Raw genomic sequence first — 576,716 nt, forward strand, 5'->3', positions numbered from 1 at the left:
AGGCTTGGGCTATAACTCTGGAAAAAATCAGCAGGTAAGAGTTAGGCAGGGAAGAGGGGGCCTGCAAAGAGCGACTAAGAAGGAGGAAGGCAACCACAAAGGCATTTAATCAGGGAGCCAGGGTGCACGGTAGAGGCAGTGGCCGTCATCAAGTGTGGAAAAGTATGAGTCGGATAATAAAGATATATAAAGCTATGTATTGGGTGTAACAACAAAGAAGGTCCTTGGGCCCTTTGCAGAGAGCAGTTTCAGTGAACTATGGGGCAGAAGCTGGGTCACGGGTAACGAGTGAATAGGAGGTGAGAGGGTGGAGACTGTGCTTTCAGAATGTTGGGCAAGGACAGGTAAGACAATTGGACAGTAATGAGATAGGTACGTGGATGAAGGGAGTTTTTGCCTTTTCCCTTTAAATGTTTATGTCTGCTGGTGGGGATCAGCTGGCGAAAAGAGGGAGAAGTGGTGCAGCCAAGTCCCAGAAGCCATGGGAGATGAGTCCAAAGGGTCAGCCTGCAATAGGAAAACCCAAAATAATGTTGGAATGTGGTAGCTCCGGTAGGCAAATGGAGAAAATGCCTCCACTCGTGAGTGTATTTTGTGGATGACTGCAGGCAAAGGACAGGTTGGCACAGGGGAAGAGAACAGCCAGCTGCTTCCACCCTTTCACTGTCCTACCCATTTCTCTACTAAGATCAGAAAGATCAGAATGGATGTTTCTCTACCTACCTTGGTTTTGATTGGTTTGATGTGGGAGAGGATGCAAGGGAGGTGGCAAGTTGGACAACTTCAGGTGGCAGCTTACCTGCAGCAAAGTGAGGGTGACAACACTGACAGGCTTTGGGGGAAGAAATGCAAAATCCTCTCAAGTATGTCCTTTCTCCCATAACCAACCTGTGCTGGGGTAAATCCAGATTATTTTCACCTTTTCTAAACACAACTCCACCACACTTTCTCTGTCTCAAGAGAAAGGGGTTGAAATGTACATATCCAGGATTGCCTTTTTTTTGTTTTTTTGTGACAGTCTCGCTCTGTCGCCTAGGCTGGAGTGCACTGGCATGATCTCGGCTCACTGCAACTTCCGCCTCCCAGGTTCAAGCAATTCCCCTTCCTCAGCTTCCCAAGTAGCTGGAATTACAGGCGTGTGCCACCACGCCCGGCTAATTTTTGTATTTTTAGTAGAGACAGGGTTTCACCATATCGGCCAGGCTGGTCTTGAACTCCTGACCTCAAGTGATCCACCCACCTTGGCCTCCCAAAGTGCTGGGATTATAGGCGTGAGCCACCGCACCCAGCCCAGGATTGACTCTTATTAGCAATGCACTAGAGAATCAGGAGTTGGATGCCAGTTTCACATCACAGTAGACCCATGAGCTGCTAAGGGTCTGCTTTTGAGGAATTCACTATTCCATTTTCTTTTTATAATTTTGGTGCCTATCCCTTAGTTTGATTTAATTCCTTTAATATTTGTTGAGTTACCAGCATGCACATGTTCCAAGCACTCTGCCACCATAGCACATAGCACTGTGTGTAGCCTTTGCTCTCAAGCTCTGTTATCTTCACTGGCCTGCTCACCTTGAGGGCAAACACGCTTCCTCCTCTTTATCCCGATGCCAGAGCTGTGCCCAGCACATAGTGGGCACCAAGGAAATCTTTGTTTAGATGACTGGGTGAATGATGGAATGAATATTTCTCAAACTTGTGTGTTCCAGCTTATTAATAGGCTCTTAATGGGCTATAAAATTAATTTTAGCAGAGGTAAAATTTTACAGGAGGTACCAACCATCCTTTTTTTCTTAATGAAATAGAATAGAATTGAGTTTAAATGATCAGAGTGGTTACATATAGTAAAGGTAAATATTGTTTCTTAAATCATTGGGGACTCTGTGTGTGTGTGGTGATGTATTATGCTTAGACTGTTTTTTAAGTTTGAAAGCCACTGCTGTAGCAGACTCAAAGACAAGTACAATAGCTTACAACTAACAGTTCTTCTGTTTTGCACATTGTAGAATCCCTCGTGCCCAGCACACAGCAGATCTCAATAAATATTTGTGAAATACATTAGTTCATAAGAGTGGATGAAGTCATTTGTTGGTGGAATATGAAAGAAGAACTGGGCCTTGATGGATGAATGGAATTTCAACAGGTAGAGAGATGGGAGAGTTCCTTCCAGACCAAAGAAGAATCACATCAGCAAAGATGTGCAAGTTAAGAATGAGTGGAAAGTAGGATGGGCACAAAGCAGAATGGGTGAGAAGACAAAAGTGAGGACATTTTGAGGGGGAGGGAAAGCCACCATGAAGTCTTTTTATACCATCAGTGAAGAAATGTGTGCTGAGTTGTGTCTCCTCTAGCAGCAGTGGCCCACACCGGCTGCCCACACTGGCAGGCTCTGAAGCCCTGTGCTTGGATCCAAGTCTTGGCTCTGCTACTTACCAGATGAGTGACCTTAGGCAAGTTCCTTAATCTCTGTGTACTTCATTGTTTGTAAAATTGAAATAGTGTTACCATCTATCTGCATTAGGATTAGATTCCACTGCTAGTAACTGTGGGAGACCAAAATTTGAAGGATTGTTGAGCTGAAGACAGTTAAGAAGCCAGCCCGGCACGGACGGATCTTTGCGTGGATCTTTGCAAGGTTTTCCTAATGGCCTCTCTGTCCCTGCTAGTCTCTTTCTCCTCTAGTCCAGCCTCCACTGCCTCCATGCAAGCACTCTGATATAACTGCTTGCTCTGCTTAACATTCGTCAGTGGCTCCCCACACCCACCCCCTTGGCAAGGCTGCTCACTGAAGGTCTGGCCCCGCCTGCCTTTCCAGCCCATCTTGCATTGCACCATTGCTTGCACTCTGCACAGCAGTCTACCTGGGCTCTCCAGTACACCTGTGCATTTACACTTTCAGGATGCTTTGCCTGGTGGGCCCTTTCCACCCAAGCCTCCAGTACCAAGTCTTTAATTTAGTTTCTTCCTCTGCAAAACTTCCTTGTTGTCTCCTTCACCACTCAGAGAGTCCCCTCTGTCAGTAAATTATATCATAGACTTTTTAGAGTCAGGATCTCACTCTGTCACCCAGGTTGGAGTGCAGTGGTGTGATCACAGCTCACTTCAGCCTCTTACTCCTGGGCTCAAGTGATCCTCCTGCCCCAGCCTCCTGAGTCACTGGGATTTTAGGTGTGAGCCACCGCACAAGGCACAGACATTTTAATAGCTCTGAAACCAGGGGGCACCTTCACTTGGCAGTGTCTTAAAACTGCTCTTCACCTCTGCTGAAGTCAAGTACTTCCCAAGAGGACTGATATTTGCTTTCCCCATCACCTGGGGCAGTACCAACCTGAGTCTCTGTGGCAGGCAGCCTCTAAGATGACCCTCACCTATCCCTCCCTCTTGGTATTTGTGCCCTTCTGTAATCCCCTCCCCTTGAGTGTGGGCTGGACCTGGTGACTTGTTTCCGATGCACAGAATACAGCAAAAGTGATGAGATGTTCCTTACAGGATTAGGTTACCAAAAGACTGCCTTTTTTTTTTTTTTGAGACGGAGTCCCGCTCTGTCGCCAGGCTGGAGTGCAGTGGCACGATTTCAGCTCACTGCAAAATCCGCCTCCCAGGTTCAAGTGATTCTCCTGCCTCAGCCTCCCGAGTAGCTGGGATTACAGGCACACGCCACTATGCCCGGCTAATTTTTGTATTTTTAGTAGAGATGAGGTTTCACCATGTTGGCCAGCATGGTCTCGATCTCCTGACCTTGGGATCTGCCCACGTCAGCCTCCCAAAGTGCTGGGATTACAGGCATGAGCCATCGTGCCCGGCCTTTTTTTTTTTTTTTAATTGAGACAGAGTCTTGCTCTGTCAACCAGGCTGGGGTGCAGTGGCACGATCTTGGCTCACTGCAACCTCCGCCTCCTGGATTCGAGTGATTCTCCTGCCTCAGCCTCCCGAGTAGCTGGGATTACAGGTGCCTGCCACCACACCAAGCTGATTTTTATATTTTTAGTAGAGATGGGGTTTCACCATGTTGGCCAGGCTGGTCTCAAATTCCTGACCTCAGGTGATCCGCCCACCTCAGCATCCCAAAGTGCTGGGATTATAGTCATGAGCAACTGCACCCGGCCAAAACTCCCCATCTTCTTGCTGGTGGGTTGCCTGCCTCTCTCGCTCCCTCTTTCTCTCTTCCTCTTTCTCTTTTCCTGAGCCTCATTTGGAGGAAACAAGCAAGTTTATGTATGAGTTAAGTTTTGCAAGTTTATCACAGGGTACATTCTAGCCAGTGGCATGCAGAATGGAAAGGTGCATATACTTTCAATTTGGACAGAAACTGCCCAGTTATCCTCCAGAAAGATTTACCAACTTACACAGTTGACCCCTATACAACATGGGAGGTTTAGGGGCACTGACTCCCCTACACAGTCAGAAATTTGTGTGTAACTTTTGGCTTCCCCAAAACTTAACTATTAGTAGCCTACTGTTGGCTGGAAGCCTTATCTAGAAGAGTTGATTAACATATATTTTGTATATTATATATATTAAATTTACTATATTCTTTTTTTTTTTTTTTTTTGAGACAGAGTCTCTGTCGCCCAGGCTGGCGTGCAGTGGCATGATCTCGGCTCACTGCAAGCTCTGCCACCTGGGTTCACGCCATTCTCCTGCCTCAGCCTCCCGAGTAGCTGGGACTACAGGCGACTGCCACCACGCCCAGCTAATTTTTTGTATTTTTTAGTAGAGACAGGGTTTCACCATGTTAGGCAGGATGGTCTCGATCTCCTGACTTCGTGATCCGCCCGCCTCGGCCTCCCAAAGTGCTGGGATTACAGATGTAAGCCACCGTGCCCGGCCTTAAATTCACCATATTCTTACAATAAAGTAAGCTAGAGAAAAGAAAGTATTATTAAGAAAATCATAAGGAAGGCCGGGCATGGTGGCTCACACCTGTAATCCCAGCACTTTGGGAGGCCAAGGCAGGCAGATCACCTGAGGTCAGGAGTTCAAGACCACTCTGGCCAACATGATGAAACCCCACTTCTACAAAAATAGAAAAATTAGCTGGGCACGATAGCAGGTACCTGTAATCCCAGCTACTTGGGAGGCTGAGGCAGGACAATCGCTTTAACCCGGGAGGCAGAGGTTGTAGTGAGTCGAGATCATGCCACTGCACTCCAGCCTGGGCCACAGAGTGAGACTCTGTCTCAAAAAAAAAGAAAAAAAAATCATAAGGAAGAGATAATATATTTACTATTCATTAAGTGGAAGTGGATCACCATAAAGTTCTTCATCCTGATAGTCTTCATGCTGAGTAGGCTAAGGAGGAGGAAGAGGAGGGCTTGGTCTTACTGTCTCAGGGGTGGCAGAGGTGGAAGAGGTGGAGGAGGTAGAAGGGGAGGCAGGAGAGGCAGGCGCACACTCAGTAACTTTTACTGAAAAAAATCTGCATATAAGTGGGCACATGTTGTTCAAGGGTCAGTTACTTTTGTCTAATGAGAATTCTTTTCCTCCTCCTCTTTAACCCTTCACCAGTATCAGCCATCTTTCTAACATATGACATTCTGATAGATTAAAAAAATATATAATTTTTTAATAAATATTTATTGTTTTACTTTAGATTATTTTTATGAAGTCAGGTGAGCATCTAAAATTTTTTTGGCCATTTATTTTTCTGCCTATACATATTATCTCTGCCAATTTAAAACTAGGTGATTCATATTTTCTTATTCCTATGGATGAAATAATTTCTTATGTATCTGAATGTTCTTAATCATTTCTTTATAACGAAATCAACCTTTGGTCATAAATTAAAAAAAAAAAAAGAAACGTTTCCCAGCATAACAATCACCAAAGTCAATAATGCTGGAGCCGAGGATACTTGACCCTGTGTTTGGTGGAATGATAAATAGGGGATTGAGCAGTAAGTAAGTAAGCTGAGCATAATGGAAGCCAGATTTCTCATTATTAGAGAAGGGGGTTACAAATATGGAGTGAGTAAAGCTAGAATAGGCCCTATTGGATTGGAACTGGAGGTGCTAGTATGAGCTCATTGTCATGTATAAGGATAGATAGCTACAGAAATGGATACTGTGGTCCACAACTTTTTTGAAACTTTCCCCTTCAAAAGGTATAATCTTCTCCTTGCCCTTGAACATGGGCTGGACTTAGTGACTTGCTTCTCACCAACCAGAACATGATGGAGGGGATGCATCTATATACATGTTCTTCTATACATATATATTTAATATATATATTAAATTGGGACACTGGTAAATTTTGAATGGGGACTGTAGATTAGATAGTGGTAATAGTGACTCAATCTTAATTGATGGTTGACCTGCAGTTCTCTGGGAGAATGTTACAGAATTTCAGAAATATGTGTTGAGGCAAATGATACATAATGTTTGCATCTTACTCTTAAATGCTTTAAAATGTGAATATGTACATATCAAGAGAGAAAATGGTAAGACCATTGTGGTAAACTGTTAACTGAGGAATCTGAGTGAAGTTCTTTGTACTACTCTTGCAGCCCTTCTACAAATCTGAAATTATTTCAATGTAAAAGTTGTTTTAGGCCGGGCGCGGTGGCTCACACCTGTAATCCCAGCACTTTGGGAGGCTGAGGTGGGCAGATCACGAGGTCAGGAGATCCAGACCATCCTGGCTAACAGGGTGAAACCCCGTCTCTACTAAAAATGCAAAAATTAGCCGGGTGAGGTGGCGGGCGCCTGTAGTCCCAGCTACTCAGGAGGCTGAGGCAGGAGAATGGCGTGAACCTGGGAGGCGAAGCTTGCAGTGAGTCGAGACTGTGCCACTGCACTCCAGCCTGGGTGACAGAGTGAGACTCCTTCTCAAAAAAAAAGTTGTTTTAAAAATAGGCCTTCCTAGTTTACTGTTGGGGTTTGGACTTTATATATATATATATGTGTGTGTATATATATATATATACACACACACACACATATATACATATATACACATATATGTGTATATATACATATATACACATATATGTATATATATACATACATATGTGTATATATATACATACATATATATGTATATACATATATATGTGTGTATATATATGTATATACATACATATATATGTATATACATATATATGTGTGTATATATATGTATATACATATTTTTTTTTTTTTTCTAAACAACAAAAAAAAATTTTTAAGTAGTCCAAGCTTTATCAAGCTTTTCCCTTTTGGCTTTTGGGTGATGTGTCCTGTTTGAGGTAGTCACTTGAAGAAAGTCCCTGGACCAACAGCTAATTAAAGAGTTAAAGTGGCAAGTTTGATCCTACCTTTGCAAGTGAAACACCAACAGGCATTGAGAAAAAATTGCTCAACTTTTTCTCTGGAGCCATAGCTTAGGAGATAGACACATGGAGCCCTATAGCTTCACTGTCTGTGGAGCATCTTCAGTTGAATCTGTAGTCAGTACTTCAAATTTAACAGAGCTAAAACCTGCCTAATCTTTTTTTTTTTTTTTTTTTTTTTTTTTTTGAGACAGAGTCTCGCCCTGTCACCCAGGCTGGAGTGCAATGGCACGATCTCAGCTCACTGCAACCTCCACCTCCCAGGTTCAAGTGATTCTCCTGCCTCAGCCTCCCAAGTAGCAGGGATTACAGGCACGTGCCACCACGACTGGCTAAATTTTTTTGTATCTTTAGTTGAGATGGGGTTTCAACATGTTGGCCAGGCTGGTCTCGAACTCCTGACCTCATGATCTGCCCACCTCGGCCTCCCAAAGTGTTAGGATTACAGGCGTGAGCCACCGCGCCCGGTCAACCTGCCTAATCTTTTTGCCCTAACTAGTTACTTCCCTGGACTCTCCTATTCCTGACTGTCTGGCAGGTATCCAAACTCAGGAGCCAACTTTGCGCCCTCCTCTCGCTCCTCCCACATCTAACCAGGAAGTGATATGCCTTAATCTTTCTTCGTCTTCTCATTACATTCTGCCACCTCCTATTCCAGGTCCACATCCTTCAAATCTGAATCATCACTGGAGCCATCTCCATTTACCACCTCCTAGTTGCTAATCCTCAATAACTTACTCCTGGAGGAAAGCTCTCATGGACTTCTTCCATTATTGCCTAAGATTACATATATTATAGTGTCCCTTAAAAATATGTAGAAACGCAAAGACGGATATCAACTCCCTAACCTAAAAGCTTTCATACAACTTTAAAACTAAAAGAAATGTACAGGCCAGGCGCGGTGGCTCACGCCTGTAATCTCAGCACTTTGGGAGGCCAAGGCGGGCAGATCACGAGGTCAGGAGATCGTGACCATCCTGGCTAACACAGTGAAACCCCGTCTCTACTAAAAATACAAAAAATTAGCTGGTCGTGGTGGCGGGCGCCTGTAGTCCCAGCTACTCGGGAGGCTGAGGCAGGAGAATGGTGTGAACCCAGCTGGCGGAGCTTGCAGTGTGCCGAGATTGCGCCACTGCATTCCAGCCTGGGTGACAGCGAGACTCTGTCTCAAAAAAAAAAAAAAAAGAAAAGAAATTTACAAATCAAATACAAACAAAAGCACAGAACCAATAAAAGTCAAATGGACGTTTAGTGCCAGATGCTCTTTGTTGACTGTGCTGCTGTTCACGTTACAGTCGTGATCCGGATGGCTTTCTGGAATTCCATGTGCCTATATGGTTATAGGTATTGATGGCCAATTTTCCCATCATTTTCCTCTATCGGAACTTCTACAAAACTGTGGTGACAGTTGTACTGCAATGTGAATGTACTTAAAACACTATTGAACTGTACACCTAAAAATGGCTAAGATGAAGCCAGGCATGGTGGCTCACACCTGTAATCCCAGCACTTTGGGAGGCCAAGGTGGGTGGATTTCTTGAGCTCAGAGTTCGAGACCAGCCTGGGCAACATGGTGAAATCCCATCTCAACAAAAAATACAAAAGTTAGCTGGGCATGGTGGCATGTGCCTGTAGACCTAGTTCCTCTGGTGGCTGAGGTGGGAGGATTGCTTAAGCCCCGGAGGTCAAGGCTGCAATGAGCCCTGATCGCGCCACTGCACTCCAGCCTAGGCAACAGAGTGAGACTCTGTCTCAAAAAATAAAATAAAATAAATGGTTAAGGTGGCAAGTTTTATGTCATATATCTTTTACCAAAATGAAACATTTTTTAAATTTAGTATTATCATCAGGTGAAAGATAAAAAATTTAAAGAGACTCTGAATATATCTGCAGGCACCCTCCCCCAACAGTCCACATAGCTTGGATCCATTTCCCACTTTATACCCTTAGCCTGGGATCCTAAGTGAACCTCACTTTGACTTCTCACCACACTTCACTATTGCCTCTCAACTCTCCTCTACACCCACATTCAGCAACAGCCAACTGGTGTGAACCAAACCCAATACACATCCTCACCTCTTTGCCTTGACTCATGTTCTTCCCCAGCTGCTTGTCTTATCTATCTAATCCTTCCATTTGTCTAAGTCCCTTTTCCTCCTCACAGTGGGATGGTCCCAGCCCACAGTGACATGCCTCCCAGCAGAGAGTGTCAGTACACCCCATTTGGCAATAGTTCCACATTCTAAAATATTTGATCACTTGTACTCCCAATTATTCCACAGACATTTATGGAACATCCACATGACAATGGGCTAGGCCTCTGAATCAAATGAATCTGCTTTTTCTCTCTCTCAGAGCCCCTTAAACATGTCACAAATGTATACTGCAGCTGTGTGGATGATGTTGTAGCAGTCTCTACTGTCATATTCCACACATGGACAGCAAGTTTTAAACCACTGAAATCAAGAATAGTATAATCTCAGGACTTGCCTAAAGTAATAGGATGTTTTGTTGTTGGTAGTAGTTTGTGTTTTTGTTTTTTTTTTTGAGATGGAATCTCCCTCTGTCACCCAGGCTGGAGTGCAGTAGCGCAATCTCAGCTCATTGCAACCTCTGCCTCCCAGGTTCAAGCAATTCCCCTGCCTCAGCCTCCTGAGTAGCTAGGATTACAGGAGTGCACCACCACACCCCACTAATTTTTTTGTATTTTTAGTAGAGATGGGGTTTCACCATGTTGGCCAGGCTGGGTCTTGAACTCCTGGCCTCAGGTGATCTGCCCACCTCAGCCTCCCAAAGTGCTGGGATTACAGGTGTGAACCACCACGTCTGGCCTGTTTTTCTCTACTAGCTGGGACTAAAGGCATGCACCACCATGTCAGGCTTATTTTATTTTTATTTTTTGTTGAGACAGAGTTTCCCTATATTGCTCAGGCTGTTGTAGTTTGTTTTTTGTACCAATTTTTTTTTGGAGATGGGGTCTTGCTCTGTTGCCCAGGCTGGAGTGCAGTGGCACAATCTTGGCTTACTGCAGCCTCTGCCTCCCTGGTTCAAGCAATTCTCCCACCTCAGCCTCCCGAGTAGCTGGGATTACAGAAGCATGCCACCACGCCAGACTAATTTTTGTATTTTGAGTAGAGACGGGGTTTCACCACGTTGGCCAGGCTGGTCTCAAACTCCTGACCTCAGGTGATCCACCCATCTCAGCCTCCCAAAGTGCTGGGATTACAGGCGTGAGCCACCGCGCCCAGCCTGTACCAATTTTTAAAAAGCAGTGGGCAGTACAAGAAACGTTTCAGGACTGAGTTCAATGAGGATTATGTAGTAGAAGATGACAGTTATGGAAGCTTCCATGATGACAGCTGTAGGGTTATTTGGTCATGAATGCCTATGATCAGAGCATGCAGAACATGTATTAGTTCAAAAAATCCCCCTTGAATATGATGTACCTAATAGGCATTTGTACAAACAAAAATCATTTTATTCACATGCCAGAACAGTGTTTGAGTAGACAGTTTTAAGGGAAATACAATCAATTTCTTGAACTCAGATTTGAATTTTAAAAAATTATATTCAAGCTCTAAGTATTTTACTTACAGAATTTTGCACGTGGCCCACTCCTTTCTGCACAAAGGTAAAATAATATCTTTATTTGCTTAATTCCCCATTGTTTTGTTGTTTCAACATGATTTTGTACCCTCAGTCATTTCAATGTTAGTCAAACGTTACATTTTCTTTCACTCTTACCCCTTTTTGAGCTTCATTTCCTCTCTTTATGTTCTCGAGTATAGCTTCGAGGTGTAGGGTATTCATTCCCAAGATCCACAACAATTACCTCCCTAGAAAATGTCACTCCTTTTAAAGGTCTTTTTTGGCTTTCAACAACTGAAGGAGTTCTAGTGACAGATATGTGTATTTTCTGCAAACCATCATCCTGCAAGAGAATCGGATAAACAATATAAACAAATAATCAATTTATGACAAGCCCTGCTTTTAAAATTACAGGTTATATGTACACTGTTAATAAGAAACAGAAAAAGCATTTCTAAATGATATAGAAAAGCAGCAATAATCCATCATGATCACATTTTCACATTTTTATGGTTATAAAAGCATACACTGACATATTCAAATAACATTTGGTGACATGTAATTCTCTCCATGAAGTGGTCAAACCCAAGAGCCACCAGGACCATCATTCTGTCATCGACCGGGCATGGCCATGGGGTGGGAGGGTATGTGAGTTGTTCCTGTCAGGGAGTCCAGACGCAGGGAGTCAAGAAGGCCCCAGCTGTGTTGTGTGCTGTTGTAGGACCCTGGAGCTAGCACAGGCGGCTACGGTCTGGGCCTAAGCTTGGCCACAGTGGAGAGGTAAACAATTCATCTCGTTTTCTCATTGGAAACAGGAGAGGGCTGGATCCCTAGGTGGTCTCTTAACAGCTCTAAGATTCTAGGATTTTGAGAAAACAAACTGAAGGGGAATTATTAAGAAAAACACAAATGTAAGAATGAAGACTAAGCAAGTTTCTAGACTTGGCATATGTAATGGTTTAGTAACTCGAACTGATAAGCAACCAGAATGGCTTAAATGACTGTGGGCATTGGACTCATTCTACCTACAAACCTAAGTTACATGCAACTCCATCTCCTATTATTATTATTATTATTATTATTATTTTTTGAGACGGAGTCTCGCTCTGTCACAAGGCTGGAGCGCAGTGGCGATCTTGGCTCACTGCAACCTCTGACTCCCGGGTCCAAGCAATTCTTCTGCCTCAGCCTCCCGAGTAGCTGGGACTATAGGCGGGTGCCACCACGCCCAGCTAATTTTTGTATTTTTAGTAGAGATGGGGTTTCACCATGTTGGCCAGGCTGGTCTCAATCTGCCCTCGTGATCCGCCCTCCTTGGCCTCCCAAAGTGCTGGGATTATAGGCGTGAGCCACCCACCTGGCCCTCCATCTCCTATTATTATACCTAGCTGAGGAATGTACCTTCTTTTCAATCAAACAAATTCTAAACTGCTCTTTGAGAGTAGAAAAACACATCACCTCTTCTTGACCAGTTTCTCCAGCATTCTCAGTCTCTTGCTTCTCATTTATTTGGTTCTCCTCTTCTGCCTCCATGTCTCTTCTGTTTTCTAAGGGTGTGGCCAACACTTCCTTACTCTGTCTCTGGACAAGAATGCCAGGCCTCATCGGCACATTCAAGTTCATGACTTGCATTAAGATCCTAGAAAATTAATCGGTAGAGTTTTAAACATTCATGCATTCTCATCCCCACTATCACACACAAAATGGCCTCTGCCACATCCTGCACCACACTCGCCTTTCATGGTCCTCTGGATTGCTTGTCACCACTTTGGCAGCTGCACAGCCTACACCTCCGTTTGCATCTGTACAAGGCACTTTCTTTGTCTCTTTACCTTTTCTGCCTTGGAAACTGAAAACAAACAAGCCACAAATTCAGAAAAGGAAGAATGGCCCTGATTTTAAAGTGTGGTATAGAAACTTCACTTTTAAACAGGATATCAGCATTTCTAAAATGCTGAAATGGAAAAGTAGATAATTATGGTATCATTACTTGTTCTGTTTTAAATTGTTTTACATTATTTCTAGATACATTTGCTAATGTGACTTGAAATCTGATCCCAATTATCAGCATGGATTTATACCATTTACATAAAAAAACCACCAATAAAAGGAAGATGCAAATGAGGCAAATTAGAAGGATGATGAAGAAAGTGATTGCTGTGGTTTCGAAGCTTATAGGTTTAGCTAGAAGACTCATCCACTCTCACAATCACAGACTGTCCAAATATTCTTTTCCAGCTCAATTTGAATGTAGTTCTCTTGTTCTTTAAGTTTTCTAGAAACAGAGGAATAAAAAGCTGTTTTCTTTGTTGTTCTTTTGGTCAGTTCAGCTTCATGAAAGATGCTCTGCTTGTTGCGGAGTTGACTCACACTGGCTAATTTCTCTCCATAACTGTGGTGGGGGCTGAGGTGGCCAGAGGGGGGGCTGAGGTGGCCAGAGGGGGGACTGAGTTGGGACACGTGTGATCACACAGCTCACCTCCCTCACCCCAAAAACTATCAGGACCCAGAGGAGAGAGGAATCAGAACAGCTGGAGCTGAGCCCAGCTCCCCATTCTTCTCTCGTCAGTGACATCATAGAATCATGGAGCCCTTGAGTTAGAGAGACCAGAGAGCCAATCCAACCCAGTCCATCACCTGGAGGCTGGAGAACCACGAGGCTGTTGCCTGTTCGTCCCCCTCTTCTGAGAGGTCCAGGTTAGAGGCCATTTGAAACTGTCTTGACCATTCTTTGGGCAAGAATTTTCTCCCTACTCTCCAAACACCACCTTTCCTTTCCTAACCTGAGCCTGTTTCTTTTATTGCTTCTTTCACAGACCATGAACAATTGGTCTACTTCCTTCTTATGAAATCCCTCTCTATAGCCCTGAGCTCAGGGCTTCACTGTGGAATTCTACCAAACATTTAACAAAGAACTAACACCAATCTTTCTCAAACCTTTCAAAAAATTGAAGAGGGAACACTTACTAATCATTCTATGTAGCTGGCATTACCCTGATACCAAAGCCACTACAAAAAAAGAAAGCTATAGACCAATATCCTTTATGAATATTGATGCACAAGTCTTCAACAAAGTACTAGGATACCAAATTCAGCAACATATTAAAAGGATGATACACCATCACCAAGTGGGACTTATTCCTGGAATGCAAAGATGGTTTAGTACACAAAAATCAACCAATGTAAAACATCACATTAACAGAATGAAGATTAAAAATAAACAAATTATCATCTCAACTGATGCAGAAAAAGCACTTGACAAAATTTAACACACTTTCATGCTAAAACCACTCAACAAATGAGAAATAGAAGTAAACTACCTCAACATAATAAAAGCCATATGTGAAAACCCTACAACTATCATCATATTCAATGGTGAGAAAATATTTGTAAATCACATAATCTGTTAATGGACTGATATCCAGAATATATAAAGAACTCCTACAACTCAACAACAACAAACCCAATTTTGAAACAGGCAAAGGATTTCAAGACATTTCTCCAAAGAAGATATACAAATGATCAATAAGCACATGAAAAAAAAGATCAACATCACTAATCATTAGGGAAGTGCAAATCAAAATCACAATGTGTTACCACCTCATACCCAATAGGGGGGTTATTACTTTAGAAAGAAAAAAAGTATTGGTGAGGATATGGAGAAATTGGAACGCTTGTGCATTGTTGGTGGGAATGTAAAATGGGTACAGTCACTGTAGAAAACAGTATAGCAGTTCCTCAGAAAATTAAGTAAAGAATTACTATATGATGCAGTAATTCCATTTCTGGGTGTATACACAAAGAATTGCAAGCAGAGATTCAAACAGATATTTGTACACCCTTGCTCATGGCAGAATTACTCAAAATAGCCAAAAGGTGGAAAAACCCAAAATGTCCATCGAAGGATGGATAGATAAAATGTGGTGGCCGGGCGTGGTGGCTCACGCCTGTAATCCCAGCACTTTGGGAGGCCAAAGCGGGTGGATCACCTGAGGTCAGGAGTTCAAGACCAGCCTGGTCTCTACTAAAAATACAAAAACTAGCTGGGCATGGTGGCGGGCGCCTGTAATCCTAGCTACTTGGGAGGCTGAGGCAGGAAAATCGCTTGAACCTGGGAGGCAGAGGTTACAGTGAGCCGAGATCGTGCCACTGCACTCTAGCCTGGGTGACAGAGTGGGACTCCATCTGAAAAAAAAAAAAAAAAAGTGGTATATACACTCAATGGAATACTATTCAGCTTTAAAAGGAATGAAATTCTGGGCTGGGCAGTGGCTCATGCCTATTTAATCCCAGCACTTTGGGAGGCTGAGGCGGGTGGATCACCTGAGGGGAGTTCTAGACCAGCCTGGCCAACATGGTGAAACCCCATCTCTACTAAAAATACAAAAATTAGCCAGGCGTGGGGGCAGGTGCCTGTAATCCCAGCTACTTGGGGGGCCAAGGCAGGAGAACTGCTTGAACCCGGGAGGCGGAGGTCACAGTCAGCCAAGATTGCACCATAGCACTCTCCAGCCTGGAGAACAAGAGCAGGACTTCATCTCAAAAAAAAAAAAGGAATGACATTCTGATACATGTTACAAACTTGGAAGAATTTTGAAGGCATTATGCTAAGTAAAGTAAGCCAGACACAATAGGTCACATGTCGTATGATTCCACTTCTATGAGGTACCTGAAATAGTCAAATTCATAGACACAGAAAGCAGAATCATGGTTAGCAGGTACTGCAGGGAAGAAGAAATGGGAAATTAGTGTTTAATGGCCGTAGAGTTTCAATTTAGAATTATGAAAAAGTTCTGGAGGTGGACAGTGGTGATGGTAGCACAATAATGTGAACATACTTAATACCACTGAACTGCACACTTAAAAATGGTTGAAATGGTAAATGTTATGTTATGTATATTTTATCCCAATTTTAAAAATTATTTATGGAACAAAGAAAAGGGAATTTGTCTGTAAAGTAGCCAGGTAAACAGCAGGCATTGCAAAACCAAAACCACCAGCATATACAGATTTTATTTCAATCTCCACCCTTTGTTCAATTTGTTTCCCCACTGTAAATGTTCTACCCCTACCTCAGCCCTTTACTCGTCCCACCTCTCAATCCTTTTAAGACTTAGTTCTTGGCCGGGTGTGGTGGCTCACGCCTGTAATCCCAGCACTTTGGGAGGCCAAAGTGGGCGCATCATTTGAGCAGGAGTTTGAGACCAGCCTGGCCATCATGGCGAAACCCCGTCTCAACTAAAAATACAAAAATTAGCCAGCATGGTGGTGCGTACCTGTAATCCCAGCTACCTGGGAGGCTGAGACAGGAGAATTGCTGGAACTGGGAAGGCAGAAGTTGCAGTGAGCTGAGATCGTGCCACTGCACTCCAGCCTAGGCAACAGAGCGAGACTCCATCTTGAAAAAAGAAAAAAAAAAAGGCTGGGTGCAGTGGCTCACGCCTGTAATCCCAGCGCTCTGGGAGGCCGAGGCAGGAGAATCACAAGGTCAGGAGATTGAGGCCATCCTGGCTAACATGGTGAAACCCCATCTCTACTAAAAATACAAAAAATTAGCCGGGTGTGGTGGCATGTGTCTGTAGTCCCAGCTACTTGGGAGGCTGAAGCAGGAGAATTGCTTGAACCCAGGAGGTGGAGGTTGCGGTGAGCTGAGATTGCACCACTGCACTCCAGCCTGGCAACAGAGTGAGACCCCGTCTCAAAAAAAAAAAAAAAAAAAAAAAAGACTTGGTTCTGGGATTCTCTTCCATTATGCAATCACCATCCATTGGGCTTCCTTTTGAAATCAGCCCAATTGTCCCATAAAACTAATATGTATAGTTTGCTGAATAAACATAGAAATGGACTCTCCCCTGGTCTTAAAACTTGAAACTATCTCATCAGAGTTTCTTCCTCAGGAAACTGACCCCCAGGCAAGGAACTGAAACCCATCAGATCACTACCTCCAGACAATGAGACACCAGACTCCCCATCCTGACTGCTTCCTTACCCCTCCCTACTTCCTGTTTTTCCGCGTTCCCCACTATGTAAATCCCTCAATCTTAATCGACTGGGGAGACAGATTTGAGCCTTCATCTCCTGTTCACCTCAGCTGCACCACCAGATTAAAGCCTAAGCCTTCTTCCCTGGCAATACTCGTTGTCTCAGTGATTGGCTTTCTGAGCAGCCAGCAGCAAGACCTAGACAGAACCCCTGGTGTTTCAGTGACACTTCCAATCGTGCTTTTTCTGAGTTCTCACTTGATACAGAAAACACCTTGTCACTTACGTATATCCCAACCCCTTGCCCTATCCAGCTCCAGTCCCAGGCATGCTGGGAAGTGACAGGGTCTTTCATAGTCTTTGTAATTTCTCACCTCCTACCCCCAAGGTCTTTCATAGTCTTTGTAATTTCTCACCTCCTATCCTACACTGATTTTTATTCCCTCGTTAACAAAACCTGTTTTCTAACTCTTCACAACAAGAATGCCTGATGGTCACTCTCATGGGTATCTGGACCTTAATGTGGGCCTAAGGTTAAAGTAAGACAGTCTGGGTAGAATTTCAGGCACCACCCAGAAGATGGGGGAGCAGGAGTTCTCTTTGGAGCAAGGGGGGCTTTTCTTGTGCTCCTGGCATCTGCCATGTTGGGGTCAGATATTGCCTCTTCCATACAGAATAAGCAGTCCTGCCCTACTGCCTACATCCTGCCTGCAGACTTCCTTGCTATGGTGGCCAGAGGGTGTGCACTCGTGGTGACAGGGTCTGCAGCAACTTGGGCTCCAGATGGTCCAGGGCATATGTGAATCCCCAACCACCTCCCTAAGGCCTTGATCCGTGTGATCTGTTGAAATCCTGTGACAAAAACATGATCCAGGAATTACAGGATGAGTGAGGACACTCAAAGGACTCCATCACAGCTGCCTGAATTTGGAAACTAGGGGCAGTGGACACAGGACTCAGGCCTGGCTGATCAGGATAGTCCACAGTTCAAGGGTCAACATGTGATCTAAATCAGCTTAATTAACCTCAGTGTTAAGATATTTGCAGGAACTTCCAGCATGGAAGAAAGCAGGGCTGAGAGTACGGAGAGAGACAGATTAAAAAGAGCTCTGCTTGATCTAGCTATGCCTGAAGGCTTGACTTACAGTGTGGACAGGAAGCTGGACTTTCAGCTGTGTGAGTCCATGCCTTTCCTTTTTGGCTTAAGCTGGTTTAATTGGGGTTCATGGATGTTGCACCCCAAGATTCCTGACCAACACAGCGTTGCAATGAGCATCACACTGCCTCCTTTTCTGAGCCTTGATACAAGAGGCATAGCACCCATCTGCCATTTCCTGATCTGACTTCTTGAGCATTAAATAGGTTCCCTCCAGGCCAGGCACAGTGGCTCACACCTGTTAATCCCAGCACTTTGGGAGGCTGAGGCAGGTGGATCACTTGAGTCCAGGAGTTCGAGACCAGCCTGGCCAACATGGTAAAACCCCGTCTCTACTAAAAATACAAAAATTAGCCAGGCGTGGTGGCATGGGCCTGTAAACCCAGCTACTCGGGAGGCTGAGGCAGGAGACTCGCTTGAACCCAGGAGGCAGAGGGGAGGTTGCAGTGAGCCAAGATCACGCCACTGCACTCCAGCCTGGGCGACAGAGTGAGACTTCATCTCAAATCAATCGATCAGTCAATCAATCAAATATTTGAGGGATCTGGTCAACTGGTGCTACTCTAAGTGTGATCTATAGACTGGTGTAGTCCCTAAATTGTCATTGGTCTGCAACAAAGCAGAGAAATGGAGACTAAATACCTAGAATCTTTTTGTTGTTGTGGTTGTTTTTGAGACAGGGTCTCACTTTGTCACCCAGGCTGTAGTGGCGTGATCTTGGTTCATTGCAGTCTCTACCTCCTGGGCTCAAGCAATCCTCCTGCCTTAGCTCCCCAAGTAGATAGAATTACAGGTGCATGCCACCATGCCCATTAACTTTTTGTATTTTTTTGTAGAGACGAGGTCTCACCATGTTGCCCATGCTGGTCTCAAACCCCTGAGCTCAAGCGATCTGCCCGCCTTGGCCTCTGAAAGTGCTAGGATTACAGGCATGAGCCACCATGCCCGGCCAATTATTTTCTTATTGTTGGACAACTTACTGCTTTTATTAGTAGCATTGATGGACATATTTGTACATATACATGTGAGTACAACTCTGATATTAAAATATTAATGTTTTATTTTCAAAGTTTATTGCCTCTGGCTCTTTATCTTTTATTCTAAATCTCATCCATTTTGTTTCATTGGTTTTTTTGGCTCCAAATAGCTTATGTTTTGATTTTTGTTTTCTTTTTTAAAAGAGACAGGGTTTTGCCATGTTGCCCAGGGTGGTCTTGAACTCCTGGGCTCAAGTGATCCGCCTGCCTCAGCCTCCCAAAGTGCCAGGATTATAGGCATGAGCCACAGAACCCAGCTGATTATTTTAACTTCTATTCATTCCCTTTTCTTCAATATGTTTTTACTTAATTTCTTGAGACTGGGTCTTGCTCTGTTGCCTGGACTAGAGTACAGTAGTGCAATCATAGCTCACTGCAGCCTTAACCTTCCAGGGTCAAGTGATCCTCCCACCTCAGCCTCCCAAGTAGCTGGAACTACAGGCACATGCCACCATGCCTGGCTAATGTTTTAATTTTTTTGTAGAGACACGGTCTGGTTATGTTGCCCTGGCTGGTCTCGAACTCCTGGGCTCAGGCAGTCCTCCCACTTGGCCTCCTAAAGTGCTGGGATTACAGGTGTGAACCACCACGCCCAGCCTTATTTCTAATTCTTGAAATTCTGTCTCCTCTTAACCTTTAAGAAAAAAGCAATGTTCTGCTTTAGGTCTAAAAACTGCTAAAAAAAAAAACACCTTGATTTCTGGGGCCGGGCACGGTGGCTCACACCTGTAATCCCAGCATTTTGGGAGGCCGAGGCGGGTGGATAACGAGGTCAGGAGATTGAGACCATCCTGGCTAATACGGTGAAACCCCATCTCTACTAAAAATACAAAAAATCAGCCGGGCGTGGTGGCGGGTGCCTATAGTCCCAGCTACTCGGGAGGCTGAGTCAGGAGAATGGCGTGAACGCAGGAGGCGGAGCTTGCAGTGAGCAAGCTCACTGCAGTGAGATCGCACCACTGCACTCCAGCCTGGGGGACAGAGCCAGACTCCGTCTCAAAAACAAACAAAGGAAAAAAAACCTTGATTTCTTTATAATTCATCTAATTAGCTTGCAAAAGGGAGATAATATAATAAATCACATTTATTTGAAGAGCCCAACAACTGTTCTGGCTTTTTGGGGGGATGTGGAGGTGAGGATTAAAAAAATCAAAAGAGAAAAAAAATTCATTGGTGATGAGACTGAAATTGTTAAAATAGTAGAAACATTTCATAAACAATTAATGGGAAATAAAGCATATTTTCTGACTCAAAGCAATCTTCTCAAGCCTAGAAATTAGTTTCTCTTGTAGATGTCAAAGTCTTTCTTAATCACAGGGGTCTTTATTTCTCTTTGTTGAATTAAAAGAAACCCCTGAATCACAAATTTGTCATTTGAGCAACTTATTTTTATTGGGAACTTGCTTAAATATGATTAGTCAAACACTTTAAACTTTTCTGTTTCTTTTTTCTTTTTTTTTTTGAGACAGTCTCACTGTGTTGCCCAGGCTGGAGTGCAGTGGTGTGATCTCAGCTCACTGCAACCTCTGCCTCCCAGGTTCAAGCGATTCTCCTGCCTCAGCCTCCCAAGTAGCTGAGATTACAGGCATGCACGACCACACCCAGCTAATTTTTGTATTTTTTTTTTTTTTTTTTTTTTAGTAGAGATGGGGTTTCACCATGTTGGTCAGACTGGTCTCGAACTCCTGACCTCAAGTGATCTGCCTACCTTGGACTCCCAAAGTACTGGGATCATAGGCATAAGCCACCTAGCCCAGCCTTTTCTGTTTCTTTTTAAGCACACAGTAAATATGTTCATGGCCCATGATTGGTAACCTAGTGCTCTTCCTCTCTGTAAAGATTTTGGTAACTGTTGCACAAAAGCAGACTTAAAACAATTTTTTAGGATGTTTTTGGATTTACAGGAAAGCTGAGAAGACAGTACAGAGGGTTCTCATATACCTCACACCCAGTTTCCCCTATTATTAATATCTTAAATCAGTGTGATCTATTTGTTATGATTTATGAACCAATACTGATAAATTATTATTAACTAAAGCCCATGGTTGATTCAGATTCTCTTAGTTCTTACCTAATGTCTTTTTTGGGTCCAGGACCCCATTCAGGACACTATATTACAATTAAATCATGTCTCCTTAGGCTCCTCTTGGCTGTGACAATTTCTCAAACTTTCCTTGTTTTTGATGACCTTGACAGCTTTGTAAAGCACTGATCAAGTATACTGTAGGATGATCCACTACTGGAATTTGAACTTTTGAATTCTAAATTTTTTTTTTTTTTTTGAGACAGAATTTCGCTCTTATCGCCCAGGCTGGAGTGCAATGGCATGATCTTGGCTCACTGCAACCTCCACCTCCCAGGTTCAATCGATTCTCCTGCCTCAGCCTCCCGAGTGGATTACAGGCGCTCGCCACCACGCCCAATTAATTTTTGTATTATTAGTAGAGACGGGATTTCACCATGTTAGCCAGGATGGTCTTGAACTCCTGACCTCAAGTGATCCACCCACCTTGGCCTCCTAAAGTGCTGGGATTACAGGCGTGAGCCACCGCGCCTAGCCAAATACTAAATTTTATCTGAAGTAAAGGAAGACATATATTTTCTTTTTTTTCTTTTTTTTTTGAGACGGAGCATTGCTCTGTCAGCCAGGCTGGAATGTAGTGGCACGATCTCAGCTCACTGCAACCTCTGCCTCCCAGGTTCAAGAGATTCTCCTGCAGCCTCCTGAGTAGCTGGGATTACAGGTGTGCACCACCATGCCCAGCTAATTTTTATATTTTTAGTGGAGACAGGGTTTCACCATGTTGGCCTGGCTGGTCTTGAACTCCTGACCTCAGGTGATCTGCCCACCTCGGCCTCCCAAAGTGCTGCGATTACAGGCGTGAGCCACCGCGCCCAGTTTATACATTTTAAATTTCACATCTTTGGCCAGGTGCAGTGGCTCACACCTGTAATCCCAGCACTTTGGGAGTTCGAGGTGGGTGAATCATGAGGTCAAGAGATTGAGACCATCCTGGCTAACATGGTGAAACCCAGTCTCTACTAAAAATACAAAACAAATTAGCCAGGCGTGGTGGCGGGCGCCTGTAGTCCCAGCTACTCAGGAGGCTGAGGCAGGAGAGTGGCATGAACCTGGGAGGAGGAGCTTGCAGTGAGCTGAAATCGCACCACTGCACTCCAGCCTGGGTGACTAAGCGAGACTCCGTCTCAAAAAAATAAATAAATAAATTTCACATCTTTATCCTTCTACTATTGATTTACTGAAACATTTTAAATTGTCTTCCTCCTCTCTGTCCTCACTTCTATTTTCCCTTCATTTATAATGATGCTTGGTAATTTTTTTTTTTTTTTTTTTGGAGACGGAGTTTCGCTCTTGTTGCCCAGGCTGGAATGCAATGGCACGATCTCGGCTCACCGCAACCTCTGCCTCCCAGGTTCAAGCAATTCTCCTGCCTCAGCCTCCCAAGTAGCTGGGATTACAGGCGTGCACCACCACGCCCGGCTAATTTTGTATTTTTAGTAGAGTCAGGGTTTCTCCATGTTGAGGCTGGTCTCGAATGTCTGACCTCAGGTGATCCGCCCACCTCGGCCTCCCAAAGTACTGGGATTATAGGCATGAGCCACCGTGCCCGGCTTTTTTTTTTTTTTTTTTTTTTTTTTTTTGGTGAGAAGGAGATTTACTCTTGTTGCCCAGGCTGGAGTGCAATGGCACGATCTCGGGTCACCGCATCCTCCTCCTCCCAGGTTCAAGCGATTCTCTTGCCTCAGCCTCCTGAGTAGCTGGGATTACAGACGTGTCACCACGCCCGGCTAATTTTGTATTTTTAGTAGAGATGGGGTTTCACCATGTTGCCCAGGCTGATCTCGAACTCCTGACCTCAGGTAATCCGCCCACCTCGGCCTCCCAAACTGCTGGGATTACAGGCATGAGCCACCGCGCCCGACATGCTTGGTAATATTTAGTAAACAGCACAGTCAGGCTACCAGGTAGCTTTAAGGAGAGAGTCCACTCCACAAACCGGTGTTGGCAGGATCCCCGTCCTGCATTTCCTAACCCACTCTTTGTTCTACCCCCAGCCTTTAAAGTATGGCCTTCTGAAAGCCTGACCCTGGGAGACCTGGGAGCCTCAACCTTGTGCAGACTCCAAATGAGACTCACCATGATGCGCCAGAAATCTCACACCTCTAATCCACAAAAGGGAGAAGCTTCATGGTTTAAATACCATTGTCTCCAAGAGACTGAAATCACTGGATATGCGGCAAACCAGGGCAGTGTGGCCTTTGCCACAATGTACCTGGACTGAATTTGTGGAGATCAATTTGGTGTTGGACTTTGTGATGGTTTTAATTATTTAATATTCCTCCCTTCCCTTGAGCGTGGACTGGATTTATAGTAGTAAATCTCTTCTAATGACTGAAATGAAGCAAAAGTGAGGGTCTGTGAGTTCCGAGAGTGGGTCATAAAACACATGTGGCTTCCTCCTTGCCTTTTCTCTCAGGTCACCTGCTCTGGGAGAAGCCAGTTGCCATGTTGTGAGGACACTCAAGCAGCCCATGGAATGACTCACATGCTGAAGAACTGAGCCCTCCCTGCTTCCAACAGCCAGGGAGGAACTAGGGCTTCTTGCCAATAACCATGTGAAGAAGCTTGGAAATGGATTCTCCCCCAAATGAGTCTTCAGATTACTGTAGACTAACATCTTGACTGCAACCTCTAGAAAGACCCTGAGCCAGGATCACCAAGCTCACAGAAGCTAAGAGTTAATAAATGTTTGAATTAAGCTGCTAAGTTTTGGAGTCACTTGTTATGCAGCAATAGGTATCTAGTGTAGCCTGTATTTATATATTTTGATTTTCTGTATATTATAATGTTTTGACATCTTTTTTTTTTTTTTTTTTTTTTTTTTGAGACGGAGTCTTGCTCTGTCACCCAGGCTAGAGTGCAGTGGTGCAATCTCAGCTCACTGCAACCTCCATCTCCTGGGTTCAAGCGATTCTCCTGCCTCAGCCTCCCAAGTAGCTGGGATTACAGGCACCTGCCATCACACCCGGCTAATTTTTGTATTTTTAGTAGAGACGGGGTTTCACCATCTTGGCCAGGCTGGTCTTGAACTCCTGACCTTGTGATCCTCCTGCCTCGGCCTCCCAAAGTGCTGGGATTACCGGCGTGAGCCACTGCACCCAGCCTGTTTTGACATGTTAAAAACCTTTCTAGCTGAGGCTGCCCCTCCTGGGACCAGCCAATTCTTAGTGAAAGCAAAGGGTGCAGCCTGTGGCATCCCTTTGATATGAAACTAACCAATCCAGAGCCAAGTCTCCTCCATCTGGCCAGCACACCCCAGGAGACAATATTCCTCTGCCTCCAGCATCCCCAGGCCAAGCAGAGTCCTGAAACTATTCAAAGTAGCCCATCCTGAGATGTTTAGCTTGCCCTCCCTTGCCTTTTCCTCATAAACTCCAACAAAAGCGATGACCTATTCTCTCCTCTAGTTCTTGCCCCCTCTACCTCCTGCTCCATGCTGTGGGGCTTTCCTACTGGCCCTATGTGGTGTGCAGGGCCTCTTGTTTCTAGGGCCTGTGAGGACAGTCAGCTTTGTTTTCCTGAGCCTCTCATGTCTACTCTTGTAGCTGCATCTGACTGACTATACGTGGGCATAAAGGAGCATGTGGAGGAGGACCGATGTGGATCTTACAGCAGGCCCCAAGGTGTCTCAGTGTTTCTGTCCAGGAGGCCCATTTTCCCTCTCAACATCACAGGATGATCCTCTTAGTGCAGGACTCACTGTGGCTCTCACTCCTCTTATTATAAAGATCAAGAAGGTACCTTCAAGAGCTAGGCTTCCCATGAAGGGGAGTTTATACAGTTTAACGCCACCTACACTCTTGCTGGAGGTACTCTTAGTGTTGGGAGCAATCCTGGATAGCCAAGACCTCACTAGAATCTAAAAGAAAATGTAAGGCCAGGTGCACCTCCATCCCAGGAGTCCTAGATCCCTGGGGCACAGAACTTGGATCAGAGGAATGTGGCTGAGTTTTAGTTTACTGACTCTTGGCCTAAGGGAGAACTGAGATCTAACCCCAAAGGACAACTTCACCAACCCTCAGCACCTGGCCCTACAGAGAATATCCATGACTTGCTATAGTATTCTTCCATCAACCATTCTGGGATCTTTGCAGACCCAGTATTACGCAACATGACCATAACACCTACCTAGTCCCGGGAAAGGCCATTTCCAGCGCACGGACAAGAACTAGACTAAGGCCTTTCCTCTGTTGACTCAAATCTGCCTTCATGAAAATTACTTTGAGATGCCTCTTTTGGGCTCCCCCATCAAGAAACCCGGTATCAACTAGGTGCGGTGGCTCATGCCTGTAATCCCAGCACTTTGGGAGGCCAAGGTGGGTGGATCGCCTGAGGTCAGGAGTTCGAGACCAGCCTGACCAACATGGAGAATCCCATCTTTACTAAAAAAATACAAAATTAGCCAGGCGTGGTGGTGCATGCCTGTAATCCCAGCTACTTGTGAGGCTGAGGCAGGAGAATCGCTTGAACCTGGGAGGCAGAGGTTGCGGTGAGCCAAGATCGTGCCACTGCATTCCAGCCTGGGCAACAGAGCGAGACTGTCTCAAAAAAAAAAAAAAAAAAAAGGCACCCAACATCTAGAAAGGGAACTTGGCCCAGAAAGTCCACAGCATCCCTATTTTCAGTTGCACACTCTCTACCTTGGCCCAAGACAGCCTTGCAAGTGCTGAGATACAGACAAGGGCCAAAAGTTTTTCTGACTTTAGCTCTGGAATAAACCTTGACGTTGCACTTTTATAAACACCCCGGGCAGCTGTGGAATAGAACTAAGGTCTGCAGGAGGCCTTATTACAGCATCCAAGACTATGAAGCTATAACAGGACACATCTATGGCCCTGAAACACCCTTCCTCCTACATATTGGTTAACTTCCACTACGGAGAAAACCACACTCACTCTCCCGACTCTAATCCCCCGCAAAAAAGTTATTCTTGTTGAATACAGATACACAAGCCATGCTTGATGTCAGAGGGGAGATATTTTTTGGTCTCCATGGTTAGGCTTCATATCTGAAGCAATGTTTGTGAATTTCACCCTGCCCTTGAAGCTCATCTGCGCTCATGTTTGTACCAGGAGGTTAGACAGATTGTGGAGGACTTCTTGTTTGTTTTGAAGACTTTATTTCTCTAGAGCAGTTTTAGGTTTGTAGCAGAATTTAGCAGAAGATACATAGTTTTCCCATAGACCTCCTGCCCCAACACAGGCATAGCCTCCCGATTATCAACATCCCCGTCTCTACTGAAAATACAAAAATTAGCGGGGTGTGATGTTGTGCACCTGTAATCCCAGATACTCAGGAGGCTAAGGCAGGAGAATCGCTTAAACCTGGAAGACGGAGGTTGCAGTGAGCCGAGATTGTGCCATTAGCACTCCAGCCTGGGTGACAAGGCAAGGCTCCGTCTCAAAAAAAAAAAAAGACAAGCTAAACACTATTCATATACAAAGGACATGTACTCAGAATATATAAAGAACTCTTGTAAATCAATAAGACAATAGAAAATGGGCAAAAGTCTTGAACAGGCACTTCACGCAAGAGGATATCCAAATGAGTAATAAACATTAGTGTCAGATTTTAAAATTAGTTAAAAAAAACTATCCTCTATTTCCAAAACAAGTAAAACAATAAAAATAATTTTATTAAAATATTCCTTTCCAGGCCAGGTGCAGTGGCTGATGCCTGTTATCCCAGCACTTTGGGAGGCTGAGGCAGGTAGATCACCTGAGGTCAGGATTTCGAGACCAGCCTGGCCAACATGGTGAAACCCCATCTCTACTAAAAATATAAAAATTTGCTGGGTGTGGTGGCAGGCACCTGTAATCCCAGCTACTCAGGAGGCTGAGGCAGGAGAATTGCTTGAAGCCAGGGGGTGGAGGTTGCAGTAAGCCGAGATGGCACCATTGCACCCCAGCTTGGGCAACAAGAGCGAAACTCCATCTAAAAAATATATATATTATATATTTGAATATATTATATATATATAAAATACATACATTTAAATATACATATTCCATATATACACATATACATTCCATATATATTCCATATATACACATATATTCCATATATATATTCCATATATATTCCATATATATTCCATATATATTCCATATATATATTCCATATATATTCCATATATATTCCATATATATATTCCATATATATTCCATATATATTCCATATATATATTCCATATATATTCCATATATATTCCATATATATATTCCATATATATTCCATATATATTCCATATATATATTCCATATATATTCCATATATATATTCCATATATATATTCCATATATATATTCCATATATATATTCCATATATATATTCCATATATATATTCCATATATATATTCCATATATATATTCCATATATATTCCATATATATTCCATATATATATTCCATATATATTCCATATATATTCCATATATATATTCCATATATATATTCCATATATATTCCATATATATATTCCATATATATTCCATATATATTCCATATATATTCCATATATATTCATATATATTCCATATATATTCATATATATTCCATATATATTCATATATATTCCATATATATTCCATATATATATTCCATATATATTCCATATATATTCCATATATATATTCATATATATTCCATATATATATATTCATATATATCCCATATATATCCCATATATGTATTCCACATATATATGTATTCCACATATATATGTATTCCACATATATATGTATTCCACATATATATGTATTCCACATATATATATTCCACATATATATGTATTCCACATATATATGTATTCCACATATATATGTATTCCACATATATGTATTCCACATATATATGTATTCCACATATATATGTATTCCACATATATATGTATTCCACATATATATGTATTCCACATATATATATATTCCACATATATATATATTCCACATATATATATATTCCTTTCCAAAGTTAAAAACAAAACAGAAATTATGTTAAAAGGCAACCCACACTGTAATCCCAGCGCTTTGTGAGGCCAAGGCGGGAGCATCACCTGAGGTCAGGAGTTCGAGACTAGCCTGGGCAACATGGCGAAACCCCATCTCTACTAAAAATACAAAAAATTAGCCAGGCGTGGTGGCATGTGCCTGTAGTCCCAGCTACTTGGGAGGGTGAGGCAGGAGAAATGCTTGAACCCAGGAGGCGCGAGGTTGCAGTGAGCCAAGATCACACCACTGCACTCCAACCTGGGCGACAGAGCAAGGCTCTGTCTCAAAACAAACAAAAAACAAACAAAAAGGCAACCCACAGACTAGTAGAAAATATTTGCCACACAAATAATCTTTAAAGGATCAACGTATAGAATACTTTTAAAACTCCTATAAAAAAGGGAAAGGCAAAATAGAAAAAAGGTACTTCTCAAAGGACAAAGCATGAACAGGCAATAAATATAAGAGGCTCACCTCGCTAATAATCACAGAAATGCAAAGTGAAAACAAAATCAGGTAATATTTTATACCACAAGATTGACCAAAAAAAGTAGTCTGTCAATTTTAAGAACTGGTGAGGACATGCAGCAAGGGGAAGGTTTTCGATACTGCAGATGGAAATGTAAATTGGTAAAACACTTTGGATGAACTCTTGTTATTCCAAGAAAACTCTTGTGTGTGTAAAAACATGTAAAATAATATTCTTGTCTGGGAACAGTGGCTCACCCCTGTAATCCCAACACTTTGGGAGGCTGAGGCCGGCAGATCACTTGAGCCTGGGCAGTGAGTTGTGATCGCGCCATTGCGCAGTCTCGGCAACAGAGGAAACCTTGTCAAAAAAAAAAAAAAAAAGTACAGGAAAGGAAAAATCTCCCCATAATTTCACTGTAACCTCTGTCTCCTGGGCTCCACCGATCCCCCTACCTCAGCCTCCCGTGTAGTTGGGACTACAGGCGCCCGCCACCACTCCCATCTAATTTGGGGTTTTTTTGTTGTTAATGTTCTTTTTGTAGATGTGGGTTTTCACCATGTTGCCCTGGTTGGTCTCAAACTCCTGTGCTCAAGCAATCCTCCTGTCTCAGTCTTCCAAAGTGGTGGGATTAGAGGTGTGAGCCACACACCCAGCCTCCAGTTTTTTTGTTTTTTGTTTTTTTTGAGACGAAGTCTTGCCCTGTCGCCATGCTGGAGTGCACTGGCGCCATCTCGGCTCACTGCAACCTCCGACTGCCTGGTTCAAGCGATTCAATTCTCCTGCCTCAGCCTCCTGAGTAGCTGGGACCACAGGCATGCGCCACCACGCCAGTCTAATTTTTGTATTTTTAGTAGAGACGGGGTTTCACCACATTGGCCACGACGGTCTCTATCTCCTGACCTCGTGATCTGCCCCTCTCGGCCTCCCAAAATGCTGGGATTACAAGCATGAGCCACCGCACCTGGCCCCTTTTTAAATATTATATGTTTCTAGCTTTTTTAAAAAAAGTTACTGTAGTGTTATTTTTGTTTTTAATGAACAGCATTCAGATAATTCAATATATTATAATGAGGAATACATTGAGAAGTCTCTCACCCTATCTCAGTCATACCCTCCATCTCATAGGAAACCATGATTATTAGTTTATTGAGTACATTGCCAGAATTTATGTGGAAATAAGGATCATATACTCTCATTTATCCTTTTCTAAACAAAAAGTATAATTTATACACTGGCACCTGGGCTTTTTTTGCTTAGTAAGATATGCTAGAGATGGTTCCACATTAGTATGTTGGGAACTGATTCCTCACTCTTTTTCATAGCTGCATAATGCTCCATTGTGCATATGTACTATAGTTTATAATATCAGTCCTCTGATGGATACTCACGTAGTTTACAATCTTTTGCTATTACAATCAATAATCTCATACACATATTACTTTATATGTAAGCAAGTGTATTTGGAGGCAAAATTCCCCAAAGTGGGATTGTTGGATCAAAATGCAAATATTATTCAGTGTGGTTTTGACAATCACTAAGGATTGCTGCATTCTGCTCCTACTAGCACTATAACACGGCACTTGTTTCCCTGACATCCTCCTATAATTGAGTATATTACCAAACGTTTCAATGTTTACCAATCATGATGACTTGCATTTTTATTAAAACTGAAGCTGGCCTGTAATCCTAGCACTTGGTGAAACTGAGGTGGGAGGATTGCTTGGGCTTGGGAAGTGGAGGCTGTAGTGAGCTGTGATCATGTCACCTGTCTCAGAAAAAAAAAAAAAATACAAAACAAAACAGGCCGGGCGCGGTGGCTCAAGCCTGTAATCCCAGCACTTTGGGAGGCTGAAGCAGGCCGATAACCTGAGGTCAGGAGTTCGAGAGCAGCCTGGCCAACATGGTGAACCCCATCTCTACTAAAAATATAAAAATTAGCCTGGCGTGGTGGCACCTGCCTGTAATTCCAGCTACTCGGGAGGCTGAGGGGGGAGAATCACTTGAACCCGAGCAGCGGAGGTTGCAGTCAGCCGAGATTGCATTACTGCACTCCAGCTTGGGCAACACAGGACTCCATCTCAAAAATAAATAAATAAAAAACACAAAAACACGCAGCTAAGCATCTTTTCATGTATTTAAAGTCTATTTTTAACTACCATTTTTCTGTGAACTTTGTACCCCAGTACTTTGCCCATTTGTCTAATGCACTGCTGCCTGTTAATTCTTAGATATTTTAAATGAATATTTAATATATTTATATTTGAAAAAACTTATCCAAGGACAAAAGATGACGCTAAAACTCCTGTTATAAAACGAACATACCAGCCTTTCCCCCACGAGTGTGGAATCCGGCCAGAGCAGGATTTTAAGACTCTCGGACGACGTCAAAACGTCCTCGGACCTGACTGCGCAGGCTCCAAATAGCTCGCCCGACCCCCCCCCCTCAACATCTGTGTGCGCATGCTCGCTTGATTCCTAGCGGAAAGTTTGTGTGCGCATGTTCCAAGAAGCCGCGCCCCATCGGCTTCTCTAACGGAAAATCCGCTGCGCATGCTCATAAACCTGCTCTCCTAGGAGACCTGAAGGCTGCTTCCGCTAACCCAGGCTGGCGCTGCTAACCTCACCCAAGGAGCCCTGCTGTCGGAAAATTTCCAGAGGCACCATCCCTGCTATGAAGAGGGAATGCCAGTACAACAGCCACAAGGGGTCTTCCTGTGGCCCTCAAACAAAAAATCACTGCATTACATCAGCAGGTATTCAGCACCTGGCCCCCTCCAAACGGTGTCTAAAGCGAGTTTTAAAAATTAATGTTAGGGGCGGGACGGCGGGGGGCGGAAAAAAATAAAAAATTAAATTACATTAATTTTTTTCTCTCTTTTTTAGAGACGGATTCTCGCCCTGTCCCCCAGGCTGGAGTGCAGTGGCGCGATCTCGGCTCACTGCACCTCCGCCTCCCGGATTCCAGCAATTCTCCTGCCTCAGCCTCCTGAGTAGCTGGGATTACAGGCGCGCGCCACCACACCCGGCTAATTTTTTGTGTTTTAGTAGAAACGGGGTTTCACCGTGTTGCCCAGGCGGGTCTCAAACTGCTGAGCTCAGGCAGTCCACCCGCCTCGGCCTCCCAAAGTGCTAGAATTACAGGCGTGAGCCACTGCGCCCGGCCAAATTACATTAATATTTTATATTGAGGAGGAAGTTGGTTACAAAGGACTTTCAAAAGTGTCAGGGGTTAATAATCTACATATTTTAAAATATTCCAGGCCGGACGCGGTGGCTTATGCCTGTAATCCCAGCACTGTGGGAGGCCGAGACGGGCGGATCACGAGGTCAGGAGATCGAGACCATCCTGGCTAACACGGTGAAACCCCATCTCTACTAAAAATACAAAAAAATTAGCCGGGCGTGGTGGCGGGCGCCTGTAGTCCCAGCTACTCGGGAGGCTGAGGCAGGAGAATTGCGTGAACCCGGGAGGCGGAGCTTGCAGTGAACCGAGATCGCGCCACTGCACTCCAGCCTGGGTGACAGTGGGAGTCTCTTTTCTCTCTCTCTCTCTCTCTCTCTCTCTCTCTCTCTCTCTCTCTCTCTCTATGTATATATATATATATATATATATATTCCATAGACTGCATTGGAGAGAAAGGCGCCGGGACAGAAAAGCCTGAGATAAACCACCTGTCATTCTTGGAGAAAAGGATGCTCCGGCCTTCCCGATTTGGTTGATGAGATGAAACATCAACCCTTACAAAAAGACATCACCAATTCCGGAAAGGATGCTGCGCCAGTCACGTTTCCGCACTTTGTGAGACGTTGAAATCTCCAGAAGTTGCCCAAGGTTTTCAAGTTGAACACGGGAGAAATGACTCGATCTCTGAGGACTGTTTTCCTCAATAAGGAGTTGCAATCTTGGCTCCACCACCCTCCCTCCAAAACATCTCGTGTGTCTGGTATCTGGTTATATTGTGGCCTGACAGAGAAGTTTCTTTCGGGGTCAGTGAATTTAAAAAAAAAAAAAAAAAAGAAAAGCAGGTCCTACCAACACATTAATACTTTAAATTTCGCTCTTTATAGTAGGTTGAAATGTCAGTATCTCTTAAGAACAATGGCTGAACCAAATGTTTCCTCAAAACTCACAGTTTTTCCCACCATTTCAGAAGCTGCCTCAGGACTAAGCTTTGATTTTTTTTTTTTTTTAATCTGGCCCAAATTCCTATCTAAGGGGCCTGGGGAGTCATGCCCTACAAACCATAAATTCTCATCAGATAAGTTTTATTTAACCCTATATATGGTGACTTGCTTTCCAGTCTGACTCTGGCATGACATGTGACAAAGAAGAAAGTCAACATATTTTACCCCAGAACATGTTTCTTTAACACAGCTAGATCTTTTTCTTCCAGGCCCTCCCAATCCTGAAGAGATTGAGAGTCTAGCATTGTTTTAAAGGTCTGAATAGGAAACATTTGTCATCTGTCATCTCTAAGGGCAGCCATTATAAGACTTCAAAAGAACCTTTTGAAGTCTTATAATCTTTTATCTTAACCTTTTATTTTAACCTGAACATGTCCTTCCTATTGATCCCAGGTCTTCAGACAATTGTCAACTCAACCATTTGTCAATTAGAAAATGTTTAAATTGGCTGGGCACAGTGTCTCATGCCTCTAATCCCAGCACTTTGGAAGGCCGAGGCGGGTAGATTGCCTGACCTCAGGAGTTCAAGACCAGCTTGGGCAACATGGTGAAACCCCGTCTCTACTAAAATACAAAAAATTAGCTGGGTGTAGTGGCATGCACCTGTGTCCCAGCTACTCGGGAAGCTGAGGAAGGAGAATTGCTTGAACCTGGCGGGCAGAGGTTGCAGAAGCAGAGATTGCGCCACTGCACTCCAGCTTGGGCAACAAAGTGAGACTCCGTCACAGGAAAAAAAAAAAAAGAATGAAAATGTTTACATTTACCTATAGCCTGGAAGTCCCTGCTTTGAGTTACTCCATTTTCTGAACCAAACCAATGTTATTTCTTAAACGTATTTCATTGATGTCTTATGCCTCCCTAAAATGTATAAAACCAAGCTGTGCCCCGACCACCTTGGGCACATGTTCTCAGGACCTCCTGAGGGCTGTGTCACAGGTCATGATCACTCATATTTGGCTCAGAATAAATCTCTTCAAACATTTTACAGAGTTGACTCTTAGTCAACATGCCCATATCTGATGAGATGCTTCATCAAAATTCTAGTGGACTGGCTAGTTCAGAAAATGGACCAGCCAGGTTTGCTTAAATGCACCCCTGCACAACTATCTCACTCCTGCTTGGAGCCGGCTAGATCAGGAGACCTGTCCCTAAACTAATATACTCCATGTCTTAAGTCTTTTTGTTTTGTTTAGATTTTGTTTTTGAGAGAGTCTCAGTCTGTCACCCAGGCTGGAGTGCAGTGGCGTGATCTTGGCTTGCTGCAACCTCCGCCTCCCAGGTTCAAGCGATTCTCCTGTCTCGGCCTCCCAAGTAGCTGGGACAACGGGTGTGCACCACCACGCCCTGCTAATTTTTGTATTTTAAATGGAGATGGGGGTCTCACCATGTTGGCCAGGCTGGTCTCAAACTCCTGACCTCAGGTGATCCACCCACCTCGGCCTCCCAAAGTGCTGGAATTACAGGCGTGAGCCACCACACCTGGCCCATGTGTCTTAGTCTTTTTTACTAATATTGATTATAAAATGGGTGAAACTTTGGATAAAATTTCTACATTAGAATTTCTTTTTATATCTGTCCTAAAGCTTGTAACTACTTGCTCATGATTTTTTTGTGTATGTTTAGCAATGTGCATGTCATTGATGGCCTTTGTAAAAGTATGTTCAATTGAGTTGTGGAGACAGAGGTGCAATTGGAGTAGGTTGTAAGAATAAAAAGGAGTAGGCAAAAAGGCACGGGTATACCAGTGGCCTTCAAAGGGTACTCAGACTTTCTTCTTAAGGGACCAATTCCCAGATCTTCAGTTTCATATAAACTCTTTCCTAAAATTGACTTGCCTGAAAGCATGTTAGTGTTGTGAGCACAGCTTCTCTTTTCTCATTTCTGCTTTTACAGTCATCCTTTTTCCAAAAGGAAGGTATACATCTCCTCCTCCTTGTCTAACAATGGTACATTGCCCCAGGGTGTAAAAAAGGCCAGGGGTGACAAGCAGAGACACAATTCAAAGCATTTGTATTAAGAGAGCAGTAACTCCAATGCATTATTTTGCAAGTCACATTTTTTTGTTTTTGTTTTGAGACAGGGTCTCACTCTGTTGCCCAGCCTGGAGTGCAGTGGTACGATCTCTGCTCATTGCAGCCTTGACCTCCCTGTTTCAAGGGATCCTCCCGCCTCAGCCCCCCAAGTAGCTGAGACTACAGGCATACAACACCATGCCTGGCTAATTTGTGTATTCTTTGTAGAGACAGGATTTTGCCATGTTGCCTAGGCTGGTCTTGAACTCCTGAGTTAAGCTATCTGCCCACCTCGGCCTCCCAAGGTGCTGGGATTACAGGCATGAGCCACCATACCTGGTTTGAATCTATAATTTCAAAGTTAAAATTTGTTTAAGTCAAAACTATGTAAAAAGTTATGCTTAGAAAAGTCTAGCTTCCTCAGCTCTATCCCTTCCACCTATTCCTTCCTCTGTCCCCCAGAGATAACCTAGTTCATTATTTTTGGTACATCTCTGTTTCTTTCTTTCTTTTTTTTTTTTCAGATGCAGTCTCACTCTGTCGCCTGGGCTGGAGTGCAGTGGAGCAATCTCAGCTCACTGCAACCTCCACCTCCCAGGTTCAAGCGATTCTCCTGCCTCAACTTCCTGAGTAGCTGGGATTACAGTCACTCACCACTATGCCCAGCTAATTTTTTGTATTGTTAGTAGAGACGGGGTTTCACCATGTTGGCCAGGCTGGTCTCGAACTCCTGACCTCGTGATTCGCCCACTTCGGCCTCCCAAAATGCTGGGATTACAGGCGTGAGCCATCATGCCCAGCTACATCTCTGTTTCTTTTTGCAAAAATAAATACATATATTTGTTTTCGGACTAATGTGGACATACTGTTAATTGAAATAGTAAATGTACTGTACTGTTAAAGAGAATCTATTAGATTCTTGTTTGTATTTCTTGAACAAAATTATCTTGCTCTATATAGTTCTTTCCTTCCATATCAATTCACAGAAATCATCATTGTCCTTGTTCTTTTTTTTTTTTGAGAGAGGGTCTTGTTCTGTCACCCAGGTTGAGTGGCATGATCTCACCTCACTACAGCCTCAACCTCCTGGGCTCAAGCAGTCCTCCCACCTCAGCCTCCCAAGTAGCTGGGACCATACAGTGTGCCACCATACCCAGGTAATTTTATATTTTGTAGAGATGACATCTCACTATGTTGCCCAGGCTGGTCTTGAACTCCTGGGCTCAAGCCGTCCTCCCACCTCAGCCTCCCAAAGTGCTGGGATGACAGGAGTGAGCCACTGCGCAAAGCCTGTCCTTGTTTTTTTAATAGCTGTGCAATACTCCAGTGTGCTGATGTCCTATTATTCAACCCAGTCTCTTGCTGATGGACATTTGAGTTGTTTCCACATTATTGCTATTGTGTATAAATAACTCTACAATGAGTAGTCTTATGCTTGTATTGTTTTATATTTGTCAAGTTGTATCTTCATAGAAAATTCCTAGAAGTTGCATTACTGGGCCAAAAGATAAATATATGTGAGCATTTGGCTGGGCACGGTGGCTCATGCCTATAATCCCAGCACTTTGGGAGGTCGAGGCGGGTGGATCACGAGGTCAGGAGTTCGAGACCAGCCTGGCCAATGTGGTGAAATCCCGTCTCTACTAAAAATACAAAAATTAGCTGCATGTGGTGATACGCATCTGTAGTCCCAGCTACTCGGGAGGCTGAGGCAGGAGAATGGCGTGAACCTGGGAGGCAGTGCTTGCAGTGAGCAGAAATCACGCCACTGCACTCCAGCCTGGGCGACAGAGCGAGATTCCATCTCAAAAAGAAAAAAAGAAAAAAAAAAAAAAAATATATATATATATATATTTGCTAGACATTGCCAAATTTGCTAGGCTTTTCAATAAATAGCATTGGGACAACTGAATATTTGCTAGAGCATTTGCTAGACATTGCCGAATTCCCCTCCTTGGAGTAGTACCATTTTATACTTTTAGATTTTTGCCAACACAATACATGGGAATTGGTATTTCAGCGTATTTTAAATTTGCATTTCTCTCATAGTGAACATGTTGAGCATTTCATTTAAGGGCCATTCATATGTCTTTTTCTGTGGACAGTCTGTTCATATCTTTTGTTCTTTTTCATAATAGGTTTGTATCTTTTTGTCTTTTTCATCCTGTTTTTTTTTGTTTTTTTTTTTGTTTTTTTTTTTAGACAGAGTCTCAGTCTGTCACCCAGTCTGGAGTGCAGTGGCGCAATCTTGGCTCACTGCAACCTCCACCTCCCGGGTTCAAGTGATTCTCCTGCCTCAGCCTCCTGAGTAGCTGGGATTACAGGCGCGAGCCACCACACCCGGCTAATTTTTGTATTCTTTAGTAGAGACGGGGTTTCACCATGTTGGTCATGCTGGTCTTGAACTCCTAACCTTGTGATCCACCCACCTTGGCCTCCCAAAGTGCTGGGATTATAGGCGTGAGCCACCACACCCGGCCTTTTCATCCTGATTTTTAAAGAACTTGTATATTAGCCTTGCAGTATTTTTTCCCAGTTTGCCATCTCTTCTGACTTTGATTTTTTTTTTTCGCCATGAAGAAGTTTTCTTTTTTAAGTAGTTAAGGTTATCAGTCCTTCCTCTTATTTCTTTCTCCCGCTCCTTGCTTATAAAGGAATTCATCCATATTTTCTTCTAGTACTTTTATGATTTCTTTACATATAGCCCTCATTTGGATTTCATCCTTGTATGTGGTGCCAGGTATAATCTAAATCTGTATTTTTCAAAATATTCAGTTGTCCCAGTGCTATTTATTAAAAAGCCTGTCTCCTCTAGTGATTTGAGATGCCGCTTTTGCTATATATTAAACTTCTTTATTTTCTTGAGCCTATTTCTAGACTTTCTATTATGTTACATTGATCTGCCAACACACTCAGTTTTTATTGCAGAGGCTTTATAGTATACTCTTGTATCTGGTAGGACTAGTCTGTCTCTCTGAACCAAATTGCATTTTCTTTTAAAAGATTTTCCTAGCTCTTCTTTCATATTTATTTTTTCATATGAACTTTATAATCAACTGATCTAGTTCCAGAATAAAAGGTGTTTGTATTGGGGTTACATTAAATTTGTATATTAGTTGGGGAAAATGAACAACTTTATAATACTGATTTATCCTATCCATGACCAAAGACTACTGTTCTATATGATCAAGTAAAAAGCAAACATTAATGAAATAGGAAGCAAAAATACAACAGATAAAATCGTAGTTTAACAGGAAATGACTCGTCTACACTGGTGATTAGTCTGTAAATAAAGGCTTTTTTTTTTTTTTTTTTTTTTTGGAGACAGAGTCTAGCCCTGTCACCCAGGCTGGAGTGCAGTGGTGTGATCTTGGCTCACTGCAACCTCTACCTCCCGGGTTCAAGCAGTTCCCTGACTCAGCCTCCTGAGTAGCTAGGATTACAGGCGTCTGCCACCACACCCGGCTAATTTTTGTATTTTTAGTAGAAACGGGGTTTCACCATCTTGGCCAGGCTGGGCTCGAACTCCTGACCTCATGATCCACCCACCTCGTCCTCCCAAAGTGCTGGGATTACAAGCGTGAGCCACCATGCCCGACAGTAAAGGCTTCTTACTGTAGCATTAAGTATCACAGGAGATAGTCAATCCAGTTAAATCTACCTCTGTCTAGGCCCTCTGACTTCTGTCTGACTAATGCACAATTGTATATATAACAATATGGGGTTCACAAGGTCACATATTACTATATTACATAAGTTAGTGAAATGTTAAAAGATTTTACAGTCCATACAACATTTCTTTAAGTAAAAAAAGGAGAAATAGTCTTTCAGCTTAATGGCTAGCTGAACTTTGACAAGTATCTTTTTTTTTTTTTTGGAGATGGAGTCTCGCACTGTCGCCCAGGTTGGAGTGCAGTGGCGCATTCTCAGCTCACTACAAGCTCCGCCTCCTGGGTTCACGCCATTCTCCTGCCTCACCCTCCCGAGTAGCTGGGACTACAGGCACCTGCCACCACGCCCGGCTAATTTTTTGTATTTTTAGTAGATACAGGGTTTCTTTTTTCTTTTCCTTTCTTCTTTTCTTTTCCTTTTTTTTTTTTTTTTTTTTTTTTTTGAGACAGAGTTTCTCTCTTGTTGCCCAGGCTAGAGCGCAGTGGCACGATCTCGGCTCACTGCAAGCTCCGCCTCCCGGGTTCACGCCATTCTCCCGCCTCAGCCTCCTGAATAGCTGGGACTACAGGCATGCGCCACCACGTCCGGCTAATTTTGTATTTTTAGTAGAGACGAGATTTCTCCATGTTGGTCAGGCTGGTCTCGAACTTCCAACCTCAGGTGATCCGCCTGAGAGACGGGGTTTCACCGCGTTAGCCAGGATGGTCCCGAACTCCTGACCTCGTGATCCGCCCACCTTGGCCTCTCAAAGTGCTGGGATTACAGGCGTGAGCCACCACGCCCGGCCAACAAGTATCTTTTGTAAATAGCCTGGTTTGCAAGTTTGGGACAATGTGTGTGTTTACAAACGACTATATAGTTTTACCAGCAGGGCTTTTAAAAAGTGCCCTCTGGGCTAAATTTAAAGAAGTGTCATGAGCTAGTAACGAGAAAAATGTCTTTTTTTTTTAGATGGAGTCTTGCACTGTCACCTAGGCCGGAGTGCAGTGGCGCGATCTCGGCTCACTGCAAGCTCCTCCTCCCGGGTTCACGCCATTCTCCTGCTTCAGCCCCCTGAGTAGCTGGTAATACAAGCCCGCACCACCACGACCAGCTGATTTTTTGTATTTTTAGTAGAGATGGGGTTTCAACGTGTTAGCCAGGATGGTCTTGATCTCCTGACCTCATGAACCGCCTACCTCGGCCTCCCGAAGTGCTGGATTGCAGGCGTGAGCCACTGCGCCTGGCTTTTTTTTTTTTGAGACAGTTTTGCTGTTTTCGCCCAGGCTGGAGTGCAATGGCGCAATCTTGGCTCACTGCAACCTCTGCCTCCCGGTTCAAGTGCTTCTCTTGCCTCAGCCTCCCGAGTAGCTGGGATTATAGGCACCTGCCACCACACCCAGCTAATTTTTGTATTTTTAGTAGAGACGGGGTTTCACCATGTTATCCAGGCTGGTCTTGAACTCCTGACCTCAGGTGATCCACCCACCTCGGCCTCCCAAAGTGCTGGGATTACAGGTGCAAGCCACCATGCCCGGCCTTAACAGGACTTTTTTAAAAAGTTGATTATTTGAAAAACCTTAAAATATATTAGCCTTGGACAAGATTAATTAAGGAAAAGAGAAGACAATAGGGAATACTAATTAGAAATTAAAAGTCTCCTTCATTAGGTGCAGTGACTCATGCCTGTAATCCCTGCACTTTGGGAGGCCGAGGTGGGTGGATTGCTGGAGCTTAGGAATTCAAGACCAGCCTGGGCAACATGGCAAAACTCCATCTCTATAAAAAATGCAAAAATTAGCTGGCTGTGGTAGCACATGCCTGTGGTCCCAGCTACTGGGGAGGCTAAGATGGTAGGATTGCTTTTGAGCCTAAGAGGCAGAGGTTGTAGTAAGCCAAGATCACCCCACTGTACTTCAGCCTGGGTGACAGAGTGAGACCCTCTGTCTCAAAAAATAAATACATAAAATAAAGAAAAGTTTCCTTTATGGGGAAATAGTAGATAGGTGTGGCCACATGAGTGAATTCAGGAAACTGAATGTGAGCAAAAGTGATGCATGCCACTACCAGCCTGTCCCACAAAAGTGCCTCAGAAGCAATACCCTGCTCTCTCTCTCTCTCTGTCCCCTGACTTGAGATACATAACCATGGCTACCGTGGAAGCCATGTTTTGAAGAGAGTGGAACCAGAACATGAGAAGAGCCTTGAATTACCAATTGAGAAAGCTGCCTGCCAATCAGGAACACATATTTGGATTTTATTCAAATGAGAGATAAACTTCTATTGTGTTGGAACCATTTTTTTGCAGTTAGCATTACCTTAAACCAGAATTTAGTATGTAATAAATGCAGCATTTCAAACTAGTGGAAGAAAAAATTGTATTCAATAAGTGTGTTTATGGACACTGGAAACTGGATAGCCATCAGAAAGAAAAAAAAGCTGGATGCCTATATCACACATTATACCGTGTGAAAACTTTCAGGTGGATCAGATATTACATGGGAAAATAAAACCATGCAAGTTTTAGAAGAAAATATGAATTTCTTTATAGCCTTTAAGTGTGAAAGGTCTTTCTAAATATGACTCAAATGTAAAGTTGTGGAAGGCTAGATTGGTAAATTTCGAGTAGCTAAAAAATTTTAAAAACCTTTCAGAATGGCCAAAAGACATAATTCACCAAGTAAAAAAAATGCAAATGAAAAATAGGAAATTATTTGTTATTCATACCAGGCAAAAAGCTAGTACCCCTACTAAATAAAGAACCCTTAGAAATTGATGAGAAAACACTAAAAATCCAACATAAAAATGGGCAAAAGGGGCCGGGCGCAGTGGCTCACACCTGCAATCCCAGCACTTTGGGAGGCCGAGGCGGGCAGATCACGAGGTCAGGAGATCGAGACCATCCTGGCTAACATGGTGAAACCCCGTCTCTACTAAAAATACAAAAAATTAGCCGGGCGTGGTGGTGGGCGCCTGTAGTCCCAGCTACTCAGGAGGCTGAGGCAGGAGAATGGTGTGAACCCGGGAGGCAGAGCTTGCAGTGAGCTGAGATCGCACCACTGCACTACACTCCAGCCTGGGTGACAGAGCGAGACTCCGTCTCAAAAAAAAAAAGGCAAAAGGGCTAGCTGTGGTGGCTCACACCTGTAATCCCAATACTTTGAGTGGCTGAGGTGAACTGATCACTTGAGCCCAGGAGTTTGAGACCAGCCTGGACAACATTGCAAAACCTTGTCTCTACAAAAAAATAAAAAATAATAATCAGCTGAATGTGGTGGTGTGCACCTATAGTCCCAACTATTTGGGAGGCTGAGGTGGGAGGATCACCTGAGCCAGGTAAGATCAAGGCTGCAGTGAGCCATGATCACATTACTGCACTCCAGCCTGCGCGATAGAGTACGACTCTGTCAAAAACGAAAGAAAAGGAAAGGGAAAGGGAAAAGGAAAGGAAAGGGAAAGGAAGGGAAAGGAAAGGGAAAGAAAGAGAGGAAAAAAGAAAAGAAAGAAAAAGAAAGAAAGAAAAAGAAAAAAGAAAAAGAGAGCAGGAAGGGAGGGAGGAAGGAGGGAAGGAGGAAGGAAGGAAGGAGGGAAGGAAGGAAGGAAGGAGAGAGAAATAAGGAAGGAAGGAAGGAGGGAGAGAAAGAGAAAGAAAAAGGAAGGAAGGAAAGAAGGAAAGAAGGAAAAGGCCTCCATGCAGCATTTACCTAGCTTGCCTTTCCATCTTTTGCCCTGTGAGGACACAGCAAGAAGGCCCTCACCAGACCAAATGCCAGTTACTTGAGCTTAGACTTCCCAGCCTCCAGAGCTGTGAGAAATACATTTCTGTCCTTTATAAGTTACCCACTCTGGGGTATTCTGTTATAGCACCATAAATGGACTACGACAATGGGCAAAGGATATAAACAGGTAATTTTCAAAAGAGAAAACATAAGTGACCAACAAACTTAATGAATGTATGTTCAACCTCATTAATAATCAGGACATATAAATAAAAATAAAGAGACTATTTCATACTCACTGCACTAGAAAAAGTATAGTTTATCAGTACCTGCAGTCGTCATTCACAGACATTCAGATACTAAAGGTAGGAGTGGGAACTCTTTGAAGTTAGATGTGGTCACAAGACTTGTTAAAACAAGTGTGAGCAGAACTGATATCACTTGTGTGCAGAAATTGGGAAGAGCCAAATTTGAGCCCTTTAGTCAGTTTTTTTCCCTACTTCATTGAAGCAAGGGTCAGGATGGAAGCTCCATCAGCCCTGGTCCCTGAGTGACTATGATAACAGAACTTCATGAAGAAGAAATAGACCGTTGAATTAAGACACTGAGATTTTTGTGATTGTGTTACTGTAGCATAATTTAGTTATTCTGACTGATATAACCCCGATTGTTGGTGAGGAAACAGAACAACTGGGACATTCATATGCTGCTTGTGAGCCTAAGCTGGTACAACTCTGGAGAAAACTTTTTGCAAATGTTTAGTCAAGTTGACAATGTGTATACCCATGTAGGCACAAGAAAAATGAGCGGAAGTTTTTGCTACAACATTAAAGAAAAAACTGAAAATAACCTCAGTGTCCATAGACAAGAAATATATATTAGTAGATTAATAGAATACATTACTATTGAGTAGCTAAAATAAACTTAAGCTACCTGAATCAAAATATATAATTCTCAAACAAATAGAGTCTAAAAAATTGTATGAGGATATGTATAGTATGAGGTCATTATATAAAGTATACATAGCATATTATGCTGTAGCTACATAAAATATGTAGTAAAAGTATAACAACATGCATGGGCATAATAAGCATCAAATTCAGAGAAATGTTCACTTCTGGGAAAAGAAGAGGAAGATGCAGGATCCTCAGTGATCGGGTATTTGGAATGTTTTATGTCTTATTTCAAAACATCAAATGCTACTATGTAAAAATGCTGGGTGGTGGGTACCTGGATATTTGTTGTATTATCCTCTGTACTTTTCTGTCTACTTGAAATACTGAATAATAATTAAAAAGAAAATACAAGCAAGCAAAAAGAAAAAGAAAAAGCATCTATAAGTCTTCCTCTCCTGCTCCAACTCTGAAATCACCTTAATTAATATATTGATGTAAATCTGTCCAACGTTCTTCCATACCTTTGTGTCTCTGCCTCACCTGGATAGGAAGAAAAAGGGTGGTAGTTCTTCAGATAACTACAGTAAAGACAGTGTGCAGAGTTTAGCAGGCTATGTACTCTATACCTTAATTTACATATTTAGGAGATGTCGTTTTGCCAAGTTAAAAATATTTACTAAAAGGAGAAACATTTCATTATTATTATTATTATTATTTAGACAGGGTCTCATTCTGTTGCCCAGACTGGAGACTGGAGTACAGTGGCATGATTATCACTCACTGAAGCCTTGACCTCTTGGGCTTAAGTGAGCCTCCCACCTCAGCCTCCTGAGTAGCTGGGACTACAGGCACGCACCACCATGCCCTGCTAATTTTTTTTTGTAGAAATGGAGTCTCACTATGTTTCCTAGGCTTGTCTCACATTCTCAAGCGATCTTCTTACCTTGGTCTCCCAAAGTGCTGGGATTACAGGTGTGAGCCTCATTATTATTATTATTGTTGTTGTTGTTGTTATTGTTGTTTTTGAGACAGTCTCATTCTGTCGCACAGGCTGGAGTTCAGTGGCGCCATCTCGGCTCACTACAACCTCTGCCTCCCAGGTTCAAGTGATTCTTCTGCCTCAGACTCCTGAGTAGCTGGGATTACAGGTGCATGCCACCATGCCCAGCTAATTTTTGTATTTTTAGTAGAGACAGGGTTTCACCATGTTGGTCAGGCTTGTCTTGAACTCCTGACCTCTTGGTCCACCCGCCTCGGCCTCCCAAACTGCTAGGATTACAGGCGTGAGCCACTGCGCTTGGCTGCCATCACTTATATTGATTTGTTTAGATTCTTTTTTCTTTTTTTTTTTTCAGACGAGTCTCGCTCTGTTGCCCAGGCTGGAGTGCAGTGGTGCGATCTTGGCTCACTGCAACCTCTGCCTTCCAGGTTCAAGTGATTCTCCTGCCATAGTCTCCCGAGTAGCTGGGACTACAGGCATGTGCCACCATGCCCAGCTAATTTTTGTAGTTTTGGTAGAGACGGGGTTTCACCATGTTGGCCAGGCTGGTCTCGAACTCCTGACCTCAGGTGATCCGCCCGCCTCGGCCTCCCAAAGTGCTGGGATTACAGGCGTGAGGCAATGAGCCCAACCTTGATTTTTTAGACTCTTTAAACTTTTTTCCTTTCTCAATTTTCAAAACTATGAGAGACTTCTAAATGCTTAGAGAACCTGTGTTATTAATATACAAAAGCATGACTCTGAAAACAGGCAATTCTGGCACTGAAAAGCATCAGATTTAAACTTCATCTTGTAAGTGGTTTTCTTTGTTCTTTTTCTGCTTTCTTTCCCTTGTCATATTTTCTTTCTGTAATTCCCTATGTATTTTAGCTATAATTTCTCTTATCAGCTATTTCCCAGTATTCTGTTTCCTTCTACAAATGATATACACGTGGGCTAAGGCAGGCCCAACTTAGAGCTTAATGTGGTTTTCTTGCACTTTTAGCGCCACCTAATGATAGATAGCACTCTGGTATAAAGAATCTATGCTTTCCTGATTTTTTTATGCTCCTGAACACATTTCTAGCTGTGGCTTACAGTGTTGGTCTTTTAACGATTATCATGTCACATAACAGTATAGTTTTCAACCTGTCTGCACAACAGAGTCACCTGGTGACCTCTAAAAAATGCTGTCATTAGGCCCAAATCCAGAGCCACTGTCAGAGAGGCATTAACTCTTATTCATTGGACAAAACCAGATGTCATTTAAAAGTACTCAGTTCCATCACTTACTGGGAAGAGTCAGCTTTCTTCCCTTAGTATATAACTACATATACTCATGGTATCATATGACTAATTATGGCTAAAAATGAATACACTTGAGAGACCCCTTCAAGTACTTGTTTGTGATATATACTAATTCTGACAGTTGCCTACATTTCTCTTAATTTTTTTAAATTTGGGAAAATATATTAAAAACATAAAAGTTCCGTGATTAAAACAACCAACAGTTGTATCTGCCATTCAAAAATGAACCAAAGTCTGCAAACTCCGCCTTCCCGAGTTCAAGAGATTTTCGTGCTTCAGCTTCGTGAGTAGCTGGGATTACAGGTGCATGCCACCACACCTAGCTAATTTTTGTATTTTTAGTAGAGACGGAGTTTCACCATGTTGGCCAGGCTGGTCTCGAACTCCTGACCTCAGGTGATCTGCCCACCTTCTCGGCCTCCCAAAGTGCTGGGATTACAGGCGTGAGCCACTGCTCCCAGCCAAAACAATATTTATTTTTGAGTCTTGCTCTGTTGCCAGGCTGGAGTGCAGTGGCGCGATCTCGGCTCACTGCAACCTCCACCTCCCAGGTTCAAGCAATTCTCCTGCCTCAGCCTCCCAAGTAGCTGGGACTACAGGCACGTGCCACCACACCACCAGCTAATTTTTGTATTTTTAGTAGAGATGGGGGTTTCACCATGTTGGCCAGGATGGTCTCAATCCCCCGACGTTGTGATCCGCCCACCTTGGCCTCCCAAAGTGCTGGGACTACAGGCATGAGCCACCGCGCCTGGCCAACAAAATATTTCTAATAGAGCAGAAGAGCTGGTCACAGCATCAAGACCAATAACAACAAAACAATGAGAACATTAGACTGCTAAAATGTGACAATGTTGTGAGCACAATACCACACAGAAAGAAGAGGTCAGCAGCTTCATGAAGGAGGTGAGATTTGAGCAGAGCCTTGAACAAGGGAACAATTTCAATAGGCAGCAAACAAAAGGCAGCCATCTAGGTGGGGGAATAACGTGAGCCAAGCCAAAAATGGGAATAAGCACAATACAGTTATTTCTAAAAGACCTTCATGTGGTCTACTAATAATAGCTAACATTTTTGAGCACTTACTATATGTCAGGCAGTATTCCAAGTCCTTTCATGTATTAATTCGTTTAACACAGCAACACTGTCATCAAGAGCACACTGCTCAAACCACTTTTTCTGTTGCTTTTAGACACAGTGCCGTCTCTGGGTCTCAGTTTGTCTGTCTGTAAAAAGGCAGATAATAACACTACCCTATGCATGATGGATATACACACCCAGGCAAACACAAGAAGAGGTGAAACAAAATGATGTAGCTGTTAGGATAAATTGGTGAGATTTTGGGTTATATTTCTATTACCCAAATGCAATTTAATGCAATATTGGCCTTTTTGAAACAGTTTTCTTGCAATATAATCCACATATCATACAATTCACCCATTTAAATGGTATAATCCAGTGGTTTTAAGTATACTCTCAGAGTTATGCAACCATTACCACAATCGGTTTTGAACATTTTCATCACCTCAAAGAGAAACTCTGTAACCTTTAGCTATCATCCCAGGTGCCCATATCATTCTTCTCTCTCCTTCCCTAAGCAACCACTAATCTTGTCTGTCTCTATATATTTGACCATTCTGGACATTTTATAAAAATGGAATCATATGTGACTTTTTGTGATTGTCTTCTTTCACATAGCATGTTTTCAAGGTTTATCCATGTTGTAGCACATATCTACTTCATTCCTTTTTAAAAATTTTTATTAATTTTTTTTTGTAGAGATAGGGTCTCAGTATGTTGCCAGGCTGGTCTTGAACTCCTGGGCTCAAGCAATCCTCCTTCCTTGGCCTCCCAAAGTGCTGGGATCACAGGCATGAGCCACCATGCCCAGCCTTCATTTTTTATTGAAAGTGAAATTCACATAAGAAAATTAACAAAAGTGTACAATTTAATGACATTTAGTGCATTCACAATGTTGTGCAACCACCACCTTCATCAAGCTCCAAAACATTTTCATTACCCCAAACAAAAACCACACATCCATTATTCACACATGCATTATGCAGTCACATTTTCTTCTCTCCAGTCCCGAACAATTTTTTTTTTTTTTTTTTGAGACAGAGTCTTGCTCTGTTGCCCAGGCTGGAGTGCAGTGCAGTAACGTGTTCTCAGCTCACTGCAACCTCCACCTCCTAGGTTCAAGCGATTCTTGTGCCTCAGCCTCCCAAGTAGCTGGGATTACAGGAATGCACCACCATGCCCAGCTAATTTTTGTACTTTTAGTAGAGACGGGGTTTCATCTTGTTGACCAGGCTGGTCTCAAACTCCTGACCTCAAGTGATCCACCCGCCTTGGCCTCCCAAAGTGCTGGGATTACAGGCGTGAGCTACTGCACCTGGCCAGTCCCTAACAATTTATAATTTGCTTTCTGTTCCTATGGATTTACCCATTCTGGATATTTTATATAAATAGTCATGCAGCGTGTGATCTTTTGTGTCTGGCTTCTTTCACTTAGCAAAATATTTACAAGGTTCATCCTTTTTGTGACTGATTAATATTCCACAGTATAGACATACGACATTTTCTTTCTCCATTTATCAGTCAATAGACATTTGGGTTGTTTCCACATTTTGGCTATTGTGAATAGTGTTGCTATGAACATTTGTGTACAAGTATTGGTTTGAGTACCTGTTTTCAATTCTTTTGCGTACATATCTGGGTCATATGGTAACTCTATATGTTTAACTTTTTGAAGAATTGACAGGTGGCTTTTCAAAGTGGCTGCATTATTTTACATTCCCATCAGCAGTGTAGAGGGTTCCAATTTCTCCACATCCTTGGCAACATTTGTTGTTATGTAGCTTTTTCCTTATAGCCATTCTATTGAGCGTTAAAGTGATATCTCACTGTGGTTTTGATTTGCATTTCCCTGATGGCCAATGATGTTGAGCAACTTTTCATGCGCTTACTGACCATTTGTATATCTTCTTTGGAAAAATGTCTATTCAAGTCTTTCACCATTTTAAAAATTGGGTTATTTTTCTTTTAAATGTTGAGTTGTAGGCATTCTTTGTACATTCTGGATACACGTTTCCTTATCAGATACATACTTTGTAAACATTTTCTCACATTCTGTAAGCTATCTTTTCACTTTCTTGATGTTCTTTGAAGCACAAAAGTTTTTAATTTTGGTGTCCAATTTATTTATTTGTTTGCTTGTTGCTTGTGCTTTTATTGTCTTATCTAAGAATCCTTGCCAAATCCAAGGTCACGAAGACTTACCCCTGTGCTTTCTTATCAGAGTTTTACAGTTTTGACTCTTACATTTAGGTCTTTGATCAATTTTGGGTCAATTTTTACATACGGTGTGATGTAAGGATCCAACTTGATTATTTTGCATTAGCCTGTCTAGCTATCCTAGTGCCATTTGTAGAAAAGACTATTCTTTTTCACCCTTGATGAAAATCAGTTGACCATAGAAATGTGGGTTTATTTCTGGACTCCCAATCCTGTTCCATTGATCTGTATGTCTATCCTTATGCTAGTACTGCACTGTCTTGACTATTGTAGCTTTGTAGTAAGATTGGAAATGGGAAAGTGTAAATCTTCTAACTTTGTTGTTTTCCAAAATTGTTTTGGCTATTCTGAATCCCTTGAGTTTTCACATAAATTTTAGAAACAGCTTGTTAATTTCTACAAGGAAGAGAGTCTCTCACAAGTCTCTCTGCTAGAGACTGTGGTGAATCTGTAGATTAAGTTGAGGAATATTCCCATCTTAATAACATTAAGTCTTATGATCCACGAACATAGAATGTCTTTCCATTCATTTAGATGTTTAATTTCTTTCAACAATATTTTATTTGAATATGTTTTCAGAATGTTTTCTATTTCTTTTGTTAAATTTATCCTTAAGCTTTTAATTTTTTGATGTTAAAAGTTGTTTTCTTAATTTCAATTTTAGATTTTTCATTGCTACTATACAGAAATAAGTTGATTTTGTCATATTGATCCTATATCCTGAAGTATTGCTGAACTCAATTATCTAATTTTTTTTAGTGATTTCATAGAACTTCCTGCATACAGGATCAGGTCATCTCTAAATAGATACAGTTTTACTTCTTTTCCAATTTAGATGCATTTTATGTCATTTTTTGGGCCCGACTGCTCTGGCTAGATCCTCCAGTACAATGTTGAATAGAAATGTTGAGAATGGGCTTGTCTTGTTCCTGATCGTACTGGGAAAGTATACATTTCTTCACCATTAAGTGTAATGTTAGCTGTGGGGTTTTTGTAGATGTCCTTTATCAAGTTGAGGAAGTTCCCTTCTATGTTGTTAATTTTTTTAATCATGAAAGAATATTGGGTTTGTCGATTGCTTTTTATGCATCTATTGAGATGATCATGAGACTTTTTTTTTTTTTTTTTTTTGAGACAGAGTCTCACTGTCACCCAGACTGGAGTGCAATGGTGTGACCTCAGCTCACTGCAACCTCCACTTCCCAAGTTCAAGCAATTCTCCTGAGTAGCTGGGATTACAAGCATATGCCACCACTCCTAATTTTTGTATTTTTGGTAGAGACAGGGTTTCACCATGTTGTCCAGGCTGGTGTCGAACTCCTGACCTCATGATTTGCCCACCTCGGCCTCCCAAAGTGCTGGGATTACAGGCGTGAGCCACCACGCCCAGCTGATTGTGAAACTTAAAAAAAAAAATTATATTGATACACTGTATTACATTAATTTTCAGATATTAAGTCAACTTTCCATTCCTGGAATCAATCTCCCTTGGTCATAGAGTATAATTATTTTTGTATGTTGCTGGATTGTGCTAGCATATGTTGAGGATTTTTGCATCTATATTCATAAGAGATACTGGTCTGTAGTTTTCTTTTTCTTATGATACCTTTGTCTAGTGATGTCCGGGCTTTTCTTTGTAGGTAGTGTTGGACAGTTAGTTAAATGTCTTTAGTTGTTATAGAGCTATTCATATTTTCTCTCTTTCTGAGTCAGTTTCAGTAGTTTGTGTCCTTCTAATAATTTGCTCATTTAATCTAAGTTATCTAATTTATTGGCACACAATTATTCACAGTACACCTTTATAAACTGTAATCCCAGTTGTTGCCTGGAGCAACAACTGAGGAAATAATTTAAAAAATATATAGTAAAAAATCATTTAAAAATTAATATTACATCAGAAAATATTTACTTAATGCAAAACAAAGTAAAAGAGGAATAAAGAAACAGAAAAGATAGGAGGCATGGAGAAAGCAAAAATTATATATATTACCATATATACATCTTAACATCAGAATCTGCTTCACATTTATAATAAATTCCAAAGAGATAAAGAAATATTATTCCTATATAGCTCCATTCCCTGTTTCCTCTTGCGGTATTGTTATACATACATATGTTACAAACCCAGTAATACATTGTTATAATTATAACTTTACTTTTATACCTTTTTAAAAAGCTGAGGGAAGAAAATGGAGAAAAAATATATTTATAGCTTTTATTGCATTAGCCTATAAATATATATTTATAGCTTTTATTGCATCAAATTTATTTCTCATTTCTGGTTCTCTTCATTTGTTCCTGTATTACCACTGGGAGTCATTTCCTTAGTCCAATATAGCTTTGCTCCCATCCACCTCCTTTGTTCTGTTATTGGCAAATATATTACATTTCTTTGGTATAGTCCCAACAATAAAATTATATACATATTCAATTGCTTTTTAAAATTAGTTAAGAAAAGAAATATGCATGTCATCTTTACTAATGCTTTGTGTGTGTATTACTGTCTAGAGTCATTTGTTTCAGCCTCAATAACTTCCTTTTTTTTTTTTTTTTTTAGATGGAATTTCGCTGTTGTTGCCCATGTCGGAGTGCAGTGTCATGATCTCGGCTCACTGCAACCTCCGCCTCCCAGGTTCAAGTGATTCTCTTGCCTCAACCTCCCGAGTAGCTGGGATTACAGGTGCCTGCCACCACACCTGGCTAATTTTTGTATTTTTAGTAGAGATGGGGTTTCACCACGTTGACCAGGCTGGTCTCAAACTCCTGACCTCAGGTGATCCACCTGCCTCCGCTTCCCAAAGTGCTGGGATTATAGGTGTGAGCCACCATGCCCGGCCGCCTCAATAACTTTCTTTTAGTATTTTTTGTAAGGTGGGTCTGCTAGCAATGAATTATCTCAATTTTTGTTTATCTGGGAATCTCTTCATTTTGCCTTCATATTTGAAAGACAATTTTTGCTGAATGTAGGATTCTTGGTTGACAGATTTTTCTTTGAGCACTTTGAATATTATCCCACCGCCTTCTCCTCCTTCATTTTGGAACAGGATCTCCCTCTGTCTCCCACACTGGAGTGCAGTGGTGTGATTATAGCTCACTACAGCCTCCAACTCCTGGGCTCAAGTGATCCTCCCATCTAAGCCTCAAAAGTAGCTGGAATTACAGGTGTGTGCCACTATGTCTGGCTATTTAAAAAATTTATTTGTAAGGCCGGGCATGGTGGCTCACACTTGTAATCTCAGCACTTCGGGGGGCCGAGGCAGACAGATCACCTGAGGTCAGGAGTTCGAGATGAGCCTGACCAACATGGCGAAACCCCGTCTCTACTAAAAGTACAAAAAATTAGCTGGGTGTAGTGTCAGGTGCCTGTAATCCCAGCTACTTGGGAGGCTGAGGCAGGAGAATCGTTTAAACCTGAGAGGTGGAGGTTGCAGTGAGCTGAGATCGCGCCACTGCACTCCAGCCTGGGCAAGAAGAGCAAAACTCCATCTCCAAAAAAAAAAATTATTTGTAGAGATGAGGTCTCCCTATGTTGGCCAGGCTGGTCTTGAACTCTTAGCCTCAAGCAATCCTCCCTTCTTGGCCTTGCAAAGTGCCAGGATTATAGGCATGAGCCACTGTGCCTGGGCTGTTATCCACTGCTTTCTGTTCTCCACTGCGTCTGATGAGAAGTCAGCTGTTGATCTTACTGGGGTTCTCTTGTAAGTAAGGATTCTTTTTTTTTTTTTTTTTGAGACAGAGTCTCGCTGTGTCACCCAGGCTGGGGTGCAGTGGTGCGATCTCGGCTCACTGCAACCTCCGCCTCCCAGGTTCAAGCGATTCTCCTGCCTTGACCTCCCAAGTAGCTGGGACTACAGGTGCGTGCCACCATGCCCGGCTAATTTTTTGTATTTTTAGTAGAGATAGGGTTTCACTGTGTTAGCCAGGATGGTCTCAATCTCCTGACCTCATGATCCGCCCGCCTTGGACTCCCAAAGTGCTGGGATTACAGGTGGGAGCCACTGTGCCAGGCCATAAGTAAGGATTTTTCTCTTGCTTCTTCAAGCTTTTCTCCTTGTCCTTGTGCATTTTTTACTATAATGTGTGTTTGTGGATTTCTTTGCATTTAACCTCTTAGAGTTTGTTGAGCTTCTTGGATGTGTTAAGTTTTTCATCAGATTTGGAAAGTTTTCAGCCCGTATTTCTTTAAATATTTTTTTTCTCTTCTTTCTCTCTCTCCTCTCCTTTTGGAACTTCCATTAGATGTATGTTAGCGAGCTTAATGATGTCTCATATTTTTCTGAGGCTCTGTTCATTTTTCTTCATTCTTTTTTTCTGTTTATAATGTTATTTTTAGACAAAGAAAAAAGTGGGGAAAAGGTGGGAAAAACATAAGGATGGAAAACAGTTACCTAATCACTTTGGTGAGCTTATGAGATGCTCATAATTCCACAGCATCTTCCCCATAAAATGCTGCAGTGGTTACTTATTATCCAAGTGTTCATGTTTAATATACTGTTGAGATAAAACGGTGGCCATCAGGTCAGCTTATTTAACTTTCTAATCTGCTCAGAACTTGAAGCTGCCCAGATTTCAGCAGAATTCACCTGGACTCATGTCTACATCAAACTAATCTAGTGTATCTTTCTATAGGGTGACAGACAAACTGATCTTGAGAACCCATGACAAGGTATTTGTGACAAGGCCTCTATCTGCTGAAACTCCAACAGGTGCAGATTAAAATGATGCCAGGCTGAGGACAGTCCAGATATTGGAGATACCACCCAAAAATATGAACTCCAGAGGAAAGGTTTTTGGTGCCAGCTGCTCCAGTCACTGTTCTAGGCACTGGGGACGCAGCAGTAGTCAAGAAGACCAGGTCTCTGCTCTGGTGTTCACATTTTATCATGGGATACAGATTGCAAACCAACAAATAAAGGAAGGAAAGTATCAGAGTAATAATGTCAGTTATGCACAGAAATAAACTATGAGGATGTGATGAGAGTGACTTGGATGAATATTTTATACTAAGCACATAGGAAATACCTCCTGTGAGGAAGTAACATCTAAATTAAAACCTGAATTGTAACAGCCTTCTAGACAGCGGGAATGGCTAATGTCAAGGAACGGAAAGGCGGGAATGACTTACTATATTCCAACGTAGTAAATAAAATGGAAAATGAAGTCTGAGAGGCAGCCAGGGGGTAGGCCATGTAGGACTAGTGTAGGTTGGAATATTTTTTTTTTTTGAGACAGTGGCACGATCTTAGGTCACGGCAACCTCCACCTCCCGAGTTCAAGTGATTCTCCTGCTGCAGCCTCCCAAGTAGCTGGGATTGCAAGCACCTGCCACCACATCCAACTAATTTTTCTATTTTTTAATAGAGATGGGGTTTTGCTATGTTGGTCAGGCTGGTCTCAAACTCTTGACCTCATGATCTGGCCACCTTGGCCTCCCAAAGTGCTGGGATTACAGGCGTGAGCCACTGCGTCCGGCCTGAAGGTTGGATTTAATTCTAGGTTTGATGGGATGCTATTAGTGTTAAGCAGGGGAGTGATGTGATCTGAGCCACACTGAAAAATCATGAACGTCGCTTTGTGCACCAAGTTAAACAGAAGTTGAAATGGAAGCTGGAGAATTAGTTATGAGGCATTTGTAGTACTTCATGCAAAAGATGTTAATGACTGGGGGTGGTAACAGTGGAGACGGAAGCAAATGGATGTGGAGTACGTATGGGACTTGCTGATAAATTGAATGTCAGGTGTGAAGAAAAGAGAAGAATAAGGAATACTTTCTAGATATTTGCCTTGTGCACTTCGGTAGGCAATAATGCCATTTACTGAATTGGAAAAGAATGGGTTTGAATAAGCAGGGAGTTTGGGGGCAGGAATGGGAAGGGATATCACAAGTTCTGTTTTGATTACGTTAATTAAGTTGGAGATACCTACTGGTACTCCAAGTACAAATGTTAAGCAGATAGTTGAGTAAACAAGGCTGCAACTACCGAAAGTGCACTCGAGTCACCTGCTTTCAGTCTGAAGAAGCTGCCAGTGAGGCAGGAGGCCTCTAAGAGAAAATTTTCAGGCAACCCAAGGGAAAACTATTTCAAGAAGGTGTTGGAATGTATTGATAGACCCAGATTCCAACCCCAGTATGTAGTTTACTATGCCTCGCTGAATGTTCTCTTCCACCTGTAAAATGGGGATAATGCCCAATTTGGCCGCGGGGGTGGGGGGTGGGTGTCGTGAAGCTGAAGGAGATAAGGAATATATCAGGAGCATGATCTTTAGCATAACCAAAGCATTCAACAAATAGCAACTACTAGGACCATCACCTCCAGTTTGGTAAGAATTGGCTGTGTTCATAAACAAATAGTAAGAACCAAACTGGCTATATTTTCTCAAGGAAAGATACATCTTAGAAAGAGAGCTGCTGTTAGACTTTGCTATGGCCTTCACTTACTGTCCTTCAGTTGAAGCCTCTTTGAAAACAGCATAGCTCCCTACCACATAGTTCCCTACCACATATCAGGAAACAGTATTCTTTACCTAGCTCTTTCTACAAATGCCACTCACTTTGCCTAAATAAGATAAGACATTTGGTATGATTTTCTTTTAACTTTCAAATGATGCCATAGAAACCACAAAAGTATTAGGTGCCTCCTTTCTTGCACTAAATACATATACGCACACACATACACAGTCTTCACAACTCAAGTTACAGGAAAAGGGATATAAAACTCTCAAAGAATTCAGGCTACCTTCCACATGTTAACGTAACAATGCAACAATAATAGCAAACATTTATGGAGGGCTTACTATAGGCCAGAAAGTACTGTGCTAGTTGTTTTAGATCTATTAACTTATTTAATTGCCCCAAAATCTTAAAGAGAGTTAGCCTATCCTGGGAGGTGTGACACAGTTGCTCAGTGAATAGCTGAAAGTTGGCTGCAGAATTAATTCCAGGAATTAAAGACAAAATACATTTTTTGGTTTGTTTTTATATTATAACGTGCCTTTAGCAGACAAGCTTGACAGAGCTTCAGCCTCAGCTTCCAAAGCAATAAGCACATCTCACTGTACCTGGCTGAGTATTGTGAAGAAGGAAAGTAACAAATAAATGCAATTGTGTACAATCAGCATTGTTATCAGATCATCTTTTCTGAAATATTTTATCCCTTAAATGTTTAGTAAATCTTTACCAGCATAACCTCATTTAAAATAATCTTTTTTTTTTTTTTTTTTGACAGGGTCTTGTTCTGCTGCACAGGCTGGAGTGCAATGGCACAATCATGGCTCACTGAAGCCTTGCACTCTCAGGCTCAAGCAATTCTTCCACCTCAGCCTCCCTAATAGCTAGGACCACAGGTGCGTGCCACCATGCCAGGTTAATTTTTTTAATTTTTATTTTTGTAGAGACGAGGTCTCACTATGTTGCCCAGGCTGATCTTGAACTCCTGGGCTCAAGCAATCCTCCTGCCTTGGCCTCCAAAAGTGCTGGGATTGCAGACGTAAGCCACTGTGCCTGGCCTAAAATAATCTTAAAACTCAAAAATTTCACCTTGTAGCAGAGATAATTTTCCATGAAAACCTGTGGAATCTAGAGCTACTCTAGACTTTTTTTCTGAGAAGCTGGAATAATTCAGATAAAGAGACTTTCCAAACAATTTTTGTCATTAACATTTATTTCAATGAAAGAAATGTGAATCCAGGATTAATGTAAGGTGAAATATTAAAGTATCTGGCAAAAGAAATGCTATTAAGAGTTTAAGTAAAATGTTTGCGGTACCGGTGCTATGTATAACAGGCAAACATTAACAAAATAAAAAACACATTCTTTTTTTGTTTTAAATTGAGATGGAGTCTCGCTCTGTCGCCCAGGCTAGGAGTGCAGTGGCATGATCTCAGCTCACTGCAACCTCTGCTGCCCGGGTTCAAACAATTCTTGTGCCTCAGCCTCCTGAGTAGCTGGGACTACAGGTGTGCGCCACCATGCCCGGCTAATCTTTTTGTATTTTTAGTAGAGATGGGGTTTCACCACGTTGGCCAGGCTGGTCTCAAACTCCTGACCTCAGGTGATCTGCCCGCCTCAGCCTCCCAAAGTGCTGGGATTACTGGCATGAGCCACTGCACCTGGCCAAAAGCATTCTGAAGAGAATCAAATTCTGATAAACTCTGGTTTGTAAAAATCAATTCAGTGGTATAGTCCTCCCAGGGGAGAAGCACTTTGCCTTTTTACCATCAGTTAAAAATCAAAAGAGCACATGTATTTTTTCCTTATCTAGTCGTAACCATTACAGCACTGTTTACATGTACAAACCCAAATCCTTTAATCAGAAAACACAGTAAACTACAAAAAAAAACTCTGGTATTTAACAGAGTACTTACATATAATATGTACTGCAAGACATTTTCTTTAGAAAATAAAAGTCTATTTCCACAGTATCAAACAATTGAAACAAATATAAACTGCAACAAAATTTCTAAACAGCAGTTCAAAAACCTTGGCAAAGCCAAGGTTATCAAATAACATCTAGCTTCATTTATCAACTAAAAGACTCACTAAAAAGAATGATTTCTGTACGTGTAAACTGAGTGTAACACTTCAATATTTCAATGGAAATTGCTCTTTTGTCACACATTATTAAAGTCTGTTCTCTGAATAATTTGAAGAAATGTCAATTATAAGGCAAATTAAAACTTAAAAAAATAGAAACAGTGCATCTTAAAGTTTTTCAGAGACCTACATATAATTTACAAACACATAATTTATTATATGGTTATAGTTTGGAACAAATTTTCCCTGAGCACTCTTTCTGCCTGGTTAGAAAAATTTAAACATGATTTATAAAATAGAATTTTATTTTGATTTTTCTTGAATATATGCAAACTTTCACCTATCTAATGTATTTGGAAAATTTTAGACAGAACTAGCAAGTATAACTGTTTTAAGGAGTTATTTGAATGGTTATAGAAATATGGTTGGGTTTTAGAGCCCTGAGAACTATACAGTGGGTGCCTCACATAACAGAAATGATTTACTATCCTAAAACTATCAATGGTTATTTTTCCAAATGCAGAATGCCACTAGTTTCACAGAGGACAGAGTAATAATCAGTAATTCCAGCTCAGATGATCAATAGATAAGCATTAAAAACTGAAAGAAAAAAAAAGTTGGATTAACATTGTACTTTCCATGATATAATGCTGAAAAAAATTAACCCTTCTGCCCAACACAGTACTGAAATACCTTACCCTGAAACTTCATTTAATGCAGTCTTGAGAACTGTCACTCCTTAATATTCATGCAGACTTAAAATTAGCATCATTGGGAATTTTGTCACACAACCTGCAGTTCTCAATGTTATCTCAAGATTTACAGCTCCAAAGTACATTACAATCAGTGCACATGCATGGTAACACTACCAGTTATGTTCCCCTAAATTTTAAGGTCTTAAAAAAACTTGGCTACCTGACAGTTTAGGCCTCTTCTTTTTCAAATAAATAAAGGAAAACACTGGGAGTCTCAACTATGCAAATTTTTAAATAATTGCTTTCTACATAGCCTAGAATCATATTAAAAGAAAATCAGATTTAAAAAGTTTCATATTTACAAGTAGATTTTCATAAAACCTAACTATGTATTTCTTTTAGCATTATGATTTATGTGGATTAAAATAATAATAACATAAAACAGTTGGAAGTCATTGTTCTGAAGATCTTCAAGAAGTGAGCAATTTCAGATGTCCAGAAGAGTGCCTTCTCTCTTTTTACTTATATTTTAGGGTGCTTTATGCAGGACGCCCTTGACCAAAACGACTTTTAGACCTAGATTTTTTAAACAGAAAGGGAGGTCAGAATTGCTTCTAAAACAATAGGAAGTTGGTGCTCCTTTAGATTATGTTGGTTTGGCAACATCAAGGTTTAACAAATCTTGCAGCTCCGTAATCCATTTTCTAAAACTCTTAAAAGGAGATGTATTTTTGGAATTCAGATTTGTTACTTCTCAGAGATAATACGTTATGTACATTGTGTATAATGGATCTGGAGCAGTGCCCCATAATCAAATACAAGTGGGATGAATAAAAAATATAAATGGTATCATAGCAGCTCAGTGCAAGTCTGAATTGCTACAAATGTATGAAAGCACTTTTAGCTTTTTGAACTTTCTGGATTTCAGAATTATAGATAAGGAATTAGAATCTGTAATATTAATGTTCAAATCTCAGTAACTGTTAATCTCTAACAGAAAATTTGTGATGTAAAATGACATAAGACCCACCAGTTAGATTTTATTAAGAGAAATAAAATATAAAGCAAGGAGTGGTAAAGATTACAGTGATTTATATAAAGTATTAATATGTGATCTACAAATAGTACAAAAATTCTGCTACTTCCAGTAGCACTATAGCTTACATTATAGTTTTATCAGGAGTTGGCTCAGAATGAAGTTAGTCCAACAAGCAGAAAACTTAAAAAAATCCACAAAGCTATATTTTCATTAGATTTTATCTAAGTTAAAATCTGTTTCTAATTAGTGCCTTGATAATATAATCATTGAAACAAAACATAAAACCAAACTCAAATGATATGTTTCTAGTGTTCATATGATTTATCTTAAAAAAAAATTCACTTCAAAGCCATTGACACTCTGGTTTAGTTTATGCTGATTTACCTTGTGTTTTTCTCTGAGCTGCTTTGGCGTGCACTAACTGGCACTGAGGCCTTGATTTGTGCTTCCAGCCTGGAATAAATACCTCCTGCAAACTGCAGAATAAAGAAGCAATACTGTTATCTTCATAGAATCAATAGAAGCTCTGCTTTATTAAAATGGGATTACTTTTTAATTTAGAAGTAATTTTATTTTGATTTTTTAAATCCAGTCTTTTTGAGGTTTAATTTACATAAAGAAAAATGTACCATTTTAGTGTACAGGTGTGGGTTTTGACAAATGCATACAGTTATATAACTACTGTCACGATGAAGACACAGAAAATAGTCCTTTCACCCCCAAGAAAATTCCCTTGTTCCTGTCAAGTCGATCTACCTACCACTACCAATTTCTGGCAACTATTTGTCTGTTTTCTATCCCTATAGTTTTGCATTTTCCAGAACATTATATAAGTAGAATCATATAACATGTAGCCATTTGAATCTAGCTTCTTTCACATATAGGAGATTCATCCATATTGATGCGTACATCAGAAGTTTGTTCCTTTTGTTTGGAGACAGCATCTCACTCTGTCAGCCAGGCTGGAGTACAGTGGTGTGATCAAGGCTTACTGCAGCCCTGACCTCCTGGGTGATCCTCCTACCTCAGCCTCCAGAGGAGCTGAGACCTCACAGGTGTGCACCACCATGCTCAACTAATTTATTTTTTGTAGAAACAGAATCTCCCTATGTTGCCCATGCTGGTCTTGAATTCCTGGGCTCAATGTTCTTTTTGAGATGGAGTCTCACTCTGTGTTGCCCAGGCTAGAGTGCAGTGGCACGATCTTGGCTCACTGCAACCTCCACCTCCCAGGTTCAAGCGATTCTCCTGCCTCAGCCTCCTGAGTAGATGGGATTACAGGCCTGCACCACCACACCCAGCTAATTTTTGAATTTTTAGTAGAGACGGGGTTTCACCGTGTTGGCCAGATGGTCTTGATCTCTTGACTTTGTGATCCGCCCGCCTCGGCCTCCCAAAGTGCTGGGATTACAGGTGTGAGCCACTGCACCCAGTCTAATGTTCTTTTTATATGCAGTTTGTTTTCCCATTTACCAGGTAAAGGACATCATTTATAGTATTTCTAGTTTTTAGCAATTATGAATAAAGCTATTATAAAAATGTGTGAATTGATCTGTATGGTGAGGGAATGTCTATAAGAAATTGCCAAACTATTTTCCAAAGTGACCATTCCTTTTTGCATTTCTACTAGCTATATATGAGAGTTCCAGTTGCTCCACATCCTCATCAGCACTTGGTATGGGTTTTTTCCTTTGGAGACAGGGTCTCGTTCTGTTGCCCAGGCAGGAGTGCAGTGGCTCATTGCAACTTCTGCCTCCCAGGCTCAAGCGATCCTCCTACTTCAGCCTCGCACGTAGCTGGGACCACGGGCATCCACCACCATACCCGGCTAATTGTTGTTACTTTTTTTGTAGAGATAGGGTTTAATCATATTGCCCAGGCTGGTCTCAAACTCCTGGGTTCAAGTGATCCTTCCACCTTGGCCTCCCAAAGTGCTGAGATTACAGGTGTGAGCCACTGTAACTGGCCTCATTTAGGTTTTAATTTACATTTCCCTAAGTACTAATGATGTTGTATCTTAGCACATCTAATGATATACACTTATCTGGCATGGAAATCCTTTTTTTCATGGTGTCTGTTTACTCTTTTGCCCATTTATTTTTATTAGGTTTTTAAATTTTATTACTGAGTTTTGAGAGTTCTTTATAGATTCTGGATACACATTCCTTATCAGGTGTTTTACACACATTTTCTCATAGTTTATGGCTTGTCTTTTCATTGTCTAAACAGTGTCTTTTGAAAAGTAGAAATTTTAAATGCTGATGAAGTCCAATTTTTCATTTATGGATCATGCTTTTGGTGTTGTAGGCTAAGAAATATTTTCCTAAGGTCACAAATATTTTCTCCTATGTTTCCTTTTAGAAGTTTTATAGAGAAGTAAATTTTTAAATAAAAGAATTAGGGCAAGAGTATGGTACTTACATAACATCAATACTAATGATAATAAAAAATGTCATGACTAAAATGTAATTCTAGCAAGAATATAGGTGTTTCTTGTCACCATTTTCAGCAAGATGACATCTTATTTTAGAGATGACATCTAAGCACTACATGCAGAGTTGATGAAAATTGGTACTTTCAGACAGTCGCCCTCTGGATAATTAGTATTTGGTCAACAACGCACAGTTAACCTACTCTTGGTGCGACGACACATTTTCAGCAATGATGTACTTTATTATATGTGTTATAGATGACCTATGGACCATGGATAATAAGACATGGTGGAAAACTTTTACGTGAATAAACAGGCTAACTGGTACAGAATACAAAAAAATACATAAATGTGGCCAGGCATTGTGGCTCACGCCTGTAATCCCAGTACTTTAGGAGGCTGAGGCGGGCGGATCACGAGGTCAAAAGCTCAAGACCAGCCTGGCCAACATGGTGAAACCCTGTCTCTACTAAAAATGAAAAAATTAGCCAGGCACGGTGGTGCATGCCTGTAGTCCCAGCTACTTGGGAGGCTGAGGCAGGAGAATCACTTGAACCTGGGAGGTGGAGGTTGCAGTGAGCCAAGATGGCACCACTGCAAGTATCAGTGAGCGAGACTCCATCTCAAAAAAAGAAAAAACAACAAAAAACCCCCACATATATTTGGCCAGGTGTGGTGGCTCACGCCTGTAATCCCAGCACTTTGGGAGGCCAAAGTGGGTGGATCACGTGAGGTCAGGAGTTCGAGACCAGCCTGACCAACATGGTGAAACCCCATCTCTACTGAATACAAAAAAATCAGCTGGGCCTGGTGGTGCATGCCTGTAACCCAGCTATTTGGGAGGCTGAGGCAGGAGAACTGCTTGAACCCACGAGGCGAAGGTTGCAATGAGCCAAGATTGCACCACTGCATTCCAGCCTGGGCAACAAGAGCAAAACTCCATCTCAAAGAAAAAAACAAAAAAACAAACACATAAATTACTCTTTTAAAATTCTGCCTAAAACATCTTTATAATCCTAAGCTGAAAATAAAAGTAGGAAGGCATATTTTACACAAGTACAATACACTAGTACACAATTCTTACTTCTTTTGCTTCCTTTGACTTGACTCGGTCCAGATCCCCCAATCTCATTTTTATTAGGTGCCCTGTAATTTCAGACATTCGCCGTTGATCTGAAGGGAAAAAACAGTAAACTTTACTTTTCATAAGGATGATATATAACTTTTTATTTCTCAAAAAAGACTGTAATCACCTAGGGTTTATGAAAATATCTTTTGATAAGCTATTTTACAGACACATACATCTATATATCTGTGAAGAATTTAAGTTAGCAAGTGGCAAATGACTCATCTGTGGATAACTGTGCTGCTTTTTAGATTACCATAAAACAGCCTAAAACATATTCGGTCACCTTTACGGTGAAACTAATGGGCACAGGTCAATGTGAGTGATCTCAAAACCACAGATGCATAAAATAATACATTATTCAGTGGGGTTGTCTAGTAATGAAACTCTGGTTGTTGCCTAAGGGAATATGCAAATTTGGGGACTTACTTTAGCTAGAACCTCTAGAGCTATTCAGCATACTGTATAAAATGAAAGACACACCAATCATTGCTATTTACATCCAATTTGTACATTACCCGAATAATAAAATTTACCGTCTTCTCTTTGTGCATCCTGGTTGAATCTCAAGGATCTTGTGGCATCCCACTTATTCTTCTGCATACTCACACTATTGAAAAAATTGAACAAAAATCAGCATTGATGCTTCTTTAAGAGTGGATATCCGATTGGATTAAGGAGCAATACTCACACGAAAGGAGACACATCTCTAGAAGCTGACTAAAAAAAAGTAGACAACATTAAGGCCCAATTAGAACATGTTTACTGATTAGTGCTATAGTTAGTAATAAAAAGAGTTCACTCTTACTGAGTGTGAAGACACTGTACCAAGGGCATTACAAGTGCTATTTCATTTAAACCTTGCACCAACCACATGAGACAAGCACTGTTAATATCTTCATAATAAAACGGGTTCAGAGAAGTTAAGAAACTTCTCCAAGAGATACAGACCTAGAATTTGAATGCAGCTTCATTTGTTAACCTTGGAATCCCAGCTTATGCAATTTTTTTTTTTTGAATACAGGGTCTCACTCTGTTGCCCAGGCTGGAGTGCAGTGGCATGATTATAGCTCACTGCAGGCTCAACTTCCTGGTCTCAAGTGATCCTCCCACCTCAGCCTCCTGAGTAGCTGGGACTACAGGTGTGCACCACCATGCCTGGCTAACTTTTGTATTTTTTTTTTAGTAGAAATGGGGTTTTGCCATGTTGCCCAGGCTGGTCTCAAACTCTTGGGCTCAAGCAATCCACCCACTTTGACCTCCCAAAGTGCTAGGATTACAGGCATGAGCGATCATGCCCAGCCAGCTGATACAATTTTTTTTAGAATTAACCCACTCATATGCCTGTGCTACTTAACACAAAGATGAATGTACAATGTGTCCAATGTAAGTAACTCTGTGGATCTTAAACCAGACTCAACCTATCACACATTTTTGAAATTCACAGTTTTTCTTTTAGCCAATGGTGGTTATTACTATTCTCTTATTCCTACCTGGCTTTTTTACCCCTTCCTTCAAAGGCATGGAGAAATAAGAATTATTTTTTAATGTCATAAAATATAATTTATTTTTAATTTAAAAGACTATTTTTAATTTTTTGAATAAGTAATATTGGTTTAAAATTCAAAAGGTATAATAGCATATATAATGAAAAGACTCTCACTTCTGTCCTTTACACGTTCAGTTCCCTTCCTGAGAGGCAACCAATTTTATCAAGTTCTTATGTAGCCTTCCAGAAACATTTTATGCATATACAAGGAAGTTCATTTATATATTTCCCCCATCTACTTTACACAAATGGTAGCATACTATACCACTATACATTTCTGCACCTTCCTTTCCTCATTTGTCAATATATCTTAGAGATCTTTAATCTCAGTCTATAAAAAACTTCATTTTTACATTGCTAGCATTCCATGTGTCTTCATTACTCTTAACTTTTTATTTTTTTCTGGCTATACTCACTTGCTTATTTTTCCATATGAACTTTAAAATAACAACAGATAATTCAGAGTTACCTTCTCCAATGCCTTTTCTTTCCTCTGGGCACAGGGTGAAGATATCTGCTTTTTTGGTTGTCTAGTGAACTTCTTTGGCTTCTCCTTTTTCCCTGATAATGAGAAGACAATGTTATAAGCTTAGGCCCCATATACTTTTCCAGTCCACTTGTTACTTCTAAACAATAAGACTATTAAGTAAAACATTGTTTAAAGAAAACTAACAAATTAACCTCTGGATAAAAAGCAAATATACCATGAAGCAAAGCTGAAATTGCTTTACAGGGGTTCATTTTCTTTTTTTTTTTTGAGACCGAGTCTTGCTCTGTCACCCATACTGGAGTGCAGTGGCATGATCTCGGATCACTGCAATCTCTGCTTCACGGGTTTAAGCGCTTCTCGTGCCTCGGCCTCCCAAGCAGCTGTAAGAAAGAAGTATTGAAATCTCTAGCTATAAGTGGTAATCTGTGTATTTTTCCTTACAGATTTGTCTGTTTTTGCTTTGTATATTTTAGGGCTTTATAATTAGGCACATTTACATTTATACTAAAAGTACAAAAATTAGCCAAGTATGTTGGTGCGTGCCTGTAATCCCAGCTACTCGGGAGACTGAGGCACAAGAATCACTTGAACCCAGGAGGTAGAGATTGCAGTGAGCCGAGATTGTACCATTTCAGCCTGTTGATAGAGCGAGACTCTGTCTCCAAAAAAAAAAAAAATATATATATATATATACTATGAGTGACTTTATGCCAATAAATCTGACAAATTGGATAAAATTCCTTGAAAGACAGAAATAATCAAAACAAATTGAAGAGGCAATAGAAAACTTGAATAGCATCTACTAACTAATGAAAGTGAATTCATAATTTAAAGCCTTCCTATAACAAAAGCTCCAGGCCCATATGGCTTCACTGCTGAATTTTATTATTCTTTTAAGGGAGAAACAATACGAATCCTACACAAACTCTTTCAGAAAAGAGGGGTGATGTCACTCATTTTCTAAGGTCATCATGACTCTGATATCAAAACTTGCAAAATACATAACAAGAAAACTACAAATATCTCTCATGAACAGAAACAAAAAATCCTTAACAAAATATTAGCAAGTAAGCCCAGGCATGGTGGCTCACACCTGTAATCCTACCACTTTGGGAGGCCGAGGTAGGAGGACTGCTCGTGGCTAGGAGTTCAAGAACATCCTGGGCAATATAAGGAGACCTTGTCTCTATAAAAAATCTTAAAGATTAGCTGGGCATGGTGGTGCACACCTGTGGTCCCAGTTACTCAGGAGGCTTGGGTGGGAGAACTGCTTGAGCTTTGGGAGGTCGAGGCTGCAGTGAGCTGTGATCACGGCACTGCATTCAAGCCTGGGCGACAGAGAGAGCTCCTGTCTCAAAAATATATGTATGTGCATATATACACGCGCGTGTACACGTACACGCACGCGCGTGTACACGTACGCACACACACACGCGTATACACGTACATGCACACACACACGCGTATACACGTACATGCACAGACACACACGCGTATACACGTACATGTATATATACATAGATACACGCATATATATATGCAAGTCCAATGCAGTGAGATGTAGGAGTTCAGTCAGGATGGTGGGAAAAACTGTAAAATAAACTTTCTTAGAAGGCCAGAAGGTTTTTGCAGAAGCCTCAGGATAGAGTTATGGCTGAAGGCAGCCTAATCCTCTTTGAGCTATAGTAAGGGTAATTAACATAGGAATGTAGAGGAGTCTATCTAAATAGCTTGTTTACTCATGTGGTCCTAAGACTAACCTTTGACAATCTGTGGGTGCATGATTGCTCTCTACTAGGTGGGTCGGCAACGGTAATTACATTCTAGTGGCTTTTACTTGAGACTTTTGTCGTTTAATGTGTGCTGAATAAATGCTGGGAAAGCCAGCAAGTCTGGGTCGCGGTTGCAACTCTTTACAGCACTCTCCTGGGAGTCTGTAAGCGGCCCAGACTCTCAGCCGGACAGACAAGCATAATATCTGTGTCAGTGTACGTTATTCATCCGTCGTTGGGTGAGGATCTGAGGGACAGACCCCTGCAGTGATATATAAAAAGAGTAACAAATGACCAAGTGGAGTTTACAACAGAATACTGGTGTAACATGTGAAAAATCAATCAATGTACCTAATTGATACAATAAAGGAGAACATCTATATGATCCTCTCAATAGATGGAGAAAAAGCATTTGATAAAATGCAACACCTATTCGCTATAAAAACTCAGCAAAATAGAAACAGAAAGGAACTTTCTCAACTGAGAAAGGACATTTATGGGAAGCCGACAACTGACATTACATACTTAATGGTTAAAGACTGGATGTTTTCCCCATCAGACAAGGTAAGAATGTCTGTCTGTTTTCACCACTTCTATTCAATATCAGGTCCTAACCAGCACAAAAGGCAAGACATATAAATAAAAGGTATACAGATTGGAATGAAATCTAATAAATGAAAAGAGCAAATAACTGAATTTAGCAGGGTCATAGGACACAAAGTCAGTATACAAACATCAATTGTATTTTGACCATCATTAGTATTACCATCAATGAGCAACCGGAAAAACAATTCCATTTATAATAGCATAAAAATACGGAGGAATAAATTTAACAAAAGATGTTCAACACCTGTACACTGAAACTACAAAACATTGTTGAGAGACATTAAAGAAGTCCTAAATAAATGGAGAGATATTCCATGTTCATGGATGGGAAGAACTGCCATTGGAAAAAAAAGGAATTCACCCCAAACTGGTATATGGGTTCAACACAATCCCAACAAAAATCCCAAAAAGATATTTGTAGAAACATCCACACAGACTCTAAAATTTGTAGAAAATGCAAAGTACCTTGAAAGGCCAAAATAATTTAAAATTAAAGAACAATTTTGGAGGACTCACACCACCAAGTTTCAAGACTCACTAAAATCTACAAAAATTAACAGTGTGGTATTGATATGCTGATGTAAAGAAAGACATAAGAATCAATGGAAGAAAACAGAGTTTGGAAATGGGGCCATATGTAAATGGTCAACCAATTTTTAACATGCCAAGGTAATCCAATACGTTAGAAAAGAATACTCTTTTCAATAAATGGTGCTAGAACAACCGGCTATGCCTATGGAAAAAAGGAAGCTTGACCCTTAACTCACACAATAAACAAAAATTAACCTGAATGGGATCATAATCTTAAATAAAAAGCTAAAAATCATACAACTTCTAGAAGAAAACACAGCAGAAAATCTTTGTGACTTTGAGGTAGGCAAATACTTCTTAGCTATTAAATAATGGAACATAAAAAGGAAAAACTAAAAAATCAGAATTCACAAAATTTAAAACTTTAGCTCATCAAAAGACATCATTAAGAAAATTAGGCCTGGTGCAGTGGCTCATGCCTGTAATCCCAGCACTTGGGAGGCCGACGCAGGCGGATCACCTGAGGTCAGGAGTTCGAGACCAGCTTGGCCAACATGGCAAAACCCCATCTCTACTAAAAATACAAAAAGTAGCCCAGTGTGGTGGTGCACACCTGTAATCCCAGCTACTCGGGAGGCTGAGGCAGAAGAGTCGCTGGAACCCAGGAGGCAGAGGTTGCAGTGAGAGATCGCACCTCTACACTCCAGCCTGGATGACAGAACAAGACTCTATCTCAAAAAAAAAAAAAAAAAAGAAAAAAAAAAAGAAAATTAAAAGGCAAGGCACAGATTAGGGGAAATATTGAGAAACATATGAATGACAAAAAAGACTTAGATCTAAAGTATATATAAAGAAATCTTACAATTCAATAATAAGGCAAATGATCCAATAAAAACGGGCCAAAGATTTAAACAAACACTTCATAAAAAAGATATATAAATGGTCAGTAAAAACATGAAAAGTTGCTTAACACTACCCACTAGAATGGCTAAAATTAAAAAGACCAATAATACCAAGTATTGATGTGAATGTGCAGCAACTGGAACTCTCATACACTACTGGTGGGAATGCTCCACTGCTCGTGGAGATGCAAAACGGTCACTTTGCAAAACAATTTGGCAGTTTCTTACAAAGTGAAACATACACTTACCATATGATCTAGTAACTTTACTCCTAAGTATCTACTCAAGAAAAATGAAAACACATGTCCACACAGACTTGTATGCAAATGTTCACAGCAGCATTATTCACAATAGCCAACAAGAGGAAACAACCCATATGCCCATGAAATTGGGAATGGATAAACAAAGTATGGTATAGCCATACAATGGAATACTACTCTGCAATAAAAAGGAATAAACTACTGACACATGCAATAATATGGATGAATCTCAAAAAATCTCATACTAAGTGAAAGAAGCCAGGGACAAAAAATTACTCATGATTCCATTCATATGAAACCCTAAGAAAGGTAAATTGTTTTGACAAAACAGATTCATGGTTGCCTGAGGGCAGAAATGGAGAAAGGGAACTGAGTACAAAGGGGGACAAAGGAACTTTTTGAAATATGTTCTAGATTTTGATTTTAGTGGTGGTTACACATCTGTGTGCCAAAACTCATCTACATGTACACTAAAAATGGGTGAATTTTGTAACATATAACTTATACCTCAATCAAACTGTTGAAAAGAAACATTGTAGAATTTTCTCCTTTACTAATTAAAATGGACACAAAATTGCTAAAGAACCAGCTTTTTCATTGGAGGATTCAAGATGTTAAGAAAAATTATGTAAAACTTGGAGAGAAGTAAAGGGAAGGCAGCATGTTTTTTCTTTTCTTTTTTTTTGAGACAGAGTCTCACTCTGTCACCCAGGCTGGAGTGCAGTGGCACAATCTCAGCTCACTGCAAGCTCCGCCTCCCAGGTTCACACCATTCTTCTGCCTCAGCCTCCCGAATAGCTGGGACTACAGGTGCCCGCCACCACGCCCAGCTAATTTTTTGTATTTTTAGTAGAGACGGGGTTTCACTGTGTTAGCCAGGATGGTCTCAATCTTCTGACCTCATGATCCGCCCGCCTCGGCCTCCCAGAGTGCTGGGATTACAGATGTGAGCCACTGCGCCTGGCCGCAGCGTATTTTTTCAATGTCATATTGGAGGGTTGTTTAACATGCCTACTCAAGAATCATTTAACTCTAAAAGAATATCCCATGTCTGACTACCATCTACTGATGGCAACTGAAAGTTACATGTTAACTTTCAGGTTTTTGTGTCTAATAAAAATGCAAATTATTTCTAAAAAGATAACCTAAGAGTTACAGGTTCACTAAGTTGAATGACACTGATCAATTTTGTATCTAACTTACAATCTTCTTTTAACTTTTTTTTTTAGATGGAGTTTCACTCTGATTGCCCAGGCTGGAGTGCAATGGGATGGTTTCGGCTCACTGCAACCACCCCTTCCTGGGTTCAAGTGATTCTCCTGCCTCAGCCTCCTGAGTAGCTGTGATTACACGCACCTGCCACCATGCCCAGCTAATTTTTGTATTTTTTTTTTTGAGACAGAGTCTCGCTGTGTCGCCCAGGCTGGAGTGCAATGGCACGATCTTGGCTCACTGCAATCTCCGCCTTGCAGGTTCAAGCAGTTCTCCCACCTTGGCCTCCCAAATAGCTGGGATTACAGGAACCCGTCATTATGCCCGGCTAATTTTTGTATTTTTGTAGAGACAGGGTTTCACCATGTTGGCCAGGCTGCTCTTGAACTCCTGACCTCAGGTGATCCGCCTGCCTCGGCCTCCTAAAGTGCTGAGATTACAGGCATGAGCCATCGTGCCTGGCCTAATTTTTGTATTTTTAGTAGCGACAGGGTTTCACCATGTTGGCCAGGCTGCTCTCGAACACCTGACCTCAGGTGATCTGCCCGCCTCGGCTTCCCAAAGTGCTGGGATTACAGGTATGAGCCACTGCGCCCAGACCAACATTCTTTTTTCAAAAGTAGTATAATGGAATACCACTCTGCAATAAAAAGGAATAAACAATATGAATGAATCTCAAAAACCTTATACTAAGAGAAAGAAGCCAGAGACAAAAGATTAGTCATGATTCTATTCATATGAAATCCTAAAAGAGGTAAATTATTGTGACAAAACAGATTCATAATTGCCTATAAATACTTGAGTCTTCAAAGTCTCTTTGAACCAATTTTCCTTGCTGTTTCTCGGAACTAATGAGTTGAGAAATTTTGACACAAGTTAATTTTATAGTTGTACAATAATCATGCTTTCGGCCGGGCACAGCGGCTCACGCCTGTAATCCCAGCACTTTGGGAGGCCGAGGCAGGTGGATCATCTGACGTCAGGAGTTCAAGACCAGCCTGACCAACATTGTGAAACTCCGTCTCTATTAAAAATACAGAAAAATTAGCTGAGTAGTCCGAGCTACTCAGGAGACTGAGGCAGGAGAATTGCTTGAACCCAGGAAGCAGAGGTTGCAGTGAGCCAAGATTGCGCCACTGTGACAGAGTAAGACTCTGTCTCAAAAAAAAAAAAAAAAAACCACAAAACAACCATGCTTTCCACTAAAAAAAAATCATACATTTATGAATGTTATTTAATGGTTCATTTGAGTATCACTCCAAATCATCTCAGGTACACATCTCAGATCACATTTCATCTGAAATGAGTCACACATTTAGTTGCACCTGAAGTGAAAATCTGGAGAGTTCTTTCTCAGTGTACTGCCCTTTCTTTATAGCTTTGAGTATTCTGTGTTCATGCCCGGGTTAGGAAATCTTGATGGTGTCTCCTTTCAATTTTTTTTCTATGTTGCAACCTACTCTCTATATAAAACCAATTCCCCATCCCTTGCATTAAAGGCTTCAGAATGTAACCCCTTCATAAACAGTGAGATTTGATTTTAACTTATAAACCAATACTTTGTTTCTTGGATACTTCTTCTTCATCTCCAACTTCATCTTCAGTGACCTCAGATCCAGTGGTATATTCTTCTTCTTCTGAAAACAGTGACTGTTGTTTCTAAGTTAAAAAAAAAATCTATTATAAATGTAATATTATGATTTTTTATTGAATTCTTTCAAACACATTTACCTAAATTTCTTCTGAATGAATGAGTCAATCAAGAGCTGATAAAATAACCTCTGACTAGCACAATATCCAGGAAACAGACATAAGAATTTTTACATTTGGAGCAGGCTTACATTACTTCATATATTTTTTAATTCCTTCACAGAACCTAGAACAGTAGTAGGCACACAAGTACTCAGTATTTGTTGAATTGTACCTCTATCACTCAACTAAATGTATATTCCTTGATATTAAGATCAAATTACAATATAGTAAATACCAATATTAAAGTAGTCTTATAAACAAGCACATATGCACATTCTCTGGGTGAATGTGGTCCTGGATTATTTAACCATATCTGCATTACTTTCCTGCATCTCTGTGCCCTACTGTCTGTTATCACTAATCCAAATTCCTATTCCATTCTTATGAATATTGATGGCAGACAGCATAATACTGGCAAACAGGTAAAAAAAAAAAAAAAAGTCAACCAATTACTCAAACAATCAAATAACTGGAACTTAGCAGGTTTGTTGCTTTGTTCAATGTCCTAAATATGATGTAAGAGTGACTTTAAAAAATCATTTTACTAGATCTATGGATTATGCAGCCAGATATGGAATATGAGTCTGTCTTAAATAATTTAATGGCATTTTTACTTAAGTGCTAAATAGGAGAATCTGAAAAGGAAGACGTATATTTAACCAAAATTTGTAAAATAAGATACTGATAAGATTCTATTAAACTAAACTTTAATTTAGGAAGAAAGAGATCCATGAATGCTAACTATAATTGCTCACTTACCAGTTGTAGAGTCCAGTTTTTCAATGACAAGAACTATAAGACAGGAATAAGAGATTAATAAATCTGCATTTACCCAGATTGCAGCTCCTTATTTTGATATGGATATTGTAGAAGAGTTGAAAAAAGTTACAAATACAGTTCCCTTCCAGGCTGAAACGTAATTTAAAACTCAGGCTGAAAGTGATATGTTACAGTCTTTAATATCCTCTGCTAGAGGAGGATGTGGATGTTTTCTAAAAGAAAGACACTTTCCCAGTATTATTTCCAAAGGACAAGTAAATCAAGTACAAGTAAATTACTAAAATAATTTTAGTTATTTTTAGAACTATTTCAATCACTTTTTAATGTTTATATTTTAATATAAATTAAGGAAGCAGACTACATATGGACATTCAATAAATCTAGTTTGTTGTCTGACATATAATTAATAAATAAATGTTAATGTGTGAATTTTTTTTTTTTTTGAGACAGAGTGTCACTCTGTCACCCAGGCTGGAGTGCAGTGACATGATCTCCACTCACCGCAACCTCTGCCTTCTGGGTTTAAGCGATTCTCCTGCTTTAGCCTCCTGAGTAGCTGGGATTACAGGCGCACACCACTGCGCCCAGCTAAATTTTGTATTTTTAGTAAAGACAGGGTTTCACCATCTTGACCAGGCTGGTCTTGAACTCCTGATCTCAGCCTCCCAAAGTGTGGGGATTACAAGCATGAACCACCATGCCCGGCATGACTGAATATTTGTATAGCTGTCTGAAGTTTATAAAGCACTTCACAGGGAATATTTCACTTTCTCAAGTAAAAGCTATCTTAACCAACACAAAGACAGAACATTCATAGGCAAATATAATTCCCTGGTCCTTAGTAACAAAGGCAAATGAATAAAAAGGAATCAAAGGAATCAAGTTTTCTGGTCACTTTAAAAATATTTCAGTTTTGAAACTTTTGTGTGTTTGTTTTTTGAGACAGGGTCTCACTCTGTCACCCAGACTCCAGGCTGGAACTTTTGAAGAATCTAAATATATTCCTAATTACAATAAAAGGATAATTTTATGCCAAAAAAAGTTTACAGAAGGAGAAGGAAACAAAATATCCATTCATGCTATCTTCATTCCTCAAAATCATAATTTGTCCATAATAAAAACCTTAAAGACCATGTTATGTTTTCGGTTTTTCTTTTTTTTTAAGACACAGTCTCCCTCTGTCACCCAGGGTGGAGTGTAGTAGTGTGATCTTGGCTCACTGCAACCTCTGCCTCCTGGGCTTAAGCAATCTTCCCACCTCAGCCTCCCAGCAAAACTTGGACTACAGGCACAAGGCACCACACTTGGGTAAGTTTTAAACCTTTTTTGTAGAGATGAGGTCTCACTATATTGCCCAGGCTGGTCTCAAACTCCTGGGCTCAAGCCATCTTCCTGCCTCAACCTCCCAAAGTGCTGGAATTACAGGTGTGAGTCACCGTGGCTGGCCCCATGCTGTTTTTTTCCCCAAATTTAAACGTATTCATTATTAATTCTTTGAGGGCAAGAAATGTGTCCTATTACCCTTAGAGTCCTATTACTAGGCATAATACATTCTTATGATTAGGTAGTCAGTTCAATTTCGACTTAAACTGATCAGGTTCCTGTCAAAGATTAAATGTCACTAATTATTTATGTAAATAAAGAATAAGTGAAAAAAACTACTCACAGCATTGAGCTCCCCAGTTTTGGGACCCCACAGTGTATTTGGCTCCAGTAAAACATCACATTCTATACCCTTTTCATCACAGGGGCCAACCCCAACATCACTTGAAAGAAAAAGACATTTTTATGGAGAAGAGTTTACTTTCTTAAAAATTTAAATGTGAATATCTTTTTATTACAAATGTTTCATAAATTGCTTTTTAGAAATACAGTTCCTGAGTATAAGGATATCACTTCAACAATGACATTTCCTTTTTTTTTTTTTTTTTTTGAGATAGAGTCTCGCTCTGTCACCCAGGCTGGAGGGCAATGGCATGATCTTGGCTCACTGCAACCTTTGCCTCCTGGGTACAAGCGATTCTCCTGCCTTAGCCTCATGAGTAGCTGGGATTACAGGCACCCGCCATCATGCCTGGCTAATTTTTGTATTTTTGTAGAAACAGGGTTTCACCATGTTGGCCAGGCTGGTCCTGAACTCTTGACCTCAGGTGATCCACCCGCCTTGGCTCCCAAAATGCTGGGATTACAGGTGTGAGCCACCGCGCCTGGCCAACAATGACATTTCTTAATTCGTCTAGTGATTCCTCTAGCAAAAGACACCCCATTCAGCAAGCACCATTGTACTTGAAGCATCATACCTATGAGGTGGTGGAATGGGCAGTGCTATAATTGGTACTGCTGTAAGAACAGCCTTGGCTGGGCGCAGTGGGTCACGCCTCTAATCCCAGCACTTTGCGAGGCCGAGGCGGGCGGATCACGAGGTCAGGAGATTGAGACCATATTGGCCAACATGGTGAAACCCTGTCTCTACTAAAATACAAAAAATTAGCCAGGCATGGTGGCACATGCCTGTAATCCTAGCTACTTGGAAGGCTGAGGCAGGGCAACTGCTTGAACCCGGGAGGCGGAGGTTGCAGTGAGCTGAGATTGCACCACTGCACTCCAGCCTGGTGACAGAGTGAGACTCCATCTCAAAAAACAAACAAACAAAAAAAAGTGGGGGTCAGGCACGGTGGCTCACGCCTGTAATCCCAGCACTTTGGGAGGCTGAGGCAGGAGGCTCACGAGGTCAGGAGTTCGAGACCAACCTAGCCAACATGGTGAAACCCTGTATCTACTAAAAACACAAAAATTAGCTGGGTGTGGTGGCGGGTGGCTGTAATCCCAGCTACTTGGGAGGCTGAGGCAGGAGAATGGCGTGAACCCGGGAGGCGGAGCTTGCAGTGAGCCAAGATCGTGCCACTGCACTCCAGCTTGGGCAACAAGAGCGAAACTCCAACTGAAATGCTTTTTTTTTTTTTGAGATGGAGTCTCCTTCTGTTGCCCAGGCTGGAATGCATTGGCACAATCTCAGCTCACTGTAGCCTCTGCCTCCCTGGTTCAAGCAATTCTCCTGCCTCAGCCTCTCAAATAGCTAGGATTACAGATGCCCGCCACCATGCCTGGTTAGTAGAGATGGGGTTTCACCATGTTGGCCAGGCTGGTCTCAAACTCCTGACCTCAAGTGATCGGCCTGCCTCGGCCTCTCAAAGTGCTGGGAATGTGAGCCACCACGCCTGGCTAAGAACAGCCTCTTTTAAAGTGTCCTCCAGCCTCTAACCTTACAACCTGCTACCACTGCAAAATGATGAAAGTGACTTCAGAAATTACTGAATTCAAGGAGTTCAAACTCATGGAGAGATGAACTCAACCATCAACATTTTTTTCTAGTTGTATCAATCATGCATTGATTGATACAATCAATGATCATGGGGTTTCACCATGTTGGCCAGACTGGTCTCAAACTCCTGACCTCAAGTGATCCACCTGCCTCAGCCTCCCAAAGTGCTGGGATTAAAGGCATGAGCCACTGTGGCTGACTAAGAACAGCCTCTTTTAAAGAGTCCTCCAGCCTCTAACCTTACAACCTGCTGCCATTGCAAAATGATGAATGTGACTTCAGAAATTACTGAATTCGAGAAGTTCATACTCATGGAGAGATGAACTCAACCATCAACATTTTTTTCTAGTTGTATCAATCATGCATTGATTGATAACAATCAATTGGTTGATCAATTGGTTGACAGGGCCTCAAGGAACTTGGGAACCCTCACTCGTCACCACCACAAATTGGATTTAAGGTCTTAACCTTTTTAATCACCAAGGGCTCTTTTTTTTTGCTCTGTCACCCAGGCTGGAGTGCAGTGGCGCGATCTCGGCTCACTGCCAGCTCCGCCTCCCGGGTTCACGCCATTCTCCTGCCTCAGCCTCCCAAGTAGCTGGGACTACAGGCGCCCACCACCACACCCGGCTAATTTTTTGTATTTTTAGTAGAGACGGGGTTTCACCGCGTTAGCCAGGATGCTCTCAATCTCCTGACCTCGTGATCTGCCCACCTCGGCCTCCCAAAGTGCTGGGATTACAGGCATGAGCCCCCGCGCCCGCCTCCAGTATTTTTAAGTGTTCTGCCTATCAAATAAACATTTGTCTGCTCTTATTGTAAGCTAACATATAATTTCAGTTAAGTTTTCTGAAATAATGAAAACTACTTGAGGACTGACGTTGCTGATTTGGGGATAAGGGATTCTGAAATGGGAACCGCTGAATAAAGCCATAATACAGTGTTGGGTTTTTCCACCCCTCACCTAACTGTATCTTTTGAAAAAGGCACAACAATGACATCTCTGTACTTGTGCAAATCGTCCAACATTCTAGCAGTGGGACAGGACGGCAAATCTCCGCCTTCACCTTGATCACGAAGTGTAACCATGTGGTCCCTCACTTTACAGCCCTGTCACATAAGAGACAATAAATTAGAGGTTAGTTTGTTATAGAACACTCCTTTAAAGATCACTGTTTTTCTTTTCTTTGCTGAGTCATATTGTCATATACATATTTTACAACTTTTTCTCAAGAAAAACATTCCTCATACAGAAGAGAGATTCAATCATAACTGTATGGCTTAACAAATACCCAAGAATACCCATATAATCACAATCCACATTAAGAATTAGAACATTGCCAGCACTCCAGGAGTCCCCACAGGCCCAATTCTGATCATAACGGTTTCCCTGCTCCCAACAGGTAACCTCTACCCTGGCTTGTGGTAATTACTTCCTTGCTTTTCTTTATCCCTCTGCCACTTAAGGATGCAATTCCTAAATACTATAGTTAGTTTTGTCTCACTTGTTTTGTTTGACATTATGTTTCTACTGGGTGAGGTGGCTCAAGCCTATAATCCCAGCACTTTGGGAGGCCGAGGTGTGTGGATTGCTTAAGCCCAGGAGTTTGAGATCAGCCTGGGCAACATGGCAAAACCCTGTCTCTAAAAGAGTACAAAAAAATTAGCTGGGTGTGGTGGTGCATGCCTCCAGTCCCAGCTACCTCAGGAAGCTGAGGTGGGAGGATCACTTCAGCTCAGGGAGGTCGAGATTGCCTTTAGCCGTGATCATGCCACTGCATTCCAGCTTGGGCGATAGAGTGAAACCCTGTCTCAAAAAAAAAAAAAAAAAAAAAAAGAAAAATTATGTTTTTATGATTCAACGATGTTATTTCATGTAATAATAACATTTGCTTTAATGTATAGTGTTTCACTGCATGAATATACACCATTTATTTACTCTTCTACCACTGATGGCTTGTTTCTAGTTTGGGGCTACTAAAAATAATATTGCTATGAACATTCTTTTATCTGTTTCTCGGTACACAAGTGCTCATGTGTACCAAATTATATTACCATCAGAAGTATATGAGGATTCCTGTTACTCCACATCCTTGCTAACACTTGATCAGACATTTAAATTTTAGTCATTCTGGCTGGGCGTGGTGGCTCATGCCTGTAATCACAGCACTTTGGGAGGCCGAGGCAAGCAGATCACTCGAGGCTAAGAGTTCGAGACCAGCCTGGCCAACATGGTGAAACCCCATCTCTGATAAAAATACAAAAATTTAGCCAGGCATGGTGGCACGCACCTGTAATCCAGCTACTCAGGAGGCTGAGGCATGAGAATTGCTTGAGGCCAGGAGGCGGAGGTTGCAGTGAGCCAACATGGTGCCACTACATTCCACTCTGGGCAACAGAGCAAGAGCAAGACTCCACCTCAAAAAAAAAAAAAAAAATTTATTCATTCTGGTAAATGTGTATTGGTATTCATTCTGGCTTTAATTTGTGCTGGGATTTCTCCAGTTACAAATGAGGCTGTCCTTTTCATGTTTACAGGACAACTGTTTTTTTGTCTGAAGTGCCGGTTGTCTTTCTCCAATTTTTTTTTTTTTTTTTTTTTTGAGACAGTCTTGCTCTGTTGCTAGGCTGGAGTGCAGTGGTACGATCGCTGGTCACTGCAATCTCCGCCTCCCAGGTTCAAGCAATTCTCCTGCCTCAGCCTCCCAAGTAGCTGGGACTACAGGCACGCACCACCACACCCAGCTAATTTTTGGATTTTCAGTAGAGCCGGGGTTTCACCATGTTGGTCAGGGTGGTCTTGATCTCTTGACCTCATGATCTGACCGCCTCGGCCTCCCAAAGTGCTGGGATTACAGGCGTGAGCCACCATGCCCAGTCGGGATATGAGCAACATATATATCGACAAAAGATTCATTATATATATATTTTGGTGTTTTTGAGATGGAGTCTTGCTCTGTCACCCAGGCTGGAGTGCAATGGTCCAATCTTGGCTCACTGCAACCTCCGCCTCCTGGATTCAAGCGATTCTCCTGCCTCGGCCTCCTGAGTAGCTGGGATTACAGGCGCCCACCACCATGCCCAGCTAACTTTTGCATTTTTAGTAGAGACAGTGTTTTCGCCACGTTGGCCAGGCTGGTCTTGAACTCCTGACCTCAGGTGATCCGCCCATCTCAGTCTCCCAAAGTGCTGGGATTACAGGCGTGAGCTACTGTGCCTGGCCTATTAATATATATAATTTTTTTTTCTTCAGACAGAGTCTCGCTCTGTTGCCCAGGCTGGAGTGCATTGATCTCGGCTCACTGTAAGCTCCACCTCCCAGGTTCACACCATTCTCCTGCCTCAGCCTCCCGAGTAGCTGGAACTATAGGCGCCCACCACCAAGCTCGGCTAATTTTTTGTATTTTTAGTAGAGAAGGCATTTCACCGTGTTAGCCAGGATGGTCTCGATCTCCTGACCTTGTGATCCACCTGCCTCGGCCTCCCAAAGTGCTGGAATTACAGGCGTGAGCCACAGCACCCAGCCAATATATTCTTTTAAAGATGCCTACAAAGAAATATATTTTGCTCGAAACAATGTGGAAATGTGATAGCTAAAATGGAAACAAACTAACCACAAATGTAAATTTGTGGTTACAAATTAATGTAGAAATTAATGTGGTTAGAAATTAATGTGGTTAGAAAGAACTGTAAAGACTAAAAAATCATGTTACTGAAACAAACATAATAGCAATGATGAATTAACGAAATATCTTGGGTCTAGCAAAGCTAATCTAATTTTGCTTAACGTCTCATGCCCAATTTAAGTATCTTTGTATGTAAAATGTATAACTAAAACTTTAAGTATGAATGTTATGTAAGTAATCTATTACCTCACCAATAAAACTTCTAAGTAATCAAAGTTGGTGACTGATTGCAAATATAAGAAAACTAATGCAGTTAAAATTCCATGACCCATCATTCAGTAACATTCACGCCAACATCCCAAATTCCTTGCCCCTAAATTTCATCATCCCCATCTGGCAAAATCCTAACTCTAGATGAACTCAACTACCCATCTTCTCCCTGCCTGTACTCAGGCAGACAAGGGTTACTGGAGAGAGTGATATAAACAGGCATGTTGAATTATATTGTGAATTTATGACTGCTAATCTCCAGTGAGCTCTCAAACTTCCCGGCACTATACATTTTCTCTGGAAAATTCACTCTCCTGTTTTTCAAAATACTATTTCAAACCTTCCATACTTCCCTCAAACCTTGGAACCTTCTGTCTTCCCCCTTATTCCTAGCGGATGGCTTAATCTACTTTTTAGAGAACAGAAAAAGCATTGGATTGGAATTAAGTTATCATCTAAATGACAAAAATAGAATTTTACTAATATCTACAACCATTCTACTCTTCTCTCCTGTTATAATAGAGGAGCTGTCCTCCCTCTTGTCGAAATTAATATCACTAAATGTGCTTAAGATCCCACCCTACCCTGCCTTCTCACCTTACACCATCAACCTCTCCTTCTCAACTGGATCCTTCTCACTGACTTTTAAACCGTTCTCTGGTATCAAAACAGAAACAAGGCCAGGCACGGTGGCTCACGCCTGTATTCCAGCACTTTGGGAGGCCCAGATGGGCAGGTCATTTGAGGTCAGGAGTTCAAGACCAGCCTGGCCAATATGGTGAGACTCCATCTCTACTAAAAATACAAAAATTAGCCAGGTGTGGTGGCACGTGCCTGTAATCCCAGCTACTTGGGAGGCTGAGGCAGGAGAATCGCTTGAGCCCGGGAGGCAGAGGTTGCAGTGAGCTGAGATCGTGCCATTGCATTCCAGTCTGGGCAACAGCGAGACTCCTTCTCAAACAAACAAACAAACAAACAAAAAACCCCCAAAACACTAAACAAATATTCATAACCTAAATTACTAATCTATCTCCTCCCTTTCTCAAATTTCCCAAAAGAGATGTCATTTATACTGTTCCCATTTGTTAATCTCTCACTCACTTCTCAATCCATACAAACCTGGCTTCTGGATCTAGCACTCCACCAAAACAGATCTTCACACCTATGAATTCCCTGTCACTAAGGCCAAAGGACACAGTTCTTTCATTATTTTATTTGACCTCTTAGCAGTATTAGGCACCACAGTCCACTCTTTCTTTAATATTACTCCCTCAACTTTCATGGCAACATTCTCAATTTTCCTCCCATTATTCTGGCTGCCCCTGACCATTCTCCTTTGCAGGCTCATGCTGCTTCATCCAGCCATAGCTGTAGTTTCCCTCTGCTCTTCATATACTCACCTATACCTGCTGGCTTTAACTATCATCTATTGCAAGAAAACTTACGAGTTATTATGTCCAGCCTAGCCACTTCTCTGAGCTCCCAAACTCATATATCTAACGGCCTCTGCCTGGTTATCTCAGAAAGCATCTTAAACTCAAAATGTCCAAAACGGAACTCACGAAGTCTCCCTCGAAACCTGATTTCCGTCTGCTGCTTCCTCTTCAGTGAATGGCACCACCAGCTATCCAGTAGCACCAACAAGAAACTGAATCATCCTTCCCCCTCTCCCGCTGTAATACAATCTGTCAGGTAATTTCAGTTTTATCTCTTAAATATTAAATTCATCCACTTCTCTTCATCTTCACTGCTCTGGTCCAAGCTAACATCATCTCTCTCTATGATAACTTCCTTTTGTAGGTGATTCCACTGACAACCCCTCAAGTGTGCATTTTCCACACTGCAACTGATATTTTCAAAATGGAGATAAAAGAAAAACTTGAACATGGCTTATGAGGTCCTGCTCTTGCATGGACTGACACCTACCTACCTCTCCAGCCTTGTCTTCAACTATGCATGTTTTCTACAACAGCCTCAGGCTTTCAGTCTCTTTTACTCACTATGTTTCTTCTGATCTTGCTGTTCTGACTAGAATGCTCTTTCCCTTCCTCTTCACCTCACATACTCCTACGAATCCTTCAGATCTCAACCTAATGCCAACTCCTTTGAGGATTTCCTTGACATCTATGGCTGAATCATACCTGCCTATTACAGACATTTATGGCCCTGTATATGTCTTCAAACATTTCTTTGGGTGCTTTTTTCCCTTTTGTTATTACTGCCTCAGCTGTAAGTCCCATAAAGGCATAAATGATCCAATTTTACAGGCTATCCTCTGCCTTGCACAGTGTATGGCACATCTTTGGTGTTTATAAATATTTTTTGTATGGATGATGATAAAGAGCTTTAGGTTCCTTTCATTCACACATGACATTTAAGTACATAACATTTTCAAAAGTGTTTATGATCAGAGAATCTAACCTATAGCAATACTCACACATTGCACCAACATATATGTGCAAGGATATTCACTGCAACACAGTAATACCATCAGTCTAGAAACCACCTACATGTTCATTAATAGAATGGTTAAATTGTGATATATACATAACTTGGAATATTATACAGCAGTTAAATAAAATGGCACAGAAAGATACCCTAGTTATGTTGTTGAGTAAAAAAGGCAAATTACAGAATATTATTAGTATGATCTTGTTTCCAATATAAAAAACCATATATAAGGCTGGGTGTGGCGGTTCACACCTGTAATCCTGGCACTCTGGGAGGCCAAAGCAGGCAGATTACTTCAGCTCATGAGTTCGAGACCAGCCTGGGCAACATGGCGAAACCCTGTCTCTAACAAAAATACAAAAAATTACCGGGTATGATGGCGTGTGCCTGTAGTCCCAGCTACTCAGAAGGCTGAGGTGGGAGGATTGTTTGAGCCTGGGAGGCAGAGGCTGGAGTGAGCCGAGATGGCGCCACTGCACTCCAGCCTGGGTGACAGAGCGAGACCCCATCTCAAAAAAACCCAAAAAAACAAAAAACAAAAACCTCCAAAAAACAAAAAAAATACATAATTTGTGCCTCAAAGGTACAAAAGAAGGTCTAAAAGGAAACCATTAACAGTGATTATCTCTAAGAAGAGAAGGAAAATGGGGGAGTGTTATAAAGAGGAACTGCTTCTTACTACATTTATGTATTGTTTGAAGTCTTTTATACATTAATGTATTACTGTTATACTTTAAAAACTGTAGCTACAAAGGGCAATATTCAAAATTCACCTTTGTAAGCTGAGTAGGATCAAACCGAAGAACCTTTTGGTTACAGCAGGGATAAATTCCAGTGCCAACAGTATTCAGTGAACTTGCTGCAGTAGGATAAACCACTGTTTCTGAGTGGTATTGACAATGTGAAAATTCAATACAGAGAAAGACCTGATAAAGAAATACATAAAATCAACTACTATTTCCACAACAAAATTATACATTTCAAAAATACTTAGGACCAAATATTATATGTTCCATTTTTATATGAAATATGCAGAAAAAGCCAATCTATACAGACACAAAGTAGATTAGTGGTTGCCCGGGGTGGAAGGTTATAATGTGGAATAGCAGCAAATGAGCATGAGGGATCTTTTTGAGGTGGTGGAAATGTGCTAAAATTGGATGATGGTGATGACTGTACAACTCTAAATTTACAAAAAAAAAAGTGAATTGCAGACTTAAAAAGAGTAAATTCTGAACACAACCTAACTTAATAAAAATAAAAAAATAAAATGAGTAAATTTTATGGCGTGTAATTCTACTTGAATAAAGCTATTAGACAGCAAAAAATGATATCACCTTAAGCAAAATTCAGATGAATTAAACTGATCTTGATATACATTCAATTTTACAACTGGCCAATCACCTCAAATGTTTTCCAAAGAAAAATAAAATTTTGCTTCATTTGGTTATTCCTTGATATTTTTTTTTTTGAGATGGAATCTCGCTCTGTTGCCCAGGCTGGAGTGAAGAGGTGCCATCTGGCCTCACTGCTACCTCTGCCTCCCAGATTCAAGCGATTCTCCTGCCTCAGCCTCCCGAGTAGCTGGGATTACAGGCGCGCACAACCACACCTGGCTAGTTTTTCTATTTTTAGTAGAGACAGGGTTTCGCCATGTTGGTCAGACTGGTCTTGAACTTCTGACCTCAGGTGATCCGCCTGCCTCGGCCTCCCAAAGTGCTGGGATTACAGGCATGAGCCACCATGCCTGGCCCCTTGATGCATTTTTAAGGTAAATATTTAGCATCAATATTAATAAAAATTATGACATAACTTTGAATCATTGGCTTTGAAAACTTTGACAAAAGCTTATCAAGGTTTAATCGTCAAATTAAACATCAGGTTTCAATTGTTTATAAGTTAGTAAAATAGGACCACGTGCGATGGTACACACCTGTCACTCCAGCTACTAGGGAGGCTGAGGCAGAAGGACTGCTTAAAGCTAGGAATTCGAGGCCAGCCTGGGCAATGTAGCAAGATCTCATCTCAGGAAAAAAGAAAAAGAAAAAAAGAACATGGTGCAAGCACTGTCTAAGAGTTTCAGTGGACACAGGTGCTGCTTGCGATGGGGAAGACCACTGGGCTGGGCAGCTGGGGGCTGGTGGCTAGACAGAGGTTGTGCCACCAGTTCTGAGAAAAGGCTGGTTGGGATGGACCCTGAGTCCCAGGAGTTGGTTTGGAGAAGGGAAACTGAGGCTCTGAGCGGTAAAATTATTGGATTCAGAGATACTATGGGGCTCTGAAGGTTGGATTCTGTTAGCCTTGTGGGCTAGGGAGAGCATCCTTGAGTAGGTGATATCTTACTCAGATCTAGAGGGGATAACACTTTTGGGCCTGTGCAGGGGGCACCATTGGTGGGTGATGATAATGTTGGGCTTTGAAGGCAGGAGATCTTGAGAAGGTAAAACCATTCTATCTAGAAAGGAAGGAAGTGGGTGTTGGGTATTTGTGTCATGGTTGCGGGAGCCATTGGGAGGGCAATTCCATTAGCCAGAGGGAGGTAGAAAGTTTGTAAGAAATACCATGCCGGGGGACTGGAGAAAGACCTCAGATGTCATTGTTTCTGGGTGGAGATCCTGTGTGAGCGGTGGTGGTGTATCCTAAGAGGGGGCAGTACCACTGGATGATTAAGGGTGGTCTCACAAGGCCTGGGGTGAAGAAAGACCTGAATGGGTAATACCATTAATAGCTGTTGGGGAAAGGACCATAAAAGGTGAAAAAGTGATACCTTGGACTGGATGGAGAGGAGATCACTCGGCTTTTAGGAGGTACCCTGACTGGTACTCTGATCACTTGTTTCTTTTTGTGGGGGACTCTAAGGTGGGATGAAAAGCTATAGTACTGCACCAGGAGTGGGCCCTTGTTGAGAGAGTTCCTCACTGGGGGAGACTTTAAGAAGGGGAAACCCTGAATAGGGTCCTGTCAGGGGAGGAGAGGGACTCTGAGCAAGAACAGGTTAAAAACAAAAACAAGTTAGTAAAATAATTCAAATAAAAACACAACATTAACAATCTAAGCACTGATCTTTTTTTTCTATTTATATTATGATGTACTGAAGTTGCTATTTGATAAGCAATGATCTTTAACATAAATGCATTAAATAGTTTATAATTCAGAATTTTTGGTTGTTAGTTTCAATTGTGATGTTCACATAATGGTTTTCAATTTTAAAAATTTGAGAACCTATAAAAACTATAAGGTGCACATTCTCTTATATACAATATTCTGCATACAAACCATTTTATGAGTTTATGAGCTCTATAATAAATATTCAATATCATCAATCAATATTCAATTTGCTGTAAAGGAGAGGAAAATAATCTCTCAAAGTTTCTGCATTCTGACATGTTGAGCAAGTCAGATTTTAGAAGCTTGATATCCTTGATTATAAGTGACACTCCGATTGTGAGGAGGACCTTTACATACCTATTAGATTAACAAAAAACCCAGACCTGACTATATCAATTGCTACTGAGATGGGGGGCAACTAGAACTCTCATATGTAGCTGGTAGAAATGCAAAATGGTTCTGGGACTTTGGAAAACTATTAGGCATGGCAAGTGTTAAATTACCACACAAACCAGCAATCCTACTCCTAGGTAATAAGAAAGAAGAGAGGCCGGGCGCAGTGGCTCAGGCCTATAATCCCAGCACTTTGGGAGGCCAAGGCAGGTGGATCACCTGAGGTCAGGAGTTGGAGACCAGCCTGGCTAACCTGGTGAAACCCCATTTCTACTAAAAATACAAAAAATTAGGTGGGTGTTGTGGTGCACGCCAGTAATCCCAGCTACTCAGGAGGCTGAGACAGGAGAATCGCTTGAACCTGGGAGTTGGAGGTTGCAGTGAGCCAAGATGGCGCCAGCGCACTCCAGGTTGGACAACAAGAGCAAAACTCCATCTCAAAAAAAAAAAAAAAAAAGAACAGAAATAAATACATCCAAGAGAAATAAAAACCTATGTTCATAGGAAAACCTGTATTGTTTATAGCAGCTTTCTTCATAATGGCCCCACACTAGAACACTACAAACATCCTCCAACTGGTGAATGTCTGAACATACTGTGATATAGTCATACAAGAGACTACTACTTGGCCATAAAAAAGAACAAACTAATTTATGAAACAATGTGGATAGATTTTACATCCATTTTTCGAAGTGAAGGAAGCTAGATTCAAAAAGCTAAATGCTATCTGATCCTATTTATATGATGTTCTGGAAAAGGCAAAACTATATATAGAGAAAACAGACCAGTGGTTATCAGAGGCTAGGGTGGGGGAATTAATTGACTAAAGAGGGGCACAAAGAAATTTCTTTTAGGGTGATGGAAGTGTTACATGCTTTGATTGCGGAGGTAGTTATACTATTGTACGCACTGTCGAAGCTCACAAAAAGGATGCATTTTACTGTATGTAATACTTCAACAAACCTTTTTAAAATTGTGGGAACACAGAACCCATTGAGTGGGAACTTAAACAGTTTAAAATCCCAATCTGAAGATTTTGACAAGCTGTTCTTCCTTCCCTCTATTGAAAATCATTACGCAAGTGACAGAGGAAAATTACTGGGGAGAGGAAAACTTTAGGGATTCAAAAGAAATTATATGTCGAAAACTCTGCGTTTATACATAAGATTAATTAGGAATGACTGTGACTTAGAAAAACCTATTTATTCCACAAAAGGGTTTATTATAGGTTCCTACAAATAGCAAGTTTTCTTATGCTTTTATTATAAACATTAATTAAAAAACAAAAACTTTTTGGGAACAAAATTGTTATAACAACAAAGGCACATATCAATAGCATCCTATCTGCAAAGGTGCTTCTGAATTTCTATAGAAATCTATAGAACAACAGAGAAAATAGTTTGGCTGGAAACAAGTGAAGGCAATAAGGATTTTTTAATAATTGTTTTCATTGAAAAACTGGATTTGATCACTTAAAACCAGTGCCTTTTTTTTTTTTCTCTTTTGAGACGGAGTTTCCCTCCTTGACCAGACTGGAGTGCAATGGCACAATCTCAGCCCACCGCAACCTCTGCCTCCCGGGTTCAAGTGATTCTCCCACTTCAGCCCCGAGTAGCTGGGATTACAGGCATGCGCCACCACGCCTGGCTAATTTTGTGTTTTTAGCAGAGATGAGGTTTCTCCATGTTGGTCAGGCTGGTCTCGAATTCCTGACCTCAGGTGATCCACCTGCCTCAACCTCCCAAAGTGCTGGGATTACAGGCTTGAGCCACCGTGCCCGGCCAAAACCTGTTACTTTTCTAAAAATTCAACAAGTCTTTGATTGTTTCAGGAATGGAAATAAAAAAAGAGAAGAAACAATGTCAAGAGAAACGAAGCCAGATGCAAAAAATGTTTAACAGCACCATTGCTTTTGCCACTAGTTTTGTTTTACTTTATTTTATTTTATTTTATTTTTGAGATGGAGTCTTGCTCTGTCACCCAGGCTGGAGTGCAGTGGCGTGATCTCAGCTCACTGCAACCTCTGCCTCCCGGGTTGAAGTGATTCTCCTGCCTCAGCCTCCCGAATAGTTGGGATTACAGGCGCGTGCTACCACACCCGGGTAATTTTTCGTATTTTTACTAGAGATGGGGTTTCACCATGTTAGATAGGATGGTCCTGATCTCCTGACCTCATGATCCGCCCACCTCGGCCTCCCAAAGTGCTGGGATTAGAGGCATGAGCCACCATACTGGGCCTAGTTTTATTTCTTTAAGAGATGGAGTCTCACTATGTCACGCAGGCTGGTATTGAACTCCTGGGCTAAAATGATCCGCCTGCCTTGGCCTCTAAATGTGCCACCATGCCCAGCTGCCACTAGTTTCTTTAAAAAGATGTTAGATATTGTCCAAACACGTTTAAACATATTGATTAAACAGGAGATATCAAAATAGTCTTGCTCTCAATATTTGCAGAGCAGGATATTTAAAAAAAAAAATCTTACCTGATAACATCTTGAACAAGTCAGCCAATTGATTGTTCCCCACAATCGCCAGTATACATCTCTCCAAGATTTTAATTCTTCGAAAAGACTATTCAAATACTCATGAACATCCCATGTCTTATCTCTGGGGAAAGAGCCTCAATTTTACAAGCAAGTGATATAAACAATTTGTCTTATTTAATTATTATCTTTTTTGAGATGGAGTTTCGCTCTTGTTGCCCAGGCTGGAGTGCAATGGCATGATCTTGGCTCACTGTAACCACCACCTCCAGGATGCAAGCAATTCTCTTGCCTTGGCTTCCCAAGTAGCTGGGATTATAGGCGCGTGCCACCACACCCGGCTAATTTTGTATTTTTGGTAGAGACAGGGTTTGTATATTTGGTGGACAACGGGAAAAGGTATGAATGATTTGAATACCAAATTATTTTGCAAAGCTAGATAAAGGATTACAAATTAAATATAGTTTGAACAGGCCAACAGTTGGGAATTAGGCAAATGTTAAATGGAAGCTTTATTCTGACTGCATATGTTATACAACAAGTTGTTATTAGTTACTGGTGATTCTAAACATTACAATCATTAATATATTAGTACTTTATGTCACTAATAACATTTCATTAATGTATTAGTATTTTACACTATTTTCTAGTACCTTTTAGTAATTGAGCGATACAGAATATATAATCAGGTCTTGGTAATATAGATTTTTAGATTAAATAATATAAAGTTAAAAAATAGCAAAGGTTCAAAACCATATTTGCTATGGTCATATGCAGCTCAAGTGTGTTTTTTGTTTTTGTTTTTGTTTTGTTTTTGAGACAGGGTCATACTCTGTTACCCAGCCTGGAATGCAGTGGTGCAATCATCATAGCTTATTGCAACTTCAAACTCCTTGGTTCAAGTAATCCTCTCACCTCAGCCTCCTGAGTACCTGGGATTACAGGTATGTGTCATCACACCTGGCTAATTTTTTTTTTTTTTTTTTTAGACGGAGTTTCACTCTTTCGCCCAGGCTGGAGTGAAGTGGCGCGATCCTGGCTCACTGCAACCTCTGCCCTGCTGGGTTCAAGCGATTCTCCTGCCTCAGCCTCCCAAGTAGCTGGAATTACAGGTGCATGCCACCATGCCTGGCTAATTTTTGTATTTTTAGTAGAGATAGGGTTTTACCACATTGGCCAGGCTTTTCCCAAACTCTTGACCTCAGGTGATCCACCCGCCTCAGTCTCCCAAAGTGCTAGGATTACAAGCATGAGCCACCGTGCCAAACCTACACCTGGCTAATATAAAACAATTTTTGTAGAGAAGGGGGCCTCACTATGTTGCCCAGGCTGGTCTTAAACTCCTGCCCTCAAGCAATCCTCCTGACTCAGCCTCCCAAACTGCTGGGATTATAGGCCTGATTCTTTTAAGTCTTTATTTCAGTCTTTTCTAATTTTGCTGGTTTTGTGCTTAGCTCAAAAATAAAATGTCATGATGTTATTACAAATTACACAGGCACATTTGTCTTAAAAGTAATTTTAGGCCAGAGAGGCTTATTTGGGAGGCTGAGTCTGAGGCAGAAGAATTGCTTGAACCCGGGAGGTGGAGGTTGCAGTGATCCAAGATTGTGCCATTGCACTCCAGCCTGGGTGACAGAGCGAGACTCCAACTCAAAAAAAAAAAAAAAGTAATTTTAAAACAATTTTTTAAATGTATACATCTGCCAGGAATGGCGGCTCACACCTGTAATCCTAGCGCTTTGAGAGGCTGAAGTGGGAAGATCGCTTGAGGCCTGAGGCCAGGAGTTGAAGACCAGCCTTGGCAACACAGTGAAACCCTGTGCCTACACATACACACACACACACACACACACACACACCGAAACCCTGTGTCCACACACACACACAATTGCCAGGTTGCCAGGCATGGTGGTGCACACCCATGGTCCTAGCTCAGGAGGCTGATGTGGGAGGACCGCTTGAAAGTCCAGGAGTTCAAGGCTGCAGTGAGCTATGATCGCACCACTGCATTCCATCACTGCATTCCAGCCTCAGCAACAGAGAGAGACTGTGAGCTATGATTGCACCACTGCATTCCAGCCTGAGCAACAAAGACGGTCTCTAAAATAAAAAAAAAAAAAGGGTATACATCAACTGCTGACATGTAGGAAAATACTTTGAATAAAACAACAAAAATGGATGTTGAAGTTAGTATCAATTACTTTTTTCACATACTACTAATAGGTATATATATATATAATATACGAAATTTAACATTCATAGGGTTTCTTTCGTAACAGTGTGTGCTATAAATTTGTAATATAGAAAAAAGGACAACAAAAAGAAAATTAAAATCATCTGTAATACTATCACTGAAAGGTAATACCACAATTAATGTTTTAGTGAACATCCTATTTTTTTAACCACTAATAACTTTTATGTATCCATACACTTTTTTATAACTTTGTTTTGCTCTGTTGTCCAGACTTCAGTTCAGTGGCATGCTCCTAGCTCACTGCAACCTCAAACTCCTGGGATCAAATGATCCTCCTGCCTCAGACTCCTAGCTAGGATTGCCATGCTCAGCTAATTTTTAATTTTTTTGTAGAGATGGGGTCTGGCTGTGTTGTCCAGGCTGGTCTCAAACTCCTGGTCTCAAGTAATCCTCTCACCTCAGCCTCCCAAAATGCTGAGAACACAGGCAAGATCTCTTGAGCCCAGGAGTTCAAGGCTGCAGTGAGCTATGATCACACCACTGCATTTCAGCCTGAATGATACTGGATGAAGGATGTCAAAGAATACACATTTTGAGGTTTCTGCCTCCTGAGACATTATACCAAGTTACAACACCCACCCTCAACTCAGAATGAGAACTTGTTTTGAACATGAAGAGAAATATGTATTATGTATTTATTTATTTTATTTTTTTGAGATGGAGTTTCACTCTTGTTGTCCAGGCTGGAGTGCAATGGTGTGATCTCGGCTCACTGCAACCTCTGCCTCCTGGGTTCAAGTGATTCTCCTGCCTTGGCCTCCCAAGTAGCTGGGTTACAGGTGTGCACCACCATGCCCGGCTAATTTTTATTTTATTTATTTATTGTTTTCAGACGGAATCTTGCTCTGTCACCAGGCTGGAGTGCAGTGGCACTATCTCGGCTCACTGCAACCTCCGCCTCCTGGGTTCAAGTGAGTCCCCTGCTTCAGCCTCCCAAGTAGCTGAGACTACAGGCACCCGCCACCACGCTCGACTAGTTTTTTGTAGTAGAGACGGGGTCTCACCATGTTGGTCAGGCTGGTCTCAAACTCCTGACCTCAGGTGATCCACCTGACTTGGCCTCCCAAAGTGCTGGGATTACAGGTGTGAGCCACCGCGCCCGGCCTACATATTAATGAAATACTGACAAAGTATGAAGAACAAACAGACGACAGAAAATCCAACGCTAAAGACAATTTTCCTCACCAAAATTTACCTGAAAGTAAATTTGGTTCTCTTGTAAAATTCAATATAACATTTGTACAGATAACTAAAATCTGTTAGTGAAAAGAGAGCATTTTAAAGGCACTAACCAGAATACCTTTCAAGATTAATATACAATAATTTTTATCATTTTAATGTTTAAAACATTATGACATTTACCCAGTAAATAAAATGTACTAACAACTACCTTGTTTAGAAAGTATTTTTCTAAATGAAAGTTGGATAACGTGCAGAAAAGATGTTATCCCATTCCTTATAAAAGTAGTTATATTTTTATAAATATGCCAGAAATTCACATTTAAAAAAAATCTGGGCTTGGCGTGGTGGCTCACACCTGTAATCCCAGTACTTTGGGAGGCCGAGGTGGGCAAATCATGAGGTCAGGAGTTCGAGACCAGCCTGGCCAACATAGTGAAACTCCATCTCTACTAAAAATACAAAAACTAGCTGGGTGTGGTGGCACATGTCTGTAGTCCCAGCTACTCGGGAGGCTGAGGCAGGAGAATCGCTTGAACCTGGGAGGCGGAGGTTGCAGTTAGCCAAGACCACACCATTGCACGCCAGCCTGGGTGACAGAGTAAGCCTCCGTCTCCAAAACAACAACAACAACAACAACAACAACTACATATATATATATACAAAAATATATGTATGTATTTTATCTTCACGACACCTTATGTGAATATAGACAATATTTCCATGTCGATCCACATTGATTTTTCCAGGAATGCAAGGAATTCTTCTTTCTGTTTCTTTTGTTAAAAGTTTCTTACACAAACAGCATCTATAAACAAACAAGATACGAAAAACATCCAGGAAGAAGAATGTAAATGTAGTAAATTAAAGAATATAGCTGCATTATAAAGCACACCAAAGAAAAAAACATGTTAGCATACCTATACAATGTTGCTGCATTACTCCGAGAATCTGGATTCAAGTACTCAGGATCAAACAGTCTTTCAATCTTCTTACAAAAAAGTTTGCTATTAACAACAAATGACCAAAATATTAATTTTCTACATTACTTTATACTGGTGAAAATAAACAAACCAATCTGTGCATCTGTAAAATAAGATTAATAAATCCTTAGTGGCTCTCTTGGGAATTTGTAATACATTTTTAGTGTTCTAAGTGAATAAACTTAACAGTTTATTATTATCTAAGTAAATAAAATTAAGCAGTTCTGATGAGAACTGCTTGACCAATCATCTATTTTCCCATAAAAAATAAGATTGATAAATAGCTATCTTTCAGTCATTTTTAAATTTTATTTTTTATTTTTACTTCTTTTTTTGAGACAGTCTCACTCTGTCGCCCAGGCTGGAGTTCAATGGCGCAATCTCTGCTCACTGCAACCTCTGCCTTCTGGGTTCAAGCGATTATCTTGCCTGAGCATCCCGAGTAGCTGGGACTACAGGCGTGCACCACCATGCCCAGCAATTTTTTTCTATTTTTAGTAGAGATAGGGTTTCACCATGTTGGCCAGGATGGTCTTGATCTCTTGACCTCATGATCCGCCCACCTCAGCCTCCCAAAGTACTGGGATTACAGGCATGAGCCACTGCACCTGGCCTTATTTTATTTTTTTAGAGACAGGGTCTTGCTCCATCACCCAGGCTGGAGTGCAGTGGCACCTCAGACTCTTGGGCCTCAAACTCCTGGGCTCAGGTGATCTCCGACATCAGCCTCCCAAGTAGCTAGGACTACTGTGTGCCACCACATTCAGCTAATTAAAAAAAAAAAAAATCTGTAGAGATTGGGGCTGGCTATGTTGCCCAGGCTGGCCTCAGACCCCTGGCCTTCAAGTAATCCTCCTGCTTTGGCCTCCCGAAGTGCTGAGATTACAGGCTTGAGCCACCTTGCCTGGCCTCTTTTAGTCCTTTGTTACTGGAATATGCAACATTAAAGATTTTGAGAATTTAACAACCGAGGCCTACCAATAACTAGGTATATGATCTTTAGCCGCTTACTTAACCTCTTTGAACCTTGTTTTCTCAACTAGAGAAAGTGTGGTTAGTATGTCCAATCTCATAAAGTTTTATGAGGGTTAAGTGATGATTTTAAAGAGTACTAGATATAACGTTAAGCATTCAATAAACGTTAATTATTATGCATAACTGAACTTGAGTCTTCTAAGTATGTCTTTAATTCTAAATGTATATCCTACCTGTCTCCATCTTTCCCTGTGTAATGTCTTCTGCTATTAAAAGCCAAATCTGGATTTAGAATTCCACTCCTGTTTTCAATTATTTAGCTCTTGGATAATTCCTCTCTGTCTTGTTCCCCTTCAGGATTAAATTCTTGAATAATCCCCTGCATTATTAATTTATTCCTAATGGATCATTCTGATCAGCATATAAACATAATCTAGTATCTCTCTTCCTAAAAAAACAAAAAATCCTCTCTTGAGCCTACCTATCCCTAATAGCTACTGCTAATTTTTTCAGCCATCATTCAAAGTAAAACATCTGGAAAAAAGTTTTCTAAATCCACTTGGTCACATTTCTGTCCCCATCTTACTCTGTGTGATAGCAGCATTCCACACATTTGGTCACTTAAGCATTATCTTTCTTTGGAAACTTTTTTTCCTTCTGCCTTTCTTTCTACTTCACTGGCTCCTCCTTCTCAGGCTCTTAACTGGCTACTTCTCCTCTGTTGCATCTCTAAATATTGGGTAGCCTTTATCAATACTATCTTGCTAACAATTAAAAAATGAAATACAGTAGCATTTACAATAGCACCAACAATTTAATTTATTAAATAAATTTGTTTATTTTAGGAATAAATTTAATTTAAAATAGAGGTTGGGTATGGTGGCTCACACCTGTTAATTCCAAAACTTTGGGAGATCAAGGTGGGAAGATGCTTGAGCCCAGGAGTTTGAGGCCGCAGTAAACCACGGCTGTACCACTACACTCCAGCTTGGGTGACTGAGCAAGACCCTGTCTCAAAAAATAAAATAAAATAAATAAAAAGGAAAAATATCTCTACATTGAAAACTACAAGACATTGGTGAAATAAATTAAGGAGGATTCAAATTAATGGAAGGTTATACCATATTCATGGATTGAAAGACACAGTATTATTAAAAGGTTAAATCTTCCTAAATTGATCTACAGATTACATGAATCCCAAATTCTAGCAGGTTTATGTGTTTGTGAGAAAGAGAAAATGGGTAAGCTGATTATCAAATTTATATAGAAATGCCAAGAACTTAATAGACAACGCTACAATCTTGAAGATAGGCAAAACTTGAGAATTTAAATTACCAGATACCAAAAATTATTATAAAGCTATCAAAATTAAGACAGTGTGTTGGCTGGGTGTGGTGGCTCACGTCTGTAATCTCAGCACGTTGGAAGGCCGAGGCGGGCGGATCACCTGAGGTCAGGAGTTCAAGACCAGCCTGGCCAGCATGGTGAAACTCCGTCTCTACTAAAAATACAAAAATTGGCTGGGTGTGGTGGTGGGTGCCTATAATCCCAGGTACTTGGGAGGCTGAGGCAGGAGAATTGCTTGAACCTGGGAGGCGGAGGTTGCAGAGAGCCAAGATCTCATGATTGCACTCCAGCCTAGGTGACAAGAGTGAAACTCTGTCTCAAAAAAAAAAAAGACAGTGTGACAGTGTGCTACTGATACAAGGATAGACAAAGAAATCAACAGAACAAAAAGGACAATTCGGAAACAGACCTCACATATAGTAAACGTACCACCGCAATTCAGTGGGGGAAAGGATGGTCTTTTCAACACATGGTATTGTGTCAACTAGATATCTATTTGGGGGGAAAAAAAATGAACCTTAACCCCTACCTCATACCACACAAAAAAATTAATTCAAGATGAATAACAGAAAAACATAGGACAACGTCTTCACCACTTTTAGGGAGGCAAAGATTTATTGAACAGGACATACAAAAAAAGTATGGTCTCATCCAGTTCCATGGTTTCAAATCTCATCTACTCTTAAATTTCTATTTTAAGTCCTGACCTTTGACCTAAACTCCAGACTAACATATCCAGGTATCTACTTGCTATCCCACTTGAATGTCCAAGAAGCATGTTAAATAATCTCAAAAAGAACTAAATCTATCTCTTGATTTCCCTTACCCCATTCCTTCCCCTCCCAATCTTTCCTTTCTCCATTAATAGCACTACCATCCACTTAGTTACTCAAACTGAAAACCTAATAATTATCCTGGAATCCTCCCTCTCTTCCCACATCATTACATTCATAAATCTGTCAAATCTAACAACTGAGTCCATCTACTTCTTTCCAGCTCTGCTGTTTCTACCCTAGTGCAAACCCTTTCATTTCTCAACAAACTACTGCACCAGCCTCTTAACAGGTCTCCTTGCTTCTTAAATCCCTAATGTCTATTCTCCACATAGCAACCAAAAATGGTCTCTTAAAAACAAATCAGATCACGTCACTCCCCTGCTTCCATTCACACCTAAAGTATATCCTCCTTGCTATGACCTAAACAACCCCTGAATGATATAACCACTGCTGACCTCATTTCATACCACTTTTCCCTTTATCTAAGGTCTGTTTTAATAATTTTCATTTGTTTAGAAATGGGTCTCACTATGTTGCCCAGGCTGGAGTGCAGTGGCTATTCATAGGGATAATAGTAGTGCCCTACAGCTTTCAACACCTGGCCTCAAGCAATCATCCCACCTCAGCCTCTTGAGTAGTACCTTCATAATTTTTAACATAATTCACTATTACTATATGTTCATATGGCCATTATATAAAGTAACTAATTTTTATCTTGAGCCATTGGCTCTGGATAAATTTTACTTCACTTTACTTACTTACTTCATTTAAAATAAAATAGAAATATATTTCTAAATATATTCTAAAAATAGAGTATTTTGGCCAGGCATGGTGGCTCACACCTGTAATCCCAGCACTTTGGGAGGCCGAGGCGAGTGGATTACTTGAGCCCAGGAGTTCAAGACCAGGCTGGGCAACGCAGCAAACCCCCATCTCTACAAAAAATGCAAAAATTAGCTGCGCATGGTGGCGTGTGCCTGTGGTTCCAGCTACTTGGAAGGCTGAGGTGGAAGGATCGCTTGAGCCTGAAGGTGAAGGTTGTGGCTGGTATCTTGCTACTGCACTCCAGCCTGGGCGACAGACAGAGACCGTCTCAAAATAATAATAATAAGCTAACTATAAATGAAAAGAGAGAGCAAAAATTAATTTCAAAAACTGGGCAACAAAGTGAGACCCTGTCTCTACAAAAAGTTTTTTTTTTTTTTTTTTTTTTGAGATGGAGTCTCGCTCTGTCACCCAGGCTGGAGTGCAGTGGTGCGATCTCGGCTCACTGCAAGCTCCGCCTCCCGGGTTCATGCCATTCTCCTGCCTCAGCCACCCGAGTAGCTGGGACTACAGGCACCCGCCACCACACCCGGCTAATTTTTTGTATTTTTAGTAGAGACGGGGTTTCATCATGTTAGCCAGGATGGCCTCGATCTCCTGACCTTGTGATCCGCCCGCCTCGGCCTCCCAAAGTACTGGGATTACAAGTGTGAGCCACCGTGCCTGGCCAAAAAGTTTTTTTTTTTTTTTTTTTTTTAAATTTAGCTGGGCATGGTGGTACATTCCTGTAGTCCCAGCTACTTCGGAGGCTAAGGTGGGAGGATCACTTGAGCTCAGGAGGTTGAGGCTGCAGTGAGCCAAGATTGCACCACTGCACTCGAGCCTGAACAACAGAGTGAGAACCTTTCTCAAAGAAAAAAGAAAAAAAAAAGAATATTTCACTCACATGAAATAGAAATATATTTCTTTTAACAGGAGTATTAGGTTTAAAATTAAACTTTTGAAATTACCTTTTAAATTTATCTTTTTTGTCCTTTAAATCATCAACTTCATTGTGTGTGAACAGATCAGCTATACGTGTGAGAAGATTTGCATTAATACAGTTCATGTTGCATGGGGTAGCTACTATGGCATTCATATTTTTGTGGCAATACTGAACACACTGTTCAACCTAAAAAATCATAGAAAATAAATGTTGAAAATAGTAGCATGAAGGACAATGTCATAGCAATACCTTTCAAAGATAAAATTCATTAAAAGTCTAATCCATATATTGCTAGGCACTAACTGGGTTTTGCCTGTTTGACTTAATCTATACTGTTCCAAAGGCAATCTGGCAGGTCAAATTTGTAACAACATATATACATACCTAAAAAATTATTTTCAACCTTCTTTAGAATATTTCAAATAATAATAATGCATCTTTTAAAACTGTGGCAGGTATAAATCTTAGTCTATAAACTCAAGTATACAGAACATGTGAACTTTTTTTTTTTTTCCTGAGATGGAGTCTTGCTCTGTCACCCAGGCTGGAGTGCTGTGGCATGATCTCAGCTCACTGCAACCTCCGCCTCCTGGGTTCAAGCGATTCTCCTGCCTCAGCATCACTAGTAGCTGGACTTACAGGTGCTCGCCACCACGCCTGGCTAATTTTTGTATTTTTAGTAGATACAGAGTTTCACCATGTTGGCTAGGCTGGTCTTGAACTCCTGACCTCGTGATCTACCTGCCTTGGCCTCCCAAGTGCTAGGATTACAGGCATGAGCCACCGCGCCTGGTCTGTAACTTCTTATAATTAAACTTAGTTAGAACTTTAAGCCTCCTTTTCCCTGGGTGGCAGAAACAAAATTTCAGTCAATTCAGAATCTTCTCAGTTGTGTTGGGTTTGCTCTCTTCCTTCCATCCTCTCTCTACAACCTGAGGTATATTTATTTACTTTAAAAGTAAAGAGAGGATAATCATGTATTCTTCCAAATATTTATGCTTATGGCATAAAAATTATCCTTTAGGGCTTAGATTTCAAAATTCAAAGGTTTCAAAAATTTCAAAACTCAAAAACTCATTTAGTCTCTGCTTTTTTTCTGTAACCCTTCCCTGAAGCAACTGATATCAGCTGGGCTTAATGGGGAAGAGCTAAGGAGCAGAAGGAATACAGGGAATTGGCCAAGCATAGTGGCTCACACCTATAATCCCAGCACTTTGGGTGGCTGAGGCAGGAGGATCACTTGAGCCCAGGAGTTTGAGACCAGCCTGGGTAACATAGCAAAACCACCCCACCCCATCTCCATTTAATTTTAAAAATAAAAGAATACAGGGGACTAGTACAAACCCCAAAGAATCAAAGAAACAACTTCACATTTGCTAACATAGAAAAGGAGTATTCTGGCTGGGTGGGGCAGCTCACACCTGTAATTCCAGCACTTTGGGAGGCCAAGGCAGGTGGATTGCTTGAGATTAGGAGTTGGAGACCAGCCTAGGCAATAAAGCAAAACCCCGTCTCTATAAAAAACAGAAAAATTAGTTGGGCGTAGTGGCATGTGCCTGTAGTCCCAGCTACTCGGGAGGCTGAGGTGGGAGGATCACTTGAGCTGGGGAAGCAAAGGTTGCAGTGAGCTAAGATCATGCCACTGCACTCCAGCCTGGGCGACAGAGCAAGACTCTGTCTCAAAAAAAAGAAATTATATTCTTGAATTAACAATTTTTTAAATTGTTTTTTCAATTAACAATAATTTTAGTAAAGTCTCAGAATTTTCTAGATACTTGAAGGAAAAGAAAGCATAAGTGAACAGAAGCACTTTGATTTTTTTTAAGTCAATACTTACTAGTGAATCCATTTTTAAAAACTCCGAAGAAATAAGAATTGAAATGACATTTCCTGGCTCTAAAAAAAAAAAGAAATTAGATTACCCTTTTGATGGGTACCCCAATCTCCTCTGAACAGGCTCCTTCTCACCTTAAAAGAGGACATTACTGGAATAAGAATAATTTAATACAACCTTATTATAGCTTATGGGTTAGATACACAAAATAAGGAAAATTCAATGTTAAAACTTAGGGTATGGAGAAAATGCACAATAAATTTACCCTGGCGTTAGATTCATATAAAGTAAAAAGACTCCAGCTAAAGATATCACATATGCAATCTTCTCCTTGACTAAATCAGGGAAAAAGATAATTGAGACTATAATTCATTGCATATACAAGTAATAAAAAATTTTTTTAAATGATTAACAAGAGCATTTGTTATTAGAAAAGCTACTTTAAAAAGAGTTCAATGCTTGTTATGAACAAATATTTAATCTTAAAAGATTCTGAAAGATAAAAAATTTACTACTGCAGAGTCCTAAACTTACTTCCTAAAGGCATAATGAGTGAGCTCTCAGGCATACAGAGAGGAAGGGGGATGCCGCCTGACGCTGTAGTTCAGCAAACCTGTCATCTCCCATGAGGTATGTTTAAGGAAAGAAAACTGTGTTTTGCATCATTTCAGTATTAACACAATTCTAAATAAATGACTAAGCAGACAATGGTTAAAATAAGTAATCCCAATCTGTCTCTAAATAACAACTCTAGATTCAAGGCTCTTTTTTTTTTTTTTTGAGATGGAGTCTCACTCTGTTGCCAGGCTGGAGTGCAGTGGCGCAATCTCTGCTCACTGCAACCTCTGCCTCCTGGGTTCATGACAGTCTCCTGCACTAGCCTCCCGAGTAGCTGGGACTACAGGTGTTCACCACCACACGCAGCTAATTTTTGTATTTTTAGTAGAGACAGGGTTTCACCATGTTGGCCAGGATGGTCTCCATATCTTGACCTCGTGATCCGCCTGCCTTGGCCTCCCAAAGTGCTGGGATTACAGGCGTGAGCCACCACGCCTGGTCAAGGCTCTTAAACACAAATGGTGACAGGAGGAAAAAGCTGGTGAAAAAGCTCTTCAGGAAATGGTAATGTACCCCATTCCAGTTAGGAACCAGTGGCAGGTTATTAGAAATTTAATTAAGCATTTTGGTAGTTTTCCTGGTTAGAAAAAAGACTTTTTTTTTGGGGAAATGTTTACATTTATAAACACTGATTTAAGGTCAAAGATAACAGAATGACTAGCTTTGCTGCACTTCTTTTTTTTTTTTTTTTTTTTTGAGACAAAGTTTCACTCCTTCCTCCAGACTGGAGTGTAGTGGCGCGATCTTGGCTCACTGCAACCTCCGCCTTCCGGTTTCAAGCGATTCTCCTGCCTCAGCCTCCCGAGTAGCTGGGACTACAGGCACCTGCCACCATGCCTGGCTTATTTTTGTACTTTTAGTAGAGACGGGGTTTCAACATGTTGGCCAGGCTAGTCTTGCCTCCTGACCTCAGGTGATCCGTCCGCCTCGGCCTCCCAGTGTGCTAGGATTACAGGCCTGAGCCAGAGTGCCGGGTTTTTGTTTTTTTTTTTTTAATTGAGACGGAGTCTCGCTCTGTTGCCAGGCTGGAATGCAGTGGCGCAATCTCTGCTCACTGCAACCTCCGCCTCCCGGGTTTAAGAGATTCTCCTGCCTCAGCCTCCTGAGTAGCTGGGACTACAGGCACACGCCACCATACCAGGCTAATTTTTTTTGAATTTTTAATAGGGACAGGGTTTCACCATGTTGGCCAGGCTTGCTGCATTTCTTTTACCTTTACTACACACATAAATATGGTGAATCAAATGATTTTTTTTCTCTCTACATGTTTTGATTTTTATTTCACACATACATATTATAGCTGGTTAGTCTGGAATCTCTGGATTCTGGCTGAAATTTTTGATTTAGCAATCTTGTAATTTTTATTTAAGGACCACTAGAAACCTCTCCTATTAATTTGATCACTAAAGAATACAATAAATTATTAAGTTTTTTCAAAAACTTTTACACTGTCAGCATAGATTTATTTTCCAATAAGAGTTGTTTTAATACTACTGTAAATAGCAATTCTAGTGCATAGAAAGACTATTAAACCACAAGTGTGATCATACAAGTATATGCCCATTGAAATATTACTCAGTAATTATTTTTATTACAGTAATTCTACTAGTAATACTAGTAGTATGCTATCATTTAGAACACTGGCTCTTGAACTTTTGATCTCAGGACCCCTTTACAGTCTTAAAAACTGAGGATCTTAAAGGGTTTTTCTTTATGTGGGTTGTATCTGCCAGTATTTATCACATTAGAAATTAAAATAGAGGAAATCAAAAAATATGAATTCATTTACAAAGAACAAAAAACCTATTACATGTCAACATATTTTTATTAAAATAACTATGTTTTCTTTTCTTTTTTTTTTTAGAAAGGGTCTCACTCTGTCACCCAGGCTGGAATGCGGTGGTACAATTTTGGCTCACTGCAGCCTCTGCCTCATGGGCTCAAGCAATTCTCATGCCTCACCCTCCCAAGTAGCTGGGATTACAGGTGCATGCCACCACACCCGGCTAATTTTTGTATTTTCAGTAAAGACGGGGTTTTGCCATGTTGGCCAGGCTGGTCTCCAACTCCTGGCCTCAAGTGATCCACCCACCTCAGCCTCTCAAAGTGCTGGGACTACCAGTGTGAGCCACCATGCCCTGCCTAAAATAACTACCTTTTCTAAAATGAAAAATATTAGGCTGGGCGCCGTGGCTCACGCCTGTTATCTCAGCACTTCGGGAGGCTGAGGCAGGCGGATCACCTGAGGTCAGGAGTTTGAGACCAGCCTGACAAACAAGGCAAAACCCTGTCTCTACTAAAAATACAAAAACTAGCAGGGCGTGGTGGCATGCGCCTGTAATCCCAGCTACTTGGGAGGTTGAGGCAGGAGAATCGCTTGAACCCGGGAGGCGGAGGTTGCAGTGAGCTGAGATCGCGCTGTTGCACTCCAGCCTGGGTGACAAGAGCGGACTCTGTCTCAAAAAAAATAAATAAATAAAAATAAGAGTGAAGAGTAGCACTGTTTGATATTTTTTGCAAATCTCTTCAATGTCTGACTTAATAGAAGACAACTGGATTCTCATTATCTGTTTCTGCATTCAATTTGTGGGTAACCTACACCAAACTTGACAAATGGTAGTTTCTTAAAGGTTAATTGCAATGTATCTGAACTGTATCAGTGAACTTTTCTGACTCCGTTAACAACAAAATTCTCTAATTTATCTTGCACTTTGCATGAATCTTTCACCCATGCATGACTTTTTGAAAATAAAATGCATTGGTTATTTGGAAAATGTTGGCTCAATGAGTTATACAGATATTCCAAATGTTGAAATACTTCATTGTGCAATATATTTAAAAATCACATTCATTAATATGACCACCAATCTCATCAGAAAAGTCAAGTATTGAGAAGCCTTCTGTCAAGCACATGGAAGCAGGTAAGTTTTCCAAAACTGTAATTCTCACTCGAAACCTTGAATTCTGTCACTGACAGCAGGTGACAAATGCTTTCAGCTTTCTTTAACTGAGCAGCTCATTTTCAAGAAAATGTCTGCCAAACACCTAAGTCTGAATTACCATTATTTCTTTGTCAGTTGTTCTCTCAAGGAAAAATGGTTCTCAATTTTTAAAAGAGCAGCTAATTTACCTCAGGACTGAAAACAATCGCACAAGTGCTTTTCCTCAAGAGAATCGTGTGTTGCTGTGCAGTAGGAGTGGACTTTCCATTTCATCACAGTAAAGATATGTATACTCAATGGTCAAGATTTAATAAAATTAGTAATTTTTACTGCTTTACCAAGGACATTCTTAAGTGAAACTAGATTTTTTTTTTTTTTCTTATTAACTATGTAATTATGTACTGCTAGTACAGTTCGGTGCCCCTGCCTTGATCTTGTCTAAAGCTTCAACAGTTTTACCCACTATTGCTTTTGTACCATCTGAGCAACACAGTGAGAAAGTCAAGTGACATCTTGGTATTATTATGCAAACTGCTTCGACCTTGTAGACCCTCTAAAAGGGTCCCTAGTATCCCACTGGTCCATATACCATATGTTGGGAACTGCTGATCTAGAGATCTGTTCATTTGCCATAAATTTACTATAATTTACTAAAAAAGATGAAGTTATCAGTTTCCTAAAAGGCTGTTACAAATATGAGCATAAACACCGGTGTCCAAACAATTTTCCACATTTCACTTTTGGCCTGAAGAAACTACCAGGTGACACACAAATTTCACTACAAAATAAGCAACAGATTGTTTTTTACCTAAAGTGGGCATCTCACAATCTTTATTCTCCTTAGCGTTCCTTTTAACATATTTTATCAACCAGTTGAAAATGTGAACGTCACAATGAACTGAAATGTCCACCTCTTCCCAGCGCTGGGCATCCATAGATAAATATTCAGCAAAGTACTTCATTTCTGATATCAAAAGATCTCGCGGGCAAGTAAAATCTTCTTTCAAGTTCTTTGCTTCATCACACACATGGATCACCATGTTTGGCCTTCATAAAAAATGTTACACAAAAATGAAATTATTAGAGTTTTAGAAAAGGCGCCAAGAATACTGACATCTAGTGAAGGCAAGAGAACAAGATGTTTTTGAAAATTCTGACCACAAATCAGTTTTATAGGGTCTTGACATTTTTCAAGTGTCTTGCTAGCCTGATCATATCTTAGATTATGACTAATTTTAGCAAATTACTGATGTAATAAAACAAAATACTGTTACTACAGGACTAATAATTTACACAGTTTGAAATTTCTTTTTCTTTTTTTCTTTTTTTTTCAGACGGAGTCTCACTCTGTCACCCAGGCTGGACTGCAGTGGCGCGATCTCGGCTCACTGCAAGCTCCGCCTCCTGGGTTCATGCCATTCTCCTGTCTCAGCCTCCAGAGTAGCTGGGACTACAGGCACCCGCCATGGCGCTCAGCTAATTTTTTTTTTTTTTTTTTGTATTTTTAGTAGAGATGGGGTTTCACCATGTTAGCCAGGATGGTCTCGATCTTCTGACCTTGTGATCCACCTGCCTCGGCCTCCCAAAGTGCTGGGATTACAGGTGTGAGCCACCACGTCCAGCCTTGAAATTTGTTTTTCAAGTTATACATTAAAAATAAAGTTTATGGCCACACGCGGTGGCTCACACCTGTAATCCCAGCACTTTGGGAGGCCAAGGCAGGTGGATCACGAGGTCAGGAGATCGAGACCATCCTGGCTAACATGGTGAAACCCTGTGTCTACTAAAAATACAAAAAATTAGCTGGGTGTGGTGGCACGCACCTGCAGTCCCAGCTACCTGGGAGGCTGAGGCAGGAGAATGGCGTGAACTCGGGAGGCAGAGGTTGCAGTGAGCCAAGATGGCTCCACTGCACTCCAGACTGGGCGACAGAGCGAGACTCCATCTCTAAATAAATAAATAAATAAATAAATAAAGTTTATAAAAATAATACCATTTCACAAAGAAAAATGAAGCAACACACTCTAATTCCTGTGAGGAACATAAAACAGCACTTTTACATGGCTATGGGTGTGGGAGAGAGATTATTATTAAATACTAAAATTTTCAGATTTTTTTTAAAAAGGAAAAATAGCTATAATTCTTCACTAAATAATCAAATGAAAAACTAGCATGGCTTTGTTATTTTTAACAGCAAAAAAGTTTGCTTCTAGGCATTCACATACATAAAATATAAATATATTAAATATAAATTAATAAATGTAGTTAAAAGCATTCCTAAGACTACAATGTACTTATTTCCATATTTAAACATAATTTAAGCACAAGTTTAAATGACACATCAGAGAGTCTGCTTCAAAAATTATCATCTCCTTGAATTTACTTTCTTTGAAAATTATGTCGGCTGGGCAAGGTGGCTGATGTCTGCAATCCTAGCACTTTGGGAGGCCAAGGCAGGAGGACTGCTTGAGCCCAGGAGTTTCAGACCAGCCTGGGTAACCTGGTGAAACCCTATCTCTACAGAAAAATTTTAAAAATTAGCCGGCATGGTGGTGCATGCCCGTGGTACCAGCTACTCAGGAGGCACAAGTGGGAGGATCACCTGAGCCCAGGGAGGTCAAGCTCCAGTGAGTTGTGATAACATCACTGCACACCATCCTGGGCAACAGAGTGAGACTCTGTCTCAAAAACAACAACAAAAAATTGTATCACCTCAAAAAGAAACATCAGTGTGATCTACATCTGTCTTCATGTCATTACAAAAGGAAGAGAATAGAGACACACTGTCCTACAACATGAATTTAATTGAATTGTGTGTTTAATTCACACATTCCTGATACAAAAAATGTACATTATTGGAGGGCCAGGCATGGTGGCTCACAACTGTAATCCCAGCACCTTGGGAGTCTGAAGTGGGAGGACTGCTTGAGCCCAGGAGTTCAGGACCAGACTGGGCAACACAGTGAGATCACGTCTCTAAAAAAAAAAAAGAATTAAATAAAATTGGGCTACCAGAAAAAGGATTATAATCAATGCTCTATCAAAGTCAAAAGAATTTAAACAAATTTTCACAAAATTGCTCTTCCAAAGAAATTATGGTCAAAGTATAAACAGGTAATAATTGACGTAATGAAACATAAACTTTCCATAGTTTTTTAGACTACAGTATAAAATATTAGATTATTTCAGTAAAAAATTTTTGGCAAATTTTTGTGTCACACAAACCAACCAATCAGTTAAAAATCTGTGTGAATACGGCCAGGCGCAGTGGATCACACCTGTAATCCCAGCACTTTGGGAGGCCGAGGCAGGTGGATCACTTGAGGCCAGGAGTTCAAGACCAGGCTGGCTACCATGGCAAAAGTCCACCTCTACTAAAAACACAAAAATGGGCATGGTGGCACACACATGTAGTCCCAGTTACTCAGGTGGCTGAGGCACAAGAATTGCCTAAGCCTAGGAGGCAGAAGTTGCAGAGAGCCGAGATGGAACCACTGCCCTCCAGCTTGGGTGACAGAGTGAGACTTTGTCTCAAAAGAAAACCTCCAAGACTGTGTCAATAAACTAAAAATAACTGAACTACACACTTTAAAAGGGTGAATTTTAAAAATTGTGGTTAAATATACATAAAGTAAAATTTACCACTTTAACCACTTTTAAGTTCAGTGGCATTAAGTATATTCACACTGTTGTGCAATCAGCACAATCATCAACCTGCAGAGCTTTTTCAAAGGGTTCATTTTATGATATATAAATTATATATAAAGCAAGCTGTTCTTGAAAATCTATAAAAAGTAAGATTTTCATAAAAATCCATGAAAAGTAAGTATACAAAGGAACTTTCAGAAATAATAAAAATATTCTGTGTCTGGATTTGGGTGATGGTTATATGGTATATCCATTTTTCAAAACTCATCAAAGTGAACACTTAACAATATTCAGTTTATTGTAAAAATAGGCAAAACAATACAAAACTATGAAAACTTGCAATACACTGAAAGACATTTTAATTTTAAAATTTTCTATAATGAGTAATTATGTTCAAATAGTCCTAATATACACATCCAATTTCTTTAGTAATGTTGGAGACTTAATGGCATAGAGTTTTTTTCCTTGGGTATTAAAATTTACTTTTAAAAGTTTTGTGTTAAGAGATATTACTTCTAATATTTATAAATATAAAAATAAAAATCTTTAAATAGAAAACTGTAATCCGATTTATAAATAATAACATGAATAAGTCATGTTTAGGTCAGTTCAACACATGAACTAAGCTGATTCCAGTAGTTTCAGCAATTATGCAATATGAAATTCCTACCTTATGGTAACCACCAATCATATATTTTATGAAGTTGATATTAATATTAAATCTTATCTAGCAAACAACCAGCCGCCTACCCTTCAGATTCTTCAGTCATTTCTCCACCATTATGAGTAGTACAATTTTCACTTTCTGAAGAACAATTCCTTGTGGAAGCTATACTATGTCTTCCTTAAATACAGAAACAAACACATACAAAAAAAAAAAAAAAGGTGGGTGTTAGTGTTTCTAGCTGAGAATGGGTTTTTATTTATTGAATGGTAATACTGTAAATGCATGGTTTCCAAGGCTAAAGATGGTACTTATCAGGGTGGCATGTTCCTTTAGTATTTCTAAAGATATATGGAAGAAACAGTACAAAAAATGAATCACAAATTGCTAATGTTAGAATAAGGATTTCAAAAAATACTAATATGGTGTGTACAAACAGGGATCAAATGTTCAAATGCCAACAGCATAGTTTTCTCTTTCTGAAGCAAATTTTTACATCAATACTCTGCTGCTGCTGAGATTAAAATAACTCGCTACACTCAGAGGATTTCTAAAACCAGTTATTATTCCCAATGTAATTGCAGAAAACATCTTTTACCCCACTACTGTGTCAGTTGAAGCTCTTGTTGACTAGAATAAAGAGTGGCTGTAGGCTCAGCACAGTAGCATGTACGTGTAGTTCCAGCTGCTCAGGAGGCTGCAGCAGGAGGATTGCTTGAGCTCAGGAGTTCAAGACCAGCCTGAGCAACACAGCGCAACCTCCATCTCCAAAAACAAAAAAAAAGAGTAGCTGTAAAAAAAAAAAAAAAAAAAAAGTAACATGAGAGACAAGCAAGAGTCTCTCAGGAAAAAGGAATATTAAGTAAAGGGCACAGGGCAAACTCCTCTAAAGTAAAGTAAAAGAATATTCATAGTTAAAAAAAAATACATGAAATTAACTAGGCCAGTAGATTAGAATAGAACATTTTCATACAGTAAAGTGGGTTTTTTTGGTGATTGTATTTGACCTATATTTTAACATTTAAAAATTTATTTTTTAAAATGTTTAAATTTTTTATAGACAGTGTCTTGCTCAGATACCTAGGCTGAAATGCAGTGGCTTGATCAAAGCTGACTGTAACCTTGACCTCCTGGGCTTAAGCAAGCCTCTTACCTCAGCCTTCCAAGTAGCTAGGATCACAGGTGTGCACCATCACACCCAGCTAATTTTTATTTTTTATTTTTTTGTAGAGACAGGGTCTTGCTATGTTGCCCAGGTTGGTCTTGAACTCCTGGCCTCAAGTGATCCTTCCACCTTGGCCTCCTAAAGTACTGGGATTACAGGTGTGAGCCACTGCATCTGGCCCTAAAACTTTTTTTAAAAAATAGCAAAGATAAACATAATTTTAAAAATTCAGGCCAGGTGCAGTAGCTCACGTCTGTAATCCCAGCACTTTGGGAAGCTGAGGCGGATGGATGGCCTGAGCTCAGGAGTTCCAGACCAGCCTGGGCAACACAGCAAAACCTTGTCTCTACAAAAAATACAAAAATTAGCCAAGCACGGTGATGCATGCCTCTAGTCCCAGCTACTCGGGAGGCTGAGGCAGGAGGATCTCTTGAGCCTGGGAGATGGAGGTTGCAGTGAGCTGAGATGGTGCCACTGTACTCCAGCCTGGGCAACAGAACAAGAACTTGTCTCAAGAAGAAAAAAACAACAAAATTCAGGAAGATACAACTATGAATACATTTCTCTATTAATGTTTATATTAGCCTTTAAACAAAGAAAGAAAAGTTGATTGGAATATATAATATTCTGCAGAATTATCATAAGGACAAGTACTACATTTTAGTTTAAAACCTTACCTGTTTTGGAAACTGCATCATGTCCAACTGGAGTCTCCTGAAATTCTCCATGTATGTCAAGAAGTGAGGATTTGATATATGTGGCTAAAGTTTCAACAGGACTCTCTCCAGCAGCCATTAGGGAATTATACTGGTTGTCAACAGGTGAGCTTCCACTGCTCTTTAATTCATCAAACCTTTTTGCACACTGTCATAATATAAAATGAAAGAAATAGAGGTTTGGGAATTTTTTTTTTTTTTTTTTGAGACGGAGTCCCACATTGTCACCCAAGCTGGAGTGCAGTGGCGTGATCTTGGCTCACTGCAACCTCCGCCTCCCGGGTTCAAGTGATTCTCCTGCCTCAGCCTCCTGAGTAGCTGGGATTACAGGTGCCTGCCACCACGCCCGGCAAATTTTTTGGATTTTTACTAGAGACGGGGTTTCACTATGTTGGTCAGGCTGGTCTTGAACTCCTGACCTCGTGATCTGCCTGCCTCAGCTTCCCAAAGTGCTGGGATTACAGGCGTGAGCCACCATGCCCAGCGGTTTGGGAATTTTTTAAATAAAAAATTGAGAAGATATTTTCTTGCCTTCTATTTGAAGATATTTTTCAACAATTACTTTTTGTAACCAAATATTAACCTGTAGAGTAACATCTAGAATATTTGTACACATTTCACTACGCAAAAGCCTCTAACTTCTATTTTTATATTTTAAAATTCAGGGTAGAGTTTTAACGTGCTTTAACTCAAAGGCATATATATTTATGCTCTTGTAAAACAAGGAAGACCACGCTGGGTATGGTGGATCATGCCTGTAATCTCAGCACTTTGGGAGGAAGTGGCAGAAAGATGGCTTGAGGCCAGGAGTTCAAGACCAGCCTGGGCAACGTAGTGAGACTCTGAGAGAGACTGTGAGATGCTGAGGTGGGAAGATCACTTAAGCTTCGAAGGTCGAGGCTGCAGTGAGCCATGATGGCACCACTGTACTCCAGCCTGGGATGATACAGTGAGAGATCCTGCCTCAAAAAAACAAAAACAACAACAAATATATATATAATATAAAATATATATTTATATATAAAATATATATATTATATACATTATATATACAATATATAAAATTTATGTAATTTGCATCTAGTCAAATTATACAGATGTCTATTCAGTGTTAATACATGCATTTGAATATGTAAAACTCAAATATTTTTCTCTCTCTTGGTGTTTCTTTAAATTGATGACCTTTTCTGAACATTTTCAGGAGATATTCTGGGGGGACTGTTATTTACCTCTTTCGGTGTTAATCCAGGCACGAGCCTTGCTATAGTTTCCCAGTTGATAGTCTGAGGGATTCCAATTAATGGATAAAGGATCATGTCCAATACCATTTGGTTATTATTGTTCAGGAAATTGTTGTTTTCTGAATATCCACGACTCATCTTTTGGCACTAGGGATAGGGAAGACAAAAAGCTTTATTTAAACCTGAAATCCAAATGTTTTCAGAACATTACAAATCAGTTATAATTCATTCCTAAGAATTATCTGCTACCATGTAAAGGAAAAATAAAACTGACCTAAAATAAACATAGTACAGCCTAAATCTCTTCACAAAAAAGGATTTGAATATTATGCATTGATAAATGGATGTATAAAAAGATGAAGAGATGAATAAATATACGATAAAAAGCAGAAAATATTTTTTATCTTTTTTTCTTTAGAGACAGAGTCCCCAATTTTACAAGATGAGGTTCAGAGATGTTAAGTAATTTTTACAAGATCACAGAGCTAAGAAGAGGCAGAGCAAGGATTCAAACCAAGTAAAAATGATTCTCAAATCCATGCTCTTTCCATTCCACACAAGAGGTATAGTATGGGCTAAGACAGCAGATTGGAAATAATGGTTTAGGGTCAGTAGGGACAGAGCCTAATATATTTTGAAGTTAGTTATGATTCAATTAAGTAATTTTGAAAGCTTCTGTTTGTGAGGTGTGGGGAGAGGGTTATGATATCAAATAGAAAAAGAAACTATGCATTCAAACATAAAACATTTGAGGAACTTTTTTACATCAATGTGTACGAGATACTTCTTACTTTATTCAAACATTTACTGAGCCATCACTATGTGCCAGGCACTGCATCTAAAGTTGGAACATTAATTTACAGATGAAAATAATGACAAAAGCTTTGACTAGTTATATCTATGATTCAGATGACACTGGATTCTGGGTTGGGAATACAATCTCCAAATATAAACTGTTCCTATGGACAAAAATGATCTATTTTAGGACAAGAGTACAAAGCAGAGATTCACTGACAGATCAGTACAATGGAAAAGGCAGCGTACACAGGAGTCTGAAGCTCTGATTGGAGTTTTGGCTCCACCACCTGCTAGCCAAGGCAAGTCATCAAACCTTTCTGAAATGCAGCAACAAAAGTAGGTGATGGTAATACCTCTGACTGACAGCGTAGAAAGAAATAAAGGGATTATTTTGTGAAAGCACTTTTAAAATGATAAAAGTATCTCACAAATGAGATGCTGCATAAATAATAGTATTTAGATTGTGCTGAGGGTTACGTGAAATATTTAAAACACAGCACAGGGGTCGCGAATGTGGTACGCTCTCAATAAATGTTAATTATAATTAGTACTATGTCATTGTTTACGTAAGACACTAGTAGAGGACATCAGCTGGTAGACAACATTAAGTTATCCTACATGTATTTGAATGAACATTAAAAGGAAACAAAAACAGAAAAACATTTAGCATACTAAAATCACAGCTTCCTACCAACCAAAGATGTACCTTGTTGAAGGCCAGAATAGTGGAGTGGTTAAGTGTGCAGACTCTGGAGTCAGACTGTCCAAGTTTGCATCCCAGTTCTACTACTTATGGCATTATCTGGTTCAGATTAGTTAATCTCTGTGCCTCAATTCCCTCATCTGTAAAACAAAGATAATAATAGTAGCTAGCTTACGTACTTGTGAGGATATATGGAAAGTGCTACCTGGCAAAGAGTGAGGACTACATAATGTGTGTAGCAGCACTACCACTCCAGAGATCCTCAGATTAAACAGATTCAAAAAGATTAATGTGACAGATAAAAGGAGAGACAGTAACATTCCAGTGAAGTATGCCACCAACAAAATAAGTAGAAAGAGTCAGCTACAGATTCTTACCCAGCTTTACCACTTCTAGCAGTGCAACCTATGGCTCCAGTGGTCTCAGCTATACTGTAAGGAAAATAATACCTAACCTTTGGAGTTACGGTGAGGATTAAATAATCCTATGTATAAAGCACCCGCACACTGTCTGGCATACAAAAGGTGCTCGTAAAATAATTTATTACTATTATTTTTCTCCTCTCTACTTTGGCCATTATTGGCACAAAAATTTCCAAGAATTAGTTTAATAACTGTAAAGCACTGCCTTGTGCCCAGTTGAAAACAGATTTTACAGAACTTCATTGTTTTTTAAAGAGTTGGTCATCTCAAAGTCAGATGAAAAAAGTGAGTGAATCTGAAAAGTAATGCCCTTTTGCATGTCCCAGGCTGAGTTTGATGAAAACAAGGGGAAAGAAGGCTTGAAAAAAGTCTTGGAAGAACCTTGGAAGGGCCCTGAGAAATTTCTGTTTATTTCTCTCTTTAACTCGCTGGATTATGATTTCTTTGAAGGGCTGGGCCTTCTACCTTTGATTCCCCAAAAGTGTGACCAGCAAGGCAGACACTGCCAAAATGTTTACTGAATTAATGAGAAGGTCACAAAACCTTAACAGACATTTAATGTATCCTTTGGAACTCACTCCAAACTGCAGGTTCACAACTCATTTAAACATTTAAATATAGATGGGGATGTGCAAAGATGGATGGGGATCACGTCCTGCTGGATTAATCAATTTAGTTTTGAATCTCTGAAAGACTTGGTTTCTCTCTAGAGAACAAAGCATTGATCTCTACTTGTTTGCCTAGTACTTGCATCACTTTTCATACCACACAATTTGGGAAGCATGTTAGAGCACATAGTGCGTTGTTGTTGTTAAGACGGAGTGGCGCTCCCTCTCTCATCAGGCCAGAGTGCAGCGGCGCGATCTCGGCTCACTGCAACCTCCGCCTCCCGGGTTCAAGCGATTCTCCTGCCTCAGCCTCCCGAGTAGCTGGGACTACAGGCACGCACCACCATGCCCTGCTAATTTTTGTATTTTTAGTAGAGACAGGGTTTCACCATGTTGGCCAGGATAGTCTCGATCTCCTGACCTCGTGATCCGCCTGTCTCGGCCTCCCAAAGTGCTGGGATTACAGGCGTGAGCCACTGCACCCAGCCAGGGCGTTTTATTATAATTTGTTTGGGCCTTGGTAGAAAACAATCTAAAATGGAATTCAGGACAAGGATCTTCCCTAAGAGCTCATTTCTCTTCACTTCCAAAATGATTCATCTAAAAGTTCAAAAATATTACCCACGTCAAACACTTAAAAGCTTATATTTCAAATGTGATGCTAATTTATGCTATACATGTTTAAGAGTACTTTAAATCATCCAAATGTGAAAAAAAGTTTTTCTGTTGACCTTCTCTTTATACAACTGTACTGGGCAAGGGAAGACTCCCCAGCATGATTTCTAGTTAAATAAATGTCCAAGAAATCAGAGTCTGAATTTAAGTATAAAAGGCATATAGCATTGATGGATAATCCTTAATAAAACATAAATTATCTCGAAATAGCTGTTATAGTGCACCTCATTCTGGAAAGTATAAATTTAACAAAAACGGTGACAAGAAAAAGCTCAAAGTTCAAATTACTATGAAATCCACTCGCATTCATAAAATATCAAAATCTTGACAATATTTAAGGTAAAATACGTTATTTACCAAAAATAAAAATCCAATATGTTTAACAGACTTCATTTTTTAAGAACATACTTCCCCTCCCCTCCCCGACCCCCTTCTCTTGGTTTATGTATTTAATACACATGTATTAATAAGACTAGTCTAAGTCACTTCCACACCAGATAGAGGTCTACAACAGGAATCTGATATATTTTTTTCTTATTTCAAATAGAAAATAAAGCTCTTGGAGACAGAGACGTTTTTCCTTAGGCAGTGGAAAGATGGGAAGAGAGGGGGACCCGTGGGGCAGGCAGGCAGGCAGGTCAAAGGCCTCTGGCCCAACAGAGGGCGGCGGTAACACCGAGTCATCCCGGATCGGGAAGAAGCCTTGTACCCAGGCTTCCTGACTTCTGCACACACAGGAGATCGGAGGCAGCTGGAGGAGAAAGTAAAATCACATCCCAGACCTGGCATGAGGTAAAAGCCCGTCAAACGTTGGGCCCGGAGGCTCACTACGCGGCGCGTCCTCGGGGCACCCCCAGATCTTCGCGCCCCGCTCCCGCTCGTGGAGGCACAGAAACTCCAGGGGCGCAGAGCGGACAAAGGCGCCGGGCAGCGGGGTGAGGCGGGGCAGAGGCCCGGGGCGCGGCCGGGCGCGCAGAAGCTGGGGTTCCCGCCTCTGTGCGCGGGCGGGACGGTCTGCAGGGACATGGACCGGGCGGGTGACGGGACGCGGGCCGGCTAGCCGCTCGAGGCGCGGCCGGCTGAAGGCTGTGCACGGGGGCGTTCGGGGGCGTTTGGGCTAGTGGGACCCCGCCCGGGCCGCCGAGGGTGGGAAGCCGCGGCGGGAGCCGGCTGGCTGTGAGCGGTACCGCCCCTTGCCGCACTTCCCGCCCCGCGGTGGGCACCCGAGCCTCTTCGGCGTCTCGCTCACCTCCACAGGGCCGCGGCTGCCCTCTCAGCGCCTCTGTTACCTGCAGTGGCCGGCACCGCCCGCGCTCGCGCCCTGAAGCTGCCGCCACCGAGCCCACAACCCCGTCCGCTGCGCCTCACACGCCGCCCCCGCCCGCTTGCAAGCGGCTGCGTAGACTAGCGCCGAGTGGTGGGGGAGCCGCCCCACCGACGCCGTCCGGCCAATCGCGGGCCAGCGCCGCAGCGGCGGAGCCAATGAGTGCCGAGCCCCTGCCGGGCCAAAGGGAGCCGGACGGGCGGGGGCGGCTGACTGTCGCCTTGACTTGCCTGCTGCTTCTCCTTCCTCCTCTGGCATACACTCCCAGGCTTGTCGCAGTGCAGTGTCCCCACCCTCCCAGCGTCTTGTCTCTTAGCAACCAGATCCTGGGAGCCTGATCTTAGGTGACCAACCCTGAGTCCAGAAGAAAGGGGGATATATAGGAGATAAAAGAACCGTGATTAAAGAATGGATGAAATTGTTCTTGGTACAGATTATTTGGTATAACGCTTAGGTAGAGCGAGAAGATCGCATGATGGGGGACACCGAAAGTATCTTTTAGACCAAGGTCTTTGGGTAAGGACCTGAAGTGTCTTTACCAGGAGGTAGCTCTTTAAAAATGTAAATAGCTCTGGATTACAAATTCGGTTTTCATACATTAATAGGGTGTGTGTGTGTGTGTGTGTGTGTGTGTGTGTTATTGTGAGGAACACTACTATTGGGCATCTAGTAAAATGCAAACAGCTCAATATTGTAGGGTAACTGCTACATGTCAACATTTCTATCTAATTTCCACTTGGTCTATTCTGAGAACCAAAATTAAACGTTAGGATTAGAAACAACAGAAAAAGTAAAGCCTTACCCAAATGAATAATTACTATGAGATCTGATAATTAAGTAGAGATTAAGTGGTTCACTGTACAGAATGTCAGGAGTTTTTACCAATTGTATCATCCTGTGGCTTTCTGCAGATCTTTTACGATTTTTGTTTCACAAAGACATTAAAGTGGCTGGGTGTGGTGGCTCACACGTGTAATCCCATAATCCCAGCATTTAGGGAGACCAGACGAGAGGATTGCTTGAGCACAGCCTGAACAACAAAGTGAGACCCTGTCTCTACAAAAAAAAAAGTTGTTTTTTTTTTAAGTTAGCTGGGCGTGGTGGCCCCAATGAGCTATGTTTGCACCACTGCACTCCAAGCTGGGCAACAGAGTGAGACCCTGTCAAAAAATAAAAATAAAAATAAAGTTAGGCAAGTGTTGTATCATAAGACGTTAGGTTAGGTTAGGTAAATTCTTTTTTTATTTTTTTGAGACGGAGTCTCGCTCTGTTGCCCAGGCTGGAGTGCAGTGGCACCATCTGGGCTCACTGCAACCTCCACCTCCCTTCAAGGCAATTCTCCGACCACAGCCTCCTGAGTAGCTGGGATTACAGGCACGTGCCACCACGTCCAGCTAATTTTTTGTATTTTTAGTAGAGATGGGGTTTCACCATGTTGGTCTTGAACTCCTGACCTCAGGTGATCTGCCCACCTCGGCCTCCCAAAGTGCTGGGATTACAGGTGTGAGCCACCACGCCTGGCCAGGTAAATTCTTTTTTTTTTTTTTGTGAGACGGAGTTTCGGTCTTGTCACCCAGGCTGGAGTGCAATGGCGCAATCTCGGCTCACTGCAACCTCCGCCTCCCTGGTTCAAGAGATTCTCCTGCCTCAGCCTCCCGAGTAGCTGGGATTACAGGCGTGCGCCACCACGCCCGGCCAATTTTTGTATTTTTAGTAGAAATGGGGTTTCACCATGTTAGCCAGGCTGGTCTTGAACTCCTGACCTCAGGTGATCTGCCTGCCTCAGCCTCCCAAAGTGCTGGGATTACAGGTGTGAGCCACCACACCCAGCCCCAGCCAGGTAAATTCTTAAAGAGAAACTGCTTGCCCTCTACTTCCCCTCTTTCTTCTTTCATATAGGCTGGTACTTAGTTGTGATGGTGGTACTTTACAACCATGAAAACAAGAATAATGCATAAGGGGCTGGGCATAGTTAGCTCACGCTGTAATCCCAGAACTTTGGGAGGCTGAGGCAGGAGGATCACTTGAGGTCAGGAGTTCGAGACCAGCCTGGTGAAACCTCATGTCTACTAAAAATACAAATATTAGCCAGGTGTGGTGGCGGGTGCCTATAATACCAGCTACTCCAAGGCTGATGGGGGAAAATCACTTGAACCTGAGAGGCAGAGGTTGCAGTGAGCCGAGATGGTGCCACTGCACTCCAGCCTAGGCCACAAAGCGAGACTCCATCTCAAAAACGACAAACAAAGAATAACACATAAGGGACTGTAGAACACAATATAGAAGGAACCTGGGCCCTGAATTACCTTCTGAAGCAGAGAGTACCTCTGGTCTGTTACATGAGAGAAAAATGTTTATCTTAACTACTGTATTTTTTAGTCTCTTTGTTACAGTGGCTTAGTGTGTTCCCTAGAAGAGAAAGTTGGACCCTGAAAGTGGTGTGCTACCTACCATAACAAAGATATAAGATATATATGGCATTGGTTAGCAGGTGGAAACATATTGCAGGCCAGAACACTAGTGACTGTTCCCAAATGTATTGGGGAAAAATGTCACCCATATTAACTTGGAAGGCAGATCATCAAGCCCATATATAGCTCTGAGGAAAGCATCTAGAAAAGGCCAGAATGTAAGTTTGTGTTGGCTACCATTCCTTGCTTTTAGCAAGGTTCAACAAAAAGACACTAAGTCAGTTAACCAGTTTGCTAGCCTGGACAACGTGGTGAAACCCTGTCGCTACAGAAAATACAAAAATTAACTAGGTGTGGTGGCGTGTGCCCGTAGTCCCGGTTACTCGGGAGGCTGAAGCAGGAGAATCATTTGAGCCTGGGAGGTTGGGGCTGCAGTGAGCTGCAATTACGCCACTGCAATCTAGCCTGAGTGACAAAGCAAGACCCTGTTTCAACAAACAAACACTAGTTTGTAAACAGAGACTGAGGATAATAAAACTGTACTGGACCCACTCCATAACATCTGCTCTACTACTGTTGTTGATCCACTTACTAGTAAGCATCTCAGGATCAATTTGGATACTTACTGTCTCAAGCTTTCTCATTATTCCCTTTTCTAGAACAACATACATTTATGAAATGATAGCTAGAAAGGATCCTTGAGAGGCCAACTTCTTCAATTTTTTCAAATTTAGGTCTCAAATACAGAGAAAGTTTAAGTGACTTCTCCAAGGCCAAATGGCCAACTCATTAGGTTCAATGACTTTTGGCCAAGGAAAAAATCTTTCTTCCTCATTGTACAGATGTTCCTCCTTGAGGCCCTTTATGCAGAATGGGCAATTTCACCTAAGGCTTTCATCCAATTCCCCCTTTTCACCAAGTCTAACCATTTTGTGTTCAGAAGCTCATCTATTCCTCTATTAGTTTCAGTACAGTCTAAGTTGTTTTAATAAAAAGACCCAAAACACAGTGGCTTAAACACAATAAAAGTTTATTTCTCAAATTACAGAGGTGAGTGGTCCACGGCTGATACAGCTGCTTTGTCAGACTTGACAGACAACTTGTCTCTCAGTGTCTGAAATGGCTGCAGAATTCTCACTCCTACCTCAACAGAAGGAGAGGCAGGGCAAGGGAAATGCATGCTCCAGTAGTTTTTAAAAATCTATTTTTAAAATTGACAAAAATTGTATATATTTATGGCGTACAACATACTGTTCAAAATATGTATAGTGAAATGGCTAAATCAAGTTGATTAACATATGCATTACCTCACATACTTGTGAAAACACTTAAAATCTCTCTTAGCAATTTTCAAGTACACATTGTTGTTTGTTTTTGGAGTTAGGGTCTCACTCTGTAGCCGGGCTGGAGTGCAGTGGTGTGACCAGGGGTCACTGCAGCCTTGAACTCCTGGGCTCAAGTGATCCTCCTGCCTCAGCCTTCCTAATAGCTGGGACTACAGGCACTGCATTGTTATTAACTATAGTCTACATGTTCTACAATAGATGTGTTGAACTTTATTCCTAAAATTTTGTATGCTGTGACCAGTAACTCCCAATTCCCCCCACCCCCCATCTCCTGGTAGCTGCCATTCTACTCTCTGACTTTAACTTTTTAGATTCCACATGAGATCATGTGGTATTTGTCTTTCTGTGCCTGGCTTATTTCACTTAACATAATATCCTCCAGGTTCATTCATGTAGCCAAAATGACAAGATTTCCTTCTTTTTTGAAGGCTGAATAGTATTCCCTTATGTATATATATCACATTTTCTTAATCCATTCACCAATTGATGGACACTTAGATTGATTCCTTATCTCGGCTATTGTGAATAATCCTGCAATGAACACAAGAATGTAGCTATCTCTTTGACTACTGATTTCATTTCCCTTGGATTTATAGCCAGTAATGGGATTGCTGGATGATATGGTTGTTCTATTTTTTATTTTCTTTAGGAATCTCCATAACTGTTTTCCATGATGGCTGAATTGGTTTACATTCCCACCAACAATGTGCAAGACTTCCCTTTTCTCCATACCCTCGCCAACGCTTATCTTTTGTCTTTTTTATGGCCATTTTAACAGGTATGAGATGATGTCTCGTTGTGGCTTTAATTTGCATTTCCCTGATGATTAGTGATGTTGAGCATTTTTTCATATACCTGTTGCAAGCCCCAGTACTTTTAAGGACATGATCTCAAAGTCACATGCATCACTTTCACTTACATCCCGTCGGCTAGAACTTAACTACAAATGAGGTGGCTAGAAAATGCAGACTCTGGCTGGGCGCGGTGGTTCATGCCAGTAATCCTAGCACTTTGAGAGGCCGAGGCAGGCAGATCACCTGAGGTCAGGAGTTCGAGACCAGCCTGACCAACATGGAGAAACCCTGTCTCTACTAAAAATACAAAACTAGCCAGGCGTGGTGGCGCATGCCTGTAATCCCAGCTACTTGGGAAACTGAGGCGGGAGAATCGCTTGAACCCGGGAGGCGGACGTTGCAGTGAGCCAGGATCACACACTCCAGCCTGGGCAACAAGAGTGAAATTCCGTCTCAAAAAAAAAAAGAAAAAGAAAATGTAGACTCTGAGCAGCTGTGTAGCCAAATAAAATGTGGGAGAATTTCACTTTTAAATTATGGGAGTGAATACTGGTGGTCAATTAGCAGTCTCTACACAACAGCTTAATTTCAAGGATTATGTGCTACCCAGATTTCTATTACTTACTTCATTAGAATACATTTTTGAAACATTTTAAATTACAGTTAAATGTGAAACTAAAAAGGAACCCCATTCATACTAAAAAAATATGGTTAAATGTTTATGAATAAAAGGCAATAAAAATAAATTTAAATGCCTTTGAGACTCCAGCTACTACCAAATATTACCTGAGAACGAGATTTAAAATTAAACATCTTTTTCTCCATGACAAGGCATAGGGCTGTACAAAACAACAAAATGTGGAAAAGAGGTATCAATAAACATTTTTTTTGTCTATTTCAAGGTCTGTAAGAAATTAAAAGGGTATGTGTTAGAGGCCATGTTCATGTTCCAAGTGTCTCCGATAGTTATGTTCCAGCATGGAGCTTTTTGCTACCAACAGTAGAGGTCCCTGTTTATAATATTCTCCTAAATTGAGATGCCAAGTGTTGAGACTACAAGTCCTACATGGTGTCATCCCTTATGTGAATATGTGTGTGGCAGTTCCATACCTAACACTGCAATATCTTGACTGCTGACTTTTTTCCCCAAGCCTATCAAGCTTCTACTGACTGCTTAATGTTGAACAATATTTTTCCCCTTTGTCTCTCAGTACCTGTGCTAGAAACAGAAACTCTCCTATTTTTTCTTTTTTTTTGAGATGGAGTCTTGCTCTCTTGCCCAGGCTGGAGTGCAGTGATGCAATATTGGCTCACTGCAAGCTCCGCCTCCCGGGTTCACGCCATTCTCCTGCCTCAGCCTCCCGAGTAGCTGAGACTACAGGCATGTACCACCATGCCTGGCTAATTTTTTGTATTTTTAGTAGAGACGGGGTTTCACTGTGTTAGCCAGGATGGTCTCCATCTCCTGACCTTGTGATCCACCTGCCTCGGCCTCCCAAAGAGACTTTCCTATTCTTCTAACAGGCTGCTATTCAAGAATATCCCTATTCCTAGACACTGTTCCACCTGATCCCCTTAGCAGGGCTTTAGTCTTTAAAGATACCTCCTGATTGAAAACTGCATCTTGTTAATATGGTTATTAAAAAGTGCTTGTCACTTTTAACAAGAGTTTATATTGAGCCCTTACTATATGCCAAGTGCTCTAAGTGCACAATACACAGCATTGTTTACTCCTCTCCACAACTTAATCAAGTAGGTATGATTATTATCCCCATTTTACAGATGAAGAAACTGAGACACACAGGTTAAATTCTCTAAGGAAACTAGAGGCTGGGCAGGGTGGCTCACACCTGTAATCCCACCACTTCAGGAGGCTGAGGTGGGTGGATTGCTTGAGGTCAGGAGTTTAAGACCAGCCTGGCAACATGGTAAAACCCTATCTCTACAAAAAATTAAAAAAAAAAAAAAAATTAGCCAGATGTGGTGAAGTGTGTCTGTAGTCCCAGCTACTTCGGAGGCTGAGGTGGGAGGATGGCTTGAGCTCAGGAGGCAGAGGCTGCAGTGAACCACTGCACTCCAGCCTAGACGACACAGCCAGACCCCGTCTCAATTTAAAAAAAGAAAAAAAACTGGAAAGTGACAGAACTAGAATTCAAACAGGGGTCTCACCCCACATTTAACAATGTTGTAAGAAGTGAAATGTTCCGCCCCGGAAAATGCCGTTAGAAAAGGGAAAATACAAAGACTCCTTAATTTGGTGTTCACAATAACCTTTATTAGTTTACCAGTCATCTTACTTAATCTTTTCATTTTCCAGTCTCAGAAATATATGAAAAATTTTGATCCATTTTAAACTTAATGAATATTAACAAGTTTTAAATGGAAAATGTGTTTACCATTCATATTAAAAAACTCATTTTCATTGTTTTAAAAGTTTGTATATTTTCACATACAAATGGAAAAACATTTAATCATTAAGACAATGGTTAAAGAGTGGGCTTTTCCAATTAATGAGTTTAGTTGCCATGTATATCAACACGAATGACCAATTTTCAACGAATTTCAAATAAGAGTACCATAAACTACAAAAAATACATAAAACTACACTATTATAAATCTATCAGCTTTTGTCAGAAGACACTTAGGAATCTTCCTAAGTTTTAAAGCAGAAGTTTCCAAATGCCCATCTCAATTTAAGGCCCTATGAGGATCTGTGGCAAAATGAGAAAAATAAGATGAAATACACAGACTTGTTGAAATATACATGCTTGTTATTAAGTTTGCTAACATTTTTCTTCCTGAAATTATGGCTTTTCTATTTTCTAATATCCTCCATTCCTTGCTCATATCCCATTAAGACATATTTCCCAGTTAATTTCAAACTATCGATTAATTTGTATAAAGTATTCTTTTTTTTTTTTTTTTGAGACGGAGTCTCACTCTGTCGCCCAGGCTGCAGTGCAGGGGCGCGATCTCGGCTCACTGCCAGCTCCGCCTCCCAGGTTCACGCCATTCTCCTGCCTCAGCCTCCCGAGTAGGTGGGACTACAGGCGCCCGCCACCACACCCGGCTAATTTTTTTTTTTGTATTTTTAGTAGAGATGGGGTTTCACCGTGTTAGCCAGGATGGTCTCGATCTCCTGACCTCGTGATCCGCCCGCCTCGGCCTCCCAAAGTGCTGGGATTACAGGCGTGAGCCACCGTGCCCGGCCTAAAGTAAATATTCTTAATAGTTAAAAAACCAAACATCCCAAAGAGACAAAGCCACTAGGTATTACTGATTTCCTTTGTAATAACTGGCTATTAGAGTCTGGAATCTGGAGGAACTTCTGCTTCTGGTGTGGTGGGCTAAATGGGAAACTTTCTTGGTGAACAAGGAAGATCCTGGCTGGGACACATTAAAGCACTGCTGGTCTCATAGAAGTGGAGAGAGGGGACCCCAAATCAATCAAAACCAGTGATCTGGGAAACTACAGGGAGAAGAGAGGGGGTTTGGGTGCCCTGAGGGTGGATGCCCATAATGGCCTAGCTGTCAGGACATTGAGCACTGGCCCACTAAGGAGAGTGGGCAAAAGCTGTTCATGATTTCCCATCCTTACATACAACCTTTAAGGGAGGACTGAAGTGGTTCCAGAATGGTGGTACTCCCACACTGCCAGCAGAGGCAGAAGCAAGTCCTCTGTGGAGTTAATCCTAGACAGGTGTGCTCCAGTAACCAGTACACCTTTCAAAATACACTAATTATGGATAACCCAATGTTTCTCAGAATTTGCTCAGGGCCTTGCCCAGTGACCTCCACAGAAAAGGCTCTCGTAAATTCTCAGAGGAACTGAAGCCAGTCTTATGACCTAGTGCCTCTTTTCAGGTTATGGTCATGTAGCACACCTCACCAAATAGTGGTAATATTGCCTTTTCTGTATACAGCTAGGTTTCTGCATGTTATCCTTTTTATTTTAATATTTGATAAAATAATTTCCTTAAAAATTATATTAAGTAAGAATACAAAGGTTTAATATCAGAAAAATCAATGTCATCTACCATATTACTAAAGGCGAGAAACTAAAAACCATCTAGACAAATGAATATTTCTTTCATATTTTATTTTTTTGAGACAGGGTCTCGTTCTGTCATCCAGGCTGAAGTGCAGTGGCGTGATCATGGTTCACTGCATCCTCAACTTCCTGGGCTCAAGCAATCCTCTCCTCAGCCTCCCAAGTAGCTGGGACTACAGGCACGTACCACACAGGTACGTGCCACCATGCCTGGTTAATTTTATTTTTTGTAGAGATGGGGTTTCACCACATTGCCCAGGCGGGTCTAGAACTCCTGAGCTGAAATTATCTGCCTGCCTTGGCCTCCCAAAGTTCTGGGATTACATGTGTGAGCCATTGTACCTGGCCCTGCTAATGAAGATTTAAATTAGCTACAAAAGAGAAAAGCTTTCGGCCGGGCATGGTGGCTCATGCCTGTAATCCCAGCACTTTGAGAGGCCGAGGTGGGTGGATCACAAGGTCAGGAGATCGAGACCATCCTGGCTAACACCGTGAAACTCTGTCTCTACTAAAAAATACAAAAAATTAGCCAGATGTGGTGGTGGGCGCCTGTAGTCCCAGCTACTCGGGAGGCTGAGGCAGGAGAATGGCGTGAACCTCGGAGGCGGAGCTTGTGGTGAGCTGAGATTGAGCCACTGCACTCCAGCCTGGGCGACAGTGCGAGACTCGTCTCAAAAAAAAGAGAGAGAAAAAAAAAAAGAGAAAAGCTTTCGATAAAGACTAGTGTAAAACTCACAGCAAACATCACAAGTTAATAGAGCAACTTTAGAATCTAAAGCAGAAATAAGGTAAAAAAAAAATACCTGCTACCACAGTTAGTGTTAAATATAGACTGACAACTTGGCCAAATCAACAAGGGAGAAGTATAAGGACTGTGAGGGAAGGACATGACAGGCGCAATGTCTCACACCTGTAATCTCAGCACTTTGGGAGGCTGAGGTGGGAAGATCATTTGAGGTCAGGAGTTCGAGACCAGCCTGGCCAACATGGTGAAACCCCATCTCTACTAAAAAAATACAAAACTTAGCCAGACATGGTGGCGCTCGCCTGTAGTCCCAGCTACTTGGGAGGCTGAAGCAGGAGAATCGCTTCAACCTGTGAGCCAGAGGTTGCAGTGAGCCAAGATCACACCACTGCACCCCAGCCTGGGAGACAGAGCGAGATTCTGTCTCAAAAAAAAAAAAAAAAAGACAATGTTGTACTGGAAAAGAAACTGACACATACCAACAAAACAGAGAGCCCCAGTTGCATGTTTATAGAACTTGGAATGTAATGAAATGAGATGATACGGATTATGTAGTAGATGGTGTTAGAAAAACTGACTGCAATCCTACTTGGCATGTTCTGCAGACATTCACTCAGAAAACCCAAAAGAATATAACTTGGCACCAAGGTCACTTAGGTTGGCAGAAAGATATAGCACAGTAAACAACTGGCATGTAGAGGAGGCATCCTCTTTAGGTAAGCCTCACGTGTGATAGGGAGCGCTATCTTGTAAAAAACCCTCAAGGTAGGTTCCAGGTCCCTACAACTAGGAACAAGCTTGGTTACCGGTTTCATATCTTACTCAGATAAATCAACATCTGTTTTTTGTCTTTTTACAGTTAAAACAAACAAAAAAGGCTACCTGGTAAAGAGTTGACTTTCCATATTTATTTTAACTTTGTAGGTTACCAAGGAAACAGTGCTAAACAGAAGTAAACCCGAGATCATTTTTCCCCAGAGCAAGAGAAGGGGTTAACCCTTCTCTTTCCTTTTAATGTTTACCTTTCCTTTTAATTTTAATTTCCTTTTAATGTTAACCCTTTCCTTTTAATGACTAGATGGAGAAAAAGTTGAATTCATACCTCATACTATATCCAAAAATTAATTCCAATTAAATTTAAGACCTAAATGTAAATGGTAAAACTATAAAACTGATAGAAGAACAAGACCCATGGCTGGGTGCGGTGGTTCACACCTGTAATCCCAGCACTTTGGGAGGCCGAGGTAGGTAGATCACCTGAGGTCAGGAGTTCAAGACCAGCCTGGCCAACATGGTGAAATACTGTCTCTACTAAAAATACAAAAAAATTTAGCCGGGTATGGTGGCATATGCCTATAGTTCCAGCTACTCAGGAGGCTGAGGCAGGAGAATCGCTTGAACCCGGGAGGTGGAGGTTACAGTGAGCCAATATTGTGCCACTGCACTCCAGCCTGGGCAACAAGAGGGAAACTCCATCTCAAAAACAAAACAAAACAAAATAAAGACATAAAAAACATAAACCATTGGGGGGATTTCTATTATATGAAAAACAACAAAGACAAGAATGAACAAATGGCAAGTTATTTCCAACATCTGAACTTGACAAGAAAATAGTATCTACATATAAAGAATTTCTTGGCTGGGAGCAGTGGCTCACACCTGTAATCCCACCACTTTGGGGGCAGAGAGGCAGGCAGATCTCTTGAGCTCACGAGTTTGAGACCAGCTTAGGCAACATGGAGAAACCCCATCTCTACAAAAAAAACACAAAAATTAGCCAAGCGTGGTGGTACGCGCCTTTAGTCCCAGCAACTTGGGAGGCTGAGGTGGGAGGACGGTTTGAGCTCAGGAGGTGGAGGTTGCAGTGAGGTGAGATCACACCACTGCACTCCAGCCTGGGCGATAGAGCCAGACCTTGTCTCAAAAAAAAAAAAAAATATATATATATATATACACACATGCACACACTGTATATACTATACTGTAATCAGCAAGAAAGAAAAACTTAACAGAAAAGAGACAAATTATAAGTACAGACCATCCACAGAATGGAAAATCGGAATGACTAAAAAGCAAATACTCACCTTCATCAGTAATCAGATAACACAGATTAAGAAAAAAATACAATTTTATACACGTCAGATTAGGAAAAATCAGAAAATATCAAGTGCTACTGAAAATGAAGAGAAAATGAAACCCTCAGGTCTTGCTTGTGGAAAGGAAAACTGGGACAACCATTCCTAAAAACGATCCAGCATGACTTAAATTAAATATGCATATACCTCAAACTCCAGTCTTTCTACTCTAGGACATATATAGCAAAGAAATGAAAGGGCAGGCTTCCTGAAAGCGCATTCTTCCTTCATAGGAAGACACGTACAAGCTTGCAGAAGTGGAAATAGCTAGGAAAAATATAAGTATTTGTGACTAGAGGAAAAGATAAGCTTTGGTATATGAATACAATAGAATAATATGCACCAGTCAAAAGCACATTATAGGCCAGGCGTGGTGGCTCACGCTTGTAATTGCAGCACTTTGGGAGGCTGAGGCAGGCGGATCACGAGGTCAGGAGATTGAGGCCATCCTGGCTAACACGGTGAAACCCCGTCTCTACTAAAAATACAAAAAATTAGCCGGGCATGGTGGCGGGCGCCTGTAGTCCCAGCTGCTCGGGAGGCTGAGGCAGAATGGCGTGAACCCGGGAGGCGGAGCTTGCAGTGAGCTGAGATCGCGTCACTGCACTCCAGCCTGGTGACAGAGCGGGATGCTGTCTCAAAAAAAAAAAAAAAAAAAAAAAAAAAAAAGCACATTATATAAGCAACGTGGATAGGTCTTAAAAACCTAATATTTTATGAAGGTTAGGAGAATAAAATTTATGCCACAATATCATTTATGTAAAAAATTTAAACATATAAATACTATGTGGTTTTCAAGAAACTATATCCAAAACATGAGAGATGGCTTGGAAGGACAAATATTAAATAGGGAGCGTAGAGTATGAAATTGCAGGAGGGAGATGAATAAAAACTCTTAAGGTAAAACAGAACACAAGCATAGCTGTATTTTTTGAGATGGAGTTTCGCTCGTCACCCAGGCTGGAGTGCAATGGCACGATCTTGGCTCACTGCAACCTCTGCCTCCCAGGTTTAAGTGATTCTCCTGCCTCAGCCTCCAGAGTAGCTGGGATTACAGGCGCTCGCTACTATGCCCGGCTAATTTTTGTATTTTTAGGAGAGATGGGGTTTCACCATGTTGGCCGGGCTGGTCTTGAACTTCTGACCTTAGATGATCCACCCACCTCAGCCTCCCAAAGTGCTGGGATTACAGGGTGAGCCACCACACCCACCTCTCTCTCTCTCTCTATATATATATATAGAAATTTTTTTTTTCTGAGATAGAGCCTTGCTGTGTTGCCCACGCTGGAGTGCAGTGATGCAATCTCGGCTCCCGGGTTCAAGCAATTCTCCTGCCTCAGCCTCCCGAGTAGCTGGAACTAGAGGTGTGTGCCACCATGCCTGGCTAATTTTTTGCATTTTTAGTAGAGACAGGGTCCCACCATGTTGTCCAGGCTGGTCTCGAACTCCTGATCTCAGGTGATCCGCCCACCTCGGCCTCCCAAAGTGCTAGGATTACAGGGTGAGCCACCGCACCTGGCCCCTGTATTTTTTAAAAAGCATTTTCAGGCCCGGCGCAGTGGTTCATGACGGTAATCCCAGCACGTGGGGAGGCTGAGGCAGGCGGATCACCTGAGGTCAGAAGTTCAAGACCAGCCTGGCCAATGTGGTGAAACCCCGACTCTACTAAAAATACAAAAATTAGCTGGGCATGGTGGCGGGTGTCTGTAATCCCAGCTACTAGGTAAGCTGAAGCAGGAGAATCGCTTGAACCCAGGAGTTGGGGGTTGCAGTGAGCCGAGATTTCGCCATTGCACTCCAGCCTGGGTGACAAGAGCAAAACCCTGCCTCAAAAAAAAAATTAAAATTAACGTAAAAAAAAAAAGCACTTTCATGTGAGGCAGGTGTAGCAGCTATGCCTATTGTTATAAATTAGGAAACTGAAAAATAAATAATGGGACTTAAATCTTTTTTTTTTTTTTGACTTAAATCTTACAGTAAGCAGTGATGTCTAAACTAGAATCTAGATCCCCCAAAATCTAGGTATGAAGTCTTTTTATTTAACACACCTGTAGGTAATTCTATATAAATATATTATTTTTCTTTTTTTTGTTTTTTTCTTTTTAGATGGAGTCTCGCTCTGTCGCACAGACTGGAGTGCAGTGGTGCGATCTTGGCTCACTGCAATCTCTGCCTCCCGGGTTCAAGCAATTTTCCTGCCTCAGCCTCCCGAGTAACTGGGACTATAGGCACCCACCGCCACACCTGGCTAATTTTTGTATTTTTAGTAGAGATGGGGTTTCATCATATTGGTCAGGCTGGTCTCAAACTCCTGACCTTGTGATCCGCCCACCTTGGCCTCCCAAAGTGCTGGGATTATAGGTGTGAGCTACCACGCCTGGCCTATTTTTCTTTAAATCACAAAGAAATAGATAGGTTTGCAGTAGGTAATATATACAATAATGCTAAAGAGAGACTTCATATTAATTCTAATCCTGCAAAAGCATTAACAATTTATCTTAAAAAAAGTCAATCAAGTTTAACATATTTTTATTTCTCCAGTAAAAGTAACTTCACAACCTACTAAAAATAAAAATTTAACTGCATTCAGTTTCTGTTCATTTTTCTATTAAAGAAAGCACAAGATAAAGGATAGCTGTGTTCAAGTAAATGTGTAATTATGACACAGAGACAGAATCAAGTACGTACATAAAATGTTAAAACATGAAAATGTATAGTTCTTTTACCATTTCCTTTCTGAATTCGTAAAATATAATCAGAAAAATTAAAAGAAACATGTTTTATTATTGTAAACTTATATTTCATTTAATTAATAATGTTTTGGTGTGTTAGTAATTTCTGTAAAGTAGCACTCCCTAAATAAGTTCCTAAAAATAATATTGGAGCCTTGAACATTTAATCTCAGCTAAAAAAATTATTCTAAAACTGTCATGATAAAAAAGGTTACAAAATTTCTCATTATTCTAGTCCTGAATTCCTTCTCCAGAATTTTAATACAAAAGGAATTTTCAGGCACAAAAAGTCACCAGATAATGCATACCGTAATTTAGCAGACTTAACCAAACAATAAACACCCTTACAAAAGTGTCACTATTTTATCACTTAGTGCTGTACTCTTCTCCCTATACATCTTTAATAGTGGTCACTTCTACTTTACTTCTAGCATTCAATTTAGACATCTCAACCCCAAATTTAATAATTTATCAAAAATTTGTTTTGAGAACAAAATTTCTATAAATTACCTGACAAATCAAAGCAGAACCTTTAATTATAGAACACAAATGAAAAATAATATACAAGAAACCTTATCTCTTCAACTTCAAGGCTAGTACCTGGGTGTTGGAAAACTGGCCAAAGATAAATAAATTTTACTATAAAGTATTTATTTTTCTGCACTGGGTCAAGATTTCTATTTTAAATGATATGTTACTTATGATACTGTCATTTCAAAAAAGGGCTTTCCAAGAAGCCTTAGTAAAGTTCTTCTATGCTGGGTATGTACTTGGTTCCTGTCTGTTTTAATCTGAACTATTTGAGAATTACTTATTTGTTGAACATAGTCTATTAGAAAAAAATACTAAATCGCCGGGTGCGGTGGCTCACGCCTGTAATCCCAGCCCTTTGGGAGGCCGAAGCGGGCTCATCACGAGGTCAGGAGATGGAGACCATCCTGGATAACACGGTGAAACCCCGTCTCTATTAAAAATACAAAAAAAATTAGCTGGGCCTGGTGGCGGGCGCCTGTAGTCCCAGTTACTCGAGAGGCTGAGACAGGAGAATGGCATGAACCCGGGAGGCGGAGCTTGCAGTGGGCCGAGATCGCGCCACTGGACTCCAGCCTGGGCGACAGAGCAAGACTCTGTTTCAGAAAAAAAAAAAAAGAAAAAATACTAAATCACAATTTTTATCAAACAGTTGAAAGTTTTCAACAATATCTATAAATGTATTCTTATACACCTGTATTCCTGATAGTATTACTCTGTAGTATGTTCGTAGCAAGTATATGAAGTTTCAATTATCTGGGGAAATATTCAGTGTACTGAAAGTTAACTGCATTTAAAATCATTATAAACCAAAAAACACGTCAAATAGCATTATCGTATTATTTTTTTGTTTGTTTTGTTTTGATACAGAGTCTTGCTCTGTCCCGTAGGCTGGAGTGCAGTGGCATGATCTCAGCTCCCTGCAACCTCTGCCTCCCGGGTTCAAGTGATTCTCCTGCCTCAGCCTCCTGAGTAGCTGGGACTACAGGTGCATGCCACTGCACCCAGCTAATTTTTGTATTTTTAGTAGAGACAGGGTTTCACCGTGTTGGCCAGGCTGGTCTCAAACTCCTGACCGCAGGTGATCCGCCCGCCTTGGCCTCCCAAAGTGCTGAGATTACAGGCTTGAGGATTATCATATTCTAAATGGCAATAGAGCACTAAGACTATAAATAAGTCTCAGTAGTAAAAATTAAACCTAAAAGAAAAATGTATCCAATGTGACACATTTTCAGTATTTACAGAGCATCCTAAATATGGAATTTAAAAAATTACAGAAGGTAGAAGCAAACAATCTATGAAAAGATTAAAAATTACTATTACAACTGATTATATCATTAAGTGCAAACTCGAAAGAACTCAAGTATTTGTTGTAGGAAAAGAAAGTATACCTTTCATATACTTCTGATTCACCCAGTATGAAAACTAGTCATATTTTAAAGAAATAAATTTTTTTTTTTTTTTTTTTTTTTTGAGACAGAGTTTCACTTTTGTTGCCCAGGCTGAAGCGCAATGGTGAGATCTCCGGCTCAGCGTAACCTCCGCCTCCCGGCTTCAAGCGATTCTCCTGCCTCAGCCTCCCGAGTAGCTGGGATTACAGGCATGTGCCACCACACCTGACTAATTTTGTATTTTTAGTAAAGACAGGGTTTCTCCATGTTGGTCAGGGTGGTCTCAAATTCCTGACCTCAGGTGATCCGCCTGCCTCGGCCTCCCAAAGTGCTGGGATTACAGGTGTGAGCTACCACGCCTGGCTTAAAGAGATAAATAATTAAGTGATCCTTAGAAGAAATGGAACAGTTTGTAAGAAAGATAAATTTCACACTTTTTGCTAGGAGGGAAAACTATTAGGGCTACATACTCTATCATTCTAGAACCATTTCCTTCAGAATGCTTCTGGGTGACCTTTTCAAGATAAATTTTTAAAAATACAGTAAAAGATAGCAGTGTCAGTTGTTTGTGGGTGAAAATATAAACCCAACACTGGATATAATACAGATCAGAAAATTTTATTATTGAGATTACTTAAGGTTGTAAAAAAAAAAATTTACCTTTTGCCTGTTTTCATACTGATATGTTATCACTCCATTTCTAAGGATTCCAAGTCAATTAATGTAGAACTTTTAAAAGTATTAATGATCCCTACTGTACCAAACTGTGCATGCTATAGTTCATCAATCTTACTCTTCCAATAAACCTAGAGATTTAAATAAGATGAAAATGACAGCAGTCTCAATAATCTTAAAATCTAGGTGAAACAAATGTCCTTATGGTCCAATAATGTGTATAATAAAATGTAACCAGGTCACCAGACCAACATACTAGTGTGTAACTTTAATAATTTCTAGCAGCAAAACACCTGGAATAGCCAATAACAAATGTTTTCATTGGATTGTACATTCATTTCTTTGTGAGAAATAATTTTAAAAAGTACTCTAAAGTATTGTTCAACTGCAGGCAAACATGAAAGATATCAAAGATCTTGCTTTTCTCCATCTTTCCCAGTGGAATCAGGTGCAACTGGAACCTTGTTAGTTTCAACAAAAACAGATTCAAAGGCAGCTTCCTGTTCATCCAAAGAATCATTAACAGTGGCTCCTTTAGTTAGTGTTGGGTTGGTAAAAGATTGTTGCTGCTTGGAAATTTTACTTGATTCCACCGTTTTCCTACCTTTTCTTTTACCAAGAATTTTGACATAATTCGCAGGTATAAGTCCTGTTGTTTGGCCATCAAGGCTAGCCAGAAGCCAACCACGCACTTTGGGTTGTTGTTCTGATGCGAAAAAAAGACAGTCTTGTAATTACAATATACTTTGGAGGTCCAACAGAATATTAATGGTAAAATATCATATTCAGGAAAATCTGTTACACTTACATAGTAGATAACAAATAGTACATGCATATATATTCAAAATCAAATGCTGAGTAGGCTTAACAGTTCTAGGGTCCATTCTTCTATTTTTATTTTATACTTACTAAATATTTCCTTCCACCTTGAAGAACATAAAGTTTATTATCAGTTGGTCCATTCATAGAGTAGGGAGATTTAGTTCTCTCAAAACTGAAAACTAACATCGATGTCTTTCATATTTTAAATTGGAGTCTAAAAAATGAATATCTTATTCCTTCTCAACTGGGTAAGTTAGGAATAAGTATAGAAAAGATATACCTTTATGCACTCAGCTTTCTTAGCCTACTTTTGGCAAAAGTCTAAAATTCATTTCATGTGATTGTGATAAACAATCCTGAAGATAGTAAATATTAATTTCAATCCAAGATGGGCAAAAAATTGAAGACCTCTGTTATTTCTAGCCATATGATAAAGACAATACTCTAAGCTTAAAGAAAGATTATTTAATGTACTCAGTTTTCTATTGTATTTTCCTATTTTATCTATATCTTTAAAAAGCTGCTTAACTGTTACAATTTTAGTTCAACATTATAATTTAGGCACAATATAAGACTTTTTAATGTTTAATGCTCTATAATAACAGGAAAAACCAAATTTACCATGTCTATGACCGATTTTGTTCCAAATGCCCAAACATACTTTTCTTGAGCAATGGAGGAAAGCCAAGAAGCAAGCTAGTGTTAAGAGGCACTATTCATTGAAGAATAATGAAATATAAAAATTTTCTGAAGTGTTATATAACTGAAAGAAACCACATGACCTCTAATTAAAGTTATCTGTGTTGTTCCTGTCTCTAACAACAAATCTTTAAAAAATCATTCGTTTGAAATCCAAAATAGTAAATTGCTATTTTCCCTATAAGAAAAATATGAATAGGCCAGGCGTGGTGGCACATATCTGTAATTCCAGCACTTTGGGAGGCCGAGTCGGGCGGATCACAAGGTCAGGAGTTCGAGACCAGCCTGACCAACATGGTGAAAGCCTGTCTCTACTAAAAATACAAAAACTAGCTGGGCTTGGTGGCATGTGCCTGTAGTCCCAGCAACTCAAGAGGCTGAGGCAGGAGAATCACTTGAACCCGGGAGGCAGAGGTTGCAGTGAGCTGAGATCGTGCCACTGTACTCTAGCCTGAGCAACAGAGTGAGACTCTGTTTCAAAAAAAAAAAAAAGAAAAAGAAAAATACGAATAGAATACCTAAAAGTCTAGAGGTTTGTTTTTTAATTTTTTCTTGAGACAAGGTTACACTACGTTGCCCAGGCTGGAGTGCAGTGGTGCTATTCCACAGGTGTGATTACAGTGTACTACAGCCTCAAACTCCTGGCCTCAAGTGATCCTCCTGCCTCAGCCCCTTGAGTAGGTGGGACTACAGGTGCACACCACTGCACCTCGCTTAAGTCTAGGTTTTTTGTAAAAGGGATGAGGCAAAGATTTACTAATCTCATCCAAAATTTTCAATTATTTACATAGTAATGATTTGAACATTGAAGGTATTTCTTCCCTGCATAGAATGACTAAAACCAAAAAAAAGGGTGAAGTTTCCATTAATAGATCTTTCCATGAAAAAACAGCCAGAGTTGTTAAAAGCATAAGGTCTCAAGTTAGACAAACCTAGATTCATAGTCCAGTTCTATTGCACCTTTGCTTTGTGATACTGGACAATTTACTTATTCTGAGTCTCAGTTTCTCCAAGTGTAAAACAAGGACAGGATAATAATAGTACCACTTCACAGTATTATTGTAAGGCTTAAATGAAATATGTAAAATATAGTACCTTGTACATAGTAAGTACTCAATAAATAATATGCTATTGTTATTAGTACCTTTATCAACAAAACATCATTTTTTGCAATAAACTTGAATCCCCATAAATACACATATTAAAAAAAATGCATAAAAATCCTGAAAATCATTACTCAGGAAGGGTGAAGGAAAAGGTCATTCATTTTGCCTAAAGTCATTAAAAAGTATCAGTGACTTGGTCCAAAAATAAACCCGAGATGCATATAAATTTCTTGCTGGGGTTCTATAATACTTCACGACAATATTTCCTAAAATACTCATGATGAAATTTCTGAGGTAAACACTACTGAAGTAATAAAGAAGCAACACCAGTCCCAGTAATCAAGGACTAACAGCAATGCTTAGATGATGTTAGATAATTCCTTTGCTTTATTAGATTTGTTATGTTTAGTTACTGACATCACATTTTTGTGTGGAGATTAACAGTTTGAAATTCAAGTATTTTGAGTTTAGAAAAGCCTATATAAACAAAGCCTTTCCTTATTTCAGTGAAATACTATTAGAATAACTCTGCTGGGGCATTTCTTCCCGACTCCTCCAGATTTGGAAGCTCTAAATTGACATGAAAAAGAAGTTCTAGTAACTATCTCTAAGTTAACTAACAACGAACAAGATCCTTTGTTGTAGTTTTTAATACTGCATTTATGAATATCAAAATTTACAGATAATTCCAACTTATTCATAATTTATTACCTTTGAGAGCTAAGTTCAGCATATCACCAGCCCGGAAAGAAATTTCTTCTTCAGATACGGCAGCAAAATCATATTCTGCTCTGGCAACTACATGGTCATCCTCACCACTTGCCCAGTTGACACTGTCTATAAGCCAAATTAAAATTAGGTTAATAAAATTTACAAAAGAAAAATGCAGATATTTCACTGGCTATGGTTTGCAAACTGCATAAATTTGCCAAGAGAAAAGTCCTCCCCTCCCAAGTAAAATTTATAATGAATACTATGTTAAATCAACAATAGATCCACTAAAGATACCTATTAGGAAGTTCTTCCTTTCTTTAAGCTCCAACTTCCCGATCCCTTACCGTGAGCCAGGGGTTGGCAAATTTTTTCTGAAAAGGGTCAGATAGTTAATATTTTAGACTTTGAAAGCCAAGAGGCAAAACAGGATATTGGGCAATTACTTTTACAAAAAGAGGAAACAAAATTTCCATAAATTTATTGACAAGATTAAAAATATAATAACCATGTTTCTTTTTTGTAATACAGGTCTATTTGGAAGTTACTTAGAAGAATGAAATATTTTGGGGGAAGCATATTTCACTTAATTGGAAATAATTATAAATATTCATTTGCTAATTCTAATTTGTAACAAAATTTGAGGTACTGCATTTTTGAAAATGCCTTTTCACACAGATAGGTAATGTCAAATCCTAATATGAGTCTATGAGTATGTGGTTTTAATTGAGCATATTTATTAGTTGGGAGAGTAATAGGCCAGAATATAATTCTGTTAAATTCTTCTCTTGATATTTGCCTTTTACCATGTTATTACATTGCAGATTAATCACTTCCAAATGAAGATTAAGTGGAAGTTCCTCAATTGCACAGTTAAATGGATTTTGAAATATGGAAATTTCCTCTGTGCTTGCATGGAGGTGCAAAAAACGCTCTGGCATTGTATTAATAGCTTAAGCTTGGAAAATCTATCTGCTGCCAACTTGCGTGAGAATGGAGATACTGCTTGTGTTAACTTCTGACAGTCTGAGAGGTATATAAAGCAGTGTGACATTACTTGTGAGTCAAACTATATTAGGTGTTGTCAAAACTTTACTCCAGCATAAGTTTTGCATATAAGCACTGTTCTGCTTTGTGGTTTCAGTTTGAATTACTTAAGAATATAGGCCAGGAGCGGTGGTTCACACCTGTAATCTCAGCACTTTGGGAGGCCGAGGCAGGTGGATCACCTCAGGTCGGGAGTTTGAGACCAGCCTGACCAACATGGAGAAACCCCATCACTACTGAAAATACAAAATTAGCCGGGCATGGTGGCACATGCCTATAATCCCAGTACTTTGAGAGGCTGAGACAGGGGAAATTGCATGAGTCCAGGAGTTCAAGACCAACCTGGGCAACATAGGTAAACCTTGTTTCTACAAAAAAATTAACAAAATTAGGCAGATGTGGTGGCACGAGCCTGTAGTCTCAGCTTGAATCGCTTGAACCTGGGAGGCAGAGGTTGCAGTGAGCCGAGACTGCACTCCAGCCTGGGCAAATGAGCGAGGCCCTGTCTCAAAAAGAAAACAACAACAAAGAATATAACTAAGTCTGGGCTGGACATGGTGGTTCATGCCTGTAATCTCACTCAGCACTCTGGGAGGCTGAGGCAGGATTGCTTGAGGCCAGGAGTTCAAGACCAGCCTGAGCAACACAGTGGGATCTCGTCTCCACAATAAATAAATAAATTGGCCAGGTGTGGTGGTGTGTACTTCTGGTACTAGCTACTTGGGAAGCTGAGGTGGGAGAATCATGTGAGCCCAAGAGTGTGAGGTTGCAGTGAGCTATGTTCATGCTACTGCACTCCAGCCTGGCTGACAAAGCAAGACCCTGTCTCCAAAAAGAACTCAGAAGTCTGCAGTAAAAGGTGATTTCCAAAGTTGAATGGGTTTAATAACAATAGCTGAAAAGGAGTTCTGTTCAGAAAAATTTCATTCTTGGCCTCAATCTCAAAAAAAAAAAAATAAAACTTAAGCCTTGTTCTGCCATTGAATTGCCATGCGGTAGGGCAAGTAGGGATCTTCAACTTTTGTATCTGACAAAAATTCACAAAACTGACAATGATTATGTCACAAGAGTGAATAAACTTTACCTTGACACTACTAGTTCAATAACACATGATAAATTCAAATATTTTCTGCAACGTGGCTGCTAATGAATAATACAATGAATAACCATAAACAAAAAAACTGTATTTTCAAAAGCTTTGTAACTTTTGTCCAACTAGGCCTTTTCCTGCTCCACCTATAATTTTCACCATTATCAGGTGCAACACATCTTAGCAGATTCAGGTTGAACAGAATCAGTGTTTTCACCTTCTTTGAAAATGTTCTTGTCTGTAGTTGAACCATGACTATTTGCAGAGGCTAATTCTTCAGTCATTTCCAATTCATCATTGACTTCTCAAATAAACAACTAAGCAGTACTGTCTTTTTTTTGAATTTTTTTTTTTTTTTTAGTAGAGACGGGGTTTCACCACGTTAGCCAGGATGGTCTCGATCTCCTGACCTCATGATCTGCCCACCTCGGCCTCCCAAAGTGCTAGGATTACAGGCATGAGCCACTGAACCCGGCCTGTCTTTGTTTTATGCTACTTTAACAGAATACTATAGACTGGGTAATTTGTAAGCAATGAAAGTTTATTTGCTCACAGTCCTGGGGGCTAGGAAATCCGAGATCAAGGGGCATTTAGTAAGGGCCTTCTTGTTGTGTCATAACATGGCAGGAGGCATCACATGGCAAGAGAGTGCATGCGAGAGAGTAAGAGGGCCAAACTAGCTTGTATAACAAACTCACTCTCAAGATAATGAACTCACTCCCATCATGACAATATTTAGCCAACGGATTTAGCAAGTATTAATATCCATTGGGTCATGATGAGCCACGGAAAAACATTCAAATCATTTGTCTTATTTTAAGTTGGCCATGTTGTTCAAAATGCCGTCAACTCTTCAAGAAACTGTTCTCACTGAGAAGCTAATAATCTTAAACAAGTTTACTTTCTCTGGACATATTTTTTTTGGCTGCTGCAATTACCATGAGTAAACAGGTTTCCTTGCTTGGGTAACATATGAACCTCTCAGGAACTTATTTTGGTTGCAGCCTCATTTTATTTTATTTTTCTTTTGATGAGGAAATTCTGCTGTGATGAGAATTCCATTTTAAATTTTCTAATTTTTTTGACTGTTGATTTTCTGAGATGAATGCTCAATCTGGTAATGTTGATGTGTAGTACAGCCATTTAACATAGCTATAGTGTCATTGTATAATAAATACTGTTTTTTACCATCTAATTCAATAACAAAATAATTCATGCTATACTGTGCCTTGAAAATATGACACTCAAAGTACACTTTTTTCTTGTGTGCCATGTATGCATTCATAATTTCAAAAAAAACCCACTGTAGTATAACGATGTATATATTACTCATCATGCTATCAAGTTATAACTAAGTTACTGAAATTTGTAGTGGGCAGAGCAAAAGTGAAGCCATCGGAATTTCACATATAGTCTCTGCAAACTATTCAATTCCACTGTTATAGTGGAAAAGCAGCCATAACAATATGTATGGAAATAAGTGTGGCTGTGCTCCAATACAACTTTATTAATGAAATTTGAATTCTATATAATTTTCACATCACAAATTATTTCAATTTTTAAAACATTCTTTTAATTTTCCAACAACTGTAAAGTATAAAAACCATTTTTAGCTTGTGAGCTGTACAAAAATAGGAAGGAGCAGGCCAGATTTGGCCCACAGGCCATGGTTTGCCAACCCCTGCTCTAAGAGCTAAAGTAATAGGACCTCAATTTTGCTTCTCCTCAAAAATCTCTTTGTATCATTATCAATTTCCTCTCCTTTTGACTCAGATAAAAAACTGTCCTTCCTTTTTACCCACCAGGTTCCGTAAGATCACACCCTCTCTTACTTCCTATAGTAGCTTCTTCATCATTTAACTCCTATCTTTCCCTTATTTATAACTGCTCCTTCTCTACTGACTCCTTTCTTTTAGCCTAAAAACATTCTCAGATCTCCTCACTTCTGAAAAGACAAAGCAAAAAAAAAAAAAAAAAACTAACAATCTCCCACAACAACCTGATCACTCAATTTGGCCATTCTTTTCCTCCCTCCTTCCATTCACTGCTAACCTTTTCTTTTCACATCTTCTGACTTTATTCACCCTTTATCCTCTGCTACAGTTTCTGTCTTCTCCACTCTACCAAAACTACTTGCAGGAGCTTGATGACTTCCAGTTGCCAGATCTAATAATCTTTTCTCAGTTCTTGATCTTATTGTAGAACCTTACATCATTCATCATCCTTCCACTCTTCCTCCATCATGCAGCAATAATATGGTTCTACTTCTGTTCTTCCTGATTTCCATCTTACTCTGTCTTCTTTTCTGTCTTTCTATGATAGTAGTATCATTCACTTATATTAGTTCTTCCATTTATTTATTTTGAGACGGGGTCTTGCTGTGTCACCCAAACTGGAGTACAGTGGTACAATCTCAGCTCACTTCAGGCTCAACCTCCAAGGCTCAAGCCACCCTCCCATCTCAGCCTCCCAAGTAACTGGGACTATAGGCATGCACCACCATACCCGGATAATTTTTGTAATTGGTGTAGAGACAGGTTTTCCCTATGCTGCACAGGCTGGCCTTAAACTTCCGGGCTCAAGCGATTTGCCAGGCTTAAGCGATCTGCAGGCCTCATCTTCCCAGTGCTGGGATTACAGGGGTGAGTAATCCCAATCTGACTTTATCTCAGGATCCATGTCACTGCCATGCTGAGCCAAGCCACCATCATTTCTCACTTCAATTAAGGTAATGGCCGCTTGACTCTCCTGATTGGTCTCTTCTGCCCTAGCTCTACCTAAAAACCATTCTTAGCAAAATGGTATATATCTATATCTATATCTATATATATTTATTTATATTTAATACTTTTTAAGTTCTAGGGTACATGTGCACCATGTGCAGGTTTGTTACAGAGGTATGTATGTGTCATGTTAGTTTGCTGCACCCATCAACTCGTCATTTACATTAGGTATTTCTCCTAATGCTATCTCTCTCCAAGCCCCTCCACCCCCTGACAGGCCCCAGTGTGTGATGCTCCCTGCCCTGTGTCCATGTGTTCTCATTGTTCAACTCCCACCTATGAGTGAGAACATGCAGTGTTTGGTTTTCTGTCCTTGTGATAGCTTGCTGAGAATGATGGTTTCCAGCTTCATCCACGTCCCTGCAAAGGACATGAACTCATCTTTTTTTATGGCTGCATAGTATTTCATGGTATATATGTGCCACATTTTCTTAATCCAGTCTATCATTGATGGACATGTGGGTTGGTTCCAAGTCTTTGCTATTGTGAACAGTGCCACAATAAACATACGTGTGCATGTGTCTTTATAGTAGCACAATTTATAATCCTTTGGATATATACCCAGTAATGAGATCACTGGGTCAAACGGTATTTCTAGTTCTAGATCCTTGAGGAATTGCCACACTGTCTTCCATAATGGTTGAACTAATTTACACTCCCACCAACAGTGTAAAAGCATTCCTATTTCTCCACATCCTCTCCAGCATCTGTTGTTTCCTGACTTTTTAATGATCATTCTAACTGGCATGAGATGGTATCTCATTGTGGTTTTGATTTGCATTTCTCTGATGACCAGTGACGATGAGCATTTTTTCATATGTCTGTTGGCTGCATAAATGTATTCTTTTGAGAAGTATCTGTTCATATCTTTTGCCTACTTTTTGATGGGGTTGTTTTTTTCTTGTAAATTTGTTTAAGTTCTTTATAGATTCTGGACATTAGCCCTTTGTCAGATGGGTAGATTGCAAACATTTTCTCCCATTCTGTAAGTTGCCTGTTCACTCTGATGATAGTTTCTTTTGCTGTGCAGAAGCTCTTTAGTTTAATTAGATCCCATTTGTCTATTCTGGCTTTTGTCATCATTGTTTTTGGTGTTTTAGTCATGAAGTCTTTGCCCATGCCTATGTCCTGAAGCTGTTGCTTAGGTTTTCTTCTTGGGTTTTTATGGTGTTAAGTCTTACACTTAAGTTTTTAATCCATCTTGAGTTAATTTTTGTATATGGTGTAAGGAAGGAATCCAGTTTCAGCTTTCTACATACAGCTAGCCAGTTTTTCCAGCACCATTTATTAAATAGGGAATCCTTTCCCCATTTCTTGTTTTTGTCAGGTTTGTCAAAGATCAGATGGTTGTAGATGTGGTGTTATTTCTGAGGCCTCTGTTCTGTTCCATTGGTCTATATATCTGTGTTGGTACAAGTACCATGCTGTTTTGGTTACTGTAGCCTTGTAGTATAGTTTGAAGTCAGGTAGTGTGATGCCTCCAGTTTTGTCTTTTTGCTTAGGATTGTCTTGGTTATGTGGGCTCTTTTTTGGTTCCATATGAACTTTAAAGTAGTTTTTTCCAATTCTGTGAAGAAAGTCAGTGGTAGCTTGATGGGGATAGCATTGAATCTATAAATTACCTTGGGCAGTATTGCCATTTTCACGATATTGATTCTTCCTATCCATGAGCATGGAATGTTCTTCCATTTGTTTGTGTCCTTTTTTATTTCATTGAGCAGTGGTTTGTAGTTCTCCTTGAAGAGGTCCTTCACATCCCTTGTAAGTTGGATTCCTAGGTATTTTATTCTCTTTGTAGTAATTGTGAATGGGAGTTCACTCATGATTTGGCTATTACTGGTGTATAGGAATGCTTGTGATTTTTGCACATTGATTTTGTATCCTGACACTTTGCTGAGGTTGCTTATCAGCTTAAGGAGATTTGGGGCTGACATGATGGGGTTTTCTAAATATACAACCATGTCATCTGCAAACAGAGACAATTTGAGTTCCTCTTTTCCTAATTGAATACCCTTTATTTCTTTCTCTTGCCTGACTGCCCTAGCCAGAACTTCTAACACCATGTTGAATAGGAGTGGTGACAGAGGGCATCCCTATCTTATGCCGGTTTTCAAAGGGAATGCTTCCAGTTTTTGCCCATTCAGTACGATATTGGCTGTGGGGTTGTCATAAATACCTCTTATTATTTTGAGATATGTTCCATCAATACCTAGTTTATTGAGAGTTTTTTAGCATGAAGGACTGTTGAATTTTGTTGAAGGCCTTTTCTGCATCTATTGAGATAATCATTTGGTTTTTGTATTTGGTTCTGTTTATGTGACGGATTACATTTATTGATTTGCGTATGTTGAACCAGCCTTGCATCTCAGGTATGAAGTCAACTTGATCATGGTGGATAAGCTTTTTCATGTGCTGCTGGATTCGGCTGGCCAACATTTTATTGAGGATTTTTGCATTGATGTTCATCAGGGATACTGCCCTACAATTCTTTTGTTTGTGTTTTTCTCTGCCAGACTTTGGTATCAGGATGATGCTGGCCTCATAAAATGAGTTAGGGAGGATTCCCTCTTTTTCTATTGATTGGAATAGTTTCAGAAGGAATGGTACCAGCTCCTCTTTCTACCTCTGGCAGAATTTGGCTGTGAATTTGTCTGGTCCTGGACTTTTTTTGGTTGATAGGTTATTAATTATTGCTTCAATTTCAGAACCTGTTATTGGTCTATTCAGAGATTCAACTTCTTCCTGGTTTAGTCTTGGGAGGGTGTATGTGTCCAGGAATTTATCCATTTCTTCTAGATTTTCTAGTTTACTTATGCAGAGGTGTTTATAGTATTCTCTGATGGTAGTTTGTACTTCTGTGGGATGCGTGGTGATACCCCTTTTATCATTTTTTATTGCATCTATTTGATTCTTCTCTTTTTTCTTCTTTATTAGTCTTGCTAGCAGTCTATCTATTTTGTTGATCTTCAAAAAATCAGCTCCTGGATTCATTGATTTTTTGAAGGGTTTTTTGTGTCTCTATCTCCTTCAGTTTTGCTCTGATCTTAGTTATTTCTTGCCTTCTGCTAGCTTTTGAATTTGTTTGCTCTCGCTTCTCTAGTTCTTTTAATTGTGATGTTAGGGTGTTGATTTTAGATCTTTCCTGCTTCTTGTGGGCATTTAGTGCTACAAATTTTCCTTTACACACTGCTTTAAATGTGTCCCAGAGATTCTGGTACATTGTATCTTTGTTTTCCTTGGTTTGAAAGAACATATTTCTGCCTTCATTATTTACCCAGTAGTCATTCAGTAACAGGTTGTTCAGTCTCTATGTAGTTGTGTGGTTTTGAGTGAGTTTATTAATCCTGAGTTCTAGTTTGATTGCACTGTGGTCTGAGAGACAGTTTGTTGTGATTTCTGTTCTTTTACATTTGCTGAGGAGTGTTTTACTTCCAATTATGTGGTCAATTTTAGAATATGTGCGATGTGGTGCTGAGAAGAATGTATACTCTGTTGATTTGGGGTGTAGAGTTCTGTAGATGTCTATTAGGTCCGCTTGGTCCAGAGGTGAGTTCAAGTCCTGGATATCCTTGTTAACCTTCTGTCTCATTGATCTAATATTGACAGTGGGGTGTTAAAGTCTCCCATTATGATTGTGTGGGAGTCTAAGTCTCTTTGTAAGTCTCTAAGGACTTACTTTATGAATCTGGGTGCTCCTGTATTGGATGCATATATACTTAGGATAGTTAGCTCTTCTTATCGAATTGATCCCTTTACCATTATGTAATGGTCTTGTCTCTTTTGATCTTTGTTTAAAGTCTGTTTTATCAGAGACTAGGATTGCAACTCCTGCTTTTTTTTGCTTTCCATTAGCTTGGTAGATCTTCCTCATCCCTTTATTTTGAGCCTATGTGTGTCTCTGAACAAGAGATGGGTCTCCTGAATACAGCATACCCATGGGTCTTGACCCTTTATCCAATTTACCAGTCTGAGTCTTTTAATTGGGGCATTTAGCCCATTTACATTTAAGGTTAACACTGTTATGTGTGAATCTGATCCTGTCATTATGATGTTAACTGGTTATTTTGACCATTAATTGATGCAGTTTCTTCATAGTTGATGGTCTTTACAATTTGGCATGTTTTTGCAGTGGCTGGTACCAGTTGTTCCTTTCCATGTTTAGTGCTTCCTTCAGGAGCTTTTGTAAGGCAGGCCTGGTGGTGACAAAATCTCTCAGCATTTGCTTGTCTGTAAGGAATTTATTTCTCCTTCACTTATGAAGCTTAGTTTGGCTGGATATGAGATTCTGGGTTGAAAATTCTTTTGAGACTGTTGAATTGGCCCCCACTGTCTTCTGGCTTGTAGGGTTTCTGCTGAGAGCTGCTGTTAGTCTGATGGGCTTCCCTTTGTGGGTAATCCGGCCTGTCTCTCTGGCTGCCCTTAACATTTTTTCCTTCATTTCAACCTTGGTGAGTCTGATGATTACATGTCTTGGGGTTGTTCTTCTTGAGGAGTATCTTTGTGGTATTCTCTGTATTTCCTGAATTTGAATGTTGGCCTGCCTTGCTAGTTAGGGAAGTTCTCCTGGATAATATCTTGAAGAGTGTTTTCTAACTTGGTTTCATTATCCCCATCACTTTCCGGTACATCAATCAAACGTAGATTTGGTGTTTTCACATAGTCCCGTATTTCTTGGAGGCTTTGTTCATTTCTTTTCACTCTTTTTTCTCTAATCTTGTATTCTCATTTTATTTCATTAATTTGATCTTCAATCACTGATATCCTTTCTTCCACTTGATTGAATCGGCTTTTTTTTTTTTTTTAAGATGGAGTTTCGCTCTTGTTGCCCAGCCTGGAGTGCAATGGCGTGATCTTGGCTCACTGCAACCTCCGCCTCCTGGGTTCAAGCGATTCTCCTGCCTCAGCCTCCCTAGTAGCTGGGATTACAGGCATGTGCCAACACGTCTGGCTACTTTTGTATTTTTAGTAGAGGTGGGGTTTCTCCATGTTGGTCAGGCTGGTCTTGAACTCCTGACCTCAGGTGATCCACCCCCCTCGGCCTCATAAAGTGCTGGGATTACAGGCGTGAGCCACCATGCCCGGCCATTGAATCGGCTATTGAAGCTTGTGTGTGCATCACAAAGTTCTTGTGCTGTGGCTTTTAGCTCCATCAGGTCATTTAAGGTCTTCTCTACACTGTTTCTTTTAGTTAGTCGTTCATCTAACCTTTTTTCAAGGTTTTTAGCTTCCATGCGATGGGTTAGAACATGCTCCTTTAGCTCGGTGACGTTTGTTATTACCAACCTTTGGAAGCCTACTTCTGTTAACTTGTCAAACTCATTCTCCATCCAGTTTTGTCCCCTTGCTGGCGAGCAGCTACGATCCTTTGGAGATGAGGTGCTCTGGTTTTTGGAATTTTCAGCTTTTCTGCTCTGGTTTCTTCCCATCTTCGTAGTTTTATCTACCTTTGGTCTTTGATGTTGGCGACCTACAAATGGGGTTTTGGTGTGGATGTCCTTTTTGTTGATGTTGATGCTATTCCTTTCTGTTGTCAGTTTTCCTTCTAACAGTCAGGCCCCTCAGCTGCAGGTCTGTTGGAGTTTGCTGGAGGTCCACTCCAGACCCTGTTTGCCTGGGTATCACCAGCAGAGGCTGTATTGCTGCCTGATCCTTCCTCTGGAAGCTTTGTCCCAGAAGGGCACCTGCCTGTTTGAGGTGTCTGTTGGCCCCTACTGGGAGGTGTCTCCCAGTCAGGCTACACAGGGGTCAGGGACCTGCTTGAGGAAGCAGTCTGCGTTCTCGGAGCTCGAACACTGTGCTCAGAGAACCACTGCTCTCTTCAGAGCTGTCAGACAGGGATGTTTAAGTCTGAAGAAGCTGTCTGCTGCCTTTTGTTCAACTATGCCCTGCCCACAGAGGTGGAATCTAGAGAGGCAGTAGTCCTTGCTGAGCTGCAGTGGGCTCCGCCCAGTTTGAGCTTCCCGGCTGCTTTGTTTACACTGTGAGCTACTCAAGCCTCAGCAATGGCAGATGCTGCCGCTACCCCATCAAGCTGCCGCATTGCTGGTTGATCTCAGACTGCCGCGCTAGCAGTGAGCAAGGCTCCGTGGGTGTGGGACCCGCCGAGCCAGGCACAGGAGGGAATCTCCTGGTCTGCCAGTTGCAAAGACCGTGGGAAAAGCGTGGTATTTGGGCAGGAGTGTACCATTCCTCCAGGTACAGTCAGTCATGGCTTCCCTTGGCTAGGAAAGGGAAGTCCCCTGACCCCTTGCGCTTCCTGGGTGAAGCGATGCCCTGCCCTGCTTCAGCTTGCCCTCTGTGGGCTGTAACCACTGTCCAACCAGGCCCAATGAGATGAACTAGGTACCTCAGTTGGAGATGCAGATATCACCTGCCTTCTGCATCGATCTCACTGGAAGCTGCAGACCGGAGCTGTTCCTATTTGGCTATCTTGGAAGCGACTGCCCGCAAAAAGGTATTCTTTTTAAAACCTAAGTCGGCTGGGTGTGGTGGCTCATGCCTGTAATCCTAGCACTTTGGGAGGCTGAGGAGGGCAGACTGCCTGAGCCTAGGAGTTTGGACCAGCCTGGGCAACATGGTGAAACCCCGTCTCTACTAAAATACAAAAAATTAGCCGGGTGTGGTGGCCTACACCTGTAGTCCCAGCTACTCGGGAAGCTGAGGCAGGAGAATTGCTTTAACCCAGGAGGTGGAGGTTGCAGTGAGCTGAGATCGCGCCACTGCACTCCAGCCTGGGGGACAGAGCAAGACTGTCTCCTGAAAAAAAAAAAAAATCTAAGTCAGGTCATATTACTCCTTTGCTCACAAATCTCCAATGGCTTCCCATTTTGGAATAAAGGCCAATGTTCTTACACATGTCTACAACTTCTACCATCTACTCCCTTCATCTCCTGCCACTAACACTTTGCTCCAATCACACTGGCCTCCTTCCTGTTCCCATGATATACCACTTACACACCTCTGCATTTTTGCAGTTCCCTATGCCTGAAAACACTCTTCCTTCAAAGAGCTGTAGGATTTATTCCCTTAACTCCTTCAGGGAGGCGTTCCCTGACTATATGTAGCACTGCAACCCCTGTTCCTCCTCTTGACACTCCCAATATTCTTTCCGGTTTTGTTTTTTCCCCTATAGCACCTACCAGTACCTTCTGGCTTACTATATATTTTACTTATTTATTTACTGTTTCTCCCTATTAGATTGCCACAAAGGCAGAGATTTTTAAAATATATTTTATTCATTGCTATATCCCTAGCTCTGAGAATTCTTTGGTATGTAGTTGGCACCCAACAAATATTTACTGAGTTAATGAATAAAACATTATCCTTCTAATAACCCAAATTTAAAGGTCTAGGGCATTTTGATTTCTACTTTGCCTTTATATACCTCATTTAGTCAGTAACTACATCCACTGAATCTATTATATGAATCCTGCTTCTCACACACTCTATTTTGGGTCTTCATTATCTCTCAAACAGTCTAATGCAAAAGTACCATAACTGATGCCCCCAAATTAATAAATATCTATTAAGTACCTTCTATGTGTCAAGCAGGTTAGACAGCAGGAATACAAAGGTGAACACAACCCAAATCCTTTATGAACTTTACCATCTAATTACAACGTGCTTTGACTTCTACTGATTTATCTTAAACCCTTCAGACTGACTTTTTTGTTTACATGTATGTCACAGTCTGCTTAAAAACAAAAACAAACATAAACTACCAAAAAACCATCCATTCTTTATGTAAAGATTAAGTCTCATAATGCCAATTAAGAGCTTCTACTATTAGCTTTCAACCTAATTTCTCAGCATTATTTCTTACTATCCAATGCAATACTATAGGACAACCACCAAACAAATCTCATATTTTCTGCCCATATACTTTTGTTCAAGCTGGTCTACCAGCTTGACAGTTTTTGTTTCTTTATCTAACTTTTGAAAGGTTGCCTAGCTTTCAAAAATCTAACTTAGATGCCATTTCTTCCTGGATACCACAGTAAAAAATGTTAGCTTCTCTTTTCTAAAGTGAGCTAATACTCTCTACTAGTTGAGAGAATATAGCTTAACATTCAACCAGTCCTGGTTTTGTTTATAGCTCTGCCTTATTAAAGATGTGACCCTGGGTAAGTGAGTTCTCTGGATCTCAGTTTTATCACTTGCAAAATGAGGATAATTCCTATCTCTTTGGGTTGTTGAAATAATTAAATGAGATAAAACACACAAAATACCTAGCACAGTGTCTTGCATATTAAAAAAGGGCTCAAGAAACCTTGTCTCTCCCCAACTGTCATATTTCTTATCACACTTTCTGCCTCATTACAATTACCTGTATATGTGTCTTAAACCACCTCCCTTTCAATAAATTTTAGAAAGATAGGAATTATGCCCTATGTATCTTTGTATCCTCCATAGCACCAATTTCAGTACCTTATAAACAGTAAGGTAATGTGCACTGTTAAACTGAACTAACAATAAACTAATCAGCAAACCTATTTTTGCTATATATTCCTCTGCCAGTTTTGAAGCTCTTAACTGAAAATATAACTGGAAATGGTAAATACAAATCAATATAAAGAAAACTAACAAATCTATTCTTGAAATTTGAGATTGTTATATGGTATCTGAACCTGTTCCCTTACAGTTCTCTTACCTGTTACTTCATCACTGTGAGTAGACAATAGTTTCCAAATGAGGTAAGGACCACCAAGGATAACAGCAAAGAACAAGAATATTGGCCAAGATTTTGCTGAGGTAGCTGTTCGGTCCTCAGCACCAAGGTATGCCACAGTTCCTTCACTCTCTGCCCAGAGGTCTTCATTCTCAGAGCCTCTTCTTAAACCTAACATTTGCTGTAACCGTCTGTAAAGATACCGTATAGTCCTAACTAATGCAAAAGCTGAAAACACTTTTGTAAAGTGTATTTTCAATCGGGAAAAGTGATTTGCTACATCCAATACAGCCCTGAAACTGTTATAGACAGCTGAAAAGGTAGCATCCATCATCATACTGACAGAGGCAAATGCATGCACAATACTTTCAATGGACTGAAATGCACCCCTGCTGCTTTCTTCAGCTTGCTGAACAAATCTACTGGGTGGAAGATCATCTACACGGAGGCGGTTGTAGCCCAGCCCATTATATCCATAACTATAAGGACTATAGCCTCCATAAAATGAATTTCCATAGGCACCATATCCAGAAGAAAATGAACTGTAAGCAGGTCTAAAAGTGTTCACACTGGTACTTCCTGTCTGCTGTGATGGCCTTGGAAGAATAGGTGGGGGCACTCTGGTAAGTGCTGGTTGTCCAGGTCTTGTCATTAAAGTAGGACCCAAATCAGCAGATCTAAAACCAAAAAAGATTCAAGACAGTTATTTAAGCATACAATAAATTCAATTCAAAGTAAGTATTAAACACCTCCTATATACCTGGTGCTATGACAAATTCTACTGAAGACTGATTAATTGATTTAGAGACAGGGTCTCACTCTGTTGCCCAAGCTGGAGTGTAGAAGCACAATCAAAAGCTCACTGTAGCCTCAACCTCCCAGCCTCAAGTGATCCTCCCACCTCAGCCTCCTGAGCAGCTGGGACTACAGGTGCATGCCACCACACCTGGCTAATTTTTTATATTTTTCGCCATGTTGCCCAGGCTGGTCTCAAACTCCTGGGCTCAAACGATCCCACTGCCTTGGTTTCCTAAAGTGCTGGGATTACAGGTGTGAGCCACTGTGCCCAGGCATCACTTTAAAGTTTAAAATTTAATAGTTTTTAGTATACTCACAGAGGTGTGTAACTATCACCATGTCTAATTCAGATGATTTTCATCACCTCAAAAAAGAAACCCCATATTCATTAGCAGCTATTCCCCATTTCCTGCCCACTCCTCCACCCATCTTTGGCAACCATGAATCTACTTTCTGTCCCTAGGTTTGTCTATTCTGGACATTTCATATATAGTTAATTCTTGTTATTTAATTTAAGATAGTTAATATTCTGTAAAGTTGCTGTGAACTCTGAACCAGCAGATACCAAATCACTGCTTCTTTTATCAACCAATCAATACATATACTTATTTTATATGTGTTTCTGTTTAAAGTCACTTTATTCCAGATATATTGTTAACTCATTAACAACTCATGGCCAACAGCACAATAGCTCATGCCTGAATGAAGCTTATCTAACACCTGTATTTTCTCTGTAAGGCACACTACAGCCTTACTGTGCTTAGGAACACTAGAGATCACTTCAGCACTATGCTTGGGGGCCATTTTAGACAGCAAAATCACCATTAAAAAATGTGAAAAAACCTGGCACTAAACAGACTTTGATAAGGAAAACTGTTTACAGAATGAGAGCTGAAATAAGAAACCAGAATGTTGCTTTTTTGTCTCTCAGTTGTCCCTCAGTTGTCAGCTGAGGGACAACTCAGATTTGTACCTGATCTACATTTGTCCTCAAATGACTGTGTAAGTGCCAGGAATATTGATTTTGAGATTACAAATAAATTTTAGTGAGCAGACCAATTTGAAAATACAGAATCCACAAATAATGAGGATCTATGGTAAACGGACTCATACAATATGTAGTATTTTGTGACTGGCTTCTTTCACTTAGCATAATGTTTCCAGGGCTTATCCATTTTATAGCATGTATCAGCACAGGCAGCCCTTGGTATCTGTGGGGGAGTGGTTTCAAAATCTCCTTCAGATACCAAAATCCATGAATGCTCAAGTCCCTAATATAAAATAGTGTAGTATTTTCATATAACCTATGCACATCCTCCTGTATACTTAAAATCATCTCTAGATTATAGTATCTAATACACTGTAAATGTTATGTAATTAGTTATACTGTAGTGTTTAGGAAATAATGACAAGGAAAAAAGTCTGTACATGTTCAGTACAGATGCAATTTTTTTTTCTGAATACTTTTTTTTTTAAGAGACAGGGTCTCACTCTATTGTCCAGGCTAGAGTGCTGTGGCATGATCATAGCTCACTGCAGCCTCCAACTCCTGGCCTCAAGAGATCCTCCCACCTCGGCCTCCCAAAATGTCAGGATTACAGGTGTTAGCCAACACGTCTGGCCTATTTTCTGAATATTTTTGATCCACAGTTGGTTGATCAGATGTGGAAGGCCAACTGTATTTCATTCATTTTTATTGCCAAATTATATTTATTCACACATCAGTTGACGTATATTGGAGCTGTTTTTACTTCTTGGCTATTACAAATAATGCTGCAATGACCATTTATGTACAAGTTTTTGTACGGACATGTTTGCTGGGTTATATGGAAACTCTACATTTAGCCTTTTGAGGAACTGCCAGATTGTGTTCCAAAGCAACTGTACCATTTTACATTCTCGCCAATGTATGAGGGTTTCCAATTTCTCCACATCCTTGGCCACAACTGCTCTTATATTTTTCATTATAGCTATCCTAGTGGGCGTGAGGTGGTATTTCACTGTGGTTTTAATTTGCATTTTCTTGACAGCTAATGATGTTGAGCATATTTTCATGTGCTTATTGGTCGTTTTACAATCTTATTTGGAAAAATATCTATTCAGATACTTTGCCCCACTTTTAAGTTTGCCTTCTTTTTTTTGGAGACAGGGTCTCCCTCTGTCATTGAGGTTGGAGTGCAGTGGCACAAACACGGCTCAAGTGATCCTTCTGCCTCAGCTTCCTATGTAGGTGAGACCACCACTCTTGGCTAATTTTTTGGTAGAGATGAGGGTCCCACTTTGTTGCCCAGGCTGGTCTCAAATACCTGGGTTCAAGCAATCCTTCCACTTCTGCCTCTCAAAGTGCTGGGATTACAGGCATGAGCCACTGCACTTGGCTTAGCCTTTTTATCACTACTTTTTAAATTATTGTGCTACGTGAGTCAAAAATATCTTAAAAAATTTTTTTTTGAACAAAAATTCAATTAAGGCTCACACACTGCATTTGATTGTTTTGTTTCCTTTCTTTTCTAAACTAGAACAATCAATTTTTTTCAAATATCCCTGACCTTCTAAAGAGTCAACCCAGTTTTTTTCTAGAAATGTCCTACCCCTAGCCCAGGCATGGTGGCTCATGCCTGTAATCCCAGCACTTTGGGAGGTTGAGGCAGGTGGATCCCATGAGGTTAGGAGTTCAAGACCAGCCTGGCCAACATGGTGAAACCCCGTCTCTACTAAAAATACAAAAGTTAGCCGGACGTGGTGGTGGGCGCCTGTAGTCCCAGCTACTCGGGAGGCTGAGGGAGGAGAATCGCTTGAACCCTGGAGGCGGAGGTTGCAGTGAGCTAAGATTATGTCACTGCCCTCCAGTCTGGGTGACAGAGTGAGACTCTGTCTCAAAAGAAAAAAAAGAAAGAAAGAAATGTCCTACTCCCAGATTTGTGTTTCCCCAAAGTGTTGTTTAACTTGTACTCTTATTTAACCTCCTATTAAGATTGCATTTAACAGTTTGATTGCAATCAGGTTCAATATTTTTTGGCAAGAATAATTCATAAGTGACATTGTTTACTTCACACAGTATTACTTTAGGAGGCGTATTTGTGAAGCTAAGTTTGATTAGTTGGTTAAGGAGGTGACTATTAGATCTTTCCATTAAAATGTATCTTTCCCTTTGTAATTAGTATATAATCTATGAGATGGCAGTTTGGTACTACAAATATTCTATTCCTCAGCAACTGTTCATTTGATAGTTTAGAATCCATTCATCATCCTTGCCTGAAACAAATATTAGATGTGGAACTGCAAAATGGTAATTTTCTAATCCAGGCTAAAGTTTTAATTTAGACTTGTATCATAATATTATAACCAAGCTACTAGAACTCTATTTTTTTTTCTTTTACTGGATCTGATATTTAAAGATGGAACAAAACTTAAAAGGAGCCAGTGGACGGCCAGATAGTGCAGTGTATTCAGGGTTTGATGAAACAGTTCTGCTCCAAAGTACAAGCAATAATAGAGAAAACAGAGAGACAAACAAACAGACATTATCTAGATTTAACACAAGACAGACTTATGGAAGAGAAACTAAACAGAAATGTAAAATGGTGAGGAGGGCTGAAGCTACGGGCCTACTCAATTCTGGTTCTGTAATCAGGCAGTGACAGCCAAGATGTAGGCTTCCATGAAGTAACAAAAACGAAAAGTGCTCCATTAAAATGGAAACAGTTCAATGCTTGAGGCCGGGAGTGAGGATGTGACACCTTGGCTCCTACAAAGAGATTATAAAATTTGCTGAAGACAGTTTAATATCTTGAGAAAGTTACAGAACTAAGAAAGGGAGAGGACTGTGGTAAGGCCTCCAGCTCAGGAAATGAAACAACTGACCGACTTGATCTGTGATATCCTTAATCTAACTCACTCACTGTTTTTGTGTTTTTTGTTTGTTTGTTTGTTTGGAGACAGGGTCTCGCTCTGTCACCCAAGCTGGAGTTCAGTGGTGCAATCATGGCTCACTGCAACCTCAAACTCCTAGGCTCAAGCGATCCCTCCCACCTCAGCTTCCCAAGTAGCTGGGACTACAGGCGTGCACCACCATGCCTGCCTTTTTTTTTTTTTGGTATTTTTTGTAGAAATGGGTTCTCGCTACATCTTGAGAGGCTGGTTTCCAACTCCTGGGCTCAAGCAATCCTCCTGCCTTGGCCTCCCAAAGAGCTATTACAGGTGTGAGACACCATGCCCAGTCTGACACACTGTTTTTATACCTGATTCTTACCTAAGTGGTAGGTAGAGGCAACAGGTAGAGGCAACAGGAAACCTATTAGACAGAGAGAGGGGAACATGGAAGAGGGAAAGGAGAGAAAACAGAACTCCAAAATTACTACTCAAAATGACTATCTCAAAAATGCCACACACGAAGAAATAAAAACACTAAGAAACAAAGCCAACAAAAATCAGCAAGTATAAAACCCAATTAAAAAAAACTAATTTTATATAACAGCTCAGGAATGATTTTAGATATGCTAAAAATTATCAGAGAAATGAAATAATATCTGTGAAATAAAAATTGAAATTAAATAAAAACATTTAAATATTTTAAAAATTCCATCAGAAATCTTAGAAAAGGTGGCCACAGGCCAGGCGTGGTGGCTCACGTCTGTAATCCCAGCACTTTGGGAGTCTGAGGTGGGTGGATCACGAGGTCAGGAGTTCAAGGCCAGCCTGGCCAAGATGGTGAAATCCTGTCTCTACTAAAAATACAAAAATTAGCCACGCGTGGTGGTGGGTGCCTGTAATCCCAGCTCCTCAGGTGGCTGAGGCAGAGAATTGCTTGAACCTGGGAGATGGAGGTTGAGGTGAGCCGAGATAGCACCACTGCACTCCAGCCTGGGCGACAGAGTGAGACTCCGTCTCAAAAAAAAAAAAAAAAGAAAAGAAAAGAAAGAAAAGGTGGCCACAGCCACAGGAAGCATTTTCAACTACCGGTCAAAAGAAAATTAGCTGCTGTACACTAAGGAGCAGAGTGGAAATACAGAACTTGGGAATTCTATTTTAAGTAATGGTTGTTGAGGTAATTAGATTAACCCTCCCACTGAACTAGAAGGGAAGGAAATAGAAAAGAATTCTGTTTAAAGCATTAGAGAACAAGGCACTGAAGAATTCTGGAGTCAAAAGGAGGAAAAAAAACCCCAGAGAGGCAGATCTTTTGAGGCATTTCTCTAGAAACTAGGGCCAATTCCAGAAGAGATGGTTGACAGGATGAGAAGCTGGGCAGAGATTTTAACAGACTCCCTGGGCTAAGGAGCCATAAACTGGAGTTCAGAACCCTAAAGACGAAGGCCATAGGGAACCCTCACACTTCAGATTGGGACCTTAAAAAGGGAAATATGCTAGTAGAAAGGGTGAAAAGGTTAACAGGAAATAGACTAACTCTGGGAGGAATGAAAACCAAGTTTTAAATCGGCTCAATCCTTTATTGGATTAAAGTGATTCTAGATTGTTAGTGGCCTAACATTCTGTTCAAAAGTAAAAGCCTTTAGAGAAAGATATCCTTAGGCCTCAAATCACATTAAACTGTCCATATACAATGTGCAGCTCTCATTAAAAAATAAATGGGCTTGGCTGGGCATGGTGGCTCACTCCTGTAATCCCAGCACTTTGGGAGGCCGAGGCAGGTGGGTCACTTGAATCCAAGAGTTTGAGACCAGCCTGTCCAGCATGGCGAAACCGTGTCTCTATTAAAAATATAAAAATTAGCCAGGTGTGCTGGCGAATGCCGGTAATCCCAGCTACTCAGGTGGCTGAAGCACAAGAATCACTCGAACCTGGGAGGCAGGGGTTGTAGTGAGGTGAGATTGTACCACTGCACTCCAGCCTAGGCAACAGAGCAAGACTCTGTCTTAATAACAATAATAATAATAATAATAATAATGACGATGATAGTGCTTATATAACAAAATTACAGGTGGATCATGAGGTCAGGAGTTCAAGACCAGCCTGGCCAAGATGGTGAAACCCCGTCTCTATTAAAAACTATAAAAAATTAGCTGGGCGCAGTGGCTGGTGCTTGTAATCCCAGCTACTCCGGAGGCTGAGGCAGGAGAATTGCTTGAACCTGGGTGGCAGAGGTTGCAATGAGCTGAGATCATGCCACTGCACTCCAGCCTGGGTGACAGAGTGAGACTCTGTCTCATAAAAAAAAAAAAAAAAAAAAAAAAGAAACTTCAGACAATAAAGAGCTCCAAAGGGGATCTAGATAATAGAGTTATTATAGACTTATTAGGCAGAAACTTTAAATGACTATGTTGAATATATTCAAATAAAAAAGGCAAGATTGGGATTTTCCAGAAGAAAATAGGAACTATAATATAAAGCAGGACCAAATGAAGATTCTACAACTAAAAAAACAAAACTTGAAATTATGAACTCAATGACTGTTTTTTTTTTTTTTTTTTTTTGAGACAGAGTCTCACTCTGTTGCCCAGGCTGGACTGCAGTGGTGTGATCTCGGCTCACTGCAAGCTCCGCCTCCTAGGTTCACACCATTCTCCGGCCTCAGCCTCCTGAGTAGCTGGGACTACAGGCGTCCACCACCACGCCCCGCTAATTTTTTGTATTTTCAGTAGAGACGGGGTTTCACCATATTAGCCAGGATGGTCTCGATCTCCTGACCTCATGATCTGCCCGCCTCAGCCTCCCAAAGTGCTGGGATTACAGGCATGAGCCATTGCACCCGGCCTCAATGACTGGTTTAATACCGGATTAGACACAGTGAAAGAAAAATATCAGCGAACTAGGAAAGAGATGGGAAGAAAATACCCAGAATGAAGCATAAGAAACAGAAGGACAAATACAGAAAAGAGAGTAAGATACAGGGAGTATAGTGACATATGGGGTATATATGCAAGTTCAGTTAAAGGAGTAAAGTGACAATAGATAGAAACCATATTTAAAGAAATAATGGCTTAAAGTTTTCTGGAATTAATGAGAGGCATCAAAGTCAGATTCAAGTATCCCTATGAATTCCACCCAGGATAATACAAAGAAGACCACACTGAGGCCTAACAAAGCAAATTGCTGAAAACTAAATCAGAGAAAAAATATTGAAAGCAGCCAGACGAGGGGTGGGGTAAGATTCTTTTTAAAGGAGCAAAGAATAAGACAGAGATGGGGAGGGAGTGGTGGCTCATGCCTGTAATCCCAGCACTTTGGGAGACCCAGGTGGGAAGATCACTTGAGCCCAGGAGTTCAAGATCGGCCTTGGCAACATGGCAAAAACCCATCTCTACAAAAAATACAAAAATTAGCTGGGTGTTGTGGCATGTACCTGTGGTCCCAGCCACTCGGGAGGCTGAGGTGGGAGGACTCCTTGAGCCCCAGGAGGCGAAAGCTGCAGTGAGGTGTGATTGCGTCACCACACTCTAGCCTGGTGACAGAGTGAAACTTATTTCAAAACAAACAAACAAACAAAACAAAAGACAGAGATGGCCAAAAAGTCAGAAAGCTGACAAAAAAAAAAGGAAGTTAGGAAAAACTTAGGTCCCTTGATGACAATGTTGAGAAGGCAGATCTCTAGACTTCTTGCTAACTAAACAATAAATGTCTTTATAGTCCAAATCACAGTAAGTCAGACACTTACTTATAGTAGACACTATTCCGGATATAATGCTTAACAGAAGAAGAGACAGTAAAGACTAGTGTTCAAACAAAACTTAAAATAATATTTAAAGGTATAATTGGTGAGAATTTTCCTGAACTAAAAAAAGAAATGAATCCTCAGACTGAATACTGTGGGTACTAAGCAGGAAGAAAAAAAAAGTGTGTGTGTATGTGTGTGTGTGTGTATTCCTACCTGGATACAATATAATAAAGCGCGTGTGTGTGTGTGTGTGTGTGTGTGTGTGTATTCCTCCCTGGATACAATATAATAAAGCGTGTGTGTGTGTGTGTGTGTGTGTGTGTGTATTCCTCCCTGGATACAATATAATAAAGCATGTGTGTGTGTGCGTGTGTGTGTGTGTGTGTGTGCGCGCGCGCGCATTCCTCCCTGGATACAATATAATAAAGCTAGAGGACCAACCATATCAAGGCTACTAAGTAAAGAAATGATTTAGGCCAGGTGAGGTGGCTCATGCCTGTAATCCCAGCATTTTGGGAGGCTGAGGTGAGAGGATTGCTTGAGCCCAGGAGTTCGAGACCAGCCTGGGCAACAAGGCAAAACCTCATCTCTACTAAAAATATAAAAATTAGTTGGGCATGGTGGCATGCACCTGTAGTCCCAGCTACTCAGGAGGCTGACGCAGGAGGACCACTTAATCTCAGGATGTAGAAGCTGCAGTGAGCCATGACTGCACTACTGCACTCCAGCCTGGGTGGCAGAGTGAGACACTGTCTAAAAAAAAAAAAAAATTAGACTCAACAGAAAAATTTATCTAGCTATAAAACGTTGATACAAAGTACTATTCTGGTACAGAATAGTACAAAGAAAGTACAAAGAAAGAAAATTTCAATTTCACCTAGCAACATGTATACAACAGTCTTACAATATTAGAATAGAATTCTTTTTCTTTTTGGAGACAGGGTCTTGCTATGTCACCCAGGCTGGAGTGCAGTGGTATGATGACAGCTCACTGCAGCCTTGAACTCCTGGACTCAAAGGGATCCTCCCACCTCAGCCTCCCTAGTAGCTAGGACTACAGGTACACACCACTACACCTGGCCAATTTTAAAATTTTCTATAGAGATAGTCTTGCTACGTTGCTCAGGCTAGTCTTGAACTTCCGGCCTCAAGCAATCCTCCTGCCCTGGCCTTCCAAAATGCTGGGACTACCAATGTGAACCACTCCAACTGGCCTAGAATAGAATTTGGAATTGCATATCAGAAAAAAATCAAAACTAATCGGAGTTCATTTAGAAATGCAAGGATGGTTCAACAATAGAAGGTTAATTGATACAATAAACAATGTTTTCTCTAATCTTGTCTTCTCACTTTATTTCATCAATTTGATCTTCAATTACTGATATCCTTTCTTCCACTTGATCAAATCAGCTATTGAAGCTTGTGCGTGCATCACGAAGTTCTTGTGCCATGATTTTCAGCTCCATCAGTCATTTAAGGTCTTCTCTATACTGTTTATTCTAGTTAGCGATTCATCTAACCTTTTTTCAAGGTTTTTAGTTTCTTTGCGATGGGTTAGAACATGCTCCTTTAGCTCGGAGAAGTTTGTTATTGCCGACCTTCTGAAGCCTACTTCTGTCAACTCGTCAAAGTCATTCTCTGTCCAGCTTTGTTCCGCTGCTGGCAAGGAGCTGCGATCCTTTGGAGATGAGGTGCTCTGATTTTTAGAATTTTCAGCTTTTCTGCTCTGGTTTCTCCCCATCTTTGTGGTTTTATCTACCTTTGGTCTTTGATGTTGGTAACCTACAAATGGGGTTTTGGTGTGGATGTCCTTTTTGTTGATGTTGAAGCTATTCCTTTCTGTTTACTAGTTTTCCTTCTAACAGTCACGTCCCTCAGCTGCAGGTCTGTTGGAGTTTGCTGCAGGTCCACTCCAGACCCTGTTTGCCTGGGTATCACCAGCAGAGGCTACAGAACAGCAAATATTGCTGCCTGATCCTTCCTCTGGAAGCTTTGTCCCAGAGGGACATCTGCCTGTTTGAGGTGTCTGTCGGCCCCTACTGGGAGGTGTTTCCCAGTCAGGCTACACGGGGGTCAGGGACCCACTTGCGGAGGCCGTCTGTCCGTTCTCAGAGCTCAAACACCGTGCTGGGAGAACCACTGCTCTCTTCAGAGCTGTCAGACAGGGACGTTTAAGTCCACAGAAGTTTCTGCTGCCTTTTGTTCAGCTATGCCCTACCCACAGAAGTGAAGCCTATAGAGGCAGTAGGCCTTGCTGAGCTGCAGTGGACTCCTCCCAGTTCGAGCTTCCCGGCGGCTCTGTTCACCTACTCAAGCCTCAGCAATGGCGGACGCCCCTCCCCCTGCCAAGCTGCTGCCTCGCAGGTTGATCTCAGACTGCTGTGCTAGCACTGAGCAAGGCTCCGTGGGCATGGGACCCACCAAGCCAGGTATGGGAGAGAATCTCCTGGTCTGCTGGTTGTTAAGACTGTGGGAAAAGCCCAGTATTTGGGCGGACGTGTCCTGTTTTTCCAGGTATAGTCTGTCACGGCATCCCTTGGTTAGGAAAGGGAAATCCCCGATCCCTTGCGCTTCCTGGGTGAGGCAATGCCCTGCCTTGCTTCGGCTCACCCTCCATGGGGTGCACCCAGTGTCCAACCAGTCCCAGTGAGATGAACAAGGTACCGCAGCTGGAAATGCAGAAATCACTCATCCTGTGCGTCAATCATGCTGGGAGCTGCAGACCAGAGCTGTTCCTATTCCCACATTTTCATATTAAAGCAAAAATACATACAATGGTCTCAACAGATGCAGAAAAGCCATTCATAAAATTTAATATTTCTTCACGATAAAAATCTGAGCAAGGTAAGGGCTGGGCATAGTGGCTCACACCTGTAATCTCAGCACTTTGGGAGGCCTAGGTGGGCAGATCACCTGAGATCAGGAGTTCGAGACCAGCCTGGCCAACATAGTGAAACCCCATCTCTACTAAAAATACAAAAATTAGCTGGGCGGAGTGGCACACGCCTGTAGTTCAACTGTCCGGTAGACTGAGGCAGGAGAATCACTTGAACCCAGGAGGTAGAGGCTGCTATGAGCAGAGATTGTGTCTCTGCACTCCAGCCTGGGAGACACAGTGAGACTCCATCTCAAACAAAAATAATAATAAAATAAAAATAAAATAAAATAAATCTGAGCAAGGCAGAGAGAGAGAATTTTGACAAGATATCTATCAAAAACAAAAAGCAAACTTCACATTTAACAGTAAAACTTCAGAAGCACTCCAATGGAAGTCGGGACCAATACAAGGATGCTAGCTTATCTGTAAATGACAGAACTGGCTACACAAAACTAAAGAGAATTTCAACCAAACCATCAGAACTAATTAAGAGTTTGATAAATATTATGCTGTACATAATATTTACATTAAAAAAATCAATAGCATTCTGCCATACCAGTTAATAACCAACTGGAAAATGTAAAAGGAAAAAAGAAAGCCCATTTGCAACTACTACAGCAAAAATAATCTAGGAATAAAAAATAAAATATGGAAAAAAATTTCATGGAGATAATTATAAGTTTTTTGTTGTTGTTGTTTGAGATGGAGTCTCCCTCTGTTGCCCATGCTGCAGTGCAGTGGCGTGATCTTGGCTCACTGCCAAGATCCGTCTCCTGGGTTCACGCCATTCTCCTGCCTCAACCTCCTGATTAGCTGGGACTACAGGCGCCCACCACCACACCCAGCTAATTTTTTTTTGTATTTTTAGTAGAGACAGGGTTTCACCGAGTTAGCCAGGATGGTCTCGATCTCCTGACCTCGTGATCTGCCCACCTCAGCCTCCCAAAGCGGATAATTATAAGATATTTAAGGCAAAAAGATAAAATTCTCACCAATTGTAGCTTATACAATATTCATGGAGTAAAAACTTACTTGATCCATAAATTCAGCTCAGTTCCAATAAAAATCCCAGTAAGTCTTTTTATAAAGGACTAAGTGTAACAAGGGCAATTACAAAGAACAGCAATGTGTGGAAACTCTTGACATATTACATATCAAGACTTATAAAATTCTGTAATTAAGATAGTGTGGTGCTAGTAGAAAGTCAGAAAGTGCCCAAAACAGAACTACATATTTAGGAAACCTTGATATGACATAGATGGCATTATAAACTAAGAATGGACTACTCAATAAATGGTGCTGGGACAATTAGTTACCTATATGGAAAAAAAATTAGATTTTTATACAAAGTCAGTTCCATGTGGATTAAATATGTAAATGAGAAATCCAGAAGATTTAAAAGAAAACATACAGAAAAACTGTCCTGATCTAGGTAGACAGGATTTCTTAACCAAGACAAAAAGCATAAACAATAAAATATGACAATTTTGGCTATATTAAAATCAAAAACATCAGTACAAAAAATTGAACATAAAGAAGAGAACCTACACAGTGAAAAATATTAGCAAAATGTAGTAACAAAAAAGGATTAGTTTAACAATACTCTTACAAATTGGTAAGCAAAGATAAAGCCAATAGAAAATTGGGCAACAGAAAAAACAAAGACACAAAAAAAATATATAAATAGTAACATGTAATTAGATATAAAATATATATTATTGTTACATTGTTAAGTTTTAGATATAAAATGCATATAAATAGCACAAACCTAAGTACTAAAATATAAAAACATTACTGGGTATGCGAAAAACCAAATAAGGACAATAGTCACCACTAGAAAGAAGAATGGGAGAGTTTAACTGTCTTTTATTTTGAAAAATTCGACATAAATCTGGCAAATGTTAACATTGTTTAAAGTTGAGTAGAGAATACACAGGTATTATCTTACTTTCTACTGGTCTCCGTGTTTAAAATATTTCATGATAAAGTGGGAAAATGGTTAATTTTACATAAAAAGAACTTTAACAGATGCAAAAAATAAAACCTCTCTCATTCGACAAGCAGTCTAAATGGGGAAAAAAAGAACCCACTCAAAAAAACGGTAGCAGATAATGTCACCGTGGCTTACCAGCCTAATTAAATTTATTACTTGTTACGTATATACCCTTATTAAACTAAGTAGTTACTGTGTTAAAGCATTTTAGTGTTTAAATAAAAGATTTCAGAACACAGCAGAAATACATTCCAATATGTTGGGGTTTTTACGCTCAGGAAAACCTACAATAGTAGGTGATTTGACATTTGAGTCACACGTATCTGAATTAAGATGTCCAGCACTACCAAACAAAAGCCACACGAGGCCACGAAACACTCCCAACTCTGCATGTTTTAGCCTTTTTAAAGTCCTAGAAACCAACTGATACTGATTAAAAACCAAACAAAAAACTACAGGCCTCAGAAAAATACACTATTTTGCACACAAAGGACATCCATAGGCCTCAGATCTAGAACTCCTGCTTTAAAGTTGCTTCTCCAATCTCGATCCGAAACATTGGCTGAGTTTTGCTGGAAAAGAATGCAAAGTGTACGGGGCTTGAGTTCCAGTTGCGTAAAACCTTTCGGGCTTTCAGCAACTTCTCGAGAGGTTAACACCTTTAAGGAGAGACTTTGCTCCCTGTCGATGCCGTGGCTGGACAAATGCCGCTCTAAACTGCTACAGACCAAAGTCTACGCTTTAAAGATAGAGAAGCCATTCTGTCAAAGTGAAAACAGAAGCGGTAGGTAGGAAGCCGCCCCCCTTTCTTTCAAGCACAGAGACCCAGAGAGACGCCCAGGAGCTCCCGAAAAAAACGTTGCTGATTAGAGCTGCCGGGTCAGAAACAGCTGTGAGACACTGAAGTCCCCACTGGTAAGCGCCCCAGCTCCACCTCGGCCCCTACCCCCAAGGTTGGGTATTGGTTAAAGGGGGGAAGGGAATACCTCCCCTAATAACCGCTACAACCGCCTCCTGCCAAGTCCCCGCTCGGGCCCACCAAACTCACAGCCTGAAGAATCCCACACTCACTGGAAAGTGGGGCCCGGTCCTGGTCCCGGTCCGGCTCCCGGAATTCGGCGGGTCTCCCAGGGTTTTGGGGGAGGTGGCGGCTGGGACGCCATCTCCTCCGTCTCCGATCGGCTCCAGCTCCTAGCCCGGACGGTCCAGGCCCGCGTAGACCAGCACCTCGAGCGCAAGGCACAACGGGCAGAACACCGAGCCGTCCACCCCGCCCACCCCTGCAGTCAGGACAAGCCTTCAGTTACATTGCCCGCTGAATCCATACAGCAGGAGGATGCCACTAATTTGTAGGAAGAAACACGCTCTTTGTATTTGCCCCAGAAAGAGCTACCGTTCTAAACCTCAGGGTAAAGTCTCATCGATATTTCTGGTAGCGGCTACGACTCCCTAGACGTCGGAGTCCCACCGAGGCTTTTCTAGGAGTGGACCAGTCGGGGTGGGAGTAAAGCCCCACGCACTCCTTCGCTCGTGGGGGAGGTGGGGTGAGGTGGCAAACCAGGCAGTTTTTCGGATTTCCTCTACAAACAAGAAGGGAGAAGCTCACTTAGTCCTAGCGAGAGCGGGCTGGTACTTTCGTTCTAAAGCCCACGTTTCCTCGGGGAACAGAATTGCTAGACGCAATAGGTGCGTTGTCTTTAGTCTTCCCTGTTCCCTTCGAGGGCCGGAAGGGGTTAAATCTCAGGCTCCGGCGTCTGGGGAGAAGGTGAGGCGGTAGGTAAGAGGTGAAGGAGTGCAGACTGGGTGCAAAAGAGGTGTGGCGGGAGAGAGGTCGTTTCTCTCCTGCTGGAGCGGCTTTGTTAGCAAAGGAGGGGTGAGTGGGAAGTTTGTTGCACCTGATCGAAGGGGGAAGGGCTTGCTTGGCCAAAACTGAGGCTTGAGGTTAGATCTCGGGATGAACTTTTCAAGAGTCCACAGTAGATTCCATAGCTGAATGTTTCAGAAGCCCAGTGAAGTGTGATCATCTCTTTCTCCGTGAATCCACACCCCCAGCCCCACGCCGCGTTACGAATGACACCCTTCGGTAGGGAAATGAGTTTTAAAAGATCTTAGAATATGAGACTTAGTCTGGTCATTTCGGTAGTTTTTCTTATACCCCGCCCCTTTTCTCATTTTCGATGACTGGTTTTTGTAATCGTCCAAGAGGTGAAAATAAAGTCCTTCCTCTCCTCCAGTAAGCCAGAGACTGGGCTAGTTATCCTTGGTTTGGGGAGGAGAGATTCAGTCCTCCTAAGGAGCCTGACACATGAAAGGCGGCTTTGTAGCAACTTGTTACAGAGTTATTTCTATAAAACAAACACATAAACGAAAAGCAAACATCTTGAGGATAACCAACACTGGAAAACTTACATTGTGGAATGCCTTTCTCAGGGCTTGCTTTCAAACATAATAAATCTAATATGGACAACCGATTTCTGATATCTTGTGAAATCCTGCCATTTCATTACCTCACAATGAAAAAACCAAATTTAAGACGTAATGTATTTTCTCCTTTTAATGTTAACTTTCTTGAGAAGTTGATAGATTGTTGGTAGGTGAAAATGATGTTGAGGTTTGTAAATTCATAGCTCGTTTATTAACATACATTCAAAAGAGGTCTTTTTGGGGTCTATTTTTAGACCTCTTCAAATTACTCAGGACTGGAAGTTTTGTAATTCTCATCAATCAGGTTTGGGAACTTCTCAGAGCCAGGAGATTGTAATATGTCATTTATTCACTTTGCATGATACCTTTGTTCTTGTGAACTTAGTGGAAAAATAAACATTGTCTTATAGCCATGGAAAATAAAATAAATTTTAATATAGCTATTTAAGTATCGAGGGAAATCTTCATTAAGTGTCCTTTTAAAGTGCTTATTGATTTATTGGAAGAGGGTGTATTTGTGTCTCTTTTTGAGTTAAATGTTACTTCTGAATTAAGTAAAATTCTTGACCTTAACCAATGGAGAAAAAATAACTTAGAATAACAGGTGAAACAGAAACAGTTTCTCTGTGTAGGTAGTCAGAGATGCATTGTAAATACTTATATTCAGCCCCTCACAGCATCCGATCTCTTCTCTGCATCAAAGTAGATTAAATGGGCTGGGAAAAGGGATACAGATCACTAGTAAATAGTAATGACTTGACCTTGACCACACAGATCTTATTTATTTGTTTATTTATTTATTGAGATGGAGTCTCGCTCTTTTGCCCAGACTGGAGTACAGTGGCGTGATCTTGGCTCTCTGCAACCTCTGCCTCTTGGGTTCGGGCCATTCTCCTGCCTCAGCCTCCCAAGTAGCTGGGACTACAGGTGCGTGCCACCATGCCTGGCTAATTTTTGGTATTTTTAGTAGAAATGGGATTTCATCGTGTTAGCCAGGATGGTCTCGATCTCCTGACCTCATGATCCTCCTGCCTCAGCCTCCCAAAGTGCTGGGCTTACTGCAAACTCCGCCTACTGGGTTCAAGTGATTCTCCTGCCTCAACCTCCCGAGTAGCAGGGATTACAGGTGCGCACCTCCACACCTGGCTAATTTTTGTATTTTAGTAGAGATGGAGTTTTACCATGTTGGCCAGGCTGGTCTTGAACTCCAGACCTCAAGTGATACGCCTGCCTCACCCTCCCAAAGTGCTGGGATTACAGGTGTGAGCCACTGGGCCTGGCCAGATCTTCATTATTTAGAGGCTGTTTTCCACATATTCTGTTTTCTTTCTTGAAAATACCCTGGAGCCCAAATTTACTTAGGCAACCCTAACTATGCGTTTCTCAATTCTGGTGTTTCAAAGTTGTTACCTTGTCAGCTTGTATAGTGTGCCCATACAAGCCTGATTTTCTTCCCCCTGCTGACTCACATATTCCCCTGAATTAGAATTTAGCCAGAAGCAATCTGTTTTTAGTATTCCTGGCTGCTGAACTGGCTTTTCTGGTGAAGAGTTCTATGTAACTATATACCTGTCTTCCTCATTATTTTGTGCAAGAATCTTGGTAAGTGGCCCCAAACATTTAGCAACTTGCAAGTAAGTAGGAAGTTTTAGAGGTTTAGAAAACGCAGACTAGAAGAATCACATCTTTATACTAAGCTGTTGGGAAGAGCTTCACCCTTCCACAAATTTTAAGCAAGTTCATTTGAATTATGAAACTGCACAAATTAAAATATGCCACTGTCTTTCATCTGTGTGACCACAGTTATAGCATGCCATACAATTCCCATGCAATGATTATTTTCTAAAATATGGGCAGTTGATCATTTTAAGGTAATATGAACTGTTTCACTAATTAGAAGATCTAGTTTTGCTGAACAAATTAGGTTGTTTGAATTTTTAGTACCCCCTCCTTCCTGGTAACAGGAGACAGATTTGCCTTCATTCTCTATATAGTATTTTTTTTTGAGTTTATTTAAATTGCAAAAATTGGCAATTTAAGCAAACAGTTGCTCTCAAATATTTTGTACTTAATTTGTTTTTGTTGAAGGTTTTTTTGTTTGTTTGTTTGTTTGAGATGGAATTTCGCTCTTATTGCCCAGGCTGGAGTGAAGTAGCACGATCTCGGCTCACTGCAACCTCCGCCTCCCGGGGTTCAAGTGACTCTCTTGTCTCAGCCTCCTGAGTGGCTGGGATTACAGGCGCATGCCAACACGCCTGGCTAATAGTTTTTTGTATTTTTAGTAGAGATGGGGTTTTACCATGTTGGCCAGGCTGGTCTCAAACTCCTGATGTCAGGTGATCCGCCCGCCTCGGCTTCCCAAAGTGCTGGGATTACAGGTGTGAGCCACTGCGCCTGGACTTTTGTTGGAGGTTTTACTCATGAAAGGGGCATATTTTAATTTTGTTAACAGGTGGTTGCCATTTAGTCATATAATCAAAGTAAAGTTGATGTCTTTAGACCTGCTGATCAACTTTGTTGTTGTTGTTGTTTGTTTGTTTGTATTTTTGAGACAGCATCTCACTCTGTTGCCCAGGCTGGAGTGCAGGCACCAGCCACCACACCCAACTAATTTTTGTATTTTTAGTAGAGACGAGGTTTCACCATGTTGGTCAGGCTGGTCTCGAACTCCTGACCTAAAGTGATCTGCCCACCTCAGCCTCCCAAAGTGCTAGGATTACAGATGTGAGCCACTGCACCCGGCCTCAATTTGTTTTAAATAGTTGGCTGCTAAACTATCATTAAGGGTAGTCAAGTATTATATAAGGTAGACTGATCGGATTTTTTTGTCTAGTCTGAATGCCAAGGCCCTTAGCCACCTAGAGGTTTTCTGAAAATCACTGACATGAGGCAAATTGATTAATGGGAGAAAAGGCATACAGGTTTATGTAATGTGTATACACAGGAGCCTTCAGAATGAAGACATAACTGGGGAAATTGTCCATTTTTATGCTTAGGTTCATCAAAGTATGGACGGCACATAGAAATATGATTGAACAAAAAGGGTAATCGACTGAGTGGGGAAACCCAGCAAGCCTGTCTAGGTTCTTCTTGGCCTCTCAGAGCATGCATTCTTTCCTTCTGGGTGTGAGGCAGGACCTGCCATGGAATGGGGAGTCTTATGATCTACAGTCAGACAAGAGAGGTTAGATAATTTCTTCGTCTTTTTTTTTTTTTTTTTCTGTTTCTTTTTAGAGACAAGGTCTTGCTCTGTCACCCAGGTTGGAGTACAGTGGCATAATCTTGATTCACTACAACCTCTACCTCTTGGGCTCAATCGATCCTCCCACCTCAGTCTTCTGAGTAGCTGGGAATACATGTGTGAACCACCATGCCCAGCTAATTTTTCAATTTTTTTGTAGAGACAGGGTCCTGTGGGTTGTTGCCCAGGCTGGTCTCAAACTCCTGGCCTCAAGCGATCCTCCTACCTCAGCCCCACAACCACAAAGTGGTGAGACTATAGATGTGAGCCACTGCACCTTGCCTAGTTTTTCATGGTCAGTTTTTACTCAGAAAGGTCGAGGGAAAATTTGAGTAATAGGCATATATATATTATATATTATATATATATAATATAATATATATTATATTTTATATATATAATATAATATATATTATATTTTATATATATAATATAATATATATTATATTTTATATAATATAATATATAATATATTTTATATATATAATATAATATATATTATATATATAATATATAATATATATTATATAATATGTATTATATAATATATATTTTATATAATATAAATATAATATATATATTATATATATTATATTATATATTATATATAATATATAATATTATATATATAATATATATTATATAATATATATTATATATATAATATTATATAATATATTATATAATATATATTATATATATAATATTATATAATATATTATATAATATATATTATATATATTATATACATTATATAATATATTATATATTATATATATATTATATAATATAATATATTATATATTATATATATATTATATAATATATATAATATATTATATATATATTATATATTATATAATATATATAATATATTATATTATATATATTATATAATATATATAATATATATAATATATTATATATATATATTTTTTCTTTTTTGAGACAGAATTTCTCTCGTTGCCCAGCCTGGAGTGCAATGGCGCGATCTCGGCTCACTGCAACCTCCGCCTCCCAGGTTCAAGTGATTCTCCTGCCTCAGCCTCCCAAGTAGCCGGGATTACAGTTGCTTGCCACCATGCCCGGCTAATTTTTTTTTTTTTTTTTGTATTTTTAGTAGAGACAAGGTTTCACCATGTTAGCTAGGCTGGTCTCAAACTCCTGACCCCAGGTGATCCACCCACCTCAGCCTCCCAAAATGCTGGGATTACAGGCATGAGTCACTGTGCCTGACCAAATTTGAGTAATATTTTTAGATTTTATGGCTGGCTTTGGGGAAAGGGGGTTCTGGTTTCTATGACTCACCTTGAGGAAGAGAGACTGTAGTTTTTCTATGGCTAGTCTGGGGAAGAATGAGACAGAGAGACAGGAGGGCAGAAGGTCAGAGAAAAACGCTCGATTCTGAGGCTGCTGCTGAGGCCTTCATTTTGGGGTATGGCTTTCTGAGCCCCACCACCAGCAAACTCATTTTTAATTTCTTACAGGAAGAGTTTAATGAATTAACTTTGTACAATACTGAATGGTACAAAATAAAAAGCAAAATTTCACCCCATACCTCTGTTTTCATTACCCTCCTCAGAAGCAACCATTCTTGATTATTTTTATTTCTTTTGATCAACTTAGTTATATTGATGTATTTTATCATAATCCAGAATGCTACACTAAATTCCTTAGCAATTAGAAACCTTTACTGGATCCATCTTATGAACTTCATTAAAGTTTGTATTTTATAATATGTGTGTAATGAAAGGGGCTTGGTTAGAGAGTACACAGTAGTGTTTTTCAAATGAAAGCTAGTTTTTATCCCTAAACATGATGGCTTGTCTGTGACAGTAAAACGCAGAAGCTGCTCATTAGTTTTACTTTTTTTCTTTCTAGTTATAATTATTCAGTATGTTCCCACTGACTGAGGAAAACAAGCATGTGGCCCGGTTGTTGCTCAATACTGGTACTTGTCCAAGATGTATCTTCAGATTCTGTGGTGTGGATTTTCATGCACCTTACAAACTTCCATACAAGGTATTTTCTTTTTTTTTTTTTTCAAGTTAAGAGAAGGTTCTCTGTATTTTACAATGAATGCCTGTACTTTTGAGGGCACGTATCTATTCATAACTCTTTTTTAAATTAAAAAACTGTAATAAAATGAGTGATATTCATAATTTTGGAATAGTCTCAGAAATGTAAGTTCTTTCTTAAGTGATTATATCTAGCTATCTAACATTTAGTGTAATGGGATCTTTGTGGAGGAACTGCCTGGTGCGTTTTAACATTTGTATAGATGTTTCCTAAAGGATATCTAAACAGAATATCACAAAATATTGCTTCCTCCCAGGAGGGGCTAATACTACTTACATGTCCTACTAAGTGGAAGCGTTGTGGGTATGGTTGCCTTTTTCTGTTTTTCCCATTTTCTATATTACCAGGTGTATTTATAAATAGGTATTTGGAATCCTCTAGAAATAAATGCTTATCATCATTATTACTGTTATTAATGACAAAAGTAATATACAGAGATCTTTGACATTTATGGTAATATACAGAGAGCTTTGATGTTTAATATAACACTTTTTTGCATAAGATATGTAACATTTATGAAATGTTTGATTCTAAAAGTGATATTCTTTTTAGAGGCAGATAGTAATAATACATATGTAAATATATACATTATAAACAGTATGTATACAACATATACACACACAGTTTCTTGTAATTTAAAAAATTGTCCAGGAGTTAGTAGTATCAGTTATTTTTAAAATGTTATTAGTTGTTTCTATTATTTTGGCAATAATAATACACAATATTCAGTTATCATTACTATATGTCAAGCTCTTATATAATTCTCATAATAACTGATTAGGTAAGTACATACTATGATTGTCTCTATTTTCAGATGAAGAAACTGAGATACAGAGAGGTTAAGCAACCTGCCCAAAGTTACACAGCTATTAAGTGAGCAAGCTAGGATTTGAACAGTCTGACTGAATTCAAAACCTAGGATTTGGAACTAGAAGACATGGATTTGAATCCCAGTTCCACCACTTTCCAGCTTCAGTTTACTCCTCTGTAAATGGGAATGATGATAATACCCACCTCACAGGACTTTAAGGGACAGTACCTAACAAAGCACGTGGAAACACTTTGAAAACCAGAAATTGGCTGGGCGCGGTGGCTCACGCCTGTAATCCCAGCACTTTGGGAGGCCGAGGCGGGTGGATCACGAGGTCAGGGGTTCAAGACCAGCCTGGCCAAGATGATGAAACCCTGTCTCTACTAAAAATACAAAAATTAGCTGGATGCCATGGCAGGCGCCTGTGATCCCAGCTACTTGGGAGGCTGAGGCAGGAGAATTGCTTGAACCCAGGGGTGGGGGTGCGGAGGCTGCAGTGAGCCGAGATTGTGCCACTGCACTCTAGCCTGGGCGACAGTGTGAGACTCCGTCTGAAAATTAAAAAAACAAAAACAAAAAACCAGAAATGGTACTTGTGCTGTGATGATTTAAATATGTGTATATTCATTTATACACAATATGACTGTAAAGTAATAAGACTGGTTTTGTGTAACCCTGCTTACACATTTTTTTCAGACACACTGTAACCTATTATCTATTATATGTTATTAGATTTTAAATTTATATTATATTAAGAGACTGAGTGTTATCAACTTTTGTTTGTTTCATTTTATATAAAGAAATATACAAGAATATTTGGACAGCTTTTTGGAAATGTTCTTAAATTTTGATCTGTTCTATTCATGTAACTATGTATGTACATGCACATCTGTATATGCACTATGTTATATCTATATTATAGATCTTAGGTAACAACAAACATATTTGTGTGAGTCAAAATGTACCTGTATATGTATGTATGTATATTTCTCTGTTAAAGCAAGAGAGCTAATTTCTCAATAAAATGGATTTAAATTTGTTTGAGTGAAAGATTTTTTCCCTTTAGAGTCAGTAAATTGTCATCTGAATGAATTTGAAAAATATACTTTTTCAACAATGGCATAATAAAACATGTCTAAACAAAACAGAGGAAAATCCTCTGAGTATTTAGATGAGAGGAATATCTGAATGAGAGAAATATGAGAATAGTTTCAAAGAAATGCAGGTTTTTAAATTCTAATACAAGACAAATTAGGCAAACTAGAATATAGTAGAGCATGTCTTTCAATTAATATACGGAAATGGTTTGTAATCATATGCTAACTTTCAGCATTGTCAGCATTTGTGTACCTTTCTTAGTAAATTTTCTCCAAATTATTTTTACTTGTTAGACTACCCTAATGATCAGATTTCATATTAAATAAATATTGTACTTGTGAGCTTTTAGTGATTGTGAGGTTATTAAATAACCTAGCAAGGATGGAAATTCAGTTTGTATTTTTATATGTTAATCATTAGAACTAAAGTTTGTTTTTACTGAAATTAGCAATGAATGACTCTCACAACAGAACTACAAATTAATAAATTTGTATTGGAGCCTTTCTCCTCAGATTTATGACTTTTGCTTCACTGATATATGGAACTCTTTTGAAAAAGTATTCACACATATATAATAGAGATAGGTAATTCTCTTTTAAACTCCATAAAAGCCAATGCTGGCTAATAAAATAACTGGATTGCTTCAGAATTGATATGTCAACATTGTAAAATTTGTGATATGTCCTAATTTTCACTCGTATTTTCTTGTTTTATCTTACCTAGAAAGCCTTAAGGACATTGTCAGTGGGTCATTACTTTTTCTTTCATTAACTTTCCAGGAGTTGCTCAATGAACTACAGAAATTTCTGGAAACTGAAAAAGATGAATTAATTTTGGAAGTTATGAACCCACCTCCCAAGAAAATTCGACTGCAAGAACTGGAAGATAGTATTGATAATCTAAGTCAAAATGGAGAGGGAAGGATCTCTGTTAGTCAAGATGGAAGCATTGCTTCCAAGAACTCAAATTTAAATGTATGTAATGTATGCCTAGGAATTCTTCAAGAATTCTGTGAGAAAGATTTCATTAAAAAGGTAAATAACCTGTTTTTCATTATAGGTGCAATTATGTAGAGATTTTCAGTCTTAAAACCTAGAATTCTTTTTTCTTTCCTTTTTTCGAGACAAGACAATTCTTTTTTGGGTCTCATTCTATTGCCTAGGCTGAAGTGCAGTGGTACAATCACAGCTGACTGCAGCCTCCAACTCCTGGGGCTCAAGCAATCCTCCTACATCAGCCTTCTGAGTAGCTAGGACTACAGGCATGCACCACCATGCCCACCTAATTTTTTTTCTTCTTTTTGAGACGGAGTTTTGCTCTTGTTGTCCAGGCTGTAGTGCAATGGCGCGATCTCGGCTCATCGCAGCCTCCGTCTCCCAGGTTCAAGCGATTGTCCTGCCTCAGCCTCCGGAGCAGTTGGGATTACAGGCATGCACCACCACGCCTGGCTAATTTTGTATTTTTAGTAGAGACAGGGTTTCTCCATATTGGTCAGGTTGGTCTCGAACTCCCGACCTCAGATGATTCGCCTGCCTTGGCCACCGAAAGTGCTGGGATTACAGACATGAGCCACTGTACCCGGCCCTAATTTTTTAATCCTTTTGTAGAGGCAGGATCTCCCTATGTTACTGTGCTGGTCTTGAACTCCTGGCCTCAAGTCATCCTGCCTTGGCCTTTAAAGTACTGAGATTACAGGTGTGAGTCACTGTACCCTGCCAAGGCCAAGAATTTTTTTTTTTTTTTTTTTTTTTGGAGACAGAGTCTCGCTCTGTTGTCCAGGCTGGAGTGCAGTGGCGCAATCTCGGCTCACTGTAAGCTCCGCCTCCCGGGTTCATGCCATTCTCCTACCTCAGCCTCCTGAGTAGCTGGGACTACAGGCACCCGCCACCACGCCCAGCTAATTTTCTGTATTTTTGGTAGAGACGGGGTTTCACCGTGTTAGCCAGGATGGTCTTGATCTTGACCTCGTGATCCACCCACCTTGGCCCAAAGTGCTGGGATTACAGGCGTGAGCCACCGTGCCCGGCCAAATTCTTTTTTTTTTCGAGACAGAGTTTCGCTGTTGTCACCCAGGCTGGAGCGCAGTGGTGCGATCTCAGCTCACTACAACCTCTGCTTCCCAGGTTCAAATGATTCTCTTGCCTCAGCCTCCTGAGTAGCTGGGATTACAGGCATGTGCCACCACACCCAGCTAATTTTTGTATTTTTAGTAGAGACGGGGTTTCACCATGTTGGCCAGTCTGGTCTCGAACTCCTGACCTCAGGTGATCTGCCTGACTTGGCCTCCCAAAGTGTTGTGATTATAGGCATGAGCCACCATGCCCGACCTTCTGGTTTTTGTTTTTGTTTTTTTTGAGACAGGGTCCCACTCTGTCACCCAGGCTGGAGTGCAGTTGCATGACATCGGCTTATTGCAACCTCCACCTCTGGGCTCAAGTGATCCTCACGCCTTAGCCTCCCAAGTAGCTGGGACTACAGGTGCACGCCACCATGCCCAGATCCAAGAATTTTTATATTGAAAGGAACACTGCCATTCATTTCAACTTGTTTCACACAATTGGATCATTAAAATATTTTCTTTTTTTTTTTTTAAAAACCCAAAAGCCTAGTCTTCTCAAATTACTTTTTAATTGACATATCTGAAAATTAATAAAATGTGTATTCATGTATTTCAGTCATAAGTGCTATTTAACTGAAGAAAAATATAGCAGTTTGTTTTCATTTTGCTATTTAACATAGCTAAGTTACAGAAAAGTTCATTTCTAGTCGTACTTATTATTGTCCTGAAAAGACTAGTGGTACAGCCTTGTAGAAGGTAAATGATTGAATGTGGGATTGCCTTTTGTTTGTTTTTTCTGTCAAGAGTGCTATATTTGGGTTTATTTTGTTTGGAAGTTAGGGGGTGACCTAATAGAAAGCTATTTTGACACTTAACAGTTTATTCTGAAGATGTTACTCCTGGCTATTTTGGTTCCTTGTGGTATTAGTCTTCAGGGTCATAGTTAGGCAATATTTAATCTCAAGATATTTGTGAGTGTTCCACTGTCAAATGTGAAAATTTGGAAGTTTTGCCATGTCATCTCCTGGACCAGAAATTTGTGTTATTAAGATTAGGGTAAGTAATATTTTCAGCAATTCCTGGGAATTTACATAATTGTAATGCTTTTTTAGGTGTGCCAAAAGGTTGAGGCCTCTGGGTTTGAATTCACCAGCTTGGTATTTTCAGTCTCCTTCCCACCACAACTATCTGTAAGAGAGGTAAGGTCATTTGCATGCATAAAACTATATGTGAAGTGCATGCTAGGAATTTCTCAAAAAATGGGAATGTAGAAATATTCCTTACTCTATTATATTTTTTACCTTTTGTGTACTTATTGAATGATTGAAGCAATTTACAGCTGCTTAATAAATACTTGTTGAGTGAGTGAATGCCAAAAGGAATTAATTTTGTCCTAACAAAGCAAGTTAGTTTGTCCTAGGACTGCCATCTTTTTTAAAGTCCCTCAATCAGTTGCAGACATTCATTATTAGCTCCATGTGAGGCATGATGGTCAGAGAAACAGATTTGACTAGGTTTCCAGAGATCTTTTGAGGTGGATATGTGCATTTTAGAATAGTCCTAGAATAGGGTCATTTCAATTATGATGAGCCTTCTTCCCTCTGGAGTAAAATATAAAAAGATGGCGTATCTTCCGGTCAATGAGAAAAGGGAGAGAAATGGCCTCATTTTTTAAAACTGTTTTCTTTGTTAAGTGAAAAAAAAAAAGTCATTGCTGTAATATTCTTATGTGTCAAAACTGACATGAAAACATAAAGCTTTGCTAATACTGTTAAATGAAGTATAGTGAGAAACTTCTATAATCTCAAATTGCCACCATGGGTTCTAAGCATATTCGTTTATATTTATGAGATGTCTTTCCCCTAAGAAGCCTGCAGTATCACCAGAACATTACATCATAAACCCTCACTTTCTTTGGGTGAGCATGTTTATTAGCCCCAAATAAGCTGCAGATTGTTGAAGCTGGATAGGATGATACAGAAGAGCCGGGAAATGAAAGAGGGTGGAATGATTTTATATAGTATCTGTGTTGCTGACAAGATAACTGAGCAAATGGAAGAATAAAGGGGATGATGATGATGATATAACTGGGCTTATAAACACTTAGAGTCATTTTCTAGTTAATCACTAAAGCATTTCTCACTGATGTGTCATCTTCTGGTCCAATTTTGGTAGAGAAAAACAGACTTCCAAAAGCTGAATGACTGTCACTTTAGTGAAAGTTTTGAGAAACAAATAGGAATAAGAAGTATATTTTCTGAATGTGGTTATATATCTTACCACCAAACCCTTCCTCTCAAAGCTTATGTTTATATATTTCCCTAACCATCAGAACCTGCGAATCAAAGTTTATATTTTTACATTAAGATTCATATTACCCATTTTATCACTTATTTGATGATTTTAATAATATTAGCTTAATGTTACTATTTATAAGGTATTTATATTCCATATTAGAAACAGAAGACACTGTTTTTTTTGTTTGTTTGTTTGTTTTGAGACGGAGTTTCGTCCTTGTTGCCCAGGCTGGAGTACAATGGCGCCATCTCGGCTCACTGCAACCTCTGCCTCCCGGGTTCAAGCAATTCTCCTGCCTCAGCCTCCCAAGTAGCTGGGCTTACAGGCATGCATCACCAAGCCCGGCTAATTTTTTTTTTGTATTTTTAGTAGAGGCGGGGTTTCTTCACGTTGGTCAGGCTGGTCTCGGACACCCGACCTCAGGTGATCCGCCGACCTCGGCCTCCCAAAGTGCTGGGATTACAGTCGTGAGCCACCATGCCTGGCCAGAAGATACTGTTTTTAAAAATAGAATTATTCTGCTTAAACTCTACTTTTTATAACTAATTTTAGCCAGAAAACTATTTAGCAGACATATGTGACTGTTCTGATTATTGAAGAATTAATATGTTTCCATAGTTTAGTGTGCTATGTTTTATTGTTTTATTTGTAGTAATGACTAACATATTTTAACCTATTCATTTCCTAAGAATAAAAATTCAAGAAATTACAGTTTTATATGCAGTATACTCTTTTCACATCCCAGGTTTCTTCAGAAAATTATGTTTATGGTTCACTTGGTGATTTTCTGTTATTATGTTACTTTCTCTTTTTTTTTTTTTTTTTTGAGACGGAGTCTCTCTCTGTCACCCAGGCTGGAGTGCAGTGGCATGATCTCAGCTCACTGCAAGCTCCGCCTCCTGGGTTCATGCCATTCTCCTGCCTCAGCATCTTGAGTAGCAGAAACTACAGGTACCCACCACCATGCCCGGCTAATTTTTTGTAGTTTTTAGTAGAGATGGGGTTTCACCGTGTTAGCCAGGATGGTCTTGATCTTCTGACCTCATGATCTGTTTGCCTTGGCCTCCCAAAGTGCTGAAATTACAGGTGTGAGCCACCATGTTTGGCCATGTGTTACTTTCTTTTATTGTCATCTTTTATTACTTCTTTGGAGTTGAGATATGCTGTGCAAGCCAGGTTGGATAGAAATTGCTTTTTAAACCACTTATTTGTTACACATCTCAATTTAAGCTAGTTACACATATCTTCAGAATATTCTGCATTTTGAATATAAATTCTGTGATTTCTCTAGTGCCATGTTCTACATTGTGGCTTTCAACTTAGACCTTGTAAATATCTCTACCTTAGAACTTCTTTATCTGTTTGTAGAACAAACATCAATATACTATCCATAAAATTGATTGATGTCAATTATCTCATAATTCACACCAGAATATACAACTGAGTCCATTTGAATGATTTGATTTTTTCCACTTCTAAGAAGTAGATTATCACAGATCTATTTAAAGCAAACAATACTTTATCAATATGGTGGTATTTATTATATTCCTGCTTACAAAAGAAACAAAGGGTGGCCTCAAGTAAAGTTTTTTTAAAAATTAAATGGCCGGTCACAGTAGCTCATGCCTGTAATCCCAGCACTTTGGGAGGCTGAGGTGGGAGGATCTCTTGAGTCAGTTCAAGACCAGCCTGGGCAACACAGTGAGACTCTGTCTCTACAAAAAAATTTAAAAATTAGCTTGGTGTGGTGATGCATATCTGTAGTCCCAGCTACCCTGAAGGCCAAGGTGGGAGGATTGCTTGGGCCTGGGGGATTGAAGCTGCAGTGAGCCATGATTACACCACTGTACTCTAGCCTGGGTGACAGAGCAAGACCTTGTCTCAAAAAAAAAAAAAAAATTAGGCAATAAAATTTGCATTAACGCATCTATATTTCTGGTTCTACCAATCCCTTTCTGATGACAGCAATATATTTTTTTTTTTTGAGACAGGGTCTTGTTCTGTCAGCCAGGCTGGAGTGCAGTGGCGCAGTCTCTGCTCACTGCAGCCTCCGCCTCCTGAGTTCAAGCAATTTTCCTGCCTCAGCCTCACGAGTAGCTGGGATTACAGGCATATGCCACCACACCCAGCTAATTTTTGTATTTTTAGTAGAGACGCGGTTTCACCATGTTGGTCAGGCTGGTCTGGAACTCCTGATCTCAAGTGATCAGCCCGCCTTGGCCTCCCAAAGTTCTGGGATTACAGGTGTGAGCCACCGCTCCTGGCCCCAGTAGTTTTTATTTATCATCATTATAAAAGCATTAATTTAAAAGCTTAGAAAGAAAAGTCTATATTTTTGTTCACAGTTAGTATAATAATCATTTTCCACTGAGTTCGGGAGAATATGGAAGCAGGATGGAGTATATCTCCTAAATGTGTTTTCTTAGAAGGAACTAGCTAATCAATCAGAACAGCTTTAAACTTAATACTGCTAAAGAGGAGAAGCATAAGCAGATTAACTGGTGAAACAGTGTTACAGTAAGACGTAGTAAGTAGAATAAATAAAGGCAGTATTCAGGGATTCACAAGAGAACAATATGGAAAGTTGTGGGACATAATGCTTAGAGTCTCCAAAGTCTATAATGGCATACAACATTTTAATAATAAATTTGAGATTATAAGAGAGTAATAAATACCTTACAACTGTCATGGTGACTTTCTGGGTTTGGTCTTATCATTTGAATGTAATAATGGAAGGATAATTCCTTCTTATAAGGCTCAGATTTGTTAAGAGGAAAGATGTAGTAGTGTGATATGGCAAGAAATTATGTAACTGCACTGAGATTTGAGATCCTGAGAGTGATCTCACGGTGGTACCTGTGGTCCCAGCTCCTGGGGAGACTGAGGTGGGAGGATCACTGTACCCCAGGAGGCGGAGGTTGCAGTGAGCTGAGATTGCACCACTGCGCTCCCACTCCAGCCTGGAACAAAGTAAGATCCTGTCTCAAAAAACAAAACAAAACAAAACAGGATGGATAGAGTAGTAGAAGTATTCTGTATAATATCTGGGCAAGGGGAGGGTTGATTAATTACAGATACAAAATAGTCACAAAGGCTAATGAATACAGTAGTGTGAGGGACTCCCAGTGTCTCGGCACATGATGGAAATCATGTTTAACTAAAAGTGTGTTATCTGACAACTTTTGGATTGGAATTGTTTCTTTTCCTAAAGTAGTGGTTCTCTAACAGTCATGAGACTCACTTGGAGAGTTTCCCAGGTCCCATTCCCAGAGATGCTAATACAGTAGGTCAGGTGAGACTCATGAATTTGCATTTCTAACAAGCTCATAGGTAATGCTGGTGCTATTACAACAGCAACACTTTGAGAACCATTTTCCTAAAGGATGGTGCGGGAACTAATCTAGTCCTAAAAGAAAAATTGATAGCCTTTTAAATTTGTATTCCTGAAGGATGGGAGGAAGAGGCATAAGTAGAATATATCCTAAACTTTTGATAAGTGGATTTCAAACACTACAAAGAAAAGGCAAAGAAAAATGGCATAAGATACTGTGCTGGAAGATAAATTAACAGGACTGAGAGCATCAGAGAAAGTGCAATTCACATTTTAATTCAAACCAAACTATTTCAATGAATTAAAAAAAGGGTGGGGGAAAATACATCTGAATGAAGAAGTAGGGATCTCTTTCTATCTCTGCCTCTGTTTTTACACAAATGCTTGTATTTAGATATATTTATTTGACTTTTTAGTTTGGCCTATGAACTCCTGTGTACCTGTCATCCAACTTCAGCAGTTAAATTTTTTGCCAACCTAGGATCAGTTTCAAAAGAAATACAGGAAAGGTGAAGTCAAATTAATGCAAATGAAAGAGGATGGCTTGGCTGGGTGTTGGCTCATGCCTATAATCCCAGCACTTTGGGAGGCTGAGGTGGGTGGATCACCTGAGGTCAGGAGTTCGAGACCAGCCTAGCCAACATAGTAAAATCCCATCTCTACTAAAAATACAAAAATTAGATGGATGTGGTGGTGTGCATCTGTAGTCCTAGCTATTTGGGAGGCTGAGGCAGGAGAATCATTTGAACCTGGGAAGCGGAGGCTGCAGTGAGCCAAGATTGTGCCACTGCACTCCAGCCTGAGGAGACTACATCTCAAAAAAAAAAAAAAAAAAAAAAAAGAGGTGGTTTACAGCTTATGTGTATAAGAACAGCAACCAGAAAACTAAAGCTACTAATGAATAGAAGCTTTCAAGAATTGCTAAGGAAGAATTTGTGTACTTAAAGTTATGTTTAGAGCAAGAAATAGATGAAAAGGATGGATAGATCTGCTATTTGGAACTGATAGTATACTGCTGATGCATGATATAGACAAAGCAGGGCTCTGAAAAATCCTGTTTTGCTTCTGTCCTTTATGTTGAGGAAAATGATCTTCCTGCCGAAAAGAGGTAGACTGGTCATTGGTAAGGGAGAACGAATGCTCCACATGGTGAAGCTTTTCAAAATGGGTTCAGGTGTTTAGACCTGGGTGCATTACATTCCAGTATAGCTTCAGAAAGAACTTGCAGCTATTCTTGATTTTTGAGGGCTTTTAACCCATTTATGCTGGAGATTGCAAATTTTTTTGGTGAAAAATCAGACCTTGGCGATGACCTAGAGCAGTAGGATATAAATATCTCCCACAAGCTTAGCGTTCTAATAATGGAACACTAGGAAAATGGATTAAAAATAGCAGATTTTACAAATGACTGGAGACAGATAAAGGCAGTTGCAATTTTCCAAAGGGGAAGAAAGTTGGCCACAGAGGTCAGGGTAGGAGGGAGATGTGATTATAACATGATGGTAAGAGAGATGTAACGTTTATTCTGAAGGTGGAGGAAGGGAGCCATGAGCCAAGGAATGCAGATGTTCTTTTGAAGCTAGAAAAGGCAAGGAAACAGATTTACTACTTACAGCCTCCAGAAGGGAACACAGCCCTGCTGGCACCTTGATTTTAAGCCAGTGAGACCTGTGTCAGACCTGGGACCTAAAGATAATAAATTGGTGTTGTTTTAAACCACTAAATTTGTGATAATTTGTTATAGAAGCAATAGAAAATGAATACACATTTAGAGAATTTAGTGCATTCAGAATGGTGGAGCCATCTGACACCTGGTCACAGGAACCACTGCTGAAGAAGCTTGGGTTATTTAATTTTGAGAATAGATGATTCAGTGGGATGAGTTTGCTTTCCTTAAATATTTGAGGGGCTTCCCTATAAAAGAGGAATTAGATTGCTGCAAGGATAGAATCAAGAGCTATTAAGAATTGAGAATTATCCAGAACAGGATAGATTGTTTCCAGAGATTTCACATCACTAGGGTGTTTAAGCCAAGGCTGGAAAATACAATTGTCCCTTGATATCTGTGGGGGGTTTGTTCCAGGACCCCCGAGCCCCTCGCAGATACCAAAATCCACAGATGCTTAAGTTTCTCATATAAAATGGTATACTATTTGCATATGACTTACACACATCCTCTTGTATACTTTAAATCATCTCAAGATTACTTATATACTACAATGTGGGTGCTATGTAAATAGTTGTTATGCTACATTATTTGGGGAATAATCACAGGAAAAAGCCTGTACCTGTTCAGTACAGATCCTTTTTTTCCCCCCTAAATGTTTTCTATCCAGGGTTGATTGAATCCATAGATGCAAGATCCACAGATACAGAGTGCCAATGTACTTGGCCAAGATACATAGAAAGAAAGTGTGTACTATATAGTTGGTTAGACGAGAGATCTTAAGCCTTTTCAACTCTAAGATTCTATATAATTTTAAGAAAAATACTTATTATAGTGTTTATTTATTTGAGACGGGGTCTCACTCTGTCACCCAGGCCGGAGTGCAGTGGTGTGATCACACCTCACTGCAGCACTTGACCTCTTAGGCTCAAGTGATCCTCCTGCCTCACCTTCCTGAGTAACTGGGACCACAGGTGCATGCCACTATGCCCAGATAACTTATTTTTTATTTTTTTGTAGCGATGAGGTCTCCCTATGTTGCCAAGGCTGGTCTCGAACTCCTGGGCTCAAGTGATCCTCCTAGTGTGGCCTCCCAAAATGCTAGTATTACAGTCTACTGCACCCGGCCCTATAGTGGTTATTTTATATTCATGATTGATTCCTCTAAACTTCTACATTATAATGCCACACAAAAACTATAGAATGAATGTCCCAGACATATGCTAATATTTGGCTAAATTTGTATTTATGGGAAAAGAGTATTCCATTAAGTCCTTTTAAAAGCTAAATGCTTTTCAGTTTTAGTTTTTAGGTTCATCTTTAGTAGTTGAGTCCAGTAGAGGGCAATATTGTACTATCAGTTTGGTTTGTCTCTTCATGGGTAGTGTATGGGAAACAGTTTGCTTAGTCCATTGACTTTAAATGTATATATTGTCTTTTAAGTGTTACTTTGGATGGAACACCTGCTTATCAATATGCAACTTGATATGGTTGGAGTTTTGTCAAATCAAAACTTTTTTCCTATCATTTATTATACTTTATATCTGCATACTTTGCAGTAAGTACTACAAATTATACATGACCCTAGAAAATTAGCTAAGAATAAAAGCAGTACCATTTCTACCCATCCAAGTGCTAACCAGGCCCGACCCTGCTTAGCTTTTGAGGTCATGTGAGATCAGCACATTCAGGGTGGTGTGGCCACAGACAGCAGTACAATTTCTGTAGCAGCATTTTTTTATTTAAGAAATTGTCTTCTTTCTTTTTTTTTTTTTTTTTAAGATGAAGTCTCACTCTGTCACCCAGATTGGAGTGCAGTGGCGTGATCTGGGCTCACTGCAACCTCCGCCTCCCAGGTTCAAGCGATTCTCCTGCTTCAGCCTCCCTGAGTAGCTGGGACTACAGGTGCATGCCACCACGTCCGGCTAATTTTTGTATTTTTAGTAGAGGTGGGGTTTTGCCATGTTGGCCAGGCTGGTCTTGAACTCCTGACAGGTGATGCGTCCGCCTCAGCCTCCCAAAGTGCTGGGATTACAGGCATGGACCACTGTGCCCAGCCTGAAATTGTCTTTTTAAATTCTGAAAAATGGATATTCAAATAGCTTTGGATTTTTACTTAAATCTGTGGATTCATAACTAATTTAGGATTATTGATCTCATTCAGAATCTGAAGAAAGCAGTGAATTCCTTTGTCCTAAAAATGCACGTACTAAAAATTTTTTATGTGTTTACAGAGGCCTCTTAAACTCTCAGGCCATTAGTCCTAGAATCTTTTTTAATTGGTAATTTCCCTTCTGTTATTGATTGATGTTCTTTTTCTAAAGGACTATATTTTTTCTAATTATGTTTAGCTCATAAATAGAATGTGTCAAAATTCTCAACTTTAAGTATAGAGAGCTATATATATATTGTGTGTGCAGGCATGAGCTGGCGTCTTTGTTCATTAACTCAGCTTTCTGATTTAGCATGTGTATTTTCTGCCTTTTGTCCATTTGTGCATGGCTTCTCGATTTTTATTTTGTATGACAGGCACTCTTCCTAAATCTGTGTGTGTTCTCTCTCACCCACCATGTAAGACCAACCCAAGGTCCACTTCATTCAATAAGCCTTTTCTGAGCTTACTAAGGAGTTTTCAGAATTTATAGCCCTATTTTTGGTTAGATTAGTTTAGAACTCCTTTCAGTTCCTATATGGTCCACTTAACCATGCAAAGCAAGTCTGATTCCTCTAAACTTCTACAGCATAATGCCACACAAAACTATTATAGAATGAATGTCCCAGACATATGCTAACATTAGGCTAAACTTCCATTTATGGGAAAAGAGAGAGCATTCCATTGAGTCCTTTTTTTTTTTTTTTTTTGAAATGGAGTCTTGCTCTGTCCCCCAGGCTAGAGTGCAGTGATGCGATCTCAGCTCACTGCAAGCCCCGCCTCCCGGGTTCACGCCATTCTCCTGCCTCAGTCTCCCGAGTAGCTGAGACCACAGGCGCCTGCCACCCCGCCCGGCTAATTTTTTATATTTTTAGTAGAGATGGGGTTTCACTGTGTTAGCCAGGATGGTTTCGATCTCTTGACCTCGTGATCTGCCCACTTCAGCCTCTCAAAGTGCTGGGAGTACAGGCGTGAGCCACCACGCCTGGCCCCACTAAGTCCTTTTAAAAGTTAAATGCTTCTGAGTCTTAGTTCTTTTAGGGACTGCCCCTTAAAGATCTTTCAATAGACTTTTCATGAGCGGGTTGGGGAGTGTATAGTAACCTTGGTAGTTTTAGGTACACAGGCTGCCACTTTTATAACCATTCACAGGAAATGAGTGTGTTCATGCAGCAATCCACCCTATCTTATCAAAGGTAACGCCAAGAACTTGCTTCTGTGAATGTAACACTGGTGTATGAAAGTCTGTGTTATTAGAATCATGGAAACATATATCTATATGAGACCTTGGTGATTGGCTAGAACAGGACTCCCCAGCTTTTTATGGCACTTATTGAAAAACGTCAATGTGTATATGGTTGTGATTTGTCAGAGTCTTATCCAGGCCACCACCCAAGTGTAAACCCACTGATACCTATTGGGAATGTCTGATTGAGAGTCCAGGAGTTTCCAACCTTTGTGTATAAGGGATCCCCTTTTAATCTCTGACAGTTAATGGGTAGTATCTGTAGACTGGAAAGAAGATATGCTATGTTGGGTAATTTTTTTCAGCTTCACAGATTGAGACCACTTCAGTAGTCATCACCACACTCATGCTCACTTAAAGAGGAGAAAACCAAGGCTCCAAGGCTCGTAGGGGTTATGTGATTTGTCCATGTGTCCCATTTATTGGAATCTGGATATGCCTCCCTGCTTCATGCTGCTGTTGCTTCTTAAGTTTTTTTTTTTTTCAAACCATACCATCTCTACATCTTGTGTATTTTCGTATGTTTTATTTACCTGACTACCTTGGCTCTGTGGGTATTACCTTTTCTTAACTACTTCCCTTATTAAGCCATACACTCATGAACATCACTAAAGGTCAGAGGATCACCAGAGTAATCAATCCAGGCAGAGCTGCTGTGTTAAGGAGAACATAAAACTAGACATGGGTGCAGGTTTAGGACTCTGTTACATGATACACCACTAGGATGTGTTCCAAGGGAGAAAGAATGAGTGACATGTGATTAGTCAAGGTCTATATAGAACCCAAGCCCTGGTTGGCATGTACAATCAGAAGTCCAACTATCAAAGAGTCAAAGCAGATATTGAAGAGATCTAATAACTCGTTATTGGGGTGCTGGCACAAGAAGCCCAACAGATAAAGCACCCAGTCCCCGAGGTCACTGTGGCATGCAGCAAGGAAGAACAAATCACATTCCTGTGAGGAGGAAGCCACAGTCAAGCAGGACTAGAAGCAAGCCTAATTCTAAAGACCACCACAATACTGTAATGTATATTGGATTCAGGATTGCAGTTGGCAGGTTATTCAGACATATATTTAAATGCTTAAAGATGCATCTCTTTATGGCATTGCCTTTTCCTTGGCCTGAACCCAGCTAAGTATAATGGAGGAGGAAGCAAGGAAGAAAAGAAGTTGCTGTGGCTCATCTAGCAGTGTAGGTAATTGAGGGACACCAGGTGCATTCAGAACATGAGGTAGCCTCAAAGATTTGAAGTTTCTTTTAAAAATGTGTATGGTCTTATTCTTGTGAATTGTCACATTTGGCATCTTTAAAATTTACAATAAGAAATGGTAATATAACAGAATAAAAAAGAATACAAGATGAAACATGTCCTTTTTCTTTAAAATGATTTCCCTGTGAAATGGAACATATTAGCACATCGCTACCTTCTAACTGTAGAGATCTTTATTAAACTATTTTTCCTCCATTAATTTTTAGGACCGTGTGGCTTAGTAAATTAAATTGCTGAAAAGGGGAACTTCTAATTCAGACTCTTGCCTATTTCAGGTCTAGGTTTTTCTTGTTGCGTAGAACTGTCCTTTTTTCTGATACCACCACTGTGTTTTAGACCTAGTAATTCTAGCTTACTAAGATATGATTGTTTTTGAAAAATTATTCATAATAATAACAAATATATATGTATGTATGCATATGTATATAAAGCAATCATTTATATGTAAAACAGCCCCACCACTATAATGTGTAGTTATTTTTTAGGAGCAGCAAGATAAAAAACCCCTTTCTTAGGAAAACAAGCCACCAACAGTTATTGAAAATCTTCATGGCAGAGTGTGCTGCATGTGCTCTTTCATTTAATAATCACAACCCCTTAAAGTAGGTGGTGTTATCATCTCCATTTTACAGATGATGAAATTGAAGCTGAAGGTCACATCGCTGATAAATAGCAGAGCTAGGATTTGAACTCTGATCTATTAAACTCCAAAGTTTATGCTTTTTTTTTGAGACAGAGTTTCACTCTGTCACCCAGGCTGGAGTGCAGTGGTGCGATCTTGGCTCACTGCAATTTCCACCTCTCGGGTTCAAGCGATTCTCCTGCCTCAGGCTCCCAAGTAGCTGGGACTACAGGCACTCGTCACCTTGCCCAGCTGATTTTTTGTATTTTTAGTAGAGACAGGGTTTCACCTTGTTGGTCAGGCTGGTCTCAAACTCCTGACCTCAGGTGTTGGTCAGACTGGTCTCAAACTCCTGACCTCAGGTGATCCGCCCGCTTCGGCCTCCCAAAATGCTGGGATTATAGGCGTGAGCCACTGCACCCGGCCTTGGTCAGATTTCAAAAGGGTTATTGTCTTTCTGTGTTATAAGTGGGACTTAGTCTCGGTTTTGACTTTAGTATTATCTTTCTGCAAATGGTCCAGTATCTTCAAGTTTAGGGAAAAGATTCTTGGTAAAAATATGAAACCAGAACTCTCATAATTATTTAACAAGTGTGATCATTTAAAAAGAGTAATGGTAAACCACCAGTTTATTTTGTGATTCTCTAAAATGATAACTCCGGAAATAAAATTTAAATTACAATTTTAGCACTTTCCCATCACATTTACGTTCAGGTTTTGTTATCAGATGACTGGAATAGGTGCAAAGATGTTTTGAGTCAAATATTTTATTACAGCACCTATCTTAAAATTCAGGAATTTCAAGTCATTTTTGTGAGGAGCTATTTTTGACTTTTCCTTTTTTTTTTTGCTCTGTGGAAGATTGATGCATGTATGTGTGATGATGAATTATGATGGTGAAGTCCCTTAATTGGAGGTGGAAGTCCCAATAAAGTTTTCAGCCACATCCTTTGTCATGGATATGTCCAAATGTCCAAGAAGAGGGGGCTAGGTGGCAAGTGCTACCTTGAAGTCAGACACATCCAAACTCATTGTCAGAAACCTGTTTCTTAAGAAATAGTACTACTACTTTCTTTCCTCCAGGCAAAAGGAAGGACCAGCAAAATAGTCTTTGGCCAGGTTTATCAGTTAAGAAGTGTCGATCTGGCTGGGTGCGCTGGCTCACGCCTGTAATCCCAGCACTTTGGGAGGCCAAGAGAAGCGGATCACGAGGTCAGGAGATCGAGACCATCCTGGCTAACACAGTGAAACCCCGTCTCTACTAAAAATACAAAAAATTAGCCGGGCGTAGTGGCAGGTGCCTGTAGTCCCAGCTGCTTGGGAGGCTGAGGCAGGAGAATGGTGTGAACCCGGGAGGCGGAGCTTGCAGTGAGCCAAGAACGCGCCACTGCACTCCAGATTGGGCAACAGAGCAAGACTCCATCTCAAAAAAAAAAAAGTGTCAATCAATTGCAGTGCTACAGCTGCTCCTCCTTTTTAAAATTAGGTTTTACTGCTCCAAATATTGAAAGTTATTTTTACGAATCTTCCCTTTTAAATAAAACTGAATCTATTTTTCCTCACTGATATTAATACAGGATCAATACTAGTGGAATCTATTTTCTAGACTAGATACCATTCAAGGCCCCAGGTGGAAATGTTTAACTGGGAATTTTGTCTTAAAAAAACTAAGTATCTTTCTCCTTGCCATTATGTTTATTATGCAAAGTTATCCAGTTTTTCTTAATGTAATACATATTTTCTAATCAATTTGAACCTTTCTTTTTTTCTTTTTTTTTTTTTTTTTTGTGAGACAGAGTCTCACCCTGTCACCCAGGCTGAAGTGCAGTGACATGATCTCGGCTCACTGCAACGTCCACCTCACGGGTTCAAGAGATTCTCCTGCCTCAGCCTGTCAAGCAGCGGGGACTGCAGGCATGTGCCGCCACACCTGGCTAATTTTTTTGTATTCTTAGTAGAGATGGGGTTTCACTGTGTTGGCCAGGATGGTGTCAATCTCCTGACCTTGTGGTCTGCCTGCCTCAGCCTTCCAAAGTCCTCGGATTACAGGTGTGAGCCACTGCGCCTGGCCTGAACACTTTGATAATTTATTAAACTCTGATGTAAAAAACCCTAGTTGAGCATTGGATTGCCATTTCACAGGGCTACTTCCTTTTTATTGCGTGTAGCTTTTGGTTTCACAATTAGTGCGTCAGAGATCAGCTGGATATATGGCAGTCTCCAGAGCCAGGGCAAGAGTGCTCAGCACATACTTGCAGAGGGCTAGTTTTTTATCTTTAAAAATTATATACATGGCGAATTAAAGAGTCGTATATCGTATGCATTAAATTATAATTTGAAAGCTACTTGTGTAAGTAAATGTTGCGGTATCGCGTATGATCAAAACCTTTGATTCCTTTTTCTGATGGAATCTAAGTTTCTCTCTAAACTGGTTGTTAAAATGTTGTTGTCAGTAGCTGAGTAAAGATAATGTGAGGGGAACTAACTTGTGTGGGGAAAAAATAAAATGGATTTTATTTAAATGTGGTCATGAACCATATAAAAGGAAATGAAATAATAAAATAGATGCAAAGGTATCAACACAAATAGCCCTTTTAGTCTTATATTAAGAAGCATAGTATGAAGTGGTTTCTATTTAGAATTTAGTTCACATCCAGGATTTAAATTTTCTGTGAGGCTGGGGTGTTACGATGTGTATTGATTATCTGATATTCCTTTAGTGTTATCACTAGAAATTTGTATTAGAAATCATGAGTTGGTGATTTTAGTGAGACTTTCATATTCTGAAAGCATCACAGAAATCCATGACCTGTTGTGGAGTGGGCATGTGCACTCATGCCCTATTGAGTAAATCAATAGCTAGTCATGAATGCTAAATTTGTATTGCAAAACATTTTTTTAAATGTAGACATGTATTAAGGTACTTCTGTCTGCGTGTAGTGGCTTATGCCTATAATCCCAGCACTTTGGGAGGCTAAGACAGGTGAATCACTTGAGGCCAGAAGTTCATGACCAGCTTGGTCAACATGGCGAAAACCCGTCTCTACTTAAAATGTAAAAATTAGCTGGGTGTGGTGGCAGGCACCTGTAGTCCCAGCTACTCGGAAGCTGAGGCAGGAGAATCGCTTGAGCCCGGGAAGTGGAGGTTGCAGTAAGCTGAGATCGCACCACTATACTCCAGCCTGGGTAACACAGCAAAACCCTGTCTCAAAAAAAAAAAAAAAAAAAAAAAGGAACTTCTGTTGAATAACTTTCAATCTGCAACTTGTTTCTTAGGTGGCATGCAGCAACTGGTATTTCAGTTACTGCTTTATTGGTCTGGCCCCAGGGAGGTGTCCCCTACCATGTTAAATTGGAGGTCATATGGTCTGTACACGATGACTTTTCCCCTCCAATTTTCGTAATATTTATTTCCTTTTCTTGCTTTGTTGCATTGGCTAAGATCTCTAGTACATTGTTAAACAGAATTAGGGATAATGATAATTCTTTTGGATTATTTTTCTGTTTAAATTCTATCCCCTCACACATATCATTATCTTAGAAGTTATGTATTTAAAGTTTTTCCTTTACTCTTAAAAGTACTAATTAAATTGGTACTCCCATTTCTACAAAAAATAAAAAATTAGCTGGACATGGTGGTGCATGCCTGTAGTCCCAGCTCCTCAAGAGGCTGAGATAGAAGGATTGTTTGAGCCCAGGAAGTTGAGGCTGCAGTGAGCCAAGATTGAGCCATTGCACTCCATCCTGGATGACAGAGTGAGACTCTCTCTCTCAAATAAAAATAAATAAATACTTTTATCTTTTCCAGAGAATGCAAAGACCTTGGAATACATAGATTCCTTGTATCTCTTAATTTACATTTCATTGTGTGTGTTTTAATTTGACACATATTTAAATCCCATATGACATTATTTTATACAAGTAATATTCTATACAATCAGTCAATATTCACAGATTTACCCACATATTTATCTTGTGTATTACCCTTTATTTCAGCTGTCATCTGGGATTATATTCTTCTGCATGAAGAATATCCTTTAGTTTAGTTTTTGTTTTTTAAAGTATAGGTCAGGCCAGGTGCAGGGACTCATGCCTGTAATCCCAGCATTTTAGGAGACTGAGGCAGGAGGATTGCCTGAGCACAGGAGTTTGAGACCAGCCTGGGCAACATAAGGAGACTCAGTCTCTACAAAAAAATAAAATGTTAGGCCAGGTGTGGTTGTTCACACCTGTAATTTCAGCACTTTAGGGGGCCAACTCAGGATCGTTTGAGCCCAGGAGTTCAAGACCAGCCTGGGCAACATAACAAGACCTCATGTCAACAAAAAATGAAGAAAGTTATCTGGGCATGGTGGTGTGCGCCTGTAGTCCCAGCTACTCAGGAGGCTGAGGTGGGAGGATTGCTTCTTGAACCCAGAGGTGGAGGCTGCAGTGAGCTGAGATTATGCCACTGCACTCCAGCCTGGGCAACAGAGCGAGACCCTGTCTCAAAAAAAAAAAAAAAAAGAAAAGAAAAGAAAAGAAAATTTGGACATTGATTATGAAAAATATAATTTGAAACTAAAATAATGTTCTCCTCCAGAGAGGATTTTTGTTTTCTTCTGAGTTCTAGCTAGGGGCATTAGCAATTCTGAATTACCTTAATCCAGCCACAGGGATTGCAATTACCTTAATCCAGCTACAAGGATTTCAGTGATTTGAAGTTGATCTTTAGCACCTTTAAGGACTGTTCTTGTCCTCATTTACCCCTGCTTCTAGGGTGTCATCCTTCATGGTTTCAGCCAAAACATAGGGCTTATCAGGATTCCCTCTCTCTCTTCTGACAACAGATGCCCCTTGGGGAAAAGCTGCTCAAAACACCTGGCTCATCTTTGGTTTCCTTCTTCTGAATTTTGGCCCTGTAACTCTTCACTGCCTTGTTAACTTTCTGATGTCTTCATGCAATTTTTTTTTTAGTTGTCCAGCTTTTCTAGTTGTCCTCAGGAGGGTTGATCCACTATTAACAAATTTTCTCAACTTTGTTTTCCAATCTTGTTTAGTTTTTCATAAATAGGAATACTATGTTTTTAATTCCAAGACCTTTTCTGTTTTCTAGGTCTTTTTCCTGTGCTTGTGTGTGAGTATGTGTGTGTGTGTTTTAGAAAAATAGGATCCTATTCTTGTTTGATAAACACAATATTTTATCTTTCTGAGAATATCAATATGTGTTGCTATTGTGTAATTTTTTTGTCTCTAGTTTCTTAAAGTTGCTTTTTTCAGTTTATTTTGGTACATTCTATGTCAAGTAGCCTGCTTATCGTTGGTGAGTTGGTCATATTGAAGAGTACAGAATAAGAAGCAGTTGAGCCTGGGCGTGGTGGCTCATGCCTGTAATCTTAGCACTTCGAGAGGCCGAGGCGGATGGATCACTTGAAGTCAGGAGTTCGAGACCAGCCTGGCGAACATGGTGAAAGCCCATCTCTACTAAAAATATATTTTTAAAAATTAGCTGGGCATGGTGGTGGGTGCCTGTAGTCCCAGCTACTTGGGAGGCTGAGGCAGGAGAATCACTTGAGCTCAGGAGGCAGAGGTTGCAGTGAGCTGAGATTGCACTTGAGCAACAAGAGTGAAACTCTGTCTCAGAAAAAAGAAAAAGAATAAGAAGCAGTTGGAAGCTAGGTATGTGAATAAAGAGGGAAGATTCACTGTGAGCTTTACCGAATACTGAGCTATCTGTCTTCATTTAGGTCTTGGGCAGGTGACATTTCTTTATAGAAGATGCAGTCTCCCATCTAGCAATCTGCCAAGGTCCAAAAACGGGTGGGGCCTGGGGTTATGTGTGTATGTCATCATCTTTCTGCCTATGTTTACTCAGTGAAGTATTAATGCCCTTAAGTGTGAGTCAAAAGACTCAATCAAAAGACCTTCATTTTACCATCTCCAGGAAATAAAACTCTGGTCTTTTATTAGGGTTAGAGAGGGACATTCACCTGGCTGCATGGAGTGGGGTAGCGGATCTGAGAATCTGCCTCTTTTGCAAACAGTCAATTTTCTTTATTCCCACCCTTTACCTTCCACCACCACTTCCAGAATTCTTTGGTGCTGCTTATTTCCAGAATTCCTTGGTGCTGCTTAACTCCTGGTTTGATGGTGGAGTATTCATTTCTTCTGCTGCCAATTTAGGATTCAACTTTTTGGATGTCTGCTAAGTCCTTTACCACTGTTCAATCTGCTTTCTAGCTTCCAAATTGTTGCTATTCCTTGCACTGCTACTGTCCCCATCGTAGTGGATTTTATGCAGTTTTAACAAACCTCTGTACTGCTGTTTTAGGGGCTTAACAAAAGCGCATGCCTGGCCAGGTGCTGGGGCTCATGCCTGTAATCCCAGCACTTTGGGAAGCCAAGGCGGGTGGATCACCTGAGGTCAGGAGTTTGAGACCAGCCTAGCCAACCTGGCAAAACCCCGTCTCTACTAAAAAAAAAAAAAAATTAGCCCAGTGTGGTGGCACGCGCTTGTAATCCCAGCTATGCAGGAGGCTGAGGCAGGAGAATCGCCTGAACCCAGGAGGCAGAGGTTGCAGTGAGCCGAGATTGCGCCGTTGCACTCCAGCCTGGGCTACAGAGCAAGACTCCATCTCAAAAAACAAACAAACAAAAACCGCATCCTCAAATTCGATCTTCCCTTTTTACCAAGAAGGCCAGTTATATTTGTTTACTTTTAAGATAAAATTTTTGCACTTGTCTAATTTTAATTTGTATTATAGTTACATTATTTGTATTTACTGCATTAAGCAAATTACTAAGACCAAAGTGTACTATCTTGTTTTTTTTCATCTGTAAGGTCAGAAATACTTTCTTACACTAAAGCAAACCTAATGGAAATCTACCAATCTAGTTTTTATTTTACAGACTAATTACAAGGAGGTCTATGAGGAGAAAACATGTCAAAATTTTATTTATAGTAGTTTATATTCTTTTTGGCAGTTAATATTAGAATTTACACCTAACAGTGACCCTTAGAATGTTTGCAGATTTTAAGGTTATGTAATGGAGGAGTAGTTGGCTAAAGAGAAAGGTAGAAAAAATTCATTACCGGTTATTCTCATAGTGTATTTAATAATCATTTTTGACATCTCATGAGCCTAGGCCTTTTAAAGTTTGTTTAGTTATTTAATTAAATTTATTTATTTATTTTAGATGGAGTCTTGCTCTGTCACCCAGGCTGGAGTGCAGTAGTGCGATCTCAGCTCACTGCACCCTCCTCCTCCCAGGTTCAAGCGATTCTCCTGCCTCAGCCTCCCAAATAGCTGGGACTACAGGCGTGTGCCACCATGCCTGGCTAATTTTTTTTTTTTTTTTTTTTTTTGAGACGGAGGCTCTCTGTGTCGCCCAGGCTGAAGTGCAGTCACATGATCTCGGCTCACTGCCTGTTTAGTGTGCCTCCACTTCCTGGGCTCAAGCTTTTCTCCTACCTCACCCTTATGAGCAGCAGAGATTACAGGCATGCCCAGCTAATTTTTGTGTTTTTAGTAGAGGTGGGGTTTCGTGATGTTGGCCAAGCTTGTCTCGAACTCCTGACCTCAAGTGATCTACCCACTTCAGCCTCCCAAAGTGTGGCACGAGCCACTGCACTGACCTGTTTAGCTATTTTAGCTTCTATGTTTATATCATACTGTACACAATTAGTGGTGATATATGAATAGCTCATCACATTGCTATTCTCCAAAAATTTGCTTGAAATTTCCCACACACCAAAGCTTTGTCATTAGACCTTGCCTTTAGACAGGTTGTCACCAAATTATTTTTAGGAATCTGTGGTTCCTTTTTTCTTCTTCCTTTTTTTTCTCTCTCTCTCACTTTCTATATTTTTCTCCTTCTCTTTCTTCCTCCCTCCCTTCCTCTCTTCCTTGCAAATATTACATCAAGGTGTCCTAATAAACATAGTGGCAGGATTTAAATTGGACAGGACTTAAGGTCCAAGGACCCCTGCCTTTCTCCTTTCCCCAGTGTCTTATTGCATTTTGTCACTGGGTGTGTGGTTATATCTGCCTTGGTCATTCATTATGTCTTGCACACCTGTTAACAAACATTCATAGCTAGAAATTAACCCACTGCAGATACTGTTCCATTCTCAGATTCATGGCAAATTTTGATAAATATCATATCATCTACTTTAAACTTTTAGACTAAAACTAGAAAATTTGGAAAGATCAAAGCTTGAGGAGATCCTTTTTAATTTAATGGATTTTAAGAAGCAACTTAATTTATTTTTTGAATAAAAATAAATTTTTTGAACAGAGAGTCAGAAGACCTGTATTATAAAAACAACAATTAACATTCTTATAAACTATCTCATTTAAACTTCCAATTTTACAAGAAACCTCATTTTTCCTGTCTTCTAGATGGGGAAAGAAGCACCCAAAGGGCACAGAACTTGCTGTAAATCACTTGCTGGCTAAGTAGGAGAGAGAGCTTGAACCCAATTCTTTCTGTCTCAGAATCCCTTGCTTTGTTTGGGATTCTTTATGACCTCCTTCCTATGCTGTTCTGATACTACTTAGGCAAGTCCCTGGAAAGAAAAGGAGATGGCAGGCACACTAAACTAGCAGATTGAAGAGTTAACTGTTTATATTGGAAAGATTTTGTTTGAAGTTTTTAGTGTATTGCTTTAATAAATTTAGAAAGACTTAAATATCAACAGCTTGACATATAACCAAACCTATTTTTCACAAAATTCATATAATTTTAAGAAAAGTGCAAAATTCACTAAGTTTAGGAAGATGTTTCTTTAAAAATAAAATTATGATATATGGGGCTTGTGTGCATTTCACAGTTTACAAAGCATTCATTCTATATCATAATACCTCTAAAGTTTAGCTGTTGCATTTATGGGGAATGAGGTTTACCTTCAAATAAATGGGTAACTGTTCTCTTTGAAATGAAAATAAAATATAGAAAATTTTAAAACAGGTAGTTTTATTACATTCAAATGCACGTGGTAACTTAAACTAGGTCAACATAGTCCATTCATTAAATTTCAGCTTGAAAGAATCCTTGGAGTTATGTTTTAATGAATAGATAAAACCAAATTTGTAATTAGCATGTTAATTATATGGTCTTTAAAAATGTATGTGAGAGCCCTTTAAAACTGTTTTTTTAAAACATTTAAAGCATTGTCCCTGAAAATCTGGTTTGTGTTATTGATCTATCAATGAAGGAAGTACTTGCTAAAGAAAGGTAAATCCTCCCCACCCCATTCAAAAACATCACACATTCTGAATTAGTAGCTACTTTTAATGCATTTTCCTTTGATTTCCCTGATGCAAAAGTAGAAGTAACTTTTTTTTTTTTTTTTTGGTGAAGTCTGGTTTCTCCTATAACAAGTGTTCTAATCTTACGAGCATATTTCTGAAGGATTGCAGACCCAACCTAGAGTAAACCCATTAGATACGGCCCCATCCAAGTAAGACACTGAGGAATAAAAAAGAGAAAAGGCCGGGTGCAGTGGCTTACACCTCTGTAGTCCCAGAACTTTAGGAAGCTAGGTGGGTGGATCTTGAGGCCAGGAGTTCAAGACTAACTTGGCCAACATGGCGAAACCCCATCTCTACTAAAAATACAAAAATTAGCTGGCTATGGTGGCACATGCCTGTAATTCCAGCTACTCGGGAGGCTGAGGTGTGAGAATCACTTGAATCCAGGAATCAGAGGTTGTAGTGAGCTGAAATCATGCCACTGCACTCCAGCTTGAGCAACACAGTGAGATCCTGTTTCAAAAAAAAAAGAGAAAAAAATATTTCATCTTTAGCACAGTCCTCATAGAAATAATAAATTTCAAAAAACCTATAAATTTTTCAAAAGTAAAAATTTATGCTCAGCCCAAAGATAGAAACTGTTTCGTACTGTTCCTCTGTTTTTCATTGCTGAGAGGTAATAGTGAAGCAGCAACGATCCTAAAAATATAGTGCATTTTAAAATAAAATAGACCTCAACCTATTAGATAATATTTAAATGAGGATTCCTCAAACTAATTGTACCCAAGTAAATATACTATGTAACACTTTAAAATTTTGTGATCTAATATTACTTTAAATTTCTTTTTAGTAAATTGATTTGATAATAAATTGAGATATAATTCATTTTAGCAAACTTACTGTTATACAAAAGATAACTTAGATAATTAGTTGTGAGTTTATAAAATAACCTTTAAATTTCTGAAAAAGATTCACAAGTATTACATTTAATTTTTTTCTTTTTTAAATTATAAAAACAGCACATGCTTACTGAAAGTGCCAAACAAACAACTCAGAAGTATGTAAAGTTAACATTAGTCTCTCTCTTTCTCTTCCTCTTTTCTACTTCCCATTTTCTGGAGTAACATTTTGGTAATCTCTTTCTAAGACCTTTTGCTATATACATATTAACGTATGTTATATGCTATATAACATATTAACATATACCTACATGTACTGCACATAGTTTGGGTTTGTTTGCTTTAGTGAAACATACGTGTTCTGCAAACTTTTTATCTTGCAAGAACCTTCAACTGTGTTAGAACTTACAGAGCTCACATATGCATATATGAGCTTTCCCGTATAGATGGTTAAATCAGAATTTCTTAAATTAATTCATTGATCCGGTTGAAGAATATTCAGATTACCTTCAGTTTTCAGTTTTATTATTATAAATGGAATTCGCAATGAACATACTTGCATATGGAGTCTAGTATTTCTATATTTTGGTCTGATAAATTCTTAGAATTGGAACTGCTGAATTGATGGGAATACACATTTAGAATTGTGATAGGTATTTCCAAATTGCCCTCCTAAAAGGTGGTTACCGGTTTACAGCAGTGTATTACAACCCCATGTCTTTTTCAAACCTGAAGTTATACTCTTCAGTATTTTCTAACCTATATGCAAAAGTTTTCTTGTTTTAGTTCGCACTTGTACTATTTGATTTTCAAGTGAACTTTTGCATCATTTTATATGTTTACTAGCCATCTGGGTTTCTATTATCTGGTTATTTGGCTTTTTAAAATTGATTAGTAAGTGTTCTTTGGACATAGTGACTATTAATCTTTCATCAATTCTGTTTCTCCCAGCCTGACATTTGTCATTTACCTTTGTTTGTGGTCATTTAACAAACATAAATTTCTAATTTTATGGAACTTTTCATCTAGGAACAAATTTATCTGTACTTTTTTCAATATTTGTTTTGATCTTTCAATTATATTATAGTTTTTCCTCACACATTTGTTTATTCCTATGTGTTTTTAAATGTTTTTTATTTTTGATTTTAGTTGAAATTTGAGTGGAATCTCTTTTTCCCATAATTTTTTTTCTCTGGCTATTAGGAAAGTAATGTATACATGTTTGTAGGTGTGTGTATTTAATGTTTGTCTTGGAACTGACTAACTTGTAGGTCTCTTTTATTAATCCTAGTGGTTTTTCAGTTATTATCTAGGTATGCAGTTACCTTATTTGCAAATAATGATACTTTTGTCATTTCATTTTTACTATTTTAAAAATATATACAGTATATTTAGGTGTATCATATGTGTATATTTTAATACTAAGTATATTGTTAGCTCTATTCTGATAGGTACACTTTATCTAATTTTTTTTTTTTTTGAGATGCAGTTTTGCTCTTGTTGCCAAGACTGAAGTGCAATGATGCGAACTCGGCTCACTGCAACCTCCGCCTCCCAGGTTCAAGCGATTCTCCTGCCTTAGCTTCCTGAGTAGCTGGGATTACATGCGCTACCACGCTCAGCTAATTTTTTTGTATTTTTTAGTAGAGAGGGGTTTCACCATGTTGGTCAGGCTGGTCTCAAACTCCTGACCTCAGGTGATCCACCTGCCTCAGCCTCCCAAAGTGCTGGGATTACAGGCGTGAGCCACCACACCCAGCCTATCCTTTATTTAATGAAATTTGCTTCTGTTCCAAGTATAGTATGTTGTGTTAAAAATAATAAATGGATATTTGCAATAATTATATTTTTCTCATTTTATCTATTTTGTAGTCAAGTAAACTAATAATTTCCTTGTGTTTAATTTGTGTTGTTTTCTTGAAATAAGCATTTTTCATTCTGATTATAATAACAATTAGACTTAAGGGCTGGGTGTGGTGGCTTATGCCTGTAATCCCAGCACTTTGGGAGGCCAAGGCAGGAGGATTGCTTAAGGCCAGGATTTTGAAACCAGCATGGTCAACATAGCCAGACCCCCATCTCTACCAAGAAAAAAATTAGCTAGGTGTGGTGGTGCATGCCTGTAGTCCCAGCTACTCGAGACTATATTTTTGTCTGATAAATTCTTAGAATTGGAAATGCTGAATTGAAGGGAATACAGTTCAGCTGGCTGAGGTGGAGGATCACTTGAGCCTAGGAGTTAGAGGCTGCAGTGAGTCATGATCGCGCCACTGAGCTCCAGCCTGGGCGTCAGAAAGAGACCCTGTCTCAAAAAAAAAAAAATTCGACTTAATATTTTATTTAGGATATTTACATACATAGATATTTGGTTTAGGTATTAAATCATGCAATTAGATTTTATATTAGATTATGTAAACCTTTTGGAATGAACTGTGAGGCTTTCTTATGCTTCGAAAATTTTAACAAAGAAATTATCTGTTTTTGTTTCTTGAAATGTTGTTAAATTCACTTATAAAATGATATTAGATGGTTATAAAGGTAGGTCTTTATTACTTTTTCAATTTCTTCTATTAAAAGTTATTGTTCTATCTGGCCAGGCATGGTGGCTCACACCTGTAATCCCAGCACTTTGGGAGGCTGAGGCAGATGGATCATTTGAGGTCAGGAGTTTGAGACCAGCCTCGCCAACATTGCAAAACCCTGCCTCTACTAAAAATACAAAAATTAGCTGGGTGTGGTGGTGCACACCTGTAATCCCAGCTACTTGGGAAGCTGAGACACAAGAATTGCATGAACCCAGGAGATATAAGTTTCAGTGAGCCAAGATTGTGCCACTGTACTCCAGCCTGGGTGACAGAGCAAGACTCTGTCTCCAAAAAAAAAAAAAAAAGTAAATAAAATAAATAAATAAATCCAGGGATCAAGGTAAAGACAGATTTTCTGGAGAGAGGAGAGAAGTAAGTATAAGGAGTTCCTGCTGGAGTCAGGCAGTCCTGTAGTCCTGGGACCAAATGCCTGCATTGTGACTAGGAGGAAGTTAGAGGCCTCTTTATTTTTTTATTATTTTTATTTTTTTAATTGAGATGGAAAAAGAAAAGTTATTGGTCTATCTGTTTTTTCCCTCTTCTTGAGTCAAATTTTGATTAATTAAATATTAGCTATTTAATTACCAAATAATTAATTTGTTAGTTTACTTTCCTTCAAAATTGTTTGTTTCAAAGTGTGGTCTAGCAACCCCTAGAAGTCCTTGCACGGGGTTCATGAGGTCAAAAGTATTTTTATAGTTTATAATAATTTGCTTTTTTCACTCTCATTCTTTTAAGAGTATATGGTGGAGTTTTCCAGAGGCTATATGATTACAGCAAATTAAATGTAGAGGCAGATATGAAAATCCAGGTATCTCCTATTAAGATGTATATTAAAGAGATTTGCAAAAATGTACCACAGCATCAGTTTTCTCACTAAATTATTGTTTGAAAAATATATTTTTCAAGAAAAGTTATTTATGTTAACACATAATGGATTTATTACTTTGTCATTAATTTTTAATGAATTAATAAATATTTTTTAGGCCAGGCACGGTGGCTCATGCCAATAATCCCAGCACTTTGGGAGGCCAAGGCGGGCAGATCACCTGAGGTCAGGAGTTCAAGACCAGCCTGGCCAACATGGTGAAACCCCATCTCTACTAAAATACAAAAATTAGCCAGATGTGGTGGCAGGCACCTGTAATCCCAGCTACTCGGGAGGCTGAGGCAGGAGAACCGCTTGAACCTGGGAGGCAAAAGTTGCAGTGAGCCGAGATCTTGCCATTGCACTCCAGCCTGGGTGACAGAGCGAGACTCAGTCTCAAAAAAAAAATAATTTAATTTATGATTTTAATTGCTAATATGGTAAATATTGATAGCTATAACCAACATAAACAAAAGCTACTTGAGGTTCTCAGAAACTTAAGAATGTAGGCTGGGCATGGTGGCTCACACCTGTAATCCCAGCACTTTGCGAGGCCAAGGCAGGTGGATCACCTGAGGTCAGGAGTTTGAGACTAGCCTGGCCAACATGGTGAAACCCCATCTTACTAAAAAAATACAAAAATTAGCCAGGCATGGTGGCGTGTGCCTGTAGTCCCAGCTACTTGGGAGGCTGAGGCAGGAGAATCGCTTGAGCCCAGGAGGCGGAGGTTGCAGTGAGACGAGATCATGTCATTGCACTCCAGCCTAGGCAACAGAGTGAGACTCTGTCTCATAAAAAAAAGAATGTAATGGGTCCTTTAACCAAACTGTTAGAGAACCACTGATCTATATATAACAATTTAATTTTTTTGAAGGTGCCTGTACTCACCTTCTATAATTCTTTAAATCTTCTTTGAATAGAATAGTCTACTGTACATGTGTATATATCTGCATCTCTATATATAATTACATTTTACATGCATTTTTGTTTTTACACATTTATTGTGTGTTCATGTGTGTTTGTCAGCAGAACTGCAACTTGAATGGAAGCACTGACCTACTTCGTGTTTTGGTTCTTTCTTGTGGCTGATTTTGTCCACAGGCCAAGTTTCTAGAAGTGATTTAGGTATGTGAGCTAGTGGATTTCTGATGATAGTCTTGGATGAAAGGCACAGAATTCCGTAGCCACAGGCAGGAAGAGTTGGTGGGAGATGGGTGGTCCTCCAGGGAAGCTACCATCACAGGTCAGCCTTATCCTCTGATGGTTGTGCTGGATTTCTTGCAACCTGTATTGTGCTCAAGGCAGGGACTCAGAGGTATCCTTAGAATGGGGCTTCACTGTACAAAGTCCTGGCCACTATGAATGTTTCAGAGAAGATGCTGGCTCTCTAAAACCAAATTCAAAGAGGGAGTACATTTGCACTTCTCAGCCACACCCGGCTGCCAACAGATCTTTGAGATCCTTGCTTCACTGAGGTTATTAACTCTAGAGTTACCTGAAATTCAGTTGCTATGTGTGTTCTCTCTCATTTTCATATGACACTAAAGAACAGTACTGAGCCATATCTGTCTTCATTTACCTATCCCAGAGCCTTTCATTTATTGTAACTGTTCTGTCTTTTCTGATCCCCCTCCCTGCCTCTACTCTTACCCCACCCCACTTGCAGAATTTCCTCTTGTTATTTCCAATCAAATCCTTCATTGCTAAACAAACATCAGCACCTACAGTGTTGGAAGATGCAATGCAATTTCCTTAAAACTCACAACATAAAAATAGCAATTCCAGGAAATGGAGTAATAGAGCTGTAAAACCTAATTTGGCCCCACAGATTCATTCTATCTTTGCTAATCTGTCCTTGCTTTTCCCCTCTTGACTTGTCCAAAAAGAAGATCTTCAACCTTTTCAATGCTATCTAAAAGTTCTTATTGCCAAAGTAGAGAGAAAACCTAGAATTAAATGGTCTCTTCTTACATCTCACTTCATTTTCTTTTTTCTCAACTGTGTAGGGAAAGAAAAGAGGATTTTGATGGGTTTTTAAACATGGCCGACATAAGTTTTATTTATCAGAGGAGACACCCAGATTCAGTCTGTTACATTCATTTAATCACAGGTCTGACATCCAAGGCTTTGGGGAAAAGAAGAAAGTTTTGAGATGGGGAGGTGGTGGGGGTGAGGAGATGGTGGTGGTGCAAGAGTCAACTAAGTGGTAGATCAAACAGTGGTTATAGGAAAATAATCCCCCTTCCTCTCTTACCTTCCTCTTTCTGCCACCACGCCTGAGACACAAGGTGAGGGGCAGGCCCTGGAGAGGCAGATGTTCAAGGTTATAGCATGCTGCCACAACCCTGACACACGGTGAGGCACAGGCCCTGATGGAGCAGAAGTTTAAGGCACTAGCATGCTGGGGATGGGGAGGAGGAGAAGGAGGAAATCTTAGACAGTGGTCTGGATAGAGAGAAGGAAGAAGAATTTCTCTTGTCACTAACCTCCTTATTGAGCCCAGTTTCCAAATGGCTATTAGAGTGCAAGAAAAAATTACATAAATGTTTGTATGTATGTATGCATATGTGTATGTATATGTGTATGTGTTGGGAGAAGAGTTTGGAGCAGGGGGTACTGCTAAATGCCTCCAGCTGCCCACACAACTATTGTCATTTTTCTATTGTCATTATTCTCAGTCTATATTTATTTTATCTTTGTTATTATAAATGAGTCCAAGAGATGTGTAAGATTCAAAAGAATATAGTTTGAAGGGCATTGGTGGTGATTTAGAAACCTCAGCATCACTGCCAATCAGCAAGTCCTGCCAATCTGTGTTCTCAATAGTTCTTAAAGTTGCCTACACTTTATCATCACTAGCATTGCTATAATATATTATTTCTTGCTTGAATTACTGCTTTAGTTTATGACAAATCTTCCTTTTCTTTAATTCCCATCTTTTTCTTCTAATTCACAATGCAACCAGAGTGGGCATTCCTGAAGACAAATATGATCATGCTACTTTATTCCTTAAAATCCTTCTGTGGGACCATATTGCCTTAAGGGGAATATCTAAACCCCTTAGTATGGGTCCAGTAGTTCTGTGATCTAAGTCCTGCTTCCTCCTTTGCATTTCCCAGCCACACATCCTCAGTTCTTTAGGGACCACTGACATAGTCCTCAGAACCTTCCCAGTGCTCTCTGGCATTTGCACCTTTGGGTTTCCTCTGTTTGGAACATACTTTCCACATTTTTTGCCTTGTGAATTCTTTTTTTTGTTTTTGTTTTTTAAGATGGAGTTTCACTCTGTTGCCCAGGCTGGAGTACAGTGGTGCAATCTCAGCTCACTGCAACTTCCGCCTCCCAGGTTCAAGCGATTCTCCTGCCTCAGTTTCCCTAGTAGCTGGGATTACAGGTGCACACCACCACACTCGGCTAATTTTTGTATTTTTAGTAGAGATGGGGTTTCACCATGTTGGCCAGGGTAGTCTCGAACTCCTGGTCTCGGGTGATCCACCCTCCTCAGCCTCCCAAAGTGCTGGGATTATAGGCGTGAGCCACCAAGCCGGCCTGCCCTGTGAATTCTAAGCAGCTGATCCTTCGAAGCTCAGATTAGGTGTCACTTCTCCTGCAAGACTGAGCTGAGGATCCTTTACATGCCCCTCCTAAGTGTGTCTCTGTCTCAGCCCCCACCACTCTGTATTTTAATTATTTTCATTACTGTTACTATTAATAGCTTAATGTTTATTATCATTTTGTCTTAGTTCATGGGTTTGCTCATGGGCAGAGACTGGTTTTTTATCTCTGCATTCTCAATTGCAATCTCACCACATAGGCAGTACCCCCTAAATAAATTGAATACCTTCCTCTTATGGTTTGAGAAACCCAGAGAGAGAAGCCACCTTGCTAGTGATCATGTAAGAGAAGCAGAGCCTGCCTTTTGATCTAGTGTTTGTTTCCCTCCATCAGGAATTACAGACTCAGATGTCTATAAGAGCCAGATAGACAACAAAAATGAGAAAAGTGGGCTGGACACATTCTGTCATTTTTCTGGAAAATATGACTTTCTCACACTATACTTTCCCATGTATGATAAAGAAATACTTTAGCACAAGACATATTTTCCTCTTAAACTACCACACAAGAAAAACAATAGTACGAAAATGATGGTTATATTGCAACTTGATGAATTATAGAAGATTCAAAGATCAAATGTTTCTTTGTGCTGCCACAAGTCTTGGCCTATACATAAATGAATCACATCTCATGTTATGGTTTCAGTCTTTGGGTTCATGACCTAGCTTGGCAATCAAAACCTTCTGAACTTTCCAGTTTCACCTTTAATCGCTGAACCCCTAACCTCACTTATGAAGACACATAACATATCCCAAAGTGTCCAACTTTACCAAATTGTAGTTTTGCAACACACGATTTTTAACACCTCTCTCTGTCTCTATCCTTTCTCCGTCACCTCTGCTTGAATCAACTTCAATCCATGTTCCTACTGTCACCCACTCTCATTATTTGGTACTAGATGAACCTCTAACTCAGAAAGCTCAAACACCATTCCCGGGCATAGACCTTCTGGTCTATGGTGTGTGTGTTAGTGTTAGCAGAGTACACAAGCACTTTAGCAAGCACTTATTCAACTGCCCCATTTAGGACTTGCCTAACATTCTCTAATAAAGTTAAACATAGTCCAGGATTAAATTGTGTATTTTCTGAATTTTCCAGAGGTAACATACTGCCTCTGGTATCAAATTTGATTAAACCTGATAACTTTAATGCCATTTGGTTCTGTTGGGGAGGAAAAATTTATTTGTTAACTCTAGAGAATAGATTTTTTCCATTGACTAAGGGACAGAACATTTATCAAAATTATCTTGGTGATTTGAAAGGGAGAAATATACTTCTTTATCCTTGCCAGAAGCAGGTCCAGGGCATTATTAGCTTGTGGTAACAATTGAATAATCAAGCAATACTGACTTAGTTGAGATTCAGCCTTTAAGCCCCTGCTGTGTGGTTAGTTCTGTCCAATCTGCTGGCATGCTGGAGCAGGGAGCCTGCAGAGGCTTAGGAAGGAAAAACCCTTTAACAAGTCTCAGATACTAAAGACATTTGATTTAATTTCATGTGTTACACATGGTTACCTGGTTTCCCTTGGCAACCTCCAGTTCCACCCTACTTTATAATTAGAGGATGGCAGGATACATTGCAGACTTGATGACATCACCTGGAAGTGACTTGTAGAGAACAGAGTTTGCTTCAAAAGAAGAGACACAAAGGTCACTAAGAAAAGACGGAAGAGTCTGAGGTCCCTTAAAGAAGAAACAGATAGTTCTCTATAGCTCAGATTTCATTGAAGAGGGAGGTTTCAGAACTAGCTATAGCAAAGCAGTTTGGAAATATGACGGAATGAGATCAAGTCCTGTAAATCTTTTAAGGTATAAATCTGAATTTTATTATTTGTAAAGTACAGATAAGGTTTCAGTTCAACAACAGTATTAATTACCATTTATTCAGTATTTGCCAGGAGTATGACTTGGGTCTTTACAAACACATTAAATCATCACAATATCCCTGCAAGGGAAGTATTAATATTTTTGTATATATAAGGACATATGTTTATTGATCTCTTAAAGAAGGAGGCTGGGCCAGGAGAGGTGGCTCATGCCTGTAATCCCAGCACTTTGAGAGGCCAAGGTAGGCGGATCACTTAAGGTCAGGAGTTTGAGACCAGCCTGGCCAACATGATGAAACACTGTCTCTACTAAAAATATAAAAATTAGCTGGATGTGGTGGCGGGTGCCTGTACTCCCAGGTACTCAGGAGGCTGAGGCAGGAGAATCGTTTGAAATGGGGAGGAGGAGAGTGCAGTGAGCCGAGATCGTGCCACAGCACTCCAGCCTGACAGAGTGAGACTCTGTCTCAAAAAAAAAAAAGAAAAAAAAACAAAGAAAAAGAATGAGGCTGAAGGAAGGGTGGGACAAAATTAACTACAAGGTTTCAGTTTTAGGAGACCATTATTCTTTTTTTTTTTTTTTTTGAATGCTCCCTAAGTCCCATAGGTCTCAATCGTCTATTACAAAACAGTTTAATAACAATGCCTATAAATGATTACCTTTAGGCATCCAGAAAAGTTTAAATTACAATCATCTTAGTAATTCTCTCATTTTACATATTAGAAAATTGAGTCCCAGAAATTAAGTAAAACCTAAAGTTAGGTTTTCTGACTCATGGTAATTTGTGTGTTATAATACTATGATACTGCCTGGGTGCAGTGGCTTATGCCTGTAATCCCAGCAGTTTGGGAGGCCAAGGCGGGCAGATCACGAGGTCAAGATACTGAGACCATCCTGGCCAACATGGTGAAACCCTGTCTCTACTAAAAATACAAAAATTAGCTGGGCGTGGTGGCGTGCACCTGTAGTCCCAGCTACTCGGGAGGCTGAGGCAGGAGGATTGCTTGAACCCAGGAGGTAGAAGTTGCAGTGACCCGAGATCACACGATAGCACTCCAGCCTGGGCGACAGAGTAAGACTCCGTCTCAAAAAAAAAAAAAACAACAAAAACCCTGGTACTATGCCCATGCATTTTGAAATAAGGCCCGAATAAATGAAAGGAAAAAAGGAAGGGGTCTTGTAATACTACTACTATAAATGTATTAGGTTGAGCTAGCAGAGTAAACTAACAAATCAGAAGGTACTGGTGAGACATTCAGGCACTGGTGTTACGGGATCCTTGGGGTGCTGCTTCGCCAGCTGGAAACCTCTGTGGACAGTGGCGTCTTTGCCCGAGTTTTTCTCTGGCCCGCTAGGCTCGTTCTGTCCACTCGGCCTGGCAGGCTACGCCTGGGTCCGATGCCTGCCAAGGGCAAGCCAGGCGTGGAGCAGCGAGAGGTGTGTGAGTGAGCATGGGGCCCAGCCATCGCACACAGCGGGCACGCTGGCTGCAGTGGGGCAGGCAGCTCCACGCACAGTCATGGCTCCCTGTGAAGCTGAGGCTGGACCAGACATACCATAAACAGGTTCCACAGCTGATCCCCGGGGAATATGGTGGCACCTGGAATTTTGGAGACGCTAGAAACCGCAGAGCCCTAAAGAGGGTGTCACAGCCCTGGCTCAGGGAGCTCCTAGGTCTGGGTTCCCGGCCACAGCTCTTCTCTTCCTCTCTCTTCTCTCCTTCTCGTCCCCCGTGGTGAGCAAGGGGCATGTTTCAGCTCTGTTTGTTTTACAGCTCTTTTAGCCCCACCATTTGTCAGGTCCCGAGTTCTTGTCTTGCGTCTAGGAAGAATGAGGTATGCAAACAAGTGGAGGATGAGCAAGATGAAGAGGAACTTTATGGGCGTGGTGGCACGTGCCTGTAGTCCCAGCTACTTGAGAGGCTGAGGCAGGAGAAACACTTGAACTCGGGAGGCGGAGGTTGCAGTGAGCTGGTATCGCACCACTGCACTCCAGCCTGGTGACAGAGCAAGCCTCCATCTCCAAAAAAAAAAAAAAGGAGCTTTATCAAGTGGTAGAACAGTTCAGAGAAGACCCACAGTGGGTAGGGTAGCTCCTCTGCATAGCCAGGGTGTCCCGATAAGTGTTCAGCTCTCAGCAGAGAGAGTAGCTCCTCTCTGCAGGCAGGTCGTCCTGTCATTTCTTCAGCTCTCAGCAGAGAGGGTAGCTCTTCTCTGCAGGCAGGTCGTCTGTCATTTCTTCAGCTCTGAGCAGAGAGGAAAGCTCCTTTCTGCAGGCAGGTCGTCCTGTCGTTTCTTCAGCTCTCAGCAGAGACAGCCTGGGGTGGGTAGCTCCTCTCTGCTGCTGGTTGTCCCCTCATCTCTTTGAGTCTGGCTGAATCCAGGGCTTTATATGGGCCTCAGAGGGGAGGAAGTGTGTGCCAATTGGTCCATGGGCAGCCATGGGTGGGCCTGGAAAAAGGACCACAAGTTCCTACTCCTGTCCCGGGGACTGGCAGCCCAGCCCCCAGGCTTCAGGCCCTCCTCAGCTTCATGGTGGGGCTTCACTGTGGACCTGCGGCTTTCTTCCCAGGAACCTGTCTGCCTCCTGCTGCTGTTCATGGTGCCCTGGCTGTTCTTGCCAAGGGGCGCCTGCAGGCCAGCACCAAACTGCCCTCAGCCCCTCCTTGGCCTCCCTCCCGTGCTTGTTGGTGCCCAAAGTCCACAGGGGGCTGAGGCAGCATGGGGCTGGCGTGTCAGCACTGCCCTGAGTGTGCACACACCTGGCTGGGCTGCAACAGTGCCCAGGCTCGGCTCCAACATTTCTCCGAGATTGGCGCAGGCACTGCGAGCAGGGAGAGGTCAGGCAGCGGGAGCAGACACCTCCAAGCCTGTGGGGGCAACGGGGGGGCCTTCCCGGGTCCCTGAAAGTGCAGAGATGCCTAGGTCTGCAGCCGCAAGTTGGGTGGGACTCCAGGGACTGCCTGCCTCTTTGCGTTTTCCCCACAGCAGAGGCCGCCCCAGCCAACCCCGTGCAAATTAACCCGAAGCTGTCAGGGCTGGCCCCACGAGTCCTGGCTGCACCTTTGGCCGGGTGCTCGTGGGCTCCTGAGATGGTGACAGGGAGCGAGGTTGAGGCCAGGACGGAGGCTTTGGGCCTGAGAACAGGTCCTGACCGGCCATGCGAGAGCAGAGGTGGCACAGTTGGCTGCCTCGGGGATGTGGAGCACAGGGGTCCCACCGCCGCCACTGCTGCTCCCACAACCTCTCCTGCCGCCACCGCCCACACCTCCCCGCTGCAGCAGGCTTGATGGCAGCGGCCACTCCGGACTCTCCACACTGTCATCACTGGGAACAGGTTGTGCCCAGTTAGCGATTAATTTATTCTACTTGGCTCACGTCTGAAAGAATTAATGCAGCTAATCTTTCCAAGTGATCATCAGTCTTTAGGAGTCTATGGAGTACACTACTGGTCATCTGAAGGAAGTCCTGTTTAGAAGGACAGGTCTACATCTGAACCACAGCATATCCATAAATTAAGCTGTGTCTTGAAGTGGATGTGAATGATAATCGTTGGCCTTTTTTTGTGACACGTAGAAGCAGACTACGTATGGTATTTTATTGACTTATACAATGTTTCCGTTATGTTTACAAAATGCTGTGTGCTGTGGGGGACGTATCGTTACCTTTCTTTAAGGTGAAAGCTGTGGGAGTCTAACAGGAAACAGAAATCTCAGTGTCAGTCACTTACTATGCAAAGCATTTGGCATAAATTTCTTTTCTTTTTTTTCTTTTTTTTCTTGAAACGAAGTCTCGCTCTGTCGCCCAGGCTGGAGTGCAGTGGCGCGATCTCGGCTCACTGCAAGCTCCGCCTCCCGGGTTCACGCAATTATCCTGCCTCAGCCTCTCAAGTAGCTGGGACTACGGGCGCCCGCCACCACGCCCGGCTAATTTTTTTGTATTTTTTTTTTTTAGTAGAGATGGGGTTTCGCCGTGTTAGCCAGGATGGTCTCGATCTCCTGACGTTGTGATCCGCCCACCTCGGCCTCCCAAAGTGCTGGGATTACAGGAGTGAGCCAGCGTGCCCGGCCCAGATTAAATGCGGGCTGTGCGCGGTGGCTCACGCCTGTAATCCCAGCACTTTGGGAGGCCGAGGCTGGTGGATCACTTGAGGTCAGGAGTTCGAGACCAGCCTGGCCAACATGGCGAAAACCCGTCTCTACTAAAAATACAAGTTAGCCGAGTGTGGTGGCGGGCACTTGCAATCCCAGCTACTCAGAAGACTGAGGCAGAAGAATATCTTGAACCTGGGAAGCAGAGGTTGCAGTGAGCTGAGATCCTGCCAGTACACTCCAGCCTGGGCGACAGAGCGAGACTCCATCTCAAAAAAAAAAAAAAAAGAAAGAAAGAAAAAGAAACACTCATACCTCATTAATGAGAAATAGAAATCTGTAAGGAGGAGGGGGATATCCCGGCTGAATTCCTAGGCCACAGTAAACCAGTATTGCAAAATAAAATCTTACCTCATTTCTGATTTTAAATGAGACTGAGGTCACTGGTAAATTTTTGAATACTAACTCGTCACCTTTGATTAGCAAGTAGTTAAGCACTTCAGTAATGATATTGAGACTTAATTTCACTGAACATGTTTCCCCCTTTTCTCTTTCTGGGTGTGACTAAATTGCCTACAGCATGCTGCATGGTTGCTGGTAAAACAGGAAATGGGGTAAGTAATTTAGGTAGGGAATTTTTACTACCATTCAAATACAAGCTACTTGGTTCTTAAAGCACTTTTACTACTACGATCTCTATTTTTATAGTGCATTCACTAGCTACTAGAGAAATTAGCACAAAGAACCAATTTTTATTGTATACATTTAGGGTATCAATCTTGTTTCATTAGTTTATTTGCATAGCATATTAGTAGTTTATTAAAGCAGATTCTTTTTTATGTTTTAATATGAATGTAAATACATGTTTTATATGCATTAGGCACTTACGTAATGCAGTTTGGGCAGTTATTTTTTAAAAATAAATCTTATTTATTATTATTATTTTTTTTTTTTTTGAGATGGAGTCTTGCTCTGTCACCCAGGCTGGAGTGCAGTGGTGGGATCTCAGCTCACTGCAACCTCCACCTCGCTGGTTCAAGCAATTCTCCTGCCTCAGCCTCCCTAGTAACTGGGATTACAGGAGCCTGCCACCATGCCTGGCTAATTTTTGTATTTTTAGTAGAGATAGAGTTTCACCATGTTGTCCAGGCTGGTCTCGAACTCCTGACCTCAGATGATTCACCCGCCTCGGTCTCCGAAAGTGGTGGGATTACAGGCATAAGCCACAGCGTGCAGCCTAAAAATAAATTTTATATTGGTCTTAGAAACTAAACTATACAACTATGTCATAAAAGATAAAAAGTAAATAACTGGCGGAACAACAGTGAGTTTACACATAGGTAAGACTTAGAAAACATAGATTCACAATCCTTTATCTGAAACCCTTGGAGGCCAAAAGTGTTTTGAAATATAAATTTTTTGGATTTTTAAAATGTGATATGATGTTAGAGATCATGTATATCATTTCCTTCCCCCCCCCAGGCTCTGGGGTGGTACTACATAATCAAACATATTAATATTTCTGCAACAAAACATATGAATATTCATAGTAAGTTAGATAAAGTCTCTAAATCGCCTCCTTCAAATCAGGATTTGATTCTCAACTGAATTTAAAAAATTTTTTAATTCTCCAGAATATTTTGGCATTTGAAACTAAAACATACCAGTAAAAAAAGGGCCATGTGACTGTTGGCAGTACCTATGTACTCTGGAGAGAAAAATCCAGGAAGAAGCATAAATTTCTGTTTTAGAATCTCATACTTGGTTAAGTGACTTATAGAAAAATAATTAATTTGGCTTTTTTGTTTGTTTTGTGTTATATATCTGCATTTTCAAAAAGGTAATAACTACATAAGGTTTGGCGGTTTCGTTAGATTTTATTAAATTAGTCTCAAATGGTTTAGATTCTGGTGTAATAAAACTTGATCCTATGTTTTTAGAAATTTGCTAGCATAGTCAGAGCATGCTTTTTTGTAAATGTTTTCAATTTATATCTATGTTGCTAATGAGTTACTGTTTTTATTTCGGGTTTTTTTTTTTTTTTTTTTAGACGTAGTTTCGCCCTTGTTGCCTAGGCAGTGGTGCAATCTCGGCTAATTGCAACCTCTGCCTCCCGGTTTCAAGCGATTCTCCTGCCTCAGCCTCCCAACTAGCTTGGGATTACAGGCGTGCACCACCATGCCTGGTTAATTTTTTTGTGTTTTTAGTAGACACAGGGTTTCACCATGTTGGCCAGGCTGGTCTCTTGACTCCCGACCTCAGGCGATCCACATGCCTCGGCCTCCCAAAGTGCTGGGATTACAGGCGGAGCCACCGCTCCTGGCTTTTTATTTCTTATCAAAGGATTTTAAACTAAGTTTAGTTCTTCCAAAAGATTCTGATTGATATAGGGATAATGGAACAGAAAAAAACACAGGTAATTTGTTTTTTTCCCTCAGTGTCCCTAGTTCATTCTGGGTTGAAAAGATTGTGGAGAAATTGCTGTTAAAGAATTGATTTAGGGAATTTACCAAAAAAATTAATTGCCTTGCATATTCTGGTTCATCTTTTCTTTAGAATGGTTGTTGTGCTGTATCTACAGCAAAAGTGATTGCAACTGACACCCTCATAAGCACTTATCTGACAGAGAAGAGAAAGAGAAGTGTAGTTACTAAGTATGAAATGGGGACTGAATTTACTTTAATGAGTACTAGTCCCTCTAAAGGACAATCAGGTATATGCTAGGGACCTCTGTGAAGATATTTAGCTCAAATTGTATTAGGAAAGTTATTAGCTGCATTTAAGTTTCAGGATTGGAAATCTGGCATTTTAAGTATTATATTTGCTTTATATATAAGGATGAGGTTTCCAAGTTGTCTGTTAACCTTTTCCTCTGGCTCTATAATCTGGAGGGAAAAAATACCTATGCTTGAAGTTTTTAAACTGGACTCAAATGCACTAAATACATGTCAAAGACTGTGAAGGATTTAAAACACTGGTTTTCTTAAATAATGTTTTAACTCATTTTTGGGATTCGCTTTTGTAACAACCCTTTGGACTTTCCAGCATCTAAACAATTTTAAAAATTGTTTCCATTCTTGTGTTTTCTGTTTCAATGTTTATTCTTTAAAATGTATTTTCATATATTATTTACTTTCAACTGTGATGCTATTTTGTGCAAATATTAAATAGTTGAACTGTTGACACAATATCAGGATAGTCTTTTAAAATACCTAAAATCTTTCTAATATTCAGAGAATTAGGAACAGTTTATGAAGCTCACACAGTTAGTATTTGAATAAGTTCTTGAAAGTAAAGAAATAATTTGATTATTTGTCAGATGTAGAGTTTATCTGGGTATTTCATTGTTAAATCACAATCCCAAAGCATATGAAAGCTCTCTCTGTATCAAGTTATATTCTCAGCTGGATACAGAATGGATAGATCAACTACTGCTTTCTTTTTTTTTTTTTTGGATCAACTATTTCTTATTTTGCATTTTTAGAGGAATAGTGATCTGCATATTCTTTTTTTTTTTCTGATCAACTAAATTCAGCCATTAGCTTAATTACTTTTTGTTTTTAACCTGTGGTTAGTAGTGTCTTTTGGTCTTAAATTACAATGGATGTTGCCTATAAGGAGTAATTTCTATCAGTGAAAATTGGGCGTTAAAAGGGATGATGCATAAATTGGCCCTTACATCTCTTTCATTAAAAGCAGCCCTATAAATAGCCATAAGGCTGGTTTGAAGTTTTAATTATTTGAATGACGTGGACTTGTTAGTTTGTTAGTAATATCCCAGTGTTCTCCGCAGAATAGAGGAGTTTTAATAATACTACACCATGTTTTTCATCCCTTTTATCTCAAGTTCCTTTCTATCACAATTTTAGGTTACAAACTAAAGCTATAATTTATAAAAGGGACTTCCCAAAACCTATTTATTGTCTCATGAGTATATTTTGGGGGAATGTCAAATTTTTATTCAGCTATTTATCTGATAATACCTTGATGAGCATTTCAGAACATTGATACTTTAGGATTTAATATTTCTTCTTCAGCAGTCAAGTTTTTAAAAAAGTACAACTTTTTTGTTGATTTCCCAAAAGTAAGCCCCATTTTCAACAAGAGGGGAAAAGCAAGCATTAAAATGTAGATGTGATTATTGTAATACACAGTTTTATAGTTTGTGAGCAGTAAACAATCATCTCTATCCCATCTTTCTATCTTCTGATGTATAAATCCTGGAATCTGGCAATTCTAGCTCAGAAAAACCCATCAGTGTGCTTTTGACTTTGAAGCTTTAAAAATTGTGTTATATGCCATTAAAAAAAGTAATTCCATGATTCCACTAGAGTATAAGGTCCATGAGGTGAGGAATTTTTGTCTGCTTTGTTCTCTGCTTTCTATTTAATGTGTAGAATAGTGCCTGGTACATACTAGGCACTCAATCAATATTTTAAAAATAATTGCATAAATTCTTGCCTTTAATAGAAAAAGTAAAGTTTTTCATGTCAGTGAATTAATTTTTATGTTATTCAGAAAGCAGAGTCTGTCGCTGGGAAGAGATGATATAGTTCAGCTAAAAGAAGCCTACAAATGGATAACTCACCCCCTGTTTTCAGAGGAACTGGGTGTTCCCATTGATGGAAAGGTATCGGGTCAACAGCATTGTTAATTTTATTCTCTGATTTTACTAGTTTTACTTAATTATATGGCAGGTTTTGGTTAGCCAAAAAAACTTCTTTTTAAATAATCCAGTGAAGAATTTTTAAGCTTTTAAAATGTTAAATTCTGATAGTCTTAAATTGAAGTCAAAGCATTTCTTTTTTTTTTCCCCCTAAGACTTCTTTATGACCTAAGACACTTATGAGGGTACCAGGTGCCCTAATTGACCTTAAAAGGTTAAAATGAATCTTTGCCTTTAATGTATTTATAGTTCAATTGGAGGAACAGACTTGACACAAAGCAACATATAAATAACTGCAAGCAAATATAGAGTTAACTCTGGACTATTTAATTTTGGTTTATCTGTGGCTAATATTGTTTTCAAATGCATGGACAGAACCCATTCAACTACAATAAGTATGGGCTCAATCCTACCTTGTTGGTATCTTAAATCCCCCTGTTTACTTTTAGGCAGTAACTGCCTTTGAAAACAGAACATTTCCCTTTTCCAGAGCAGACCTTACCTCAGTCTCTGAAATGGGTTGACTTTCAGGGAAGACTCAACAGGCTTCCAGGTGTGAAAACAGGAAGGTCATCTTAAATTAGATTTTAATATTATGGCCTCATTGCTTCATCATTTTGCTAGAAGGAAATTCCCTGAATATCAGATACACCCCTATTCAAATAAAATCACAAAACCGTCTACTGAAGCTAAACAGTTTTTCAAAACCATTCTGAATTATGCAGTAATATTTCCTTCTGTAAGAATATGCTCTGTTCTGTAAACTGAGTATTGAGAGAATAGAGAATAAAACCACTTCACAGATAGCATGAAGAGGAAATGAGGTAATGAAAGTATTTTGGAAGTTAGAGAAGTCATTAATGCAAAATATTTTTACCTCAAATTTCAGTTTTGAAGCACAAATAATTTTACATGTCATATCAGTGAGAACAGAAAATAGAAAACAAAAGATGTGGGTTGAGTGAAGTTTCCCTGAATAAAAGGAATGTGTTGTTCATTTTAATTACTGTACAGATTAGAATAAGGAGCAAAAAAAACAAGCTATTCATTATTGTGATTCTAGAGTAGCTAACAGGTCTACTAACTATCCAATGAACTCAGTAAATATAAAGACAAAATTGCAACATAGTATGGCATTTTTAGCTATTCCTCCCCCCGACCCCTCCCCCATATGGAATTTTGTATATTCTCCATGGAGGTAAAAGTATAAAATCATGCTTTTTTGGTGTACAAGGATGTTCATTATAGCATTTTTTTTTTTGTTACAGAAAAATTTTCTACAGCTTAAATGTCTGACAGTCCCTAGAGTTGAAAAGATTTCCATGATATAATATTAAAGCAATTTTCTAAAAGCATGTCTTAAAAAATAATACATATACATTTATATTTACAAAAATGCCTAGAAAGAAACATCAAATTGTTAATGGTTCTGCTTCAGTGGCATGGGATTGAAAAACTGTCTTGTATTTGATCATTTTATAATTTATGTGTATAATTTTTGTAATAAAACAAAAAAAATTAAGATCTGGTTTTAAAACTCAAATCCATTAAGATGTTTGAACACTTTAAAAAGAAGCTTCATACGGTTTTTAGGGATCTGAATAGTATGTTTTTTGCCTTGCTAATAATTCAAATCATATATTGGCAGAGTAATTCTTCATTTCTCTCCGTTATTATTTATTTTCAATTCTGTAAATTCTTATTCATCTTTACACCTAATTTACACATTTTTTTAAAACTTTTATTTTAAAAGTATACACATTTATTTTAAAACTTTTTTGGTAGGATCACTAATGACTGAGTTTTAGAAGTTTAAAAAAAAAAAAAAAACTATTTCCTTTACAGCTGCCCTGATAACAAGTTGATTTGAGAGCAGTAGTATTTCCAGTTTTTCTGGTCATTCTTTTCTGAGCCAATCTTTGAGAATTAATTTCTATTTCCATTCATAAGTTGTTAGATGTTAGTTTCCTTTTGCTCATTTTTAAACTGTCTTTATAATTTTTAGAGCTTGTTTGAAGTGAGTGTGGTCTTTGCTCACCCAGAAACAGTTGAGGATTGCCACTTCCTGTAAGTTGCCATGTAAACAACAATGTCAATGGTGTAAAATTGTTAATGCTGTTTGGTTTTCATGAAAATAGTATTGCTTCTCTTCCTAATAAGGAAGAGAAGAACTTGTTATGTCTTAGTAGGTTTAAAATGTGCCCTCAAAAAAATAAAATAAAATGTGTCCTTGAACATAGTTCCTGGGCAAACCGATATAGCTCATACAGGGACTCATTTTGTCTGCTCCTGATGTCCTGAGTTTAGCAGCCATTTTGTATGAAATATATTTGAATTATATCTACCCCAAAATAAACTCATTAACCTTTTATATTAACTTGAATTTTATTTTAGAGCTGCGATATGCCCAGATTGTTTTAAGCCAGCCAAAAACAAACAGGTAAGGAAAGGTTCCCGGTTCTTACTCTTGAGTGAGTTTTGTCTGAGCTGAATATTCAAATTTCCAACAAAAAGGATATGCATCAGAAACATGGCAACTCTATTATACTAAGAATCAGTTTTTAAATATTTCCATTTGCTACATTAATTTTTTTTTTCAACTCTTTCAACCTTCACCTCTGGCTAGGAAGTTGTAGCACACAAACAACCTCATGTTTGTGTAGTGTCTAGATTGTTCCCCTGATGATGTTAAATTTAGAATCAGTGTTTCAGTGATGTTACTATTACTCATTAAATTCGACGTTTAGATTTTAATCCCCCAAATTACATCATCTGGGAAAATGAATGGTAAGTATCAGTAGCATTCCAAAGTTTCAGCTAATATCCATTTTCCAGAAATCGATGTTTAGAATATATAATTCAAAGTAAGTTGTTTTATTTAGGACAGTCCTGAATTAACATGGCCTCTTTCTGGCTACATTTGCAAAAAGGGCATTTTTATTCAAACTCTTCTTTATCATCTTAATGTTAGCTAATCTTCATGTTAACGGACAAGTTAGTTAACATACACTCTTAGCTCGTATCATGTCAGGATAGAATGACGTGGTGCGATACTGGTCATCTTTCATGCATCAGTTTCGTAGGTGGTTTGGTACATAGACATAGGCATTCCTACAGTTTTACTGACATTCATTTTGTTGTTGTGATTGTTAAAAAGAACATAAGCTCATTGTCAAATGTATATCTGTTGGTTTTGCCTCTTGCTTTGACTAATTGCTGGGCCTTTTAGAACTGGGGGAAAAAAATTTGTAACATTTGCCTAATGCCCTGTGCAGAAATAATTAGAAATGCAGACCAAGCTGAAAGCAGCACCTCCCTACTTTTCTCATATCATGGCACATCTAAAACATTCCATGTTTGTTCAGCACCCTGAGCTTAACAGGATGGAGTTGCTTCAGATTGGTAGCAACAGGCCTGGGGTTTCCACCGTCTGAGGCCCTGCCCAGCAGCCCTTCTGAACTAAAGAGATCAACATCTTGGCACAACCATAGTCCACTGCTTTGCCACGCCAGTTGGGAAGCTCTGCCCAAATAACCTGTAAGATGTATCTATATTGAAGACCTAGTTTTATTTTATTTACCCTTAAGGAAATATAATAATAGGCATCAAGTAATAGGATAAGGAGATTTTTGTTAAAGCATCGTAGACACCACACCATTGGCCAGTGGGAGTTGTAGAGTCTCAAGTATAGTTTTCTTGCCTCATGGCTGGGAGCAAATTGAATGACCTTTTGAGATTTTTTTCAAGCCTAAGATTTCATATCTTATCAAACAGGCACTTAATTTTCAGTTGTAACCCTATGGTATCTTATAGAATGCCATAGTGTTCCCTAGAATATGGTTTTGAAAAAATTATTCCTTTGGTGATAAACTGTTGAGCTGCCTGCACTGTAATCCTTTTCAGTCAAATGTGATTTCTCCTAACAGAAGAACTAATTGTGATTTATCATGGTAAGCCATGTATATATGCACTAATTAGTTCTAGTATGTCTACCGTGCAGTTTGGCTTTTCTTATCTTAAAAAATCCAAGTGGAACATTTGTTGTAGATGCCCTTCTGTTCAGTAGAGTGGATTTGCTTACTCTGTGGCTGGTGAGTGAGACTGAGTTGCTAGATGCCAGGGCAGGCAGGTTGGCTCTGCTTTACCCCTTACCCTGGCAGCCAACTCCTAAATTACATACTGTGGCCTCTGAAGGGATGTAGGAAAGAAAAGGTAGCTGAATCAATCTAAATTCCTGTTGAAGTCAAGGGAAAAAAAATTAAATCACACTTCCTACAGTGTCATCATGTTTTGTATTTGAATTATACCATAATTTGAGAGAAGTGAGACAGTGTGGTGAAGAAGACCTGTTCTGCTAGATCTGCCTGTTATTATAGAAAAAGACCAGATTGAAGAGAAGGGTTACAGAGGTATGCCAGTTGCAGAACTGACATGAGTGCTTAAGTTTTATTTATTTTCTTGAAATGCTAAAGTATTTCTCCATGTTAAGTATATGACATGATATAATGAAATGATACAATTTCTCCAGCCATGTTCTGTGTTTCACATCTGATGTTTTCTTGTCTGGATAATAAAATGTCTTTTCTTCTCATTTTACCCTATATAGTCTGTATTCACTAGAATGGCAGTTATGAAAGCCTTGAATAAGATAAAGGAAGAGGATTTCCTTAAGTAAGTAGAAGTTTAGAAACAAAGAAGCATCATGAAATTTTACAATAAAGGGAATATTAGAGATAAGGTGGATTATCTCTGAAACAAGATGATGTATTTCAGGGGCCAGGATTGTGTCTTAGTCATTGTTATCTCTCCAACCCCTGGTGCAGTACCTGGCATATGTGGTGTTCAGTAAATGTCTGTCAAATTAATATAAAGTCTAATGTCTTTTTTAAAAAAATACTTATTTATTTATTTATTTTTTTGAGACGGAGTTTCACTTTTGTTGCCCAGGCTGGAGTGCAGTGCAGCAGTCTTGGCTCACTGCAACCTCTGCCTCTCGGGTTCTAGTGATTCTCCTGCCTCAGCCTCCCAAGTAGCTGGGATTATAGGCATGCACCACCACTACCCGGCTCATTTTTTGTATTTTTAGTAGAGACAGGGTTTCACCATGTTGGCCAGGCTGGTCTTGAACTCCTGACCTCAGGTGATCCACCTGCCTCGGCCTCCCAAAGTGGTGGGATTACAGGCGTGAGCCACCGTGCCCGGCCGAATCAAGTCTAACTTCTTGATCTTTTAGAAGAGGGTAGTGTGTCCAAAGAGGGAGTTGACTTGCCTAAGCTAGTAATAGAGTAGACCTGGAGTCAGATGGCCTGACATTCTAGCCCAGTGCTATGCCCATTACATCCTTAGCCCTGTATTTCCTAGTATTGTTCATCTCCAGAAAAGGGAGAGGAAGGCTCATGAGTTTCCTCACTTGTTAAAATATGCTAAAATAAAATAAATGCAATAAACCTTACATTTTAATTCTTGGTACATTCATTTTATTAAATAAAATATTACTGTAAGTTTTCTTTCCAGAAGATCCTTCAATACATTTCAAACGATGATGTGATAAGGGGGGTAGAGTCAGCAGTAAACTGCATATGACCATGGACAGCAAAATGGTTAAAGAGCCTGAAGGGGCTTCCACTTCCTATGTATGGATTTTTCCCTCAAATCTTGAGGCTATTGGAAAGTATTAGGTTGGTGCAAAAGTAATTGCAGTTTTTGCCTAGGAAGATAAGTCCTCCCGAAGGTGAAAGGTAGCAGCAGAGCCCTTATTTACTTACTGCCACTCTCATATGTTAAAATTGTTACTCCACAGGCCCGCAAGACCTGTATTGTTCCGAAACTAAAAGTTAGCGAGAGACTTGGGCTCTGTGTATGTCTCAGACAATGCTGATTCATCTAAGTTTTGTGATTCAATATTCTGTCTGGAAAATAGCTATAAAATTTATTTTGTTTTGCAGGCAGTTTCCTTGTCCTCCAAACTCACCAAAGGCTGTATGCGCTGTTCTTGAAATTGAATGTGCTCATGGTGCTGTTTTTGTGGCTGGTAAAATTTTTAGTCTAGAATATACATACACTGTGAACGTACTCTCCTTTCTAAAAACTCAGCTGACTCCTGTTCTATTTTATTCTTATTGCTGTTATTAGATTCTAATAAGTTTACTCTCTTGAGAAGTAGAATCAATAGCCAAACTTATTTTAGGTTTTGTGGGCATTCTAAAGGATCACTTAGGAGATCAGTTATTTTAAATGCTATGCCAAAGGGAAATGACACTTCCTAGGTTTTCATCAGAGATGGCCAAGTAGAAATATGGGTAGACGCAGAGACCCAAAACTGGTTTGGAGAAAAACAGCAGGACAGAGGCTATTTTATAACATAAAAGCAAACTTGAAAAAATAATTTATTATCTCCAAAATGACTAAACACTTGGCTTCCACTGGAAAGAAATTGTTCATTGACTTTCCCAAAAGGTAATCTGGCAGACAAATTTTTGTTTGAAAGTTACAACTGTTTTATAGTAATAGCTGAAGTGAAATTGCTCTTCAGCCTTGACTATAATATCCTATCCTAGGGCAATGAAAGCTACCTGCCTTACTGTAGCTTTACTTATCAGGTGTAAAAGCAAGTTTGGTTGTGGGTTTTTTTTTTTTTTTTTATCCTTGGTACATTCATAATATTATATAACTTGTTTAGTCAGCCAGTCAAATTAAATATATTGAGCATTCCTTTCAAACTCATTTGATGTACCATTCATATCATATATTTACCCATCTATTTTATTGTTACTTTAAACCTTTTTATTTAATTATCTACATGTCTATGTCCCAGGTCTCCAAATTGGATTGTTAGTTAGGTAAAGGATAGGCCTTGTTTTATATCGTAGCACTTAGGATATTGGCCCTTATAGTTGTTGCTTCTCTTTTTATCCTATTATGTTAATTACTGCATTCCATCCAGGCTCTCTGATTATTTCTTTCTCAGGGAGATATAATAAATATTCCAGGAATCTACCACAAACTCCTTGGATAATTGATGGAGAAAGGAAGCTGGAATCTTCAGTGGAAGAATTAATTTCAGATCATCTGTTGGCAGTATTCAAAGCAGAGAGTAAGTGTTACGATCTTCATACTTTCTTTTTTTTTTTTTGAGATAGGGGCTTGCTTTGTCAACTAGGCTAGATTGCAGTAGCACGATCACAGCTCACGGCAGCCTTGACCTCCTGGGCTCAAGCAATCTGCCCACCTTGGCCTCCCAAAGTCCTGGGATTACAGGCATGAGCCACCCCACCTGACCTAATTTTCATATTTTATTCTTTTTTTTTTTTTTTTTTTTTTTGAGAGAGAGGGTCTCACCCTGTCACCCAGGCTGGAGTGCAGCCTCAACCTCCCAGGCTCAAGCAACCCTCCCATTTCAGTCTCCTGAGTAGCTGGGACCACAGGTATGTACCACCATGCTTGGTTATTTTTTAACATATTTTTAGAGATTGGGGGTCTCACTATGTTGCCCAGGCTGGTCTCGAACTCCTGGGCTCAAGTGATCCTCCTGCCTGGGCTTCACAAAGTGCTGGGATTACAGGCATGAGCCACTGCACTTGGCCATATATTTAATACACTGACATTCATGAATAGATTTCTTGGGGGTGGCAGGAAAGATTTCCATATTTTGTTAATCACTACCAAGTCTGGGCCTCTTGGCCATAGGCTTCCTGTGAACAGGGATCATCATGTTCTGGGTGCCGCTGGCCTGGGCTGGATTTCAGCCAAGGCACTCGAGAATATCTGCCTGTCCTCTCTCAAGATGACTGCTCTGCCGGGTGCAGTGGTGCGCACCTGCAATCCCAGCACTCTGGGAGGCTGAGGCGGGCGAATCACTTGCAGCCAGGAATTCAAGACCAGCTTGGGCAACATGGTGAGACCCTGTATCTACTAAAAATACAAAAATTAGCTGGGCATGGTGGTGCGCACCTGTAGTCCCAGCTACTTGGAAGGCTGAGGCACGAATCGCTTGAACCCAGGAGGTGGAGGTTGCAGTGAGCTGAGATCGCACTACTGCACTCCAGCCTGGGCGAAAGAGTGAGACTCTGCCTAAAAAAATAAAAAATAAATTTAAAAAAATGACTGTTCTCTCCTGGGGAAATTCAAAACAACTGAAACTACTTTAAATGAATGCACCTAAGCCCTGACCTTGGTACACCTCAGCCTTGGCCTCTTTGGGGGAATATGAGGAAATTAAAACACATCTTCCACATCCAGTGCTTCTTCAAGAGTAATCACTGGCAAGTGTTTGGCTTCTCTCTTAACCTGTAAAGTGTCCTGGAATAAAGTTCAGGCCTAGAGAAAGTAAATCAACAGCAGTCATTTTACAAAGACTGAATGGCAGCTGTAATGTTTTTGAATTTAGGCATTAACAAGCCCAGGTTCGTGGGATGAGTCAGGTTCCATCAGGTTTATGTTTTCCTTGTCTCAACAGGCCTGTCTGGTCAAAGGCAGCATAATGTCTTGTGATTTCAATTGCAGGAAATTGTGTTACACGTCAGGAAAAACTGCAGGGCATGAATGATATTGCTCTTTGGAATGAGGCTCCTAGCATAATTAGAAAACCTTTTTTTTTTTTTTTGAGACAGACTCTTACTTTGTCGCCCAGGCTCTAGTGTAGTAGTGTGATGACGGCTCACTGCAGCCTTTAGCTCCTGGGCTTAAGCAATCCTCCTGCCTCAGCCTCCCAAGTAGCTGGGACTACAGGCATGTGCCACCATGCCTGGCTAATTTTTTTGTCTTTTTTGTGGAGATGGAGTTTTGCCATGTTGCCGAGGCTAGTCTCAAACTCCCGAGCTCAAGCAATCCATCTGCCTTGGCCTCCCAAAGTGCTGAGATTACAGGCGTGAACCACCATGCTCAGCCGGAAAACCTTTTTTTGACAGACCAGCTAGAAATCCATCCTTCTCTCTGAAAGACCTTGAGATAAGCATGCTTTGATAATGACAAACACATGGTCTAGATGAGACATGGCTGACCCTTCCAGCTCCCTGACTTGCAAGGAGGAAAGAGAAACACTTCAAACCACATCCCTCTTATAATTTGTTGCCTATCACATAGGTGGCCCTTCTTTAAGGGTCTTTAAGAATTGTTTACTGAACGGAAAAAAGAGTATCCCAGCATCCTAATATTTTCCAAAATCTTAGCAGTAAAGACCCTGGGCTTTGCCATGAGTTTTGCCCACTTAATTTGGTATTTACAAATGGATTATCACATAAGACTTATGCAAGTTATGAAGGGATGAAAATAAAGTGTTAGTACAAAAAGTTTCATTTGGATTCTTTTTGGGGCCACCTGTCACGCCAAGTGTCAGTTTCCAGCCCAAGCTGAAGACCGAGAGGAGTGGGTGGATGAGTGGTGGGCAGCTGAAAGAACACTCAAGGAATCTTAGGGAGTTTTGGACATGGCTTTATTCTCTCTCTCTGGGCGAAAGCCCAGGCACGAGACATATGTACAGCATCAGCAGGGTAGTTATACCTTTTACAGACAATAGTGGCTCCGAGCCAAGCGCAAGTTCATGTGAGTGATCACCTAATGTGCCTCACGTGGTGTGGTTACATAATGTGTGGGGTTGTGCACTCGTGCACCAAACCTACTGAGTCATGCTGTGCTGGAAGGCTGCCTCAGTCTACCCCTGACTAAAGTGCAGCCATTCCCCTTATACTCCACCCCCTAGGCTGAGGGTGTCCTCTGGGCAGGGACACATGGCCATAGGGCAGAGCCCTGAATCCATAACTCACAACAACAATACAGAAAGCAACAGATCACCACTAGGATCCCAGCTATGCTACTTATGTCTATTAGGGCCCAGTGTAGGCTAGAGCCTAGGGATGCCCACCATCTCTGCAGGGGGTCATCAGTAAAGCCCTTGACTGTCTTAATCTCCCATGAGACCCCTTGCAGGGCTGCTTTTATGTTCTGCCGATTATCCGTGATAAAGGTACAGCACTGTGTTATGTTTACACAGGCTGTGACAGGTAGCCATCCCACAGTGGTGTTACCGCAGTGTTGCTCTGTGCACCACAGTGCCTGGGTGGGGGTACTACATGTTCCCCCACTAGCCAGATCCACCCATCATAAATGCTACGGGCCAGCCAGGGGGCAAGTGTGCCATGGGTCTTGCAGCATCCTTTGTCCAAAGCTTGTGCATTGTGTTCCAGGCATCAGCACACGAGGACCACTGCAGATTAGCTGAACCCCTTATAGTTCCTGATCATTCTTGCCCTTGATATTGTTTTTTAAGGGGATGAGACAAGGCATAATGTGAGTTTAAAAAAACTCAACTAAGTTTTAAGCATGTATTTTCTAATACTTAAGGGAGTGGCTTCTTTTCCTTTTTTGTCAGCTGCTATTTATAATTGCACACTAATAAGTTTTCAGGTTTACCCCCAAAGTTTCTCTCACCCTGGAGTCCAAGGATGTTTCCTTAATTTTCAGGTTTGAAACATTTTTTTTTTCTTTTCTTTCTTTTTTTTTTTTTGAGACAGAGTCTCACTCTGTCACCCAGGCTGGAGTGCAGTGGTGCGGTCTTGGCTCACTGCAAGCTCAGCCTCCCGGGTTCACACCATTCTCCTGCCTCAGCCTCCCAAGTAGCTGGGACTACAGGCACGTGCCACCACACCCAGCTAATTTTTTTGTATTTTTAGTAGAGACAGTTTTCATCAAGTTAGCCAGGATGGTCTTGATCTCCTGACTTCGTGATCCACCCGCCTCAGCCTCCCAAAGTGCTGGGATTACGGGCGACAGCCACCACGCCCGGCCTGGTTTGAAACATTTTTCTAAAAGATCAGTAAATATGCCTTCTCCTTTAGTCTGGATCAAATGCTTTTGTGGCCTTCTCAAGGGCCTAGCTTTCTACACCTCTTTCTTACTGATGGGCTGGAATTTGTGGGAAGTTTTATGACTGACTTATGAATTTAAGATTTCTGCTCCTTCAGTAACTCGTAGACTTATTTCTTTGAGGCCTGTTCATTCCCTTCACCCCTGCCAGTCACAGGTTCTTGTTCAGTCACTGTGGACACCCTGTTTTCCTGACAGGGCTGACTGGGAGACAGGGATGGGCAGGTGTAAGACAAATCCTAGCCCCAAGGAGTCTGCATCTTCAGCTTCCCAGATGCCCTTTTTGAATTCACCATTGAACTATGGCCATCCATCTATTGTTAGCACACAGGTTGAGTCTGTTGACTCTGATCAGAGGATACTGATATTGCTATGGATTTATTAGTAACTTCACACTGGAGTGTAAACACAGAATGGGGAGTTTTTTGGGACTTAGTGGTTCACAGACTCCTACTTCCCGCCTGGCCTAGTTCTATATCTAAAAAAGTTGTTGTGTAAGCCCCTTGCATTTTTTTTTTTTAAACCATTTTTTCCTTCCAATATTTGCAGCTTTTAGTCTGTGATGATCAACTTATTGTAGAGCATACACTGGTTTTATCATGGTTCCAGCTTTGCTTTGATGACATATATAATGAATTTGCTTTTTAGAGTCAAACCTTTTTTTCCCTCCTTTTCCTTTCATGGAGTTTAATTCTTAAATAATGAATGTTTTTGCTTTGTTCTAAGGAAAGAAAGAAAGATTATAGAGTTTTCACCATAGGCTTATGGCCAGAAGGGTGGTGGGCTCTTCTTCCAAACAGGACTCTGCCTTGGCTTTCCCATGGGATGGTAGTTAAGGTTGGATTTTAACATCAGAAACACTTAGCTCTGCCATTTACTTGTGTGACTTTGGGAACATTACCTAATTTTTCTGAAGCTTGGTGTTCTTTTATTTTGTACCTACTTTATAAGGTTATAATAAGGATTAAATAGTACATGGTCCAGGTGCAGTGGCTCACACCTATAATCCCGGTGCTTTGGTGGGCCAAAGCAGGAGAATAGCTTGAATTCAGGAGTTAAAGACCAGTCTGGGCAACAAAGCAAGACCTCATCTCTACAAAAATTTAAAAATTAGCCAGGTGTGCTGGTGTGCACTTGTGATCCCGGCTACTTGGGAGGCTGAGACAAGAGGATTGATTGGGCCCAGGAGTTTGAGGCTGCAGTGGGCCATGATTACGCTGCTGCACTCCAGCTTGGGCGACAGAGTAAGATCTCATTTCTAAAAATAAATAAATAAATAAATAAAATTTAAATTATATATATAAAATTTTTAGTCCAATGCCTGGCATATAATAAGTTCTCAATAAATGGTGTTTACTATTGGCATTACTATTTTTAGTAGAGATTGACATTAGAGGTGGGATGATGACTCTCCCTGGGGATTCTCCTGTAGATTGTTCAAGACCTTCAATTGGGTTTCTACCAAATGTTGGGAATCAATATCTTAGGGCTATGATGTCTCTAATTTTTTTTTCTTTATCTGCTTTTCAAAGGTTTTAATTTTTCATCCTCTGGAAGAGAAGATGTAGATGTGAGAACATTAGGAAATGGTAAGACTGCAACAGCATCACCTGATTAGAACTAACTTTCTGATTATCATCCTTTCTAGACAGCAGGCTTAGCATAGTCACTCAGTGAAAAACAAAGTGAGCAAGGCTCAGAGCTTCTCCAAGGGAGGAAGCTTTGTGGATTATGGAGGCCCCTTTATGAATTATATGAAATACACCTTAACAGGAATCATTTCTTCAGAGGCCATCCTGATTGCATACCTATAGGTTATAAGGGACTTGTATGTGCATTAACAAAGAGGTGCTTGATTTTTTTTCCAAAAGTTTGATTATTAATTTTTTCATTTAATAACATTTCAGAAGGACCAGTACAGTTTTCAAAATGTACGTCTTCATTTAAAAAGTGATTCTGCTGTCTTAACCTTCATGTCTCTCATTTTACCCTATTGCATTACCAGAAAGATGATGACATTTAATCCTGAACTGTTTGGGGCTTGCAGTTCCTTCCTTTCATGGAACCAGAGCTTTTCCATTTCACTAGTGGATCAGGCTAGGAGGATGGATTTCAACAGGGCATTGCTGCATGTGACAACTTTACATTAGTGTAACTAAGTTAATTAGCAGTTATTTAAACTGTGTTTTGTAATTAACACAGGCTTGTTCATGGGCCTTTGGGGAAGCAGTCATTTTCACATATTGCCTGTGCTGGGGTTTAGCAGCCCTTCTGCCCCCACAAAAAGCCCCTTGATTCTTCTCACACATTCTTCCCTCCCTCAGATGTAGTCATGTCACTAAACTTTCAGTCCTCTAGAGCTCAACCCATTTTTCACACCTCCTAACCCTCTTGCATTAGCCCAAATGTTAACTCCATCAACACGTTTCTGTTTCATGACGGGGTGTGTGCTGCCAGGAAGGCCCTTTGCAATTGAGCTGGTGAATCCTCATAGAGTACATTTCACTTCACAAGAAATTAAGGAACTTCAGCAGGTAAACCACTTCATGACATGGAAATTGTCATGTTTTTGCAATTCTGTAACTGAGCTAGACTTGCTAATTGTTTTTCTTTTTCTGCTACTACAGAAAATTAATAACTCATCTAACAAAATCCAAGTACGTGACTTGCAGCTTGTCACAAGGTAAGAGTAGGCTCACTGGAGATGATTTCAAAAGGGACGTTTTAATTGCAGGTCACATATCTTGATAAGGGAATTGCATCCAGAATATATAAAGAACTCTTAACAACACAACTAAAAATGGGGAAATGATTAAGTAGACATTTCTCCAAGGAGGATATAGGAATAGCCAATTAACATATGAAAAAATGCTCAAAATAATTAGTCATTGGGGAAATGCAAATCTGAACCACTTCTAGATATTATATATGCAAGAGAAATGAAAACAAACATCCACACAAAGACTTGTATGTGAATATTCATAGTAGCATTATTCACAATAGCAAAGAAGTAGAAAACTACCCAAGTGTCTATGAATAAACAAAATGTGATATATCCATGCAATGGAATATTATTTGATAATAAAAAGGAATGAAGTACTGACACATGCTGCAACCTGGGTGAGCCTTGAAAACATTACGAAATGAAAGGAGCCAGTCATCAAGCACCACGTACTGTATGATTTCATTATATGAAATGTTCAGAATAGGTAAATCTATAGAGATAGAAAGTCAGTTAATGGTTGTCTAGGGCTGGGGGAGAATAATAATGAGAAGTGACACTAATGGGTACAAAGTTTCTTTTTCAGGGTGATGAAAGTATTCTAAAACTAGATTGTGGTAATAGCTGCACAACTCTGAAAACATACTAAAAATCGTTGAATTGTACAGTTAAAACTAGGAAATTATATGTAAATTATATCTCATTGGAACTGTTTTTAAAGAAAGGCTAATTTGGGGCAAGGTTTGTTTGTATTTTATTTATTCGGACAAACTTTTAAAAAATGTTTTTGTTTAGAGAGGCAATAGGACATATGAAAGAAGGTGAAGAAGAAAAGACAAAGACCTACAGTGCCTTAATTTGGACAAATAAAGCGATACAGAAGAAAGACATTGAATTCCTAAATGACATAAAGGTAGTTTAAGTGTGCTTATTCTTTTTATTTCATTTTTCTGTTGCCTATCAAAGATCCCATTGTCTTCTAATTTATTACTAGCAAGTCACAGGGCATGGGCTTTGGGGTCAGCAAGACCTGGGTTCCAAGCCTGGTTCTGCCACTGACTAGCTGAAGGACTGGGCAGTTCATCTAACCCGCTGGAGCGGCAGCGTGGCCAGTGGGGAAGAGCCCCACTCTGAAGACAGTTTGCCTGGGTGCAAATGCTGGATCTGCATTTCTGAGCTGTGTGACTTTGGACAAGTTACTTAACCTCTTTCTGCTTCAATTTCTTCATCTATAAAATTAGTTAAAATAATTAAATGAGTTTAATTAGAGAAAGCACTTAGAACAGTACCTGGCACATAGGAAACACTTGGCAATGCTATTATTATCTTTGGTCATTTGTCAAAAATAAATATAAAATAGCACTTATCTAATAGAACTGATGCTGAGATTAAGTACATGAATAAAACACATGACAATATATGTAAAGCACATGCATTTTGCCACATGTGACATTTTCCTATACCTGAGCATGTCATGGTAGAGTGCCTGTTCACATGCATACTTCTTCCCACCTGCCCCAACCTCTTCTTATAAAAATCGTTTACTTTCTTTTTTTCTTTTTCTTTTTTTTTTTTTTTGAGACAGAGTCTTGCTCTTGTCACCCAGGCTGGAGTGCAATGGCACAATCTCAGCTCACTGCAACCTCCACCTCCTGGGTTCAAGCGATTCTCCTGCCTCAGCCTCCTGAGTAGCTGGGATTATAGGCGCCCACCACCACACCTGGTTAATTTTTGTATTTTTAGTAGAGACGGGGTTTGGCCATGTTAGCCTGGCTGGTCTCGAACTCCTGACCTTGTCATCTGCCTGCCCCAGCCTCCCAAAGTGCTGGGACTACAGGCATGAGCCACCGTGCCCAGCCAAAAATAGTTTACTTTCAAATGCAAGGAATGAGCATACATGGACACAGAGATGCATATAGTTACCACATTGTTTAAATAGGCAATATTTTGCAACAACCTAGATGACCTACTAGAAGGAACTGGTTTAATATTAATGGCTTATCTGTATAATGGACTACTACTATTCAGCCATTGAAAATTAGGTGGTAGATAAATATTTATTGACACAGGAAAAGGTTTCTAGTAAGTGCTAAGGAAAAAAATAAAAGTATAGACTCTATAGAGGATGATGATATGTTTTGATTTAAGCCAGGGGTTCCCAACCCCCTGGTGGTACCAGCTGGTGACCTGTTAGGAATCTAGCCACACAGCAGAAAATGAGCAGCGGATGAGACAGCAAAGCTTCATCTATATTTACAGCTGCTCCCTATCACTCACATTACCACCTGAGCTCTGTCTTCTGTTCCATCAGTGGTGGCATTAGATTCTTATAAAAGCATGAACCCTATTGGAAATGACACGTGTGAGGGATCTAGGTTGCATGCTCCTCATGAAAATCTAATGCCTGATGATCCGTCACTGGGTCTCCCATCATCCCCAGATTGGACCCTCTAGTTGCAGGAAAACAAGCTCAGGGCTCCCACTGAATCTACATTATGGTGAGCTGTAAAATTGTTTCATTATATATTACAATGTAATAATGATAGAAATAAAGTGCACAATAAATGTAATGAGCTTGAATCATCCCAAAACCATCCCCTCCTTCCTCGGTTCATGGAAAAATTGTCTTCCCAGAAACTGGTCCCTGGTGCCAAAAAGGTTGGGGACTGCTGATTTAAGCACACACAAACACATATATATGTATATGTATACACATATAGAGGATTGTGTGGAAAACAAATTGTATGGCAAAAGATACTATAAATAGGATTTATACTTATCATGAAAAATATGAACACAGAACAAATAAAAATAGACAAAGGATATGAACCAGTTAGCTGCAAAAAGAACAGTGGCCAAGAATCATTTGAAAAGGTTGATGTAACAATAAGACATGACTTTATTCCGCTTAGACTAATAATACCTATCAGTGGGTTGGAGTGGAGGAGAGTTCTCAGTAGAAATGTAGTGTTTCAGCCTTTTTCAAAAACAACATGGTAATGACTGCAAAAATTTAAAATATACTGAACTGTCCTGTAGAAATAAAACGCCCGTGCATAAGAATATGTACATGGTGTTTAAGGGCTTTAAGTGGCAAAATCAACAACAAAAAGACTGGGAACAAAATCAGCATCCCCCAATAAGGAAATGGTAGAGTAAATTGGGATATTATACAGCTATTAAAAAAAACAAAATCAGGCCGGGCATGGTGGCTTACACCTGTAATCCCAGCACTTTAGGAGGCTGAGGTGGGTGGATCACTTGAGGCCAGGAGTTTGAGACCAGCCTGGCCTACATGGCGAAACCCCATCTCTACTGAAAATACAAAAAATTAGCCAGGTGTGGTGGCACATGCCTGTAGTCCCAGCTACTTGGGAGGATGAGGCATGAGAATAGCTTGAACCCAGAGGTCAGAGGTTGCACTGAGCTGAGATCGCGCCACAGCACTCCAGCCTGGGGGACAGAGTGAGACTCTGTCTCAAAACAAAAGCAAAAACAAAACCCAGCATATGACCCTATTTAATTTACATGTTAGTATGTACATATGTACCTAAAAATGCTGGGAAAAAAAGATAGAGGTATGTCTATATCTGTTATTCATAGGAGCACTTATGACATGAGAAAAAAAGCAAATGCAGAATAATGTTTATAGTATGAATATTTTGGTAAAAACACACAAATCATTCACCTGCCTAAAGAATGTCATTTATAAAATGAGGAGATGGACTAGATCATCTCCAATGGCCTCTCCAGTTCTTAGATCTGTGATTCTATAGCTAAGACCCTTTGGCTTTTGGCCATACTATGTAAGGTTCTTTGGATGGTAGTTATAATATAGACAGATATCTTTAAGATTGCAAAATGAATTTTTAAATTTCTTTATGCCTTTCACATGGGTTGTACAAGTCATTGAGAATGCCGTGGGAAAAAATAAACTCATTAAAAAAACAGGTTCATAGTTTGAGGGTAGCCATAGAGATAATTCAGAAACAATGCTGAAGCCAGGTGCAGTGGCTCACGCCTGTAATCCCAACACTTTGGGAAGCCAAGGCAGGAGGATTGCTTGAGCCCAGGAGGTCGAGGCCACAGCGCGCCATCATTGCGCCATTGCACTCCAGCCTGGGCTGAAAGATGATTTTCATAGGTACAGACTAAGTGGTGAAAGAGTCTTTTTTAATGGTCTATAGCCTAAGTAGACTGATGGCAACTAGTTGATTTCAAATAATGTTTTTAGTTTTCAAATATTCCAGTTGGTATAAAAATTATAAAAACTGACTAAATTCCCCATTCTGAGAAAAGGTCGTTTCAAATTTACTACTTATCCCCTCTTCAGGAGCACCTTATTTCTAAAAAAAAAAAAAACAAAAAAAAACAAGCGTATGTGTGTGTTTGTGTGTTTCTGAAAGCTCAGCAGTGTGGGAGCAGCAGAGTGCAATGTTAGAATAAATGAAGTGGTTTCCTTTTGTCAACTAAAAACAAACAAACCAAAAAAGACATGTGGCTCGTGGTATTTCCATTGACCAGCTGTCTCATGGTCAAAGTACTGGGAATAACTCTAAAGGTAAAGGAAGCAGGGGAGAGGACTCCATAGATAGTTGTTAATTTAAAGGCCCGCTGTTTCTCTCAAGTGGAAGCCATGTCTTTATAGATTCCTTCACAGTTCAGCCTTGTCCTTTATTTATGTATTTTTTTTTTTTTTTTTGTCTCTTTGACCAGAGAAAAATCAGATCTTATGGAGACAGCGTATCTCATCAGGACAAAGTGTTTCTATAATAAAATCAAAGAATCATAAAAACCACAGAGTTAGGAGGAGCCATTGACTCAGCAGTTTGGTAAAAGCAGTCACACCCTTTCAAATGCAGTCTTTGTCAGAACTTGCTCTTTTTGTCTTGGTGGAGAACTTGATAGAGGAAAGACCAGACAGAAACCTTTCTTTCTTAGCAGGCTTTCCAGCACTCAAGAACCATGGAAATTAGGAAGAGTTGTTCCGACAAGAAAATGCAGAGGATTCAGTTCTTATGAATCTGAATTTCTGATTACGCCCAATTTTTAAAACTTGGAATTAGTTGACCTTTTACAGCGTTAACCTCTATTTCTTAATTTTTATCTTGTGACATAAAAGAAAATCTCTAACTTGAACGACTTGTGAGAAAAACAAGCCTGTGTCCCTAAAAAATCTGAAACGTAAAAAGACATGCGGTATTATTGGTTGCAAGCTGGGCTAACAAACATTGAAAGGTCCCGGTTTATTATGTACATCGATTTGTAATTATTATATTGAAATGTCACCCTAAACAAGATGTATTAATAACTTTTCCAGACGTATCCTTTTGTAGAACCCTTTTCCTTCACAAAAAAAACCCAAAACAACCCACCCCTGACAGTAGGTATGTGGTTCTCCCTAAAACACGCAAACTCGGCGGGGCGCGGTGGCGCACACCTGTAATCCCAGCACTTTGGAGGCTGAGGAGGGCAGATCACCTTAGGTCAGGAGTTGGAGATTAGCCTGGCCGATATGGTGAAACCGCATCTCTATTAAAAAAATACAAAAATTAGCCGGGCATGGCGGCGTGTGCCTGTAATTCTGGCTACTCTGGAGGCTGAGGCAGGAGAATCGCTTGAACCCAGGAATCGGAGGTTGCAAGTGAGCCGAGATGGCGCCCCTGCACTCAAGCCCGGGCAACAGAGCGAGACCTTGTCTCAAACAAACAAACGCAAACTGCCATACACCCAAGCGATGCTGATGTCCCACCTTCTGCAACCAGCCATTGCTCACCCCAGCCTGAAATCCCCACTCTTAGGTCACTCTGTTGCGTTAGAAAACAAAGGTAAAGGCCTTGTCGTTTAGGGCAACCCGATGGGCCTAAAGGGCAGGCCAGAACTCCAGGGCCTTCACCAATTTATTAAATATGAGAGTAAAAGAGACCTATTTACTTCAAAGCCCTCTTTAAATGGCGAGGTTACTGGGGCCCAGAAAATGAGTAATGATAGACTGGGTTATGAGAAGTCCCACAGAGTTTGAACCTAAGAGGACACAATTCATTTTACCATTAGTGTCCACCCCGTGATAGGTGGAGTTCTCTAAAGGAAAAACATCTGTGGTGAGCTATGGATGGTGAGAGAAGGGCTAAAACAGGATTCACTGGGTGGCAAAGCTCTGACTCCGGGACTGTGTGTCATATTCTCCCCTAGGACTTAAAGATCGACCAGAAAACACCTTTGCGCGTCCTTCACCGAAGGCCCCTGGCTGTGCGAGCTCGCGTCATTCACTCCATGGAGACACAGTATGTGGATGAGCACCACTTCCGCCTGCACTTGAAAACTCAGGCCGGCACGTATCCTTCCACCTACCGCACTGCCGCCATCGAACCAGAACCCTGTTGGAAAAGTTCATGGTCCCCTAGAAAACAGGGTCAGCTTGGTCTGGGAGGGATTCGGGAAAGGATTATACTGAAGAAGAATATGTTTGTTTGTTTGTTTGTTTGTTGGATGTGGTTTTTTCCCACTAAATTTTTTTTTTTTTTTTTGAGGCAGAGTCTCGCTCTGTCGCCCAGGCTGGAGTGCAGCGGCGCGATCTCAGCTCACTGCAAGCTCCGCCTCCTGGGTTCACGCCATTCTCCTGCCTCAGCCTCCCGAGTAGCTGGGACTACAGGCGCCTGCCACCAAGCCTGGCTAATTTTTTTGTATTTTTAGTAAAGACGGAGTTTCACCGTGTTAGCCAGGATGGTGTCTATCTCCTGATCTCGTGATCCGCCCACCTCGGCCTCCCAAAGTGCTGTGATTACAGGCGTGAGCCGCACCTGGCCTAAATTTGTTTTTCAAAATGATTCTAAACCCTGAGGTAGCAGTCAGTTCAATGTCAGCTTTAAAGTTATGTTTCCTATAATGGCAGTGTCTTACACAATGCTGAGCACATAGTACTCAGAAAATACTTTTGATGGATTCATTTGCTGTCTTGACATTTTTTGCAAGTCACGTATTTATGACCATATTTGGGTCTTTTCAACATTTCAAGTATTTGCCTCAGATGATTAAACACAGGGAGTAGATGGGAGTAGCACTACTTTACATCATGATCTTTACTTGGCCATTGGCCTAGTACAACAGAGAATATCTTTCTCTACGTGCCTTGTGAAAAAAACAAAAACAAAACGATTCAGATGACATATCATTAGTTAGCACCATTTTCAGACGGCAAAGAGCTTTGACTGTGTTACAGAAAGGTTGAGATTCAGAGTTAAAATATCTGTAGTCCAAGGCTGATAATTTGTTCGTAATCTACCCTGACTTGTATGATTTTTGTATCAGAACTGAGCTGCTGATTAAAATATATCAGGGAGCTCCAATAGGCTTAGCTTTAGTTTACTTTTTGAAGGTCTTCCTAGTTTTTGTTTGTTTCTTGGTTTTATATTATTCTGTGATCCAATAGCATGAAGTGACAAAATACCTTCTAACTGGTATAGAACTAATGATGTACTATTGTGTGTGTGTGTGTGTGTGTGTGTGTATATATATTACACACACACACTAGATATATATATATGGAAAAAAAGCAAGTTTTAATCACCAAATACCATTCTTACTATATTGCTGTAACTAGTCTGCCTGTCTTTCCCCACCAGCCTGCGTTCACTTCTTCCCCTGCCCCACCCCAGGACCTGGATTTACTCAGCTAAGCCAAGTATAGGTTATCTACTCTTAAAATCTTCTAAATTTTGTAATTTGGATCAAAGGATGATCAATTTAGACTCCAGTGGACAGATCTTTGTATCTTTGTTGTTCGGAGCATATTTGCCTATCATGGATGGAATTTCAAATCATGTATATATTTTTAAAAGTCTTCTTACCTAATCCTGGCCTTTAGTTCTGGTGGGCCAAGGAGAAATGTCTTTTGTAGAATTTGATGTCTTTTCAATCCTATTAAAACATTTTTAGAACCAGCCACATACATGTACTTAAGGTATTAGCCAAGAAAGACTATGTGTTAAAGCTTTAGATGCCACATGGTTATACACAGAAGTATATGAATTTTTCACTTACTAAATTTACTTTATATATATCTTATATATTTACATTGATCAGTGCACTGAGCTAGCTCATTTGACTTAAACCTTGTCCCTCTGGTTAGGAATAAGAACCTCTCTGGACGTTTTAACTGGTTATTCTGGGGCTATTTGGTTTTCTTTCCTCATCATTGCTACGCAGAAGGGGATTCTTTAAAGAAAATGAGAGAAAATGGATAACAATTGTTGGGTAGTTGTGAGTTTATCAAAAAACACAGTTACTAGATAATTATATGTCTTATGCTTTAGTCAAAACATTTGGCAAAGGTAGAGTCAGTAAACGTTCAGAAAGTGAGGACATAATATCAGTGTATTATAATATAGATTTTTCATCATCTGGAAACAAATTTATTTCTCTATTCAAGTTCCATTAATTATTTTCTGCTAAATGCTGGTTTGTAGAACAAAACATAATGCTGCATTTTTACCGAATTCTGGCAAAAACAAATCTTTTAGATAAATATTATCAAAGCTGCAGTACAGTCTTATGTAAGGAATGTTAATCTTACAAACAAATTCTAGAATTAGTTATTGATTTCAAAATTTGAAATACAATTTTGAGGGAAATACAAAGTTGCCCCTTTAAAAAAGAGAGAGAGAATTAACTTAGTTCTTTTGCTAACCATGTTAGCAAACTAGATGGTAGGTCTTTGGTAATCCTTCCGAAGAGACATCATTAAGACTAAACTAATAGTCTCATTATTCCTTCCATCCTATTGCCTCTGGGTCATGTTACAAGGAATGCCATCATTGAGATCACTCTGTGTGTGGCTCTGTGGAAACCTACCATCTGGCAGGTGACAGTTGCCATTATTAAAAAATGGGACTAACAAGATAATAACATAGAAATTGTGGCAAAGTTGTTTTTTAATAAAAGCATTGAGCTATGGTTAATTTTTAAAGTCCACATCCAAACCTTGGCACTTGGAGATGAGCTATAAAGAAAAAAGAAAGTAATGATTTTTGGTAAGTTTGATGTAAACACATTTCCCAGGCTGTGATTTTGGCTGCCAGGCTACTAGTGACCACCTTGCCAAAGCTTATTTTTTAAGACACACAAGTCAGAGGTCAGAAATAACCTTTCTTTTGTAACATTTCTGCTCTTATTATTATTTTTGCCTGTCATATCTTACCAAATAGTTGGTACAGCATGCTGTCTTCATTTTTTCCTTAAACAAACCCCAGCTACATTAAAGAGTTTGTACATGGAGACTTCGGGAGAACCAAGCCAAACATTGGGTCCCTGATGAATGTGACTGCAGACATTCTTGAGCTGGATGTTGAGGTAAACCATTTTGTTGTGGAATGCACATTGGCAAATTGAATTCAACCAAAGTTATGCTCTTTGGCATTAAGCCATTTTAGTACCACCCACCTCCATAGGTATTTGAGAATGGTGAAAATCTCACAGTAACATTATATTGAAGGGAGGGACTGTCTTTAGATATTTTTTTTTTAATACGAGGTCTCATTTATGTTCCTTGCAAATATATAGCTAATTTATTAACTGTGCTTTACATGTAGTATCAAATCTAAACCCTTAAACCAAGCAAGGAAATATTCATTTCCATACCTGTTGCATTTTATAAAGACTTTAAAGCAGCGTATTCAGAAACATGGATTCACAAGGGTAGAAAGTGAGGTGAGCCAATGGTTCTTCATAAAAGCAGTTCTATAAGGACCCCTGTGATGTGGTCCAAGTTCTCTGCTCTTACCGTCTGAATTGAAACAAGGTTAAATTCTAAAGTAATTGTAAGAATGGTTCTGTCGGGCAAGTCTCCATAAATATTTCATTTGAGTATCAATAGGTGTTGAGTCACAAGTGGTGTTTCTTCATGCAAATCTGACTAGGAATAGAGTACCTCCCCCCGCTACTCTCCCCAGAATCTTAGGACTTGGGGATTTGCAGTTGGGAATAATATCAAAGTTATAGAAAGAAGTGGGCATAGTTGCCCAATGTGAAAACATCTATGGTAATCAAATGATCACTGGAGTATTATTTCCTTACCAGCAATTCTCTCAAGTGCTCTGGGATTAGATTGGCTCCCGCAGTACAGCCAGTGAACGTGCCCTCAAGGTTGCAGGGAGGCTCTTCAGTGAAACTATCATTTGGAGGAAGACAACCTTCTGTTAAAGAAAATCTCTACTCCATTCATCTTTTTTTTTTTTTTTTTTTTTTGAGACAGGGTCTTGCACTGTCACCCAGGCTGGAGTGCAGTGGTGCGATCACAGCTCACTGCAACCCTGACCTCCCGGGCTCAAGCGATCCTCCTGTCTCAGTCTCCCGAGTAGCTGGGACCACAGGCATGAGCCACTATACCTGGCTTTTTTTGTTGTTGTTGTTATTGAGATGGGGTCTCACCGTGTTGCCCAGGCTTGCATTAATCTTTTTTTACCTTAATTCTCAGAACAGTTAGGAGTGTCAAAGACTCACAGGCCAGTGTTTCTCAACACTGACTGCCCACTGGAATCACTTGTGGAGCTTTTTAAGCACTACAACTTGCCTCCTCTCCACACACACACACACACACACACACACACACACACGATTGTGATCAGTCATGTTTTATTTTCAGCTTGAGAAAACACTCATTAATTTACATTTGGGTGTTTGGTATATGGCTATATTCTGAAACAGAACCAAAATATCTTCTTGAGATTTGTAAAAGACACACGCACACATAGCTATTTAGGCTTTTCTAATAAAATTTTTTTTGAAGTCAGTACGTGAAGTGACTCATGGATTAATGAAAAAATTTTCAGTAAATAATTTTATGTTTTAAACTTTAAATGTCAATAAAAGCCACAGATACAGTGGGGTTTTTTTTTAAAACTTTCCCTTAAAGTAGATCCCCTAGCCTTTGATAGACCTGGTATGTGTTTATGTGGAGACAAATAGTCTGTTTACTGTAATTTCATTCTGACTCAAAGATCAGGGTTTTGTCCTAGAAGAACAAAATAAAGGTAAGTAGAGATAGATGAACTGGATTTTAAAGAAACAGAAATTCTACAGAACTGAAGCACAAAGATCCTTAATCCTTTTCTAGTCCCCGGTCATCTTTCGTAATCATTTATTTCACATTTTGTTGCTGTGTTACAACAAGACTATAGGCGTATAGACTACTTGAATATTTGTTAAATGCAAGATGAGAGAATAAAAATGATCAGAAGAATAAAATTTCTGAGACTTCTGAGGGAAAATTGGTGTAGTCACTTGAATTTGTTTGCTACTTTTACCCATAAATTCCATTTTTTTTTTTTTTTTTTTTTTTTGAGATAGATTCTCATTCTGTCACCCAGGCTGGAGTGCTGTGGCGTGATTTCGGCTCACTGCAACCTCTGCCTCCTGTGCTCAAGCTGTTCTTCCTGCCTCAGCTTCCCAAGTAGCTAGGACTACAGGCGTGTGCCACCATGCTCGGCTAAATTTTGTATTTTTAGTGGAGACGGGGTTTTGCCATGTTTGCCAGACTGGTCTTGAACTCTTGACCTTGAGTGATCTGCCCACCTTGATCATGTTGATCTATATAATTGATCGGCCTCCCAAAGTGCTGGGATTAAAGGTGTGAGCCACACCTGGCCCCCATAAATACCATTTAAAAAAATTAAATGTATTCTCTTATCAGTCAAAAAGCACAGTTAATAACCAACTGAGTAGCCAAATACTGCTACTCAATTAATTCAGAAGACCTCAGGCCCAAGAATCCCTAGAACAGACTTGAGGGTTAATTTATGGTATTCAATAGCTCTTTTCTTCAAATGCGATTTCTTCTGTTGCATTATATTAAAACTATTAAATTTATACAGCATTACCAGCAAATGCTTACCACAACAGTAATATCTGTTTTAATGACTTCTTTTCTCCCTTCTAGTCTGTAGATGTTGACTGGCCACCTGCTCTGGATGACTAGCTTTCAAATTTGGAGACAAAGAGTATGGTTTTCCTGGCATGATGTGGACATCCATGGAGCACATGCCGTAAAATGGTTGTTTACCCACCATAACGGTGTCTTGGAAACCATTTGGATCATGTTGATCTATATAATTGTTAATTTGTTGTAACATCTCAGGATCTATATATGTGCATATTTTGTGTTAAATTGTTCCAAGGATGTCTTAGGATTTTTCTCTTTCACCCCCACAAACCAAACTATGAATAATGAAATAATTCTCCTTAATTCTTTCATTTAGAGAGGTGCACAAACAGGACACATTCTCTGTTAACCTAAGAAGCTGTAATTTCAGTAAGATTTCCCTCCGCAAGAGATATACCACCTTTAAAACCATGTTCTAATTTTTTTAAATTATCTGAATAAAAGTTATATCTAGATTTATGCAGCATAATATCCTATAATATTCTAAGATTGCAAATGCAAATCTGACATCATTATTTTTCCCAGGAAGCCTCAAACAAGCTATTACCAATGAAGTTCTTTTGGCTGTGATTTGTCATAAATCTTAACCAAACTATGACTAATGAAATAATTCTCATTAATACTTTCATTAAGAAAGAATTTTGACAATCTAAAATTGTCAATATATGTTTCCTGTGGAGGGAAAGTAAAACCGTAGGAACCAAGGCATGCCGTGGTAGGAGCCTTTCATAAATCTTTTAAATAAGGAGAAACAAGTGCCTTTAATAACTTCAATCCCAGGGTTAAGAATTTGAAAAATTGAGATTGCTAAACAAAGAGGAACTGATATTATTTCAGAATGCTTCAATATATTATCCAATTATAAACATTTTAAAATACCTTATTAAAGTAGATAGGATATTGTCTCCATTTTATAAATATGGAAACCAAAGACTAGAAGTTAAATGACTTATCCAAAATTGTTAGCTACTTCTATATTGAGGACTAGAACTGAAGTTTCTTGGTCTCTAGGGTCTTTCTAATAAGCCCTATTACTGAGCACCTGTTTGTGTGAAGGGGCAGCTATGGATGCCATTTAAACTCATGTAACTGATAATTAACTTTTGGAATGTAGTTACCAAATCAAAGAGCTTACCAAAAAATAGCCCAAGACTATTTAATACAATCTTATATAGTTACCATTTGTTATTAAGTTAAACCTCAGTTGGTATTATGAAGAGGAAAAACATTAAGCTAAACCTAAAAGAAAATGAATGGGTCATTAAGTTTCAGAAAGGAGCCTCATTACAATTTCAGATTTGAGTATAATTTCCATCACCCTAATTCAACTATTTGAGCTTTTTTTAAGAATACATGTGACTTGACTAGTATTAGATTACTCACTGTTTCCCATCTCTATATTAAACATAAATCACAGATACCAAGATTCACTTTAGATATGAGGAAAATGGTTTTAATGGACACAAAGGAGTCAGCCACGTTGGAACCAACATAGTTTCATACCACGTTGAAACCATGTGTTTGATATGCGAATAGCAGCAAATAATTTTGTCACTATTGTCAATGCCAATGCATTGAAAGGCCCAGAAAATGAGAAAAGGATAACAAACTTTTGATAAAAAGGTAAGAATTTCTGTGTGGATGTTCCTCAGTTTCTGGGAAAATTTTGCTACAAAAGAGATTTAAATAATTTAGGAGGCAGTCTTTTGAATGGTATTTTTGGCTTAGCTTTGAATCCAGTGGACCTGTAATATGTAAGAATGAAGAATGTGCTTAGCAAACTGAAATGAGAAGACTTCTATTTCTTAAATTTCTATTCCTGAGATTATACCAAATTTCAAGCAAAGAGTAAGCATTAGCTTTAAATACTTCTTCCAAATGGTCCTAGAATTCTGAGACAAAGATTGTTAAAAATTAATGTATGTCTTTGTTTCAGGCAGAACTGGGAATATTAAGTAGTGAGAGTACTATGGTTTCCCTTTTGCCTACATAAAAGCATTTTAAAATTAGTTTTATGATTTCTTTGTAAGCTTTATTTAAATTCAAAGTCTTTTTCATAACACTTAGAGAAAGAGCCCTTTGTACTTCTTAGTATCTCTTTGTCCCAAATATAGTCTGTGGTTTATTTTAGGAAAAACATCAACTCTGAACACCTGGAAAAGCCAAGAGAAAATAAAGTTGGTAAAATGAAAAATGTCCAAGTAAGATAACCGGTTACATTTGCAAGTTATGTGAAGTAAATTTAGAAGTTAAATTTCCATTTTGTAAGAGAAAAACATCTTACTTGGCACATCTTTTCTTTTGGAGCTAATTATTCTTTGATTTTTAAGTCCACATAAGAGAATGAACTTTGATATCAGCTTTTCTGATTTTTTAACAAAGGCTACCCTTGTTTATTATGAAAAATATTACTTTTATGATTCTATTTTGAATTTTTTAATTTTGAAATAATTCCAAACTTACAGGAAAAGTTGCAAGAAAAGTACAAAGAACCTTTTTCCCTGAACCATGGAGCCAGTGATGCCTCATGATCTTAAAGGCTTCAGTGTGTAATTTCTACAAACAAGGACATTCTTTTACTTAACCGCAACACAGTGATCAAAACCAGGAAATTAACACTGATATATTACCACCTAACGCACAGACCCCGTTCAGGTTGCCAGTTGTCCCATCAATGTCCTTCACAGTCAAGTGCTCACATTGCATTTCGTTATGTCTCTTTAGTCTCCAGCCCTCTTAAAAGTTTGTCTTTCTTAACTTTAATTACTTTAACATTTTTGAACACTTCAGGTCAGTTATTTTGTAGACTGTTCCTCAATTTGGGTTTGTCTGATGTTTCCTTTTTATTAGATTCAGATTGTACCTTTTTTGGCAAGAACACCACAAAAGAGAGATTGTCTTCTTGCATCTTATCAGGTGTCACACAGTTTTGATTTGTCCAGTTGCTGGTTGGGGCTTTGGTCAATTGATTAGGTATTATCACTAGGCTTGTCCACTTTTATGGTTGTTCTTTTTTTCCCCTTGTAATTAATAAGTATCTTGTAGAGAGATCATCCAACTTTCACTCACTAGTTTTAGCATCCATTGAAGATTTTCACCTGAATCAATCAGTACCACAATGATTGCCAAATACAGATTTTCTAATTCCATCATTCCTTTTACATTTGTTGGTTGGCATTACCCTAAAAGGTAGAGCTTTCCCTTCTCTCCAATTTATTCATTGATTTATATCATGTGGACTGTGGCTTATTTTATTTGAGAAATTGTAATTTGTTCATTTGGCCAGTGGTGGCCCCTTCAAGCTGGCTTCTGTGTCCTTTGGTATGTCCCCATCATTCTTGGAGCATGTTCTTTCTAATACAAAAAGACATTCCATGCTCATCTTTGTATTTCCTCTGCACTAACTCTGCAAGGGGCTTTTTGCTAAGATCTGGTCTCTTTTAGCAGAAAATGGTATTTAGAAACCAAGATCTGGGCAGTAGATATGCTCATTGTTTGGTGCCATTGCTGTTCCCAAGCCCTCTCATGGAACAGAGCTAGGGAACAAACATGAATGCATGTGCATGCACACACACACACACACCCCACTCATACACACACACCTATACATCTCTGTATCTACACATACTGAAAGCTGTAAGAGTTTATACCAGTACTTCCAATTCCAACCTTATTCTAGTTTTCACCCTTTCCAAATTTGTAATTATCTTCTCTGACTATAAGAAATCTGGCTCCTGCTCTTTCCCTGCTGCCACCGAGTTGTATAGAGGCGGAGTCTCGGGTGCGTTCAAGATTCAGCTTCACTCGTAACCCACTGCCATGGCCGAGGAAGGCAGTGCTGCTGGAGGTGTAATGGACATTAATACTGTTTTACAGGAGGTGCTGAAGACCGCCCTCATCCATGATGGCTTAGCATGTGAAATTTGCAAAGCTGCCAAAGCCTCAGACAAGTGCCAAGCCCATCTTTGTGTGCTGTGTGTGCTTGCATCCAACTGTGATGAGCCTATGTATGTCAAGTTGGTGGAGGCCCTTTGTGCTGAACACCAAATCAACCTAATTAAGGTTGATGACAAGAAACTAGGGGAATGGGTAGGCCTCTGTAAAACTGACAGAAAGGGGAAACCCCGTAAAGTGGTTGGTTGAAGTTGTGTAGTAGTTAAGAACTATGGCAAGGAGTCTCAGGCCAAGGATGTCATTGAAGAGTACTTCAAATGCAAGAAATGAACAAACCTTTGGCACACACACACACACACACACACACACACACACACACACACCCCACACAGAAATTTGGCTCAGTCCTCCTCAAAAATAACCAATCTATTGCTGCCTCAATTCACAGTCCCCTCCCTGCTGCCCTCAGACATTCTCCTCAGGCTCCACACTGCAGCCCTACACTAGGCCACTACCACTGCCCCCTGTGGTAACATCTTCCTGCACTTTGTACAGAACAAGCAAATGGCTTTTGTCCTGAATTACTCAGGAAGGGAGGGAGACAGGCGGGAAAGAAGTCAGGAAGGCAGAAAATAAAAATCTTTTGATACCACAGAAATACAAAGGATCAAAAAAGACTATTAAGAACAATTATATGCCAACTAATCGGATTACCCTAGAAGTGGACAGATTTCCAGATGCATACAACCTACCAAGAATGAGTCATAAACAGAAAATCTAAACAGACCAACAGCAAATAAGGGTCACCGTTACTCTGAGGAGAGGCCAGTAGGTAGAGAAGCAGTAAAACTTTTAACTTGGAGCAAAACCATACTCTAGGGAAACATTATTAGCCATCACCAGCAACAGCAGCAGCCATGGCTGCTGCCAATACCTGAAAATGGGAAAAAGGCCAGCAGCCAAAATGAAGGCTTGACTATTGACCTGAAGCATTTTAAGGAAACCAGGAAAGAAGCCCTTCACCAAATGAAGCCAAATATTTCTTTGTGGGCAGTGTTCCTTCTGACATCACTGAGGAGGAAATGAGGAAACTGTGAGAAATATGGGAAGGCAATTTCACAGAAAGAGAATTTAAATAAATTAACAAAAAGGAAAAATGAAAAAATTAAAAACAACAACAAAAAAGAAATATGGGAAGGCAGGTGAGGCCTTCATAAGAATAAAGGCTTTGGCTTTATGCACTTGGAAGCATGAACCCTAGTGGAGATTGCCAAAGTGGGTCTGGACAGTATGCAGTTGTGTGCACTCTGCCTGCCATAGTGCATCTCTTATAGTCTGAAACCTTCTAACAAACTTTTGGAAGAAGCCTTTTCTTTGGCCAGGTGGAGAGGGCTGTAGTCATTGTGGATGATCAAGGAAGGCCCTCAGGGAAAGGCATTGTTGAGTTCTCAGGACAGCCAGTTGCTCAGAAAGCTCAGGACAGATGCAGTGAAGGCTTCTTCCTGTTAACCACGTTTCTTCATCCTGTTGCTGTGTAGCCCATAGGCTAATTAGGTGACAAAGAAGGACTTCCAGAGAAGCTGGTTGTAAAGAACCAGCAATTTCACAAGGAGTGAGAACAGCCACCCCAGTGTGCACAGCATGGCTTTTGAATATAAGTATGCCATGCACTGGAGGGTACTCATTGAGATGGAGAAGCAGCAGCAGGACCAAGTGGACTGCAATATCAAGGAGGCTCATGAGAAGCTGGAGCTGGAGATGGAGGTTGCTCGCCTTCATCAATGCCAGGTCATGCTAATGAGGCAGGATTTGATGAGGTGCCAAGAAGAGCTGTGGAGGATGGAAGAGCTGAACAACCAAGAAAGGCAAAAATGACGGCAACTGGAGCCCATGCGAGGTGAGTGCAGGCACTAGGAGGAAGTGATGCACTGGTAATGGCAGGAAAGATTCACTGGAACCTTCTCTGATATGAGACAGCAGGAGATATAGATGGGCCAGATGGCTGTGGGAGGTGCTATAGGCATAACGGAGCCACCATGCCCCCTGCTTCCGTGCCAGCTGGCAGCCCAGCTCCTCCAGAACCTGAACCTATGATGCTAGATTGACCCCACCAACAACAGAATGCTTTGGCCAAGCTGCTGCAATGGAAGGAATTGGGGCAATTGGCGGAACTCCTCCTGCGTTGAATTGTGCAACTCCTGGAGCTGAATTTACTCCAAACACACGTTGCTGATACTAATCAAGCTGCAGTGTCTAGTTTCTCAAAACCTTTAAAAAGACCCTTTATGGACTAGCCAGAATTCTACCCTAGAAAAATGTTAAGAGAGTCCTCCCAATAGTTAGGTCTACCCTACCTATACTACTCTAGGGAGTATTTTGGAGGAAGAGGGCAAGGGAGGAGTGGTATTTAACAAACCAGTTCTGTGTGGTATATTGTTTAACTGATCAGTTCTCTGTGGTGCATTACTGAGGTCTCAAATGTGACTTTTGAAGACCTAGGGGAACCACAGTGAAATGAATCCATACACTCCCCAACCCCAGAGACAAAGCCACATACACCACAAAACACAACCTCCTCCAGTGACCTTCGCCCCACTGCTCCATTCACTCCCAGGTGAGAATTCAGGCAAATGTCCACAGAGGTCACAAACAATGTACATATAGTTCTTTTATATCCGATATATCATCCCTTCATGTCCTAAGGAAGACATTTTCTGTTAGAGACTTTCATTTCAGTATATCTTTTTAAAAAATCTTGTGTTAACTTGCCTCATTCTTTTTCTTGGATAAGGACAACCAGGAATGGCCCTTTTGTGTCTATGATGTTGCTGTTCACAACTTTTCTTGATAGGCCTAGTACAATCTTGGAAACAGGGTTGCTGTATGCTGAAGGTCTGAGAGTAGCTCTTAGCCTTGCCTATCTTAGGTAGTAGTTATGCTGTGCATATTTAATTGATGTACTATGTTTGATTTGTTGCTGATACTTTAAATTTGAAGTTTTTCTGAGAAATGGAGCAGCAATGCAGCATCAACTTGTTAAAATACATGTTAAGCCTTGAAAAAAAAAAAGGAGATCGAATCAGTAATCCCAGCACATTGGGAGGCCAAGGCAGGCAGATCACGAGGTCAAGAGATCGAAACCATCCTGGCCAACATGTTGAAACCCCGTCTCTACTAAAAATACAAAAATTAGCTGGGCGTTGTGGCACGTGCCTGTAGTCCCAGCTACTCAGGAGGCTGAGGCAAGAGAATCACTTGAACCTGTAAGACAGAGGTTGCAGTGAGCCGAGATCGCGCCACTGCACTCCAGCCTGGTGAGAGAGCGAGACTCAGTCTCAAAAAAAAAAAAAAAAAAAAAAAAAAATCCCTCACAAAGAAAAGACCAGAACCAGTTGGCTTCACTGCTGAATGCTATCGAACATTTAAAGAACTATGGCCAGACATGGTGGCTCACATCTGTAATCCCAGCACTTTGGGAGGTTTAGGTGGGAGGACTGCTTAAGTGCAGGAGTTCGAGACCAGCCTGGGCAACATAGGGATAATCTGTCTCTACAAAAAATAAAAAATTAGCTGGGTGTGGTGATGCATGTCGGCGGTCCAAACTACTCGGGAGGCTAAGGGGGCAGAATTAATTCAGCCCAGGTGGTGAAGGCTGCAGTGAGCCGTGATAGTGCCACTGCACTCCAGCCTGGGCAACAGGGCAAGACCCCCATCTCAAAAAAAGAAGAAGAACCAATACCAGCCCTTCTCAAACGCTTCCAAAAAATTGAAGAGGAAGGAATGCTTCCAAACTCATTTTACAAGGCCAGCATTACCCTGACACCAAAGCCAGACAAAGACACTATTAAAGAAGAAAACTTGTCAATTTAGACTGTGGCAGATATGGAAAACAAAAAAGAAAGAAAAGAAAAAGCAAAAAGAAAGCTACAGGCCAATATTTCTGATGACCATAGATGCAAAAATTCTTTTCTTTTTTTTTCTTTTTTGTTTTTGAGACAGGGTCTCCCTCTGTTACCCAGGATGGAGTGCAGTGGTACAATCATGGCTCACTGCACCTTGACCTTTCAGACTCAGGTGATCCTTCCACCACTGGGACTTCAGGTGCACACCATCATGCCCAGCTAATTAAAAAAAATATATATATATTTGTATAGGCAGGGTCCCATTATGTTGCCCAGGCTGCTCTCGAACTCCTGGGTCAAACCATCCTCAGGCCTTGACCTCCTGAAGTGCTGGGATTACAAGCGTGAGCCACGGTGCCTGGTCAAGATGCAAAAATTTTCAACAAAATACTAATAAACCAATTCAACAGCACATTGAAAAGATTAATCACCATGACCAAGTGAGATTTATGTCAGGGATTCACAGATGGTTCAACATATGCCAATCTATAAATATAATACACCACATTAACAGAATGAAGGACAAAAACCATATGATCAAGCATTTGACAAAATTTAACATCCTTTCATGATAAAAGCTCTCAACAAATTAGGAGTAGAAGGAGTGTACTTCAAAAGTAAAGACCATATGTGACAAACCCACAGCTAACACCATACTCAACAGTGAAAAACTGAAAGCTTTTCCTCTAAGATCAGGAATAATCCAAGGACTTCCACTCTCATTTCTGTTTAACATAGTACTGGAACTGGAAGTCCTAGCCAGAGCTATTAGGCAAGAGAAAGAAGTAAAAGGCCTCCAAATTGGAAAGGAAGGAGATTGTCCCTGTTTGCAAATGATGATCTTATATATAGAAAAACTGAAAGAATCCACCAAAAAGACTGTTAGAACTAATAAACAAATTCAGTAAAGTTGCAGGCATATCAATATACAACAAGCAGTAGTGTTACAAAAAATAAAATACTTAGGAATAAATTTAACCAAGAAGGTAAAAGATCTCTACACTGAAAACTGTAAAACATTGATATAAGAAATTAAAGACACAAATAAATGGAAAGATATCCCACGTTCATAGATTGGGAGACTTAATATTGCTAAAATGTCCATACTAACCAAAGTGTTCTAAAGATTCAGTGCAATCCTTATCAAAATTCCAATGATATTTTCCACAGAAATCAAAAAAACAATCCTAAAATTCATATGGAACCACCAAGACCCTGAATAGCCAAAGCAATCTTGAGCAAAAAGAACAAAGCTAGAGATATCACAATACCTGATTTCAAAATTACTACAAAGCCATAGTAATCAAAACATTTTTGTACTGGCATAAAAACAGACACTTAAACCAAAAGAACAGGAAAGAGAGCCCAGGAATAAATCTATATATTTACAGCTAGCTGATTTTTTACAAACGTGTGAAGCAACATAATGGGAAAAGACAGTCCCTTTAAAAAATTGTGCTGGGAAAACTGGATATCCACATGCAGAAGAATGAAGTTAGACCCTTATCTCACACCATATTGAAAACTCAACTCAAAGTGACCTAAATCTAAGACCCAAAACTGTAAACTATTAGAAGAAAATGTAGAGAAAAAGCTCCATGACACTGGTCTGGGCAATTATTTGAATATGACCCTAAAAGCACAGGTAACAACAAAAAAGAAATGATAGACAAATCAAATGGGACTATATCAAAAGCTTCTGCACTGCAAAGGAAACTATCAAGAGTGAAGAGACAACTTATGGAATGGAATAAAATATTTATAAGCCATACATCTAATGAGGGGTTAATATCCAAAATATACAAGGAACTCCAACAACTCAATACCAAGAAAACAAACAGCCTGATTAAAAGATGGGGAAAGGACCTGAGTAGACATTTCTCAAAAGAAGACATACAAATGGCCAACAGGTTTAAGACATACAAATGCTCAACATCACTTACCAGGAAAATGCAAATTTAAAACCACAGTGAGGCACTGCCTCAAAACTATTAGAATGGCTATTACCAAAAAAGATGAAAGATAATAAGTGTTGGCAAGGATACGGAGTAAAGAGAACCTTTAGCACACTGTTGGTGGGAATATAAACAGAAAACAAAATTTAAAACAGAACTACCACATGATCCAGCAATCCTACTATTTAGGTATATGTATCCCAAGGAAATAAAATCAGTATGTTGAAGAGATATCTGACTCCCATGGTCTCTGCAGCATTATTCATAATAGCCAAGATACGGCATCAACCTATGCATCTATCAATTAACAGATAAATGAAGAAAATGTGGTGTATATGTACAATGAATTATCATTCACCCATAAGAAAGGAAATTCTGTCATTTGAAATGTGGATTAACCTGAAGAATGTTAAGTGAAATAAGTCAGGCACAGAAAGACAACTACTGCATGATCTCACCTATATGTGGAATCTAAAATAGTTGAACTCCTAGAAGTAGAGTAGAATGGTTGTTACTAGAACTGGGGAGGTGAGATTGGGATAGGGGTTGCAGAGTTGGGGAGATGTGGGTTAAATGATTTAAAATTTCAGCTTGATAGGAATAAGTTTAAGAGATCTACTGTACAACATGGTGACTATAGTTAATAACAAATATATTCTTGAAAGTTGCTAAGAGTAGATCTTAAGTGTTCTTACTACAAAATAACTATGTGAAGTAATACATGTTCATTAGCTCAGTTTAGCCATTCCACAACGTATGCATATTTCAAAACATCATGTTGAACAAGATAAATATTAATATATACAGTTTTGTCAATTAAGAAAAAAAGGATTTAAGAAAAGAGGAGGCCAGGCCAGCTATGGTGACTCACGCTTGTAATCCCAGCATTTTGGGAGGCCAAGGCGGGTGGATCACTTGAGCCCAGGAGTTTGAGACCAGCCTGGGTAACATGATGAAACTCTGTCTCTACAAAAAATACAAAAAGTGGCCAGGCATGGTGGCATGCGCCTGTAGTCCCAGCTACTTGGGAGGCTGAGGCGGGAGGATCTCTTGAGCCCAGGAGGCAGAAGTTGCAGTGAGTTGTGATTGTGCCACTGCACTCCAGCCTTGATGACAGAGTGAGACTCTGTCTCAAAAAAGAGAAGAGACACCCTAGATCTCCATCCTTCTCTCTCTACCATGTGAGGATGATGGGAAGGCAGCCATCTGCAAGCCAGAAGGAGAGCCTCAGCAGAAACCATCCTAGTACCCTTGATCTCGGACTTTCAGCCTCCAGGACTCTGAAAACAGATTTTTGTTGGTTAAGCCAAAAAAGGAAAAAGGAAAAAAAATCTTGAAAAAAGGCACTTCAGTACTCTACAAAATTATTTCAAAGGACAGTTACAAATGCAACCATATTCAGCAACAGCATTCCATAAAAAATGTCTAATGTTTCCGAGCAACTAAAACTACCTTTTCCTGTTAGGAAGATGCTATAAATATGAAGAAAATCTGCTATTTTAAAAGTTAAACAGCAACAAAATTTCAGCAAGTGTTTTAGAATTTTTCCATTTATTATATTATCAAGAAAAACATCACTGTATACAAAGATATTACAAATGTAATAAAATATTCTGTATAATAAACAGCATTTTGGCATTTTAAAAACAATTGCATCTTGATACTAAACTTAACATTAAATAATTGAACAGTACCTGAGAACTTTAAAAAATGACTTTCATCAGTACCTCCAAATTCATTTCAGTCATTAAGCATATACAAATACTCAGTCAAAAAAATAGGATTTTGGTATTCTGCTGGGATCTAGATTCATCACAGCCAAAGGTATTTTAAGTACATACTTTTAAAACAGAAATCACTTCTAAAGGGTTCACCTGGTCAAAAACCATACATTTAAGAACGCTGGTTACCCAAAAGCTTTGTGTTTTCCTTGCCACGTCATCTTAAAGCTACTTGAACTGTGAGACAGTGACCAACATTACCAGCTAATTACCCAGTAAAAATCAAGTGTATCACCAATGAAGTCTCATTAAATTCAATTCCACAAATGGATCCTCAAATATTCCAACCTTATCTATATTTTATTACATCTTATGGAAAACTATGTTTGATTAGATAATAAAGTTTAAGAGGAAAAATGGGCAAGATGAATGTTTGATACTTTTACCAAAAATTTGTATTTCATTTACTTGCTGATTTCCCTGAAAACTCAATTTGAAGAAGCAACATTCTGTACTAATTACTGTGTATTAATATTCACACACAGGTGTTTAATGAATTTTACTTGTAATTCTTTAAATTTTTGAAAGTCCAATAGTAAACTAAAGTTGTGGAAACAAGTGATAAGAATATTAGAGGATAATAAATTCTACATCTTTAAATAGGTAAGTACTAGCTGGTGGTATTTTCCTAAAGCCACAGACATTTAGAATAAATAGAGTGATTACTTTTTAAAACTTTGATCTGTATTTTGTTTATTAATAGGGCATGAGTGGTTTTGTCTGTGTTTTTTGCATGCATGAAAAACATTACAGACATGATTACTTTCAAGATTCAATCTTACCCACTGTTAACTTTGTGCTTAACTAAACTCTGCTAAGATGTATTAGTTAAAATATTAATTTGACTACGTCTTAGGCAAAAAAGGGCATAAAACTAGATACAGACAACCCATACATTTATCTCTGATTAGTCACCTATTTCTGGGCTTATAATAAATGATAAATGGCATGACATTTTCTGTTACGTATGATACAAAAAGCATTCCAATTTTTCCCCTTTTATAGTCAACGTCTGAAAACAAAACAGATGAGAAACTTTCAGTGGCAACTTCATTAGCTATGAGATTCATTTTTAGGAAAAGTCAAACCACTCCCAATTCATAATCAACTTTTACAAATAAAGAGTCACAAAATTTCAGAATTGAAGTCATTAAAATTGGCCTTACCTTCATTAATCAATAGGAAATGTTTCTGGAAAAACAAGGCCAAAAGAAGGCTCTCCAAAGCTGGACAATAACTAGTTAATGCTAATGAGAAGTCCATCTCAGGTTTCTTACTAAAGAACCTAATCCATAATGATTTTTCTCACTCTGCTGTGTATTAGATAACTAGAAGGAGTATCTAAATTAAAGATTAATCAGGGACATAGGATATACATATATTGGTTTATTAACAATATTTGATTCGAACTATATAATTTACAGTGTTTCTTCTTATGTACCATTTTATTTAGTACAACACAACCTGTTAGGTAGCAGGCTGGGTATTACCTGAGTAAAAAGTCCCTATTCTTTCCATTTCTCCATGCTATTTAAAAGCATGTGGTGATCCTTCAATAAATGAATTAAAGATATAACAAATTATTTGATGCCATTAGGCAGCCTGGATCACCAATTCCAAGTCTTTTTTTTTTGAGACAGGGTCTTGCCCAGGCTGCAGTGCAGTGGCGTAATCACTGCTCACTACAGACTCAACCTCCTGGGCTCAAGGGATCCTCCCACCCCAGCCTCCCTAATAGCTGGGACCACAGGCACATGTCACCATGCCTGGCTTTTTCTTTTTCTTTTTTTTTTTGCAGAGACAGGTTTTCCTTATATTACCCAGGCTGGTCTTGAACTCCTGGGCTCAAGCAATCCCCCTACCTCGGCCTCCCAAAGTGCTGGGATTACAGGAGTGATCCATCCACCATGCCCAATGCCCTGCTCCATGTCTCTCTTAACATGGAAACTATCACGAGTTTTCCTGAAGTATTAGGTTAAACGTTGACAACCCAGCTGTTGCTGTTCACTATGGTTGTGAGAGGCCCAGTTATTTAAAAGGCCATTAAGATTGAAAATAGATTTAGAGGTGTAGGTGCAGATTGGGAAGGGGCATGAAGGAAATTTCTGGGGTGTTGGAAATGTCCTAAACATGGTGGTGATATGGGTGTTAACATACATAAAAATTAGTTAAGCTGTACATTTAAAATTAGTCCCCTTTATGCATTTTACTCTACATGTGTTATCCTTGCAAAGAAAAAGACTGACATCTTTGAGAGCAAGAGTTTTTGTCTTATTCACCTCTGTATCATTTCCAACATGGTGCTTTGCACATTGGACATTCAAAAAATGTTATACAAGATTGATTGCATCAATACTGGAGTGTTGTGTGAGGGTTAGGTGTTGAGGCTGAGAAGTGTATGAGGGAGACCTGAGATTAAACCTGCCACATAAAGTGGAGAGAAGTAGCAAGGTCAGGGCTATGAAATAATCCCAAAAACTTTAGAATTTCTACATAATACAGTTGACACTACTATTCTCAATAGAGCTGCTTTCAGTCTCAAAGGGCTGTGGTATGTGTGTGTATGTGTGGTAAAAAAGGGAAGCAGCAGGTCAAGGAAGAGAAGTGTATTTCACAAGCCTTAAGTAATCTTGTCATTGCTGCTTTTCCTGCCAGAAAATCATTACCTTTCCCTTTAAAAATTGTTTCCATATACATTTTAGTAATTCCTATGTCAATTTCACCCTTCCTTTTCTTATAACAGCTACTATTTATTCGGCACCAACTAGTATACTAGGGACTATGCTGGGTGCTGGAGTCCCAATGACGAAAAAACACTTAAATAAGAGGATGTCCATAATACAGGCATGTACAAAACTTCACCTCAACTAAGGAGGCAGGACCAACCTTCATAGAGAAGCCCAGTCTTCAAGGATGAGTGTTCTAGTTCCAGAAGAGCAGAGGCAGAGTGGGTAACATGTTAAAGGTATGGAGGCCTGAGAGAATTTTTTTTTTTCAAGGAATGCTAACTATGTAATAAGGAATAGGGAGAAAGTGGTATTTTAACTGGAATATATGGAAAAGATTATTACTAGGGAAAAAAGAATGAAGGCCTTTACTAAGAAGGCAGCAGGAATGAAGAAGGGACATATGCAAGAGGAGACAAGCTCAAAAGGACTTGATGATTAAGTATGAGTGGGACGGAGAAAAAGAATACAATACTTTGAGGTTCCTAGTAAGTATCTTGGGTGGAGTGGTAAATGGTAATGCCATTATGGAAGGTAAAGAAGAGAGAGAGCCAGTTTATCAGGACATTCAGGTAGCATGAAAGAAAACTGAACCTGTGGGCTCTGATAAGATCATCCAGGGGGAAAAATAGCACCAACTGAGGGGAGGGGTCAAGACTCATGGGAAATAAATCTCAGGGAGGAATCTTGTCTACCACAGAAAACCCAGAGGAGTATCCAAAGAGGGAAGTATAGGAGGTTATAAATAGGTCAAGCAGTGTGAGGACTGATAAAAAGACACTAGATTTGACAAGGCCGGCAGTCTCCGCTCATCTTTCCCAGAATATCCTAAGAAAATTGTAGGAGCTAAAAATAGAGATGGCTGGGCTAAGGAATAACTGGGAAGGGAGAAAATGGAGGCTGGAAGCATTTCAGAAGTCAGGATGCAAACGCATCCAAGTGGTAGGAAAGGTTTTATTTGGTCTTTCCTTTTAGGCTAATGAAGACATTTACCATGTTTATACAAAGAAAGGAATCACTAAGTGGTGATGTAAGGATAAAGTAAACACAGCCTGGCAGAGAAAAGAGGAGGGATCCAGTGCACAAGTAGAGTTCAGAAAAGTGCCTCAGAAACTAAAAGCAGGTGTTAAAAGAGCAGGTGAAAAGCATAAATATATGTAGAGATAGAGGAGAAACGTTACCAAATTCATTTTAAATTAAAGTCTATGGTCAAAAAATAGCACCTGAAAAATGAAAAATCCATTGGGAATATTCTAAACACAGAGGTAGCAGAACCTTAATTCTGCTTACACCGCAAAACTAGCCAACGCTTATTTAGTTTTAAAAAAATATTCTAAACACAGATGTAGCAGAACCTTAATTCTGCTTATACTTACTTATACTAAGTAGCCAACGCTTATTTAGTTTAAAGAAAAAAACTCATGTAGCTATTCCAACAGTCAGTGTTTAAACTGATTGGTGCTAATTAATCCAAAACTATGAGATTCTGTATTAAAAAAAAAAATTCTCCCCACCTATCCATCATCATCTAGAGACATCCTGGGTTCATATTTTGAACAGAAAAGAAATTGTGCCTTCAGGTTTTTCTTTCTCCCTGGTAAGTTCTATTTATGTGCTTATGATTTTAAAAATTTATTTTAATTTATATTTTTAAATAAAAAATAAAACATTACTTTCTACCTTTTTTATTGAATTCTATGATTCTTGTGAGATTTCATAATGGCTGTTCATGAAAAATTTATAATACAGAAATATTTCCTTTTGAAATAATAATTTCTGAGGAATATTAATGGTACTCAGGGGTCTTTAATTCTTTTTTTTTTCCTTCCTGAACCATCCTGAGCCCAAGTCTTACCTTGCTCTCTTCCCTATTTCCCAGTATCATTTAACTGAGAATTTTTGTTTTTATGGCATTCACACATTTCTCAATTTGACCGAAACGACTAGTTTATATAAAGTTATGGTTTGGTTAGACATCGTGTAAGTAAAATGACAGACTGTTTCTTGCTAGGAAGATATTCAACATTTAGGGCAGGTTCTAGTTGTAAAACAAACTAGGTCTTTAATAAGTTAATTACTTAGCATAATGATAATTCCATCATAATTAAGATTATTGCCCAACTTTAATCTGTAATAATAAAATATAATGATCTAATTAACCCTTACAATGTCTTTGGGAAATAAAAGGGCACAATAAATAATTATATATCAAATGAAAACTCCTAAAATATAACTACCTTTTGAAGCAAAGTGAAAGGTTTGTAAATGCCAGAATTACCAAAAGTCATGAAACACAAACAGCAAATAAAGTGTAATGTTACAGCTATAACAACTCAGATAAAGTATGTAGAAACAACTAGGAAACACTGAGAATTTTAAATCTGATTAAGGAGCTAGTAGAGATTACCCAGCATTCAGCTCACCATTTGAAACCAGCCAAATGAATATGTAACAAGTCTCTTTTAAAAATCTTGTACTTTGAAAAGGAAATGTGTTATAAGTGTTACTCAATCTGGAAGTTGCAATGAGCTTGACAATGTCAAAACATGGATTTAGAGATTCTCAATGAACCTCTAATGTTTTACCGTCAATAAAATCTCTTTTCATAAAAGGAAAAAAAAGATTACCCAAATTCTACCATCATTTTGCCACTGGGATTATTTTCCTTTCAAACAATTTGGATGACCATTATTATTCCTGGACTTGAATGTACATGATTCTCATAAACCCAATGTCACACTAAGTAAAACTGCAAAAATCATATATGTCTTATAATTAAAGTTATTATTTCTTTCAAAAACTAAAGTTCTATTAGTAATACTTTTAAGGTTCAATAAACATTTACTGAGTGTTTAATATAAGGTAGGCATTTTTCTACAAATTGGAGATTCAACAATAAAGCACAAAAATTTCTGTCCTTAGAAAGTTTATATTTTGGTATGGGAAAACAAACAGTAAATGAATAAATACTTAGTAAAGTCAGATCGTGGTGAGTGCTATGGACATACATAAAGCAGGGGGGACAGGGAATGCTGATGTATATATTCAAGAAGACCTACTCAGGTAAGAGTGGAGTGACACCTGAAGGATGTAAAAGAGTGGACTATGCATTTTTCTGGGAGAACAACATTCAAGGCAGAGGGAATACCAAGTACAGAGTCCAAGGCAAGTGCATACTTGATGCTTTGAGGAGCACTGAGGCCAAGGTGCCTGGAGCTGCATGAGGAGGTGGGATATGGTGGTACCTGAGGTAGGACAGGGAGTCTAGGCCTGCAACTTTTAAGGACTTTGACTGCTCTGAGTGAGATGAGAAGCCATTGAATTGTTTTGAGCAGATGAATGGTATGAGTTGACTTGTTTTAAAAATAATCATTCTGGCTACTTTACGGGGAACAGACTGTAGGGATGCAAGGATATAAGAAGAATTTTTGTAGGTGACAGCTTCAATCCAGGGAAGAGATGATGGTGGCTTGGAATAGGGCGTTAATAATAGGGCGTTAATAGTATTCCAAGCCACCTTGGAATAGGGTGGCTTGGAATAGGGCGTTAATAGGTCAAAAGAGGTGGTCAGCTTTAGATATATTGTGAAGGTAGGTTCTACTAGATTTGCTAATGGATTGGATATGGGAGCTAAAAGAAGAATCAAGGATGACTTCAGGCTTTTTGGCCTGAGCAACTAGAAGTATGGCATTGCCATTTACTAAGTTGGAGAAGACTGAAGGAGAAGCAAGTTTGGGAGGGAAGACCAAGAATTCAGTTTTGGATATGCTGAGAGTGAGCTTTAATTAGATTTCTAGATAGAGATGTCAAATAGGCAGTTTTATGAGATCACAGGGAGTGAGGACATCTAAGAAAGGTGAATGGTCCAAGGAAACTTCTTCCCCTTAAAAAATATGAGTGTAAAGCTAAAATCATAAGCAACTTTAAAGGCACAGATTGAAATAGTATAAAATGTAGAAAACCTCCCATATCTTGAAAGCTCACTTCAACTGCCTTCTGCCCAACTTAACATTTTAAAGACATTTTGATATACATACAAATCTAAGCTCCAAGAAGCCTAAGAAAACCCCTTAGGGGTTACCTCGGCCCATGGGCCTCAAAAATAAGAAATTAAGTTTTTCAATGGCATAGCCATTACAAGTTTTATCTTAAATTTGCTTGAAATTTAAGAATACATTAAAACATTATAAAAAGAAATATAAAAAAGCATGTTTTTTTTTTTTGAGACAGAGTCTCAGTCTGTCACCCAGGCTGGAGGGCGGTGGTGTGATCTCAGCTCACTGCAACCTCTACTTCCTGGGTTCAAGCCAATTATTGTGCCTCAGCCTCCCAAGTAGCTGACAGTACAGGCATGTACCACCATGCTCAGCTAATTTTTGTATTTTTAGTAGAGACGGGGTTTCACCATGTTGGCCAGGCTGGTCTCGAATTCCTGGTCTCAAGTGATCCACCCGCCTCGGCCTCCCAAAGTGCTAGGATTACAGGTGTGAGGCCCTGCGCCCAGCCTCTGAGTTGTCTTTTTATGACAGCTTCCAATTTTGTATTCGCTATGTCCAAAGTTGTATGCTTCTTCCCTGAAAAAAGTTTTTTATATTCTCAAATACAGTATTATATTCTCAGTCAGTATTATATATATACAGTATAAATACAGTATTATATTCCCAGTTAGACAAATACAAAATGCTGCATCTATATAGGTGGTATCAAGATTTAAAAGGATTTAAATCTTGCAAGTTATACTTGAAAAAATTCATATGGAAAGGAGTCACTCAATTGCTCATTTTGCATACTGCCAATACCTGAATACTGACTACCTTGAACAAAACCATGACTGTTTGGATTAGCACTGTTTGATGGTCCCGACTCATTTATCATGCTGTTATCTCCACAATTGAAGTCAGATCCCTCAAATGCATCTGATTGTGAAACAAAAACAGTAGTATTGGAATTGGCGCCTGCTGACATACTGGAAGAGGACATCTGATGGAGCTGTCTCAAGTCTCTTGGGTCTAACACTGAATTACATGAGGGGTTTTCAAGATTCATGCTCAGAAGTCTTGGATTATCAGTCTCTCCCATGCTGTCATTGCTGGTTGTCATCATATTCACAGAACAATTAGACAGCATGTTGGGATCAGAAATACCATATAAGTCTGCTGATGGCATGGATGACGCTTCCATTCCGACTATGTCATCGGCATTGTTATAAATGCAAGCGTTAGAAGCATTTAAATCATTCCCAACAGGTATTCTCAGGAATGGTGGGATACCTTGCGAATTAGAAGGAAGTGTCCCTGTTGAAAAACTACTCAGTGGGTTTGTATTGCCTGAGCGTGGGGTGGGGTGGGGCACTGATGACCAGCTTGAAGAAGGCAGAGGTGCCATTGAGGCATGATGTGACAATCCACTTGAGATGGGCCCAGGTGAGGGATAGTAGGATTCTGCTTGACTTGAAACCCCTGTAGGCATTTCTCTCACAACTGCATCATGAGAAAACAAGTTTGGTTCTGTGGGAGGAAAAATTTATTTTACAAAATTAAAATGAACAAAATTATAAAAAGTATTTCTAAATTAAAATTGCATAAGCACACAAATATATATAAAGAAAAATGTCAAGGAAACCAATGTAACATTTCAAATAAAAAAATGTAAAAAGCACTAAAATTATTACACAAATCCAAAATGAAATTCTGTAACATATATACCGTTTTACAAACACAGGTAAAATGATTTTGGCAAGTTACTTTGGCATATGTAATTTCACTCCAATTAAATATGAAAATCTAGTTTCTGAGGCTCTATAAAGGTATTTTTGAAAACTAAAAGATAAATATTAGAATTACAATTAATGGGATTCCAAATAGCCAAAATCATCTCTTACTCTTCACTTTTAGGAGAAAATGGAATGATGGAGAAAACACTCATTAGGGATAAGAAAATACACATAACTTTTAAGATCTATTACGACAGAACCCTAAGAGACTATAAAATTCACAGAAAAAATTACAGAAAAAATTAATTCTGTACTTATTTACATATTATACAAATGCTTTACAAACTAAACCAGGAAAAAGCAATGATTTAAGAATGTACGTGGGGGAAAAAAGGCTTCTAATTAGCCCTTGGTTGAATTATCTAAACTAGGGATTGGCAAATTTTTTTTTCTGTAAAAAGTCAGATTGTAAATATTTTAGGCTTTGTGAGCTATATACAGCCTCTCTTGTAACTATTCAACCCTGTTGCTATAGTGTTAAAAAAAAAAAAAGCAGTTTAGAGATAATATTTAATCAAATATTCATGGCCGTGTTCCAGTAAAATTTTATTTATAAAAACAGGTAACTAACCAAATCAGTAACATTTTTCTCATAATGCAATGTAGTTAATAAAATCGCTACCATATGAACAACATGTAATTTCTTGAACAATAAATCCCAAAAACACAATTGGTTTCTAACACAACCTTCAGAAGCCATGCTTAATTCATTCTATACTGAAAGCATGAAAAATCTGGAGAGAAAATTTTCAAAGAAGCAGTTATTCATTCCTAAAAATAGAATTCCAATATACTGTGCAAAGTACTGGTCTTTCTGATCACAAGAAATATGCTATAGGAAATAAAATACCTTTTTTGAAGTATCTTCCTTCTCCAATTGAACCGAGGAGACCAGGTCTTGGTCTCTCAGGAAAATTAACTGTTAGGATAAAGTTTTTCCATTATTAAATGTCATTTGAAAAATAACATTATCAGTTAGTTAAAATCTGAAAAATTGGCCGGGCGTGGTAGCTCCCACCTGTAATCCCAGCACTTTGGGAGGCCAAGGTGGGTGGATCACCTGAGGTCAGGAGTTCAAGACCATCCTGGTCAACATGGCGAAACCCTGTTTCTACTAAAAATACAAAAATTAGCCGGGTGTGGTGGCACATGCCTGTAATCTCAGCTACCCGGGAGGCTGAGGCAGGAGAATTGTTGAACCTGGGGGGCAGAGGTTGCAGTGAGTTGAGATTGCCCTACTGCACTCCAGCCTGGGTGACAGAGAGAGATGCTATCTCAAAAAACAAACAAAACAAAACAAAAATAATAAAATTTGAAAAACTGAATAAAGTAAATAAAACAAAACCTATTTAAATATGAATCGATCCAAAATATTCTTACCGTGATCCTGGCACAGTTTCTGGAAAAGCAGAGTTGTCTTTTGTTTCTTTGCTTTATTGCCGTAAGTATCTGATTAGAAAGAAACCAGGAAAGCAGATAAAAAATTATAGGATTGTATCCTCTCCTTTAATAAACAAATATTTTATTCACATATAGAAAATGTTTTCAATAAATATGTATGTAAGTTGGATTTAATAAGTATTATAGAATATGTCCCAAATCAGTAGTATTAGTAGAAAAGGATATTTTTCTCTTAGTAAAAAATTGTTTAAAGTAACCCCAGCACTTTGGGAGGCTGAGGCAGGTGGATCACTTGAGCCCAGGAGTTTGAGGCCAACCTGAGCAACATGGCAAAACCCTGTCTCCATAAAAAAACAGAAAAATTGGCCAGGCGCAGTGGCTCATACCTGCAATTCCAGCACTTTGGGCGGCTGAGGTAGGTGAATCACCTGACGTCAGGAGTTTGAGACCAGCCTGGCCAACATGGTGAAACCCCATCTCTACTAAAAATACAAAATTAGTCGGGTGTGGTGGCACATGCCTGTAGTCCCAGCTACTTGGGAGGCTGAGACAGGAGAATTTCTTGAACCCAGGAGGCAGAAGCTGCAGTGAGCCAGGATTGCGCCACTGTACTCCAGCCTGGGCAAGACAGAGCAAGACTCCGTCTCAAAAAAAAAAACAAAAAACCAAAAAAACCCCACAAAAATTAGCCAAGTGTGGTGGTGCGCACCTATAGTCCCAGGTACTCATGAGGCTGAGGTGGGATGATCACCTGAGCCCAGGAGGCTGAGGCTCTGGTGAGCCATGATCATGCCACTGTACTCCAGCTTGAGTGACAGAGTGAGACCCTGTCTCAAAAAAAACCCAAAACAAACTGTTTAAAATATTCATCTTGTTTTCTTATCACACAAGTCAATAATGTCAACTAATGCAATAAGGTTTGATAAGAAACCAATATAGAGACTACTCTCTGAGTGGTAAGTGCACAAAGACTAAAATAGACCTTCAAAAATAAAACAGAAATTTTAGTAAGCAGTTTAGATGCTTTGAAATTATTCCATACTAATCAAACCTCTTCTTGAAGAAAGAGATGCAGAGACCAGCCTAGCCAACATGGTGAAACCCTGTCTCTACTAAAAATACAAAAGTAGCCCAGCGTGGTGGCACGTGCCTATAGTCCCAGCTACTCAGGAGGCTGAGGCAGGAGAATCGCTTGAACCCGGGAGGTGGAGGTTACAGTGAGCTAAGATTGCGCCACTGCACTCTAGCCTGGGTGACAGTGAGACTCTGTCTCAAACACAAAACAAAACAAAACGAAAAACAACCCAACAAATAAAGAGATGCAAAGAGCATAAAGAAAAAAACCAACAGAAAGCTTCCAGGAAAAGAAACATAAATTATGAATATACATAACTGTACTCAAATGAATCTTACAAGAAGATGTTATTAGCAGGACCACTTCAAGAAATACATAAATTATTACCAGCAAAATGTCATACCTTTTTCATCTGGCAGATATCTAAAATCCATAGATTCACTAACTTCCTGGTCAGAAGGTCTCCGCAACTGCATTTTTACTGTTACGGGTTCTGTGATAGCTTTGCAATATGGTGGAGTTTTGAAAACAATGGCTACTTGACGGTGTACATCAGCTTGTGAAAAGATGCCTTTTGCTTCCCAATCGTTCAACACAAAACGAACTTCTATGTCATCTAGTCAATAAGAAACCAAAAAAAAAAAAGGGAAAACAAAGTAACTGCATCTATTAATCTAAAATTTATTCTAAATTCAATGAAATAAATAAATACCTTTCTGAACTTTGTCACAAAGTAGAAATATTTCATCTCCTCCTCTGACACTTCCACAATTCTTGTTTACACGACAAATCCTTAATTCTGCAGTATTTGGAGCACCTAAAGGATTTTCAAAAAAATGAGTTGCTACCTTAGTAATATTTTATTTCTTTTTGCAGGGAAGAATTTGAGGAAAAGCATTCGCAGAATAAAAGTTTTAGTGTACAGATAAAGGACACTAAATACATTAATCATCTATATATCTGTCCACTTCCTTTCTAACTGCTTTACTTTAGACTTTGTGGCTTCATTTCTAGGTAACGACATATTCTCTAATTACATCTCCCTGCTTCTAAATTCTGATTCTGCCAATCAATCCTACCCACTGTCACCAGATTAATCTTCATAAATCATGACCACATCCCCATGGCAATACAATTTTCCCTATGGCAATACATCTCCCTATGGCAATACAACTTTCATGCTTCCTATTATCTGGCCGTAAGATTATTATAATTATCCCTGGCATTTAAAGCTCTACATGATAAGGATACTCTAATCTACCTTTATAGCCCTACATCTCTCTATCCTTCTACACATAAAACAGGTATATCATACACCATTGGTGGAGGTATATATAAGTCTATGTACACACACACACACACACACACACACACATACACACACACAAACAGTATTTTGGGGGAAAGTTTCATAATCTTTCAAAATGAGATATATCCATATCCTTTGATCCAGCATTTGCCATGCAGTGAGCCATGACTGTACCATTGCACTCCAGCCTGGGTGACAGAGTGAGACCCTGTCTCCAAAAAAAAAAAAACCAATTAAAAAAAAACATATACAAGAATATGTATTGCAGTACAGTTTGCTAGGCCAAAAAGAAAAAATGAGAAAAGAAACAAACCAAATGTCTTATAAGAGGGTAATTAATAAAATTATGATATAACTACATAATAAAATATGCTGCTACTGAAAAGAATAAGGTGATTGAAAGGAAAATGTCCAAGATATATGGTAAGAAGAAAGTTAGTTTTTAAAACAATCATCACTTATGATTTTAAGTTGCCAAAATTGTACTGTGTCAAAAATGATGATGATGACAATGTATTTGTGTATATATAGGAAGAAGAAACTGGTAAAATATGCACCTAAGGATAGTGATGCACCTAAGGATAATCTCTGGAGGATGAGATTAGAGAAGATTTCCTTTCTGTTATGTATTTCTGTAATGTCTGGAAGTTTTCCTATCATGAATATATTGTTTTTCTAATTACCAAAATACTTTTAAGAATTAAACTATTACAAAAAACAAGTTAAGACTACAAACATAAGAAAATGAAGTACTTACGGTTGTCATAAATTGGGTTCGAGACAACAGGAGGAAGAGCAGTCGTCAAATTACCATGTTCATCAGGGAGAAAAACTTGAAAACATAGTCTCACCACATTGAGGTCACAATCTTCAATATCATTCAGCTGTTTTTCAGGGACTGAATAGAAAAAAAAAAAAAAATTTAAGAATGTAATAGTCACACAGACCTAAAGACTTTCTAGGTCCTCCTCCCTGCCTATTATAGCCAATAACCTTGAATAGCATCCAAATCTGTATGAATAAAAATAGAACAGTATACAATCTCAAGAATGCCTTTTATCATTCTTATCAAGTAGTCACTATCTAACGGTATTTGATAAATTATAGCCATGTTCAGGAAGTAACTATCCCCTCACCTGGGATTTAAAGCAAAATCCCAAGTTGACATTAATAACAAATCAAAGTTTTACAAAATAGTTGCAGGTTTGTATACAACAAAGAATGGCATTTACCCATTCATTCAACAAATATGTATTTGGTCCAGTTGTTGTGTTAAGGACTCTGTAAATTATCTCCTAAATCTGTACAAGAATTACTTTCATCCCCATTTTACAAATGAGGAACTGAGTTTAATTCGTTTTTTTGACATGGGGGTCTCACCCTGTTGCCCAGGCTGGAGTGCAGTGATGCAATTTTGGCTCACCTCAACCTCCGCCTCCCAGACTCAAGTGATCTTCCCATCTCAGCCTCCTGAGTAGCTGGGACTACAGGCACATGCCACCACGCCCAGCTAATTTTTCTATTTTTTTTTGTAGAGATGGGGTTTCACTGTGTTGCCCAGGGTGGTCTCAAACTCCCAGGCTCAAGTGATGCACCCACCTTGGCCTCCCAAAGTGTTGGGATTATGGGCGTGAGCCACTAAGCCTGGCCTGGAACTGATTGTAAAGAGATGAATTACTTGACCAAAGTTTCACAATGACAGGGTGGAAATGTGAACTCAAGTCATTAAATTTAGAGCCTATGCTTTTAAAAATTGAAATCTATTAGAAAATTGTATATATGTTATACATAAAAATGACATACACAAGAATATCTACTAAGTGTGGATCATCATTTTAAGGATGAAATACCAAGAAACAAAAAAATGTTAAGATAGCTAGTTTCCGTAAGAAATTTTATGTGCAAACTTAAAAAATTTTTTAATTAAAAATTTTACAGTTCTATAAAACTAGAAAAGCTCATGACAGAATATAGTATAATAGTTTGTTAAATTAGTATTTGAACCAGAAATCCAGTTCCAAAAGAAAATATTGCGTTTTCAAATGCCATAAGCTATAGCAATAACAGTCATATTTTTAAAAAGCATGACATGCACATTATTTACATAACAATTTTACTTTGCAAAGTATTATATTTTGAAACACTAAATTTAGAAACATAGTTAAGCCCAAATTCCTTATTTTACAGGCAATAACTAATAAAAATGATAATGTATTTTGTACTGTTTTTATTTAATGACACTGACAGTCTACGTAACTATCACAACATTTATAAGTATCCCAGTATTAGCATTCTTATGCCTAATCTTTGAAACGTGCATAAAAACACATCTGTACTCTGTACAACTGAAAGGTCAAAATGTTATGATACCAACACTTGTGTTACAGCAGCATACTCTACTGGCACTATTGTGTAGGCAATATGAGAGCTACCTCTTCAAAATCCATTTTTACAGCATTATAAATGTAGCACTCAAGATATTAGTGTCTCTCAATGGCAAAGATGAGTAATCAATATGCAAAAAAGATAAATTTGTAGCTAGATGTTCCTGGTAAGTTTAAAAACAAACCTATGTGAACTCCGTGAATGGATAAACAAAGTGTGGTATAGTCCTACAATGGAATAAACTCAGCAATAAAAGAGAACAAACTGGCCAGGCGTGGTGGCTCACACCTGTAATCCCAGCACTTTGGGAGGCCGAGGTGGGTGGATCATGAGGTTGGGAGATCGAGACCATCCTGGCTAACACGGTGAAACCCCACCTCTACTAAAAATACAAAAAATTAGCCAGGCGTGGTGGCGGGCGCCTATAATCCCAGCTACTTGGGAGGCTGAGGCAGGAGAATGGTGAACCCGAGAGGCAGAGCTTGCAGTGAACCGAAATCATGCCACTGCACTCCAGCCTGGGCGACAGAGCAAGACTCCGTTTCAAAAAAAAAAAAAAGAACAAGCTATGGGTATACACTCCCAAATGAATGTATCTCAAAACCATGTTGAGCAAAAGAAACCAGATACAAAAGTATACTGTATGTTTCCATTTATATGCAGTTTTAGAAAAGATTAATCTCCAGTGACAGAAGGCAGATTAGTAATTGCCTGAGGCAGAGGCAGGGTAGGGAACTGAGGGGGAATGGGACCAGGGAAATTTTAGGGGATGATGGAAATGTTCCATAGCTTGATTGTGGTTATGTGGCAGGATATATTCGGGTAGATTTTATTGTATCTCAATAAAAGTTTATTTTAAATATTTTTAAATGGTACATAAAAGAAAAATATACAAACTGGTCAATAAGCCAAAGTTCAAAACATTTAGTCACATAATAGTTCTACTACAGGGAAGAAATTCTACTTACTTCTCAAAAACAATCACTGTTTATGAGATTTTGCTTTGAATCTTCTCAATGTGTGGAAATACAATTACTACTGCATCAGAATTACTTTCATCTCTGCACAACATGGTTAAAAACTACTGACAGGCAAGAATCATGACAGATACCCGTTTTTACCCAATGCAAGATTCAGTGTAAGGCTGAAACCCCAGCTCAAAGCTTCTTTTCTATAAAGCCTAACTTCATCCTCTGCAATGGAAGGAATATTTCTCCTGTCTAAATCAGTGCAAGACTTGACCTATACCTTTCTTATGCCCTTAAAAGTTTTAAAATCTTACATGATAATCATTTATGTATGCCTCTCCTATCCTATTAGACAAAGTTTCAAATGAAGTCAGAAGGGATGTCTGATGTATCTCCACTAGGCGTGGAACATAGTGATATTTATTATATATTTCCTCAATTAACATAAATGACTGAAAAATTACTTAAAGGCCTATTGAACAACCAAACATTTAGATACTTTTACAAGTTACTGAAGAAAGCATAAAGTAAACGTTAATAAAAAGAAGTTCTACTTTTGGTAATGGCAGATGATAATCTGTAAACTGGGACCAATTCAACCATGAGAATAAAATGGACAAAATATGAAACAAAATTTCTCTAATGACATTAGAGAGCTAACAAGGTCATGAAAAATCATGCAACCAAGATATGAGAGAAGAAAACCCACAGTTCAGAATGAGAGGCCACTTTTATCTGAATATAGCCTGACAATTTTCTAAGGGATGGTTAACAAGACTGAGATGAACTCTCAATAAACTATAGGGAAAAAATAAAGGAGTTGAGAGTTTGCCAAGGATGTGGGATCCGATAAATACCCAAGGCTTTGGGGGATCTGAGGTCTGGAAGAGCTATAACCTAGGAGTAAGGGTGAACCGGAAACATATCAGATTTCAGGGATGAAAGCCCAACTTCAAATAACCTAAATCATTCACTGATTTTAGGTGACCTGGGATTGCTAGTGTACCCGGCCACTAGCCAGAAGAAAATTTTCTGCAGGGAGATAATACTGTAGGCCTAAAATCTTTACATTTTTTCACAGAAAATGACTGGTATTTTATCTTAAATAACCAGACATATGAGGAGGCAAAATAAAATGATTTTTTTTTAAAAAAAAGAAAGCAAAAGGCAATAAAAACATACCACAAAGGATCCAAATAATGAAGTTTTCAGACATATAATTTAAAGTAACTATACTTAATATATTCAAGGAATTAAGATTGAGAGTTTACTGGAGAACTTGAAACTGAAAAAAAGGGATCAAATTCTAGAACTGAAAAATATAATAAATTGAAATTAAGAATATAATCAAATTTATCAAAAGTTTTATAGAAAACACTTTGTCTTGTCTTTTTATACCTCAAGGATTAAAATGCTTACCAACATAGTCTACCAAAAGTTTTTAAAGTGTTGATTCACTTTTAAAAAGCCTTTAATCCATCTTCAGCTGATATTTGTATATGATGTGAGGTAGGGAATCCAACTTAATTAAATAACTATTTTTTTTCAAGCTTCATTTCTCAAACATTTCCTCCTTTCCTCTTGATATGACATGCCACCTCTGTCATACACTAAAGTCACATATTTCCTTAGCTCTGTTTCTGGGCTCTCAATTCTTTTTTCTTTTTTCAATAATTATACATTTTTATTTTATCTTATAAAAATTGGGTGAATATGTAGATTTAAATTTACAAAAATGTGTATTGAATAGTTTTGTCTTTTATAGCTTAAAAGAAAGATTTTGGGCAAAAATGAAATCTCTCTTTTGGAAATGATTTATTTCTATTTTATAATACTTCTGAGCACTGTTGCAACTTCAGAAGATCTTTTATATTTTTAATTTCAAATCTGCTTATATACACAGTAAGTCTTCACTTAATATCTTTTAGGATGATGTCTATAGGTTCTTGGAAATTGCAACTTCAAGTGAAACAACACCATAATAAAACCAATTTTACCATAGGCTAATCAATATAAATAAGAGTTAAGCTTCTACGGCAGACTTTGGGTCACAAAAACATCACTAAATTTATAAGTAAAGACCAAAACGCTTGTAATATTAAATATTGAAATAAATCTGACCTATACATACATTTAAGAAAGATTAATAAAAACAAGTTAAGATAATGATTTACCCAATTATTCTAGTTCAGGGTCACAGGTGATTGGATCTCTTCGGGGCTCTCAATTCTACTCCAGTGAGTCAATCTGTCTATTCTTATCCCAATATGACACTGCCTTAATTAGTATTAATACTTCTGTCTGATGAGGTCAATTTCTCCTCATTGTTCTTTTTCTATGTTCTGTTCCTGTTTAGAATTATCACATTTAATATGGAGTTGCATTGAATCCATTTATCAATTGGGGGAAAATGACTTTTTTTTTTTTTTTTTGAGACAGTCTTGCTCTTTGCCCAGGCTGGAGTGCAGTGGCACGATCTCAGCTCACTGCAACCTCCACCTCCCGGGTTCAAGTGATTCTCCTGCCTCAGCCTCCCCAGTAGCTGGGACTACAGGCCCATGCCACCACACCCAGCTCATTTTATATTTTAAGTAGAAACGGGCTTTCATCATCTTGGCCAGGATGGTCTCAACCTCTTGACCTCGTGATCTGCCCGCCTCGGCCTCCCAAAGTGCTGGGATTACAGGTGTGAGCTACCATGCCCGGCCTGGGAAAATGACATTTTTACAATATTACTATTAGAGAACACGGAATACCTCTCCATTTATTTAAGTATTCTCTAAGATCGCATAATAAAATTTTATAATTTTCCCTAAAGAAATCTTATCATTTCTTTGTTTCTACATACTTCATATTTCCTGACAATATTTGTTTTAATGTTTTCTAGTTATTTGCTGCTGAGATATGGAAATATGACTTTTATATATTAATTTTACATCCACTAACCCTTTTAAACTTTGTTTTTTATTCAGTCTCCAAAAAGACTGTCAAAAATTGCCAATGCTGACTATACTGCAAGTCATGACAGCAGGATATTAGGAAAAAGTTTTCAATTAACAATAACCACTCCTGAGATAAACCTCACTTGGCTATACTGCCAATGCACAAAGCTCACTCTTTTAAATTTGAATAATCCATTTATATATCTTTTGGGTTATCACTATAATAATTTCAAATAATTATAGTTTTATTTCCTCATTTTTCAATCCTATGCCTCTACTTTTTGGGGGGTCTCACTGTACACTGGCTACAATGCTCACTGCTCTGGCTATGACCTTCACTACAATGTTGAATAGAAACGGTAAAAGTGTGCCTTGGTTTCTCATTCTTAACTTCAAAGCGAATGCTTCTGATATTTCTCTTGTTTAGGATAATGCTTGCTGTAGGCTTTTTAATAGATACATATCATTCTATAACACAAAATGCAGTGTTTTATTCTGTAATGTCAAAATTGATACTCAGTTTTGTTTTGTTTGAGACGGAGTCTCACTCTGTCACCCAGGTTAGAGTGCAGTGTTGTGATCTTGGCTCACTGCAGCCTCTGCCTCCAGGGTTCAAGAGATTCTCATGCCTCAGCCTCCCAAGTAGCTGGGATTACAGGCGTGCACCACCATGCCTGGCTAATTTTTGTATTTTTAATAGAGAGGGGGTTTCACCATGTTGGCCAGGGTGGTCTGGAACTCCTGACCTCAAGTGATCCGCCCACCTTGGGCCCTCATAGTGCTGGGATTACAGGTGTGAGAGGCCGTGCCTGGCCTGATACTCAGTTTTAACATTTGCAAAAACTAACAGAAGGAAGCATGAGACCAATCAAATTCTCTCAAATTCCTCTTAAACTAGTTTAAAATTTCACTTTGTAGTTAGTCAAAATATAAGGTAATAACTGTTCTCCTGTTCTCCTTCCTTTTTATGTTTTTTTTTTTTTTTTTTTTTGAGATGGAGTCTCACTCTGTCACCCAGGCTGGAGTGCAGTGATGTGAGCTTGGCTCACTGCAAGCTCCGCCTCCTGGGTTCACGCCATTCTCCTGCCTCAGCCTCCCCAGTAGCTGGGACTACAGGCGCCCGCTACCACGCCCGGCTAATTTTTTGTATTTTTAGTAGAGACGGAGTTTCAATCTGTTAGCCAGGAGGGTCTTGATCTCCTGACCTCATGATCCACGCACCTCAGCCTCCCAAAGTGCTGGGATTACAGGCGTGAGCCACCGTGCCCAGCCCCTTCCTTTTTATGTTAAATGTTTAATCTACCTTTAGAAACAAATATCACTCCTTTAACCCTAAAATCAGTAGGTATGTAATGAGAATTTCATTCTTCACCAAGAAGATATTATCATGCTATATTTCCTTCATAAGCAGGAATTAAATTTTTAAAATCAATTATGATGTCTACTAGCTCTGTAAGTGTAACATTTCTAAAATTGTAATACTGTCAAACACTACTGAATAAAAATAAATAACAAGGCAAAAATACACAGCATATGGAATAATAATTTTTTTTTTTTTTTGAGACGGAGTCTTGCTCTGTTGCCAGGCTGGAGTGCAGTGGAGCCATCTCAGCTGACTGCAACCTCCACCTCCTGGTTCAAATGATTCTCCTCCTGCCTCAGCCTCCCAAGTAGCTAGGACTACAGGTGCACGCCACCACGCCCAGCTAATTTTTGTATTTTTAGTAGGGATAGGGTTTCATTATGTTGGTCAGGATGGTCTGTATCTCTTGACCTCATGATCCGCCCATCTCGGCCTCCCAAAGTACTGGGATTACAGGCATGAGCCACTGCGCCCGGCCTGGAATAACAATTTTAAGAACTATGTCTCAGTCGGGCTTGGTGGCTCATGCCTGTAATCTCAGCACTTTTGGAAACCGAGGCAGGAGGATCACTTGAGCCCAGGAGTTCAAGACCAGTCTGGGCAACATACGGAGACCCTGTCTCTACAAATAATAGAAAAAAAAAATGAACTAAGTCTCACTTAAGGAAAAATATAAAATTTAGTTATAATTAATTTACATTTTTGTTACTTAAAAAGTATATAAAGTATCCCATATGTATAATAATAAAAGTTGACATTTAAGTGTTCATGTGCCAGGCAAACAGTAAAGGTGCTAGAAGTATGCTAGAAGTATATCATTAATTTACTCAACCTTTCAACATACTCATTGAGTATCTATGATGTGCTACCATAGTAAAGTGTTAGATACAAATATGAAAAGGCAATGCCTGACCTTAGTGAGATAAGTATCTGGATGAGAAAGATACATAAACTAAAATTATATAATACAACATGAAAAATGTTATAATGGAAGTATGCTCGAGGAATACTGAAAGCAAGAAAGTACACAAGTTCTGCCTAGGGTAATGAAAAAAAGGCTTCGAAAACTCTGACTGCAATAAAGAAAGGACAATGAAGTACATATGAGCCATTTTTTTCAAGCTTTAAGTTTTCAGTTGTAAGGAAAGGCTTTTTCTTGTATTAGACCAGACTTTAGAGATAATAATCTATGTTAGACTACTTGTCTTATTAAACTGTATTCCCTTTCAGACTACTAAGGAATGTAGTTTTCCCAACTCAACTGTATAGCAGCCTTTTACTTTCATAACAACTCAAGATTCTCTACATGGGAAAATAGTAAAATACCTAATAAAACTTAATGGCAAATTCTTTGTTGTCAAAATCAATTTTATTGCACAAAATTTAATATACAGTTTAGATATTCTACGGAGTTTAATTGCCGCATACTAGAAATCCTAATATTTCATTACCAAAATACATAACTAGAAAATGATATATAATTAAAATTTTTTTTCAGCTTTTGCAGTTAAGAGTCCTCTACAAAGTCTAACTGCCACTCTTGTTCTAGCTAAGTACACACTGTTAAAATCTGATATTGGAGTCCTTAATTAAATTCCTCACCCAATTTAGACTTTGGCATATATTAGACAATTTGAATAATCCTTTACTTGAAGCCTCAAATTTGACAGTATTAAACTGCTTTATGCCCCGTTTGCTAGAGACTGTTGCTTAGTTTTAAAGAACAAATGGCAAGAAAGATAAAGACTGGCCTTAAAACACACTAGTTGGGGAATCTATTGTGTGCAGGTAGGAAACTCAATAGCTCAAGGCACTTAGCTGAGAAGACAGAGATAACAGTAAAACAAATACATTGTTTAGGTGCCAAAGTGAAATGGAAACAAGATTCCATCACAGACCCTGTCCACAACGAGCATGAAATTAATATTTGAAGAAAATTCCTGAAGAATCAGATGATCTAACAGATAACACAAAACTTTCAATGATTAATTGCTGAGTATACCGTATAATTAGGAAGATGTTATCTCAGACTTAAGGGAACTGAGAAGGCTTTCAGGGCATCTCAGGTAAGGAAAACAACTGGTGATATTTTTGGTAGAAAAGTACAAATAAGGTGGGGCATGGTGGCTCAAGCCTGTAATCCCAGCACTTTGGGAGGCTGAGGTGGACGGAACATGAGGTCAGGAGACCGAGGCCATCCTGGCTAACACGGTGAAACCCTGTCTCTACTAAAAAATGCAAAAAAATTAGCTGGGCGTGGTGGCGGGCACCTGTAGTCCCAGCTACTCGGGAGGCTGAGGCAGGAGAATGGTGTGAACCTGGGAGACAGAGCTTGCAGTGAGCCGAGATCACGCCACTGCACTCCAGCCTGGGCGACAGAGCGAGACTCCGTAAAAAAAAAAAAAAAAAAAAAGTACAAATAAGACATGTTCATCCATTCATTCTTTCAACCGTTTTAGTTTGTTTGTTTGTTTTTTTGAGACGGGGTCTCACTGTCACCCAGGCTGAAGTTCAGCGGCACAATCTGGGCTCACTGCAACCCAGCCTGATGGACTCAAGTGATCCTCCCACCTCAGCCTCTGGAGCAGGCTGGGACTTGCAGCACGCACCCATGCCCAGCCAATTTTTTGTAGAGACGGGGTTTCAGCACATTGCCCAGGCTGTTCTCGAACTCGACTCAAGTGATCCACCCACCTTGGCCTCCCCAAGTGCTGGGATTACAGGCATGAGCCACCGTGCCTGGCCCTTTCAACACATTTTAATTAAGCTTCTTTCATGTGCCAGAGATACGTGGAAGACAGTCCTCATCCTCCAAAATTTCACGATTTAGTGAAGGAAAAACATGTAAACAAAGTTATAGCAAACCATAATAGAAATATGTACAGGTATTGGCCGGGTGCAGTGGCTCACGCCTGTAATCCCAGCACTCTGGGAGGCGGAGGTGGGCGGATCACCTGAGGTCAGGAGTTCAAGACCAGCCTGGCCATGGTGAAACCCCATCTCTACTAAAAATACAAAAAAAATTAGCCGGGCATGGTGGTGCATGCCTGTAGTCCCAGCTACTCAGGAGGCTGAGGCAGGAGAATCGCTTGAACCTGGGAGGCGACGGTTGCGGTGAGCCAAGATTGCACCATTGCACTCCAGCCTGGGCAACAAGAGCGAAACTCCGTCTCAGAAAAAAAAAAAAATATATATATATATATATATACACACACACACACACACACACACACACACACACACATATATATACACACCCACAAGTACTTTGGGAAAACAGAGAGAAGATCAGGGAAGGCTTTAAAGACGATGTGATCCTTAAACTTGGAGGATGAGTAAGAAAAATTCACCAGGCAGATCAGGGTATTTCATGCAAAGGAACTGCATGTATAAAAGCACAGAGGTAAGAAAGAACATGGCTCTTCTAACAGTGCAGATAGTTCAGAACGGCAAAAACAAGTAAGTGCATGTGTGCACTCAGTGGTAGAGGAAGGAGGGGGTAGGAAGCTGAGGTACAGAATGAAAGCCAGAATGGAAAGCAAGGCTTCCAGATTATGAAGGGCTTTAAAGGCCATACTTGAGAAGCTGAACTCAGCATGTAGATCAGATCAAAGTTTCTCAAAGTATACTCTGTGGATCACTTGCATCAGGATCATCTCAGATAGAGATTTTCAAATTGTAGCTTGGGAACCACTGATTGTAAAATTAATTTAGTGGGCTGGGTAAGCACTAACAACACAAGAGAGAAAGAAAAAGAAGGGAAAGGAAAGGTACAGAATAGAATAGAGTACACTGCATGTAGTAGGGTGATATGGTTTGGCTCTGTATCTCCACCCAAATCTCATCTTGAATTGTACTCCCATAATTCTCATGTGTTGTGGGAGGGACCCAGGGGGAGATAATTTGAATCATGGGGGTGGTTTCCCCCATACTGCTCTCGTGGTAGTGAATAAGTCTCACAAGATATGATGGTTTTATCAGGGGTTTCCGCTTTTGCATTTTCCTCATTTTCTCTTGCTGCCACCATCTAAGAAGCACCTTTCACCTCTGCCATGATTCTGAGGCCTCCCCAGCCATGTGGAATTGTAAGTCCAATTAAACTTCTTTTTCTTCCCAGTCTCAGGTGTGTCTTTATCAGCAGAGTAAAAATGGACTAATACATAGGGTATTGTTGTCCTAAGGGTGTGGTGTATGTAATATATTGAACGGAAAAACAAAATCTATTTCTTACCGTGGGTCACAGTCAAAGAGTTGAGAAATACTGATCTAGATGTTTGTTAAAATGCAGATTCCCAGCACACCTGTCTTTCAAGTCACCTGCTTGGCCCTCTTCCAAGTGTACTTTTCTTCCTTTCCTTCCTGCTCTAAAGCTTTTTAATAAACTTTCACTCCTGCTCTAAAACTTGTCTCGGTCTCTCCTTCTGTCTCCTGAGGAGGCAAGAATTGGGGCTGCTGCAAACCCGAACAGATAATTTGGCTGTTAACACACTTTGGTGCCATGTGACTTGGATAAGTTATTATTTTAAAAATATTTTTTAAAATGTAGATTCCCAGGACCCATACCAGCCCTATCAAATTAGTGGAAGTGTGGCCTGAAATCTACATTTTTAACAAGTACTAAGATATTCCTATGCACATTCAAATTGAGAACCACTGCTGAAGGGCTCGGGAAGGAATGAATGTTTAAAAAACAAGCAAACAGGCTGGGCGTGGTGGCTCACACCTGTAATCCCAGCACTTTGGGAGGCCGAGGCGGGTGGATCACAAGGTCAGGAGATTGAGACCATCCTGACTAACACGATGAAACCCCATCTCTACTAAAAATACAAAAAATTAGCTGGGTGCGGTGGCGGGCGCCTGTAGTCCCAGCTACTCGGGAGGCTGAGGCAGGAGAGTGGCGTGAACCCGGGAGGCGGAGCTTGCAGTGAGCCGAGATCATGCCACTGCACTCCAGCCTGGGCGACAGAGCGAGACTCTGTCTCAAAACAAACAAACAAAAAAAACCAAGTAAACAACAACAGGAAACATAAATAGTGGGAAGGATTAACTGGCAGGATTGTTCCTTCCCCAAATCAATATTCATCTAGGCAGCATGGTAGAGTTGTTAAAACCATAACCTTAGAGTCAGGGGCTCCCTATGTTCAAATCCTAGCTCTACCACTCATCAGCTACATAACCTTGAACAAATTACTTTCCTTTTCTTTTCTTAGAGACGGGGTCTCGTTCTGTCGCTCAGGCTGAAGTGCAATAGTGAGAACACCGTTCACTGCAGCCTTGACCTCCCAGGCTGAAGCAATTTTCCTACCTCGGCCTCCTGAGTAGCTAAGACCACAGTTGTGCGCCCCTGCATCTGGTTAATTAAACAAATTTTTTTGTAGAGATGGGGTTTTACCATGTTGCCCAGGCTGATCTCAAACTCCTGGGCTCAAGCAATCCTCTCCACCTTGGCCTCCCAAAGTGCTGGGATTACAGGTGTAAGCCACCGTGCCTGGCCTACTTGACTTTTTTTAAATAATTAATTTATTTTTTTTGAGATGTTGTTTCACTCTTGTTGCCCAGGTTGGAGTCCAATGGCGCGACCTCGGCTCACCACAACCTCCGCCTCCTGGGTTCAAGCGATTCTCCTGCCTTAACCTCCTGAGTAGCTGGGATCATAGGTGTGCGCCACCACGCCCGGCTAATTTTTTTTTTTTTAATCGAGACAGAGTCTCGTTCGTCGCCCAGGCTGGAGTGCAGTGGCGCAATCTCGGCTCACTGCAACCTCCACCTCCTGGGTTCAAGCGATTCTCCTGCTTCAGCCTCCCAAGTAGCTGGGACTACAGGCACGTGTCACCACGTCCGGCCAACTTTTTGTATTTTTAGTAGAGACAAGGTTTCACCATGTTGGTCAGGCTGGTCTTGAACTCCTGAGCTCGTGATCCCCCCACCTCAGCCTCCCAAAGTGCTGGGATTACAGGCCTGAGTTAACTTTTCTATGCTTCCATTTTCTTATTTTTAAAATTGAGTTATTAATAGTACCTATTTCGTAGGCTGTTATAAGGATTAAAAGAAATAAAATATATAAAGCACTTACTATCTACCAACAACTATTTTAAGTGCCATTATGAGAATTCACTATTAATATCATGCCTGAGTCTGGCCCAGTGGCTCACACCTGTAATCCCAGCACTCTGGGAGGCCAAGGCAGGTGGATCACTGGAGCCCAGGAGTTTGAAACCAGCCTGGGGAATATGGCAAAACCCATCTCTACAAAAAATACAAAAACTCTGGCCAGGCATGGTGGCTAACACCTGTAATCCCAACACTTTGGGAGGCCGAGGCAGGAGGATCACTTGAGGTTGGGAGTTCAAGACCAGGCTGGCTGACATGGTGAAACCCTGTGTCTACTGAAAATATAAAAATTAGCCAGGCATAGTATACGTCTATAATTCCAGCTACTCGAGAGGCTGAGGCACGAGAATCGCTTGAACCCAGGAGGTGGGGGTTGCAGCGAGCTGAGATTGTGACACTGCACTCCAGCCTGGGTGACAGAGTGAGACTCTGTCTCAAAAAAAAAAATTAGCTGGGCATGGTGATGCACACCTGTAATCCCAGCTACTTAGGAGGCTGAGATGGGAGAATCACCTGAGCCTGGGAGGTCAAGGCTGCAGTGAGCTGTGATCACTCCAGCCTGGGCATCTCAAAAAACATGCCTGATTCTGAGCTGCCAAAACTAAGAAAAAGAAATTCCACAGATAGCATCTTCCTTTTTAATGCCTTTACCACTGGAGTCAAGGAACCTGCATATGAATTCCAGGTCTGCCACTTATATTTGCAGCATGATTTGGGACAGTTAAATAACAAAAGCCTTGGTATTCTCTTCCATAAAGCAGAATTGTTCCAACGATTAAATAAAGTAGTGTGCATAAAGCACTAACGTTTACTCCCTGACATACAAGAAGTGCTTAATAAATGATAGCTATCACTTACAATTTCCTTGTTTTATATTGCATCTAGACTTACCTGCCTCTTTAAAAGTCTGGCCTATTAATTTGGCAATGAATCACAATTTTAAATGAGCATACTCTTGACCCAGAAATTTTCCACTTCCAAAAATTTATCCTAGGGAAATAATCACACAAGAGCTCAAAGTGTATATTCAGTAGAGCTTTTAAAACAAAATGAAAACAACATACATGTTCATTAATAGAAGACTAAATAGACTGGGTGCAGTGGCTCATGCCTGTAATCCCAGCACTTTAGAAGGTCGAGGCAAGTGGATTGCTGAGCTCAGGAGTTTTGAGACCAGCCTGGGCAACAATGGTGAGACCCTGTCTCCACAAAAAATACAAAAACTAGCTGGGCATGGGCATGGTGGTGCACCAACAACTTGGGAGGCTGAGGTGGGATGACCGCTTGAGCCCAGGATGTCAACGCTGCAGTGATCTGTGATCACATCACTGCACTCGATTCTGGGCGACAGAGCAAGAATACCTCAAAAAAAAAAAAAAAAAAAAAAGATGACTAAATAAACAAATTATGTTCTACCCAAACAATAAAATATTCTGTTAAAAAAAAAAACATATTTGTAAGTATTGACATGGAAAGTTTAAGGTGTATTCCTGAGTGGAAAAAATGAAGGCGTAGTATAGGATATATAGCATGATTCCTTTTTTATAAAATATATATGTCTACATATAACTACACATGTATAAAGAAAATTCTAGAAAAATATACATCAAACTTAATAGCAGTCTCCCCTGGTAAGACTGGAAGGGAAGAAGGGGACTTTTACTTTCCGCTTTATACTAAACAGTATGAAAAATAAAACCTAGAGAAAAGAGATGCAGATCTTGTCTCTAATTCACAGTAATTATCTGTGAATATATTCCTTAAATTATCAATGTATCTCTTAAATTATTTTTATACATCCAGGAAAAATACAAACCAACAGTATAAGGATGTCTCAAATATGACCAAGAAATATATTCTTTGAAAATATTATAGTCATTTAATTCTTGACTTCTGCATATTTAAGTAGCTGCGAAGACTTCAGAATGGAGGCTACTCTAAGTATAGGATGCCAGTATCTAGTGTGGTAGTACTTATCTATTCAAACGATACAGAGTGCTTACAAGTAACAGTTAGCCAGGGAGTATTAAGCATTTATACTTACAGCACAAGGCAGACAGTACCATAAGTATAAATACTTAATAAATGCTATCCCCAATAAAACTCACTGAACAGTAGATATCTAGTCATATACACAAATACGCTATAAAAATACTTTGTGTGATTTCTATTATTTTCTATGCTTCTTCTTCCACATTGGAATTAAGTGTTACCAGTGAATATATCCTTGAGCTAAATGCACTCCAATACCTTATAAACACAGTGCCTATTTAACACTCAAAAGGGGGGAGTGTATGTTGTCTGCTGGAAGTGGCATAAGGAAGGCCATGTTCAAAAAGGATCACAACATTTTGAAGTTTTATTATATAAAACAGTGACACTCTCCAACAATACCAGAAACCTCTCTGTGCATAAGATTTTTTTCAACAACTGTGAAGAAACTATTTTAAATAGTATACTTCATTCCTCAGATACAGGTACATGTCAACAAGTAGAAAAGTAAACACAGAACTTAAAACACAAGTTCAAGATATAAATAGCTGGGCACAATGGCTCACGCCTGTAATCCCAGCACTTTGGGATGCCAAGGTGGGTAGATCACCTGATGTCAGGAGTTCGAGACCAGCCTGGCTAACATGGTGAAACCCCGTCTCTACTTAAAATACAAAAATTAGCTGGGTGTGATGGTGAGCGCCTATAATCCCAGCTACTCCGGAGGCTGAGGCAGGAGAATTGCTTGAACCCGGGAGGTGGAGGTTGCAGTGAGCTGAGATCCCGCCATTGCACTCCAGCCTGGCGACAAGAGCGAAACTCCGTCTCAAAAAAAAAAAAAAAAAAAAAAGGGAAAGAAGAAATAGAAATCGACACCCAAATAAATAGAAATGATTTTATCAAACATACTTACCATTGAATGGATTGATTCCTGCCTTTATTCTTGTAATAATAGCTTCTTTTACTTCTTTTTTCTTCACACATCGAATACCCAAATTTTGGAAACTAGCAGGAAAAAAACAACATTCAAAACTGCACTATAAACACAAGGAATATTGCAAAAATCAAACATATAGCAATACTGAAGTTATCATGCTGTCAGTTGGACATACCAAAGCATGAATGTGCTTCCAATTGCTCTGATAAAGATAAGAGTAAGAAGTGGGGTTATACGGCTGGGCGCGTGGCTTGTGCCTGTAATCCCAGCACTTTGGGAGGCCGAGGCGGGTGGATCACCTGAGGTCGGGAGTTCGAGACCAGCCTGATCAACATGGAGAAACCCCGTCTCTACTAAAAATACAAAATTAGCCAGGCATAGTGGCGCATGCTTGTAATCTCAGCTACTCGGGAGGCTGAGACAGGAGAATCACTTGAGCCTGGGAGGCAGAGATTGCGGTAAGCCAAGATCATGCCATTGTACTCCAGCCTGGGCAACAAGAGCGAAACTCTGTCTCAAAAAAAAAAAAAAAAAAAAAAAAGAAGTGGGGTTGTACTTCTAAGAACTGTTAAAAGAAAAATAATATATATCATTTTAAAATACAGTGTTTTACAATTACTAATATGCCTATGTCAAACATACTAAAATATAGATTAACAGTAAAGCAATACCAAATGGTAAAATTTACCTCCCAAATTCAGAATCAAATCAATAAAGTCTGTATGTTTGATAATGTAAAGCAAAAGCTGTAAAGAGATGTTCACAGGTTGAAGCCCACAGGTATGTTTTGCTAGGCTCACAAAAGTGTTGCCTATATTTTTAAAAATCTGCACAGGTTATCTACATTCAGAAATCAGGTAATTGCATATGAACATCTGGATTTCCGGCTTCTCTTGTACATTTTAAAGACCTGGCAATACTAGGTTGGCACAGAAACAACAGGCTAGGGACTGAGCCCCATTTATGCAGGGCTCTTCAGTTTGCTACAGTGCCTGTTAGTCCTCCTACAGTTGATCCACACCACTCATTTATGCCGCTTGCCTAGCTCCACAAAGATTTGCTTTTTGAGCCCTGAATTCACTGTTATTAGCAGTAGAATATGTTTTGTGCCATATTATATGAAGTTATAGCCATTCATCATAAAAAAATTACTAAAATGTTTTTGTATTAGAAAGAAGTTTAATGCTAACAATATTTAACAAATTTCAAAATGTCATTTATGAAAAACTTCCCAATAGCTACAAATACTACTAATTTGCATATGTGTAGCACAGATGATGGTGGGGGGAACTCCCCCACCACCACCAGTCATACTTGTTCCCACATGGAAAAACCATGACATCAGTAAAATTGGGTGGGTGTGAATAAGGAAGCAAAACTCAATTATAATAACATTACTATTGTTGAAACTTCACATGGCACTTGCAACTGGAGGCTACTTTGTCTGTCTCCATACTCATGCTGTCTTATGCTCATGCTCTTCACATTCAACACACTTACAATTTTGCTAGCATCTAAAATATCTTTCACATTTCCTTCCTCTGCCTCCAATAACTACAAAAATAAATCTTAAAAAACATTTTTTTTTTGAGATGATCTCAACTCTTCCACCCAGGCTGGAGTGCAGTGGCACCATATCAGTTCACTGCAACCTCTGCCTCCCAGGCTCGGGTGATCCTCCCACCTCAGCCTCCTGAGTAGCTGGACTACAGGTACATGACACCCTACCTGGCTAATTTTTGTATTTTTGTAGAGTCAGTGTTTCACCAGGTTGCCCAGGTTGGTCTCAAGCTCCTGGACTCAAGCAATCCGCCTGCCTCAGCCTCCCAAAGTGCTCGGATTATAGGCATGAGCCACTATGCTTGGTCAGCTAAATCTTGAATTCTTAATCCTTTCTTGAAATCTTGCAACTATAATCCTCTTCCTCAAAAGTATTCCACTTCTTTGAAAGATTCTTTGTTTGATTCTTTTTCTTTGGTAAAAGATTTTATAGAATTCTTCATATTAATACATTTATATTACTTCATTTTGTTTCATCTGAATAATCTCATATTTGACTGCTATTCACAGAATATTAGGGGTGGTGGTAATTTTTGAAATTCTGAAATGAAGGATCAAGATATTGTTTGAATCAATTATTCATTCATTCATTCACAAACATTCAACAAGCTTTGGGTTCGTACTATATACCAAAAACTCTGCAAAGTAATGGGGATATACAATCCCTTTCCTCAAGAAGCTTACAGTCTAGTGGAAAGATTGGCAAACTAACTCATGGACCAAATCCAACATCTTGTCTATCTTTGCAAATAAAGTTTTACTGGAACACAGCCAAACTGAGGTTTACATATTATCTATGGCTGCTTTCACGCTACAACAGCAGAGCTGAGCAACAGAGACCATACAGCTTGCAAAACCCCAAACATTTACTATCTAGTACTTTACAGAAAAAGTCTGGTAGTCTCTGGTCAAGCAGATATACATTAAATAATCACACATACACAAATGCTAAACTGCAATCCTAACAAGTTTTATGAAGGAGGTATACATGATGTTATGGAAGCCTATGCTGGAACAGAAGAAAGACACTTCCAGGCAAAAGGAACAGGTCACACAAAGACCCCTAGAAAAGAGCACTGGAAACAGAGGAAACTAAAGGAAGGCTTTGTGAGTGGAGTATAAAAATTAAGGAAAGCAGAGTTTAATAGAAGTCTAGAAATAAAGGTGGGTCATGTGGACCTTATAGGCTATAGAAGGAATGCTGTCTTTATTCCAAGAGCCAAATAAACCCATTAAAATGTTTTACGCAAGGGAAAGACAATTTCATTTGTATTTTAAAAGATCACACTGGCTAAAGTGAGGAAAGATAGAGGGTTTGGAAAAGGTACAAAATGGTTGATGCAAGACCAGTCAGGAGGTTATTGCAGCAGCCCCAGTTTAGGCTATAGTGGTAGTATGACGGTGATGAATTTCACTGAGTGAAGCAGATAGATTCAAAACCACTTGAGATGGTAACTGTTAGTAGATTCAATGTGTACACCGGGATGAGGAATGCCAGAGATGACACCTATAGGTCTTTTATAGCAATCACTAACATACGGCACATTGGAAGAAGACCAATTATGAGAGGAAAGAGATATGATCACAGTAAAATCACGTTTGGGGAATATTCTATTTGAAGTGCTTTTTTTTTTTTTTTTTTTTTTTTTAAAGAGCTAGGATCTCGCTATGTTGCCCAGGCTGGACTCAAACTCCTGGGCTCAAGCAATCCTCCTGCTTCAGCCTCCTGAGTAGCTGTAACTACAGGCATGGGCCACTATGCCTGGCTACTTAAGGTACTTTTGAGACATTTAAGGGAATATGTTGAGAAGGCAATCAGACTTACTACCATTCCCCACCAGAAGGAACCAAGAATCTCTGGAAAAAGCTGATGACTTCAGGGCTGGGGCAAGCAAAGCACAAGTTGGCCAGGCACGGTGGCTCATGCCTGTAATCCCAGCATTTTGGGAGGCTGAGGCAGGAGGATCACTTGAGGTCACGAGTTTGAGACAAGCCTGGCCAACATGATGAAACCCCGTATCTACTAAAAATACAAAAATTACCTGGGTGTGGTGGTGCACGCCTGTAATTCCAGCTACTTGGGAGGCCAAGGCACAAAAATTGCATGAACTCGGGAGGGGAAGGTTGCAGTGAGGCGAGATTGCACCACTGCACTCCAGCCTGGGCAACAGAGCGAGGCTCTGTCTCAAAAAAAAAAAAAAAAAAAAAAAGGAAAAAAAAAAAAAAAAGAAAAGCACAAGTCTTGAACATTTTGTTTCGTCAGACAGTAAAAAAGTGCTCAAAGAAAGATGAGGGCATATCAAAAAAACACAGGAGACAGTTTGAAGAGGCTTGCATTAGTCAAATCTGGGTCAATTTGAAAATCAAAAGAATAACAATAACTATAATATATTAAATACAAGAATGCATGAGTTTACAGTGATACTTTTTAAATGGAGAAAGAGAGGAATGGAAAGTTCTTCTTTATAATAGAACGCCAAGATAATATCGCCAATATTATCTGAAGGGATATTTTGAGAGTTATACTGCATCACTTCTATAGATTTCTTGCCCAAAATGTTTCATGTTAACATGAACATATTATTCATGTTAAATATAATGCTATCTATAGTGTGTAATCCTTAATGGGATCCTGAATTGGGGAGAGAGTTGGAACAGCCATAAAGAGCATTATTAGGAAAATAAGTGAGGTGGTCCAAAAATTTAACTGCCTGTAACTAAGAAAGAACAGCCAGAAAAGCAGGAAGTAAAACGGAAGTTTGTTTTCACAGAAAGCAAGGAATAAAAATGTTTCAAGTAAGGAGTAATCACAGTGTAAAATGTTGTTGGGAGGTCAAGTAATATAGACAAATATTTGCCAAGTGTGTATAATACTAGATATTTTGTTTTGTGTTATTATTGTAAGAGGAGCATTTAAAGTATTTTTTTCTAAACGGTTATTACTAATATATGTGGAGACTATTCATCTCTTTTCTGTTGCAATTAGTTCATTTTTCCCCAAAAGCCAATACATGTTCATTACAAAAATGAATTATAAAAGTTAAAAGAAAAACATAAAACCCTACAATCTTACCCACCCAGAAAACAACTATTAATACCTTAGTATTAACATATACACATAATGTATATGTATAAATTTATCTTAAACAAAAATAAAATTATTCTTTACATATTGTTTTAAAACCTATTTATCTGGCCAGGTGCCGAGGCTCACACTTGTAATCCCAGCACTTTGGGAGGCTGAGGCACGTGGATCACCTGAGGTCAGGAATTCGACACCAGCCCAGCCAACATGGTGAAACCCTGTCTCTAATGGTTTAAATACCAAAAAATTAGCTGGGCATGGTGGCACATGCCTGTAATATCAGCTAACATGGGAGGCTGAGGCAGGAGAATCGCTTGAACCAGGGAGGTGGGGGTTGCAGTGAGCCGAAATCACACCACTTCACTGCAGCCTGGGCAACAAAGCAAGACTGTCTCAAAAAGAAAAAACAAAAAACAAAAAACAGAAAACCTATTTATCTAATATATTGTGACTATCTTTACATACCAATAGACATATTGGCAATATGATTTTTAAGGCTGTACAGGAGTACACTGCATGAATGTATCAGTTTATTTAATTAATCCCCTTTGCTTACTATTTGGATTGCTTCTAGCTTTTTGCCATTACAAAGAGAACTGCAATGAACAGCATTAGAGCATAATGTCTGAATACACTTAATTATTTTCTGAGGCTAAACTCCTAGAAGTGGAACAGCTGGCTCAAGAGGCATTAATATTTTTCGGGCTTTTGCTATGTAGTTAAATTGCCTACCAGATGTCTTTATTAATTTACATCCTAACATGATGAATGGGCCCATCTTCTGGTAGCCTCACTATCATGAAGTATTACATGATTATTTTTATCTTAGAACTATTGTTGTATGTTAATTCTATAACCTGCCACTTTCTAAATAATAACTCTAGAGTTTTCCAGATGATTTTTCACACATCCAGGCATTTTTATGTTAACTGTAAATGGGCGTGGCACAGCAGCTCACACCTGTAATCCCAAGCACTTTGGGAGGCCAAGGTGGACAGACTGCTTGAGTCCAGGAGTTCAAGACCACCCTGGGCAACAAGCAAAACCCCATCTCTACAAAAAATACAAAAATGAGCTGGGCATGGTGGTACATTCCTGTAGTCCCAGCTACTCAGGAGGCTGAGGCTGAAGATCACTTGAGTCTGGAGGTGAAGGTTGCAATGGGCCGAGATCATGCCACTGCACTCCAGCCTGGGTAACAGAGCGAGACCTTGTTTCAAAATAATAATAATAATAAGTTAACTATACATGAAAAGACAGAGATCACACCTGTAATCCCAGTACTTTGGGAGGCCGAGGCAGGCAGATCACCTGAGGTCGGGAGTTCCAGACCAGCCTGACCAACATGGAGAAACCCCATCTCTACTAAAAATACAAAAAAAATTAGCCAGGCGTGGTGGTGCATGCCTGTAATCCCAGCTACTCGGGAGGCTGAGGCAGAAGAATCGCTTGAACCCAGGAGGTGGAGGTTGCAGTGAGCCGAGATTGTGCCATTGCACTCTAGCCTAGGCAACAAGGGCAAAACTCCGTCTCAAAAAAAAAAAAAAGACAGAGTGAAAAAGTATTTCAAAAACTGTCCACCCCAAGAAACGAAATCACAGTATACAATAAGTTTACATTTACTTTTAATAACAATAAAAATGTCTTCCTGCTAACCATCATATGTCTACTAATGAAGAATGAAAGGGTAGTTCTAATGCAAACAGTAAAAATGTAAGTGTAAAATACAGTAAATAGAAGTAGAATAAGAAAATTATTCTGCTAAAAAGTAACAGATTGTCATGGAGAAGAAACAGAACATCCTATGTCTTATTTCTGAAGATGTCTGTAACTGTGTACTTACAACAAAGGTCTGCGTTCTTGTCCAAATTCCGCTTCATAGTAGCCGTCTCTGCAGTCTTTTCCAACTAAATCATGAGGATGAGGTTTATATGGGTCATTCTTTGTTACTAATGTAATTCTCACTTTTCCTTTTCCATAATAGTTCATAATCTGAAAAAAGGGGGAAATTAAATACATGATCCAAATAGATTGCATTATAAACTGATCTACTAAATGAGAATTCAATTTACATTAATTATAATGTAATTGGCACTAGATAAATAAAATCCAACTGACGAACAACTGCAGTTTAGATGAAACTTTCCAGAGAATACCAGTACAGAAGAACTTACCTCTCAGTTTCTTGACATATTTTCTGCCCTAATTTCAATTGGTCATATCATTTGACTGGGCTTATTTTCCTTTCAAAACAAGTAAAACTCTACCCAAATTTTATCCATAGAACATGAGAAAACAGATGTTAAGTCACTAAATGCCCAGCTCTTTAACGTACTGTCATACCATAAACATTCCTTGAAAATATATTTAAGCCACATTGGAAAGGATAGCACAAAAATATGATCATTTTACTTAATATGTGACATTTCACTTCACAAAAATATTTGTTCAGTAAGCATACCCCAAGTGTTTACTCTAGAATAGGCAATAAATCGAGTTTAACAACATCAAATTTCACATAGAAAGTATAGCTAGAACACGGAATAAAAAGGAGAGTTTAACATGGAAGAGGAAGGAGGACAGGAATTAATGCTTAGTTTGAAAGCTAGTAAATTTGCAAGAACAAAGCAGGGACTATAAAAACCAGCATACCACAAAGGAGCAAGGTAAAGTAAGAATGGGTAGCTTACGAGGTAGAGGGCACTAAAATCCATAATTTTGAATTTAAATAGAATTTGAAAGTAACCATGAAGTATTACATTTCTTTCTGTATGAAAGAGAAGGTAATTGCTCAAGACTATAAGTAGGCAAATACAAAACTCAAGCTGTAAAGTGTTTAGGACCTACTGGAATGGTAAAAATACATATCTTAGAAATAGAGATGCATAGGATAAGATGAATTATGAAGAAAAGTTTAAAAATGACTCAAAAAACTGGACAAATAGTATTTCCTTATTTCCTTTTTATTAGCATCTCATCCATCTTAACATTTAAAAGACTTAGATAACCCAAATCCGTATTACTGCCAAAAATGTGATAAAAATAGAAATCTGGAATTCAATATATAATTTTGCCATTGGTTTATTCTATAATTCAGCAATTCCCTTTAAGTTCATCAACAGAATAGATTTTGTAAATAATCTAGTTATAAAACAGTGAATTAAGATGTTGATAAAAGTAACACTTTTCAAAATCTACTTTGCCATTAAAGTTTTTAATTGGCATTTAAAGGATAAACCCTTCACTGAAAGTCAAAGAAAAATAGTTTACAAATAGAAAATATAAATTTAGTACATTGGGCTGGGCACGTTGGCTCACACCTGTAATCTCAGCACTTTGGGAGACCAAGGCAGGCGGATCACGAGGTCAGGAGATCGAGACCATCCTGACTAACATGGTGAAACCCTGTCTCTACTAAAAATACAAAAATTAGCTGGGCGTGGTGGCGGGTGCCTGTAGTCCCAGCTACTCGGGAGGCTGAGACAGGAGAATTGCTTGAACCTGGGAGGTGGAGCTTGCAGTGAGCCGAGATCACGCCACTGCCCTCCAGCCTGGGCAAAAGAGCGAGACTCCGTCTCAAAAAAATAAAAAATAAAAAAAATAATATATGTAGTACATCTTGGCTGGGTGCAGTGGCTCACGCCTATAATCTCAGCGCTTTGGGGGGCCGAGACAGGTGGATCACCTGAGGTCAAGAGTTTGAGACCAGCCTGGCCAACGTGGTGAAACCCCGTCTCTACTAAAAAATACAAAAATCAGCTGGGCGTGGTGGTGGGCATCTGTAATCCCAGCTACTCGGTAGGCTGAGGCAGGAGAATCACTTGAACCCAGGAGGTGGAGGTTGCAGTGAGCTGAGATTGTGACATTGCACTCCAGCCTGGGTGACGTGTGAAACTCCGTCTCAAAAATAAATAAATAAATAAATTTAGTACATCTTATAACTATTAGTATGTTTACCAAAGTCATTTTTGGTCAAAAGCTTTTTAAAATTTATGCTAATGTGAAAAAACTGTATTTATAAAGTGGTATTTCAAATCAGTCAATGACCCAGAGAATCAGAGACAAGCAATAAAGTTAAGAAAAAGGAGAAAAAAATGTTCTAGCCCTAAGACTAACCAAGAAGAATTATGATTGAGTTCTCAAATCCATGTTTAATCTACAGAATAATATCACTCACCTCTGTAAAGAATGGGTTTTCCTTATTATCTTTGTGTTCCATGAAAAAGAACATGATCCAAAAGCTGCCAGTGTACTCTCAACATTGAGTCGCTCTACTTAGGTTAATACACAAGCACCATAGAACTATCTGCAGTGGGGAAGACTCCATTTTATATTTAAGAAATGTCCTTAGACATCTATCTAATAGATGTCTTTTTAACAGATGCATTTAAAAAAAAAGGAAAAAAGAAAAAGATAAACCTGTGGAGATGACTGTGAAGAAACTGGCCCTTTAAAATAATTGCTATAGCTAATATATGAAGCAACTAATAACGAGATAAACACAGAAGAAGGGTCTATTACCTGGATAGAAGGGTATGTTCGGTTGTTGTCTGTGCTGTGTTCCCCTGGAATGCTGCCTGCTGATCGCCCTTCACATTTGTATCTAAAACGCATTCCCCTCTGCCTGGGTTGTTCAATTATCTCTATATATGGGTTATACGCACCTGAAAAGTTTTTAAAAAGGAGGAGGTCAGTGAGATTAATATAGCAATTAATAATGGATTTTAACACTTCTGTTTTTTCATAACAGCAGACTAAAACAAAGATTTTTTTCCTCCTATCATTAAATAACAAGGCTGAAATGTTATCTTGGAGATTGGCGGGGAGAGGCACCTTTTTTTCCCATTCAAATTGAGTCCCTATGTAGTGTCAAAACAAGTCATTCAAACCATATTGATTGGTTAGCACTTTATAGCTTAATAATCTATAGCTAACGTCAATATGAAGTTCTGATATAACCACTTCAGAGATATCCGCCTCCCACGTGAGACCTAGCAGAAGGGTTTCCCCCAAGATTCCCCAAGAAGGGTAAAGAAGACAGTATTCAGAAGTAAAATATCACACTCCTAAAGTGAGTTAAATATATTTAACTGCTTGATTTTACATCATATTCATAATACTGAACGAAAAGACCATTCACGGAAAATGAAAATGCATTTAAATCCTTGCAGAAGCATATGTAAGTTTTTTATATCTCCATTCAAATATTAAAGGACTTATACATAGTATATCAAAACAAGCCTCAGGAGGGACTTTAGGCTCAAAGAATGTGCAATCAGTCCCAGGTAAACCTTTTCTAAAGACACAACAGAGAAAAAAAAGTATTTACTTTCTATAATAACTAAAATTCAAAATATGCATCTGCAGAATGAACTGCTGATACATATAATAACATGGATGACTCTCAAAATCATTATGCTGAGTGAAAGAAGTTATACCAGAAGAGCACATACTGCATGATTCCATTTCTATGAAACTCTAGGATATGTAAAGTAATATACAATGAATGATAGCAGATCACTGGTTGCCTAAGAACAGGGATATATGGTGGATAGGAAAGGCAGGGGGGACATTATCTTGTGATGATGATTCCAAGGTTGTATACATATGTCAAAACTTATCAAATTGCATACTTTAAAAGTACAGTTTGTTGTACATAAATTATATATCAATAAAGCTATTTAAAATGTATGCAACTTTACTATCTTTTATTATCCAAATTGTGGGGGAAAAGGTAAATAGACACTCAACTGTACTTGCAAGTAGGGGAGTTAATAGGGGTGTGAAGATGTTTTCCATTAAAAAATAATAATAATAAGTGTCCCTTAATCAGTTTAGTGCTAAGGCTTATCCTGTTAGAATGCAAGCAATCCTGAGAAATGGTAACACAGTGGGCCTTATCAGAACAGTATGGAGAAGAGGTCTTTAGAATCCTACCCCAGCTACTTCTTAACAGTAAGACCATGGAAATGTTATTAAAATTAAAAATCTCTTAGTTTCCTCCTCTGTAAAATAGGAATAATCATAATAGCACCTACCTCATTGGGTTGTTGTGAAGATGACAGATTATATGTGCTAAATTCTTACCAAGTGTCATATATACATACACATTCAATAAATGGTGTCTACATGAAAAAATGCTCATCATCACTGGCCATCAGATAAATGCAAATCAAAACCACAATGAGATACCATCTTACACCAGTTAGAATGGCGATCATTAAAAAGTCAGGAAACAACAGGTGCTGGAGAGGATGTGGAGAAATAGGAACACTTTTACACTGTTGGTGGGACTGTAAGCTAGTTCAACCATTGTGGAAGTCAGTGTGGTGATTCCTCAGGGATCTAGAACTAGAAATACCATTTGACCCAGCCATCCCATTACTGGGTATATACCCAAAAGATTATAAATCATGCTGCTATAAAGACACATGCACACGTATGTTTATTGTGGCACTCTTCACAATAGCAAAGACTTGGAACCAACCCAAATGTCCAACAATGACAGACTGGATTAAGAAAATGTGGCACATATACACCATGGAATACTATGCAGCCATAAAAAAGATGAGTTCATGTCCTTTGTAGGGACATAGATGAAGTTGGAAACCATCATTCTCAGCAAACTATCGCAAACACAAAAAACCAAACACCACATGTTCTCACTTATAGGTGGGAATTGAACAATGAGAACACATGGACACAGGAAGGGGAACATCACACACCGGGGCCTGTTGTGGGGTGGGGGAAGAGGGGAGGGAAAGCCTTAGGAGATACACCTAATGTTAAATGACAAGTTAATGGGTGCAGCACAGCAACATGGCACATGTATACATATGTAACAAACCCACATGTTGTGTACATGTACCCTAAAACTTAAAGTATAAAAAAAAAAAAGGTGTCTATTATTTCAGATGCTTTCTTGATAACAATGATTTAGTGATACCATGGTGGTATCCCAACTGTCACTCTAAAGGACCTTATAGAAGAGCAAGGCAAACAACATACATTATTAGACTACAGAAGGAAGGAAAGCACTAACAAAATTCTGCAGAAATAAGAACAAAAGAGTCACGAATGCCCAACTGTGTCAGTGGAAAAAGAGCGGTTAATGAAGCAAAAGAGCAGAGGAAATGAAGAGGAAAAAGGTAGGTATTCTAGGGAAAAGGGAACAGTGTGTCCACAGAGGAGGGTTTATTTAAGAATCACCAATGTAAATGGAATACACTTTCTCTCTTAAAAAGAGAACTAAAAGTCAGAGCACACTTGGCAATGTGGATTTCATTTTATGTGTGATGAAATCAATGAATATTTTGATGCAGGCAAATCACATGATCAGATTTGCATTTTAGAGTAAAACTTTTAGTCACAGCGAACAGATAGAAAAAAGAAAGCAACGTGATCAGTTTAGAGACCACTATAATAATGTGGGCAATGATGAGGGTATGTCTGACATATGGCAGTGATAAAAGGAATGAAGGATTATTTAAAAGATAAAATTGACAGCACCTGGTGCCTGAACATTAGGGTTAAGAGAAATTAAAGAATCACTGATAGCTCAGAAATTAAAGAATCATTGATGATTCCATGACTTCTACTTTGGGTTACTGAATAAAGTACTACTGTAACTTTCAATTTTATTCTGTATGGTGCAAACTCCCTGTGTTTGAATCTACTACCTATTTGTTTATTCAAAAGATGAAGAGCCAGAGAAAACTGACTTTAACCTAAACAAGTTCATAATCCTTATTTCAGTTTTATTCACAAACATAAGATATGCAGATGAGTATTTCACAATCTTATCCTTGCATATTTTAAATATTTCAAATTCACACTGCAACTTCAAATATTTCATATCCTTATATATCCTTGTAGGAATATTTAAGAAAGTATATTTTCCTCTGTTAAAATCAACATTATTTTTTAAGTCACATTTTAAATAATTTATGTGGCTCAAGTAAAGGCCAAATAAATCCCTGCCCACTACTTATTTAAAGGTGTCTTGGTGGGAAACTGATATAAAATGATATCGTTAATGATAAGTGTTTAACTTTGGGAGGACAGAGTGTGAATAAAACTGCTAGGTTCATAGTGAGCATTCAAATATTTCACTGAGGCTGGGCATGGTGGCTCATACCTGTAATCCCAGCACTTTGCGAGGCCAAGGTGGGTGGATCACTTGAGGTGAGGAGTTCCAGACCAGCCTGGACAACATGGTGAAACCCCATCTCTACGAAAAACACAAAAAATTAGCTGGATGTGGTGGCAGGCACCTGTAATCCCAGCTACTTGGGAGACTGAGGCAAGAGAATTGCTTGAACCCAGGAGGCGGAGGCTGCAGTGAGCCAAGATTGTACCACTGCACTCTAGCCTGGGTGACAGAGTGAGACTCAGTCTCAAAAAAAAAAAAAAAAAAAAAAACACAAAAACAAAAACAAAAAAACCCAAACTTCATTGGTTACATGACACTTCTTTAGACTGTTTATAAAAAGAACAGAAAAGTAGTTGTTGAAAAGATTAAATAAAATATTTTTAAATAGTAAAAATTACATAAATATCAGTTATCATATAATATTGAGTATTTAAAGTCCTTGGAATTTATTTTTCCTATTGCAGAAGCTCTTAATTGGTAAAAATTAACAAGCTGGGGGAATGTAGAGTATTACAACCAAGTAACACAGTATACTGTAATACTCTACATTCCCCCAGCTGGAAATAATCTCCCCTCCTTTAAACTACCATAGTATTCTGTGTATAGCAATTATTCCAAATAACTGTAATTTAGGGAAAACTTACCGTCTTATTTCTTCTTGAGATAAAGCTACTTGTTTTATTTCTTCAAGCTACTTGAAGGCAGAAATTGTGTTTAACTCATCAGTGCCTTGTACAGAGATATTCATTAAACATCTATTGAATGAATGACTAAAAAATCTTAAGGTCTTTTGTTTATACAAGTTATTCAAACGTTAAATAATCATATAAGTGATTAGTCAGATTTTTTAATTAGATTCCACTACTAAGGGAAAAAAAATAGTGCTTTGTAGGTACCAGGATTGCTACACCTCAGTATTTCCTCATACTCATTCCTATTTTGATTTATCTGTGTTTATGATTTTTAAAAAACTTCCCAGCTATAAATCATTTATATAATGCATCAGTACAATGCAACAGTTATCTCCTTCCTCAGTACTGTGCTTTGCGCAGTGCCATTCTTCCTGAATATAAAAAGTGTTGAAATGTAGTCATCTATGGAGCGCAAGAGGGTAAAATATAAATCAGGAAATTGTAGGGAAAATAAGTACTCTTAACTAAGGTAACCTCAAATCGCCACAGTTTTGAAAAGCACCAAAACGTCTCCAAAATTGGCTCTAAACAAATTGATTACTGTATTTTTCTTTAAGCAATACTATGCAAAGCTGGGACTGACCCCTATATTCTGAATAGTATTTTAAAAGGCTAATATACATCAGAATAACATCTAAAATACAGCCAAAATGTTTGTAAGATATATTTATGTTTTTATTTGCACTTAGGCAAGAAAGAGTGCTATTTTAAAACATAGTGCCTATCTAATAAAGTATGAGTTTTTAAAATAAAAAAACTACATTGAAATAAATGTTTAAATGGATCATAAATTATCAGAAATAGATACATTATTAACAAACATCTTATTGCTAGAATTAGCAACCAGCATCAAGTATACAGAAAAAAAAGTTTATTGTAATTATAACATTATTTTAAGACCTCTTTATATACATTTCTCATTTGATCCTCTTAACTTTAATCTCCATTTGAAAAACTAGAAATTGTTATCCCATCTTACACATCATAAAACTAAAGTTAAAAGTTATATGAAGTTACAATATAAATAAATTATGAATGGTATGCTAATATGGCAGTGCCAAATTTAAAAAAACAAGCATAAAAGCAACTGGAGGTAATAACTGATACAGCACATAATCTGCAATCTAAAATAAATGCAACTTAATTTAAGAAGACAATGCATCCTGGTATAGCCAAATGAGTATTTAGATCCAAAGAAATCCCTAGAACAGAGTTTATACTGGGGATGTACATCAGATTCACCTAGGTAGTTTCTTCAAAACATACATGTCCTTACCCCACTTGAGATGTTTAAAAGAGAAAGAAATCTTCATAGTTTTTAAAGCCCAGATACATGTTTCTGAAAAAGCCTTCCAAGAAATTCTAACACACTCCTGATTAAGAATAATTGTCTTAAAACATGAAGTGGAAGCAACAATGCACATATTGAGAGAAGCAATCTAAAAATTCGGGTACAAATATGGACTGGGACATGAGTAAATTAGGCAAAGCAATTATGGCTACTTGTAACTTGAACTTGTGTTTATCTCCCACTGAAAAAAGAACCTTATTCAAATGCAAGCAAGAAAAATGACAATATAGAGATAGCCTTCAAATGCACTCATTTATTTAAAAAGTAAATAATTTACAACACGAATATTTTAACTCTTGCAACACATCACACAAATGATTGTCACACCAGTGTGTCAACACTACAGTTGAGAATAGCTGACTAGACTGCGTGTCTCTCATAAAGGTCCTGGGTGACAGACTTTGCCTAAGACCTAAAGGAGCCAACGGAGCTAACAATATATATTTTTCCAAATATCACCTCTACTCAATTTGGAGAAAAAGAAAATAAGATCTATTATTTTTTTCCTAAAACCAGGTCTCTCATCAGCCAAAGGCTATGCCAATATATCAGGCTGACTTTATTACTCCAATACATCAGGCTGACTTTCAACTGGGCCTTAAGAATCAAAGAAAGGAAATTTTCAGATGAGTATTCAACTGATTTATGCACTATAAGGTAAAAACTAAAAGATTCTGGCAATAGGGATTCTGTTACCACAGGGGGAAAAAAGGTAAGTCTTGAAAAAACTCTTGCACGTGCCAGGGTAAAATAAAGAAATTTTAAAAGCTGTCCTAGATTATACAGGTATTAAAGTTAAAAACAAATGGCAAGACCAAATCACTTCTGTTTTAAAAATAAAAACAGAGGAGGCCCAGATAAATATGAATTTCAGAAAAACAATTTTATCCCATGCAATATTTGGGTCATGTGCCTACAAACGAAATCATTTTCAGAGAACCCATATGAGAGAAAGTTGGAACAAAATGAAATTCTGAGTCCCTTAAATTGTATTTGAGAAAGATACTATGCATAACCTAGATGTTCCTAATTATGACTCATTGTCTGGCTCCTCCCTAGTCATTACATTAACTCATTCCCTTTATCTGTGTCTATCATACGTCACCTTAATTATTTAACTCCACTGTTATTTCTATTTTTTCATGTGTTGCATTTCTTAAACATTCATGTTCATGTGTGGCATTTTACTTAAAAAAAGAAGTCATTTGCTGTAGCTATCCATTCCTAACTTCCAGCTCTGTTACTAAAGATTAAGTTGTCTCACACTTACTTCCACTTCTCCCCTTTAATCGAGAAAAACAACAACAGTTCTCTTGAAATTCACACTACAAATAGTTGGTAAGAAGTGAGGTTTACAAAAACAATTCATTTCTGTACTTCCTATTGTGTGACACAGAAGAACCATACTAAAGAAAAATGTGAAGAAAAATAAATTATCTAAATTTCAAAACATTTTACCAAAGACAGCACTAATTATTAGTTAACAGAGTTATATACTACACAAAGACATTTTGCTCTTTTTACTAGAACAATGAAAAGGTTTAAATTCAGACATAAAATATCTAATTTTACTTATATTAAATAGAATAAATATACAAAAGCAACGACTGCCTACTATGCATACCTTAGATGGGTTTGGGAACATTTTTCTTCACTATGTCTATTATTAATTATGTCAAAAGACTGTAATCAAGGTGTAAATTTTTTAAAAAGCAACGAAAAGCAGCTTAATACAAGCTGTGAAATCCTAGTTAATCTGCTAACTTATCTAAACAAAATTTAGAATCATATTATATACATGATTTTAAACTACATTCTAAATTACATAATTTTGCTTATAAGATTATGATTTATGTTACTTTCACATTATAGCTATCACATATTCAACTACATATACCTATTTACATATGACATCTGGTAAGAAATGAAGAAATGCTCTTAAATGCTTCGTAATGAATAAAAGTACTTTCTGAGGTTTTAATACTACCTTACTACAAACAGAATCTAAACTAGACAGTGAAAAACTAAGCAATTTCTTTTTTATTTTTTTTTGGTCACTCTTCCGGTTAAATTACTGTTTCAAAACAGAATAGGAATTTAGAATTTTATTAGTGAATCTTTTTCTATCTCTAAGGTCTTTATAACAGATTAAGAAAAAGTACACAGATTCCTCTAAACATTTTTTTTTAATTCCAGGCCTGGCAGTTTTCTAACAACTGAATTACAATTTAAATGACTTGTTACATTTTAAATAGTCCCATTTTAATGCAACTCTTAGAAAAGACCAAAAAACCAAAAAACAAAAAAGTTAATCACCCTTCAACTTCTAAACCTTTAAAACTTTCCATTTCCTTAAACATTTCCTCCTTACTTTTAGGGAATCCTTCCTCCTCACAACAGCACAAAATACAGTGTCAATGAACAAATTTAAATTGTATCACATTTTAAAATCCTGTGGGTCTTACAATACTCTATATAGAAATGGTTGTTTCCTCTCTCAATTGAAAAAATTAGAAGTATTACATTCATGCAATATATCAATAAAGTTTGATTAAATCGCCAAGAGGCTGAACTTACTTATAATGCTAGGCATTCTCCATTACTTCCAAACAAAATCTTTCTGATAACCAATACTTTAACAAAATATTTGAAGTCATCTTAGCACTTCTAATCTACACATACTTTGAATTCATAAATTTACAGGATTATCTGAAAGTCTGGTGTCACTTAAGCGGGAAAAGGGAAAGTTGAAATATTTTAAACTACACTTAGTATTCTCACAACCACAGACAAACTGAAATCAGATGTCATGTGAAACACCCCAATTTCCTTTTCTGCCTACAATAGCTATGGCATTGTTCTGCTCAACCTTTTAAAAAGGTTCTTTAAGCTTCCTACTTCCTCATCTCTACTAGACATCAGCCTATTTCTGAGGGTCACTGGACCAGGCAGTTTGGGGATGAGAGTCAAGTTCATAAACGGGGGCCCCCTCTTCATTCTCTTAGTACAGCATTTAACATACGCGTTTAGCCCTCCCTGCCTTTGCTCACGCTGCTTCCTCTATCTGGAAAGTGTCCCCCACTCACCTTGCCAAAATCCTGGTAAAAGACCAACTTGACCCCAGGCTACTTGATTTATCCCCCCACCCCGGCTCTCCCGTCCCCCCCAACCTTAAGCTCCAGGCAGCCCCAAACCACATCTGTGTATATAGGAGACTTTCCTGCTCTGCAATGTTTCTTATAAACTTATTTCCCCCCAAAGGGAGAGATCGAGCATTTATTAAGGAAAAAATATATAGTCACAGAAGTGATAAAGTTGTATTCATTCCTACTCATTATTTTAAAGCACGGATACTCTAAAACTCCTCTTTCCCCTTATTTCCAGCGAGGAGGAAGGGGGATTCAACGTCTCTATTCGTCAGATTAGGAACCTTGAGCTTTATCTCACAGTAAAAACTACACACTCTTTTTTTTTTTTTTTTTAAATAGAGACAGGGTCTCCCTCTGTCGCCCAGCCTGGAGTGCAGGGGGGTGATCTCGGCTCACTGCAACCTCCACCTCCCAGGTTCAAGCGATTCTCCTGCCTCAGCCTCCCGAGTAGCTGGGATTACAGGCGCGCGCCACCACGCCCAGCTGATTTTTGTATTTTTAGTAGAGACGGGGTTTCACCACGTTTGCCAGGCTGGTCTCAAACTCCCGACCTCTGGTGATCCACCAGCCTCGGCCTCCCAAAGTGCTGGGACTACAGGCATGAGCCACCGCGCCCGGCCTACACTTGGTCGAAGCAACATTAACACTTAAAATACCACGGATTTTGTAATTCGTGTTAAAATACCACGGATGATTTTTAAAGCCGTGCCACATTTTGTACAACTGTCAGTACAAGGGGGATCACCTCTTTGCATTTGATGAAATTAAACTAAAAAGGGGGAGAGAGCTTGCCCGAGGTCTGAAGGTTCCTCATTCCTGTTCTAAAACATAAAACCACCATCTTCAATACATATACATTTTTAATGAGAACTCTTCGTCCTTCTTTAGCTCGCTTATGACTTCTCTAATCCTAAAATCAAGTCGTTGGGAATTTCTAAGGTTCCTGCTATGACAACAGGATCAAATTACAGAGCGTGGCTTGGATTTTGCACGCAAACCCCGGAGCAGGTAACTTTTTTAAAAGCTGACAATTTTACCATATGAGATTTTAAAGACAGAACGCACCCCAGCAAAAACTGAGCTCCCTAAACTCACAGAGGCAGGACCCCCTTCAGAAGAGCTCCTTTCCCCCGGCCCAGGCCCGCGCCCCGTGAACACTCACCGGAGGCCATGGCTCCGCTCCCCGCACCTTCCCGCAGGCAGCTCCCAGCGCCCTGGCCGGAGGCGGCCGCAGTCAGTCAGTCAGGAGGCCGAGGGACCTGTGCCGGCGGGGCCCCCAGTCCCCCGACCACCCTAGAGGCCTCCTCCTTCTTCCCGCCCTCCGCTGGGTTTGCAGCTCACACCTTCCCACCCCCTGAATTCTTGCGCCCCGGGTCACCCAGCGTCGCCGTCCACCGTGCCGGAGCCAGGGGCAGGGGGTGGAGCGGGGAGAGCCGAGTGCTGGCCCGGCCGAGAGGTGAGCAGCCTGGCGGGAGGGGAATTTCCCGCGGCTGACGTAGGCCCGACGCAGCAATCTTCAACTCGGAGGCGTGGGCGGGGCGACCTCGCGGCCGCCGCGCGCGCGACCGCCCCCAGCGCCCCGCCGCTGCCTGCCCCCGCGCACGCTCCCCGTCCGCCCCCGCGCACGCTCTCCGTCCGCCCCCGCGCATACGCCCCCGGCGCTGCTGCGGCGGCTGGCTTGGGAGGGGGTCGAGGGAGCGGGAGCTTGGGGTGGGCTTCGGGAGCGCAGGGAAGGGCGGGAACCGGGAGGTGACGGCTCGCAGCGTGAGAAGCCCGCTGGCTCCTGAGAAATCCCCCTCCTCCAGGTTGTTCTTCCGAGTGTGGTTTAAAGTTCAGGAGCGGGCGGGAGGGTGCGGATGACGTAGAGAGGGCCGGCCGCTGGGGAGCTTTTGGGGGCGCGCCGGGCGGCCGAGCGGCCGAGCGGGGCCCACTCTCCCGGCCTGGGAGGGCGACGGCCGGGGTTTTCGAGAGGTGGTTCCCCCTCTTCCCGACTTCGCACATGCAAATCTCCACCCCCGCGCCAGCGGCGGGACGTTGCGCCCTGTAGGGAGAAGTGGGGCTGCGGCGGGGGGCCTGTCTTCTTCTGTAATTCCTGTATTTGCATACGGGGACCCCCCCCCCCGACTGATATTTTTTCCTCTATCTAAATTGCGAGGGTACTGTGAACTTTACGTATTTTACCTACTGAAACCCGTTTAAACTCAAAAGGTCCGCACTTGGAGTTCGTTGTCTCATGAGGCAGTGCACTGAAGTTTAGTGGACACTATATCCTGAGATTTTACACAGATACCAAGAAAGGGGGAAATGGAGCAAACATTTAGTGCATTAAAGGACCTAGGATAACTTCGTTTCCTTCATTTGAATAGTACCTGCTATGCATCAGATAATGTCCATACTTAATCTATGACGTATTTATTATTCCTGATTTTATAGATGAAGTATTCGGGGTTCAGAGAAGTTACTTCAACATACAGTACTTCAGAATGTTGATAAAAGGCACAGTTTAAAGCCAGGGTTGTCTGACTCCAAAGCTCCATGCCCTTGCCCCTGTCCCTTACTAGTTAAAATAAGTACGGAGAGGTAATGGGGAATATCAGCCTGCCATACAAGTGCCCAAAACTGGGGGACCCAGGTGGGCAAATAATTTAAAATATCCTGCCAACCCCAAACTATTCTTTCCACGAAATGCGCATTGTACAACAAAAGAATGAAACAGTTTTATTATTGGATATGTACTAAAACGTACCATGATGCACATCACAGGCAATCCACTGAAGAGAGTGCAAAGACCAAAAAAAAGGAAATCTCACCCTTTCATATGGTCAGGCACGTACAATCCAATACATACCTATTAATTGTCTTTATCCAAAGGAAAATAATGGAAAGTTATCTTGGAACCAAGAGCCAAGGCTTAAACCTCCCTAGAGACAGAGACATGGTGCACCATCCTTGATGTTCGCATATCCAAGAGATGGCTCCAAGGCCCACAAGAAAGACCTGAGGATGCAAAACTAGCAAGAGGCTTATTTAGCTTTTTAAAATATGTAGATACATTTCAAAGAGTTGGAAAACATTTTCAATTCTCTGAAGGAATTTCAAAATGAAAAGTGACTGGGGGAGAGGAATATTCTGAGGAGGTGACATTTGAGCTGAGTCCTCAATTTAGGAAAGAGCCGGCCAGGCGCGGTGGCTCATTCCTGTAATCCCAGCACTTTGGGAGGCTGAGGCAAGTGGATCACGAGGTCGGGAGTTCAAGACCAGACTGGCCAAGATGGTGAAACCCCGTCTCTACTAAAAATACAAAAATTAGCGAGGCGTGGTGGAGGGTGCCTGTAACCCCAGCTAATTGGGAGGCTGAGGCAGAGAATTGCTTGAACCTGGGAGGCGGAGGTTGCAGTGAGCCGAGATCATGCCACTTGCACTCCAGCCTGGGCAACAGAGCGAGACTCCGTCTCAAAAAAAAAAAAAAAGCCATTCACAGGGAGATTCAGGGAAAGAACATTCCAGCTGGGGGAGCAGCAGGCAGCAGGTCCTTGAGATAGGAAAGAGCACAGTCAAGAATTGTCCCTCATCCTCATGACCTTCAAACGTCTCATCAAACATTCGCATTCATGTAGTTGAAATGCCTATTTTAATAATATATGGTTAGAACACAACTCCCTTTCATATATAGATATAAAATATTTTTGTATGTTTTTAAATATATACCGAATTTCCCAGGAATGCAAATATTGTGTAAATTGGGGGCAGACTTTATTAAAAAATGTTTTAAAAGTTGGAAAATTGTAACTCTGACAGCTCATCAATACAACACAGTATGCCAGCTGTGGTGGCTCACACCTGTAATCCCAGAACTTTGGGAGGCCGAGGCGGGTGGATTACCTGAGGTCGCTACTAAAAATATGGAAATTAGCTGGGCGTGGTGGTGTGCTCCTGTAATCCCAGCTACATGAGAGGCTGAGGCACGAGAATCGCTGGAACTGGGGAGGCGGAGGTTGCAGTGAGCCGAGATCACGCCATTGCATTCTAGCCTGGATGACAGAGCAAGACTGTGTCTCGGAAAACAAACAAACAAACAAAAAACCACAGTAGTATCAGGCTGCATTTGCAGCACTTGCATTCACACTGATTCTAGGTACAAGTACAAACATCTATCAACTTCATTATGTCTTTTTTTTTTTTTTTGGAGACGGGGTCTTGCTCTGTCACCAAGGCTGGAATGCACTGGCATGAACACAGCTCACTGCAGCCTCCACCTCCTGGGCTCAAGCTATCCTCCTACCTTATCCTCCCAAATAGCTGGGACTACATGCCTGTGCTACCACACCCAACCCATTATGTCTTTTTTTTTTTTTTAAGAGATGGGGTCTTGCTATGTTGCCCAGGCTGGTCTCGAACTCCTGGGCTCAAATGATCCTCCCGCCTCAGCCTCCCAAAGTGCCAGGATTATAGGCATGAGCCACTGCATCTGGCCCCATTATGTCTTTTAATGTAGTTATGCCCAAGCATTTACATACTGATGTCAATATTATTTTCCTATAAATTGCTTTCTTTTTATTTCTTAATATTGCTGTTAGAACATAATTTTTATTTATTTGAAAATATTAATGTAAGGTAGATTATGAATTTCACTTCAAGCCACTAAAGGGGATGTTACAAATATATGTTATAAAACAGTGGGCACTGATCTGAAAGGGCAGAGAAGGTTTAGAACCTTTAGAACTGTTGATGCTAAAGAACTTACCTTAAACATATGAAAAAAATTTTTTTAATGATGCAGCAGTCAAAAAGTCACAGTCCTCCAGGAAACAAACAAATCTGATTAGCAAATGGATGTGTTCTGAGTCTGTGATCGCAGAATATGAAAAAGTAAGAGTGAGGGGTCAAAAGTGAAATTGCTCCATAAGATATTTTTTGTTGTTGAAAGAACAAGACACCCATCATTAAATTGAATGGATACAGTTACAATAGTTTCAGAATAAAATCAAACGTTGTGGTCACCATTGGTTCATAGATCTGGAACAAACATATATTATTTTGGCAGTCTTGAGCTTTCCCAGGCAGTAACTGAAGGTGACCGAAGTCATCATCCTAGGGGCATGCTAGTATTTGTTTAGGTCTGTTAGTGTGGGGCATGGATAAAATAATGTGTGCTCAGAATCTGCAGTAGTTACAGGCCAAGGCTGAAGCCTAGTGGAGAACAGGGCTCAGAGAAGCCTCTTCAGAGTGTCATCAAGGAGAGTCTTTGTAACCCACTACTCGGATTAAGATACAGAACGCTTCCAGTCAGCCACTCAGAAGGCTGCCTCAGAGCTGCTTCTAGTCAATATCCACCCCCAAAAGGCACCCGATATTCTGACCTCCTTGACAATAATTAGTTGTATCTGTTTTTGAACTTGATATGAATGGATTCATACAGTGTATACTCTTTTAAGTATGACACATAACACTTTTATGTGTCATGTCCATACTGTGTGACAGTAGTACATTCTTTTTCATTATTGGGGAGAAATCCATTGTATGAATATAGTACATTTTATCCAGTCTACTGTTGATAAATATTTGAGTTGTGTCCACGTTGTTGTCCATCTTTTGGTGGATATAAGCACTTATTTCTGTTGATATACACCCAAGAGTAGTAATGCTGGATCATATGGTAAATACATGTTAGTTTTAGTGGACACTGCCAGTTTTCCAAGGTTGTTGTACCAAATTATGCTCCCACAAAAAAACTTAAGAGGCCGGACGGACACGGTGGCTCTTGCCTGTAATCCCAGCACTTTGGGAGGCCGAGGCAGGTGGATCACCTGAGGTCGGGAGTTCGAGACCAGCCTGACCGACATGGAGAAATCCTGTCTCTACTAAAAATACAAAATTAGCCCGGCATGGTGGCGCATGCCTGTAATCCCAGCTACTCGGGAGGGTGAGGCAGGAGAATCGCTTGAACCCGGGAGGCGGAGGTTCCAGTGAGCCGAGATTGCGCCACTGCACTCCATTCCAGCCTGGGCAACAAGAGTGAAACTCCGTTTAAAAAAAAAACTTAAGATAATTCCATTTGTTTCACCAACACTTGGTATTGTCGTTTTAATTTTAGCCATTCTGATGGAGGTGTAGCAGTACCTTCTTGTGGTTTTTATATATGCTTCCCTGATAACTAGAGATGCTGAACTCCTTTTCTTTCTTTCTTTTTTTTTTTTTTTTTGAGACGGAGTCTCGCTTTGTCGCCCAGGCTGGAGTACAGTGGCGCAATCTCGGCTCACTGGAACCTTCACCTCCCAGGTTCAAGCGATTCTTCTGCCTCAGCCTCCCAAGTAACTAGGACTACAGGCACGCCCGCCGCGCACGGCTAATTTGTGTATTTTTGTTTTGTTTTAATTTTTTTTTTGTATTGTTAGTAGAGATGGGGTTTCTCCGTGTTGGTCAGGCTAGTCTCAAACTCCCGACCTCAGGTGATCCGCCTGCCTTGGCCTCCCAAAGTGCTGGGCTTACAGGCTTGAGCCACTGCGCCCGGTTGTATTTTTTTTTTTTTTTAGAAGAGATGGAGTTTCACCATATTAGCCAGGCTGGTCTCCAACTCCTGACCTCGTGATCCGCCCCCCTCTGCTTAACAAAGTGTTGGGATTACAGGCGTGAGCCACTGTGCCTGGCCAAGATGCTGAACACCTTTTTACAAATTTACTAGTCATTTGGCTGTCCTCCTTTGCAGAGTACCTGTTTGAGTCTTTTGCGCATTAAAAAAAAAAATTGGGGCCGGACGCGGTGGCTCACGCCTGTAATCCCAGCACTTTGGGAGGCCAAGGTGGGCGGATCACGAGGTCAGTAGTTCGAGACCAGCCTGACCAACATGGTGAAACCCCGTCTCTACTAAAAATACAAAAATTAGCTGGGCGTGATGGCATGCACATGTAATCCCAGCTGCTCAGGAGGCTGAGGCAGGAGAATCGCTTGAACCCGGGAGGCAGAGATTGCAGTGAGCCAAGATCACACCACTACACTCCAGCTGGGGGACAGAGCGAGACAACATCTCAAAAAAAAAAAAAAAAATTGGATTATCTATCTTTTTCTTATTGATTTGTAGACATTCTTTATATATTCTGGATATGAGTATACCAGTTGGGTCCTTTGGGAAGCAAGTACCAATATGAAATTAACAGTGCAAGAGATTTATTGGGGGTAACATCTATGAAAGATAAAGGGGAAAGAAAAAAGTTACAGGCAGGGAAAGTCTTAAGCTGCAGGTCTGACACTGGTGAAAAGAAAGGAGGAAGGAAGGTAAATTTGGTAGAAAGAAAATGAGATGGGAGTGCATCTTTGAGGAAGTCTCAGTAAATCCAATGGGGAGCTCTAACACCAACACTGTGCACAGAGATAGCCCTTTTACTACCTCTGTGCTTAATAATTGGCTAGGTGGCTCCAAGGAAATTTGTGGCCTTGGCTTGAAAGCTGAGGCAGATCCTCTCTAGAATGGAGATCTGAGCAGAGCACCTCTATGGATGCCACAGAATTGTTATAAAATATATGCATTGCAAGTATCCTCTCCTAGTCTGTGGCTTGCCTTTTCATTATCTTAGTGAAGCTTTTTAACTTAATGTGAATTAAGTCTGATTTATTTTCTTTGATAGTGTTTTTTGTGAATGTTAGAGAGCTCTTCTTGGACTGAGGTTATGAAAATATTTTCCTATGTTTTCTTCTAGAAGTTTTATAATACTCAGTACTATTTAATGGAGGCTCTGAAAAACATCTGCTGAATTTTCTGTGTTCCACAGCTAAAGGCCCTGGCTTTGCAAACACACAGGCCTGGAATTGAATCTTAGCTTATCCTAGATTGTTAGCTGTTAGCTGTGAGACTCTGGGCAAGTCCCTTAGTCTGTCTGTGCCTGTCTACTTATCTGTAAAATAGGGGTAGTAATATGGTACCTACCTCACAGGCTTCTTGTGAGGGCTAATTGAGATCACTAATACAAAGTGCCTGACACAGGGAAAGCACTCAAAAATGTTGGCAGGTTTTTTTCCTGTTTTATCATAAAAATTTTTGGGGCCAGTCATGGTGGCTAATGCCTGTAATCCTAGCACTTTGGGATGCCAAGGTGGGAGGATCACTTGATCCAGGAGTTCAAGACCAGCCTGGACACAAAGTGAGACACCATCTTTACAAAATATATATATTTTTTAATTAGCCAGGTGTGGTGGCACATACCTGTGGTTCCAGCTAAGCCCAGAAGGTCAAGGCTACAGTGATCCTGGCACTGCATTCCAGCCTGGGCAACAGAGAAAGACCCATCTCAAAAAAAAAAAAAAAAAAATTCAAATATACAGCCAAACTGAAAGATTTTTTTTCTGGGAACATATGTATACCCACTAACTAGATTCCACCATTAACATTTTGCTGCACTTGCCTTATCACCTGTCTGTTTATTTTTCCATCCCTCTGTCTATCCATTCATCTATCTGGTTTTTAAAAATGTATTTCAAAATAAGTTGCAGACACTGGTACTCTTCCCTCTGAATAAGTCAGCATGTATAACTGTGATTCTTACACTTCTCTAATAACCAGGATGATTGTATCTGTTGGATTCATTGGGGTTCTCCCTCAGATAATTCTAGATAAATGGCCAAATTTCATCTTTGATACCCCCATTATCTGGGTTACCTGTCTTCCGTTATGTATTTATGTAGATACTTTACATCAATTTAAGCCACATGGTTCTCTTACAAAAAATTAAACCTTATCGAGAGTATGCCCTAGTCCCAATTAGCATACTACAAGTCACTGCCTAACTCTCTGTAGTGAGGAGGTGTCCTTCCGTTATTAAGAACAAATAGCTGCAACAGCTGGGTTCAATCACTATGAGTGAATTTTACCAGTACTGTTGGCCAAACCCCACTCCTGCTCTCCTGTTTACTTACTGCGTTAGTATTGTTTGAGATCTCTGAAACTCAATTATGTGATTTATAAGGTTGTAAAAGACAAAACTAAGGGAAAACAAAAACAAACAAACAAAAAAACCCATAAAGAATGAGAGCCAGGTGTGGTGGCTCACCCATGTAATTCCAGCACTTTGAGACTGAGACTTGAGACCAGGAGTTGGAGACCAACCTGGGCAGCATAGTGAGACCCCCATCCGTACCAAAAAAAAACCAAAAAACCATTAGCCAGGTGTGGGGGCATGCACCTGTAATATTAGCTACTTGAGAGACTGAGGTGGGAGGATCACTTGAACCCAGGAGTTTGAGGCTGCAGTGAGCTATGAACACACCACTGCGCTCCAGTGTGGGTGACAGAGCAAGACCCTGTCTCTTAAAAAAATTTCATAAATAGTTTGGCGTGTGGCAGCAGACCCAGATCCTGTCATCAGTTTTGCCTGCTGTCCCTCCTATCTAAGACAAGTTCATGTGCTTCGGTCTTTAAAGCACACTTTAGGGGAAAGGGATAGTCCCTAAAGTAAAAACTATACCTCTGAGGAAACCTGCCCCACTCACCTATTTTCATTTAAGGAACTGAAACATAAGAGTAATGAACACCCAGAGAAATGAAATCTTAGTACGTAAAAACTCCAAAAAGCATTCGTAAAATATCCATTGTTAAACATTTTCTTGGCTGGGCACAGCGGCTCACACCTGTAATCTCGACACTTTGGGAGGCTGACGCAGGAGGATTGCTTGAGCCCAGGATTTTGAAACCAGCCTGGGCAACATAGCGAGACCGTGTCTTTATTTAAAAAAAAAAAAAAAAAATCGGCGGGGCGAGGTGGCTCACACCTGTAATTCTAGCACTTTGGGAGGCTGAGGCGGGCATATCACTTGAGGTCAGGAGTTTGAAACCAGCTTGGCCATCATGGTGAAACCCCATCTCTACTGAAAATGCAAAAAATTAGCTGGGCGTGGTGGTGCACGCCTGTAATCCCAGCTACTCAGGAGGCTGAGGCAGGAGAATCGCTTGAACCTGGGAGGTGGAGGTTGCAGTGAGCCGATCTCGTGCCACCGCACTCCAGCCTGGGCGACAAAGCGAGACTACATCTCAAAAAAAAAAAATCTCTTTTTAATCTTTTGTTTATATTGTGTAGGCCCTATACTGTGGTATGCTAGTTTTGCGTATATAGCACTGCTTAGAAGTATGACACAGTGTGCTAACTTGGGTTTCTCTAACTGTAGTAATGTCTGATGTGTCACAACCATGAGATCCAGTGATTACTTGTTCCGATTTAGAATTAACATTTTTCAGAACGAGTAATGAAGTCATCATCACCTTCAAGTCATATGGTGCCTCTTTTATGTCTCAACAGGAGAGATTTAGTTCAATTTTAAGGTTGGAAGGAACCCTATAGATCATTTAGTTCATCTCCCTCGTTTTACACATGAGGAAAATGAGGCACAGGAAGTTTAAGTACGTTGCCCGTGTTCATTAGGTAGTTAATTGCTGAGTTGAAACTTGAAACCAGACCTCCAGACTCTTGTTTCTTTTTCACTATGTCACATCACATTTCAAAATATGACCTAAGATATAAAGCAATATAACTGGCAGCCATAATCTTACTAATAAAAATGCAAATATATGAAGGTTTAGCATTCACAGGTTCCATATCTTTTAAGACTCTTCATGTTCTTTTCCCAAAAATTCTCAATTCAGTACCTGTGTAGGAAAAGTAAAAATCAGTGCGTTTACTTCTTTAATTAAAGGCATTGACTGTGTCTTGTTCATCTTTTATTTCCTAGAGTGGCTAGTACAGTGCCTTTAGCATTGTAGATGCTCATTAAATGTCGAATAAAATATAAATTATTACACATTGAATCACTCCAGTATTGATATCAGTGACAATGTATCACCACTGGGCGTTAGATACCATCAAGAAAAAAAAAAAGAGGCACAAGGCTCAACTCCTGCCCAAAGTGATAACTATGCCTGCAGAGAGGTATGATAGTGATTATATTAAGACAGGTATCAAAATCATGGATAACTGTCATGAAAGCAAGCAAGCTGGGCCAACCAGTTACTAAGTTCATATGTATATTTTACTTATTTATTTTTAGATTGAGATGGGATCTCACTATTGTTGCCCAGGGCTGGTCTCAAACTCCTGGGCTCAAGCAGCCCTCCCACCTCAGCCTGCCAAAGTGCTGGGATTATAGGCATGAACCACTACTCCCAGACCTAAATTCTTTAATAACATTCAAAGTCTTTAATTTTTTGCTAAAATATGTTTATTTTTAAATTACAACCTAAAAAATACACATATAAAACATTAAAGAAAGGCTGGGCGTGGTGGCTCACACCTGTAATCCCAGCACTTTGGGAGACCATGGTGGCAGGATCAGTTGAGGCTACGAGTTCAAGACCAGCCTGGGCAACATGGTGAGACCCTGTCTCTGTAAAACAAAACAAATAAACAAAATTAAATAAAGATTGGAGAAAAGAAGAAGACTCACTTATAATTCTGCCTCACTAATACAGACATCACCTACGTGCATGTGTGAGTATGTGTGTATGTGTTGTCTTCTAGAGCTTTTTCATATGCAGGCTTTGGTTTATTTCTTCTGCTATTACTTGATCATGGTAAAAAAATTAAGGCAGAGAAAATGAAAGTCAAGTAAAATGACCAACCCCTGTGCAAAAAATAACCAAGAGTAGTGATTTGGAGTATATCCTCGTGTAACTTTTATTATATATTTTATATCACTATATATCATATATACATAAACTTTGGTAGCCTGGATTTTTTTTTCACTTGACACTATATTACATTTGCCATAGATTTTTTTTTTTTTCTTTTAGAGACCAGCTGTCACCCTACAGTGGCACAGTCACGGCTCACTGTAGCTTCAAATTTCTGTGCTCAAGTGATTCTCCTGCTTCAGCATCATGAGTAGCTGGGATTACAGGGACAAGCCACCACACCTGGCTAATTTTAAAATTATTTTTGTAGAGATGGGGTCTCCCTATGTTGCCCAGGCTGGTCTCAAACTCCTGGGTTCAAGCAGTCCTCCTACCTTGACCTCCCACCGTGCTGAGATTATAGGCGTGAGCCTTCGGGCCCGACCTGGATTTTATACTGAGCACTGTAAGGAAGGAAATTGTCTAGAGAATAGATATCCTAGGAAACTGGGAATGGTTCCAAGCCTTGTAGGTCCTAATCAGCTTAAAGAACAGATTTTATGTAACCAGGGAGTTGAAAAATTGGAAAAGGAGGAAATTATAAGCAGGAGGTTGGGCTTTCTAAGTTATTGCATTAAAAAACCAGGCTTGGGCTGGGCGTGGTGGCTCACGCCTGTAATCCCAGCACTTTGGGAGGCCAAGGCGGGTGGATCACGAGGTCAGGAGATTGAGACCATCCTGGCTAACACGATGAAACCCTGTCTCTACTAAAAATACAAAATGTTAGCCAGGTGTGGTGGCGGGTGCCTGTAGTCCCAGCTACTTGGGAGGCTGAGGCAGGAGCATGGTGTGGACCCGGGAGGCAGAGCTTGCAGTGAGCCGAGATTGTGCCACTGCACTCCAGCCTGGTGACAGAGCAAGACTCTGTCTCAAAAAAAAAAAACAACCAGGCTTGTATTTAGATATCTAACACCACTGAAATTGAAGACAAGCATAACTTTCATGTAATAATATTTACAGCAAACTATCAAAAAGTCTAATGAGATTTAAAATATATTAAACCTAATTTTGGATATTCCAGTTGAAATGTTTTCATTTTCTTTCTTTCTCTCTTTTTTTTTTTTTTTAAGACAAAATCTCACTCTGTCGCCAGGCTGGAGTGCTGTGGCGTGATCTCGGCTCGCTGTAACCTCTGACTCCCTGGTTCAAGCGATTCTCCTGCCTCAGCCTCCCAAGTAGCTGGGATTACAGGCATGCGCCACCACACCCAGCTAATTTTTTTTTTGTATTTTTAGTAGAGACAAGGTTTCACCGTGTTGGCCAGGATGGTCTCAATCTCCTGACCTTGTGATCCGCCCGCCCGTGTCTCCCAAAGTGCTGGGATTACAGGCTTTGGGAGCCACTGCGCCCAGCTGAAATGTTTTCATTTTTATAGTAAATGTATACATCTTTATTTTTACTTAGTGCTTAATTAAAAGTGATAGATCAGGTCAGGTGCGGTGGCTAATGCCTGTAATCCCAGCACTTTGGGAGGCCGAGGTGGGGAGATCACTTGAGGTCAGGAGTTTGAGACCAGCCTGGCCAGCCTGGTAAAACCCTGTCTCTACCAAAAATATAAAAAATTAGCCAGGAGTGGTGGTGCACACCTGTAATCCTAGCTACTTGGGAGGCTGAGGCAGGATAATTGCTTGAACCTGGGAGGCGGAGGTTTCAGTGAGCCAAGACCGTGCCACTGCCCTCCAGCCTGGGCAACAGAGCAAGACTCCATCTCAAAAAAAAAAAAAAGTGATAGATCAATATTATAAATAATAAACTTATACTTTCCTATTATTGGGTGTATTTTGAATACTTTTTTTGCCTTAGACTTTTGAAACAATCTTGATCACATTACTTTTTTTTTTTTTTTTTTGGAGACAGAGCCTCACTCTGTCGTCCAGGCTGGAGTGCAGTGGCACAATATCGGCTCACTGCAACCTCCACCTCCCGGGTTTAAGTGATTCTCAATACCTCAGCCTCCTGAGTAGCTGGGACTACTGGCATGTGCCATCAAGCCTGGCTAATTTTTGTGTTTTTAGTAGAGACGGGGTTTCATCATGTTGGCCAGACTGGTCTCAAACTCCTGACCTCAGGTGATGCACCTGCCTTGGCCTCCCAAAGTTCTGGGATTCTGTGTGCAGCCTGGAATAGGTTTTTGCTGTGGTTTGAATGTGTCCCTCAAAATTCATGTGTTGGAAGCCTAATTCCCAATGTGATAATATTAAGAGGTGGGGCCTTTAAGAGATGATTAAGTCATAAGGGTGGTGCCTTCATGGATGGGATTAGGGCCCTTATAAAAGGACTCAAGGTTGAAGGGGGAGCTCTCTTGTACTCTTACGCTTCTGCCATGTGATGACATACCAAGAAGGTCTTTGCAAGATGTCAGCACCTTAATCTTGGACTTCCCACCCTCCAGAACTGTGAGAAAATGAATTTCTGTTCTTTATAAATTACTCAGTCTCCAATATTCTGTTATGGCAGCTCAAATGAACTGAAATAGTTTTTTGGGTTTTTTTTCCCACTCATAAAAAGGAACACCCAGGAATTCACTAGACTGCTGTGTCTGCATGTGATAAGTAAACCATAGAAGCCATTTTAAGACCATGAGTTAAAAATAAAGCCACCATGGGCTGGGCGCAGTGGCTCACGCCTGTAATCTCAGCACTTTGGGGGGCCAAGGCAGGCAGATCACTTGAGGCCAGGAGTTCAAGACCAGCCTGGTCAACATGGCCAAACCCCGTTTCTACTAAAAATACAAAAATTAGCCAGGCGTGGTGGTGCACGCCTGTAATCCCAGCTACTTGGGAGGCTGAGGCACGAGAATCGCTTGAACCTGGGAGGTGCAGGTTGCAGTGAGCTAAGATTATGCCACTGCATTCTAGCCTGGCAACAGAGTGAGACCCTTTCTCAAAAAATAAAAATAAAGCCACCATGCTGAAGATGTTAGAGCAGAAAGAACTAGAAGGAATCTGAGTTTTTGGTGACATGATTAGCTGCTGAATTGGAACCATCCTACCTCAGATTCCTTGTTATATGAGATAATAAATATTCCATTATGATGTAAACCAGTTGAGTTTCCTGTTATTTGCAGCCGAAAATAAGAGAGATCCAACTATCCCTAAAAGAGAGACTCAGTCTGGCTGAGGTCTGAGCTCCTGAAAAATGGTCTCCACCATGTATTTCCTTAAACTGAGCATTTAATTCTATCAATCTTGAGACATAGTACTTTAATTTTCACTTCCTGTATTATACTTAACAGTTACCGTATGCGTACTGTTGCTCAAGACCACTGGCGGATTCAGAAATAGAACACAGTGCCTAGGTCAAAATGGAAGTTTATAACTTTAATGAAGCCCTTTGACAGAGGACAGGAAATCAAAGTCAACCAAACAGGAAGTAGGCAGAGCAGAATAGAGCAGCCGGAAATATTTGGGCCTGGCACAAGAATTGGTCTATATACAGAACACATATAAAAAAAACAAAATATTTAGAGCTGAAATCTTTAAATTTGTAAACACTTAAAGGGGATCATTTAAAGAAGAAAGAGAAGAAAAACAAGGAAGTAAACGGAAGACAGAAATGTCTCTTGCCAGAGTAATTATTGCGTAAACCAAAGAATGTTTCTGCACAGCTTGTAGCAGTTTTAAAACATTATTTAATTAAATTAATTAATTTATTTTCAAGGCAGGGTATTGCTCTATCTCCAGGCAGGAGAGCAGTGGTGCAATCACCGGTCACTGCAGCCTCCACCTTCCGGGCTCAAGCAGTCCTCCCACCTTAGCTCACCAAGTAGCTGGGACCACATTAGGTGCACGCCACCAGGCCCAGCTAATTTTAGTTTTAAAACATACCTGAAAATTCCTTGATCTTCCCCCCATGACGAGGTGAACTTTGTGGCCCTCCCTTTGAATTTGGGCCAAACGTTAGTGACTTGTTGACCAGTAGGGTATGGCAGAAATGATTTTGTGTGACCTTCCGGACTCAGTCAAAAAAGGTGGTGCAGATTCTTCCTGGTTCTCTGGACCCTGCATTAGAGCCTTGAGCCACTGTCTAAGAAGCATTACTACCCTGAAACCACCATGCTGCGAGGAAGCACAAACTAATTCATGTAAACAGATCACATGGAGAGGCCCTGACATCCCAAGCTCTCCCAATGCCTGCTCTTCCATCTCCTGCCACTGCATGTGAGACATTAAGCCAGAACCACTCAGTGGAGCTCTTCCTGAATTCCTGACCCACAGAAACCATGAGATAATAAAATGATTGTTGTTTTAAGCCAGTAAGCTTTGGGGTGGATTGTTATGCAGCAATAGATAACCGGAACAGTAGATGAGGTGATTTAAATGCTATGGCTCTTTAATAAGTAAGGAAAGAACTCAAGGACTCATTAAAAGTCATTATAACTAATTACTATAACCATCAAGATGAAGTGGTAGTTTCCAGTCGGAGGACCTGTTAGCAATAATAAAAGCAAATAATTGTTGGTGAGGCCAAGCACGGTTTAAAAAAAAATCTCGATTCTGAAAGAACACTTTAGTTAAAATGAAATATTTAAATACTATGCCATATTTCTCAAGAGCAATTTGTGCAAGCAATTCTCTTTTTACCACTTTTTCTTCCCATCTCAGAGATTCATATTATCTATAAGCTATGACAGATATTTGGGCTGATTCCTGACATATCATAACTCAGCAACTCAAAAAGCTACAAGCTGGGAGATTGAGGACTCCTATGCACTGGGTACCACTTTCTTGGCCTTTGGGTATTCAATCATTTAACATTTCTGTAAGAGAAATGTAGCCAATGGGACCCTATCTGTGGGATAAATTTCATGATGGAAAAGATAGGATGTTAGAGGTGTCAAAGATTCCTAAGACTCACACTTACAGTATTGATTCTTATTTTAAAGTATCAAAAGGACATAAATAAAAATTAAGATCAGTCAAAGCAAATACAGAAAAGTGATATGGAAAATGTATATGAAATGTCCAGAGTACGCAAACCAATAGACAGAAAATAGATGAGTGATTTCCTGGGGCCGGGGGTACATGGGGTCTGACTACTAAGGGATTTCTTTATGGGGTGCTGGAAATGTTCTAAAATTAATTGTAATGATGGTTGTAAAACTGAATTTACTAGTATCCATTAAATTGTATACTTTAAATGGATGAACTGCACAGATGAATTGCATGGTGTGTGAATTATATCTCAAAGCTGTTATAAAAAAACTGGAAAATTATATAAGATGAAAACACATTAAAAATAGATCCTTTTTGTCATAATAAAAATGTTTCTACTTATGCTTAGAAATTCCCTGGCTAAATGAGTAGGTGACACTGAGATTCCTCTAGAGAAGAGTTCAGCAAACTTTTTCTCTAGTAGACCACATAGAAAATATTTTGCAGCCTGGGCAACATAGCAAGACCCCATCTCTACAAAAAATTTTTTAAAAATTAGCTGGGTATGGTAACCTGTGCCTGTAGTCCTAGCTACTTGGGAGGCTGAAGTGGGAGGATTCCTTGAACCCAGGAATTGGAGGTTATAGTAAGCTATAATCAGCACCACTGCACTCCAGCCTGGGCAACAGAGACTCTGTCTCTATTTTTTAAAAAAGAAAATATTTTAGGATTTGTGGGTGTGTTAGTCCATTCTCATACTGCTTCTAAAGACATAACTGAGACTGGGTAATTTATAAGGGAAAGAGGCTTACTTGACTCAGTTCAACATGGCTGGAGAGGCCTCAGGAAACTTACAATCATGGCAGAAGGGGAAGCAAACACATCCTTCTTCATATGGCGTCTGGAAGGAGAAGTGCTGAGCAAAGGGGGAAAAGCCCCTTATAAAACCATCAGATCTGTGAGAACTCACTCACTATGATGAGAACATCCTGGGGCTAACTGCCCTCATGATTCAATTACCTCCCACTGGGTCCCTCCACAACAGGTGGGGATTATGGGAAGTACAGTTCAAGAAGAGATTTGGATAGGGACACAGAAAAACCGTATCAGTGGGCCAAGAGGCAAAATTGTGGATATTATGTAGGTCCTCATATAACAAGAGAAAACAAACTTCTGCACATTTTAAATTGATGAAATTAAAAATTTAACAATAATTTAGTGCAATTTTTTTGTAATAGAAGTCTACTAATGAGAAGACAGATTCCTTTTCGGGGGATAATATTTTGTTTAAGTCATGTTTAAAGTTAGTGTTTCCTATCATCAGATTGACTGCAAATGTTATTCTGAAAAAAATAATTCCTAGTTCATGGGTCATACAAAATCAGGCAGTGGGCTGGATTTGGCCCATGGGCTATATAGTTTGCCACCCTGTGCTCTAGAGGAATAAATTCCTAAAGGTTGATACATCATTTCTTAGGGCTTCTGTAACAAAGTATCACAAACTAGGTGGCTTAAAATAACAGAAATGTATTATCTCACAGTTCTAGAGGCCAAAAGCCTTAGAGCAAAGTGTTGGCAAGGCCGTGCCCCCTCCAAAGGCTCTAGAGGAGGATGCTTCCTTTCCTCTTCCAGCTTTTAGTAGCCTCAGATGTTCCTTGGCTTGTAGCAGCACAGCTCAAATCTCTGCCTCTGTCTTTATGTGGTCTTTTTCCCTCTGTGTCTGTGTCTGTGTTTTGTCTCCTCTTCTTCCAAGGACACCAGTCATACACTAATTCAGTATGATCTCACCTTTTTTTTTTTTTTTTTTGAGACGGAGTCTTGCTCCAGGCTGGAGTGCAATGGTGCAATCTCGGCTAACTGCAACCTCTGCCTCCTGGGTTCAAGCGATTCTCCTGCGTCAGCCTCCCGAGTAGCTGGGATTACAGCTGCCTGCCACCGCACCCAGCTAATTTTTGTATTTTTTAGTAGAGATGGGGTTTTGCCATGTTGGCCAGGCTGGTCTCAAACTCCTGACCTCAGGTGATCCCCCCCACCTCGGCCTCCCAAAGTGCTGGGATTACAGGTGTCAGCCACCACTCCCAGCCTGATATCATCTTAACTAACTCCGTCTGAGATTCTAGAGAGGGCTAATTTTTGTTTCTTTGTTTGTTTCCACTTTAAAACTTTTTAAAACAATATAATGTGTAAAGATTCTAGTAACACCCACCACCCCCAAAAGAAGAAAATGATAAAGCTCACAAATTTGAAATCCATCCCTGTTTGTGCCATCAGAATCTGGGATGTCTCAGTAGGGTAAAGTTTGGAGGATTTATGGATTGTCTCATGTGCACCAGAAGGGTAGCTAGAAACATCAGGCCACACCTGTAATTTAACTTTCTTGAGAGAGAGGGGCTAAACTCTTGGAAGCAGAGATGCCTTTTGACCTGTGAGACTGTTGTGTATGTTGTATTTCCCAGTAGACCATGAACAGGTGGGAGCAGCAGAGTTGTCTCAAGGATTTCCTCTTTATGACTGAGACTTCAATGGTTAAAATTTGAAAAAAAAAAAGAAAAAGAATTTCCTCTTTAACCATGTTATCCTCAACTGAGCAATTTTGGTGTTCAAAGAAGTGCTTTGCAGTCATAAAATCATGAAATGTTCACATTGGAAGAAACCTCACTTCCTCTAGCGTAACAGATGAAGAAACTGAGGCTCAAAGTGAAAAAACTATAGGCTCAACATCATTAATTCAACAGATGTGTATTAAACAACCACCACAAGGCAGGCTATGTACTAGGCCCTGAGACCTAGAAGTGAACAAGGTAGACACAGTTCCAGTTCAGAAGGAGCTTCGGGTCTAGAGGACTTGACCACATAGAAAGTGACCACATATCGATAATGGTGACAAGTGTTACACAGGACAAATGCAGGAGCTAGAGCCCAGGCAAGGAATGAAAGGGCCGGGCTGGGGATGTGGGAGCTGATGGATGGAGCTTTCTGGGCAGATGGAACTAGAATGGAATGTTTGATGTTCTGAGGTGGGGAGGAGCAAGGCATTTAAAGGAATAGAGGAGGCCAGTGTGTCTGGAGTGCTGTGTGTGAAGATGAATTAGTTCTTCATGAGGCAAGCCAGGGGCAAGATCTTGAAGGGCCTTTTAAGCTATGGTGAGCCCTTGGACTTGATCCTTAAAAAAGCTTTTTTTTCCCTCTTACTCTCCTTCCCGATGGACTTTATCGTATGACCAGTTGGGAGACCTAAAAGCTTCTAAGCAGGAGAATATCATGCTCAGATTTGATTTTAAAACATGTGAAAGGCCTTGGATACTGATTGAAGAATGGTTGAGGGATCAGGGAAGAAGAGAGCTGAGCTCATAGAACTGTAAGTTAATGCTATGTCCAGGCAAGAGTTGATGATGGCTTGTACTGGGATATAGCTATGATGGTGGAGAGAAGTGGATGGATTGGATAAATGATCTGTTCATAGGATCTACCGTATCTGAAAATTCATATATACAAGGATGAAAAAGAAGGTGTCAAGAATGACTTTCAGGTTTTGGGCATGAGCAACAGTATGGAGAGTGGTAACATAGAATGAAACAGGAAACACTGGAGGAGCCCCAGGTTTGAGGGTAGAAAGAGGAAGATTATGAGTTTGCTGTGAGTATATTCAATGAGGAGCCTGTGGAACAACAAGACAGCTGTCCATATGAGTCTGAAACTGGAGATATACATTTGAGAGTGGTTGTTGGGATTTAAGGGAACCAATGAATGATGTCCCATACATTCCGAGTGCAGAAGCAGCTGAGAACTAGATATCGATCTTGGGAATCAAAAGTCTCAATTTTTTTATTGGTTAAACTGGATTATAGAATGGATCTTTTATCCATAGACAAAATTGGGCTTTTTAATATCTTCCCCCTGAATTTCACCTATTGGCCCCTGATATAGTTTGGATGTCCCCTTCAAATCTCATGTTGAGATGTAATCCCCAGTGTTGAAGGGGGGCCTGGTGGGAGGTATTTGGGTCATGGGGGTGGATCCCTCAAGTCTTGGTGCTGTCCTCCGCATAGTGAGTGAGTTCTCAGGAGATATGGTCTGAAAGTGTGTGGCACCGTCACTCCCCCCCACTCCACCCCCATGCACTCCTGTTTCCTCCATGTGACATGCCTGCTCCTGCTTCCCTTTCCACGGTGAGTAAAAGCTTCCTGAGGCCTCCCTAGAAGCAGATGCTGGCACTGTACAGCCTGCAGAACTATGAGCCAATGAAACGTCATTTCTTATACATTACCTAGTCTCCAGTATTTCTTTATAGGAACGCAGGAATGGCCTAATACAGCCCTCAACTGCAGACCTCCCTATTGCAGAACAGAGCCTGGCCCATTAAGATTGCGTTATGTAAGAGAGAGGACTGGGTGCCTGGTGCAGGGGCACCAACCCAGAGAAGAAGGGAGAGGAGAGGAGAGAGAGGCACTCAGCTGTCTGTGGGTCACCCACTTCGGGAAGGACTGAGTGTTCCAACAGGAAACAGATGGTACATTCAAAGTGGAACCTGAAGAGAGTTTAGCAAAGGGACACCACCTTTAACCATGTCCACACCTTGCGGAGGTGTGGGCAAGGTTAAAAGTACCAACAGGGGATGCAGATGCATCCAGGAACTAGATACTAGGAAGTTCTAGTAGGGACAAGGGGCGGGAGCTGTTACTGTAACTCAGTGGGAGCTGTTGCCAAGGCAGGCAGAGATGCTGCTCAACAGGAATGTGGCAGAGGAAAGAAGCCAGAGCCAAAACTGACTGGCCAGGTGTGAGTGTGGGCTGTGGGGGGAGGTAAATAATCATCCTGTCTACTCTCTCTTCCCCCCTTATAACTCCCTCCTATCGATGAAACCCACCAGAAGCTAGAGGACTGTCATGAGTAGGGAATGTAGTCTGCAGCAGTCAGCCTGCCCGGGCACACAGCAGGGCAGAGAAGGGTGGAGAGTGGACCATTCAAAAATTACCAGCACGGGTAATGAGGGCTGGAGAGAGGACAAGAGGCATCACTCTGCTGTCCTACCAGTGAACTTCCCTGAGGTGAGCCTTGGAGACCTGCTATCCTGCTCCCATTTTATAAGGCTCACCTCCACCTCTCTCTCCATAAAATCCATTGCTCTTTTGAATTTTTTCTTCAACCACTCATGCATGGGTAGTTAGCCTTTGTTCCAAAAAGACTGTGAAGTGGGAGCAGAACCATTCTTTAATTAAATTATCAATGCCTACTGCACCATGGGGTGAAAACTCATCACTGTCCTATTTCTTGATCTCATATGTCCTCAGCTGTAGCATCCAATTGGCTCACCAAAAGATATGAAGTAGATCAAATGATAATAGAAATGTATGACAATATGCTGCCTGACAGTGATACAATGCCAATAAAATGGAAATGTCCTAAATAACCTACTTTTATTACAGTGTTTCATTGATTCTAAGATGTCCATGTTCATTTTCTTCCCCCACATTTTTTTTTAAGAGACTAGGTCTTGCTATGTTGCCCAGGCTGGTCTTGAACTCCTGGGCTCAAGATATTATCCCACCTAAGCCTCCCGAGTAGCTGGGATTGCAGGCACCCACCACCATGCCTGGCAATTTTTTGTATTTTAACCTCTCTGAAACTGGTATTCATATTACAGTCTCATCATCCAGGCTGCAGTTACGATGGAGTTGTCATTGTCTGCACATGGGTGTTAAAACTTTAAGAACAGATTCCAGCAACTTGGAAGAAAATCCTGCAGACAGAACAAAGCACTCTGCTATAAAATGCTCTATCATCAGTGCTCTTGGTGACACAGACACTGACACTGAGATGCACACAGGCCATTCTGAATTAAAAAGTGATTCAGTCAGAAAGAAAGATGAGTGGTTGCAGGGGCTGGGGGAGCAGGAGGAGTGGAACGGGGAGTGACTGCTAATAGATACAGGGTTTCTTTGGGGAGTGATAGAAATGTTCTGGAATATTCCCTTGAAGGATTTTAATTGAAAAAGAAATCAAGAGAAATGTTCTAGAATAGATAGTGGTGATGGTTGTACAACTTTGTGAATGTACTAAAAACACTGAATTGTACACTTCAAAGGGATGTATTTTATGGTGTGTGAATTATATCTTAGTTTTCAAAAAGTGATTCAGAACATGGAGAAAAGCTAGATAATGAGCACATGAGAACTCTATACTTATTGTGCATCCAAAATTATTTCAAAATAAAAAACTTAAAAAAACCTTTTGGAATATCATCCAAAATTGAGGTCCTATATAGAAAAATCTGTGTTCAGAGTATGTTACAGGCTTGTGTGAACTATGTCTTGGGGGGAAAAAAGACATTCAATAAAAACTTGTCCAACTTTCAGCTGGGCGTGGTGGCTCATGCCTGTAATCCCAGCACTTTGGGAGGCCGAGGCATGTGGATCACCTGAGGTCAGGAGTTCGAGACCAGCCTGACCAACATGGTGAAACCCCGTCTGTACTAAAAATACAAAAATTAGCCAGGTGTGGTGGCGGGCTCCTGTAATCTCAGCTACTCAAGAGGCAGAGGCAGGAGAATCGCTTGAACCCAGGAGGTGGAGGTTGCAGTGAGCTGAGATTGCGCCATTGCACTGTAGCCTGGGCGACAACAGTGAAACTGTCTAAAAATAAAAACAAACAAAAAAAATTTGTTCAACTTTGAAAGCAAAGATGATTCAGAATATTTGGATTCCTAATATAAAGAGCTTCTAAGAGTACTTTACGTTATTTTGCTTCTATTTTCCTTTTTATGCATGCACAAGAGCAACCTATGATACAAATCTATGTCCAAGTAAGTCTGAAAGAGGTTGTTAATGAAGTATAAACATTTTAAGTGACAAAAGAGCATTTTGTCAAAGTTTAGCCGGCATTTTCCCCCTTCTTAATAGTATGTTAGTTATTAAATACATTCCCAAGGAGGTATGCCCCCCGAATCAAATTTCCTTTCTCTTATAAGGTAAAGACCAAGGATATTAAAGTCCATGAAGATCTCCTGCACTCTCATACCGTTCAGCCTCAGCCCAGGGCCTTCACTCAGTGACTGCAGCCAATGTCTCTTGTGTGTTCCACTTTTAGAGTCCATAGGGTTAAAAGGACAGAGAAGATTATCCCAGCACCAGCCCTATGCCTGACTTAGAAAACATGAACTAATCTGCTGGCCCCTACAGCAGTTAGACCAGTTATATCAGTCCTGATTCTAGGTTATGAGCCACAGAAACCAACACTGCCTGATTTAAGCAAAGAAGGAATTTATCCATAGTCCATTGGGTAGTTGGGGGAATTACAGGGAAGACAAGAAAACCTGGCTTTGCATAGTATGACCCATGAACTAGTCTGAAGAAGGCATTGTTGGCAACTGAGCGGTGTCCCCATCATCATGGGGAATTCTCTGTTGGGCCTCATCTGTGCATCGCTGACTCCTGGTTCAAAGTCCAGAGTGGGTCCATCTCGCTGGCCGAGCCTTGGTCACATGGCTGCATCTTGGCCACATGACTGCAAGAGAAGCTGGGAAAGTAAGTGACATTTTATGCTTCTATAAAAGGGGATAGACTCTGCCTCCCACCAAGACTTTTAAGGAGGGGAAAGAGATTCAGTTGATGAACAGACAAAAATCATATGAACATCTACTTCACCAATCAAAATAAAGTCCCCAGAATCCCAGAATATACACATAGTATTGGCACCAGCTAACAAGCCTAGCAGAGGCCCAGCAGTATCTGTGGGAAGTAGAGAAAACAGAAAAGAAAAGAAATAAACTTTTAGATATCAGGCTTGTCTTAATACCTCTCAATCTATGTTGGTTTTCTGTAGTTCTTGACTGGTGAACTTTACACTGTGTTAGGAGAAGTCTTTCATCAATAAGTTAATTATGGACTAGGGCACGTCTGGAAATTGAAAACTTCCTGGCCTCTTGCAAAATTTAGAAATTTTCAGTGATGCTTTAGAAGTCTCCAGTGATGCTGGAGAATCCTGGGGCCAGGCGTGGTGGCTCACACCTGTAATCCCAGCACTTTGGGAGGCTGAGGCGGGTGGATCATGAGTTCAGGAGATCGAGACTATCCTGGTTAACACAGTGAAGCCCTGTCTCTACTAAAAATACAAAAAATTAGCCAGGCGTCGTGGTGGGCGCCTGTAGTCCCACCTACTCGGGAGGCTGAGGCAGGAGAATGGCATGAACCCAGGAGGCGGAGCTTGCAGTGAGCTGAGATCCCGCCACTGCACTCCAGCCTGGGCAACAGAGCAAGACTCCATCTCAAAAAAAAAAAAAAAAAAAAAAGTTACTGGGGAATCCTTTCTTCCCCATTCTGTAGATTTAAAGCCCCTTAATTTCCATTTCCCCTGTGTCCCTGTAGAGCCAGGAACACAGCCCCATGTCGCCTCGTAAGCAGCCATTGGAGTGGTGTGCTGGTAAACTGGCTCTCTCAAATAAATAAATGAATAAGTCCTGATTGGCAATGTTTTCTCATTTCTTTGGTGTAAATACTCTCACTGTGGAAGATTTTAAGCTGTTAATGTTGTGCCATGCAAAATTCCTAAATATTTATCCCCGCTTTTGAATGCCTAGGAGCGATTGCCTTCACTCTGTCACCCAGGCTGGAGTGCAGTAGCGCAATCTCGGCTCACTGGAATTTCTGCCTCCCTGGTTCATGCGATTCTCCTGCTTCAGCCTCCCAAGTAGTTGGGATTACAGGTGCATGCCACCACGCCAGGCTGATTTTTGTATTTTTAGTAGAGAAAGGGTTTTGCTTTGCCACGTTGGCCAGGCTGGTCTTGAACTCCTGCCCTCAAATGATCTGCCCGCCTTGGCCTCCCAAAGTACTGGGATTACAGGTGTGAGCTACTGTGCCCGGCTGTTGCCTGGATTTTGATAAGGCTGTGGTACCTGCCTCTTGGGGCAGTTTTCTCACTTGTTTAATCTGGAGAATCACTAGTAGTGGATTCCTCAACTGAAGCTGCTATGGAATGTATGTTCCCAGGGGCAGAGGTCTTCATTTTGTTCACTGCTGTACTCCCAGTGCCTAGAACAGTACCTGGCACATAGAAGGTTCTTAGTACATGTTTGTCTGTGGCTCTGAGGCTTTTCACTAAGGCCTGGTGAGGACAAATATCTCTGCCATGTGCTGGTCCACAGAGCACTGCCTTTCTCTGCCTTGAGGATTAAAGCTGTGTCAAAGGCAGTAGCAGATTACCTTATGTTCTGTCTTTTACTGAGAAGTGGAATATGTCTGTGATCATCTATATGCCTCTGTTGTTCCACTTCTCTTTTCAGGACAGGGCAGTCGAGTCTCACATTTTACCTTGCTTCTTCAGTTAACCATTTCCTTCTTTATCGCAGGTCAGCCAGCACTGTTTGCTGTACTGGTGTTTTCATCTTTATTTCCATTTGTTTTTAAGTCAGGACATTTGTTTTTCTGATATGCTCCTTAAGTTCTGCTTCATGGGGTACACCATAGTGAGCAGTATGAAATTATGAAGTTTTGAATCTGCTAACAACGTGACTGTTGAAACATATCTTGTCCTTCTTTCTCCTTGCAGGTGGTTTTCTCCTTTTGGACCAATTATCTAACCTGGGCCTGGACTCCATCTACCACTGTCCTGCCTGGTTCACTGCAGCTCACTTCATCTTCCTGTGCCTTCTCTGAAAGGGCCCCTCCAAAAGTTTCCTGGGTATGTCCCCTCAAGGTACATACCATGCCTACATTCCCACCTGTAGTATTCTAAATGAACCACCTTGAAACTCACTGGTGGTGAGCTGGACACATTCTGTGCCTATCTTCCCAGACCTCCCTCCCCAAATCCGGCCACAGTTGCACGACTACCTGGTATAACTGTCATAGTCTTTAAAGGATGATTTCCCCAATTAAACTTACAGTTGACTCCTTATCTGACCTTTTAAGAGAGGACCTCTCAAGAGCTTCCTGGAAACTATGCTCCCTGGTTGAGGGTGGGGTAGGTGTGTAGATTATTCCATTCTCTTCTCTGAAATCTCTCCTTTTTTACTGGAGTTCTTTGGACCCAAGTCACCCTTCCTGGCCTAGTAGTAGCCAAAGGAAAAGAGTCTCTATTAATAATACCTTATTTGAGAGCGGTTGGGTCCAACCACATCTCCCTTTGCCTTTTAGATTGGACTAGTCTTGCCTTCATGATCAAAACATTTCTCTTAAGGAAACCCTTCCCTCTACGTGGCAGTGGTGGTAAGGCTCGGCTTTAGCCAGTCAGAATGGACCCTGGCTGCAAACAACCCAGGTGTGTCTCTGGCTGAACCCCAGGCTTCTTCCCCTGCTGTCCTCCCTTGCCCCATTATCAGCCTAGCTGCATTACTTCTCTTTCTCTTCAACTGCTCTCAAGGTCAACATGTCTCAACCAGTTCAGCTCCTCCTTGATTCTTGGAGACAGTATGCCCTTGCCACAGGTCTTTTTACTCTTCATTTTTGGTTTTTTGGTTTCTTTTTTTTTTTTTTTTTGAGATGGAGTCTTGCTCTGTTGCCCAGGCTGGAGTGTAGGAGTGTAGGGGCGTGATCTTGGCTCACTGCAACCTCCATCTCCCGGGTTCAAGTGACTCTCCTACCTCAGTTTCCCTAGTAGCTGGGATTACAGGCACGCGCCACCACACCTGGCTAATTTTTGTATTTTTAGTAGAGATGGGGTTTTGCCATGTTGGCCAGGCTGGTCTCAAACTCCTGACCTCAAGTGATCTGCCTGCCTCAGCCTTCCAAAGTGCTGGGATTACAGGCATGAGCCACAACGCCTGGCCAGTTTTTTTCTTTCTTTTTTTTCTTTTTTTTTTTTTTTAAGACAGGGTCTTGCTCTGTGCCCAGGCTAACTAAGTGCAGTGGTACAATCATGGCTCACTGCAGCCTTGATATTCTGGGCTCAAGCAATCCTCCCGTCTCAGCCTCCTGAGTAGCTGGGACTATAGGCATTCGTAAACAGCCACTCCTGGTTAATTATTTATTTTTTTTTAGAGATGAGGTCTCGTTATGTTGCCCAGGCTGGTCTCAAACTCCTGGAGGCATGCAGTCTCCCCTCCTTGTTCTCCCAAAGTGCTGGGATTACAGGTGTGAGCCACCCTACCCAGCCTATTCCTCTTAATCTTTGGTTTTACTAATATTTTCATTAATGCCCCAAAAGATGGCCAGCCACCTATAAAATAAGGGCCCCAGTTTCTCTATCTGTTCATTGATAAAAAGCCACTACCCTCTGTGGCTGAACCTCCAAATCTGGGTCTCTGATCAAAACCATGGCCAGGGTTAAGTAACAAATCTACAGAGGACTTTAAACTATGCCATGGGTTTTGAGGGTGACTCTAGGAGTCTGGAGGTAAGTGTACAGAATCAGGATATTAATTCCACCACAGTTCTTTTCTTGGCTCTAAAATCGGATTCAGGTCAACATAACATAAATAGGAAGAGAATTTGAAGCAGTTGATTGAATGGGTGGAAGGCTAGAACCACACAGGCTAGTGTACTCTAACCCAGTGGTCCTCAGACCAGTAGCATCACCTAGGAACTTGTTAGAAATGCAAATTCCTAGGTTTTACCCCAGACCTACTCAATCATGGAGTGGAAGCCCAGGAAACTGTATTTTAATAAACTTACTCAGTGACTTTTATGCATGTGAGAGTTTGAGAACCGAAGCTGTAGCCCACATGGAGCTTAGCTTCCTTTGGCCTATCCCTGCCTGAGAAGCATGGTAGGCACAACAAAAAAGTATCCCAACTACTGATATCTAAAGAATGTATTCACTGAAGCTCTGCAAGTTTTAAGTGACTGAACGATTCCTCTAATGTTGGCTGCACCTGCTTAGATCTATCAGTTACAAAAGTCTGCACAACCTGTGTATACTGAGGTAGCAAAGGCCTGAGTTTGCTGAGGTCCTGCTACACCAGTCTCATTAAAGTGCTGTATCCTAAATAAGTCAAGGACCTAGAATCCCCTCCTGTCCAAAGCATCCTTACTGGGTGTATCTTAAGTCTCCATCCTGTGCCCGTTCCTTAAGCTTTCCTGGGCTTTGGGCCCTGTGCGGGTTTTGAGGGTGGTGGTAGAGGTACACATCATCTACCGTCCACTGAGTTGGAACCAATTGAGAAGTAGAATGAGTCCACAGCTAGGGATCAATATCAACTTTATTGCTGATAAAGTTGGATTGGAAGATGCAGCTGGGACTCTGCAGACACCACTAATCTTCCTAATACCTTCCCCCACACTGAATCCCCCCACTCAGCTATGGACCTCCCCTCAGCAGAGGCAGAGGCCCCTTGGTGAAATTGCAAGACCACCCATATGGTCCAGTTTGGCTCACTAGAGCTTATGCAGCCTTTCCCCAAACCCCACCTCCATCCCCCCATCGATTCATTTACCTGGTCTTTGGAAAAGAGTGGTAAATGGTGGAGAGACAGCCAGGGGAGGTGATCCAGTACTGTCGCCTCCAGGGTGGATGTGAAGATAGAGAAATAAGGCTTTCCCTGGCTGTGGGAATCATATCTGAAGTCATGGAAAGAGTCTAGAATAGGAAGAGAGGGAGGTGAGGACTGAGGCTTGAGTGAAGCTTACATGTAAACATGGTTGCAAGGAGGAAGCCCCAAACTAAGAGGAAAAAGGAGAGTAGGAGGAGAAACCCAAGGAGCGTGTGGCGTCACAGAGGCAGAGGGAAGAGCATTTTAAGGAGAGAGTGATCCGCAAGGTCAGAGTTTCCTAAGTGGGCAGTAATATGAGGAACAAAACCAGTTCCTTGGATTTAGCCACATGGAACTACTGGTGACTTTACAGAAGGGTGGAAAGGGGAACTGAGCTTTAAGATGGTCACTGGAAGGAGACAGGGTGTCCAGGGGGAGGCTAGAACTTGTTTGAACACTGACCCAGAGGGACAGCCACATGTACTGCGGAGGCTATGGTGGGGGCTATAGCCCAGGCCCCACACTCCTGGCCAGGCACCTTGGGTGCAGGCTCTGTCAGTCTATCTGGAGGACCTTCCTTAATTTGCACAAAAATCCTTCGTGAGCTAACAGCTGCCCTGGATAGGAGAGATCTCCTAGCTTGAGTCCTGAGATACCTCCAAACCCCGATTAGGGCAGCAGCGACAAAGGCACTTCTTCATTTAGAGTTTGCCTGCGATTTTGTTAGGACCTAATTATGTTAGCACTCATTGATCAAGTATTTAAATTCTAATCTGATAAAACATCTAAACTCTCCCTTAGACAGTGACAACCCCTTAGTTTCCTAGGAACCACACTTTAGATTAACAAGGAGGGGACTGCAAAGGCAACGGGGCAGCTCTGACTCTCAGGATGGGAGAGCATCTCCCTGGACCAATTGCTGCCCTCTCTCCTGTCCTGATCCTCAGAGCCCATATTCCCTAAGAGCTGGTCTTCAGGCATGGTTTTTAGAACCATGGATTTAACTCTTATTTACAATATCTTACCTTTTCTAATTAAATAACTTCCAACTATGATATCATAGAAATATTACTACCACCAGAGACATCTTAATAATAAGCTGCCCCTGCTAATACCACACGCGTACAATTTCCCCCAACTTATCGTATGTTCACATTTCTAGAAAACGAAAATAAATGGGATTGGAGAAAACTGTTTAGCAATTTTGGTCAGGGTGCATTTATTTATTTATTTATTTGTTGTTGTTGTTTTCTTTTTCTTTTTTCTTTCCTTTTTTTTTTTTTTAACAGTCCAGAGGTCTTTTAATTTTTTTTTACACTGATTATACCATGAATTCATCATAGGGAAGAGAATCCAGCAGCTCAGGCTGTTTCCCGTTGGCTGTCACACAGTGCATTTCTCCAGGTGAAGCAGGCTGGTGCCTCAGTTGAACCCAAGTGTCTTCCTCATTGGCTTCCTTCTTTTTCTGATCATTTTCCATCACATGTTTCAGGAAGCTATGGTGGCTGCGCTTAATAATGCTATGGTGGCTGTGCTCAATAAATACCCACATTAATTCTCTTGGCAAGAATCTTGCCCTCAACTTGTTTGTTTACAACAATGCCAACAGCATGCTGTGGAACACTGTAGACTCTTCCAGTCTTACCGTGATAACATTTGTGGGACATTCCTTTTTGAACAGTACACATTCCCTTATGTCTACAATATCACCTTTCTCATAGATTGGCATATATGTGGCCAAAGGAACAACTCCATGTTTTCTGAAAGGCCTAGAGAACACGGGTTGCATGCCTCGCCTCTTTCTCTTTGTGTTTGTCATTTTGGGAAATTACTGGAAGATGCCAGTTCCGGCTGAAAGGGTCATTTAGTTCATATTAAGATTTAAATCTGGCTGGGTGCGGGGGCTCACACCTGTAACTCCAGCACTTTGGCAAGTTGAGGCAGGAGGATCCCTTGAGCTCAGGGTTCAAGACCAACCTGGGCAACAAAGTGAGACCTTGTCTGTAAATACAAAAAGAAGAAAAAGATATAAATGTGTTATTAAAGGGGAAAATTAGGATTGATGCTAAAAGATTATTTTAAATTGGCCTCGGGATAATTTAGATATATAAATTATTTTTTAACATACACACACACGCACACATGCACACACACGCACATGCACACACACTCCTATGAAACAACCAGATTTCCTTTATTTTATTTTTTAGGTTTTTTTTGCCTTAGATCCAGGGACAGACTGGATGACAGCCAGATTTGAAATGTCTGCACTTTGGATGCTATAATTAGGAGTCAGTCAACTATTTTATGTTAATAAAAATCTACCCATGTTTCTGGTATCCCAAGGTAATAGAAATGACAAAACAAAATGATTTATTATCAGGAAATGACTAAAGGAGATAACTGCAATATAAAAGATAAAGAATGGTAATTACTATTATACATGTGGTAGCCAGAAACTTAGACCGTTTTCTGGGGGAAAAAAAATTAGTACAGGCACATTATCCACTGTAGGACATTTATGACAAACTCTTTTTTCGGAGATTAAAATATGATACTGGAGTGTAATAGGCTTAAAAATAACATAGTAATAAAACATGTCAGGGACTTATTTACAGATGAAAATGACTTCTAATGGGATTTTGGCACTTCCTTTCTACAAGGTCCAAGGTGGGGTGATCTATGCAAAAGTCCGTTCTAGGCTTAACAAGGCCTTCTAGAAGTTTTAACGTATTCTAGTCTTCCTGCAAGGCCTAGGAGGGAGCCAGCTATATCCTGTCCTGGACATGGAGGATGCATGACCACTTTGAAGAGACATAACAGATCTATGTAGAGGAATGGTTCCTGGGTTCAGACAGGGCTATTGCATGCAGGAGTGAAGAGAGAGGGGTCAGGATGGCCCCCTGTGTGTACGAAATTGTTGCCAATGGGAATGTGGGGTGGGCATTGGGGAATGAAAATGAAAGGAAATAAATACATAAATAAAACAAAAGTGACCTTTTTCCACCCAAATAAATAATGATGACGATGTGCCATGAACTGAGGAGTAGGATTAATGGTTCAGTTAAAAATGCATACATCGGCTGGGCACGGTGGCTCATGCCTGTAATCCCAACACTTTGGAGGCTGAGGCAGGCAGATCACCTGAGGTTAGGAGTTCGAGACCAGTCTAGCCAACATGGTGAAACTCCATCTCTACTAAAAATGCAAAAATTAGCTGGGTGTGGTGGTAGGCGCCTGTAATCCCAGCTACTCGGGAGGCTGAGGCAGAGAATCACTTGAACCTAGGAGGCAGAAGTTTCAGTGAGCTGAGATCGCACCACTGCATTCCAGCCTGGGAGACAGAGCGAGACTCTGTCTCAAAAAAAAAAAAACCAAACAAAAAAAAACATGCATCACACATACATGGATAAAATATACCCAAAGAGAGCAAGGTTTGTTATCAAGTAGGTTTGTTTTCAGTGCCTTTTTACTTTCCACTCACCTCCTTTCACATTCCTGCTTTCCTAGCTTTTCTTTCCCCAATCTTGGGATGGCCCCCTGGCTGCCCAGGGACTCCTCACTGTGAGCTCCTCCCCAGGCAGTATGCCATGCTGTCCACACATTCTCCTTTCTCTCTTCCTTGGTATTTCTCTGTCCTCTGCTTCACTCATTAGAACTGGCAAGAGAGCCCTTGCCCTGAGTCCTGCGCTTTAGAGGGGGCTGCTCCTGCCATGCCCCTCTCCATGGGGTGAAGAGTCCTTAGGACCAAGGGGACTCCTCCCCAGCCCAGAGCCCATGCTCTCCTTCAAGATCACAGTTTGGGAACCTGAGAACTCAAAGAGCCTCAGCTCTCCTGCAGGCCTGTTCCCAGTGTCGGTGCTCTCGAGGGCAGACTACGTTTGTGGTGTGTGCATCCCAAAGCCCACAGTACCCAAGGGGCAGCTGGACAGAGCTTGAAAGTGCAGGCAGAGGTGCCCACATACCTATACAGGAGGCCCCTGTGGTGTGGGAGGGATCCAGGGTGGGAGGAGAAGGGAGGCTGGACATGAGCTGGGGCTAGGGGCTGGCTGGCCCTTCGTGTGCCACCACTTCTGGCAGAGAAGTCTAAGTAGAGTCTGAGAATTCTGAAGTTGAACCCAGCCTTCCAAATTGTCATCAGAGTAGGAAGATGGAACATATTTCATCAGTTTGTTGGCTTGATTGTAACTTTTAAATATTTAGAGACATATGGTGTAGACCTCCTTTGGAACTGGCAGGTGTAAAGGATTGTCTTGGATTGAACCCTCTGCCTTCCACAAGGACATCTGGGGCTTTGAAAGGTGGCCCCTGGAAACATGGGGTCTTTACCCAAGGAAGGGCTATCCTGATCAGAGCACGGTAAATACCGTGGCAAGGGGTTGGTGCAACAGAGTCTTTGGTCTCCCTCTGATCATACTAGGTAAGTGGCTGCCTCATCTGTCTTTGATGGCTGGTCCCAGCTGGAGGATGGGTTGGCCATTCAGTGATCACTACTGTATGTAAATGAGCAAAGCAAACTGCCCCCTCTCTACCAGGCACTGGGGCTGTCAGCATCTCCTCCACCCTCTCCCACCTTTAATTTACACAGGCTGAAAATAGCTTTTTAACTTTTTTCTCAAGACATGCCACTGGATAGTGTTTTTTTGTTTTTTGTTTTTTTTTTTTTTGAGACAGAGTGTTGCTTAGTCACCCAGGCTGGAGTGTGGTGTTGCAATCTCAGCTAAGTGCAGCCTCTGCCTCCTGGATTCAAGTGATTCTCCCGCCTCAGCCTCCTGAATAGCTGGGATTACAGGTGTGAGCCACCACACCCTGCTAATTTTTTTTTTTTTTTTTTTTTTTTTGTATTTTTTAGTAGAGACGGGGTTTCACCATTTTTCCCAGGCTGGTCTCGAACTCCTGACCTCAAGTGATCTGCCCACCTCGGGCTCCCGAAGTCCTGGGGTTATAGGCGTGAGCCACCGTGCCTGACCAGGATGATGGGAATTTTTAATGGGGAGACTGTGACACAACCTAAAAGAGGCACCATTAGTGAGGCAAGCAGGCAGAGGGAGTCTTTGGATAGGAGGAGCAATGAACCTGGGAGAGACCATCGAGCAGGGGCACATGTGGAGAACCTGCTTTGGAACCTATTAGAGGCAGAAAAGACCCTGGGCAAGTCCAGTTCCTGTGGATCAGGCATTCCTTGGAGTGTCCGCCCTGCATTTGTCTTCTCCTCTCCTTCCCTTTTCCTTGCAGTACACCCAGGCTCCCACTCCTGTTCCCGGAACCAAGCTAGGTCCGGCTGCATTTTCTGGAGGCCCAATAATGAGAAGCAGACAAACTAGGAAAGAAGGGAATTGACTACTATAGCCGGATACAGGGAGAATGCCAGAGATAATTCCACCAGACCAACTCAAAAGTGTTAAAATTTTCTTAGTGCAGTCTAGCATTCGCCTAAGTCTATTGGTAACCAATTTTGTTTCAACTAGAAGGTCAGAGGCAAAAAAAAAAAAAAAAAAGCTAAGTCCGGTTAAAAGGGCCCCAGTACCTTCAAGGCCTGTCTATGGTGGTACGGAGTGATTATTTCTGTCTTATCTCTTTTACAGCTTGGTCTGGAGAGCTGCCTTAGACTTTCCAATGAATTTATTAAAACAGCTGCCTCTGTAACCTTGACTTGTCTGATTTTGTCGACCTGAGATGGGTCCTGGCACTAGGAATGTAAAACTGTCTCTATTATTTTGGTTTGCTCCAGCAAGGGAGAAGCCCATGCAAGGCTCCTACTAACTGTATGTTTCATTTCTAGCTTGGATGTCTGAGCACCGATTTCTCTAGGTTTAACTATTTGCTCAATGTTCAGGCAGCGCTGTGGAAATCTGTCTGTGTAACTGGAGTGCTACGCAGGCCTGTCTGTGCGACTGTCACGCAGGCCTGTCTGTGCGATTGTCAGGGAGAATTGGCCTGCCACACTCCCACTCATTTCTGCATTCTCATTAAGGCATATTAAGGATTAGAAAGGGATTGTTAGGCCAGGCCTGGCTAGTCTTCCTTAAATGGAACTTTCAGAAAGAAAGGGGAAAACCAAAACAATTTCCCCCTTCAACTTTTTAACTGTGTTTCTCTCAGGCCAAAGACCTCGTAGGGATTTCCCCCAGGAGCTCTTTTCACGAAGGATGTTTTGTTTTTCCTTTGTGAATAGGGACTAATTCATTCATTAAAGCAACATCTACTGAGCTTGTATTACAGGTAAGCACTGCTCCACGTGCTGGGGAAAACGGAGTGAACTGAAATCACAAAAACCCTGCAGCGCTCATGCCATGTACATTCTACTGAGGAAAACAAGCAATAAACAAGATTAATAACAGCAAGCGTGTGTGCACACGTGTGTGCGAGTGTGTTTGGTGGTGAGGAGTGCTAGGGAAAAAATAAAGGAGAGTGGCCAGGGAAAGCCGCACTGAGAAGGTGACAGTTAAAGACCTGGGCCAGGCACAGTGGCTCACGCCTGTAATCCCACCACTTTGGGAGGCCGAGGTGGGCGGATCACCTGAGGTCAGGAGTTCGAGACCAGCCTGGCCAACATGGCGAAACCCCATCTCTACTAAAATTACAAAAATTAGCTGGGCGTGGTAGCAGGAGCCTGTAATCCCAGCTACTCTGGAGGCTGAGGCAGGAGAATCCGTGGTAGCAGGAGCTTGTAATCCCAGTTACTCCGGAGGCTGAGGCAGGAGAATAACTTGAACCCGAGAGGCAGAGGTTGCAGTGGGCAGAGATCGCGCTGCTCAGCCTAGGTGACAAAGCAAGACTCTGTCTCAAAAACAAACAAACAAACAAAAAAAGGGAGGAGGAGAGAAGAGGCCTGAGAACATCAGGAGGTGAAGCATTCCCAGCACAAAGAGCAAGTACAAAGGCCAGAGGCAGGAGCAAGCCTGGCAAGGTTAGGGATCCATCTGCAGGCCAGTGTGGCTGAATTGAGAACAGGGTGGGAAAGAGTAGAAGGTGATGTCAGAAAGGTGTAGGTGGGTGGGTGGGGGTCATGGAGGGCTTTTCTTAGGACTTGGATCTACTCTGAACAAGATGGGAAGCCACTGTATAATCTAAGCAGTGCAGGGACATGATCTGAGTTACATTTTAACAAGACCACTGTGGCTGCTGGGTTGAGAATAAACTGTGAAGGACAAGGGTGAGACCAGTTAGGAGACTATGGCAGTAATCCAGGGAATAGAAGAAAGTATCTTAGACCAGGGCAGTAGTAACTGAGACAGTGAGAAGTTGTGAGATTCTGGAAATATTTTGAAAATAGAGTTACTCGGGAGACTGAGGCAGGAGAATCTCTTGAACCTGGGAGGCGGAGAATAAACTGTGAAGGACAAGGGTGAGACCAGTTAGGAGACTATTGCAATAATCCAGGGAATTTGACTTGAGCAATTAAGAAAAGGGAATTGCCATGAACTGAAAGAGACGACTTAATGGGTCCAGGTTTGGGGAAGATCAGGTATTCTGTTACGGGAATTGACATCCCTGTAAGAGGTCCTAGCGGAAAGGCCAAGTAACTAGTCAGTTTGGAATTCAGGGGAGAGGTCAGGGCCTGGAGATAAATTTTGGGAGTCTGGAATTAATAAATGGCATTTAAAGCCAAAAGATGATGGCTGGGTGCTGTGGCTCACACCTGTAATCCCAACACTTTGGGAGGCTGAGGTGAGTGGATCATTTGAGGCCAGGAGTTCGAGACTAACCTGGCCAACATGGCAAAACCCCATCTCTACTACAAATACAAAAATTAGTCAGGCATGGTGGCACACACCTGTGGTCCCAGCTACTTGGGAGGCTGAGGCATTAGAATCACTTGAACCAGGAAGGCGGAGGTTGCAGTGAGCCAAGAACGCGTCACTGCACTCCAGCCTGGGCGACAGCAAGACTGTCTCAAAAATAAAGTCAAATAAAATAAAGCCAAAAGACGATGAGATTTTTGAGAAAATGATGGTAGATGGAAAAGAGAAGTCCAAGGCATGAACCCTGAAACAGTCTAGTGTTTATGATTACGAAGAAGAGGAAAACAAGCAAAAAAGACAGTAGGGCCAGCCAGTGAGACAGGAGGAAAATAAGGAGAGTGTGTTGTGTGTCCTGGAAGCCAAGCAAAGATGAATCAAAAAGGGAGCAATTGACCATGCCCAGTGATGCTGATGGAGTAAGTAAGATGAGGACTGGGGAATCCACTGTTGCATTTAGGAAAGTCAAAGTCATTGGTGACCTTGAGAAGAGCTGTGCCAATGGAGTGGAGAGGGTGAAAGTCTCATAGAAAAGGTTAAAAAATGAATAAACATTGGGAGGCCGAGGCAGGCAGATCACCTGAGGTTGGGGGTTCAAGACCAGCCTGACCAACATGTAGAAACCCCATCTCTACTCAAAATACAAAATTAGCTAGGTGTGGTGGCACATGCCTGTAATACCAGCCCCTCAGGAAGCTAAGGCAGGAGAATCGCTTGAACCCGGGAGGCGGAGGTTGCGGTGAGCCAAGATGGCACCATTGCACTCCAGCCTGGCCGACAGAGCAAAACTCTGTCTCCGTAAACAAACAAACAAACAAAGAATTGGAGTCAGTGACCACAGACAGTTCTTTGAAGGACATTAGTTGTAAATGGAAGACAGAAATGGAAGTAGAGGAGGAAGAAGGGTTGGGAGAGTTTTTTTAAAGATAGGAGAAGCTGGGTGTGGTGGCTCACTCCTATAATCCCAGCACTTTAGGAGGCTGAGGTGGGCAGATCCCTTGAGCCCAGGAGTCTGAGACCAGCTTGGGAAACATGATGAAACCCCATCTCTACAAAAAATACAAAAAGTAGCCAGGTGTGGTGGTGCATATCTGTGGTCCCAGCTATTCAGGAGGCTGAGGTGGGAGGATCGCCTGAGCCTGGGAGGTCGAGGTGGCAGTGAGCCATGATTGCATCGCTGCATTCCAGCCTGGGTGACAGAGCAAGACCCTGTCTCAAAAAAAATAAAAATAGGAGAAATAATTGCTTTTTATATTTATGGAAAAGATCCAATAGAGAGGAAAAAACAGGATTCAGTAGAGAGGGAAAAATTGAAGATGTAGGACTCATGGGCTGTTTCTGGTAATATTAAGAATATCAGGCTGGGCGCCATGGTGCACATCTGTAACCCCAGCACTTTGAGAAGCTGGGGTGGGCGGATGGCCTTAGCCCAGGACTTTAGACCAGCCTGAGCAACACAGTGAGACCCCATCTCTACATAAATAAGTAAATAGAATTAAAAAATTAGCTGCGCTTGGTGGTACATGCCTGTAATCCCAGCAACTCAGGAGGCTGAAGCAGTAGGATTGCTTGAGCCCAGGAGTTTGAGGTTACAGTAAGCTATGATAGCACCACTGCACTCCAGCCTGGGTAACAGAGCAAGACACTGTCTAAAAATAAAAATTAAAAAATCTACATTGTATTAAATGCTTACTATATGTTTGTTTTTACAGATAATATTCATTTCTTAGAACCTAAAGAATGTATATTATTATTCCTATTTTACTAATGAGGAAATCGAGACTCGAAGAAATTGAACCCTTTGTCTGAGGTCACCCGGTGAGGACAGGGAAAAGCTGGGGGTCAGAGCCTAGCTGGTCTGAGGGACACTCAGGCCAAATTGCTCCTGAAGGCACCCTTCACTCTTCTGGTTCTGTAGAGTCTCAGGCACAGAAGGGACACATTTCCTGTTCTTCATTCCTGTCTGAAGGGGGGGTCTCTGTGTTTCTCACAACCAAGGCCTGAGACTTTGGTGGCAGGGAAAGTCTGAGTCATTTATTCTGCTTTCTTTTTTTTCTTAAACTCTGGTACAGAAACTCTCAAACAACTGAGAAGGTGCCTCGACATCTGATTTGCCCGAAACCTCTATACACTGGATATCTTCTGAATAAGGCTGTGTTGTATGTTGGGACAAGCAAAGGGATGGAAATCAAGAATTCCGGGTTTTAGTCCTGACTGTCACTACATGGCTGTGTTACTTCTGGTAAGTCAATTAACTTTGAGTTGTGTCCTCATTAGCAAAATACAGATATTTGTACTGTTTTCTTCCTGTACTGTTTTCTTCCTGGATAGTTGTGAAGACATCATAGTCTATGCCCTGTATCCCTAGCACTCCAGCACACGTGAGACCATATGCCATTTGCAAAGCATGTGATATATGATGGCATTGGTGGTTCTTCTCATGCACAGCAGAATCACCCAGGGAGCTTTTACAAATACTGCTTTCTTGCTAGAATGTGGAGCAACTAGAATTCACAAACATTGCAGAGCAACTAGAATTCACAAACATTGTTAATGGGAGTATAAATTGGTAGAATCACTTTGAAAAGCAGTTTGGCAGCATCTACTAAAATTGAACCAAACCTACCCTGCAATCCAGCAATTCTGCTCCTCAGTTTATACCCAGATAAAAGTGTGCACACATGCACCGGAAGGCACGTACAAGGATGTTTGTAGCAGCATTATTTGTAATTGCTCAAACTAGAAACAACTCAAATGCCCAGCAGAATAGACAAATTGTGATATACCCAGTTATGCAAATATAAAAAAAGTATGTTTTGTGATAATTCACTGAGTTGCACAGATGACTTGTACACTTTTTTTGGCTATTTATATATTACTTTAACTAGAAAACAAAACTGGCTGGGCACGATGGCTCATGCCTGTAATCCCAGGACTTTAGGAGGCTGAGGCACAAGGATTGCTTGAGCCTAGGAGTTTAAGGCTGCAGTAAGCCATGACTGAACCACTGCACCCCAATCCTGGGCAATGGAGCAAGACCCTGTCTCAAAAACAAAATACACACACACAAAAAACAAAAAGCAAAACTGCTGCTTAGTTTCCCACTCCAGACCAACTAAATTAGAAGCCCCCGGATGGGGCCCGGGACAGGTGTTTTCAGGAGTGCAGCCAGGAGTGAGAACACTGCCCCGTCCTTTGTTGGTGCCATTCCGTCCCAGGGGGAAGATCAAGGACTGTGTCTGGGTGCTGCTGAAAGTGCCTCTAGGTGGTGGGGGGACAGGGCTGTCTTCGGGAGGGAAGGAAGGCAACAGGAATGGCCCACACCTCCACACTTCTGAAAGTGAGGACAGGCTTCTCCCCTGAGGCAGTGAATGAAGACTACCACCAGCCTTCAGGGGCTGCCCCTGGCCATTCTCCCTTAAGCAATTCCTGAATTTAATTTCAGGCTTACTATTCAGAACAGTTGCAGCTTTTCGGTATTTTTATTTGTCTGGTCCTTTGTGGAGGTTTTGTCTCTTCATTTGTATTTTTGTGTTTTACTATAGTGGCCTAGTTTAAATTCTTTTCTGTCTTCCTTTTAATAATATAATCTTTTAGTCTGCAAATTAAACAACCACATCCAATTGTGCCATCATCTGCCAGGTGGTGTGAGCGGGTTTTCTAACTCTTGTCCTACATGTGAGGGACAAATTCTGAATGCATGCCACTCTTAGTCTTCGCTATTCGCGACTATTCTCAATTAAGAAAAGGGTTATAAACGTGGAGACCTTTTAGTATCTCCTGACTTTATTCTGATTTCTTTTTTCTATGGATCTCCTCTGTGGAGATATTCTGGTTTCATAAATGAAAAACATTTATGGGTCAAGCTATGTAGCTTGATAAAAGATCCTACTACAATTTTAACATATCAGGGGTTTTACCAAAATAATACCACTAGACCTCAACTTAAATAGCATTTTAACAAGACTGTAGCCTCTTTAACATTTGTTAAAATAGCTAGATATAGATTTTTAAAGTTATTTTTATTACATAATATTGAATATATTATCAAAAGAAATAAACTTTGTTATAATTCTAAACTCATAGCAAAAATTATATAGATTTTGTGTATTATATAGATTATATAAGGACCTTGAAATAATGCATAAATATCTTTCTAGATGTAAACACATTCTTCATATGACCATTATAATTTCTGAAAGAAAATCTGTATACATACATATCTACTATGCGGGAAAAAAAGCTGTCTACTGTGGCTATCATTGGATTATGAATGATTTCACATGTTTTCACGTTTTTTCTTTTTTTTGAGGTGGAATCTTACTCTGTCGCCCAGGCTGGAGTACAGTGGTGCCATCTCGGCTCACTGCAACCTCTGCCTCCTGGGTTCAATCAATTCTCCTGCCTCAGCCTCCTGAGTAGCTGGGATTACAGGCACATGCCACCATGTCCATCTACTTTTTGTATTTTTAGTAGAGGTGGAGTTTCACCATGTTGGCCAGGCTGGTCTCAAGCTCCTGACCTCAGGTGATCCACCTCCCAAAGTGCTGGGATTACAGGCATGAGCCACCGCACCCGGCCTGTTTTCGCTTTTGTTTGTATTTTTTTTGCTTCAGTAAAAAAAGAGTTGAGAAGAAGTAGAAAATAAGAAATATAGGCATCCTTCTGTACATTGCAATGAAGGTCTTAATAGCAAAGAAACTGACTTCTGGGACCAGCAGTATCAGCATCACCTGGGAACTTGTTAGAAATGCAAATTCTTGAGCCCACCCCAGACCTGCTAAATTAGAAACTCTGGGGGTAGGTCCAGCAATCTGCTTTAAGGAAACCTCAAGGTGACTCTGATGCATAAATTTGAAGACCACTGTTCTAAAGAATAGCACAAAACCAATTTGGCAAATGCTTAAGAGAGATCCAGTCTGGGAATAGATGTTTTGTTTTGTTCAGTTTGGTCTCTGCCCCTTCCCTTCCCCAGCCACCCCGATTCATCTTGCTCAAATCAAACCTGTACCAGTGTTTCTCAACCCTGGCTGGGGAGCTCTTAAAAATGCCTGTGCCCAGGTGTCTCCCCAGGCCAATCTAATCACACCCTCTGTGGATGGGTCCCGGGCATCCAGGTGGTCCTGCTGTGCGCCAGGCTTGACAAATTCTGTTCTATATTCAGGTACTTTTGCGGTTGAAACAGATGATTGTTAACACCTGCCCTCAACTTCTTTCATTTATTTCCTGCAGACTCTGTGAAGCAGAACTCGGGCCTCTAGCGTCTGCTAGTCTAGATCTAAAGGTGTTTCCTGAGGGACAGTTTGGCCTGGCATGCAGGTACCTCTGCAGACCACAACAGTGCGCAGAAAACACTCCCTCCCAGCACGCACACGAGGCTGGCTCCTCAGCCAAACATCAAACACCAACACTGCTGCCTATGCCAGATGCCAAGTGAGATAATGTGTGTTATACCCTTAGTGTGTTACAAAGAGAAAAGATTAATAAATGTTAGCTATCCTTATCTTCATTATCTAAATAAGGCATGTGGATCTCTTTTCATTTAAACTCACAAAATACCTGCTTAGAAGGCCTATCATGATTGTTTCATCTTGAATTTTGTAACCACCAACTTTCATGTAAAGCCAGTGAGTGATCGATCACTCACAGTCATGCGGGATGTTCTAAGCCAGCAGTTCTTAAAATGTGTATCACACGGGATCTTCTTAGAAATGTAAACTCTGGGCCCAGCAAGGTGGCTCACGCCTGTAATCCCAGCACTTTGGGAGGCCGAGGTGGGTGGATCACGAGGTCAGGAGATCAAGACCATCCTGGCTAACACGGTGAAACCCCGTCTCTACTAAAAATACAAAAAATCAGCCGAGCGTGGTGGTGGGCACCTGTAGTCCCAGCTACTCAGGAGGCTGAGGCAGGAGAATGGCGTGAACCCGGGAGGCGGAGCTTGCAGTGAGCCGAGATCGTGCCACTGCACTCCAGCCTGAGTGACAGAGCAAGACTCCATCTCAAAAAAAAAAAGAAAAAGAAATGCAAACTCCGCTAGGCCTGGCAGCTTGTGCCTGTAATCCCAGTGCTTTAGGAGGCTAAGGTGGGAGAATTCTTGAGCTCAGGAGTTCAAGACCAGCCTGGGGAACATAGTGAGACCCCCCCCCCACCCCCACTCCACCACTTCCCTTCTCACAAATGAATGAGTAAAAAGAAATGCAAATTCTTTATTTTATTTATTGTCTTTGAGACAGGGTCTCACTCTGTTGCCCAGGCTGGAGTGCAGTAGCTCCATCTCGGCTCACTGCAGCCTCCAATCTCCTGGGTTCAAGTGATTCTCCTGCCTCAGCCTCCCGAGTAGCTGGAATTACAGGCACCTGCCACCATGCCCAGCTGATTTTTGTATTTTTAGTAGAGGTGGGGTTTCACTATGTTGGCCAGGCTGATCTGGAACTCGTGGCCTCAAGCCATCCACCCGCCTCAGCCTCCCAAAGTGCTGGGACTACAGGTATGAGCCACCATGCCCAGCCAAGAAATGCAAATTCTTGAGGCATACCTCAGTACTACTATATAAAAAACCCTGGAGGTGGTGCCCAGCTACCCGTTTTCACAAGGCCCCCTGTGTTTCTGATGCATGCTCAGGTTTGAGAACTGCTGCTCTAAGTCTTCAGTCTCTCAAGCTTGTTGGAAATGCATGACCTCAGGCCCCACCCTAGATGACTGATTCAGAATCCCCAGGTCATTCAGATGCACATTAGAGCTTGAAAAGCACTGCTCTCGACTGTCTCCCATGGTCAGATTAGAGTTAGAGCACCAGAAAGGGGTTCTCTTAGATCGAAGCTTCTCGGCACCCCACCGAAATGCCGTCACAAGACAACAATTTAAGTGTAAGAAATCAACACATGAAAGACATTTCTGTATCTGTGAAAAAGAATTTTACTGCCATTCACCATCCCTGGATAAAGATTCTCTCTGTCAGCTTTCTTAGAGTTTAGAGCAAGCACGTGTGTCCTTTTTTAAAAAAGAAGGTGAAGTTATGAAACTCATGATACCTAAATTGCCAGGACACTTTCATTTTAGCTCAATTCTTTTTTTATTTTTTGAGATGGAGTCTTGCTCTGTCGCCCAGGCTGGAGTGTAGTGGCCTGATCTCAGCTCACTGCAACCTCTGCCTCCTGGGTTCAAGTGATTCTCCTGCCTCAGCTCCCCGAGTAGCTGGGATTACAGGCGTCCACCACCACACCTGGCTAATTTTTGTATTTTTAGTAGAGACAAGGTTTCACCATGTTGGCCAGGCTGGTTTTGAACTCCTGACCTCAAGTGATCCACCTGCCTCGGCCTCCCAAAGTGCTAGGATTGCAGACATGAACCACGGCGCCCGGCGTTTTAGCTCAATTCTAAGAAATATTCTTAGTCTAGTTTTTCTCATATAGCTCTCTCTTCTCTTCCTTAAAGTGATCTTTGCTTTCCATTCTTGTTTTAACAATCTATTATGGCTGCATTTTTTAAATAAGTAGCTTCAAATATTGTGTGAGAACATAAGGAGAAATATCTTTTCCTCACCCATCACTAGGTTTACAGTGGAGAAAGCTCTATAACAAAAGACAGATTAACAAGAGAAAAACATGCAAATTTATTTGGTATGTTTTACGTGACACAGGGGCCTTTTAAGCAAATGAATACCCAAAGAAACAGACTTGTGTATTATTGCTAGCTTTGATGAAGAGTGGACGGTCATGGAGAAAAATAACAGGACAAAGGGGATATGATCTAATGATAATAAACTGCGGGGAGCTTAGCAACATACATTTGTTCAAATTCTTCTCTGTGTTCCTATGTCTTCAGAGATAAGAATGTTCCTTTCTTCTGACCGGGCACGGTGGCTCACTCTTGTAATCCCAGAACTTTGGGAGGCTGAGGTTGGCAAATCGCTTGAGCCCAGGAGTTCGAGACCAGCCTGGCCAACATGGTGAAACCCTGTCTCTACTAAAAATACAAAAATTAACTGGGCTTGGTGGCACATGCCTGTAATCCCAGCTACTCGAGAGGCTGAGGCAGGAAAATCGCTTGAACCCAGGAGGCAGAGGTCGCAGTGAGCTGATATCGGGCCACTGCACTCCAGCCTGGGTGACAGAGTGAGACTCTGTCTCAAAAAAAAAAAAAAAAAGAAAAAAGAAAAGAAAAGAGACTTTTCCTTTCTTCTGGATATAGGGAGGGCACCTCTTGAATAAAAGTCTTATGACCTGCTTCAGGGCAGAAGGGCAGGGAAAGGTCAGAGAGACCTTCCAGTAAATGCTGTTTCTCAAATTCCTTCAGCTTGAAATAGTCAGTGTGCCAAGGTGCTGTATTCTGGGGATACCATGTCCTGAACCACATCAGGGCTACTAAGAAATGAATGTCTGTGCTATGTCTTGAAGCGTCTCTGCCTGGATAGAGCACAGTGACCCTAAAAGCTCCATTCAGATTCCCTTTGCTCCATGAAGCGTTCCTGCTGTTCCCTGGACAGCTGTAATTAATATGGCCCCAGATAACACAGTTTGTGATTTGTCATTATACATCACACTCTGCCTTATATTTTGAGGTAATGTTTGTAAAGTGCTTAGAGTAGTGTAGAAACATAGTACACACTCAAATGATGATGATGGCCATTATTATTGCTGTTGTTTATGTATATATATGTGTCATTCCTACTCAACTGTAAGCCTTGTTGGGGTGAGGAGAGGACCTTATTTACTGATGGATTCCCAAGCGAGCCTGGTTTATGCTGCACTCAGAACAGTTTCTTACATATAACATTAATGAGAATAAATATTAGAGTACTTTGAAAAGGAAGACATGATTTATTATCATGAATTGGAGCATTGGGTCTCAGCCGATCCTATCCAAAAGGAGAAGCTGTTTGACCAACAAGAGCACCACATCCCCTAGCCTCAGCCCCAGAGGGCAGCAGAAAAAAAAAAGGAAGTGAAGGATAAATGTCACCGAAATTCTCAGTGAAACAGAAGAAACTCTGACCAAAACCAAAATGGAACCGACTGAAAATGTTAATGGTCATTTTTAGTAAGTCACAAGAAGGTTAAGAAATGCTATTTTAATAAGTAGAACAATTTCATTTTCCATATAGCCTGGGAAATTGAGATCTAGATGGTTTCTCTTACATAGTCTCAGATCAACTTTGCACCTCTTTAGCCGAAAGCAGTATGGTTTCGCCTTCAGTAACTTGTGGGAAAAAAGAAGCAAAAGGGATAATATCTTAAGTACTTGTTTACAAGAGAAAAGCATGTTGGAAGTGAATGTTATATGTAGGATTATCCAACCTAGTATTCTGGGAGGAAAAAGTTCAGACAGGAGAAGAAAATTGAGCAAAGAATAAGTTTGCGTGATGTATAGAAGCAGGTTCATGGAGAAACCAGTAAAGACTGAGCCCCAGCTTCTTCCTACACCCCAAGAGGGGCCCTAGCGATTTTGTGTTTACAATTATGCATTAGTGTTCATGAAAAGGGCTTCCTAAGGTGCATACGTTTCAGGCTCTATAAAACTTGAACCACTCCTGATGAAATGCCTGTAAATTTGTGTAGCTCTTGTTTCTCAGCTTTACTTTTTTGCAACCATTTAGCTCTGCCTTGCTAAATGAAGTGATGCAACAACTGGGGACTTGGCCAGAAGGAAGAAGGTCCTTGGAGAACTGCTAGTTGGGGAGATCATCACAGCTGAGTTCAAAGTAATAAAATGTGGACACTAGTATGGTTTTCATCAAGGATTATCACTGTACTTCTAGGGTAGTGATTCCCAACCAGGGGCAAATTCTACCCCCAGCGGGGAGGGCTGCTACTGGCATCTAGTGGGTAGAGGCCAAGGATACTGCTAAACATCTTGTAATCCACAGGACAACCTCCACAGCAAAGAATTATCTGGCACCATATCTGGTCAGTGCTGAGGCTGAGAAACTGTTCTAGGGTGCTCCTTTTACTACAAGTCAATTGACCATCCAAGTTGTCAAAATGAATGACCAGCAGCATAAGGTAACATCTCAAAGGCATTCTGTCTCAAAGGCATTTGTTGGCTCTGTCATAAACCATTGTTCATCATGTATCTGGCTCTTCCTTCTGTACACACACATAGGAAGGTTGTTAGGGCAGTGACTTGAACGAAAACTGGTGGAAACCTGTCTGATGCTAATGGCTGCGAAACAGGGAGTCCTAGAATTACAGGCACCGGAGTGGTGCTTTGTTGTGCAAACCCTGATCAAAAGACCAGCTTCCCTAAAACTAGAGTTTAGACACTTCCTTCACGGATGTGAATGTCCACACAATGTTAATGGAAATGTCGATCCGTCTCCCCAGCTGCTGAGATCCCACTCCCAGGCTGCTGAACCCTACCAGTTAAAGTCCCAGAGTTACCAATGGACTGCCCCAAATTCCTGCCCTTGGACCTTTGCTGGTCCTTTACCACCTCATGGCCTTCCTTCTAGTCGCCTTCTGACTATCTCTGTAATAGTCTCATGGCGGCTCACTTCCCCAAAGCCCCTAAACCATCCTCTCCCTGTTACCCTTCTGTGGATGCCTACACCTCCTGCTTCCCTGAGATGAGTTACAGTAGTAATCACAGCTGCTACCATGTATGCAGCAGCCACAAGCACTAGGCTGGCGCCATAACCACCCTTCATCTGCGAGGCGAGTATCGATAACCTTGTCTTGCAGATGATGAATCCCGGGTTTAAAGAGGCAACTTCCTCCAAGTCACAATGCAGGCACTTGGTCCCAGGACTGCCTGGCTCCAGTAGGAACTCCCTATGCTTACTTCTCTCCTCTCCCAAGAAAAATCTGTTTTTATATTGATCCCCGGATTTATTTTTTCTTTCTTTCTTTCTTCGTTTTTCTTCTTCTTTTTGAGATGGAGTCTTACTTTGTGGCCTAGCTGGAGTGCAGTGGAGCAATCTCAGCTCACTGCAACCTCTGCCTCCCAGGTTTAAGCGATTCTTCTGCCTCAGCCTCCTGAGTAGCTGGGATTACAGGCACGCACCACCATGCCTGGCTCATTGTTTTTTTGTATTTTTAGTACAGATGGGGTTTCGCCATGTGGGCCAGGCTGGTCTCGAACTCCTGACCTCAGGTGATCTGCCCACCTCGGCCTCCCAAAGTGCTGGAATTACAGGCATGAGCAACCGTGCCCAGCCAGTCCCTGGATTTTAGATGAGGAAAAGTTCTTTCAAACCAAAGTTGACTCCTCCATCTTGATCTTGTTCTGCTGTCTCCCACTGTCCTTCACTCTGTCTTTTATCTATCACAGCCTCTCCTCTCTAGCGGCTCCTTCCTTTACAAATGCACCCCCTGACCCTGCTTCACGAGCACAGTCCTGCCTCATCTGCTTCCTTTGCAAACTGGCAAGAGGGTCTCAGTTTGGCCACTCGTCTGCTCCCTCATTCATTTCCTGGCCTGTCCATGAACAAAGTCTTGCTCTCTTCCCTGGCCCCGTGCCTCAGGATGGTGATTTGTCTGTGTACCCTTGGGACCCTCTGCTCTCTCTGGACGGAGACCATGTCTACCTCCCACCCTTTTGTTTCTCAGTGCCTGGGACAGTGCCCTGAAGAGTGTGCGTGATGGGGATGACCTCACATTCAGACCAAGGCAAAAACCAGATAAACCCCTCCCTCCCAGGGGGCCAGGGAGATGGCTGAAGCAGGGCTCCTAGGGAAATTCCTTCGGGCTGGAGCTCTATTCAACAGAATGACAACACACTATTGACATATTTAGAGCAGTGATTACCTCATGGAAATACCCTATTTTCACCAGGGACTGAGATCTGAGCTTCATATCTAAATGTCATGTATCTCTTCACTATAACTGAGGCTCTGAGAAAACAGAAACACATGACTACATACTAGGGGATTCAATTCCTGTTTTTCCTTCCTGTTTGTCCTCTTCTAAAATAAAAAAAGAAACTTCTTGGTATTGTTATCCTGAGGGTATATTACTCCTACATATGTGGAGATAAAGTTAAATGAAACAAGTAGTTTCTAAGCTGTTGGCAGTAAAGGCCATCCATTTTTAAAAGGAAATTAAGTAACATCTAAATCTACATTTGATGGCAAAGATCCCTTCTCTGGATAATTCCATTCTCATACCCTCTCCACTGAAATGTCTGTAGGAATTTCCATAAGTTGGTATTAGGCTTCTGTCTAACCTTCATTCATTTATCTACTGGTTCATTCCTTAATTCAACAAATCTTTATCCAACCTGTATGCTCAGTCATTGGACAAGAGAGAAGAAAGACACTGTGCCTGTTCTCAAAGAGCAAAGTCTAACGTGGCACCTACAATTCAGGGTGACAGGTGCTGGATAAGAGAAATGTAGGTTGTGCTAGGAACATTCACATAGACACTGACCCCAGACTTGGGGGCAGCCAGTCAGGGACAGTTTCTAGGAGAAAGTAACATCTAAGGTAAACTCTAAAAGCGGTAGGTGAAGGTGGAAGGGGTCAGGTTGCGAGGAGAGGCTGACCAAACAAGAGAGAATGACGTTTAGGAAGCCCTGGTCAAGGGAGAGAGAAACAGAGACAGAAAGACAGGAGAGAGTTTTAAGGGACCAACAAGTTAATGCTTACTGGATCAGAGAAGAGGAGATGAATGGAGAAAGATTCAGGCACATGAAGTGGGTGCCATTATCATCCCCACATCGCAGATGTGGAACTGAGGCACTGAGAGGTTAAGTAACTTGCCCAAGGTCATCCAGCTAGTATGTAGCCCATCCTGACTCAGCCTAGTATCTGTGCCCTTCACTGCTGCCTTTGAGATCATTTTCTTTTCTTTTTTTGGAGACTGGGTCTCGCTGTGTTGCCTAGGCTGGAGTGCAGTGGTGTGATCGCAGTTCACTGCAGCCTTGATGAGATAATTTTCAAAATTCCCTCCCAGCTGTGGTTTGGAGGCTCCAGGAGAAAACAGTAGATTGAGGCAGTAATTTTATATTCAGTGGGAAGTCTGAGTGGGAATGTCAGCCCCAGAAAACCTGTCCTCCTCTGCTTACTGCCCTCCATAAGTCAGATTAAGGCAAAGGTACTGCTATTCTGGGGGGATTTTCATTTAAATGGGGTAGGGCCCAGCATGTTTTCAGCACCCTAACTAGCAGGGGAGATTGAGGGAGACATTTTGGGGTAGGGGTCCAGCCTGTGTCCCTTCAAGGGGATAAATATGAGGGACCACATCATCATATAATCAGAGGCATCTTTTTGCCTAGAAAGGTTGGTATGAATCACTAAGCTCTTAATTTTCTGTCAGAGAATGACTTAGGCTCTTGAAAGTTACACATTAGAAGGTTTTTTTCCCCCTTATAATTACGAATGGCATAAGTGAGAATTACTCAAGTTGACTCAAGGAGTAAATTGTTTTATTCAAAGGAGCTGAGTTTTGTTTCATTCAGTGACTGATTTCGAGCTTCATAGCCCTTAAGGGGGAAGACAAAAAGGCTTTAATGCCATACATTTTGCAAGGAAAGACTTCAAAGTGGTGAAGTGTGTGAACAGTTCACCCAAGCGTGGGACATGGAGAGCAGACTTCTTACGACCAGATAATTTCTCATCGCCAATTACCCACCAGTGAGATTAACCCTTTAGCCAATGAGAAATCGAACATTTGTTCACAATTAATACTCCCTAGAATAAAAATACTTCAGTTTGAGAAGTGTCACCCCCAAATGCTCACTTTTCTTGTTTCATTCCAGTTGCCTAGTTCCTTCTCAAGGGATAGACTAATCCCTTAGCTGCTGAGACCAGCTTGAGTTGAAAGGCCCATCTCCCAGACTGCCTATGGTGATATGGATGAGGACTTTTCCATGTTTATTTTCAACACTGGTGGAGTTGATGGTCTGGAGAGTATGTGTGCATATACATATAATATAAAATATTATACATATTATATATACACAAACATATATTATGTGTGTGTATATATATAAATATATATGAAACTGGATATATATCATGAGTTGGATTGGAAAAGGAGCTTTGGAAAAGCTGATGACCAATGACTATGAGCATGAACATATTGGTTTGGTTAAGGCAGAAAGAGTGTGTGTGTTTTGTATCCTTGTTTATACCAGTACCTAGGGAACTCAAAGTCACATGGAAATTGGATATGGTTTATCAGTTAGCTTTTTCTACTCAAACCATTCCTCCCACCAGAAAATTGACAGCCCTTTTACTACTACTTAAAACTCTTTCTTCCACTTGACCAGATCTGATTTTGTAATTCCTTTCAGGCAAGTGGATAGAAAGCTTTGTTAAAACTTCTGCTTGTTGAATTATTGTATAAATCATTAGTTGATTCATCACTATGAAAATTCAGGAATGCCGGCTATAATGTGCTATGCTGATCAGGTGTCTGCTGTGCTCTGATTTTGGCATCAATATGGTGACCTCCCAGGAGCAGGGGACCACTGGGTTGCCTAACGAGGGGCAAACCAGCCCAGGTCGGAAATGGAGCAGGTCAGAACTCCCAAGCTGCTCAGTAGCAGCATCGCACCTGTGAATAGTCACTGCCCTCCAGCATGGGCAACATAGTAAGACCCTGTCTCTAAAAGAAAAAAAAGAAAGAAAGAAAAGAAAAATCAGGAATGTCATTTATATAGTGATTAACCCATTTTTTCATTGGGACATAGGCTGACATATGTGCCCTTTAGATCCATATTGTGGTCAGAAAATTAGCAGTTAGCAATAAGCCTTTATCCTTGTTTATTTCTCTGTTGCCATTGAGTTCTCTTGTCACAGTAGTGAGAAAATAGATGGCATGGCACTTCTGGCTTGGAAGTCATTGAGAGAGTGATTGAATGGAAGAGGAGAAGGGAAGTGAACGACTAACAAACCCAACTCTACCAAACCAGTGTCTTCATGAGTGCTGGAACAATAAGCATGCCATGGGGGGGGGGGGGTTCTCATTCCACAACCACTTATTCATTCAGACAGATAGAGCCTACTATGAGCACACACTAGGAAGACACAAGGTCTGACCTCGAGAGCTCACACTAGGACTTGCCCAAAAGTGGGCCCATCAAAGGTGCTGAAAAGAACAGATGTGCATTTGCAATCAGCAGGCTGCCTCCCCTTTTCACAAGGCACAATGGATTGAGTTACCTTCCACATTCCTCAGTCCTGAACTTACCTGTATTAGTAAAGTTGAGAGGGACAGGCTCAGAATGATTTAGACAAAAGAGGAGATTGATTGGAAGGCATATAACAGAAAGTTCAACAACCAAATCACAGGAAGGGCAGGGCATCAGGGATGAGGGAACCAGCGAATCCCTCCCTCCCTCACCCCTGCTCTCCATTCCACACTCCTCTCTGGCCAACTCACTTCCTTCTCTCTCTGCGGAGAGAGGCTCTCCCCACAATGGTGGTGCCCCAGCCTCACATCTTCCAGACTCTATCCTTCTCCTTCTCTGTCTCCTTAGTAGGCTCAGCCCCCTACCTGCCCATCAAATGCTGGAGTTCCTCCAGGCTGCATCCTAGGCCCTCTTACTCCCTCCCTGAGATCTTGCTCATGTGAGGTCAGTCACCACCTCTACCTAAAGGATTCTCAGATGTATTCTCCAACACAGACCTTTCTCCAAGCTCTAGGCCTGTGTATCCAAATGCCTTCCTGATATCTACTCTTGGGTATCTCAAAGGCATCTGAAACTTTCCCCTTCTTTCTTGGTAACAGAATCCCCATGTTGTTGGAAGTGGCAATGAACTCAGTGAAAAGACGACATTTCCCAGCATCCCTTGCAGCCAGAGGTAGACAATGAGATATAAATGGAAGTAATTAGATTGAGTTCCTGCAAAAGTCCTTCACAAAAGGCTGATTCAGCTGGATGTTTTGCCATTTTCATCCTTATGCCTTCCTCCGTCTTCTGCCTGGCATGTGGACATAATAGCTAGTGCTACAGTGGTCATCTTGAGACTATGAGAACTTGAAGATGGAAACTAGCACCCAAAATGGCAGAGAGAATGGTAGAAGGATCTTGGGATAAAGGTACCTATTTCCTAGCTTTAGACAACTTTTAGGTGAGAAATTATAAATTTCTATCTTAATGAAGTCCCCTCTATTTATAACTAGAAGCCAAACACAATTCCTAACAGATATAACAGCCTCTTCCTACCCTTCCAGCCTTATCTGGAACCTGGCCCCCCTGCACCCTTCTCCCTCTCTCGTCACACTGCCCTCTTGCTCTCCCTGCACTTGCCATGCCCTATCCTGCCACTCAGTCTTCTCACATGCCATTCCCATTAACTAGATCTCAGCTCCATCATCATTTCCTTGGGGAAACCATCCTTGACCTACTTCCCCAGGTAGTTCCCCCACCACAGGTTCTCAAAGTGCCACCAGCCTCTCCTTTTTTGCATCTGTCTTCAGTGTAATTTTATATTTATTTGCATCAGCTTTGGACTCACACATATCCCTCTCACTAGATTGTAAGCTCTGGGGAGGCAGGGACTTTGACCTTTCCTTTTCTTACTACTGTATTTTTATACCTAAGCACAGTATTATAATGAGTGTTCACCCCAAAAGAGAAAAATGTTGAATACATTAATGCACCACAAAGGAATTACTCAGACCTCTCTGGTCTATGTTTTTTAAATCCTGGGGAAGAATTCTGAATGGCCTAGCTAGGACCAAGTTTCTACCTCAGGACTGTGGCCAAGAGCAGGCTCTATAAGAACGTGGCTGGCCGGGTGCAGTGGCTCACACCTGTAATCCCAGCACTTTGGGAGGCCAAGGCAGGATGATCCCTTGAGCCTGGGAGTTCGAGATCAGCCTGGACACCAAGCCAGACCCAGCCTCTAAATAAAAATAGAAAATAAAATTAGCCCAGTGTGGTGGCATGTGCCTGTTTTCCCAGCTACTTGGGAGGCTGAGGTGGGAGGATGGCTTGAACTCAGGAGTTTGAGACTGCCTTGAGACAATGATTGCACTACTGTACTCCAGCCTAGGTGACAGAGTAGATCCTGTCAAAAAAATGAAAAGAAAGAAGAAAGAAAGAAAGAACGAATGAACATGGCAGCCCCCATTCAAATCACATGTCCAGAATAGGGAAAACAATAATCCCAAAAGAAACGAAAGGAGATGGGCAGAACAATAAACATCCACACTCTTAAGGCCATCCTTGATGCATATTTTAATATGATTTTACCTGGAGGAGAGCCTGTGGAAGGAGAGTACACAATATAACTTGGCTCAGGTCCTCCATGCCCTAGGAAAGGATATGGTCCCCAAACTCCTCTACATAAGGCTGGGACAACCTTGTCACATTCCCCCGGGGTCTATTATGCATTCATTGTCAATAGATTAAAAAATGAGAAACCCTGTTTTATCTGAATTTATGATTCCCATTCAGTTCAACAGACACCTAGAATAAAATATAAGCTCTTCGCTTAGCCCAAAGCCCTTACCTCCTCATACCTCCACTCCTTGCTGCCCCCATTGAGTTCCATCCACTCAGGCCTCCTCTGATTTCTCAAAGCCTGAGCTCAATCCTGCCTGGGGAACTTTACACTGCTGTCCCCCTCTGCCTGAAACTCTCTGCCCCTAGATCTGGGCAAGGCTGGCTACTGCGGAGGCCGAGCCAGCAGGGCTGCCAGTTTGGGCACTGCACAAAGATGCTGGACTGTGGGGGTGGTGATATCTGAAAGTCAGTCCTAGTGCTGTCTGCTAAGTCTTGTGCTCTGAGAAGAGGTGCATTTTTCTTCACCAAATACAGAATCCTGTAGCAAAGTCAAGGGTCCTTGGAGCTACATTTGGCTAAAGGGGAGATCCTTGTCTAATTTATATACACCACATAAGGCTAGTAGTGGTGGCTGGCCTAGAGAGCCTCCTCATCAGAGCTGGAGAATTTTCTTCCCTACTGGATGATGACCATGTGGCTAAGTTGACACTAGAGCCAGAATCTTGAAACTTAGGACAAGGTCACCTGGTCGCCAGTCGACCCCTCTAACTGAAGATGAGGGAGAGGGAGCTTCAATGGGTGATCCCGAAAGCTGGTTCTGGGCTCTGCCTGTCTCCGTACTCTTTCAGTTCAGTTACTTCTTCACCTATGCACTCCGTGTCCCACTATCTGAACTCCCAACATGTGTGAACCAGGGATTACAGACCCTGCTCTCAGGGAGTTTGCAGTCCACAGGGAGATACAAATAAAATAATCACACCAATAACATGGACATTAAACTGTGATGAGTGCCAGGTGCAGTGGCTCACGACTGTAATCCCAGCACTTTGGGAGGCTAAGGTGGCAGGATCACTTGAGGTCAGGAGTTTGAGACCAGCCTGGTCAACATGGTGAAGCCCCTTCTCTACTAAAAATACAAAAATTAGCCGAGAGTGGTGGCACACGCCTGTAACCCCAGCTACTTGGGAGGCTGAGGCAGGAGAATCGCTTGAACCTGGGAGGCAGAGGTTGCAGTGAACTGAGATCACTCCACTGCACTTCAGCCTGGGCCACAGAGCAAGACTCCATCTCAAAAAACAAACAAGAAAAAAAAAAGAAAAGAAAAGAAACAGCTGGATTGGTTATAGCTCGGCATTTGCCTTATTTGAACGCAGTTTGAACAGTTGGCTACATTTGATTGGCCAAAACTCAGTGATTGGCACAAGAGTAAGCTACAGTCTGTTTACAATTCCATTTAGGTTATAGTTCATGATGTACAGAAAAACATTTAGGCTGAACTTAAAATATGTAAAGAGGTAGCTTCAGGCTAAACTTGATATAACAAAATACAGAGGCCTGGACCCAGCTCAGGGTGCAGGTCATGCTAGTGCCCAGAAGTGTTTCAAACAAGGCTTTTTGTCTTTTAAGAATCTGCTGTTATTCATCACTGAGGTGACATCTGCATATCATTCTGGTAAGTTTTCCCTCAGGTCCAAGTAGAGCATGACTCAGTGGCATGTTGGAGAAGGTTCCTTTCTGCTCGCAAGGGCTGACTGCACATATCCCTTCCCAACTGCATATTCAGTGATGTCACATTGGTCTAGTGGCACTGTTGCTTATGGTGGCAGTATTTGCACCAGGGAAATCAGCACATACTGCAAAGCAGGGCATTTTGTTTTTCTTAGAGAGCTGATGATAAATATTTACTAGCATGCCACAGCATGAGCCACCTTTCACAGTCCCAGAGAAGATGCCCAATTTCTCAGAGCATCACAAATTTTCTTGAAAAGGTTGGATTTATGACAAAGTGACATGACAGCCTTTGGATCCTGCCTCAGACAGCTGGAAAAAGACAGCTGCTGCCAACCTACTAAAGATCTAGCGTGATTTCTGTCACTCATGGAATGTTTCCTGCAATCGGCTTTCAAGAAACAGAACTTCCTAACTGCTGTCATTTGAGGGGGATGGAGGGGGTTGGACTTGGCCAGTCAGTGCTTCTTGCTAATTCCCTCCATGGCCAGAGACTGTTACCATGTCCTGGGACAAATAGTAAAGGCACCTAGGACCTCATCTCTCTCCTCTGAGGACTAGCAGTCGATTAGCAACATAGGACAGTTAGAAATTATGGGTATAGGCCAGGCACGGTGGCTCATGCCTGTAATCCCAGCACTTTGGGAGGCCGAGGTGGGCAGATCGCCAGAGGTCAGGAGTTCGAGACCAGCCTGACCAACATGGCTAAACCCCATCTCTACTAAAAATACAAAAAAAATTTAGCCAGGCCTGGTGGCAGGTGCCTGTAATCCCAGCTACTCAGGAGGCTGAGGCAGGAGGATGGCTTGAGCCCGGGAGGCAGAGGTTGCCGTGAGCCAAGATTGCGCCACTGCACTCCAGCCTGGGGCAACAGAGCGAGACTCTGTCTCGAAAAAACAATACAAAATAAAACAAAAAACAAAACAAAACAAAAAATCCAAAAGCAAAACAAAACATAAAAACAAACAAAAACACCTCACAAATTATGTGTGTAATTCTGTAATTCTGATCCCCAGCTTTCTACCACCCTAGTGCTTTTGGGAGGGCCTGATTCAGATGAAGAGTCTCCTGAGAGCATGGACTGTCTCAGATGAAGAGTCTCCTGAGAGCATGAACTGTCTCAGGTATCCGTGTGTTCCTCAGTGTCTGGCCTGGTGACTGGCACAATCTTGCACTAGATGCTGGATTTTGAATTAATGCACGCCGTGAAAGAGAACCCAGAAAGTTTGCACAGCTAGAGCTTCTCCTCACCCTGGGTCTTTGTGATTTGACTTGCTGGTGATTTCTGTTTATCCTGCTAAACTCAACTCAGGGGAGCCCTGGAAGGCCTTCCTAGTACGCTGACACTGGGGAGATATGATACTCCTTATCACAAAGTATCCCCAGTACCTGTCCCCCAGGTCTACATCTCATTCATTCCTCCAGTCCCAGTCCTTGGCACAGTGCTTGGTACAGAATAGGTGCCAGTGAATATTTAATGTGTGAATGAGGGGCTGAAGCTAGTGCAAACAGGAGCTTAAAGTTCAGGAAAGATTGGAGAAAGCCACACTTAACAAGCTCCTTCTGTATGGCAGGTATATGAAGGACAGCACAGAACACGCCACCCCAAAATATGCTACTTTGGCATAGGATTATTTTGAGCTGACAACCACTGAGAAGAAGCAGATACATGAAAGGCTCTCTGCTTGCCCTCTATTTGCCCAAAAGCAAGACACAATTTTTTTTTTTTTTTTTGAGATGGAGTTTTACTCTTGTTGCCCACTATTGTTACTCCCAGGCTGGAGTGCAATGGTGTGATCTCAGCTCACTGCAACCTCTGCCTCCCAGGTTCAAACATTTCTCCTGCCTCAGCCTCTTGAGTATCTGGGACTACAGGCACGCGCCACCACACCCGGCTAATTTTTGTATTTTTAGTAGAGACAAAGTTTCACCATGTTGGCCAGGCTGGTCTCGAACTCCTGACCTCAGGTGATCCGCATGCCTTGGCCTCTCAAAGTATTGGGATTACAGACATGAGCCACCTCGCCTGGCCCAGGACACCAATTTGTAAAGGTTTCTCCTCCTCTCCTCTCTACCAGGAAGGACAGAAGTTAATCACTGGCGAGAAATCTAGACCCTTATAAACCCAGAGAGGGCACCAGAGGAATATGCATAGCACACCTTACTCACTAGCCCTTATCTTCCACTGGTTTCCCACAAGCCCAAGTTCTAACTACCCTTTTATGTTACTCAGCACAGGGTACTCCCATACGTACGTGTGATGCACATGTTAATCTATTTTTCATCAGTTGAATTTACAGGGCCCCAGCTGGAAAATTTAGGAGAGTAGAGGGAAAAAGATTTTCCTCCCCTACGCATTGTACAAAGTCCTTGCATACTTTCTCTCTTTTAATTTTTACAACAACCCCTTGAGGTAAATTCCACTATTCCCATTTTACAGAGGAGGAACTGAAGATCAGAGCTGTTAAGTAACTTACTCAAAGTCACACAGCTCATCACAGGAGGGGCTCCTATTAGGGTCCAAATATAACGTTATGCCTTCTACTGCACAGTGATGTAGGGTGGGCTGGAGTCAGACACTCAATTGCAGCCCATGAGACACTGCTGGGTATAAGGACCCCTTTCTTTGCCTGCTCCTTGCCTGCAACATCACCACCTTCACCCCTTGAAGCCAGTTTGTCTGCATATTGATTGGATTTAGGCTTACAGGACTTCAGGGTCTATTTCCATTGTGCTTCTCAAGGAACATTTTGCAATATTTGTTTCATTCACTTCAAGTTCTTAAGACTTATGTTTTCCCATTTATGGGAACATGGACCAAGAAGCTGATGGAATCAGTAAGTGTATTCTGCTGAAACTCTTGACCAGTGTGTCTTACAGTGAAAACTAAAACTAAAATCCTAAGCCCCCAGTCAACTGCACGGACCCCCTCTTGGTCAAGGGGAACCCCCGAGACAGCCGAAAAAGAGACTACCCGGCCATAATGGGAAGGAGGGTCAGACCTGTCTCATTATACCCACTCCCTTTTGGAGTTTAGGCACAACTGGCCAGACTTAATGTTAAAATAGAGATCGCAAGACTGACAAAACAGATTCTTTGTGGCACTAAGATTCCAGATTTTAAACCATGCAAGGCCAGGGTGAAGTCATGCCTGCAGGCCACCAATTTTGCTACTTAGCATCCTTGTCTTAATTTAAAACATTCTTTTCTGCTGACTCCAAATTTTAGACAGAGCCTTACTCCTTTAACCAACTGTAAATTAAAGAATATCTGAATCCACTTATAACCTGTAAGCCCTCCACTTCAAGATATCCCGCCTTTTTGGGTCAAACCAATATATACCTTCCATGTATTGATTTATGTGTTTGCCTGTAACTCTTGCCTCTCTAAAATGTATAAAAGCAAACTAATCTGACTGCCTTTGGCACACTTTTTTTTTTCTTTTTTTTAGACAGAGTCTTGCTCTGTTGCCCAGGCTGGAGTGCAGTGGCGTGATCTCAGCTCATTGCAAGCTCTGCCTCCCGGGTTCATGCCATTCTCCTGCCTCAGCCTCCTGAGTAGCTGGGATTACAGGTGCCTGCCACTACGCCCGGCTAATTTTTTGTATTTTTAGTAGAGACGGGGTTTCACCATGTTGGCCAGGCTTGTCTGAAACTCCTGACCTCAGGTGATCTGCCTGCCTAGGCCTCTCAAAGTGCTGGGATTACAGGCGTGAGCCACCTCACCCGGCCACCTTTGGCATACTTTCTTGGGACCTCTTGAGGCTGTGTTTCCCCAGGCCATGGTCACTCACATTGGCTCAGAATAAACCTCTTTAAAATATTGTACACAGTTTGTTTTTTTCCATTAACAGAGTGTAGCTCCAGGATAACCTGCATCAGAATCCCTGGGGCCATGGGTAAGATTTAGCATTTCAGCCCATAGAGCAGGTCTTTGGATGAGACCCTGAAATATGCATCTTACCCAGGAACCCCTGTCTGAATGTTTTGAAGGAACTTTCAAGGATCTGTTTAAAATTTTAAGGTACAATTTACATAGAGCTAAGTACACAAATCTTAAGTGTATTATAGCTAGAATTTTTATATAAGGATACATATTTTAACCTAATTACACATTTGCGGAATAACCATTCAAATCAAGATAGGGAAGAAAAATTTCCCTCTAAGTCTTCCCAGAGGTACATACTATTCTGACTGTCACCATGGGCTAGTTTTGGTTGTTCTTGAACTTCATAGATCATACAGTGCATACTCTTTTGCATCTGTTTCCTTTTACTTATATTATGCTCTTGCAATTTGTCCATGTTGTATGTGTAGCAGTAGTTAGTTCCTTTTTACTGCTGGTAAAATTGCATTGTATGAATATATCCCCATTTACTTATATATTGATTGTCTTGTTGAAGTTCATTTCGATTATTTCCAGTTTGTGGTTATTATGAATAAAGCTGCTGCGAGCATTCTTGTAATAGTCTTTTGCCTGTCTTGGGCACTTGAGGTTTTCTTGGGCAACTACCTAGGAGTGAAACTGCATCAGGCTTAAGGTTTGACAGAGAGGTAGGTGAGGGCTTATATATAACCATGAACAAGTAATGCATGTTGGGCAGGAACATCAACAGCTCCCACCCCAACGGAAGAGAAGGCCTGGGTGGGGCACTCAGTGGCTGAGCCTAGCTCATGGACTTCCAAAAGGTGATATTGAGGCTGGGTGCGGTGGCTCACGCCTGTAATCTCAGCACTTTGGGAGGTCGAGGTGGGAGGATCATGAGGTCAGGAGTTTGAGACCAGCCTGGCCAACATGGCAAAACCCTGTCTCTACTAAAAATACAAAAATTAGCCGGGTATGATGGTGCGGGCCTGTAGTCCCAGCTACTTGGGAGGCTGAAGCAGGAGCATCGCTTGAACCTGGGAGGTGGAGGTTGCAGTGAGCCAAGATTGTGCTGCTGCACTCCAGCCTGGGCGAAGAGCGAGACTCCATCTCAAAAACCCAAAAAATCAAAAGGTGATATTGCCCCCAAGGGGCTGAAAATTGTTTACCGAGAGGGATGTGTATGTGGAAAAAAATCTTAGACATTACAATGGTTTGTGGCCTTTAGATATGCTGACATACAGTAATGTCATGGGGAGAGGAGCGATAAGAAAAAAAATATCTTCCAAGGCTCCTGAGGGGGTGAAAATGAAAAAAGCCTGAGAAACATCAGTCTAGATAAGTCTATACTTTCTCATATCTCCAAACCAGAACCTGCAAGGGTGATCTCACTCTTTGGTCAAGGAGAGTAAATTGGGAATAATAAGCCTCACAACGCAGAGATGCCCAGGGAAAACCAAACAACTAGGCCAGGTGTAGTAGCTGCCGTCTGTCATCCCAGCACTTTGGGAGGCCAAGGCAGGTGGATAGCTTGAGTCCAGGAGTTCAAGACCAGCCTGGGCAACATGGGGAAACCCCATCTCTATAAAAAATACAAAAATTAGCCAGGAGTGGTGGTACATACCTGTAGCCCTAGCTACTAGGGAAGCTGAGGTGGGAGGATCACTTGAGCCTGGGAGGTTGAGGCTGCAGAGAGCCAGGATTGTGATGTGGACAGGAGACAGGGAAGTACTGGGTAGAAGAGGGTGGTTCCCCAGCAAAGACCTCACCCTCAAGCCTGAAGACCTGTGGCCCTAAACGACGACAGGCATTCCTGTTTTCACACCCCAAAAGTTGCCTTTTGGCCTGCCATGGCCCCTTTCCTGTACCATCATGTACCCATATAAACACCAAACCCCAGGCTCCAGAAGTGGACAAGCGGGTGAAAAGACGAGAAGACAAGCAGATGCAGGGTGGAATGGAGGGCGCAGCAGAGAAAGACAGAAGAGGAGAGATATCTGAACACTGAGAGGAGTTGGGCTGTTGGTGGTGGGAGAGAAGTTCAGCGCTGGACGGCCTGGCTCCAGGGGAAGACTGTCTTCCCACTCCATCCCCTGCTTCTATCTCTCTATCCATCCCCGCTGAGAGCCACCTCCACTACTCAGTGAAATTCTCACATTTATCCTTCAAGTCCTTGTGTGACTGGTTTTTCTGGGATGCTGGACGAGAGCTTAGGATACAGAAAGCTGTCACATTGGGCCTCTGCCCTTGCGGAAAGGCAGAGGGTCCACGGAGCTGTTAACACTTGAGCCGTCCATGGACTGCAAGGCTAAAGGGGCACATTGTAACACATGCCCACTTGGGCCCCTGCACCTGTCCATCTGCGTGCTTCCCCTCTCTTAAGGGCTTTGAGCAACGGTGGTGGTGGCGACCCAACAGGTGAGTGACACTCCTGTCGTGCATCCTGCGAGGGGGATCAGGGAACTCTACCATTTCGGTCATGCCACTGCACTCCAGCCTGGGCGACAGAATGACACCCTGTCTCCAAAATAAATAAATAAAACAAAAACTAAAACTGAAACTCCCAAATCGCTAAATTCTTGTGTGCATGTCGGGTAGGGCAGGGGCTTGCAAGGACACAATAGCGCCCTGAAAGGACAGGTAAGTAACCACAGTCTAGATAGATCCTGCTCCAGTCGGCACAGGGACCACCTGACCTGGAAGAGGAAAAGTTTCTTGGGTTCACACCTTTCGTTGAGGGAGGAAGTGATGAATGTCTCCGTAGGCCCTGCTGGGCGTCACTGAAGATCAGATCTGGCGTGGAGGAAGCTCAGGAACCACAACACAGCCGCCACACTCGAGGCTTACTCGGCACCTCTCACCCATTGTTCTCCTTTAACTCATGCATGATGTTTCCGCCCTCAGCAGGTCTTCCCTTGTGAGCGAATGGAAAGAAAGTAAAAAATCTGGAAAGAATGAATGCACCAAAGAGAGAGCAAAAACCATGAATCAAGCCAGAGGGAGACACACTCAGCCCACAGACACCAGGCAGGAAGAAGGGAGGCTTTGAGAGAAGGCTTGCAGCTCTCCTTCACCCCTGTTCTCTGTAAGCCAGGTGTCTGGTGGGCCGCTCACTGCATCTGAGGTCTATGTGGCCAGCTGTGAGAAGGACCACAGGGGCAGTGCACCCCACCAAGCCAGGCACTGTCTTCAGCCCTGGATGACACATACCGGCAGTGTAGGATGGTGGTGGAACCCACTCATAACCAGTGTGGCCAGAGCAGGTTTCAGACCCATCCATTCTTTAGCTTTCTGTGCTTTGGTCTCCTCATCTGCAGAACAGGGCTGGGAATAATGGTCTCTTCCTCACTGTGGTGTTATCAGGATTCAGTTGGTGAATATATGTTAAGTACTCAGAACAGATCTGGGGACATAGTCTCGCTATGTGGGCAATGGCTTTTTTTTTTTTTTTTTTTTTTTTTGAGACAGGGTCTCGCTCTGTTGCTCAGGCTGGAGTACAGTGGCAAGATCATGGCTCACTGCAGCCTTGAACTCCTGGGCTCAAGGGATACTCCCCCCTCAGCTTCCCAAATAGCTAGGACTACGGGTGTGCTACTATCCTTGGCTAATTTTAAATATATATTTTGTAGAAATGGGGTCTTGCTACACCGCCCAGCCTGGTCTTGAATTCCTGGCCTCAAGTGATTGTCCCACCTTGGCCTCCCAAAGCATTGGAATTACAGATGTGAGCCACCACGCCCCACCAACGACTGGCTTTTATTATTACAAAAAACAAGTGATACTGGCCCTCAAGTTGCTCCCACACTAGGGAGGTTACCACCTTTCCATTTCTTATTCAACTGAAAAGGCTGACAGAAAAGAATGACTTTAATAATACTTTTGCCTGTTCTTCTCTAGACTTCAGGCAGGGATACTGCTGCCCCCTTGGGGTTGTCATTTATTGACTGACTCACTTTCCCCTTCTTTCCCCCTCAGCAGCCAGGCTCCCAAAGGGGATGATCGCTGACTTTGGGGTGGGGGTGGGATATGTAGCCGAGACGAAATGTTGATCGAGTCCCTCATGACTCATGAGTCACTCTACGTTAGACTCCACAGGGTGAGGCCACAGTACAGACAGGGAGCCCAAGCTCAGGGTCTGAAATGGAGCTTGGCCAAGAAATGGAGCTGTTTTCACACAAGGGATGCTTCAGAGCCGTGGCGGTAACTGTGGACCCTGCACATCACATTCTCTTCCTTCCCATGTTAGTTTGTTAAGAGGGATATGATGAGCTGGGGTCACGAAAACACAGGTACGATTGATTCCTCTGCTTGTTGGTGTGGCTTTCAGGGGCCCAGCTTATTTGTTCTGTGTCCACCTACCCATAGATCCTTCAACCTCCTTGGGAAGCCATCAGATGAATTATTCTGAGCATCATGGGTTGCATTCTCCAGGAAACAGTTTCCATGATGGCAATTTGTGCACAGAAAGTTTACTGGGGAATGCTGTCAAGATCAACACCCGTGTGGGGAGAGCAGGAAGCCAGATGAATAGAGGAAGAAGCTGAACTTTAATGCTGTGGAAACAATGGCTTCCACCAATGCCACAAGGAGCTCCAGAGCAAAGACGGCCCTTTGAAATTGGAGCATAGGGCAGGTTGCTACCCTTGCATTGACCGTGGGATACAGGCTGCCCTAGAAAGTAGTAATGGCCTTGAGTGAGGCAGCTTCTCCTCAGCCCAGGGCAAACCCTGGAAAAGATGCAGCTACAAGCTCCAGCTGCCAACACTCCTGGGAGCTGGCATTATGAACACCTCTACTGCAGCCCAGCATCCACCAAACTGGGCATAGGCTTTAGACCTTTCTTACTTTTACCAAGTGTGTTTGTTTCTTTGTTTGTTTGTTTTGACAGTCTCACTCTGTTGCCCAGGCTGGAGTGCAGTGGTGTGATCTCAGCTCACCGCAACCTCTGCCTCCAGGTTCAGGTGATTCTCCTGCCTCAGCCTCCAGAGTAGTGGGATTACAGACATGCACCACCACGCCTGGCTAATTTTTTGAATTTTTAGTCAAGACGGGTTTCACCATGTTGGCCAGGCTGGTCTCAAACTCTTGACCTCAGGTGACCCGCCCATCTCGGCCTCCCAAAGTTCTGGGATTACAGGCGTGAACCACTGCACCCAGCCGCTGCCACAAGTTTAAATCCTTTGCATTCTCTACGATCTTTAAGTATAATAGTTATGGACACAGGTTTTGAAGTCTGACAGACTTGTGTTCACATCCCATTCCTGCCATTCATTTGACAATATTTATGGAGTATCTCTCTATTTCAGGTGCTGTTCAAGGCACTGAGGGTACAGCAGGGAAAAAAAGAGATAAAATCCCTGCCTCTGGGGCTGATGTTCCATGAGTGACAGGAGGATATAGATGATTAAAAGAGAAACATAGAATACATGGTGATTAGTGCCATGTGATAATATATACTTATTACACTTAAAAAATTAAGTGGCGCATGTGGGTGCGGGGCGGGGGGGGAGGAGGGAGCTCAGCAAAGGCTTTCCTGAGAGATGTGGCTATGGAGAGCTCAGGGAAGCTGGATTTGGGGTTGGGGGAAACTGTGCAAAGACCCTGAGAAGAAGGTGTGCTGGAGGTGTACAAGGCACGCAAGGAGGAAGACAGAATGGGTAGAGAACAGGGTTTCAGAAGTAGGAGATAAAATCAGAGAGGTTTATATGAAATATCCAGAATGGGCAAATCTATAGGCACGGAAAGCAAGTTGCTTAGGGCTACAGGAGTAGGCACAATGGGGAGAGGTGACTTTGGGGTGCACGTTTCTTCTTGAAATAATGAAAATAACCTGAAAGTCACTGAGGTGACAACAGCTGCACAGCTCTGTGAATATATGGAAAGTTATACAATGGTTTTTTCAATGTACGCTTTAAATGACTGAACTGTGTGGTGTGTGAATTGTATCTTAATAAAGCTATTTATTGTGTGTGGGTTTTTTTTTTTTTTTTTTTTTTTGATGGAGTCTCGCTCTGTCGCCCAGGCTGGAGTGCAATGGTGCTATCTCAGCTCACTGCAACCTTCGCCTCCCAGGTTTAAGAGATTCTCCTGCCTCAGCCTCCTGAGTAGCTGTGATTACAGGCACCTGTCACCATGCCCGGCTAATTTTTTTTTTTTATTTTTAGTAGAGACTGGGTTTCACCATGTTGGCCAGGCTGCTTTTGAATTCCTGACTTCAAGTGATCTGCCTGCCTCGGCCTCCTAAAGTGCTAGGATTACAGGTGTGAGCCACTGCGCCTGGCCAATAAAGCTATTTAAAGAATCAGAGTAGTGACTGACACGGGACTGTACCATGCAGAGCCTGGTGGTCCACGGTCAGGATTTGCACTTTGACTCTGAGATGGGACACTACCAGTTGGTTTTAACCAGAAGAGTGAAATGATAAGATTTACATTAAAAAAGAATCCCAGGCAGGGCACGGTGGTTCACACCTGTAATTCCAGCACTTTGGGAGGCCAAGGCAGGTGGATCATGAGGTCGAGAGATTGAGACCATCCTGGCCAACATGGTGAAACCCCATCTCTACTAAAAACACAAAAATCAGCTGGGTGTGGTGGCGCGCCCCTGTAGTCCCAGCTACTAGAGAGGCTGAGGCAGGAGAATTGCTTGAACCCCAGAGGTGGAGGTTGCAGTGAGCCGAGATGGCGCCACTACACTCTAGCCTGGCAAAAGAGTGAGATTCCATCCCAAAAACAAACAAACCAACAAACAAAAAAAGAATCCCACCTGAGACATGGTGGCTCACACCTGTAATCCTAGCACTTTGGGAGGCCAAGGGGGAGGATCGCTTGAGCCCAGGAGTTTGAGACCAGCCCAGGCAACTATTGCAAGACCCCATATACATTTCAAAAATTAAAATAAATAACAAAAAAAGAAAAAGAAAAGAAAAGACTCTCACTGCTGCTGTGTTGAGAATTGGCTGAAGGGTGACACTCGTGGATGCAGGGAGAGGAGCAAGGAGCTTAATGCAAGAATCCAGGTAAGAAGTGATGGTGGCTTCTAATCAGGTGCTGGAAGCAGGGGTGCAAGTGGTTGAAGGTAGACATGCTTAGATATCAGAGCTGGCAGCAAGTGCCCCGAGTATGGCTGGCTGTGGGTGTGTGAGAGAGAGGAGCTGAGGTTTCTTGGTTCTAGCTGGTTCTGGAGTGGAGCTGCCATTTACTAGGATGGAGACAGCTGTGGAAGTAACACATTTGGGGTTGGAATCAGGAGTTTCTGTATGATGTGTGAAGTCTGAGAGGCCTGTGAGAGAGACCTCCTAAGCAGTTGGGAATTATGTCCAGAATTCAACATGGGAGCAGTCTGCACAGGAGACTGTGCAGGAATCTAGGAGCCATCAGCATATCGTGGAATTTATTCTTGAGACTGGATCAGACCCTCGGGAGGAGCAGAGACACATGAGTCACGGACAAGTGTCTGACCCTTTGAGGCTTATTGTCAAAGCTATAGGATATCTACCTTGCATGGTGGTTGTGAGTGAACAGCCGATGCAGAATGGACCCAGTGCTCAGTGGGTAGCTCTCTCCCACTGAATTTTCTTTTCTTTTTTTTTTTTTTTTTGTCTCAGAATGGCACTATTGTTGGCTCAGCTCCCTTTGGATCTTAGTGTCTTCAGTCTTCTTTCTTTTTTTTTCTGTACCCTCATTAGAAGTGAAGGGTAATCCTCAGCCTTATTATTTAACTACTTGATCCAGTTCAGCACTGAGCACCAACTGAGAAAAAGCTGCTCTGCTAGAACATCAGCTACCTAAGGATCCTGGCCCACACTTTCCACTCCCCAGGGATGCACCTTCCAATGGAGAAAACAGAAAACCCCATCGCCTTCCTGAGAATGTACGGCCAAGAGCAAGGCTGTGCAGGTGCAACACTGGACTGGGGCTGGGGAGACATTAATTCAGACTGGGGACATTTGTGGGACTCACCAAGGGAGCAGAACATGAACTTGAGCTTGAGAGTTGAAAAGGAATGTGTTGGGGGAAGATGAAGGGCAGATGGGGTGGGAGTGGAAGGGAGGGCAGCACAGGCAGATGTGACGAGAACAGACCAGAGAAATCCTTTATGGCTAAAGCAGGGTGTTTGTGGTGATAGGGCAGAGGGGACTCAGACTGGCTTGAGCTAGACTGGAGGAGTTGACAGGGGGCCACTCCATGTTAGCAAGCATCACCCATGGGTACACCCCGAGTTGTCTAGTTACCCAGAATTCCTCCCCTAAAATCTTTTGGCTCCTCTCACTCTTAAGCCCAGCACATCAACTCATTAGTTTCAATGAGACTGCCATTTTCTGCCCAGCCGTCCAGGAGCTAACCTCCTCTGTTCCCGTCCTGTGGGTCTATCGCTGTGGCCCATCTCTTGCCAGGATCCTCAACCGTTTGCCTCTTTGGCTTTTGACCCATCATCTTATAAACTTTGAGTCCTGGATCATTTCAATAGCTTCTCTCTCTTCCTTTATTTCAGGATGTCAAGGTGGTTGGATAAAAATCCTTCAACTGCATATGGCAGTAGCTTTGACTTTGTTGCCACTAGTCTCAACTGGGTCCTTAGGAGTACTGTTCCATTCTTTTATGCATCCTTACCCAGCTTAATTTTCCATTTTCCATGGTGGCCTTGCCAAATCTTTGTTTCTCTTCTTAACTTGTTCTCAGCAAAGAAAATGGAAGGCTTTCAGGCTCATGCTCCTTCAAATGTTTGCCTTTCCTGCATGCAAACTTGTGTACTTTATTTTATTTTATCTTTGAGACAGGGTCTCGCTCTGTCACCCAGGCTGGAGTGCAGTACACGAACATGGCTCACTGGAATCAGGCGCTTCTTTATGCCACCACTCACAACAACCACGCAAGGTAGATCTCCTATAGCTTTGACAACTAAGCCTCAAAGGGTCAGACACTTGACCATGACTTGTGTGTCTCTGCTCCTCCTGAGGGTCTGATTCAGTCTCAAGACTAAATTCCATGAATACACCGATGGCTCCTAGATTCTATCTCCTGCACAGATGACTCCCATGTTGAATTCTGGACACAATTCCCAAATGCGTATGGCCTCTCTCATAAGCCTCTCAGGACTTCACATATCACAGAGAAACTCCAGATTCCACCCCAAAATGTGTTGCTCCTGCAGCTGTCTCCATCCTAGAGATAGCTTCCACCTCCTGGGCTCAACTGATCCTCCCACCTCAGCCTCCTGAGTAGCTGAAACTACAGGTGCACATCACAATGCCTGGCTAATTTTTGTATTTATTTTTTGTAGAGACAGGGTTTCACCATGTTGCCCAGGCTGGTCTGGAACTCTGGTGCCCAAGTAATCCACCTGCCAGGCGTGAGCCACTGTGCCTGGCCACTTGTCTACTTATTAGCTGTCTATTGCTGTGTAATAAATTACTCCAAAACTGAATGTCTTAGAACAATAAACATTTATTATCTTATAGTCTGTAGACTCTGGTTTTGGCTTAGTTGGGTGTCTCTCCTTCGGGGTCTCTCATAAGATTGCAATCAAGCTATTGGCTGGAGCTGCAGTCACCTCAAGGCTTGACTGGGGCTGAAGGCTCCTACGGTCGTTCATGCAGCTTTACATAGGGTTGCCTTAAAACAATATGACAGCTGACTTCCCCCAGGGCGAGCAATCCAAGAGAGAACAAGACAGAGTGCCTGTGATATTATGATATATATAACATATTATATATATGTGTGTGTGTTTTTATTCCACAGTTCCTGGTTGATAACTCCTATAGTACTTCTTAGGATTTACGTGACTCCTAAGTTAAGTAACTAAAACAATAAGCATATCTTTTGTTAAAGTATTTGTCCCTTTGTCCTTGGTTCCTAAAGTAGCTTCAGAATGATAAAGGTGAAGGACAGTGTTTTGTTATAATGTTGGAGCACTTTAGGCCTCAGGAAGCAGAATCTCTTTCTCTGACCTTCTCCTGCGCCCCTTTCACCTGATCTTTTTTTCTCCCCAAGGCAGGCCATAGGAACTAAAAGTATAATCTTCCCCCACCTTTCTGCCTTGGTACTGGTCATAAATAAATTCTCTGGCCTACCTTGTCTGATTGTAGGTCATAAGACCCCCATTTCAGAAGGGGTCCTGCCCCATTCCCAGGAGAAAGGAATGCTGCACAGAGGGCCAAGAAGAATCTGAACCGATGTGCCTTGCTGAATTTCCCCACTCAGCCTATTCGTATTAGATTATACTCTTTTGGTCCAATCACATTTCTACATAGTTGTCCAGGCTTCAGTCATGCCTATCCAATGAAGTCTCCAGGCCCAGGAAGACGGGGCATGGCAATCTTCTGAACAGCTGAACTCATGGAGGCTTCCAGGAAGGTGAATAAAAACTCATTAAAGAGGCCGGGCCTGTTGGCTCATGCCTGTAATCCCAGCACTGTGGGAGTCTGAGGCAGGTGGATCACTTGAGGCCAGGAATTTGAGATCAGCCTGGCGAAACTCTGTCTCTACTAAAAACACAAAAATTAGCCGGGTGTGCTGGCGGGTGCATGTAATCTTTGCTACTAGGGTGGATGAGGCAGGAGAATCGCTTGAACCCTGGAGGCAGAGGTTGCAGTGAGCCAAGATAGCGCCACTGCACTCCAGCCTGAGCAAGTCTTAAAATAAATAAATAAATTTTAAAATAAATAAATAAAAAAATAATAAATCAGTAAACATAAGTGTTTCCCAGAGTTTCATGAGCCACTCCAGCAAATGAATCACGCCTACAGAGGGCATCGTGGGAATCCCAACCTGAAGCTGGTCAGTCTGAAGTTACGGAGGCCTAGACTTGCGACTGGTGTCTGAAGTTGGGGCAGTCTTGTGGGACTGAGCCCTCAACTTGTGGGATCTGATGCTATCTCCAGGTAGATGGTGTCAGTGTCAGAAGAAAACTGAATTAGAAGACACCCAGCTGGTGTCCACTGCAGAACTGACTGCTCACTTGCTGGTGGGGAGAAATCTCCACACATTTGCTCACAGAAGTCTTCTGTGCTGATTACTGTGATATGACAGCAGAGGAAAAAGTTTGTTTTCAATACAGTGCTGAAGATGAAAGCCACATGCTTTTTATAACCTAATATATCAGAAGTGACATCCCATCACTTGTACAGTATTCTTTTTTTTTTTTTTTTTTGAGGCAGAGTCTCTCTGTCACTCAGGCTGGAGTGCAGTCGCACGATCTCAGCTCACTGCAACCTCTGCCTCCCAGGTTCAAGGGATTCTCATGCCTCAGCCTCTCGAGTAGCTGGGACTACAGGCATGCACCACCATGCCTAGCTAATTTTTGTATTTTTAGTAGAGACAGAGTTTCTTTTTTCTTTCTTTCTTTTTTTTTTTTTGAGACGGAGTTTCGTTTTGTTGCCCTGGTTGGAGCGCAATGGCACGATCTCAGCTCACTGCAACCTCTGCCTCCCAGGTTCAAGTGATTCTCCTGCTTCAGCCCCCCGCGTAGCTGGGATTACAGGCATGCGCCACCACACCCGGCTGATTTCGTATTTTCAGTAGAGATGGGGTTTCTCCATATTGGTCAGGCTGGTCTCGAACTCCTGACCTGAGGTGATCCGCCTGCCTCGGCCTCCCAAAGTGCTGGGATTACAAGCATGAGCCACCATGCCTGGCCAAGACAGGGTTTCACTATGTTGGCCAGGGTGGTCTCGAACTCCTGACCTAAAGTGAGCTGCCTGCCTTGGCCTCCCAAAATGCTGGGATTAAAGGTGTACACCACCACACCCAGCTATGTGAATAGTATTTTATGTGCTAGAGGTGGGTCAGTAAGTGTAGTGCCCACTCAAGGGGAGGGGTTACACCAGAGCATGAACACCAGGAGGCAGAGATCGTTGGGGGCCATCTTAGAAGCTGCCTACCACAACTTCTTCTCTTCTTTCCATGTTTCTACGTGTCTTCAGGGCCAGTTCCTCAATATGTGCAAATGTCCCTGTCTTCTGGCTCTGGCTCTATAGATCATCCACCATTGTTCCATTGCCTCCTTCCCCTCAACTTTAAGCCATGTCCATAAATCTCCCAAGTTAAAAATAAACCTTCCCTCCACCTTGATCTATGACCAGTAGTCTCTCCTTCTTTCCCCTGCAACTCTTCTTGAGAATGTGACCTTTCTTCTCTGCATTCACTTCCACCTCCACAGCACTGCTCTGCTAAGGTCATCAGTGACCTCCAAATGCCAAATCACATACGTACCTTTTAATCCTAGTCTTAGTTGTCCTCTGCAGCACTGAATGCCATTAATCCTCCTCTTCAGCTTCTCCTGTCTAGCTGACTTCACCTTTTTGGCCTCCTCTATCTTCACTTACCCCTAAATCTGAGATTGTCCAGGCTTTGCCCACACTCCTCGGCTTCACTCCCTCTGAATCCCCACCTCCCGTACTTCCAGCACCTCTATGTTCTGATTACTATTGCTGCTGTGAATTTTAGTCTTCCAACTCACATGTGAAAGAAGTAACACAGGTATTTTTTGTTTGCTTGTTTGTTTGTTTTTTTAGACAGAGTCTTGCTCAGTCCACCCAGGCTGGAGTGCAGTGGCACCATCTCGGCTCACTGCAACCTCCGCCTCCCAGGTTCAAGTGATTCTCCTGTCTCAGCCTCCCGGGTAGCTGGGATTACAGGCGCCCATCACCACGCTCAGCTAATTTTTGTATTTTTAGTAGAGACGAGGTTTCACCATGTTGGCCAGGCTGGTCTCGAACTCCTGACCTCAGGTGATCCACTCACCTCGGCCTCCCAAAGTGCTGCGATTACAGGCGTGAGCCACTGCACCCGGCCATGACACACTTCCTGACTTTGTTTAAATCAACTTCAATCTGATATTGAGCCGCCTTCTACTGAGCTGACAGGAAATTAATCTCAGTAATTGCTGAATGTCCCACATGCTACCCAGGGGTGTGCCAAAGTCGGCTCCTCCTGGGAGGTCTTGCTAGGCAAAGGCACTTGTCTTCGGCTCATGCTAATCACTGCTGAGGTGCTCCCTGGTCTGATTGCATTGTCCCTTGAGGTTTAATAGCCTTGCCGCTTACAGCAAAGGAACCTTTGGCAAAGTGAATGCTCCCAGGCCTGAGGTCCAGCCTTCCTAACTACACAGATCAAACCAGCCCCTTGAGGACTTGTCACCTCCACCAGTGACCTGACATGGAGAAGCACCCAGACCCCAGTCTGCTGTAACCTGTTATTTCCTCTCTCCCAATCCCAGGGTGACTCTCTTCTCTCTCCTCTTGCAGCTCTCAAAGTCCCCACCCCACAAACACCAAACAAAGACAGCCAGTATCTGTTCTTTACCCTGCAAAAACATCTCAGGAAAGGCACTAGGCCTGGCCACCAGCTTGGAATGCAGAGGAGGGAAAAACAGCAAACAAAACACAAATTAGCCTGGCACGGTGGCTCACACCTGTGATCCCAACACTTCGAGAGGCTGAGGCAGGAGGATCACTTGAGGCCAGGAGTTCGAGACCAGCCTGGGCAACATAAGGAGACCACAACTTTCCAAAAAAAAATTTTTTTTTAAAGCTGGGCATAGTCTCAGCTACTTGGGAGGCTGAGGCAGAAGGATCACTTGAGCCCAGGAGGTCAACACTGCAGTGAGCCGGGATCACACCACTGCACTCCAGTCTGGGCAAGAGAGTGAGCCTCTGTTCCAAAAAACAAACCAACCCACACAAATTAATACTGTTGGGAGCCTGACAGTGGGGTTCAATACATGACACTCTCTTTTCTCCCTTGTGAGTTTAGGACACAGACAGAGTCCAAAACATTTGCCTTATTACTAATAGAGCTCATTGAAGACAGTGGCTTCGAGTGTGCTCCAAGCACGGGCTCTTCACAGTCAAGGCCACCCGCAGGCACGGCAGAGCCACTGCGCAGGGCGGGGAAAAACGTAAAAGGGAGGAGCCACGGGGTGTGGCCGCACATGCTTAGTTCCTTCCCCAAGCTGACCAATCGGGTAAGCCACCCCTCCTGCTTGTCAGGGCAAAGCCCAGAGCGGCCCCGAGTTCCTGCAGCAGGTCTGGGGAGGTAGGAACCGAGATTCCACCTTAACAAATATCCATAAAGATGAGTCTGTCACGCTGTGAAGCTTGGACATCCAGCCAAGGCCTCTCTCCTGGGCTCCAGACCAATACTTCCCATGGTCTACAGTACATCTCCACGTGGATGGCCATGAGGCAGCTCCAGTTCAACACCCCCAAATCTAAATTCAGGTACCCTCTCCCGCACCCCTCCCCTGGTATCTCAGAGTTGATTAATGACAATACAGTCAGCCTTCCAATCCAAGGAAGGTGGGCACACTCCTCCACTCTTCCCTGAATACAGTTTGTCAGTGACCCCATCCTTTCTACCTCCAAAGTTTGGAACGTATTCCTTTATGTTACTTTAGTTTCTTCTGCCCATCTCTTAGCCCACAGCAGGAGCCTCCTTACCCTTACCATCTCCATGCCTCTGTCTTTTCCTCTCCCTCTCTTGTCCATGGGAAGCAGGACTCTGTCTGCATTCCAGCCTCATACCTTTTCCCCAAATGCAACTAATGCTCCTTTCACACAGCCCTACTACAACATCCAATTTCCAGAACCTTTCCAGCCTTCCACCTCCCCCAGCTTTCACCTGGAAAACTCCTAACTGGCCTACAACATTCGGCGCTGGGGTTGTTCTTCCCCAATACCATCTCTGACCAAGGCAGAATTAAGGGGTCCCTCTGCAGTGCTCCCAACAGCACAGCATAACCTAGGTATTTGTCAGCTCTCTACCAGTCTGAGAGGTCCTTTAGTGTAGGGACAGGTTTGAATCTTGTTTATGCTCTGGGTGCCTAGCTAGCTCAATGCCAGGTGGATGCTAGGGGCTCGATAAACATTTATGGAATGAATAGCCATGTCCCACGGGCCCCATCAATTTAACCTTGTCAAACCCATAGCATCTTTTCTTCTCTCCTTCCCCACGTCCTTCACCTGGTGACTTTGGTGCAGCTAATTGGTTGAAGAGCTTGCAGGGAATTTAATGGTGCTTTCCCTCTGGTATGCTCAGCTGGAGGCAGGCAAAGCAGGCTTCTCAGCAGGCAGTGAGTGGGCCATGCTAGAGGAGTGACTGCTTTGTGCAACCTCGGGGCCTCCTGCAAATCAGACTCAATCGCCTTCACTTCCTGTGCTTAGGGAGATTAGATACTGCCTAATCAACGCCAATTTTTTTTCTTTTCTTAATATTTGAAACTACCAAGTACCAGTTGCCATCCTAGTGGGTGGCTTTCAGAAATCCCCTCTTTTCTGGTGTTTGACTTCTTGTGAGTTTCAAGAAACCAATCTATTTGGAAAGAACCTGCACATAGAAGTTCTTTGAACTGCTGAGAAGCCCTGGCAGGAAGTGACTTGGGATCTGGGTTAGACAGTTTCGTCTCACTCCCAGGAGAGGTGGGAGTAATGAGATACAGTTGCATCTGGGTGTGGGTGTGGCTTTAGATCATTCCTTTGGCCATCTCTCCATGTGTGGCCCATTTTCTAGATCTAGTCAGAGCTGAAATTAGGATGGCTGTTTCTGCTATAGAACATCTATTACACATTGGTGGTGCACTCTGCCAGGCATTCTGGGAGTCCTGAGCTGGCAGAGAATGAGCTTGATAAGCTTTTTCATCTCAGTTTAATGTTATAATATTTTGTTGTTGTTGTTTGTTTTTTTGAGACAAGGTCTCACTGTCACCCAGGATGGAATGCAGTGGTGTGATCACGGCTCACTGCAGCCTCAACCTCCCAGGCTCAGATGATTCTCCTCCCTCAGCCTCCCGAGAAGCTGGGACCACAGGCATGTGACACCATGCCCGGCTAATTTTTTAATTATTTGTTGAGACAGGGTCTTCCTATGTTGCGCGGGTTGGCCTTGAACTCCTGGGATCAAGTGATCCATCTGCCTTGGCCTCCCGAAGTGCTAGGATTACAGGTATGAGCCATCATGCCTGGCCCTATTATAATCTTTAAGTGAACTAAAGTACTCAGTGAAAAACTTTTTTCTTTTCTTTTTTTGCCAGAGACAGGATCTAACTTAGTTGCCTAAGCTGGAATGTGGTGGCACAATCATAGCTCACTGTAACCTTCAACTCTTGGGCTCAAGCAAACCTCCTTCCTCAACCTCCCAAGTAGCTGGGACTACAGGCACATACCACCATGCTTGGCTGATGTTTTCTTTTGTAGAGACAGGGGTCTCACTGTGTTGCCCAGGCTGGTCTTGAACTCCTGGCTTCAAGTGAGCCTCTCGCCTTAGCCTCCCAAAGTGTTGAGATTACAGGCATGAGCCACTGAGCCAGGCCTTCAGGGAAGCTTTGTAAGAATTCAATGAGTTCTACACATTTCTCCGAATAAAACTGTTTTGAGAGGTGTACTTGGAGAAGGGCTTGGTGACAGGGCAAAGGCCATGTATTTTCACACTATTGCACAGGAGGTGGAGATCTATTCCTCAGTCTGGCTGGAGAGACAGACACTGGCCTTCTTCCCCGATTCTTGTGATGTATTTTTAGGAGAAGGGATGCTCACTGTGGGTCAAGCACCATGCATAGTGTATGACATATACTATTTCATGTAACTCATCATGCCACAAAACAATCTCTTGAACTCCACTTTATACTAGGAACTTTTGGATTGCCTCTTTTAATCCATTTAGCAACTCTTTGGGTGTAGACTCTGTTATGATCGTCACCACTTTTTCAGAAGAGAAAACTGAGGGACTGAGGCATTAACTTCCACCATTTCTTATAGTCAATAAGTAAGTGCTAGAGCTGGCAACTGAGGCTAGGCCATTGAACTACAGAGCCTCTTAAACCCTTCACTTCTTGTCATATGAAATAAGTGTTGAGATTCCCACTTCACAGATTAGTAACCTTGAACCCAAAGGTTAAGCAATTTGTCCAAGGTCTCACAAGTGGTAAAAGATGTAGCTGAGGTACGTAGGTCTGTCGGCTTCAAAGTCTACAACATTTTCCTACCCCCTACTGGTTAGACAGTGGATATATTAGTTTAAAAGTCAAAAAGTTCAGCCGGGTGCGGCAGCTCATGCCTGTAATCCTGGCACTTTGGGAGGCTGAGGCGGGCGGAACTCCTGAGGTCAGGAGTTCGAGACCAGCCTGGCCAACATGGCAAAACTCTGTCTCTATTAAAAATACAAAAATTAGCTGGGCATGGGGGCACATGCCTGTAATCCCAGCTACTCAGGAGGCTGAGACAGGAGAATCACTTGAACCCAGGAAACAGAGGTTATAGTGAGCTGAGATTGTGCCAGTGCACTCCAGCCTGGGCAACAGACCGAGACTCTGTCTCAAAAAAAAAAAAAAAAAAAAAAAATCTCCTACTTTCCTATTTCTCATTCTTGTTATCTGTTCCCTAGAGGCAAACATCTTCATCATTTTAGGACTTTTCTCCTACTGATTACTTAAAAATTTCTAAATAACTTGCATGTATTATTCTAGATTTTTGTCTTAGATATTTTCTACTCACTGCCACTGAAGATGAGGATTTCACTCTCACACCGTCCTACCTCCCTCCCCGATTCTTCTGAATATAGTTACAATTTTTGGCTAGTTCAATATTTTCTATTCTCTACTTGTAAAGACTATGTGAACATTCACAGCCAAGCCATTGATGGCAGCAGCGGCCCATCTGGAGCAGCCGCTGAGAAGATGCCGGCTGCAGCAGGGAAGGTGCGGCCAGGGCTGCGTGTTCCATGGAGCCAGCAGGAGCCTGGTACAGGCGGGACACCTGCCCACTTCTGAACTGGCAGGGCAGGAGCCTGATGCTCCTGGGTGCAGCTGCAGCCACCCAGCCACGACTGCGGACCCAGGCATCCCTAGCTCTTGGGGACCTGGGAAGCCCCTCTTCCCCGACAGGCTCGGAAGTGGCTGCTCCCGCTGCTTGGCCTTTCCCTGATCCCGGCTCCCACTCCAGGGCAGAGCAAAGTTGTAGGCGAGCCTGGGTGCTGTCACGACCCGGCCAGGTGTGCGTGCGCTCGGAGTGGCGCAGACACACCAGCCCCCTGCTGCCTAAGCCCCTCTGGACTTTGGGCACTGAGGAGCACAGGACGGGGGCCAAGGGGGTACTGAGGGTGGCTCCACGCGGGCCTGCAGGTGCCCCTTGGTAGGAACAGCCTGGGCACCATGGATGACATGATTGATGGAGGCAGGAGGCAGACAGGCTCCTGAGTGCAAAGAGGCAGGTCCCTGGTGAAGCCCCAGCTTCAGGCCAGGGAAAGAGGCTGGGGTGCCAGTTCCGGGTGGAGTCTGTGGCCCAGAGTGGGAACTTATGGTGCTTTTTCTGGGGCCGCCCATGGCCACCCATGGGCCAATCAGCATGCACTTCCTCCTTCTGAGCCCATAAAAACCTTGGGCTCAGACAGACTCACGCAGATGTTGGGACTACCAGCTGCGGGAAGGAGCTTGCCACTTCGGGTCTTGGTTCATCAGGATGAGCTGCCTGCAGAAAGGAGCTATCCACTCCAGGTCTCCTCTCTATTGAGAGCTGGACACCCATCAGGGTGACCTGCCTTGGAAAGGAGCTACCCACTCCAGGTCTCCTCTCTATTGAGAGCTGGACACCTGTGGGGGTGACCTGCCTGCAGAAAGGAGCTACCAGCTTCAGGTCTCCTGAGAGCTGTTCAGCTGCTCAATAAAGCTCCTCTCTGCCTTGCTCACCCTCCAGTTGTCCATGTATCTCATTTTTCCTGGACAGGGGAAAAGAACTTGGGACCCACCGAATGGCTGGACTAAAAGAGCTGTAATACAAACAGGGCTAAAACACACTCCCGCACACTTGCCATGTTGTGGGTGACAAGAAAGAGAGAAAGCTGTGGCCCTTTGGGGAGCCCAGACCTAGACGCTCCCTGAGTCAGGACTGTGACCATGCTCTTTGGGGCTCTGCAGTTTGTGGCATCTCCAAGTTTCTGGGCACCACTGCATTCCCCTCATCCAGACACAGGTGCCCACAGTGGAAGCCACTTGCTGTGCAGCTGATCCAGTCACAGGCTTGCATGGAGCTGGTGCCTGGAGCTGCCTGCTCTGCCACAGCAGCCGGCGTGCTTTGTTGTGCGCAGTGGCCAGACTCCTGTGCTCACTTGCCCACACACTCCTCGCCGCTTCATGCCTGGCACACATGCAGGTGTGGGATCCAGGCTGGTAGTGCAAGCTGAGTGTAGCCTGCCAAGCTGAGAGGGCAGAATGAACCCAGTGGGCCCAAGCAAGACTTGGGCAAAGGCGCCACTGGTCACAGAGTTTTCCTGTAGGAAAAGCGACACCTGAAGGATCCTGTGACATGAGGTAAATGCTGCAGTTACATTTTCTTTTATTTAGCTTTTGGATTTCTCTGGAATACGTATCATTTTAAAAATTTTTACTTGGTTATTTTTGGGCCAGGTGCGGTGGGTCACGCCTGTAATCCCAGCACTTTGAGAGGCCAAGGCGGGTGGATTACGAGGTCAGGAGTTCTAGACCAGCCTGACCAGCATGGTGAAACCCAGTTTCTGCTAAAAATATAAAAAATTAGCCAGGCATGGTGGCGCATGACTGTAGTCCCAGTTACTTGGGAGGCTAAGGCAGGAGAATTGCTTGAACCCGGCAGGCGGAGGTTGCAGTGAGCCGAGATCGCGCCACTGCACTCCAGCCTGGGCGACAGAGTGAGACTCCATTTCAAAAAAAAAAAAAAAAAAATTAGCCTGGCGTGGTGGCACGCGCCTGTAATCCCATCTGCTCGAGAGACTGAAGCAGGAGAGTCCCTTGAGCCCAGGAGGTGGAGGTTGCAGTGAGCTGAGATCGTGCCACTGCACTCCAGCCTGGGTGACAGAGCAAGACCGTCTCGAAAAAAAAAAAAATTAGCTTAGTTATTTTCAAGCTCTTTGACAGAATCGTTAATATCTTCTAACTTCAAGCATATCAGATAAGCTTTTGTTTTCTTTTCTTTTTTTTTTCTTCTTGGAGGTATTCCTCCTGGATCCCTTTGTCTTTCTGCTCCAAGCTGGCCTGATGGGTAAGGAATGTTACATAGCTATTATATTGGGAGATTAACTGTCCTCCCTATTTGAAAACCCCTGCTGATCTTTTGGAATATTTTCCTGTTATAGCTACCCTGTGAGATTTGAAGGGTAAGTGTTTCAGATGAGAGAAAACAAAGCATAGGGAGTTGGCAGTTAAAGTTACACAGGTGCAAGCGGCAGAGTCTGGCTAGAACCGGGTTCTCTGCAGGAGGCACAGTGCCCCCTGCAGCCTGGGCACAAATGACCATCGTTGCCACTGGCCAGGCTACTCTTAAAAGTTCCAGATCTCATGGAACGACAGAGGATGGTGGGAATTTGATGCACACATCTCCATCTAACTTCTTTCGTAAGTAGAAGATGGGGTTGAGCACTTGGACTTTGAGTCTGCCACTTAATAGTTATGCATTTTGAAGCCAGTCATGTAATCCTTCTCAGCCTCAGTTCCCTCATCTGTAAAGTAAGAATAATAGCGCTATTAAAAACAGTGCTAAGATTAAGTACCATAATGTTTTAAAAGGCACATTGTAAATGCTTAGTAAACATTAGGTACTTTTTATAATTATGGCATAGAACTTCCCAGGAGGTAGTAATGCTTTTACTATCGGACCTCTGCAGTCCAGTATCCTTGAGTGTCTAGACCATGTTGGGATATTATATAAGAGAGTGGTGTACACAATCAAATTTTCTAAAGGAGTAGTTTGTGCATCTCATTTGTGCAAATCTTTGTTAGTAAGATATCCTTGTCATTCTTGAGTTTACCCCAGTCCACTCTCTGAGAATCTTGCCATCTCTTGGCCCACTGAGGTTAACTAACATTAAGATGAATACCTTCCAAATGTCTGAATTCATGCTTTTGGCATTTATTTATTTATTTATTTATTTACTGAGCCAGAGTCTTGCTCTGTCACCCAGGCTGGAGTGCAGTGGCATGATCTTGGCTCACTGCAACCTCTGCCTCCCTGGTTCAAGCAATTCTCCTCCCTTAGCCTCGCGAGTAACTGGGATTACAGGCGCCTGCCACCACGCCCGGCTAATTTTTTTGTTTTTTTAGTAGAAACAGGGTTTCACCATGTTGGCCAGGCTAATCTCGAACTCCTGACTTCAGGTGATCTGCCTGCTTCGTCTTCCCAAAGTGCTGGGATGACAGGCGTGAGCCACCACGCCCGGCTGCTTTTGGCTTTTACATTTTTTTCTTTATTGTTGATTGATGCAAAGATGTTCTTTAGGTAAGAATTCTTCCTTGGGGGCCGAGCATGGTGGCTCACGTCTGTAATCCCAGCATTTTGGGAGGCTGAGGTGGTTGGATGGCCTAAGCTCAGGAGTTTGAGACCAGCCTGACCAAAATGAAACCCCATCTCTTCTAAAAATACAAAAATTAGCCGGGTGTGGTGGCAGGCACCTGTAGTCCCAGCCACTTGGGAGGCTGAGGCAGGAAAATTGCCTGAACCCAGGAGGCAAAGGTTGCAGTGAGCTGAGATTGTGCCACGGCACTCCAGCCTGGGTGACAGAGCGACGCTCCATCTCAAAAAAACAAAAACAAAAACAGAAACAATTTTTCCTTGGGACAAAGGATTATCTATTCTTCATCTACTTTTCCCACTTCCTTCATGACACCATGCTTTACAGAAGTGTTTGCTTTAACAGTCTAAATTATAGAACAGACAGAAAAAAGAAAGATGGCTAAGTTTGAGACGAACTTTTGGGAACTTCTAATGCAGTGTATTTCAAACTGTAGGTCATAACTCAAGACAGGTTGTAAAATCACCTTAGTGAAATCACAGCACTTAAAAAAAGGAAATAAAATAATGCTTATCACATACAGTAAGGAAAAAATTGTTTTGTGGTTTTATGTGTGTATATACATTTATTTACACACACATATTCATGTATATATGGATACATGTCCTGGCTTGCAATGTAAAATGTATTTCTTATTAAGGGTTACAGTCTAAATTTGGAAAACATATCTTTTTTTTTTTTTTTTTTTTTTTTGAGACAGAGTCTTGCTCTGTTGCCCAGGCTGGAGTGTAGCAGCACTATCTCAGCTCACTGCAACCTTCGCCTCCCGGGTTCAAGCAATTCTCTTGCCTCAGCCTCCCAAGTAGCTGGGATTACAGGCGTGCGCCACCACACCTGGCTAATCTTTGAATTTTCAGTAGAGACCAGGTTTTGCTTCACCGTGTTGGCCAGGCTGGTCTTGAACTCCTGACCTCAAGTGATCTGCCTGCCTCGGCCTCCCACAGTGCTGGGATTACAGGTGTGAGCCACTGTGCCCGGCATAGACAACGTGTCTTAATGGCCTCAGGAAGTTTTGTTTGCCTTCTTGCATCTTAGTTCCTTCACTGGGCTTCTCTTTAAGATAATCCTATTTAAATTTAAAAACAAAGCAACCCCACCCCTCAAACCAAACAAGGACTCATGTGTTTTCCTCTTAAATATTTTCTGGGTATTCACTACATAAAGATTTTTGGATAAAGGTCACTTTTTGTTTTTTTTTAATAAGACATGGAGTCTCACTTTATCACTCAGGGTGGAGTGGAGTGGCGTGATCATAGCTCACTGCAGCCTTGACCTGCTGGGCTGCGGCAGTCTGCCCACCTCAGCCTCTTGAGTAGCTGGGACTACAGGTGAGCACCACCACACTGGGCTAATTTTATTTGTAGAGACACTATGTTGGCCAGGCTGGTCTTCAGCTTCTGGCTTCAAGCGATCCTCCTTCCTTGGTCTCCCAAAGTGCTGGGGTTACGGGCATGAGCCACTGTGCTTGGCCGGAGGTCACTATTCTCAAACCTACAGTCTTGTCAGGGGAAACAAACAGGTAAACTGAGCATTACACAAGTCAGAATAATTTAAACGTTTAAAAGTACAAGTAACATACTGAAAAGGTAGAGTCTGGCTAGGGTATCATGGAAGTCTCTATGCAGCAGTAAGCCAAAAATGTCAATAATCAAAGATTGGCAAGGAAGGCCTTGAAGTATATATTTTTAAACACTATCCATTAAAACAGTTTGGCTGGATCATATGGTTTGAAAGATGGTTTTTAGGATAGGGGATTAAAAAGCAATACATTTTATTTTCATTTATTTTTTGAGATGGAGTCTCACTCTGTCTCCCCCAGGCTGGAGTGCAGTTGTGCGATCTTGGCTCACTGCAGCCTCTGCCTCCTGGGTTCAAGTGATTCTCCTGTCTCAGCCTCTCAAGTAGCAGGGATTACAGGTGCATGCCACTACCACCTGGCTAATTTTTGTATTTTTAGTAGAGACAGAGTTTCACCATATTGGCCAGGCTGATCTTGAACTCCTGACCTCAGGCCATCCACCTGCCTCAGCCTCCCAAAGTACTGGGATTACAGGGGTGAGCCACCATGCCTGGCCAAATATATTTTATTATTTTTTATTTTTGAGACAGGGTCTCACTCTGTTGCCCAGGCCGGAGTGCAGTGGCACGATCTTGGCTCACAGCAACTCTGCCTCACAGGCTCAAGCAATTCTGCCTCAGCCTCCTGAGTAGCTGGGATTACAGGTGCATGCCACTACCACCTGGCTAATTTTTGTATTTTTAGTAGAGGTGGGGCTTCACCATGTTGGCCAGGCTGGTCTTGAACTCCTGACCTCAAATGATCCACCTGCCTTGGCCTCCCAGCGTGCTAGGATTATAGGTGTCAGCCACTGCGCCCGGCCCCAATACGTTTTATTTTTGCCCTTAGTACTGTAACACATTTGGATCCACAAAGAACCTGTTATGATGTTAATTGACTTTAGAAAACATTTTATCACAGCGTGGTAATTGTGTTAGTATGTTATGTCCTAGAAGCAGTGCGTTGCCCCAATCAGAAATTTACACTCCAGAGACTGGCCACCTAGCAATCCAATCGAGAAGCCCACACTTCAAAAGTTACTACTAGAAGCCCTTGTTATCCATAGTTCGATCAATGCAGACTTTGCCAATTAGCTTAATAAATGTCAAACGTGTTCCATTGGTGACATGTACAGCTTGCTAGTAATATTAACGATGCAGACACGAGCTCTTATTTGTGAATTCAGCACTAGCACATGGATTGGCTAAAAACCAATCACTGTCCATTCTTACGAGAGGTTTAAGAATGTAACGAGCCCTGTAACCTGTACTTGTATGCATAGTACCCAGAGCTTGATCCTGTGTCCAGCCATTATTAGTACAGAGGACTGATTGCCTGATCCTGATCAGAAGGGTGACAGAATTTTGCCCCCAGTGCTTGACACAGACACCTCAAGTGGCCCTTTCATGAAAGAGTAGTCAGACCACCAAAAGGGACAGAAAGCTGGGACACTCCATTAAGCTTATAGAGCAGATTGTATAAACTGTTGTGCCACCGCTTGCTGATAAACGTTTAATAAATGATTGTGTGTGATGCAAATTAGGTCTGAGCTTTGCATTCATACTAAGTGGGTAGTAGATACCATTATCTACCAAAAAGAGTCTGAGTGGTAAATGACAAAATTGGTTGTCACTGAAAAGTTAAGACTTCTGGTACTTTTGAGTTAGTCCCAAATAACATCACTCAATCATCACCTATTTATCAAAGCAATTTTATTTGATTACTTATTCCAGGCAAATAATGAGGTTCATGTGTACAACTAAGAAATCAGACAATCCAAATAAAAGGCAGGGTAAATTAATATGAACTACACAAACAGCTAGCTAGAAAGGAACAGCAGCTGCATTCATTTTACATAGTACTGTAGAGTGATGTAGCACCATTAATCTCAAAGATATCCTAAGTACTTTCTAAGATAAGTACGTGGGTCTTTGTTCAAATGTAGCAATAGCTTAAAACTTATAGCAAGCTTGATGATCATCTTCTGTTCAACTAATTTCAAATACAAAAGTATATCCAAGAAATTATTTCAGAAAAAATAGGGGCCGGGCACGGTGACTCACGCCTGTAATCCCAGCACTTTGGGAGGCCGAGGCGGGTGCATCACTTGAGGTCAGGAGTTTGAGACCAGCCTGGCCAACATGTTGAAACCCCATCTCTACAAAAATACAAAAATTAGCCAGGCCCACGTGGTGGCGGGCGCCTGTAGTCTCAGCTACTTGGGAGGCTGAGGTAGGAGAATCGCTTGCACCTAGGAGGTGGAGGTTGCAATGAGCCAAGATTGCGCCACTGCATTCCAGCCTGGGTGATGGAGCGAGACTCCGTCTCAAAAAAAAAAAAAAAAAAGGAAAAGAAAAGAAAAGAAAAAATAGAGATTTTGGGGGATGACATGACCTTATGCAATTGAAAAAAAAAAACATTATTGAGACTAGTTTTCTTCCATCATCTGCACTATTTGGTACTATGACCAATTTAAATTCTAGGCTGTGGATGATTTAATAGGTAGTTACTTGAACACACGTACAATTTTATTTATACAAAGTTGTTTTTTTTTTTTTTTCCCTAAACTATCACTCTTATATTTATTGGTCTGTTTAGTTTGTTCTGGCCTGAACTGCAAACATGGAGGAGCAAGAGAGTTTTCATGCTACAGAACTCAACATTTTGGGATCTTTAATGATTTATTCTATTTTCTACCATTTCTAATGATTATTTTAAGCTATTGTACTCTGATAATATTGGGTTGAAATTTGTTGAACTAAAGTTTGACCCTGTTAACGAATCTAAGTTATGAGGCCATTGGTAAATCTGAGATTAAGCATTTTTCTAAATACCGAGGACTTTACAGTTTCCTTTTAGGTTATAAACTTAGAAATTCAGAATTCCAGAGTCCCTCACCAGCCCATTTTACTAGTTAGGAGCCACAGCACATTTTCAGAAATATACCACAACAAAATCAAAAGTAGGAAATTATATAATATTCCAGGATTATTCAATCCTGGTGGTTCCTAACCCTAACTCCCATACTTTTGCCACTTCGAGAAGCTGATCTAAACTATGCACTTTCTCCAAGAAAAATGCATGTAAACTAGAACTTCTTATACACAATTACAAAGGATTCCCTAAGGGTTCATGATTCTCAAGTTAGGAATTCCTATTTCAAAGGTGTGGAACATAGTGGAAAATAAGTTTAGCCCATTTTGATATTGCCCATCTTTACCTAATTGCTACTATAGTGAAGTAAGCATTTTAATAATGCTACTAAATTGCTGCTTTAAAACAAAGCACTCATTTTAAACACTAACATAGACTTTTAAAATTCATTCTCCTGGCTGGGCGCGGTAGCTTATGCCTGTAATCCCAGCACTTTGGGAGGCCGAGGGAGCCAGATTACTTGAGGTCAGGAGTTCAAGACCACCCTGGCCAACATGGTGAAATCCCATTTCTACTGAAAATACAAAGATTAGCTGGGCATGGCACAGGCCTGTAATTCCAGCTACTTGGGAATTCTCTTGGCTGAAGCAAGAGAATCACTTGAACCCGGGAGGCAGAGGTTGCAGTGAGGTGAGATCATGCCACTGTGCTCCAGCCTGGGTGACAGAGTGAGACTCTTGTCTCCACAAAAAAAAAAAAAAAAAAATCATTCTCCTGTCCCAGTTTTACAAAGTTTTAAGCCATGTACCTCTATCTTGAATTGGTTAAGTCCCTAAGGTTTAAGCTAGCAGGTAATTGTTTTCCTTTCATACATATTCTCCAGAGCTACTGAAAAATGAGCAAATTAAAATGTAATGCCCTTGTGAAAATGAACGTGTCTATATACTGAAGAACAGATTATTTGACTTTATAAAATATACTTCTAGGTATTTTTTCACACTTAAAAACAAACACGGCCGGGTGTGGTGGTTCATGCCTGTAATCCCAGCACTTTGGGACGCCGAGACAGGTGGATCACCTGAGGTCACAAGTTCGAGACCAGCCTGGCCAACACGGTGAAACCCTGTCTCTATTAAAAATAGAAAAATTAGCCAGGTGAGGTGGTGGGTGCCTGTAATCCCAGCTACTTGGCAGGCTGAGGCAAGAGAATCGCTTGAACTCGGGAGGTGAAGGTTGCAGTGAGCCGAGATCGTGCCACTGTACACCAGCCTGGGCAACAAGAGTGAAACTCTGTCTCAAACAAAACGAAACAAAACAAACATGTACTTAGTGCCTCTGATCATAACACAAAATCTCAGATCATACTTTCTCCTTTTTTACTTGGAACCAGTACAATGGAAGCTTCCCACCAAGTTAACGAAATGTACTCAAAGTTCTACCTACTGGTCAGGATAGAAAACATTTTATTTCTGACAAACCCCACCATCTCAAAAGTATTTTATCAACTCCTCAGTTACCAAACAGGTTGAAGAATGCTATCTTTGAGGACTCTAATGTTGACTCACTGACATGTTGAATGGGCTCCTTAATCTAAAGTAAATGCCTATCCTATAGTACAAGGTTAGACTTGTTGCTTCCTTATTAAAGAAAAACTCCACTAGTCACTCCAAAGAATCTATTTATATAATGGGGTAAACATGGATATAGAAGGAATTCCTAAAGATACTTTGAAGGCTGATTTAAAAGCAAAAGATATTAAATGCAGAAATGCATACATATCAAGTATATAAAATTTAATCAAATTCCTTACTAAAGCTTTCAAAGGTTGAAGTCAGGTGATAATTATTCAGTTCTTTCATAATCATTCATTTTTGCTCAAATAGACTATTTGTAGAACAATCCCAAAACATCTGAATAAAGGGAAGGAGTCAGCTAAGACAACAGCTTTGCTAAGGAAGCTACAACTTGGTTATGTGATTTTATTCTTATCTTTTGCTGCTATATAAAAAGGGAATAGTAGAACAAACATTTTTTCCTTGTTTTTCTTTACTTCTAAGACTCTTTTCATGTTTTCCATGGTACAAAGTAAACATTAGAATTTACATTTTGGAGACCTAAGGGGCAACGAACAGGAGTGGGACATGGAGGATATGGCTCTCTGGCAATTCAAGAATTTCAACTCAATGGTAAAGGGCCTGCAAGAGAAAATGGACTGCTATTTCTCCACTTGCTAGATGGCATCCCGTGAGTCCTATAATACACGAGGTATCTTCCCCACACTACTCAACGTACCCTTTTGGGTTTTTCCTACTGGACCTACTAAATGCTGAGTGAAATCTAAAGGTGGTGGTAGATACTAGCATTCCTGACTGTGTAATCTATACATTTTCATTTTAAATATAGTAATTCAAGCATAATCCATATTTAAAAAATTAGACTAAGGAGAGACAATAAAGGTTTTAAACGTTTCTCTTTGAAAAGATGGTATCTTACAGTACATACAAAAATACTCTGAAAATACATACGACTTCATTTACAAAACACTGAATCAACATATTACAAGAATTACATGGTTATGGATTTTAATAAACTGAGCATGCATTCATGAAACTTAAAAAATATTAAGAAATGCATTGAAAAAAGCAGCGTAAAAAAAGACAACTCATATAGTTAAATAAAAATTACAAAGGTCCTGAGCCAATTAATGGTTGGTAACAATGTCATTCAAAATGCCTTTAGGTTTCAACAAAATCCACTGCTTATTTCTGCATGCCTAGTCCGTGAAGAAACTATTTGAAGTTGTGGGGTAAATAATGGTCAAGAATTATCATGCCAAGTTAATTTTACACCTCAAAAATACAAGTTTGCCATACTTAAAGGTTATCTTATCGTTGATGCTGGAATGAGTTGCTCCTCAGTAAAAAATACCAGTCAACTAACAAGAATGGCAGGAAATAGGATATGTAACAATTTTACCATTCATATACTGACTTTCAGTATCCTGGTTATATTTTGATTTTTAATAAAGATGCATTTCAAAGGCCTCCATGGGAGGCAAAATATAGAGAATTTATGGTGCCCAACTCTTATGTAATCACTGGACTAATCTTCCCTGGTAACTATGCAACATTTGGACAGAAAGGCACACAAAAAAGTTTAAATATTTCATGTGCCAATCTGGAAAAAAATAATTTAAATCAACAGAACAGACAGTACATCTACACAAATAAGGAAAGCAGAAAAGATACCTCACATTCATTTATCTCAGGTTTCACAAAGTGGCTTCAATGCTAAAGTAAATGTATTAACATTTGGAAAATACAAGACAATTTTTTTGTTTGTTTTCAATTTTTTTAGCTCTATACAATGATTACAACATAAGACAAAAAAACAAAAAACAAAACAAAAAAAAACAAAAAAAGGAGTTCAGGACTTGTTATCAGTGTCCAAGTGGCTAAGAACTGGTTCCCATAACAAGCATTGAAAGTTAAGGCAGTAAAACCCCCATATGCAAAGCTATAATACTGTAGATGGCAATTTGACAGCAGGTGATCCTCAGAGAAGTGTATGTAGCAATCAGTGAGAGAATGCTACAGCATCTGCAGGTCAAAGTTTGACAGTTCAAAAACCACTTCAAGGTTATTAGGCTGAAGGCTGTAACTTTCACCTTGTTTCACATATGGCAGCCACTTCTATTTAAAAACAAGTGGCTGCATCTACGCCACTAAATGATTGCTTGTTCACTTAAGTGAGGAGGCACTGCTTTTACCGATTAAGGGTCAGTCGAATGGAATTTTTGATGACACGGATGTTATTTGCTGGAACTGGAGAAGATGAATCTGGTAGTTCTTTACTGGGTAGTCTCTATTAGAAAGAAAAAGGAAACAAAAAAGGAAAAGCACATCATATATATTATAAAGGCCCAGCTAGAAAGTCAGTCACAAAACTTGGGGAGTTTTTCTCCCAAACCCTCTAGCTCCTAAACACTCAAGTATGCAATGAATATTTCCTTCCAGTGTTCATAGGGAACTCTTGCTTTCGGAACTGCTACTTCTTTTTACAGTCAGAGGTGAAAAGCAGAGGGATAAGAGAAAGGGTAGAAGTGGCAGGAGTGTGAATATGTACAGGAAAAGAGGAACTGCCATGACTGGATCAAGAAATGCATAAAGAACACAGTCCTTAAGGTCAAGCAAAGAAAAAAAAAAGGAAGTGCATGGTGACTAAACAGGAAGCTCTTGGGGGTGAAGTGAAAAATGAGTGTGTGTAGTAGAGAAAAATTTAATATCTGAGAGTTATGTCCCTCAATTTGTTTCTGTAATACATTCATGAAGAAGAACACTGACTCAATCTGTGAGATACTTAAGTTCTCAGGAAAACTGAACTTTGTACTTAGGCTAGATAACTTTGATGGTTATGAAATTCAGGGACATCGGTTCGAGGGATTCTGAGGACATTAAAGATTATTACATAAAGAAGGCAAAATCTAGGGCTGGGCATGGTGGTTCACGCCTGTAATCCCAGAACTTTGGGAGGCCAAGGTGGGCGAATCACTTGAGGTCAGGAGTTCAAGAGCAGCCTGGCCAATATGGTGAAACCCTTTTCCACCACAAATACAAAAATTAGCCACTATAAATACAAAAAGATCGCGCCACTGCACTCCAACCTGGGTGACAGAGCGAGCCTCCATGTCAAAAAAAAAAAAAAAAAAAAAAGGAAGGCAAAATCTAGACTTGTGTAATGGGGATGGTTAGTTTCTTCTCAAGAGATGACTGCTTAATTCTCCTCTTGTTTTACCTTGGCTAAGCCAGTATCTGTATCATATCCATATGCATTAAAACAATTATGAACAATTTCAGATATACAAAGAAGTAGAGAACAGGGCAATAAGGACTTAAATGCCAAAACCAAGTTTCAGACATTATTACAATTTTGCTGCAATTGTTTGGTGTACCCACTTTCCCTTTAGACTTGATATATTAAAAAATCCAGATATGTCATTTCACTCTTTTGTACTTCCATATCCATCTCAAAATTTTTTCTTCCACCATCACACATAATTATATATTCATATTTTTTGTAACTTAATCTTATGTTAAAGGCTCAAAATCTACAACTAATAGCCTGTGAGTATACTATTTTGCTTTAGAATAGCTACTACATCTTGGAGAACCTGGCAGGGTAACAGTTGATGATGAAAAGCACTTTACTATTTAATGGCCATTCTGTTTTATTATAAATTATTATTATTTATAATTTATAATTGTTTATCATCATATATATTTATAATTATTTATCATTATTACAAATAAGCCATTCTGTTCATTATAAACTCTCAGAGAAGGGCTTTCTCTATTTACACAAGGCTGGTTTTTGAGTACTTGCTTTTTAGCATACCACACTTAATACTACACATTATTAGTTATAAAAGTAATTCTTCAAATAATAAACATTTAAATTACAATTTAGGGGCGTTTAGCTCATGTTTTAAAGGTACTTACTATATATACCACTACATTTGGTTCCTCTAAAATATTAATACATATGGTTCCTAATTATCAAACCTATGTTTTGGCAGTAAGCAATAGTACACAACAGAGATATACCTTCAGGTGCTTGGTAAGAAATTAATGTGCTGAGCATCCAACTGCTTCTTTAAAGATAAAAAACAAAGGGTGAACATAATCTAAATAGATAATAAAGTTGTCTTAAACTACTACCTCTTTTTTAGACTTTTGAGGTACATACATTCAGAACTATATACTTGCTATCTCCAACCCCAACTACACTGCTAGTCCTTGGGGACAGGGACAAAATCTTACTTTTTCCCAGTGCTAGGCTCTTAATAAGCCTTTTGTGCTTGTAGATTACCTATGAGTTTTTACCTATGAACAAGACTATCTTGTTACCTTTTTGCGTGATGTATCAATAGTTGGAATAGGCATAGATTCTCCTCCAATGGCATCCTAAAAACAGAAGAATCAACACAAGTGAAAACTTAACTTTCCTATATGCAAACACTTATTTCTACTTAAACCCTAACTAAAACCTGAAAATAAATCTAATCTGACCTACTTTAATATGGCACTTTTCCTGATACATGGCTCTTTACAATAAATATTCTGAAGCACACTATTAATATATTTACCACTGATTTTCTTTTTCTTTCTTCAGCAGTGCGGGGGTCCTTAAATGTTGATTCAAGTCGAATAAACTAAAATATAAACATTGAATTAGATTGCTATTATGTACCTACAAAAAACCATATAAATCTATATAAACTGGAAGACTAGTTATTGGTTATGCTATTATAAAAATTGCTATAAACATGGATTGGTAAGAGAAGATACTTTAAATTAGGTTGAATTCAACTGTCACCGTTAATTTCTACAGTTTGGGTGATCTTTTTGGTTAAATCAATTCAGATTCTAACAAATATAGTTTTACCACCACCTACTGGAAGCAGGGCATATCAACACACAAGAAATGAGATTTTGTTATCAGTAATGACTTCTGTAAGTCAAGGAGAAACTCAGACTAATCATTCAAATTTTCAGACATATTAGTAATTTCAATTTAGGATGAGCAATTAAGATTGTTTCTTTAAGATTTGGGTAAATATTCTTTTCAGCCAACTCCTAACGGAACATCAACAGCTATGGAAAATTGTTTCTTTAGTATTAACTATAAAAAATATCAACTACTGAATCACCACTAAAGTTGTAACTTTACCTTTTCTACGTCTTTCAACCTCTTAGGAGTCCCATCTATGGATGGGGAATGGGATCTCTTGGGTGTAACAGTCTTAGTTATATTTGACATTCCATTCAGATGCTGTTGTCCCTGGGCAGGGTTGTGAGGTGTTGTGATTCTAGGAATGACATTTCGTCCTACTACGGTAGGAATGGTACACACAGCGGGGGGTGATACAGCTTTTACTGTAGAGTCAACTTCTGAAAAGGAAAAAAAGGATTTTAATAATTAAACATTTATGTAATTTTTTTTCCTTGAGACAGGTTCTCTCATTCCCATCATCCAGGCTGCAGTGCAGTGGCTTGATCACAGATCACTGCAGCCTTGACTTTCCAGGCTCAGGTGACCCTCCCACCTTAGCCTCCCAGGTAGCTAGGACTACAGGCGTGTGCCACCATGCCTAGCTAATTTTTTGTAAATAGAATTATTAATATATACAAGTTTAGATACCTACTTGCGCCAATGACTGGAATGGAAAGTCCTTGGGCTGGTGGTAAACTCAGTGGCTTCTCCACAATTACAGCAGCAGGCTCAGCACTATTCCTAATGAAAGTGTTAAATTATCATCAATAAATGATTTAAATATTACTTTTTTTCTCCCTTTTTGAGAAAAGGCCTCATTCTACTGCCTAAGTTGGAGTGCAGTGGCACAATCACAGCTCATTGCAGCCTCAACCTCCTGGACTCAAGTAACTTTGCCACCTCAGCCTCCCAAGTAGCTAAGAACATAGGTGTGTGCCATCATGTCAGGCTAATTTTTTTAATTTTTATTTTTGTGGAGACAGGATCTCACTATGTTGCCCAGGCTGGTCTTGAACTCCTGAGGCTCAAGCAATCCTCCTGCCTCAGCCTCCCAAAGTGCTGAAATTATAGATGTGACCCACCACACCTGGCCCCATTAGTTATTTAAAACACTCTTGTTGTAACATTTACCACTGCCGCCTTTTTTTTTTTTTCTTTTAGACATGGTATTGTTCTGTCGCCTAGGCTGGAGCGCAGTGGCATGAACACACGGCTCACTGCAGCCTCAACTTTCCGGGCTCAAGCTATTCTCCCACCTTGGCCTCCCAGGTAGCTGGGACTACAGGTGTGCACTACCATGCCGAGCTAATTTTTGTTTTTGTTTTTTTGAGACACAGTCTTGCTCTTGTTGCCTAGGCTGGAGTGCAATGGCACGATCTCAGCTCACTGCAACCTCCATCTCCTGGGTTCAAGCAATTCTCCTGCCTCAGCCTCCCAAGTAGCTGGGAATACAGGCACATGCCACCACACCCTGCTAATTTTTGTATTTTTAGTAGAGATGTGGTTTTGCCATTTTGGCCAGGCTGGTCTCGAACTCCTGACCTCAGGTGAGCTGCCCGCCTTGGCCTCCCAAAGTGTTGGGATTACAGGCGTGAGCAACTGTGCCCGGCCAATTAATTTTTGTATTTTTTTGTATAGACAGGGTTTTGCCATATTGCCCAGGCTGGTCTTGGAACTCCTGGGCTCCAGCAGTTCACCTGCCTTGACCTCTCAAAGTGCTAGGATTACAGGCCTGAGCCACTGTGCCTGGCCACAACTGTTGACTCAGGCCTGTATTTTAACATTTCATTGAACTAAAAGGGGGAAAAATGCAGAGGACCCAGTAAGAAGAGAAAAATTTAAGCAAAAAATGTGTACATTTCTGTGTACCTATCTAGTCCCATATGCTCATAAGCCTATACCGTTTCCCACAGGATTACCACGAGTTATTTCTAAACCAGAAATTGACCAGCAGCCGGTAAAATGAAATCTTTTAACAATTTTAAAAGGCAGTAGCAGAGGTATAGAAAAGTTCACATTATCCTCAAATAAACTAAACAGAAAACCAAAAGGACACATTTGAAATAAAGACAGACCTTTCTGTTTCTCCTACAGAAGGGCTATCAGACTTGGACGCTGGAGAATTAAAAGGTGTTCCATTATCAGTGTCTCTGGAGCTATCCAGACAACTGCTATCCAGAGACGATCTTTTGGATTGAAGTCCGCCCGAGCTTCGACTGACATCAGAGAGACTTTGCTGAAAGAAGGGAACGATTTTAGGATTTCAAAATGCAAATGAGAATATAAAGACTGGTTTCAATTCTGAAGGTCATTTAAGCAAATTATCTCTTGTGATTAATGAAAATGAGATTTTAGTCCTAGATTGAACTGCCTGTATCTTCCTTATTTTTCTCAATAGGTTTGGGAGCTGTAAGAATGCAAATTTGGTCCCAGATCATTTGACTGAGTAAAACCGTACTGAAGAGTTAAGATTACAAACTCACCTTTTTCTTCTTTTGAAGAATTTCTGCAGGAAGGTAGTGGTGAAGTTGTTTTTTCTTTACATGAGTTGCTTCAATTTTCATTCCCTCCTTTAGCATGTTTATATTGTTTGCCTGTCTGTACACTGTAACAATGTTAATATGTTAAATGGGAAACTTCTTTCTGAACCAAGGGTTCTGCCTAATTTTTCTGAAATGCATATACCTTTACTATCTCCCCACTATCAGCACCAGCCACCCACCCCCACCCACAACCCTCTCACAAAACAAGTATTTGTAATACATTTCCATCACATCACAATCCTATTCAGGAATCCACTAGTTTTTCTTTTTTTGAGATGCAGTTTCACTCTTGCTGCCCAGACTGGAGTGCAATGGCGCAATCTCGGCTCACCACAACCTCCGCCTCCTGGGTTCAAGCCATTCTCCTGCCTCAGCCTCCTGAGTAGCTGGGATTACAGGCATGCGCCACCACGTCCAGCTAACTTTTTTGATTTTTCGTAGAGACTGGGTTTCTCCATGTTGGTCAGGCTGGTCTAGAACTCGACTTCAGGTGATCCACCCACCTCGGCCTCCCAAAGTGCTGGGATTATAGGCGTAAGCCACTGTGCCCAGCCATGAATCCAATAGTTTTTCCATGTCCACCTTCTAAGACTTTCTCATAATCAAACCTTGTTAATAGAATAAATATATTTAAAAAATGGTATTTTCCAGATCTTATTTTCTGATATTTTCCCAAAAGGCAATCTCTCCTTATAATTACTTGCCCAGGTCTAAGCTAATTCTTTTTTTTTTTTTTTTTGACACAGAGTCTCGCTTTGTCATCCAGGCTTGAGTGCAGTGGCACAATCTTAACTCATTGCAACCTCTGCCTCCGGGGTTCAAGCTATTCTCCTGCCTCAGCCTCCCCAGTAGCTGGGACTAGAGGCGCATGGCACCACGCCCAGCTACTTCTTGGATTTTTTGTAGAGACAGGGTTTCACTGCATTGGCCAGGCTGGTCTCGAACTCCTGACCTCAAGTGATCCACCCACCTTGGCCTCCCAAAGTGCTGGGATTACAGGTGTGAGCCACTGCACCTGGCCTTCTAAGCTAATTCTTAGGCCAAATATCCAAGATGCAATTCAAGCTGTCCTCCTCCTCCATGAGAATTTACTACTGCAGCTACCACACCAATCATAGAATGACAGACTTCAGGAACCATCTTACAAATACATCCTTATTGTACAGCTGAGAAAAGGAGGCTAAACAGCTCTGAATGCCTTGCCAGGATCAGAATCCACACAGCCCTAGATTCCCATTCTAGTGCTTTTCACGCCTTATAAGACAATGGGTTTTATTAACTCACACACAAATTTCTTAATGTTTTAATTGTAAATATACCCAATGAAAAAATAGGTTTTATTAACTACCACACAAATTTCTTAATGTTTTAACTGTAAATATACTCAATGAGATTATAAGCCCACTGAAGACAGGTATGGGAGGTTTGTTTTACACACCAAGTACTGTGAGATGTGGTAAATTATTTAATCTCTTGGGGACTCAAGTTTCTTCATCTGAAAAATAATATCTTATAAATTTATAATAAACTATGTCCCAATCGTCTCCTTTTTAAAAAATTTAAGCCCTAATTAGAATGGAAAAATTTATGGCAAATGTTTTTATTCCAGATTGCTTATAAAAGTGTTACCAGGAGTGCTTGTTTAAGTTGCAGATTCTCTGGCTCCCTCCCCAGAGTGTGATTTAGTGGTTCTAAGGTGAAACATAAGAATCTGCATTTTCTTTTCTTTTTTTGAGATGGAGTTTCGCTCTTGTTGCCCAGGCTGGAGTGCAACAGCGAGATCTCAGCTCACTGCAACCTCTGCCTCCCAGGTTCAAGCGATTCTCCTGCCTTAGCCTCTGGAATAGCTGGGATTACAGGCGACCGCCACCACACCTGGCTAATTTTTGTATATTTAGTAGAGATGGGTGGGGTTTCACCATGTTGGCCAGGCTGGTCTCGAACTCCAGACCTCAGGTAATTTGCCTGCCTTGGCCTCCCAAAGTGCTGGGATTACAGGTGTGAGCCACCATGCCCAGCCAGGAATCTGCATTTTCATGATAAATATGAGGGCTCTTTCAAAAGAATTCAGAAAACCCAGATGAGCCAAACCAATACTTTTAATAGTATGAATGTATAACTATTCCAGATTTTTAAGATAAATAACCCCAAATTTGTAACAGATACATTAAGATATTCCAGAGTTGTGACTAGAGGGCTAGATATGAAAGACATGCTTTTCACTGATCCTGAAATATATTCAGCAATTCTGTACTTACTGATATTTATTTCATATCAAAAACATAAAAGTCTGGCCAGGTGCGGTGTTGACACCTGTAATCCCAGCACTTTAAGAGGCCAAGGTGGGCAAATTGCTTGAGCCCAGGAGTTCGAGATCAGCCTGGGCAACATGGCAAAATCCTGTCTCTATTTAAAACAAACAAAAAACCCAAAAAAAAACAAGTCTTTATTTTTTGAGACAGGGTCTCACTTTGTCACCCAGGCTGGAGAGCAATGGTGCAATCTCGGCTCACTGCAGCCTTGACCTTCTGGGTTCAAGCAATTCTCCCACCTCAGCCTCCCAGATAGCTGGGACCACAAGGCATGATACCTGGCAAACTTTTTTTTGTATTTTTTGTAGAGATGGGGTTTCACCATGTTGCCCAGGCTGGTCTCAAACTCCTGAGCTCAAGAGATTCACCCATCCCAGTCTCCCAAAGTATTAGGATTACAGGCACTTGTGAGCCACTGTGCCTGGCAAAAATCAAGTCATCTTTAAGACTGTGATCACAAACCCTGGTTGTACATACAAAGAGCTTTCCTTTGTTTTAAAACAGGTAACATTCAGCCAGGTGAGGTGGCTCACGCCTGTAATCCCAGCACTTTTGGGAGGCCGAGGCAGGATCACTTGAGGTCAGGTGTTCAAGACCAGCCTGGCCAGCATGGTGAAACTCCGTCTCTACTAACAATACAAAAATTAGCCAGGCCTGGTGGCACGCACCTGTAATTCCAGCTACTCGGGAGGCTGGGGCATGAGAATCACTTGAACCCCAGAGGCGGAGGTTGCAGTGAGCTGAGATCACACCACTGCAGTCCGGCCTGGGTGACAGAGTGAGACTCTGTCTCTTAAAACAAAATAAAATAAAACAGATAACATTCACATGCTACAAAACTCAAAGCGTTGAAGAGTATTCAGTGATGTCTCCTTATCCTGTACCCTGACCTAGAAGCAATCAGTCTTGCCATTTTTTTAAACTAAGTATCCTTCCAGAGTTATTCTATGCATTTGTAAGCAAATGTGTATTTATTTTTTCTTTTATTTTTATATAAATAGCACAGTGTACACAGTGTTCTGAATTTTACCCCCCACTTAACATATCTTGGAAATTGCTTCATAACGCTTTTTTTTCCTCTCTTTTTTTTGAGACAGTCTCACTCTGTGGGCCAGGCTGGAGTGCAGTGGGGCGATCTCGGCTCACTGCAACCTCCTCCTCCAAGGTTCAAGCAATTTTCCTGCCTCAGCCTCCCAAACAGATGGCATCTGCCACCACACCCTACTAACTTTGTATTTTTAGTAGAGATGGGGTTTCATCATATTAGCCAGGCTGGTCTCGAACTCCTGACCTCAGGTAATCTGCCCGCCTCCGCCTCCCAAAGTGCTGGGATTACAGGCGTGAGCCACCGCACCCAGCTCCTTTCCTGTTTTAACAGCAATACGGATATGCCATGTTCACTTAACCAACTGTGGAACTTTAATAAGTACAGCCAACCAGATCGTAGGCAGATGACACTGAGTAATAGCTAGGTTTGAGAATCACAGCTCTATGATGATGGAGTCTTACCTGTATCAGTAAATGACTGTATATCATATGTCAAGTCTATGTTGACACTTTCTGCATTTTCTACTCTCCGAAAAATTATCCCAAGGAACCACATTGATACGTAATTGTTGCTATAAAGTAAAATTTAAGAATTTCCATTAATTATTATTATTTTTTACAACTTTACAGATGCTATTTCATAATTAAAACTTGGTCTCTATGTCTCTGTCTCACAAATACAGATTTCAGTGGTCTGGCCAGATTCTTAAAAGTGACATCCAGAACTGTAAGTTATCCCCTGTTGTTCTAAGAAGGATTAAGCAGCTATGAAAATGACTTACTAAATATATTCTTAAAGATGCTCCAAATATTGTGATGGTGTTTTGCTGGGGTCTGCGGGCTACCAAAGTAGTTATGTACTTATTTTTAATGCCTAGACATTCAAACTCAAATATATAATGTGTCATACTCCCATCAATGCCTGTTAAACAAAAATCTCACAATTACTCTGAAATTATGCATATGCCAAATAACATTATTTAAGAAATAAAGCATTAGAAAACAATTAACTTACTCTTTATGATGTTCCTTATTCCCTGGGAATGACTGGGGATTCACATGGGCAAGAGTAATAAATTCATTCCGTTCCAAGTTTCCAACAAGTACACGGATTTTAGATTCTACTAATCCAACCCTAAAATAAACAACAAACACAATTTATCTTATGTCCACTTTAAAATTGAAAGCTACACTCAAGTAAACCAAACAGCATATTAACTACGAAGCTTTACGTGTTCATTAAAAAATTTTGGGCTGGGCGTGGTGGCTCACACCTGTACTCCCGGCACTTTGGGAGGCAAGAGTGGGCGAATTGCCTGAGGTCAGGAGTTCAAGACTAGTTTGGCCAACATGGCAAAACTGCGTCTCTACTAAAAATACAAAAAATTAGCTGGGCATGGTGGTGGGTGCCTACAATCCCAGCTACTTGGGAGGCTGAGGCAGGAGAATCACTTGAAACTGGGAGGTGGAGGTTGCAAGTGAACTGAGATCATGCCATTGCACTCCAGCCTGGGCAACAGAACAAGACTGTCTCAAAAAAAAAAAAATTTCAGGCCAGGTGCGGTGGCTCATGCCAGTAATCCCCGCACTTTGGAAGGCTGAGGTGGGCAGATCACCTGAGGTCAGGAGTTCGAGACCAGCCTGGCCAACATGGTAAAACCCTGTCTTTACTAAAAATAAAAAAAAAATTAGCCGAGTATGGCGCACACCTATATTCCCAGCTACTTGGGAGGCTGAGGCAGGAGAATTGCTTGAAGCTGGGAGGTGGAGGTTGCAGTGAGGTAAGATCACCCCACTGCACTCCAGCCTGGGTGACAGAGTGAGGTTCCATCTCTAAATAAATAAATAAATAAAATAAAAATTTCTGCCCAATATATTAGGAACCCCATTTTAAATGCCATTGTAAACACAATTTATTTTATATCAACTTTAAATATGAAAGCTACACTCAAGTAAACCAAACAGCATATTAGCTATGAATCTTTACATGTTCATTTAAAAATTTCAGCCCAATATATTAGGAACCCCATTTAAAATGCCACTGTAGTAAATGACAAGTTAGTAGATTTCTGTGTGTTCTTTTTTTTAATAGAAGAACTAATCTATGTAATGCATTCCTGAATCTAAAATACCCTTAGTTAAGACTATAAAACAGTCATGGCTTAGGGCATGAACAAAAACTGCTGGTTAATCTAATCCTGAATCTTTTTCTACCTTCAAATCTTATGTCTCAAACCTAAGGCTAGGCTAGGCCAGGTGCGGTGGCTCATGCTTGTTAATCCCAGCACTTTGGGAAGCTGAGGCGGGAGGATCACGTGAAGCCAGGAGTTCGAGATCACCTGGGGCAACATAGTGAGATTCCATCCCTATAAGATAAAAATAAAAAAAAAAAAATCAGCCAGGCATGGTAGCAAGGGCCTGCAGGCCCCAGCTACTTGGGGAGCCGAGGCAGGAGGCATCGCTTGATCCCAGTAGTTTGAGGCTGCAGTATGATCACCCCACTATACTCCAGCCTGGGTGACAGTGAGACTCCATCTCTAAAAAAATAAATCCTAAGGCTAAGATAAGTTTAAACAATGAAACTAGTATTGGCACATAATATACGAAACAATCATGCTAGACTTTGCATTTAAAAAAATTCACAGGCTGGGCGCGGTGGCTAACGCCTGTAATCCCAGCACTTTGGGAGGCCAAGGCGGGTGGATCACGAGGTCAGGAGATTGAGACCATCCTGGCTAACACGGTGAAACCCCGTCTCTACTAAAAATACAAAAAATTAGCCAGGCGAGGTGCAGGCACCTGTAGCCCCAGGTGCTTATGAGGCTGAGGAAGGAGAATGGCATGAACCTGGGAGATGGAGCTTTCAGTGAGCTGAGATCGCACCACTACACTCCAGTCTGGGCAAAAGAACAAGACTCCATCTCAAAAAAAGAGAATTCACTAAATTTGGATCACATCCTATTAAAATACAGCAAGTTTCATCGGATTTCTGCCATTTTATTTCTATCTCACTTAAGAAATGTGACCAATGGCAGCTTGCTTATTAATGACTTTATGAATTAGAAACATTACAAGAACATTTTAACATTTTTTAAAAACAGCAAAAGCTTATACATTACAATTATGTGTGATTTAACAGTAAATCTACAAAAATCTGTGTTATTCCAGTGTCATCTAAATGACAGGTTGGCAAACATTTTCTGTAAAGGGCTAAATAGTAAATTTTAGGGTTTCTGGGCCATACAGTCTTTGTTACACCTATTCAACTTTGCTATGAAGCACAGAAGCAGCCATAGATAATATATAAACGAAGAAACATGGCTGTGTTCCAATAAAACTTTATAAAAATAAGTGGCAGACTGAATTTGGCCTAGACCCTATTTTCTGACTCCAGATCTAGACAAACAAAATACTGTTTCAGTGACAGGATTATTTTCAGAGTCCCTTTAATTATCAATGAAATAAGGATTAAACTCTTGAAGCAAAAATAAAAGAGTATTGCTGTTTTGCTTTTCCAGAAGTCAGGCCCAAGGAAAGTACAACCATCTCTGGTGGTCTAACAGCTTCCATCTGATAGAGCCAAGGATGTGAATATAGTAGAGGCAGAAGGGATAAATTTAGATGCACTAGAAAGAACACGCTACTTCTTGACCACAAATATCTCCTACCTATTGACGGAAGCTTAATCTGAAAGATTTAAGCCATTATCTCCTAAATTAAAAGGATATGCAAAATGTCTTTTCTATTGAGTTTTGTTGGAGGTAAACACAATGGCAAAAATGAAAAACTCAGGCCAGTGTAGTGGCTCACGCCTGTAATTCCAGCACTTTGGGAGGCCGAGGCGGGTGGATCACGAGGTGAGGAGTTCAAGACCAGCCTGGCCAAGATGGTGAAACCCCATCTCTACTAAAAATACAAAAATTAGCTGGGCGTGGTGGTGGGTGCTTGTAATCCCAGCTACTCTGGAGGCTGAGGCAGAGAACTGCTTGAACCCGGGAGGTGGGGGTTGCAGTGAGCTGAGATCGCGCCACTGCACTCCAGCCTGAGCGACACAGCGAGCCTCCATCTCAAAATAAAAAATAAAAACAAAGAAAAGAGAAACTCAGATGGTGGCTATCAGAATCATCCAAACTAGCTCAAAATTTTGCTTACATCTGGCTGAGAAGCAATAAGAAGCAAAATCTATACATATATCTTTCACTCATGTCCCTCCTGATTCTGAAACATTAATTTGATGGCATATTTTAAACACTGAAGCTCCATGGTCATGCACAACAATCACCAGTAAGATATAATAATTTTACGGATCACTTGAGGTCAGGAGTTTGAGACCAGCCCACTTGAGGTCAGGACTTCGAGACCAGCCTGGCCAACATGGTGAGACCCCATCTCTACTAAAAATACAAAAATTAGCCACAGGGCATGGAAGTGCACACCTGTAGTCCCAGCTACTCAGGAGGCTAAGGCAGGAGAATCACTTGAACCTAGGAGGTGGAGGTGGCAGTGAGCCAAGATTATGCCACTACACTCCAGTCTGGGTGACAGAGGGAGACGACTTCTCAAAAAAAAAAAAAAAAAAAAAAAAAAAAAAAAAAAAAAAAAAAAAAAAAAAAAAGGCCGGGCGAAGTGGCTCAGGCCTGTAATCCCAGCACTTTGGGAGGTTGAGGTGGGTGGATCACCCGAGGTCAGGAGCTCGAGACCAGTCTGACCAACATGGCGAAACTGAGATCGTGACACTGCACTCCAACCTAGACAATCAAGCAAGAAAGTACCTTATAAATGGTAAAGCACCATATAAATAAGTTACTATCACCACACAGTAGGTAGAAAACTTGAAATAGAAGTCTTACCACTCTAGATGGTTCTCTTCTGTTGATGCGCTGGCAGTCAATACTATATAATGTCTGAAGAATTTTCAGAAACAATCAGAAAAAACAGTCAGAAAAATTGTTACGGCCTGCTTTTTAATCATCCCCATTTTTCCGTCCCTCTCATTGAACAAATGAGCTAATAAAGGCACACAGTTTATGAAAATTAAACGTGCTCTGATTTTCACAAAATTAATTCTAGGTCCCACAAGTAAAAAACAATTCACTTTAAAAAGTCACTAATACTGGATTAGATACTACCAGAATAAAGAAACACTCTTATCTCTTAGGATTTTTGTTAATCTATTCTCTCTTGCTTAAGAAATAAAAGAGCTGTCACCTGCCATATATTAACTATGTTTAACATTCTTCTTTTAAAAAAAAAAAACACATACATACAAAATACAAAATTTCACATACCTATACTTTTGAAAGAAATTCGGTGGCTCAAGTAGTTTGGACCAATCTGACTTTCCTTGAAGAATTTCATCTGTGACTGCAAGACCTAAATTAAAAAAAAAAAAAAAGAAGAAGAATGATTTTGAAAAGGGACCAGCTCTTAAATCACTCTACTACTACAAAATCTCCAACTCCACCAGACCAAATTTTTTTTTTTCTTTTTTTGAGACAGAGTCTCACTCTGTCACCCAGGCTGGAGTGCGGTGGCTCTATCTCGGCTCACTGCAACCTCTACCTCCTGGGTTCGAGCGATTCTCTTGCCCCAGCCTCCTGAGTAGCTGGGATTACAGGTGCCCACCACGACTTCCAGCTAATTTTTATAATTTTAGTAGAGACAGGGTTTCACCAGGTTGGCTAGGCTGGTCTTGAACTCCTGACCTCAGGTCATCTGCTCACCTTGGCCTCCCAAAGTGCTAGGATTATAGGTGTGAGCCACCGCGCCCGGCCTACCAAACTCTTGAGTAACAAAATATAAATATATATTATGTTGTTTCTTAGAACACAAAAAATTAGTTTCAACCAGACAGGGCTGGCTCCATTTTTGGCCTTAATATTATCATATACTTTTGAAAACTCATTACTAAAAAACAAAATAACCATACTTGAAAGAATTTTTAGAAAGAATAGGTATAACTCTAACTGCCAATCCATAGCTGCAACAGAGAATAAAACTGTCAACCAAAAACTTGTGGGACTATGTAAAGGGCAACAGGGCCACGTTTACCTTGTTTAAATTCTTCTACCATTACTGTTCGAGTTGATGTGGACACATTATACGTAGAATTCTGTTGTGGGTAGGCAGGGGTGATTATGGGCATGAGATGATACCTATCTGATGGATTTACCTGTGAAATTAGAAGCAAAATAACTGATCTATTCTCCTATTTCAGTTGTCCTCACTTCATTTCCCCAAAAGTCTGAAGAATATGAAATATAAATTTAATACTACATTTCCTCAAGTTTAAGAAGTACATTTGCCCTCCCCAACTACATTTATTTCTGAAGTTGGATATGTCTGATAGTCAAAGTCAAAGGAAATACTGCAGAAGTATATTTTTCCTCAGAAAAGCTGTTAAATTGATGTGCATCTTATAAACAATGATCTCTTATAATCAAGGAAATACAGTATTATAACTACAAAAAGCATTATCTGGTTTAATGGTTCTGAATCCTTTTTCACCACCCACTCAATGGATGACTTCCCCTTGGTTACCTAGAGGAATGAGCACTCACTCTAAAAGCAAATTAAAATGCAAGATATGGGAGAATTATGCTATCCTAAAACAATGAATCTGATTTAAATTGTACTGCAAAGCAAATCTTTTATTATACTTTAGTACTTTATTATTAGTAACCAATTACTTTTTTTTTTGAGACGAAGTCTCAACTCGTCACCCAGGCTGGAGTGCAGTGGCACAATCTCGGCTCACTGCAACCTGTGCCTCAGGGGTTCAGGCGATTCTCATGCCTCAGCCTCCAGAGTAGCTGGAACTACAGGTGTGTACCACCATGCCCGGCTAATTTTTTATATTTTCAGTAGAGAGGGGGTTTCACCACGTTGGCCAGGCTGGTCTCGAACTCCTGACCTCAGGTGATCCACCCGCCTTGGCCTCCCAAAGTGCTGGGATTACAGGCGTGAACCATCATGCCCAGCCAAGTAACCAATTACTTTTGAGACAGTTTTTCCACAATGGATTATGACACTGTCCATGAGACACCCACTCATCTTACATGGGTGATTTTTAATGACATAACATTTGGATCAGCATTAGTGATCCTAATCATCTGCACAAAAAACAAAAAACAAAACAAAAACCACAGCAGGAGGAGGAAGAGGACTATAGTTATACAGAAGGAAGAACAGAGACAAGAGGAACTATCTTTAACTAGACTGTAATTTAGTGAAATGTCCTTTTCCTTAAAAGGTTTAGAGAAACTCCATAATAAATCACATACCCGAGGATCCCAGACAGGCAAATTCAGATTGCTTTCTTCTGGTTGCTTCAGCAGCACAGGATTTGGCCATTCCCTGACATGAATAAGGCAAATTAACTTACACATGATCTCACTTCAGGTACTACATGAAACCTTATAATTATTAGATTGTTCTAACCTTCTACAGAGTGAATGTTCTGGGTATTTGGTATTAAAGGAAAAAAAGGCCGAGCATGGTGGCTCATGCCTGTAATCCCAGCACTCTGGGAAGCTGAGGCAGGCAGATCACCTGAGCTCAGGAGTTCGAGACCATCCTGGGCAACATAGAGAAACCCTGTCTCTACTGAAAACACAAAAATTAGCCATGCCTAGTGGCACATGCTTATAGTCCCAGGTACTCAGGAGGCTGAGGTGAGAGGATCACTTGAGCCCAGGAGGCGGAGGCTGCAGTGAGCTGAGATGCATGCACTCTAGCCTGGGCAACAGAGTGAGACCCTGTCTCAATTAAAAAAAAAAAAAAAAAAGAAACGGGATAGGTAAGAAAGTATACAAAGGAAAGGCTGCTCATTTTAATGCAGTGTTCTCTGAAAGGGCAAATATTACTTTTCATTAACTGTAACTAATTTACACCTGAATCTTTCACTTCCTTCTCATTTGCTTTCATGGATTTAATTCTGATAATTTAGTAACAGCAACAGCCAACATTTACTGAAAATACTAATACATCAATGTGATTATCATCTCCATTTTACAAATGAGGAAAGCTTAAACGACCTCTACATAACTAGTAATTTGCAAAGCCAGACTTATTTTAACTGCTCTCCCAAGCTAAAGGCCCACATTTACAAATCCCTGGAAGAAGGTGCCAATTAGATGTCCCACCATTGCCTCAATGTTGATGTTTTATACTTTTAACTTTACAAAGGAATGTGAAACAACAGAAAAAGTCTATGTATAGCTCTTAAATTTCCAAACAAACTTACGCATAGGTAGAGGTTAGTAAACAGTCAAAGTACACATATAAATACTTACCACTTGGAAAAAACTAAAAAGAACTTATGAACTAAAGTAGATGCTGCTGCATTTGGATACAATTGGCAAGTTCTTGCAACTAGCATCGCCCAGGAGACACCACCAAGGAATCCTAGCATGTTGGAATAAATACCACGTCCTAGAAAATCAATATATTTGTTAATTATTATTAGGACCTACTATCTGTGACACTTTTTCTTTCTGCTCTTTACAAGGTGAATGAATATCCGTGACATTCAACAAGGTAATTTTATTCATAAGACGGTTGGTTGGAAATTTTCCCCTATAAACAAAACATGAAAACTGATAAGCAGACCTTCACATTAGGCCCACAGTCTAATTAGTAAACCATAAATCGCTAATCTTACCCTCCTTACTTTCCCTTCTAATACAGACACCTCAGCTCTCTGCCTCAGTTCCAACTGCTCAACTGGGCTCCACTGATACTACACTGAAATTCCCCATTTTTCAGTATTTAGGATTGAGAGAAAAATGAAAGGGAGGAGACATGTGGAGAGACAATGGGGAAGAATGAATATTTAATTAATAATCATATTCATGGGTATTTTTAAATCAAGTATAAAGCTGGAGACTTATTCAGTATTTCATAGAATTTGGATACCTCTCCATAAAGTAGAATACACCACTGATATCACTCATTTCTATTTTTTTCTTTCTTTTTTTTAAGAGATGGGCTCTCACTCTGTCACCCAGACTGGAGTGAACTGGCACAATCATAACTCACTGTAGCCTCAAACTCTTCGGCTTAACTGATCCTCCACCTCAGCCTCTTGTGTAGCTATGATTACAGGGGTGCACCACCATGGTTATCATGACCGTTTCTTATATAGCTATCTATATTATGTCCCGCCAAGCGAGCAAAAGAAAAAAAACCTACAAAATACCAATTTCAGATGTGGTAAATATGAAAAATATGCATCTAACTGACAAAACATGGCATTTAATCTTTAAGGAAGGGCAAACTGTTCATGTTATCCCTTCAGTGCAAATTTTACTTTATCTTAAGTATACAAGACACTTGAGCCCAAGGACAAATTCTACTTGCTTAGTATCTTTTTAGACCTGCACTGTCCAATATGGTAGCCACAAGCCATGTGTTGCTAGTTTTTAACTTGTAACAGCTTTATTGAGATGTAATTCACATACCATAAGATTCGTCCATTTAAAGTACACAATTCAATGGTTTTTTAGTATACTGAGAGTTGTGCAATCATCAACATGATCAATTCTAGAATGTTTTCAGCACCCCAAAAATAAACCTTTGTCACACTCAGCCAGGCACTGTGGCTCACACCTGTAATCCCACCACTTTTGGAGGCCAAAGCAGGAGGATTGATTGAGCTCAGGAGTTTGAGACCAGCCTAGGTAACATAGCAACACCTCGTCTCTGCTTAAAAAAAAAAAAAAAAAAAATTAGCTGGGCGTAGTGGCATACGCCTGTAGTTCTAGCTACTCGGGAGGCTAGAGTGGAAGGATCGCTTGGGCCCAGAAGGTTGAGGCTGCAGTGAGCTATAATTGCGCCACTGAATTCCGGTCTGGGAGACAGAGCAAGCCCCTGTCTAAAAAAATAAAATGAAATAAATATAAAGGCATACCTCGTTTTATTGTGTTTTGCTTTATTACACTTCACAGATACTGTTTTTTTACAAACTGAAGGTCTGCGGCAACCCTGAGTTGAGAAAATCTATCAGCACCATTTTTCCAACAGCATAAGCTCTCACTTCATGTCTCTGTGTCACATTTTAGTAATTCTCACAATATTTCAAACTTTTTCATTATTATTATATCTGTTATGGTGATTTGTGATTAGTGATCTTTGATGTTACTATTGTAATTGTTTTGGGGCACCACAAACTGAGTCCATATAAGACGGTGAACTTGGTAAATGTGTATTTTCTGAATGCTCCACCAGCTGGTCATTACCCATCTCTCTCCCTCTCCTCAGGTCTCCCTATTCCTTGAGACACAACAATACTTAAATTAGGCCAATTAAGAACGCTTAATGGCCTCTAAGTGTTCAAGTAAAAGAAAGAGTCGCATGTCTCTCACTTTAAATCAAAAGCTAGAAAAGATTAAGCTCAGTGAAAAAGGTACATTGAAAGTTATGATAGTCCCAAAGCTATGCCGCTTGTGCCAATCGGTTAACCAAGTTGTGAATGCCAAGGAAAAGTTATTGACAGAAATTACAAGTGCTACTCTCCAGTGAATACAGGAATGACAAAAAAAGTAAAACTGCTTTATTGCTGACGGAAAAAAAAGATTTTTTTTTGAGACAGAGTCTCGCTCTGTCGCCCAGGCTGGAGTGCAGTGGTGCGATCTCAGCTCACCACAACCTCTGCCTCCCAGGTTCAAGTGATTCTCCTGCCTCAGCTTCCCGAGTAGCTGGGATTACAGGCACGTGCCACCATACTCAGCTAATTTTTGTATTTTTAGTAGAGATGGGGTTTCACTATGTTGGTCAGGCTGATCTCGAACTCCTGACCTCATGATCCGCTCGCCTCAGCCTCCCAAAGTACTGGGATTACAGGTGTGAGCCACTGTGCCTGGCTGCTGATAGAAAATTTTAATGGTCTGGATGGAAGATCAAACAAGACACAATGATTCCTTAGGCCAAAGTCTAATCCAGAGCAAAGCCCTAACTTCTCTTCCATCGTATGAAGGCTGAGAGAAGTGAGGAAGGTGCAGAAGAAAAGTCTGAAGCTAGTAAAGATTGGTTCATAAGGTTTAAGGAAAGAAGCCATCTCCACAACTAAAAGTGCAACAAGTGCTGATGCAGAAGTTGCAGGAAGTTATTCAGAAGATCTAGCTAAAATCATTGATGAAGGTGGCTACACTAAACAACAAATTATCAATGTAGATGAAACAGCCTTATACTGGAAGAAGATGCCATCTAGGACTTTCACAGCTAGAGAGAAGCTTGGTTTCAAAGCTTCAAAGAGTAGGTGATTCTCTTGTTAGAGGCTAATGCAGCTGGTGACTTTAAATTGAAGCTGGCCGGGCATGGTGGCTCATGCTTGTAATCCCAGCACTTTCGGAGGCCAAGGCGGGCAGATCACCTGAGGTCAGGACTTCAAGATCAGCCTGGCCAACATGGTAAAACCCTATCTCTACCAAAAATACAAAAATTAGCCAGGTGTGGTGGCACACGCCTGTAATTCCAGCTACTCGGGAGGCTGAGGCAGGAGAATCACTTGAACCCAGGAGGCGGTGGTTGCCGTGAGCTGAGATCACGCCATTGCACTCCAGCCTGGGCGAGAGAGTGAGACTCCATCTCAAAAAAAAAAAAATAAATAAAATGAAGCCAATGCTCACTTAACATTCCCAAAATCCCAGGGCCCTTAAAAATGATGCTCACTCTACTCTATGTGCTGTACAAACAGAACAAAGCCTAGATGACAGCACAGCTGTTTACAGCATGGTTTACTATTTTAAAGCCCACTGGTGAGATCTACTGCTCAGAAAAAAAAAGATTCCTTTCTAAGTAGGACTGCTCTTTGACAATGCACCTAGTCACCCACGAGCTCCAGTGGACATATACTAGGAGATTAAAGTTATTTTCATGTCTGCTAATACAGCATCTATTCTGTAGCCCATGGATCAAGGAGTTATCTTCTTGTTTTACCATTTAAGAAACACATTTTGGAGCTGGGCTTGATGGCTCACGCCTATAATCCCAGCACTTTGGGAGGCCGAGGCGAGCAGATCACAAGGTCAGGAGTTGGAGACCAGCCTGACAAACATGGTGAAACCCTGTCTCTACTAAAAATACAAAAAATTACCCAGGTATGGTGGTGCGTGCCTGTAATCCCAGCTACTTGGTAGGCTGAGGCAGGAGAATCACTTGAACCCAGGAGGCAGAGGTTGCTGTGAACCGAGATTGCACCACTGCACTCCAGCCTGGGAGACAGAACAAGACTCCGTCTCAAAAAAAAAAAAAAAAAAAAGACTACAGTATAGTGTAAATGTAACTTTTATATGCACTGGGAAACAAAAAAAAAATTGTAATTTGCTTTGCTGCAGTTGTCTGGAACCAAACCTGCAATATCTCAGAGGTGTGCTTAAATAATAATACAGAATGTGCTGTGCCAGCTCAGTGGTAAGCAAAGGGATTTTTATGAACCTAAATATATAAACTATATATATAAACTAGTAACAGTTCCAGGCTTTATTAGAAAAGTGTTATAAGGTAAAAACAAGTGAAAGTCATCACGGTAGACTCTTCACTTAATGAACACCTACTATAGTATAAACCAGACTCTCTGCTGGTGGGAATACAAAGATACATAAGATGGTGTTACCCACAGGGAGCGTATCAGTCTTCAAGTTCTGAATTATTCTGACTGCCTGACTGAACCTAAGATGAAAAGTCAGGGGCTTTTAGTTTTTACCCAAGGGAGGAAGAGGTATACTACTTATCAAAACACCATAACCACTGTACCTGAAAAGCAAATAGCTATTCCAGAGTTTACTGGCCCTTAACCTCCAACAATATCATTACGTTCAGAGTTTCTATATATGCTTCTTTCACTGGCAAGAGAAAATTAGAATTTTATAATGCAAACATAAAAGACTAGGGATACTTACGTTTTGCCCATAATTTGACAGCTCTTAGGGTGAGTCTAAAAGTTTCTTTATTTGGCACTAAATGCAAAATTTCATCAGTAACTCTACAACCTGAAAAAGACAAAGCATTCATTTTTCACTATGCAGCAAATTTTCAGTTAATTCAAATGCCCTCCTAACTTCCAGACTCTCGAATGCTAAAAATATGAAAGATAATAAAATATTGGGGTTTATTTTATGTATATGAAATTTACCACTTATGAGAAATCAGTTTGCTTTAGGATAATTAAAAAAGACATGGGTAATGCAATCCAAAATGAGATGTGTCTGAGTATTTTTTAGTTTTCTTCCTTATTTGACTATTAATCAAATACCTCCCAATTACAACACTGTAATTACTTCAATGTAAACCTTTTCCACAAATACTGTAATTTACTGTTACAATGTGGAAATACATCAAAGTGCAATAGTGATTCGGTCAAACAAAAGACACTATAAAACATTGGTTCTCAATCCCAGCCCTTTGGTAGGCTGAGGTGGGTGGATCACCTGAGGTCAGGAGCTCGAGACCAGTCTGGCCAAAATGGTGAAACCCTGTCTCTACTAAACATACAAAAATTAGCCAGGTGTGGTGGTGGGCATCTATAATCCCAGCTACTCAAGGGGCTGAGGCAGGAGAATCGCTTGAACCTGGGAGGCAGAGGTTGTAGTGAGCTGAGATCATGCCACTGCACTCCAGCCTGGGCAACAGAGCTAGACTCTGTCTCAAAAAAAAAAAAAAAAAGACATTAGTTCTCAAAGTATGGTCTGGGTACCCCTGGCAATCTGTGAGGTCAAACTTTTTTATAATAATACTAAGGCTTTTTTTACCGTGTTAACATTTGCACTGATGGTGCAAAAGAAACAGTGGATAAAACTGCAGGTACCTTGGCAGTCAATCAAGATGGGGCAACAGCGTGAACCTGGGAGGTGGAGTTTGCAGTGAGCCAAGATCGCGCCACTGCACTCCAGCCTGGGCGACAGAGCGAGACTCCCGTCTCAAAAAAAAAAAAAAAAAACAAACAGATGGGGCAACAAACTGCACTAGCAGAAAAAAATATCTTCACCATCACACACTTGCAGTTAAAAATAAAGGTGGGGAAAGAACATGTGAGACTGTGTGAGTTGTAAGCTCAACTACCTGCTTTTTTCAAGGAACACCAGTTTCACCTGAAAAAATAACTGGCAGATAAACTATAGTTATTCAGTTAGGTATTTCCTTAAAAATGGACAAAAGGAACCCCTCAGTTCAAGTAAAACAAATGACAAAATTTGTTGCCAATAATAAAATTTAACCCTTCAAGTTAAATCTGAATTTTAGACAACTTTTATCTGTTACTATGAGCTTGACACCTTTCCATACTTTTTTCCGTTGAGACTGGTCACTAATGAATGCTGTTTTTTTTTTTTTTTTCACATTTTATAGTGAAATGTGTATTAACATTTGGAAGATCCAAATAACTTTGTGAACCAATATTTTCCAAATGACCAAGGCATGATAGTACAAAATCATGCATGAATAAAGGGACCACTCAAAGAACAAGACAGATCAGTAGATTGTCATATAACAGAATACAAAAAGTTTGATATGATTTTAGATTCCATACTCTAACCTTTAAGAAACTATCATTTTTATTCAGCAAAAAAACGGAACAAATACAGATGAACCTCACAAACATGCCAAATGAAAGAACCCTTATGCAAAAGACCACATAGGATTCTTTTTATATGAAATGTCTTTAAGAGGCAAATCTACAAAGAAATAAAGCAGATTAGTGGTTGCCTGGGACTTAGGAATGGAAGGGGAAATCACTGCAAATGGGTATAAAGGATCTTTTGAGGGTGATAAAATATTCTAACATCGGATTGTAGTGTACTAAAGACCAGTGAAGTCCAGGCACGGTGGCTCACGCCTGTAATCCCAGCACTTTGGGAGGCCGAGGTTGGCATCACCTGATATCGAGAGTTTGAGGCCAGCCTGACCAACATGGAGAAACCCCGTCTCTACTAAAAATACAAAAAAATCAGCCAGGCGTGGTGGCACATGCCTGTAATTTCAGCTACTCAGGAGGCTGAAGCAGGAGAATTGCTTGAACCCAGGAGGCGGAGGTTGCAGTGAGCTGAGATCGCGCCATCGCACTCCAGCCTGGGTAACAGTGTGAGACTCCGTCTCAAAAAAAAGAAAAAAGAAAAGAAAAAGACCAGTGAGGTGTATAATGGTATGTAATTATATCTCAATAAAACTGTTAAAAAGGAAAAAAATGTTACTGGCCAAGTTTAAGAAGAATATCCATAATTATCTGAAAAGGCTATTAAAGCACTCCTCCCTTTTCCAATTAAGAGGACAGATTTTTTCTTTCTTTTTTGAGATGGAGACTCGCTCTGTCACCCTGACTGGATTGCGGTGGCATGATCTCAGCTCACCACAACCTCCGCCTTCTGGGTTCAAGTGATTTTCCTACCTCAGCCTCCCGAGTAGCTGGGATTACAGGCAAGCACCACCACACTTGGCTAGTTTTTTATTTTTAATAGAGATGGGGTTTTACCATGTTGTCCAGGCTGGTCTCAAACTCCTGACCTCAGGTGATCTGCCTGCCTCGGCCTGCCAAAGTGCTGGGATTAGAGGCATAAGCCACTGTGCCCGGCCTCTTTTTTTTTTTTGAGACAGGGTCTCACTCTGTCACCTGCGCTAGAGTGCAGTGGCGTAATCACGGCTCACTGCAGCCTCCACCTCCCAGGCTCAGGTGATCCTCTCACCTCAGTCTCCTGAGTAGCTGGAACTACAGGCGAGCGCCACTACATCCAACTAAATGTTTTTTATTTTTGGTAGAGATTAGGTTTCACCATGTTATCCTAGCTGGTCTGGAACTCCTGGGCTCAAGTAATCCATTCACCTTGGCCTCCCAAAGTGCTGGGATTATAGGCGTGGGCCACCACGCCCAGCCAGATTTTATTCTTACATGTTAACCAAAACAAAATATTGCAATCAATTGTAGACACAAATGAGAATCTAGCTGTCTTCTATCAGGCCTAATATTAAAGAGACTTGCAAAATGTTAAAAAAAAAAAAAAAGAAGCCATTCTTCACACACAAAAGTTTATATTAATTTAAAATGGGTTCATTATTTATAAATGAATAAGTATTTTTTAAATTTCTCAGTTTTTATTTCTAACATGGTAAATATTGACAGATATAATCCACATAAACAAAAGCTTTTTGGGGTCCTCCATAAATCTTAAGACTGTAAAGAAGTCTTGAGACCAGGAAGTTTGAGAACCACTACTATAAATATACACAGCCTTTCAAATAAATGTGTGGTTTTTAGGATTCTTAAATGTGGTCACATTATCTGTATAAAGAAAATTACATTTTAAACTGAGTCCAATCTCCAAAATTGAATTAATAGTCAATTCAGCAAAAATATCTATATTTCTCTAATTGTTTTGAAGCAGGTATCTGAGATTTCTTTTTAGAAGCTTACCATTTAAGCTGCGAATACACCTTATATCAAGGCTTCTCAGGCGAGAGTCGTCTCTTAGATCTAAATTATCTGATATGGTTTGTATTGCCAGTCTTGCAAAGACTAGATCAATCTTTGGAAAGATGTGAAAAAAGAGAAAAAAATTACATTTTCTCCTTTTAATCCATCCTCTCCCATCCCACCATAAAATGTGAAAAGTTCTGATTACTAGTTTGGGAAGTTCTATCAAAGCTTCAATAGGCCTATGTAGGCAGTCTCACATGGGAAAATCACTATAAAGTTGTGTTAAGGTAATTAAACTTTCAAATTAATGACAGCATTTAAATGTTAACATATATGCCAAGCAGAAAAAAAAATCAAAGCCTTATGAGCAAATTTCTAGATAAAGATAGAAGATCCAACACACATTTACATTTACTCCCTCTTGAAACCTCACTAAAATACTAGGAAAATTTAATTTTATTTTTGTGTTTAGTATTATTTTGACGTTAAAGGCAAAATTCACTAGGACAAAGAACAGAAAGTGACAAACAAAAGCTATGAAAGCTGGAAAGCAGATGGACAAGTGGGAACAGACCCAGTAGACCTAAGAAAGCAGATAGAAATGTTGTATCTAGGAGATAAGGTCAGGAGGCTGTAAATAAATGCAGACATAAATAAAAAGGAACATTTAAAGAATAAAATAGTATTCTTAGAAATTAAAAATATGGGCCGGGCACAGTGGCTCACGCCTGTAATCCCAGCACTTTGGGAGGCCAAGGTGGGCGGATCACGAGGTCAGGAGATTGAGACCATCCTGGCTAACACGGTGAAACCCCGTCTCTACTAAAAATACAAAAAATTAGCCAGGTGTGGTGGTGTGTGCCTGGAATCCTAGCCACTCAGGAGGCTCAGGTGGAAGGATCACTTGAACCCAGGTGCTCAAAGGTGCAGTGAGCTATGATTGTGTCACTACACTCCAGCCTTGGCCATAGAGTTAGACCCCATCTCTTTATTTAAAAAAAAAAAAAAGAGATTATTTGATTTTTTAAAATATGCACTTACGTTAAGCCTGATTTCAGAAAACAAACTTACAAGTTAAACAGTTCAATTGTAAAGTCAGAAAAATATTAAACACTTACTTCAATACCATCAAATTCAAATTTTATAACAGGTACAAAGGCATCTTCTACAGCCTACAAAAAAGGAAAACAATTATAACACATAGGTGTAATCCCTTCTTTATCCTTCCTAACTACCAATAATGTGAGTATCTTTACTCCCGATTTGTATTTTAACTCAATAGACAAAGTGAAAATGTTTTTGGTCTTACATTCCAGGTAAGTATTTCTACTTTGTGACCTGTATTATGTAAGATACACAAAATGCCTGTAACAGTATCTAATTTATTATCCCTCTAAAAATATTCCTCAGAACTGGAAAGCAAAACTGCTATCGTCTGCAGCCATAAAAAAGAGTTCATGTCCTTTGCAGGGACATGGATGAAACTGGAAGCCATCATTCTCAGCAAACATAGGAACAGAAAACCAAACACGGCATGTTCTCACTCATAAGTGAGAGCTGAACAATGAGAACACATGGACACAGGGAGAGGAACATCACACATTGGGGCCTGTCAGGGGGTGGGGGACAAGGGAGGGAGAATATTACGACAAATACCTAATGCAGGCAGGGCTTAAAACCTAGATGACGGGTTGATAGGTGCAGCAAACCACCATGGCACATGTATACCTATGTAACAAACCTGCACGTTCTGCACATGGTATTCCAGAACTTAAAGTAAAAACAAAAAAAAACAAAAAAAAAACAAAAAAAAAAACCTGCTAACATCTGGATACTTATAATTTCGAGTCTAAACTGAAAACCGATTATTTAGAAAGGCTACTAGAGTTAGAAATTTTAAAATAATGAAAGCTCATGATTAATCTATCAAAAATTTAATTAATACAGTTAGTAGAAATAATGGTTTTCTGAGTCTTCCTTAACTCCCCAACCTAATAAATTCTTAACTTCCTTGTCTAAAAACATTCCCAGATTCCCCAAATATCAGATTCTTTGACCTTCACCTTATTCTAGCACTTCAGAATGCATTAACACGGTTTTGTTTATTTCGTTCATATAACCCCCTCCTCAACAAACAGTGTCTTGTTTACTATTGTATCTGTAAGACTAACGCCAGCATCTAACAAATTACTGGTGCTGAAATTTTATTTGCTGAATGAATGGCTAGATATACACATATAAAGAGCTACTAACTGAACCTTACACATAATAGCACTCATCATTTGATATGTATCAATCATTATTGGCTATTACAGTAAATGGTTTATGTAAATATCTCATCAATACTCAAAAACCTTATAAAAAAAGTTATTACCACATCACTGTTTTACAGATCAGGAAACAGGCTCAGAGGATTAGGTTACTTGACCAAGATCTAGGAGCTATTATGTAGTAGATTCTAGATGCTAACCCAAGTCTGTACAACTCTAAGGCCCATGTGCTGAATCATCATTTAATCATCACTTATTAAAGTTACTCTTATTAAATACCTCCTAATAGTAACTTAGAAGGTATTTCAACAGTCTTAAGCCCTAGCTTTTATAGATATTTGTTACTAATCTAAATTCAAAATATTAAACGCCAGAGATACTTACTCTTAAGTTTCGAATGCCATCTTGATGTTTCAATTTTTCAAAAAAAGACTGAAAAAAATCAGATCTTTCCACATGTCTTGGAGCTACACAAAGTGCATCAATGTCAGCTCCTGTAAATTAAAGTAGTTCTTAATTAAGAATATATTATGTGTTATATTCTTTGTTAAAGTACACACAAACATATGTACAGAAGAAAGTATGGAAGTTGAGTACAAGAAAATGTTAACAATGATTAGCTCTAAGTAGTGAAATAATGGGAACTTTGTTCTCCTATATTTTCTAGTTATGAACAAGAGTTTGTTATTGAATGTTCTTAGCACTAGAACACAGAAAAGCGTTACCTTTGGTGTGTACTCCAAGCCTATAGGATCCAAACGTGAAAATTTTACCACCAACAGTAGCCACAACAGAAGGTGGGAGGTTCTAAAATAAAATTAAGCAGAAGACATTCAATTATTCAAATTATTTAGCATTAAAAGTCACCTCAACGTTGGCTGGGCGTGGTGGCTCACACTTGTAATCCCACCACTTTAGGAGGCCGAGGCTGGTGGATCACCTGAGGTCAGGAGTTTGAGACCAGCCTGGCCAACAAGGCAAAACTCCTTCTCTACTAGGAATACAAAAGTTAGCTGGGCGTGGTGGTGGCCGCCTGTAATCCCAGCTACTTGGTAGGCTGAGGCAGGAGAATCACTTGAACCTGGGAGGTGGAGGTTGCAGCGAGCCGAGATTGTGCCATTGCACTCCAGCCTGGGGAACAAGAGCGAAACTCCGTCTCAAAAAATAAAAAAAAATCACCATAATGTCTACTGGCCTTTATTGAGCAAATGATACATGATTAGATTTGTCAACCTTGTCAAGATTAGATTTGTAAAAGTACTTCACGGATCCTCTGGCTGTGATCTGAAGTAATAAGGGTATTCCCAGAGGAAAGACAAAACAAATTCACCCCCACTACACATGCATACATCTCTATCTGAAGAAAAGCTTTTCTTTTTAATCACTTGACCATACATGTCCCCTCCAATTGCTTGTCTTTCGCTTCATCACTCTTTCGGTAGTCACCAAGGAACTCTCAGTTACCAAACTAATGTGCTTTCAGCTCTCTAAAACATAACACTCTTGGCCAATCCCATATCCCCTTTAGTTTTTGTGACAAGTATGTTTAATTTCTTGATTCTACCTCTACAACCTTTCTGTAAGAACGGAGTCATTCCTGACATGATCTCCTTATGAGAGCTATTCTAACAAGCTTAATTAACATTTCTTGGATTATAACGTAATTAAAATGCTACTTTTTGGCTGGGCGTGGTCATGCCTGTAATCCCAGCACTTTGGGAGACTGAGGCAAGAGGTCCACTTGTATCCAGTTCAAGACCAGCCTGGGCAACACAATGAGACACCATCTCTACAAAAAATGAAAAATTAGCTAGGCATGGTGGCGTGTGCCTCTAGTCTCAGCTACTCAGGAGGTGTGATGGAAGGACTGCTTGAGCCCAGGAGGTTGAGCCTCAGCAACAGTGAGACCCTGCCTCAAAAAAAAAAGAAAGAAAAAGAAAAAAAAGCTAATTTTCACCTCTTCAGAGCCAATTCCAAAAGCCATCAGATATTCACTCAAGTATCCTGATCCACTTCAATACCAGCCTCAAGCAAGCAAAAAAATTCTTCCAATGATAACAGTCAGATATTGCTTCTGAGTTCTCTATTTTTGTTCCTCATTATCCTTACTGCCCAAACCTTTTCCTTCTTCTTGGCTTACCAATTCTTAGCTTATATCCCTCAAATTTGTGGCCTCCTTTCTATTCAACGACTACTCTCCTAATTCTAGGCTATTTAATGGCATCCTAAACTACCCCCAATTAATCTTCCTTTTCTCTTTCACTATCTTGTACAAAATTCTGGCTGATGTTTTTAAATTACTCTATTAAATATAGTTGTTCTACTCAAAAGTTGCCAATGTCTTCTTCCCTAACTACTGAGGTAAGGATCCTTGGGCCTGTTGTTGAAGATCTCCACGACATGTTCGTAGGGATCTTTCTTGCCTTGTCTTCTTATCTTCCTTTCTGAAGTTCCAACTACCAAACAACAAACATGGTTACAGAATCCAACCTCCTTTTCACTGCATTTGCCATTGTTCCTGCCTCAAGTGCTTGCCCATCCTCTCTGGGCATCTTTTGTTCTTTGGGGTTTTCTTTTTTTTTTTTAACAGATGGAGACGGGGTCTCACTGTGTTGCCCAGGCTGAAGTAAGCACAGCAGTGTGATCTTAGCTCACCGCAGCCTCAAACTACTGAGCACAAAATATTCCCCCTGCCTTGGCTTGCAGAGTATCTGAGACTACAGGCAGGTACCACTGTGCCTGGGTAATTTTTAAATAGTTTTTGTAAAGATGGGGTCTTGCTTTGTTGCCCAGGCTGGTCTCAAGTTCCTGTTTTTAAGCAATCCTCCTGTCTCAGCCTCCCAAAGTGCTGGGATCACAGGCATGAGCTACCATGTCCAGCTTCTGGGTATCAGTATCATCCACTTCAAGAGTTCACTTCAAGTTCTACCTCTTCCATGAAGCCTTCCCTGGTTATCCTTACTCCCTAACAAGCTTTTTTTTCCTCTGTGCTCTCTGCCATTACAATTTTTAAATTCTTTTTGCTATATTTACTGACTTCTTTGGTATGTAAAATTTAATATTTTACATACCATATTTAATCTTCAATCATATTTAAATTTCTCAGAGTTAAGAACTGTGTCTACTACTTCTCTGTATTTTCTCACAATGCCCAGTACAAGTTCTAAAGAATAATATCTGCTGATTAACTTCAACTTGAATATAAGTATCTATATAATAGGATATTATGCTTGTTAATGCCTCTGTGTAATGAATATTAATGTTAAGAGTATCACAATTTTATAGCTAGAAAGAAGTCAGTAAATTAATCAGATTTTTTAAAGAGACAGAGTCTCGTTATGTTGCCCAGGCTGGCCTTGAACTCTTAGGCTCAAGATCGTCCTGCTTCAGCCTCCTGAGAAGCTGGGACTACAGGCATGCACCACCATGCCCAGGAATCTGTAAATTTATTGATGATTAACATGAATGAAATGGACAGAGAAGACAGGACCTTAAAAAAATCTTTTAGTTCACATTTCTACTCTGAGAAGTCTGATTCTTGCATGATTTATGAGAAAGTGATATGCTAAATCAGTTTGCCACAGCCATAGTATCTAACTAAAATGATTTGATCTGGGATTCTACACTATTTAAAGTTTAAATATCCCAATTGTGTATAGATTCAAATCATCTTTGATTAAACCCAAATCCTTCAGTTACTTTCCAAAGTAAAATATACATAAAGAGAATTATAGGCTGTGAGTGGTGGCTCATGCCTATAATCCTAACACTTCGGGAGGTTTAGGTGGGAGGTTCACTTGAGCTCCAGAGTTCAAGATCAGCCTGGCAACACAGTGAGACCTCGTCACTTTTTTTTTTTTAATTTAAAAAAAAAGAAAAAAAAAAGAGAATTATAGGCTGGGCGTGGTTGTGACTCATGCCTGTAATCTCAAAACTTTGGGAAGCCAAGGCAGGAGGATCACTTGAGTACAAGAGTTTGAGGCCAGCCTGGGCAACATGGCAAGACCCCATCTCTACCAAAAAAAAAAAAAAAAAAAAAAAAGTAGCTAGGCATCAGGATGTGTACCTGTAGTCTCTGCTACTTGGGGGGCTGGGGTGAGAGGATTGCTTGAGCCTAGGAGTTTGAGGCTGTAGTGAGCCATGATTATGCATGCCACTGCACTCCAGCTTGGGAGACAGAGTGAGAGATCCTTCCCCCATTCCCCCATACGAAAGAGACAATTACAATTCACACAGAAAAATGACCTCATCTGCTCATTGGAAGATGTTAACTAACTTATTTTTTTGATTACCTGTGACTAGCATTTCCATCTGCTCAGAATTTGACTCATCCAATAACTTCAACTATTGATAACTCTGCTGAGTTGAGAAATGAGGCAGACAGCCTTTTGGCAACAAAAGTAAATAGCATAAAGACCATGTTAAACTCAATGACTGTAGTCTTTAGGAGACTCAACTTTATTCTGAGCCCACTGTTTAAAAGAACCAATTCTACGTATTTATCACAGCTACAGAAAAAAATAATAAAAGCTGTAAAAGAAAGAATTCTAGACCGGGTGTGGTGGCTCATGCCTATAATCCTAGCACTTTGGGAGGCCAAGGCAGGTGGATTGCTTGAACTCAGGAGTTCGAGACCAGCTTGGCCAACATGGCAAAACCCCGTCTCTATCAAAAATACAAAAATTAGCCAGGCGTGGTGGCGCATGCCTGTGGTCCCAGCTACTAGGGAGGCTGAAGTGGGAGGACTGCTGGAGCCTGGGAGGCGGAGGGTGCAGTGAGCTGAGATCACGCCACTGCATTCCAGCTCGGGTGACAGAGTAAGACCCCATCTCCAAAAAAAAAAAATTCTGCAGTTATTTACCTAATTTCTAAATCCATGCAGATTAAAGGGCAGAAAGGGACTTTACAGCTAGACACACTGACAACTGTGAGACGTTATCTTTCAACTGACTGCTGTTAAGGCAAAGATGGGAAAACTATGAAAAACAAAAACCTTAAAATATAACAGTATGGGCTACCTAGTGATGAGGCAAATGGTATCACCCAGTTGAACATTCTCTCCCTCATTCTGGTACAGCCAGTAAAATAATCTTCGCAGTGGTGATTCTCAGACAATAAAAGTTCAATTGTGAGGCTGGGCACAGTGGCTCACGCCTGTAATCCCAGCACTCTGGGAGGCCGAAGAGAATGGATTACTTGAGGTCAGAAGTTCGAGACCAGCCTGATCAACATGGTGAAACCCCATCTCTACCAAAAATACAAAAATTAGCTGGGCATGGTGGCGTGCACCTGTAATCCCAGCTACTCAGGAGGCTGAGGCAAGAGAACTGCTTGAACCCAGGGGTGGAGGTTGCAGTGAGTCAAGATTATGCCACTGCACTGCAGCCTGGGCAACAGAGAGAGACCATGACTCAAACAAAAACAAAACAAAGGCCAGGTGTGGTGGCTCACACCTGCAATCCCAGAACTTTGGGAGGCTGAGGTGGGTAGATCACCTGAGGTCAGGAGTTTGAGACCAGCCTGATCATTATGGTGAAACCCCGTCTCTACTGAAAATATAAAAATTAACTGGACATGGTGGTGTGCACCTGTAACCCCAGCTACTTGGGAGGCTAAGACAGGAGAATTGCTTGAACGTGGGAGCTAGAGGCTGCTGTGAGCTGAGATCTCGCCACTGCACTCCAGCCTGGGCAACAGAGCAAGATTCTATCTCAAAAACAAAAACAAAAACAAAAACAATTATATTCAAAATATAGTTAGCCTTCCGTATCTGCAGGTTCCACATCTGCAGATTCAACCAATCACGCACGGATAAAAAATACTGGGGGGAAAAAGGCATAAAAAATAAAGCAAATTTTAGGCAACGCGCAGTGGCCCATGCCTGTAATCCCAGCACTTTGGGAGGCTGAGGTCAGAAGACTGCTGGAGACCAGGAGTTTGAGACCAGCCTGGGTAATACAGTGAGACTCTTGTCTCTACAAAAAATAATAAATAAAATAAGCCAAGCACAATTGTGCATTCCTACAATTCCAGCTATTCAGGAGGCTGAGGTGGGAGGATCACTTGAGCCCAGGAGTTTGAGACTGCAGTGAGCTATTTAACTGTGCCACTGTACTGCAGCCTGGGTGACAAAGGGAGAACCTGTCTATAAAAAAATAAATAAATAAAATTTATGGCCGTGCGTGGTGGCTCAAGCCTGTAATCCCAGCACTTGGGGAGGCTGAGGTGAGATCATGCCACTGCACTACAGCCTGGATGACAGAGCAAGACTCTGTCTCCAAAAAAAAAAAAAAAAAAAAAAAAGAATAAAATTTAGGCTGGGCGTGGTGGCTCGAGCCTGTAATCCTGGCACTGTGGGAAGCTGAGGCAGGCAGATCACCTGCGATCAGGAGTTCGAGACCAGCCTGGTCAACATGATGAAACCACGTCTCTACTAAAAATACAAAAATTAGCCCGGTGTGGTGGTACACGCCTGTAGTCCCAGCTACTCGGGAGGCTGAGGCAAGAGAATCACTTGCACCTGGGAGGAGGAGGTTGCAATGAGCCAAGACTACACCACTGCAATCCAGCCTTGGCCAAAGAGGGAGATTCCATCTCAAAAAAAGAAAAAAAAAATTTAAACATGCTAACAAAAAAAAATTACAGTGACAACTATTTACATAGCATTAACATTGTATTAGATATTTTAAGTAATTTAGAAATGACTGAAAGTATGCAAAAGGATATGAAAAGGTAACATGCAAATATGTACTATATTATTTTATATAAGGAACCTGAGCATCCACAGATTTTAATATCTTTGGAGGTCCCAGAACCAATCCCCTGGAGGATACCAAGGGAGGACTGCACTACACAAAGCAGGAAAATGTAATCAATTTCAGGAAAAAAATAGTTAAGCTACAGGACGGGAAAAAGGTTGTGTAGTTATAAATTAGTTTGCAAATTCCTATGTCTTAGGAACCAAGCAGGTAGGCAAATAAGGGAATCCCACAGGAGAAACCTAGTAACTGCTCAATTAATCACCTTGCAAAGAAAACAGGGAGTGATGGGGGCCATGAGGCAATGGAAGACAGGAGCCCAATCCCCTTCAAGCCTCTTCCTCCTGTGTACAAAGGCAGACCCAGCATTGCCAGATCTAATACTTTATAAAAACAGCTGAAATGTGATTTTTAAGTAATATCTGATATTTAAATTTTGGCCTACTACATATGAGTCAAATAAGACAATTATGTGGACTCACAGCTATATATTGGCTACTTCTGGGTAAATCCTCATCTACTTAGAAATTCAACTGTCTAGACCAATTCATTCCTACATATACCAGAGAGCCAAGCTTTGATGTATTTCAGATACTTCTCAACACCTGCATCTTATTGCCAGGATGAATGGCCAAGATATAACAAAAACAAGAATTCCACATAGTTTAGAGTCTTACCTTACTCTCACTGACATCAGAAATCCATTCTTTTACTAAATTGTTCAATTTACCAAGAACCACCAGCCTATAAAAAAAATGCTTCAGATTAAAACAAACAAACAAATGAACAAACAGTATTTTTAAAAACCCATAAGCAGTACCCTTTGTGTTGATGATAGGGTAAAACCATAACATATATGTGATAATGCTATCACATCTATTGACACAGTGCCAGAGGTGATAAATCTGATTACAGTATTTTAGTTTTTGAGCTATTTTCAAAATTCCTAATAAAAAGCCTAATAAAAGCCTAATAAAAATCATAAAATTGCCTTCAATGAGGCTGTAGAGGCTTAGTGAATTGTCAACTTTCTTGGCTTTACTATGGAATTAATTCAATTCAATGTGGTAATAGAAGCTAGAATTCTCTCATTGCTAGTAATAGGTCTTTGACTAATTAAAATGAGGGAACTAATTACTGGCTAATTTCTGTCTAATAGTATTAAAGCAGTTTGGTATTATTAAAACAAACTTATAACCAATGGTGTAAATGAATCCACATTTAGAAGAGAAAAGTAGGGTTTAGACATCCCAAAGAACATGCAAAACTGAACTTCTGTCCAAACTTACTTCTTCCTCAGTCTTCCACAAATAATGAAACTCTATCCTTCAAGGTGCCGAGACCAAAAATCTTGGCCATCATCCTTGACCCCTCACACACACATTCCAGTCATTAAACCCTAAAAACCCTACCTTTAAAATATATCCAGATTTCTACTTTTTATTACCTCTACGACCTCCTCCAGGTTCTAGCCACCATCATTTCCTCCTAGGCCTATTATAATGGCTTGCTAACTGGTTTCTCTGCTCTGCCCTTGCAACTTCTCTTAAGATTACTCTCAATACAGCAGCCAGAGTGACTGTTAAAACTTTTTTAAGTCGTCATGTCAATCTTCTTCTCAAAACCCTAATAGCTTCTCATTTCACTCAGAATAAACCAAACCTTGACGACACCTTACAAGGTCCTAAGAGCTCTTGCCCTCCAAGCTCCTTCCCACCTTGCTTTCATTAAGCCTGTATTTTCCTGCTTCCTCACTGCTCAGACACCCAGGGTATCTTGCTATGCACTCTTCAAATACACCACTTCAAGAGTTCTGCCTAGAACACTTTTCTCTCAGATAGACACATGGCTCCCTCCTTCATCTTTAAATTTTCCCTCAAATGTAACTTTCTCAATGAGGCTTTCCCTGAAACCTCTACCCCCTCAGCTTTTTCTCAGTAGCACTTATCATGTTTAATATTACTCACGAGTGTCATACTGATATTATTGATGACAAATCTCTTCCTCTAACCCCTACCTAAAATGTAAGCTCCAAGAGGGCCAAGATTTTTCTTTTTGTCATTTCTGCACCTATATGTAGAGACACAGTAGGTATTCAATATGTTCGTAGAATTAGTGATTAAATAATGCACTGTCAAATATTTTATGGTTTTCAATGACATACCTGTGGTTCAATTCTTCCTCATCTTCAAACACTCCAAATGGTTTCATGGCGTCAATTAATTTCTGTGTGTAAATATGATCAATTTCTTTAGGAGATGCCAAACTAATTGGAGAGGTAATTCCATAATGCTTTTGTTGACGCTGGCTGTCCAGCACGGTGTTTCTGTTCAAGAAAATAAGAAAAATGAAACAAAAAATTTAAAGTATATACCATACTGATACACTGAATCTCTCAATCTACTCATGTTAATTTAGCTACCTTAAAAGTTTACTTAGTACTAACAGTAGTGGCAGACACTTTCTTTTAAAGGAAAAATGGGTATTTTATGTTTATGAAGGGGCTATTCATACTGCCTGCAGCTTTCATGGTTAGGATGTTTTTTCAAGCCAAGCGCAGCATGTGTTGGCATCAAGACAACTGTACCAACACCACTCAGCTCAAACCCAGAGTTTGATTGGGATCTGTGCCAGGGCCACCTCCACTACCCTGCAGACTTAAGTCAAGTGCCATCCAGATTCTAGAATCTGTGAAAAGCAGTCAACCACTTGAAAGAAAGCTTTTAGTAAAAACAATGGGTTTTTTTCCCCAGGAAAGAAATGAAAACATCCCATTAGAAGGTCCTTGTGAAATAATCTGGCTTTTAAAAAGAAATCACAATTAGATTTGTCCTTGGGAAACCGAGGTTAACATCCTCTGCTTGAATCAGAGTTTACAGTCCTAGTATTTTGTGATTCTAGTTAATTATTCTCTTCATTTTAGACTGGTACCCATACCATCTTCACATTGAAATAAAATTCTTTATACTACTGGCAATCTTTTGGAAGATACATGAGCCACCCTCCAAACATCTTAGCCATCAGGAAACTACGGTCTTGAATAAAGTACAACAGAAGTTCTGAGATTTTTTTTTTTTTTTTTTTTTTTTTTTGAGATGGAGTCGCTCTCTGTCTCCCAGGCTGGAGTGCACTGGGGAGATCTCAGCTCACTGCAACCTCCGCCTCCCGGGTTCAAGCAATTCTCCTGCCTCAGCCTCCCAAGTAGCTGGGATTACAAGCGTGTGCCACCACACCCAGCTAATTTTTGTATTTTTAGTAGAGACGGAGTTTCGCCATGTTGCCAGGCTGGTCTCGAACTCCTGACCTCAGGTGATCCAACAGTCTCGGCCTCCCACGGTGCTGGGATCACAGGCGTGAGCCACTGCGCTCAGCCAATTGAAGTTCTGAGATTTTGAGTTTACACGAACTAATCAACTTCAAAATAAATTCTGGGACCAACAGGGGTTGGCAAAACTTCTAATTTTGCTATGAAAGTAAAAACATACACACTAAACAACAAACACTACCATTTATCTTCACCATGCTTCCATGAAGGGCCATTAACACCAAGGGTAAGAATGTAATCTCAAAATTAGAAACAATCTTTCAAGTTGAATAAATTAGCCCTGTAAAAAATAACATACAATAGAGATCGTTTGTTTTTGGATTTTAACTGGTCAAAACACTGTCTTACCACTACTAAGTGCACAGAGTAAGACACGCTGTGATAGCTAAAGATCTCATTAGAGGCTGGGCGTGGTGGCTCATGCCTGTAATCCCAGTACTCTGGGAGGCCGAGGCAGGTGGATTACTTGAGGTCAGAAGTTCAACATCAGCCTGGCCAACATGGTGAAACCCCGTCTCTACTGAAAATACAAAAAATTAGCCGGGCATGGTGGCGGACGTCTGTAATCCCGGCTACTCGGGAGGCTGAGGCAGGAGATTCGCTTGAACCCAGGAGACGGAGGTTGCAGTGAACCAAGATTGCGTCACCGCACTCCAGCCTGGGCAACAAGAGCGAAACTCCGTCTCAAAAAAAAAAAATCTCATTAGGTAGAGAGGGAGAAAGAATCAAATGGAAGATAAAATAGCCTGTATAACTTCCAAAATGACTCACACACACACAAAAAAAACCCAAAAACCAAAATACAGGTTAATTTATCTTCTGTATTTATTTTGTTGTAGAACAAACAAAACTTCAATTAGTTATTTCAAGTTTTAATTTCTTTTTAAAGATTTGGCTTTTTACCTCTGAGAAAGCTAGAGCAGTGTTTTGGCATTGTTTGTGTAATATATATGTAAATATATATGGTAAGTGAATAGGACAGAGTAATTATCTACATATCTATATAGTATCACTCAATCGCAATAATCCTAAGAGGTATTGAATAAGTGCCATTTTACAGATAAGTATCTGAAAGTCAGAGAGAGGACAAGCCAGAATCTGAACTCCAAAACCTCTTTCCACTACTCCATTCTCTCCTAACTACTTCAGCTCTGATACCATGACGACGGGCCTCACTTTCTTACCTGTATGCTGACAAAGTTGGCCAACTAGCCTACCGGCCCTAAAATTCCAAATCTAGGTTCTGAACCTCCCCCATCTAGAGGGGAGGGTAAAGTAAACAACAGAATCCCACATTCCCTTCAAACCATCAATTTCACTTATAGGCAAACAACCTAGAGAAATTCTAGTTACAAGCATACAAAGAGACACGTAAGAGAATGTTCACTGTCACATTGTAACATTAAAAACTTAGAAATAACTTAAAATAGTCACTAACAGGTAAAGAATTAAATTAAGGTGTATTCCTACAATACAATAATTAATATTAATTAATTACAACTAAAATACTAACATGAACAAAGCTCAGAGATACTATGTTGTGCTAAAGAAGTTACAGAATTCCAAGTGTGATACGAGTTATATAAAGTTTAAAAACAACTAGAACTATGCCAGTTATTATGAACACATGTGTATGTAGTAACAGCATTAAAAAAACATGCAGCTCCCATTATTCGAGGGCGAAAAAAAAAAGAAGTAAAATAAAAAACACGCAGCAACAATAAACATCAAATTCAAGACTGTGGAGACAACTGGAGCAAGAGATGATTGGGACCAGAGAAGGAGGTAGGAGAGTCCTTCAGATGTATCTGGAATGCTTGATTTCTTTTTAAAATACATAGATACGTACATACACACCGTGTGTGCGTGTGTGTGTGTGTGTGTGTGTGTGTGTGTGTGTACAGTTACGTTTTGGGAGAAATGGGTGGTGGCTCCACAAATGATACTTATGTTATTCTCTACATTTTTCCGCATGTTTAAATTATTTCCTAATAGACCAAAATGGAAGAAGCTACAACAAAATCTTGCCAAGTATGGGAACAGTTTCTGACTTATCAAAGTGTGAATAAGAGGTACAGGCCGGTAGATGTTGTGAGTAGGTGGGGAGGCAGGGAGTGAGGGAGAGGGTGGGGACGGCGGTGAAAAGACTTTAGCCTCATATGAAAGAGAAACCCATTGGCTGCGATAGGTCTTTCACTCCTGAAGACCTGGAGACAGCCGGTCGGGAAGGGAGGAGGGGGAGGCAGGGGGATGGTATTTGCGCCAATGCAGACAGGAGCAGACGGGCTCAGACAGTGCTGGGGGCAGGCGAGTGACTGACAATTTCTCCCTACGGACACAGGCACCTCTTTCCCTCCTCATCCTTTTCTGAGGGCGTCCTCGGAGGCGGGACAGCTGGGGACTCCCGGAGTCCCCAAGTCCGTGCAGGGGTGGCCAGGTGAGCCGCCGGGTTTAGGGGAGGTGCCCTTGCGGACCGGCCGGGAGCCGGGAAGGAGACCATCCCGGCGAGCTGCGTGCAGGGCGCAAGGGACAGGGAACGGAAACAAGGACACAGACGGACCACCCCAGCTCACCCCTACCGCCTCACCCCAACCGCCGCCCCCCACCACTTACGCAGACATCTCTTTCATCGCTTCCTGCGTCTCCCTCTCCAGCGAGTGTTTATCGCTCTGGAGTCCTGTTCTTGCTGTTCCCTTCTCCCCCTGTTCACTTTCCTCCGGTCGCTAGTAGCTCGCTTGCTCGCTCACTTTCCCACTTACTATGGCTGAGGCATCCAACCGAGTAGTGAAAACACCACAAAACCGGCTCTATTTATGACAATACAGCGCGGCCGACGCCAATATGGCGCCGCTTCCCAGCCTGCCTTTCGCCGGCCGCAGCCCCGCCCCTGGAGGTCTGGACCACCCTCAGCCACGCCCCCTCTGCCTTTGGGTCTCGGCAGGCTCCAGGGCCCCGCCGACAGACTCAGGGCTCACAGTGCACCGTTGGTTCGAAGGAGCATTTATTTGGTGCCCTTCTTTGTTCGCGGTACTGTCAATCCCGGTAGACCGCTTGGAAGGAAATTTGGAGATATGTTTTCCTTGCCTCTCGAATGGCAGCATATATCATACATTTTTTAAACAGGTCACACCCTTGCCTAGCAAAAACTATTTCAACGCCTCCATTATCCTACATCTTTGATTTAATTATAGTTATACGTAATTAACTCACCAGTTGAGATTTTGTCTCGAAAGGGTCACACCCAGGAACGTGCGACTTTAACACAAGTATTCCAGGGAAAAACAAGCTTGTAAACTGGAGGCTTAACTGTTCACTTCACCCCTAAGTACCACCTTTGATTAGTGACATTCTGACATTTAGCTGACAGAGGTTGAAAATAATAGCTAGCAGTTTGCAATAGGATAAATCGTAGGCTGAAACAAAAATCTTAACACTTAAATAGTGGAGATCATGTTCGATGTGAGTGTGGGGATGAAAATGAGAAAATAATGACCAATTTTAAAATGCTGAAAGGTAGAAGTAATTTCAAGCACTAAATCATTACAAAGAAAAGGAAGTCAAGAACTCCTTGCTCTTGAACATAACTCAGAGTCACAGTAAATAGAGGAGATTACTTGCTGATTAATTCATTCAAAAATATTTATTGAGGCAGGACACAGTGGCTCACACCTGTAATCCCAGCACTTTGGGAGGCCAAGGTGGGAGAATTGCTTGAGGCCAGGAGTTCGAAAACAGCCTGGGAAACATAGTGAGACCTGTCTCTACAAAAAGTTAAAAAGAAAAATTAGCTGGGCATGGTGGCCCATGCCTGTAGTCCCAGCTACTCAGGAGGCTGGGGTGGGAGGATCTCTTGAGTCCGGGACGTGGAGGCTGCAGGGAACCAGGATGTCACCACTGCGTTCTAGTCAGAGTGATAGGAGACCCTGTCTCAAAAAAAAAAAAAAAACTACAAAAAATATTTTTGAAAACCTGAGCAAGGTGCAGTGGCTCTTGCCTGCAATCCCAGCGCTTTGTGACGCCGAGGCTGGTGGATCACTTGAGGCCATGAGTTCTATCAAGACCAGCCTGGACAACATGGCAAAAACCCATCTCTACTTAAAAAGCAACAACAAAAACCTGATGTGGCCTGGCGTGGTGGCTCACACCTGTAATCCTAACACTTTGGGAGGCTGAGGCGGGTGGATCACTTGAGGTCAGGAGTTCGAGACCAGCCTGGCCAACATGGTGAAACCCCATCTCTACTAAAAATAGAAAAATTAGCTGGGTGCGTGGTGCGCCTGTGATCCCAGCTACTCAGGAGGCTGAGGCAGGAGAATTGCGTGAACCCGAGAGGCAGAGGTTTTTGAGATGGAGCTCGCTCTGTTGCCCAGGCTGGGGTGCAGTGGCGTGATCTCTGCTCAGCCTCCCAAGTAGGTGGGATTACAGGCATGCACCACCACGTCCAGCTATATTTTTGTATTTTTAGTACAGACGAGGTTTCACCATGTGGGCCAGGCTGGTCTCAAACTCCTGACATCAGGTAATCCACCCACCTCGGCTTCCCAAAGTGCTAGGATTACAGATGTGACCCACCACACCCAGCCAAGCAGTGTTTTATTATTTATTTATTTATTTATTTTTGAGATGGAGTCTCGCTCTGTTGCCTAGGCTGGAGCACAGTGGCATGATCTTGGCTCACTGCATCCTCTGCCTCCTGGGTTCAAATGATTCTCCTGTCTCAGCCTCCCGAGTAGCTGGGACTACAGGCGTGCGCCACCACGCCTGGCTAATTTTTTGTATTTTAGAGATGGACTTTCACCATGTTGGCCGCCCACCTCAGCCTCCCAAAGTGCTGGAATTACAGGCGTGAGCCACCGCTTCCGGCCTAATTTTTGTATTTTTAGTAGAGACAGGGTTTCACCATATTGGTCAGGCTAGTCTTGAACTCCTGACCTCGTAATCCGCCAGCCTCAGCCTCCCAAAGTGCTGGGATTACAGGAGTGAGCCGCCAAGCCCGGCCGCAGTGTTTTAATCAATTGCTTTTCTTCCCATTTTCCTGTCTTTGTTAATCTACCTGGGATTTAATGACAGTCCCCAAACCCCATCTCAATAAGGATACTGTATTTTTCCCAACCCCAATTTCAATAAGGACATTTTTCTTATTTGCAGTGTACATTGTAACTGTATTGGTTAAGTTAAAAATTTTCAAATTACAAAACTAACCCATGCTCATAAAAAAAGAGTGGACATCTGTCCCTCCTTTCCATCTCTTGCCCAGGCTGGAATGCAGTGGTGGGATCTCAGCTCACTGCAACCTCCGCCTTCTGGTTTCGAATGATTCCCCTGCCTCAGCCTCCTGAGTAGCTGGGATTACAGGTGCCCGCCACTACACCCAGCTAATTTTTGTGTTTTTAGTTAGAGACAGCATTTTGCCATGTTGGCCAGGCTGGTCTTGAACTCCTGACCTCAGGTGATCCGCCTGCCTCGGCCTCCCAAAGTGCTGAGATTACAGGTGTGAGCCACTGTGCCCGGCCTGTATTTTATTTTTGAGACAGACTCTCCTTCTGTTGCCCAAGCTGGAGTGCAGTGGTGTGATCTTGGCTCACTGCAATGTCCACCTCCTGGGTTGAAGCCATTCTCCTGCCTCAGCCTCCCCAGTGGCTAGGATTACAGGTGCGCACTAACATGCCTGGCTAATTTTTGTATTTTTAGTAGAGATGGAGTTTCACCATGTTAGCCAGGTTGGTCTCAAACTCCTGACCTCAAATGATGTGTCTGCCTAGGCCTCCTAAAGTGCTGAGATTACAGGCGTGAGCTACCTCGTCCCGCTGATATGTATATTGTAAAATAAAATTTTTATACTTGAAATTGTCCTCTTAGAAGTTTATACCAGTATATACTCCAATATGTATGTGATGGTCTGTTTTCTCAAACACTCACAAATACTGGGTATTATTATAATTATTATTTTGAGACAGAGTTTCGTTCTTGTTGCCCAGGCTGGAGTGCAATGGCACGATCTTGGCTCACTGCAACCTCCATCCCCTGGGTTCAAGCGATTCTCCTGCCTTAGCCTCCCGGCTAGCTGGGATTACAGGTGCCCACTGCCACGCTGGGCTAAGTTTCTGTATTTTTAGTAGAGACGGGGTTTTGCCATGTTGACCAGGCTGGTCTCAAACTCCTGACCTCATGTGATCCACCCTCCTTGGCCTTCCAAAGTGCTAGGATTACAAGCATGAGCCACTGCACCTGGCCAAATATCTGTTTTTTTGTTTGTTTGTTTGTTTGTTTTATGGCTGGACGTGGTGGCTCCGGCCTGTAATCCCAGCATTTTGAGAGGCTGAGGCGCGTGAATCACTTGAGGCCAGGAGTTCCAGACCATCCTGGCCAACAGGGTGAAACCTCATCTCTACTAAAAATACAAAAATTAGCTGGTCGTGGTGGTGCACATCTGTAATCCCAGCCACTTGGGAGGCTGAGGGACAAGAATTGAGTGAACCCGGAAGTGGAGGTTGCAGTGAGCCAGTACACTCCAGCCTGGGTAACAGAGGGAGACTGTCTCAAAAAAAAAAAAAAAAACCCAACCAGAAAAGCAACTTTTGGCCAGGTACGGTGGCTCACACCTGCAATCCCAGCACTTTGGGAGGCCGAGGTGGGTTGATCACTTGAGGTCAGGAGTTCGAGACCAGCCTGGCCAACATAGCGAAACGCTGTCTCTACTAAAAATACAAAAAAATTAACTGGGTGTGTTGGTGGGTGCCTGTAATCTCAGCTACTCTGGAGGCTGAGGCTGGAGAATGCCTTGAACCCAGGAGGCAGAGGTTGCGGTGAGCCGAGATCTCGCTATTGCATTCCAGCCTGGGCAACAAGAGTGAAACTCCGTCTCAAAAACAAACAAACAAAAAAACCCAAAAAACAACTTTTTAATTTGGCTGGGTGTGGTGGCTTATGATTGCAATCCCAGTACTTTAGGAGACTAAGGCAGGAGGATCCCTTAAGCTCAGGAGTTGAGACCAGCCTGGGCAACAGTAAAACCCTAACTCTATTTTAAAAAAGAGTTTTTATGCTTATAAAAAAACTATAAATGTACAGAAAAAGTAGAGAGAATAATATAATTAACACCATATACCCATCATGTAGAATTTTTTTTAGCATTTTGTCATGTTTCACACATTTTTCGGTGAAATCTTTTTAAGTAAACACATAAAATTTTACTCCTAAATATTTTGATATGCATATCTAATGAGAACACTTTCCTGTACAACCATAATATTAACACACTCAAGTATTTCCACTTGTTGCCCAAATATCTTTTGCACCAAGCTTGTTTATAGTGTGATCCAATCAAGAAGTATGATTGCATTTGGTTGTTGGGTCTCTGAAATGGCTCTTTTTTCTTAAAAGTCTTTATTTTTTAATTAGCTGGGCGTGGTGGCAGGTGCCTGTAATCCCAGCTACTTGGGAGGCTGAGGCAGGAGAATTGCTTGAACTCGAGAGATGGAGGTTGCAGTGAGCTGAGATTGCACCACTGTACCACTGCACTCCAGCCTGGGCAACAGAGCGAGACTCTGTCTCAAAAGAAAAAAAAAAGGGCTTTATTTTTTAAGAGCAGTTTTAGGTTCATAGCAAAATTGAGAAAAAAAAATACAAATATTTCCCATGTGCTGCCTCCCCCAAGACATGCATAGCCTCCTCCATTATCAACATCCTGAAATATATTTTAATCTAGAACAGATTTTCTCCCTAGCTTTTTATTTTTCCTGTGACATTGATTTGTAGAGAGTAGACTAGTATTTCCTTAGAATGTTCCAACTTCTAGATGTTTCTGGTTGTTTCCTTGTGGTGTCATTTAACAATAACCTCAGTATTTTCTATTAATGGAAGTTGGATCTAAAGGCTTGATTAGATTCAGGCTAAATACTGCATCATACCGGAAGGCACATAGTGAAGCTCTGTTTATCCCATTATTAATGATATTAAGATTGATGACTGGGTCTGTGTGCTGACAATCATCTTAGAACTCCTTAGTAAACTGCGGGGTGATAACTTTAGCACCAGATTAATATACAGCTCCCCAACCTTTCACCTAATTGTGTCAGCATCCATTGATAATTCGTGGCTTAATTAATTATTTCCCTAGGGATTGCAAATTGTGTTTTTTTTTTTTTTTCAATTCTGTCTACATTGATAGCTAGCCTTTTTCAGGAAAGAAGGGCTCTTGCTCATCAGCTGTGACTATTAGGCTACTCTGCAATAGGTTACTGCAAATAACCTAATTCTTTCCCCTATCAGATAAGAACTTGGTGGAATGGCCACCTGTAGAAAAGTTTTTGTTTATTTGCTTGCTTGTGTTATTCCTCCTCCTCCTCTTTTTTTTTTATTTTTAGTTTAAGTATTCTATGGACGCGGGATATTTATTTATTTATTTATTTGAAACAGAGTCTAGCTCTGTTGCCCAGGCTGGAGTGCAATGGCGCAATCTCGGCTCACTGCAACCTCTGCCTCCTAGGTTCAAGTGATTTTTCCTCCTCAGTCTCCTGAGTAGCTGGGAGTACAGGCATGTGTCAACATGCCTGGCTAAGTTTGTATTTTTAGTAGAGATAGGTTTTTGCCATGTTGGCCATGCTGGTCTCAAACTCCTGACCTCAAGTGATCTGCCCACTTCCGCCTCCCAAAGTGCTGGGGGATTACAGGTGTGAGTCATCGCGACTGGCCTGACTCGTGGATTTTTATATAGTCAGTGTGTTTCAATTTGTTACAGGCATTGTTCTTTTGATGCTAAAATAGACCCAACTTTGGCCAATAAATGCCTCTGTCAAGCGGCTGGTTCTATTAATTTTTTTTTTCTTTGAGGTAGAGTCTCACTCTGTCGCCCAGGCTGGAGTGTAGTGGCATGATCTTGGCTCACTGCAACCTCCACCTTCCAGGTTCAAGCAACTCTTCCACCTCAGCCTCCCAAGTAGCTGGGATTACAGGCGCCCGCCACCATGCCCAGCTAATTTTCGTATCTTTAGTAGAAATGGGGTTTCTCCATGTTGGCCAGGCTGGTCTTGAACTCCTGACCTCAGGTGATCCGCTTGCCTCAGCCTCCCAAAGTGTTGTGATTACAGGCGTGAGCCACGGAGCCCGGCCAGTAGTTTTTAAAAATTTAAAAAATCAATCTGACAGGTTGGAAAGTGCTGTTTCTTTGTGATTTTAACTTGCAGATCCCTCATCAGTAGTGAAAGGTGAGTATCTTTCATATTTTACCAATGGTGAATATCTTTCATATTTTACCAGCCATTTATATTTCTTACTCTGTGGATTGCCTATTCATATCTTGTGTCCATTTTCCTATTGGTATAACTATGTATATGTATATATAACTAATTATCAACACTCATCTCTACAGATGAACTGTTTTCAGTGCTCACTGCCAGTCTCTTCCAGCGACAACTTCCCTATTCTTGAATTTTTTCTTTTGATCATTTCCTGCTGTAGAATGTCAGCTTATTCAGAAAAGGGATAAATTTTCTTCTGGCTTATTTGAAAATGCCGTTCTACTACATGATAACATTTTCTTCAGAGCTTGATAGATGTTTTATTATTAGCTGTTGTATCTTAGACATTGTAAAGATTCTTCTTTTTCTGAGACAGAGTCTTGCTTTGCTGGCCAGGCTGGAGTGCAGTGGCATGATCATGGCTCACTGCAGCCTTAACCACTGGGACTCAAGCGATCTTCTTGCCTCAGATTCTCCTGACTCAGCCTCCAGAGTAGCTAAGACTATAGGTGCACACCACCATGCCTGGATAATGTTTTTTTTTCATTTTTAGTAGGGACCGGTCTTGCCATGTTGCCCAGGCTGGTTTTGAATTCCTGGCCTCAAGTGATTCTCCCACCTCAGCCTCCTGAAATGTTGGGGTTACAGGCATTAGCCAAAGTGCCCAGTGAAATTTTTATTTTTGAAGTTTAAAAATTCCTCCAAATTAGGCTTTTTTCCTAAAAATGTATACAGAACAAGCTAAACATTCTTTTTTCTGAGTATTTTTTTACAGATTAGATACATTCTTTTTTTGTTGTTGTTCTGCTATAAAAAGTATTACTGCTTCTATTCCATTCATTGGCTCTTTTATTTTTTGAAAGTTCATTCAGGTAAACAGAATTGCAACTTGGAAGAATGTTAAAATGTTAGTACAAGTAATTCATGGGGAAAAATCTTTAAAAATTATTATCTTGGCCAGGCGTGGTGGCTCATACCTGTAATCCCAGCACTTTGGGAGGCCAAGGTAGGGGGATCACCTGAGGACAAGAGTTCGAGACGAGCCTGATCAACATGGTAAAACCTCATCTCTACTAAAAATACAAAATTAGCCAGGCATGGTGGTACACGCCTGTAATCCCAGCTACTTGGGAGGCTGAGGCAGAAGAATTGCTTGAACCGGGAACGCAGAGGTTGCAGTGAACCGAGATCGCGCCATTGTACTCCAGCTCGGGCAACAAGAGCAAAACTGCATCTCAAAAAAAAAAAAATTATCTTAACTTTTGTAACTATCTACTGGGTTGTTTACTTGTCTGTAGGACAGGGACCATCTCAATCTTGTACACTGGGTCATCCTCAGAACTTAGCACAGGTGCTCAATAAATATTCGTTGAATGAACTCATTTCAACTATTATTTTCTCTCTTATATCTGCCTTTATCTCATCATTTCTCCATCTTTTGCCCCAACTGATCGACTATGTCTACCTTGCCTTCTCCCTCACTAACTTAATAAATATTCTGATGTATCTGAATGTTATACAATTACTCCATTGAAGCTTTTTCATCTCTGGACTCTTTCATTGACTTGCAGAATTTCTCTTTTTCGGCAGATTATTGTAGGATGGTATTGCTTGCACTGGTCATTAGCAGGTCAATATGGTGGGCTGCGAGCACTTTTTAAAGAATGAATAGGAAAGTGTGGTGATCCTACTTGACGGTAGGATCCTCCAAAAACAATCTTGGGAGCTAGTGCTAGGGTTGCCTGCATGTTGTGCCAGGTGGGGCTAAGGTCTCCCCTTCTATCAACAGGAGGGAGCCTGCACTTAGCTTCTCCCAGGATGGCTTTCTGCTGGGTCACTGGCTTTCCCAGACAACTAAACAGCTGGCACATAAACTCAGCCACCCTGACTCTATATAGTCTCTGTGTCCACATTCTGACACATTTTAAGAGGGTGTCATCTCAGGGGGCACACGTCCTTCCATTGGAACACATATAGCACATAGCCTTAGCATCCCTCTGGGTTGGTGGGAGAGTCTGCGACTATGTCCTCTCTTGGTGACCCTTGGCTTGTATGTTTCTCCATTAAAGCCTGTTCCTTAACCCAAGCTGAATGACCATGTGAAATTCATCCCAAGCCCTGTTGCACAATGGTGGCAACCATGAAGGGAATCCCTACTCACTTTGAACAACTCAAATAAAATGAAAAATACATATTGTTGAATGGGCTCCAAGAGGATTCATGTCTGGTCTTACTTGGTCGATTTTGAACAAATAGGAGCTGAGGTGGATGTCGTCAGAAATTGATGTGGATCCCCAACCAATTTTTCTTTTTGAGACAAGGTCTTCCTGGAGTGCAGCGGTGTGATTATGGCTTACTGCAACCTCTGCCTCCATGGCTGAAGTAATCCTCCCACCTCAGCCTCCAAGGGTAGCTGGGACCACACACGTGCAACCATGCCAGGCTAATTTTTTTTTTTTTTTTTAAGTTTTTGTAGAGATGAGGTCTCCCTATGTTGCCCATGCTGGTCTCTAACTCTTGGGCTCAAGTGATCCACCCGCCTCAGCCTCCCAAAGTGCTGGGATTACAGCCATGAGCCACTGCACCTGGCCTCCCAATCAAAATTTTAATGGTAGGACATCAGATCCAGATAAAATAAAAAAGAATAAAGCTGGCAGTAGTGAAATCTCAGAAATGTAGTAGATTTCTTATAAAATTGTGAGGGAGAAACAGAGTAGAATGGGGAAGGTAGAGTGATAGCTGAAGCCATATTTCTAATGTGAGTAGGATTGCTAGGAAAAAGACTCTCTCCTTTAAGGTTTTATACTTAGATGGCTAATTTGTGCCTCGTTGAGACCTCAGAACCACCACTAAGGGTGTCAGAAGAGGAAAGGACATCCAAGTGTTGCAATTCCTAAAACGACTGTCAACAAACTTTTCTTTTAGCCCCGTATGACAGGGGGTAGAGTGTAAGGTGTATAAATGTTCTTTGGTCAAGGATAGGCTAAGGCAGACGTCCGGCCCACTTGACTCAGTTGAGTTTGGTGCGCAGGCACACACCTCCACTTATTGTATAACCTGTTTGTGTAAATTCGTACTTAGCTCTGAGCCACTGTTGTCTGTAAAAGATATAATTGCCCTGCTAATGCTGTACAGGAGCCCTTAGGGCTCGGCTTGGCTCAACATGGCTTGACATGGCAGGTGCTCTGGGGCCCAGAGAAAGACAGAGACAGCCAAAGGTGTCCGTCTTGCAGACAGACAGGAGGGAGCCAGGACACAGCTCTGCTTGCTTGTGCCGAGAGAGAGAACAAGCTGTTGCCCTGAAGGCAGAGGAGAGACGGCCACACAGCTGTGTGTGGAAGCTGCCAACTCAAGCAGCTGAGACAGGGTGGACAGTGTGAGAGAGACAGTGTGAGAAAGCTGTTGATGAGAGCTACTGCTGAATAAAATAATCTCTCACCTGCATACGGCCCCCCGAGTATTTCTGCTCATCCATCCACTCCCCTCGGACTTCGGCATGGGCTGGACCCGGACCCCAGGATCTGAAAATTGACAACAAGTATGGGATGAGATGAGTGGGTCTTCAGCCCCTGAGGGCTCCTGAGTTGGCTATGTGGCCGTGGCATGGGCTGTGGAACTCGGTGGCAGCAGTGCTGCTTGGATGAGCCCCAGTGGAAACATGGGAGGCAATGGATGGGTCCCCTGCAAGTGTGGAGAAGGCACTAAGCACCTGGAATTACACAGCACTGAGAAGAAGCATGCCTTTACCGGCAAAGTCAGATAGGCATTTGTGACTGTGCTGCAGGAAGTACGTGCCCAGTGCCTGTGGGATGCAGCACAGGAAGGAGGAAGAACCTCCGTGGCAGGCTAGCCCAGTGGTCTGCCAGGAAATACGGCATGAGCAGCTGTTAGGCCCCAAGAGTGGGCCGAGAGACACTCCCCACTACCATGGTGAAGCACATTTCCTATGGTGTCTGTGCCCCTGCTGAGTTGTGGGAGTTAGGCAAGTAACGTCGGCAGTCATATACAGATTTAGTGCAAATCATTCAGGAGAAGGATATTCCTTCTCCCCAAAGTGCAACCCGGTCCTGCCTGAGCATTCCAGTTTAGAGAGTACCTGCTGCAGTCAGGCAGAAGTGTAAAGCCTTTTCTGTTTGATAAGAGACTGGCCAAGATGCGTGGCTGAGGGGTTACTGGACAACTAGAGCTACTTGTGGACTTGGCAATCCACTGGTCCCTGAACCTGGGTAAGTTTCTGGGCAGAGCCACATTTATTGATGGCTATGAAGACTGGTCAGTGAAAGTGAAACCTGTATCTCTACATCTCAGCATCGGCCGCTTAGCTCTCTGCTTATGCACTGTGTATGTCTGTTCCATACCTGAAGACATTCTGGGGTGGATGTTTTGCACAGGTTAGTAGCTGTGCTGTCTGTCACGGACTTGATGGACTATTTGACAATGGAACTGGGACAGTCCACCGAGAGCCAGGAACAGTTTGCCTTCATGGGAGGGCAACAATGGACTTTTCCAGTGTTGCCGCAGGGCTATATGTATAGCCCCACCATGTGTCATGATTTTATCAATAATGTTATGCCAATCTCTGATTTTCTTGCAGGTTTAGAAGCAGTAGCACCCTTCTTGCCTGAGAATGGGATAATGAGGCTGAGACAGCTTTTCTGGGTAGTAAACCAAGGGTGCCCATTCATGTAACCACATTCACGTAGATGTACCTGTAACCACAGATAGTTTTGGATAGGGTCTATAGCAATGCATGGAGCACTTGGAAGCGCCAGTGGGCTGTTAGCTGTTAGCTGAGCTCTGGTGTTCATTAATAAAGAAGCAGTTAGTGACTGCATATGCTGCCCTTCAGGCTCATAAGAACATGGCAGGATGGGTTACAGTCGTCGTGCAGACAACTTACCTGGTAGCAGGATGGATGTGTTCATAGGTAGGTAATGATCCCCTGGACTGGGATAACACAGACATCTACTTTAGTGGAGTGGTATGCCCGCTTAGAACAGCAGAATATGCTGAATACAAGTCCCTTAGCAGCAGAGTTACAAGAAGTCTTAGGACCTGTAGTCCTAATGCAAGATAAGGTCATGGGGCCTGAGGCACTCCTAGATCCTGAGCCTTCACCGTTGGGAAGGGCATCCTCCCATTCCTAATAGGCATGGTAAACAGCTAGGTCTAGCTGGGGTGCTTTTGCTGCCTGGACTCCTGGCACAGTCCAGCCTAGTACTAACATCATATGGTTTGAAACCAGGGGTAGACAGAGTAGCCAATGAGCTAAACTCAGGGCAGTGTGAATAATCTCCAGGAGCGTGACAGCTATGGTAATCTGTGATGATAGCTAGGCAGTTTATCGAACCTTATGTATGTAACAGGCCTGTGTGACCAGAGCCTCTGTCTAAGCCCTGTGTGACAGTCTTATGTGTCAAGCCTGTGTATGTATATTGGGCCTATGTGCCCAAAGCTTATGTGTGTCAAGCCTGTGTACCGGGCCTGTGTGCCCAAACCCTATGACTCTCTCGGCCTAGGGGGTGGAGTGTAAGGTATATGGATGTGCTTTGGTCAAGGATAGGCCTTGGATGACCCAGCGAGTTTGGCGCGCCCTCCACTTTTTATATGACCTTTGTGTAAGTTCATATTTGGCTCTGAGCTACTATTGTCTGTAAAAGGTGTAATTGCCCTGCTAATGCTGTACAGGGGCTTTGGGGCCCGGTTTGGCTCAACGTGGCTTGACGTGGCCAAGAAAGAGAGAGCCAAAGCTGTCTGTCTTGTAGACAGATAGGAGGGAGCCAGGACACAGCTCGGCTTGCTCGTGCCCAGGGAGAGAACAAGTTAAGCTGCTGACCCTGAAGGCAAAGGAGAGCCGGCCACACCTGTGTGTGGGAGCTGCCAGCTCAAGCAGCTAAGACAGGGTGGACAGTGTGAGAGAGACAGTGTGAGAAAGCTGCTGATGAGAGCTGCCACTGAATAAAATCATCTCTCATCTGTCTACGGCCCCCTGAGTATTCTTTCTGCTCATCCACCCACTCCCTTCAGACTTCAGCATAGGCTGAACCCAGACCCTGGGATCTGACAGGCCTCTACCACTCCATGTTATGGATGTCAGAGGGCACCTTGTAGCATCTCTGGTTTACATTCATAATTTGTTGTCTCTGAGGAAAGATTCCCTTGCGTGGTTTGGTTTTTATTTTGCTACCCAGTTCATTCAGCATTTAATTTAGCATAAGTTCCTGGGTTTTTTTGTGGGGTTTTTTTTTTTTTTTTTTTTTTGAGACAGAGTCTCATTCTGTCCCCAGGCTGGAGTGCAGTGGCACGATCTTGGCTCACTGCAACCTCTGCCTCCCAGGTTCAAGCAATTCTCCTGCCTCAGCCTCCCGAGTAATTGGGACTACAGGCGTGCATCACCATGCCCAGCTAATTTTTGTATTTTTTAGTAGAGACAGGGTTTCACTATGTTGGCCTGGATGGTCTCGATCTCCTGACCTCATGATTTGCCTGCCTTGGCCTCCCAGAATTCTGGGATTACAGGTGTGTGAGCCACCGGGCCCAGCTTCCTGTGTTTCTAGTATGAAATTTCCGTGGCTGGTGTAGATGTTTGTACAACTTGTAGCTTTTTTCTTTTCTTAAAGTTTGGTGCAAAGTCAGGTATCTATTCATTTTCCTGTACCTAGAACAGAACAGTAAAGTCCTGGACATGCTTTAAGCAATTCAAGAGCCTATTGATTAGATGAGTTTGCCCTCAGAAAAACTTCCAAGTCTCTGGATTTTCATGATTTATGTTTGTAAGGTGAGGCTCCCTGTTTTCTTGCATTAAAAAACCCACTAACTTCATTGGAAGAGCCTTTGCTCTGTGAGCTTAGATGCATCAAACCAAACAAGGTAGCGATCCACAGCTTTCCTAGGAGGCATCTTAACTGCTGAAGTTAAGGAACTCAGCCATCCTTCCCAAATGTTTGTTCTCCACACATTAGGAAGGGCAGAAAAAGTCTTTATTCCAATGTTAAAACTTTCCCCCAGAACTCAGGAGATTAATGTATAAACTCATTGGACAGGGAGGTAGGTTTTCTGTTTCCCTCCAAATTGAAGCCAAGATTAATTATGGTGTTCACCTGTTCCTGAAACATGCCGGTTAATGGTTCCTAGCTGTGCGCTCCCCGAAGCAGCACTGGTCCCACAGTTCTTAGCAGACTCACTTGCTTTGATCAACTCGTTCTCTCTCAGCAGGCCAAAACACTAGCCACAGGACACAAGTGCTTAGTTTACAATCATGTTAATTTTGCTTTTTGTCTTCAGTGGTTGGAGATTAATGAGTAAAAAGGGTGTTTAAATTTTCAACCAGCTTTCTTCTAATCACTTGGCTGCATTGTCACGGGCAGTTTTATTACTTTGATTTCCTGAATCAATCAGGTGTACAGTTTCTATGTCCAATGTTGGTTATGGTGCAGGAAAAGACAGTCCTACCAGGAATTACTGCTGTTGCTCTGGATTCCAGGAAGGCCTATTGTGAAAATACTTAAGCACTGTTGTAGGACTTTTCTTTTTTCTTTTGAGACAAAGTCTTGCTCTGTTGCCCAGGCTGGAGTGCGGTGGTGTAATCTTGACTCACTGCAACCTCCACCTCCCAGGTTCAAGCGATTCTCCTGCCTCAGCCTCCCGAGTAGCTGGGATTACAGGTGTGCACCACCACACCCAGCTAATTTTTGTATTTTTAGTAGAGACAGGGTTTCACCATGTTGACCGGACTGATCTCAAACTCCTGACCTCAAGTGATCCACCCACTTTGGCCTCCCAAAGTGCTGGGATTACAGATTTGAGCCATGAGCCAGGCCTATATTTATTATTATTTGGAGACAGGGTCTTACCATGTTGCCCAGGTGGGAGTGCAGTAGCTATTCACAGGCATGATCATAGCTCACTGCAGCCTCGAATTCCTGGCCTCAAATTGAAAGATTCTCTCCGGGGCCTGAAAGCTTAAGGGAATGAATAACTCCTCCCTCTTCAGGCCCAGTCCCAAGGTGCAAGGCTACTTGCACCAGCAGCGTGCGTCAGCAAGATAGCAGAAGCAGGAAGAGAGCTGGCCGAAAGACATGTACCCCCGAAGACGGAGAGAGAGGCTGTGTGGGTACTGCGTAGCAGTTACATCAGACTGAGACACTTCCTGATTACAGGAGACTATAAAATCCCTGCCCCGTCCTCTTTTGGTGCTGACGTCATATCAGGCCTCAGCCCGCCTGCACCCAGGCGCTCATTAAAACAGCGGGGTGCTCCACACCACCTTGTGTTTGTTGGTGCCCTCTCAGGGTTCGAACCGATGCAAGAGCCTCGCACAAATGATCCTCCTTTTTCAGCCTCCAGGATAGGTGGGATTACAGGCAAGTGCCACCTGGACTGGATTATTCCTTGCATTTTTAAGAAATCTGACATTTTCTAAACATTGTCCAAAGGATGTTGCTATGGCCATTTCTCATAGTTAGGGAATCAAATTAGCCTGTCTGTTGGAATGGTGAAAGTTAATTAAGAATTTGAAGTAGGCTGGGCATGGTGGCTCACGCCTGTAATCCCAGCACTTTGGGAGGCCGAGGCTGGTGGATCACCTGAGGTCAGGGGTTCGAGACCAGCCTGACCATGGAGAAACCCCATCTCTACTAAAAATACAAAAAATTAGCCAGGCTTGGTGGTACATGCCTGTAATCCCAGCTACTCGGGAGGCTGAGGCAGGAGAATCACTTGAACCCAGGAGGCAGAGGTTGCAGTGAGCCGAGATTGCGCCATTGCACTCCAGCCTGGGCAATAAGAGTGAAACTCCATCTCAAAAAAAAAAAAAAAAAAAAGAATTTGAAGTAAATTCATTAGAAGATGAGTTTGCTGCTACTCCAACTCCTCATCCTGTTTTCCTAACTGAGGAAAACGAACTCCATTCTGTTGCAGGTTTTCTTCAGTGTATGCTTCCTGGTGTATACAGAAACAAACCTAGCCTGGATGATTATCTCTCAAAGAGGTCTCATATCAGAGAAATCCCTCTCAGGTCTAATACATTGTAATGGAGATTTTGTACACAAATTGCAACTGACTATGCCTTGCTCCTGGCAGTAAGGGACAAGGATAGCTTTGCTTTCACATAGTGAGGACTTCCGAAGTGCAAATCTGATCATAATATTTCTCGCCTTCACGTTTTTAAATGTTCCCTGTGGCCTCTGGATGATACTCCCACAAGTTTATAGACGCCTCTCTCCACTGTGAGTTCCTTCTGGAACAGTGGCTTCTTTCTTTATCATTGTGCTGCCAGCTCCTAAAACAGTCCTGGGGACAGGAGGCCTTCACTGAAGAAATGTTTAAGGCATTGAGGAAAGAACTTCATCCTGATGCCTTGGCATGAAGATGCATTCAGGGGTCCCAGGGGTGTAACGACATTTCTCAGGACCTCTAGCCTGGGTGATGTGTGACACTCATTTCTCAAGCCCACAGGGGCTCTCTCTTACCCTTCAAAATCCCAGGGAGGGTATCTGAGAGAAGTTTAAGAACTTCTCTTAGGCCAGCTGTGGTGGCTCAGGCTTATAACCTCAGCACTTTGGGCGGCTGAGGCAGGAGGATCGCTTGAGCCCAGGAATTTGAGACCAGCCTGGACAACATAGTGAGTCCTTGTCTCTACTAAAAATAAACTATTAGCCAGATGTGGTGGTGCGTGCCTGTGGTCCCAGCTACTCAGGAGGCTAAGGCAGGAGGACAGCCTGAGCTGGGGGAGGTCAAAGTTACAGCGAGCAGTGATTGCACTACTGCATTCCAGCCTGGGTGACAGAGTGAGACACTGTCTTAAAAAAAAAAAAAAAAAAAAAAGCCGGGTACAGGGGCTGTTGCCTGTAATACCAGCATTTGGGAGGCTGAGTGGGGAGGATTGCTTGAGCTCAGGAACTGGAGACAAGCCTGGGCAATGTGGAGTCCTATCTAGGGAAAAGGAGTCAGGCTGGCAAGACCAAGAGAAAGCAGAAAGAGAAAGCAGATAACCTGTGGGTCTGCATGGTCCAGGATATGTAGCCCTCCTGCATCCAATTTATCACAAGACACCTGTAGATTAATTAGCTCATTGCAACCTTGGTGTTATCAGCACTGCTCTAAGCCCTTGTCAGCACACAGTACCACCCTATAAAATCCCCAGCAAGCCTTTGTCTCCTTGCAGTCTGCCCCTCTCTCGCTGACCTGCCCCTTGCACCGTTGCAATGTATTTTCATACTTTCTCTAAGAAATCTGCCTTTCTTTACCAACAACTGTCTTGGTAAATTCCTTTACCGCCTGCATGATAGCAGTCTCAGATAGTTGCCACTCACCTGCAACAGGCAACATGGCGAAACGCCATTTCTACAAAAAATACAAAAATCAGCTGGGGGTGGTGGCACGTGACTGTGCTCCCAGCTACTTGGCAGGGCTGAGGTGGGAAGATCGCTTGAGCCCAAGAGGTTGAGGCTGCAGTGAGCCATGTTTGCACTGCTGCCCTCCAGCCAAAGAAACAAGAAACAAACAGAAAAAGACCTTGCTTTTAAGAGCAAGGATTGTGGGACTCCAGAGTGTGGCTGTGCATGAAAGACAATGAAGTGGGCACTATGCTGCTGGGGGCAGAGAAAAAAAGGGACATGTGTGACCTAACACAAAAGCTAGAGCTGGGTCTAATGGCAAAGATGACTATCAGGCTGCTTGTGGGACTTGTGGGATGCTGCTACGGCAAGCTGCATTTTTCTAAAATTGCCGTGACGGTACATATCTGATTCCACGTGTTCTCCTTACAATGTGACTGGATATTCCTCCATTGAGAGATGAGTCTATGTTCCCTACTCTTACACCTGATTAAACTTTTGTGTCTACCTCAACCAAAAAAAATCTGGTGGAATGATGCCATGTGACTTCTAAGATTAGGTCATAAAACAGCTTCTCCCTGCCTCTCTGTTAGGGTACCTGCCTTGGGAAACCCTGAGCTGTTATGTAAATCTAACTACCTTCAAGCTGCCTTGCTGGAGACACCACACAGAGTTAGAAGGGGATGTCTGAGGAGCTGCAGGTGTTCCAGTACCTGGCTGTTGGAGTCTCCTCAGCATAGACACCAGGCATGTAAGTGAAGAAACTTTTGAGACAAGCTAACCCCAACCAGTCAGGCTGCGATCTCATGAGAGACCTTGAGCTGAACTGCCCTTGAGTTGCTCTAGAATTCTTGACACATAGAAACCGTGAGAGGTAAAAATGATTATTGTTTTTCAAAACAATTAATTTTATGGGTGATTTGTTATATAGTCATAGTGTTTGGGAAAAGGAACTAGACACATTTACCAAAATTGACCATAACCTGGGCCAAATTGTAGTTAGGATTTAAAAAAACCATTTGGGGTAATTGCAATTTAGTCTTTTTTTTTTTTTTTTTTTTTGAGACGGAGTTTCACTGTTGTTTGCCCAGGCTGGAGTGCAATGGCACCATCTTGGCTCACTGCAACCTCTGCCTCCCTGTTCAAGCGATTCTCCTCCCTCAGCCTCCCAAGTAGCTGGAATTACAGGCGTGCACCACTATGCCTAGCTAATTTTTGTATTTTAGTAGGGATTGGGTTTCGCCACATTGCCCAGGCTAGTCCCGAATTTCTTATCTCAGGTGACCCAACCTCCTCGGCCTCCTAAAGTGCTGGGATTCCAGGCGGGAGCCACTGCGCCTGGCTGCAATTTACTCTTAAAAATAAGAACCTAGGTGCCGGGCATGGTGGCTCATGCCTATAATACCAGCACTTCGGGAGGCCAAGGAGAGTGGATTGCCTGAGGTCAGGAGTTTGAGACCAGCCTGGTGGCGAAACCTCATTTCTATTAAAATACAAAAATTAGCCAGGCATGGTGGCAGTCACCTGTAATCCCAGCTACTCGGGAGGCTGAAGCAGAAGAATTGCTTGAACCCGGGAGGCAGAGATTACAGTGAGCCGAGAATGAGCCACTGCACTCCAGCCTGGGCAACAGAGCCAGACTCCATCTCAAAAAAAAAAAAAAAAAGAAAAAAAAAAGAAAGAACCTAGGCTGACTGCCGTGGCTCATGCCTGTAATCCTGGAATTTTGGGAGGCTGAAGCAGGCAAATCACTTGAGGCAGGGAGTTTGAGACCATGGCAAAACCCCCTCTCTACTAAAAAATACAAAAACAAGCCAGATGTGGTGGCACATGCCTGTAATCCCAGCACTTTGGGAGGCTGAGGAGGGTGGATCACTTGGGGCCAGGAGTTCGAGACCAGCCTGGCCAACATGGTGAAACTCCATCTCTACAAAAAATATAAAAATTAGCCAGGTGTGGTGGCACATGCCTGTAATCCTAGCTGCTCAGGTGGCAGAGGCATGAGAATCCCTTGAACCTGAGGGGTGGAGGCTGTAGTGGGCTGAGATTGTTCCACTGCACAGCAGCCTGGGCAACAGAGCAATACTCAAATCTCAAACAAAACAAAAAACAAAAAACCCACAAAACAACAAAGAAAAAAACCGGCTGATGCAGGAGGATCATTTGAACCCAGGAGTTTGAGGCTGCAGTGAGCCGTGATCACACTACTGCACTTCAGCTTGAGGGACAGAGTAAGATCCTGTCTCTCAAAAAAAAAGAAAAAAAAAAAAAAAAGAAAAGAGAAAAAGAGAAAAGGCCGGGCGTGGTGGCTCATGCCTGTAATCCCAGCACTTTGGGAGGCCGAGACAGGTGGATCACCTGAGGTCAGGATTTCGAGAGCAGCCTGACCAACATGGCCAAACCCTGTCTCTACCAAAAATACAAAATTATCTGGGTGTGGTGGTGCATGTCTGTAATCCTAGCTACTCAGGAGGCTGAGGAAGGAGAATCACTTGAACCTGGGAGGCAGAGGCTGCAGTGAGCCGAGGATGTGCCACTGCACTCCAGCCTCAGAGATGGAGTAAGACTTTCTCTCCAAAAAAAAAAGAAAAAAAGTCTAATGTAAATGGATAGAAAAGATCTTCCCTAATCTGATAAGTGACTCAATGAAAAACTATAGCAAATATCATACTAAATAGTAAAATAGTAGTAAAATATCAAAGTTTTTCCTCTTGAAGTTGGGAGCAAGACAATGATATCCACTATCTCTACATTGTCCTAGCAAATACAGAAGGCAAGAAAAAAACAAAATGTATAAGACTCAAAACAGAAGGAAAAAACTGTCATTATATGGAATTGACATACTTGCATGCCAAGAAAATTCAAAATAATCTACAGAAAAATTATCAGAATAAAAATAATTTTAAAAGAATTAAAACATTAAAGGCCGGGTGTGGTGGCTCACGCCTGTAATCTCAGCACTTTGGGAGGCTGAGGCGGCGGATCACCTGAGGTTGGGGGTTTGAGACCAGACCAACATGGAGAAACCCCGTCTCTACTAAAAATACAAAATTAGCCAGGCGTGGTAGTGTATGCCTGTAATCCCAGCTACTTGGGAGGCTGAGGCAGGAGAACCGCTTGAACCCGGGAGGTGGAGGTTGCAGTGAGCCGAGATTGAGCCATTGCACTCCAGCCTGGGCAACAAGAGTGAAACTCCGTCTCAAAAAAAAAAGTCTTTTTAAATAAATAAAAAAGAAAGAAAAAGACTGATAAACTATTCTAAAGGAGACTAAAGAGACATGATACGGTATAAAATGCATTTGGTTTCTTTCTGCCCCAGAACTCCTAAAATCCTAGAAATTTCCTGAGTGGTAGGAGGATCTTTTGTTATTCATAATTAGCTCCTTTGATAAGTCCTGAGTTTATGCTAATGAACCTGCTTAGGGTGGGGCCCGTAGATAGCTTCAGGATGGGGCTAGTCACCAGAAAGTCCAGGTGATTAGAGGATTAAAGGGTTGGAACTTAAGCCCCGCCCACCAACATCTGGAAGGGCTGAGGGTGCAAGAAATTTAGCTCTATTGAAAATTTAAACACTGCAGTCGGCTCGAGTGCTCCCAGTAACGAGGAGGTGTTCTCGGCCGTCCCACCCTCCCCTGCCGTCGCCGGGCTGCGCCGCCGGAGCCGGAACGCGCCTCCGCTGCCCTCGCCGCCTCTGTCCCCGCTGCCTTCCCCGCCTCCATCCCCGTGGCCGCCGCTCCCCTCACCGTCCGCGCACACACCATGACGAAGAACGAGAAGTCCCTCAACCAGAGCCTGGCCGAGTGGAAGCTCTTCATCTACAACCCGACCACCGGAGAGTTCCTGGGGCGCACCGCCAAGAGCTAGGGCGCACCGCCAAGAGCTGGGGTTTAATCTTGCTCTTCTACCTAGTTTTTTATGGGTTCCTGGCTGCACTCTTCTCATTCACGATGTGGGTTATGCTTCAGACTCTCAACGATGAGGTTCCAAAATACCGTGACTAGATTCCTAGCCCAGGACTTATGGTTTTTCCAAAACCAGTGATTGCATTGGAATATACATTCAGTAGATCTGATCCAACTTCGTATGCAGGGTACACCGAAGACCTTAAGAAGTTTCTAAAACCATATACTTTAGAAGAACAGAAGAACCTCACAGTCTGTTCTGATGGAGCACTTTTTGAACAGAAGGATCCAGTTTATGTTGCATGTCATTTCCTATTTTGTTACTTCAAGCATGCAGTGGTATGAATGATCCTGATTTTGGCTATTCTCAAGGAAACCCTTGTATGCTTGTGAAAATGAACAGAATAATTGGATTAAAGCCTGAAGGAGTGCCAAGGATAGATTGTGTTTCGAAGAGTGAAGATATACCAAATGTAGCAGTTTATCCTCATGATGGAATTATAGACTTAAAATATTTCCCATATTATGGGAAAAAACTGCATGTGGGATATCTACAGCCATTGGTTGCTGTTCAGGTCAGCTTTGCTTCTAACAATACTGGGAAAGAAGTAACAGTTGAGTGCAAGATTGATCGATCAGCCAGCCTAAAAAGTCAGGATGATTGTGACAAGTTTTTGGGACGAGTTATGTTCAAAATCACAGCATGTGCATAGTATGAGTAGGATATCTCCACAGAATAAATGTTGTGTTCTCTGTCTTCATTTTATATCAGCTGGACCTTCCATTCTAGAATTATGAGAACACCTTGGAGAAAGGTGTGTGGTACATGACACTGGGTTACATCATAATGTGCTTCCAGATCATAGTGTTCAATGTCCTCTGAAGTAACTGCCTGTTGCCTCTGCTGCCCTTTGAACCAGTGTACAGTCGCCAGATAGGGACCGGTGAACACCTGATTCCAAACATGTAGGATGGGGGTCTTGTCCTCTTTTTATGTGGTTTAACTGCCAAGTGTCTAAAGCTTAATATGCTGTGCTATGTAAATGTTTTATGGCTATAACACTGTCATATTTTGATGTCAACAGAGTTTTAGGGATAAAATGGTTCCCAGCCAACATCAAGTGACTTTATAGCTGCAAGAAATGTGGTATGTGGAGAAGTTCTGTATGTGAGGAAGGAAAAAAAGAAAATAAAAGTGTATTTGAAAAATATTTTTTAAAAAATTTAAACACTAAGATTTGATGAGTTTCTTTTCTGCTGAACACCCAGAGGTACTGGGAGGGTGGCACACCCAGAGGTTATGGCAGCACCATACCCCTCCCCCCGTACTTTGCCATATCCATCTCTTCATCTGGTTGTTCATCTGTATCTCTTATGATTTTTTTTTTTTTTTTGAGACAGAATCTCGCTCTGTCGCCCAGGCTTGTTTGCAGAGGCACGATCGTGGCTCACTGCAACCTCCGCCTCCCAAGTAGCTGGGATTACAGGTATGTACCACCACGCCCGGCTAATTTTTGTATTTTTTAGTACAGACAGGGTTTCACTATGGTGGCTAGGCTGGCCTTGAACTCCTGACCTCATGTAATCCACCCACCTTGGCCTCCCAAAGTGCTGGGATTACAGGCCTGAGCCACCGTGCCCAGCGAAGACCCTGTCTTTTTTTTTTTTTTTTTTTGAGACCGAGTCTCACTCTGTTGCTGTGGCTGGAGTGCAGTGGCGCTATCTCAGCTCATTGCAGCCTCTGCCTGACGGGTTCAAGCAATTTTTCTGCCTCAGCCTCGTGAGTAGCTGGGATTAGAGGTGCCTGCCTCCACGCCCAGCTAATTTTTGTATTTTTAGTAGAGAAGGGGTTTCACCATGTTGGCCAGGCTGGTCTCGAACTCCTGACCTCATGATTCGCCTGCCTTGGCGTCCCAAAGTGCTGGGATTATAGGCGTGAGCCACCACACCCGGCCAAGACCCTGTCTTAAAAAAAAAAAGGCGGGGTGTAGTGGCTCATGCCTATAATCCCAGCACTTTGGGAGGCCAAGGCGGGTATCTCACTTGGGCCTGGAAGTTTGAGACCAGCCTGGCCAACATGGTGAAACCCGTCTCTACTAAAAATACAAAAATTATCTGGGCATCGTGGCGCACACCTGTAATCTCAGCTACTCAGGAGGCAGAGGCAAGAGAATCGCTTGAACCCAGGAGGCAGAGGTTGCATCACGCCATTGCACCCCAGACTGGCGACAGGGCAGGACTCCGTCTCAAAAAAAAAAAAAAAAAAAAAAGGCTGGGCGTGGTGGCTCACGCCTGTAATCCCAGCACTTTGGAAGCCTTGAACCTGGAAGGCAGAGGTTGCGGTGAGCTGAGATTGCACCATTGCACTCCAGCCTGGGCAACAAGAACGAAACTCCATCTCAAAAAAAAAAAAAAAAAAAAGACAGTCTTGCTCTGTTGCCTAGGCTGGAGTGCAGTGGCATGATCTTGGCTCACTGCAACCCCCACATCCCAGGTTCAAGCAATTCTCCCACCTCAGCCTCCCAAGTAGCTGGGATTACAGGTGTGAGCCACCACGCCCGTCTCATGGCAGACGTACAAAAAACTTTTGTATTTTTAGTAGAGAAGGTATTTCACCGCGTTGGCCAGGCTGGTCTCCAACTCCAGGCCTCAAGTAATCCACCTGCCTTGGCCCCCCGAACTGCTAGGATTAGGCAGGAGAATAGGACCTGGAGGCAGGGAACCTAAGGACTTCCGAGAACTAAATCAAATGGAAACATCTCAGCTATGACAGGAAATATCCTTTTCATTTACATAGGCTGTACAGTGAGTAAATGGTTTTGTAACTTTACTTCATCCTCTTCATTTACATAGGGTGTACATCAAGTAACCAGTGGAAACCTCTAGGGGGTATTTAAACCCCAGAAAATTCTGTAATGAGGCTCTTGACCCCCTACGCTCAGGCCTGCTTTCACTCTATGGAGTATACTTTGGTTTTCGAGAAATCTCTGCTTTTGTTGCTTCATTCTTTCTTTACTTTGTGCATTTTGTCCAATTCTTTGTTCAAGATGCCAAGAACCTGGACACCCTCAACCAGTAACAGGACTACAGGCATGAGCCACCACACCTGGCCTATGATATCTTTTATAATAAATTGGCAATGTGTTTCCCTGAGTTCTGTGAACTGTCCTAGCAAATTAGTCAAACCCAAGGAGGAGGTCGCAGGAACCCTGGTTTCTAGCCAGTCAGAAGTACCAGTGGCCTAAGGATAGCGTCAGAATTTTCATTCACTCATTCATTCATTTACTTATTGTTCTTGTGGGTACATAGTAGGTGTATGTTTTTCTGGAGTACATGAGATATTTTGGTACAGGCATCCAATGTATGGCTCAGAATTGAACTGAATTATGGGACACCTGGTTGGAGAATCCACTGAAGGATTGCTTAGTGGCATAAAATCCCCACACATTTTGGTGGCCAAGGGTCTCAGAAGTCTTCTCTGTTGATTGTGAGATTAAAGCCCAAAAAAAACGGTTTTTCTTTTTTGTAGAAATGGGGTCTCCACCTGTCACCCAGGCTGGTCTTGAATTCCTGGCCTCAAGCAATCCTCCCATCTCACATCACTGTACCCGGCTTGGTTTTTCTTTTTACATGTGACAACTAAGTGCAATATGTGATGCTGGATTGAATTCTGGGCCAAGGTTTTAAAAAACTTTTTTTATTTTGCTACAGGGGACATTAGTGAGATAACTAATGAAATTTAAATAAGGTACACAGATTATAGTACTGTATCAGTGTTAATTTCATGATTTTCATAACTGTATTATGATTATGTAAGGGAATGTCATTGTTTTTACAAAGTTATTTAGAGGTAAAGTGGCATCATGTCTGCAATTTACTCAAATGTATAAACAGAGGGGCCAGGTGGGGTGGCACACACCTGTAATCCCAGCACGTTGGGAGGCCAAGGCAGCTGGATACTTGAGGTCAGAAGTACAAGACTAGCCTGACCAACACGGTGAAACCTCATCTGTACTAAAAGTACAAAAATTGGTTGGGTGCGGTGGTGCACGCCTGTAATCCCAGCTACTTGGGAGGTTGAAGCACAAGAATCATTTGAACCCGAAAGACCAAGGTTGCAGTGAGCTGAGATCCCAGCTGAGGTGTGCAGACTGCTTGAACCCAGGAGGTCAAAGTTGCAGTAAGCTATGATCATGCCACTGCACTCCAGCCTGGGTGACAGAGCGAGACCCCATCTGTAAAAATAAATAAATAAATAAATTGGTATGATCACTTTGGAAAGCTGTTAGTATACTCAATTGAACACACATGTACACTAAGACCCAGCAATTTTACTACTAAATATATGTCCTGCAGAAATATGCACACAGATGCACCAAAAGACATATACAAGAATATAATTCACATCAGCCCCAAACTGAATACAACCCAAAAATAGAATGGATAAGTAAAATGTGGCATACTTATACTACTGAACACTACTGGCAATAAAAATGAATGAACTGCAACTATATACAACCACGTGGATGAATTTCTCAAACGTAATGTTGAGCAAGACACAAAAGAACACACAAATATGAGTCTGTTTACACATACTTTAAAAGCAGGCAAAACTAATTCTTAAAAAAATTTTACTTTTTAATTAAATTATAACCAGAGAAAATGTACAAATCTTAAATGTATAGCATTTTAACATATGGAAAACATTCATAATGACTATTAATTACCTAGATCCAGATATGGAATATTTCATCCCCTAGTAGCTGTGTCCCCCTCCCAGATGATAATTCCAAACTTCAACTACTATTCTGATCTATTTGTACCTTGAATTAGCTTTTTCATAGACTACTATTGCTTTTTTTCCTTCATTTTTTTAAAGACAGAGTCTTACTCTGTCACCCATTAAATAATAATTACCATTGCCCCTTCCTGCTAACCCCTAGCAATCAGTTTCACTTTTTGTCTTTATGATTTTTTATTATTTATTTAGAAACAAGATCTCACTCTGTTGCCCAGGCTGGAGTGCAATGGCATGAACACAGCTTACTGCAGCCTCTAGTTCCTCGGTTCAAGTGAGCCTCCTGCCACAGCCTCCTGAGTAGCTGAGACTACAGACACATGCCACCATGACCAGCTAATTGTTTTAAATTTATTTTTTATGGAGATGGGGTCTCACTCTGTTGCCCTGGGTGGTCTCAAACTCCTAAGCTCAAGCAATCCTCCCACCTCAGCCTCCCATTGTTGAGATTACAGGCATAAACCACCATGCCTGATTTTTTTAAAAATAATTTTTTGTAGATATGGGGTCTCCCTGTGTTGCCCAGGCTGGTCTTGAAATCCTGGGCTCAAGTAATCATCCTGCTTTGGCCTGATTACTATTTCTACTATTTCTTGACCTGACTGTTGTTTCCATAGACGCAGTCACCTTTTTATTATTTATTGATCTCTATATTTAGGATTTGTATACTTTTCTGTATATATATTACACTCCAATAAAATTTTTCTCAAAAAATCCAAAGATTTTATTAGCTATTGCTCCTCAACTTAGCACAGTGACTGTAGAATTTTATCCAGGTATGTTCTAAGCATTAGCTTCTTTCATTTCTGCTACTACAGGCATATTTCATGATTTTATGACTATTATCATTTTATGAGTCTGCCTATTTTTTTTTATTTTTTATTTTTTGAAAGGAGTCTGGCTCTGTCACCCAGGCTGGAGTGCAGTGGCACAATCTCAGCTCACTGCAAGCTCCGCCTCCCAGGTTCACGCCATTCTCCTGCCTCAGCCTCCCGAGTAGCTGGGACTACAGGTTCCCGCCACCATGCCTGGCTAATTTTTTGTATTTTTAGTAGAGACAGGGTTTCACCGTGTTAGCCAGGATAGTCTCGATCTCCTGACCTCGTGATCCGCCCACCTCGGCCTCCCAAAGTGCTGGGACTACAGGTGTGAGCCACCGCGCCTGGCCGAGTCTGCCTATTTAAACTAAAGACTCATATTAAAATAGGAAGGGGGATAACATTTAAAAAATTACTGTATTATAAAAGTCATTGTTTCTCTGTGAGGAGAGATGATGAATATATGAATTGTTTTTTCTCTCTCATCTTCTAGTTACTAAAGAACAATCTGAGATCTGAGAGACATGCTGAAGAGGTAGGGAAAGGGGCTTACCAATGAGCACGCAAGAGCATCTTGTTTGGACACAGTGTCTACCTGGACACCCCGAGGCCTGCTTGTTGACTATTTTTATGGTTATTTCTTGATCATATGCTAAACAAGAGGCGGATTATTCATGAGTGTTCAGGGAGGAGGGTGGGCAATTCCTGGAACTGAAGGTTCCTCCCCTTTTAGACCGTATAGAGTAATTTCCTGATGTTGCCAAGGCGTTTGTAAACTGTGATGGCACTGGTGGGAGTCTTTTATCATGCTAATCATTATAATTATAATTAAATATAATGAGCAGTGAGGACCACCAGAGGTCACTTTCCTCACCATCTTGGTTTTGGTGGGATTTGGCTGGCTTCTTTATTGCATCCTTTTATCAACAAGGTCTTTGTGACCTGTATCTTGTGCTGACCTCCTATCTCATCCAGTGACTGTGAACCACCTGGGAATGCAGTCCAGCAGGTCTCAACCTTCTTTATTTATTTTTTTTCAAGACAAAGTCTCACTCTGTCGCCCAGGCTGGAGTTCAATGGCGCAATCTCGGCTCACTGCAACCTCTGCCTCCTGGGTTCAAGGGATTCTCCTGCCTCAGCCTCCTGAGTAGTTGGGATTACAGGTGCCCACCACCACGCTTGGCTAATTTTTGTATTTTTAGTAGAGACGGGGTTTTGCCATTTTGGTCAGGCTGGTCTCGAACTCCTGGCCTCAGGTGATCCGCCTGCCTTGGACCCCCAAAGTGCCGAGATTACAGGCGTGAGCCACCGTGCCTGGCTGACTCAGCCTTATTTTACCCAGCCACAATTCAAGATGGAGTCTCTCTGGTTCAAATGCCTCTGACACTGCCTGTCTCAAGTTCAAACTTTAAAGCTCTACTCTTGCTTTTTTCTTTTTCCTTTTTTTGGAAATAATTTCAAGCTTATAAGAAAAGTTGCAAGAATAGTGAAAAGAATAGTTTTTCCTTCTATCATTAATTTTAATTTTAATTTTTTTTTGAGACAGAGGCTTGCTGTGTCGCCCAGGCTGGAGTACAGTTGCAGGATCTCAGCTCACTGCAAACTCCACCTCCTGGATTCAAGTGATTGTCCTGTCTCCGCCTCCTGAGTAGCTGGGATTACAGGTGTGTACTACCACGCCTAGATAATTTTTTGTATTTCTAGCAGAGACAGGCTTTCACCATGTTGGCCTGGCTGGTCTCAAACTCCTGGCCTTAAGTAATCCACCCACCTCAGCCTCCCAAAGTGCTCGGATTATAGGCATGAGCCACCATGCCAGACCTAATGTTTTCTCTTTTTTCTTTCTTTCTCTCTTTCTCTTTCTCTCTCTCTCTTTCTTTCTTTCTTTCTTTCTTTTTCCTTCCTTCCTTCCTTCCTTCCTTGCTTCCTTCCCTCCCTCCCTCCTTCCTTTCTCTCTCTTTCTTTCTTTCTTTCTTTGACAGGGTCTCACTCTTATTGCCCAGGCTAGAGTGCAGTGGTGCAATCATAGCTCACTGTAGACTCAACCTTCGGGGCTCAAAGCGATTCTGCCACCTCAGGCTCCCGCATAGCTGAGACTACAGGCATAGGCTATGACCCCCAGCAAATTTTTGTATTTTTTGTAGAGGCGGGGTTTTGCCATGATGCCCAGGCTGGTCTCGAACTCCTGGGCTCAAGTCATCCTGTTGCATCAGCCTCACGAGTAGCTAGGGTTATAGGCGCCCACCACCATGCCCAGCTAATTTTTTATTTTTGGTAGAGGCGGGGTTTCGCTGTATTGCCCAGGCTGGTCTCAAACTCCTGACCTCAAGTGATCTGGCTGCCTCAGCCTCCCAGAGTGCTGTCTTTTTGTTTTTTTGAGACAGGGTCTGGCTCTGTTAGCCAGGCTGGAGTGCAATGGGATGATCACAATTTGCTGCAGCCTCAACCTCCTGGGCTCAAGTAATCCTTCCTACCACAGCCAGGCACACACCACCACGCCGGGCTAATTGTTTGTGTTTTTTGTGGAGACAAGATGTCATCATATTGTCCAGGGTGATCTTAAATTCCTGAGCTCAATCCTGCCGCCTCAGCCTCCCAAAGTGCTAGGATTATAGGCATAAGCCACCTTGTCTGAACATTTGTTTTCTTTTCTCTGGGATAAAAGTTCAGGAGGGGCCGGCGTGGTGGCTCACACCTGTAATCCCAGCACTTTGTGAGGCAGAGTAGATCATTTGAGGTCAGGAGTTCAAGACCAGTCTGACCAACATGGTGAAACCCTGTCTCTACTGAAAATACAAAAATTAGCCGGGCGTGGTGGTGCGTGTCTATAATCCCAGCTACTTGAGAGGCTGAGGCACTAGAATCGCTTGAACCCCGGAGGCGGAGGTTGCATTGAGCTGAGATTGTGCCACTGGACTTGAGCCTAGGAAGCCACTCCAGACTCCATCTCAAAAAAAAAAAAAAAAAAAAAAAAAAAAAAAAAAAAAAAAAAAATTCCAGGAGGGGAGGGCAGTTAGTTGCTGGGTCAAATAGTAGTTGCATGTTGTTATAGAAAAAATTGTTTGTTGCAGGCCAACAAGAAATTGCATGGTGGCACACGCAGATTGTTCCAGCTACTTGGGAGGCTGAGGCAGGAGAATTGCTTGACCCAGTGAGGCAGAGGTTGCAGTGAGCCAAGGTCATTCCACTTCACTCCAGCCTGGGCAACAGAAGGAGACTTAATCTCTAGAGAAAAAAAAAAAAAAAAAAGCTTGTCTGGTGTGGTGGCTTATGCCTGTAATCCTGGCTTTTTGTTTTGTTTTGTTTTGTTTTGTTTTTGTTTAAGACAGAGTCTTGCTCTGTCACCCAGGCTGGAGAGTGAGTGGCATGATCTCGGCTCACTGCAACCTCTGCCTCCTGGGTTCAAGCAATTCTCCTGCCTCAGTCTCCTGAGTAGCTGGGACTACAGGCGCGTGCCACCACGCCCAGCTAATTTATTGTATTTTTAGTAGAGACTGGATTTTACCATGTTGGCCAGGCGGGTGTTGATCTCCTGACCTCGTGATCCAACCTCCTTGGCCTCCCAAAGTGCTGGGATTACAGGCATGAGCCACTGCACCCAGCTGATTCCTGGCATTTTAGGAAGCCAAGATGGGAGGATTGCTTGAGGTCAGGAATTGAAGACCAGCGTGGTCAAGATAGTGAGACCCCCATCTTTAATTAAAAAAAATTTTTTTTCAGACCGTTTTCCAGAGTGGTTGTATTATTTTACATACCCACCAGCAGTGTATGAATGATCTAGTTTCTCAAAATCCTCACCAGCATTTGGCGATGTCACTATATTTAATTTTGGCCATTCTGATAGATGTGAAGCGATATTCCATTGTGGTTTTAATTTGCATATGTTTAATGGCCAGTGGTGTTGGATGTCTATTCATGTGCATTTTTGCCTTCTGAATAGTTTCTTTGATGAAATGTCTGTTTATATCTTGTGCCCACGTAATTGGTTTGTATTTTTACTGTTGAGTTTTGAGGGGTTTTTTTTATATATTTTAGATATTAGTCCTTTGTCTGATGTAAACTTTGTCAATATTTCCCCCTACAGTCTGTAGCTTTTACTTATATTCTCTTAACAGAGTCTTTTATAAAGCAAAAAATATTTTAATTTTGTTGAGGGCCGAGTTGTCAATTTTTCCATCATGCTTTTGGTGTTAAGTGTAAGAATCGTTTGTCTAGCCTGAGATCCCAAAGACTTTCGCTTATTTTTTTCCAAAAGTTTTATAGTTTTACATTTTACATTTAAATCTATGATTTATTTTTGTTAAATTTTATAGAAGGTATGACGTTTAGGTTGAGGTTCATTTTTTTGCCTATGCATGTTCAATGCTCCAGCATCATTTGTTAAAAAGGCTATCTTTCCTCCATTGAATTGCTTTCATACAGTTGTCAAAAATCAATTTGCCACATTTGTGTGGGTCTATTTCTGGGTTCTCTGTTCCTTCACCAATATCACTCATTTGATTACTGTAGCTAAATAGTAAGACTTAATATTTGGTAGAGTGATTCTTTTTTGTTTCTTCTTTTTCAGGATTGTTTGAGCTATTCTAGGACCTGTGCCTTTCCATATAAATGTTAGAATAAGCTTGTCTATGTCTGCAAGAAACCTTTTTAGGATTCTTTATTATTATTATTATTATACTTTAAGTTTTAGGGTACATGTGCACAACGTGCAGGCTTGTTACATGTGTATACATGTGCCATGTTGGTGTGCTGCCCCCATTAACTCGTCATTTAGCATTAGGTATATCTCCTAATGCTATCCCTCCCCCCTCCCCCCACCCCACAACAGTCCCTGGTGTGTGATGTTCCCCTTCCTGTGTCCATGTGTTCTCATTGTTCAATTCCCATCTATAAGTGAGAACATGCAGTGTTTGGTTTTTTGTCCTTGTGATAGTTTGCTGAGAATGATGGTTTCCAGCTTCATCCATGTCCCTACAGAGGACATGAACTCATCCTTTTTTATGGCTGCCTTTTTAGGATTCTTATAGGAATTGCATAAAACATGTGGACAAATTTTGGAGGGAACTAATATCTTTGTTATTTTGAGTCTTCCAATCCATGAACATGGTATATCTCTCCATTTATTTAGGTCTTTCAGAATTTCTTTCATCAGCATTTTGTAATTTGTAGGATACAGATCCTGTACTGTTTTATTTTATCTATTTATATACTTTTTTGGGACAGAGTCTCACTCTGTTGCCCAGGCTGGAGTTCAGTGGCACGATCTTGGCTCACTGCAGCTACTCTGCTTCCCAGGTTCAAGTGATTCTTCTGCCTCAGCCACACAAGTAGCTGGGAATACAGGCATGTGCCACCACTCCCGGCTTATTTTTAGTAGAGATGGAGTTTTACCATAGCCAGGCTGGTCTTGAACTCATGATCTCAAGTGATCCACAGGTCTTGGCCTCTGAAAGAGCTGAGATTACAGGCGTGAGCCACTGAGCCCAGCCCTGTACATGTTTTATAAGTTTATACCTAAGTATTTAATTTTCTTTGGAGTGATTATATTCAGTATTGTGTTTTTAATTTCAGTTTCCACGTGTTTATTATTAACATATAGAAATGCAATTGATTTTTCTGTGTTGGTTTTGTGTCTGTGACCTTGCTGTACCCATTTAGTGGTTCTAGGAATTTCTTTGGCAGATTCCTTGGAATTTTCTAGATAGACAATCATATCATCTGCAATTGGGACAGTTTTATCTTTCCTTCCTTCCTTCTTTCTTTCCTCTTTTTCTCCTCTCTCTTTCCTTCCTTCCTTCCTCCCTCCCTCCCTTCTCTCTCTCTCTCTCTTTCCTTCTTTCTTTCTTTCTCCCTATCTCTCTCTCTTTCTTTTCTTTTTTTTTCTTATTGCACTTTCAGTACTATGTTGAATGAGAGTCGTGAGAGAACATCCTATTTTAGCGGGAAAACATTCAGTCTTTCACCATTAAAAGTATGATGTTAGCGGTAAGTTTTTTTTGTAAGCCTACATTCATTTTGGAAACAAATCTACCATGTTGGCTTTTGATTAATCCATGTTCTGGAAAGTCCTCTATGATTTCCAGTTTATCTATTGTTCCTTTTGTAAGAGCAGGTACTTAACATAAATTCTGCCCTTAGATCAAACAACCTTGATGTTATGGTACTTCAATTGTCCTACACATCCCTTCTGAACCACCCCTCCCATATGATATAAAAGCCCTGAGTTGGCTGGGCATGGTGGCTCATGCCTGTAATCCTAGCAGTTTGGGAGGCTGAGGCTGGCAGATCACCTGAGGTCAGGGGTTTGAGACCAGCCTGGCCAACATGGTGAAACTCCGTTTCTACTAAAAGTACAAAAATTGGCAGGCGCGGTGGCTTACGTCTGTAATCCCAGCACTTTGGGAGGCTGAGGCGGGTGGATCACCTGAGGTCGGGAGTTTGAGACCAGCTTGACCAACATGGAGAAACCCTGTCTCTACTAAAAATACAAAAAATTAGCTGGGCGTGGTGGTGCATGCCTGTAATCCCAACTACTCAGGAGGCTGAGGCAGGAGAATCGCTTGAACCCAGGAGGCAGAGGTTGCGGTGAGCCAAGATCACCCCATAGCACTTCAGCCTGGGCAACAAGAGTGAAACTCCGTCTCAAAAAAAAAAAAAAAAAAGAAAAAGAAAAAAGAAAATTAGCCAGGCGTGGTGGCACACACCTACGATCCTAGCTACTCAGGAGGCTGAGGCAGGAGAATTGCTTGAACTCAGGAGGCAGAGGTTGCAGTGAACTGAGATTGTGCCACTGCACTCAAGCCTGGGTGACAGAGCGAGACTCTGTCTCAGAAAAAAAAAAAAAAAAAATGCCCTGAGTCTCGGGAGTAAGGGTGCAGCATCCAACATCTTGTCATCGCTGTGACCTGAGACACAGACATAACTTCTGTTAGTAAGTCTCTATTAATGTTTTTTCTAAGAAGCTGGATTTGTCCACCTCTTTCTTCAGCCTCTCAGCTTCCTCAGACTTTGGGGCAGATTTACGCAGATCTGCTGGCCATGGAACAATGTTCTTTATCAAGTTGGGGAATTCCTTTCATTCCTGGTGTGCTGAGACTTTTAGATTTTATCTTATTTTATTTTGAGACAGGGTCTTACTCTGTCACCTAGGCTGGAGTGCAGTGATGTGATCATAGCTCAATGAAGCTTCAATTTCCTGGGCTCAAGCAGTCCTCCTGCCTTAGCCTCTGTAGTAGCTGGAACATTTTGCTAAATCTTTTTTCTTCAATTGATATGATTATATGATTTTTCTTTAGCTTATGGATGTGGTGGATTACACTGATTATTTTTTGAAATATTGAACCAGCCTTGCATATGTGGAATAAATCTCACTTGGTTATGGTATATTATACCATAAACCATTATCATTTTCATACATTGTTTGATTAGATTTGCTAACATTTTGTTGAGGCTTTTTGTGCCTAAGTGATCTGTTGTAATATATTGGTCTTTAATTTTTTTTCTTTTGCCTTCTTGGTACTTTGGCTCAAGCCTGTAATCCCAGCACTTTGGGAGGCTGAAGTGAGCGGATCATTTGAGGTCAGGAGTTCCTGACCAGCCTGGCCAATGTGGTGCAACCCCGTCTCTAGTACAACTACAAATATCAGCTGGGAGTGGTGTCGGGCGCCTGTAGTCGTAGCTACTTGGGAGGCTGAGGCAGGAGAATTGCTTGAATCCCGGAATGGGAGGTTGCAGTGAGCTGAGATTGCACCGCTGCATTCCAGCCTGGGCTATGGAGCAAGACCCCGTCTCAAACAAACAAATAAAAAACACAGAAAGAACATTTACTCCAAATTACATTTAAGAATATTCACCATTTTGGAAAACAAATATTCTAATACTAATAATGAGACCAAATCACATGCCTACTTTATATAGTTGTTCCTGTTACATGATTAGATAGTAAGCCACAGCCAGGTGAGGTGTCTCATGACTGTAATCCCAGCACTTTTGGGAGGTTGAGGCAGGTGGATCACTTTAGATCAGGAGTTTGAGACCAGCCTGGCCAACATGGAGAAACCCCTTCTCCACTAAAAATGCAAAAAATTAGCCAGTGTGGTGGCTCATGCCTGTAATCCCAGTTGCTGGGGAGGCTGAGGCAGGAGAATCGGCTGAACCCTGGAGATGGAGGCTGCAGTGAGCCGAGATTGTGCCACTGCACTCTCTAGCCTGGGTAACAGAGTGAGAATCCGTCTCAAAAAAAAAAAAAGACAGTAAGCTACTCTTTCATAGAATTACTCGGGTTCAGGGACATCAGAAATGATGTTTATAGCAAGCTCTTGATCAAAACCAAAGTCAATTGGCTGATTCTGGCTTAACTCAATTTAGTATATGCCTAATGTATTTGTTTATTATATAATATAAAATAATATACTGTGGTAATACCCTACTGCAATAATATATTATGTATCTGCAATAGGGTATTATTAATATATTACCTTAGTCTGTTTTATGTTGCTTATAACAGAATACCTGAAGGTGGGTAATTTACAAAGAAAAGAATTATTATTATTATTTTTTTGAGACAAGATCTCACTCTGTCACGCAGACTGGAGTGCAGTGGCACAATCTCAGTACACTGCAACCTCCACCTCCCAGGCTCAAGTGATCCTCCCACCTCAGCCTTCCAAGTAGCTGGGATTACAGGCGTGCACCACTATGCCCGGCTAATTTTTGTATTTTTAGTAGAGACGGGCTTTCGCCATGTTGGCTAGGCTGATCTTGAACTCCTGACCTCAGGTGATCCACCCGCCTCGGCCTCACAAAGCGCTAGGATTACAGGCGTGAGCCATCAAGCCCAGTAAGTCATCATCTTTTAAAGGCCCATCTCTTAATATTGCCACATTGGGGATTAAATTTCTTCTTTTTATTTTTATTTTTATTTTCTAAGATGGGGTCTTACTATGTTGCCCAGGCTATTCTTAAACTCCTAGGCTCAAGCAGTCCTCCTGCCTTGGCTTCCCAAAATGCTGGGATAACAGGAATGAGCTGCTATCTCCAGCAGGGATTAAATCCTAATACAAGTTTTGGAGGAGACAAATACTGTACAAAACGTACATAATTTTTTTTTAAAGTTAAACCACAAGATAGAAGTTGTAACATTTTCTTCCTGTATTCCAGTGGACTTTCTTCTGTACACGAGTTGTGTGTACCCCTCCTTGTAGACCACTGACCTATAAGACAGAGTTCAAAGTCCTTCCCCTGTTACAGAGTCCTTGCCTCTCACCTCTCCCTGCTTGAACCTTATACTCCCACAACATTGAATTTTTTTTTTTTGAGTGGGAGTCTCACTCTGTTGCCCAGGCTGGAGTTCAGTGGCACGATCTCGGCTCACTGCAACCTCTGCCTCCCAGGTTCAAGAGATTCTTGTGTCTCAGCCTCCCAAGGAGCTGGGATTATAGGCGCCCGCCACCACACCCAGCTACTTTTTGTATTTTTAGTGGTGATGGGGTGTCACCATGTTGGCCAGGGTGGTCTCGAACTCCTGACCTCAAGTGATCCTCCCACCTCGGTCTCCCAAAGTGCTGGGATTACAGGTGTGAACCACCGTGCCAAGCCTGAATTTATTTATTATTTATTTTTATTTTTTGAGAAATGTCTCACTCTGTTGCCTAGGCTGGAGTTCAGTGGCACGATCTTGGCCCACTGCAACCTCTGCCTCCTGGGTTCAAGGAATTCTCCCTGCCTCATCCTCCCAAGTAGCTGGGATTACAGGTATGCGCCACCATGCGTGGCTAATTTTTGTATTTTTTAGTAGAGATGGGGTTTCACCATGTTGGCCAGGCTGCTCTTGAACTCCTGGCCTCAAGTGATCCACCTGCCTTGGCCTCCCAAAGTGCTGGGAATACAGGTGTGAGCCACCGCGCCTGGCCCTGAATTTATTTTATTTTATTATTTATTTATTTATTTATTTTTGAGATGGAGTTTCGCTCTTGTTGCCCAGGCTGGAGTGCAGTGGCACGATCTCAGCTTACTGCAACCTCTGCCTCCCAGGTTCAAGCCATTCTCCTGCCTCAGCCTCCCAAGTAGCTGGGATTACAGGCATGTGCCACCACGCCCTGCTAATTTTGTATTTTTAGTAGAGACAAGGTTTCTCCATGCTGGTCAGGCTGGTCTCAAACTCCCGACATCAGGTGATCCACCCACCTCAGCCTCCCAAAGTGTTGGGATTATAGGTGTGAGCCTCCGCACCCGGCCTGAATTTATTTTTTTAAAAATATTTTTATTATTTGTTCGGTTTGGAATGCTTCACGAATTTATATGTCATCTTTGTGTAGGGGCCACGCTAATTTTCTCTGTATTGTTCCAATTTTAGTATATGTGCTGCTAAAGTCTCCTACACGTTGTGCTATTTCTTGCCTCTGTGCCTTTGTTCAGGCTGTTCCCTGTGCTAGCATGCCATTTCCTTTCTTCGTCTGGCTAACTTCATTCATTGTTTTGTCTCATCTCAAACACATCACACTCTCCAGGAAGTTCCCTGACATTCCTTTTTCTTCTTCCTTTAGGTTGGGTTAGGTTTCCCTCCTCTTGGCTCCTAAGTTCCCAGTGTGTCATTCTATTCTTATTTTTTATTGTTTTTGAGATGGAGTCTCACTCTGTGCAATCTCGGCTCACTGCAAGCTCTGCCTCCGGGGTTCACGCCATTCTCTTACCTCAGCCTCCCGAGTAGCTGGGATTATGGGCACCCGCCAGCACGCCCGGCTAATTTTTTGTGTTTTTAGTAGAAATGGGATTTCACCGTGTTAGCCAGGATGGTCTCGATCTCCTGACCTCGTGATCTGCCTGCCTTGGCCTCCCAAAGTGCTGGGATTACAGGTGTGAGCCACTGCGCCTGGCCCATTCTATTCTTATGCCTATTAATTTGTATTTTTTTTTATTTTAATTTTTTTAAATTTTTATTTATTTATTTATTTATTTATTTATTTATTTATTTAGAGGCAGAGTTTCACTCTTGTTGCCCAGGCTGGAGTGCAATGGTGTGATCTCGGCTCACTGCAACCTCTGCCTCCTGGGTTCAAGTGATTCTCTTGCCTCAGCCTCCCAAGTAGCTGGAATTACAGGCATGTGCCACCATGCCCGGCTTATTTTGTATTTTTAGTAGAGACAGGGTTTCTCCATGTGGGTCAGGCTGGTCTTGAGCTCCTGGCCTCAGGTGATCCGCCTGCCTTGGCCTCCCAAAGTGCTGGGTTTACAGGCGTGAGCCACTGCGCCCAGCTATTAATTGTATTTTAATTGTCAGGGGGCAACCTGGGCTGATTTAACTTATGTTTCTACCACCCTGGAGGATTGGGGCTGAAAGAGAAATTAAGTTGGGTTATAGAAAAGTAGAAAAAGTTGGTCCATGCGCGGTGGCTCAGGCTTGTAATTCCAGCACTTTGGGAGGCTGAAGCGGGCAGTTTGCCTTAGTTCAGAAGTTCGAAATCATTCTGGGCAACATGATGAAACCCCACTTCTACTAAAATACAAAAAGATTAGCCAGGCATGGAGGCTGAGGCAGGAGAATTGTTTGAACCTAGGAGGCAGAGGTTGCAGTGAGCCAAGATGCCAAGATTGCACCACTGCATTCCAGCCTGGGCAACAGAGAGAGACTCCGTCTAAAAAAAAAAGAAAAGTAGAAGAAGTTGTATTTTTTGCACACTTGAGAGTTTTCAGACTGAAGTTTGAAACTCCTATTCTTATTGACCTTGGCTCTTGGTACAGAGAGTTGTACTTTACCCAGGTGTTAGGTTCAAAAGGGATTTATGTGAAAAACACATATATATTCATCAGGTAGAGTGCTAGGAAATAGATGGCGTTGCCAAACGAAGATATTTAAGGAGAGTTTAAAAGGGGACTCTATAAAGCTATCGCTGTGAGGTTAACCTCCACAATGGATTAGGCAACACTCAAGACTTGTCATAGCAGGTTCTGTTTCCATTCCTAGGCCTGCAGAGGCCATGAGAGGAACTGGTTACAGGAACGCAGAGTCAGAGAAAGCTGTGTGGGCAAGGTCACCTGACAGAGTATACACGTTTGAAGTGATCCTGATGGGAAACAAGCAACCTGACCTTGTTCTACCATCTCCTACCAGCGGCCCCCACCTTTAACTGAACCCAACTTGAAGGCAGAGAGCAAGTCAGCCTGCTGCTGATGTAGTCCCAGGCACAGGGCATGGTGGGTAAGGTGGAGAGAGCATCAAGTGGACACACCAAAGACATCCAGCACAACAGATAACCCTAAGTGTCACAGTAGGTATTGAGTCAGACATGAGCAGGGTAGGAGAGCTCCCCTCCTCAAACCACCACTAGGAACGTCAGGCAGCCATCAGGTGATGGTCAGGTGGTTATTAAATGGTATCTCTAAAATAATAATTGGTCACAGCCAGAGCCAGGGAAAGGCAGTCTCTCAATAGATAAAAACACCTGAAACTGGTGATCAGCAGCTTCCCAGTAAGATCTCAGGAGCTGGGCAACTGGGCTCAAGCACGCTCATTAAGAGACAAAATGGGCCACACGCGGTGGCTCACATCTGTAATCCCAGCACTTTCAGAGGCTGAGGTGGGCGGAATACAAGGTCAGGAGTTCGAGACCAGCCTGGCCAATATGGTGAAACCCCGTCTCTACTAAAAATACACAAAAAAAATTAGCTGGGTGTGGTGGCGTATGCGTGTAATCCCAGCTACTCAGGAGGCTGAGGCAGGGGAATTGCTTGAACCCAGGAGATGGAGGTTGCAGTGAGCCAAGATTGTGCCACTGCACTCCAGCCTGGGCAACAGAGCAAGACACTGTCTCAAAAAAATAAATAAATAAAAATAATTTAAAAAAGAGACAAAGCGGTGGAGTTTAACTGGTATATGACCTTCTATATGACCTTCCTCTAGGAATGTTAGACTGGTAAGGGAAGTATGTTAGTAGTGGAAAGTATCCGAGTCACACAGCACCAAAATACGTTACCAGTGGCAAATCCATACAGGTCTGCAGCAACCTCAATTCTTGCCTCCTTAGAAGAAAGAATTTAACTGAAGTGTGTAAGGCAGGAGAGACCGAGGCAAGTTTTAGAGCAGGAGTGAAAGTTTATTAAAAAGCTTTAGAGCAGGAATGAATGAAAGGAAAGTACACTGGGAAGAGGATCAAGCAGGCGACTTGAAAGGCAAGTGTGTGGTTTGACCTTTTGACTTGGGGTTTTATATGCTGGCATATTTCTGGGAGCTTGCATCCCTTCTCCCCGATTCTTCCCTTGGGGTGGGCTGCGCTTATGTGCGGCAGCCTGCTAGCACTTGGGAGGCGAGCACGCATGGTGTGTTTGTTGGAGTTGTGTGCATGCTCACTTGAGGTGTTCTTTCCTTACCAGTCGAATGTCCCTAGAAGGTGGCCATGTATGTTAAACTCCATCATTTTGCCTCTTAATGCTTGTGCTTGAGCCCACTTGCCCAACTCCTAAGATCTTATCAGGAAGCTGCTGATCACCAGTTTCAGGTATTTTTACCTATTGGAAGACTGCCTTTCCCTGGTACTGGCTGTGAACAATTTTAGAGAGACTGTTTAACAGCCACCTGACCATCACCTGATGGTTGCCTGACATTCCTGGTGTGTGTGTGTTTGTGTGGGGGGCTGTCTTACCCTGCTCATGTCTGACTTGCTGTCTACTCTAACAAAAGTACCTATGAAAACCCCTAAAATCCACTCCCAGCCCCCTGTTCACTTAGCCTTGAGGTTCCACACATGAAACCTTGAAATAAGTGACATCATACAGTGATGGAAAATGCTAAAGTCTTTTCTTTATTCCTTTACGTCTGAGAGAATTGCTCTCTCTCAGCCATTAAACCATTACTGTCTGGCTGAAGTGGTGGAGAATTCCATAATTAAGATGATTAGCAAAATATCATATGTCACAAACTCAAATGCCTCAGGGGGCCAGGCAGGTGATGGAAATCAGAGCAAATAAAACATGGATGGATGCAGTTGCAGGCCAGTGGGTGATCTCTGGGTCACTTTCTTTCTGATACCCCTTGATATGGTTTGGCTGTGTCCCCACCCAAATCTCATTTTGAATTGTAGTTCCCATAATCTCCATGAGTCATGAGAGGGACCCATTGGGAGGTAATTGAATCATGGGGGTGGTTTCTCCCATCCTGTTCTTGCCATAGTGAGTTAGTTCTCACGAGATCTGGTGTTTTTATAAGAGGCTTCTCCCTTTGCTGGGTATTTGTTTTCTCTCCTGCCGCCATGTGAAGAAAGACATATTTTCTTCCCCTTCCACCATGACTGTAAATTTCCTGAGGCCTTGCCAGTAATGCTGAACTGTGAGCCAGTTATTATTATTATTATTCCTTTTTGAAACAGAGTCTTGCTCTGTTGCCCAGGCTGGAGTGCAGTGGCGCCATCTCGGCTCACTACAACTCCACTTCCCGGGTTCAAGCGATTCTCCTGCCTCAGCCTCCCGAGTAGCTGGGATTACAGGCATGTGCCACCACACCTGGCTAATTTTTGTATTTTTTTTTTTAGTAGAGACGGGGTTTCATCATGTTAGTCAGGCTGGTCTCAAACTCCTGACCTTGTGATCCACCCACCTCGGCCTCCCAAAGTGCTGGGATTACAGGTGTGAGCCACCATGCCTGGCCTATTATTATTATTTTTGAGATGGAGTCCTGCTCTGTCACCCAGGCTGGAGTACAGTGGTGCGATCTCTGCTTACTGCAACCTCAGCCTCCCGGGTTCAAGCAATTTTCCTGTCTCAGCCTCCTGAGTAGCCAGGACTACAGGTGCCTGCTACCACCCCCAGCTAATTTTTGTATTTTTAGTAGAGACAGTGTTTCACCATATTATTCTGGCTGGTCTTGAACTCCTGACCTCGGGTGAGCCACCTGCCTGGGCTTCCCAAAGTGTTGGGATTACAGGCATGAGCCTCCGTGCCACCTGAACTGTTAGTCAATTAAGCCTCTTTCCTTTATACATTACCCAGTCTCAGGTATGTCTTTATTAGCAGCATGAGAACAGACAAATACACCCCCTTTCATCAGTCTTTAATAGTGAGGAGCAACCACCCTGTTGGCAAATTGTTTCTGGTTTCTGGGTGGGATTGGTAGAAAGCCTTCTCTTCCATGCCCTGCTGAAAGGCTGATCTCCCTAATAACTGCAAGCCACAGGCTAGGGCACTTCTGAAGGCTAGGGCACTTCTGAAGGCCTACTATGTGCAAACACTGTTCTAAGTGCTTCCACCTTAATTGGCTTCTTTTCTTTTTTTTTTGAGACAGAGTCTTGTTTGTCACCCAGGCTGGAGTGCAGTGGTGCGATCTCAGCTCACTACAACCTCTGCCTCCTTGGTGCAAGCGATTCTCCTGCCTCAGCCAACCGAGTAGCTGGGATTACAGGCACCTGCCATAATGCCTGGCATTTTTTTTTTTTTAAGTAGAGACAGGGTTGTACCATGTTGTCCAAGCTGGTTTCGAACTCCTGACTTGAAGTGATCTGCCCACCTTAGCCTCTCAAAGTGCTGGGATTATAGGCATGAACCACTGTGCCTGGCCCTCCTAATTAGTTTATTTAATCCTCTCTATATTGCCACAAGATAGGTACTACTACGATCACTATTTTACAGGTGAGCAAATGAAGCACAGAGAGGTTAAGAAGGAACAGGGTTATCTGTTACAACTCTTCAGCAGGGCATTCTGGGCAGTACTGTCTAACTTGTGAGAGGCAAAGGGACTATTTGTTAATTATTATCATTATTTTTTGAGCAGAGCCTTGCTCTGTCACCCAGGTTGGAGTGCAGTGATACAATCTTGGCTCACTGCAACCTCTGCCTCCTAGGTTCAAGTGATTCTCATGCCTCAACCTCCCAAGTAGCTGGGATTACAGATATGCACCACCATGCCTGGCTAACTTTTGTATTTTTTAGGAGAGAAAGGGTTTCACCACTTTGGCCAGAATAGGCTTGAACTCCTGATCTGTATTAGTCCGTTTTCACGCTGCTGATAAAGACATACCTGAGACTGGGCAATTTACAGAAGAAAGAGGTTTAATGGACTTATAGTTGCACATGGCTGGGGAGGCCTCACAATCATGGCAGAAGGCAAGGAGGAGCAAGTCACATCTTATTGGATGGCAGCAGGCAAAGAGAGAGAGAGAGCTTGTGCAGGGAAACTCCCATTTTTAAAACCATCAGATCTCGTGAGACTTATTCACTATCATGAGAACAGCACAAGAAAGACCCGCCCCCATGATTCAGTTATCTCCCACCAGGTCCCTGTCACAACATGTGGGAATTATGGGAGCTATGGGTGTGAGAGAGAGCCAAACCATATCATTCTGCCCCTGGCCTCTCTCAAATCTCATGCCTTCACATTTCAAAACCAATCACGCCTTCTCAACAGTCCCCTAAAGCCTTTTTTTTTTTTTTGAGATGGAGTCTAGCTCTGTCACCCAGGCTGGAGTGCAGTGGCGCAATCTCAGCTCACTGCAAGCTCTGCCTTCTGGATTCACGCCATTCTCCTGCCTCAGCCTCCTGAGTAGCTGGGACTATGGGACTACAGGCACCCACCACCACATCTGGTTAATTTTTTGTCTTTTTAGTAGAGACAGGGTTTCACTATGTTATCTGGGTTTGTCTCAATCTCCTGACCTCGTGATCTGCCCGCCTCAGCCTCCCAAAGTGCTGGGATTACAGGCTTGAGCCACCGCACCCGGCTGTCCCTAAAGTCTTAACTCATTTCAACATTAACTCAAAAGTCCACAGTCCAAAATCTCATCTGAGACAAGCCAAGTCTCTTCCACATATGAGGCTGTAAAATCAAAAGCAAGTTAGTTACTTCCTAGGTACAATGGGGTACACGAATTGGGTAAATATAGCCATTTTGAATGGAATAAATTAGTCAAAACAGAGGGACTACAGGCCCCATGCAAGTCTGAAATCCAGCAGGGCAGTCAAATCTTAAAATTCCAAAATGATCTCCTTTGACTCCATGTCTCCTATCCAGGTCACGCTGATGCAAGGAGGTGGGCTCCCACGGCCTTGGACAGCTCCACCCCTGTGGCTTTGCAGGTATAGCCCCTCTCCTCAAGGAAAGCAGCCTCAGTGAAAGGCTGCTTTCACTGGCTGGCATTGAGTGTCTGCGGCTTTTCCAGTTGCACAGTGCAAGCTGTTAGTGGATCTACCATTCTGGGGTCTGAAGGATGGTGGCCTTCTTCTCACAGCTCCACTAGGTGGTGCCCCAGTAGGGACTCTGTGTAGGGGCTCTGATCCCATGTTTCTCTTCTGCACTACCCTAGCAGAGGTTCTCCATGAGGGCCCTGACCCTGCAGCAAACTTCTACCTAAGCGCCCAGGCATCCTCATACATCCTCTGACATCTAGGCAAAGGTTAAAAAACAAACAAACAAACAAAAGGCCAGGTGCGGTGGCTCACGCCTGTAATCCCAGCACTTTGGGAGGCCAAGGCGGGTGGATCACCTGAGGTCGGGAGTTCAAGACCAGCCTGACCAACATGGAGAAACTCCATCTCTACTAAAAATACAAAATTAGCTGGGCATGGTGGCTCATGCCTGTAATTCCAGCTACTCGGGAGGCTGAGGCAGGAGAATCACTTGAATCTGGGAGGCGGAGGTTGCGGTGAGCCAAAATCGAGCCATTGCACTCCAGCCTGGGCAACAAGAGCAAAACTCTATCTCAAAAAAAAAAAAAAAAAAAGGTAAAATAATAATAGCAATAAAAACAAATCTTTCACGCCTGTAATCCCAGCACTTTGGGAGGCCGAGGTGGGCCGATCATGAGGAGAGGAGATCGAGACCATCCTGGCTAACATGATGAAACCCTGTCTCTACTAAAAATACAAAAAATTAGCCAGGCGTGGTGGTAGGCACCTGTAGTCCCAGCTACTAGGGAGGCTGAGGCAGGAGAATGGTGTGAACCCGGGAGGCGGAGCTGGCAGTGAGCCAAGATCACGCCACTGCACTCCAGCCTGGGTGACAGAGCAAGACTCCGTCTCAAAAAAAAAAAAAAAAAAAAAGAACAAAAAAACAAATCTTATGTTTATTCCTGTAAGTTTGACGTCCTTCTAAAGCAAATCATTTCTCTGATGAGATTGGTGGGGATATTAAAAAGTGTGGTTAAAAAATGTATAATGAAATGTGTGAACATTCAAAGGCCTGCATAACTCAATGAACCAATATTTTCCAAGTGGCCAATGAATGATGTTCAAAATTATGCCTGGACAAATGGTTCAAAGTGCAAAATAGACTTTTTTTTTTTTTTTTTTTTTTTTTTTTGGGCATTTTTAGTAGAGATGGCATTTCACCATGTTGGCTAGGCTGGTCGCAAACTCCTGACCTCAAGTGATCCACGTGCCTTGGCCTCCCAGAGTGCTGGGATTATAGGCGTGAGCCACCGTGCCTGACCTAGACTTATGGATTTTAATGTAATAGAGTATGGAATGGTTATTGATGTGGTTTCAGATTCCACATTGCAAGTGAACCTTTAAGAAATCATCCCTTGTTGGCCGGGCATGGTGGCTCATGCCTGTAATCCCAGCACTTTGGGAGGATGAGGCGGCCAGATCATGAGGTCAGGAGATAGAGACCACCCTGGCCAACATGGTGAAATCCCATCTCCATGAAAAATACAAAAATTAGCTGGGCGTGGTGGTGCACACCTGTAGTCCCAGCTACTTGGGAGGCTGAGGCAGGAGAATCACTTGAACCCGGGAGGCAGAGGTTGCAGTGAGCCTAGATCGTGCCATTGCACTCCAGCCTGGGTGACAGAGCGAGACTCCATCTGAAAAAAAAAAAAAAAAAGAGAAATCATCTCTTGTTGACTGGGTGTGGTGGCTCACACTTGTAATCCCAGCACTTTGGTAGACTGAGGCAGGTGGATCATCTGAGGTCAGGAGTTCAAGACCAGCCTGGCCAACATGGTGAAATCCCACCTCTACTAAAACTACAAAAATTAGCCAGGCATGGTGGCAGATGCCTGTAATCCCAGCTACTCAGGAGGCTGAGGCAGGAGAATTGCTTAAACCCAGGAGATGGAAGTTGCAGTGAGCCGAGGTTGCAACACTACACTATAGCCTGGCCAACAGAGCAAGACCCTGTCTCAAAAAAAAAAAAAAAAAAGAAAAAGAAATCATCACTTGTTGAATTTTGGCATAGTATCAGAGAAAAACGTCCACAATAATCTTTTTTGTTGTTGTTGTTGTTTGTTTTTTTTAAGATGAAGTTTCACTCTTGTTGCCCAGGCTGTAGTACAATGATGCGATCTCAGTTCACTGCAACCTCCACCTCCCAGGTTCAAGCAATTCTTCTGCCTCAGACTCCTGAGAAGCTGAGATTACAGGCATGTGCCACCACACCTGGCTAATTTTTTGTACTTTTTAGTAGAGACAGGGTTTCGCCATGTTGGCCAGGCTGGTCTCGAACTCCTGACCTCAGATGATCTGCCCACCTTGGCCTCCCAAGTGCTGAGATTACAGCCATGAGCCACTGTGCCTGACTACTCTTTCCTTTTCTTTTCTTTTTTTTTTCTTTTTGTTGTTGTTGTGTTTTTTTGTTTTGTTTTGTTTTGTTTTTTTTTTGAGATGGAGTCTCACTCTGTCGCCCAGGCTGGAGTGCAGTGGCATGATCTCAACTCACTACAACCTCCACTTCCTGGGTTCAAGTGATTCTCCCACCTCAGCCTCTTGAGTAGCTGGGAGTATGGGCATGCACCACCACGCCTGGCTAATTTTTGTATTTTTAATAGAAGCAGGGTTTCACCATGTTGGCCATGGTCTCAAACTCCTGACCTCAGGTGATTCACCTGCCTCAGCCTCCAGAGGACTGGGATTACAGACGTGAGCCACTGCATCTGGCCCACTCCTTCCTTTTCTAACTGTGCCAGGCATGCACCACCACACCCAGCTAATTTTTTGTACTTTTTTAGTAGAGACAGGGTTTCGCCATGTTGGCCAGGCTGGTCTCGAACTCCTGACCTCAGGAAATCCATCCACCTCGGCCTCCCAAAGTGCTGGGATTACAGGCGTGAGCCACCGCGCCTGACCACTCTTTCCTCCTTCCATGTGTCAATGCCTTCCAGACAAAGATCACCAGGAACACAGCTGTGATTGGAAAAGTTGGATTTGTTAATCATTGCAGTGAGGGAGAACATACATCATAGGAAACTGTTGGGCACCTTAGTAAGATAGTTTTAGAAAACACTTGTAGATTTGGGCTTGTGTTAGGTGATTTTGGGGACAGTTTAAGAAAATGGGGTTTTGCTTTGGATTGGATTGTTAGGAAATGGGGATAATTCTATAATTGGGTATCATAATCGTTTTTTCACTTCAAGTTGTTTTTTTTTTTTTTTGTCTTCTGAGACAGAGTCTTGCTCTGTTGCCCAGGCTGGAGTGCAGTGGCGTGATCTCAGTTCACTGCAACCTCCGCCTCCCAGGTTCAAGCAATTCTCCTGCCTTAGCCTCCTGAGTAGCTAGGATTACAGGCCTGCGCCACCACGCCTGGCTAATTTTTTTTGTATTTTTAGTAGAGACGGGGTTTCACCATGTTGGCCAAGCTGGTCTCGAACTCCTGACCTTGTGATCTGCCCGCCTCAGCTTCCCAAAGTGCTGAGATTACAGGTGTGAGTCACCGTGCCTGGCCGCGCTTCAAGTTTTAATGAAAGCTTATATAAGATTATTTTGGCCGGGCGTGGTGGTTCACGCCTGTAATCCCAGCACTTTGGGAGGCTGAGGCGGGCAGATCACGAAGTCAGGAGATCGAGACCATCCTGGCTAACTTGGTGAAACCCCGTCTCTACTAAAAAATACAAAAAATTAGCCGGGAGTGGTGGCGGGCATCTGTAGTCCCAGCTACTCGGGAGGCCGAGGCAGGAGAATGGCGAGAACCCAGGAGGCGGAGCTTGCAGTGAGCCGAGATCGCGCCACTGCACCCCAGCCTGGGTGACAGAGCGAGACTCCGTCTCAAAAAAAAAAAAAGATTATTTTATTCCTGCATTTTCCCTATTGTTTCTTTCTTGTATTTGCCATTTTCCTTTCCTACTTGGCGAGATTTGGCTTTCCATTCAAGGATCTTTTTGTGGCCTTTGTCAAGTTTTAGCCTAGTGATAACCACCTTGCTGGGTGAATGCCCACAGGGACAGCTATGCCATTAGCCTTTTCCCACTGTACCCGTTCAATGTAGATGACATATTTCTTCCTGTAAACCTGGATTATTTGGCCAATTTGCTGACCCTTACAGTGTCCTCGCACAACCTGAACTTCGTCATCCTTTTGGATGGTCTTGGATTGAACGTTCCAAAGAACGTCTCAGCTCTTTGGAAAGAGGGGAAGACATAATCTTTCTGCGAGTGCGAGAAGGTGCATTGAAATGCCTTTTGCAGTTCTTGCTTCGGTCAGAAGTCACAAAGGGATTGTACTTCATTTTGGCTGCTCCACCTTTGGTGATGATTGCAAAGGTTTAATAAATCTTATTTATGGGAAGGTATAGTGGGTTGAATGGTGGCCCCCCCCAAAAGGTATGTCTACATCCCAACCCCCAGAACCTGTAAATGTGAGCTTATTTGGAAAAGGATCTTTGTAGATGTAATTAAGGATCTCAAGATGAGATCATCGTGGACTACCTGGATTACCTAGGGGAAGAGAAAAGCAGAGGCAGATTCGAGACAGGTACAGAGAAGAAGGCCATGGTGAAGGTGGAGGCAGAGATTGAAGTTGTCCAACCAAGGAACGCCTGGAGCCACCAGAAGCTGGAAGCAGCAGGGAAGGATTCTCCCCCGAGCCTTCAGAGGGAGCACAGCCCCACCTATCCCTTCACTTCGGACTTCTAGACTCCAGGACTGAGAGAGGCTATATTCTGTTTGAAGCCATCAGGTCTGTGGCACTCCACCACAGCAGCTGCAGAAAAGGAGAAGAGAAGGGCTCAGTGGAGCCACGCCGTAGCTGTGAGCAGTGACTCAGATTGACTGGAAAAGGAGGATGTTTGGTCATTTCGGCCAAGTTCCTGGTTCTGTTTTTGTTTTGGTTCATCACAGTCACGGGGTGGCCTTGTCTGATGTGGATGTTCTGTGACATTATGTTCAGCAGGAGACTATGAAGGCCAGCTGTGTGCCAGGCCAGCTTCTGGAAGAACCAAGGCCTGGCTGGGCATCCGGGGCTGCTTTTCTTTCTCTCATATGTGAAGCTGGGTGTTCTTTATGGACTTCAACCAAAACAACACATCCCAACAGACTGAATGCAGAAGCTATGAGAATCCAGCTTCTTTTCTATTCAGCCAGATGTTAAAAAGATTTGTCAAAATGTAAAACAATGCCATTTTCTCCCCCATCCCTTTTTTTTAATGGCATTTTTTTTCCACAAAAATTTTATTTATGAGAACATGTAATGGGTTTTTAATTATTGTCATTTTATTTTATATTTTCTTTTTTTTTAGAGACAGGGTCTTACTACGTTCCCATGCTGGTCTTGAACTTCTGGCCTCAAATGATCCTCCTACCTTAAGCCTCCCAAAGTGTTGGGATTATAGACATGAGCCACCTGGCCTATTGTTATTTTTAAGTTTATTTATTATGTTCATAGATAAAACATCTTTCAGTTTTAATTTCTAATATAGTAAATATTGGTAAATATAACCCGAATAAACACAAGCTCATTGATTCCTCAGTAATTTTAAGTGTGTAAATATAACTTATACATATAATATTTAAGTATGTTCAGGGGTTCAGAGACCAAAAATTTTCAGTACTACTTACCTAGTTCATTGTCAATCTGTAAATGCATGTGTGCTTGTCTACTTATTGGAGATGGTATTCTATATTTGTCCACTAGATCAAGCTTGCTAAGTGTGTTCTCATCATCTATATCTTTTTTTTTTTTTTTGAGACGGAGTCTTGCTCTGTTGCCCTGGCTCACTGCAACCTTCACCTCCTGGGTTCAAGTGACTTTCCTGCCTCAGCCTCCCGAGTAGCTAGGATTACAGGTGCATGCCACCATGCCCGGCTAATTTTTGTATTTTTAGTAGTGATGGGGTTTTGCCATGTTGGCCAGGCTGGTCTTGAACTCCTGGCCTCAAGTGATCTGCCCATTTTGGCCTCCCAAAGTGCTGAAATTACAGGCGTGAGCCACCATGCCTTTACATGTTTTCAATACATTTAATTAAGCCAGATTGTGTGGCTTACTCCCTGTGTAACCTAGGACAATTTACTAATTCCCTCAGGACCTTGTTTTTCTCATTCATCATCTACTGATAATAATAGTGCTATCTTGTAAAGTAGTTATCAATAAATATTTGCTATTGTTATCTTCACTAGCAGTGTTTAGTGTAGGAGCAACAAAAAGGGACAACGGTTGGATTTATACAGTTGGGATTTTGACTAGGCAACGGGGAAGAAAGATAAGTGGGTAAGGATATTAAGGAGGTTAGAAAAATAATAGTGGGAGTGTAGGTTGGATAGGAAAAGAAGTGGAAGGCTGAGCTGTGAGGAGCAAATGCAGTGGAAGCTTAGTGAGAGGCAGGAGATAGTATGGGGAATGGGGACTGAGTAAACTGGAGAGACAATTACTAGGGCCCATGTGAGGTCCAATGCGAGATCCCAGTTGTGGGCGCAATGAAGGGGTGAGTGGAATGGACAAGTTATCTGCACAGAACAGGGTGGTACTGGATCGACCTGAGAACCCAAAGTCTTCTATGCTGGCTTGACCAGTAGATAAACAAGGGGTGGTGGAGCACCAGAATGACACAAATCTCCCAGCAGAAGTGATGCCTTGAGAGCGGTGCTGGCAGCTGGGCAAATGCCAATCCTGCTTAGGATATTGGGGCTTTGGGAGAACCTGCCACCTTTCCTGGAGACAAAGGCAGGGGAGCCAGACCTTCTTCAGGACAGCCAGGTTTCAGTCATGGCAAGAAACGAAGAGGTTTCCTGTGGGAGGAGTGCCGACAATGTTGGAGGTAGGTTTACTGTGCGAGCAGTGGGCCAGTGGGTCAATGGAGAGAAAACACTGGGACCTTCCATCTGGAGCAGTGGCTGAGGATGGGAACGGTGGGAAGCATGCTGGCATAGACTGGCCAAGACTCTAAATGATATTCTAGACAATATGGCTCAGCTTAGAGCCCAAAGTAGTGTTGGTTTCTTTTCTTTTTTCTCTTATTTTCTTTGCTATGAAGTCTCATTCTATCCCCCAGGCTGGAGTGCAGTGGTATAATCTCGGCTCACTACAACCACCGCCTCCCAGGTTCAAGCGATTTTCCTGCCTCAGCCGCCTATGTAGCTGGGATTGCAGGCACCCGGGTAATTTGTGTATTTTTAGTATAGACAGGGTTTCACCACATTGGCCAGGCTGGTCTTGAACTCCTGGCCTCAAGTGATCTGCCTGCCTCAGTCTTCCAAAGTGTTGGGATTACAGGTGTGAGCCACCATGCCTGGCTTTTCCCCCCTCATCTTAAGATCTTCTTCTAAGTGTTGGTTTATTTTTATTTTTGAGACAGTCTCCCTCTGTCCCACAGGCTGGAGTGCAGTGACAAGATCTCGGCTCACTGTAATCTCCATCTCCCAGGCTGAAGCGATTCTTGTGCCTCAGCCTCCCAAGTAGCTGTGGCCACAGGCTGTGGCCAATAAGCCTGGCTAATTTTTTTGTATTTTCAGTAGAGACAGGGTTTCGCCATGTTGGCCAGGCTGGGCTCCAACTCCTGGCCTCGAGTGATCTGCCCATTTCGGCCTGCCAAAGTGCTTGGACTACAGGCATGAGCCACCGCTCCTGGCCTAGTGTTGGTCTCTTGATGGTTTTAGGCAAGGAGGGGCAGTTACAGATAGGTCAAGGAGAAAGAGGACTTTCTAAGTAATGGTGCTGCCCTGCTGAAGAATAGTCTGTCCCACGAGGTAGTGACTTCATCATATATTGTTTGTTTTTAAAGAAGTGGGATGGACATCTGTCAGGGAAGCTGAAAGTAGGGTTGGGCTGCAGAACTTCAAAAAATTCTAACTCTGAAAAAGCTGAAATTTCAGAGTATAGTATTTGGCTATGACCCCCTCTAGTGGCCATTGTGCAGAATTAACCATAATACAAACATTTCAGAACTGAACTCAAAATTTCAAACCTCAAGACTAGCTAGGGTTTGTGGCTTTTAGGGAATATCCTAAATTCTGTTATGTGGATAATTCTGCATGAAATCCATCGAAGTGTCTTGGCTTTTACTGTTTGAATCACATTAATGATTTTTTCTAAATCAGAGGCAGCTGTATCAGGAAAACGTCGCTGGCTGGTAGACTTCTGCACCAGGCACATAAAGTCTAGGAGAGCAAAACAAATCAGATTCCTGTCTTCTCGTGTGGGGAGCAGATCATCAATAACCAGTCAATAAGAAAGTAAGACTCTGATTAATGCTATGGCAGGAAATAGGCAGAGTGTGGTGACAGGGACTAAGGAGGCTGACCTACTTGCATAGGGCACTCAGGGAAGGTTTCTTTAAAGAGGTGACATTTAAATGAGAAGAGGCAGAAGAATATCCCAGGCAGGGAAAACAATAGATGCAAAGGACCTGTGGTAGGAACAGCTCATCTAGGAGCTGATGGAAGGCTGACATACCTGGAAAACGAAATTAGCAAATGGCATAAGGCCTGGGTTGTGGCTGGAGGACACCCCAAGGGCCGGATCATACCAGTTCTTGAAGACCATGGGAAACCTCAAAAGCCATGGGAAATTCAGTTATGATAACTTTCATCCCATTTTAACAGATTGTGTTTATTTATTTATTTATTTGAGATGGAGTCTCACTCTGTCGCTCAGGCTGGCGTGCAGTGGCAAGATCTCTGCTCACTGCAACCTCTGCCTCCCAGGCTCAAGTGATTGATTCTCCTGCCTCAGTCTCCCGAGTAGCTGGGACTACTGGTGCACACCGCCACACCCGGCTTATTTTCGTATTTTTAATAGTGATGGGGTTTCGCCATGTTGGCGAACTCCTGGCCTGGTCTTGAACTCCTGGCCTCAAATGATCCACCTGCCTCGGCTTGCCGAAGTGCTGGGATTACAGGCATGAGCCACCGCGCCCAGCCTGTATTCATTTAAAAATTAATTTTGTTGAAATTATCTGTACCCATACTTTGCTTCTAAATGGAATAAATATTTTTTAAAAACGTGAATTTGAGGCCGGGCACGGTGGCTCACGCCTGTAATCCCAGCACTTTGGGAGGCTGAGGCAGGCGGATCACGAGGTCAGGAGATCAAGACCATCCTGGCTAACATGGTGAAACCCCGTCTCTACTAAAAATACAAAAAATTAGCCAGGTGTGGTGGCGGGCGCCTGTAGTCCCAGCTACTCGGGAGGCTGAGGCAGGAGAATGGTGCTAACCCAGGAGGCGGAGCTTGCAGTGAGCCCAGATGGCGCCACTGCACTCCAGCCTGGGTGACAGAGCGAGACACCGTCTCAAAAAAACAAAAAACAGAAAACAAAAAAACTTGAATTTGATTTTATATTAACCGATTTGATCTGTTGGTTTCTAAGACCATAGATTTCTTTTGTACTAAACATTCTTTCTGTACCAGCATTTGGTAGTGAATTTACACAGGTTATTGAATTGGAAACAGCAGGTTCTTTGTTGGAAAACATAGGACATTTTTCTCTTGAAGAGAACATCATCAAGGCACTGACCTCTTTCTAAGGAGGAACTGGAGAGAGTTTTCTCTTTTCATGAAGACAGCTTCTGTGCTTGGACTACTTCATCCAAAAAGAGACTTACTAGAATTAGTCAAGCCCCAAAGTATGAGAGTTTTTCTGCAATGTGAAAAACTTAACGTTGTTTTACTTTGTCAGGGAATTTCAGAAGTGAGTTAAAAATTTAAAGCTCAATGTAGATTAGTCAGCCTCTTTTGATCTAAATGTTTCTTAATTTAGAAGCACTGTGAAAAATGAGGATGATGAATACTAGACAAAGCCAACACTATTAAGTTTATAAAAGAAAAACATTCAGCATGACTTCAAGGTTGGTGGATGGCATGCATACAGCCAGTGGGCCCATTGTGCTATGTGTAAGCAAACTGTGCGTTCGTGCCAAGGGGATCGCCTTACCTACCTGTGCTGTGTGTCAGCACCTGAGTGGTCTGACAGACTGATTGTAAAGCTCACTTTATTAGATAATGCAAGAAATGTGGATATGTTAATTTCTCAGTCAGAAAGTATAGTACTGTCTTGTGGCACAAAATGGGCAATTGTAAGAATGGTAATTGTTGAGAAGGAGGAAGGGAAGAGGGACAGAAGAGGCATCAGTGGGATTGACTCTGGTATTGAAGGTGACGTGGCATGAAGAAAAGAACATTAGAATTGCCTACTGCCACTGCCACCCAACTGGAGGTAAAGATTCTGTCTGTCAGTATACATGCACTTAACGAGGCCAAGACTCAGCCAGCTACTCAGTCATCTATAAGGAGTGGGAGCAATAATTCTACAACTGGATGTCTTCAAATTCTAGCCAAGATTAAACTTTTTTTGGTTGCAAATTAAATATCCTAAAAAAGAAACCATTTAGCTTGTTGTGGTGGCATGCACCTGCAGTCCCAGCTACTCGGGTGGCTGAGGTGAGAAGATTGTTTGAGACCAAGAGTTCAAGGCTGCAGTTAAGCTATGATAATGCCACTGCACTCCAACCTGGGTGATAGAGCAAGACCCTGCCTCAAAACAAAACAAAACAAACCCCAAAAAACCAACGTTAGTACAGTTTGGAGCATCCAAATCATCCATACAATACCTTTGTGAGCACTGCCATGTGATTTTAATGCCCAAGTTTGCACTTTTATATACAATCAAGATCATGCTAAGTGATATTTAACTGTTTTGTTTATATGTATAGAATTATTTTATTGGTTTCCATAAAGTGCATATTTGACACTAAAAATAAAATTTAAGCCAGGTGTGGTAGTGTGTCGCTATAGTCCCAGCTACTTGGTAGGCTGAGGTGGGAGGGTCATTTGAGCCCAAGAGTTCCAGACCAGCCTGGGCAACATCATGGGACCCTATCTGTTAAAAGCAAAAGCAAAACAAAACAAAACAACAACAACAAAACAAATGGTGCTGGAACACGTGGACATTTATAGGTCAATAAAAAAGGGAACAATAAGTAAATGTGAAAATTTGCCTTTTGTTGTTCATTCCGACTAAAACCATGCAGTCTTGCTCGGTCAGCTCATGCTGTGTTTGTCTCTGGGATACAATATGGCTAAACTGGCCTAATAGAGGTAGAGATTCTGTCGGTTAGTATATGCTCACTTAATGAGACCAAGACCCAGACTCAGAAGGTCTGTGGATCACATTACTCACAACCCTGAACCTAGGTAATAAGTGCATGGATAGAGCACCAGAAGCCTCTAGATTTGGTCAACGTGCTGGCTAATCAAGCTGTGCTTACAGGTCAAGTTGAAAGTAAATGCTGGTAAAGGAGCAGACAGTCCTAAAGGTATCCTCTCTGCCAGGAATACTCCAGACCTGCTGGTTCCCATGGCTTCTACTTTCTCAACTTCAATGTCACATTCTCAAAAGGAAAAATTAAAGGATACTACCCATATAAGGAAAACAAATGGAAATAAAAATACAGCTCTTGAAAGAGAAGTCAATAGCTGGGACAAACTCAGATCAGAAAGGATTAGAATATTAGTAGATTGGAAAGGAGAACTGAGGAAATTGAAACATTTTAAAATTCTAGCATTGAAAAAAATCTAGAATTAAATAATATGCATCCTGAAATGAAAGTGCATCCCAAATACCAAGCAGAATATATATATGAAAATAAGCTCACACACTGGCCACATTGTGACACTACATCAGAGATAAATAGAAAAATCTTAGAAATTGGCCAGGCACGGTGGCTCACGCCTGTAATCCCAGCACTTTGGGAGGCCAAGGAAGGCAGATCACCTGAGGTCAGGAGTTTGAGACCAGTCTGGCTAACATGGCAAAACCCCATCTCTATTAAAAATACAAAAAAAATTAGCCAGATGTGGTGGCACGTGCCTGTAATCCCAGCTACTTGGGAGGCTGAGGCAGGAGAATCTCTTGAACCCAGGAGGCAGAGGTTGCAGCGAGCCGAGATCACTCCATTGCACTCTAGCCTGGGCAACAAGAGTGAAACTCCATCTCAGAAAAAAGAAAAAGAAAAAGAAAAATCTTAGAAGTGACTAGAAGGAGGAAGAAGACCAATTATCTACAAAGGAATGACAACTACATTGACAGCTGGCTTCTCATCAACAATGATAGATGCCAGAAGACAAAGACGTAAAATTATGAAAGTGTTTGTTGAGGAAAAAAAAACAAACAAAAAAAACCCATCAACCTAGAATTGTATGCCCCGTTAAACTATCACTCAAAAATAAAAGTAAAACTTGTCACAGGCTCTCATTGAAGAGATGGTTAAGAATCTCCTCAAGAAGAAAAGTGCACCCAGAGGGAAAGCATGGCATACAAACATAAGCAACCGACTGACTGAAAGACTAAGCACAGGTGCAGATGAAATATACCAGGATATGTATTTATGTGGCTGAACAGTCCCCCATGAAACACATTTTTGTATGTTTTTATAAAACAATAAAATTAATAACTCCTCTCAATAAAAAGATCAAAGCTGAGTGTGGTGACTCATGCCTGTAATCCTAATACTCTAGGAGGCTGAGGTGAGAGGATTGCTTGAGGCCAGGAGTTCCAGGTTACAGTGAGCTATGATTGTGTTGGTGCGCTCCAGCCTGGTCGACAGAGTGAGACCCAGTCTCTTAAAAAACAACAAAAAAAGGCCAGGCGTGGTGGCTTACGCCTGTAATCCCAGCACTTTGGGAGGCCAGGGCGGGCGGATCACGAGGTCAGGAGTTCGAGACCAGCCTGAACAACATGGTGAAACCTTGTCTCTACTAAAAATACAACAATTAGCCGGGCATGGTGGCGCGTGCGTGTAGTCCCAGCTACTCGGGAGGCTGAGGCAGGAGAATTGCTTGAACTCGGGAGGCGGAGGTAGAATCATTTGAACTTGGGAGGTGGAGGTTGCAGTGAGTCAAGATCGTGCCACTGCGCTCCAGCTTGGGCGACAGAGGGAGACGCCATCTCAAAAACAAAACAAAAGATTGTGTGTGTGTTCAATGGATAGTTTATTCTAAGTCCTTTAAAATACCGTAGTCATTACTCTGCTTTAGCAATAATTAACATTTTGCCAACTTTTTTTTTTTTTGAGACAGAGTTTCAGTCTTGTCACCCAGGCTGGAGTGCAGTGGCGTCATTTCGGTTCACTATAACCTCTGCCTCCCAGGTTCAAGCGATTCTCCTGCATCAGCCTCCCAACTAGCTGAGACTACAGGCACCTACCAGCATGCTCTGCAAATTTTGTATTTTTAGTAGAGGTGGGGTTTCAACATGTTGGCCAGGCTGGTCTTGAACTCCTGACCTCAGGTGATTCACCTGCCTCAGCCTCCTAAAGTGCTGGAATTACAAGTGTGAACTACTGTGCCCAGCCTTTAGGTGCTTTTTATAATCAGTAAGAGGATACAAATTGGAAGTAATTTTAGATGTTATTGAAAACTTATGGTGAAGAATATAGGCTAAATATTTGACCAGGCAATGTAGCTCACACCTGTAATCCCAGTACTGTGGGAGGCTGAGGCAGGAGGATCACCTGAGCCCAGGAGTTCAAGACCAGCGTGGGCAAAATGGCAGAATTCCATCTCTATAAAAAGATACAAAAATTAGCCAAGCGTGGTGGTGAGTGCCTGTGGTCACTGGTACTTGGAAGGCTGAGGTAGGCGGATTGCTTGAACCCCTGGAGGTGGAGATTGTACTGCACTCCAGCCTAGGCAACAGAGTGAGACTCTGTTTCAAAAACAAAAACAAAATACAGATTTTGAAAGTGAAGTAAAGCTGTAAAAATTTATCAGTCCAACAGAAGACAGGGAAGAAAAGAGAAAAAACTGACAAAAAGAATTGCAAATAGTAAAGAAAAAAAAATGATGGTAGAAATAAGTCTATATAGATCACTGAAACAACAAATATAAGTAAATTAAATTCATACATCGAAAGACAAGTAGCTACCAGATTTGATTATGCTTCTTACAATAGGTACATCTATAACAGAATGACACAGGAAGGGTTAAACTAAAGGAAGATAATAATACTCAAGAAAAACATAACGTGGGCCAGGTGCGGTGACTCACGCTTGTAATCTGGAGCTTTCTCTTAATTTTGCTGTGAACCAAAAACTGCTTAAAAATATAGTATTAAGGCTGGGCACGGTGGCTCATGCCTGTAATTCCAGCACTTTGGGAGGCTGAGGCAGGCAGATCACTTGAGTTCAGGAGTTCAAGACCAGCCTGGCCAACATGATGAAACCCGTCTCTACTAAAAATACAAAAATTAGCCGGGCGTGGTTGTGCGTGCCTATAATCCCAGCTACTCAGGAGGCTGAGGCAGGAGAATTGCTTGAACCTGGGAGGCAGAGGTTGCAGAGAGCCAAGATGGGGCCACTGCACTCCAGCCTGGATGACAGAGCAAGAGTCTGTCTCAAAAAAAAAAAAAAAAGCCCCATTATTTTAGCTACATGTTATACTGCATTATCATAAATTGCGCAAGGAGAAACAGCATGTAGATAGATTTACTCATGTTTTTATATATATGTGTATATATATATATATCTTTCTTTTTTTTCTTGTTTTTTTTTTTGTTTTTTCTTGTTTTTTTTTCTTGTTTTGCTCTTGTTGTCCAGGCTGGAGTGCAGTGGCAGGATCTCAGCTCACCGCAACCTTTGCCTCCTGGGTTCAAGCCATTCTTCTGCCTCAGCCTCCTAAGTAGCTGGGATTACAGGCATGCGCCACCACACCCGGCTACTTTTTGTATTTTTAGTAGAGACAGTGTTTCTCCACATTGGTCAGACTGGTCTCGAACTCCCGATATCAGGTGATCCACCTGCCTCGACCTCCCAAAGTGCTGGGATTATAGGCATGAGCCACCACACCCGGCCTATATATATATATATATATATATATATATATATATATATATATATATATATATATATATATATATATCTTTCTATCATCATCTGGCTTTCATTCTCTTTGTTGAGAAGTCAACTGCAAGTATTATTGTTGTGACATCGATAGTAATATTTCTTTTCTCTCTGGGTGCTTTGGGTTAGAAATAATCCTCTTTTTTGTTTAGTTTTAAGAAATTCTGATCCGATATGTCTGTTTTAATATTAATATTTATTTATTTATTTATTTAGTTTTTTGAGACAGAGTTTCGCTCTTGTTGCCCAGGCTGGAGTGCAATGGTGTGATCTCAGCTCACCGCAACCTCCATCTCCTGGGTTCAAGCAATTTTCCTGCCTCAGCCTTCTGAGTAGCAGGGATTACAGGCAGGTGCCACCACGCCCAACTAATTTTGTATTTATAGTAGAGATGGAGTTTCTCCGTGTTGGTCAGGCTGGTCTCGAACACCTAAACTCAGGTGTTCCACCCACCTCGGCCTCCCAAAGTGCTGGGATTACAGGTGTGAGCCACTGCACCTGGCCATTAATATTTATTTTATTTGGCCCTTGAAGGGGTTCAGTTTTATTATTTATTTAATTTTTAAATTTTATAGTGACAAGTCTTGCTATGTTGCCCAGGCTGGTGTTGAATCTGTGGGCTCAAGTGATCCTTCCTCCTTGGCCTCCCAAAGTGTTGGGGTTATAGGCGTGAACCACTGTGCACAGTCTCTAGTGGTTCTTGAATCTTGAAATTGACGCTTTCATTAGTTTTAGAAAAATTGTGGGAAGGGGTAGGTACTCAGGTGTTCAGTATGTTGTTCTATGTGCTTTAATATTCATATCAAATATTTAAAAAAATGTTTTAAAAAGCAAACTGACAGGTCTTGCCTCAGGTATTTACGTAGGACTCTACTCCCATTTCATTGTTTACAGATTGCTCCTTACTCTTGAATTCCTGGCTTGCCATTTTGATTCCCTAATTTACTTCCTTAATAGCAATGTTTTCAAGTGTTCTGCCTGTGAACAAATCTGAGACTTACTGCCTAAAATTCAGAAGCTTGAAATGTATCTTAGAAGCTAACATGAATGCAGAAGTAGCACAAAGAGGAGCACTGAAAAGAAAGCAATCCTTGCCAAAGATGATAAGATCGAGAGGTAAGAAGGAGAGAAGATGCTGCTGTGAGAGCTTGGTCTAAGGGAGCATCAGTGGGAGCAGGGAACTACGCAATAATTAGACTCAGGGATATTGCAAGAGGAGTCTGAGAACTTCTCTGCCAACCTCAAGGCCCATCAAGATGCCTGGGAAATAAACTACATATGTCCAGGACAAAAGAAAAAAAAAATAAAGGCTGGGCATGGTGGCTCATGCCTATAACCTTAGCACTTTGGGAGGCTGAGGTGGGAGGATCCTTTGAGCTCAGGAGTTTGAAACCAGCCTGGACAACATAGTGAGAACTTGACACACACACACACACACACACACACGCACACACACGAGCTATTGAAGATCAAAACAGCTTATAGATTTTGCTTCCAGCTAGTCATGGAAAATTTTATCAATCCTCTGCAAGTAATACATATCAAACAAGAATACATTTATATATACTTATCATAATCAGTTGGGGTTAAGTAAACCAGAGTGTGAGATATACAGTCAGACATTCTTATTGATTTCTACTTTGTCATAGCTACATGGCCTTGGCAAGTCATATTCTTTCTGGGGCCTTACTTTTTGTAAAATGAGTATAATAAAAAAATCAACCCTACCACCTTCACAGGACTATAGTGAGAAAGAGTACTGTGAAGTAGGGAAGAGCATGGGCTCTGGAGTCAGGTGGGTCTGGGCTCAAGTCTTTTTTTTTTTTTTTGAGATGGAGTTTCACTCTTGTTGCCCAGGCTGGAGTGCAATGGCGTGATTTTGGCTCACTGCAACCTCCACCTCCTGTGTTCAAGTGATTCTCTTGTCTCAGCCCCCCAAGTAGCTGGGATTACAGGCAGGTGCCACCAAGCCTGGCTAATTTTTTTTTTTTTTTTTTTTGTAATTTTAGTTGAGATGGGGTTTCACCATGTTGGTCAGGCTGGTCTCAAACTCCTGACCTCAAGTGATCCACCCGCCTTGGCCTCCCAAAGTGCTGGGATTACAGGTGTGAGCCACCGTGCCCAGCTGGGCTCAAGTCTTAATTGTGATACTTACTTGAATATATTGGGTAAGTCTCAATGTCTTTAAACCTCAATATCTTCATTTGTAAAGTGGAATTAACAATGGTCCTTCAGGCGTGACTAGAGTATGCTGAAATTTTTGTACAATGTGGATGTACAGTAATTAATATTTGCAATTAATATATAAATCATAAATGAGCCAATGTATAAAGAAGTACTTTGAAAATTGTTAAGAGTTATACAGTTATTAACGATAATCATCTTTACCACAAGTCTTATTTTGGTTCTTGAAACTGATTGTATTATTTCCAAAGTCCTGAACCCTCGAGGAACTCTGATTATATGCAGGATGGTTGATCTCAGTTGGACTGAACAAACCATTGAGAGATGAGCTACCTTTGATAGAGTCTACTTGATGCGGATTACACAGCTGATTATGTAGGCTGATCACATAAAGGCCTTAAGATGGACTAGTTCTCTTAGGGCATCCCAGTGCCTTTTAGTACTATACATCTTAAGTGTCCCAACAAATGAGGTCCTTTGACAGAGAGTGGTAGAAAGAGCAAAGGACAAAGAACACATGCGAACCAACGTACCAGCTTTGTTCTCCTTTATATTTACCTAGGCTGATTCTAGACAGAGAAACCCTAAGTGTTAGTTAGGGTTCTTCAGAAAAACAGAACGAACAGAATCTATCTGTCTGCCTATCTATCTATCTATCTATCTATCTATCTATCTATCATCTATCTACCTCTATCTCTATATCTATGTCTTGGTTCTCAGGTCTTCCAACTCAGACTGGGGCTTACACCATTGGCCCCTCGTTCTCAGGCTTTGGAGCTTGGTCTGAAACTATACCACCAACTTTCCTGGGCCCCCAGCTTGCAGACTGTGGATCATGGGACTGCTCCATACTCAAGTGAGCCAATCCCTCATATAAAACCTCTATCTGGCTGGGTGCGGTGGCTCACTTCTGTAATCCCATCACTTTGGGAGGCTGAGGTGGGCGGATCACTTGAGGTCAGGAGTTCAAGACCAGCCTGGCCAACATGGTGAAACCCTGTCTCTACTAAAAATACAAAAATTAGCCGGGCGTGGTGGTGGGCACCTGTAATCCCAGCTACTCAGGAGGCTGAGGCAGGAGAATTGCTTGAACCTGGGAGGTGGAGGTTGTAGTGAGCCGAGATGGTGCCACTGCACTCCAGCCTGGGTGACAGAGTGAGACTCCATCTCAAAAACAAAAAACAAAACAAAACAAAAAACAAAGCACACATCTGAGCCCAGAATTGGAGACGCTTGCTGAAGAAGGATCCAGGGGACGGTGAAGTGGTTGCAGGCCAGCTGATGCTCTCCATGCCAAAGAGATGAGCCAACAGATACACAACATTGTGTGTGAACTACAAAAGTGCCTGCTTCCACCTTTTCCGCATAAAAATTAAAATGGCTTTGTTTAACTTCTGCCTCTGAACCTCACGCAGAAGTGTCTCTTGAGGCCCACCTTAACTGGAAACAAATTGGGAAAGGAATTCTGGGAAATGTAGTTCAGGTTAGTCAAGTTGATGCATTACAGAGGCACTACATACATACCATTTTTCTCTCTTACACAAATGCTACCATACTGTATACATTCTTTTGCACCTTGCTTAGAGGTCCTACCAAATTCTTTTTTTTCTTTTTCTTTTTTTTTTCTTTTTTGAGACTGAGTTTCCCTCTTGTTGCCCAGGCTGGAGTGCAGTGGCGCAATCTCAGCTCACTGCATCCTCCACCTCCCGGGTTCAAGCAATTTTCCTGCCTCAGCCTCCCAAGTAGCTGGGACTACAGGCATGCACCACCACGCCTGGCTAATTTTGTATTTTTAGTAGAGACAGGGTTTTGCCATGTCGGTCAGGCTGGTCTTGAACTCCTGACCTCAGGTGATCCACCCACCTCGGCCTCCCAAAGTGTTGGGATTGCAGACATGAGCCACCATGCCTGGCCCAAATTTTTATATACAGATTTATGGCTTTTTTTTTTTTTTTTTTTTTTAGTGGTGGTACGGTATTCCACTGTGTTTGGGTTGTTCCAATCCTTTGCTATTTCAAACAGTGCTTCAATGAATTGCCTTGTGCATATATCATTTTGCATGTGTGCAAGCATATCTGTATGATAAGTCCTTGGAAGTTCAATTTCTCATCCAAATGGTTTCTGTGTTTAAAATACTTATCTATTGTCTAATTGTTCTTTATAGAGGTTATATCAATTTCCTCTCCTGTTAAGTAAAATATAACAGTGCCTGGTTTCCCATACTTGTAACACAGTATATGACCAAAGCTGTTTATCTTTGTACATTTTATAGGTAAAAATATATATTTCAGCATGGCAGTGTGATTATAATTTGCATTTTTCTTATTATGAATGGGTTTGATCTCTAGGGGATATTTCTGGGTGGGGAAAGGAAAGTAAAGAACAAGTTTAGAAATTTCAATTTGAGTTAGATTCAATGTCCCTTTAAAAAGTTATCCTTAAAATACTGGCCCCTCTTCTTCCAAAACACATTTGATATTAAAGAACTTCTTGTTAGTAACAAATGATAATACTGATGAGAAATAGTACAATTTTACTATACAGCTCCATTATTTTAGTGAAAAGCGAAGAGTAAAGTTCAAACTAAAGTGGCTAAACCTGCTTTTATCCCAGTTTACAGTAGAAATACGATATACATATTTGGATTGAATGAGGAAAATCTAGTATAAATATCTGGTTTACTGAAATTAAACATCTTTAGAACAATCTTGGATTGTGTTAGTCTGAAAAATAAGGCATAGATACTAGAAAAAAATTTCTAGACCATCTCTGGATGATCATTAATAACAAAATATGAAATATATTCTACATCCCAGGTGTCCTGTGTAGATCAAAGTTATCTAACACAAGTTTGGAGTTAAGTATCATAATCTGTTACTGTTAGAGATGGCCAGATTCTCTCACGTTTTTAGTTCTTTCATTCTTTGAAAAACATTTACAATTTGAATGGAAAATAATTGATAATCAAAATATGTCATTAGGTATAGCTGGCAAAATATTAATGGTTCACTTTTTAACTCAAGTATCTGCATATGACTTTTGTATATTTTATTGTTTCCTAGTTGAAGATTATTCGATTTAGTAGAAATTTTTTAACATTTCAGCTTTCATTCTCTAAATTCTGTCTTCTTCCTGGAAGAACTCTGTTCTACTCAATGAGAACAAAACAGCTCTCTCCTGGGAAAGCTCTTTTCAAAAGTAAGTGCATACATAGCCTGGCCACATAGCTGGTGTTTATAGTGGCGTTACATTTATTAAAGACATTCAGGCCGGGCGCAGTTGCTCATGCCTGTAATCCCAGCACTTTGGGAGGCTGAGGCAGGCAGATTTCACCAGCCTGGCCAACATGGTGAAACCCTAACTCTGCCAAAAATACAAAAATTACCCAGGTGTAGTGGTGCATGCCTGTAATCCCAGCTACTCGGGAGGCTGAGGCAGGAGAATCGCTTGAATCTGGGGAGGCAGAGGTTGCAGTGAGCAGAGATCATGCCACTGCACTCCAGACTGGGCAACAGAGCAAGACTCTGTCTTAAAAAAAAAAAAAAAAAAAAAAAAAAGAATAAAGGAGAGAGCAGGCCAGGCATGGTGGCTCACGTCTGTAATCCCAGCACTTTGGGAGGCCAAGGCGGGTGGATCACGAGGTCAGGAGATCAAGACCATCCTGGCTAACACAGTGAAACCCCATCTCTATTAAAAATACAAAAAATTAGCTGGGCGAGGTGGTGGGCGCCTGCAGTGAGCTGAGATCACGCCACTGCACTCCAGCCTGGGTGACAGAGTGAGACTCTGTCTCAAAAAAAAAAAAAAAAAAAGGAGAGAGCCCTGAATTTCTAACTTGACTTCTCAGGGAAGCTTCAAATGTCCTTACATCTTCTTGGATTTTTAAGTGATATCCAAGTAGGTGAGACAAAGATTCTCTGGGATCAAATAGGGCAATGAAGGCAGATGTTTTAATGAAGGTGAGAAATTGTGCGTTTGGACACAGGTAGCACTTTTTGATACTCATTGATGAGCTTAAGAATCTCAAAGATATTCAGGAAGTTTAAAAGTCCTTGTAGAAAAAAGGGATTTTCAGGGACAGAATTATCGTGTCCATAAGAAAACACACCACATATACCAACACCCTGAAATAGCTAACCTTTGCCTAAGGATGCAAAATAGACTTTCTTGGATTTCTCAGTAAATCCCTGAGGTAATAGGGTACGCTGAACACAGTGAATATTTAAAGAAAGGATCTCTTCGGAGCTTCTGCCAATAAAATATTCTCTAAGTCAAAGAGTAGCCTCACCTCTCAGCTTCTTAATAACGAAAGTGCTGGTCAGAGTAGCAGGCTTTGGGCATCCTCAGTGTTAGGAAAAGACTGACCAGTGCTTGTGTATCCTCTAGGAAAGTGTTCTTTTCTCATGCTTTAAAAAATTAATTTCCCCCAGTCTTGATCAGGGGACTATAATTTTTAAAAATTCTGCACTTCACTTTAGAACTACTTACTCTGCCAATCTCGATGAAAATGGTGACTGTCTCCTACTGAAGAATGGAAGGCTTCTTATAGCTGTGTTAAGAACAGGAAAGGATTCTTCTTTTTCTTTGTTCTTTTGCAATAAATTAGAAACAAATGGTTAACAATAAGATGTAAAAATATTAGAGAAAATGTTGAAAGGAGAAAATAAGCCACTCATAATCATGTCGCTTGAGCATAGTGGTTACTCTTTTTGTTTTTGAATGCTGCCTGTTGGCCCTTACTTAAATATGTACATATTTTGGTCATAGTTGCAAGAGATGTTTTTGGCAAGTATCAAGTCACTTTATGTATATTTCATGCTAGGTCTTTAAGGAATGGTTTTTTCCTTTTTAAAAGTCATCATACGCTGCTAATATGTTTTAAAAGCCGTGCCTTAATTTATCTTAACTATCATCTTACTTCATTATGGGAAATACGTTTTCTTCTGGTCATAAACATTTAGACCAATTGCTTTTTGGGGTTATTCCTAGTTTTGATACAGAAGCCCCATTATCATCCCCTCTTTATCTAGTGTGACATACAGACATGCATTCAGGTGACCTGAAAGTTGTATCTGTCTACTAAAGTACAGGTTAAACAGAAAAGGGGCTAAAATAATAGCCCCATTTCCTGCTCCTTGAGATTGTGATGTTATCTATCACAAGATAATGTTTGCCCACAAACATTATCAAAAAGTATCAACACACTTCTCAAAAGTGTTGATAGCTGGGGAGGCTGTGCTTGGTTAAATCTTCCGGACCTTAGCTGATACCTTTCTATGGGAGTAATCAGTGAAAGCTTCAAACTGTCATATTACTTGTGGCTTTTCATTTTCCATTTATTTATTTATTTATTTATTTTGAGACAGGGTCTTGTTCTGTCAGCCATGTTGGAGTACAGTGGCATGATCACAGCTCACTGCAGCCTTGACTTCCCAGGCTCAAGTGATCCTCCCACCTCAGCCTCCCGAGCAGCTGGTACTACAGATGGGTAATTTTTGTATTTTTTGTAGAGACGGGGTTTCGCCATGTTGCCCAGGCTGATCTCGAACTCCTGGACTCAGGCAATCTGCCGCCATTGCAAAGTGCTGGGATTATAGAAGTGAGCCACCAAGCCCAGCCATACTTGTGGTTTTTTAAACCGTAAGGTTAAAAAAGGCATAAAGGGCCAGGCACCATGGCTCATGCCTGTAATCCCAGCACTTTGGGAGGCCAAGGCAGGCAGATCACTTGAGGTCAGGAGTTCCAGACCAGCCTGCTCTACATGGTGAAACCCTGTCTCTACCAAAAATACAAAAATTAGCTGGGTGTGGTGGTGCACACCAGTAATCCCAGCTACTAGGGAGGCTGAGGCAGGAGAATCACTTGAACCTGTGAGGCAGAGGTTGCAGTGAGCCGAGATCATGCTACTGCACTCCAGCTTGGGCAACAGAGTGAGACCCTAACACAAAACAAAACAAAACAAAATAAAATAAAATAGGCATAAGGGTACGTAATGATAGATGCATTTGAGAGGAGTTTTAGGGAAAGTCTTCACTTGTTGGTGGTCTGTTTTACCTAACTTCTTATTAGTTATCTAGCATCTCAAAGTGCTGGAATTACAGGCGTGAGCCACCCTGCCTGGCTGAGATTTGCCAGCTTTCTTTGCAGCTAGGTGTGGCCACGTGATCCTCCCACCTCAGCTTCCCAAGCAGCTGAGTTCTGGCCAGTGGGATGTGAACTCGTGATGTGTGCCTCTTTCAGGCCTGGACCGTAATAATCTTTTACAGATGAGCCTCCATGTTCTTTCTCTTTCCTGCTTGATGCAGAAGAGCATGACGTCCTTAGAATCTCTGGCTTTCCTAGAAGGGGAAGCCAGAAGATGGAAGCCTGTCAGGAGAGAGTCATCCTCTGATTAGGAACACCTATTTTGCACTTTAGCAAGAATTAGTCTTTCATTGTGTTAGGCAAACGAAACTTTGGGGTTGTATCCATAACAGCTGCTAATGTTACCCTAATTAATATAATTATGAAATAGAAAGTTATTTGATTTGTATAATCACACACACACAGACATTATTTTTGTTTCTTTGTAAACCTATGACGATGGCAGAGAGGATACTAGCTAAAAATATTTTGAAGTTAAAACACAGCTGGGAACTGAGATACCACTCAGAGAAGAAAATTATCTGTAAGATAAGAAGCAGCACAAAGTAATGCTTAAGTAAGAGGGAACTGAGGTCAGACTGTCTGGGTTCGAATCCTGGCTCTGCCACTTGTAATCTGCAACCTTGGACAGATGAACTATTTTTGCTCCCATTTTCTCATTTATAAAATGGAAATAATAATAATAATATCTACCTTATAAGAATCTTGTAAGATTCAAATGAGGTAATATGTATTGAATGCTTATAGCAGTGCCTGGCAAAGGAAGCACTCCATAAATATTAGTTAATTATTATTACCAAGTAAAAAACTTGTGTCAAGCAGGGGCCCAGAGTCCAGAGGAGATGGGGGTAGGGTGGGGTGGGGAGGAGAAGCTGCTTCTACTCCTGGCTAGCACCGCATGTCATCAACGTGATTCCCAACTAGGCAAGGTTAAATCTTGTGGTAAGACACCTCCAAATGGAGGAGCACCTTAAGCTTCTGGAAAGAATATCTCTCCTTCCTGATCATCTGCCACAGGCATCTCCTGTCTCCTGTGGGTGCTCCTGCCTTGCTCAGCACAAAATGGAAGGTTGCACATATTTCTTCCTCTTTCTCTCCAAGCCCTTCTGTTCTCCATGTCTTCAAGATGGAGAAGCAAAGCAGATATTTAGGGAGCCACAGACCTCTGTATTTATTTATTTATTTATTTATTTATTTATTTGAGATGGCGTTTCACTCTTGTTGCCCAGGCTGGAGTGCCATGGCATGATCTTGGCTCACTGCAACATCTGCCTCCTGGGTTCAAGCGATTCTCCTGCCTCAGCCTCATGAGTAGCTGGGATTACAGGCGCCCGCCACTACGCCCGGCTAATTTTTTTTGTATGTTTAGTAGAGACGGGGTTTCACCATGTTGGTCAGGCTGGTCTTGAACTCCTGTCCTCAAATGATCCACCCGCCTTGGCCTGCCAAAGTGCTGGGATTATAGGCGTGAGCCACCGCACCTGGCCAGTCGTTATTTATTACTGGTTTTGCTTCTAGTTAGCCTCAGGTAAAATGAACTGCTTTCAAAACACCTTCAGTAGTAAGCTAGAATCCTATTTAAAGTCAGTAACATATGGAATCTTTATACAAAATATAGGATTGAGAGACCCAGACTAACAATTTGTTAGGTAGAAAATAGGCATAAGGATTTAAAAATTTGTATTTTTTTGTAGTAAAACATACATAACAAAATGTTTACTACTGTAACCATTTTGAGTGTATGATTGAGTGGCGTTATACACATTCACAATGTTGTGCAGCCACCAGCACAGTCTATTCCAGAACTGGTTCATCATTGCAAACAGAAACTCCATACACATTCAACAACTTCCCATTCCTCCTTCCTCCCAGCCTCTGGTAACCTCTCTTCTACTTTTTGTCTCTGTGTATTTGCTTATTCTTGGTGCCTCGTATAATTGGAATAATGCAGTATTTGTCCTTCTGTGTCGGGCTTATTTCACTTAGCATAATTGTTTCTAAAGTTTATCCCTATTGTAGCATGTAGCAGAATTTCTTTCCTGTTTATGGTTAAATAATATTCCATCATATGTGTATATATACCACAATTTGTTTATCCATTCATCTACACGGGGTGTTTCCACCTTTTGGCTATTGTGAGTAATGCTGCACTGAATATTGGTAAACAAGTATTTGTTTGAGTCCCTGCTTTCAATTTTTTTGGGAATATACCTAGCAGTGGAAATGTTGGTAATTCGTGTTTTTATTTTTTTGAGATGGAGTCTGACTCTGAGGCCCAGGCTGAAGTGCAGTGGTGCATTCTCGGCTTACTGCAACTTCCATCTCCTAGGTTCAGGTGATTCTCTTGCCTCAGCCTTTTGAGTAGCTGGGATTGTAAGTGCATGCCACCACGCCCAGCTAATTTTTGTATTTTTAGTAGAGACAAGCTTTCACCATATTGGCCAGGCTGGTCTTGAACTCCTGTCCTCAAGTGATCTGCCCACCTCGGCCTCCCAAAGTGCTGGGAGTACAGGGGTGAACCACCACACCCAGCTAGTTCATGTTTTTAAATAGGGGATTTGTACATGTGCCTCACTGACAGGAACTGTGTCACATGGTGTGTCCTTACTGCAAGGGAATGGGGTGGGGCTGAGAAAATGAGGTTTTAATTTTTCCCCAGTCTTTTTTTTTTTCTTTGAGATGTAGTCTTGCTCTTGCCCAGGCTGTAGTGCAATGGTGTGGTCTCTGCTCACTGCAACCTCTGCCTCCTGGGTTCAAGCAATTCGCTTGCCTCAGCCTCCCAAGTAGCTGGGACTACAGGTGCGTGCCACCACATCTGGTTAATTATTGTATTTTTAGTAGAGATGGAGTTTCACTATGTTGGGCAGGCTGGTCGTGAACCCCTGACCTCATGATCCATCCACCTTGGCCTCCCAAAGTGTTGAGATTACAGGCGTGAGCCACTGTGCCTGGCCTCCCCAGTCTGTATAGTAGATAAAGGCAAGATAATGTGGGCTGGGAAAAGATGGTGAATGAGTCCACCTGCAGTACCTGCCACAATTTACATTCTGGAGGATGAATTTAGAACTAAGACTTTATACTTCCCTAGCAGGAAATATGAATAGACATTGATTCCCAATGGTACTTATAATGTTGTTGGTATTCTATAAATTCAAATTCAATGCCGTCCTTTTTCCTGGATCTAATTTTGAATGATTTTATGACTTAAGGGAACTGCTTCATCTAGTTTCAGTGGGAATTTAGATAAATCTGCTTTTGATAGGTAATTACCCATGGTTTGGTTTGTATAAAATAAGCTTTCCAACAGAAGGGGGGCACTCAACTGTAGATGAAGATAATTAAATGATAATTAAAATGGGGGTGGTTTAGCAATAACAGTACAAATGGGGAAAGGGCAAGATGGCATACTGTAAAGGAAACCATTTCTATTGGAATACTCAGAATTAAATACAACTAGTTCTGTTTAAAGACTGCTATTCAATAATTATTGTTCAATTACTCCAGTATTTGCTATCTAACTTACCCAAAGACATTCATTTATCACCATAAGCTTGGGAATAGGATCTAGCCATTGCAACTGTAGACTCCAGAAATTCAGAAAGAAGATTCAGACTTACCTTTGATATAATTTTTTTTTTTTCAGAGACAGAGTCTTGTTCTGTCACCCAGGCTGGAGTGCAATGGCGAGATCTTGGCTCACTGCACCTCCACCTCCCAGTTTCAAGTGAGTCTCCTGCCTCAGCCTCCCGAGTAGCTGGGATTACAGGTGCCTGCCACTATGCCCGGCTAATTTTTGTATTTTTAGTAGAGATGGGGTTTCACCACGTTGGCCAGGCTGGTCTCGAACTCCTGACCTCAGGTGATCTGCCTGCCTTGGCCACCCAAAGTGTTGGGATTACAGGTTTGAGCCACCATGCTCAGCCTGATATAAATTTTAAATGCTCTAATATTAAGAAGAAAATCACCAAGGTAACAATCTTATCAATGATGGATTCAAGAATGGAATGAAGGATGGAAAGAGCAAAGCATGCATTAAGCATTTTGTACGTGTCTGTCACCTACATAGCTAAAGAAAGAGAGGGATGAAGGTATTAGTTAGGATACAATCTCAGGTGAAGGTAACAGATCCCCAAAGTAACAGTGTGCTGAACAAGATGGAAGCTTATTTCTGTCTTGTAAAGATGGCCCAGGGCAGGTATAGTGGCTCTGATCCACAGGATCATGCAGAGACCTTGGCTCCTTCTGCCCTGTTTCTTTGCCATTCCCAGCAGAGGGGTAGAGGCAAGAAAAAGGGTGAAGGGATGACTTTTAAGGTATGACCAGATACTTTTAAGGGTATGACCAGAAATCACACCCCATTGTGCTCAGGATTTAGATTTATGGCCACACCTAGCTACAAATGAGTCTGGTTTTTATTTTGGATACCCATGTGTCCAGCTAAAAATTAGGGGTGCTATTATTTAAAAAGGAGAATAAATTTTGAGATGTTGTCTTAGCTGTTTGTTTTGCTATAACACAATACCTGAGACTGGGTAATTTATAAAGAACACAAACTTATTTCTCACAGTTTTCACAGCTGGGAAGTCGAAGATCAAGGTACCAGCAGGTTTGGTTGGTGAAGGCTGCTCTTTGATTCCAAGATGGCACCTTGTTGGTGTATGCTATGGAGGGGAGGAATGCTGTGGGAGGCTTCCTTTACAAAGGCCTTAATCCCATTCATGAGGAAGAAGCCCCCATGGCCTACTCACTTCTCAATAATTAAAAGCCCCACCTCTTAATACTATCAATTGGCCATTGTATTAGTCCATTCTCACACTGCCATAAAGAACTACCTGAGCCTGGGTAATTTATAAAGAAAAGAGGCTTAATTGGCTCCCAGTTCCACAGGCTGTACAGGCAGCATGGCTAGGGAGGCCTCAGGGAACTTACAATCATGGTGGAAGGGAAAAGGGGAAGCAAGCACATTTTTAGATTGCAACAGGAGAGAGAGAGTAAGGGGGAATGTGCAACACACTTTTAAACAACCAGAGCTCATGAGAACTCACTTACTATCATGAAAAAAGCAAGGGGAAAATCCTCCCCCATGATTCAATCACCTTCCACCAGGTCCCTCCCCAACATGGGGAATGACAATTTGACATGAGATTTGGGTGGGGACACAGAGCCAAACCATATCGGCCATTAAGTTTCAACAGCTACATTTTGGAGGGGACACAGTCAAACCATAGCAGATTCAGTGAACCATCTTTGCTACAATAAAACTGTTGCTATTATAGGAAACAGAACAATTATTTTAAAGCAAATTTGGAAAACTTGAAGCCAGGGGGATCTCAGGTGTGTGCAGAAACAAGTCTCTCTCATCCTCTTGCCATATTAATAACCCATGATTCCTTATGAGTTTTGGGGCTTTTAAGTGGACACCCAGAGCCAGCTATTGTCGGCTATTGCCCTGCATTAGCCCCTTGCCAAGCAAGCCAGGCCCTGGGAAATTCTACTACCATAGGAGATACACACAGACAATGCTCTCTCTCTCCGACTACATGAGGTATTGCAGAGTGTATTAATTCTCTCTCTCTCTCTCTTTTTTTTTTTTGCTCTGCCTCCTGAGTTCACGCCATTCTTCTGCCTCAGCTTCTCGGGTAGCTGGGACTACAGGCACCCACCACCACACCCAGCTAATTTTTGTATTTTTTTAGTAGAGACAGGGTTTCACTGTGTTAGCCAGGATGGTCTTGATCTCCTGACCTCGTGATCTGCCTGCCTTGGCCTCCCAAAGTGCTGGGATTACAGGCATGAGCCACTTTGCCCAGCTGCAGACTGGATTAATTCCGTACGACTGCCAGTTATTTCCTGTAAAGAGAATGGTGGTCACACCCTTCCCCTGTAAACTTTATCTGTAACCACTTCTCGTTTTGATCTGATGAACAAAAATTTGAAAAGAAGTCAATAGAAAAACTAGGACACAACCCTGGTGGTGTGGGAGGCACCACAGAAGAGGAGTCAATGGGTTGGTTGGAGAAAGAAAGCTTCTGCGAGGCCTCTGGGTGGCCCATGGAGAGAGAGGTGGATGTTAGGGAGAAAGAGAACCAAGAGAGGGGAAGAAAATGGATAATGAGGCCAGGTGTGGTGGCTGACGCCTGTAATCCCAGCACTTTGGGAGGCTGAGGCAGGTGGATCACCTGAGGTCAGGAGTTCAAACCAGCCTGGCCAACATGGTGCAACCCCGTTTCTACTAAAAATACAAAAATTAGCCAGGCGCGATGTTGCACGCCTGTAGTCCCAGCTACTCGAGAGGCCAAAACATGAGAATTGCTTGAACCTGGGAGGCGGAGTTTGCAGTGAGCCGAGATCGCCCCACTGCACTCCAGCCCGGGAGACAGAGCAAGACTCCATCTTAAAGAAAAATAGAAATAAAATGGATAATGAGGAAAGGACATAGGTTTCCTCCCTAATGAAAGTGAGGTAGGTCTGGGGAAGCTATGAATCTCACGTATCAGAGAGGTTGAGGCAGGCATACATCTGAGGTGGCAGAGGCTACTAACCTGACATAAAGAGGACCCACAGAAAGATGGTAAGTGAGGCAATGCTAGGGAATTACAACAAGAACAGCGGGAACAAGTGTTTCATGGTATGGAGGAAATCCCAGGAAAACTCCCAAATGTTCAGTCTCTTGACATGCTCCAGCATTCTTCCCACTGGGACCCCAGTCCACTGACCTCCCCTCAATTACTCATTTTCCTATGACCTCTTTGTCTCCCAAACTTCCCTTGATCAGTTTGGATTCCGTGGTTCATCCCTGACATCACACCTTGATATGACATTCAATTCACCTGCCTCCCTCTCCATCCATGCTTCCCTGGCAACACCCCAACTCTGATGAACTTAGCACCCCTCACCCTCCATTCCCTGCCTGCACCTGAGCAGCTGGCTGTGGCTGGAAAAAAGCCCACATAGGATGGTGAATGTCAGGAGCCCACAGCCTCGTCCAGTTGACCAGATTATTGCCATGGTCAAGTTGCTCTCCCCCTTTGAAATGACTACATTATAGCTTCTTCCTCTGTCATCAACCTTTCAGTATCACCTCTCTCCTTCTCACTCTTAGCTGTTGGCCTGGCTCCTTTTGTCTCTTTTTATTTTTATTTTATTTTTAAAATTTTTAAAAAAATTTTTATCTTTTATTATTTTATTTTTTTGAGACAGAGTCTCGGCAGGGTGTGTTGGCTCACACCTGTAATCCCAGCACTTTGGGAGGCCGAGATGAGGAGTTCAAAATGGAGTCTTGCTGTGTTGCCCAGGCTGGAGTGCAATGGCACCATCTCGGCTCACTGCAATCTCCGCCTTCCCAAGTCAAGCAATTCTCTGCCTCAGCCTCCCGTGTAGCTGGGGTTATAGACGTGTGCCACCACACCCAGCTGATTTTTGTATTTTTAGTAGAGACGGGGTTTTGCCATGTTGGCCAGGCTGGTCTTGAACTCCTGACCTCAAGTGATCTACCCGCCTCTGCCTCCCAAAGTGCTGGGATTATGGGCATGATTTTTTATTTTTATTTTTTGAGATGGAGTCTCACTCTGTTGCTCAGGCTGGAGTGCAGTGGTGCGATCATAGCTCACTGTAACCTGGAACTCCTGGGTTCAACACACCCTCCTGCCTCAGCTTCCTAAATAGCTGGGACTACAGGTGTGTGCCACTACACTTGGCTTGTGGCTCCTTTTTTCACTGAAGAAATAAAAACAATCAGCAGAGAATGATTCAGAATCTTCAAATGTACCTTCATTGGTAGCCGCCTATGCTCTGCCTTCTGGAGAGTTGCGATGAATGTCCCATCCTTGCTCTTATCGCTGGCACTGTGTATTCGCTGATCCACCCCTTCTTGCCTGCTTAAGGACTTGCTCCTGCAATCATCCCCTTTCTCTGTGTCATTGTCTGCCCCCAGCTACTGGGTTATTCCCATCAGTGTACAAATATGTGGCAATACTTCCCAGTTAAGAAAATACCTCCCTGGGCCCAGCATGGTGGCTCATGCCTGTAATAACAGCCCTTTGGGAGGCCAAGATGGGAAAATCACTTGAGGCCAGGAGTTTGAGACCAGCTTGGGCAACATAGCGAGACTACGTCTCTACAAAAGTAATGAAAAAAAAAAAAAAGCTAGGTGTGCTGGTGCTCACCCAAAGTTGCAGTAAGGTATGATTGTGCCACTACATTGCAGCCTAAAAAAAAGAAAGGAAGGAAAAAAAGAAGGAAGAAATAAAAAGAAAGAAAGAGAAAGAAATAAATAAAGGAAATGCCTCTCTGATCCCATATCCTTCTCCAGCAACCATTTCTCTGCTTCTCTCAACAGCAACACTCCAAAAAATCCTGAAATAACATATTGGGTAGGACTTTCTCTGTGGTCCTGGAACTGATGATGAGGGCCAAAGACAGAGACAAAGAAGTGTATTAAGAGATGGCTTAGGCCGGGCGCGGTGGCTCTCGCCTGTCATCCCAGCACTTTGGGAGGCAGAGACGGGAGGATCACGAGGTCAGGAGATTGAGATCATCCTGGCTAACACAGTGAAACCTCGTCTCTACTAAAAATACGAAAAAATTAGCCAGGTGTGGTGGTGGGCACCTGTAGTTCCAGCTACTCGAGAGGCTGAGGCAGGAGAATGGCGTGAAACCGGGAAGCGGAGCTTGCAGTGAGCCAAGATTGTGCCACTGCACTCCAGCCTGGGCGACAGAGCGAGACTCGTCTCAAAAAAAAAAAAAAAAGATGGTTTAACTGTCTCTGTTTCCCCAGCTGTCACTTCACTTTTCCTATCAATCCTTAGTTTATATTAAAAAGAAAAAAATAGAGGGATCACACTGGCTGCCAGCCTAGTGGGGAGAGCTGTGCCCTTCATTCTTCTCCTGTAAAGCAAGTGAGGGGTCCCAGAGATCCACCTGTGACTGCGAGTGGAGGAGATGATGTCCTTTCTCCAGCTGGGCATCTGTCTCCCTCTGCCCATCTGAGAGGGGGACATGGGAGCTGGGGGGCGGTCAGGCAGAGCGGAGGCTGCAGCAGGCAGCTTGTCCTCCCTGTTGGGAGTGTTACATTTTTGTGATTCAAGGAAACCCAGGGAAAGGTTTTGAGCTTACCGACCAGGACTGTCAGGGATGAAGCGGGAGGGGAAGCTGAGGGGGTGGAAGAGGTCTGAGCCAAGGTCAGGCATCCCACCTCAGGAAACTGGCAGCAGGAGTTGAAAAGAACAGACTCCTCTGGGTCCACACTGCAACTCCAAAAGCCAGTTGCCTTGTGGGAGTGGGTGGGAGCGAGATTAAAATTATTGAGATTAGCACCTAAAATGGGATAGAGTTAGTAGTCGAAAGTCACCAGAAAGTTAGGAAATCAGCTCAATATTTCATTAAATAACAGGAAAATGAAATTCAATTGGAAAGTGATTGAAAGCAACAATGGAAGAAAATTAAAGCTGTTTGCTGTCTATACCAAGTCCAGACTTTTCAAGAGACCTGTTGCATTTTACTTGTCTTCTCTCTCTCATCTCTTACTTTCTTTCTCTTTATTTTTTAAACATTAAAATTCATTTTATCAAAGCTGTACATGTATTGTTTTAAAACGTCATGTAAATAGTTATAAATATGTAAAAAAATTAAAATCGAACAGTTTTACAAGGCTTAGAATAAAAAGGATTATCCAATTTCTTCCCCCCAAAAGCAACTTCTTTCCATTTTTAAACTATTTCTATAGGTTTTCTTTAATTCTATTTTTTTTTCCCAAATAACATATGTACTGCTACTTCTTGATTTTTTGGTTGTGTGTATTATATATTGACTTCCTGTTGTGGGGCATAAGGAATTGGTCTTTTTACCCTCTGTTTTTTCTTACCATCCTCCCAACATTTCTCTCTTCTTTTCTTTTCTTTTCTCTTTTCTCTTTCTTTCTTTCTTTCTTTCTTTCCTTTCTTTCTTTCCTTTCTTTCTTTCCTTCCTTCCTTCTTTCTTTCTTTCGTTCTTTCGTTCGTTCTTTCTTCTTCCTCTTTCTTTCAATGAGAAACTGGTTTTTTTACCCTGTTTTTTCTTATCATCTTCCCAATCTTCCTTCCCTCCCTGCCTCCTTCCCTTCCTTCCCTCCTTCCTTCATTCCTTCCTTCCCTTCTTTCTTTCTTGAGTCTCACTCTATTGCCCAGGCTGGAATGCAGTGCTGCGATCTCTGCTCACTGCAACCTCCGCCTCCCAGGCTCAACCTATTCTCCTCCCTCAGCCTCCCGAGTAGCTGGGATTACAGGCACACACCACCAAGTGCAGCTAATTTTTTTAAAATATATTTTAGTAGAAATGGGTTTCACCATGTTGGCCAGGCTGGTCTTGAACTCATGACCTCAAATGATCCACCTGCCTCAGCCTCCCAAAGTGCTGGGATTATAGGCATGAGTCAAAAGGCCTGGCTGAGGTTCTAGTCTTTTGATTGGGTGGTAGAGGGGCAGTCACCCAGCTGTATGGGGGTGAGGAGAGGATCTAGAAGTCTTTTTCTTCCTATGAAGATTTTCACTCATTCCTGCTTTCATCTCCTTCTAGCAACCTCACCTTCCCAAGTACTTGGTACCTTCAACTCCTGAACCTTCCCGAGGTTCTTTGGTATGAATTAGACCACTTCTTGCTGCTCTAGACTATAGATCCTCAACTTTCAATTTTCTTCAGGCTTCAGAGTCACTTACAACTCATCCATCTACTTTTCTTTTCTTTTTTTTTTTGGGAGAGAGTTTTGCTCTGTCGCACCAGCTGGAGTGCAATGGCACAGTCTTGGCTCACTGCTACCTCTGCCTCCTGGGTTTGAGCGATACTCCTGCCTCAGCCTCCTGAGTAGCTGGGACTACAGGCACACACACCACCATGCCCGGCTAATTTTTTGCATTTTTAGTAGAGACAGGGTTTCACCTTGTTGGCCAGGCTGGTCTTGAACTCCTGACCTCAGGAGATCCACCCGCCTCCGGCTCCCAAAGTGCTGTGATTACAGGCATGAGCCACTGTGCCCGGCCTCATCCATCTACTTTCTAGATTCCAAAATTGTATTGACATCTCTCGTATTCTCTTATCACTGCTCTTGTTTTCTCTGTTCCATAGGTTTATGCATTTTAAACTCTTTGTTGTCATTTTAGTGAGAATTCAAGAGGAAACAGAAATAAAAGCAGCTGAAGAACCATCCCACCATCCCGACCACAACTGATCTTCCCTGGACACCATGAACCACGCTGTCCAAACCGTCTTCACTCCCGCCAACACCAGCCACCCCCTCAACTATGAAATGCTCAAGGAGAAGCATGAGGTGGCTGTGCTGAGGGTGCCCCACAACCCTGCTCCCCCGACATCCACCGTGATCCACATCCACAGTGAGACCACTGTGCCCGACCATGTCGTTTGGTCCCTGTTCAACACCCTCTTCATGAACTGGTGCTACCTGGGCTTCATAGCATTCACCTACTCCATGAAGTCTAGGGACAGGAAGATGGTTGGTGACCTGACCGGGGCCCAGGCCTACGCCTCCACCACCAAGTGCCTGAACGTTTGCACCCTCATCCTGGGCATCCATGTGACCACAACACTCATCATCCTTTTCACCAGTAGTTCTATGATAATATTCCAAGCAATTTCTCAAGTGATAAAGAATCCCTAAGGCCAGCAGTAGCGCCCAGGTACTTGCCGTCCATTGCAGGCCCTGCACCCTGGGCCTGAGTTCTGTATCAGCCCTTTATTCTCACACACTTTTCTACAATGGCATTCAATAAAGTGCACGTGTTCCTGGAAAAAAGAAGGAAAGAAAGAAATGCAGCTGTTTAGTCCTCCACATTCAGCCCAGAGGTCTTTATACTCTGAACCCATTTCAGCCAGACTTTTATCCCTGCCACTTTGCTGAAACTGTTCTTATCAAGGTCAAAACTTTGCCTAATCCACTGGTCAATTCTCAAGCCTTATCTTACTTAAATTCTCAGTAGGATTTGATATGATTAATCCCTTCTCCTTGAATCCCTCTCTGTCTTTCCTGCCGTCTCTCGGTATCTTTTTCTGGCATCTCTTTCTCACCTCTAACTGTTGTGTGCCCTCGGGCTCAGTTCTTTTCTTCTCTACTTACATTCTCTTGGGTGACATGCGGTCATGTGGGTTTAAATACCATCTGTTTGCCAATATCTATTGGCTCTCCATATCCGTGGGTTCTGCATATATGGAGTCAACCAACTGTGGATCAAAAATATTCAGAAAAAAAAGTGTTTGTACTGAACATGTACAGACTTTTCTTGTCATTATAGCAAGAATAACAATTAAACAATAAAGTATAACAACTATTTACATAGCATTTGCATTGTATTAGGTACCATATCAGTAATTTAGCTATGATTTGAAGTACACAAGCCAGATGCAGTGGCTCATGCCTGTAATCCCAGCACTCTGGGAGGCTGAGGCGGGTGGATCACTTGAGGTCAGGAGTTCAAGACCAGCCTGGCCAACATGGCAAAACTCTGTCTCTACTAAAAATACAAAAGTTAGCTGGGCATGATGACATACACCTGTAGTCTCAGCTACTTGGGAGGCTGAGGCAGGAGAATAACTTGAACCCAGGAGGTGGAGGTTGCAGTGAGCTGAGATTGCACCACTATACTCCAGCCTGGGTGACAGAGTGAGACTTTGTCTCAAAAAAAAAAAAAAAAAAAAGAAAGTACACAGGAGAATATGCATTGGTTATACACAAATACTACACCATTTTTTTTTTAATTTTTGAGACTGTCACCCAGGGCGGAGAACAGTGGTGCAATCATGGCTCACTGCAGCTTTGACATGTCTGGCTCAAGCAATCCTCTTGCCTCAGCCTCCTAAGTAGCTGGAACTACAGGCGTGAGCCACCACACTGGGCTAATTTTTGTATTTTTCATAGAGATGGAGTTCCACCATATTGCCTAGGCTGGTCTCTAACCCCTGGGCTCAAGTGATCCTCCCACCTCGGATTCCCAAAATGCTGGGATTACCAGGTGTGATGAGCCACTGCACCTGGCCTACTACACCATTTTGTATCAGGAACTTGAGCATCTGTGGATTTTGGTATCCCCAGGAGGTCCTGGAACCAATCCCCCTGGATAACACAGTCAACTGTACATATCTTCAGCTCCAACCTCTGCAACACCCTGGAGCTTCATACTTGCATATGTTTACCCATCTATCTGAGACTCCCCATTGGAAGTCCAATAAGTGTCTCAAATTGGATCTCTTCAACATAGAGCCTGCTTTTATCCTTCAAATCTCCTACCTCAGTCTTCTCCATTTCAGTATGTACTACGAAGATTCACCTAGATTTTGCTCGGGTTGAACACCCAGGGGTCATCCTTTGTTAGGCTATTCCCCTGACACCTACATTAATCCAACCACATCATCCAATTTCATCTCCAAAATATATCTTGGTTGATCAGGCACAATGACTCACGTCCATAATCCCAGCACTTTGGGAGGCTGAGGTGGGCAGATCATTTGAGTCCAGGAGTTCAAGATCAGCCTGGGCAACATAGTGAGACCCTAAAAAATAATAATAAAAACAAAAACAAACAAAAAAAAAACCAGCAAAAAGAAATCCAAAACATATCTTGGTCAAACGACTTCTCTTCTCACCATGTCCTCTGCTGCTCCCCTAGTCCAAGTCACCCCTCTCTTACCTGGACTCCTGTCATGGCTGCCTGTCTTCTGGTTTTTCTGCCATCATTATTGCTCCTTTCCCATGCCTGCAGTCTACTTTCTGCATAGCAGTGAGAGTGCTATTTATTTATTTCTTTAGTTAGTTATCATTTTAGAGACAGGGCCCTGCTTTGTTGCCCGGGCTGGAGTTCAGTGGTGTAATCAAAGCTCACTGCAGCCTCAAATTCCTGGGCTCAATCCTCCTGCCTCAGCCTTCTGAGTAGCTGGGACCACAGGCGTGAGCCACCGTGCCTGGCTGAGAGTGCTCTTTACAAAGAGCAAGTCAGCCAGGTCACCCCTACTCACAGCCATCCAATGGCATCCATCACACTCTGGATGAAACCACCTGCTTACCAATGCCTACAAGGCTTAACAAAGACAGGTCCCCACCTCCCTCTTAACCTCACTCTCACACTGTTCTGGTCACACCAGCCTTTGTGCTTTTCCTTGACATGCCCAGCTCAGCCCTGCCTCAGATCTTTATGTTTCTTCTTTTGCCTGATGTTTTCCTTGCAGATCTTTATGTCATTCACATATGTGCTTAAATGCCATCTCCTCAAAGAAGTCTTCTCGGCGATCCCACCCAAAAAAAGCTCCTTTTGTCATCAGTCTCCACCTCCTTAGATAGCTACCTGCTTCTGGCTGGGTGCAGTGGCTCACGCCTGTAATCCCAGCACTTTGGGAGGCTGAGGCAGATGGATCACTTGAGGTCAGGAGTTCGAGATCAGCCTGGCCAACATGGTGAAACCCTGTCTCTACTAAAAATACAAAAATTAGCCAAGCTTGGTGGCAGGTGCCTGTAATCCCAGCTACTAGGGAGGCTGAGGCAGGAGAATCACTTGAACCCAGGAGGTGGAGGTTGCAGTGAGCTGAGATCGCACCACTGCACTCCAGCCTGGGTGACAGAGCGAGACTCTGTCTCAAAAACAAAAGAAAAGAAAGGGAAGGAAAAGAAAAGAAAAGAAAAGAAAAGAAAAGAAAACAAACAAGATAGCTCCCTGCTTCCTTGAGGTCTTCATTCCCCCGGAGATGGCTCCTCCAGGTAATGACCACCGTGGCCATTGCCAGGGAAAGGGTGTCATCATGACACCAGGTGCTGAATACCCCACCAGAGAGGATGAGTGCCTAGAAAATCAATGTGGCACTTTTTTTGTATCCTGAGTTTATAAAGCGGAACTCACACCTCCTGACTAAGAGAGCTCTGTGGTCAGAGTACATGTCCTCCCTATTTTATTTTATTTTTACCATTGTCTGATGTGAATTGGCCAGAGTGGGTAAGACAGAGGAAGTGTGACCTGCCTGTATGGTAGATTTAGGGAGTGCAGAGGGACATTCTGTCGGGAAAATGTGTGTAGACTGGGAAGGCATGCCAATCAGGAAAGATCCCATAAAACTGACTTTTAAAAAAGTTTGTATAATGACTTCATCTTCTGGCTCTACTAATTCTCTTCTTGGCTTCACACTGAGATTCAGATTAAGCAGCGGTTGACTTGAGCCAACTGCAGTCAGCACTGGGGGACTTGGACATTGGTTGAGTTTGGAGAGACACCAGCTGTGGGAAGAAGGAATTTCTGCCACACTCCTATTTAGAGGGTGTACTTGTGCTTGAGGAGCAGCCAGGATTTCTCTGGGATCTTTCCTTGAGAAGGGGCTGCAAGAACCCAGATCCCTAGCCATGACCTGGCCAATGAAGGCTGTCGGGATCGGGAGGATTCAGTCCATCAGCAAACAACCTCTCAGCCAAGATGGAGAGTACAGGTATTGAGTGCAGACCACATGCCCTGCAGGTGCTATGTAATGTGTTCTACCTGTGTGATCACAGAAATCCTGGCACTGGTCCTGGGAGGGTCTATTTTGCTACATTACACCAGTCATTTAGTCATTCATGTAACAAACACTTACTATGCACATATATGTTCCAAGCATTCTTTTTCACTCCTGAAACTGTGATTACAAGGGAGAAAAAGGCCAAGTGATTGCTTTTATAGGGCTTATAGCCAGGTGGCAGGGATGCCAAGTAGACAAAAAAATACACGAGACAAGGTGATAAAAGCAGAATCATGGCCGGGCGCGGTGTCTCACTCCTGTAATCCTAGCACTTTAGGAGGCAGAGGCAGGTGGATCACATGGGTCAGGAGTTCGAGATCAGCCTGACCAACATGGAGAAACCCCATCTCTACTAAAAATACAAAAAAATAGCCAGGCGTGGTGGTGCATGCCTGTAATCCCAGCTACTCGGGAGGCTGAGGCAGAATAATTGCTTGAATCCAGGAGACGGAGGTTGCGGTGAGCCGAGAACGTGCCATCGCACTCCAGCTTGGGCAACAAGAGCAAAACTCTGCCTCTAAAAAAAAAGCAGAATCATGAGACAGGTCAGGGATTGTCCAAGTGTAGTCCACAGACCTCTGGGAGTTCCTAAGACCTTTTCAGGAGGTTCAGGAGGTTGAAACAACTGTATTTGCACAAAAATATTGATATGTTATTTGCCTTTGTCACTCTTGCGGCATAGCGGTCCTCAAATTGGCTCTCTGGGCAGGGGTCATGAATGTCACTCTAGGGAGGCGCAGCCCCAGGCCTGAGAAGAACCCCAGGGACTTAGTGTATCTGTCTCTAGGGCATCTCTCCTTGTAATGGAGCTACTAGCTGATGCCCAGGCTCTAAGGAGACAGTGCTGGCTGGTGCCACCCAACAGGAGGTTTCATCCTATTTGAATCCCAGGAAGACTCTCCTGGGGTTTCACCTCTTATTCCCACTCTTACAATCATAGGACTCGCATGAGGAGCCTGGGAAGTGAGAGCTGGGGCCATGTGTGACGGCAGCTATGAGAAGCAGAGAACTCTCAGGCCCCAGTCTGCAGCCCCAGTCCTCTCATGCCAGTGTTCAGGGCACTGAATTGTCATGACTTGGTTTCTCCTGGCAGAATCGCGGGAGGCACAAGGCTGGAAATTGGATCACTCCCCAAATGAGTTGTTGAGGCTCCACGTGACACAATGACGTTTGCTGGGCCACTCAGCAAGTTGTTCCCCCAGTAGACCTGCCTCACAGCTTGACAGTCTGTCAGCTGCGTTTACTGGGAACCCGCTAGCAATGTGAATTGGTAGGCAGTCCAAGCATTGCAGTAGCAGTTCCCAAGAGTTGTGGACTAAGTTATCTATCTATCAAATCCTGTCTGTCTGCTGACATCTGGGAAAACCAGGTGACACCCACACACCTGAGGCCTTGGCAGCAACCCAATTAAAGGCTGCAGTTTTTCTTTAGTTACTTTTTGACCTTGGAGTTTGAGAATATAGGTATTGGGCTTTGCTTCTGTTCAGACTGCATGGATGTTTCAAAGTCTAAGCGTCTGAAAATTAACATAGTCGAATGTACATACACATGCGTTACACGTGTTCCTGGGTCACTTTCAGTAGGACCTAGCTTGATCCTTGCATAGTGACTGATCACAGAGCACTCACTTATTTCCACAGGCAGAAGAAACCTGTCCAGAAAAAACCCGGAGCATACCACTGGATAAAGGTTTAAATGGGCTTTCTGCCAGTGAACTGCATTTGATAGTTATGTGGGTGCAGCCCATGGCAGGAATCCACACAGCTCACAAGAGATCTGTGGGGCCCTCGGATGTTGCAATGTCACTCTGTCTGGGTAAGTGACAGCCAGGATGTGGGATTTGGTGATTATTTTTGGTTTGGTTTGTTTCTAGCTCAGAAGAAAGACTATATATAACATTGAGAGAGGCATAACTTCCAGATTGTCAAGGTTGGTGCTAATAGTGAATGATATACTAATATATGTTACACGGAATCACAAGCTTGCAAGAGCAACGCTCATGTACAAGATGAAAGGATAAATCTTCTGTTGTGTAATGGGAAAAGAAAGCTGGCAATGTAAATGCAGTCTTAATATTTTTTTCCAGCATTGCATGTGTAATTAGGCATTCAGTGACTTCCTCGTCTAAGGAAATTTGACTTTAATGGCAGCTATATAGCTAACTATCGAAGGAGTATTTTGAAAATTCAGGGGTGAGGATGGGAAGGTATTAACTGTAAAAATGTATTATATCCTTGGCCTTCAAACAAGACAAAAGAAAACAAACAACTCCGTCAGCACCAATCTGCCATCATGTAAGCTGTGTAGACAGAAGTTAGACTCATATTCTGAGCTCTTGGAAATTAAGCCAGAAACAGAATGGTCAGATAATTTTTATCCACTAATGTGTATGTTACATTTTGATCATTTAAGATTCCCCCCTACAAAGGGCTCTGTTTCATGAATGCAATTTCATCGGTGTCTGGAAATTGCACAGTTTATGATGCAGTCTCATGATGTCTTGGGAAATGAAGGCATAACCTTGGGTAAATCCAAAGTTCATCTTTAAAAAGAGAAAGTTAGGCCGGGCGCGGTGGCTCACGTCTGTAATCCCAGCACTTTGGTAGGCCGAGGCGGGCGGATCATGAGGTCAGGAGATCGAGACCATCCTGGCTAACACGGTGAAACCCCATCTCTACTAAAAATACAAAAAATTAGCTGAGCGAGGTGGCGGGCGCCTGTAGTCCCAGCTACTGGGGGGGCTGAGGCAGGAGAATGGGGGGCAGAGCTTGCAGTGAGCCAAGATCGCGCCACTGCAGTCCGGCCTGGGTGAAAGAGCGAGGCTCCGTCTCAAAATAAATAAATAAATAAATAAATAAATAAATAAAAAGAGAAAGTTTCAAATGCAGAGTTTAACCAAAGCTGATACAATAGAGTCCCTCCCCATCCACTACCTCTCCCCACAAACTTCCAGAGAATCACAGGGCACAGCTAGGAGCAGTGACAACCTGAGCCAGCATGACTGTTCGAACTGACAGCAGTAAAAATGTTTGCTGGAAACCAGTGCAGGAAAGGGTTAGGAAATTAAAGACAGAAGCTTGAGTTTAAAGATTGGACACCACGGACAGGTCTCAAAGGCAATTGCTCACTTCCCAAGCCCCAGCTCTCCCTGCATGGTTCATCTTCAGGACAATCTTCAGAGGTCACCCTCTTAGATAGTGGCACTCGGTCACTCCCTATCATGTTTGTAGTGTAAATGGCCAGGGTCTCTACATGGTTTCAACACACAGGGCTACACAGTTTATTAGAGAAATGAATTCTTTCTTACCAATGATTTAAAAAACATTGTTTTGGGAGAAAATATATCTACTATTCTTCTCCAGGCATTTTACAGAAAATATTTTGAGCTGTCAAAAGGGGGCATCCTTGCTTTTCCAGACGAAAGAAATCATTCGAATTCGCTCTTCAGAGCAGCCTTGGTGAGAGTGGTGGGCAGCAAGAGTGCTTAGTGATTCTAAATAGCACGGGTGTGCTTAGTTAAGGCTACAGCTGAGGGTGTGGACCCCGCATAACTACAACCCTGCTGCTCATAAGCGTGGCCCTAGGCAGCAGCAGCAGCAGCACCACCACCAGCAGCAGCTGGAAGCCTGTTACAGGCGTGGGCTATCAGGCCTCAACTCGGACCTACTGGATCAGAATCAGGATTTAACAAGGTCCCAGGTGGCCAGTTGAGCATCTCCACATTCAAGATGCACAGCTTCCTAGCTGTATTTCTCAAACTTCCTCCGGGGAGGGGAGACAAGAATGTGGAGTTTGTTAAACACAGATTCCTGGGCTTGCAACTGTTACCTACTGACCCAGAATTTGCAGCAGAGAGGCCTGGTAATTTGTATATTTAACAAATGCCCCACAGGATACAAGTCATGAATGAAGTGTGAAGAACACTACGGGACACCTTTACGTTTTTGAAGGAAATATATAATGATCTAAAAAAGAAACTGCTTCTCGCAGATCAAGTTTTCCTTTTGAAAAGATGCAGTCTCCCTTTTCCTTGCCACCTTCTCTCTTAAAAACAGTGCTATCAAGAGGGAAGAGGGAAGCAGAGGATAAGTGCGAGAACAGCTCCTGGGGTGCAGCAGTAGAGGCCAATGCCTGGGGACTGTGGGAAGTGGGACGTGGCCAGCAGAGGGCAGCAAAGCACGTCCTGCATGGGGACCTGCTGTGTGCACGGTGTGGCCTGGCAGCAAGATTGGAGTGGCCTTCTGCTACTTGCTTCTGGGGCTTTCTGGAGCTGTTTGTGGACCTCAGGTCTGATACTAGGCTTGTCAAGTCAGTGGGGGGCACAGTAGACTCTGCCGGGTCTGAATGGGAGCCAGGTAAGGTCTGAGCCAGCACAGCCCAGTAGAAATACAATGCAAACTACGTAGGTTATTTAAACTTTTCTAGAGGATACATTTTTATTTATTTTGTTTATTATTATTTTTGTATAGAGAAGTAGTCTTGCTACATTGCCCAGGCTGGTCTTGAACTCCTGGCCTCAAGCAATCCTCCTGTCTTGGCCTCCCAAAGTGCTGGGATTACAGGCATGAGCCACCATGCTGGCTGAAGCTTTTTTTTTTTTTTTTGGCTGAAGCTTTTTTTTTTTTTTTTTTTTTGAGGTGGGGTCTCACCCTGTTGTCCAAGCTGGAGTGTAGTGGCATGATCATGGCTCACTGCAGCCTCAACCTCCTGAGCTCAAGCAATCCTCCTGCCTCAGCCTCCCTTTGCAGCTGGGACCACAGGCATGCACCACCATGCCCAGCTAATTTTTTGTTTTTTGTAGAGGCAACATCTTACTTTGTTGCCCAGGCTGGTGTCTAACTGCTGAGCTTAAGCAATCCTCCATCCTTGGCCTCCCAAAGTGCTAGGATTATAGGTGCGAGCCACTGTGGCCGGCCCGAAGCTACATTTTTAAAAAGTAAAAGGAAATGAGTGAAATTAATTTTTATAATACATTTTATTTAACCCAATATATCCAAAATCATTTCAACATGTAGTTAGTATTAATATTGTTAATGAAACAGTTTATATTCCATTTTCCCTCCACTAACTCTTTGAGGTTCTGTGTATATTTCAGCACATCTCAATTCTGACTAGCCACAGTTCCAGTGCTCAGTGGCCACACGTGGCTGGTGGCCACCGTATTAGACAGTACATGTCTAAGAGTATATCTAAAGCTGGGAGAGAGGGGAAATTAGGACCAGAAATGGGAAAGGATTAACGTCTGGCCTGGGGACAGATTCTGGTGTTTTTTTTGTAGTTATTGTTTTGTTTTTGAGACAGAGTCTCGCTCTGTCGCCCAGGCTGGAGTGCAGTGGTACGATCTCGGCTCACTGCAATCTCTGCCTCCCAGGTTCACGCCATTCTCCTGCCTCAGCCTCCCGAGTAGCTGGGACTACAGGTGCCTGCCACCACGCCTGGCTAATTTTTTGTATTTTAGTAGAGATGGGGTTTCACTATGTTAGCCAGGATGGTCTCAATCTCCTGAACTCGTGATCTGCCCGCCTCGGCCTCCCAAAGTGCTGGGATTACAGGTGTGAGCCACCACGCCTGGCCGATTCTGGTGTTTTTGTACATAAATAAATATTCACCAAGGAGCTACGTTTCAATTCGTTTTTTTTTGTTTTTTTTTTGAGACAGAGTCTTGCTGTGTCACCCAGGCTGGAGTGCAATGGTGTGATCACAGCTTGAGGCAGCCTTGATCCTCCTGCCTCAGCCACTCAGTTAGCTGGAACTACAGGCACATGCCCCCATGCCTGGCTAATTAAATTTTTTTTTTTTTTTTGTAGAGATGAGGTCTCCCTGTGTTGCCCAGGCTGGTCTCAAGCTCCTGGGCTCAAGCCATCCTCCTGCCTCGGCCTCCCAAAGTGCTGGGATTACAGATGTGAGCCATCGTGCCCAGCCTTCAGTTCATTATTGAGCATCTACTATATGCTAGCAGTTGGGCCAGAGGCTGGAGATACATAAGCCATCAAACCCAGTCCCTGGTGCTGAGGACCTGGGTCCAGAATAGTTGGGAGACAGCATGGAAACAGAACCTTTCAAATCCCTAAAACACCCACCACAGCAAGTCTATGGGCAGGCTCTGGGGTGGACCCTGGGACAAATTGTTAGACCCACCCTGAGGACAGACTCTGAATGATAACTAAGTCAGAGGCTTTTGTTGGATTTTATTTTTCCTTTTTCATAATCATTTCCAGATTTACTTAGAAGTTGTCTGAAATATACATTTGTCTGGAGAAAGAAAATCTGGCTGAGGTGAGAATCCCTAAGCTGGCTCTAAGCTTCCCTGAAAGGAAAGGCCAATGTATCATCAGCTAACTGTCACACAGGAATCCCTTCTGGGGCATCCCCTGGACCTTTTACCAAAGGTTGGACCCACCACATCCAAGGTCTCTTATTCCCCCATCAGTGCTGTTCTAGGTTAACGCTATTTTGGGAATGCAGTTTTCTTCATTTCAGTGTGAATTTCCTCATCTTTCTGCACAAATTGAGTGAAATCCTTGGTGCATTTTTTTTCTTAGATGGATGGAAGCTAAAAGAGAATGGAAGGCCTCCAGCTGTTTGAGGCTCTGTCCTCAACGACAATCAAAATTCTCCATCTTTTCTTGTTCTTGGCACTTTCTGATTGAAATAAGATTCCAGCATTTATCTGCACCTGCAATTTTGACAAGAAAGGAAAATTTAAAAGACAAGTGAAAGAATTCTCTGAGGGAAGTCAATGAGTCGACAGTAGTCAGACGCCTCCAAATCTCTTTTTGCATTCCTCCGTCAATTAAGCTACAGTCACATATTGGAGAGCAGAACTTAAGTCTGTGAGTAGAAATGCAAAAATGTGTGTCGATCAGTAGCTGGAACCTTCCTCTGGAGCGAGTATTACTTGGAGAGCAGCTGATGATCCATTTGGCATTGAAATGGAGAGGATTTTGAGTCAAAGAGGCCACTTTAAATTATAGATTTGAGTTTAGTTGAAGGTCACACTTATCTTGCGTGAATAAAATCTTCAGAGATTTTGGAATATACTCAGAAAATGCAGGCAATCCTGAGCACATAAGCATTTTCTTCAGGGGATAAAAGCAGTTTAATATTATTGCCCTCTGCATAATTATTGATCATATTAGCATAGGAGATACTGAAAGGGAAGGCAGAGTAACCATCTGATGGACACCTTGATTCTCGCAGCTACGACCATCAACTTGGACAGGAAGTTGCCTGGAGACCTAGGAAGATTGTAAAGGGAATTTGGTAGTGACCATTTCATTTTGGCTCAACAGATGGCAAAAATGACCCACTGAGAGGGGAAGGATTATTTAGCTAATCCTATATGACATAAATAAACTCCCACCTCTAGGAATTTGGGAATCACCCGCCAAATGTTGATTTGATTATCTGGATGTGTGTTTAACCTGATTCAAAGCTTCCTGGCAGCCAAGATGAAGAGGGAAATGTGAATTATAAACTCATCATTTGAGAGGGAGAAATGTACTCAACTTTCAAAGGAAACTAGGACATTCATAAAGAAAATTCCAAACATTAAAAACATTTGATGTGGCGGGGTGTGGTGGCTCACGCTTGTAATCCCAGCACTTTGGGAGGCTGAGGCAAGTGGATCACCTGAGGTGAGGAGTTTGAGACCAGCCTGACCAACATGATGAAACTCCGTCTCTACTAAAAATACAAAAAAATTAGCTGGGCATGGTGGCAGGAGCCTGTAATCCCAGCTACTCGGCCGGCTGGGGCAGGAGAATCACTTGAATCTGTTAGGCAGAGATTGCAGTGAGCCGAGATGGTGCCACTGCACTCCAGCCTGGGCAACAAGAGCGAAACTGTCTCAAACAAAACAAAACAAGAAACATATGATTCATAGTTGTAATATTCTTTCCAAAGGCTACCGGTTCACAATGCAGATTAATGATTAGGATTTAGGAAATTATAAATGTACTTCAGAGGTTTTTGAACCTGTTAATATGAATTAACTTGTAGAATGTCCTGATTCCTCCCCCCAACACTAATCTAAAGCCTATGTTTTTCCCCTGTCGCTTGCTGTGTTAATTGGATCACAGAGATAATTCCCCTCCCATAAAATGTAATCTCTGCAGGTTTTGGAATCTACATTCTGCTGCATTTTGCAGGATTATCTCTCAAAGGTAACAGATTAGAAGCCCTGGATGGTGAAAATAAACTGAAGTTTGTGCTGTAATCCCTTTCAGTGAGGATGGGGATGGGGTAGGCTTCCAGGTTCTAATGAATGAGAGAATGCTAGATGGGCAGTCTGTTTTTGTTTTGTTTTGTTTTGAGATGGAGTCTCACTCTGTGGCCCAGGCTGGAGTGCAGTGGCGTGATCTTGGCTCACGGCAACCTCCGCCTCCCAGGTTCAAGCAATTCTTGTGCCTCAGCCTCCTAAGTAGCTGGGATTACAGGCATGCCCCACCACGCCTGGCAAATTTTTATATTTTTAGTAGAGATGGGGTTTTGCCATGTTGGCCAGGGTGGTCTCGAACTCCTGACAGAACTCAAGACAGGTAATCTGCCTGCCTTGGCCTCCCAAAGTGCTGGGATTACAGGGGTGAGCCACTGTGCTTGGCGGCCTATAGTCTCTTTGTTCCCTCTCTCCCTTCCTTCCCTTATTTCCTTCTTTTTTTTTGATAGGATCTTACTTTGTTGCCCAGGCTGGACTGCAGTGGCGTGATCTGGGCTCACTGCAACCTCTGCCTCCCAGGCTCAAGTAATCCCCTTACGTCAGCCTCCCGAGTAGCTGGGACCACCATGTCTGGCTAGATTGGCAATCTGAACACCTGAGTCCTAGTCTCTGTATAGCCACCAGTTAGTAGTATAATTTATGGCACTATTTCTCTGAGAGTTCTCTGTGACTCAGTTTCCCCTGCAAAATTAGGAGGTAGTACTAGATCAGCATTTCTCAAAATGCAGTCCAAGAAAAGCTAGTCTCTTTTTTTTTTTTTTTTTTTTTTGAGGTGGAGTCTCACTCTGTCACCCAGTGTGGAGTGCAATGGCACCATCTCAGCTCCCTGCAACCTCCGCCTTGCTGGTTCAAGCGATTCTCCTGCCTCAGCCTCCTGAATAGCTGGGACTACAGGCGTGTGCCGTCACACCTGGGTAATTTTTGTATTTTTCGTAGAGACGGGGTTTCACTATGTTGGCCAGGCTGGTCTCGAACTCCTGACCTCGTGATTCGCCTGCCTCGGCCTCCCAAAGTGCTGGGATTACAGGCGTGAGCCACTGCGCCTGGCTGAAAAACTAGTCTTCAAAATGTTAATAGCTATTCCATGAATGAAGAACTGAAGATCAGGTACATTTGGGGAAATCTACATGCCATCATCTCGCACTAGGGCATCACAATGTCCATTAGCACATAATAGGCTCAGAGAGTCTTGAAGCAAATAAGTGCAGTTGTATGTGTGTGTATATAGAACACACAAACACACACACACACATAACATTTTTCTTCTTCTTCATTTTTTTAATGATATGAGGTCTCACTATCTTTTTTATTTTTTTGAAATGGAGTCTTGTTCTGTTGCCCAGGCTGGAGTGCAGTGGCGTGATGTTGGCTCACTGTAACTTCTGCCTCCCAGGTTCAAGCGAATCTCCTGCCTCAGCCTCCCGAGTAGCTGGGATTACAGGTGCCCACCACCACACCTGGCTAATTTTTTTGCATTTTTAGTAAAGACAGGGTTTTGCCATGTTGGTGCTGCTAGTCTCGACCTCCTGGGGGTCTCACTCTCTTGACCAGGTTGGTCTCAAACTCTTGGCTTCAAGTGATCCTCCCGTCTCGGCCTCCCAAAGTTCTGGGATTACAGGTGTGAGCCACCCTGCCTGGCCTATATATAACATTTCTTTAAACAAAGGAATTTTCAAACTTATTTTGGCTTTAGAATCCTTTTTTGGAAAGAAAACATTAACTTCCAGAATACTCTTGGTAAATGTTGAACTAGATCAGGAATTCTCAAACTTTTTGTTCTCAGGACTCTTAACGATTATTGAAGACTCAAAGAAGCTTTAATCTATGTGAATTATTCCCTTGTTATTTATCATATCATACACAATAAAGGATACATAAAAATGTTAATTAATTAAAAAAAAAAAACACACAATGTGGCCGGGCATGGTGGCTCATGCCTGTAATCCCAGCATTTTGGGAGGCTAAGACGGGCAGATCACGAGGTCAGGAGATCGAGACCATCCTGGCTAACGCGGTGAAACCCTGTCTCTACTAAAAATACAAAAAATTAGCCGAGCATGGTGGTAGGCACCTTTAGTCTCAGCTACTCGGGAGGCTGAGGCAGGAGAATGGCATGAACCTGAGAGGTGGAGCTTGCAGTGAGCGGAGATTGCGCCACTGCACTGCAGCCTGAGTGACAGAGCGAGACTCCATCCCAAACAAACAAACAAACAAACAAAACCCACAATACATGTTAATATAAATAACTTTTTTCAAAAAGTAACTATTTTCGAAAATAAAATTGAGAAGAATGGTATTGTTTTATATGTTTGCAAATATCTTTAATGTCTCATTTTGTAGATCCAGATTCTCATATCTGTTTCTGCTTTTAATCTCTTGTGAGATGTTGTTTTGCTGAAATATATGAAGAAAATCCAGCTTTATAGAGCTATAAAATTGGGAAAGGGGCCAGGCGCGGTGGCTCATGCCTGTAATCCCAGCACTTTGGGAGGCCAAGGCAGGTGAATCACCTGAGGTCAAGAGTTCGAGACCAGCCTAGCCACCATGGCAAAACCCCATCTCTACTAAAAAAAAATTAGCTGGGCATGGTGGCGGGCACTTGTAATCCTAGCCACTTGGGAAGCTGAGGCAGGAGAATCGCTTGAACCCCAGAGGTGGAAGTTGTGGTGAGTTGAGATTGCATCATTGCACTCCAGCCTGGGCGATAAGAGCAAAACTCCATCTCAAAAAAAAAAAATTTTAAAAAAATTGGGAAAAGAAGAATTCAAATAGTTTTTTTGTGTAATTGTGGGTGCACTTATTTGATACTACATCAAAATTTAATAAAGTTATAGAATGTGGAATATGAAATGTTATCAATGAACTTTTCAGGCTCTGTTCCATGAAATCCATCAGCATATCCTACACTTTGAATGGATCTTTCACTCATTCATGACTTTTTTTTTTTTTTTTTTTTTTGAGACAGAGTTTTGTTCTTGTTGTCCAGGCTGGAGTGCAATGGCATGATCTTGGGTCTCTGCAACCTCCACCTCCCAGGTTCAAGCGATTTTCCTGCCTCAGCCTCCCAAGTAGCTGGGATTACAGGCACCCACCACCATGCCCGGCTAATTTTTTGTATTTTTAGTAGAGATGGGGTTTCAACATGTTAGCCAAGCTGGTCTTAAACTCCTGACCTCAGGTGATCTGCCTACCTCAGCCTCCCAAAGTGCTGGGATTACAGGCAGGAGCCACCGTGCCTGGCCATTCATGATTTTTTTTTTTTTTGAGACGGAGTCTCATGCTGTCACCCAGGCTGGCATGCAATGGCATGATCTCGGCTAACTGCAACCTCCGCCTCCCAGACTCAAGCGATTCTCCTGCCTCAGCCTCCTGAGCAGCTGGGACTATAGGCACATGCCACCACACCCGGCTAATTTTTTGTATTTTTAGTAGAGACGGGGTTTCACCATGTTAGCCAGGATGGTCTCGATCTCCTGACCCTGTGATCCGCCCACCTCGGCCTCCCAAAGTGCTGGGATTACAGGCTGGAGCCACTGCACCCAGTCCCCATTTATGATTTTATAACATTATGTGTTCATCATTTGGAAAATATTAATTCATGGAGTTATGCAAATATTCGAATTGTGGACACATTCCATTATACAATATCATACATAAAATACCGAATATAAAATATTTAAAAATCACATTTGTTACTATCACCACAAACCTTATCCAGAAAGTTGCTAAGTATTGGGAAGCTGTTAAGCTCATTATGGCAAGGACAAATTTTCCAGACTTCAAGATTTTATTTGAAAGCTTGAGTTTTATCACTGGCAACAAATACTGTCCATTGTTTTCCTTGAGGGAACAGGTCCACTTAGTTATTTTGGAGAAAATCTATGCCTCCTACCCTAGTCTGAAGAATGACTGTCAGTTGTTCTTTCACATAAAAATAAAGTTGCCTGAAAAAAATGGCTGGTTTGGCTTTCAACTCAACAACTGCACAAGTACTTTCACTCAGTTTTCTTCTAAACTGCTCCTATGTAATAAAGAATATGATGACCACCGGTACGGTTTGGTGCCATTGCTTTGATTCATGCTAAAGTATGAGCCCTTTTGTTCACCATTGTTTTCATATCATTAGTGAAAATGTCATCAGAGTGAAAAAGCCAAATAACTTCTTAGTATTATTATGAAATAACTTTTGACCTCTCAGATGCCCCTGAAAATGTCTTGGGTACCATCAGGTCTTGGGGTCTCAAAGTGGAGTCTGTGGATGCATGGATTGCACTTTGAGAACCACTGGGCTTGATCATTTAGAAGGTCCTGCTCAGTAATTTTTTTTTTTTTTTGAGATGGAGTCTTGCTCTGTTGCCCAGGCTGGAATGCAATGGCACGATCTTGGCTTACTGCAACTTCTGCCTCCCGGGTTCAAGCAATTCTCCTGCCTCAACCTCCCAAGTAGCTGGGATTACAGGAGTGTGCCACCACATCTGGCTAATTTTTTATATTTTTAGTAGAGACAGGGTTTCGCCATGTTGGCCAGGCTGGTCTCGAATTCCTGACCTCAAGTGATCCTCCTGCCTTGGCCTCCCAAACTGCTGGGATTATAGGCATGAGCCACTGCACCCAGCCCTGCTCAGATTTAATAATCTAAAATGAGGACTAACATAGATTCATTTATAATTCCAACTCAGTCCTTCTTTGTGTGCATTTTTAGGCAGCTGTGTAGTTCATGCATTTAGTTTGTAATGGAACAAAGTATAATAAAGGCCAGTGGTGAAGAGTGTGGGCTTTGAAGCCAAAATGCTTGGATTTGAGTCCTGACTCCATCAGTTCCTAGCTATGTGACCTTGGGCAAGTTATTTAATCATAAATAATAAACATTACTTATGATTACTGACCCATGGGAAGACCCATCTCCCTGGCTATGAGTGTAAGATAGAGACTGGTCACCCTGTCCTGAGGACTGCTGAGGCCTCACAGGGGCTAGTGGTCAGCTGTTTCAGCAGCATCTCTGTATGGTTATAGCTATCCCATCCTTTTCTATCTGAGCCAGGTTGGGGCTGGGGGTTTCTATTACCTACTTCCAGAAGAGCCTTAACAAGATAAAAGTCCATGTTGTGCTATAAAAATGGCTCTTTAATGTGGCCTGGCAGATCTCTCCTTGAGTTTACAGAGAGCACCCTCCGTCTTCTTCCAGTGCAGAAGAAGATGTTGAAAAAAGCCTGTATCCTGTAGTCACTTGCTAAATCCTTGTGGTTTGATTTCTGGTCAGTTAGGACTATAAGGGCCACTGATCTCTTTGGTGAACACTGGGTAGTGGGCCACCTAAGTTAGGAGCTTCCTTGTGCTTGCCAAAGAAAAGCATTAGTTGTTTTTCTGTATTCAGAAATATTTGCAGAAACCATTTTCAACAGTCCTAAGTCCACATCCAAAGATAGTGGTGGCCTCCTCTAGTTTTTTTTTTTTTTTTTTGAGATGGAGTTTTGCTCTTGTTGCCCAGCTGGAGTGCAATGGTGCAATCTTGGCTCATTGCAGCCTCTGCCTCCTGGGTTCAAGTGATTCTCCTGCCTCAGCCTCCCGAGAAGCTGGGATTACAGGTGTGCGCCACCACACCCAGCTAATTTTTGTATTTTTAGTAGAGACGGGGTTTCACCATGTTGGCCATGATGGTCGTCTTGAACTCTTGACCTCAGGTGATCCACCTGCCTTGGCCTCCCAAAGTTCTGGGATTATAGGCGTGAGCCACCATGCCCAGCTGCCTCCTATAGTTTTTTATTCTTCCTGTCAGTTCTTCTCTTGTCTATTTACATACCATAACTACATGGGAGTGTCCTCAGGATGCTCTTTAACAGTGATCACCATCATAATGTACACCATTGCCTTCTCTCCAGCTTTTAGGTATTGTATTAGTTCGTTCTCACGTTGCTATAAGGGAAATATCTGAGACTGGGTAATTTACAAAGGAAAGAGGTTTAATTGACTCACAGTTCTGCATGGCTGAGAAGGCCTCAGGAAACTTAGAATCATGGTGGAAGGCGAAGGGGAAGAAAGCCACCTTCTTCACAGGGTGGCAGGAAGAAGTGTCAGCAGGAGAAATGCCAGGTGCTCATAAAACCATCAGATCTCATGAGAACTCACTCACTATCAAGAGAACAGCATGCGGGAACCACCCCCATGATTCAATTACCTCCCACCGGGTCTCTCCCACAACATGTGGGGATTGTGGGAAATATATTCAAGATGAGATTTGGGTGGGGATGTAGCCAAACCATAACAGGTATGTAGGAGCAGGAAACACATACACACTGTTTATAAACTTAGTTCAATGCCAGAAATATTAAAGTCTAAAAACACTTGAGTTTTAAACCAAGAATATACAGGTAAGGGGGAGGAGAAAATGCCTTAATATGTTATCCGGTGCCATTAACACATGTGAAAAATAATATATATCTGATAAGTGGCTTGTATTTAGAGCATATAAAGAACTATCGCAACTCAATAATAAAAAGAAAATAACCCAATTAAAAATGATCGGAATAGACATTTCTTCAAAGATGTACAAATGGCCAATAAGCACATGAAAAGATGCTCAACATCGGGGAAATGAAAATCAAAACGATGAGAGAGCATTTTATACCCAGTATGGCTATAATCAGAGAGTTAGATAATATCAAGTGTTGACGAGGATGTGGAGAAATCAGAACTGCATACATTGCTGGTAGGAATGTAAAGTGGTGCAACTACTTTGGAAAACAGTTTGGCAGTTCCTCAAGAAGTTAAACATAAAGTTGCCATGTGACCCGGCAATTTTACTCCTAGAAGTATACTCGAGAGATAAAAGCATATGTCCATGCAAAACTTGTACCTGAATGTGTATAGTAGCATTATTCATAATAGCCAAAAGCAAAAGATGGAAACAACTCAAATTTCTATCAACTGATGAATGGATAAGCAAAATGCATCGTATATATAGAATGGAATATTATTCTGCTATAGAAAGGAATGAAATCCTGATTCAGGCTACAACATGGATGAACCTTGAAAATAGTGTCTTAAGTGAAAGAAGCCAGGCACAGAGACCACGTATTATATGACTGCATTTATATGAAATGTCCTGAATAGGCAAATAGATAGGGGCAGAAAGTAGATCACTGGTTGGTTAGGGCTGGGGGAGGAGGTGGATGGAAAAAGTTGGGGGTGATAGCTAAAGGGCACAGGGTTTCTTTTTGAGATGATGAAAATGTTTGAAAATTTATTGTGCTGGTAGCTGCACAACTCGGCAAATATACTGAAAAGTATTGAATTGTATACTTTAAATAGTTGAAGTATATGGTATGTGACTTATAGCTCCATCAAGCTGTTACAAAAAAGAAAAAGGAATGTGTAGGTAGTGGAGGAGGTCCTCATTGAAAAAAATGAATCCAGAAAACTTGGTCAATTAGTATCTGTAGAGAAGAGTAGGATGGGGCTTCTTTTCCCTTGAGAAGGATTTTCTGCTGAGGACAAAATAAGGCTCAAGACCTCCCATTTCCCTGTGCTCTGCTTCTATTGCACCAAGAAATCTTCAGATTATTAGTTCAGCATGACAAAGGGAAAGGGTGGAGCTTGGGTTGGGAAATTGAAACTTTCCGGCTTCTGGAAAGAAATAACCCATGTAAAAAGAACAAATTGGTATTCTGATTTATATTTCAGTCTTTTGTGAGTTGAGTTAGCTGGAGTTTACCATTGAAAATCTGATCATCTCTGGGTTTGTTGAGCAAGTCCATTTCAGATATTGCAAGGCTGAAGATCTGATGTTCGACAGTGATATATTCATCAAGGCCAATCCAAGCCCTGAGGTCTCTTGAAAGCCTAGCCACTGACTTTTCCTGGGCGAGACCCAAGACCTTCCTGCTTACACATCTTTCTAACTACAACCAATGTGGCATCATGATACATGTGCTGACATTGATCTTCAGTAGCCCGTGCAAGAATCCTGCCAGTTCTGTGGACCAACCATCCGGTTTATAAGCAAGACCCTTAATTGCTATTGACGGATCTGACATTCTCAGTATGGGCCTGTGGCCATTTATTTGGCTGCTTTGACTTGGGAGGGTGAAAAATGCACTCAGAAATGGAAGAGTGTTTGACCCTGCTGGGAGACTCAGTGGCCTAGAACTTGTTACTAAGGCGATGCTGTGCGTGTCTCTCCCACTCTTGGCCCTGCTTTTTCAGCTGGTGAGAGCAGAGAGCAGTGGATGCAGGAAGGCACATTGTGCAAGGTTGAGATGGAGAGGGAGAGGGAGATGGGAGGACCATCCAGGAAGTGGGCAACATGTGTGAGCCAGGAAGGTGAAAGGCACATTTGGAGGTCATGTTATCTCCTTGGGGGATTTTCATTTATACAACAAATACTTACTGAGTTCCAGGCGAGGCAACACTAGAGAGCCAAGAGGACTAACCAGCCACTGCCTTCAAGGGGTTCATGTTCTGAAATATGGGTTAGGTGATCACATTCACCAATCTGCTGATGAGGATGCCTAAATGGTTGCATAGTTGGATGCATGGTCATAGGTGCTAAATATTTAAGTCAGGATGCTTCCAGAAGGCTCTGAAAATATGGGTCTGGGGAGAGTGGGAAGGGCACAGACAGTGAAGGAACTGGTGTCCTCCAACACTGAGGATGAGCAACAGGGTCGGCTTGAGCAGCAGATTTCGGGGGCAAGATCTGCATATTGACTCACATCTGCATATCGCATAGTGATTGCCCCCTTCTGCTTCCTTCTTCAACACCCATCGCATAGTACTCTCCAAAGGCCCCATGTTTTGGGGACCCTGTTGTAATCACCCTATTTGCTAGTGCCTAGCGGGCATCACATTGAGAAGACAAAGCTTGACTTTGAAGGAAAGACCTGCGGCTGTGACCTCAAGTCTGTCAGAGGCTACAGAAAAGAGTGGTAAGGTAAATTAGCAGAAAAGGAAGGTAAATTAGCAGAAAATTTGGAGACAGAAGGTAAGGGGTAAGGGAGAACCCCAGAGAGAGGAGAAGCTGGTCAGAGGTTTAGCGATAGGGGCAGAGGGGCCATGCTGGGGAAGCCTTTGCTGGCAGAAGGCTCTGCTCCATGATGGATGGGGTCTGTACAGCATTATTCTATTTCCATTTCACCAGACTCTGTTGTTATTTACACTTTAAAATATTATGAGGTGCAGCAGAGAGAGAGAAATGGTATGAAAAGCAGCAGAAGTTTGACAGTAACAAATATAACTAGGTGGCAAAATGAAAACAAGAAGATAAGAGTAGATTAGGATATTAAGAAAAACAAGGTATTTATTTAAAAAAAAGAGGAAGAGAAACTAAAGTCAAAAGAGGAATTTAAAGAAGATGAATTTTACTGCAGGGCTGGGAATTGGAAGCTGGTACAAGAAAACAATTACTATTCACGGGGGGCAGATCTAGATTTGGGGGGCCTGAAGCTTAACCAGTTTTGGGAGGGGGGCTTATAAGAGAAAGGCTACAAAACTATGGATACAAAATTAGAAATAAAGCCTGGAAGGGGCCTCTACTGGTGGTGGTCCCTGAAACTTCAGCTGCAGAAGTGTCACAGTAAATCCTCCTATGATTATGTGGTAGGGGCTCCCTGATCTGTCCAGCCCCTCTAGTATTCCTTCATATGGCCTCCAGCATCAGCTGTAGAAGGGCCCTGTTTAGGGTTGGATGTGGTGGCTCACACCTGTAATCCTAGCACTTGGGGAGGCTGAGTCAGGAGGATTGCTTGGGCCCAGGAATTCAAGACCAGCCTGGGCAACATGGCAAGACCCTGTCTCAATGACAAACTAAAAAAAATTGAAAATTAAAAAAAAAAGAAGGACCCTCTCTGGTATCCTTTGCCAGTGGCCCATTGTCTCCCGGGCACAGGCGAGACTCCATAGTGGGCACATCAAACCTTCCATGGGCCAGCCTGGTATCCCTGTTCCCCCTTTACACTTTACAGGTTGCCAACGCCTATTACCTGCCACTCCCTGAAGACTCCAACAATACCGTTCTATTGCCTCTGTCTGGCACATTCCCCCAACTCACACTCTCTACATCCTCATTCTGCTCATCCTTCAAGAGCCCCAACTTCTGCCTTCCTGGGCTGGGTGGCTTGTCCAGCCTGGGTGCTCTCATAGCACTCATTGCCTACTTTCATCATAGGACTTTCTGTGATACAATACAATAGGTATTGCATTTACCTATTACTCCCCACTGTCTACAACCCCTGGCCGCATGCTCAAATTAAGACAGGAGTGGACAGCTTGGATTTAAATTCAGGCTATGCAACCTTGAGCAAGTAGTGTAACCTCTTTAATAGTTACTTACAGAAAGGAAATAATGATAGTGCTCACCTCATAGAGTTGTCATGAGGGTCAAATAAGATAATTCATGTAGTGATTAGCCTGGCATATGGTGGCCTGTGGCACTTACTCCTCCAGCTGTGGAGAATGGGGACTGCTGAATTTATTCTTGTATCCCCTGCACCTAGCACAGTGCCTGGTGTTTAGAAGACACCATGGAATTTAGCCAAAACACATACTTTGGATTAACCTGGAAGACAGTCCATTTAAATGACTGAGAAATGAAAATGATAAAGTGCTTTCCCCTCAAAAATGAAAATAGCTATCAAAAGTAATGGCAAAAGGAGGGGGTAGAGCTCGGAGGTAGAACATTGGACAGCAGATGAAAAGTAATGGCGAAAACCGCAATTACTTTTGTGCCTACCTAATTGATTTTAAAAAGAAAACATGCTAAAATGTAAAAATACAAGAATAAAGTAAAACTACCAACAGCTAAGGTGACCATATAATTTATCACACAAACAGGAACACTTTGCAGAATGAACCAGAGTGTTCTTAAAATTAGACTGTACCTGGCAGACCAGGATGTATGGTCACCCCATCTACAAGTTCCACTCTCCAGAGATGGCCACAGTTAGCATTTTTGTTACATAGCCATCTATTCTTTTTTTCCTTATGCTTATTCTGTAAGTAATATTTCCTAATTTGCTTTCCTTTTACTTAACAATATGTCACAAAATCCTTTCATGTCAATAAATACAGACCCTTATTTTTAATGACCATGTACTACTTCATTCAAATGTACCTGAATTTATCTAATGGATCCTGTATTGATGAGTATTTAGATTGTTTCAAATTTTTGAGAATGATAAAATATTTATAAATAAATTTCAAGTTGCTCGTTATCGCTTTGTGGGTTGGAATTTTGCAGGGACAATATTCAGCTGGCCAATTATTTTCTGTAGGGTGCTTTACCTTCCTCCCCTCCTCCATGTCTGTGTCTGTGCCTCTAGGGATGTAGTTACACTCTTGTGGACTGGCTAGCTATTCTCCCTATGAGCATTCGCAGAGAGAAGTTAGTGTGTCCTCCCTCTCAATTAAATACTATTTTTAAAAGCCATTTTATTTAAATAACTAGGTAGAAACAGCAACTAATATCTTTGGCAATTGTATTTAAATAGGTGAATTTCATCAAGAAGTAAAGACCCACGGATGCTGATGTTTATTAGGTAGCATTCTTACTGGCCCATCATTCTATTGCTGATTGAGTCAAGTGTTTGGTTCCTTCATTCACACATTCTTTCATTTAGAAACTACTAATCGCACACTTGTGTGGGTCATGGAGAAAGTTTCTGCAATTTAAATCAAATACAGTAAAACCTCATTATGCAGATTCCGCTGGTTCATTAAAGAACTTTCACTGTCCTCATGATTGGCGTCAGTCATTCACATAACTCACTTTAATTGAGAAATCCCAGCTCCTATTTCTACCAATGATTGTCTCCTGTGTGGAACTCCAAGGCATGCTAGCCCCTTGATATCCTTAAGGGGTATAGCTGAGAGAACTTTGCAATCTCCAGACTTGGGCAATCCATAAGAGCACTTCTTGGGAGCAAGGTGTAGATGAAGACAAGCAGAGAAAAGCAAAGCTGTGCTGAGCTGTATGGAGATGCTGGGCTACTGTATTACTCTGTTCTCACGCTGCTAATAAAGACATACCCGAGACTGGGTAATTTATAAAGCAAAAGAGGTTTAATGGACTCACAGTTCCACGTGGCTGGGGAGGCATCACAATCATAGTCGAAGGCGAAAGGCATGTCTTACCTGGTGGCAGAGGTGAAAAAATGAAAACCAAGCAACAGGGGTTTGCCCTTATAAAACCATCAGATCTTGTGAGACTTATTCACTACGATAAGAACAGTCTGGGGAAAACCGCCACCATGATTCAATTATCTCCCACTGGGTCCCTCCCATAACAGGTGGGCATTATGGGAACTACAATTCAAGATGAGATTTGGGTGGGGACACAGCCAAACATATTGGCTATTAAACAGAGAACTTAGCGGGTCCCAGCAGATGGGAGGCTAAGGAGCACTGGATGAACTGAGGATTTCACAGTTGTTTCAAAGCAGCATAATGAGCCAAGACCTGAGAGCATATTGGTAGAAAGACAATTCAAAGCTGAAAATGGAGAGACACATGAGAAGTATCTGAGGGAAAAGGCTAAAGATGACCAAGCTACACAGAAACAGACCTATAGCCGGCCCTACCTTAAAACTGGTGTGATATGATCAAGCGCCAAGGAGAGTGTATGTTTTCTATGGCTATGTAACAAATTACCACGAACTTGGTGGCTGAAAACAACACCCTCTTGTAATCTCACAGTTTGCGTAGGTTAGAAGTCTGGGCACAGTGTACTGGTTCTCTGCTCAGGGTCTCTCACAAAGTTGAAATCAAGTTGTCAACAGGCCTGGATTATCACCTGGAGCTCAGCATTCCCTTCCACACTTAAATATTTATTCTTTATTCTTTTTTTTTTTTTTTTTTTTTTTTGAGATGGAGTCTTACTCTGTCACCCAGCTGAAGTGCAGTGGCACCATCTCGGGTCACTTTTTTTTTTTTTTTTTTTAGTAGAGACAGGGTATCACCATTTTGGCCAGGCTGGTCTCGAACTCCTAATCTCAAGTGATCTGCCTACCTTGGCCTCCCAAAGTGCTGAGATGACAAGTGTGAGCCACCGTGTCTGGCCCGAACTCACTGTTAATAGACAGACATTCAGAATGTTGTGTATAAGAAGGCAACTGATAAGGGATGCTCGGTCCTAGACCTGCTCCATCCTTTCTTGCCCGCCAGAGGTTCTGTGGACAGGTCAGTGAAGCACTGTGGTGAAAGCCTCATTGGTCATCATCTTACACAGATGGGACTACGTTTTTACCTTGCGAATCTCAAGCTGCTAAGGGCTCCCTCCACACATTTTTACAGTGAGAGGAAGGCAGCAGGATGTCAGGGCCCTTTGATCCTGAAGAGGTGCCCTGTTCAGCCAGACTCTAGCAGGGGGAAATGGGTAGGGTGGGAAGCAGGAATACTTGTAGTCATGGTAACCGGTGGTGTAAATTCAGACATGGAGACTTGGGCTTTGGGTGCATTTCAGGTCCTAGCATCTGAAACCCTAGCCTTTGGGGGCCACTGTCTTACGCTATAGGTTGAACGGGTTAAACCCATATTCACAAAGCCGATGGAGAGAATTCCTTTTGCAACTACTGAAAACTGTCAGCATCAGGGAAAGGTCTTGGTGGAACCAAAAAAGCAACAAAACTCTGGAACACCGGAGTCTGCAGGAACTTACACCACCTAGCACTGGGGAACTCAGAAAACAGTGAGGCGTGGAGGAGTCTGGTGAGGGTTCAGCCTCTGAGTTTTGTGGGCATCCTAATGCCAGGCGGGTGGCTAGACTCACTCATTAGTGATGTGAAGCAATGCCTCACATTCTCCTTGCTAGGTTCAGTATTTAAATCAATGCTCAGTAGAGGGACAGCTTGTTTAGCTCATAGTATTCAAAGTCACTCATGTACAGCGCTACATTATTGGCCAGCATTGAGGTCAATTGCTTTCTCTGCATGCAGGCCTGGGCTGAAAAATTAGTAAGAAGAGGGAGTCCAGTTCTATGCCTGCCCTCTGATGTCCTCCTATCTGCCAGGAACTATATTCTAAATGACTTTTATAGGTATGGTTATCCACCCACCTCACTGCTACTGCTTTTTTAAATTTATTTTTTAACAGGTGGGGAAGCTAAGGCATAAAGAAGTCAGTTGTTTGAGGCCACATGAATAATAAGTGGCAGAAGTGGGATTTGAACCAAGTCAGGGTAGGGTCACAGTCCTTGTGCTTAGGGGCCTCCTGCTGTGCTGTGAGGCATTATGGAATAGAGCATGCACAGAATTTGGCACTCTTCCCTGACATGCAATACCTGCAAAACGGGTAAAACTGTCTAGTGCCTAGAGGTCAGTAAAGGGGAGTGTGGGGTACCTATGTGGTAATGATGGGTCTAAGGGGGTGTCCTTATCTTTCTCCACCACATCCTGCCTGCAGGATTACTGATTGTGGCATTACAGAAATGCCACTTTCCTCTTCAGGGCGATTGGTACTTGCAGCGCCAGATGGTTGTCCTCAGGGTTCACTGCAGCTGAGCATAAATATAAAACCCACCATTTCTAAGGGGGGCCCGATGATGCCCAGGTGTGTGGTTCCAGAGCAATTTTGCCTTGAGTAAATCAGCAGGTCCATATTAAAGACACGTGTTAATTTATTGCAGCAAGATTTTATGTCTTCGTCAGTCATTAGAAAATTTCGTACCAGAAATTCTTTCCCCTTTAATCTTAGTGGGCTTGGTATTACACCTAACTTGACTATTAAGACAAGAATATCTTGCAGATAGGGAGGTCATTAATCTAAAGGATTTTTGCAGTGTGAAATGCAAATACTCAGTGACAGGTATGCCAGGATCCCCCAAAGCCTTCTTAATCTGCCATAAAGGGATCCAAGGAAAGGTTTGATTATTTTGTTAACACAAATAAGAAGCCCTCATGCAGCTCAGCCCTCTTTGCAGCTCCAATTCCTTTCCCGTTTGTGCAGATAAACTTTCCAGCCCCTGGAGGATCAGCTCATCAGCAGCTTCTTTCCCTCTGTGTTCCCAATGACAGATCTGGGATTTGGGGTCTACATTCACAGAAGGTGAGGGTAAAACAAAGATGCTGTCTCTGCAGTATAGCTCTGCAAGCCTCTGTGACCAGCCCTTTCTTGTAGACTCCTCTCCCTCTGCGGGGGCACACCTGAATGCTTCCATATATGTCTTCTGGGCTGATGGTGTCATTGGTCAATTCTAGGAGCCAAGTGATATTAACGCATCAGTCATCCCTGCAACAAGCCAGGAGTTAGTAGGCTACAATTCCAATCCAGCTTTGCCAGAGTAGTTGTGTGACCTTGGGCAAGTCCTCCCTGTTGCCTCAGTTTCCCTAACAGGGACAATTGATTGCCAAAGTCCTTTCAGGTTTTTTTTTTTGAGACCGAGTCTTGCTGTGTCACCAGGCTGGAGTGTAGTGGTGTGATCTCGGCTCACTGCAACCTCCGCCTTCTGGGTTCAAGCGATTCTCCTGCCTCAGCTAATTTTTGTATTTTTAGTAGAGATGGGATTTCACCATGTTGGCCAGGATGGTCTCGATCTCTTGACCTTGCGATCCACCCACCTCAGCCTCCCAAAGTGTTGGGATTACAGGTGTGAGCCACCGCGCCCAGCCTGTCCTTCCAGTTTTAAATGCTATTATATAATCCATTTAAAATGGATTATTAATGAAACAAATTGCCATAAACTTGGTGGCTTAGAATGACAGTAACTTCTGTTCCACAATGTGCCGGTCTGGAGATCCTCATTGAAGAGTTTCATAATTAGCTCACTTTATTCAGTATGTTACACCTCTGATTATTTATTACACTAGGCCAGACAATGGTGTAGTAGAGTAAGTGTTCAAAGGGTTGGCTCTGCTGTTGGACTTCCTTGTTCAAATCCTGGCTCTGAGTGATTTTGGGCAAATTTTGCAACCTGTCTATGTCTTAGTTCTGTCCTCTAAAAGTGGGCATGACAATAATAGCACCAACCTCACAGAAAGCTTGTGAGAATTAAACAAGCTTAATGCAATTCTTGGTATACACTAAATACTAAATGTTAGCTGTATTATGAATTTTATTATTTGCTATAACTTAGAAAAACTATGGGCTTAAATTGCTGTGGCAAGTTTAGCCAGCAAACCACTTCCCCCAGCAAGAAATAAAAAATTGGCCTTGATTTAGAGACTGGTATAGAAAGGTGGAGAACCCTTTCCTTTCCCTATACCCTAAGTTTTCGAGGATATTTGCCTTTCCTTTCCCTATACCCTAAGTTTTCGAGGATATTTGCCTTCCTTGGGAGGAGGAAGGTGAGGACAGAAACTCTTTTGGGCTCTGCAGTGGTCTTTTCTGGGGCTGGCTCATGGTCTGCTCCCTCCCTGCCTTTCTGGAATCCATGGACCCTCCTCTCCTACTCCCAATAATCCCTCACCCAGGTGCTCTGCATGCAGCTTTCTGGTTGCCCACCCCAAAAACCTGTGGAGCACTTGTGGAACCGCCCGTGGTTTTGTGGCAGCAAGGCATCTTTGTGTCTTTCTTTCTCCTTCACCACTTTCTCTCCCTCCTCTTTGCCTTTTTTTTTTTTTTTTTGCCTCCCCCGCACCACCCTTCAGGGACACTCCCTTCTGATTCCTTTCTCTATCTTCTTCTCCTCATGTTGAGTTCTCTAAGGACTCATCCACAGTGGTCGCAGCTTTGTGTCTTGCAAAGAAAATTCTGTCCCTCTGCACCTTTCAGGAAAACTACCAGCCCAAAAAGTTTAGGGAAAAAAATTCATTATCTTTAATAGGATTTCTTTACTAGCCCTGGCCAGGAGGGACCCGAGTTCCCAGGAAATCTAAATTAATAAGTACCCTATCATGGGGTGTGGAGAGGAGGAGGGTTGGGGGGTGGTGGGTAACCAAACTGAGGTCTAATTTCCATTTAAGCTTTGCGAGGAAGGGTGAGAGTTTTAAGCAGAAAATCTAAAAGATGGTCTAGCTAGGAAAAAGAATTGAAAGCATCCCTGAGAATCCCAGGACTGTTTGGAATCCATTTTGAACGAAGTGGAAATATTTGGATGAGTGAAACGGCTGCTCTCTTTTAATTGGCCTCTGGTTGATCAGGGACTGCTATCTACGACCATGAGAGGGTTGTCAGGAAAATCAGCGTATAGAACATTTCACTAACAAATTCCTAATTTCATCTGTGCCAGCCACAAAACTTATTGTACTCATTTTGGCTCTCGAACGAAAGAGCAACTGGCGGGTACCTTTGGGGTCTCCGAAGAAGATTTAGAGAGGTTTGTTAGTCTATTAGGAAGCAGAGGGAGCGGCTCTTCCCTTCAGCTGTGCACTCTAGAGAAGTCTATTAGAAACTCTCCATGTACGGCTCCAATCTCCTTCCTCTTTGATTCAATCACCCCAAGTCATTAGGCTGGTTGAACGCCGCTTTAGACTGTACACCATAAATAATTAAAACGTAGAAACATGTGCGGTCACCTGATGCAGCCCCCACGGGAGGTGGCAACACAGAGGATGTCTGACTCTATGCCGAGCTTCTTGCCGATGGCCGGGATTTTAAAACTGCCTCTTTAGTCCCAGCCCAGTCCTGTAAGCAACAGTCTCACATTTCACACCAGCATCATCCTGGCGTTTGTGGCGCCCGACGAACTCCACAGAGCTAATCTTGACATTAGAACTTGCCCGCCTAGGCCAGCTCCTCTTCCTGCTGTTATATTTCAAGACCATCCTCCCAAATCTCCAAGTCACCCAGTGTGGCAGATGGCATTCTCCAAAAAGGGCTGTGTTAATTTCCTAGGGCTGCTGAAACAAATTGCCATAAACTTGGTGACTTAGAATGACAGAAATGTATTTTCTCATTGTTCTGGGGGCCCCAACTCTGAAATCGAAGTGTTGGTGGGGTGATGCTCCCTCCAAAGGCACTAGGGGAGGAGGCTTTCATGCCTTTTCCAGCTTCTGGTGGCTCCTGGCTTTCCTTGGCATGTGGCTGCACCACTCCAGTCTCTGTCTCAGTCTTCACATGGCCTTCTTCCCTGTGTGTGTGTCTCTGTGTCTGCATGTCAAATCCTCTTTTTATGACACCAGTCATTGGATTTAGGGCATATCCTAATGCAGTATGACCTCATCTTAACTAAAATACATCTGCAAAGACCCATTTTCCAAATAAGATCACGTTTTAAGGTCCCCAGTAACATGAAGAGTGTGTGTGTGTGTGTGTGTGTGTGTGTGTGTGTGGTGTCTGGAGTCCGTTCAACCCATTACATTACATAGGTAATCTTTCCTATCCCATGGGCTCTTCCAGAACCTTGCTGCTCTCCCATGAAGAAGTGAAGTCGATGCCCCTTCTCTGTGAACTGGGTGGGCCTTGGCAACCACTTTGACTAACCGAGTGTGGTGGAGTGATGCTGTGTGACTCCTGAGGCCTGCTCATAAAAGACACACAGCTTCTGCCTGCCTCTTTTTGCCACACTTGCCCTTGTGTTGCAGCCACCGTGCTGTGAGGAAACCCAGGCCCACAGACATGACCATGTGGAGAGAAACTGAGGGTCCCCTCCCTTTAGCCTTAGTTTAGTTCCTAGAGACAGCCAACACCAAGGTGCCAGCCAAGCCACTGAGCCATCTGGGAAGTGGCCCCTCTCGCCTCAGTCAGTTGTCCCAGCTGGTGCTGCACGGAACACAGATGACCCCTCCCTACTGAGCCCTACCCACATTACATATTTATAAGCAAAATAGTGATTGTTGTTTTAAGCCACTAATAGTGATGTTTTATGCCACTAGTGATTGGTGTTTTATGTAGCCTTAGACATTCCTAGAATACAGAGCCTAAAACCTTCAGAGCATTGTAACTCCTCTCTCCGCAGTCCCCTCTTTCTACACGTAACTAGTTAGTCCACAGTCTCCTTCTTTCTTATGGTCCCACCTAGCTGGGTACCTAATTATGTCACTCTGGGTTTTATCATTAGCATCTTTTTTTCCTTTCTGCTATTAAATTTGCCATATCAGTTTCCATTTTATTAGTGTTCATCTGATATTGTTTTTTTTCATTTAATTTTTGACTGTTCTGTGTAATTTCTTCTTAAGTATGTCTCTTATACGTAACACAAAGTTGAATTTCAGTTTTGTTTTTTAGATGGTGTTTTGCTCTGTTGCCCATGCTGGAGTACAATGGCGTGATCTCTGCTCACTGCAGCCTTGATTTCCTGGGCTCAAGTGATCCTCTCGCCTCAACACCGCAAAGAGCTGGGACTATAGGCACGAGGCACCATGCCCGGCTATTTTTTGTAGAGATGAGGTTTTGCCATGTTGTTCAGGCTGGTCTCAAACTCCTGAGCTCAACTGATCTGCCCACCTTGGCTTCCCAAAGTGCTAGGATTACAGGCATGAGCCACTGAGCCCGGCCTATTGTTAGCATGTTAACTGGCCCCTAGACTTTGATTCCACCCTTCCTCTATCCTACCAAAAGATCTCTCTAGCACACTTTGGTCTTGCCACTGTCCTGCTCAAAATTCACTGATGGCTCTCCATTGCTTAGAAGATTTTTCCCATGTTCTTTAACTGACAGTCAAGACTTTAATCTGGCCTTGGTTCTGGCCTACATTATCTCCCATATCTTCTCCATAAAGATTCTATGCATCCAACAAACTAGGTTATTCACTGTTCTGAACATATCTTGAGCTGGATTTTCTGCTTTCTGATATTCCCTTGGTACCTTTTCAGCATTTAATAATGTTTTTGAGCACCTGTTCATGCCAGGCAATGTAGGAAACTGGAGAACACCGCCTCCCTTTCCTGTCTTCTCACTTCATCTAACTGAAATCCTGCCCATTTGCCAAAGCTCAGCTCCAAACCTCACTTCCTTCACAAAGCCTCCCCAGATATGTAGCCATTCTTTTTTCTGAAATCTCTGATATCTTCTCCTTTAAGCAAATCAAGTGACTTGCAGCTCTGTGGCCACTCCATGCTTTCCCAAGCCTCCTGGCTCTCGTGCATGCTGGCTTTTCTTCCTGTACCCATTTCCAATGGCTAACTCTCACTAATCTTCATGCTTCAACTCAGGCACCATTTCCTTTCCGGAAGTTTTCTGTGACACACTTGGTCTGGCTTAGAAATCCCAATGGATGATTGACGCTAGGCCTAGAATGGATCCCAGGGCTATCTCTGTGGCCCTGGGAGGCATGGACTGGGTCTTTAATAAAATAAAGACCTTGTACCTAGACCACAGAGAGTGCCCCACCAATGTTTATTCAAAGACTGAAGGTTGAATACACGAGGAATGCACTAGAAAGATTTCAAAGGCCTTCAACATGGTAGATGTGGGAAAAAGATTTGGAAAGGAGGCTTTGCTTACCTGTTAAAGGTTTGTGGTTGTATTTTGGGTTCCTTGAGTTGATTTTCGAGCTAAGCTCCAAGTAAAGAAAATTTGTACACCCTCTTATTGGTCCCCAAGCATATGTCGGTAATGAGGAAACTTTTTAACTATAAGACAACCAATTTAGCATTTTGCTAGTTGTTCTTTGTCCTCTGTGTAAAAGTATTATCTTGTCAACCAAACTGTAAACTTTACAAGCATAGGGAGTGCGTAGTCTATTTCTTTTTCCTTTCTATTCCGTTCTTTCCTTTTTTCTCCCTGCCTCCCTCCCTCCCTTCCTTCCTTCCTTTCTTCCTTCCTTCCTTCCTTCTTTCCTTCTTTTCTCCCTCCCTCCCTTTTTTCCTTCCTTCCTTCTTTCTTCCTTCCTGCCTCCCTCCCTCCCTCCCTCCAACTCTCCCTTGCTCCCTCCCTCCCTCCCTCCCTCCCTTCCTCCCTTCTTGTGTATGTGTGTGTGATTATGATGCACACTGAAGTTTGGAAACCACTGCTCTAAAGAATAGTAGGAAACCAATTTGGCAAACTCTTAAGAGATCCACTCTGGGAATAGGTGTTTTGTTTTGTTAAGTTTGGGTCTGCCCCCCCATTCATTTTGCCTCAGATCAAACCTATACCAGTAGTTATTATCCCTGGCTGGGGAGCTTTTATTTTATTTTTGACTTTTAGATATTGACAAATAAAAATTTTATCTACTTATTGTGTACAATATATTGTTTTGAAGTATGTATACACCATGGAATAGCTAAATTGAGCTAATTAACATATCCATTACCTCACATACTTATCATTTTTTATGGTGAGAACACTTAAAATCTACTCTCTTAGCAATTTTCAAGAATACAATACATTGCTATTAACTATAGCCACTATGCTGTACAATCGCATGCTCCATTTCTCTTTATTCTTCCAAATCCTCTATTTTGTATTGGAAACATAAAAACCCCTCAATATTTATTCAGCAGATTTTTGTGGGGAAACATAACTAACTCTCCAAAGTATTGTTGATTTCCTTTGAAAAATCACTGCTTTTGTGTATTCCAGTCTAGAAAGCTGTTTCTTTGCTTTGAATGGATAAAAAGCTCCTAGACTTGTTGGACTATTGGAAGAAGTGAATTCTAAAGAGAACTGCATTCTGGGAGGAATTCCCCATCTCACTTTCTTTAATCTGTCATTCCTTTTGGGGATAGGATTGTGAACCCTGAGCTTCTTGGGATGTCATTATGTATCATAGGATTTAACCACCCAGGACTTCCTTCCTCCCCCTGAATTTTCCCTAGGGACCATGAAGCCATTACTGTGGGAGAGAGGTAGGATCTTAGAAAAATCCAAGGTTTGAGCTATAGTTAGACCACCTCTCTTAGGCTCCAATGTTAAATCCGTGACTCTTGAGAGCATTTGGTGGGGAAGTCCATCATCTTTTTATTTGTATTTCCTGGGTCTCATTCAATATTATGACTCTAGGGAAAAAAATACCATGACTAGTATTTGAGAGGCTGGCACCTATAGTATCTTGAGTTAATGTTACTTGCAGCTTTATCCAGGAACAATTGTGCCGTGAAATACTCAGCTGTAAAAGAAACGAGACTACTGAGAAGGATTCTTTTGAGTGTCTCTGGCATGCAGAGAGGCGATGGGGATCTTCTTGTGTACGTGTGGGAAAGTGAGGGGGGATGATAAATCATGTGCTACCTCTCCTTTAAGAGCACGTCCTTTTATTTCTGACACTTAAAAAGACACTGTCAAAAAGATGTTTTACTGATCTGACTTTCTGTGCAGGAGAACGTGCAACAGTTACCTAGTAAGTGGTTTTATAGGGAGTTTCACCCACACGTTATAATAAACTGAGCCCGAAGATAACATATCTTTTGTGCTTTTACAGTGCTTGGATGATAACTGTGAAAAATTATCTAGTGGAGGTTAGCAAACTGTACCTGTGGTCTTTTTCTCATGACCTCTGTATGATAAAGTTTACTATCTTGGAGCATGATGCATTGTCAAATAATAGGTTTGCTTGTCTGGCCAACAAGAAGTAATTGAGGAGTGTTATAGTTTTACAATCGTGTTTCAATGACTCTGCTGCTTTTGAGTTGTTAGACCTGAACAAAATGGGTCAATGTTGAAAGAATAAAGTTTTTTTTTTTCCCTCTCTCCCCCTCCCCCATCTCTCACCTTCCTTCATTTGAGAGTCTTTATGGGGATTTTTTGAAAAGGAGGGCTGGGGTAGGGGCCTCGGCTCTGATGATTCTCTGTCTAGGTATCCCAGGCTTTCAATTTGGGGCTTGAAGTGGGACAGTTGGTCTTATTTAATGAATGAGAGTAAAATCAGATTTGACTTACCTACCCACGGATATCCCCTGAGCACTCTTATTCTTTCTGTCCTTGGGGAGAAAATGGGCTAACCAGCTTATTTTGGTTTAAAGGTTCTTTGAATTCCAGATCTACGTCTTTAAGGAACTATTTCCCCTGTACATTCCTAAGACTTGTTGGAAGCAGATCAAAGCTGAATGATCCGGGACAGGTAGCAAATTTGCTACATTCCATTTTCATTGGGCAGGTCTCACCCAGCATTTTACAAAATATGCTCCATATAATACTAGTTCTATGAGCTCTTTGTGATGAATTGAGTTTGGGAAACATTACACATCTAATCTAAACCCTTATTTTGGTGCCACATGATGAACATTCCATATTAAAAGCTTGGAGAAGTCCAATAGTAGAGAAACATTGGACTCTGGCATTTCTCCCAGTGACCACAGAACCCCGGCATCCTGAAGAGCTGGTGTGCTGCACAATGCATTTGGGAGGATTTTGAAAGTTGGAGGTTTTGGTGATATGTAAATATAGCCATCATTCCTTCCAAAAAGGGCCCATCTGGAGACCAATCACTGCTTAGGCAGCAACACCGTGCAATATACACATGTACATACTTATCTTAGAAATAAATTTTAAATGGGGCTATTAAGATTAAAACTTGAGAGCTTCCCCACTCAGAGAAAGAGTCATCTCATTGTTATAGGGGCCAAGAAACTTTTTAGGAAAATAGATAAGATAAATGACTAGGATTCGTTTATTTGTACAGGAATGCTTGGTGGGCTTGTTTGTGTCTGCTGCTGGTGGGATTACTAAGCAATGAAGAAGGAGGCTGCTGGCTCTGGGAGAGGATCTGCTCTGAAGAACAAAAGTGTTAGGTGTGTCTAGCTAAATTCTGCCATAGGGCTCTGGAGGTCAAAAGGGAGTGATGGTTCTTCTCTGGCATTCTGGCTGCTACCTGTGTGTGGTACCTCGTGGTGGCAACCTCCCCACAGAAAGGAAGGCTATGCCTATAAAGTTCATGGAGCCCTAACACTGCATTGGGGCCCCTCTAAGAGATACAAACAGACGAGAGGACAGCTGTCAGATAGCTCAGCATCCGGTGACAATGACAGGGCCCCATGGAGTAGTCTCAGTAGCCAAGCAGCGGGCAATGGTAGCAGCTTAGCTGGTGGCCTGGGGAAGCATGAAGAGGGCCCCTGGAGATGTGCAGGGGCAGCTGCCTGGTGTGTAGGAAGCAGACAGGATTAAACTGGGAGTGCTGTGGGTGCCACCTTCCGGTCCCACCAGGGGTCTGGGAATCTTGAAAGCAGGCCCCTCTCATAACAGTATTGAACTTTACCCACAGGGTGAAGTCCATGGACATCCTTCCAATTACTCAAGTAATTGCACTCCAGACCAATCCCATCCAGCTGGCTGCAGATGGATGAGACAAGTGCTCCAGGGTGTGCAGTTGGACCATCATATGAGATCCCACAAGATGGTTTATTAGTTATCTATTTCTGCATGACAAGTGACTTCAAACCTTAGCGACTTAAAAAATAATAAGCATTTATTATCTCTTACGGTTGGTCAGAAATTCAGGAGGAGCTTAGCTGGGTGATTCTTTTATTTTGTAGTGTATTTTGTGTGGTTTTTTATTTTATTTTTTCATTTATTTATTTATTTTTTGAGACAGAGTCTCGCTCTGTTATCCAGGCTAGAGGGCAGTGGTGGGATCTTGGCTCACTGCAGCCTCTGCCTCCTGGGTTCTAGCGATTCTCCTGCCTCAGCCTCCCAAGCAGCTGGGACTACAGGTGCACACCACCATGCCTGGTTAATTTTTGTATTTTTAGTAGAGATAGGGTTTCATGTTGGCCACGCTGGTTTTGAACTCCTGGCCTCAAGTCATCCACCTGCCTTGGCCTCCCAAAGTGCTGGGATTACAGGCGTGAGCCACCGCACGTGGCTTTAGTGGGGCAATTCTGTCTCAGAGTCTCTCATGAGGTCAAAGTGAAGATGTGGTCAGGGCTGCATTCACCCAAAGGCTAACTGGAGCTGGAGGATCCACTTCCCTGGTGGCACACTCACATGGCTGTGGGCAAAATCCTTAGCTCCTTCCTAGCTGTTGGCAGGAGGCGTTGGTTTCTTACCTTGTGGATCTCTCCATAGAGCTGCCTCAGTGTCTTTATGACACAGCACCTGGCTGTCCCCAGAGTGAGTGATCCAAGAAAAACAAAGAGGCCACAGTGCTTTTTATAACCCAGCCTTGGAAGTCAAACACATCACTTCGCTGTTTGTTAGAAGTTTATCACTGAGTCCAGCTAACACGTGAGGGGAAGGTAATGAAATTCCGCCTTTTGAAGAGAGAAGTGTTAAAGAAATTGTGGACATATTTGGAGACCACCACAGTGGTCATTCACTTGTACTTAATCTCCTCAAGTGGTTAAAAGGTTAATGGGAGAGTCAGGGAGCCTATGAAAGAAAGACTTTATTTGGAGAAAGGTGAGGATAAATTTGCTGGCCTGCCCAGAGGAGAAATCTGAGTTATAGAAAATCTTTTTTATTTATTTTGAAGTCAGAAGATGGGCTCCAGATAGGACTGCTTGTTAACTTGGATGAAATTAAAAATAGCTTACACGTTAGAAAAGTAGGGGGATGATTAGTTCTCAGGATATATTAAATGTCCTCACACGAGAGAGAGTCAGCCATTGGGAAGGGCTGCTTTGGCAAACATATGCTGTGTCAAACTCCGCCAGCAGATGCAGAATCTGCTGCTAAAGTTAGCTCCCTGAGAACAGAGCTGGATGGGCTGCCATGACAGATGTCTCTGAAACCAGCACTGAGACAAATATAATTCTTACCACTGGAAAGCAAGGCCCCACGCAAGAGCCTTCTCGCCCTGTTGGAGGGGTTAAAGGGAGGTGTGAAGGCAGATTGAGGACCCCAAATGCTGACTCTTCTGCGATTCTTAAGAATAACGTCTGGTTTTGAAGCCACAAGGTATCGTGGTATTTTGCATTTCTAAATTTGGAAATCCCTCATAAGGTGAATGCTTGTTACTTTCAGAGGAACCCATGCTATGTAAAATCCAGGGCCTGATTGGAAGGCTTTTAAAACATGTATTTTGAGACTTATAGTCTGAAATGTTAGAGGCAGAGGAGATGAGATAAGTGTTCAAAATGCCTAAAACAGTAGGAGAGGAGTCAGAAAACTACAATAATGAAAAATGATTTAAATTATTTCTCTAGCACAAAAACCAAATGTTTTTCCCCAAACAAGAAGCAGACCCAGTTTCATGGATGATGACATACAGATGATGTCCACGTGCCAAGCAATTCACCACACAACAGAGCAGGATTTCCCCAAGTGGCCCTCACAGAATTCTGTCCATGGGAATGCCTCACAAAAGAAGAATTCTATGATAAATAAATTTGGGGACTGATGTATCGCAGTTCCCCACTTACACAGTCATGGAATGCGTCAGCATTTGAATGGCTCTGAGAAGCCCTTACGTGAAGAAGCCTGTTTAATTTTGTTTAGCTCCTTAGTTTCCAAACCTACGACCATGGACGTTTTCCCCCTTTAAGTTCTATTGATCTCCAGCTCCCATTTCTATCCCTTTAGAATGTCAGCTTCACAAGGGCAGGTCTTTGTCTGTTTCATCTGTAATTATAGCTCCACAGCCCGGAACAGTGCCTGAAACCAGAGGCGAAAGTGCTGTGAAGTGATAGAACTTAAGCTTTGGGGGCCCCTCAGTTACACAGGCCCCTTCCAAGGCCCTGTGCCTAATTTTGTATCCACAAATTGTGTTCTTTTCCTTAAAAAGGACTGTCAGAATTTTTATAAGCTTCTGGCCTCACAAAACCTGGATCCACCCCTGTCTGGGACACACTAGATGCTCAACAAATCATTATTGGATAAACGAATGAACAAATGGATGCTGTGAAACTATTAGGTGGGAGCAACAGTAACTGTGGTTACAAAAGTAATGGCAAAAACCGTAATTACTTTTGCACCAAGCAAACAGTGTTCCTTGAAATATACACTGGGAAACTCCATCCTAGAGACAGAAGACTCCAGACAGGAGGGTGCAATCGTTAATGTCCATAGCAGATTCGGGAGGTATGAGCGCAAAATAAAATCTCATCTGGGAAAGAAAATAACTGCAAGATGTTGGAGCTGGAAGTAAAGTCCGGTTGATTTATGAATGACTATTTGCGTTTAACAGTGTGTTGTGCTCTCACCAGTTAGGATTTATCTGATAGAATGTGAGGGAATTTCATTATGAGGGTTTAGAGGACCAAAAAAAATCACAACGCAATATTGAATCATCTCACCTGGTTGCAGAGTTTCCTGAGAAGAAAAGTCTGGTGTCCCTGAACAGAGATCCTCAGCAGCTCCTGGGGTTGGCTGTCACTCTGCCAGCCTGGAATGAGATCCCTCTTAGGTGTGGCAGATTGGATTCTGACAGTGTAGGGTGATGAACAGAGAGGACGATAAAGCCCAGGGGCTGTTCGGTTCTGACCCCTCCCACCAGTTTTCTCCCTTTCAATTCTAAATTCGGGTTTGACCCTTACGTAATGAGGCAGATTTTTAATAGTCCCGCCAGCCCTCACACATCCAGATCAACATTGTCTTTTAATGACAGTGCTTTAGGGAGCAGCATGTGGGCTCCAATACAGCTGTTACTAATAAAAATGTTTGTGGCCCTCTTTTGGAATTGCTTTTTGTGTCAATTATGAGGCGCATGAGACAGATCCATCCCCTTGGCCATATGTTGTGTTTGACCAAAAATGGTCTTACCCAGTTTATCCTGCAAAATGGCCCAGCATATTCAGCGAGCTTGATTTTGGAATCATTTGAAGGTTTTTATCCAAACTCAAATCCACTGTCAAAAGACAAAAATTTGCCAGTATTGAGAGTGCTCCAAAATATATGCTACATGATCTGAAAGCAGCCTCCCCCAAGGGGACCAAAACCATTCTGATCAAGGGCAATATCTGCAGAGCGCACAGAGGGTTCTGGGAGAGTTGCCCACAAGGGGATGGCCTGTGCTGTCATTTGTCAAGTTCTGATAGAGTTTTGAAATCTCTGATTCTGAGTCCCGGCTACTCATCAGAATCACCTGCAGAGCTTTAAAAACTCTTCATGCTCGGACCTTTCCCCTAGACGTTCAGATTCAACTGGCTTAGGGTGGAGCCCAGGCATTGATGTGTGTATGTGTGTGTGTGATTTTAATGTGCAGCCAAGATTAACCTCTATGCTAAACAATCAATCTTATTAACTCCAGTCACAGTTGTTCCTGTTTAATTTTTTTGTTGAGATAAAAATCTGTTGTGACTAGGCCAAGAGGCACCGTCGAAGGTTAATCAAACACAGATGGGGGAAATGTTTTGGGCGCTGAATTGTCATCTGCGTAAGCGCACACTGTGTGACATGACCACTAGGGGGCAGACTCTAACACTTATTAATAAGTGTGCAAATAAATTTGCTTAAAAAAAAAAATTCCAGGAAATAAAAGGAAAACTGGTTGGGGGCTTTGTTTGTAATCATATCACCCTTTCAAGTGAATCATTTTACTAAGTCTTCCAAATGCTATGATTTCTCTCTCTCTCTTTTTTTTCAAACAGATATTCACTCTGTCGCCCAAGCTGGAGTGCCTGGTGTCATCATGGCTCACTGCAGCCTTGACCTCCTGGGCTCAATCGATCTTCCTACCATGCCTGGCTAATTTTGTATTTTTGGTAGAGACGAGGTTTCGCCAGGTTGCCCAGGCTGGTTTCAAACTCCTGGGCTCAAGAGATTTGCCTGCCTCTGCCTCCCACTGCACCTGGCCCATGATTTCCTCAAAGAGGCCAGCAAGGGAACTGCAGTGCTAACTATAGCAGAGGGGATGGTAGAGGAAGAAAGGTTGCTGATGTGTTTTGAGCATTGTGGTGTGTTAGGGACTGTGTTGTGTGAATTGCATCCATTGGTCCATTACCTCATTTAATCCTGCAATAACCCTATGAAATAGCACTATTACGTCCTTTTTATAGGTGAGGAAACAGGCCCAGTGGGGCGAAGTCCCTTACACAGCATCACACGGCTAGTAACTATTAACAGTAGATCAGTTTCAAATCCAGGGCTTTCTGATTTCTAAGTTCATGCTCTTTCTTTACGTACACAACCATTCTGTGGAAGGGTGGTGCTTTGGTGTGTACATTTTCATTTTGGTTTTTGTCATCACAGGTCAGATGGATTAAAGCGAGTGGTTTCATGCTGTTCTTCTCATTCTTATAAGTGATATGCATCTCAATTGCAGATGTACCTCTGTAGATGTGGAGGGTCAGATTCTGTGCTCAAATCCCAGCTGTGAGGTGTAGGGAAACAGCTCTGGGCTATAAATGTATGTGGAAATGGTCCATTTGCTGCCTTATGTCCCCTGGGAGGGTAGCCCCTGTCTGTCTTGCTAATCTAGTGCTAGGCACATCACAGATACTCAAAAATGCTTGTCAAATACCCTAGTTGAAGAATGAATGCATGCATGCATACTTGAAAGTCTTGAGGTCTAAATTACATGCTGGATCTCAGAGTTATTAGCTCTATAATCTTGTCTAAGTTCTGTCTCTTCTCTGGATGCAGCATCCTTTTCAGTAAGTTGAAGTGATGGTTCTAGATGGTATCTGAGGTGTCTTTCAGATCCAACACCTCTAGAACTCAGCTTTTACCCCTGGTTGGATGGATGAACATGAGCAGGGACTTTGAGGATCAGCTCTGGTGTTAGAGATCTAGGGACAGAAGGAAACGGTGGGAGAGACCCTCAGAGCCTGATGTGGCTCTTAAGGAGCACCCTACACTGCTGCTGATGGCATGGAGGCTGGAAATGAGGAACAGGAGGACACCAGAGAGGAATCAGCAAAGCATACCTACAACTTTATTTATTTAAATAGAGATGGGATCTCATTATGTTGCCCAGGCTGGAGTGCAGTGGCTACTCACCAGTGTGATCCCAGTATTGATCTGCATGAGAGTTTTAACCTGCTCTGTTTCCAACCTGGGCTGGTTCACTTCTCCTTAGGCAGCCTGGTGGTCCCCTGCTCCTGGAAGGTCACAATGTTGGTGCCAAACTTAGTGTGGATACCCAATTGACATAGCGCACTCCAGCCCAGAACTCCTGGACTCAAGCGATTCTCCTGCCTCAGGCTTCCAAGTAGCTGGGACCACAGGTGCACACCACCATGTCTGACATTGCTCACAAATTTAAATCCTTGGTATTTTATCTTTCAAAGTAAAAATAGAGGGTGGGGCCCTGGAGGGTGAACTGTCTATGTGAATTAAATATCATTATTGGCCAGGCGCGTGGCTCACACCTGTAATCCCAGCACTTTGGGAGGGTGAGGCGGGCAGATCGCTTGAGGTCAGGAGTTTGAGACCGGCCTGCCAACATGGTGAAACCCCGTCTCTACTAAAAATACAAAAATTAGCCAGGCGTGGTTGCACACCACTGTAATCCCAGCTACTCAGGAGGCTGAGGCAGAAGAATCACTTGAATCCAGGAGGCAGAGGTTGCAGTGAGCTGAGATTGTGCCACCGCACTCCAGCCTGGGCAACAAAGGGAGATGCTGTCTCTAAATAAATAAATAAAATTATTGAATCTCACAATGATCTGAAGGAGAGGTGATTTGTCTCATTCTTTGCTTTACATTTTAAGACATGGCAAGGGAGCTTCAATTTCTCCCATCTTTAGCTTCCCTGATCTTAAAACTGAGACATCCACATGGGACTGTCAGCGAGGTGGAGCCTGGAAGGAGGGAGAGGGAGGGCATTGTTTATTGTCACTGGTTTAAAATAACTAATTCCCTAAGTTCTGTAGACATTCCTGAGCCTTCAGAAAGCTTGTTTCAGCAAAGCATGTGACACATACTGAGCCTTCATCACCCTCAAAAAGCCTGTGCAAATACACACTGATCACCAATGGAGACTTTTGGAAGATTAATTTTAGTTCTTATGGACTTTCTGATTTGTCTTCAGGCATACTAAGAATAACTCTGCTCCTGGTCCTGTTAGTGAGCATAATCACTAAAGCACACGGAGCATGGCTTTGGGTTATCAAAGGACGAACCTCCCAGAGAGATCCTATCAAATCCAAGTTAAATATAATTGAGAAGACATACTGGTCATTCACCCGTGGAGGAGGAGCTTCATAATTCAAGACCAGCTTCTCGAATTCAGTTCTTATTGCTGCCACAACTAATTCAACTTTCATTCATTGAAAATGTAATAACATTAGTTAAAAGTTGTTGGTTGCTAACAATGTGTGAAGCATGTTCTAAGCATTTTCCAGCTATTAATTAATTTAATCACCACAATCAATTTATAAGACAGGTACTATTATTGTTCCCATTTTATGAATGAGGAAACTAGGGAGAAGAGAGGTCAAGTAACTTACCCAAGGGTGCACAGTAAGTGGTGGAGCCACTGGCTGCACCGTTTGTACTTTAAACCGTTACCTTAAAGCCTCTCTCAAAAAAAGACAAGTACCAGGTGCGGTGGCTTATATCTGTCATCCCAGCACTTTGGGAGGCCGAGGCAGGTGGATCACCTGCGGTCAGGAGTTCAAGACCAGCCTGACCAACATGGTGAAACCTTGTCTCTACTTGGGAGGCTGAGGCAGGAGAACCGGGAGGCGGAGGTTGCAGTGAGCTGAGATCCCGCCACTGCACTCCAGCCTGGATAACAGAGCGAGACTCCGTCTCAAAAAAACAAAACAAAACAAAAAACAAGTATCAAGCACTGCTGTACAATGGGACAGGACCATGTCCAGAAAGTGGGGGTCTCAGAGAGTCAGGCCAAAGAGGCTGGAGCTTAAATGAGCTTCCCACACCTGCTGGGGACTAGAGAACAAACCAGGGGTGGAAACAGAAGCCCAACCTTGTGGACTAGGTATAGGAGATGGGAGATGAGGGTCGGGGGCACAGCTCTGCAGACATGCAGGTCCTCAGAGGCTTTCTCCAGAAACACGACATGACTACCCTGGGCCCTGCCACCCCCACCCCCGCTGCCCACCGTGGTCTCATTGGCTCAGGGCTTAGGGTAGAGCCCATGAGGAGAGGGTAATTGTAAGGTGAGCTGGTCATGCTGGAGTAGGCAGGGACAGTTTTCTGGAGTGTATTTGCCCATGAGAAATTACAGTCTGCTTGGAGTTCCTGCCTTTTTGACCCACTGGAAGCCATGCCTCTCTCCCACTGCTGGGAGATTATGAGTGGGAGGAAAGATCACCACCACGTCTTTCCCTGCAGCTCCACATTAGGGGCAGAAGATTCCAGAAAGTTAGGGTCCCCAGGAGCCGTCGATGCTGGGTCGGCTGGGTATTCCACTTGTCCCTCCAGATCTCTGTCTGCCTTCTCTGCTTGCTCCGTGCCCTGGGAGGTCAACCTCTGCAGAGTGCATCATACAGCTCCTTCGTGCTCTGGGTTGGCCAAGAGGAGGAACCAGCAGGAGGTTGAGGTGGGTGAGAAAGAGCCCAGGCCTGGCAGCGGCTGTGTCCTTCTGTGACTTTAGCTCCTGCTGGGCGGCCCCTCCTCATGCAGGGACTCCAGCTGTCACTGGTTTCCAGCAATACAATTTCTCCCCTGGCCCCCTCAGCCTGGGGGATGAAAAAAACTGTGTCCCCCTCTTGCTGGTCTCTGGGACCCACACACCTTGCAGGAGTTCACTTAACCTTGACCATGCCTCTGTAAGTCATCTGCAAGTATTAGGTTAGTGCAAAAGTAATTGCACCAACCGAATAGTTCACTAAACTCTTCAGTCAGACCCTTCTGCATGCGTTGTGATTCCTGCCAGGTCCCTGCCTGACATCGCCATCCTCGCCCCCTGTCCCCTAGGCTGTCTCCCCACCAGGTCTGACTCTGACCTGCTATAGCTGCTTGGCCTTTTCCAGGGACACTGCCACACGCTTGTTCTGGAACTTTTCTCCTCTGTCCTGCCACACACTTCAGTTTGTCCCGCTTCTCCATGCTGCCTCTGCTCTGGGCCACACACTTTACTGGCATTCTGCTCTGAAGTTTTTGTGCTGGTTCCCCACTCTGTTATAGCCCCTTATAACCAGTCACATGTATCTGTGAAGCTCCTGTGATATGCCTGGCACTATGCTAAATGTGTTCGTGCTTGGTATCTCATTCCATTCTCATAATTGTCTGATGAAGTAAGTACTATACTAAGGGAAGAAAAAAATAAGCTTCTGTTGTGTTATGGTTTGAGTTTGTCCCCACCAAAAATCATGTTGATGTTTGATCCCTGAGGTGGTGGTGTTGGGAGGTGGGGCCTAGTGGGAGGTGTTTGGATTGTGGGGACGGATCCCTCATGAATGGCTTGGAGCTGTTCTCGCTCATTGGAGGCTGGACTAGTTCTGGAGGGAATGTTCCCACGAGAGTGGGTTGTTATAAAGCCAGTGCGCCTCTCGGGTTTTGCCTCTTCCCATGAGTCCGCTTCCCCCTCCACCTTTTGTCATATTGTGGTGCAGCATGAAAGCACTCACCAGAAGCCAAGCCATGCTGGTGCTATGCTTCTTGTACTTCCCGGCCTGCAGAACCATGAGCTACATAAACCTCTTTTCTTTATGAATCACCTAGCCTCATGTATTGTTATAGTAACACAAAATGGACAAAGACATGTTCCTTCTGCCTAACCAACATAATTCTCCCCGTTCTTCTAATAGCATCCTCAGTTTCCTTTGGAGAACCACTCTCGTCCCCCCTTGTGATTAAGGTAGGCAAGCCCCACCCAGCTCCAGGCCAGTCAGAGACACCATGATTGGCTCAAAGATGTATAAATCACCTCTGCTGGACCAGAGTTGACTTTGGGTCTTTGGTCGGGATAATTAGAAAGGGGCTCTCCTTTTGGAGTTGCTAAGTAAGGAGATGATAAGCTCTGCTGGTGGGCTTGCTAACACTTGAAAAGAGAACCTGCCTGGGAATGATGCCAGTCCCAGAGAGAAGCAGAGTCCAAGACTGAGACTGAGCCATGTGGTTGGATTCAGACATACCTAAAGCTGGACAACCTCTAAAACTTCTGGGTCGGGGGGCAAGTAAATTCCGTTTTTAATGTAAGCTAATTTGAATTGGCCTCTATCACTTGCAACCAGAAGAGTTTTGGATAATGTAGCAGTTCAGTAATTTGCTTGATGTCATGTATTTCATGACTGGTGGAGCTGGGAGTTAAACCCAAGTTTGCCCAAGGAACCTGAGCTAAGTCCTCCAAAGGCCCCTGAGTATACCAATGGCCGTGAGAGCTGCACATGCTCAGTATTCCTCCCTGGTGGTTTTCATTCGGCCTTGAAATACAGTGAATGAAACGGACTGCTTCTTGCCTGGTTGTGATCTCGCCTCCACGTTGTACAATCATTACCATGTTCATTTTTAGTGACTTCACTGGGAGTTCCACAGTCTTCCTCAAAGGAACTTGAGTTCTGTGGCAAGTGGTTTCTTAACATACATTTCCTCCTCTTCCTTAGTAATAGAACCCTTGATGTTTTGCTAGTTACATGGCTATCCAGAATAAAGATCATATTTATTCTCAGTCTCCCTTGCAGTGTGGTGTGGCCATCTCATAAATTCTAACCAATAGGTTGCAAGCATAAGAAATGTGTGTAACTCCAACGAAGTGTCCTTAAAGAGAAAAGTATGCACGCCTTCCAGAAATTACTTTTTTTATGTTGGCTGGAAGACAGATGATGGCTGGACTTGAGCAGCCGTGTTGGACCATGAGATAGAAGCTGTGTATTAAGAATAATGGAGCAACAAGATAGAAGGAGAGTGAGTCTCTTTTATCTTGATCATTAATTACCATATAAACCCCAAACGGTCTACATTTATATTGGGAAAAATAACCTTCTCTTTCATCTATGCTACTGTTTTGGTGTTGCTGTTATTGTCACTAGCAGCTGAGTCTAATCCAAACTGATACAGATCCTTTCTATAAATTGGGTCCCAGGGAAGGGCAGGAGCCTTTCCTGGTTTTGGAAGCAGATCAGCAGATGGGTTCTGAATAGAATCTGGGGGCTTATGAATATCAGAGTGATGACCAAAGAAGGGTTTATGTGATGCTAAAGATTTGTAGATACCTATTCCAGGGAGCCTGAGGGGATTTGCATTCTTTTTCTTCAATATTACAAACCCCAGGCTCTGGATCCAGCTCTGGCATAGACTGATGTTTTAGTCTTGATTTGCAAGGGTGTGACCCAGAGACACCTCAGGACATCTCAGGGGGAGAGTCTAACCTTGCTCAGCATATGTTCTCTTCCTTTTGTCTAATGCCCACTCACCTGCAGGCTCTCCCCCAAATCTTGTTTCCTCCAGGAAGCCTCCCCTGATGTCAGGGATCATGTCTTTCTCCCCTCACTAAAGGTCCTTAGTATCCACTCATTTACTTTCCTGTTCTCAGCTAGGTATTGTAGGAGCATTGGCTTTGGAATCAGGAGATGTGGCTTGACTTTTAGCTAGCTATAAGACTTGGACCAAGTAACTGAAGCTCTCTGGTCTTCAGGTTTTTTGTCTGTAATGAGGGGATGATAGCACTTGCTTCAACTAGTTAGTGAGACGATTAAATTAGATCGAATATATGTAATTGCTTTATTGATGATGAAGTGTGATAAAATTAAACATACTATGATTACTAGTATCACAGCTCTAGTCCCCAAGGGGTGTGCTTCTCTTTCAGCTTTCATGCAAATACTGTCTGATGAGCCCTACCTAATACTCAATTACTTATTACTGTATATTGTCCTCTAATTGTTTTGCATGTCAAGTTTTATTCTTCTGAGTCAATTGGCAGGACCTTATTTTATTGCCTTCAAGCACCTAGAACAGGTCTGGGCACACGGAAAGCATTTCAGGTACAAAAGGGGGCATAGATTGGGTCAGAGTTACTACCTAACAAAAGGTAATTTGTTGGTAAATGCACAGTTGTCTTGGGTCTAGCCCTTTGCCATGTCATTGCAGCTGATTGGACTTGGGGAGGCAGACCCACATCAGTCAAGCTCACAGAAGACTGCTGCATACATAGCAGCCAGATGTCAGCTTATTGTTTAGAGTGGGGAACTGCTTTCTGATCACTGAAATGTTCATACTTCCTGCCTAGCCCCTTCTGGGTACCTGCATGAGTGGGAAGCCAGGTTTGTCTAGGGAAGATCGCTTGGTGAGCCTGGAACGCTGGTGTGGATAAGTCGACTCTTAAGAAAAGTGTTCAGTCTTGCCTACCATGTGGCTTCGTGAGTCATTCCTACTCCACAACAAAGTCCATTTCTCCAGGGAGTAGGAGGTTCACAATCCCCTGACTTCAACGCCTCCTCCCCTTGAACACCAATGACTAAACAGGGTCAACTTACCACTCCTTAGAGTTTCCCTTCTATGTTCCAGACTTTCTCCTAACAGGGTACTATGTAATTGATTTTGTGTCTGCTTACTTAATTACAATCACATCCAGTTCTGCTTCTCCAAGATTATACTCTGATTACTTCAATCGGTTCAACTGATGTTTGCTTCTATCTATCTATCTATCTATCTATCTATCTATCTATCTATCTATCATCTATCTATCTATCTATCTATTCTATCATCTATCAATCAATATCTATTAGTTAGAGGTAATTTGAAATTCACAGTATTCATCCCAGTATGCTGAAGTCCTGGCTTATGGGTGGTTTACTTGCTGTCCTTGTGGATCTGTATGGCTTTCTGAGGATGCGAGGGAGGATCCTGGTTTAGGGGCTGCCATTATCAATTGGGGTTTGAAGCTCCTAAACTTCCCAGTCTCTTGGCTTTCTCCTACAAAAGGGTAATCATATAAATGTGTCATTTTTCGTTTTTAAAAACTGGTTTAACTCTTACAGAGTAACCTGGATTTTAAATTCTTGAGGACACTTTCCTGTTGTCCTTCCTGGAATCAGAGATTCTGGGACTACCTGTGCATGGAATAAGTGAATAATGTGAGTGGGGTTGACTGCCGGACCCCGTCCTGCATTTTCTGGCCTTACCGGCGGGGACTGACTTGTTGATTTTTATTGCCACCTGTTTTCAGCCCACTTGAAATGAATCATCTGAAAATGCACTGCGGCTCTATCACCAGGCCCTAAGCCATAATCCAATGCAGTTAAAAGGCACTTTCTCTCCTGCTGAGAAATTAACACCTTCTCCTTTGTCCCAACTTTCTGGGATCATTTCCAATAGGTCCTGGCTGGGAGTTAATTAAATCTGTGTTGACACATACTCAATTTCAAGTGGCTTTGCACATACAGGAAACCTGTTGAGATTTTCCCTTTTGGGTCCAAAACCGCTGATCCATCCTTTACCCCAGTTTTTAGGGTAAGTTTTCCACTCGCCAGGAGATGATGGAATTTAAAGTGGAAAATTTATGGGATTCCCTGCTCTTTGAAAATCACAGTCTGCCACTTTCCCATAAAGCTTTCTAAATTTTAAAACCTGTCTTCTGCATAAAACTTCATATTTTCTGTTAAAACAACTGGATTTGTGATTACAGAAAGCTCTCAGAGGCAGAGCAGAAGCAAATAACAAGTAGGGTCAGAATTCTGAATCAGCAGCAGTTGTTTCAAGAACACAGTGCTCAAAAACAGAGTCAGAAGATCTAAATGTAGGTCAAGTAATTTTTAATTCCAATTGGAGGATATTGCATATGCATAGCCAGGAGCTTTTTTTTTTTTCCATCAAGAATTACATATTTGGAGATTTGGGTGGCTTACAGGAAAGTTATTAGCAGCAACATCTAGGGTCTTCTAGGTTCACCTCAAGAGGCACGTGTCAGCCTCTTCTCTCTCTCTGTTAATGACCACCCTTCATCCACTCCCCCAACCTACCCCTTTCCACACTCAAATACGTGCATGCATGCCCAAGATATATGCTTACACATGTGTTGCTATGTGCTTATTTTAGCACTGTTCTTTATTTTTAATTTTAACTTTTTTTTTTGAGACAGAGTCATGCTCTGTTGCCCCTAGAGGGCAGTGGTGTGATCATGGCTCACTGCAGCAACCTCTGCCTCCTGGGTTCAAGTGATCTCGTGCCTTAGCCTCCAGAGTAGCTGGGACTACAGGCATGTGGCCCCCATACCCGGCTAATTTTTGTATTTTTAGTAGAGATGGGGTTTTACCATGTTGGTCAGGCTGGTCTTGGACTCCTGGCCTCAAGAGATCCACCTGCCTCGGCCTCCCAAAGTGCTAGGACTACAAGCATGGGCCGCCATTCTTGAAAGCCTGTGCAGCCTGGTCCAGTGGCTTACACTTGCAATTCCAGCATGCTGGGAGGCTGAGGCTGGAGGATTGCTTGAGTCCAGGAGTTGGAGAACAGCCTGGGCAATATGGTGAGACGCTGTCTTTATAAATAATAAATACGGCTGGGCGCGGTGGCTCATGCCTGTAAACCCAGCACTTTAGGAGACCAAGGCGAGCGGATCACCTGAGGTCAGGAGTTTGAGACCAGCCTGGCTAGCATGGTGAAATCCTGTCTCTAGTAAAAATACAAAAATTAGCTGGGCGTGGTGGCAGGCGCCTGTAATCCCAGCTACTCAATAGGCTGAGGGAGGAGAATTGCTTGAACCCAGGAGGTGGAGGTTGCAGTGAGCCGAGATTATACCACTGCACTCCAGACTGGGTGACAGAGCGAGACTCCATCTCAAAAACAAAACAAAACAAAACAAAAAACAATTAGCCAGGCATGGTGGTGCATGCCTGTAGTCCCAGCTACTCATGAGGCTGAGGCAGGCGGATCACTTGAGTCCAGGAAGTCGAGGCTGCAGTGAGCGATGATCGCACTGCTGCACTCCAGCCTGGACAACAGAGGGGGACCCTATTCCAAAATAAGAAAGCAAGCCCGTGCTGAGCATCCCTCCCATGGGGAGCTGTGGCCGTGGCCGTGGCACTGGAGACTCCTGCTCTATAGGCCATCACATAGCTGGTCTGTCAATGCCGCTTGTGTAATGGTGGGGCAGAAGTTGCAAACTGGCAGCTGTGGACTGTATTTGTTTAGCCTGTATGGCATTTTATTTTATTTTTTACTGAGCTAACTTAAAAAAAATTAGAATGTTTTGAATAAAACTCAGGATGTTGTATTTTCCTTGAAAGCTGGGGTGCTCTGGGAACACTGATTGGCAGCCATGGGCTGTCGCTGAGTGGTGCTGCCCCTTCTAGATAGAACTTGTTGGTCTAGTTGGTCAGTTCTCATGTAGCTTACTTCATTCATTTACATTTCCTGCCCTGCACAGGAATTCACGGCTCCACCATCAGGAAATGTCCACACAAATGGCTTGGTTCTCTTAAATAGTATAAAATAGTTCCTCATAGCCTCTCTGGAAGGAGAAAAGCTACTAAAGTTATTCTCAGTTATTTATGTGTAAGTCTAGGATGAGTGTGTCAGAATAATTGGCCTCATGAAAATGAGTTGTGGGTTCAGGATTTTGTTTTGTTTTCTTTTGTTTTTGGTGAGGGGATGGAGAAGGAAAATAAAAGTCTAAAGTAAGGGTGGGAAAGACAAAGGGTGGCTCTGAGGCACTGGGGAAGGTGATATCAGAAGGGAGGTTCCAGCCTGGGCAACAAGGCGAAACCCTGTCGCTACAAAAAAATACAAAAAAATAATTAGCCGGGCATGGTGGTGGCCCCTGTAGTCACAGCTACTCAGGAAGCTGAGGTGGCAGGATCCCTTGAGCTTGAGAGGCAGAGGTTGCAGTAAACCAAGATCACACCACTGCACTCCAGCCTGGGCAACAGAGTGAGACCTTGTCACAAAAAGAAACAAACAAACAAACAACAAAACAAAGGAGGGTGATACCTTTGCAAAAAGGACTCTGAAAAAGTGTTGGGTTGTCTGGGATTAGACCAAGAGGGAGTTATGACCATGAGATGGTGGGCATGATTATTGAACCACTCCCTCCTCGTTAGGAGACTGAGCCCTCCTTCAAGTACAGCGCCATGGGCAGAGACCCTTTTTCATTCATCTCTGTTTCCCATGTTGGCATATGTATTAGTCCATTTTCACGCTGCGGACAGACATAATTGCCCGAGCCTGGGCAATTTACAAAAGAAAGAGGTTTAATTGGACTCACAGTTCCACACGGCTAGGGAAGCCTCATAATCATGATGGAAGGCAAGGAGGAGCAAGTTCCATCTTACATGGATGGCAGCAGGCAAAGAGAGAATGAGGAAGATGCAAAAGTGGAAACCCCTGGTAAAACCATCAGATCTCATGAGACTTATTCACACCACAAGAATAGTATGGGGGAAACTGCCCCCATGATTCAATTATCTCCCGCCAAGTCCCTCCCACAACATGTGGGAATTACGGGAGTACAATTCAAGATGAGATTTGGGTGGGGACACAGAGCCAAAGCATATCAGCATAGTACCTGCCCCACACTATGAACTCAGTAAATGTCCATGAAATGGGACTGAACGGTATGCCTGTGCATGTGTGCATGTGCACCTGTGTCGCATGTGTGAGCACATTGTGTGGATCTGTGTGCACACATCTGAGTGTGGGAAGAGGCAGGTTAGGAGAGTGGAGGAAGGGTGGACATTAACAGAGAGAGAGAGAAAAGAGGAAGATGTCTTGGGAGTACCCAACACATGCCAAGAAATACAGGGCTTTTTTATTAGATGACAATGGCTCATCTAGAAATATTTCCTCTCCCTTCCCAAAGACAAGGAGTAGTAATGGTTAATGGATTGCATTCTTGCCCCCAAGGCCCAAGAATCCACAGCTACAGCTCTGAGTAATGAAGGCTGGGGTGAGTGGCCTCATTTAGTGAATTATTCATTGGATACTCACCCACCTTCCTCTGACATCCATTTTCTTTAAGTCTATCCCTGTTTCTAACTCAGAATACACTCAGCACGTCACATGGCACAGATGGCAAAATGAAAGACAACAGGATGGAGTAGGTAAGAATCAGAAGTCAGGCAGACTTAGATGCAAGCCTGTCCCCTCCCTACACTCTGCTGTGTGCCCTTAGGCAAGCTGCTTCGTCTTTCTGACCTCTGGCTTCTTTGCTGAAAATGGGGATAATCATTGTATCTACCTCTTGGGTTTACATAAAGAGTAAACAGTGCCTGGCATTTGGTAAGTGCTTAATAAATGTTACCTATTATTATTCTAAAGTTCAAAGTTAAACAGACTTCCCAGTTTGTCTCTTTCTTCTGATGATGGTTTCATAACCTTGTGGTCTGCACAGAAGATGACTGGCCTAGATGGTTTCAGATGAAGCGCAGTACTGGGGTCCCCAGTGCACAATTCTTTTCCATGTTTTGGGGTGTGGACAAGCAGTGGTCACCCACGAGGATATTGCAGAATGGACCTCTGTGTGTGTGTGCTGTGACCTTCTTTCATTTGGAGTAAGGAGCTGGCTTTGGTCCCTGCGGTATCACACCAACTCTCAGATCACTTTCCCTGGTGAAAAGCCATCTGCCTCAGTCTTCTTTGCAGAAAGCCTCCCTGACTCCCATCCGGGTGTCCCAGGGAGCTTCCTGACCACACTGCTCAAACCTAACCATGCTGACTGCCTGCATCACAGCAGGAGAGGTTGGCTCAAAACCTCACACCAAATTTCTCCTCCTTCTCTTCTAGAAACCTAGAGCTTCTCCCAAATGTAGACAGATGCCCACTTTAGACCTGAACTAGAGAAAATTCCTTATAGCCCAACATATGAAATTGAAGGCTCTGTCTTGCTTCTCCCATCTCCTCTCCTCTCCCTCCCCTTCCCAGTCGTAGAAAGGGAAGATGAAATGCAGCATTAGCCCTTGTTGCTACAGCCCAGCTCCTCGGATGAGCATGTCAGGCTGGATACTGTAGCTAAACATAAATGAATGGTTATTAATGATGGTCATAATGTTTTCTAGCAGTTAGCTGGCTGGGATTGTAGGATTTTTTTTCCACTGTGTTTTGAAGGGTTAGGTTATTTAAACTTACCATCAAATAGAATCAAATCAAAGTGAGCTAATTTTTCTTAAACACTAATCATTTTAAGGCTATTGAACTAAATATAGAGGCAGTTCATTAAATCATTAAAACAGCCTGCAATAATGCTCACAAAGTCATTATGGAGCTATTCCCTAGCCAGAGAGGTAGTGTTGCCTTAAGCACAGTTTAATCAAATTAGATGGTGGGCTATGTCATGGGGTTTCTCCTATTGATATTCATTAAAAATACATGATTTATCACTAATCTTTGTGAGGTAGATCCCACTCTTCCAAATGAATTTTGTAAATGTCAAGGGGAAGAAAACAGAATGGCGTATTGTTATAATAATTTAAGAGTGGTGTGATCACATTTACATTTTATATACTATGCAATTTAGGAACAGATAATAGCTTTAACAAGGCTAAACTTTTTTCCTTAGTTAAAGTTAGAACAGAAAGGCTGAACCCTGAGGATTAGCCATTATATTTTATTGCAGAACAAGCCCCAACATTTGAATTATCTTTCAGTAGAATGATAGCTTGTCCCATTGTTCAGCTAATGCTTTTCTTAGATTCTTAGGTGGACGGATTTCTACATAAATGTATGCTGTTCCATTCAGACAAAATAAGATTCCTGTTTTCAGGTCTGGCCGTGATTTGGCACATGGGAGAAGCGGTTTGTTTTCTGGCCCTTGGATCTTCCTTGGGTGCCCACACATCACCCCTCTGTGGCTCTTCGGCCTCCAGATCTGCCCTCCAATGCTTAGTGAAATTTGCCCATCTCCTTCCTCCTCGGTGGACTGTAAAGGGCTGATAACAGTTTAAGTATTACCCCACCCAGAGGTATTTGCATTTTAACAGGGATCAAAGCTGAAACGAAAGGGATTATGTCCTAATAGTAGAATTTTGAGCATCAGCCAGTGGGTGGAAGAGGATATTCTCTTGCCAGAGGGACCTTCCCTCCAGCCTTGAAGGGAGAGGAGGACAGTCCAGGCAGGGCAAGGCCAGATTGCAGATGGGTGGATGGACGGACAGTAGACCCAGACTACTTTTTCTTTTTTCATTTTGTGCCTTTTCTTTTCTTTGTTTTCTTTAAACTGTGAAATGAGCTTTCTCTGTTTCGAGAACAGGTATCTTTCTGGGGGGGTACACTTTGAAATACTGATGTTCTGGCTTGTTCTCTAAACAATTTTTTCCCCTAAAACTGGGGACTAATATTTGAATCCCAAATTTAGAGTTTAGTTTAAAGCTCTCTGTATTGCTTATAAAGTACCCCTGAAGGAAGACGGAGACTTTCAAAAGGTGCAGCACCTTTTCGATATGAAAACGTGCCTGTGCTTAGCAAGACACATGAGATGTCTGTCTACACTTAAGACGCTTATCAAAAGCTTTTCAGAATATGCAGCCAGAATGGTCAGAATCAGCAGACAGAGGCACTCAATTTGTACAAGATAGGATGCTTTTAGCATCTTGGCCGTTTAACCTAATCTAAAAAACAAAAAACAAAAAACACACAGCCTAAATGAAATCCTACTTATTTTACTCTGCTATATTGCAGAATAATGGAATGCCCACTCCTTTCTGCACAGGAGATCTCTAACTTGACTCTGGGCTCAGTGGGAAGCTCTCATAACCATTTCCAATGCCAAACTCAAGATACAATAGGGACTGGCCATTAGCCATGGAATCTCCTGCCTGTGAAATAATGGAGACGTAAATGCTACTGAATTATTGGCAGGAACTGACTTAACTTCTCAAAATAATAAACGAGGGTCCCAGCAAAACCTCTTGTTAAGTAGTTGAATGTCTAAATCACCTAGGATATTCTTTCAAAATTCATTTCATTTTCGATAATTTGATGGAAAAAAGCGCTGTATTGGTGGTTTCTCTTGTGCAAGGCTGCACTCGCCTGAGGGCAAGGTGCATTTATTTTGGTGATTAATAACTGCAAGTTCCGTGGCTTAATGGGAATGTGCTGGATGTATTCGAAATGATAATGCCTTCTTCCCCCTCTTCATTCATCAGGTAAATGCCTTGATTACTTGCCTCCCAAGTTTGTGCTCAGTAGAACTTATGCTCTCCACTGACACTTTGAAAACATTATTCTTGCATATCTGTGGTTGGAGAAGCCTGGGGGTCACACAGTGACTGATTTCAGGTGACCAGTGTTGAGTGTGCATTGTTCAACTCACAGCTCTTCTCAAAGATGGGTAACAGGAGGCTGGGAGCAGAAACAGAATGAAAGAGAATATTTTTTTCTTCTGCTCCTTTGGTACCCCTAATGTCTCACCAAGGACCACAGGGACAGCTTTTCTGCCACTCATTCAATACCCAACGTTACTCAAGGATATTGTCTTTATTTTCATAGGTTTATTAACACTCTGTTAGAAATAAGGAAACTAAACTTGGAGCTCATGGAATTAAGAGAGTTGAACAGGGACAGGTGAACAATTCATCCTGGTGTTCCCATATCTGTTCTGGTTTTAGCACTGAAAACACTCAGGGAAACATCTTAGTCCTGGGCAAACTGAAATCAATAGTGACACTGAAAACTCGTCTGCACTTTTCTCCATAAACCCCATTTACGCGACCTGGGTGAACTAAGAATCACTTGTATAATACATATATTCCAGACTGAGAACATCTCCTTTTAAAGCATTGTACTCTTACCCTTAATAAGGTGAAACATTTAAACGGTGTTTAAACTAGTAAAAATAATTTCTTACATCTATAATCCCTTTAATAATTAAACAAATTTTCAGTTATTGTCCCTTGTAATTCTCAAAACTGGGGTAATAGCCTCATTTTAAAGGAAAGAAAACTGAGGCTTCAACCAATAGTCAGTTTCCTGTTTCTGCTCTTGTCTTGTCCCCAGGGTGAGGGAGAAGCAGCCTTGCCCACCTTTCTGGAATTTGAAGAGTCTTCATTTAGCAGGTATTCACAGACCACATGCTGCATGCTAGGGACAGAGTAAGACAGACACAGTTTTCAAGTGTGCCTGGTTGACCTTTTCCCAATGGGTCCAATTCAGAAACATACATTGCCTTAAAAGTCTCATTCTATGGCCGGGCCCAGTGGCTCATGCCTGTAATCGCAGCACTTTGGGAGGCCGAGGTGGGTGGATCACGAGGTCAGGAGATCGAAACCATCCTGGCTAACATGGTGAACCCCGTCTCAACTAAAAATACAAAAAAAAAAATTAGCTGGGTGTGGTGGCAGTCGCCTGTAGTCCCAGCTACTAGGGAGGCTGAGGCAGGAGAATGGCATGAACCCGGGAGGCGGAGCTTGCAGTGAGCCGAGATTGTGCCACTTCACTCTAGCCTGGGCGACAGAGAAAGACTCTGCCTCAAAAAAAACAGTCTCACTGTAAGGAAACCTTAAAACTCTCTCCATGATAAGCTTTAGCATTTTGGTATCTTCAAATGAGTTTCACCCAATGCATTAGTCCATTCTCACATTGCTATAAGGAACTACCCAAGACTGGGTAGTTTATAAAGAAAAGAGGTTTAATTGACTCACAGTTCTACAGGCTGTACAGGCAGCATGACTGGTGAGGCCTCAGGAAATTTACAATCATGGTGGAAGGTGAAGGGGAAGCAAGGATGTCTTCACATGGCAGCAGGAGAGAGAGAGCAAATGGGGGAGCGTGACACATTTTCAAAGAACCAGATCTCATGAGAGCTCACTCACTATCATGAGAACAACAAAGGGGAAATCCACTCCCATGATCAAATCACCTCCCAGCAGGTCCCTCCCACAACATTGGGAATTACAATTTAACATGAGATTTGGGTGGGGACACAGAGCCAAATCATATCACCCAATAACCGAAAGAATAATTAAGCTCTCCCAATTTTAACTGATGCCTTGATCATCTGAGAGGCTGAAGATAGTGGAGTGAGTCTCCTTGCAAAGTGCTTGGTGTGTGTGTGTGTGTGTGCGTTTGTGTCTTCTAATAATACCCCCGTTTTTACTGCCCTGTCTCTGTGCACCAGAAGAGTGGTTATGGTCAATTATGTTATTGTTAAAAAGAAGTCCGTCTCTTTACTGTTAATTGTCATAGAACAATATAGACTCTTTGAGTATATAATAGTGCCATTAACCTTCACATGGTCACCAGCCAGCCCTTCTCCACAATGTTGCTCAAAGTGTGAGCTCCCTGGAAAGTAATTAACCTTAGACTCATATTTGCCTCTTTTTTCCTTGCTCCCCACAAAGATTCACACGTGAAGTCTCATCTCAGGCCCTAATTCCACACACACCATGGGCTCTGGAGCAGTTTCCTGTCAAGTCTTGTGTGTGCCAAGGTCCTGCAGGGTGAAGACACAGACACATATTATTAGCAAGAGCATCTAGTCCTGGGCTCTGTCCAGGTGGCAGCTCAGTAAGGACTCATGGGTGATGGAATTGAGTTGTCAGGCTCTCTGTTCTCCTGGCTATTAATCCTTTTCTGTCATGGTTTAAAAGACAGAATGAGGCAACCAGAAAAATAAAAAACGAAAAAAGCTCTTCAAGCCTGGCCTTCAACTGACCAGTGAAAAAGAGTGTTTCAAAAAGATGAGTGAGGTTACAGTTGTTTGCACAGAATGGATGACCACTGGACCCCATGGTCTCAGAAGGCTATTTTAAAATTGAAAGGCAGTGAGGGTTCTTCGTTTGAAAATTTACCTTTTCCTTTTTTTATCTTACTTGTACTAACCAGTTTTCATGGTCAACAGCACGTATCACTCCAGGACAGCAGGGATCTATCTTTTCAGTGCTTATTCTCAGTATGTAACACAGTACCTAGCACTCGGTAGGTGCTCAATGCATATTTGTTGAATGAATGAATATCATCAGCTTTGACTAAAAACAGAGTAAAGGTAATATCTGTTATTGAACTACCTCTGCAGTCCCACACTTACTAATGCTAGGTAGTAGTCTTAACTATAGTAAGTAATAGAAACTGCATCTGTGTGAAGTATGTTTAATAAAATTTTTACTGTTGGTTGGGTACATTAACCACTGTTAACACTTCTTCATCTGCACTAATTAAGCCTTGAAATTTCTTCTTCTATTGAGTAAGTACAAGTGCTACTAGGAGACTGGGGAGTGGGCAGATGGATCATGTTTAGTATTTGACTCAGCCAGGTGAGTGCCAGTTTCCTTGAATGAGGCACAAATCCAAGTTTTCTGCTTCTGTCTACCAAAAGCGAGGACGGTTTTGCTTAATTTGGGCTTTTTCATTTTTACTTTTACCCCAGAAAAGCCAATTTTAGGTTGCCTTTATAAACTCCTGAGTTGTTTTGACTTCCAGACCAGAATGAAAGGTATCACAGAAGGGGCCCTGGACAGAGTCATCTGCACTTGTTCCATGGGTACCTGGTGAAAGCCCCAGGGAAAAAGGCTTTCTAACATCAAGCATAAGAGAGGTCTCATTTCTGTTCCAGGACTGGGTCCTTTCATAACACAACCTACAGTGCTGCATGTCATAGTTCCTGCTTTCCTTAGATGGAGGCATAAGATGCAGTGAAGAGAAAGTGTGAGGTGGATTACTCAAGGGAAGGAGCCGTTGTAAAATGAGGATGGAAGGAAGAATCAAATGTAACTTAAATAACAAAGGGAAAGAGAACCCAACGCAGAGGGTTCAACTTCTGTAAAACTAAAGAGAGGCACAGAGAGTACAGTTGACCCAATACCGGTAAGGCCCACTTGGAACTGTCTTCAACTACAATGTGCACAAATGACATTCTGAATTGCATCTTTTCTTATCACCAACGTCCTCATGCAGGATACAAAAGCTACTACCAAGCTTGAGACTGGGCCAGATCTGCCTACAAAGAAAGAGTGTTACTTCTGTGTTCCAACTAATGATGAGACAGCTATGTCAGGGGATGTGAAGATAAATTGCAATACCCAAAGGCACATAAGCCAAAGAGAATCATGGCACCTACACCTAAGAAGCCATCAGGTTGTGGCTGCTTTAAGTCTCCCTTCTCAAAGAGAAGCCAAGGTACAATGGTGGAACTGAACTCAAGCCTTTCCAGAAAGTCTCAAAAGTTTCTCTCTTATCCCTTTAAGAATAAATGCAGCCAGGTGCAGTGGCTCATGCCTGTAATCCCAGCACTTTGGGAGGCTGAGGTGGGTGGATTGCCTGAGGTTAGGAGTTCAAGACCAGCCTGACCAATATGGTGAAACCCTGTCTCTACTAAAAATACAAAAATTAGCCAGGTGTGGTGGCATGTGCCTACTATAGTCCCAGCTACTTGGGAGGCTGAGGCAGGAGAATTGCTTGATAAATTTATTCAGAAGGAAAATAAATTTATTTATGTTAAAATCCCAATGAACCTGTTTTCATTAAAGGCTTCCAAGAAACAAAGCACCAAGCCTGAAAGCAACAGAGTACAGATGAGAGGTTTCTCCCCGCTGAAACATCTATCCGATGAGGCAGCCCGTGCAGCTTCCAGACCCAGGAGGTGAGACACAAAATCATTTTTTTGGATATAAGTATTCATAATAATTACCTTCTTTGGAAATGGAAGAATTTCATTTCTCCATCTGACAAACAGAGAAGAACCTGTTTTCAGTGGAGACACTGGAGTTAATCGTCCCAGGATAATGGTTACCTTTGACCAAAGACACAGCTCCAGGAGTTGGGGCTTCATTCCCTTCAAGTGTTGATCAAGTCTGAATCTTCAGGATGGTTGTGACATATTCTATTTCTGTAACTCCCTTTAAGAAAAGCATCCTATAATTTTTAGCCACTTCTTGTAGTTGCTGCTGCTGATGATTCATATCTCCACTGGAACCATGCTGGGTGGAATTGACCCTTTGAAAGCATTTCTCCATGACACGATGAATAGGAAAATAGAGGGGTGGGAAAAGGAGAAAGCCAGCAAGCAACGAGGAGGTAGGAGATAGCAGTGGGGTGACAGAACCAAGAGGAATTGGGCTCTCTCTGCAATTTGACCCTCACTTGCCTTTGCACCACATTCAACTTGTTTTATTAAAGACTTGTTGCTTTGAAAGTCTTACCTGTAGAGCTGGGTTTAGAGACATTAAAATGCTCCAAGTATGACAATAATTTGACTTCCCTTCAAATCAGTTTTTTTTTAATTGCTTAGCTTGTATTTAATAGGATATGGAAAACACTGATTTTCTAGAAATAGAAATTGTAGTCACAGGCTAATTGCTTACTGCTCGATGAAGTTGTGACAGTGTTCTGAAAAAATTGCAGCATAATGTTTCTTACCTTTCTGTTCTTGTCCTCTTTTCAGTCTTTTTTTTAGATGGAGTCTTGTTCTGTAGCCCAGGCTAGAGTGAGGTGGCACGATCTCGGCTCACCGCAACCTCCGCCTCCCGGGTTCAAGCAATTCTCCTGCCTCAGCCTCCTGAGTAGCTGGGATTGCAGATGCATGCCACCATGCCCGGCTAATATTTGTATTTTTAGTAGAGACGGAGTTTCACCATGTTGGCCAGGGGTGATCTCAAGCTCCTGACCTCAAGTGATCCACCGGCCTTGGCCTCCTGAAGTGCTGGGATTATAGGTGTGAGCCACCATACCTGGCCAAAATGCAGCACTTGTTCGTGATAGTCACACTGTGCTTAGCATTATGCAGTTTCAGAATTTCACTGACTATAGCTGTGAGCTGGCCGACTTCAGGGCTGGTGTCTCTGTTGGTGTGCAGCTTGCATACAAGTGGTGCAAAAATACTCAGGAAGACAGCTTTGGTCGGGTGTGTTGCTGTTTATTAATTTTTTTCAAAACTTTGTATTTTGAAATAATTTCAGACTCAAGAATTCGCAAAAACAGTAACATAATTCTGTGTACTCTTCAGCCAGCTTCCCCTAAAGGTGACTTTTTTTTTTTATTAATTAAAAAAAATTTTTTTTAAACCAGAGTCTCATTCTGTCACCCAGGCTGGAGGGTGATGGTGTGATCACAGCTCACTGCAGCCTTAACCTCCTGGTTCAAGCAATCCTCCCATCTCAGCCTCCTGAGTAGCTGGGGCTACAGGCACACATCACCATGCCCAGCTAATTTTTAAATTTTTTATACATACGGGGTCTCACTATGTGTCCCTAGTTGGTCTTGAACTCCTGGGCTCAGGTAATCCGCCCACCTCTGCCTCCCAAAGTGCTAGGATTACCAGCATAAGCCACCTTGCCCAGTCCAAGGTGACATCTTATATAGCTGTAGTATAATATCAAAGCCAAGAGGTTGACATTAGCATATTTCTGTTAACTAGAGATAGACCTTATTCAGTTTTCACCATTTTTTAAACTTGCACTCCTTGGAATGTGTATGTATAGTTCTGTGCACTTTTGTTCCACGTATAGGTTTGTGTAACCACCACTACAATCAACACACAGAGCTGTTCTATTACCACAAAAAACTTCCACATACTACCAGGAATTTTTGTTTTTTTTTAAATTTCCATTCCAAACGACTCCACTATACCACTCCAGTTCTGTTTCTGAAGGAAGAGAACTATGTTGGTTTGCCAGGGCTGCCTTAACGAAGTACCACAAACTGGATGGCATAAACAGTAGAAATTTATGGTCTCATAGTTCTGGAGGCTAGAAATCCACCATCAAGGTGTTGGCAGGGTTGTGGTTTTCTTCTTGGGGCTGTGGGGGAGAATCTGTTCCATGACTCTGTCCTAGCTTCTGGTGGTTGCTGGCGATCTTTGGCATTCCTCGGCATGCCTCACTCCAGTCTCTGCCTTCATCTTCATGTGGCCTTCTTCCTCTGCGCATGTGTGTGTCCACATTTCCTCCCCACCCCACTGCCTTTTTTTTTTAGATGGGGTCTCGCTCTGTCTCCCAGGCTGGAGTGCAGCGGCACGATCTCGGTTCACTGCAACCTCCGCCTCCTAGGCTCAAGTGATTCTCCTACCTCAGTCTCCCGAGTAGCTGGGACTACAGGACCCCGCCACCACGCCTGGCTAATTTTTGTATTTTTAGTAGAGACAGGGTTTTGCCATTTGGTCAGGCTGATCTCGAACTCCTGACCCCAAGTGATCCGCCCACCGCTCACAGCAGAGTTATTCACAATAGGTAAAAGGTGGAAATAACCCGTGTCTATCAGTAGATGAATAAACAAAATGTGGTATATATGCACAATGCAATACTATTTGGCCATAAAAGTGAATAAAATCTTGATGTATGATACAACATAGATGGACCTTGAAAATATCATGCTCAGTAAAATAAACCAGACACAGAAGGACAGATATTATATGATTCTACTTATGTGAGATTCCTAGAACAGGCAAATTCACAGACACGGAAAGTGGAATAGAGGTTACCAGGGGCTGGGGAGAAGGAGGAAAGGGAAGTTACTGTTTAGTGGGTACAGAGTTTATGTTGCGGATAATGAGAAAGTTTTGGGTATAGATAATGATGATGGGTGCACAGCCTTGTGAATATATTTAATGGCACTGAATTATACACTTACAAATGGGTTAAAATAATAAATACAGTCACGCATTACTTAATAATGGGGACACATTCTGAGAAATGCGTCGTTAGGTGATTTTGTCATTGTATGAACATCACAGAGTATACTTAGACTTAGATGGTGATGCCTACTACACACCCAGGCTACATGGTACGCCCTGTTGCTCCTGGGCTCCAAATGTGTATAGAATGTGACCATACTGAATACTGCAGGCAACTGTAACACAATGGTAAGTATTTGTGTATCTAAACACATCTAAACATAGAAAAGGTACAGTAAAAATATGGTATAAAAGGTAAAAAATAGTATAGCTCTATAGGGCACTTACCATGAATGGAGCTTGCAGGACTAGTTGTCTGGGTAAGTCACTGACTGAGTGATGAATGAAAGTGAAGGCCTCGGACAAAAAGTGTAAACACTATACACTTTGGCTACACCCAATTTATTTAAAAATTTTTCTTCATTCGGCCAGGCACGGTGGCTCACACCTGTCATCTCAGCACTTTGGGAGGCTGAGGCAGGCTAATTGCTCGAGGTCAGGAGTTCGAGACCAGCCTGGCCAACATGGTGAAACCTCATCTCTACAGAAAGAAAAAAAAAAATTAGCCGGGCATGGTGGCATTTGCCTGTGGTCCCAGATATTCAGAAGGCTGAGGCAAGAGAATTGCTTGAAGCTGGGAGGCGGAGGTTACAGTGAGCTGAGATCGCACCACTGTACTCCAGCCAGGGTGACACAGAGAGACTCCATCTCAAAAAATAAAAAAATAAATAAAAAAAAAATAAAATTTATTTCTTCAACAGTAAACTAACCTTTGCTTACTGTAACATTTTTACTTTATAAACTTTTTAACTTAAAAAAATCCTTTGATTGTTTTGTAATAACACTCAGCTTAAAATACAAACACATTGTAACAGCTGTACCCTAAGATTTTTTCTTTATATCCTTATCCTATAAGCTTTCTGTATTTTAAACATTTTTTTATTTTTAAAATTTTTTGTTAAAAACTAAGACAAAGCACACACACATTATTCTGGCCTACACAAGGGCAGGATCATCAATATCACTGTCTTCCTCCTCTACATCTTGTCCCTCTGGTAGGTTTTCAGGGGCAACAACACACATGTAGCTCTCATCTCCTATGATAACACTGCCTTCTTCTGGAATCCTTCCTGAAGGACCTGCCTGGAGGAACTGCCTTTTTAACAAGCAGGAGTACACTCTAAAATAATGGTTGAAAGTATAGTATAGTAAATACATAAACCAGTAACGTAGTCAATTTTTATCATTATCATTATCAAGTATTATGTACTGTACATAATTGTATCTGCTGTACTTTTTTTTTTTTTTGAGACACGTCTGACTCTGTCACCCAGGCTAGAGTGCAGAGGCACGATCATAGCTCACTGCAGCCTCTGCCTCCAACAGTCAAGTGATCCTCCCACCTTAGCCTCCCAAGTAGCTAGGACTACAGTTGCACAACATCATGCCCAGCTAATTTTTTTTTTTTAATAGACGAGGTCTCATTATGTTGCTCAGACTGGTCTCTAACTCCTGGACTCAAGCGATCTTCCCACCTCAGCTTCCCAAAGTGCTGGGATTACAGGCTGTATGTGCTACACTTGTATACGACTTGTGCACAGTAGGCTTGTTTAAACCGGCATCACCACAAACATGTGAATAAAATAATGCATTGTGCTATGACATTATGACAGGAGTTGCTAGGCAATAGGAATTTTTTTAGCTCAATTATAATCTTACGAGGTTGTATATGTGGTCTATCCCTGACTGAAACATTGTTATGTGGCACATGAATTTATTATGTTATGTATATTTTACCACAATGAAAAAATGTGATATATCCTTTAAAAAAAGAAGGAATTGTTTTGCTGGAAATAGAGCTCAAGAGCTCATTAATTATTGCCACATTGACTAAAGAGTAGCCTCCTTGAAGTCCTACTTAGACATGACTCTCTTCCTAAACCCCATGTTATTAATTTAACATAACTCAATGTAGTAAATACTTATTGTAGACCTACTGTGTACAAGGCATTGTCTGTGCTCCTAGTGAGTTTACCAAAGAACTGTAGGGAGAGGGAAATAAGAGAAGTATTAGCAAAGATCCATGGAAAGGAGAGGTTATGTCCAGTTCAAGAAATCTCATATGTTTTGAGAAGAGGATGGTCTTCAGTGGCAGAGATTTCACTCGGGAGGCTGGAAGAGAGGGCATTCTTACCTAGGGAGTGAAGAACATGAGCAGAGGCACCAAGGCAGGAAAACACAAAGTGTATCTGGGAGGCAGTGAGTAGTCAATGTGACTAAAGATCAGGGTGTATGGAAGGAGAATGAGCAGGTGAGGCTCTGAAGTGTGGTTGATGGCCTACTGTAGCAAGCTGGGAACCTGGGGTTGGGGATACTGGCCATCCTTTGGTAGTGAAGAGGTGACATGATTGGAGCCGTGCTCCTAAAAGGTTAGTCTGGATTTCACTAAGTGATGAATGAGGAGTTAGAGAGAGAGAGAGAGACAGAGAAAGAGAGAGAGACAGACAGGCAAGGGCCTCAATCAGGGTGATGGTAGCAGATACAGAACAGCCCAGAGCCAGCTGAGACATGGTCGTCAGAGGAGCACCACTTTGGGTGAAGTTTTGAGTAGAGGAAGCAGCCAAATCTGGAGAAGAAGACATCTGAAGACGTAAGTTGGAGAGTTTGACTTCCCACAGATGGGTTACAAGGGACCTCATCTACTGGAAGCACTACATGTTCATAAGATTCATGTTGTGAATCTTACCAAGGCCTTCCACATTGCCAGTAAACCATATCTAATTTCTCTGTCAGTTCTCTCTCTCATTCTCCATGGGTGGTGTTTCGAGCCTTCTCAGCTTTCCACAGATTTTCCCTTGTGTCACCATCTTCCTTCTCACTCTCAGCCTTCAACTTTGCCAAGGATCAAATCAGAATTCCATCAGTTTCCTGCTTCCTGGCTCCAAACTGACCTGCTTTCTTCCTTCTCTTTTCCTGCCCCTTGCATCTTGCAATGGACTGAATGTTTGTATTCCCCCAGCAATTCATATGTTGAAACTTTTAATCACCAAATTGATGATATCAGGAGGTGGACCTCTGGGAGGTGACTACATCATGAGGGTGGAGACTCCATCAGCAGGATTAGTGCCCTTATAAAAGAGGCCCCAGGGGGCTGCCTTGGCCCTTCCATCACATAAGGACACAGCAAGTAGGTGCCATCTAGGAACCAGAAAGAAGATCCTCACACAACACTAAATCCACTGGTGCCTTGAGTCTGGACTTCCCAGCTTTCAGAACTGTGAGAAATAAGCTTCTGTTGTTTATAAGCTACCCAGTTCATGGCTTTTTTTTTTTTTTCTTTTTGAGACAGGGTCTTACTTTGTTGCCAAGGTTGGAGTGCAGTGGCGCAATCACAGCTCACTGCAGCCTTGACCTCTTGGGCTCAGGTGATCCTCCCCCCTCAGCCTCCTGAGTAGCTGGGACTACAGGTACACACCCACACACCGGGCTAATTTTTGTATTTTTTTGTAGGGACGGGGTTTCACTATGTTGTCCAGGCCAGTCTCGAAATCCTGTGCTTAAGCCATCCGCCCGCTTTGGCCTCCCAAAGTGCTGGGATTATAGGCTTGAGCCACTGTACCCAGCTGGCATTTTGTTACAGCAGCCCAAATGAATTAACTCACACTTGAACTCTATCTACCTCCTTCAGAACCTGGAATGATCAATTATCCCCTCACTCTCCTGTAACATTGACTTTTGTCTATCATTCTTTCTATGGATACTTTTAGATGCTCAAATTTCTCTCTTCTTGGAAACAGCTCTCCATTGACCACATGTCCTTTCCAAATACTGCTCCTCTTGCTTCCCTGCCCCAGCCAGGCTTGTTGAAAGAATTGTTCATGCCAGCAGTGCATATGCACGGTGAGCTCATCTCTCTCGACCTCTGCTCTCCGCTGAGTCTTCCCTCCGTTGTCTGGCTTTCTTCTGCATCACTCCACTGAAACCGCTGCTACCACTGCCACTAACAACCTCTTTGTAGCTGTCATAACAAATATTGATCAGTTCTCTTACTTGACTATCCCTGAGTTTTCTTTGAAATGGATTTATTGAGATATAATTCACATACTATGCGATACACCCATTTAAACTGAACAATGAGTTTATTCACATTTTAAAATATTCACAGAGTTGTACACCCATCCCATTCCATTTCCTTCAATTATTGCCTATATATTTTTTAATTGCAGTAAAATACACAAAACATGAAATTTACCATCTTAGTCATTTTTTTTTTTTGAGATGGAGCCTCACTCTTGTTGCCCAGGATGGAGTGCAATGGCACAATCTCAGCTCACTGCCACCTCTGCTTCCTGAGTTCAAGCGATTCTCCTGTCTCAGCCTCTCTAGTAGCTGGGATTACAGGTACACACCATCACACCCAGATAATTTTTTTTTGCATTTTTAGTAGGGATAGAGTTTCACCATGTTGGCCAGGCTGGTCTCGAACTCCTGACCTCATGTGATCCACCTGCCTAGGCCTCCCAAAGTGCTGGGATTACAGGCGTAAGCCATTGCACCTGGCCTTAGCCAGGAAGTATACAGTTCCATGGCATTAAGTACACTCACATTGTTGTGCAACCATTCCCACCATCAATCTCCAGAACTCTTTTCATTTTGCAAAACTGAAACTCTGTAGCCATTAAATAATAACTGCTCATTTTTCCTTCCCCTCCAGCCCCTGGCAAACACTGTTCTACTTTTTGATTCTATGAATTTGACTACTCTGGTTACCTCATGTAAGTTGAATTATACAGTATTTGTCCTTTCGTGACTGGCTTATTTCACTTAGCCTAATGTCCTCAAGGTTCATCCATGTTATAGCATGTGTCGGAATTTCCTTCGTTTTTAAGGCTGAGTAATATTCCACTGTGTGTGTGTGTGTGTGTGTGTGTGTGTGTGTATAGTGTGTATATATACACAATGGAATATTGTGTGTATATGTACACACACAATACATATATTTTTTATATATATATATGTCTTGCTGTGTTTTCCAGGCTGGTTTTGAACTCCTGGCCTCAAGCAATCCTCCCACCTAGGCCTCCCAAAGTGCTGGGATTACAGGTGTGAGCCAGCACACCTGGCCAATAATTCTATTTTTAATTTTTTGAAAAACTGCCATGCTGTTTACCACAGAAACTGCACTATTTTACATTCTCACCAACAGTGCACAAAGATTTCAATTTTTCTACATTTTTGCCAACATTTATTTTCTGTTCCTTAAAAATAGTAGCCATGCTAATGGATGTGAGGTGGTATCTCACTGCGGTTTTGATTTGCATCTTTCTAATGACTAGTGGTGTTGAGTATCTTTTCATGTGCTTACCGGCCATTTGTATATCTTCTTTGGAAAAATAATCCAAGTCCTTTGACCATTTTTGAATTTTTTGTTGTTGTTGTTCATTTGTAGGAATTCTGTATATATTCTGGATATTAATCACCACAATCAATTTTAGAACATTTTTATTACTCCAGAAAGAAAACTCACACCCCTTAGCCACTCCTCAAGCTCCCATTCCCTCCCCTTGGATTTTTGACACCAATGACGATGAATGCTTTCTTGAAGCACTCTCTTGCTTTGGCTTCTAGAGAATTATCCTCTTCTGGTTTCTTCCTACTTCTTTAGTCACACCTTTGCTTCATTCCGTCTGCCATCAGTTAAACTCTGACATTCTTCAGGATTCCATCCTTGGCTTTCTTCCCTTCCTACTCTATACTCTCTCTGGATGATCTTGCTTATTTTTGTGATTTATATGATGACTCTGAAATCTCTATTTCCAGTCCACATCCAATCCACCTCCACTTCTGACTGGCTCCAACTCTTTCATAACCCTGAATTCATGAGCTTTTTTCTCCATTTCCACTGCCCTTCTCCAATTCTCAACCACTGCCATCCACTATCTCTTGCCTGGGTTACCCCACAGCCTCCTAACTGGTCTCCCTACCTCTAGTCTTGCCTCCTTCATATATGCACGGTTCTGAGAGAGATTTTCTACGTTTGAATCTAATCATGGTTCCCAGTTCCTTTAGTGTGGTTTCTCTTGCTGCGGGGTCTCTATAGGCAGTTCCTTCTGCTTGAACGTTCCTCAGAACCCTTTCCACACACCTGGTTGACTTGCCCTTCCTGTATCAGCTGACACCTCACTCCCTCCAGAAAGTGAAGAAAGTGGCCTGCTTCCCACAGATGGGAGCAGCCCATGTAGCTGCCCCAAGCAGCCTGTGGCCCTGCTCATACCCTAATTTTCTGTTCATCTTTCTATATGTCCCACCAGGGTGCAAGTTCTCTGTGCTGTGTAAATTTTTGATATCATTGTTTAGCATAAATTGAGAGTGTTGCTCTGGAACTTGGTAGAGAAGATCAGGTTGGAGATTTGAATGGAAATTTGAGAACTAACTGTATGCAGGAGACAGTGGAAGCATTGAATGGTCACCTTATTATATTTGGATTTTTAAGCCAATTGCAAAGACTTCTCAAGTTTCTCTGTCTTCAAAATCTGTTTGTGTTTTAAGTCCAGAGTCATTAATAACTATTTAGGCAGCTCCAGATGATCCCATTTCTGACTTGAACTGCACAAACTTGTTTTGTGATAGAACTTAATTTAAGAAGGTCCATTTCAGTCGGCTTCCTGCTCTGCAAAATCGCCTCTGCCTGTTGTCTTGACTATCTGTCACTGGCTTTTGGAAGGACAGGGGTAACTCCTGAGCTGAATACTATCTGAATTCTTTGTATTACATCAGAAAATGGTTGAATTTTGGTCTCCAATTATTTCAGACTTATTCATGGGTGAGCTACTTGAACATAGCCAGGGACCAGATAGACTTGGGACATGACAGCGACTGAGTATTATTTCTATAAAAGAATATCTATTTATATGCCTACAACCAAGAAGTATGATGATGGCATTAAGTGCTCACTAGGTATATTTAGTCCCTATGACTCATTTAGTCCACACAGCAACCCTAAGAGGTAGATATCATTATGTCCACTTTACAGATGTGGCTACTGAGAGATAGAGAACTTATGCAGTTTGCCCTAGGTCACTCAGTTTATAAATAGTGGAGCCAGTATTTAAACTTAGGGTGGTTGGAGTGAGTGCCCAGCCTCAAAAGTCCTGTACTGGGCTTCTCTGAAAAGGTACCCTGAAGCCAATCCTGGCTCCCTGGTGTCTAAAGAAAGCATGGATAAAACCCTACAGTGGCAAAAACATGGCAAATACACCGCACTCCTAATTCATGATAGGCTTCTACTTCTATCACTGCTTTTAATCTTTACAAGAACCCCAAGTGTGCAAGGACGGGGCCACTATCCCCATTTTAGAGATGAAGGCACTGAGACGCAGGCAGGTTAAGCGACTTGCCCACTGTCTCACAGCGAGGCAGCAGCCCGGCTATTAGAACCCAGGTCCCCTGGCTTTTAGTTAAAAAGCTTTTTTCCATTACAGCACAACCTTGTGGCCTTCAGCTTTCAGACTCCGATTGAACAGCGGTATACGAATTAACTGAGGTTACTATATTATCTCCTAAAATGACGGCTTCCCATTAAAAAAAAAAAAAAAAAGAACAGCAAAAATTCACCAATGGAACATGTGCAAAATACATTTTCACAAGGTCATTGTTACCCAGAGCTGTTTTAAAAAATTATTATTCTCCAGTTGGGCTTTTGGTCCATGATCCCATGGTGTGTGCAGTTAAATTGCAATTTAAAAATTTAAACAAATAATGTTTCAGAATTGATTTCTGGTTAATAGGCCTGGTTTGGGAAGATGGTGGGTTTGGAAGATGTGTATTAAAAGGAACTGAGAAATTGACTGACCAACACAGTTAAGGAATTTAAAGATGTTGATTTGGATAAGAACAATTCAAGGAAATATAGCAGCAGTTGGGTTTAGTGGACCCACATGACAGTACCATCAGCACTACATGCTGGTAACGTGCCTTTCTCAGTATCTAAGTGCATGATGGATTGCCATGGGGACAGCAACAGTATATGCACTTAGCACACTTGTTGGGATTTGTGTTGGTTTTATCATATATATATATATTTATTTATTTATTTTTATTTTTATTTTGAGACAAGGTCTTGCCCTGTTGCCAAGGCTAGAGTGCAGTGGTGTGATCCTAGCTCACTACAAACTTGAACTCCTGAGTTTAAGGATTCTCCTGCCCTGGCCTCCCAAAGTCTTGGGATTACAGGCATGAACCACCACACCTGGCCATAATTTTAGTTGTGAAAAGTATTGTCCTTAAAACACCTACAGATATATGTATTAGATCATAATTCAAGAAATTAATCGGGGTCTTACTCTGTTTAAGGTGAGGTGCCAGGTTCTG

General features: G+C 41.7%; 7 protein-coding genes, 3 long non-coding RNA genes, 2 other non-coding genes and 4 pseudogenes across 48 annotated transcripts; 8 read left to right on the forward strand and 8 right to left on the reverse strand.

The window, feature by feature from the left end:
* Positions 1 to 10,762: 10,762 nt before the first annotated feature.
* Positions 10,763 to 31,064, reverse strand: C12H2orf74 (chromosome 12 C2orf74 homolog). Of its 7 annotated transcripts, none has more exons than XM_054547529.1 (5): positions 30,935 to 31,023; positions 28,867 to 28,969; positions 12,630 to 12,743; positions 12,353 to 12,533; positions 10,763 to 11,237 (listed from the first exon to the last, which is right to left on the reverse strand). In XM_054547529.1, exons 2-5 carry the CDS (start codon positions 28,941 to 28,943, stop codon positions 11,064 to 11,066), a joined length of 546 nt encoding a protein of 181 aa, XP_054403504.1. In that variant the 5' UTR covers positions 28,944 to 28,969; positions 30,935 to 31,023; the 3' UTR covers positions 10,763 to 11,063. The 7 variants fall into 7 exon arrangements, with proteins under 7 accessions (XP_054403504.1, XP_054403503.1, XP_054403506.1 ...); XM_054547528.1 differs by lacking the exons at positions 28,867 to 28,969; positions 30,935 to 31,023 and adding exons at positions 12,976 to 13,169; positions 13,265 to 13,459; XM_054547531.1 differs by lacking the exons at positions 28,867 to 28,969; positions 30,935 to 31,023 and adding exons at positions 13,102 to 13,169; positions 13,265 to 13,409.
* Positions 13,367 to 23,857, forward strand: LOC129057537 (uncharacterized). 3 transcript variants are annotated; one of them, XR_008522127.1, is made up of 3 exons: positions 13,367 to 13,591; positions 18,868 to 19,055; positions 23,146 to 23,857. It is a non-coding gene; the product is annotated as an uncharacterized LOC129057537 (long non-coding RNA). The 3 variants fall into 3 exon arrangements; XR_008522129.1 differs by having other exon boundaries at positions 23,568 to 23,857; XR_008522128.1 differs by lacking the exon at positions 18,868 to 19,055 and having other exon boundaries at positions 13,459 to 13,591.
* Positions 31,065 to 31,129: 65 nt separating the features above from the next.
* On the forward strand, positions 31,130 to 34,627 carry LOC100939298 (uncharacterized). The gene is made up of 2 exons (XR_152221.5): positions 31,130 to 31,365; positions 32,235 to 34,627. It is a non-coding gene; the product is annotated as an uncharacterized LOC100939298 (long non-coding RNA).
* Positions 34,628 to 40,278: 5,651 nt separating this feature from the next.
* Positions 40,279 to 115,029, reverse strand: SANBR (SANT and BTB domain regulator of CSR). Of its 7 annotated transcripts, XR_010136180.1 has the most exons (23): positions 114,538 to 115,029; positions 111,587 to 111,723; positions 110,071 to 110,229; positions 108,803 to 108,989; positions 107,047 to 107,140; positions 103,457 to 103,695; positions 99,092 to 99,150; positions 97,280 to 97,440; positions 92,344 to 92,430; positions 92,121 to 92,231; positions 87,991 to 88,114; positions 82,780 to 82,932; positions 76,624 to 76,769; positions 74,004 to 74,103; positions 72,317 to 72,349; positions 71,365 to 71,464; positions 64,502 to 64,593; positions 63,175 to 63,203; positions 63,020 to 63,093; positions 62,442 to 62,530; positions 59,311 to 59,402; positions 46,449 to 46,588; positions 40,279 to 43,615 (listed from the first exon to the last, which is right to left on the reverse strand). XR_010136180.1 is itself a non-coding variant. In XM_054547518.2 (22 exons), exons 3-22 carry the CDS (start codon positions 110,218 to 110,220, stop codon positions 46,576 to 46,578), a joined length of 2,133 nt encoding a protein of 710 aa, XP_054403493.1. In that variant the 5' UTR covers positions 110,221 to 110,229; positions 111,587 to 111,723; positions 114,538 to 115,029; the 3' UTR covers positions 46,438 to 46,575. The 7 variants fall into 7 exon arrangements, 5 of the variants coding, with proteins under 5 accessions (XP_054403493.1, XP_002812048.3, XP_054403492.1 ...); XM_054547518.2 differs by lacking the exon at positions 40,279 to 43,615 and having other exon boundaries at positions 46,438 to 46,588; XM_002812002.5 differs by lacking the exons at positions 40,279 to 43,615; positions 46,449 to 46,588 and adding an exon at positions 56,303 to 58,463.
* A 16,318-nt stretch (positions 115,030 to 131,347) lies between these two features.
* PEX13 (peroxisomal biogenesis factor 13) lies at positions 131,348 to 163,071 on the reverse strand. Its single transcript, XM_002812003.5, has 4 exons — positions 162,705 to 163,071; positions 148,332 to 149,026; positions 134,762 to 134,887; positions 131,348 to 132,129 (listed from the first exon to the last, which is right to left on the reverse strand). The coding sequence occupies exons 1-4, from the start codon at positions 162,794 to 162,796 to the stop codon at positions 131,831 to 131,833; spliced, it is 1,212 nt and encodes a 403-aa protein (XP_002812049.1). The 5' UTR covers positions 162,797 to 163,071; the 3' UTR covers positions 131,348 to 131,830.
* On the forward strand, positions 161,906 to 241,239 carry PUS10 (pseudouridine synthase 10). Of its 19 annotated transcripts, none has more exons than XM_063713425.1 (20): positions 163,333 to 163,406; positions 164,887 to 164,984; positions 167,054 to 167,241; positions 169,180 to 169,320; positions 172,066 to 172,320; positions 174,458 to 174,544; positions 209,627 to 209,661; positions 213,566 to 213,677; positions 215,719 to 215,780; positions 216,108 to 216,153; positions 218,320 to 218,384; positions 219,659 to 219,744; positions 220,681 to 220,806; positions 226,106 to 226,162; positions 227,031 to 227,107; positions 227,201 to 227,256; positions 228,091 to 228,208; positions 233,488 to 233,630; positions 236,544 to 236,643; positions 239,228 to 241,239. In XM_063713425.1, the coding sequence occupies exons 4-20, from the start codon at positions 169,195 to 169,197 to the stop codon at positions 239,264 to 239,266; spliced, it is 1,590 nt and encodes a 529-aa protein (XP_063569495.1). In that variant the 5' UTR covers positions 163,333 to 163,406; positions 164,887 to 164,984; positions 167,054 to 167,241; positions 169,180 to 169,194; the 3' UTR covers positions 239,267 to 241,239. The 19 variants fall into 19 exon arrangements, with proteins under 19 accessions (XP_054403498.1, XP_063569488.1, XP_063569489.1 ...); XM_063713426.1 differs by having other exon boundaries at positions 163,333 to 163,398; XM_063713418.1 differs by lacking the exon at positions 167,054 to 167,241 and having other exon boundaries at positions 163,085 to 163,716.
* Positions 241,240 to 243,049: 1,810 nt separating this feature from the next.
* On the forward strand, positions 243,050 to 251,610 carry LOC100436094 (small ribosomal subunit protein eS12-like; annotated as a pseudogene).
* LOC100940003 (non-POU domain-containing octamer-binding protein-like) lies at positions 244,281 to 245,357 on the forward strand (annotated as a pseudogene).
* On the reverse strand, positions 250,514 to 299,269 carry REL (REL proto-oncogene, NF-kB subunit). 2 transcript variants are annotated; one of them, XM_054547521.2, is made up of 11 exons: positions 298,896 to 299,269; positions 292,527 to 292,619; positions 288,911 to 289,053; positions 286,233 to 286,381; positions 279,721 to 279,812; positions 263,804 to 263,944; positions 262,450 to 262,554; positions 262,141 to 262,353; positions 260,642 to 260,710; positions 260,112 to 260,180; positions 250,514 to 258,995 (listed from the first exon to the last, which is right to left on the reverse strand). In XM_054547521.2, the coding sequence occupies exons 1-11, from the start codon at positions 298,903 to 298,905 to the stop codon at positions 258,223 to 258,225; spliced, it is 1,857 nt and encodes a 618-aa protein (XP_054403496.1). In that variant the 5' UTR covers positions 298,906 to 299,269; the 3' UTR covers positions 250,514 to 258,222. The 2 variants fall into 2 exon arrangements, with proteins under 2 accessions (XP_054403496.1, XP_002812051.1); XM_002812005.6 differs by lacking the exon at positions 292,527 to 292,619 and having other exon boundaries at positions 298,896 to 299,268.
* LOC112132234 (U4 spliceosomal RNA) lies at positions 269,372 to 269,511 on the reverse strand. The gene has a single exon (XR_002914029.1). It is a non-coding gene; the product is annotated as a U4 spliceosomal RNA (small nuclear RNA).
* Positions 299,270 to 299,455: 186 nt separating the features above from the next.
* LOC112132071 (uncharacterized) lies at positions 299,456 to 333,001 on the forward strand. The gene is made up of 3 exons (XR_002913899.2): positions 299,456 to 299,538; positions 323,804 to 323,950; positions 331,519 to 333,001. It is a non-coding gene; the product is annotated as an uncharacterized LOC112132071 (long non-coding RNA).
* A 52,370-nt stretch (positions 333,002 to 385,371) lies between these two features.
* Positions 385,372 to 427,015, reverse strand: PAPOLG (poly(A) polymerase gamma). Of its 4 annotated transcripts, XM_054547533.2 has the most exons (23): positions 426,741 to 426,998; positions 422,967 to 423,128; positions 421,480 to 421,546; positions 414,770 to 414,851; positions 414,429 to 414,538; positions 412,893 to 412,946; positions 411,772 to 411,883; positions 408,272 to 408,361; positions 403,667 to 403,805; positions 402,656 to 402,728; positions 401,424 to 401,544; positions 400,661 to 400,745; positions 400,223 to 400,276; positions 396,388 to 396,507; positions 395,835 to 395,944; positions 391,954 to 392,075; positions 391,546 to 391,706; positions 390,123 to 390,211; positions 389,648 to 389,868; positions 389,064 to 389,129; positions 388,825 to 388,881; positions 388,522 to 388,568; positions 385,372 to 386,782 (listed from the first exon to the last, which is right to left on the reverse strand). In XM_054547533.2, exons 1-22 carry the CDS (start codon positions 426,755 to 426,757, stop codon positions 388,524 to 388,526), a joined length of 2,157 nt encoding a protein of 718 aa, XP_054403508.1. In that variant the 5' UTR covers positions 426,758 to 426,998; the 3' UTR covers positions 385,372 to 386,782; positions 388,522 to 388,523. The 4 variants fall into 4 exon arrangements, with proteins under 4 accessions (XP_054403508.1, XP_002812053.2, XP_024098433.2 ...); XM_002812007.6 differs by lacking the exon at positions 388,522 to 388,568 and having other exon boundaries at positions 426,741 to 427,015; XM_024242665.3 differs by lacking the exon at positions 388,522 to 388,568 and having other exon boundaries at positions 426,887 to 426,992.
* A 20,432-nt stretch (positions 427,016 to 447,447) lies between these two features.
* Positions 447,448 to 448,318, forward strand: LOC100437459 (sodium/potassium-transporting ATPase subunit beta-3-like; annotated as a pseudogene).
* A 15,174-nt stretch (positions 448,319 to 463,492) lies between these two features.
* LOC112132133 (U6 spliceosomal RNA) lies at positions 463,493 to 463,602 on the reverse strand. Its single transcript, XR_002913947.1, has one exon. It is a non-coding gene; the product is annotated as a U6 spliceosomal RNA (small nuclear RNA).
* Positions 463,603 to 474,204: 10,602 nt separating this feature from the next.
* LOC100437829 (large ribosomal subunit protein uL24-like) lies at positions 474,205 to 474,642 on the reverse strand (annotated as a pseudogene).
* Positions 474,643 to 504,785: 30,143 nt separating this feature from the next.
* On the forward strand, positions 504,786 to 505,217 carry LOC100438205 (interferon-induced transmembrane protein 3-like). Its single transcript, XM_054547535.1, has one exon. It carries the CDS (start codon positions 504,786 to 504,788, stop codon positions 505,215 to 505,217), a length of 432 nt encoding a protein of 143 aa, XP_054403510.1.
* The last annotated feature ends 71,499 nt before the right edge of the window (positions 505,218 to 576,716 follow it).

Source organism: Pongo abelii, chromosome 12 (genome assembly GCF_028885655.2).
Source record: "Pongo abelii isolate AG06213 chromosome 12, NHGRI_mPonAbe1-v2.0_pri, whole genome shotgun sequence".
Classification (NCBI taxonomy): domain Eukaryota; kingdom Metazoa; phylum Chordata; class Mammalia; order Primates; family Hominidae; genus Pongo; species Pongo abelii.

Bases quoted from the DNA above. Each gene is read 5' to 3' on its own strand.
- PAPOLG (XM_002812007.6), bottom strand. The intron at 412,947-414,428 runs GTAAGTATCTCT...CCTTTTTTGTAG, and splicing joins ATGGCATTCGAAACTTAAGA to GCTGTAGAAGATGCCTTTGT. The intron at 392,076-395,834 runs GTAAGACTCCAT...ACATTGTTACAG, and splicing joins ACAGTCATTTACTGATACAG to TGTACAGACAGGCAAACAAT.
- PUS10 (XM_054547523.2), top strand. From the start codon at position 169,195: ATGTTCCCACTGACTGAGGAAAACAAGCATGTGGCCCGGTTGTTGCTC. The intron at 226,163-227,030 runs GTAAGACTGCAA...GTGTGCTGCCAG, and splicing joins TGTGAGAACATTAGGAAATG to GAAGGCCCTTTGCAATTGAG. The intron at 236,644-239,227 runs GTAAACCATTTT...TCTCCCTTCTAG, and splicing joins TTCTTGAGCTGGATGTTGAG to TCTGTAGATGTTGACTGGCC.
- REL (XM_054547521.2), bottom strand. The intron at 289,054-292,526 runs GTATGAGCCACC...AAAACTTTTCAG, and splicing joins GCAAAGTGCTGGGATTACAG to GTGCGTATAACCCATATATA. The intron at 263,945-279,720 runs GTAAGTATGTTT...TTTTCTATTCAG, and splicing joins AGGAATCAATCCATTCAATG to TCCCTGAAAAACAGCTGAAT.
- SANBR (XM_002812002.5), bottom strand. From the start codon at position 110,220: ATGAGTCGTGGATATTCAGAAAACAACAATTTCCTGAACAATAATAAC. The intron at 97,441-99,091 runs GTAAGTATTGAC...ATGATTTTTTAG, and splicing joins TTTTAAAAATGGATTCACTA to GTTGAACAGTGTGTTCAGTA. The intron at 63,094-63,174 runs GTGAGTATTGCT...TTTTTTCAATAG, and splicing joins AGAGATGTGTCTCCTTTCGT to TGTGAGTATGCAGAAGAATA.
- C12H2orf74 (XM_054547528.1), bottom strand. From the start codon at position 13,091: ATGAGTCTTCTAGCTAAACCTATAAGCTTCGAAACCACAGCAATCACT. The intron at 12,744-12,975 runs GTATAAATCCAT...GTTTGTTTTCAG, and splicing joins GTGGTTTTTTTATGTAAATG to TTTCCAAGGCAGAAAAGGTA. The intron at 11,238-12,352 runs GTGATGTGTTTT...ATTCTCTTGCAG, and splicing joins GAGAAACTGGTCAAGAAGAG to GATGATGGTTTGCAGAAAAT.
- PEX13 (XM_002812003.5), bottom strand. From the start codon at position 162,796: ATGGCGTCCCAGCCGCCACCTCCCCCAAAACCCTGGGAGACCCGCCGA. The intron at 134,888-148,331 runs GTAAGAGAACTG...TTTGGCTTATAG, and splicing joins TCACAGTGATGAAGTAACAG to ACAGTGTCAACTGGGCAAGT. The intron at 132,130-134,761 runs GTAATAAATTAT...TTTTCGCATCAG, and splicing joins GCTGAACTTAGCTCTCAAAG to AACAACAACCCAAAGTGCGT.
- LOC100438205 (XM_054547535.1), top strand. From the start codon at position 504,786: ATGAACCACGCTGTCCAAACCGTCTTCACTCCCGCCAACACCAGCCAC.